This window comes from Homo sapiens, chromosome 13 (assembly GCF_000001405.40).
Source record: "Homo sapiens chromosome 13, GRCh38.p14 Primary Assembly".
Lineage (NCBI taxonomy): Eukaryota > Metazoa > Chordata > Mammalia > Primates > Hominidae > Homo > Homo sapiens.
The window spans coordinates 69691593-70268308 of record NC_000013.11 but is presented as its reverse complement, the minus strand read 5'-3'; the positions used below and the strand labels follow the sequence as shown (position 1 = coordinate 70268308).

The 576716-nt window shown below is 34.1% G+C and overlaps 1 protein-coding gene, 1 non-coding gene and 4 pseudogenes across 14 annotated transcripts, besides 6 other annotated features; 4 read left to right on the top strand and 2 right to left on the bottom strand.

Moving 5' to 3' along the window:
* Positions 12651 to 13351: an enhancer, noted in NCBI's record as "H3K27ac-H3K4me1 hESC enhancer chr13:70829090-70829790 (GRCh37/hg19 assembly coordinates)". NCBI's record gives its function as "activates a minimal SCP1, AML or CMV promoter by ChIP-STARR-seq in primed H9 embryonic stem cells {active_cell/tissue: H9 hESC(primed)}" and the evidence as "EXISTENCE:reporter gene assay evidence [ECO:0000049][PMID:30033119]".
* On the bottom strand, positions 96571 to 160888 carry ATXN8OS (ATXN8 opposite strand lncRNA). Of its 10 annotated transcripts, NR_185837.1 has the most exons (8): positions 159822 to 160483; positions 153011 to 153168; positions 138425 to 138525; positions 120881 to 120954; positions 119083 to 119165; positions 109061 to 109089; positions 107814 to 107925; positions 103068 to 103947 (listed from the first exon to the last, which is right to left on the bottom strand). The 10 variants fall into 10 exon arrangements; NR_185836.1 differs by lacking the exons at positions 109061 to 109089; positions 119083 to 119165 and adding an exon at positions 137461 to 137631 and having other exon boundaries at positions 103068 to 103951; NR_185835.1 differs by lacking the exons at positions 109061 to 109089; positions 119083 to 119165 and adding an exon at positions 105888 to 105971 and having other exon boundaries at positions 103068 to 103951; positions 160290 to 160483.
* Positions 128880 to 128925: a tandem repeat.
* Positions 128880 to 128957: a biological region, named in NCBI's record as "ATXN8 opposite strand (non-protein coding) repeat instability region".
* Positions 128881 to 128925: a repeat instability region, noted in NCBI's record as "repeat instability region; expansion of the (CTG)n trinucleotide repeat is associated with spinocerebellar ataxia type 8". NCBI's record gives the evidence for it as "EXISTENCE:polymerase chain reaction evidence [ECO:0000082][PMID:10192387]".
* Positions 128926 to 128957: a tandem repeat, noted in NCBI's record as "nucleotide motif; polymorphic, but stable (CTA)n repeat".
* Positions 159857 to 567712, top strand: KLHL1 (kelch like family member 1). 4 transcript variants are annotated; one of them, NM_020866.3, is made up of 11 exons: positions 159857 to 161106; positions 292507 to 292689; positions 306865 to 307001; positions 328073 to 328269; positions 385814 to 386026; positions 429147 to 429333; positions 471347 to 471571; positions 527753 to 527915; positions 548728 to 548940; positions 560513 to 560684; positions 566548 to 567712. In NM_020866.3, exons 1-11 carry the CDS (start codon positions 160610 to 160612, stop codon positions 566605 to 566607), a joined length of 2247 nt encoding a protein of 748 aa, NP_065917.1. In that variant the 5' UTR covers positions 159857 to 160609; the 3' UTR covers positions 566608 to 567712. The 4 variants fall into 4 exon arrangements, with proteins under 4 accessions (NP_065917.1, NP_001273654.1, XP_016876167.1 ...); XM_017020678.3 differs by lacking the exon at positions 159857 to 161106 and adding an exon at positions 273401 to 273609; XM_017020679.2 differs by lacking the exon at positions 159857 to 161106 and adding an exon at positions 297368 to 298261 and having other exon boundaries at positions 292603 to 292689.
* On the top strand, positions 176426 to 177370 carry LUC7L3P1 (LUC7 like 3 pre-mRNA splicing factor pseudogene 1; annotated as a pseudogene).
* Positions 297159 to 298358: an enhancer, noted in NCBI's record as "MED14-independent group 3 enhancer chr13:70544083-70545282 (GRCh37/hg19 assembly coordinates)". NCBI's record gives its function as "activates an origin of replication core promoter dependent on BRD2, BRD4, P300/CBP and CDK7 cofactors, and independent of MED14, by STARR-seq in HCT116 cells {active_cell/tissue: HCT116}" and the evidence as "EXISTENCE:reporter gene assay evidence [ECO:0000049][PMID:35650434]".
* Positions 354925 to 355445, top strand: NT5CP3 (5',3'-nucleotidase, cytosolic pseudogene 3; annotated as a pseudogene).
* Positions 372942 to 374453, top strand: PSMC1P13 (proteasome 26S subunit, ATPase 1 pseudogene 13; annotated as a pseudogene).
* RNY3P10 (RNY3 pseudogene 10) lies at positions 465268 to 465369 on the bottom strand (annotated as a pseudogene).
* Positions 567713 to 576716: the final 9004 nt, after the last annotated feature.

Sequence of the window (576716 nt, the reverse complement as noted above, 5' to 3'; positions counted from 1 at the left end):
TATTGAATAATATGACAGATTATTGTATTATGATTATATGATATAATTTAATATATTATTAAAATAATGGCAGCATATTAACTTTTTTCATTAAGAAGCTAAGTTTATCATTAAGACATTATCATTTCTTAAGCTAAGTTATTCTTATACTGTAGCCGTCCAAATTAAAAAAAAAATCCCACTTTTCTTTGAGAAGGGTTCCACTTTCCTGCAGCTAGCCCCAACCTTTCTTTTATCTTCTATATGCATTCTGGTCATTGTTTCAGTATGCCTACTTTACCTTTATATATTTTTTAAATCATTACATAATCTATCAGAGATAGCACATTCATTATTTCCTAAGTACTCTTAGAGTCTTTGACTTTTATGTGATGGATTCATCATCTATGGTCTTTTAAAATGTCCAGTTTTTTCAAAAGCCTTTTTTGGCTACTGGGGACTTAACCAAATGTTTCTCTAGGTCCATCATTTTTCAGTGCAGTGCTCTGGGAAATTGGTTGGCATTTTGTACTTCACAATCTTTTTTATTAAAATCATTTATATCTGGATCATCACCAATATACTTCTAATAGCCTCTAGCAGCTGCTTAGCATTAAAATTTTTCAAGTTACCTCCAGCTCCTCACATTCCAAATATTGTAACCTACAGCTCAATATACCCCATGTCTGGACTCTGTGGTCATGTGTCTAAGGCTTAAAGGAAAGGAGAGAGAGCTGAAGAAAAATTAGGCAAAATGCCTAGTAGCTTAGATTCCTCCCATTCGGTTTTTCAAAACGACAATCTGCTATCTGAACAGTGAAATACATGGGCACCAGATTGAACATAATTGTAGAGTTCTTCTGAATTTTGTTTCAGCATAATTTACTTATTAAATGTTGCCTCTATGAATCTCCATGTTAAACCCCTTCTACCTGTTGCTATCTGTTTCATTGTTATTGCTTGGAAAGGTAGCAATGGAAGTGAGTTACTGGGGAATTACTTTCTGACCTTTTCTTTTGCAGTTGAAATGAGCAGAGTTCTAAGAAGACATTTCTGACAGCAGAAACAGCACTAAAATAGAGGAACCATTTTATCTCTTCCAAAGTTCTAAAAATAGAGAATCTTCCACCTCTAGGAGTAGGTTTTTCCATGGAAATTTTTCAGAGGCAATACGTTAAAGATATAACCTGTCTGAATATTTCTATACACCTTGTTTTTTTAAAAGCCTGCCATGATACAAAATATTCAGGCATAATATACAATCTAAAATTGACTACAGCTCCAATTATGGTTTAACCATAATTCATTTAAGTATGCTAATAATGGTAATTGTGTATTAATTTTACAATTTTAATTGCCTTCTTATTTGTTATTTGGTTTACATCATATGATCATATGTTATCAACATACAAAAAATTAACAGAATATGAAGTTAAGTGACTTTGACTTGTTAATGTAATTGAGCATGTCTGGCTTTAGGCTATGAAATTTGCATGTGACTGCACCACATCATACTGGTTTTACAAATTCTTTCAATAATAAGTAATTTTTGATACAGCTCACTTGCATTTTTCTAATTAACCTGATATAGTTAATTGCATGACAAGTCATTGATTATCTCAATAGGAAGTGTAGCAATCTAATATGGCAAATAATTCAAATGACTTATATTGATATGTGTTTCATTTTCCCACAGGAGTGAATTTGATTGTTAAAATATTTTTTAAAAACCAGTGATTCAGAAATACATGGAAATTATATCTGTTCTTTCCTCTACACATTCTTCAAATCTTACCTTTTGTTGGAAATAAGTATGTTTTAAAGCCTGCATGGATTTTTCTCTAGCTATTCCCCCTGTGTCTGGCTTTAAAGAACATTTAATTATGCAGAATTTCTGAAGGTCCTTTTGTAATTGGAAGTATTAATTTCACCTTAGAAAAATATTGAATATTCCAATGGCAATATGTAATAATGCAACAGATATATTTTATAAGAATCACAAAGATTATTCCAACTTCATAAAATTATGTTTATTTTCTCACCATTGTTGATTTAAAAAATCTCTTTCATTAATAATGTCATAATTGCTATAGCACATTTTTGTTAGCTAGGCTTTGGGAAAACTTTCTCTCTCTCTCCTTTTTCTGTTTCATCCATCTTCTTTCTTTTATTAGGGTGTTAAAAGTTTTGCTTCTCTAGCCCAATGGTCAGGGAATGGAGTGGAGAGAGAAGATTTAAAAGACTCCTAACTGAATGCTTAACTAAAAGTATTGCCCAATACCAAATTTTGCCAACAAGGAATAGTGATATGACCTAAATATTATAGAAGTTATTAAGCCAAGTTTGTTTTCCCTGTTTTTTATATCAAAGATTTTGTGAACAATAGCACCCCAAAAGAGGCTATGAAAGTTACATGGATAAAAAAGATGTGTGCATTATGCCTCTGGTCCTATCATTGTCCTTTCTTAGACAGTCATAAATTAATGGTATATGTACAGCTTTACTGATTTGCAATAACTGGACTTTCTCACTTCATTTTCCATTTTAGATGTTTATAATGATAATGTCAAGGAGACCTAACTGGTCTATGTTTTTCAAATAAGTTACATAGACTATTGTGAGATCTAGGCTGATAAAAGAAACATGCTTAAAAATTGTTTCGTGGCATTGCAATGTGGAATTTAAGAATCATTTTCTATTAGATATGGAACTGATATACAATAACACATGGGTGATTCTTTATAAATCTTGTTGAGTATTCTTTATTAGACAAAGACAAAGAGCAGTTAGAATTAGGTTTCTCAGATCTTACTGTATAATTAGTAAAAATGTCTAAATTTGTACACATTAAGATATCTAATACCATGAGAAATTTATCTCTGTAGAAGTTTCCTGAAAACTTAAAAGTTCTGTACAAAAAGAGGGGCCCTACTTACTCTCATGCTTTTCTCAAAACAAAACAAAACAAAATTTTTTCCATTTTAAATAGCACAAAGTAAGAAAAAGAATCTACCATCTTTAAACTTCATTTTACAAAAAAAGAAACTGGTAAAAATTATATTGCTGATGTTTCAAAGCTCTCTTGGAGAAATAAACTTTCTACTGACAAATTAATCCAATCATTTTAATGGAGTTTTTCTTTGCAAATTATTGCAATTTTAATTTCATTGAAATATTCTAAATGTGTTACAATTCACTGAACATCATCTTTCCTGACTGTATATTTCAACATGTTCATGCTTATTACTATCAAGTAAGCATAAAAATTTCAACCAGCTAAGGCACATAGAAATAGCAATTTCCTTTAAGTTATTTATATTCAGAATGGAAATCTGAAAGCGATAGAATGAAATCGTAAATGATGAAACTTCTTGGGAGGAGAAAAATGGAAGTATGCCTAGAATATAGTATGCGCTACTTAATAAATATTAAATAAATTAATAATTAGAAAGGTAAAATTGACTCCTCTGGCTTATCATACCAAAAAAACTGCGAGGTTTTCTCTTCTTTTGAAATTTAATGCCATAAGCAAATGCTCACAATTTGGAAAAGAAAATCAAAGTAAATGATAAGCACAGTTGTAATAGATTAGATTATTTTTCAACAAATATTCACCTCCCCTCAGACACTATCTCCGTGGCATATGCCTGTGACATTGGCTTTGGCCATAGAACTTGTTTGGCCAATGGGATTGTGGGCAGGAATGCCAGTGTGCTATTTTGCATTTTTCCTTCTGACATTTTCCAAAAGCCCTAGAAATGACAAATATGGAAGAGACCTAAACTAGATTTTAGATTAAATCAGAGCCACATCATCCCCTCCACAGAATTATGAGTAAGAAATAAATGCTTACTATTTGCCATTAAATGTTGTGCTGATTTCTTACTCAAGGAAAGCTGACTGATACAATGAATTTTAAAATAATGCTTGTCAGGGGAGGCGAGGGAAAGTATGCTCCTACTTTAAAGTAGGAGCATAGGGGTAGATGCAAAGTATTCTTTGTTGTCTAGCACTTAAGTTGGATAATGGGTCAAGTAGGAGCATAAAGTAGGAGCATAGGGGTAGATGCAAAGTATTCTTGGTTGTCTAGCACTTAAGTTGGATAATGGGTCAAGAGTTTATTTTATAATTATGCCAATAGTTTATAAATAAGACGTTTTGTATGCACCATATATTTAAAAATTATAAAAAAAGAAAAAGCAAAGAGTTTTTAAATTTTATGAGGAACACAATAAATCAGTGTTATGCCTATATATAAATTTTCAATGAGATAATATATCTGTGAAAATACACATGTCCATATTACATACATCACATATGGACGTACTTATGTTAACGTGTTTTTAAAAGCTATTCAGAACAATTCAAAATCATTAGAAACTACAGTTTTCAACAAAATAAAACTGAACAAACTTCACTTAATTGGTTTTAAAATAAATTGATTTTATTTTTCTTTTCAGAATCATAAAATTAAAGTTTTAAATATATTAGGAACGTTCTGAAATACTCCACACGAGACTAAGAAGTATCATCTACATATATACATATAATAGCTTCACATATCCTTATATTTTTCAAATGCTGTTATTCACGTGTTCATATTGAACGACTTTGCACATTTGGATGAGAAAGATATGTATGCATTACCTTGAATAATTTTTCATTGGGAGATCGCAGGACTTTTGAAATATTATTTACTGAAGTGTATTTGATACAAATTCTTTCAAGCTACTGTAAGATCAAGATCTATTGAATTATTTTAAGATGCAAATTATTTTCAGATAACTTTTAACCTATATTAAATATGTAAGTTAACTATTAGTTAAATAATATTAATTAACTACACTATGTATTTGGTATATATGTTATACTCTATAATTACTGCTTTTGTAATTAGAAAATTAATATGATAAAAGTTAAAAAAAATTGCTTAGACTTTATCAACCCAAACACTGTAGGTCTCATATAGATACATTATAACTTACTGTAATAGAATAGCATTACCTAATTTATATTTACAGATTGTATTCAAAAACTGAAAATACAATTGAGAAATATGAGCACCAACTTAATTCATAAAACAGTGATAATTCAGGTTTCTTTTTGTTTTCAATTAAAAAAAAATCAGGCCAAGCACGGTGGCTGACGCCTATAATCCCAGCACTTTGGGAGGCTGTGGAAGGCAGATCACCTGAGGTCAGGAGTTCGAGACCAGCCTGGCCAACATGGCAAAAACCCATCTCTACTAAAAATACAAAAACTAGCCAAGCGTGGTGGTGCATGCCTGTAATCCCAGCTACTCGGGAGGCTGAGTGGGGAGAATTGCTTGAGCCTAGGAGGTGGAGGTTGCAGTGAGCCGTTGTGCTATTGCACTCCAGCCTGGGGAACAGAAAAAGACTATGTCTCAAAAAAAAAAAAAATGCTTGTTTCCTATACTGTCAGTATCTCCTGTTGTTCAAAGTCAGGTACTTTATTTTGCATTCCCTGTCACATTCAAGATTTAGTTTTGTTTTTACTATTTTGGAATCTGGAAACAAGAAGTGAATTCTCATTCTTCTTTAAAAATAACTCATTTATATTTGTGTCAACGGAAATAATTTCAGGGTATAAAATCTGAGGAAATGTATTGAGTGATGTTACAGTAATTCTTTTACAATTCTAAGTGAGCTTCAGATGAATGAACTTGGTGCATTTGAAAGAGGCTCATCTCTTCTTTCTTTTCTTTTTTGAGACAAAGTCTCACTCTGTCACCCAGGTTGCAGTGCAGTGGCACCATCTCCGCTCATTGCAACCTCTGCCTCCCAGGTTCCCACCTTAGCCTCCCTAGTAGCTACAGGCACACACCACCATATCTGGCTAATTTTTGTATTTTTTGTAGAGACAGGGTTTCACCATTTTTCCCAGGCTAGTCTTGAACTCCTGTCCTCAAGCAGTCTACTTGCCTTGGCCTTTGAAAGTGTTGAGATTACAGGCGTGAGCCACCATGCCCAGCCAGGAGGCTCATTTCTAAATCAACATGTAAATGTACTTTGACCTTTAATGTTCATAAATGATGTTTGTATTCCTTAAAGTTTTCTGAAGATTTCAAACTTATCAATATAGGCTTATATTAACTTATCAATATAGGTTTCCTTTAATAAAAATGTAGGAGACAAAACGATAAAAGATTTTGCTATGATGTACTTAATTTTATATGAAAACTTTCGTAAATTTTTAATACATTTATTTTAATGTAGTTGAAGGTGTCCCTGGTGGATTACAGGTAACCAGTTCCACAAGATGGGACTGAAAGGTGACCATGGACAACTCTAAAAACAAAAAAAGCTTTTCATAACCAGTTTGATCAATACATTCCTTATTTTCCTTTTTCCTTATATGAAACTTAATATGTTCATACCTTTCTTTTATAATACATCCTGCAGTCCTGACCTCTTCCATACTGATTTGTGAGTAAGTTTTGATTTCCATTTTGGTTGTTATGGTGGCCTCTATAAAGCAACTATGTCTAATCTTGCATTCTGCACAAGTGATATAAAATCTTAACTAGCTATTTTATTAAAGATAGAAATTATAACAATATATCCATTTAAGAAATTAAAAATTTTTAGAATTTATCAAAATTATATATTCTAGCTTATTTTTTCTCAGTGTTTTACTAAAATGTAGTACAGTCTGCTTCAAAGTTACATTTTGAGAAAAATCATACATAATCATCGAGTTGTTAATGCAGTTATACACTAAGTGTACAAAGTCTTATATATTTGTCATATAATTAGGTTTTTTTCAAGTTATTTCTAGCTTTTTCTTCCCATAATCCCTTACATATTTTTAATTTAAAAAACCTATTGAAAATAAAATGAATGTGATTCAGAATATTATATTTAATACTTGCTTATAATAAATATGAGATAAAATAAAACAGTGAACATTGATCGACAGTGTAAGCAATCATTTTTTTTTCCAAGAGAAGCATTAGCTGATGACACCAGAACTTCCTGTAATTAGCCCTGGCAAGACTCACCTGTTATTTAGTTCATAGCATGTAGTAGTCTAGCCCCAAACAATCTGTCACAGTTTAATAACTCTAAACATTAGGATGTAAAATTATCAGAAATAATGGGGTATATATAAAACTCTAAGGTCATGATTATTCACATGGAAAATGGCAATCTTTATTTTTAACAGCTACTTTGACAGGGTTGTTTCATGTGTGTGTTTATTGAGTAAATAGATAACACTAAGGACATCATCATTAACATAGAAAATAACCATACTCATATGATTATTAGCTATTTTGGAAGCTAGAGATGTTGCATGCTTATGAGGGCACTTGTGTAACACTGAATGTCTTCCCTCCTTAATCTAATACAAGAAACCCACTAAAATGCATCCATCAACTGTGCATGACATTACTTGTTGCCTTGTTTTATATTTTGAATAAGTCTGCTCAAGTAGTAGACAAACAGAATTTATCTTTGGAATTGGAACCTGACTATCCCCTGCAGGTATGCACCTCTATTCCAAAATGCCATGATCTGGAAATAACGAATGGAATAAATATCTACAGCTCTGCTCCTTGGGAAGTTTGCATGCCAGGATAAACCCAGCTTTCTCCATTGACCTCCATGTTCTGTATCTGTGTCTTCTCTAAATTTGTTTCCCCTGTCCTCCATTGCCATTAGTGAGATGAGTAATGAAGACTTTCTCCTTCTTTGTGATTGCTCAATTATATTAGACCACTTTCTAGTGGTGTAGTTTTAAGGACCTAGACTTTCTTTAGGGATATAACTGCCACTGGCTATTTTTTCAGGACAGGTATGTACATATAGTAGACTTCTGATTTATTTGCTTCCAGTCCCAAATGCAAGTAACCATAGGCAAAGGGCTTATATAAACAGATTATTTAAGATTAAAGTATTTTACATTTCCTATAACTGTTGCATTTTCCATCTGCACCTCTCTGAAAATTGAGGCCATCTGAAATAATGAGCTTGGATAGAAAAACAACACCCTAAATTGCCTCTTTGCAGCAGAGTAATGGTATTTCAGTAAACTATTATTGTGAAATCTGTGGCCCTGCTCTCTATCTATCATCTATCTTTACTGTGCTTAGTAGCATCCCTCCAAAATTCATGATCATAGGAAATCTCAGAAAATACTTTTATTTGGAAATAGAGGATTTTTGGCAGAAGTAATTTAAGATGTGGTCATACTGGATTAGGGTGAGTCTTAAATCTAATGATGGCATCTTTTTAAGAAGCCCATATGAAGACAGGGAGAAACACAAGGAAAAAAACAGTTTATGTGATAATGGAAGTAGAGTGGTGTGATTTCACCTACAAGCCAATAAATGCCATGGATTGCCAGTAGCCACCAGAAATCAGAAGAGAAACATGGAACAGATACTCCCTCATTGTCTCCATCAAGTACTCACCCTAACACTTTTAAACTGCTAGCTTCCTTAACTATGAGATAATTATTATTTTTTGTTTCAAGCCACCAAGTTTGTGGTAATTTGTTATATCAGCCCTAGAAAACTTTGTCTGTCTGTCTGTCTATCTATCTATCTATCTATCTATCTATCCATCTATCTATCCATCTATCTATCTATCTATACATCTATCTCTATCTATCTATCTATCTATCTATCTATCTATCTATCTATCTATCTATACATCCAACTATCTTTCTACACATGCACAAATACACATCTCATCTAGGACAGAAGCTGTTGACTTTTTATCCTACAAATCTGCAATATAAGGGATTCTTATTTCTGCTTAAAGATAGGCTTCTTCTACGTTGAGTCCATAACAATTTTGCAGGATTTTACCAAAAGCAGCAAGCAGCAATCATAAAGGGATCCTGTGACTCCCTTTACAATTCCACGTAATAACACCACCTTAGCCAGTCTGCAGTTTGCCTTCCAAAGCATAAAATGTAACAGTTTGCCAAAATTGTTTACCAATGCAAAACAAAGGTCTAGGCAGGTAGCTTTTAAGGCTATCATTCAGCATCTGGGTCTTTGCTTGCATTGCATTTCCACAATTAATGATGGTTCAAGTTCCTTCATATTACTGCTTTTGTATGTGATTGCATATATATTACAGCCAGCAGGTAACAGAAGGAAAGAAAGAAGATGAAAGACTATTTCCTTAAGAATGATTCCTGAAAGTACTATAAAATTGGCATATTTATTTAGCAGTTTTTAGTTAAATGGTCCAAACTAGCAGCAAAGTATAAAATTTTGTCTTTTAGTTGGGTCAATTGCTACCTTGAAAAAATGAAGTTCTCTTACTAAAGAATACGAGAAGATTAGACAATGCATTAAGCAATTTGCAATCTATCTGACATATGTCATTTTATTATTGCATGAAACAGAAAACATAATGATAAAGTAGCAGCCATTCATATAGGGTTTAAATTATCAATTATAAGAGATAAGGTAGTTATGTAAACTTTTATAAAAAATATTTCAAGAAAATTGTTGAGGGCTAAAAAGTAAATGGTAAAACAATATATTCAGTGCACAAAAACATTTATATAAATATGTACACATAATACTCTATAGGTAAGGTAAGAAAATTGGGAGTGGGGGTGGACAAAGAGGGAACATTACATGTTGTGATAACATGAAGTTCTAGTTGCTTATGACGAAAATGTTTTAGTACTAGAAAGGTGTTTCTTCCTAAACATGAGATGTAACATAAAATACAGAATTGAATGTATATATTTATGTATGTGTATATATATCTAAATACATGTAATACATTTCTGTATCTATATTTGTATATGTTTGTTTCTATATTTTATACTTTTAAATACAGGTTTTCATGTATAAATTTTGATAATTAATCCACCTGAAAATGTTTCTTTATCTGATGAGCCCTGACTTTATTTCTATCATATGACTATTGAACACATTAGTAAAATAAAGTAAAAGAATACAAAACACTCAATAGAAAAAATAACAAAACAGGATGGCATTTTAATTGACAAAGAATAATTGCATGTATTTGTGGGATACAATGTGATACAACCTGGAATGATTAAATAAGGCTAATTAGCATATACATCACTTCACTTATTTTTTGTGGTGAGACATTTGACATTTAATCTCTTAGCAATTTTGAATATACAATGCATTATTAATATAGTCACCATGTTGTGCAATAGATCTTAAAAACGTATTCTTCCTGACTAACTGAAACTTTGTACCGTTTGACAAACCTTTTCCCATTTCTTCTCCTGCCTCCAGCCTCTGGTAACCAACATTTTACTCTACTTCTATGAGTTTGATTGTTTAAGGCTCCATATATAAGTAAGATCATGTTGTATTTGTCTTTCTATGCCTGACTTATTTCACTTAACATAATGTTCTCCAGATTCATCCACGTTGTCAAAAATGACATAATTTCTTTCCTTTTTAAGGCTGAATAACCTTATAAACTTTATAAATAACTTATAAATAACTTTATAAACTTATAACTTTATAAACCTTCCATCAGGTTTATAAAACACATTTTTTAATCCATTTGTCTATTGTTGAACATGCATTTTGATTTCATATTTTGACTATTGTAAATAATGCTGCAATGACCATGGACACGCAGGTATCACTGTGATATATTGATTTCAATTTCTTTGGATTCTATTTTTATTTTAAAAAGTTCCCTCTGACTACTGAGTGAAGGTTTTATTGGTGCTAAGTAAGGGTGGAAAGAGACTCTAGTTTCAAGGATAGAACTGACACTGGCTTAGAATTAGGTGGAGGAAACTGGGATGAAGGAAAGTAGACTGATTTGAGCTATATTCTGTGTGGATAGAATTTGCTAATAGATTGAATGGGAGAGGTACATATAAGTATAATCATATTTCAAGGATCAATCCCTAATTATTTATTGAGATATGTACTAATGAGCATGTTTATCTCTTCTGAAGATTGGCACCTATTTGAACACGTTGTAATTTGTGGATTTTTTAGCTGAAAAATTACTTATAAAGTTTGAATGAAAGAAATGTATTCTGATAAAGCTTAATCCCAAAGAAATGTGTGTTAAGAATATTAATTTCTAATGGATCACTTACTATATAACAACTGAATTTGTTACCAAAACACCAGAGGTTTAGTCTAGGCCCTGCTGCTTACCACACAGAAATCCAATCAAGTATTGCCAAGTAAGAAGGCCTTAATCGGGTGCTGCAGCTAGAGATGGGAGCGCAATCTCAAATCCATCTCCCTGAACCACTAAAACCAGGGGTTTATATAGCAGGGGAGAAATGTAACACTGTATAAGAAAACAGGAACTAGGAAGGGGCAAGGAAGCAATCATGATGAGTGAGGGGTCTAAAGTCTCGTTATCTGGATGTGGTGATCTGGTGAGTTTCAATTCTTTGCTACTTTTTTTTTTTTTAGAGGACTGAAGGTTCTTTATTGAGGAAGGAACTCAGATAAAACAAATGCCAATTTCAAGCTTTAAGAACAGAAAGGTCAATTCCTATGTTTATCCAAAAGAACAGTCTATGGGACTATTGGGTCAGTTTCAAATTCAAAGGAGAAACATCAGAAAACTGATAAAGTCCAATGTTTCTGAAGCAACACTTGTGTAAGCGAACCAGGATTAAATAAATTTGCATCTATAATATTAAATAATTATATTTAATTATTAATATAAGGCAAGCCTTACTGGTTAGTCTGTATTAGGGAACTTTCCTTACATGTGCTCCAGGACATGTATTTGGGGAAAGGTTTCTGGTAGTAAAGGGATTAATCTCTACTTAGAAATCATTATTGTCTTTAATTTCAATGTTTTCAAATCTGAATTTACAAATCAAACGAAATGAACAATGGAAAAGTTAGCAGTTCTGCCCAAGGAGACTGGATTTATTTGGAACAGAGTATGGAAAACTACCTGCCTAAAGAATTGTCAAAAATGATTGAGATCTTAGTGGCGAGTGTTTAAGAGGAGGCTAGTAGCTCCAACATACCTGCAAAATGGCAAAACAGTCAGATATTTAATAGAACCAGGAAAAAAAAAAGACAGCCTAAAAAGCCTCCCTGAGATCCAAATTGACTCTGTGTTTCAGAAAGACCATTCACATGCTCTAGGCTGCACCCACTCAGGAGTAAGTATAGAAAGATACGGGACAGTGTTGAAAGCATTCACGAATCTACACACAGACCCATCAACATAAGGTGGAAATCTAATACAAGGCACTTAAATGCAACCTTTGACAAAACACTGAGTGAAAAATAAGCTGCACTAACCCAGCTACACAGGATTCTTTCAGTGCCACTTCACCAGATGGAAGCCTCTTTGGCCACTGGCACCTCTGCTTGAGTTTTGCTCACGACAGCTGGGCTAGCTCCACCCACTCAGCCTGGCAGGCTGTGCTTGGTTCATGCTACCAGCCCAGATCCCACGCTTCCCCGCGGGTGAGCTCAGCATGGAGCGATGAGGGATGTGTAAGCGAGGGAGCACAGGGTCCTGCCACTGCTCACAGCCAGGTGCACTGGCTTCTGCGGTGGGGCGGGCAGCTCCAGGCACTGGCACAGGCACAGGCACAAGCTCCAAGCGAGAGAGACTGTAGCTGGACCAACTGTGCCTCCAGCGGCTTCTGCCTTGGGCGCCGCTGTCTGGACTAGAGGAATGCACTGGTGTCCGAAGATTAAGAGAGACCAGCAACCGTGGAGCCCCAAGAGGTGTTAACGCCGTTTCGTATCTCTGGCTCGGGGAGTCCCAAGATTTGGGTGCCCAGAAGGGTCACAGCTCTTCTCTCCAAGTCTGGCAAATAGGAGGGTGTCACTGCCGGCAGCTCGGCGGGCAGGCCAGGAATGTGTTTTAGCTGGTTTGTGTTACAGCTCATTTGGTCCCACCGCCCCACTCAGGTCCATGGCTCCTGGGCTGGCCTGGCCTTACCACTGCTTCCTGTCACGTGGAAGGGCTACAGTGTTACAGCTGTGTTCGCACCTATGGTTCCGGGTTCTTGTCCTGCATCCAAGAAGAATGGTGTTACATGACAACTGGAGAGTGAGCAAGGTAGAGAAGAGTCTTACTGAGCCACAGAACAGCTCTCGACAGGAGAAGGGACCCAAGATGGGTTGCCCATACCCCGAGGCGAAGGAAGAAAGTCCCTAAGTGACACCGAGTCTGGGGTTTTTATGGGTTCAGAATGGGGGAGTGCATGCTGATTGGTCCATGGGCAGGCCTGGAAAAAGCACCATTCAATTGGCTAAAAGACATCAAGGAAGTTCTCACTCCGGGTCGCAGACTGCAACCAGAACTGGCAGCCCAGTTTTCAGACTTCAGACTGTCGTTGGCTTGAAAGTCGAGTTTCACGGGGCACCTGCCCCTTTCTGCCTGGGAATTTGTCTGTCTTCTGCTATCAGCAGGAGGAATTCTATTAAGTGAGAATAAAAACTAAATTACACCTATCACCTACAGTCTGGAAGACTGTGTGCATTCCCAAGACTATGCAAGTTTAGAAGTGATCATAGAACAAACATCCAAACCTCTATTTATAGGGAAATGGGGGGCAAAAAAGCAACTTCCAGAGCTGTTTGTGTGGCCTTCAAGCCACACAAACATGCACTAGTGAAGAGTAAAAATCTAATGAGGTAAAGTAGCTTAAGAACAACTTTTGACCAGTAAATGCTTATGTCAGCCCAGGGGCAATTTCTGGGTAGCTAGAATAAATGATAGAGGGAGAGAAAAGGAAACAGAGCAGGTACATGAGAGACTGAACACTGCAGGGGATGTACACTACAGAATTTGTACAGCCAAGCCTCCAGACAAATAGATGACAAGCAAAGAACATAACCTCCAGTAAGAGATCATTATTGAGTATTATTGCAATATTTTATCTAATATATCCGATTTTTAGCAACAAGAAAAATTGAGGACATGTAAATAATGTGTAACTCATGCATAGAAAAAACAAGCAAACAACAACAAAAAAACAGGTAATAGAATCTCCAAGTAGAATAAACTCAAGGAGATTCACACCCAGACACATCATAGTCAATAGTGAAACCCAAATAAATCAATAACTGAAGGAGATTTGATGAATTCGTGAATTTGTAGAAATTAAGCTGCTCAACTGCATTACTCAACAGGTAAATTCAAATCAAAACTGAAATGACATACCACTTCCCCACCCACTAGAATTGCTATAAGGAAAAAGACAATTAATAACAAGTACAAGCAATCCTCACCCTTTTCTGGTGGGAATGTGAAGTGGTACAGTGACTTTGGAAAGCAGTCTGGCAGGTCTCCAAATGGTTAAACACAGAGATATCATATTACCCAGCAGTTTCACTTCTAACTATATGATCAAGAGACATGTGCACGTGTCCACACAAAACCTGTACACAAATGTTTATGGCAGCATAAATTATAATGGTCTAAAGTGTCATAACTCAAATGTTCATCAATAAACAAGTAAACAAATGTTGTATGTCCATACAATTAAATATTATTTAAATATAAAAAAGGAGTATCCTACCAATATTTGCAAAAACACGGATTAACCTGAAAGCCTTAAGCTAAATGAAAGAAGTCAGATACAAAAGGAAACATATGGCATAATTCCATTTATTTGAAACATCACATAGACAAATACATAAAGTCAGGATGTAGATTAGTAGCTGCTGGGAGGTGGAAGCGGGATGGAGATTGACTGCTTACTAATGTTTATAAGATTTCCTTTTGGAGATATGGCAATGTTCTAAAATTAGATTGTGATGATGATTGCACAACCTTATGACTATAGGTAAGACATTGAATTACACACTTTAATAGGCAAATTATAGGCTATATGAATCACATCTCAATAAACCCATTAAAGTTGAAAATAAGCCAATTCTGAAGTTGTATTTATCACCCCTTTATCATGCTTACAAAGATGCTAGATTTTTCAAAACACTAAAATTAAATTTCTTACACATCAAGCGATGTATGAAGACAGTCAATTCACAGTTCTGAAGAAGACACATGGCTCCTACATAAAATTGATCAAATTAGTTAATATTTATGTCATTTTTAAACAATTTGATATTTTAATTTGGCAATTTTTATAAAACCTATCCAAATTTTACAAAAACATTAATGTTCATAGATCATAGGTGTCATATGAAATCAGTACCTTGATATCTATCAAAACTAATTTTTAGAGACCTATTATATGGAGAAAACTGTTTTCTAAAGCAATTTCATTATCTTATTTAAAAAAATAATTTTGCAAGCTTACTTTCCTGAAAAAGCAACTGACACTTTGCTTTTAAAACTTGATGTACTTACCAAAAAAAGACAAACTGGGATTTTACTATATGCTATGTTTTTCCAAATGTCAATGTTCACTCTTATGCTACAGCATAGTAATTCTATGAGAAAGATTGCTTATAGAATGTGTAAAATTTGCCTGATTCATATTTTTGGAATCATAAGTATTTGAGAGCATTACCTATAATAATAATATAATTTGATTCCTAAATTAGGTAACCTGTCAAGAGTTCGTACAATTATTGAATATTTTCATATCTCAATTATGTTAAATAATTTCTGTTACTCAGTGTTCATAATCTCAGGGTTAAATGGCACTCTGAAAAAAATCTATGTAATACTTTTCTGCTCAATTGTAGTTCTAAATGATGACTTACCACAAAGACTGTTAAACAATACTTTCTCTGTGATATTCAAGAGGAATTTACTACTACGAGTTTTCTATAAAATAAACTGTTAAGATTCTGAGAGTTATGCTACAATAATTTTCATATAAAGGCACATATATTTATGTACTACCACAAGATAGACTAAAATTTTTATGTTCTGCATATACAAATCCATTTCCCATTGTCTTTGTTGTTTTCAGAACTAAGGATTTAGTAAGTTAAATTATGTTTCCCACAGAGAATTAAAATCAATTAAATCCCTCCTGTGAATTGCATAAATGCCACATAAACACCTTTTGTTCAACATTCAATAATGCAGAGAAATGGCACATTTAAGGGCCTGCATGTTGGAACCACTGTTATAGCCCAATATGGTAGCCAAAATTTAGTCTGATGTTTTAGAAATTAGTTAAGATTTGTCTTAATTTATTATACTTCCAAACTTATTAAGAGAATCAGTATATTGCCCCAGTGCCATTTGGGCAAATACATAAAAATAGTCCAGTTAGAGAAAGCTGAATGAGGAAAAGCAATGAAAATGAGAGAAGGCATGCTTCTTTTCAGGGAAATGGAAGCAGATGAGAATTCAAGAAACAAAGTTTCAGCGATACACAGGCAGAAGATTAAACTTAAGCAATAGGCAAGAACAGATTAAGAATACTAGGCCCTGTCATGTTAATTTTCATCCTGATATAATGGGAAGCCAATAAATGATTGTGAACAGGGATATCATATTACAAATTTTCTATTTAGAATAATTAGTATGATGAGAGATTTGAGAATATGATAAAAGAAATGAAGCTCAAGACTGAAATATGGATATGGAAAATATGGATATATTAATAACCGAAGCAAGAGATGACAGGGTCATGAACTATGGAGTGTTAAAAAAAATTTGACAGATTTTTAAGATATAAAGTTAATATGACTTAGGTATCATGGTAGTTTTGTTACTGGTGGCAGAGATCTGAGTTACCCTGTTACTGGCTGCCTATCTGTATGGGTCCGTAGCAACTTCAGTCCTTGCCTCCTCAGAAGAAAGAATTCGACTGAGGGGCATCAAGTAGAAAAAGAGACCAAGGCAAGTTTCAGAGCAAGAGTGGAAATTGATTAAAAATGCTTTAGAATAGGAAAGAAAGGAAAGAACCCCTGGAAGAGATCTAAGTGGGCGCCTGAAGGTCAAAGAGAGAAAAAGGAACCCTGTTAACCTGATTCTGGGACTTAATAGTTTCCCCTCTTTCCCATGATTCTTCCCCCAAGGTGGGTTTTCCGCATGAGCAGTGCTTTCCTTACCCTTAGGATTGAGCACACGCAGTGTCCTCAGAAAGCTATACATGCCCATCTGAGGCTTTTTTCCGTTTTCCGATGCCACGTGTCCCCAGAACGTCATACTTCACCATTTGTCTCTTAACACACATGCCCAAGTAGCTGCTGCTCCCTGGGGCTTGCATTCATTGAACACTTTTAATATTAACAGGTGTGGACCATCAGGAGATTGTATCTTGGCGGGGCACGGTGGCTCACACCTGTAACCCCAGCACTCTGGGAGGCCAAGGTGGGCGGATTACCTGAGGTTGGGAGTTCAAGACCAGCCTGACCAACTTGGAGAAACCCCGTGTCTACTCAAAGCACAAAATTAGCCAGGCAAGGTGGTGCATGCCTGTAATCCCAGCTACTCGGGAGGCTGAGGCAGGATAATCACTTGAACCCGGGAGGCGGAGGTTGCGGTGAGCTGAGATTGCGCCATTGCACTCCAGCCTAGGTGACAAGAGCGAGACTCCATCTCAAAAAAAAAAAAAAAAAAAGAAAGAAAAAAAAAAAACATTGTCTCTCCCTGGTTGCCGAATTACGATTTTTAGAGAAGCAATGTGATAATTGTTGAACCATCACCCGACATTTGTAGTGGGTGGGGGATAGCCCTCTCCTGCTCTGCGTATGCCTAACTACCTGTAACAGCTTCATTGACTCGAAATTGTCTTCCAAACTGAAAAGGACACTTAAGGTAATAGAATCTAGGTGAGAGTAGATGGGATGATTTTTGAGAGGAATATGTTGAACTTCAAGTAGAAATGTCCAGTACAATTTGGGGAAAGAGTCTGCATTTCACTAAAGCGATCTGAGTTGGAAGCATCTAATTATCAAATATGGGTAGTAGAAAAAGACGTGTAAAGTAGACATTATCAAGTAGTAGAAAATAATAGAATCAAGTTAGTAAAATAAGAGAATTTAAAGTTTATGCTATCAATAACTTCCACATTCTTACCTCTCTGTCCCATCTTCTCGACATGTCATTTGCTATAGTTGACTTCTTCCTTGAAATTTTACCTTCATGTGGCTTCGCTTCTGTGACACCTTATTTTCTTGTTTTCTCCTATCTCGTGTACAGTCTCCTTTTCTAGATTCTCTGTCTTTCTCTGTGACTGAAAAAGCCTAAGGCTCAGTGTTCTGATCTCTTTTCTACTAAAGCTATTTACTAAACAGTGTCTTTACCCAACACATGCCCTCTCAATCTATTTATCATAGTCAGTGATAGTTTTAAATATAATCCAGATATTACTCCTCTGTTTAAAATCTCCGATGGCTTTCAAACACATTCACAGGGCAATGTAAGTACTTACAATGCCCTATGAGGCTCTGTGTTATCCGCCCTCTCTGAAACACGTTCACTAATAGCCAGTCCCAAGGAAATACTCTCAATGCGTAAAACACAGCAGAGATCATCACTAGGTGAACTACCAGGAATAGGAGTCGAGTGCTTCCACCTACGCCATCCTCCTCTTCAACGTTGCTAATACCTGAGTCTAGTGAGACAGAACACACTCACATGCCATAGTTTGTATGAGGCGAGTTTACTATGTGCACATGGCTGCAAGGGAAAATGTAGGCCTGTTTTTTTGTGAGCCAGTCCCCCAAGGCTCAAGAAAGCTGACTAGCACAGATAGTGCATGTGCCTCCACTTACACTACAGCTGAAGGACCCTGAAAGGCAGCCCGCCCAATCTGGTTTATATACCTTATGGGCCATATGACTTGCTGTGCAAAACTTTCAAGTACATCCTGCTTCCAGGGGAGAGAGAAACAAAACCTTGGCTGACTTGGGCATTTCCTTCCTGACTCACAATGGTACATTCCCTAACAAGGACAGGAACAAAGCTTGGGCTGTTTCAGGCAGTTCCTCCCTATCTCAGGCTGTTGTGTTTTCTAAGCACATGACTCACACTGACAGGTCAGAGCCTTTTCACTTACTGTTTACACTGTCTACAATGAGCTTCCTCCAGAAGGTCACAGAATATTTTAGAGCCTTAGGTTTCTCATCAAATGTCCCAAATAAGAGAAGTCTTCCATGCATATCATACCTTAAATAGCATCCTTATGCCACCAGTTCCTGAGTGCTCATGTGCTCTACTTACATTTTCTTCTGTACAGTGATCACTCAGGAAATATTATTTTCTCAGCCCACAATATGATCAACACATGAAATGTTTCTGTTTAGTCCTCTGAAGAGTTCCTGATATCTACAGTAGCATCTGACATTTATAGGTACTCAATTGATATTTCTTGAGTGACTAAATGAACAAATACAATTAAGGTCCAGGTATAGGTAGTAGATTCTGCTAAAGCAGCTGGAAAGGTACAACTCAAGATAAGGAGATAAATCTTTCGGAGCTCATAGCTGCACAAAGGAACACCCACTTTAACTTGTTTAAACAGGAAAGTAATTTATTTAAGGACATCTGGTAATTCAAAGGATCTCCTAGAAGACCAGATTTTTAGTCTCAGAATTAAGAATTGCATAATACTCACCACACACTGTGGTAGTTCTCCAGTGGAAACTCCACAACTGGGCACAAACAATCCAGAGGACACTGCTTACACTGGGAATTGGATAATAGATCCTTGGCATTGCTGCCCTAAATCTTATATGAAGAATGGATTCCATGTGGTGCCCATTTCTTCACATTGTTGATTGTTACATCTAAATCTCACTTAAATGTATCTAATTAGTGGAGGCCAAATAATAGGATAACATCTGTGTATATGACAGGCAGGGAAAGTGAAATATCTGATTTCTACACTGGAATGGCAGGCTTTATACACTGGACTATTAGCGCAATTAGGAAGAGCATTTGAATAGTGTTTGAGAACCCCTAGAGGAAGAATGAGGAGAGTGGAAACAAGTTTTAAAATTACAATACAAAGGAACTTGCTATCAAAGTAAAACATTAGGGGAAGCAGTTAATTCTTTCAAGCAATATTTATTGAATGCCTCCTAGCAAGAAACACCTGGACCCTATACTACAGTAGCTGACAATGATGGGAAAGATTAACATCTAAGCAAACAATTGCCACTGAGGTGGAAATTCTTTGCCAAGAGAATTACATCGTGCTGTAGGACCAAGTCTGGAAAGGGAAGGGGAAACTTTTTGGAGGAAATAATTTTAGCAGATCACTTAAAAATGTTTTTTTGTTTTGTTTTGTTTTTGTTGTTGTTAAGTGCAAAGCAAAAAAAGGGAAGGGGAGTTTAAGGAGACGAAGCAGTGGTGAGATTTCACATAGATTTCAGGTACAAGAATCCGTCTAAGTCCTGATAGTGGGGAGAATGTGGCAATTTTAAGTAAATGATAAAAACTCATTATGCCAGCACTTTGGGAGACCAAGGCGGGCAGATAGCAAGGTCAGGAGTTCAAGACCAGCCTGACTAACATAGTGAAATCCCTTCTCTACTAAAAATACAAAAATTAGCTGGGCATGGTGGCACATGCCTGTAATCCCAGCTACTCAGAAGGCTAAGGCAGGAGAATCGCTTGAACCCGGGAGGCGGAGGTTACAGTGAGCGAGGACCTCGCCACTGCACTCCAGCTTGGGTGACAGAGTGAGACTCCATCTCAAAAACACACACACACACACACACACACAAAACAACTCATTATGTCTGATCGGGTTGAGTTTTACAACTAAGATGGCCTTGATGCCTTTTTCCAGAGCAGTTCTGGAGGATAATCCATGTGGAATAATCCAATGTTTTAAAAATTAACCAGATAATAGTAGAGTGAAGGGAAAGTGGATCATTTATTTTAAAGGCTTGAATAATAAAAGAAGGGAAACTATAGTGAGACAAATGGTCAGACCGATTTTAAAAGAGTTTAATATGCTATGAGAAAAAAGCTAGGATTTTAATGTAAGAAACACTAGAAAAGGAATGATGAATCCAAAATGATTATTGAAGCAAAAGAAAGATTAGGCCATACCTGGTTAGAAGAATTTGCTTATGAATGAAAGGGGGATGACTATTCGTGGAGATAAGGAAAATGAAACACGTTGATGAAAACCTTTGTCAAAACAATCTATTACTGAATAAAATTATGGAGCTCGTATCTACACGTTAGAGCATTTTCCATATAAAATTCATTTTCTATCTTGTACATAAGAGGTAGTCTAATAGTTATCTCCTATACTGTGGGTTTTTATAGTAAAACAATGGTAATAAAAATTCTCCAAAATCAGTGACTTTTGTACTTTTAAGATTATTGGCAACTTGTTACACATATAAACTTTCTGAGCCAGGTGTAGTGGTGTGTGCCTGTAGTCCCAGCTACTCAGAGGACTGTGGCTGTCATGGTGCCTGTGAATAGCCACTGAACTTTAGTCTGGGCGTCACAGCAAGATTGCATCTCTAAAATATATAGAAATAAGCCTGAGCAACATAGGGAGACCCTGTCTCTTCAAAAAATAAAAAAATAAAAAAACACATTAGCTGAGGGTGGTGCTGCTTGCCTATGATCCCAGCTACTCTGAAGGCTGAGGTGGGAGAATTGCTTGAGCCTGGGAGGCCAAGCCTGCAGTAAGCTGTGATTACATCACTGCACTCCTGCTTGGGCAACATTGTGTGTGTGTATATATATATATATGTGTGTGTGTGTGTATATATATATGTGTGTATATATATATGAATATTTGGAAAGTTATATATATAATTTTATATAAATATATATATATAAATATAAATAATTATATATAACTATATACATAACACACACTCTCTCTCTCTCTCTCTCTCTCTCTCTCTCTATATATATATATATATATATATATAGTTATGTATATGGAATACCACAGCCTTAGTGTATGGCAAACCACAAATCCTGAGATTACGGAAATTTTCCAAACTAATTTCAGTTGAAATCTATTCAAATAAATGGACTGCAAAGCAAAGGATTGTGATCAGTTCCTTAAACAAAGTCACACTGTGTTATGTACTGGAGGCTTATAGGCATAGTGCCATCTCACTATGTGTTTTCCTTAAGCACTATAAACATGCCAAAAGGCTGCTCTTAAAGGATGGTATATTTCCCTCTTGTTATCTTCTAAAGGTGCTTTTGATTATCTTTCTGAGATGTATCCCCTTGATAGATACAGCTTCTAGTACTGAGAATAAACAGTGATTTATTTTTTTCCTTATGCCATATGCCCTTTTATTTATCTCATCCCTTAATTTTCTTATCTGTTGTGAAAGCTTCACATGTATCTCGTTGATGTATGATGACACATCACATTATTTCTCCTGAGGTTATATTTTAGATTTTTAATCACCTTTTTTTAATTAATGGCAAACAAAGACAGATGAGTGGAGAGTAAAGGGGTTATTTGTACACATATTTTACTGCAGTAGCCTAATTTTTTCCAAAGGTGATGCTCATCTCCAACTTGAGTTATTCATTAGTTTATTTAAAATCCTATTTATTAGGCCAGGCACTGTGGCTAATGCCTGTAATCCTAGCACTTTGGGAGACTGAGCGGGGAGGATCACTTGAGCCCAGGTGTTGAGAGCAGCCTGGACAACATAATGAGATTCCATCTCTACTAAAAAAAATTTCAAAAGTAGCCAGCCATGGTGGTGCTCATCTGCAGTCCCAGCTACTCAAGAAGCTGAGATGGGAAGATCAATTGAGCCCAGAGGCTACAATGAGCTATTATTGTGCCACTGTACTCCAGAATGGGGAACAAAGCAAGATATATATATATTCCTACTATTATATTCTCAGCCCTGTGTGCGTGGCAACAGAATGCAAAGAAAAGTAAGGTAACTATCTATGCTCAAGAACTATAGAGTATATGTACCTTAGGTATCTATGCTCAAGAACTATAGAGTATATGTACCTTAGGTATCTATGCTCAAGAACTATAAAGTATGTGTACCTTAGGGGAAGAAATTATAGCTTACAACTAAGAATTCTCAAATAATAGCACAGCAAAAATCATGAGAGAGAATTAGGGCGTCTCATTGTATAACTCTTTAAAAATCTTTCTATTTAATCTATAGCTCTTACTCAACAATTCAACAATACAATAAATTATCATAATAATTCACTTCATGAATGTCATCAGAAATTGGAGGCATGGCTATGTTTTGGTTTGAAAGTGGTATTTGGGTGGCTTATGCCTGTAATCCCAGTGCTTTGGGAGGCTGAGCTGGACAGATTGCTTGAGCCTAGGAGTTTAATACCAGCCTGGGAAAAGTGGTGAATCTTTGTCTCTCCAAAAAAATATGAAAACTAGCCTGGGCAACAGAGAGAAACCCTGTCTAAAAACCAACCAAACAAAAAAGCAATATTTGATTCTAAAATTCATTTTTATAAAATGTTTCTAATACTGAGTCAACCTAATCCATTTTTAAGAAACTTGACAAAAATAGGCAAAGAAGTTTTTACAATACATATCATTTTGTATTACATTTGAGTAATGTAATTATCATATATTTTAAAATAATATTTTATACAAAATCAGTTATGTGTGTGGAAGGATAATAAATACATCGAAGGGTTAAAATGCAATAATGCATCTTAATTGTGATTGTAAAGGTCATATGCTTTTTAAAATTATATGCAGCAGGATGCTTTAGAGATCTTTCTTTGAGGATTTCTTTTTTTCACTTAAGAACATAATAAAATAATAAATAATCATATATGAAGTATGTGTTAATATCATTAACCTTTTAAAACCTTTCCAAAATACCAAGTTTTCCTATAACTTGCATAATAAATACTTTTATATTTTTATATAAAATATGCATTTATTTTTTCAGTATTTTCTTCTGTCAAAATAACATTAAAATATTTTTAACATATATGATATTAGTTCAGCAAATACTATAAGCACTTATAAATTTGATTATTGTGCACTGTAAACCATTCTTTATCTAGGAACTTTATTAGCATGTTATTTCCCAGATTTAATAGATACAGTCTTTGTATCAATATTTGTCCTTTGAGAATGTGTTCATTTTCTGCTTCCATTGTTCCTTTCCTGATTGGGAACCTCTTAGCTTACCATCTGCTAGGCTTTACACATACAGATGCAGTCTGTGGTAATATGTAATCAAAAATATGGAATACCTTGAAATTGAATATATGTACATATTTTATTTAGCATCACATGTGCCTTTGAATGCAAGTGAATATAAAACTAATGTCTAAATAATCATGGTACAGTAATGTTCATTAAAATATATCACCAGCCTTGAAATTCACTACAATGGAAATAAGACACATGCAAATATTGTCATTAATAAAAATCACCTTGGGTATTGTGACAGCATTAATACCACAGAAGTGAATGGGACTTGGCTGCATATTAAGTTAAGTCAAAGTGAACCTTTCCATAAGATATTGCAATTAAAGTATTTTATTAACATGTCTGTGTTTGAGGACAGAGTTTTCTATAATTATGACAGATGAGGTCGAGCTTTCAAAGTGTTTTGCATAGGTAGGTAAACCGATTTAATATTTTGAATAAAATTATAAACAAAGGTGTTGTGTACTGTACAACTAGGCCAGGAAAAGGAAATATAATTCACAACACCTCTTTTTCATCCTTTCTCATATATGTGTATGTGTGAGAGAGAGATTGTGTGTACGTTCTTGCATGCTACAAAAAGAACTTGTTTGAGTGTCTGAGGAAGATTACTTGCCTCTTTTACCAGTCAGCAAACTTTAAAATATTGGCTTTATTAATTTTATCTCAGACATTGCTTTGCTCTTTATCTCTTACAATGACTGCTTATATCTAGCAAGATCTTTATAAAGTTGAAAGGTGAAGACTTCACCTTTCAACTTTATAAAACAGCAGGTCATTTCCAAGAGACCCTTATTTATCATTAAAACTCTGCTTTTATGGTTTGAATGGGATCCTTGACTATTCTTTGTATTCATTTTGGCTGTATGTGGTAAGCAAGTATTCAATGGAAGAGGAAGACAATAACACAAAAGAATATGTGTGTCTAACTTCAGGAAACATTGTTCTTTGTGTTAATGCTAGTGACATTTCAAGGTCTATTCCATAGTGCTCTCCCAGTGCTAGAGTCACCAAAAGAAAACACAGCGCAAAACCAGTGTAGTATGCAGCCACTATCTCCCTGCAATAGACAATACTATCTGTAGTAATGTAAACATAGGCAGTTTCTTTTCTCCTTATTTCTATTAATTTCTACCTTCAACTAGACCTGAATTCTAAATATTTTAACACTTCCCTACTCCATAATTAGCTCTTGCCACAGCAACTTAAATGTGAGGAATGGCACTTTTCTCTCCTTCACTAATATTTCCCATATTGCCACTATTTAGAGATTTCATCATATTGCTGAGAGTAAAAATTATCCCATTGTGACAGATGGGAAAAATAAAGCTGAAAATGTTATATATTGGCTTTAGTTAGTAGTTAGAACAAGAGCTCAGAAACTCAGGCGTTCATTCCCAATCTGTAAAACTCAGTAGGCCAAAGGAGTAGTATTTTGGATTTTTTTGTTGTTGTTTCTTGTTTTACAAGTTGCTATTTTAAACCATCCCAAAGTTCACATCTGGCATGCCGGAATGAGGTCTTTAAAGTGTTCATGTCACTGTGTGACCCTTCAGCTGTTATCTTTGAATAGAATACAGTACATGTCTTGAGGAAGGAAAAAGCTTCTGAACCACAACAACCCTGAGTGAAAGGCTTTGGCACTACCCGCCAGTGTTAATTCCACTTTATTTCAAAGGCTATCCTGGTGAGAAAATTTTAAAAAGGAAAAAAAAAACCACAAAAAGAAATATCTTAAGACTACAATCTGTCACTCTTTATGAAACATCCAAGAAAGTAGGCTGCAAAACTCTAGGAAAGATTATCTATATTCATAAAATCCTGATTCACTTCCAAAGGTGCATCCTAGTTATTAACACTACTGTTCTAAAATTTTCCCTCTAGTCTACTCAGTAAAATTTCATGTAGTAGCATTCTTAGGAATTTGTCATAGTAACAGACAGAGAAAGAAAAAAGAAACAAAAGATATTTTCAAGAAATATTTGTTAATTAAAATCAATATCTCAGCTTTAACTTTGAGAAATATGCTAAAATACCATAATATTAATAGAGTGTACCCTTTTGGGGGATATCGTGACTAGTCATCAATGTCATAAGTTTAATCTGTTTCTACAGTTTCTTCTTAACGATTTTAATCCCTTGGTGGCGGGTGAAGAAATGTGAATCTTCAAGAATGATAACAGAGATCCATTTTAATAAATGTCAATGACTATATAAAAAGAGGAAAAAATTACATGAAGGATAATTTTTACACTTCTTTACCAAGCATATCTTTCTTAATTATGGACTGTGTCATCATGCACCTTCAAAAATGCTAAATCATTTTACTTGTGGGAGTCAAAGGTGGGCAGGGAAGACACGTCTCTAAACTTGGCTATGTGTTGTGCAGGGTAAATGCCAGATGGTACATACAAAGAAAGTGGCTAAAACTAACAGTGCTCTTGCTGTTGTCCATGTGTCAAAGAGAAGAAAGTGGTCTAGCGTAGAGAGAATTTCTCAAGAATTCTGTGGCCCATGTAATGAGGTTGAGAATGGGGGTGAGACTGGAGGGGATTATCCATAGCACACTGTATATGCCCTCAAGAAACCTAGATCATTTGCCTTTTAGTAAACATTTCATTATATCAAGGAATATTTAGTAGAAATAGATTTGAAAAATTTGCTCTCAGAAGTTGTTAGTAAGACTAACAATGAAGAATCTCCAGGAGGTGATGGGGTTAGTAAAGAGCATGCATTTATCTGCTAAATGAATCATTAATGCATCCCTGAGACACTGGGAAGGGAGGGGAAATTGATGTTATAACACTAAAGAGCTTCACAAAGGCCCCCTGTAGATTTATCTTTTTTTCTCCTTGATAGAGGAAACCAAGAAGTCATAAGGAAAGTAACTTAATTAGACAGTGACATCTTTTTTACCTAAGTCAATGAGAGAGTGGGTACTGAGAAAGGCAGAGAAAAACAAGCAAGACTCGCAAACCACGTGTTATAGACGAGCCTGTGTTAAAAACGTGTGAGCTAATTGAAGGATGTGTCTGAGTTTCTATTGCCTCTATTCCAGTTATCTAAATTTACATTACACTCTATTTCTGAAGATAGATAGGTGTGTGTGTGTGTATTCACTTTACAGTGATCACATCAATAAATCTGTAGTTTGTAAATGTGAGAAAAGTTTTTCCCTCTAAGAATAATGGTTTAATTTGTTTTATTACTTAGGTTTCATTTACAGGTGTTAGTGTACCGAAATGAATCACGTATATTGATGATTTTGTTTATCCTTTAAATATTACTTGAATATCAACCTCCTAATGACAACAATCATTTTCTTCCTAGCTATTTTGAAGGTAATAAATGGCAATACACTGCTTGAGAAATGTATGAATTTGTTATTTATTGAAAAAAAATAAAAAACTTAGAAATCCATGTAGACAATTATATACATTACTAACAGGGTTTAATTGTTTTATTACATAGTAGCTACCATTCTAATTCATTATATATTTACTCAATGCTTAAATTAATCTGCCTAGTTTTCTGCACTTTGAACATAAAACAGTAATACGATGTCTATGGTGTAAGCTTGTATCCCACGTTAGAAAGGGAGGTCTGCATTCAGGGAATCCTCTCTTCTGAAATTTCAGACTATATTTTATTGCTAGCCATTGTCTTAAAACTTCTGTTCCTCTTATCACGAAGAGGTCATAACAAGATATTATACATACTTCAGAACCAATTCGTTGCTACATGTTGAATATATGCTAGAGCAAAAACATTATTGGTTATTACTTTGTAAAATACAGACAAGAACTCCCATAGAGGATAAAGGAAATTGGGATTCCTAATGTATGAACAAGTAGTAGGATGCGTATATATTTTTAAAGTAATAAATCAGAGTGAAAAACATTTTACTACTAAGAAAATAATTATAAAGACTAGATCCCAGTTTTCTCACAAAATATGTCTTAATCATTAATATAATTCAAGTGTATGCATTCATTAGGCGTTAGCAATTATAATAATAGCTAATATTTAGTGTTTTCCAACTGCTTTGTTTATACTGTCTCTTGAAACCTTTATCAAATTCCTATGATGTAATTATATGCACCTGCAGCTGGGACTACAGGTGCGCCACCTGTAAAAATATGCACCTGCAGCTGGGACTACAGGTGCGCCACCACGCCCAGCTAATTTTTGTATTTTTAGTTTCACCATATTGATCACTCCTGACCTTGTGATTCACCCGCCTCGGCCTCCCAAAGTGCTGGGATTACAGGCATGAACCACCTCTCCCGGCAATGTAATTATTACTAAATGCATTTCACAGATGGAGAAATTGAATTCTATAAAGTTTAAGTATCATCCAAGAAACAGAGATAGAAAGTTGTAAACACACTTTAATCTCAGATTTTTCTGATACCCGAAATCCTCTTCCATCAGTGGGGTGGGCGTAGAGGTGAAGTTAAATCACGCAAAAAAAAAAAAAAAAAAAAAAAAGAGCACTGGCCCATCCTAAACAGGCTAGGTAGAGCTTCTCTGGGAGTCTTTGTTACCTGAGTCAAGGACAATTAGAGTTTGTTGCCCCTCATAATTGTATCCATAGTGACTGCAAAGCAAGGTGGGCAATAATAATTTTTGCATTAAATGAATATGTTCACGTATGCCCAAGTCATTCCTGCATATTGAGTTTCAGAACCATGATCTTAGATCCACAAGCTATGTAAATAAATATATAATATTTCCAATCACAATTACAAGTGTAAGAGAAAATTGGAAATCTACATATTACTTTTTCTCAAAAATTATATATTAATATTTTAATAGCTGAAAATAAGCATTAGTATTCTCATTGACATTTTTCTTTTCAATAGATATTTGTTCTATCTTGTGAGAATATAGATTTCTTCAAGTGGGTCTCAATAAAATGATTTTCAATTCAAGTAAAAAATATTTTTATCTCCGAAGATAGAGTTCATGTTCTACATAGTTTCAATGACAGTAGGTAGAAAAATATTTATAAACAGAGAAAATTGGTAGAATTAGCATGGCGATCACTCATACAGCACTAATGACTTTGTAACTTCAGTATATTCCACAGCAAAAGCAGAGGGTCTCACCAATGTGAGAACAAGGTTGAAAATTTATCAGAAAATAGGAATGCATTAATTGTCAAAACATTTCAATGACAAAGATGGAAACTATCATTATTCCAGAGAGTTATTTAAAACCAAGAATAAATCCATTGTTACCTATATTTGCTACAATGATGGTAAAATATATTACCACTAGATATTACTGAAAGAAGGGAGTTCCCTGATCCTGTCATAGGACTTGCAACAGGGGTGTGGTGTGTTTGTTTAGCTGCCATAGGCTCAAACCCCTTATGAGAGGGGGGCCTGCAGACAGGCAGGTGCAGGAGCTGGGGTGAGCACTTTTGGGCTTTGACCCCATGGTAGCATCTAAGGGTGTGTTACAATTAATGCTCTTTTAGCAGTTGCTATCCGTAGATGGCTAAGTGTTAAACCAGCTCAATGGAGAGTCAGGGTGACAGCTTTTTACACCCTACCCTCTTGGTACCTGAGTCCTTGTCTGGCATACAGGAAGAATCAGGTCACTCGAACTTGACACAAGGTAAATTCAGGGATTTTCTTGTGTGTGGAGGTGGCTCTCAGTGGGATGGATGAGGAGCTGGAAAGGGGATGGAGTGGGAAGACTTCCTCCTCTGGAGTTCAGCCATCCCACAGCTGACTTCCTCTCCAACCATCCTCAGCTGAATTCCTCTCAATGTCCAGATACTCCTTTCTTCTCTCCTTCTATGCCACGCTGCTCTGCTGCTCTTCTGCTCTTCCATTTGTAAAGCCTGGAGTTTGGGGTTTATATGGGTACAGGATAGGGGGGTGTAGTGTGGGAAAAGTCAACATTTGGGTGGAAAAACAGGAATGCCTGTTCCCATTTAGGGTTGCAAGTTTCCGGCTTGAGGGTGGGGTTTTTGCTCAGGAACTGCCCTCTTCTACCCAGTAGTTCCCTGCCTCCGGTCTGTATCATTACAGCTAGATAATATATGACTATGTATACTTATTTGCATCCCCACTGCCTCTTTTCTGTTTACTGTCTCTACAATCTGTTTCAGCTTTTGCAAAAATCTGTGTCTAAAGGATTCTACATAAAATTATTCCTGTTACTCAAGCATTTCTTAGAAAATTTAGTTGGAAAACATTAGCAAGTAAGTGCAGATGTGTTAATTGCAGCATTTTCTGTAATAAAAAATATGATAAAGCAGTATAAATTTCCATTGGTTATGCACCAGTTCTGTACATCCTGTTACATTAATAAGATAGAATATAATTCAACCATTAGATAAAAAGCTGGTAATTAGCATGGAAATCCAAGCAAAGTGAAACAAAACAAAATAATAATCTGAAGAACTCATTGCAAAACAAAATTATAGAATAATACAAATTTTTATAAAATGCAACACATTGTGTTATACATAAATGCACTTTCCCTGTTTTATAAATATACATAGCATGTCATCCGCTGCCCCTCCACTTAATTTTTCAACTCTCTCTCTTCTCTACCTGTATACCTGGAATGTACTATACATTCCAGCTGCTAACCATTCCTTAAGCATGACTTTTACTATAAAAATAATGAATTTTTTCATTTTTGGTGGGGATCTGTTCAATAAATATAATAAATTTATTATATTTTTACCCCAAGTCTGCCTTTTGAAATCCTGGAAGCATAATCCCCTCTTATCCATGAGTGATACTTTCCAACCTGAACCCATAAAGAGTGTCAGATCCTACATATACTATATAGTTTTTCTACACATAGCTACATATGATAAAGTTTAATGTATAAATTAGAGTAAGAGATCAACAACAATAAGTAATAATAAAATAGAATCAGTAAGTAAAAATAAAGGTTACTTCACCATAAGCACTGCATACCACAGCCAGAGATCTGATAATTGAAATGGCTACTAAGTGACTCATGAGTGGATGTATTGGACAAAGAGATAATTAATATCCCAGGCTAGATGGAGTGGCTTGGTTCAAGAATTCATCACACTACTCAGAACTGCACAAAATTAAAAACATATAAATTGTTTATTTCTAGAAATTTTTACTTAATATTTTCCCACCATAGTTGACCATGAGTAACTGAAACTGTGAAAAGTGCAACGTTGGATAAGGGAGCACTACTGTGCTTCTCTATGGTAAACTCAAATGTGACCTCTTTCAGGAAGTTTTTCATAATTCCCACAGGGGTTATCAAGCTTAGAACTACTTAGTTTTTGGCCCAAATAATTTCTTGTTGTAAGGGCTGTCTTGTGAATTGTAAGACGTTTAACGGCATCCCTGTCTTCTACTTCCTGTATGCCACAGCCCCCCTAGTTATGAAAACCTCAAATGTCTATAGACATTTTGAAATGTTCATTGTGTGTGTGTGTGTGTGTGTGTGTGTGTGTGTGTGTAAGGGGGAGGGTGTTTGTCTTTTGTCTGCAAAATTTCTCCTGGTTGAGAACCGCTGTCCTAGTAGAGCACTGTCTCAATCACTCTTCACACTCTTATGATACTTTATTTGTACAGAACTTCTCTTTTAGCACATATCATCTTCATGTCACATTTTAGTAAGCTATGTCTTTAATCATCTCTCCTATTTTGTATGAGGAACTATGCTTAATGCATATTTCATACACAGTATTGTAAAAAAGTATTTTTCAAATACTAGGTGCATTTTTTATGTATAATTGAATCCCAATGCTTATTCATTATGTTTAAAGATATATTCAGATTCATTAATGATGCCTATATCTTTTGTTGTGGTGGTTGTTATGCCGCCTATTAGTAGATGTGGGTTTATAATATTAGGGATCAAGAGGCTATTTGACATTGTCTCTCTTGCTTGTATCCCTAATGAAAGGCCACCAGATGAAGAGTGGTGTCATGATTTTTTTAAAAAATAGCTTACGTTGTTATAGCTTAGCTAATTAAAACAAATGTTAGCACGTCTTCTGATTCTAGTTAATAATACTCTAAATAAATACACGCCTTTTAAAAACAGCAAAAATTTATTAAGGATAAGTATATTAAGGATTAATTATTTGGTTCAAAGTGAAATTTAAAGTAAATTATTTCTATGTCTATCTCCATATTTACAGTGTAATGAACACTAGGAGCAAGATAAAACACATAAAAACATGGATTACTTCATTTTCACTATTTAATGCTTTTTAGCCTAAACATTTTTATACTCAAATGTTGAAAATATTTTAATTTTAAACTGTATCTCTCTTGTTGACAGACACTTTTTCTTTGCACAGTAATTTTTTTCTCCTTCGAAAATAAAAGAAAATTGCGTATTATAATAGGCTACTGTAACTTACTCCTAACTCCTTTATTCTGGTAAGTATTGTTAATAATTTAATGAATGTTTTTTATCATTATTCCCTGCCTATTTTCTTAGAGGAGAAAAAATAATAAATTAGAATATGGTAGGGAATTTAGAGCCAGGGCCACTGGTAGCCAAGAAAGTGACAGTTTATCATTGACAGGGTGACACTGATGAAAGAAGGTAGGAGTTACAGCTTACTATGTTTGTCAGGTCAATAATATGTTGATAACATTGAGTCTTCGATAAACATTTCATGTGTGTTCACTATTTTCTGCTGAAGAAAGCAGAAAAATCTAATGTATGCTATGGAAACAATTCCTTTTTTTTTTTTTTTTTTTTTGAGATGGTGTGTTGCTCTTGTCGCCCAGGCTAGAGAGCAGTGGCGTGATATTGGCTCACTGCTACCTCCTGGGTTCAAACGATTCTCCTGCCTCAGTCTCCTGAGTAGCAGGGGTTACAGGCGCCCACCACTGCGCCTGGCTAATTTTTGTATTTTTAGTAGAGACTTGGTTTCACCATCTTGACCAGGCTGGTCTCGAACTCCTGACCTCGTGATCCACCCACCTTGGCCTCCCAAAGTGCTGGGATTACAGGCAACAATTCCTTCTTAAATAGGTTTGATATTTTAAAAAAACTACTTGAAAAAGTACATTCAGATAATTTTTAATATTTGAAAAATCTGCTCATATGTATACTCAATTCTAAATATTCTTGACCAACAAATAATGGCTAATCATAAGATACAAAATAATACATAAATGCTTAGAAAGACTAGATTTGTCTGCCTGAGAGTTCAGGCTTGTTTTGTGAAAACAAAACAACTCCCACAAAGGTAGATGAAATTAAAGGATATTACATGTAAAGGTGAGTAAAGAAGCACAGTTAGTGACAATGTCCTTTGGGGCACAGCATGTGGTCCATCTTTTAAGACCCAGTACCAAGGTGCTCACAAGGAAACCCTGTGTTTGAAATCTTGCTTCGGTATGTTGTCAATGCACTTTTTTCTATCTATTCTACTTTAATTTTTTTCACCTTAACTCTTCCTACAGCTGCTACTACTTTGTCAACTATAATTAACTTTCTAAATTTAGGTTCATAATGGTCTACTAGGATATTTTCAACTGTTTTCTTCCATCTCTGGACTCATCCCCAAAGTGCACTACTATGCCCTATAGGAAATAATTGTGCTTACCAGGAACCATCTGCAGATCTCATGCAAACGTCTAAAAATATGTCTGCGGTTTGTAAGTCCTTTTCTTTTCTTGACAGATCCATTTCTGTTAATTACAATTCTCCATGTCATAATGGAGACATGTATCCATGACAAAAGTTTTATATCACTTTTGATCCTCTCTTTCAATCAAAAATTATTTCCCAGTCATTACTCGCATCAAACATTCTGACAACTTTCCTTTTTATTTCTTCCCAACTACTCCTATCTAGAACATCCTTTCCCCATTTGGCTTTATGGAATTACAAGGACAAACAGGATTGGTATATATTTAAGGTGTAAAATATGATATTTTGATATATGTATAGATAGTGAGATGATCACCATAATCAAACTAATTAACTTATCCATCACCTCACATAGGATTTATTTTTTCCTTCCTTCTTGCCTCCCTCTTTCTTTTTCTTTCTTTTCTTTCTTTCTTTTTCTTTCTTTCTTTCTTTCTTTTCTTTCTTGTCTTTCTTTCTCTCTCTTTCTCTGTCTCTCTCTCTCTTTCTTTCTTTTGTCTTTCAAGGAACACTGAATATCTACCCTCATAGCAAATTTCATAGAATATTTTTACTATAGTCACCATGCTGTACATTACATTTCCAGAATGTATGTAACTAAAACTCTTGTACCCTTTGATCAAAATCTCTCATGTCCCCCTTCACTCACCTTGGCAACCATATTCTCTCTACTTCTATGAGTCAGCCTACTTTAGATTTCACATATAAGTGGGATCATATCATATTCGTCTTTCTGTATCTGCCTTATTTCACTTAACATAATGTTCTTCATATTTATTAATATTGTGGCAAATAGCAGAATTTTCTTTTTAAGGCTGAATGATATTCCATGGCATATATTCATCACTTTTTTATCCATTCATCTTTGATAGAAATTTAGGTTGTTTCCATATCTTGGTGGTTATTAATGTGGCAATGAACATGGGAGTGCAGATATAATGCTTTTTGTGTCTATACTTCCAGTGTCTCTCCAGATACTTTCATACAACACAGACTAATAGCTCTAAAACAATGGCTTCTAACTTCCCATGGAATGAAATATACATGACTAAATCTGGTGTTAAACTCCTTTTCAAACCTGAACTGCATCTGGTTTTCTGGTTGATAGAAACAGTGAGATTGATGACTTAAAGATGAGTACTATCTAAAATTTTATAAATTATATGTTTGGCCCAATTTATTTAAATTCACTCATGCAATTTTTCCTACAATAAATATTATTAAGCGTTCTTACATATTTTTGCAAGTTTCAAATAATTTTATATTCACAAAAGCATGTTATATATTTTAAAGCAAAAACACAGATGTAATAGTACTGGTAATAGGAAGAGAAGGAGGAATAACTTTTTTTCAGTATAATTTTCCACAGTTACCTTATTTAAATAATTTTCTATATTCGAAGAAATATATTCTTATATCCATTAACTTTCTACATTCTGTTACGGATATGGACAGGCAATGGAAAATACTGGGTAGAAGAGTTTGGTTTCCTGGCAGAGGCCCCATCCTTTAGCCTGGAAACCTACAGCCCTAAATGAGAACAGACATTCCTGTTTTCGTGCCCAAAAAGTTGCCTTTTGGCCCATCATACCTCTATCCTGTACCCATATAAACCCTGAACCCCAGGCTCCAGAGGAAGAAGAGCAGATGAATGGCAGAATGGCACAACAGAGAATAGGAGAAGGAGCGTCTGAACACCAAGAGGAGTTCGGCTGGGGATGATTGGAGAGGAGATTGGCTGTTCCATGGCCAAACTCCAGGGGAAGATCATCTTCCCACTCTATCCCCCTTCCAACTCCCCATCCATCCCACCGAGAGCCACCTCCACCACTCAATAAATCCCTCACATTTACCCTTCAAGTCCATGTATGACCTGATTCTTCCTGGATGCCGGTTAAGGACCTGGGTACCGCGAGGACACTAAGCTGGTTAACACTTAACCCATCTATGGACTGCAAAACTGAAAGATTGCATTGAACCCACTTGGGCTTCGTGAGTTTCAGACACACACCCCTAGACACTACCATGGGGCCAGAGCCCAAAATGCTCACCTTGACTCCTGCACCTGACCATCTGTGTACTCCCCCTCCAGTAAGGGGTTTGAGCTCACAGCAGCTGAACAGAGAGCCACACCCCTGTTGCACATCCATCCTGTGTTGGGGGCCAGGGAACTCTCCCCTCACATTACTTTGTACAAATGATGTTGCTCAGTCATTAACCATTGGCCCTCTCCTCAACGTAGTAGCCATCTCAGCACCTCTGCCTCTAGAATCCAAAGCCTAAAGTGATCTCTTCTCTGAACTCCTGGAGCTAATTATACTAAGACATATACGACAATAAATCGTCTTTTAGCATATATTGAGCAATCACTTAAACATTTAATTTTATTTGCTTATATGTTTTGTTATATGATTACAATCTCTTCAATAGAAAAAAAAAGTAAACATTAAGACCAGTGTTGTCACCATGAACATCTGATATAATTTTCAGAGTGAAGAGTCCAAGAAAAGTATACTATTAGAAAATAACTTCCACATGATCATCCTACATATTTTCTCATTTCAATGTTTAGTTTATATTTGCCATACATTTGTGATTTTACCAGATTGTCTTTCCTGGTAGGCAAACAAGTATTTATTTGTATTTATCCATTAATGGACATTCCCCAAATTTATATTTTATGCAAAGAGTTAATGTGTCAGTTCCATAAAACATACAAAGATATTGTGTTTAATAACACTGTTAGTTTTAGAAACTGCATTACCTTTCCTGTGTTGGGGAAAATTGTCTACTGGTTGATATCATTTGGATTTAAGGACTCTTTCTTGATGAGTCTTTATTTTGAGTCTTTATTTTGAGGGATGTTCCTGGCTAAACAGTTTGTTCTCTTTTTTCACTGTCCCAGTCTCTGTAAATTTTTTTCTATTTTTTTCTGACATTAAAAATAATTCTCTTCATTTGTTCATCTCAGTGTTAATTGATTCAATTTATTTTGAATAATGCAATAATAATGATTTTTGGTAAATTACACCTCATGTTACTTAATATTTTTACTTTGTTATTGAGTTGATATAATACAGTTTGATTACTAACTACTTTACAGCATCTTGAAAGCTGTATACAGAAAAATATTAACTGAAGGTCCCTGTTTTGAAGGAATTTGAGGAAAACTGAATTCTTTCCAAAGCATATAAAGGATCTTAAAAAATAATAGCATAAGACGTAATAAATTGTAGAATTGCAATGTAGAATGAGAATACATTTTGCTAAGGGGACTAAAAAACTTCATAGGCAATTAAATTTTGAATTGAGGCTTAAATATCAGGTAGAAATCTGATAAGCAGAAGTAGAGAGAAGGCAGATATTTATTTATTACCAGAAACAAAAGCTGTAAGTAGACTTGGAAGATAAATAGTAAAGTAGAAAAGTATTTGCAATGATGCAGGAGACAAAAATTTTATACCTTCAACATAAGAGATCTAATAGACTGGGTGCGGTGGCTCACCCCTGTAATCCCAGCACTTTGGGAGGCCGAGGTGGGAGGATCACCTGAAGTCGGGAGTTCGAGACCAGCCTGACCAACATGGAGAAACCCTGGCTCTACTAAAAATACAAAATTAGCTGGGCGCAGTGGCACATGCCTGTAATCCCAGCTACTAGGGAGGCTGAGGCAGGAGAATCACTTAAACCTTGGAGGCGGAGGTTGTGGTGAGCCGAGATCATGCCATTGCACTCCAGCCTGGACAACAAGAGCAAAACTCTGTCTCAAAACAAAACAAAACAAAACAAAACGATCTAATAAATAAGAAAAGCATGAACAACTCAATAAAAATGGTAAGAATTATATAAACAATTTGTGATAACCAATAAATATACTAAAGAAATGTCCAACAAAATATTTATTCAATATGTTGTATACTGTGTTAGTCTGTATGGCTAGCAAAAAATAAGGTTATAATATTTATGACTGATGAGTCTTCTATATAGATGACATTAATTAGTACAATGGACACATCCACACACATATAAACACACATAGGCTTTATTTAGAAGTACAATTTCACTTAAAATTTAAGAGACAACATACATAGGAGTTAAAAGTTCAGTTTGCATCTGAACTGCTCAAGTTTAATCCCAGCCATAATTTTCCAAAATTTATTCTTTGACATTGTATATACTTTGATATTGTGTCCTCAGTTTTAAAATGATTATATTATCTATTTTATAGTTTTTTATTGTTTATATTTTTTGAATAATGGGTAAACCATGTATAATCTGTAAAAGAGAGTTTTCTTTAAAGTGATTTGTTATTAAATATTTGCTACTATGAAACAATTTGAAAAAACAGAAATAGCTATGTTTTTAAATTTTAAATGTGCTAAGGTATTATTTATATATAGTATTCTCCATTCTCTTAAAGTGTAGATGCAATGGGTCTGGAAAGTTTTATACACCATCACCTACCTTCACAATCAAGGTATAATCCAAAACTCAGGAAAGATTTCTTGTGCCACTTTGCAGTCCATTCCTCCCTCCACCCCTGACCCTGGTTAACCACGATCTACTTTCTATCACCTTAGGTTAGTTTGCATTTTCTAAAATTTTATGTAAATAGAATTAGAAAACATGTATTTATTTTTCTCTGGCTTGTGTGTCTGTTTTCTAACAAACTTTTTATTTTAAAATAATTTTTGTATTATAGTTAATTTACAAATATAATACCAGAGGTTTCATACACCACTCACCCAGTTTTCTCCATTAGCAGCTTACATTACTATGGAATATATTTTAAAACTAGGAAACCAACTTTTGAAACATTGATCTTATTTGTATTTCTCATTTCTCATTAATATATTTTTTTTCTGTTTCATAATCCAATCCATGGTATCATGTTGCATTGAGCTCTTATGTTTTTAACCTCCTATGATATCTGACAGTTACTCAGTCATTCCTTTCTTTCCTGTGAAATTTACGGTTTTGAGGTATAGTGGGCAGATTTTGCAGATCTCTAAATTTCATTTTAGTTGATTTTTTCCCCCAGTAGGCTGTTGTTATGGATTTAGGGTTGAATATAACAGTAGTTAAGTGCTCTTCTCTTCACATCATATTACTATGTGTTTAAATCCATTTGTACTGCTCTAAAGGAACACCTGAGGCTGCGTGATTTATAAAGATCATAGTTCTGCAGGCTCTACAAGAAGCATGGTGCCGGCATCTGCTTTTGGTGAGGGCCTCAAGCTGCTTCCACTCATGGTGGAAAGGTAAGGGAAGCCAGCATGTGCAGAGATCACATGTTGAAAAAGGAAGGAAGAGAGAAAGTGAGGAGGTGCCAGGCTCTTTTTAACAACCAGCTATACCAGAAAATAACAGAATAAGTCACTCACCCCCACACCCACCAGCCAGGGCATTTATTCATGAGGGATACATTGCCATAACCCGAACACCTCCTATTAGGCCTCCACCTCCTACATTGGGATCAAATAGCAACATGAGGTTTGGGGAGACAAATGCCCAAACTATAGCAGGGTGTATATATGATAGCCACATGAAAACAATGGTGAAATTATCTTTGATCATTTGGTTAAGGTAGGTTTAGCCCTATTTCTCCACTGTGAATTTACTATTTTTCACATTCTATATTCTGTTCTTTGTGAGTGATTCACTAAATCCAGCTCACCCACAAGATGGAATGGAGAAGATTAAGTTTCACTTCATGGGGAGGAGGGGGAATATCTATGTAAATTATTTGACATCCGTTTAAAAGAAAGATTTCTTTTTTTCCACTATTTATTATATCAATATGGATTCATGTTCATTGAACTCATGATGGTGGGTTATAATCCAGTACTATGTTCTTTATTGCTGGAATTGCTTTAGCTTTGGCCATTACTTTCCTACTTTCTGACACTACAAGAGATCCACCCTTATTTTGTATTTGTTTTCTCAGTGCCTAGAATCAACTGTTTCTCTAATTGCCCTTATTCTTTTTAGTTGAAACTTATCTTTAGAATCCAAGTTTAGGCACTGAGTATGCTTAATAGTTTTGCAGTATTGTTGCTTCTTGGCCTCCTAGAAAATAGAACTAGGTAAAATTGTATGTATATGCTAACACATTTATATACATATGCCTATGATTATTTTTGTATGTATTCAAATGTACGTATTTTAAGCTAAACATATTTATATATTTTTAAACATGCCTCTGATAGAATGCACTTATATGAACCACATTTTATTTCATTTATTCCTCGCAAAGACTCTATGGCGTGGGTACTATTCTTAACCCCATTTTATACATGAAGAAAAATAAATTTAAGAAGATTAATTAACACTGAGGGAGGAGTAACAGCTGGACATTAAACATAGTATGGTTTTGAGTTGGGATCAAATTGCAGATAGGCAAAAATATATACCAGAAAGGCAAAGGGGAAAACTGAACTTTTTTTATTTTTTTAAATATGATTTTTGGCCAGGTGTGGTGGCTCATGCCTGTAATACCAGCACTCTGGGAGGCCGAGGTGGGCAGATCACTTGAGGTCAGGAGTTCGAGACCAGTCTGAGCAACACGGTGAAGCCTCATCTCTACCAGAAAATACAAAAATGAGCCAGGTGTGGTGGTGTGTGCCTGTAATCCCAACTACTAGGGAGGCTGAGGTGGGAGAATCACTTGAACCCTGGAGGCAGAGGTTGCAGTGAGCTGAGATTGTACTACTGTACTCCAGCTGGGGCGACAGAGTGAAAGCCTGTCTCCAAAAAAAAAAAAAAAAAAGGAAGAATATATACTTTTTAAAGACTCTGGATTTGGGGTAAAAATATTTAGCCAGAGTGTAAATAGCCTAACTGAATTGACAGCAAATTCCTTTTGATGGGCAGAAACTATATGGATTGTTGTGCTGAAAGTCACAAGGTCATGCCTGGGATTTTAGCATAATGCTGTGATCAATTAACAATGCCTGCCAAGGACACCAAGGATGAGTGGCAGTGTGTTATATTTAGCAACTCTATAACACCCTATTTTCTGTAGTCACAACTTTCAATCAGTCATGTAATTCTCACAACCTAGAATTTAGTGCACTAAATTAATTTTTTTCACTCACTTATATTCCTCACAAAACTGTAAATGTTATGAAAGAGAAATTCCATCCATCTAAGTTACTTTTGCACTCAGGGTGTCCAGTTTAGCCATACTACATAAGTGGATTATAAATTGTAAAATAAGAAATAATATAATGCATAGCTTACTTTGAAATCACTTATGAACAAACAGAACCTTATTAGGTGAAGAATACACACAGCCAAGTTTAAATTATTGTGACAGTACAATGTTCTCAAAGGTCGTCTGTGAATTACTAGTATCCTTACTGTAATTTAAATCGAGATGCAAAATGACAGGTGAAAGTTTCCAACACCAAATCTTTTAACATCTATTGTAGCAATAGTCCTATATAATCTCATTATTGCTGCAACAGTTATAAAGTCAATGGCTTGTAAAATATATGATATAATGAATATTCATGTTGCACAGATTGTAATAGAAATGCTCTAGAACTCCACCTTCCTTTCTAATACATTCTAGTCATGTAGTACTCTCTCTGAGATAGTTTTTTTTTTCTTTTTTAACCATGTATTGGTTGATTCATGAATTTACACAAGCATGGAGATGAACCCTGCAACCTGAACAGATACTATGTGTGTCTGTGAAGTATTAAGACAGAATCATTGTAGAATCTTACCTTGTTTTAGGAATATGCTACCTCTTTATGGGAGAAAAGAAAAAAACAACTTCCATCGTATACAAATGCAGGCATCTATATCACAGAGTAAATGGAGACAGAGAAAAGTAAATATTGCATTTCTGTATCTGGAATAAATATATAATACCACAGTCAGTGACATTTAATTTATTTATTTCAGTATGTTAACCACAACATTAAGGTATTAGTGTTAACATTAGGATTAACTTATTTATTTTCCCAGAGACTTGAGATAAATCCATGCCTTTTATTCTGTCTGCAATATGACCAGAAGAAATAGCTATGAATGTATTTGACTTTTCTGATAAAATGCTAAATAATAAAATTTTTCACAACTGTTGACACTGAAGAAAAGAAGATTGCATATTAGAATATATTTCCTATCAGTGCTTTTATGACTTATACTACACTAGGATATGTAGAATAAAAAGAATGATGGTAAATCTAAAAAATAAATAAATTTTGAAAAAAATGCTGATCTTTAATGTAGTTTTGAGTGACTACTTTTTTTTAATATTTTATATATTTTCTGATTTTTGACATTAATTGACAAAAAGGTAGAAATCTATCTATGATGAAAGTACAATTATCAAGAATATAAAATCAAATATAATTTCTAATTGATAAAAAATATAGTTAATATGTGAGTTCAATTAGATAATTTAGTAGATAGAGTATTTAAAATATTTTTGTTATTGAGATGATATAGTGTGGCAGTACTCATTTTATTGACAATTACAATGCATAATTAATCTGTTCATACCATTGTCATGTTTGGCTTCTACTGATGTAATTAAACAGTAACATTAAATATAAAACGTGTCCCTTGAAATAGCATTGCTATTAGTTAATTACATGGTAATGTAAAATTAAAATTAGATGAAATAGAGTAAATATCTAGAAACAAACTAGAAACAAACAGAAGACCTCTGTAGAATTTTTTAAGTGTTTCAAATTTAGTATATCTTGCTCTTACATCCAGGTACGTAGTTTTATGTTGTTGTTGTTTTTTGTTTATTTTTAACATGTGCTAGAAAATTCTCTGTAGTGATTTACTGTTGAGAATCTTTTAAGCTTCATTTTTGTGAGCCTGGAGGTTAACATAGTTTTTCAGAGTTTCTAGTCACTCTTATTATCATTTTTATAACCACTAGCAATAAGCAAGGCATGACCTTTCTCAGCTTGTAAATGTCAAGTGGGCTGCTGTTGGATAGCATGTTTTCAGACATATATTAAAGTCAAGAAATGCCTATAAAATGTTTGAATTAGAAGATATTTATCATCTATCCACCTGCAAATAACAGGGCGTTTGTGTGAAGAATTTTTTAGTGTCTATTTTAATTGTGTAACTGATACAGTGTTTATTTACTTCTTTTATTGTTGTTTAAGATTTTTATGATATAACAATGTCAAAATATAAATAGAAGGCTATGACACTGGCCTTTCTTTCTGGTGATGTGACTACACAAGTCATTTCAAAATAACATTTTTTGACAGAAAAATGGTACTAAAATTAAACAAAAAGCAGCTTGCAATTACTTTCAAAAATATTTAGATCCATCTACAGAAGTTCATTCAAATAACCAGAATCGGCCACGTGCGGTGGCTCAGGCCTGTAATCCCAATAGTTTGAGAGGCTCAAGTGCGCATATCACTTGAGCCCAAGAGTTTGAGAGCAGCCTGGGCAACACGGCGAGACCCTATCTCTACAAAAAAATGCAAAAATTAGCCAGGCATGGTGGCACACGCCTGTGGTCCCAGCAACTCAGAGACTGAGGTGGGAGATCACTTGAGCCCAGGAGGTCAAGGCTGCAGTGAGCTGTGATTGCACCTCTGTGCTCCATCCTGGGTGACAGAGCAAGACCTCATCTCCAAAAAGACAAAAACAAAAAACCCTACAAGTAACCAGAATCTGTTTTTTTGCATTCAAACACAAGAATATTAAAAACAAGAAGCCCTCAGTCACACAACATAAGACACTAATATATAACAGCACACTTTTTTCCTCTGTACTTTTTACTTGTCAGTGCTCTTTCACAAATATTTCTTCTGAAAACCTCACAATTCTTTTATGAGGTGTGGAAACCTAGTGTTATTGTGACCATTTTACTCATGTATGAACTGGATGCTAAAAGCTTTGACCAAATATCTATTATTTAAACAAAACTGAATCTTAAATTTCCATATTTATATTCTAGTAAGATTTCCCTAAAAACACTAAAGTATCAAATGACTCCACTTTTGCTGTTTGCTGACAACTTTGAAGCCCCACCACTCCTCCTTCCCTTCTGCCCCACTCCATAGCAAGCTAATTGGAATACCCAGTGCGCTATCCTTAGGCGCTGGTGGAGGGAAGTTCAAACCACGGCTTACCCAAGCCCCACATCAAAGTCACAACAAAACCCAAGCCAGTCTCCTTTCCCTTCTCTCCTCAAGCCAATTTTAGACCAACTTTAGAGACTGCCCTGCTTTTATCTTGAATCCTTACTATGTGAGTAAAAAACATTTTCATGTGTGGTATCATCAGTCTCTGTGTTCTGATGATTTTGGGTGTGTGCGAGAGTATATTTCACCTTTGCAAAATGGCCACAAAAAAAGACGTAGATCTAAGTTTCAATGTATTTTCATAAAACTGTTCCTTCCCAATCTCTACGAATAAAGCCGCCCTCCTGCTCGCTTCTCCTGTGCATCCCTTGCCTATATTTGCACCGCGATTTTGTCTTGAAGATTCTTCCTTCTGAAACTGCCTCTTGGCAGTACCCCTCTTTCCACCCCATCTTCCTTTCAAGCCTGCAGTCTTTCCCTGTCCTGTTTTAAAAAATGTGTGACAGTATACATTTCTTGGTCTTCTTACAGTAAGAAAAAATTGTTACACAGGAACATATGGATTTGCATTTTTTAAAATTAATTATTTTTGTAGAGCAGGGTTTGGCAAACTTTGTAAAGACTCAGTTAGTGAATATTTTAGGCTCATGGGCCATATCGTCTCTGTCATAACTATTCAACTCTACAATTGTAACACAAATGCTGCCATAGACAATACAGGAAGAAGGAGGTATGACTGTGTTCCAATCATATTTTTTAAAAACAAATAAGGTGCTTTTATTGCCTTTGAGTTGCAGTATCATAATCTATGTATTATAAACATGAGGTTTACTATAATGAGGGAGCAAGCCAAAAAGAGACAAAAAATGTCTCAACTGGTATCAACTTATTTTAATTAGCTTTCTTAAATCTTCAACACTAAAAAAAAACACATGAGAAATAGGCTAAATAATAACAATATACATGTTGTAAGTGAACACAGTCATGCTTTTAATTTTGTTCAACACCATATTCCAAAGTGTTCATAGAAAACACTAGGTATCCAATAACTATTTATTAAGTAAATGAAGGGAAAGCTCATCACCCATGACTGAACACATCATATCAGTCTTAAAAGTATATATTTGGTATTTAAAATGAGAAATCAGTAAACCTTCTGTTGAGGTAACTCAGAATATATCCAACTAAAAATATGAATTAATTAGTTTATCTTTCAGGTATGTTATTACCGTAAACTAACTGATCCATGTGAACTGTGAACTGATGTTCGAATTAAATAGCTCTAGCAACGTAATTTTCTTTTTCAAATAAATATCGTCCTCTATTATTCTAAATACACTTAGGGTTTCTAAGAAAAATTCACTCATTTTAGCAGATTTAAAACATCACTTTGTAACTGCAATAACACATTCCATTGAGCAATTCTGAAATAACTGTAAAGCTTTGCTAGTTAAATATGTTTGGCTTTGGTTTGTGCCCAGTAGCACATCCAAAAGATTAGATCTCCAATAAAACAAGCCAAAGCCTTCAAAGTGATATTAAGCTAGCTGCCTACTTTGCTTTTGATTGTTTGTTTCCTAAAAATTCTCATTTGGATCTAAATGTGATCTCTGAATAAGGCTTTATTTTGAAATGTAACCCTTAGTTTTTTTTTTATCTTTGTTATGAAGATTTTGGAATGAGAGTAATGACCTTCTTTATCTTTATTTTGATTTCTACTTTCTATCTGAACCCAGGAATAAGCAATTTTGCAACAGAAACTCATGAAAAATGAGTTGTATATGCATATGAGGAAGATAGAGAAGGTTTTCCTATAATAGTTATCTATTTATATTATAGACAAATTCATGTTTATCTCCAATATCGCTGACATCAACACCATTAGGAATATAAAGGCAAGGGAGATGTGTGATTTCTGCATTTATAGAGTTTTGAGTTAGTAGAAAATCCAGAACATATATGGAATATTACAATATATGGCATGATAAGATACTATTTTGAGATGCTTGTCTAAGTTTGCATATATATATATATATATGCGCGCACACATATACACACACACACACATCTTAATTTTTTCTGTCTTCCTATTCAATCATCTTCAGATTTCCTTGCCTTTGAGAGGAGAAAGTGAAAAAGAAATAATACAGAAATAGCCTTAATATCTCTCTAGTTTTTCATTTTAAAAGTCTAAGCCCTTAGGAAAGTTTAGTGTTTCTGTGGCACGGGTTTAAGAAAGATGATTCCAGTCACATGACTACAGTCATTTGCATAAATACTTGTATGAATGTGATACCACCTGCCGTATTAGCAGAAGGTAACTACTCTGAGTATGAGGGAGAAGAGAAAAGTGAAAAATATGGGGTTCTCTTAGACTACCAAAATTATCTGGGAGAGCTCAAGACCCTTGAGAAAAAAAAAGTATATAAATATATAAATATAAATGTATATTATACATATAAATATGTAATGAAATAAAGCCAGGTGCAGTGGATCACACGTCTAATCCCAGCACTTTGGGAGGCCGAGATAGGTGGATCACGAGGTCAGGAGATCGAGACCATCCTGGCCAACATAGTGAAACCTCATCTCTACTAAAATCACAAAAATCAGCTGGGCATGGTGGCTCACGGCTGTAGTCCCAGCTACTTGGGAGGCTGAGGCAGGAGAATCACTTGAACCCAGGAGGCAGAGGTTGCTGTGAGCTGAGATTGCGCCACTGCACTCCAGCCTGGTGACAGAGCAAGACTCCATCTCAAAATAAATAAATAAATAATAAAATAAATAAAATAAAAATGTAAATAATTGTATGCATAGATATAAAATATATAAATATATATGTGGAGATGGGTCTATTCTGTCTTTACAGAGTTTCTGTTCTCAAGTCTGGCATAATGTGAAGCAAAAAATTACCACACACTATGACCAGTACCCAGCAGGACATTGACCATCTCAGCTTCTCCCATGAAGGCCTGATATACCCTGCAGATCTCATGATAGTACAGAAGTCAACCCTTCCAACAAAATAGTCTAAACTTCAGTAGAAAGAGGACGGCAAACTCAGTGAAATATTCCTCCATGCTGTCTAAAGTAACTGAAGTTAACATTTAAATCACCTTGTAAAATATTTAGTCTCTTGGATACCTGGTTTTGAGGTCTGTGATTTATATTTTCTAGAAATATAGCAACTACTCTGATGTAAGATGTGTGGAACATATAATTCTGACCTAATTAGTAATTAGGAAGGTTGTCAGGGCTCAGGAACTGCAGTAAGTTTTAGCTTAAACAACTGGATATATGATGGTGCTACTCACATAGATAAAACTGAGGAGAATGAAAGTGTATCTTTTTGGGAGTGGGACGTATTTTAGGCAATACCAAGGTATGTGAGTGAGTGTATGTGAAATTTCAGTTTGTAAGTGTTTGGCACAGAAGTATCAGCTGATGCTATGGAATGCAGTATTACAGGGAAATTGTGTAGACTGAGGAGAATGAGAAATGCAATGCAAGACCCCACAGAATTTTAGTTTTGAAGACATGAGCAGGGGAGGAGTATTCCACATTAGAGACAGCGAGTGAGCAGTCAAAGCTTTTTGGTGGAAATTCTGATGGGGTTTTATATCAGAAGCCAAAAACGTGCTTTATAAGAGGAACACTGGTGCTGACAGTTCCAAATGATGTCAAGAGATCAAGTAAAATAAGGAAACGAGTGTGTCTTTTGGATTTGACTAGAAAGTCATTAGTGACTTGGAATTAAACAGTTTTAGAGGAGTCACTTTATCAGTGACTGCTAATGGGAAATAGAAAAATAAAAAAGCATTGCTTCTTTTCTCAAGAAGTTTAGAATTTCCAACTTTCTGTAGCATTTCTGTTTCCCAGTGTCCTGCCATAAAAAGTAAGAATAAATAGCTATATAAGTTAAAAATATCACTGCTATGTGTGGACGATATTGGTGCAGCAAAAGGGGAAGAACCTTGTTGTACTGATTGAGGACAAATTGAAACTTACTATGTATCGTATAAAGAAACATTCTTTTGTATCTGGAAGCTACTTTGCAACATGCTCAATGTAGAATTTTCTATTTCTGTGATTTATGCAATTATATATTATGAATTTTGTGTTTTTGCAGTATATTATTCAGGTAATATCTGCCATCTCTCTGCTTAAAGTACTCTTTATTTTACTTACTATAAAAGTCAATAATTCTAGTAGAGCTTTCAAGTCCCTGAATGATGTGGCCCACCTCATCTCTTATGACTCTCCACTTGTCTCTTCTCGTGTCTCAAAAAAATATGCACCTTGGTCATACAAGCCATTTTTCAAGTGCTTCATAGTCATATGCAGTTAGAGCCTAACAACTGAACAGAGTATTGCATAAAAGGTGGCTAGGTTGGTACTATGGGGACTAAGAACACTAACTAGTATAGGCTTAGTGCTTAATAAACATTCATTGGCTGAACAAATCTCACTTCTTTTTGGTGTGTTATGCCCAAGATAATTACAATATGTGGAAATTAGCATCAACTATTTCTAATAGAAAAAAATGTTTCTGTTTCTTCGTGGAGTTTTGACTGATAAAAATGTGATGCCATCAAAATATATCTAGTTCTTTGTGCCACAAATAAATGCAACATTTTAATTGTAATAATTTCTAAGGTATGTCTTCTAAACATTCATAGGTGTGAGTTGTTTAGGCCATTGAACACAAATATGTTTCTTCTACTGTCTTTATATTAGTAGGCACACACACACACACACACACACACACACACACACACTTTCAAGTTTTAGAGAGCCATAAAATATACAGTAGTAGTAGGAGATAAAACTTAACAATAAGGTTAGAAAGAAATTGAAAATAAGTTTCTGATTGACTAACGAATACTCCATTTGATATAGTGCATTTACAATATGATTTTGAGTCTCACTTTGTAAGAATTAAAGCAAGACAAATTTTGCCTATTTTCAAACCACCTACATTTCCTTTAGAGGAATAAGCCAGGGATCATACCTGGTGTGGACAAAAAATACTCAATTTATATAATCACTATCCTGAGTTCCAGGAGAATAAAATCAAGGCACCATGAATCTAATTATATTAAAATGTAAAGTTCTTATGACATTGCCCAGCATATAATAGGTTCTCAGTATACATTATATTTATTTATTTACTTATTTCCTAAAGTGTGTTAGCATACTTAGCTCTAGTATATGATGCACATATAATGTAGTTCTCATTTTTAAGGATAATTATGATAACACTATAAATCAATATAGTTTATTTCTGTGATAGTCAATTAAATTTTAACCTTTAAAATGATGTGTGAAAATAATCCTCTGAGTTTTGTGTATGGAAGTCCTAATATCCTTTGTATAAATGAGCCTGAGAGACTTCAAATATATGTCTTAGTAGGACTGTATATCAAGGTATGTCATTTTTTTCTGGCTAAGATTAAATCTATCTGGAGATTTTCAAATTAATATTCCTGCTACAACTTATTTGATTTAGTATAGTTTTGATGACTATTTAGAAAGTTTTGCATAACATATACACAAAAACAAAAATCTCCTTCCTATTACACAGTATGTATCATATTGGCTCTTTTTTTCTTTAACACTAAATGATAAGAGAATTAAATAGCAGGTACATGGCAATATGGTATGAAAAGTTAAAATAATGACATAAGAAGCTCTGACCTCATATACTAAAATTTTATGTTATTTACTAATAGCATTATACAAATTGCTCCCTAGGAAAATTAATTTTGTCCTATGTAAGCTGATGACGTAAGATTCACATGATTACATAATGGTCCATTCCAGCAATGTCAACATCTCTGCACATACAGTAACAGTTTTCCTGTCATGGTAATGCCATATGTTGCCCTTATAATCTCATCTAAAGGAGTGAAGTGTAGCGGATAGTACACGACAATTAATAAAAATTTTGAACAAAAAAGCACTAAATTTTAAGGTAAATCCCATGTTTATTGAACAGAATCAGTTCTTTTTTTTGTTTTAATGTAATGGAGAAGAAATACATAAATTGGAGAACAGTGTTAAAAAATTAATATTTACTGATTACCATATTTTTGACAACAGTGTAGTAGGTTGCTTTGAATCAGGCCTATTTATGAGCACAACTAAAAAAATCTGTAAAAAATTAACAACAATTAAAGAAAGCAACAACAACAATAACAAATTCTTAGATGGTAGAGAGGACTTGGATACCAGGATCTCAGACAGAAAAACAAAAACAAAAACAGAAAAAAAGAATTTGATATTTAGCACTTCTGTTTCATTGAGTCAGTTGTCAGTTTGAAACCTGAGAAGAAGCTGGGCGGAGCATTCTACAGTTTCATGGGCTGAAGGCGCAGAAGTTGTAGCTCAGGACTTATAAAAGTAGAGGTAACTAGGAATAGACCCCAGGTTTTCAGCTAAGACTCTGAAGGACTACACAATTGTAATGAAATTCAGATAGAATGATTCTCATAAGGAATAAAACCCAGCAGCAAATCAGCTCCGAACTATTAACTGAGAGGAATTAAGGTAAAAATAGATAATAAAAACTTATGAGAAACATTAAAAAATATTTAATATTGCTAAACATTTTTTAAATAAGTAATTACAATGGAAACTGGAAAATAGTTTGGACTAAGTGATAGTCAACATATGGTCTATCAAAATTCATGGAATTCTAATAAGGGAGTGTTTAGAAGACAAGCTATAGCTTTAAAAACATGATAGAACATTAGCATGGTTGAAAAAGACAATAATCGGAGTGTACATCTCAAAATCACAAAAATGAAAAATTAAACTCAAAAACAAATAAATGTTGATAATAGAGGCAAGAATTAAATAATAGATTGCAGACGTTAAATAGAATCCAGAAAATCATAATTGGGTCTTAGGAAGGAACACAATTGACAAAATACTGAAGAGGCTATCAAGACAAAAAGGAGGAAAAATTGCACTGTTTAAAAATTTTTTCAAGTATAAAAATGTGTAAAATTTGGGTTTTTTACTATTGATTTGTAGTAAGCAGCTCTGAATATAAAGGTACAACCATGCAATAAAATGTTCTTCAACTGCCAAAAATGTTGTGAAATAGTGAAAAATATGCCACTCAATTCAGGAACAAATTGGCAATGATCTTTTGTATTCAATATTGTGCTGAAATTTGTAATTGGTGCAACAGGATAAGAAAAAGATGTAAATCTGCTAGTTATTAAGCTTTTCTTTTTTTTTCCTTTAAGTACTAAACCTTTATCTATACTTCATTTTGTGATTTTGGGTTTGGGAGTAGGAAAACCACATTTCTAACTTGCCAGCCAGCTTCCTATAGGTTGTGCCAGTAAGAGGACCTGCAATGCAAAACTGGAGGAAGATGCCGGAACTTACATTCAGTTGCTTTCTATAAGCTTTCTGACTACTTTTCTTACTCTAAGTATCAGACTGTAAATGATTCTCATTCCAGGAGCAACAGTTTATTACTGATTCCGGTATGCAACTCATTTACAACTTTAAGTCCCAGACTAATTGTGCCCCACATTAGAGAGACATCAGCAGCAAATGCAGCAAGTTCTGCTTTTCAGATATTTAGATCGATCCCAGCCCCACAGAGCACTCCTATGAACTTAGAGATACTAGAACCAGCTGAGCTGTGCCCACTGTGTAGAAACAGTTCAATGCAGCCTGTCTTCTAAGTTTTATAAATTCCACCTCTTCACTTTGCAGTAGGGAGAGGGTAGCTGCTGCTTCTCATTTGCTACCTGTATAATATCTTAGTTTTCTTTTCTTACCTTTTCAGTTACCTATGTAACAAATTTATATGTAATTAAAATGTGTTAACTTTTCTTTGTTCAAATAAGTGGTGCAGGTTCTGTATCTTCATTAGTCCCTGAGCTATATAGAAATATTAAACCTAAATAAATAAAACATCAATATTCACAATGTTCATGAGTTTGTGCATAAAAATCCAAAATGATCTACAATCTCACTATAAGAATTAATACATGAATTTAGTAAAGTTGCTGGATACAAAGTTACAATACAAAAATTAAAACTTAAAAAACATATAACTAAACCATCAAATACTTTGGAATAAGTCTGAAAAAAATGTGTTTATTTCTGCTACACAGGGAAAATTATTAAGATAAAATTTAGAAACTTTAAATAAAGGAAAGGTTATATATACCACATTCATGGATTGGAGGATTGTAATGATATCAGTTCTTTCTATGTTCTTGCTGCTTCTTTAAAATCGGGTTTGAGTTTTAGGATTTTACGAGGCTTTAAACCATGTGGGCTGCGAATGATGGGTAGGTGTTAGATTCGGTTCTTGGTTATCCATTCATGCATATAGCTTATTCACACAATGCCCAAGTCCCCATACTCCATTCATGCCTGGAAGCTGTGTGGTTCTTTCTTTATTGTGCAGTTCACTAAGCAGCCAATCTACACTGCAACTTTGTCTAGTTACTTTCAGGCCATAATACATGGTATCAGAATACTGCTGCCCTCTCCTTTGTTGACTCAGAGACATCTTGTTTTTTCCTCTCAGCACCCTAACCCAGACGAATTTCTTTTAAACTGTGAGAGGCAACCTTTCTCCCCTCAAAGCAGTCTGCCTAATCTAGAAATACTCTTTTTTGTATTTTTCTCACATATTCTTTTCAACACTGTAAGACATACTTCCTGGCAAAAAAAAGTCTCCCTAGGACAAGGAAGCTCAGAACCTACTACCTTTTAGAAGGTGGCCAAGAAATTTGGAAAAATGCAAGAGTAAGAAAAAGAGTTGCAATAAAAACTGTCATAAAAATACACACAGATTGAGAGTTTTATGATTATGTTTAAACTTTTTAAGAGTTAAAACATACTTTTATTTTTAATCTCCCTGAGATGTCTTGTGCATGAAAATAAAAGATGGTTAGGATATTGTGAGCAATGCAGTTCACACATCTCTTCTAATTGTAAGAATCCTTGGTTGCATTTCTACCAAAACATTCAAAGGGACAAAGATCTTTAAATAAATATAGTTTGAAAGGTTTTCTCATCTCTCTCAAATTCAGCAACATCTTATAAAAAAACTAAAATGTCTAAATATTTTATTATATCTGTGATGAAAGGGATTTTATTTTGGGTGTCTAGAATGAGAATATGTGGGTCATTCCAAGATTTTTGCAACAGAGATAAAGCAAAAGGTCATAAAAGGAGTACAGGTAATTAAAATAAATACAAATGTATTAAACACAGAGGCTATGGGTCAATGAAATATTCATGATCTGTTTATAATACAATTAGCATATCATAATAGTCATTAATAAATTACTTCTAATCAAATTTATTTTAGTTGATGTACTTCAGCATTTTTCTTATTTCACTATTAAGAGAATGAGAATTTCTTACTGACTTTTGAAAAAGAAAACAGAAAAAAGAGAAACAAAAACCAGTACTAGTTAACTAGAGAAAGAATGTCAGTCTTAGGAGAATACTGTTTTTTTTCTTTGTCTTTTAAGCCTCACAAGAAGCCAAAATCAAAACTCATATGGGAATCAGATTTTTCCTTACATCTCCTAATGAGCTGACCTATAATCACCCTGTCTACCCTCTAGAGAAAAAATACCTGTTTGAGAAGTCCCTGGCAACATAACAATCATAGGCATATGTTTTTATGTATTTAAGGAAAATATAGAATTTATTTCTTTTTTAAATTTTATTATTATACTTTAAATTTTAGGGTACATGTGCACAACATGCAGGTTTGTTACATAGGTATACATGTGCCATGTTGGTGTGCTGCACCCATTAACTCATCATTTAGCATTAGGTATATCTCCTAATGCTATCCCTCTCCCCTCCCCCCACGCCACAACAATCCCCGGTGTGTGATGTTCCCCTTCCTGTGTCCATGTGTTCTCATTGTTCATTTCCCACCTATGAGTGAGAACATGTGGTGTTTGGATTTTTGTCGTTGGGGTAGTTTGCTGAGAATGATGGTTTCCAGTTTCATCCATGTCCCTACAAAGGACATGAACTCATCATTTTTTATGGCTGCATAGTATTCCATGGTATATATGTGCCACATTTTCTTAATCCAGTCTATCATCGTTGGACATTTAGGTTGGTTCCAAGTGTTTGCTATTGTGAATAGTGCCACAATAAACATACGTGTGCATGTGTCTTTATAGCAGCATGATTTATAAACCTTTGGGTATATACCCAGTAATGGGATGGCTGGGTCAAATGGTATTTCTAGTTCTAGACCCCCGAGGAATTGCCACACTGACTTCCACAATGGTTGAACTAGTTTACAGTCCCACCAACAGTGTAAAAGTGTTCCTATTTCTCCACATCCTCTCCAGCACCTCTTGTTTCCTGACTTTTTAATGATCGCCATTCTAACTGGTGTGAGATGATATCTCATAGTGGTTTTGATTTGCATTTCTCTGATGGCCAGTGATGATGAGCATTTTTTCATGTATTTTTTGGCTGCATAAATGTCTTCTTTTGAGAAGTGTCTGTTCATGTCCTTCGCCCACTTTTTGATGGGGTTGTTTGTTTTTTTCTTGTAAATTTGTTTGAGTTCATTGTAGATTCTGGATATTAGCCCTTTGTCAGATGAGTAGATTGCAAAAATTTTCTCCCATTCTGTAGGTTGCCTGTTCACTCTGATGGTAGTTTCTTTTGCTGTGCAGAAGCTCTTTAGTTTAATTAGATCCCATTTGTCAATTTTGGCTTTAGTTGACATTGCTTTTGGTGTTTTAGACATGAAGTCCTTGCCCATGCCTGTGTCCTGAATGGTATTGCCTAGGTTTTCTTCTAGGGTTTTTATGGTTTTAGGTCTAACATGTAAGTCTTTAATCCATCTTGAATTAATCTTTGTATAAGGTGTAAGGAAGGGATCCAGTTTCAGCTTTCTACATATGGCTAGCCAGTTTTCCCAGCACCATTTATTAAATAAGGAATCCTTTCCCCATTGCTTGTTTTTGTCAGGTTTGTCAAAGAACAGATAGTTGTAGATATGCAGCATTATTTCTGAGGGCTCTGTTCTGTTCCGTTGGTCTATATCTCTGTTTTGGTACCAGTACCCTGCTGTTTTGGTTACTGTAGCCTTGTAGTATAGTTTGAAGTCAGGTAGTGTGATGCCTCCAGCTTTGTTCTTTTGGCTTAGGATTGACTTGGCGATGCGGGCTCTTTTTTGGTTCCATATGAACTTTAAAGTCATTTTTTCCAATTCTGTGAAGAAAGTCATTGGTAGCTTAATGGGGATGGCACTGAATCTATAAATTACCTTGGGCAGTATGGCCATTTTCACAATATTGATTCTTCCTACCCATGAGCATGGAATGCTCTTCCATTTGTTTGTATCCTCTTTTATTTCATTGAACAGTGGTTTGTAGCTCTCCTTGAAGAGGTCCTTCACGTCCCTTGTAAGTTGGATTCCTAGGTATTTTATTCTCTTTGAAGCAACTGTGAATGGGAGTTCACTCATGATTTGGCTCTCTGTCTGTTATTGGTGTATAAGAATGCTTGTGATTTTTGTACATTGATTTTGAATCCTGAGACTTTGCTGAAGTTGTTTATCAGCTTGAGGAGATTTTGGGCTGAGACAGTGGGGCTTTCTAGATATACAATCATGTCGTCTGCAAACAGGGACAATTTGACTTCCTCTTTTCCTAATTGAATACCCTTTATTTCCTTCCCCTGCCTGATTGCCTTGGCCAGAACTTCCAACACTATGTTGAATAGGAGTGGTGAGAGAGGGCATCCCTGTCTTGTGCCCATTTTTAAAGGGAATGCTTCCAGTTTTTGCCCATTCAGTATGATATTGGCTGTGGGTTTGTCATAGATAGCTCTTATTATTTTGAGATACGTCCCATCAATACCTAATTTATTGAGAGTTTTTAGCATGAAGTGTTGTTGAATTTTGTCAAAGGCCTTTTCTGCATCTGTTGAGATAATCATGTGGTTTTTGTCTTTGGTTCTGTTATATGTTGGATTACATTTATTGATTTGTGTATGTTGAACCAGGCTTGCATCCCAGGGATGAAGCCCACTTGATCATGGTGGATAAGCTTTTTGATGTGCTGCTGGATTCGGTTTGCCAATATTTTATTGAGGATTATTGCATCAATGTTCATCAAGGATATTGGTCTAAAATTCTCTTTTTTGGTTGTGTCTGTGCCAGGCTTTGGTATCAGGATGATGCTGGCCTCATAAAATGAGATAGGGAGGATTCTCTCTTTTTCTGTTGATTGGAATAGTTTCAGAAGGAATGGTACCAGCTCCTCTTTGTACCTCTGGTAGAATTTGGCTTGTGAATCCATCTGGTCCTGGACTTTTTTTGGTTGGTAAGCTATTGATTATCGCCTCAATTTCAGAGCCTGTTATTGGTCTATTCAGAGATTCAACTTCTTCCTGGTTTAGTCTTGGGAGGATGTGTGTGTCCAGGAATTTATCCATTTCTTCTAGATTTTCTAGTTTATTTGCATAGAGGTGTTTATAGTATTCTCTGATGGTAGTTTGTATTTCTGTGGGATCGGTGGTGATATTCCCTTTATCATTTTTTATTGCGTCTATTTGATTCTTCTCTCATTTCTTCTTTCTTAGTCTTGCTAGCGGTCTATCAATTTTGTTGATCTTTTCAAAAAACCAGCTCCTGGATTCACTAATTTTTTGAAGGGTTTTTGGTCTCTCTGTTTCCTTCAGTTCTGCTCTGATCTCAGTTATTTCTTGCCTTCTGCTAGCTTTTGAATGTGTTTGCTCTTGCTTTTCTAATTCTTTTAATTGTGATGTTAGGGTGTCAATTTGAGATCTTTTCTGCTTTCTCTTGTGGGCATTTAGTGCTATAAATTTCCCTCTACACACTACTTTGAATGTGTCCCACAGATTCTGGTCTGTTGTGTCTTTGTTCTCTTCGGTTTCAAAGAAAATCTTTATTTCTGCCTTCATTTCATTATTTACCCAGTAGTCATTCAGGAGCAGGTTGTTCAGTTTCCGTGTAGTTGAGTGGTTTTCAGTGAGTTTCTTAATCCTGAGTTCTAGTTTGATTGCACTGTGGTCTGAGAGACAGTTTGTTATAATTTCTGTTCTCTTACATTTGCTGAGGAGTGCATTACTTCCAACTATGTGGTCAGTTTTGGAGTAGGTGTGGTGTGGTGCTGAATAGAATGTATATTCTGTTGATTTGGGGTGGAGAGTTCTGTAGATGTCTGTTAGGTCCGCTTGGTGCAGAGCTGAGTTCAATTCCTGGGTATCCTTGTTAACTTTCTGTCTCGTTGATCTGTCTAATGTTGACAGTGGGGTGTTAAAGTCTCCCATTATTATTGTGTGGGAGTCTAAGTCTCTTTGTAGACTTGGTGACTAAGGACTTGCTTTATGAATCTGGGTGCTTCTGTATTGGGTGCATCTGTATTGGGTGCATATATATTTATGATAGTTAGCTCTTCTTGTTGAATTGATCCCTTTACCATTATGTAATGGCCTTCTTTGTCTCTTTTGATCTTTGTTGGTTTAAAGTCTGTTTTATCAGAGACTAGGATTGCAAGCCCTGCCTTTTTTTGTTTTCCATTTGCTTGGTAGATCTTCCTCCATCCCTTTATTTTGAGCCTATGTGTGTCTCTGCACATGAGATGGGTTTCCTGAATACAGCACACTGTTGTGTCTTGACTCTTTATCCAGTTTGCCAGTCTGTGTCTTTTAATTGGAGCATTTAGCCCATTTACATTTAAAGTTAATATTGTTATGTGTGAATTTGATCCTGTCATTATGACGTTAGCTGGTTATTTTGCTCGTTAGTTGATGCAGTTTCTTCCTAGCCTTGATGGTCTTTACAATTTGGCATGTTTTTGCAGTGGCTGGTACCAGTTGTTCCTTTCCATGTTTAGTGCTTCCTTCAGGAGCTCTTTTAGGGCAGGACTGGTGGTGACAAAATCTCTCAGCATTTGCTTGTCTGTAAAGTATTTTATTTCTCCTTCACTTATGAAGCTTAGTTCGGCTGGATATGAGATTCTGGGTTGAAAATTCTTTTCTTCAAGAATGTTGAATATTGGTCCCCACTCTCTTCTGGCTTGTAGAGTTTCTGCTAAGAGATCAGCTGTTAGTCTGATGGGCTTCCCTTTGTGAGTAACCCGACCTTTCTCTCTGGCTGCCCTTAACATTTTTTCCTTCATTTCAACTTTGGTGAATCTGATAATTATGTGTCTTGGAGTTGCTCTTCTCGAGGAGTATCTCTGTGGCGTTCTCTGTATTTCCTGAATTTGAATGTTGGCCTGCCTTACTAGAATGGGGAAATTCTCCTGGATAATATCCTGCAGAGTGTTTTCCAACTTGGTTCCATTCTCCCCGTCACTTTCAGGTACACCAATCAGACATAGATTTGGTCTTTTCACATAGTCCCATATTTCTTGGAGGTTTTGTTCATTTCTTTTTATTCTTTGTTCTCTAAACTTCTCTTCTCGCTTCATTTCATTCATTTCATCTTCCATCACTGATACCCTGTCTTCCAGTTGATGGCGTTGGCTACTGAGGCTTCTGCAGTCTTCACGTAGCTCTCGTGCCTTGGTTTTCAGCTCCATCAGGTCCTTTGAGGACTTCTCTGCTTTGGTTATTCTAGTTATCCATTCGTCTAATTTTTTTTCAAAGCTTTTAACTTCTTTGCCATTGGTTCGAATTTCCTCCTGTAGCTCAGAGTAGTTTGATCGTCTGAAGCCTTCTTCTCTCAACTTGTCAAAGTCATTCTCTGTCCAGCTTTGTTCCGTTGCTAGTGAGGAGCTGCATTCCTTTGGAGGAGGAGAGGCACTCTGATTTTTAGAGTTTCCAGTTTTTCTGCTCTGTTTTTTCCCATCTTTGTGGTTTTATCTACTTTTGGTCTTTGATGATGGTGACATACAGATGGGTTTTTGGTGTGGATGTCCTTTCTGTTTGTTGATTTTCCTTTTAGCAGACAGGACCCTCAGCTGCAGGTCTGTTGGAGTTTGCTAGAGGTACACTCCAGACCCTGTTTGCCTGGGTATCAGCAGCGGTGGCTGCAGAACAGCAGATATTGGTGAACCACAGATGCTGCTGCCTGATGGTTTCTCTGGAAGTTTTGTCTCAGAGGAGTACCCAGCTGTGTGAGGTGTCAGTCTGCCCCTACTCGGGGGTGCCTCCCAGTTAGGCTAGTTGGGGGTCAGGGACCCACTTGAGGAGGCAGTCTGCCTGTTCTCAGATCTCAAGCTGCGTGCTGGAAGAACCACTACTCTCTTCAAAGCTGTCAGAGAGGGACATTTAAGTCTGCAGAGGTTACTGCTGTCTTTTTGTTTGTCTGTGCCCTGCCCCCAGAGGTGGAGCCTACAGAGGCAGGCAGGCCTCCTTGAGCTATGGTGGGCTCCACCCAGTTCGAGCTTCCGGGCAGCTTTGTTTGCCTAATCAAACAACTAACTCGGCAATGGCAGTCACCCCTCCCCCAGCCTCGCTGCTGCCTTGCAGTTTGATCTGGGACTGCCGTGCTAGCAATGAGCGAGACTCTGGGCATAGGACCCTCTGAGCCATGTGCGGGATATAATCTTCTGGTGTGCCGATTTTTAAGCCCGTTGGAAAAGCGCAGTATTAGGGTGGGAGTGACCCGATTTTCCATTTTGTTTTAAAGGATAGCAGAAGAAGTTATCAATAAGTATAGGGGGATGGGCTCAAGAGAACAATAATTTTGAAGAGAGAAGTAACAAGTATTCTCCTCTGATGATGTGTTAGAGACAGAAAGACTGTTTCTATAGAGACAGAAGAGAATATTACTTGAGGATATTCTAGACAGTGAGATCTAGTAGAGGGATAGGAATAGAATTCATTTAATACATATGAATTATTTTTAAAATGGCAAATAAAAATTTGTAAGCTATTTCTATACTATATTCACTTTCAAGATTAAGAGTGAATGTTCATTGAATTACCATTATTGTACTATATTTAACCAAGAAGAGTTCAACCTAACAGTAGTAAAAGTAGTGATAACAGCGGCCACAATAGTAGTACTAAGATTTGATTCATAAATAATGAGGAATTTGATGGTGAATAATTTTCAGTCTCATGTTTAATTAAGTAATATGTGTGCATCTTTAGAACAAGAACAAGAAATTTTGCCACTCAAATACTGTCTCTGCTGATATACATGTAGGATTTCCAGTGGCAGTGAGAGAGTAGCAGAAAGTTGGATTAACTGATATCTTAAGATGCCTTTTTCTTGTAAAATAATACTATGTCGAAAAATAAGTAGACAATTTGCAGCTCCTCAATGAAAAACTGAAAGTTTAAACTACATTTTAATGCTAATTGAAAGGAATTCAGATAGGTATCTATACATAAATACTGAGAACTCTAGAATAAAATGTAATTAAATTATTGCTTGTAAGATTAAAACATTTATATATTTGAAAACTTTAAATATATGTGTATGTTGTATTTGGCTTTAGAAAATAAACTGCATGTAACTAATATACCAGAATCTTCGTATTATATTATTAATTCATTTACATTTTTCTCAACATGGACATAAGCAATTTATTAAATACTAACAGTTTTCCAGCCAACTTTTGGTTTTTCTTAGTCACTCATCTACATATTTTGGGGGAACAGAAACAAATGACAAGAATGCCTGATATGTTTGTCATTTGAAAATTTAAAAATGTTTCAAACATAAACTAGTTCATTTGATGCTTTCAGAAACTTTGGATTATTTGTTTCTTGTACCCATTTTACAGATGACAAGAAACAGCATCAAAAAGACTGAGTACCCAAATCTGCACAGTTAGTAAGTGACAAAGCAGAAGTGCCAAACCTGGACATGGGAATCCAGATTCTGTGTGCTTTCTATTCTTGCACATATAACAGAAGTTTTCTGAAAAGTCAGTTTAGAAACTAAACAAGATTTGTAAACTATGGCATCATAATGCTAGCACCGATATTCGTGATAAAGTCAGTTTCAACTGGTTAGCTGCTAACTTTGAACTTAATTCTGCCTCACTTGATGGAATAATGAAGAGAAGAGAGAGGTGGCAGCGCAGTAGTCTTTCTTTGTCAAAATAGTTTGTTCAAAAAATGACTGAACCTAATAGAAAACTGTAACATATCCCCAAAGTACATAAGTATTTAATTATAAGTCTAAGAATAACTCTTATTTTTGGCCTAGTATTTTTGAAACTGGGGCATATGGTGAGCTTAAAATTTTTCCAATATCTTTATGTTAACCTAATTTTATTAAAACATTTTAGAATTATTTCCCAAATATTTAGTGTTTTTTGTCTAAATACGAAAGAGATGGAACATCGGATACATATAGCAGCAATAGCAATACTTGTTTTGATTTTAATGATATATGCTGTTGAAGGATGATTTATTTCCTTTAAGTCATATAATAAAATCTATTTAATTATGTTATAATCAATGCAGTTCTAAGCAGTTCTAAACTTGAGAGATATAAAGGAAGTAAAAGGAATGATTCCTGATTTCAATGACTTTACTATGTAATTGAGAAGGTAAAATACTTTGTATATAATTATAAAAATGAGAAGACTGTTCATAATTAAATTGTAACATGCCATATCAGAGCCTTAAGGGCAATAGGAATTAAGAGGCAAGAGAATGAGAGCAATCTTGGAAGTCAATGCTAGCTGAGGGCAAGGGACATGACCTTGACTACTTCTGTATAACCAAAGTAGATTTACACAGGATTAAATGTTAAATCAGCTCTGTTTGTCTCTGTCTAGATAAGATGCCACCATGAGCACAGCCAGATGTATATTTACTTTTCCCAATACTTAACTGCATTGACAAGCCCTGGTTACTGTTACAACCAATATTTGAAGATAATTTGTATATTTGAAGATTATAACTAAAAAGTAATAAAATATTAGTAATAATGGAACAATTTGAAATTGACATTTGCCTACTGTAAGCAAAGGGTAAACTATATGTAAACATGTAATCAATAAATAACAATATTACACATTTTTGAAATCAAGGGCCAAATATGTTCAAACTGCCTTATTCAAACATGCAAAAGACACATCCTAATGTATATTCATAAACATCTGTAATGTGGCTTTTAAAAAATGTCTCAGGTGTGTGATCACTGAACCAATGATTTAAAAAATGTCTGAGGTGTGTGATCATTAGACCAAAAATTGGAAATCCATATTTGGAGACAGACAATCTGAGTGACAATGGTAAGTCACTTAGCCTATCTGAATATTTTTCTTATGAAATGATCCTAAGGACACATATATTTGAGTTGCCAAAACACTTTTGCTAATGAACACATCATAGAGAATGTTTGTGAGTCTGCTGAAGTTTGTAATACACATGTCATGTGCACTGAGCCACTGTTAGTTGTCCCTCTTCCTTATTTTTACTGCAGATTTATTCTTAATTATAATAACAAACCTGCATTTGGCATTTAATGTGTGTCAGTCTGTTTGAGAGTTTCATGTATCTTATATTAGTCATCTATTATTATCCTCATGTTTCATCTTATTATTCTCATTCTACACAGAAGGAAAGTGGTCCACAAAGCAATTGGATAGTTTTGAAAGATTACCAAGATAGTATGGACCAGAGACAGGTAGTGTGTGACAAAAATTTGATTTAATCTCAGCCCCTCTGATTCTACAACTTGAACCAGAATCATTGTGCCATAGTGCCTCTCAGGATTTTTCACCTGTAATACAATGGCTATATTTTTATCAAGTTAAGTATAAACTCATTTTTTACAGTGGAATTGGATAACATTTAAGTTTAAACTCTTTAAAAATTTTTTGAGTAATTTTAGTTTTTTTAATATAAGGATTTTCAAGTTAAAAACTTTATAAACTATCGTTTCAGTACTTAAAAATCAAGTAACAAAATGAATACTGGCAGAGCTATCTAATCATTTCTGACCCACTTTATGTTGGTCTAGAGGTAACACACATTTATATCATTGAGCATATCCTTGCCAATGCAAATAAATACAACTCTGACTCTCATAGATTATTTGTTTCTGTTTTGCTAAAAAAAAAATATATGCAATCTGCTTACGTCACCTAACATTGTTACCCTTAAAAGTTCATAGATTTAGATCTAAATTTATTTTTATCAGATTATTCTATTTAGACATATATCTCTATAAATATTAACTATCATTTATATATTTACATACTATTTCTTGATCTATACACATGTATGAAAATGTATACCAAAGGTATTATACTATGCATGCTTCCTTTCCAAGAAGCATCTCTTTTCTTCTGTCATCACAATTCATTCAACCTTTCCTGTTCTTTTCAAATTGCATTACAACTCACAACCAACATTAGCAGCTTAAGTGTACCATCCTTCACTTTTGTTTATGCTCTCTCATATGAGTATTTTGTATGCATATATTTTTGTAATATCTATAAACACAGGAACAGATATATTAATATACACATACGAATTTAGTGTTACTTGCCTTTTAAAAATACTATACAATATACAAAATTGTTTTTATATAATTTTTTTCTAAGTTAATATCTCATGAATAACCCTTGAAGTCAACTGGTATATTTTATACTACTTTTCTATTAGTTTCATAATATCCGAATGTGTTGATGTACCATTATTTTCTGATAATTTCTTTATCAATGGATTTACTGGAATACCACAGATATAGTGCTGTGATAAAGTGATAAACATAATTATATTCTCAGCCATTTGTATTTTTTGAAGTTCTTTGTGATAGATTCCCACGGATGGGACTACAGGGAAGAAGGATGGGGATGTGCGTCTTATTTTAAGCGACGTTAACAGATTGCTTTCCAGAAATGCAGCAGTAATTCACCTATCCACTAGAAATGTTTGAGAGTTCACTTGCATCTGATGTGCCATTAGGAACAGGAAATTTTTACTTAAATTTTTTTTTTAATGTCAGGAATTTTTCTAGGATCTGCCAAGATTTGTATTTTCTCTCATTAGTCCTGTCTGGAATTAGATGACCACTTCAACACACAGACTTAGGTATTTTATGAGCTCTGAGGAATTTCATCTGTTATTTCCTTAACATATCTCTCTCCTTTTATCTGTTTTCTTGTCTCCTGATATAATTGTTATCATGTGCATGCTAAGTCATTGAGTTTATCACCTACTTTTTCAAGCCTCATGGTTCTTATATTTTTTCTCTTTTTCTGTGAATTTAAATATTTTTACCACTTGTTTTTTCAGTCTGCTAATTTGAGTCTTGTTAGATACTATTTTCCTTGCAGAATGGAGACACATTTTTAAAAAACATTTTAGTGAAACTTTATGAACATGCTGTACTTAAAACTTATGAGTGTTTTTAATTTATTTATTCAAGTTATCACCTGGAGGAGGCTAGTTATCCTGATTCTTGTCTTTGATTGCAGGATTCTCTTCTGTTGTTTTCTTTTTTTTTTTTTTTTTTTTTTTTTGGTCATGTTATTTTCTGATCTTGATTTTTCTTTAAAGAAATAAACATATTAGGTAAAATTAATGTAGCATGTAATATTTGTTCCTGTCAGGTCCCAAACCAAGTGGGTCCAAGGGGATTTGGTGGACAGGTGGTGGGTTGCTGAAAGATCACTCAAGGGACTATAGGCAGGTGGGACATGGCCCTCTTCTTCTATCCCCACTCTACAGAGTCAGCAGTGCAGCTATATTACTCACAGACAATAGTGGCCCAAAGCCAGGTATGAGCTCACACAAACAGGTTACATTAAATGGCTACATAATGCACGGGGTTGTGCGCCTGCACTCCAAATCCGCTGTGTCATGGTGTACTGGATGTTTGACTCAGCCTACTCCTCACCGAAACACAGCCATTTTCCCTACAGTTCCTAGTCTCAACCCCGTCATCTCTTGACCCAAAGCATAGGTAACAGCACTCCTAAATTTGTTTTTTATCATTTGCATACATCATTAGATCATTTTATTAAATAACTAGTTACCCACAAACAGTACGTGGTCTAATTTTGCCTGTTTTTTCATCATATACATGTGTGCTGTTGTGTTCTTGCATTAGTGTGTGTATTATAATGTACACATATCATTGTCAACTTTATTTTTGGAAGTTGAGATGTATACACGTTTATGCATATAATTCTACTTTCAGCAATTTTAATGCTTTCACCAGGCATCACCACAATATCCTACAAATGTAGACTGCTTCAAATGTTTTGATAATACAGTTTTGTAATGAACATTTTCCATACATTTCTTTGAATGCATCTATGAGAGTTTCTCCAGTGCATTATATCTAGAAGGGCAGTTGTTGGATTACAGAACTCGTACATAAAATCTTTACTAGATATCATCAGGCAAATTTCTCTCTAAAGTAGTGTTATCAAAATACATACCAACCAGCAACATAGGAGAATGCCTACTGTTCCACTTCACTGCCAGCTCTCCTTGTTTCCAGACTAATTTATGTATATACACATACATTGATACATATATGCCTAATGAATATATATGTATATATACACATACACACATATGTCTTGTGTGTGTGAATATATATCTGTTATTATATCATTAGCTTTTTATTAGTGTTTGCCTCAGTTTTTTCAATGCTTTTAAAATTCTATGGCTTTATATTTTGAATCTTCCCCTTATAAACGATGTGTATACAGTATGACAATTGATATTTTAACATATTGCTTGTGAGTAATGTTATATTACTCCTTTATTATTCATATTTACAACTTCAGACCCCCTAGATTAAATCATGGCCAATCCTGCTTATTTTACAACAGTGGCTTTTATTTCCATTTTTGCTATCAGACCTTCCAGCTCTTGATAATTACAATTTTTTAAAACCAAATTATATTATTTATTTAAAATATTTATCATATTTTATCTTTTATTGTATCTATTTTTAATAAGAATTTTTTAAATGTTTAAATTCTCCGAACTCTGAAGATCAGGAGTCTATTCTTGTGAATGTAAACTCACAAGAGTTCAGGATTGCCTGCTAGGTGTCCTCGGAAAAAAGTCCAGACACAGTCTAAGATGTATTTGTAAAGTATTGCAGCAGGAAGTTTTTCAGTTCTTTATGACAGTACATGGAGAAGGTCTCTTTACTCACCAGTCTCCTGAATTTCTCCTCATCTTGGTTTGGGATGGGCTGAGGCCATTCATTCTGATTTTTGAGGCTCAGGGAGACTTGTCTTACCCTTCATGTTTCTACTTATCTTCCTTTCTCGGACCAGGGATCTCTGTGAGACAGGTGTGCTCTAAGTCATGTTATGATACTTGTGCTGGAAATGACCCATGCTGGGTGCCAGGCTCTTGTTTTATCTAGAGTAAAGAAAGACAAATAACAGCATTCTAGTTGACTCTCTCCATATCGTATTAACATACTGGAATTGGTGACTTGAACCAGAGGCCTTGAACGGGTTACACTGCCATCATCACATAACACTCCATTAAGTTTCATTTTATTGTGATATATTAGATGTGTGAGAATAGTTTTACAAATTGTGTGAATTGTGGCATGATATATAAATTGAATTGTTTCTATCTTTATTATCATAAAAGATGTGTAAACGATAGTATGGTAGGCATGTCAACTGAAATTTGTAGTTCTTTAAGAAACTATACAGAATATAATATCATTGTAAAAATATCTTGTTCATTTGTTGTGAGAATTGAGAGATCAAGGTATATGATACATATCTGTATTACTTGAACTTAACCGTGTAGAGAAAGTTCAGGTTAACCCGAATCTGCACAAGCTCAGGCCTCAATACAGCATATCTTTTCAAGCCCTTGAGTTTAAATGCTGGCTCTGAGTCTCATTACTTTGATACCTTAAAATAGCATTCAGGAGCCTAGTATACTGTATGTAAAATGAGGATAATCATACTTGCCTCATCAAAGGCACTATATTTAATACATAGCAAAATATAGAGCACAGTGTCTGGCCCATGCTAAGAACTCAATGGATGAGAGCTAAGTCAGCCTTATGTAATCAATAAACATTTAAACTTACAATGTATTTTCCAAATGTAAGAACTGTCTTTATAATTTTAATTTGAAAAAAAAAAACCAGTTATTTAATGCAGAGCATTTTAGCAGCCTAAAATAAATAGATCTTATTCTCCCCCTCACTTGTGATGCTATGTGCAAAGGAATAAGATATAAAGAAGTATACTCAGGATTATCTCATATGCAGTTCTTCTGAAATGAAAACATAATAGGCATGTGGGGTAGATGATGATAAACTGATTTAACTGTTGCTATCAAGTACTGGTTGATTACCAGAGGTGAAGACCTTACAAGGAGAGGCTAAGAGTTAAAATAATCAAATCAGGTCTTTTTTTTCATATTATCATCAGCATATTAGACATGGAAAAGAAAAATCCAAGGGACGTAACTGTTGTAGTATAAGAGGAATAAAAGAAATAAAATTGTTAACAGTAAGTTCTTAAAAGAAAACTCTCACAAATATGGCTTCACCTCCATATACTTCATGCACTAATTAATTTTTTATGTCTGTTATGGAAAGAGTTTTTGCTATTTAATTATTATGAAACTTTGATATGTTCATAAAAACTATTGAAAAAACCACTTTCTCCCTATTACCCACCTTGTTATGTTTATGTTATGCAATATGATACTCTACTGAATAAAAGTTAATAATTTACAGATCGTTTAGTATGCCATCTGGGCTTCAAAAAAATGACAACATTTTTGCCTAAATTTTAATGGGAAATAATATGAACTTTTGGAAACGTATCTGGAGAATTCAAACTGATATAAGAGTAAGTAAATAATCGTGTATAGAAAATTGTGCTATAAAAGGGAGAATTAACTCTAACCTTCTCCAATTTAGTTGCCTACTTTTCTTCACCTCTCCTTTTTAAAATACAGGTAACCTTTAATCTTTGACTTTCCCTTAAATAAAAATGATTACTATTTCAGTAGTAACACTCATTCTATGTTTGAAAAGGTGCACATTGAGAAATACTATTTAAAAATTTATTTAAAAATTATTTTATAGTTCAAAAATGAAAATTTTATTCAATTAAATTTAAGAAATCAATGTTGAATATATATTATATGAATTAAAAATGCTTTATTTCTCAATTTCATATTACAGTGTATCTGACTGGTGGAAAGGTCAAAGTATTCAGAATAATATATGGAGAAATCATAAAAAATAATTTAATAACGTTTTAAACACAGAAACTGAAATGTTCAAATAAGTGAGTTAAAATGAGAAACAACGAATGCTGGCCAGACACAGTAGCTCATGCCTGTAATCCCATCACTTTGAAAGGCCGAGGCAGGTGGATCTCTTGACCTCAGGAGTTCGAGACCAGCCTGGGCAACATGATGAAACCCCCTCTCTACTAAAATATTCTAGCATGCCTTCGGAAATAAAATTTTAATAAATAATGTATTTTAGAAAAAAATAAAATTCAGAAAAGTCTATCTACTTATTTTTTGTAACTCAGAAAAGTTTATTGACATCCATTTTTTTTTTTTTTTTTTTTTTTTTTTTGAGATGGAGTCTTGCTGTGTCCCCAGGCTGGAATGCAGTAGCACGATCTTGGCTCACTGCAACCTCCACCTCCCGAGTTCAAGCGATTCTCCTGCCTCAGCCTCCCGAGTAGCTGGGACTACAGGCACGCACCACCATTGATATCCATTATTAATGGCAGAGGACATTGGTTGACATTTCATAACACTTGTATGCCAAGGGAATTTATTTAAATAACCATATAACTATATAAATATTTAATAATTATATAAATTATAGTCCTGTAAATCTAAGTGGATCAAAAACTTTAAAATACCAAATGAATGACATTTTCTTATATTTAAGAAAGAATAATTATTACTAATATAATACTCTTAATATAAGTCTTTCTCATACATTAAAACAAATTTATTGGCTAGGTTTTATCTAAAACAGTTGGAATTTCATTTCTGTTATGGGCCTACAGTAAAACTAAAGGGAGGAAATAAATTATCCCCATATGGAAGGAACTGAAATTTTTAAATAGAGTACTATATTCTTCTACTCAGTCACTTATTCTGTCACCCTTTTGCTTCATTGCTTTCTTATTATAACTCTCTTCTCTTTCCAACACATACATACTTATACACGCAAACTCATACTTGTACATTTCCCAAAATATAATTTATGATATCAAGCATTTAATACGTATTGCGTATATCCTAGATATTGTCCAGCGGTTTCATTAACGGAAAAATTTGAAAGACCATATTGTAAATTTTACTTTTCAAGGGGCCCACAGAATAAGCTTTGAGTACAAGGCACTTAGCCCTACTGAATTTTGATAGAAATATGGCTATATCTGTGAAAACTGGAAACAAGGTGAAGATCTAAGAAAAATCTTGAGCCATTTATTGATAACAACAAAGAAGAAAAGAAAAATAATGTAATAATTAACATATCATTGTCATATATCTCAATATTGTTTTGTGGTTAATTCTCTATAAGCAATAATTTTCACTTTCTTGAAATAGACATTTTAAGTACTCAATTAGCACTTAATATTATATTCCCTACTGATAGTAAGACATAGGCCACAGACTTAAACTTCTACAACTTGAATTCTTCAAAAAGATTCATCATCTCTTTTGTAAGCAAGCTGTTACCTGCTGAAAAATTCAGAGTGTACACAGGGGGAACAACAATTTGATTTCATTCATAGCAATTATTCTTTTGAAGTAAACATACTTCTTCTTTTAATACTTATGTTGTATTGAAGAATAACATACATACAGAAAAGTATACAAGTCATGATTTTTACAGGGAACACATCCATGTAACCAGCATGCTGATCAAAATATAGGACACTGCAGCATCTCAGAAGACTCCCAGCTCCCAGGACCCATTCAGTCACTGAACACTCAAATGTATCTACTTTTATAACCTCTCTACCAAAGATTCATTTTGTCCATTTTTAAGATTTGTATCAATGAACTCACACTGTACACACAATTTTGCCTTTGTGTCCTTTTGCTCACCTTCATGTGAATGAGAACAATCCAATCCATTTTATTTATTATATTTGTGACTGTGTGCATGCTACCTTCTTCCTAAACTCATGTAAAAGTGTTAATTGAGTGTTAATCATACCAGTTTTAGTCCTGTTGAGAATACTACTATATATCAGAGTAAGGGGTTTTCTTTCTATTTCTTTTAAGTCAAACATTTATTTTAACTATCAATGGATGTGAAGTACTGTTAAAAGTTTATTCTTCATATATTGTGATGATGATACATTTTTCCTTATTTCTCTTTATGTGGTAGATTAAACTGATTTATTTTTTATATTTAACTTTACTTGCATTCATGGACTAAACTTCACTTTCCTCTTTTTAAAAATATAATTGGACCTAATTTTCAACTTTTTTTTAAGAATTTACAACTATTTGCATGAGAAGGATCATGTGTATTTTTTCCCTTGTTATATTATTGCCAGTTATGCTGTCCTTTGACTTGAGAATGATTCCCTCCTTTTCTGTAAAAGTTCATGTAAAATTGTTGTTTTTTCTTTCACAATTAGAAATAATTTGTTAGAGAAGCAAGTTACCCTGAATTTTTATTTGTTTGTGGGAAAGACGTATACATAGGTTAATTTTCTTAAATACATATGGAAGGCTTGGAACTACTTTTTCTGGTATTAATTTTGGTAAGTTGCGTTTTTTAAAGAATTTCTGTCCTTCCTCAAAATATTCCAAATTATATACAGTCATTCATAATATATTCTCATTGTTTATTATACGTTGGTTCTATAATTATGTGTCCTCTTTTACTCCAAATATTAGCAACTGCATACTCTTATTTTTTGTCTGTATAATTGCTTGATTATACACTTATTTTTTATGTGTGTAATTGCCTGATTAATTTATTGATGATTCCAAATTAATAACTATGTTTTCGATTATTGACATGCGTTATTCATGATTTCTTCTTTTCTAATCTATATGTTTTAAGTTATAAATGTCCCTCTAAAAATGTATTTAGCTGTAATCCACTAGCCGTGGTACATTACATATTGATTTTTATTTGACCTAAGAATTCACACATAACAATATTAACCTTAAATGTAAATGGGTGAAATGCCCCAATTAAAAGACACAGACTGGCAAATTGGATAGAGTCAAGGCCCATCAGTGTGCTGTATTCCGGAGACGCATCTCACATGCTAAGACACATATAGGCTCAGAATAATAAAGATGGAGGAATATTTACCAAGCAAATGGAAAGAAAAAAAAAAAGCAGGGGTTGCAATTCTAGGATCTGAAAAAATAGACTTTAAACCATCAAAGATCAAAAAAGACTAAGAAGGGCATTTTATAATGATAAAGGGATCAATGCAACAAGAAAAGCTAACTATCCTAAATATATATGCACCCAATACAGGAGCACCCAGATTCATAAAGCAAGTTCTTAGAGACCTACAAAGAGACTTAGACTCCCACACAATAATAATGGGAGACTTTAACACCCACTGTTGATATTAGACAGATCAATGAGACAGAAAATTAACAAGGGTATTCAGGACTTGAACTCAGCTCTGGACCAAGCGGACCTAATAGACATCTACAGAAGTTTCCACCCCAAATCAACAGAATGTACATTCTTCTCAGCACCACATAGCCCTTATTCTAAAATTGACCTCATAATTGGAAGTAAAACACTCCTCAGCAAATGCAAAAGAATGGAAAGTATAACAGTCTCTCAGAGCACAGAGCAATCAAATTAGAACTCAGGATTAAAAAACTCACTCAGAACTGCACAACTACATGGAAACTGAACAACCTGCTCCTGAATGACTACTGGGTATATAACAAAATTAAGGCAGAAATAAATGAGTTCTTTGAAACCAATGAGAGCAAAGACATAACGTACCAGAATCTCTGGGGCACAGCTAAGGCAGTGTTTAGAGGGAAATTTGTAGCACTAAATGCCTGCATGAGAAAGCAGGATATCACCACTGATCCTACAGAAATACAAACTAACATCAGAGAATACTATAAACACCTCTACACAAATAAACTAGAATATCTAGAAGAAATTGATAAATTCCTGGACACATACACCCTCCCAAGACTAAAGCAGGAAGAAGTCGAATCCCTGAATAGACAAATAACAAGTTCTGAAATTGAGGCAGTAATTAATAGCATATCAATCAAAAAAAAAAAGCTCAGGAACAGATGGATTCACAGCTGAATTCTACCAAAAGTACAAAGAGGAGCTGGTACCATTCCTTCTGAAACTATTCCAAACAATAGAGAAAGAGGGACTCCTCCCTAACTCATTTTATGAGGCCGGCATCATCCTGATACCAAAACCTGGCAGAGACACAAGAAAACAAGAAACTTTCAGGTCAGTATCCCTGATGAACAATGATGCAAAAATCCTCAATAAAATACTGGCAAACCAAATCCAGCAGCACATCAAAAAGCTTATCCACCACGATCAAGTTGGCTTCATCTCTAGGATGCAAGGCTGGTTCAACATACACAAATCAATAAACATAATTCATCACATAAACAGCTAATGACAAAGATCACATGATGATCTCAATAGATGCCGAAAAGGCCTTTGATAAAATTCAACACCCATTCATGCTAAAAACACTCAATGAACTAGGTATTGATTGAACATATCTCAAAATAGTGAGAGCTATTTATGACGAACCCACAGCCAATATCATACTGAATGGGCAAAAGCTGGAAACATTCCTTTGAAAACCAACCAGCACAAGACAAGGATATACTCTCACCACCCCTATTCAACATAGTATTGGAAGTTCTGTTCAGGGCAATCAGGCAAGAGAAAGAAATAAGGCATATTCAAATAGGAAGAGAGGAAGTCAAATTGTCTCTGTTTGCAGATGACATGATTGTATATTTAGACAACTCCATCATCTCAGCCCAAAAACTCCTTAAACTGAGAAGCAACTTCAGCAAAGTCTCAGGATACAATATCAATGTGCAAAAATCACAAGCATTACTATACACCAATTATAGACAAACATACAGCCAAATCATGAGTGAACTTTCATTCATAATTGCTACAAAGAGAATAAAATACCCAGGAATACAACTTTCAAGGAATGCGAAGGACCTCTTCAAGGAGAACTACAAACCACTTCTCAAAGAAATAAGAGAGGACAAAACAAATGGAAAAATATTCCATGTTCATCGATAGTGTGAATCAATATTGCGAAAATGACCATAATGGCCAAAGTAATTTATAGATTCAATGCTATTCCCATCAAGCAACCATTGATTTTCTTCACAGAATTAAAAAAAAAAAAACTACTTTAAATTTCATATGGAACCAAAAAAGAGCACGTATAGCCAAGACAATCCTAAGTAAAACGAACAAAGCTGGAGGCAGCAAACTACCTGACTTCAAACTATACTACAAGGCTACAGTAACTAAAATAGCAGGGTACTGGTACCAAAACAGACATATAGACCAATGGAACAGAGCAGAGACCTCAGAAATAACACCACCCATCTACAAACATCTGATCTTTGACAAACCTGACAAAAAGAAGCAATGGAGAAAGGATTCAATATTTATTAAAGGTCGTTGGGAAAACTGGCTAGCCATATGCAGAAGACTGAAACTGGGCCCCTTCCTTACACCTTACACAAAAATTAACTCAAGATGGAATAAAGACTTAAATGTAAGACCTAAAACCACACAAACCCTAGAAGATAACCTAGGCAATACTATTCAGGATATAGGTATGGGCAAAGACTTCATGAGTAAAACACCAAAAGCAATTGCAACAGAAGACAAAATTGACAAACGGGATCTAATTAAACTAAAGAGCTTCTGCCCAGCAAAAGAAACTATCGTCAGAGTGAACAGGCAACCTACAGAATGGGAGAAAATTTTTGCAATCTACCCATCTGACAAAGGGCTAATATCCAGAATCTACAAGGAACTTAAACAAATTTACAAGAAAAAAACAACCCCATCAAAAAGTGGGGGAAGGATGCGAACAGACAGTTTTCTCAAAATAAGACATTTATGTGGCAAAAAAATATGAAAAAAAGCTTATCATCACTGGTCATTAGAGAAATGCAAATCAAAACCACCATAAGATACCATCTCACACCAGTTAGAATGGTGATCATTAAAAAGTCAGGAAACAACAGATGCTGGACAGGATGTGGAGAAATAGGAACACTTTTACAGTGTTGGTGGGAGTATAAATTAGTTCAACCATTGTGGAAGACAGTGTGGCGATTCCTCAAGGATCTATAACCAGAAATACGATTTGACCCAGTAACCCCATTACTGGGTATACACCCAAAGGGTTATAAATCATTCTACTATAAAGACACATGCACATGTGTGTTTATTGCAGCACTGTTCACAGTAGCAAAAACTTGGAACCAACTCAAATGCCCATCAATGATAGACTGGATAAAGAAAATGTGGCACATATACACCATGGAATACTATGCAGCCATAAAAAAGAATGAGTTCATCTCCTTTGCAGCAACATGGATGAAGCTGGAAGCCATCATTCTCAGCAAACTAACATAGGGACAGAAAACCAAACACCTCATGTTCTCACTCATAAGTTGGAGTTGAACAATGAGAACATATGGACACAGGGAGGGGAACATCATACACATTGGGGCCTGTTGGGGGTATGGGGGGCAAAAGGAGGGATAGCATTAGGAGATGTACCTAATGGAGATGACAGGTTGATGGGTGCAGCAAACCACCATGGCAAATGCCTATCTATGTAACAAACCTGCACATTCTGCACATGTATCCCAGAACTTACAGTATAATAATAATAATAATAATAACTATTTTTTAGTTCAGGTTTTCAGAAAATAAATTATCTATGCTTGCCTGCACGGCCCTTTATTTCTTCTTTATCAAAAATAGTTTACTCTTGTTATATATTTACTTCAATTCTGTCATAGAACACGTAGTTCCTCTGTATTCTAGTTTTTTTTTTTTCAAAGATGGAAATTATCTGAAAATCAGAGTTACCTCTTAAGACAAATATTAGCAGGATAGGCTGTGGGGTATACAACAGATTCTCATTTGAAAGCCATAGACGGTCATGCAGTCACCAGAGGTATGCTGAAATTCACCAGAGCTACACCTCACTCTTGAGTCAGCTCAGTCCTGATCAAGGTGAGCAGCCATTACAATCTCTGCCTAGCAGAGAGATAGATCAACCCTCACTGGAGAAAGATGATAGCATTGGGAACCTACAAGATTTTAAGACACAATTTTCAGTATTAAATATTAGAAACATATATTAGGTGTACCAAGGAAATAAATCGACATGGCCTAAATGTAAGAGGCAAAGAGAGAATAATAGAGAGAGAGAAAAAACTACAGTTGATTCAGCTTTTGGAGTTACATGAAAGAGACTATAACATAACTATAACAAACTTGTATTAGAAAACAATTAAAAGGTGGGAAAATAGATGACAGTATGTGGAGACCAATGAGATAACTGAATCTATTAAAACTCAAATGGAAATTATATATTATAAAACTTGATATGCAAAATTAAGAACTCATTAGTTTTAATAAAGTCAGAAGAATAACAGACATGACTAGTGACTTTGAAGAACAGGTTTTCAGAGGATATAAAAACTTAAGCATGTAGACAGGAAAGAATAGAAGAAACTAAGCAAGAACATAAAATATATAACAAACAATAAAAATATGAATTTGTAATCTCAGATAATGTAGTCACAGATGAGAGAAAAGAATAGATCAAAAGAAATATTTGAAATGATATTTGCTGAGCATTTCCAAACTGGTCGAAGACTTCAACCTACGTAATTGGAAAGATTCTGTTTATTTTTTGTAGGATAAATATATGTAAAGAACATATAAAATCTTTTAACATTGTGAAGTACACAATGAATTCGTTAAGTTCATAAAGAACACTTAAAGCTAGATTTGGGAGGGAATAGGGAGTTGATGATCAACGGGTACACAGTTCCAGATAGGAGAAATGGTTTTAGAGATACATGGCACAGCAGGGTGACCATAGTTAATAATAATGTAAAAAATAACTAAGAGAATACATTTCAAATGTCTCACCATAAAAAATGAAAGGTAAGTGAGGTGATGAATATAATAATTAGCTTGATTTAATCATGCAATATAGTATACATATATGAAAATATGTTGCATCTCATAAATGTATACAATTATAATTTGTCAATCAATATTAATGAGAAAAAAGCAGATATGAGAAAAAATTCTTACATCAATCAGAGAAAAGTAATGTATGTACTTTTAAAAGAAATAAAGTAGACTGTCAACCGACTTCTCTATAGTTTTCTATAAAATCCAGCTTGATATTAAATTTAAATTTTATACCATCTTTGCTGAAATGCAAAGAAACCCAACCTGTATTTAAATGTCATTGATAATGCATTTTTTTGGTATCACACTGATCATAAAGCAAGAGAAGATGTACGTTAGGTAAAATAAAAATGTATGTCAAATCTTATTGTTCTCCTTTTCCCAATTAAATGCCCACATTTGTGCAACCCCACTTTTTCATTTATCCAGAGTACATCATTGCCCAAAGACTAAATTCCAGATAATACCTGATGTTTCCTGTCATTATAGATGGTGTTATAATTGAATCTATGTTTCTAGGTCTACCTGAGAGGATTCTTAATTATTAAATGGATGTAATTGATGACTTATTTGCAAATCTATGTTTTAGTATGCATTATATTCCATAGAAAACATATAATCATATATAGCTTAGTCATATTAAATTACTTTGTTTAAAAATCCAACCAAAATATATGCATGAATCCCTATATGCGTGTGTGTACACACACACACACACACACACACACACACACACACGGCAGAAGAGTCATTGAATTGAGTGTTAGAAGAACAAAGATATATTTCTCATTTTGCATTAAATCTCTACATGAAATCAGTAGAGAAGGGTCTGATTTGCTTTCTGTGGAATTTGTTTCTCTCAAATATTATGGAGGAAGGAATTGCTGGTGCCCCGTTTGCTTTGTTTATCAGCTCAGGTGGGCTGTTGCTTGTAGACTGTACATTCAAAGGCTAAAATATAATTGGAGTGTTTTATGTTGAGTTGGGTAACATCAGTAAGTTATTCATAAATTTTCAGATCAGTTCAATTTGCTTTCTCCTATGTATTGAACTGGAGGAGCAAAGGGCAATACACTGTACATTTCACCTCTTAAAATAAATATGTTGAAGAAAGATTTACTAAAAACAATTCTTGATGAAAATTACAGTGGATCTAATTACATCAGATGTTTCAGTTTGACTTTTATTTGAGATGACAATGAACTGACCTGGTGATCTTATCACTGGAGAAAACTAGGTTAGCAAAGGATCTTTAAAGTCCTTTCTCTTGAGCAAGAGCTGTGTATTTATTAACAGTGTTTTCTTAAGGAGAAAAATGGGCAACTGTGAACTTTTGGACATATCCTTTCCAGCCTCACAATATGACATAATTATTAATGTGAAAGTAATAATATAAATATGCTCTATGCATACATTAATACTGATTAGCTTTTTATGCTTTAACCCTGAACTATAACTGAAATATTTCAACATAATTTCACTGAGAAATAGGCATATACAACTTGAAAGGGAGATTCTAAATTTTTGCATTATTTAAGCCAATTCTGATTTTTTCCATACAATATATGACAGATATATATTTTCGGAATGGGTTTTATTTAGTATCTGAATTTTACTGATTAAGGCTTATTTCATGTATTTGTGGAGTTGATTGTGTTTGTGTGACACTCTGTTGACTCCAGAAAAGACTTCTTACCCAGAAATATGATATATTTCTGTGTTGGTGGAGTATCATTGTCTCTCCAATGAGGGAGAAATGTTAAAATAGGTCACTGAAAAACACCTGCCTTAGAGTCAGGTCATATAACATGTAGTTATGGATACTAAGGTTTGAGAAGCAATGGTTAAAAAGTGTATAATTAACAAAATAATTGCCCTCCATCCCCTAGCACTAAATGCAGCCTGAGGAATTATTCTCTCTTTCTCTCTCTCTTTCTTATCCCTCTCTCATCTTTACATTTGTCCTTCTTTATTTATTTATTTATTCTTTTTTATCTTTTTTGTGTGTGCGTGTGTGTAGTCACTTCATTCCACGTCACTACTTAGTATCACAATGAACTCCATTTCCAATTCTAGGATGACAATTTAGTTACTCCAGACAGAGACCATCAGGAATACATGTGTGGTTGAATGAGTTAGGTTAATTGTTTGTGGCAAAAGGGAGAAGGCACGCCACTGGATGCCTCAAAAAGAGGCTGTTGAAAGAGATGGATTATAGGACTTGGGCTTATTTAGATCATGTTACAATGAATTAGAGAAGTTACACTTTGCTGTAATTAGATGCTTTGAAGAAGCAAGGGTATTTGATTCTTTATCAACCTTATCTAGGAGGAGGTTGGACAAAGGCAGTGCCATATTTAGTAAAGAGGCAACAGTTGCTCCAATTAGCCATGGTCGATGAAATTGGGTTATTTTTGTTGCTTAGATATTGCTGATGCTTTATCTGTTTGGACAGGATTATGGAGTGGCCTTGTTTTGTTTGAATTCATCCTGGTCACATAGTGATATTATCTGATGTTAATATTTTGTGAAATGCTATGTTTAACAGATGAACACCATAGTCAAGCTGAGAGTACAAGACCAGATATTAGTTTCAGTGAATATTTTTCTCTTATCACTAGCAGGCTGTGAATCTTAAGCACTCTCTCCTTCCAATAGCATAGGACAGTAGTGAAAAAAATACATACTCTTGAATCATACTGCCAGGTTTGATTGAATACTTAACTTGTCCATTAGTCAGCATATTAAAAAATACTTATATTACTAATCTGTACTTTATCCGCTTCAACTAAAAATTGGACATAATAACAATAACTCTCTCAGAAAATAACTGTGAAGGTTAAACAAATTAGTACATGTAAAGTTACTAGACTAGTGCTTAGCACATTTCACAGTAATGCTGTGAAAATGTTAGCTATTATTATTTATCAGTTTTTCTCTTTGCAAGTAAACATTGGAATGCCTAAAGACTTGTTCATATCACGTTCAAATCTTGTTTATCACTATTGTTTCTATAAGCTATTGGTAAACTCAATCCCAAATGCTTCAAAGCCCTCAAGTCACCCTCTAGGTTAGGGCCTTGACTTAATCTGCACAATAAGAAAATACTCTCCACCATTGCTTCTGGTAGACATTAGATAAATGTCTATTTAGTCAATAAATGAATGATTAGATTTCCAGAACTTTTGACAACTAGACTGGAGGTAGGATACAAGACTTGTAGAATTGTCAGATGAATATCCTACTATTTGTTTTGTTTCAAAGAAAACAGAGAAATTCATTATTTTTTGACTGGCTTGAAATATGAGTTTAGAAACACATCCACCACAAACTTGTGGAGATATATATATAGATATAGATATAGATATATGCATGTGTGTATGTGTATATATACATATGTATGTGTGTGTGTGTGTGTGTGTATATAGGTACATGTATATGTACCTATATATACGCGCACACACACACACATACATACACTGCTTTAAAATTATGTATCCCTAAACAAAATAACAATAACTGCAGCAGAAGAACTAGTACTGGTAGAATTTCAACTCTCAGGATATACTTCTGTGGTTGTCTTCTTCGATAATTTTATATAATCATTAACTCGCCCATGAAAACACAGCCAATTTCTTAACTTGCAAGCAGTGACAGCATGACTAATGGCACTTTCCTGGTGAGGTCATTCTTTCTCACACCTCTGTGCCTTTGCACATGCTGCTCCTTAGGCTTCAATGCCTTCTCTCCATCTGCACCTGGCTGACTTCCAATTCACAGTTCATGATTTTGCTTAGGAATCTTATCCTCCAAAGAAGCTTTACTTAGAAAATGATTTTTTGTAGGTCTCCAAAACTAGGAGTGAAGAAGGGAAAGAAACACAAAAGAATGATTAAAATAACTATTAAAATATTTTATTACTTCTCAATTTTGCCTAGATTAATCTTATCTATATTCAACTTAAATACATTTAAAAATTGTATAGTATAGTTAATTCATATTTATCCATAAAACTCCATGCCTTCACTGATATTGTATTTATATATTCATGTTCAGATCTCATTTTTGAAGTCAAATGCTATCTTGGGAATGTGAATATTGCAGAGGAAAACTGTATGTGTATGTATAGTCAGATTATAACATTAGATAATAAAATCAAAACTTGAACTGGAGGATAGTACTCCAGAGAAAATAGAATTTTAGTATCCTATGTGAATACCTTATATTTAGTATTCTTTATCCCTTGTAACGCCATTATTTTGTTTTTCAAAATAATAATGCTATCACTAAAATGGAACAATTGATGAACTTTCTACCATTTGTTAAGATTATTATCAGTTAATGGAGAACAATTTGTTATAGTAATGGTTAAGGTATTTATAACTTATAAATATCATATTACTGTAAATCACATATATACAGACACATACACACAATTTTTATGTCTTTTTAAGGTAAGCCTTGTTAACAATTATTGCAGCAATATTTTACAGCAAGGTTGTTGTCCTACTCTTTAAATGCATTTTCAATCCTTACTTCATTATGCAGGCTCTCATTTCTCTCATGGAAAAATTTATTCAAAAGAGGAAATTAGGGTTCTCACAGTGTTAGCATTAAAATGGATTTTTAAAATTATCTAATTCTAACTTGGTTAATCAAGATCAACTAATAGATCTCTTGGTCGCTGTCTGTAGGTATGCTCCACATCATAGGTATAAGCATTACCAAATTCCAGCTTTAAATAGTGGTAAGTGTGATGATTAATTTTATGAATCAACTTCGCGGGGCCATGGTGCCCATGGTCAAATGTTATTCTGGATGTTTCTATCAGGGTGTTTTCTTTGGTTGAGATTAAGATTTAAATCGGTGGACTTTGAGTAAAGCAGATTACCCTCCATGATGTGAGCCTCATCCAAACAGTTGAAGGCCTTAGAAAAATACTGACCTTCCTGAGCAAGAAGAATTCCACCAGCAGACTGCCCTTAGACCTGAGCAGTAAACTTTCTCTAAATTTCCACCCTGCCAGCCTACCCTGAAGATCTTAGACGCACTAAGCCTTCATAATCATCTGAGCCAGTTTCCTATAATCAATCTTTTTCCCTCTCCACACACACACTGTTGCTTCTGTTTCTTTGAAGAATCCAGTTTAATACATTTAGTAAAGGAATGTCCTAAGTCCAATCCTAGCTGCAGTATCCTAGGAAAGCAAGTGTGTGTGTGTACTTGCTATTTCATAGGGTTACTGTGGGACTGAAGCCATGGTGCACAGAATTTTGGGCAGAGGAGAGGAAAAAAAATTGGAGCTGTGTACTTTCAAAATCTGAATACCCACAAAAACCACGATGAGCAAATGACAGAATATTATCCCTGGTCACAAAAACCTATTAACTTTTCTGACCTAAACTATAGCCTGGGAAACCAACCAGCAAAATTATTTTTGCATTTCTATTAAAAACTATTTATCCCTTAACAAAAATAGACTTTAAAAGAAATCTTTAGGAATAAGTCTGTCAGTTGAGTACCCATGAATAAGTCTGAATATGAATAAGGAAAATCTATATTTATTTGTATCAAATTGAGAATTGTGCATATTTTGATTACACTCTTCTGAATTTGAAACTAATGTTTTATAATTTGTTGATATTTATTCCTGATTATATGCTTTCCATCAAAAATGTATTAAATATAAAATATATTCTATGCTCACTGCATTACTCTTTGTGCTGAAAACACAGTAGAAAACATATAAAACACTACCTCAAGGTTTAGCAGTAATTTAACTTGCTGTCAAGCAAACAAGCGTGAAAAATGTATAGAAAATATATCTTAGCCCTATACTGTAATTTAGAAAGCCTAAAGTTAGTAGTCATTGGTCTAGGCTACTGAAAGAAAAATATTCAGGAATAAAAAATTTTAGAAGTTGTTTATTTTTAAAATCAGCATCTTAAATTCTGAGTGAGTATATGAGCAAAAGATTTATATTTGCCCATAGACTTCATTATGGACGCTGTCAGAATTTCTGTAATGGCTTCATGTAAGCTTATTCATGGTTGACAAGAAATTATTTTAATTGTGACATGACATGGTACTACCTATATTTTTTTCAAATTTATTATCTTAGAAGAAACACATTTGAATTAATGTAAAATATTGGAAAATATATCAGAGTGAAGCTAGAGGCAGAGATATAAATTAGAATTAAATTGCCTATCTATTCTCCCTTTCTAGAAGATAGCATAGGCTAAAGCACTGGAAAAGGCATAAAATACCTCTGTCTGGTTCAACTCGTAACTCATTTTACTCCCAGAATTGTATTTTTAAGATAAATAAATAAAATTGAAGGCTTAAAAAATATCGTGCATTTTTGCATCAACTCCAGGGGTACACTAGGAAAGTTGTCTGAGAAAAAAATACAGGGGAAGACTTTAAAAAATCTATATATTATGGGAATAAATGTTTTTCTACATTGATCATAAGAATGTGTATTCAATTGGAACACAGAAGTCTTTGCAAATAGTTCTTTTTTTATTTTATTATTATTATACTTTAAGTTTTCGGGTACATGTGCACAATGTGCAGGTTTGTTACATATGCATACATGTGCCATGTTGGTGTGCTGCACCCATTAACTCGTCATTTAGCATTAGGTATATCTCCTAATGCTATCCCTCCCCGCTCCTCCCACCCCACAACAGTCCCGGGTGTGTGATGTTCCCCTAACAATCTAAATGTCCAACAACGATAGCCTGGATTAAGAAAATGTGGGACATATACACCACGGAATACTATGCAGCCATAAAAAATAATGAGTTCATGTCCTTTGTAGGGACATGGATGAAACTGGAAACCATCATTCTCAGCAAACTATCGCAAGGACAAAAAACCAAACACCGCGTGTTGTCACCCTTAGGTGGGAATTGAGCAAATAGTTCTTTAAACTGACAGGTAATTGACTTTGACTGAAGGGGAACATGATTGGTAAAATCCTGGGAATGGGAGGCTTGACTGTCTACAGTTTAACTTGATCACCAGTGTTATTTGTAACCTCTGTACTATGACTATCTTCCACAATTGAACAAAATCTACTTAAAATTAATGAGGTACAAAAGAACTGCATCTTCAGCAACTTAGCTAATTCACAGTATAAGAATCCAATCCTAAGTAAAGAGCAGATTCTCAAGTGTGCCTAGGCATGACTATATTACAGATTCCAAAAAATCATCACACCCTTTAAAAACAAGTGAAGACCTGAAGATAAAGGTATCTGGAATGCGACATCATTTTTTAATTTTAAGTTAACGTTTGAGATATGTTTTTCCAGGTACCTATTTTCTAAGACATACTTAGAAAATACTTTAGATCAGTTTAGATATCATTATATTTTTCAATATGTGTAATGGATTTCACAGTAACACTTGCAAGCTTATATTTACTTTATATACAAATATTTTGTTATGTACATGAACATCACTGAAACATCTCCTATAAGATGTGAAATATATTACAGTATTATTATCTTAAAATATGATTTCTAGGTTTAATAATATTAGGACTATACTAAATGGAATGTCTCCTGCTTGCATATCACAGACTCTTGAACTTAATTTTTCAGTTGTATGTATGTATTAGTAATTTGTATTTAAATTATAGCTCTTTATAAGTTTAACAAGGATTCTATGTGTTAAATGATTCCAATGTGAATTAAACTCAAAAGAAAGTTTAATATTTCAAAAAAAGACAGTTCTATATGCATCAATATTCTCTGCTCTCCAATATTGTATGAAACTTGTAGAAAGTACATAAATTATAATTAACCAATTGCAACAACATTCATAAAAATCAATAATATGCTTACCTTTAACAAGGTACCTTTCTACCTTTCATCTTTCAATGTAGGTATTAGGTTGTGAACCTCATGAATACTGTGTCTTCAAAAAGTGAAAATTTTTGAAAGGGAAACTTTCATGTTTTAACTGGAAAAATATTATTTTCTTTTAAGGATGAAATGTAAAAGAGAAATAAGCTTTTTTTCTAGATTTCTATCTTATTTTGATAATATCCAGATAATCGCTTAGTAATAATATTTAAAACTACACTATCAGAATATTACCCACACTTCACTTTTATAATATCAAATAATTGTTAACAAATACTAATGTTAAGAGGTGAAGCTTATTACGTGCTCCCACATTTATGGTATTGTTCTATGTGCCTTATAAAATAAATACTCTTATTAATGCTATTTCCAGATGATAAAATTAAGGTAGATATTAAAATGTGCAAGTTTACAAATTTCCTAAGCCCAGAGCCAAAAAAAAAAACACTAGATGGAGTTTTAATTATTTTATTTTATTAATTTTTTCTTTAACCACTATCTTAACTACTGTGTCCTCTACCATTGTTCTAAGTGTGGTGGACACAAAAATTATTCAATAATTTGTGAAGATATGAAATATAACATTTCAAAGATAGTCTTTGGGTTAGGCTGATAAAAGGTGATTTTTTATTTATAAAAACCTAGTTGAATTCTGATTCCACAATGTATTATTTCTGTGATGGTGGACAAGTTGCTTAACCTCTCTGTGCCCCATATGGTTTGTCTGTAAAATGTGTCTAATAACCACAATTATGAAAATATTTACTATTCATGTTGTTTTGAACACAAATTACATAATCCATGTAATTAGTCCAATTATATTTTACATTTTTGTATTCTCAGAATTGAACAAGGTGGTTATTATGTAATAATCAGTAAGTAGATGCCTAATACTATTAGTAATATTCTTAGTATTATTTCAACTGAAAACATTGTTCACAACAAAAAGAACATTGCGCATAAATTTGGTACTGTACTTGGTAAATTTATAGACATATACGATAACAATTTTAAAAATACCTATTTACAAAGATACACAGGTTTACAGTTAAGAAATTAATGTTAGATAATGACAACCAGGCTTCTTACTGTCAGAAAACTTCTAAATATCTCTAGATACTCCAAGCTCCAAGAGAGAGAGCTTAATTTTCTCTCCTGTGAAGTGTGAACTGGACTATAGTTCACTTCCAAACAATAAAGTATGAAAAGTGAAAATTGGCAACTTTAAAAGGAAGCCTGAAACACATAACCTTAACCAAGTGATCAAAGTTAACGTCACCAAGAATGTCATGTGGATATCACATACCTCTGACATGATGTGATGAGAAGGGCATTTGCCCTCTGTAGTGTTCTTTCCCCAGACTAATAACCCATTTCCAGTCATGAGGAAAACATCTAACCAAACCCCAAATGGGAGCCATTTTACAAAATGCCTGACCAGCACTCTTCAAAACTGTTAAGCCAGTGAAAAACAAATACTGAGCAATTGTCACAAACCAGAGGAGAATAAGGAGATAAATAAAACCGAGACACAGCAAGAATCCAGGATGGGATCCTGAACCATAAAAAGGACATTAATATAATATAAGAACTAGTAAAATCCAAATAAAATCTGGAGTTTACTTAATAGTCATGTGTCAGTGAAAACTTCTTGATTTTGATAAATGCACCCTGATTATTTTAACATTAGTAGAAACTAGTTGAAGTGTATATTGAAGCTCTCTGTACTATTTTGCAGCTTTCTGTAAATCTAAATGTATTTTAAACTTAAAAGGTTTATTAAAAAATATTGATAATTCTAACAATCTAACTTTTTGGATACATTAAAGATGGATTGCATAAAGCTTACACATGAAATAATAAACCTATAAAGGTTACATTTATTTTGTCTGTTGTAGGGTAGTGCTCTGATTTTGAATGTAGCATAATAATCAATATATATATAAATTATGACTTTGAATTTACGATTATGAGCTTGCTGAATTAACATCATGCAATTTTTACCTAATCAGGTAATTATATCTGGACTCATCCAATAATTTAAAAAATGTCCTAGTAAAGTTCTTATTTCTAGATTATGAAATGATTTTTCTTTTTTCAAAAGGGTATTTGGCATTTTAAATACATTATCGTGCTTTTTCTGTATTACTGTACAGGAAGTCTTTGGAATATGTAACCGCATACACATATAAGCTGTTTAATATAGGCTGGCTGAATCAACTAATAAAAGTTCACTCTTTTGTCTCCTTTTAATCTCAAGAGGAAAAGAATTTCAAAGTATATGGAATTCCAAATAGAAATCAAGCATCTGAAAATTTCATGGATCTCATTTTATAAAATTTGCTATTATTTTAAAATTCTATTTTGTAACACATCCTTAAATTCAGTACATGCAAAGGAATATATTATTTAAATTCAATAGCTTCCCAATTCACGATAATCTCTAGAAGCCTGGGGATTTTTCTTTTGCTGCCTCTCCAAACCATTTTCTTCTTCTTATATTGTTTCTACTCCATTAATTCCAGTGGTTTTAAAATATTGTTAAACCATTTAGTCTTATTTCTTGTTATGTGGCATTATTTAAATGAAGACGTTAGAAAGAGTAGTTATATTTCAGACTGAAATGAATGCTTTGATTTTTTGAAGCATTCATTAGCTACTAAAATATTTATTGCTAGTGTTTAAACATCATGCTCTAAAATAAAAAACCCTGCCAAGTGCTCTTTGTATAACTAATGTTCAAATAGGCACACTAGAAAGATAAGTTGCTATGAAATCTATTAACTCATGCATGTGAATAATTTAAAACCATACCTACTAATTTTATTTTGCTTTGTAAAAATCTTTCTCGTGCCCAGTATAGAATACAGAGGAGTATTCATAAATTAGTATATTTATGTAACATTTGCCCCTAATATCAAATTATATGTTAAATTCAGAGGTAACTAGGTAAGAATGATTCTTTGGGAGAAAGTTAGCTTGAATGTAAAGGTAAACTTCTCCCAGTTGGCAGTCTGAATTATCTATTATGTGAATTTGAACAAAATTTGTATGTCATAGGATCATTGAGTTAAGATACTTGACAGAAGAGAAAATTTTGACATGCACTCAGCTTAATATCCCTCGGAAAGAAGCTTGTTTCTTATTAGAAATCAATTTCATCACTAGGTTAGAAACTGCTATGTGGAAAGATCAGTAAAAATTTTTCATCTTTCAGTAAACATGAAACAAAAACCAAAATGAAATAACAGAACAACACATACACACACAAACATATTGAACTGAAAAAAAATAGGTTTAGCCTGAGGAAATGAAATATTTCACATAGAACCAATAGTATGCAGAAGGATAATAACATCCTTTTAAGAAAGCAAATCATGAATTGAACGGGGAGCCCCAACATTTACCTTTTGAGAAATCCAGAGAACTAGAACTTGAAGTGCATGAAATAAAAAGAAGAAAATTAAAATAATAAAACCCCCACAGCAGATAGAATACCCTTCTAACGCATTTTTTGTACTTCAATCTCATTTCTTACTTAATATTCCTACATAACTTGTTTTTTAAAAAATCAACTACTACTATATATTTTATATCCTACTTTTACTATTAAACATATACATTTCTCATTACATATTGTTAACTATATATTTCATCAAAACTTATTATTAAGTATTTTCTTGTCACTGAACATTAACCAATAGGATGGATAAAATTTCAAGCCAGCTCAGGCAGATTTATACATTTATATGTTTGTATATCAAGAAGTAGTGAACATTCCTATCTCTTTGCTTCTACTTTCTCTGAGAACTAAGAGACAAGATTATGTGTATATAGGGAGCAGATTGAATAAGCATAAAAGGATTTTTATCCATGTCTAGGTAGCCCTGTGTGTGTATTGGTGTTACTCTACCAATTACCCTTATGATATAGGGCAGAATGCAGCTACATCTACAGATATGAAAAGGGCAGATGGTTAGGTTCATCTAGGATTCCAGTTTAATTTCAGTGCTGAAAGAACAAAGGAATAGGAAAGTTGAAGCGCTTTGCAAGGTTTTTTGTTTGTTTGTTTGTTTTTTGTTTTTAGATAAAGGCATTGGAAGCCAAACTGTATAGACAGGTAGATTAGTCAGGTTAAGCTGCTGGAACAAAAAAAAAGTATCATAGACTTGGTGGCTTACAACCAACAGAAATTTATTTCTCACACTCCATAGATTGGAAGTCTGAGATCAGGGTTCCAGTGTGGTCACATTCTAGGCAGAGCTAGGGAGAGCTCTCTCCTAGGTTTGAGATTGCCAACTTGTAATTGTGTCTTCCCATTGTGGAAAGAGAGCTAGAGCACTCATTGGGGTCTCTTTTCTGAGTGTGCTATTCTCACTCATGAGGGCTCCATTATCACACCCTCATGAACTAATTACCTCCCAAAGGCCCCAAATACCATCACATTGGTGATTAGATTTCAACATAAGAATTGGGGATGTGAACGCAAACATTTAGTTAATAACAGTAGGAAAATCTAGATGGGAGTGTATCTTCAAACAAAGAGAAAGTTGAACATGCAGCAATTAGTTCACATCCTCATTTATAGCAGAAACCTAGAGAATCTCCATGCTACTTGGATAGTATCTTCCTTTCACCACTATGGTAGAGTCAAAGTATGATATATACATATATAATGAATATGTGTTAAAGATTTATTTAATGAGAAAATCAGCAGGATAGTAAATATGGTTGAAAGAGGATTTGAGAAAGAGAGATTTATAGTCAGAAAAGGCATGCTATAATAAGTCTGCTAAATTGGAGACAAAACTGTTAATATCCTGTAGCATGACAAAACTGAAAGCTCTGGAGGTATATTGTCTGCCAAACAGAAATCATTTTAATTTAATTTTTATTGGGAGAAAAATAGACAAGTAAAAGTGTAACATCACAGAATCTAGGCTCTTATCAATAGTAAATAATAAGTCCAATAAACGAGTGCTTTTCTCAGATAATTAAATATTCCCTGCATGGACTTGTTATATAATGCTCTACAGTGATATTGAAAAAACATTTAGTCCATCCTCTTGCCTTGTACACAAGTTTGAATACTTTGCTTTGCTTAACAAAAGCAATATAGACTATCTCTTAAAAACCAGTAACAAACCTAAATCCTGATTAGACTTTTTCCTGTTCTTAACCCTGACTAAACACAAGGAGACTATAGAAAGTATTCTTTCACCTATTTTCTAACCAATTATTCTTTGTTAGATTTTCAGTCTCTTTCTGAGATTTTTAGTTATGGGAATTCAGACATAAAGCAATGAAGGGTCATGGGATTTTCTATCTTTTCAGGCTATTATGAATAAAAGGCTATGGAGGTCAAGCACTGAACCCCAACCCAAATAGCCCCACCTGCTCTCTAATGTCAAGTCATTCAAAATTTGGTATTGGTTGTCTACAAGTCCAATTCTTGCGTTGTGAAATCCCACCTTTTTCTGTCTTAATAGGGATTTATCAGTATTATCTCATTACCTAGAAAGTGGACACCTCACTCTATAGTGTGTCTCCATTCATGAGAAACAAAAGCAAGATAAACCATTTCAGAGGTTAAGTTGTCCCATATCTGAACCCTGTTTACCATAGATTATAGTCCAGTGTTATGAATTTTTCTTTCACATGAAATAACTAACAGAAGTATGTGTTTATATTTCCCTATCCTACTCAAATACTTTACTTATGAAGTAGATTTTGTATATGTTGATATTTTGTCACATAAAATATACTTTGGATTTAATGTGGTGGTTTTGAAATTTATCTTAAGCAACTTGCACATAATCTTAACAAATTTTTTGTGTTATGTGAATAAGATAACTTTAGAAGTGGTCAGATAATCAAAATATGAAAAAAAAAAAAATGTGCTGTTAATCCTGGACAGTTGCAGCTTTTCATAACACTCTACATAGTCATGAATTTTTAATGAATGTTTGTGAATTCATATTTCTAATTATTCATTAAAATTCATTGTTAGATGCTATCATTATGCTGTGTCATGAATTTCCATGAATATGAAATGAAAATCAACGCACATGATGTTAAATCTTCAGAAACATTTCTCCAACATGATACTAGAGTTCATGGTTATAAATACTTTATGAAGTCCCATATCTATAATGGTACTTATAATTCAAAGTTAATTGCATATATTTGCACATTAATTGTCTTCCCAAAATGCTAGAATTAATTACTAAAGTAAAAAAATAAAAAATAAATTAAAAAAAGATGAAAAAAGGTGTTATTTTATGCTAGAAAGTATTATCCCATGAAGAGTGTCTAAGATGAACCACCACTATTTCACCTGTGGAACATTAAAAGCACACACACACAACAAAATAGCATAACAAAACAAATCTACCCAACATAGACTTTGTGAATCTAAGTCTTCAGGGATGTGGGAAACAAATGCCTGAGGGTAGTTCCTTTGCAGATTCACAGACAACTTGTATGTAGGTAACTATCCTTTTTAATTTGGCATTTATAGCAATTTCTATTTTGAATTTCTTAGCATTTTTTAAAATATCAAGTACTTATATAAACAAGAAGGACTATGTCTTCTTTAGGTATTTCTATAGGCACGTTTACTTGATCAGCAAATATTTATTAGAGAGCCTGTTTTACTAGGATTGATAATTCAACAGTGAACCAGACAGAAAAGGTCTGTCTCTCATAGTTCACATTCTGTTAGGGAGAGAAGCAACAAATGCAAACACATATACATTTATTTATACATAATATCCCAGCTGGTAAAGGTAATAAAGGTAAAGCAAACATGATAGATACAGAATGGAAGGAACTAACATTTAACATGAGACTGTCAGGGAAGTAATCTGTGAGGAGGTGGTACCATACTGAAATTTAAATAAATTGAGGGATCTGCTGCAAGTACTAGCAGATATATAGGAGAAGAACATTTCAAGGAAAAAAAAAAAAAAAAAGAAAACAGCTTTAAGAGCAAAGGACCTGGATAAAAGTGGGCTTAGAATATTCACAGACCAGGAAGGTAACTAATGTCCATGGAAGAGACTCAAAGTGGGAGACAGTTGTGTGGGTCAATTTCAGAGAGGAGATTGATGGCCAAATTATAGAAATAATAATTATTATTTTATTTTTTATTTTATTTATTTATTTATTTATTTTGAAACAGAGTTTCGTTCTTATTGCCCAGGCTGGAGTGCAATGGCATGATCTCTGCTCACCACAACCTCTGCCTCCCAGGTTCAAGCAATTCTCCTGCCTCAGCCTCCCGAGTAGCTGGGATTACAGGCATGAGCCACCACACAACTAATTTTTTGTATTTTTAGTAGAGACGGGGTTTCTCCATGTTGGTCAGGCTGGTCTCAAACTCCCAACCTCAGGTGACCGGCCCACCTCTGCCTCCCAAAGTGCTGGGATTAGAGGTGTGAGCCACCACGCCCGGCCTAAAAAGAATTATTTTAAAAGCAAGATAAGGACTTAAGATTTTATACTAAGGAGTAACATAACCTGAATTATAATTTTAAAATAACGCTTTACTGTGTAGAAAATAAAATTCTAAACATTAACAGTACAGAAAAAGAGACTAGTTAGACAGTGGTGGCAAAAGACCAGGACAGATATACTGTTGGCTTAGACTTGAGTGATACAAGTGAAGGTCATAAAAATGGTTATGTTCTTATATTATCTACCTTCTACAGACATCAAAGGCTTGGCTGCCAGTGCTATTTGAGTTACGGTTTTAGGAAATCTAAACAGCAATATTTGAGGTAAAGTTTTAAAAATACTTACTGTATTAGTCTGTTTTCACACTGCAATGAAGACATTCCAAAGACTGGATCATTTATAAAGGAAAGAGGTTTAAAGGACTCAGAGTTCCACATGGCTTGGGAGGTCTCACAATCACAGCTGTAGGCAAAGGAGAAGCAAAGGTATGTCTTACATGGCAGCAGGTGAAAAGAGAATGAGAGCCAAGTGAAAGGGGAAACCCCTTATAAAACCATCAGCTCTCATGAGACTTATTCACTACCATGAGAACAGTGTGAGGGAAACAGCCCCCATGATTCAATTATCTCCCACCGGGCCCCTCGCAAAACATGCGGGAGTTATGTAAACTACAATTCAAGATGAGATTCAAGTGAGGACACAGCCAAACCATATCACTTACATTTTTGAGATTAAACATTATTTTAAATTTTATGTATATATACTGAATAAAGATACTTTCATAAATTGCTAAATATACAATGAAGAAACAACACAAATCCTACCGTGTAAAGATCACAATGTACTGTTTGATCTTGGTGTCATTTCTTCTATAGATATTTATGTATTTTAATCAAAATGCTATTTATGTAGTTTGGGAACCTGTTTTTACTTATATTTTCAGTCTTTTAGAGTACACATAACATTATGACATTATTTTTACATAAATTTTTCAATGTTATGTAAATATTTTTTACAGAGGTACATCAAAATTTACTCAATCAAGGTTTTTTTTTCAACTAAGATTTGTATAAATGTATTTAAAAGATAACTAGATGCATAGCCTGGATGAGTGCTCTGGGTAGTTAATAAATAATGGGATTCCCTAGAATTGTCTCCTCAATCCTCTTCTTGCCTAGCTTTATATGTGTTCCTAGTAATCTCCATTTAGTTGCCTAGTTTAGTATCCAAGTAAATGTATATCCCTAGTCTGTTTTCCAAGCTGCAAGTCTTCATACCCCTACATAAATTATAGTTCACGAGTGCTTACAGTGTTCCTGCATATTGAATACTAAAATTTTCTTTCTCATACCATTTCTCCAAAATAAAATCTTCTACTAAATCTGTACTTCAGCTGATGACACTCATTAATCTAAGTCAGAAAACTGTCATGCCTCCAAGACACTTGTCTTTCTCTGATTTCATTTTCACAGTTATTTTCATGGGTGAACATAAAGACCTCTCTAAACTGCCCTCATCTCACCATCTATGATAATACCTTCCTAATGTCAATTTTCTTCATCTTTCACAGGGACTCTTGAACTAATTATATAACTTCTTTTTCTGTCTCCCATCTTTTTTTCCATAGGCCATTATTGTTATTGTACATCCTTATATGTGTTACCTATATGTGATTATTTCATCCTATACTCCTATACTTTCATCCTTCCTGTACTTTCATCCTTCAATGATTTCTCATCTTTATAATAATTTTAAACTTTTTAGGTTATCTACTTCCAAACTAGATTCACTTCTCCTAACTCTGTAGGACACCACATCCTACAGTAATGTCAAAATAATTTGTAGTTTTTACACCTAGCATGTTTAAAACTTTCTCTTCCCAGTATGCTCTTTTTTCTGTGTCTACCTGACAAACTTATTTTTTTCAATTCATTGAAGTTCTAAGGTTCAAAACAAAGGGACTTAATTAAACTGACTCCATTTACTCTGTTGGGAGTTTCACCTCCTCTAAGACCAGCACCTTTTCTCCAAGCAGACACAATTAATCACCAACTTATCCGCAATATGTGTGAACATTATATATATAGTTTAAATACTTCACTTATACTGAGCAATAATCTTAGGATGCAACTTTATCTTTTTGTTTGTTTGTTTGTTTGTTTTGAGACTGAGTCTCGCTCTGTCGCCCAGGCTGGAGTGCAGTGGCGCGATCTTGGCTCACTGCAAGCTCCGCATCCCGGGTTCATGCCATTCTCCTGCCTCAGCCTCCCAAGTAGCTGGGACTACAGGCGCCAGCCACCACCCCCGGCTAATTTTTTAATATTTTTTGTAGAGACGGGGTTTCACTGTGTTAGCCAGGATGGTCTCGATTTCCTGACCTCGTGATCCGCCCGCCTCGGCCTCCCATAGTGCTGGGATTACAGGCGTGAGCCACCGCGCTCAGAGACTGTATCTTTTTTAGACTAGTTTTTCGAAGTAAAGAATTGTGGATTGTTTACTTTTGTAAATCTAGTGCCTTACACAGTGGCTGCCATAAGTAGAAGTGAATTCTTTGTAAATCAAATCTAGCAATAAATGAGTGAAACTAACATAGACAACTATTTAAAGGTCTCTTTTAAAATCATTGAACAATCTCTTACCCCAAACTTGTTTGATTCTGTTTCAGAGCATCTACTTTTGTCATGTGGTTTGTTTCAATGGTTGATTGGTTTTTTTCTCATGTGGTTTGACCAATATTGTCTTCTTGTATTAAGGATATAGAGACTTCTCAATTTCCACAGTTCACACATTAAAATGCAGAAATGTCATCAGCCAAATTTTTCTAGTTCTGGCAATTATTGTTTTCCAATTCAGTACTGCTCAGATAAATTGGTAATTTAAAATCTTAGATATGAATCTCATAGCCAATTCATGCTCTAAAAATTACCTGTACAACTGCTTTCACTGCTGAGCAATATAGGAAATGACTGATTTCTAGGCAGAAAGAAATCTATTAAGATTTCCTCTACTACAATTTTGAAAAAAAGTCCTCAGTCATTCCCTCAGCTGCACAATGAAGTGCCCTACTGTATCCTAACCCTCATTTCAACACAGCCTGCTGGATTCTACTAACTAATACACAGGTAACCCATAGCAGATGAGATACAGACAGGAAATTAGAAACTATGCCAAATATTTTAACTGAAAAATTAATATAAGAAATTAAGCAGTAATTGAAGGACAGAAAGGCAGAGGGTAAAACAGAGGCCTAATAGAAATGACATTTATGGGAAGCAGCTACTGCCTCTAGGGTTTTGTGATGAAAGAGCAGAGGTTGGTGTATGTAAGAACCGAGAAGCTTAGAAAAGGGCCTCCAGAAGGGGGCTCAGACTTCTGATAATAAGGCATTACCTACCTAGGGCATGTGTGTTAGGAATCAAAGCAGGACTACTGATCTGGAGTTCTAACATTGGAGAAGGGGGCAGTGCCTTGCTGTTGTCTCTGATGGCACCAATGAAGCTGGTTCCAAGATAGCAGAAAATACATTGGAGAATAGGCCAGCTGCTTCTGGTGGGGTAAATAATTTTCATTACGATGATGCTGTCAGAACAGTTAATAAACACAAAAGGAATGAGTTCTTTCCCTCTCCTCTTCACTTCCAGGCTCTCTCTGGTGATATATATGTTTGGCCAAAATCCAACAGGGAATGATCTACCAAAGGAGAAATGTGGTTTGCAAAATCTCAGTCCTGGTACAATGAAGTGGAGGCTGAAAGCAGGGATTTGGAACTGAGACAAAAGCTGAATATCCAACACAAAAAACTCTTAGAGGCCTCTATCACTAATTTGATGGCCTGATGTGCATATCAAGTGACAGTTAAATTTAAATTTCAAACATGATTAGGTCCCCTAAACACAGGTTTCATTCTGTGATGTCAGCAGTATCCAGAGTGCTGTCAATCTACAGGTATTAATAACAAGTATGACTGATGCATATTCCTGGTTAATTATTTGTCACTCAGAGAGGCAAAGGCAAATTCTTTGGAATATTTTCATTGGTAAGCATTCAGTAATGTTACCTATTTTGTTTTCCCTCTTTCAAAGAGATACAATTGGCCTAAATGTTTCACAGACTGCTTTAGACTAAATCAATTATGAATTAAATTATTTCCATCACCATGTTCCTCTATATGTGGACAAATACCTAACCAGATGAATTTTATGACTTAGATGAGTACACTCTTGCCCTATCATAAAAGCTGCATGAGTGCATGTTCTATAACTGCACTTATCTGCAATTGACCTGCCCACAATGTCTAACACAGTGGCCAGCCATGCAGTGGGCCCTCACTGTATTTTTTTTGACTAAGTAGGTGCCATTTATTTTTTAAAATATCACCTTGAGAGACTTATTTAATAATTTCAGTGAATAGAATATCAGAATTTTTTTTCAAAATGTCAGTGAGTAGAAAGTGTTAAACTTATTTCTAAAGTTTCTATCATGCAGAAACCTATGCCTTTTAAGCCTCTGACTTCACAAGACAGGCAAATTTTATTTAATGCCTAATTATACAATGTAAATTCAATATGTATGTTTTAATGTTGATTAAAAAGCCTGGTATTTTTAAGTTTCTGTATTTTCATTAAGGAGAATAAAAGCTGCAGGCTGATCTGTTTCTTTCAATCATTCAGTTTCTCATTAAAATACACTTAAAATGTGTCATAAATCACAATCCTCTCTGTGGTCAAACAGAGTACAGTGTGTTGAAGGTCTAAAATACTCTTCAAAAGCATCCACCTGAGATGTAGCACTGAAAATAAAAACATATGTATAAATGCATGCATATATGCATAAAATACATATATACATAAATGCATATATATACACATACGTATTACATATAGTCATATTAGCTTGGAAAATCTATTTACATAAAATATTTTGTAATTGCTTATATTGATAAAAATATTTAAACTAATTATGTAATGAATATAAGATATGCTATCTTATACTATATATTATACTTTATGTTTTATTATTTATATCACTTATATATTTCATATAAATCTGATTTGGTCGTATTGTAACCAATATTTACTAAGGGCTAACTACAGTGTACTCACGGTATAATATATGGAGAACACAAAGACAAATAAGACAGTATTTATCCTCGAGGAACTTGCTGCCTTTTAATTTTTATTTTTAAGTCATAGATCTCTCAATATTTACAGCATGTTACAAATATTTTCTTAGTGGAATGTTAATAATATAATAAATATTTAAAGGAATAATTACCATAATAATACTTTGAATTTCCATAAGATGGTATTTTTTTGAAATGCTGTTACATTCGTTTTTTCTATTTCTTATTTTCATCTATGCATCACTGCTAAGATGTAGAACATTTGCATATTATGTCTGTTTTACACATAAGAAAAAGTCAATGAAAGTTAATAAATAATATTATTTATATACAGTCATCGTTCACATCACAATGTTTCAGTCAACTACAAACTGCATATACCAGGGTAGTTCCCTAAGATTATGATGAAGCTGAAAAATTAGTGACATAGTCATGGTAATGTTGTAGCACAATGCATTCTGGTGTGTTTGTGGTGATGCTGACATAAACAAATGTACTGCACCACGAGTCTTATTAAAATGTACACAATTATCCTAGGCCATCACATCCATTCACCACTCATTCACTCAGTGACTCACCCAGAGCAATTTCCAGTCCTGCTAGCTCTATTCATGCTAAGTGCTATTAAATTAAGTTTAGCCTAAAGTTTCTTCCTTAAAGTTACGCCCAAAGGTTTCTCTGTACATAATGAACTGTAACCTAACTGGATGTGTAAATAGACTGTAATCTACTCTTGTGCCCATCTGGCTTCCACCAGCCAACTCTTCAAACTGTGTTGGAAGAAGGCAAATGCAAAGTTATAACCTAATCAGCAGTTTCTGTACCTCACTTCGATTTTCTCTATGTCACTTTCCTTTTTCTGTCCATAAATCAACCATACTCTACACCTATTCTGGTCCAGAGGCTGACTAGTTCTTTGCTCAATTAAACTCTGTTAAATTTAATTTGTATAAGGCTCTTCTTTTAACAGTGCCCTATACAGGTGTACCATTTTTTATCTTTTATATCATATTTTTACTGTACTTCCTCTATGTTTACATACGTTTAGATACACATACAGTCACCATTGTGTTAAATGTCCTGCAGTATTAAGCACAGTAACATGTTATACCGGTTTGTGGCCTGGAAGTAATAGGCTACACCACAAAGCATAGGTGTGTAGTAGGCTATTACTTGTAAGTAGATTCTGTGATGTTCCCACACTGACACAATCACCTAATAATGCATTTCTCAGAACATATCGTTGTCGTTAAATGATGCGTGACTGTATTGTATTCATTTTATATGTAAATAAATTTAAAAGTTGAATTTTAAAAATTGTTTTCACACTTATTATTTATTCGCATATCATAAAAACCTGCAGCTTTCTGGAATTTAAAACAAAAGCTTAGTTTGCTGTTTTCCCTTGAGATGGTTAGGTTGTCTAAAGTTTCCAAGTATAAAAGCCAATGTAAAACTTTGATTATTCTTTGACATTCCTTCAGGATCTAATTTATGTGTTTCCTTTTGTGATTCCCTGCTCCCAAAGCAGACTGCGTTGCCTACTCATCTGTGCTCCAGTGGCGAAATTCTTAATTCTGCCTTAGAAAATGTATTGCATATAAACACTTCCCAGATCTTCTCAGACATATGTTGAAGTTATTTTATTGGATATTAAAGGAATAAAGACCTTAAACCATTAAGGTTTTGAAGACACTTAGGTTACATTTCTCTATATAAACTCATTCATATGTTACGAATTCAGAATGGCATCTGAGATCCTAGATCCCATAATTTGGGTCTTCTTACTGAAGGATAAATGGCCAAAGAGGAAAAACAAAATATTCTGTTAATCTAGGCAAGCATGTGATAGCTCTGAATACAGGAATGTTCCAGTAAACTCTAATGGAACTAAGGCAGGACACCTGTAAAAATTACTTTGTGAGTGTAGTCGATGCTTTCTCTCGCTGTTCACAACCACAGTTTTAGCCAAGAGAACAAGGAAATGCCAATCCCAAGTACACCTCAGAGAGTAGCAGTAAAGGCATGAAAGAAAGTCAGGTTTGGGCAGAAGAAGCTGGCTCGCAATGCATTTGCAAGTAAGGATGCAATTGATTCCAGGAGGTGGTGTGGAGCTGGGATGGTTCTTCATATTTGTCCCAAATAGAGGCAAGGACCAGGACTTAATCTTCTCACATTAGCCAGCCAGTGACTGTAGGCAGATCTCTGGAAGGTGTTGTAACCTTGGGAAGACATTGTCCTATCACAGAAGGAAAGTTTTAGTGAGAGCCACAGGAGTATGCATTCAACAGATGATATCTTTATTAGGAGAGGGATGGATGTGTTGCCCCTCAAAGAGAGCTTTAAACAGATCATCAGTTTACTTATGACAATACTCTTTCAAAGATTAAATGTTTTCTGGCTGGGCGCCGTGGCTCACCCCTGTAATCACAACACTTTGGGAGGCCGAGCGGGTGGATCACGAGGTCAGCAGTTTGAGACCAGCCTGGCTAACATGGTGAAACCCCGTCTCTACAAAAAATACAAAAATTACTGGGGGCGGTGGCAGGAGCCTGTAATCCAAGCTATTAGGGAGGCTGAGGCAGGAGAATTGTTTGAACCCAGCAGGTGGAGGTTGCAGTGAGCCAAGATCGTGCCATTGCACTCCAGCCTGGGTGACATGGCAAGACTCAGTCTCAAAAAACAAACAAAAAGATTAAACGTTTTCTTCTATTTCTTCTGAGGTTTATTTCTAGGATGCTATTCTTTCGTTGCTACAAATAATGCAGCTATTTATTACCTTACACTTTCTAAAACATTTTTAATGTACAAAAACTGTTGATTTTGTCTATTAATTATGTAACAAGCCATTTACTGAATTTAAATTCCATTTTATTATCTTATGTATATGATAATCCATCTGCATTATCTAGTCTATCCCTGACTTAAAATAGCAATCTATTCATGGAAAAACAAAACTAGGTCTGTTCTCATCATTAGAAAAATAAGCATCAGTGACATTACTGGTTTACAATTTCTTCTATAGTTAACAAACAAAACAACCATGTGATAGTCAATGTAATTGAAACTATAATGCAAAAACATACAAAAGAACAGTGCAGACAAAATAAATCCATACTAACAAATAAAATGATGCATGGACTACTGCACATTCACAAAACATGGGTTTTCTGAAGGAAGACCTTAACACTATGGTGCCAACTCCTTGCCTGGATGAATGGTGAAAGAAAATATATATACAATGGGATATTACTGGGACATGAAAAGGAATAAAAGTTTGTCATTTGTAGCAACATGAATAGAACTAAAGGTTGTTATGTTAAGCGAAATAAGCCAGAAACAGAAAGACAAATGTCACATGTTCTCTCTCCTATTGGGAGCTAAAAAAAAAAAAAAAATGATGTCACAGAGATAGAGAGTAGAATGATAGTCACTAGAGGATGGGAAGGGTGCATATGCGTGGGGCGGGGCAGTGGCAGGGGATAAAGAGAAGTTGGTTCATGGTACAAACATACAGAAAGATAGAAGGAATAACTTCTAATGTTTGATAGCAGAGTAGGATAACTATAGTCAGCAACAACATATTGTATATTTCAAAATAGCTAGAAGAGAGGATTTGAAATGCTCCCAACACATTATATAAGTGATAAATGCTCCAGGTGATAGATAACCTGAATCCCCTGACTTGATCATTACATATTCTGTGCATGTAATAAAATTAGACATGTACCCCATAAAAATGTAGAAACATTAAGAGTCAATTTCATTATGTGTCCATTTATTTTTAAAGAAGGTAACTGCTGACTGCTTTCCTTTTTCTTGTTCTCAAGCCTTGGGAAATCCTAATCAGTTCAATCATGCAAAGAAGTGCCTCCCAGCAAAGAACAAAAAAAGTATATGGAAGGTAATTCTCTGTAATGCCCAATGCTTATAAGCCAAGTGGGCACATTAGAAGTCACATATGTTGGCCGGGCGCGGTGGCTCACGCCTGTAAGCCCAGCACTGTGGGAGACTGACGTGGGTGGATCACGATGTCAGGAGATTGAGATCACACGGTGAAACCCCGTCTCTATTAAAAATACAAAAAAATTAGTCAGGAGTGGCGGCACACGCCTGTAGTCCAAGCTACACGGGAGGCTGAGGTGGGAGAATGGCGTGAACCCAGGAGGCGGAGCTTGCAGTGAGCCGAGATCGCGCCACTGCACTCCAGCCTGGGCAACAGAGCGAGACTCTGTCTGTCTCAAAAAAAAAAAAAAAAAAAAAAAAAAGAAGTTACATATGTTGTGATAGTATTTTCGCTCTTTCTGAATTTTCTTTTTTTTTAAGTTATTATTATACTTTAAGTTTTAGGGTACATGTGCACAACGTGCAGGTTAGTTACATACGTATGCATGTGCATTGTTGGTGTGCTGCACCCATTAACTCTTCATTTAGCATTAGGTATATCTCCTAATGCTATCCTTCCTCCCTCCCCCCACACCACAACAGTCCCCAGAGTGTGATGTTCCCCTTCCTGTGTCCATGTGTTCTCATTGTTCAATTCCCACCTATGAGTGAGAACATGTGGTGTTTGGTTTTTTTTCCTTGCCATGGTTTGCTGAGAATGATGGTTTCCAGTTTCATCCATGTCCCTACAAAGGACATGAACTCATCATTTTTTATGGCTGCATAGTATTCCATGATGTATATGTGCCACATTTCTTAATCCAGTGTATCATTGTTAGACATTTGGTTCCAAGTCTTTGCTATTGTGAATAGTGACACAATAAACATACATGTGCATGTGTCTTTATAGCAGCATGATTTATAATCCTTTGGGTATATACCCAGTAATGGGATGGCTGGGTCAAATGGTATTTCCAGTTCTAGATCCCTGAGGAATTGCCACACTGACTTCCACAATGGTTGAACTAGTTTACAGTCCCACCAACAGTGTAAAAGTGTTCCTATTTCTCCACAACCTCTCCAGCACCTGTTGTTTCCTGACTTTTTAATGATTGCCATTCTAACTGGTGTGAGATGGTATCTCATTGTGGTTTTGATTTGCATTTCTCTGATGGCCAGTGATGATGAGCATTTTTTCATGTGTTTTTTGGCTGCATAAATGTCTTCTTTTGAGAAGTGTCTGTTTATATCCTTTGCCCACTTTTTGATGGGGTTGTTTTATTCTTGTAAATTTGTTTGAGTTCATTGTAGATTCTGGATATTAGCCCTTTGTCAGATGAGTAGGTTGGAAAAATTTTCTCCCATTGTGTAGGTTGCCTTTTCACTCTGATGGTAGTTTCTTTTGTTGTGCAGAAGCTCTTCAGTTTAATTAGATCCCATTTGTCAATTTTGGCTTTTGTTGCCATTGCTTTTGGTGTTTTAGACATGAATGAAGTCCTTGCCCATGCCTATGTCCTGAATGGTATTGCCTACGTTTTCTTCTAGGGTTTTTATGGTTTTAGGTCTAACATTTAAGTCTTTAATCCATCTTGAATTAATTTTTTTATAAGGTGTAAGGAAGGGATCCAGTTTCAGCTTTCTACATATGGCTAGCCAGTTTTCCCAGCACCATTTATTAAATAGGGAATCCTTTCCCCATTTCTTGTTTTTGTCAGGTTTGTCAAAGATCAGATGGTTGTAGATATGCGGATTATTTCTGAGGGTTCTGTTCTGTTCCATTGGTCTATATCTCTGTTTTGGTACCAGTACCATGCTGTTTTGGTTACTGTAGCCTTGTAGTATAGCTTGAAGTCAGGTAGCGTGATGCCTCCTGGTTTGTTCTTTTGGCCTAGGATTGACTTGGCAATGAGGGCTCTTTTTTGGTTCCATATGAACTACTATTTTAAATTTAGTTGAAAGGAATTGGTTGACAATAGTCAGCATCTTATCCTGATCCTTAATGAGATATTCATGTGCTTCATCATTAATTATGATGAGAGATTTTTCTCTATCTCACTCATTTTCTATTTATGCAAAGACATAAAGTTGAAATAGAGAATGAAATATATCAACAATCAAAGGAAAATGTGTTAAGGAAGTATTCTAATTTCTCATTTTGCTCTAAACTAATTGATGTGCTATTATTATTTTACTTTCTGTGCTGTTACTGCAGACACCATTATTCATTGTATTATTATTTTGTTGTTTAAATATTTTACTTGTAATTTTTCTCAAGGACTCTGGAGACTACAATCTATTTATATTTAAATATTTCCACATATCTTCCGTTATCTTCCAAGTTGAATGAAGTTTTGGTTAGAAAAAAATTTATGTAAATTTTCTTAAATTCTTAGAATTTGCTTCCCTGAGCTCTATCAGTGATTGCTGCTATGGATAGACCTTAATCTAGCCTGATATTTCTATTTTTAGTTTTTTTCCTCATATGTATGATTTCTGATTTGGATACGCAGATAATTATTCACTGATGAATCCTAACAAATTTTAAAAATTGATCTTGGCATAAATATATTTGAGTCATGTTTGCCGGAAGTCCAGTTGCCTGCTTTTAATATTTACATTCAAGTTTTTATTGAAATTATAGTATTCAATAAGTTTTTTAAAAATGTTTTTCTAGATTTATTTTTATTTATTCTTTTCTCTTCTTCAAAAATACTGATTATACAACTATGCAGGAATAACCTTTATCTCTTTCATGTGAATTATATGCTCTTGTCTCTTTCATTTTCATCACTATTTCTTCTCCTAGTCTAACATATCTATAACTATATTTAAGTTCTTATTAATGGAGTTCTCTTTCTTTTTTTGTTACTCTTCTATGCTCTTATTTCCACTCTTCCTCTTAAATTAACAATATGCTTTCGTTTTCCTGATAACTTTTGTTTTTCCTTGAATTTATTTTCTAAGGCTTGAAAGCTCAAAATTGATCTTACTAGTTTTGTGTAATTTCTTTCTTAAGCCACTGTAGATCTTTTTTGAAGCCTGTAAATCCAGAGGCCATATTGTAACTATATTCTTAGATTTCATGGGAAATACTTTTTATCAGAATGTTTACCTTTTAGAGTCCTTTAGAGTGTCACTTTTCTGATTTGGTAATATTTCTGTGATTTCTTATTCTTGTTATTATTTTCCTTTTTCCTATTTTCTGTGCAACATTTTTAGAAATTTTCCACAATTCTTTTATTTTCAGTTATTGCACATAGTTGAATATAGGAAGCTCATCATGGAGCAATCATTTTCTAGAAATACAGTGAGGAGGTAAGGCCAGAAGATGGATAAAGGGCTCCAGGCAACTTGAACAAAGGAAACTGGTGTTTCATTATAATGTCTTGCCAATTTTTCATTCCCAATCTTGCTTTTAGGCATTCTTGTGCAGGTTAATATCAATCCTGACACACTGAAAACATTCCAAAGCATATTTGTGATAAATTATTTGTATTTGTAACATTTTATCCTTCACTTATGCTCAGATGACAAAGATAGGTAGCTGCATGTGTCTTTCCTCTATATTCTCCTTCTATCCTGCCTTATATTTGTATATTTTTGTACAAAGATGAAATATCCTAATTTTTTAACTTTCAGAAGACAGGTTCAATTTCACTTGCAGAATACACATTTGTTGCAAATACAAAATTTTTATTTTCATCCTCACGGTGTCTTATCTGCTTGGTAGAACTCTGTGCTTTGCCTGCCTTGTAAAGAGAAAGAGGAGGAGAAGGAAGATGTAAAGAGGGGAGAGGGATAAAAAGAGTGAAAGAGAGGATTACTTTATTTGAAATTACATTTTAATATCATTTTTAATATCTTTCAAAAAAAAGGTAACCTTGGGAAACCTAAATTTTCAACTAGAGTTAGAATGGGAAAAAATGATAATGGTAATTGGGAAATAAGTGACAGAATAGTGCTTTGGTTATTATTATTAATATTATCCTGTTCCCAGGTTTTGGAAACAGGATAATAATAATAATAATAATAATAATAATAATAATAATAAGAATAAAAACTTCCAGCTTACAATTCTAGGAGAAAAAAAATAAAAACTGATTCAAGCACCCTACACATCCTCATTGAGCACATTTTTAGTGACGTACGTAAAATACCACTAAGTGGGGAAAAAAATCTGTCATATATTTATTCTATCAGGCAAAACATTAAAAAAAAAACCATGATTTCCCTTGAGTGTTAAAGTTCTAAAACAAGAAGAGTGGTGGACTGCAAGAGATAAAAAGTCAAAAGTTAAACTATTCAAAGATATTTCATTTAGAAAGCCAAATATTTTTGAAATTTATATAAATTTTAACCTAATAAGTTCAAAAAAAGTATATACTGATACATATTGTAAAAAATAGCCTCAAATCTCTACAAATTGAGATATTTGAGTGAAAGTTCTAGGTTTTAATGACTTTTTAAGCAACTCCATTTGCTTTGATTTATTTTAAAGAATAATAGCAAGCATTTTACATCTTCATTTTGTAAGTCCCTTTGAAATTACTATCAAATAATTTTAATATTTTGTAATTTGTTAGAATGTGATGTAAGTCTATCAAGGGTAGAGGAAGGAAAAGACCAGCAGGGAAACCTTGATGTTAATAAAGTTACAATACCTACTAAGTATGACATGGTGACAGTCTCATGGGGTGGACATATGGGAAAATGAAAGAAAATGCTATTCAAGGGAGATGATTTTGTGTAATAATTAAGATCCTGGACTTAGATGCCAGCCAATGTGGTTAGAATCTTTTCTCTTCCACACCAGCAGTGAGATCAACAAGGTACATAAATGTTCTGTCTCAATTTTCTCATCTGTAAATAGATGATAATGGTAATTGCTGCATAGGGCCAGTTGGATTATTAAATGAGCTAACTCTTAACATTATTTAGAAACATAACAGTTACATTGTAATTACTATCAGGATTTGTCATAATTACTATTATTGTTATTATAATTATTGATAGCACTAGTAATTTATAACCAAAGTTGTAAGAAGAAAATTAATTTTAAAATGGGAAAAAAAAGGGAGAGAATAGCAGAAAGTTGTGAAGACAGTGGTGTCACTGAGTCTTGAAGGCCTGTGGCCAACATCAACTTGCTATGATTCAAAGTATTGGGCTCAGACCTACAAGATAGAGGTTTGGGTAAAGTTGCCTTTAGTTCATGAAAAACTAAACAGAAAAGAAAATTAGTTTGCCAGATCTAAAAAATTAGTGTAATTTGCAGGCTACTGATTCAAAGATTCATGGAAGAGAAACAATAACTTAAATTCAGTTAATCAAAATAAGACTTAAGTGGTAGAAAAAGATTTTTTAAAATCTAATTATAGAGACAAAACATCAGAAGAGACTAAAAGAAAATCTCACTTGAGATTGTGAGGCCTAATATTTTGCCTAAGCCTTCCACAGTTTCTTATATCAAATCAAATTTAGGGTACAGGATCTGCAAAGACAGTTCTGTGAGTATGAACGAATCGATCAGCCCCAGCAGATCTACTCTCTCTCTTCCTCCCATTTTTCATCAGGAAACTAGCCTGCAACAACGTCCCTGCTTCTCTGGCTTCTGCTTGGGTTGCACAAACAGAAGAGCCTCAGAAGAATATTGAAGAAAAAGAGCAAGTGTGCTTATTCACTCACTTGGATTTCTCCCTGTGGGATTGGTTCAGGCTGCCTGTATCCCTCTAGGGGGTTTGTTCAGCTTCCTCTAAAGGTTCTTCAGTCCTAGGAGTGATGACAGAGCCCTACTGTTACTGGCCCTGAGGTGCTGAATTCTGCGTCTCAGGTTTCCTATACGTTGTCTGTTTATTTTTAACTGTCTTTAGTTTCAGTCTCATTGTGCCAGCTGATTCCTGTAAGACCCTAAGAAATGCAACGTCTTCAAATGTCAGGCTAGCGTATGTACTTATTAGAGGTTATACTCATAAATAAACACAATTTTAACTCAATGTGCACCCTCCATCTCTTCCTTTTTCTCCTTTATTCTCTTACCATCTCCCTTTCTTCTTTTCCTCTTTTTTCTTCTCCTTCTCTTACTCTACCTCTTCCATCTTTTAATTTATAGATGTTTTTAGAGAAATTTTAGTTTTACAGAAAAAGTAAGTTGAATGTATAGAATTTCTGTATTACCTTGTCTTCCATCCCCCTAGTTCTCCTTATTATTAAAAGCTCTCATCTGCATGGTACATTTGTAAAAATTGATGTCAATATTGAAACACTATTATTAATTAAATTCTATAACCTACATTAGGATTCATTGTTTGCATTGTACATCCTATGATTTTTTTTCATTTTTTTTCACTCAACAAATACTTATACCATAACTACAAGATGTTGGGTATTCAAAAGGCAGAAAATGAAACAGAGACCGCCTCTGGTTTCATGGAGCTTAAGTTCTCATGCAAGAATACAGAAAATAATCAAATAATTATTTAGTGTGTTAGGCAATGATATCTACTTTGGAGGAAAATAAAGCAGGGTTAAGGAACAAATTAGTGGGTTGGGTATTTTAGAAAGTAGTCAGAAAAAGTTGTTCTGAAAAAATGATGCTTAAGTACAGAAAGAAGGTGTAGAGCTAAGTGAGGAACTGTGGATCATATAGATTGCCTAGGAGAAGAGCATTCCAAAGAGAAAAACAAAAAAGCAAGTCCTGACATCTACTAACAAAAATAGATGCTTCCCTTTCTGCCTTTGTAGCTAAGGTGAAAAAAATTTATGTTAATCTGATGAATTACAAAAATCAGAATGCTTCCTGGAAACACAGTAAATGAGGCAAAATAGTAGAATACTTGGTGGTTTACTCTTTAGTATATTTGTTTTCTAACTATACTACTTTAAATGATGCTATATGGGAACACTCTGTATGACAGTGGGTAATTTTTCAGTTTAACCTTAGATTTTTTTTTTCAATTCAATCATTAAAAAAATTTAAATCTTGCAGTATTTAGTTTACTGGCTTACTTTAGAAGAATCCGATTTTAAGATAATTAAAGTTCATAGCAAGTAAATTCAGACATTTTCTAATAACAGTTATATTTAGAAATCTCAACTGTAGATTTGTCTCGATATGTCATAATAACATCTTAAACACATCTAAACTGCTTTAAATTGTGTCGGTCCACCTGAAAGTTAAGATTATTTCACTATGTGTTATAATTATTTTATATTGAATTCACTTAAATAGGTATATTTTGAATAAAGAGACATAAAATATAAATATATTTATATATATAAATATATATTTATATATATTTATAATAAATATATTTATAAATAAATATTTATATATTTACATATTATATAAATATAAAATTATATATAAAAATTATATAAATATATATATAATTCAGCTTTCTAGAATTCAGTTAAATCAGCTGTCTGGGGCATCTCTACCAAGAATATTTTGTTTTGTATAAACTTCTCTGATTTTATTATTATGATACTTACCAATTAAGACTATAAACATGCATAACTGTGTAAAACTGCATTTCCATATTGAAAATATGACAATTTATTAAGGCTGTAACAATATTTAAAACACTAAGAAACTTTATCCAAATTAATTACCGTTGAAAGAAATATGCTAACTTCATGCCGAACTAACTTCAGCCAGGAAAAGTGCTGTCACCAGACACTGCATCTGTGGGCACTTTGATCTTGGACTGCTTAGCTTCTGGAGCTGTGAGAAATACATTTCTGTTGATATAAGCCACTCGTATATTAGATTCTACACATTATAATGATAAACCAAAATTTATAAAATAATGCTCAATGTCATGAAACATTAGGGTAACAATGAGCTGCAAATACATACCTATTATAATTTGAAAAATATATAATATACAAATACAATATATGAAAATCCAATAAGTCAACAGACTGAGTGCTCACAAAAAGTCAACAAAAATGATACCTTCATTCATTTCTGGTGGGAATGAAAAATGGTACAGCCATTCTGGCATATTCTATTTTAAGTTAAATATGCAATTAACCATAAGACCCAGCAATCCCACTAATAGGTATCCACCCTAGATAAATAACATCTTATGTTCATGCAATAATCTGTACATGTGAATTTATAGCAGGTCTATTTATAATTGACTAAAATTAGAAACAACCCAAATGCACATCAATCGATGAATGGACAAACACACTGTACATACACATTCAATTTATTACTACTAAAAATGAATAAATTAACTATACATGCAATGTTGTGAATGAATTTCAAATGCATTATTCTGGATGAAAGAAGCCAGTGTTAGGTTATATACTGTATGATTCCATGTGATATTCTGGAAAAGGTAAAACTACAGGAAAGAAGAACAGGTTAGTTGTTGCCAAGAATTGAGATCAGGCAAAGTTTTGGCTACAACAAAGACAGCGCCATGGAATATCTTGGAATTATAGAATTGCTCTGTATTCTGATTGTGGTGGTGGTTATACAAATGTATACATATGCTAATGTCCCTGGAACCATACACCAATAAAGTAAATTGTATGGTATGCACGTGGGAATCCATAATAATCATAAAGTTCATGATAAACTAGGAATAAAAAAATTCAATTCGATAAAGAAAACCAAAAAGAATATCATATTCAATAGACAATTCATAAAAACATCCCCTGCTAATGAGACAAGAGTGTCTAGTAGTACTACTTCTGTAAAGCAGTATACTAAAGGTCCTCAACAGTATAGGAATTGGAAATAAATATATAAAACTTTTATTATTGCTCACTAGCAATAATAAAAAAGCATCTACAAAAAGCATGATTTTGTACATAGAAAATCTAGAATAACTACTGAATATTACCTCTAATATATGAATATAATTTAATTCTTCTATATGTGTAATAAAAAGTGAGAGAGAGAGAGAGAGAGAATGGAAGTGGTGGAGGGAAGGAGAGAAAATAAATTAATTAGTAATTAGTAAGGAGATCTAAAATACGTTGAACTATAGTATTATCTAGTAATGAGGAGATTTTAATCTTGAGAAAATGAAATGAATCATTATCCAGGATAAAGCATAAATATATATGATATACATGATAAAATACATGTAAATTCATAATAATTACAAAGTAAAATATTTGAATTTATATTTGAACTAATTTCTCCCTTTCATAAATTAAAGGCTTCGGCTCTTAAGAGCAGTCCTATAACACAGAGGTTGACAAACTATGGCCCATGAACTAAATCTGGCCCTCTGCCTATTTTACAGTCCATAGTAAAGGCTGGTTTTAATGTTTTTAAACGGTCAGGGCAAAAATCAAGAGATATTGCATGATATATGAAAAGTATATGATATTCAAAATCCAGTGCCCATAAATAATGTTATATCAGAGCACAACCGTGCTCATTTGTTTATATACTGTCTATGGCTTCTTTCATGCTAAACTGTAGTATTGAGTGTTTGAGACAGAGACTATACGGAATGCAATACCCAAAATATTTACTATCTGACCCTTTACAGAAAAGGTTTTCTGACCTGTGTTTTAGCACATAGTGCACTGAGAGAAGATAGCATTGCCATCTAGGCATATTGTTGAAAGGGACCGATGGAGGCAGCTGAAGGATTCTAATATTTTGTACTGTCCTATTACATATTTCTGCTCTTGTTATTTCTGTTGTTTGCTTGTTTGTTTGAGATGGAGTCTTGCCTGTCGCCCAGGCTGGAGTGCAGTGGCGTAATCTTGGCTCATTGCAAGCTCCGCCTCCCAGGTTCAAGCGATTCTCCTGCCTCAGCCTCCCAAGTAGCTGAGATTACAGGCAAGGGCCACCACGCCTGGCTAATTTTTGTATTTTTAGTAGAGACAGGGTTTCACCATATTGGCCAGGCTGGTCTCAAACTCCTGACCTCGTGATCTGCCTGCCTCGGCCTCCCAAAGTGCTAGGATTACAGGTGTGAGCCACCACGCCAGCCTCTGCTCTTCTATCTTAAAGAAGTGTGGAATAAGCCTATCTCAAGGCTTTTCCTAGCGGCTTTACACACAATCTCCTCTTTAGAGAATCTGGTATTATACAGATTAACTCTCTTACTGAATGAATGCATCTGTGATTAATGCACATTTTGCTTACTGAATGGGATTCTCATGGCTCAAATGATTTTTTGCAAGCTTATTTCCTGCATGTACTAATTGGAAATTTTAAATCATGGATAGTTTGCACCCATACTCCATTTTATTAATTTAGTGAAAATATGTATTTTTTGTCTTTCCTGTAGGCTTTCTTTCAGGATCCATGCTTCCCCTATTCCATGCAGAAGATCAAAGATTAAGTTAGGCCAGTTGGAGTCAGGGAACTGTCTGCTGTCAGGTGGAATTTTTCTTTTTTAAATCTGTTTAGAATCTTGACTTCTGAGCACAATATAAGGTTCTCCGTGTACCAGTATTCCCCAACTATGTGTTAAGCTGCGTTCAATAAGAGAGAATGAGCTCCACACTCAGAAATGCTGAAAGTCAGAAAATAAAGAGTGAGAGATCTAAGAGTGTTTTTGTTTTTTTTTTTAACTGCTGGTAAAAGAAGTGCAGGAAACAAGCAAATCTCTGGATATCTTAGTCATGTGAGTCCAGTTAATTGGCTGTCTTCTTTCCTTAGGATAATCTAGTTGCAATTTGTGGTTTAATTCTTGTAAACAATGTATCCTTGCTGAAAGAGTCACATTCTAGATTTGTATTTACTTTTTCAGGATTTTCTCCTTTTATGGTTTAATGAATATGAAAAAAAATTATGTTCTTTATTTTTAAACAGAAAGAGCTCCTCCTATCAGTTTGTCAAAACTGTTTCTTGAGACACAACATTCTATTTTAATAATAGATATAGTTCATGTAAAGGCTTTCCTTTGTTTTTTATCCTCATTCATGATATAGTAAAATATATATCTGATCCAGTTTCTAAATTTTAAAATAATGTTGTTACGAGCCTTTAATCAAAAAATCGGTATGAAAACTTTTAGGAAGGTAGAACAATTCATCAGATTGCATTAGCATTTTCATTGGTTTATTAAAGTGACAATTCTTTTGTCTCTATTATTATATTTATATCTACGGTATGTTATTTCCTAATTTTAAAATGTGTTTTGAGACTTTTTCATTTACGGGTAACTAGAAAAATGTAATACACAAAGGGCATCACAATATCATGCTGTTGGCCAGCTGATTTCCTGTCTTCCATGACTACTGATGGAAGTTTCTTTGGGCTTAAGGAGGTAGCTGAAAGTAAAAGCAGAGAGAGCTTATTGGTAAATCAAATTAAAAAAAGTTGAAGACCTTGGAAATAAAAATTTGAAGCTAATTTGATAGTGTGGTATGTCCTTTTTCAATGATGCTTCACTTATCAGGATAGTTTATGAAAACTCATGCTTCTCATAGAAAACATTATAACAAAGCTTGAATTTGTCACTTCTTCAGAATACTAATAATATTTATTTCACTGGCTCAAGTTTTCAAAAAAAAGAGTAACGTGTTGTGAATGATTAATACACCTTAATTTTACTTTATATACTTAGGAATTTATCTTCTCAGAAAATATATAAATACATTAGGAGCTTATTTTCTTTATATGTAGAAATTATCATAAAATATAATATTATTTCTTATAGTTTTAATCTTCAGAAATGTTTAACCATATACAATATGGAATAAAAGTAAAATGATTATAGTGTATGAAACATTTTAGTGGTAGATTTCCAGAAAAGTTATACATCTAATTTCCAAATCACTTCTCAAATCTGCTAGAATTTGAAACACAGAACAGAATAATATACTTGGAAAGTGAATTTAACCAATATAAACACACACACACACACACACACACACTCATACCCACCCATACCCACCTGTGCTCACTCAAGTCTGCTCTTGAAAGAAAATCAAAAGAGTAAGAAAGAAGTGCCAGTTATAGATGCTGAAAAAAATCATTTTTTTTGTATTATTGCATAGTCCAGGCTGTTTATGAGCAAATATCAAAAAATTTCTTTCTGTTCATAAAGTTAGGAAAGCCAGTTTTTTTATTGTTAGTTAAAATATGGCAGTCTCATTTGATAACCTATACATTGCATTGACAGGAATAAACAAGCATAAAACAAAAAGGCATATAGGAAAACACAAATAGAATCTTTAAAATAGCATGGGTAAGCATTTATATAAGAGAAAGAAGCAGAAAAATGAGGAGTAGCAAGAAATAAAACATACTTTTTTTTCTGGTGGTACAATATATGACAGAAAGTTAAGATGGAATCCTTTTTTTCTTTTCATTTTTTTTTTGTCTCAGTTTTGGCAAAAAAAAAAATGGAATATTGTAAAGTATCCTCAGATCCTAAACTGAAGAGGTGACCCACCTATGAGAAGCATATTATGACTATGAAATAGGTTCTGCTATCTTTGGTTTGCATGAAAATCGAAGATTGAAACATTCTGTTAGGAGAGATAATTTCAGAATTCTGGCCTTGATCTTCTTTTTGGGAATGGAGAAAGGTGTTTCTCCCTTTTCTTAAAGCAAATAGAGAGAAGCTTTATGATAACCATTTAACAGGCTTTTATGTGTTCCCTGAAGTTCGAGAGACACTGGAATACTAGTTGATTCTGGCCAGGAGAACTCTTAATATGGCAATGGAATGTAAACCAGCAGCACAAGGATGGTGTGTTTCTATGTCCTATATATTGGGTATGTTTCTTATGGACCAAATTGAGAATTGGGCAATCTATCTATGGTTATCCTAAAAAAGATCTCGCCTTAAAAAATGGCTACAGGTTTAAAAGAGGAGCAGATTTCTTGAAGCTTGAGGGCTGAGAAGATAGCAGAAACTTCCACCACAAGGAACATGTTTGTATCAAGGAAACTATGATTGGATCAGATATTAGAGAGCAAGACCCATCAATTGCACGATTACCATGAGAAGGTACTGTTGCAGGATTCAGGAGGACGAGAGAGACCTCGGGTTGAAACAGGAGAATCTTTATTGAATGCACTCAGGCCCAGCTGACTGATGTCCAAAAGACTGCGCCCGGAACAAAGACAGTACTTGACTTTTATACACACTTCACAAAAGGGGGTTGGCTAGCTTGAAGCAAGCTTACAGTGGGGTGAAAGCAGGGATACAGAGGCAAGACAAAGACAGGATTTCACATGACCACTGCCAAGCAATCCAGATGTCCATTATCTAGGTTTGCCTGGGCACCGGCTTATCCTATAACCTTCGCTATGGTGCCCAGGCAGCTGTAGTTCAGGCCTACTCAGGTGTCTCATGACCTTTGTTGTACTTCTTAGATAAAACAGAATACTTGAAGTCACTAGTTACAGAGAACAGGAATCTATAAACTCATTTCATAAAACAAAGTAAAATTTGTTTTTCTTCTCTCTTTGTTGAGGGATTGCTGGGAGAGTCTCTAGAGCACATTAGATGATATTATCAAGACATTTCCTGGGTCTGGGCTGTGCCTATTGCTGACTTTGGGACAAGTCAGCCTAATACAGGACAACTTATTTCACTTTCTTTTAAATTTTATCTTTCTTTAATTTCCCGCCTCAGTACCAACACCAAAAGATATGTCTTCAGTCATATAAGAACCATTCAGCACTTTATTATTCCACAATCACTTATCCCACCTCCTCCAACCCTGATGAACCAAAAATAGCAGATGCAGAATTAGGTAGACAGAGAAGGAAAGAAAGAAAGAAGTAGCAGCCCCTCTGCAGGCTTTATGACCTGAGGTAAGATGGAGTTGGAATTGGGTAGAAATGTTAACCTGAATTTTAAAACGAAGCTTTAACAGCAAACAAAGGAGGTTTATTTAATTACTGAAAAGAGATTCTACTTGTGATTGACATGGACTGGGAACAAAACTTTATTCAATTCCCCAACCCCACATGCCTCTCAAAAATTTAGAGCATTATTTTTAAAATATGTGGAGAAATAAAACTGTGTGTGCTCGCCCTCAACTAAGTCTCACTTGTTCAATATGGTTAAAATGTAATGCCTAGGATGTCACATGACAGAAATAGATGAGGCTCTAGAGACCATTTGAGAATGAAATTGAAGGAATGTAGGGGGACAATTAGAAGAGTAATAAGTACAGGCCAGGTGCAGTGGCTCATGCCTGTAATCCCAACACTTTGTGAGGCTGAGGTGGGCAGATTGCTTGAGTCTAGGAGTTTGAGATCAGCTTGGGCAACATGGCAAAACCGTGTCTCTACAAAAAATAGAAAGAAAAAAAATTGGACAGGTGTAGTGGCAGGTGCCTGTGGTCCTAGCTGCTTGGGAGGTTGAGGTGGGTGGATCGCGGGAGCCTGGGAAGTCAAGGCTGCAGTGAGCTGTGACTGTGCCCCTGCACTCCAGCCTAGGTCACAGAGCAAGACCCTGTGTGAAGAAAAACAAACAAAAAAGAAAACCAACAACAATAAAGAAGAGTAGTTCATACATATTGACAACACATTATGCTAATTCCAAAATTTTGAATAAGAATTGTTTATTTTTATTTATTTTTATTTTTTTGCAGTCTCTCACTGTTGCCCGGGCTGGAGTGCAATGGTGCGATGTTGGCTCACTGCAACCTCCATCTCCCGGGTTCATGCGATTCTCCTGCCTCAGCCTCCTGAATAACTAGGATCACAGGCGCACACTGCCATGCCCGGCTAAGTTTTTTGTATTTTTAGTAGAGATGGGATTTCACTATGTTGGCCAGACTGGTCTCAAACTCCTGACCTTATGATCTGCCTGCCTCAGCCTCCCAAAGTGCTAGGATTATAGGCGTGAGCCACTGCACCCAGACAGGATCGTTTTCAATATGATGTCAAGTTTTATCTCCCTTTTGACAAAAAGGATGCCAAAAAATTGTATTACATTATATGCTTGCCTACTCCATTCACTCTTTAGCTACTAATTTCCAGTAATGTCTCTGCTCTCAGAGATGTGCTGAACTCACTTAAATATTGTCATAAAATGTACTTTTTTTCTTTCTCTCCCGGTCTACATCTCTGTTATGCATTCGTATGCCTTATAACAGTCTACACACACACACACACACACACACACACACACACACACACAGTTTTTTCTTATTCATTCTCTAACTCTCTATTTCTCCTTCTTTTGACTTCTGATTAGGCTCCTTCATATTATTTTATAAATGTGGTTATTGGTTGGTTTTCCCTTTTCTTTGTTTGCATGTGCTTAGTAATCTAGTAATCTCTGCCTTTGACTCCATATAAAACGGACTACTATGCTGCTGGGAAAAATAAATGAGTAAATAATATGAAAATACATAAATAAACCAACTTCTTAATCTTTTTGACTACTCAGTGATAAATAATCACTTCTGGAGATGAAACCCAGAATATTTGAAACAGAGATAATAACTACTGCTAAATTAAAAGACGTGAGAGGCTTCCTTAATCTCACTTGTTTATCATAAGACATTTATTGATCATCTCCTACATGCCAGGTGCTACACTAGGCATAGGGGCATCATGCATGATGAATTAAGTGAAAAAAAGCCCTAAATCAATGGTGCTATAGGAGCAAAGGGAGACCCAAATAACTTCAATACAACAATTAAACACACACATATACACGTGTGTGTATATATATGTGTATACATGTATACACATATACACATACATACACATATATGTACATATGTGTATATATGTATACTTGTATGTATATATGTGTATATATATGTATACATATATATGTATATATACACACACACACAGGTACAGAGTGTACAGCTGGGATAGACGATATAAAGAAAACATAAATAGTGCTAAAAGGTCAAAGTATAGGGTACTTAGATGGGAAGCTCAGAGAGTCCTTTCTGAGACTTCAAGTTCGAACTTCAAGGATAGGTAGAAATTGGCCAGGTGGAAAGAAACAGGAGCATCCCATGTGAATTCATTGTCTCAGTGAAAGCACTTAGGGAAAAGAAACTAAGAGCTTTAGAGAAGTTATAAGGAAATTATTATGAATGGAGCAGTGCATAAAGGGCAGAAGTAAGTGACATAAGATGACAGGACGGAAACAGGTAAGCAAGGTTTAAGTTATTAAGGATTTTGTAGGTCAAGATAAAGACTATAAAATGTATGCTAAGTGTAGTAGGTGAAAACCATTGAAGGGTTTTAAACTGATGAGTGAAATGATCAATTAATGTTATATTTACTGATTTTACCTCAATAATATATCTCAAAATGATTCTATGTTTACCATTCCAGTGATCACCACGCCTAGAGTTCTAACAAATCCACTAATTCAGGTCGTTATTACTCTTCACTGGAGTTATTACGGATGACTTCTAAAACATATATAAAGTTAAATTCTTGTTGAAATACAACTTTAATCATCGCTCCCTCCTATTCAGTGACTTCCAATTAACTAAAGTATATGTTACCCTATTTCTTAGCTTGACATTCAAAGCTGTCTATTGCTGGTTTTCTTTTTTGTTTTACATTCGAACTTATGTAGTAATTATCTTGAATATCTTGTAATTTTCTACAGATTATTGACTTGCAACTAACCTTCCTATCTTTTTGTTCAAGCTGTTTCTTGTGCCTTTACTTCCTTCTTCTCTATACATTCATTTTTCTCTCCAAAGGAATATATAGCCCCATTTACAGCAAAAATAGATGAACCTGGGGGATATTATGTTGCGTGAAATAAGCCAGTCACAGAAAGACAAATACTGTATGATTTCTTTTAGATACCTAAAATAGTCTAACTCAGAAGCAGATAATAGAATGTCAGTTGCCGGGGGAAGGGTGGAAGAAGAAATGAAGAATTGTGCAATGTATAGAAAGTTTCAGTTCTACAAGATAAATAATTTCTGGAGATCTGCTGTTCAACATGGTGTCTGTAAGTTAATAATACTGTATTGTGCACTGAAAAATTTAAAAGTGTAGCTCTCATGTTGTGCTTTTACAGCAACAACAAACAAAAGCAAAAAACAAGCCCAAGCAAGTGTTTGGAAATGATAGATATTTTTATTACCTTGATTGTAGCGATGGTTTCACCAGTGCAAGCACATGTCCAAACTCATCAAATTGTATACACTAAATATGTGCAGATTTTTGAGTATCAATCACACCTTGATAAAGCTGTTTTTTAAAAAAATATAGTGCCAATGCCTGCTTTGCCACGAACCTTCTTTGAGCAACTTAGTAAAATGCCAACTCTATTTTTCTTTCTTTTAATGTGAAATGCACATAGTTTTTTAAATAAAATGAATATGACAAGTTTTGTGGTAGTGAAGCATGGCTTTGCACCCAGGTGAATAGTGTGCAATGTAGTGTTATAATTTGATAACTCCTGTAGTAGAAATATACTCCATCAATGTGTGAGCTCAAAGAGGAATCACTAAATACTTCCTAGAGGAGTCAGTAATTACTTTAGAAAGATGTGCTTATTAGGCCTTTCAACAGACACTAGAGTATTTACATCAAATTGGGCCAAAGTCAATCTAGAGAGAAGGAATGTCTGTTTAATGTCTTACCACTTCTCCTAGAGTATATATACCCAGACATTGGGAGCTGGGTCTACATCATTTTTCAGTAGCCTGCAGTCTCCTACCTTACACATAGAAAACTATAATCTCTTTCTGGTCTAACATCTTCAATTATAGACATGGAAGCCTGGAAAGTTCATGAAGTCTTTCTTGTTACACCCTGTAATATATTCCTAGGCAATTGTTGTTACCCTTGTTCAAACCCAAGCTCATCACTGTCTTCAAACAAACTTGACCATACTTCCTCTTAGAATAGAGAAGTTATTGGGGAAAACAATCTCCACTCTTGATATTATCTTCCTTCAGTAGGCCCATCCATTATCATGGTAGTCTTAGCCCTTCTCTGTCACTTCCTCACTCATGAATAGGAGGAGTAACTTCATTGAATATGAATTTAGGATAGGAAGGCTGGCAAGAATGGTTCTGCTCTTTCAATTCTTCTTTTACTTGGGAGCTTAGCTACTGCAGAAAGTGTCCCTTTTTCTCTGTTCTTAACATCACTCGTGTTTAAGGGAAGACCTGAGATGTTCCTACAGAAGCCATAGAAGGTTGTCTGTGAGAAGGTAAGAAAGTCTGTCTAGTTCAGGAATTCTGTATTAGGAAAACTATTTCTTCCTTCCTCACTTCCTCTCTGCCTTCATTGTTTCCTCTTTAATTTCTTTTTTTAACTGACATAAGCAATAGTCTCCACAAGGAAAAAAAAGTTTTTGTTTGTTTATTTGATGTATCCTTCAACCCTCACTAATACCCACAGTGGTTGTTTTAATTGGAATGGCTAATCATTCCTTGCATGCCAAATTTTAGTCAGATAATGTCCCTAGCCCCAGCAGTAGCTGAAAGATTTCCAGCCTTTTCCCCGATGGCATGCTGTTGTTATTCCAGATTGCCTACTGCTAATCTGTTATGGATCATGATAATAGTGATATTCAGTAAATATTTAAGTAAATGTCTTCTGACTGCTAGTCTATAGTTATGACACAATATTATAAAATCAACATTTTTATAGCTATTTTCGTATTATGTGTGTAAAATAAGGATTCCAGGAAACAGTTTCTTCGGTAATTCTGCTCCATTCATTTTATTATTATGTTTACAATGAATTAATTTCTGTTAACACCTCACTAAATGCAACTTAATGATTGACGATGTCTCTAAATTTCATTTAATGAAGAGTAAAAATATATACATAATTTAATGTTATTACAATCCTATGTTTTCCTATAAAATGCAACAAAATGCTACATTTTACAAATTTTGAATTGAGCTTTCCATATAATCTATGATTTTGATTTTATTTTTGTTGTTTTTGAAGTGCACGAGTAATTATGAAATGACTTACATCTAACACTTAAACATGAGTCGTTCTCGTTCTTCAATACACAATTAGAAAGGGAAATTCCAGTTACCATTAGACAGAAGAAACTGCAAAACAATTAATATTAAATTATTCTAAAATGTTCACACAGTGGCATCAACATTAAATAGACTATCTCTAATTCAGACCAAAAACTAGTGTGAGGGTTTTTCATGTTTCTGAAGAAAAGCATCTAAGAAAAATATGTTCTTTTCATTCTTTTATTAGTTGAGATTCATATTTACATTCATTAAGTGTGTGTGTTAAAAGCAAATTATAGAATGTTATTCCAACTTGCATTTGAGACAGAAATTCTAAAACTATACCCTGCTGTAATCTTTACCAAAATCAGTTCTGCATAAGCCTATTGATAGAATAAAATATTATATTGGCCCTTAAAGATCACATATTTTCATTTGCTTGTTTTCTTAAATAATAAAAACAGCTACAAATTCTTGATAGAGACTAAAAACACTTGCCTAGAAAATTCTTCTAAAATGAATCTCAGGAGAAATTTTAGTTTACGAAATTTTTGACCATAGAATTTCAAATGGTAAAACAAAATAAAAATATTATTAGAGAAAAAGGAATGTAGAAAAATAATTTTTCTTTTTATTTATGAATCTAAATTAAAATTATACCCCCTTCCATCTTATTGAGTGGACCCATCTCTCAGCCTAGGAGATTCTTAAGAAACCTGAAAAATTAATTCAGGCCACAATGAGACAGGTGGTGTTGAACATGCCTCATATCCTTTCTCTTTTGGAGTTTCAACAAAACTGAACAATATTAACATTAAAAGAGAGATCCTAAGACTGACAGAAGAGATTCGTTGTATTAATAAGATGCCAAGTCCAACCCGACTCTTGATGGATAACAGGCCCTAAAGGAAATCAAAGTATTTTACAACAAAGTGTATTTCACTGACATATTTTGAAATGGCCCTGCAAAGCCATCTTTTGTGGGGAAATTTTATACTCTGTAGAGAATCCCCTTCCCTTTGCAGGTCTTTTCCTGATCCATAAAAGATTTCAATAAGAGTCTGACATCTTCTAAGGTCAGATAAGAGACATTCACCCTCTATTCTATCTGAAGCCTGCTACCTGGAGGCTTCCTTCACATGATAAGAACCTTGGCTTCCACAACTCTCTTCCAGTCTTACCTTAACTCAAGCTGACTTCAACTCTTCAGACAGAGCTTAACTCCTTCAACCAACTGCCAATCAGAAATCTGAATCCATCTATGACCTGGAAGCCACCGCTTCAAGATGTTCCACCTTTCTGGGCCAAATGAATATATGCTTTACATGTATTATGTTTTGCCTGTAATTTCTGTCTCCATAAAATGTATAAAATCAAACTGTATCCCAGCCATCTTGGGCACATGTTCTTAGAACCTCCCGAGGCTGTATCATCTTGGGCACATGTTCTCAGGACCTCCCGAGGCTGTGTCACAGGCCATGGTCCTTAACCTTGGCAAAATAAACCTCTAACTTGGTAGAGACCTGTCTCAGATATTTGTTGGTTTACTACTGAAATGTTATATAATACATTCTGATATTTAAAATCTGGATTAATGACATCTTTATTTTTGAAACATAAGGAAGAATAAATGAGTAAATCAATTTGATTCAGGTAATTGGGCACCATATATACTTCTTTTCTCTTGATTAGAATGTCAGCGGGCTCAATTTCGATCACTCATACAATTTGAAACAGGATTGGCAGTGAAGAAAACACTGAAGAGAGTAACATATGCTCCATCTATATAATGACAGACTCACCTAAGCCATTAAACGGAGGCAAATTTTGGGTTTCAACAGATTTAAGCTCCTTCGCACTTTATCCAGATATAGAACTAGGAAAAAAAAGAAAATTCCAATTAGTCAAAGTCCTTTCAAATTATACTTATTTTCTCTATAACTTTGGCAGGTTTTATAAATTCACATCATGGGAAGTTTAATTAGCATTCTTATATTAGTTTTTAAAACAGTGAACAATATTTCTTTTCTAGAACGCAAGTCCCTTTTCGAAGTTAGTTGTATTATCTTTATATAATTCATTGTCTTCAGACAATACATTGTATTTTGACTTGCTTATTTTCACTCTTTTGGAATCCACTTGTAGCTTTTCAGAAACATATCCAAAAGAAGGCACACAACACAGTCATTCCCATTTGCAAAAACACATACTTAATTTTATATGAAAAATCATTGAAAATACTGTATTTTAGACTTAATAAACATGTCTTACTAACATCAAGATATATTATGACACTTTTTTTAAAATTTCATTATTTTTATACTTTAAGTTTTAGGGTACATGTGCACAATGTGCACGTTAGTTACATATGTATACATGTGCCATGCTGGTGTGCTGCACCCATTAACTTGTCATTTAGCATTAGGTATATCTCCTAATGCTATCCCTCTTCCCTCCCCCGACCCCACAACAGTTCCCAGAGTGTGATGTTCCCCTTCCTGTGTCCATGTGTTCTCATTGTTCAATTCCCACCTATGAGTGAGAACATGCAGTGTTTGGTTTTTTGTCCTTGTGATAGTTTGCTGAGAATGATGGTTTCCAGTTTCATCCATGTCCCTACAAAGGACATGAACTCATCATTTTTTATGGCTGCATAGTATTCCCTGGTGTATATGTGCCACATTTTCTTAATCCAGTCTATCGTTGTTGGACATTTGGGTTGGTTTCAAGTCTTTGCTATTGTGAATAGTGACACAATAAACATACGTGTGCATGTGTCTTTATAGCAGCATGATTTATAGCCCTTTGGGTATATACCCAGTAATGGGATGGCTGGGTCAAATGGTATTTCTAGTTCTAGATCCCTGAAGAATCGCCACACTGACTTCCACAATGGTTGAACTAGTTTACAGTCCCACCAACAGTGTAAAACTGTTCCTATTTCTCCACATCCTCTCCAGCACCTGTTGTTTCCTGACTTTTTAATGATCGCCATTCTAACTGGTGTGAGATGGTATCTCATTGTGGTTTTGATTTGCATTTCTCTGATGGCCAGTGATGATGAGCATTTTTTCATGTGTTTTTTGGCTGCATAAAAGTCTTCTTTTGAGAAGTGTCTGTTCATATCCTTTGCCCACTTTTTGATGGGGTTGTTTTTTTTTTTTCTTGTAAATTTGTTTGAGTTCATTGTAGATTCTGGATATTAGCCCTTTGTCAGATGAGTAGGTTGTGAAAATTTTCTCCCATTTTGTAGGTTGCCTGTTCACTCTGATGGTAGTTTCTTTTGCTGTGCAGAAGCTCTTTAGTTTAATTAGATCCCATTTGTCAATTTTGGCTTTTGTTGCCATTGCTTTTGGTGTTTTAGACATGAAGTCCTTGCCCATGCCTATGTCCTGAATGGTATTGCCAACGTTTTCTTCTAGGGTTTTTATGGTTTGCAGATGACATGATTGTATATCTAGAAAACCCCATTGTCTCAGCCCAAAATCTCCTTAAGCTGAGAAGCAACTTCAGCAAAGTCTCAGGATACAAAATCAATGTACAAAAATCACAAGCATTCTTATACAACAATAACAGACAAACAGAGAGCCAAATCATGAGTGAACTACCATTCACAATTGCTTCAAAGAGAATAAAATACCTAGGAATCCAACTTACAAGGGATGTGAAGGACCTCTTCAAGGAGAACTACAAACCACTGCTCAATGAAATAAAAGAAGATACAAACAAATGGAAGAACATTCCATGCTCATGGGTAGGAAGAATCAATATCGTGAAAATGGCCATACTGCCCAAGGTAATTTATAGATTCAATGCCATCCCCATCAAGCTACCAATGACTTTCTTCACAGAATTGGAAAAAACTACTTTAAAGTTCATATGGAACCAAAAAAGAGCCCGTATCACCAAGTCAATCCTAAGCCAAAAGAACAAAGCCGGAGTCATCACGCTACCTGACTTGAAACTATACTACAAGGCTACAGTAACCAAAACAGCATGGTACTGGTACCAAAACAGAAATATAGATCAATGGAACAGAACAGAGCCCTCAGAAATAATGCCACATACCTACAACCATCTGATCTTTGACAAACCTGATAAAAACAAGAAATAGGGAAAGGATTCCCTATTTAATAAATGGTGCTGGGAAAACTGTCTAGACATATGTAGAAAGCTGAAACTGGATCCCTTCCTTACACCTTATACAAAAATTAATTCAAGATGGATTAAAGACTTACATGTTAGACCTACAACACTTTTTAGGCAAGGTGTGACACCTTGACATAGAAAGAAATTGGATTACACACTTAGAAATTTTCTTTACAAATCTACCTAGCCAAAAACAAGGCAATACTATACCCTTGAAAAAATAAATCTAAATGTATCACAGATCTAAATGTAAGGTGGAAAACTATTAAACTCCTGGAAGAAAACATAGGAGTGGGTCACTTAGATGATTTAAGTTTGGTGATGTCTTTTTAGCATTACCAAAGGCACAACCCATGAAATAATAAATTGATAAGATGAATTTCATTATAATTAAAAATTTCTGCTATGAGAATGACATTGCCAGAGAATAAAAAGACAAGGCACAGACTAGTAGAAAACATTTGGGAAAGATATATTAAAGGACTGTTATCTAAAAATATAAAAAGAACTCTTAAAACTCAACAAAAAGAAGTATCCCATTTGCATACATACTGAAAACATTGATTGAATTCAGTGGAATATTACATATTGGACTCTATGCCAGGTTATTGGGTATAAAAATGAATAGACACTTTGCAACTTCTATTCAGAAAATAAAAATAAGAAAAATAATTACTCAACTAGGTTACTAGGACAAAAAACAGGTGATATATGTAAAATTAGAGAAGTTCAAAAAATTAGTAATGACAATTAGAGCCACATTACAGGTCACGCAAAGAGGGAGAATTTCCAGGTGACCTATGAAATGGGAAGTATTTATGCGAAATGTAAACGGATGGAGAAAATTGTACTTAATAAGAGACAGTGCATATGTGATAAGCCATTTTGATAATGGGATGAAGAATGTGAAAGCCACACAGACAAATATTTCTGGGCAATAAGAAAACTAAAAATATTAAAATTTAATATTTATCAAGATTTTGTGTCAGACACTGGATTATATGCTTCACCACAGTAGTCCCAATTTATTTTCCCAAAACCATTCTGTGACAGTTTTATTTTCTGATAAAAACCAATAAAGGTATAGAATCAAATGATCTAATCTTTTAATTTACATACCGCTTTGGCTATACATAAAAACAAAATTCGTAAATAAGAATTTATTTTAATCTTCTCAATATATCATTAAATCATTTTAAAATATAGCTATTAATTTCCATGTCAACACACTTTGTGAAAAATAACTAATTTCCATACTCCCAAACTTAAATGGAAGTCTTCCAATATAAAAACTTATTTCTAGAGAGATCAAGCACTTAAACACGAATTCTGCCATAAAAATCTTCATAGAGTTCCAGTAGTATATGTATTATTTAGATTTGCTGCAATATAGTAAAAAACATTTATGTGCAGAAAATATAAAACAGAGGTGAGGTACCCACCGCTCAACCTAAGTTCTCTCTAATTAAGCACAGGTACACACATACAGGTACACACATAGGTACACTAAGATAATATAATCAGCCTCACTTATTCATGAACTTATTTCAAATTTGCAGAAAGTATATATATCATAGTAAGGAAAGAAACCTTAATTTTCATTTGACGTGAGCACAGAACACCAGCAGAGGTAGAGAAATCGGTTTATAATAAGGAACTAATTTAAATAAACCCAGTACCATTTTTTTTTAGATTTATTACTGATGCTTCAAATTTGAAAGAAGACTCTCATCATCATCAATAGGTAAATTCCTCTGGGTGATACCTCAGGGCAACAAGCATTTTAGAGGAAAGGAAAAGGAGAGGGAAATTCACTTGAGGAAATTTAGATTAAATCCAAGAACATGAAAAAGAAGGATGTAAATAGAAAAATAGAATCTAATATTTCAAATGCAAACTTGTTTTAATTATTTTATCAGCAAGTTGGTAAAGTATTTAGAAAGAGATTAAATGTAGTAACATGAACATTCTGTATTTGTAAATGTCATGTACATTTACGATTTTTTTTTTTTTTTAGACGGAGTTTCACTGTTGTTGCTGGAGTGCAATGGCGCGATCTCGGCTCACGGCAACCTCTGCCTCCCGGGTTCAAGGGATTCTCCTGCCTCAGCCTCCTGAGTAACTAGGATTACAGGCGTGTGCCACCACACCAGACTAATTTTGTATTTTTAGTAGAGAGGAGGTTTCTCCATGTTGGTCAGGTTGGTCTCAAAATCCCGACCTCAGGTGATCCTCCCGCCTCGGGCTCCCAAAGTGCTGGGATTACAGGCATGAGCCCTGCGGCCGGCCGCATTTATGAATTTACATTGCAGTGTAGTATCTATTCATATTGGTTACCTTTATAAGTATTCTTCTCCAAAAAAAAAATCAAAAGTTGGCAAGATAATCTGGTACAGAATATAAAGGACTTTTCTCCTAAGATCTAGGCTATCTAGTTAGTCAAGAACACTGTCTAATGGTGATTACAACAAGTAATTACTATTTCCATGGTGCAGTTATGAAGCCATAGACATACAAAGAAAGTTTGAGGGCACACCTTGCAGGCTAACACATATAAAGTAATACAAACATCATACTACACAATTGCTAAAACATAGCTCTAATGAGGACTTAAAGTAAACCTACATCCTTCCTGAGGGAAAGGTTTTGAATCAACTGTATTCAGCGTTATAAAAAGAGGTGACAATCTCTACCCCTTTAAAGGTAAATTAATAACAATTTTAAATGCAAATGAAATGTTAAGAACCTTGGAAGAAAAGCTTTAGCCTAAAGCCCAGTGGACTCATAACCCCAAGTTATAAATAAACTTGTTTATCACAAAGTTTTATTCAGATTTGTCTTTCACAGACTTATACTAGAAACACACAAATACCCATATTCTGTACATGTTAAAATGTGTTCAAAGCACGGTGGCTCATGCCTGTAATCCCAGCACTTTGGGAGGCCGAGGCAGGTGGATCACCTGAGGTCAGGAGTTTGAGACCAGCCTGGTCAACATGGAGAAACCCTGTCTCTTGTAAAAATACAAAAATCAGCCAGGTGTGGTGGTGTGTGCCTGTCCTCCCAGCTACTCAGGAGTCTGAGGCAGGCAAATCGCTTGAACCCGCGAGGTGCAGGTTGCAGTGAGCCGAGACCCTGCCATTGGGTTCCAGCCTGGGGAACAAAAGCAAAAAACTCTGTTTCAACAATAACAAAAAAAATTATATATACATATACATATATATGTATGTATATATGTGTGTTGGTTTTATCATACTGACCTTCTGAAACATTCTATTTTTAATATAGTATAAGTAATATTTAATAACCAGTATTCCTTATAAATAGAATACTGTTTTTGCCATTTTGATGAATGAATAAAAATGTTATAATCAGTTTCCTGGCTTTTTTGGAGTTTGAGTGGGGCAAAAAGTAACAAAACAACACTTTAAAGTTAAGAGAGTGAAATGGTTATATATATACGTACACACACACATATGTATATATACACACATATTTGTATATATAAATTTCTTACAGATTGGTTAAGGCATTATAAGTTTTCTTTTTCCCAGGGGATACTATATCCTCTTTGTATTCTGCAAATAATAAGTTCCATACACATAAAATAATGATGTTCCAAAAATATATTTGAAAGATTAAAATATTTTGCAGTTATAAATACTTTCATTATGCCAAATGTCCACTCAAACAAAAAATATATGGTAAGAATCTGTAGGGGTTGCCACATGCAGTTGGGTGAGTTGAACACTGTGCAATATGTAAGGAGGTGTTATTCAAACTACAGACACTATAGATTTAATATTTATTACAACATATTTCCAGGAGATAGCAGTAAAATATATCGATGACGAAAGAGGTATTTGTTATGATAGTCTTAACAGATAAGAGCAAAGAAACTTGAGGAAGGATCAACTTTTTCCCATTCACATAAAATTACTGTAAGAACTAGGGAAGCCTTGAGGATGTACAGCAAGAAAATACAGTGCCTGAGAAGGCTTATCAAGGCTTCAAACTCATCACTAAATATAAAAACTAAATATAGTCTTTTATTGTTCAGACTACAAGTAAATGGTTCAACTATGGTAGGAATGAGACTCAGTTTATCCACTGTAATCACTAATCCCAACACATACAGGAGTGGACCTCTACAACTATGTCCATCGTAGATAGCCTTGTCTCTACTGACCATAGCTTATTTGATCTCAAGTAGAAACCTGGCCCACAAAGACCAGTTCATAGAATAAGCTGGAACACTCAGTGTCTTTTTTTTTTCTTTCAAATAATTTGAATTTGAGATTACTAAAACAGGGTTAGGGGGCATTAAATCAGGAAAATGATATAAAACCATTTTTCACCACATGCATAGAAAAACAAAGAAAGTTCATCTGCAGAAGAGATAAAGTGCCTAAAGAGGAATACACATTCAGAGGATTCCTGAGTTATACATAATTGGGTGAAGACATTCTATGAGTGTTATCATAGCTATGAACCATTGAATTACTTTTATTTATGACTTTAACATTTCTTCTCCGTTTTTTTTTTTTTGTGTGTGTGTGTGTTATGGTAAGCAAATTCTAGGGGAAGTGAAATTAGTAACTCTACACATTGTTTAAAACACATGCCCTAAATTTTGGCATTATTAGTTACAATAACTCAGTGCATATACAGAATGAAAGTATTTAAGATACAGATAGGCTCACCTAGTGAAGAAGTAGAGTGGACATTGTTATTACATGAATAAAAATAAATTCTTCAAATTTATCGAATACTTACTCCAGTAACTTTTTAAGATGGTCAGAAAATACAAAAATAAATAACTTATTGTTGACAGAGGAACACTTTGGTCATATTTTATTATAATTTCCACATGAAAATAATAAATTCAAAGCACTTAGCATAGTTTGACTCAGTATGTACTTGTAATATACTAACTCCATCAGTTTCTACCACTGCTCCTACTTTTAGTGCAGAGTAATAATTAGGCTCTGACTTTTTCTTGATTCAGTCAGAGAATTTTTTATGAAGAGTTGTAGCCCTAATTACTAGCTACTAAATTTAAAAGTTAGAGTGTGTTATTTTTTATTTTTTGGTGTATGGGAGAACTATATGGGTTTAGGTTCCAGCAGATTATAATCTATAATATGTCTACATTAAAACATCATAAACCTTGAAAATATCCAAAACTTTCAAAAATCGTGATTAAAAAACAGAGCTAGGAATTCATTCCTTGCTTACAAGAATAGTTGTATAGAAATGTCAGTGAAGCAAGAAGGTACCTTTATAAAGGAAAATAAAGCATTCATCCACTTAAATAATTTATGTTATGCACCTTCTATTGGGAGCAAAATGACTAATATACAGTGAATACTGTTTCCTACACTCAAACTCTGTGAGAAATTCCACTAAGTATATTGGTTGCTACAATTTTCTTTGATAAACATTGTGTTTGAGAAAGGCTTGTGAGGACTGAGAATGCACAAGAGAGAGCAACTAACTCAACATCAGATAATTTTTGGAAGGATGTATTGAAAAATCAATTCTTTATTCATAAATTCTTAAGTAAGAGATAAGCAGTATGAGGAAGTGTGGAAAAATATATAACAATTATAACATCAAATAGTAAAATAAGATAATATATTTTTAAAAAATGCAGCAGCAGCAGCAGCAGCAGCAGCAGCAGCAGCAGCAGCAGCAGTAGTAGTAGTAGTAGTAGTAGTAGTAGTAGTAAAGCCAGGTTTTCTAACATGAAGGACCCAGGGTCTAGCCAAGGAATTGGGAATAGGGCTTCAGCCAACAGAGTTAATCTCTCCGTGGAAGCTGGGAGTCAGAAAAGGCAATCTGAATGCAAGGACAAATGAGGAAATAGTAGAGAATATCAGACACAGACTATAGAATGTCTCAGAAGTAAAAACTAGAATGACAGGTCAAGATGGTTAGTCTGGAGCCAAGAACTAGGAAAAACCTAAAGGTATTATTTACCAAAATATGATAGGTACTTCTCATACTTCGATAAATGATTTAAGATAAATGTGTTGACATTTAAGAAGTACTATATATGCAATTCATACTGCATATTTTAAAATGTAAAATTACCAGTGACTTCATGAATATTACCAATGAGAAAAACAGTAAGGCTGGTAGGGTGGCAGATCTTATAAATTATAGGCATGAATTCCAATAAGTCTTTCATTGAATCAACCACTATAACTACTTGGTATAAATTATTTAAATTATTAATGAGAATTATCGTGTACTAGACTTCATTATGAATTTTTACATTATTTTAAATTAAAGGTTAAAATGTTACCTCTAATTACTAATAATTGTTTAGTGTATGGAATTTGTATAAATATAGAAAGTATAGATTGGTATTTAGTTATGTTCCCTTCCTCTCTCCTCTTTCATTTTGGAATGCATACTATATTAGTGATTAATTTTTTTAACAGCTAAATATTGAAATGATGAATATTATTGGTGACTGTGAACAAAACTGCCAAATATTTGTGTCTGTTGAGTTTATTAATAAATCTATAGCACCTAGAACTGAGACACTCAATAAATATTTTCTGAATGAATAAATATAATGAGATAGGTTTATAAAACCCAGATCAAAACACAATGACAATAGAACCTATTTTTTGCATTTTAAAATTTTCAGCTTTAAATGAAATAAAATTAACAAATTTGATAAAAAATTAACATTTAAAATTTAGATTTTCGCAGCTTGGTAATGAAAGTTAACTTTTTTTTTTTTTAATTTAAATCTGGTCTCATCTTCAGGATCAGAGCTATCCAGCCTGAAAAATCTCTTGAAGGTACAAGTAACTGAATTAAATTTAATGTATTGTTAAAGCCAAGTCTAAAATTGCAATAGTCCTGATAAACAAAATGTAGCACAACAGGGGGAAACATTGCAAGCGATATGGTCTGGCTCTGTGTCGGCACCCAAATCTCATGTTGAATTGTAAGCCCCAATGTTGGAGGAGGGATTTGGTGGAAAGTGATTGGATCACGTGGGCGGATTTCCGCCATGTTGTTCTCGTGATAATAAGTTCTCTCAAGGTCTGGTCATTTAAAAGTGTGTAGCACTTCCCCCTTTGCTCTCTCTATCCCCTGCTCCACCATGGTAAAATGTGCTTTCTTCCCCTTCACTTTCTGTCTTGTTTGTAAGTTTCCTGAGGCTTACCAGCCATGCTTCCTGTACAGACCATGGAACTGTGAGTCAATTAAACCTCTTTTTTTCATAAATTATCCAGTCTCAGGTTGTTCTTTATAGCCATGTAAGAATTGACTAATACAGTAAGTATTAAGTAGTTATTTTATAACATTTTATTGCAAATATCACAGCAGTTATCACAGTTGAGATAATTCTCAGGGTCCTTATTAAACCTGCTTTAAAATGATCTGGAGCCAGAAAAACAGTATCATTGCTGAAGTACAGTAGTTCTTCATTTTGGAATTAGAGATGCATTTAGAAATGTAAATTATCTATAATAATTCAAATCAAAATAGTGTACTACAAACAAAATCTGGTCATGTCAGTTCACCTAAACTTTTCCATTTTGTCAGATGAAATATAAATAACGAAGTCCATTTAGCTCTGCCAAACTAGAAGGACCCATATGAATGGAGAATATCTTCTAAAATATATCAGTGCTTTCATAGCAAATATCACCATGGCATAGAAATAACATATTGAGATAAGCTGAACCAATAAGAGGTGTTTCACATAGATAAACTGCTGCTTTTGCTACAAAATCTAGCCATGAATATGACACTTTGACCCTGGAGATACAGAAATGTTAAGATAACTACTTAAAGCTGCTAAACATCTTAATTGCATTAAGGAGCGATTCCGCTGAATTTTAAAATTGTTTGACAAGATTTTTAAAGAAATAAACCAGTGACTATTAATGATTATTGTTTTATACTGAAGTTTATAGGCTATTATGTAAGAAAAGTTCTGGATATTCTAAATTTCAAAGAACAAGTCTTTCTCGATGAAATTGTTGATCTTCAAGGAACTTTGAATGATTGGCAATGGAATTGCAGATCTCTCTCATGTGTTAAGTCTTTCTTGACAGTGATCACATCTCAGAAGGGATCCTCCTTCTGGCCAGTATCGCAACTAAACACTGGAATCTTGTCTGTGATGTGGAACACGCTTCTATTAAACTGAACAAAATCTAGTAAAATAGCCTTGTGTTCTGAAGTTTTAAGTAGTTCTGTTCATTTCCCTACGAAACGTTTATTTTATATTGTTGTAAGTTGAAATAATTTTACTTCATTACTTTTACTATAATAATTTGTTTAAGTATATATTAAAACCTATTAAATGGAACTAAGTTTGGCTGAAAGTAAAAGAAGCACTCAAAAGAACTGTGTCTTGAGAAAAGCAAAACTTTCTCTCTCTCTCATGTATGAGTCTAGAGGTGGGAGGTCTAGGTCTGTAAGGGAGTTCTCCTGCTAGCGGTCTTGATGATTTCCTGAATACGAGGAGATTTTTAAAATTGTAAGAACTGGAAAGACTGTAAGATTTAGCTTGGGCAAATGAGTGGCATGAGTACCATTAAGTGAATACTATTAAATGAAATAATTATACTTAATATTATACAAATTTTATTATAAATATTAATATAAAAGGCAAAAAAGTAGGATACAATTTGGATATGATGTGGTGAAGTTATAGATGTACAGAATTTTAAAATGTGTATTTGGATCTTGGAAGACTGTTCTTGTATTATTAAATTAAAAAATAGGAGACCTCAGTTAATGTCTGAGGCTATCCCTGTACTTTGAGTTGCTATATAACGAACTGCAACCTAAATTAGTACATAAACCAAAATCTAACTTAGGAGAATATTATTTCATAACAAATAGCCAGATTTCTACCAATTACATACAACTGAGCTTCAGCCAATCACAGGCAAACAACTGATCAGACTTGCCCCCGCAAAAGAAATGCCTCTTTGCACCAACAAATAAGTCAGACACCTACCTGTAGCCAATCAGAGGATTTTCTAATTTGCTTCTGTGTTTGGCCTCTAAAAACCCACTGCTCACACTGTTCAGCAGAACTCTCTGCATCTGTTCTGTTTTAGAGTGCGGCCTAATTTATCAATTGTTCTTGCTCAGATAAATATCATTAATTTAATTTGTGTAAAAGTTTTCTTATAACAGCCTGAAATGCCATATTTGAAAATCATCCATTTACCACTGGTAGTTTTGTTTTGTTTTTTAGATAATTGATTCAATTTTATGTCATGTACTATATATCTGGTTAGTCACTATAAATTCATGATCAAAAAATGAGTGACAGAAGAATCTTAATAGTGGTACACCCATGAGTGTCACCAAGATAATTCTGCCTTGGATTTCCTATCATGAAATTTGTACATAGTAGTGCAGATAAGAAGTGCTGTTATTAAGGGAAAGGAATGTAAGAAAAAAAGTTCAATATGGACCCATGTAAATTATAGATGTTGTCAGAACTTCCCAGTAGGAAGCAGAATCATGAGTCCATACTCAAGGAAGAAGGTGATATGAGAAATAGAAATCTGGACATTACCACAATTACGATGGCCAAGTATACCATAGGAATAGACAGTTTATCAAAAAAGGGAGTGTAGAGTGAGAAGATAAAATTAAAGAGAGAGAGAGAGAGAGCCATTAAGTAAAAGACACAATAATTAATGAGAACAGTAACCATGTGGTCAATGAAATAGGATAAGGAGTTTGGTGTCATGGAAACTGAATTAATAGCTTATAAAAGAAGTGGAGAAATAGTATTGACAAACCTGAACTAAAGATCTGACGTGTCACATAGGGGCCCAAAAAAGGAGGGGCAAGTTCTTCCCTTAGGGACCTTGTGACTGCAGTGAAGTAATGACTTATAATGGGTTTCTGGAATACTCAAAATGATAATAAAGAAAAAGTCAGGCAAAGAAAAGGAAATTGAGGAAAAGTGGATTGGGTGGACTTGCAGCCTCTGTTCAGAACTGAAGTTTATGATTGTTGGGCTAGGTAGTCTCGTCCTTGCAGTCTTTGATTTCTGCTCAGCCACATAAGAATAGGAATGGGCACTGGGCCTGAAACACTTCCATCCCAAGAGAACAAGAGTCCACACAGCCTGTGCTGGGCTTATCACCTCGTGTGGGGATATCTTTTCCCGTTTCAGACTCAAGGTGTGCTCCTCCTTTATCCAGGCCAAGCATGTGTGTCAGTGGCCCTCAGATATGCCCTCAGATTTTGGTACTTCAGACTTCATAGGGGACAGATTGCAGTCCTTCTATTCTGGTACATGTAAGCCAGTTGCCCTGTGTTGATTTCCAAGGGCAGCCACTAGCCATGGTGGACTGAGGCACGCCACTGTAGCTAATCTAGCTCTGTCTCTTTTCTATTCAGGAAACACATTGTTGAATCCAGTGCTTGCCTCTATCATGTTTTCCTTGGCAATTGCCATAGGAAGTTGCACTGAGTAGACATGTTTAGATTTCTCTTCCTGTCGGCTGGCTTTGGGATGAGCTTTGCTATCCTCCATGTAGTTGGAGTCCTTCCCTGGCATGGTAACCAGTGCATGGAGTTCTGCTCAACGAGCATCCTTTCTATGAAGGCAAGCTGCTGGCCACCATGAGACATGCGCCCAATTCTGTACCTGCCTGTGCAGCATTTAGGGCTATGAAGATTATGTCTCCTATAATGCTGAGGCATCAATGTTCCATTCTTTGATGAGCTTGTCATCACCACTAAACACAAATTAAAATATAAAATGCTTCACTCAGTTTTCTGTGCATAGGAGAGAGATTGCAATTGCTCTTCTCTGAATCTTTATTGTTTGAATCCTAAGTATGTCTTCTATGTTTTGTAATTTACACTTAGTTTGACAATACGGATGGCCTACAGGTACCTGTTATTTACCTGTTGGTCCATTCAAATATGTAAGCTCTTGTTAGTAAGTGATATCCTCAAATGACAAAAATCCTGTTATTTAGCTGATTTTTTATCCTTTTCATTATCAGACAAAAAATAAAAAATAAAAATAAAACACAACAACCCGATATTTTTCTAGAAATACTGAGAATGGCAAAGGAATTTACTAGGCCAATGAATAAAATGTGATTCCAGCTTGTTAATTTCTGGAAGGATATGACTGACTTTCTATATTGTTCTCATCTTAGAGGACTGCCGTAACACAGTACCAGAAAGTGGGTGGCTTAAAACAACATAAATCTGTTGTCTCATAGTTGTAGTTGTGGAGGCTACAAGTCCAGAATGAATATGTGAGCAGGACCATATATTTTCTAATCCTGTAGGGGAGCATCTCCCTGACTCTCCCAACGGCTGGGAGCCCCAAGCATTCCTTGGCTGTAGCAGCCCAACTCCAGTCTCTGCCTTTCTATGTCTGTATTTTTTCAAGCCTTTTTTCTGTGTTTCTGTTTTCTCATCTTATAAGAATAGCAGTCATATGGAATTGGGACCTACCACAAATTATTAGGACCTCATCTTAAATAATTATATCTGCAAAGACCTAATTTCCAAATATTGTTACATTCACAGGTACATGGCATTAGGAATTAAACGTATCTTTGTGGGGAAACACAGTTAACCATTAGAAACTTTTCATTACTAAAAATCCAATACTTAAATATTACAGTACATATTCCTTTATGCTATTTTTTTCACTGTTTCACTGTTTAAGGGGCATGGTCATAGCTCACTGCAGCTTTGAACTCCTAGGTTCAAGAAATCTTCCCACTTCAGCTTCTCAAGTAGCTAGGACTACAGGCGCACACCATCACATCTGGGTATTTTTTAAATTTTATTATTTTTACTTTTTGTAGACACAAGGTCTCACCATGTTACCAAGGCTGCTCTCGAAATCCTGGCTTCAGGCAATCCTTCTGCCTCAGCCCCACAAAGTGCTAGGATTACAGGCGTGAGCCTCCATGCCCAGGCACCTTCATCCTATTTCTGATACAGCCATAAACTGCCTCTCCTAGCTCTATCGAAGTGAGGCATAACTAGGTGATTGATTACTGATCAATGCAATGATAGTTTAAGGGTTGAATATTAGTCCCAACCCTGGCTGTAGAGATTTTAGAGGCTACAGCTTGAAATAGTGGCTTCCATGACAATGCAATCCACTTAGGTGACAGAGTCACATTTAGGAAAGATCTTCCAGACACCTCTACATTGGACTTTGCACATGCAAAAAAAAAAATAGACTTTAGTTGTTAAGCTAATAATACAGCCCCTTGACTAATATGCACATTTATATGAAGAGGTTGCACAGTCAAATGTTCATTATTGAATTATTTAACATGTTATCTAAAATGAAGGCCAATAAATGTGTAGAATTCTCTCAATCACACAATTTAGGGTTCATGTTATCTTCATAGAGCTAATCTCTCAATATGTAGTCTATCTCAATGAGCAATATGCATATATTTTTAATTTTCAACTTTTATTTTAGATTTGGGGGTACATGTGCAAGTTTCTTACCTGGGTATATTGTGTATGCTAAGGTTTAGGATAAGAATGATTCTGTAACCCAGGAGGTGAGCGTAGTACCCAAGAGTTAGTTTTTCAGCCCTTTTAATCCATCCCTTCCCCATCTAGTAGTCTCCAATGTCTATTGTTGCCATCTTTATTTCTATGAGTAATGTTTAGCTCTCCCTTATAAGCAGTATTTGGTTTTCTGTTCCTGCATTATTTCACTTAGGATAATGGCCTCCAGCTGCATCTATGTTGCTGCCAAAAAAAAAAAAAAAATCATAATTTTGTTTTTTTATGGCTGTGTAGTATTCCATGGTATATATATGCCACATTTTCTTTATTTAGTCCCCCCACTGAAGGACACTTAGGTTGATTCCATGTCTTTGCTATTGTGAATAGTCCAGTAAGCAATATATTTTCAAAGAGTAAAATAAACTTCTGATAAGTAAATAATGTCCCTAAGTATTTTCAATGCATTATAAAAGTGAACTAAAAATTTTAACATGAATGCTATTTAAATATCTGGAAAGTAAAAGTTTTACCAGATTTTTCTTCTGGCAATGATCAATTGTGATTCTCCTTGTTATCTATTTGGAACACATATAGGTATGTGCCATGCAAACGTGTTTAGACTAGTGTATCTGTATTCATATCTTTATTCATTTATACATTCACACAATGGCTTAACAGATATTTTGGCACCTATTTTGTTTAATACTTTGTTAGGAGTTAGGTGTCGCATAGTGAAATAAATAGGCAGACTCAGCTTGCATTGAGTTTACAGAACATGGCAGTGAGAGGAAATTAAATAAAAACAAGGATGCAGTTGTACACACTTACCAAAGTGTTATGAAGGAAAGACAGAGGGAGGTATGAAAGTATACAGCAAGGGAAAATGATCTAGTCTGGGTTGGCCAGAGAATGTCTCCATGAGAAAAGGATATCTGAGCTGAGCTCTAAACACGGAGGAGAATGAACTGAACTGAGGGAAGTGGTAAAAAGTATTTAATGTGGAGGAAAGAAGCAGTCCAAAGGCATTGAGGGGAAAGTAATATTTAATTACAGGAATATAGAGAGCATGTAAAAAAATATGTAAAATGAGACTGGAGAAAAGGTAAGGGACAGAAGTGACTGGAAGCTGCTGGCCCTGTTAGAGACCTGTTCTATAAACTGAGACAGATACGTGTCACGGTCATATATGCAATTTAAAAATGCATTTCTGCTTACAGCTTGGAGAGGAAAAAACTGATTTATGGAAAAATTTAGGGGACATCTGTAGCATTTTAGGTAAGAGATGTTCATAGCATAGACTAGGAGTGTTGGAAATGAAGAGAAGTAAATTAATTGTACAAATATTTAGGATGTATACATGTACACATTGTGACAGATATACTTCTTACTCTCTATATTGACTTTCCTTAGGACACCATTCCTGCTTATGGTATGTGTGTGCCCTTGGATATTCTTACACATGTATTGGGAAGAGCAGGGAAGAATGTGGATAAGAGATAAGACAAAATTGGTCAAAGAATAATCACCTGTTGAGAATTTCACTTCCTAACTCTCTTTAAGATATTCAGTCAATTCAGTGTTCTTACTCCCAATAAGCGCAATTTCCCTTCTATTAAAATACGTCATCTTCCTTTATTTTTTCCATAGTTAACATGAGAGATTTATCTATACTATCTCTGGTTTGGGATGGACCTTCTTGTATGATTTGCTGCCTTCTCTATACCTTCAACAAGTTGTTCTTCATTCTCCCTGGTCATTGGGGTCCCAGTTCTGCAGGTACTCCGAGGTGAAGTCTGTTTTATTATTAGAAACACAGAACACTTGTCGTAAATAGTCTTGGATTATGCCAGATATATTTAAATGTTTTTCTTCCCTCTCTCTCTGAAGTTTGAATCTGAAATGGAAACCAGCATGCTTACTTGTGCATTCCTAGACATTTTTGTTGCTCTGCATTACTTACCCATCTCTCCCACAACTCACACCCACCATTGGTATCTCAAAAGTTGTTTCTTTTTGTTTTAAAATACTTCCCCTACATCACATTATGCATATCTGTATCACGCATTCTTCCTGCAATAGGCTTATCACAATAAAGTTTACATTTTAGTCTCTCCAAATGTATTTTATATTCTTCAAGCCTTCTTAGTATGTTAATATGAACTTTTGTTATTAGTAAGCGTGTGCTCATTTCTACAAAACGTGAATTTAAAGATAAACATTTTTCCATATATACACATTAATCCTTAATTTTAAAGTCATGGTTGAGTAAAGACCTATTTGTTTTTAACTGCATCTGACCTACACAGGATTTAATGATTCAAAGCTGGAAAAGGTAGGAGAAATTAAATTTACATGTAATAAAAAAAGAAATGTGTTTAGTGTATCGCAACATATGTGGTGTAATTATGTCTTTCCTCTTACTAAGAATGGCATTTTCTTTCATCACAAGATGGCATCTGGATACTTAGTGAAGCTTAGATATCAAGTAGATTGGAGAGAAAGTCCATGGTCCATGCACTTAACTTATTTGCTATCTTGTTGAAAAGTTCCCTTTCAATATCCTCTTGATTGCTAGGCTGGAATTGACTAACATGTAGTTGATCCACCATATATTTTTTTAATATCAAGGAGGCACTAATGGCACACACCTGGCCATTATCACCAGTACAACCTTTTGATGTTTTTACCTTGTTCCCGCTTGACTCTGAGCCATTCTCTTCTCAACACTTCAACTTCCTATACATACATCCTTCTAGGATTTTTGTCATTGATGGGGTGGTTGCCATAGCTATTGCAATTAAAGCAGAGAGAGAGTTCAGGTTAAAACATAAGGAGACACTTAGAATAATATTTTGCTAGTCTGTACAGATGGTTGAAGTAATTCTACTTATAAGAACATTTCTAAATGAACTTTAAACATCAAACACCTTTAGAACATAGTAACATATAAAAATACATATAATTATAGGTTCACGTAAAGGACTTTTTAAAAGTTAGGTATAATTAACTAAATATATTGCATTACATGACCTTGTATTAAACACAAGATAGGGAGGACTCATCTTGAGTATATCTGCATAGAGGGAGTTGTATTAGAAAGAAAGCCTGAGTGTATCCAAGGACCAAGAAAGAAATACCAGCAAGCTTCTTCGATTAGTGAAAACATAACACACACACACACACACACACACACACAGAAAAATACAAGCACTAATATTATTTTTAATCTGACAGTTCATAATCCAAGTATGATTATATTTAAGAAATCTGTTAACAACATACCAATCCTTCAAATAAACTATTTTGTTGAAAAACACAATAACTATAACATATAGCTATATTATTGTTGTATACAATTTATCTGTTCTTCTAAACATAATGAACTGAACAGCTCTAAAAATTGATTTTTGTGGGCCCGGCATGGTGGCTCACGCCTGTACTCCCAGCACTTTGGGAGGCCGAGGCAGGTGGATCGTCTGAGGTCAGGAGTTTGTGACCAGCCTGACCAACATGGTGAAACCCTGTCTCTACTAAATACAAAAAATTAGCTGGGCGTGGTGGTGCATGCCTGTAATCCCAGCTACTTGGGAGGCTGAGGCAGGAGAATCGCTTGAACCTGGGAGGTGGAGGTTGCAGTGAGCTGGGATTGCGCCACTGCACTCCAGTGTGGGCAACAAGAGCAAAAGAAAAACTCTGTCTCAAAAAAAAAAAAAGGTGGGGGGATTTTGTTGTTGTTGTTGTTGGCCAAATCTAGCATTTTAGAGCCATATTTCATACACATAAGATACCTTAAAGAGATATACGAACATTGAGGGCTTCAGGACACTGCGGGGAAGAATCTCAATATTTTAGTATACAAAAAAAATAAACACAAGAGTAAATTTTGCATTATGGGAAACAGTATACCAGTTGGTAAAACTAGTTACACTGCATATGTGTTAGCATTTTTAAACATGGGTTTATGTCTGAATCAATAATTCTGAGCCTTTGAAATGCACTACTGAGATTGTAATTTTTTTTTTTTTAATTTTTAAGCTCAAGTCAATAGAAGCTCATCTTAATGCTACCTCTAAAGTAAGGTGTTTCTACTCTTCAAGACCATTTGCCCTCCCCTTCTTAGTACAACTACGGGTTCAGCCTTTTGATTCCTTCAACAGAGTTAAGTGAAGAAAGAAAATGAATTACATTGTAAAAGACAGTTATGGGGCACTAATGTTCAGAAAGAACAGTGGGTATGAACATCATGTAGATATCCAACTGTGTTAAAAAGAATCTTGGTAAAGTGGACCCCAGCTGTGTTATTCTAGATGCCCATTTTCACTTAATGACCATTAGACAGGCAATAAAGCCATTAGTGGATGTCTGTAATGTAAGAAACAACTTTCAGGTAAATCAAGTTTTAAATGCCTAAGCTTGTAAGGCGAAATAAACAAAAGTATGACAAAAGGTTATTTTTCAATTAATGTAAACCTTCTATAAACTGTTTTTCATACTAACCTATCCCTAGTAAAATTCATATGTAATTATATGAATTATATATAATTTAATAAAATAGTAAAATAAATATGTAACAACATTGTTCATTATATAACAACATAAAATGAAAGTACCTTAAAGCAGGAAGGAGTGTTAGTGAAAACTCGCTCACTCATTTATCACGCATTCTCTTAAATCATGAATTCTATCTACAATTAAGTAAACAGGTGAATAAATTGTCATCTGTTTAGCCTCTGCTTGAATAAGTTAGCCTCTGCTTGGATAATTCTGAAAACTGAAATGCACTGCTTAATTTTTATTAGACAGTATTGCTTTTTAATAACATGATTAATGATTTGATGTTTGTACTCTCTAACTACACCCACAAAATTTTCACTATGCTCTATGAGGCAAAGAAAAAAAAAAATGTTTGTTTTCATATGTCAGGCCTCCAGATATCTGGTGAAAGTACGTGTTGTGGGCAGGTAGCATCATGGCTTTTTTCTTCAATCTGGTTTCTAAAGTCAATATTCTCAATGTCTTTGAAATTCTATTTTTATGAAATACATGATTATAGAAATCATGGTCATATATCTTAACATTTACATATATACCTCTCTATGTTAGTTTATTTTTAGAACACTAAGTTAATTTATTTCAATTAATTATGTGCATAATTCTTAATATTCTTTCGATGATATCTAATTCTCAAGGATAACAACATTTTATTATGCTTAGAAATCTTCATATTAAAAGTTTAGTTTTAACCTCATTATTAAAGAACAGCTAGCAATACTCTTACTAAAATCACAAAGTTAATAGGATCTAGATCTCCTACCTTGAGCAATTTCCATCTCATTAGGTCATAGCTATTTTAAGGATTGATGCATATCCAAATAATAGAAAGAATTAAGTGACATAAAAATGAGATAAATTATTGAGCTATTATCCAATTTGAATTTATTTACAGTTTTTGATTTTAAACTTTCTTTCTGTCTCTGTCTCTCTGAGATGGAAATAGATAAAGACATAGAGAAAGAGACAGAGAGATAGAGTGACAGAGCTTAAGATTCATAATACAAAACTGTATATAAATCCAAAACATATTATAGTTGATATATGTATCTATAGATAGATATATAGTGTATATATAGATAGGTACATATAGATATACAGATACAGAGGTTACAGATACAGAGTTATCTATAGAAAACTCTATAAATGTGTAAACTCTGTATCTGTTGATATATAGATACGGATATACAGATATAAGGTTATCTTTATCTATTTGTAGATATAGATCTAGATATGTATAGAAATCTGTAGATCTAGATATCCATTTATGTCTATTTATAGATGTCTATTTATAGATGTGTAAACTGTACATATCTATCTAAACTGTAATACATCTATCTACCGAGACATAGCTATCTGCCTATAGATATATCTATCTACCTGCCCATGTAAGATTTCATATATATATATATAATATGTCTAGATAGATAGAAATAGTTTACATCGATCTATTTATGTATATAATATATACACAGATAGATAGGTATAGAGAGATATATGGTTTACTCATATGTCTATATCTATTCATCTACCTGTATGGAGAAAGAGAGAGCACAACTTAGCCTAATTTATAGTTAGAAATAAATAGGCCATGTATTGAATCTATCAGTCAGATTAAGCACCTTACCCACCTCATATCCTACCATGAATTCCTTGGTATTAGAGGAAATATATATGTTTAGCTTTTTTTGTACCATGAGAAAGTGAGGGAACATTAGCTGTCCATGTATCTATTTATGAAACTTGTATCTTTGTATTTATGTATACATATCTATTACTTTGCTTGCAGTGTATCATGGACAGGAAATAAACTTTTGGAAATATTGAAAAAGTAAAAAGATGATGAGCTTACAATGGCCAGAGAAAGTCAGATGTTAACACTTGTACAAATATATAATTGCGGAATTGGGGACACTCCTAAGCATGCTACAAGCACAGATTCTAAAGATAAAATAAAACCAGGAAGGTCCTTCTTGTAATAGTCAGGATGGCAATTGCGAGCCTGCGTTAGTAGCACCAGATGATTTGGCCCCTTCTCCTTTGCATCACACCGCTTGTCTTTAGCTAAAGTAAACAGGCATATTTGTACCCCTGTCCCTCTGCCCTCCTCCCACAACCCCCGGTGGTGGGGTTTGGGAGTAAGAGAAGCAGAGCAGGTATTCTCGGTTATATGTAAAGTCTAGGAGGAATGTGGAGACCTGACATTCAGAAGCCAGCACAGACCAGCTGACTGTGCATCAGTGAAACATCCCTGGCATCAATATCTGCAACTGATTGATAGAGATGCAAGCAGAAATTCTCAGAACAAAGATGAGGAGGCAACCAAACATCATCAAACATTTCAGAAAACTCACCACTACCTAAAAGAAAACAAAAGCTCACCCAAGGAAAAACAAGTATTCCAGTTCATGTGTAAAATAGTGGTTTTAGGAATTTAAAATATGGGCATCAACAAAAACTCAATAGGTAGATATCCTATGTGAGTGTCAATTCGAACAAACAAACCTGGAGAAATATCAGATAGGGAAATTTGAGTACCCATTGAATACTTGATGATGTTATGAAATTATTGTAATTTTTGTCTGATTATGGTATGGCGTTTACCTCGTAAGGAAAAGATCTCTTATTCATTGGATGCACATAAATATGTTTGTATCTAAAATGACGTACCTTCTGGGATTTTCTTCAAAATATATTGACAAGTAGTTGGGTGATGTGGATAGAAGTAGAAATTTAAGAAGATTGTCCATAAAAAGAAAATAAAGTTTGGATGAAGGGTACATAAGACCTCATAATACCATTGTCTGTATTTTGCATATAGTTTATATTGAGAAATAGCAGAGGATACAAAGATAATGAGTTACAGAAAAGATTTTTAAAAATTAGGGTAATTGATAGGTATACCCTAAAAATTCAGTGGTGAATGAAACCTCCATAATTTACAACTTCGTGTAATTGATATTCGAAGAGGAGGGAGTAAAATATATGCGGTTTTTAAAAAGAGCTGAAACCAAACACAACCACTAAGAACTTCAGCACAGCCCATTGAGTTAAATTAGAATGAATGCAAGCCAAAAAAAAAAAAACCCTCAAATTACACACATTGTAGAATAACATTAAATGAAAGAGAATAAAGAAGAAATTAAAAATCCTTTAAAGGTAATTAAATAGAAGATTGGCTATGCAAGCAATTATATATCTGTATTTCAAAGCTAGACTATTAGTGTACAAAGGAGATGACAACGATATATCTTCAGTAATTAGTGGTTGAAAAAAATAGTGAATTGATTGGCGAGGCTTGGGGAAAACCAGATTTCCGGGGAAAAAAAACAATAACAACAACCAAACAAACAAAAAACAAGGGGATTGAGTGCTACTGAGATCTTCTATCACTAGAGTTCACAGTTAACTGAGTCATTCATTTAATTACTTTCCCTCCCTTTTATTGTTTTTCTAAGGTACCAAACACATGGCTAAAGTCTTTTCAATTGCTTCCCTCATGCCTGTTGGTAACTGCTAAACTCCCGTCCACCCTCCTACCTATTTATTCAGGCTTTTTCTTGATTGTCATCTTATCAGAGAGGCTTTCTCTAACCATAGTATCTAATGTAGCTGTTGCAGCTCCACTCAGCATTCTCTATTTATTTGGTTGCTTCATTTTTCTGCACACAACCTCGTGACATTATTTACTTATATATTTGCTTGTGTATCTTTTCCCACAAGGATGTAAGTGCTATAAAGCATCTAGAATAGGTTTCACAAAAGTGTGAAGCAGGTGACATTATTAATTATTTAATGTTTTGGGAAGGAAAGAGCTGAGACCGCCCACCAATATTTGCTTGGGAAATGATGGTTACTTGCTAATACACAAAGGCAAAAAATAATACAGGACTGTATGTTCTTTATACTTTCTTTAAATGCTAAGGAAATAATATAAAGAAAAATGGCATGTGAAATTTAATAACAAATGCTTTTCACTAGATTTAATGTCGTGTCTCTAAATCTATTATGTACAAATTAAATTAACAAAATAAATTCAATCCTGTTTGTATTTCATCAAGGAAAATCTTATTTTCAAAAAGCCTACACCTTAAATTTAACATACTCTGAAATGACATTTTAGCGATTGAACTGTAAATTACAAATAACACCAATGTTATATATTCTTTATATATTCTGATCTTAAATAAATACAATAATTCAAAAAGTGAGATCCTTGGTGACAACCTCAGGCACTAAGTTAAATATTTATTATGAGAATTTTCTGTGTACAAATAACTCCTTTCTTCCTAGACTTCTCTTTTTGATATGTATTTTTCATTACTTAATGGTGAATTGTTATTGGCTTAACATAATATATTTGGGATTTTTTTCCCTTACCCAAATAGTTCTCATTTGATTTTTGTGGACAGAATATAGGATCTTACCTATCAGTAGTATTTTCAGATCTTTTCTAAGTTTAGCAGAGTTACAGTGGTACAAGCCTTCACCAACTGTCCACTGCCTTCACAAGGTGACCTTTACACCTAGGCTATGTCGTAGGAACATAGGGGTGTTCACACTAAAAATAGGTAATACCTTCAATAGTAAATACAACTTTGAACATTCTTCACATTTACTCTCAATATTCACTCTAGTGACTAGAGATGATGGCCAAAGATTTTGACAACATAAATCTTGCTGTACTTTACTATTAGTTAATCAATGTAATAATCTAAAATTGCCATTAAAGAGTTTATTGTTAAGATGCACAATTATTCCTTGACATCAACTTCAATTAGTTACAACTTATGGGCATCAGTAAATTATTTCAATATTTAAACTTCAGTAATATTTTCTATCTATAGTATCTGGCAAAATCTAAGAGTTTTGCAATTTACTTATTACTTAATAATGTATTTATCATGGAGAATTTCGATTTAGAGACAGGATATAGGAAGACCTAGATTAATATTTGCTCAGTAACTTCTATATGTTGAACCTTATGATAAAATATATATTTAATTTATTTTTCCACAAAAGCTTGTGAAGTATTATAATTTCAGTTTTACAAATTAGAAAACAAAGTCTCTAAGAGAATTTGGAATTATTTCAAGTTTACACAAGTTAGTAAGTTCTAGAGCTGGAATTAAAATCCAGGTCTGGTTGCTTTCAGAGTAAGATCTATCTGTATCATTTTCAGATTTTGGTAGATTTTTATAATATTCCTCTCATTTAACCAAGATCAAATGCCTATCTTTGTATCTCTCCCTTTGAGTCATTTCCTTGAACCCTTCCTTATTTCAATTTCTTATCTTTGGACTTGTTGAATTCTATTACGTTTTACATAAACTGTTTTGAAAGAATCCTCAAATATACATACCATAGTTTCATAAAAATGTACAAATATTTATGTTTCTTTTATAAACATTAGAAGAAATGTCATTTTGACTCATGGAGAGTTTCAGTTTATTTATTTCTCAGCCGTACACATTTGTTTTATGAATCTTCTCTTTGAGATAATTTTGATGTAGATCTCTCTCTAAGAAGGACAGGAGATAATGAATGACATTGCATGTTTTATTCAGTTAATTTTCAAGGATTTATAAGTATTTACAATAACATTTTATTTAGAGCTGTATAACTCTCAAGTTAAATCGTAAGACAAAATGGACTACTAATGCTTTAGTGTTAGAAAACTTTGCATTTAGGAAGTTTAAATTGTAAGTTAAAGATGTAATACTAGATGAACAAAAGACAATAGAATTGAGTTAATCTTCAGAGGAATTGAGGCTAGAATGGTGGTAGAGTAAAATTTTTGAGTTTTCCCAGGTACAATTTCTGGGACACATGTCAGTTGCACTCCTATATTGGCAATATAGGTTTAAAATCTATTGTTCTTTCTTGGGATAAAGCATTGTGGATTATGAACATCTTTCCTCAATTTGTGCAAGAAGGGATTAGTGTGGTATGGTGCTTTCAGGATATCTAGAACATAATTCTAAAAATGCAAGACACAAATAAAAAATGTGCACAGGTTATATAATTTTTAAATCTTTAGATTAATAATCTAAAAATATTAATAACTGCCACTGCTGTCTTTCAAATTTACTTCATCCCACAAAATCCTTTCAATTCATTCATTATACCAATCTCTTTCCTGACCCGATTAATTGCACATAACATTCCTCCTTCTTCTTGCTTTTCCCATGGTGTGCTGCTTCTCATCTCTAAGATCTTACCTTTACTCTCACTTCTAAAGATCGCTATTTTCCTTTTAAAAGTCATCACAGTTTATAACATAAGATAATATATGTTAAAGTACTTGAGAATATACAATTTCTTGTGCTGTAAATCATATCTATTTATGAAATATCAATTCTAGTTCTACATTTCCTAAATTAAGAGAGCTCATCTGTATGAATGAAAGCATTAATACCCTCCAGCTTCTTATTTCTGAACCTTGTTACTGAATGATTCTTGGCTACATTATTGAGTCTCTGGGTGGAGAAAAAAAATATTTCCGGATGATTCATTTCTTTCTTTTGACTCTTACTTTCTCTAATCCAATACAGGTCACCTTTCTTAAAATCTTAAATTATACACCCTTTCCCTCCTTGAAAGACTTCACTCAGTTTCTATTGGAGATAGAATTAAAATCAAACTCTATGCTATGAAATAAAACTCTCTAACACTATCTCTTCCCTCTCCTCCCACACTATCATGAGCAGTGATCTTTATGTTCCTTTGATATCCCATCCTCTTTGCTACCCGAGTGGCTTTCAGTAGTCATTCCCTGTCTAATTTGTGAGGTTTCCTGCTCTTATGTTGATCATTTCCTTGTATTTTTCAGATTCCATTTATTTATTCTCTTTGTCTTTTCTATCTCTTATTCTATTTTTTATCTTTTCTCTCCTTTAGATCAGTTCTAACCTCAAGTTGACAAGGATGGCTTCTCTCTTTTTTTTTTATTATACTTTAAGTTTTAGGTTACATGTGCACAACGTGCAGGTTAGTTACATATGTATACATGTGCCATGTTGGTGTGCTGCACCCAGAAACTTGTCATTTAACATTAGGTATATCTCCAAATGCTATCCCTCCCGCCTCCCCCCACCCCACAACAGGCCCCGGTTTGTGATGTTCCCCTTCCTGCGTCCATGTGTTCTCATTGTTCAGTTCCCACCTATGAGTGAGAACATGTGATGTTTGGTTTTTTGTCCTTGTGATAGTTTGCTGAGAATGATGGTTTCCAGCTTCATCCATGTCCCTACAAAGGACATGAACTCATCATTTTTTATGGCTGCATAGTATTCCATGGTGTATATGTGCAGATTTTATTTAAAGCAGAGAACTGTCAGTGCATTGTCATTTTCCACCTCACCAAATGGTTACTTACCAAAACATTGAGCTATTTTTATTGTTTAGTTCTTTACGGTTTTTCTCACTAAATAAAGTGCAAGCTCTGTATGGATAGTGGAAGCTTGCTTTATAGTGCATGGTTATATGCCTAAAGCAAGTGTTCAGTAAATACTTGTTCCATGACTGAATAGACTCCAACAATTTAATGACAAATATTTGATGGCCTCCTCCTAATAGTCTAAATTATTATTAAAAATTTAACTCTGTCTATATTAGATGGTCTTGTTCTAACCAAATGTTACATTAGTTAAATCACTAACTTAATTAAAGGCCATCAGCAGATTTCTCCTTACTGATTCTCTATTTTTTGTATAGTAGTTCTCCTGAATCTTTTTGACATCATTGAAACCATTGCTCAACTATATCTTAACATTCTTAAAATTCCTTTTTATTTTCTTTTGGGATATCCTATTGAAAGGGGACATATTAAAGGTAATGTGGGTCACTGACACCTTAAAACTCCCATAACCTCCATGGTAATGATAAAATAACAAGAAAAAATTGCAAATATGTGGAGTTCAATGTCTGCTATAAGTTGATTCCACTTAAATTATTTACCTTTTTAATGCCTATCAATTCTTACGTGTCACATGAGTTGAACTACTACTGTCTGTCAAAAATAAGTAAATGTAAACTGCAGGTTAAATATACATATTCCAAAATGCTTGGGACCATAAATGTTTTCAGATTTTGCATTTTTTTTTGTGAAATATTTGCATATATATCATGAAATATCTTGTGGATGGAACCCAAGTTTCAACATGAAATTCATTCATGTTTCATAATCACTGACTTTATACACATAGTCTGAAGATAATTTTACATAATATTCAAGTTTTTTTGAGCATGACAAAAAGGTTTGACTGAGTTTTGACTTCTGCCTGTCACATGAAGTCAGGTGCTAAATTTTTCACTTATGTCATCAGGTCATCATTCAAAAAGTTCCAGATGTTAGAACTGTTTGGGTTTGGAATTTTCATATTACAGATGTTCAACCTGTATTTTTTTCACTTTAAAGTTATTGATTTTTATTATTCACTGTAATTTGAATCCCTTCAAACTCCATGTGCATGTATACACACGATATCATTTGAATAGAGAACAATCAGTTCACACTGTAATAACAGCTTTACTCTAAAGATTTATTAGAGATCACAACCCAGAGCAGAGGAAAATGGGGCTCAGAACTGGGTCAGAGAAAGACAATCTTATAAGAGAAAGTAAGCAACTTTAAGAGTTATTATGTTGCATATGAAAATTAAAATTTTATAACTCTCTATAGCCTGTAAAATTCTCTCTTGTTAAAAAAATGGACTCCTGTAGGGCTGACTGTGTGATTGCTAGAGAACTGTGTGATTGCTAACTAGGCCTCTCTGACCTCATTTTTGTAAGTTTGAGAGACAAGCATGAGAAATAATTGTGAAAAACTGATGCATAAGCTGTATGTATATTATAAGAGTAAGGGTTTAAAACATCTTTTTGTGGGGTTAGTTAGACTTTACAATCCTTCTTTTGTGTGTGTCTGTCTTCTGCCAAGATATGTCCCTGTCCACTTGACTGCACAGGGCTGAGCACACAGCTGATTCTCAATACTGACTGATTGATTTATTGAAATATTCAGTGGTTTCAATTAGCTTTCCATGGCTTGACATATTTTTGAGTGCCAGAAATCTATAGTCTGGGTTTGCAATGCTCGTATAAAAGTATATATCTGAGCCAAGATTGTGCCACTGCACTCCAGCCTGGGCAACAAGAGCTAAACTCTGTCTCAAAAAAAAAAAAAAGTATATATCTGTAAGAGTATATCAGAAATAATAAATGAATCTTCTGGTAAGCTTGTTCTGTTGAATATAAGTGCCAATTTTAGTTTCCACAGGCAGGAATCTACAAAATCAGAGGAAATTTTAAGTCTATTTTATAATACAAATTATTCTAGCATTCTGTGATAGTCATAAAAATAACATAAGTGTAGAAAAGTTAGCTTACTGATAGCCTGTTTCTTTGAAACAAATTAATTTTTTAAAAAAATTTCCAGTCTCTCTCTCTCTTCCTCTCTATGTATAAATGAAATATATAAATGCATATATGTATATATGGCATTCTTACTCAAAACCAGAAATGTGACTAGCATGTCATTTGAATAAATTTTTTTTCTACAAAAAATCCCACAATGATGGCTTTATAATGCATTATATCTGGTAGATAATATCCATAAATTCCATATACCCAGTTCAATAAATATTAATGGTCAGGTTTCATAACTGACAAAATAACCTCTAGTTTTCCTAGTAAAATTTATTGTTTCACTCACACTATCAGAGATTTACTTAGTGAAATGTCATTTCTGTTAAGTTCCTTACAGACTATTGCCAAGATTTTTTTTGTAATCTAAATTACTTATTCATTAACTTCTCATTATTCTCCCAACTCACAGGAGAGGATAAAATTAACTTAAGTGATTTGTCAACTGAAGCAAATATTTTATTACAGTTCTCCTACTTGAAATGATTTTAGAATATCCCTAATATGCAGACATCTATGAATTCTGACTATTCCTAGAACAAAATAATGTAAAAGATTGATTTTCAATTTTTGTCATTGACTTACAAAACTACAAGCTCACCAAAAAATCAATGTTGTGATTAATCAGTGATTCTATGTTGTGAATACTCAAGTGAATAGTAATCTGGATATTTTACAAAATGCCTTTGAAAGTTGCAAAGCCAACTAAGTATTGAAAGCTTTATTTTTAAACTTTTTTTTACAACAATATAAAGGTCATTTAAATATACAAATATTTTCAAAGTAAACATCAATATCTACCTTTACTTAGACACCAACAATGTGCTACTTGTTTAACAGGTTTTATTTTATTTGACCTACACGTTAACTTCTATTTTGCAGATAAGAAAGCTGAGACTCAAAGAAATTAAGTACTTTGCCCAAGGTTATACAAATTGTAAGCAGCAGAGAAGGGTTTGGGTCATGATTTGATTTCAAAGCCTGTGACGTTCCATTCTACAATGTTGCTTTCCAGTCAGTAGGCAACTAGGAGGAATAATGCACATACTGTTTTTCAAATGTTATAATTTAAATGCTTTATGCAAATATCTTTATAGGATGCACTGCTCAAGCTGTGACTTCTTGCACTGCCCATAGCATTTTTGTCAATCCTTGAAGAGTGAGGAAGAGCTTTGATTATCCCTCTAGCTAAATTTGAAATGCACCAGGAAAAAGCATAGTTTTTTTCATTTTTATAATTGTATATATTTAAAGTATACAACATGATGTTTTGATATAGGTATATATAGTTAACTGATTACCACAGTTAAGCAAATCAACATATTCATCACCTAAAATGGTTACTTTTGTGTGTGCATATGTGTATGTGTGTGAGAGAGAAGGAGAGAGACAGGGAGAGATGAGAGCATCCAAATCTGCTGTCTTAGCAACTTTCTAGTGTAATAGAACATTGTTGACTATAGTCCTTATGCCGTAAATTAGGTATAAAACATATTCATGTTGCATAAGTACAAGTTTATACCCTCTTTTGTAAATCAGGGTAAAATATAAATTACTTTATCTTGTAGGAATATATAGCCGAGGAAGACCTGAACATGCTTTAGGTTTATGTGAGCATTCTGCATCAGTGAAGAACAGAAAAAAATAGGGAAATTAGTTATTTTAGGGGAGTAAAAGATAGACAAGACTATCTATAACATAGCTTCCCATCTAAAAATGAAAAGAAAAAGACCATGAACTTTAGGGAAAATCGATTCCCTATGAATGCCAGACCTGGCAACAATGTCTGGTCCACATTTACATCATCTCTTAGATTCTTTATTCTATAGTCTGTCCATTGTTTTTCTTTTCTCTACCTTGCTTTCTTCTGTTTATTCCTATCACATCTGCCAGAGTGATCTTAGAAAATGGAAGTCAGATGCTATCACTCCAATGCTCCAAATCCTCCAATGGCTTTCCATCTCATTCAGAATAAAAACTAATATTTGTGCACTGGCTTAAAAGATCCTGTAAGTGATCTGGTATCTTGTCTGCTGCCTCCTTGAACTCCAATAGAGCTCGTTTCGTTTCTGCTCACTCGCTTCTAGTACTTATTACCCCTTAAATACACCAAACTTTATCATGGCCCCAGGCCCTTGCTTTTCTATTCCTTCTGCTATGGCACTGTCGCTCATACACGAACAGTCCATGCTTTCACTTATTTTTGGACACAGGAGAAATACCACCTTATCAGTGGAGCTTAAGCACATAGATTACTTAAAGCTCAGCCCCCCTTTCCTTCAAAACTCTCTGTATTTCTTCCATGGTTTATTTATCTCCCTGGATGATGTCTCCATTATCTGATACACTTACTATTTGTTGAATTTTAGTTTCTATCTCTCACCTCAAGAATGTAAGGTGCTTGAGGGCACAGATTTTGGTCTACTTTTTTTTTTTTTTAACTGATACACCCCCATCACCATGAACATGGCTTGGCACAGAGTAAGTGCTCAATAAAAAATGTGTTTGAATAAATGAAAGGATGATAATGCAGAGACTGAATTTTTAATGTAACTAAAGCTTATGGATTTAAATGTGAAGATTTCTTTCTTGATTTAAAAATACAATTTTGAGAATTACAATAAAAGCACTTCCTAACTTGCACATTGCATTTCCTGTTTGATAAACTGAATATACATAATATATGCTTAATTTTTCTTGAGTATTTTATAGTACTTTAGAAATACAAATGAGGGCACCAAAATATTCTGAAACCACTATTTTTATAATTCTATTTGTTTTCATACTAAATAATTGTAGAACCACAGTTTCACAGTACTTTTTAAAAAAAGTATTATATGTTTCCTGACCTCTCCTCCACTATAAAGTGTTATTACTCTTATCCATTTCTCATTATGATAAACTCAAAACCATCCATTATTTACTGGTGTTTCATGCCATGATAGACAGTTAGACACTGTGAATTCAAAATTAAATAAGACATGTTCTTTGCCCTGCAGAACCATCCTAGTCTAGTAAGACCATCTTCATTTTCCAAAATGTGTTGCCCCCCCAAAAAAACCATTACTTTTGTTTCTATAGAGATATAGCCACCCATGTATCTACACAAATACACAAACATACATATAGACTTGAAAACAATACACACTGCTGTGGTCTGAACTTATTTCTTCACATTCTTCTGTTGGAAACTTAATCCCTAATGCCACAGTGTTGGGAAGTGAGCCTTTTGGGAGGTGTTTCTGTCATGAGGACTCCCTCCCTGTGAATGGATTAATGACATTATAAAATGGACTTACAGGAGTAGGTTCTGTCTCCTCTGCTCTTCTGCCATGTGGAGACACAGACTTTGTTCTCTCTCTTGCCCTTCTGCCTTCTACTATGTGTGTTCAGAGCAAGAAGATTCTCTTTAGACCAAATTCTCGTGCATTGGTCTTGAACTTCCCAGCCTCCAGAACTATGAGAGAATAAATTTATGTTATTTATAAATTACCCAGTATGTAGTGTTCTGTTATAGCAGCACAAAAGGGACTAACACACCCACACATGCACACACACACACACACACACGTTAGAAAGAGAGCTCAATTTTGAGAATACCAGGAGTCTCTCTTCTATTCAAGCAGAGCTCACACAGCTGAGGAAATGATATTGAGAATCTCTGCCTTTAATGAGTTTGTCATTTTTTTTAGTTCTCATACGTTAATTTTAAAATAGGAGAAAAAGTACGGCTTATGGAGGAGTATCTAAAACAATTAATATAAGAAAATATTAGTGGCCAGTTGATTCTACTTCTTTTCATATTAAGCCTGTTTTATAATGCCTACCTAAATAAGATTTGTATCAAGATAGAATGAAATCATTGTCTGGCACTTGGTAGGATGTCATAAAATAATAGTTCCTTTCTTAGTTTCTTGAGTCATTATCCAACTAAGAAGAAAATAATAATATGATGTATAAAATGTTTCATACATAACCGTTGAAGAAAATACTCTATGTTTAATCTGGGAATCTATCTAGTGTGAAGAAATTTAAAGAATGTAATATAATCTGAAAACTCATCATTCCTTTTGCCGCTATTATTTTACTTGTAATTTTGTCCTAGACATCACATGAAATCTTAAGTAGGCTATGATTTCAATAATTATATGTATGCTTTAATTTACAGATTTATCTGTTTTAATATTTTTTAGACTTTAGTATATTATTGTGTGAAGTCCATGTCATATTTCCTTTGAGCAATAAAGAAAGAGAATTTACATGTGCCATGATGGCCAGTGACTAGAGTTATACAGAAAGGGAGAGGTCACCACATTTGCAGGAGACAGTCTTCAAGGCAAAGGGTCAACTTGTTAGCTTCCCATGGGGCTGACAAGTAATATTCTTTGGGACTGGTGAGCCAAAAGCATCCTGACTGGGTGTAAAACTGAGGAAAATATATTAAGTGTCAAGTTGTGATTTTCAAATTAGATTTTGGAAGCCAATTTACTTCTAGTAATAATGTTTCAAAGTAATTTGATTTCTTAGAATAATCTTCCCAATACTCTGAATATATAATTTATTTGAAATAAAAATCACAGTACTATTTCTAAAACAGATTAACTAAAAAATGTTGTTTTGGGGTGTTATAACTTCACATATTCCTTACACATAAACTTGTGGGAAAAAGAGCATTTGAAAACTATTTGTAATTTACGTTACATCCATAATTAGAATTATGTTAAGACAAACTAGATCTTAGCTTTTAAAGCCATGCATTTTTGTCCTAGATTTTTAAAAGATCTGGTAATAATGCAGGTGAATGAAAATATAAAGTTTTGGCAAATATGTCTCAAGATGGAAAGAGAAATGTAGTAACCTGATTTGAGAAAATATTTTAAAGTCTCCAAAAACCCATGTCTCAAAAGAGACAACAGAAAATAAAATATCCACAAAGTTATACTATTTTATCTATATTTATATGAATATCTTACACTCCTATAACTTCCAAATCTGTATTTTATAAACTATAATCTTACTATTTTATTTTGATCATCCTGATTAAAGTTTCAGGGGACTCACCTTACCCCACAGTGATACAGGCAAATTTCAGTGCAATATACAAAATAATGAAATTACTTTTTTAATGCTAGGGAAATCTTAACCCTTTGTAAATAAGTATTAGTTAAGCAGTTTTCTTTTTTAAAGACTCTAGTGTTATACAAAATAGGATATCATGCCATCAAATGTGTTTTACTCATTAGAAAATATCCTTGAAATACTTATTAAATGTATATGTATATTACATTTATCTATATCTATATGTCTACATATATTTGTTTTCAATCTATAAATATTTTCATAAAAGGGATAGAAAGTGTTTTAAAAATCACATCATAGGCCAGGCGCTGTGGCTTATGCCTGTAATCCCAGCACTTTGGGAGGCCAAGATGTGAGGATCACAGCGTCAGGAGTTTGAGACCAACCTGGCCAATATGGTGAAACCCCGTCTCTACTAAAAATACGAAAATTAGCTGGGTGTGGTGGTGGTGCCTGTAGTCCCAGCTACTTGGGAGGCTGAGGCAAGAGAATCACTTGAATCCAGGAGGTGAAGGTTGCAGTGAGCAGGAATCACGCCACTGCACTCCAGCCTCGGCGACAGAGCGAGACTCCATCTCAAAAAAAAAAAAAAAAAAAATTATATATATAAAGTCCCTCAGCAGTGTGATTAACCAGACAGGACCCAGCACAAAAGTGAAAATAATGAATGTTCATAAACCACTGTCAATATTCTGCACAGAATTTTGGGAAATAAAAAGACACACAAATAAAACCTGGCTCATCATTAATAGAAATTCACTATTTTAATGCCATTTTGAATTCACATACTAATGAAATTAACTCAGCAATTTATATAAGAATTCCTCAACTATACAAATGTATTGCCAGATCTAAATCAAAAGGTCAAATAAACCAAGGAGGTTGAGTGGATTAAAATGGCCCCTGGGGATCAATGAATACCTACAAATGTTTATTAAGCAGTCACTTAATTGACACTTAAGTAAACTATAACTATACTGTAATGAAGATTAATAGACCATGAATGGTTATGTGTATTTGTTTTAAGAGGTAGGAACCCTTGATTATGCATGGGATAACTTAGCATTAGTGCTATATGATATTATGTTTCAATCATTTTGGGAAAAAAAGTCACTGCAAAACAATTTTTATTTAATGTATACATTAAAAGTTCTATATAATTATTTTAAATGGTATTCTCTAATTTTAAATAATATTTTATATTAATGTATGATATGGTTTGGCTCTGTGTCCCCACCCAAATCTCATGTCAAATTATAATCCCCGGTGCTAGAGTAGGATCCTAGTGTGAGGTGATGGAATCATAAGGGTGGGCGTCCATCTTTCTGTTCTCATGATAGAACTCTCATGAGATCTGGTTATTTGAAAGTGTGTGGCACCTTTACATTAGCTCTCTCTTCTTCCTGCTCCAGCCACGTAGGACGTGCCTGCTTCCCCTTTGCCTTCTGCCATGATTATAAGTTTCCTCAGGCCTCCTCCCCAGAAGCAGAAGGCTGTACACTCTGCAGAACTGTGAGCTGATTAAACTTATTTTCTTTATAAATTACCCAGTCTCAGGAATGTCTTTATAGCAGTGCAAAAATTGACTAATAAAATGTATATAAATACATCTTATTAAAATTAATCAAAGACAAAATCACAGGAGCCATTTTAAGGCATGAACTTTCAAATTTGAGCATAATTAGCCATTCAAATGTTTTTGTTGAGTATTATCATGTAGAAGAAATTTCTAGGCATTGCAGAAGGCCTGCCAAAAAGATACAAAAAAAATTGCTTTTCCTGGAAAAGTATACATTTAATTGTGCTTGTTTAGAAAATAGTCACTAAAAGTGAGAAGCTTTCAGTCTAGAAAATTCTTGAATTCTGCTATGGTATGAATTTTTGTCCCCTCCAAAATTCATGTTGAAATTTAATCTCTGTTGTGGAATATTGAGAGGGGGGCATTTAGGAGGTGATTGGGTCTCGAGGGCAGAACCTCAAGAATTAATGTATTAATGGGTTATCATGGAAGTGGGATTAGTGGCTTTATAAGAAAAGGAAGAGGGACCTGAGACAGCATGCTTAACCCCATTGCCATATGATGCCTGTGCAGCTCCAGGACTCTGCAGAGAGTCCCCACCAGGAAGAAGACCTTCACCAGATGCAGCCTCTAGAACTTAGACTTCTCAGCCTCCATAACTATAATAAATAAATTCCTTATCTTTATAAGTTACCCACCTTCAGGTTTTCTATTACAAGTAACAGATAATGGACTAAAACAGATCCAAAGCCAATTTTGCTTATTGTTTAAATATTTGAGTTGTAGAAACTTTCAGTGTGATACATTTTACACCCATGCTTGACTTAATACTTATGCGAAGAGTTTTGTATTTGTGTATTACAGTAAATACTTGAGCATTCTACAGATTTTCTGTATCCCGATTAACCTTTTTGCTTAGTGTTTCAGGAAACTATGGCAACCATATGGACATTCATTTGAAAGACTCTGATTGATTCAACTGACAGTTCAATTTAATTCAATAGTGTTAGAATAATTAAATAGTTTCTGTCTTTAAAACAAAGTGTGTTTGTTGGGATTGTTAAAAGTGGTCTTTATTATGTCAATGTCTTCTTGCCTATAAGCTTGGTTATCTTAAATCTTAATTTAATTGACTCACAAGTCAATTATTACTTATGGCTGGTTAAACAGTCCTCTTTTGTGGGTTCTTCCAGCAAGCTGCATGGGACCAATTCCTTCATATTTGTTACTAGTTTACATTGGACCTAAGTGATCAATCAAAGTTTTTTATTTTTGAATAATAGATAAATTAATTAGTGCAGTATTTTACAAAGTATATTTTTCAAGGATTTTATCTAATATGCCAGGTTAAGCCATAATATCCAACCAAATTATTTTCCTTCCTCCTTTCCTGTCTCTGTCTTTCCCTCTCTCGCAGTCTCTCCCTCTTTCTTTTTTCTCCTTCTCTTCTCGTCCTTCTCACTTTCCTCTCTTTCTTCCATTTTTTTTTCTTGTTTTATTTTCTCCTTCCTTTTCTACAACACTGTAGTATGGTAACAATCAAGTGAAAATAATATAATCATCTTTGTCAGTCATTTCAGTTTAACATAACTTCATGCGTAATTTAATTCTTAAATTCGAAATATTTTCATTTGATAATAAAGTTGAATTTTATTTAAATATATTCCCAAGAAGAGTGATTTTTTCAAACTTATATATTGTATTAAGATTGACAAATATAGAAAGGTACCTATATTTACATAATTGGCTCTGGCAGTGCTTTAAACATACTAAATGTTACTACAAGACTAACAAATAGGCTTTATTCACCATCTGCTAAATGTGACAATATTTTTAATTCATGTTCCTTTATACCACAAATTAATGTTATATCTCCTTTGGGTCATATAAAATATTGTCCTTTAAACATATAACTTTTAACTGTGGAATATTCTTATTAGTATTGCAGAGAAAAAGGAACTGCAAAATTAAATTTTAGAATAACAAATAAATTTTATATTACAGTTTGTGAATGGTGAATGAAAAATATAGATACAGAGACTTGACTTATGTTATTTTATATTATTTTAAATAAATCAAGTGAGATAATCCATGAAGCACTAATTTCTATATAAATTAATTACATGCACTTCAACTTTCAACATTATTTCTGATGGAAAGTTTCCTCTGTCCTGTTTGTGATGTGTAATTTCATAAACTATTTTCTTCCCTAAGGGAAATGCTTACTTGATTCCATTGTTGGATAAAAATGATCTGTCACCATTGTTGGCTTTAAAGGGTTTTTTGCTTAATAAACAAAAAACAAACAAAAAATCACTGAATACTGAGAGAAAAATCAAGGCACAAGGGATTGCAGTCCAGCTGTTGTGGCATAAATCAATATTTTAAAAGCACTATAGTGATTTTTATTCCCCTAAAAATAGGTCTTTTGTGCACTTAATTTCTTATTTTATTAAAGCGTCCAACTTTGCCTAAGGACTCCAAATTTAGCTTTGGTTTCTGGTTACGTTTACAGCTCAACCTTGGGGGTAACTGAGCAGTAGCCTAACTGCACTTCAGTGGTTGATTCCTATGCTCTGTTGGGGGTTACTGAAACTGTGAATTTCATGAATGGACAACAACCATATTCTTGGTTAAGTTAGGGAACACATTGCATTTCTGGTCCCTTTGCCTTCAACAAAGACTACTGGGTTCTATCTTAATGGCTCATTAAAGGAAAGGTTAAAACATTCCAAGTAGTCATGTACTGAAAGTGATCGCAATCCTCACCATTCTAAGTATAGATATAAGGGGAAAACACATCTTCTCCAAACGCCTATTTGCAAGATAGTAAGTAGCCTTCGGCTATTCTCATTTATTGCCTAAACTCTTCCATGCATAGTATACAATGATTTATGTACTAGAAGGTTATACCTTGAAATTCTCTTTTATCATTTTATTCCATTCTTGATTTACACTGATAACAGCTTTCATTCCGAGGCTACACACCAAATGCACTGATTTCGCAAAACCCGTCCCCCGTGTTCAGATGCCCATCTTCAAATTTCTACCGTACGCCTCTGGCCCCAGGAGTGAAGCAGTGCCTGGGTGCCTTAATAGCAGAATCACAATGTAAGTGTCAGGATGGTGGCATCGTCACATTTTGACGCCAGCATCCGTTTCTTCTGTGTCTCACTACAGAGAAACTAAGGCTAAAGGTTAAAAGACGCGGTTCATTAAATAATTCAAGCCATTAACCTGCAACCTGCAAACTGATGGCAGCCTATTAAGTTTACACTGCCATGATTCATGTGTGGTGTTTACTGATGCAAAAGCATAATGCCTGTTTTCTTTCCTTGTATTGCTACACAGTAATGTAGCGAGGAAGGAGGGTGAAAAAAGGTGACAAGACCCACGCAAGGGGACAATAAGAGCAGCAGTCTCACTTGCATAAAGAAGATTGAAGCCTTCCCTCCCTCCCTCCCTCCCTCCATCTCTCCGTATAGGCCCCAGTGCACATCTGCGTCACTTACAGGGGAGGAGGAGGCGCTGAGGCAGAGAGAAAATTGTACTGTGAGGACCTTGACAGCTTCACAGGCGGGCTTTTTCTTTTGCCTCCCTATATGCGCTAGAATATCTATTTTTCTCTTTTACAAACTGACTATATAAAACCACCTCTTCTGGCATTGCAGAAAGCAATTGACTTTCTCAGAGCCACCCGGCAGGCTATCGGGGCATCCTCGAAAAGGCCAGGGACAGGGGCGCAGGTGCACCAAGAGATCTGGCGAGGGGTACGCTTCCTCGAGACTTGGGGCTCTTTCTCTCTGCGCTCTCCAGACACTGAACTCTGAGCTGCAAGGACAAGAACGCCACCACCTTCCCTACTAAGGCTCTGCCACAAGCGCATCCCAGTGAGGTGTATCCAGCTGCAGCCGCCTCCGGAGCTTCGGAGCGCTCAGACCTCCCTCCCTCGCGCATCTCCAGCCTAAGGGTTGTCCCACCTCGCCATAACACGGGGCTCTCGCGCGGGCATCGAGGATTCTCAGCTTTTGGCGTCCCAGTCCTGCCTCTGCTCCTGCCTGGTGGTGTCCCCACGCCCAGGTCCTGCGGACCCGACCACGGCTGAAACGCGCGGCTTTGCCGTCTGCGCTCCAGCCTTCGCCTGGCAGAGCGCGCAGCCCACCTAGCGTCTTCTGGCTCTAGGGGTGCAGAGGGCGCATCCCGCCTCTTCCTCCGCCCCCGGGCCCCGCTGTCCTCCCCCACCTGCTGACCAGCCTACTCCTGCGTGAGCTGCCAGCCTTTTGCCTTCTGTGCGTAAAGCATGTCAGGCTCTGGGCGAAAAGACTTCGATGTGAAGCACATTCTGCGACTCCGCTGGAAACTCTTCAGCCACCCGTCTCCTTCCACCGGCGGCCCGGCGGGGGGAGGCTGCCTGCAACAGGACGGCAGTGGCAGCTTTGAGCACTGGGGACCCAGCCAGAGTCGCCTGCTCAAAAGCCAAGAGAGAAGCGGTGTGAGCACTTTCTGGAAGAAGCCTTCCTCCTCTTCCTCTTCATCGTCCTCCCCGTCCTCTTCCTCCTCTTCCTTCAATCCGCTGAATGGCACCCTGCTTCCAGTTGCCACGAGGCTGCAGCAAGGGGCTCCTGGGCAGGGCACTCAGCAGCCAGCCAGGACTCTCTTCTACGTGGAGTCACTAGAGGAGGAGGTGGTGCCAGGCATGGACTTTCCTGGACCACACGAAAAAGGGCTGGTTCTGCAAGAGCTCAAAGTGGAGCCAGACAACTCTAGCCAGGCAACAGGTGAAGGATGTGGACACAGGTACAGTAAGTCCCCACGGGGCTTCCAAGCATCTCTCAATTTCCACTCATTTCACCGCGTGTGCTCATGTGGCTACTAAGTCTAAAATGTTTCAGGTTGAAAATGTGGGTTAAGAGATGCCACCCTGGTTTTGATTACTCAAGTTCTAATTTCATTACAAGTTTGCTCATTAATTTCTATTGGTTCAGACACCTCACTTTTCTTTTTGGAAGTTTTCAAAGTTGTAGCCACCAATTGAACTTACATGCATTTTTGTAAGCCTTCAAGTGGAATAGTTCTCATATTCCTGAGATTATGGTGTTCTTCTGTCATCTACCGTCATTAAATTATATCAGTCGTTCCATTATCTGAAGATGAAATTTTGCTTTACACATCATCAGAATGCATCTCATATATTGGCCTAGTAACTGACTTAGCATATTATCTAAGGTCCCTGTGGTTTGAATCTATTCCAGGAGTAATGAGGTGGACAAAATGAGGCCACTGGACAGCAACATTATTTTACCTCTCTTTTTGCTCCTGAAATGCAGTCGTCTTATTCTCTGTCCCAACTTCTCTTCTGGTCCTTTTACTTTGTGTTCACTCTTGCCTTGTTCAGAGTAAGTCTTTGAGTTAAACTGTCGTGGAGTCCCTTTGCATTTAGCTGTTGTGATTTGTTGGCTCAGTATTGAAATTTTGTCTCCTTGGTAAACAGCTCAATATTTATTTCTAGTTTATTTCAAATATTATGCTTCTTTGTGTAGAGTTCTGCTACTTTAAAGACTTACAGAAAATCCTTCATAGACATAAAACTCCCAAGTTTTACATTTTGAGAGAATTGACTCATTACTATTCTAAACCACATCATTACTGGTTTTGGAATATAGTCAGGATATGAAATGATTTGCATTTAGATTCATGTGATATCAGAATACATTATTAAAGAAGAACTACAGGAGAAATATAGGAAAATGATAATGTATATATTAAGAAATTTTAATTACTACACAGTAACAAATTAGTAACAGAAGCATCTTTTTTAGTCTTTTGGTTGATTGAATCAGTTTCTTATAAATTTGATTAAGTACCAAAAAGAATAGATAAAATTATATATGTATAACCTATATGTGTATATATGTGTGTGTATGTATATATGTGCTCCCTAATTATGCTGACATATGTGGTTATAGATTTAAAAATATCCTTAAAAATTTTCAATTATATACATTATATATATTTTTTAATTTTAATTTTCAGAGATTGAACATATTCTAATGTTATATTAAGACATGTACTATAATGTAAGATAATTTTAATGAGGGAGAAGTATAATCTGGAATTATCAATTGTGTCAATGGTTTTTCCATATATAGGAGACCTAAATATAAGTTTATCTATCATTCCATTAAGTGAAATATTTTAGGAAAAAGAATTATAACGTTAGGTACTATGAATACTATGAAGTTATAAAATGTTATTAAAAGTTATTTAATATGCTAGTTACCTATAATTTTATAATTTAAAAAATCAAATGTACTGAAATTTTTATACCCTTTTGTTGAGTAAATATAAACACTTTTTGGGAGGAATTATCCAGAAACATTAAGCAATTCACCTTATATATTCAAAAGGAAACTAGGTTAAGTATTTATCTGTTACTATTTTATTAAAACTGATAGTTTTGAGACTCTAACAGCTCAGGAAGAAATTTAAACATTATGTGTGTTTGTCAATTTTTAAATTCTTTGAATAAGCTCCTAGAAATATTAATGTTTCATATTTTCTTAAAGTTTACTTTATACCAAATACATTTTAAAATAAGGCATATTCAGCATTAGTAGTTTATAAAGACTTTTATGTAATTTGGAGTTTTGAAAACATTAATGGAGTAGTGACTTAAGAAATTATAATAAATTAAAACTAATAACAGAACAAACAGTTTAGTTAGGGAAAAAACACCAGACTTAACAAGTTTCTTACTTTTGAAAATAGTTTATTATTTTTATTCACAAAGAGTTGTGAGTGATAAGAATTCCTAAATTAACCCATCTACCAACCAAAATCATCTTTATTGTTGGAATCAAATTATCTTATGAGATTAGGCATGTGTAAACTATTGAAAATCAGGTCCAATTTTATTTTTAGTCTAGTTTCTTACTAGACAAATCAGCTAGCACTGTATGTATTTGATGGATTTATATGTTCTTAAATTTTCATAGAGAATTGGTTCTCTGCTCATGATTGATTGAAAACCACACTAGTAAAACTAGCAATTAATCATTATCAGTATATAATATTTTAATATGCAGTAAAAGTAGGAGTCACTGCCCAGAAAAGACAGCATTTCCAAAGTAAAATACTGAATGGAAATTTTATTATGCTTTAGAAATGTATGCAAAATCATGAGTAATGTGGATTTAATTTTTTTCTGTGACAGCACATCCAGAAAAGCTACATGGTGTTTATGATGATCAGTGACTACATAAACTATATGAATGCTGTATGACAATTTTTATCACTTAGGTCATTATCATATCACCAAACAATGATGTCATATTTAATAATGAGCATTGTATTTTACAAATTCTGACTTTTCTGCTAAATTAATCCTTACATATAAAACATGAGTTGGCCCTTTCTCTGACATTATCTTTATTCATTTTATTGATCTTCTCTTTATTCATTTAGTTTTATACTAGTTAGAACATTGCTTTAGACAAGTATGACTAGCTCAGTTGAGTAAACCGGTTAGAACAGCAGATGGAGGACATTTGGGGAAAGTTGCTCACAATCTCAGAATTCTGGAAAGGTCAAATTATCATAGACTTGAAACATAAAGGTAGTGGGAAATATTGTGGTAAACCAATTTAGGGCCAAAACCCAACCTTTTTCTTACCTTACTAAATTAAATGCTCACTACCTGCATCCCACCCTAAATAAATCTCAGTGCTCTACTACCTTGACCACATAAACAATACTTTTCCTATAATAGTTCACTGGCCTATTAATCATTAATTTCTCTACTTCCCTGTCTAAATATACATTAGAAAGTATATGATTTCCTGGATATTCAGATAACCATATATTTTTGTTGTGGATATTTCTGCCCAAGATTCCATATGTAGTAAACTAAAACACCAAAGAGCAATATTTATATTCTTGCATTTTATAGTGATGTGAGTGGGAGAAGACATGTCATGTTTTAACTGCTTGCTTTTTTAGATTCTGAATTCTTACAGAGTGCAGTCATTTTATCCCATGGTTTTAGCTACCATCCATAAACTGTCTTTACAGATTTGCATCTCTAAATCTAGCCCTCCCCTCTCCTGAACTGTAGTCTTACATAGCCACCTCTCTTCTTGACCTCTTTGATAGATGTCATAGAGTCCAGTCAAATATAACATGTACAAAATTGAGCTTATAATTCCTATTCTGTCTTGCTCAATTTCCTTCTACTGTATTTCAGAGAATAGCTTTCTACGAATTAGTTTGTGCAAGCCAGAATTCCAGGGTCACATTGGTCAATATCTTCTTTCCCCTCAATTTCACTATTCTTTCAAGAATTGCTGCTTTTGCTTAGAAAATCTTTCCTATGCATGTCCCACATCTCTTCACAGCCATTGTCTGCGCCTAATCTAAGCTACGATCTTCTTTCAACTCTAGTTTTGCAACCTCCATCTCTTATCACCTCCCCTCATTATCTTTGCCTCCTCAAGTCCATTCTCTACACTGAAGTCAATAAAAATTAAGAATGGTGAAATATTTTTCCACATCCCTCACTCCCTCATTCTCCTTTTTCCCCACCAAAGGACTTCCAACACTCGCTGATTACAGTTTATACTATGGACGCCAACTGATGACAATCTGTACCATGGATTACCTGGTTCTGAATGCTCTGTCCTTTGTCTGCTATGTAGGCCATTCACTTACCAACCTTCCCCTTACCCTCTGTTTTCCAGACTTAATATCCTTCCCTATAATTTTTCACTGCCTCTGGAACTCACAAAGTTGTTTTCCTTCTTTGCATAGAGACTATCCTTTCCTTAACTGCTCCCTTCCTGAGTTCATCCCTATTCATCACAGAGATGTCATGCATAAACGTGCTGTACCTTTCCCAGGAAAGGAGTTCTTCATCACCGAAACAAATTCATATCCTGTGTTTTGTCTTCTTAGAATAACTGTTCTCTACTTTTTAAAAAAATTCTTATTGAAGCTTGTAACCATATATGAATATCTGTGTTGATTTTGTTTGTCTGTAAGTGAATTTCCAAGTGGAGAGGAGTATGTCTGTTTTACTCATCATTCTACCCTTACCATGGAGCAGGTAGTTACTCAATAAATACTGTCAAATGAATAAATATTTGATATAATCATATTTAGTGGCATTGATTAAAAACTTGCTTTTTGCCAGTTAGCATGTTGAATATTTATATGCGTAAGTTAAAATTAATAACATCTTATAATCCTGCTACATTTATGTATCCCTCTGGTATAATGATTACATAGATAAGAAGACTGAAATATAAAGAGGGTAATTAATTTTCCTAGAATCACAGACTTGTTATTAATAAGGCTGGACTTTAACCCGTTGTATCTGACTCCAGATACCATATTGGCCATTTTGCCCAATCTTATTTCTCTATGCTTAGACAAACAAACAGAACAAAAGAAAAGAGGCAGCATCTGAGGTTATGGAGAAATAATTTTCTTTTTCCCTTGGTGGAGATTGTGTTTGAATGTTTAAATAGACTTCTTAAATTGACAGTGATGGAAAAATTCTAGATAAGCCTTAGTCAAAGATGACTTCTTAGCCCAAGTTAGAAAACACCTTATTATTTTCTAAATTATAGTTCATTCAGTGTATTTTATTTTATAATTAATAAACAATATGCAAATATAACCTAGAAATGGAAAGAAATAATTATTTTGGAGACCAAATTAGGGCTTTAGGATAGAAAATCTGCTTATGAATATTGGAACTATTGATAAAGTATTGTCACTGAAAGAGAGCACACACCATTAAAAATCTCATGGAGATTAGTGGGACATGTACCAGGCACTTGTTTAAAACAATAATCATCTCTGCCTCAGTCAAGGGGATAACCAACTTTGAAAATGATAAAGGACTACTTTCTCAGGAACGTGGTTCTCAAACTATACTTCTATGAAACTAAAGTGAAATAATATTCATCTTCTTTACCACCCCAAATTTTAGAGTAAAAAATAATATAATGGAACAAACTTACTCAATTTTACTTTGTTTTTTTTTTTTTGCTACTTTATCCTAGGTTTCTGTGTTACATAGTTTACTATTATTTAAACCAAAACTAGCAAAAATAATACCTTATTTGGGGAAAGCTTACTTTGTCTATGTTAGGATGAATTTATAAACGTTACATGGTGTTCTACCCAGGAGTCCACAATATCTAGGCACCCTTCTCTCTGAGCAAGTGTGCTTTAGAGAAACTAAAACAATCGTAAGAAATAGGGCTGTTGGCCAGGTGTGGTGGCTCACGCCTGTAATCCCAGCACTTTGGGAGGCCAAGGTGGGTGGATCGCCTGAGGTCAGGAGTTCGAGACCAGCCTGGCCAACATGGTGAAACCCCATCTCTACTAAAAATACAAAAATTAGCCAAGCGTGGTGGCAAGTGCCTGTAATCCCAGCTCCTTGGGAGGCTGAGGCAGGATAATTGCTTGAACCCTGGAGGCGGATGTTACAGTAAGCCGAGATCGCGCCACTGCACTCCAGCCTGGGGGACAAGAGCGAGACTTCGTCTTAAAAAAAAATTATATATATATACGGCTATTGAATTGGATTTTCAGGTACCCAAAACTCCAGAACTACTTGTAAGAAAGGTAGTATAAACTGTAGTTTATACTACGATGTACTTATATATAAATACAAGATGCAATAGGAATTTTTAAATTACAACAATGAAACATGCTAGTTGAAGGACAATATTGTATTTTTCTTCTATAAATATTTAATGAATATTTTGTAAACTGTATGATTAGCCTTTCTATGGTACTATTTCAAATTGTTTAGAAAAATAAAGAAAGCCTACATATGTAATCAAAATTGGTATCTGGCTAACATAGAATATAATATTAATCAGATATTTGTGTTTGTTGGTTTCTTTTTACAAGTCTCCAAAGATAATTTATGTATCCTCAGGTATTATGCTTCTCATGTCTACATGTTAAGTCAAATTTTGGTTATTTTTGACCAAGAACACTTATAGAATATACAGAAAACTGTTATCTGTAGCATATGTTGGAATTAAATCAAGTTTCTGAGCATAAAAACGGGCAGCATTTTAATCAGAGTCTCAATGTCATGACCAATACATCACATTATTGATTTTATTGTACCATCTAAAATAATTTTAGGTATGTTTGTGGTAGTTGTAAAAAACAAATGGTCTGAAGTTTTCATATTGATTTAGGTCAGATAAGGATTAGTTTACTTTTCTTCATTTAAGATAGTTATTTAAAACTTTAAAGAAAAGATCTGATGAAGATACAGATAATCTGAGCAAAATTAAAGATGGTTTTGAAGATCTTGAAATATAAATATAAGCAAAAATCCTGTTGCACTAAAAAGGCTTGATGCCTGTAATTCCAGCACTTTGGGAGGCCAAGGTTGGTGGATCGTGAGGTCAAGAGTTCAAGACCAGCCTGGCCAACTTAGTGAAACCCCGTCTCTACTAAAAATACAAAACTTTTTATTTGAATACAAGTTTGTCATATCTGTAAAAATGAAGAAATAAAACTTTTTGCAGATACAATTGTCTATAAAAAAATTGATGAAATCGACAAAAAAATGTAGCAAGCTTAGCAACGTGGCAGGATACAGAATAAACATACAAAATTCAATTGTATTTCTATATATTAACAATGAATAATTGGGCATTTAATTGTAAAGATGATACATGTTATAATATTAATAAATTATGAAATAATAAAAATGAGAAAAGATGTGAAAGACTCATACACTGAAAGACCATGCTGAGAAGAAAGAGCCACATAATGAAGAAATATGAATATATAATATTCATAGATCAGAAGACTCACTACTAATGTGGTTAATTCTTCTCCAGTTGATCTATAAAATGAACATATCACTGAAGAAAATCTTTGCATGCTTTTTTGTTACAAATTGATGAGTTTATTCTAAAAATTTACATAAAAATTCAAAGGACCTAGAATAAACAAAATAATTTTTTGAAAAATTAAAAAATTTGGGAACTAACATTCCTGATTTCCAGACTTGTTATGAAGCTACATTAATCAAGATAGTGCTATATAAGTATAAGAATACATAAATAGATTAAGAATGAATAAATAAATTTGTTAATAGTCATATAATGAAATACTATTCTGCCATATAAAAAATTTAACAACTTTTTAATTAAACCTTAGTTTAACGAAAGCTGTTCATTAGTTTAATGTTTAAACTAATGTTTAATCTTAGTTTAATTAACAACTTTCATTAAACTACGATTAAATGAAAAAATGTTATTATGGGACAAAAAGCTTATTGTATGGTGTATTTCTTTTTAATGTTTATTATAAATCACATAAACTTATCTATTGTATTTATTATCCTTACTTTGCATAAAAATGTAAATCTCACTTGCCTTGAATCATATGTTGGGGCCAAATACTTCTTGAGTTTGTTATATGGCCCAAGGAGTCATCCATTATACTTACTTTACAGAATTTGATGCTGAAATATGTACATTGAGTCTTGTTGCCTTCTTCTTGATAGGAGATGAGAAAAAGGGAAGTCAAAATACTTTTCTAGTAAGCATCTCTGCACAGAAGGCTTCACTGTGTAACCATAGGAAACTTTTTTCTTTTATCTTCATTGCCAATACTAGATGAACAATGGGAAGTATGAATACTGCTCATAGGCTTTACATTAATGGGGCAGAATTTTACAATGTAAATTCTGTGATGGAGGGAAGAGAATGAGTGAATTTTTACTTATATAGAACGTCTTGAATAATAGTAGTGTTCACTGTATAGTGCAATTTACAAAAATTTGTATTATTAAATTGTAAAACTTAAAAAACTTCTCATATGTGTTTATATCAGAGAGAATAGTGTAAGTAAAATTCCATATTTTTAATATTTATTACCAGAAAATTATAAGACCGTTTTCTGTGTTCTTGACATGTTACACTGAACTTTATTGCTATTATTTTTTGAGTAAGAAGCTAAAAGTTACAAAAAAAGTAAATTTATTAAATATTGACTAAGTATAAAGCATGTAATCCATCTCAAAATTAGATATACCATCTATAGGTGTCCTAAAAAATGGAAAATTTGCCATCTAGTGGTTGTTTATTCACATTGAAGCTACATGGTGCCTTGAAAAAAATGTAAGAAGAGATGATCAGCAATTAAAACTATAATATAATACAGCAGGTATATAGGAACATTAAGATATCCTATGATAGTAAAAAATGCTCTGTGAAATCCTTTAATTCCATTTCTTATATCCAATTTTCACTACACTAAACATTAAACAGCTCCACCTCTTGATGACAATTTAAAAGGGCATCTCTGGAAGCTATTTAATTGAATATACTTTATTAATAATTACTAAATGTCCTGCCATTTCATGGAACTTTTGAAACATACTTCAAATAAGTCTTTAATCCTCAACTTTTCAAATATTATCAATATTTACTTATTTTTTTAAATTGAAAGATTTAAGAGTGTCTCATAAATTGTAGTAAATTTCAATGACTTACTATCATGCATTAGTATAATGTAAAAGTATAGATTTAAAATGGTACTACCTGTGTTTCAAATAAATTTTTGCTGTTTTCAAAAGAATATACATGCAAATTACACAGGGAACATTTATGGAATCTAGATAATTAGCAAAAATAAAAGCAAAAATAGATGTGACACTCTTATAGCTTTTCTAAATTACTCTAAGTTTATGTCTACATGAAGAACATGAGGTCACCAAGTCAGCCTTACTTACCTCACCTGAATATTTATTGAGATAATCATAGAAGAGTATCTGAAAACACTTCGAGAGTTTAAAACATCATACCATAACAGTTGAGCTAGCAATGTCATAGTATGATCTATAATACCAGAGTTAATGAAACTAGATAGAAAATGCTTGCAGCATGTGACAAGCCTCCATTAGACAGAGCTTTATCTAGGCTTTAATATTTTCAAGTTTAGTTAGCTAGTAAATAGTTACATACAGCATCATTATTCTGACATGTAACCTTGCAACTAATATTATTTAATAATCTGACAATATTTTTCACAATGATACCTAGCCTATTAAAATTGAAAAAAAAAAAACAGAAAGGAAATCAAACACTAGGCCCTCTTTAAACTAATTCTCTGAATGTTTTTTGAATTTTTAAGTACAATTTTTGAAGAACAGTATCAGGGGAACTCTTCCGAGTTTTTACATCACCAACATGTTTGAAAGGCTAATTCCATCTTAAGGAGACCACCTTGCCTTATAGTTTGCAATTGTGATAGTAAAATACATATAGACTGTGAGACTTAAAGAAAAGCTTATTTCTGAACAGAACTAAAAAAGAAAATTTATGTCTGCTTATACTCTGAATAAAACTCAAGAAAGTATAGATTCTACATAAAGAGGTCCAAGATTACATTGCAGGCTGAGACGAAAAGGGGTGCTGGATGAGACACAACTAGACTATTCTTATTTAGCTAATTGTTGCTTAAATAATTCAAATTAAGTTTTACCTTCATTCAGATTAGGTGATGTTAGACAGCTGGTTCTTTTCTTTACTGTTTATTACAGAAGAGATTCTAAACTGAAAACCTGCTAAACACATATTTCTCCTACCTTGCACATGAAGACAAATTATACTGCTCAAAGAAAAGAAGTTTTCCTCTGCTTTGAGGATTTGTTTTTGTTGTTTCAGTTTTATTTATTTTAAAATCTATTCTTGATATAGCAAATGCCTTATAGGACTCACATTTGTAAGATTTTTCTTGTTAAGTACAAACTCTTGCCAACTCTCAAAATGGAATGGTTGCAAAATGTCATGTTAAGATTTTTACTAAAGATAGTGGGGGGAAGTTCTCAAAGTCCCATAATGTATGCTAATTACCCCAGAACTGAGCCATGATGTTGGATGTGCCTTTAAAGTTCCAACTCACTTAAGTATTTTTCCTCCAATAACCTCCTTTACATTGGATCATGGATTCATTTTACACCGCATTTGGAGCAGAATCTAATCTAGCTTCAAATCACCTTAGAGTCAGCTATGAGCTGTGGAATCTAGATTATACTCTTGATGTTCTTTCTAGGAGCCTTCTGTTGGCGATTTCTTCCTTTTTTCTTGCTACTATCTTTTGCTGAGAAGATTCCCTCTATGCTTTCCCTGCAATAGGAGGTAGCCAGCCATGTTGTGATTTCTCTCCTTTAAGACTATCTGGAAACAATCACAGAATAGTGTCATATTTTTAAGGGATATTACTTCTGGCAGCAAAAAGAAAAAAAGAGAAAATGACATGATATTTTTGAAAAGTCAAAAATTGCTAAGATTTCTTTAAAAAAAAAACAGCTAACTTTATAAAATATTCCTGACAAGCTCAAAGAACTCGATAGGAAAAAATAAAAGACAAGTAAAACAAACTTCTGCTGCCAGAAGTAATATTAATAATCAAATTAATCTAACTTAAAATGGGCAAAGATATCAATAGACATTTTCAAAAGAAGACATACAAGTGGCCAAAAGGTATATGTAAAAATGCTCACCATCATTAATCATCAGAGAAATATAAATCAAAGCTATAATGAGATATAATCTCACCCCAGTTAAAGTGACATTTATTAAAGAGACAGGAAATAGGGGATGCTGGTGAGGATGCAGAGAAAGGGGAGCCCTCATATGCTGTTTGTGGGAATGTAAATTAGTACAACCACTTTGAAGAACAGTATGGAGGTTCCTCAGAAAACTAAAAATAGAACTACCATATAATCCAGCAATCCCTCTACTGGGTATATATCCAAAAGGAAGGAAAGCAGTTTATTGTAGAAACATCTGCTCTCCTGTGTTTATTGCAGCACAATTAACAATAGCTAAAATATGGAATCACCCTAAGTGTTGATCACTGGACAAATGGATAAAAAATATGGTACATATATGCAATAAAGCATTATTTGGTTATAAAAACGAATGAAATCATGTTAATTGCAACAACATGGGTGGAACTGGATGGCCTTATGTTAGGTGAAATAAGCCAGACACAGAAAGACAAATATTGTTTGTTCTCACTCATATCTGGGAACTAAAAAAAAATGAACTCATGGAGATAGAGTGTATAATGATGGTTACCAGCATCTGGAAAGAGTATTAGCGAGTGTGGTGGGGGGGGTGGAGGGAGAAGGGACAGTTATTCAATACAAAAATACAGTTAGATAGAAGGAATAAGATGCTGTGTTAAATAGCACAATGGGATGACTATAGTTAACAATAATTTATTGTCCTCTCAAAATAACTAAAAGAGTGGAATTGGAATGTTTCTAACACAAATAAATGATAAATGCTTAATGTAATGAATATCTCAATTACCCTGATTTGATCATTACATATTATATGCTTGTATTAAAGTATCATATGTACCTCATAAATATGTACAACTGTCATGTATCCATAACAATTTAAAATTAAAAACTTAAATATTCTTGCCAGACTGACTTCATGGGCAAGCAATTGGCCCAGTCTCACTGCCAGGGACATAGATGAATCCCAGACTTAGTTTAATCCTCTAGTGTGTCATTTTTGAAACTCTTAATGACATTAAATAAGATTCCATGTAATTTTATTTTCCAATAGGTTCCACAATTATGTAGTCAATTCCTGATAGTCCTAAGGATCTAAATAGAACAATCTCTCTCTTTCTTGCATATCATTATATTTCCTCTTGAAAACTCTGCCAATCACTGTAAAACATTTTATTCTGGAAGTGGTGCAAAAGCCTCTTTTATAGAGGGTCTCAAAATCCCATGCCTTTCCCAAATTTCACTTAGATCTATAACCGATACCATTCATTATGCTGGGTAGATCAATGACTGAAGCAATACCCAGTATTTGGAGCAGAAATTGTGCTTTCAATCACTCTTCAGACTGTATAAATCAATTCTACGTTGGAGGAGCTACAACAGTAGCTGTAAAAAGAGAGATACCCAGGCTCAGACATAAGGAAGAAACTACTTTTTGGTAGCAATGGGGACTGGGTATAGAAGATAGCCATTGGTATTTATTCTACTGGCTACTTTCTCACTTCTCTTGTCATTAATTTCCTTCACTAGCTTAGGTTTTAGGCAAGTTGAAAGACAGGGATGATTCTTATCCTATCTGGAGAGGATGAGAGGAAACACAGGTAGTTAGAAAAAGGCTGATAGTGATGGAATTGCAATGGAGTGGCAGTGGAAGATGTGATGGGTATCAATAGAATGTCTTAGAAACACTTGGCCGGCTAAGGAAGCCACATTGAAATTGCCACAAAAGCATTGAAGTTCCGTAATCTTCTCCTAAGTAAATCAAAGCCCATCCAAAGTAAAATGGCTCCTCTTGCTTTACTTGGAGGTATGCAATGTGGTGGTTTACAGATTAATTCTGTGCTCTTCTAAGTATAATCTACCCAAAAGCTTACCAACTTGAAAGAATAGGAATTTTTTATTTTAGTCTACGTGAGACTACATAATTTTATGAGACACACTTTTTGCTTTTTCCCAAGCAGCTTTCCTTTTCAAAATTCAATCCAGTCATCAATGATTGAGCCAATATATTCATATATATATATATATAAAGATGATTGCATTGTATTTGTTTCATGTGAATTTTATTTTTTAATTTTAATTTTTATCTTGTTTCTGAGAGTTGGGTTCTCACTCTGTCATGCAGCTGGAGTGCAGTGGTGTGATCCTAGCTCACTGCAGCCTCGAACTCCTGAGCTCAAGTTATCCGCCCACCTCAGCCGAGTAGCTGCGACTACAGGTGCATGCTGCCACATCTGGCTTACATAAAGTTTAGATGTTTCTGGATGCTTTAAGACTAACTCTTCACCTCTGATAAGAGGGTACTTTTCACATAATATCTTGTTTGAAGAATCTAACTTTCTTGTGTTAAAAAGAACTACTGGTAAGTTAAAGCAATCTTAGTTTTCATGATTGGTTAAATTAAACATAGCCCTTTACCGTATACTACTCTTAGTAAATATATAATTTCATAAATATATATTATCCTAAAATGATATCATCATGAAATTCTTACTTGGTTAATTATTCAAACAAGTTAATTAACTTTATATGCATATGATCTTGATAAAGTGTATAATAAGACAGTTCACAGTAAAACTGCAGTTCTAATTGCCAAATGGATTTAAAACTAAGGTTCATACTCCATTTCTCAATCTCCTGGAGATGAGCTATCCATCTGTGGCACAGGTCTTTACATATGATGTAGTTGGTTCAAAATACCATGAGAAAACAAAGTCATAAAATACTTTGTCAAAACAAATGTCAAATACAAACAAATTTAGAGAAAAAAATTATTTGCCAAATTAAGTAATATCCCCCCTTATACACAATTTATGTGTCAAAATATTTCTATAAATATATTTTTCTTATGATTAGGAAGATATTTCAAGACATCAAGAGAAAGATAATGGAAAAATAGAATATGATATTTTTTCTTTAAAGTGCTTAGGAATTACATAGATTTTGTTACTACTATTACTATTAAAAATGTATTACTCTTTTATTACTATTTTATTACTACTATTTATTTTCTCTATCTCTAACTAAGAGTCTTTGGTTACCTAAAAGTACTTCAGAGATGCCCCATCTGGTTTGGTCTTTGAAGGTATGTATCAGAGGAGGTACGAAAACTTGCAGATGGGCATCTTGGAGAAAGACAAAGTCCACTCCACTATGATGATGGGTTCTTGATTTTCCTATTTCCCTCACTTCATCTTGCCTTTATTGCCTTCCCCTTTTCTCTCTTCCCTTGTCCTCAAATCGTATTTTCACCTCTTCTAAGATATTCAATTCTAGACAATCACATAATTACATAATAGCGCATCATATAGCTTATTTTCATGTTTTAAGGTTAAATAATTATAAATGCTGAAATAAAAGTGGAAGTCATTAATGTTATTCAATGTCTTTAAAAATAAAATCATAATTTATTATTTAAAATTAAATTTTGTTTAAAATTTATTTATACATTTTGGATATAAAGTTTCATAAGTATTATTCTACATTAAAAATTATCCTGTGATGATGCAATTATTTCATGGCTGCGCTGTTCAATACTGTAGATTCTAGCTGTGAGTGATCATCAAGCACTGAAAGCGTGGCTACTCCTCTATTTGTTTAATTTTAAATATTCTAAATATAAATGAAAACAACCACATGTAGACAGTTGCAACCATGTTTCACAATCACACTCCTATACTGTAAAACATGAGCAATTTCTCTTTGTTTTTAGTATAACATCATGATCAAATTAAGAAAGTAATAACTTAGCTCATAAAACTAATTACAGGTATGAATGTAAAGTTTTATATGTATATATAATCCATTGAATGCTTTACATTCTACGAATCATTATAATATCAAGTGCTATTTTTCATTAATTAAACTTTGTATCTAATAATATAAAAGCTGTGTGCTATAAAGTATAAGCAAAAATATTACTTTTGTTGTGAAATACATGCTTTTAACTTTATTGCTATACCTAAGCAAAGACGACAGAGTTTAATATATTATTTTAAAGAGAGAGTAAGGCTTTGGAAACACATAGAGTAGTGAATCAAACGTTCTAAATGGAGTAAGCAACATGAACAAAGTCATATAGGTAGAATTCAGCGTAGAAGAGATGAGTGATAGCTGACAATAAAAATAGTAGTTTTGGGTGGTACAATAGTTTAGAAAGTTGTATTCATTTTTTATTGCTACATACCCAGTTACTATAAAATTTGTGGCTTAAATCAACAAACACATTATTTCTGTTTCCATGAGCAAGGAGTTGTGTCCTCTGCTCAATTGCATAGGCTGAAATCAAGGTGCCAGCTGGTTTATTTCTCATCTGGTGGAAACTACTTCTAGTCTCACTCAGATTATTGACAAAATTCATTTCCTTGGTGGCTGTATGACTGAAGGTCTGGCTTCTTATTGGCTGTCACCTGGAAGCTGGATTTAGAGACACCAGAAATATATGGGTAGATGTTCCCCACTACACCCTGCTGCCAGGCAGAAGATAAGAGGATTCTTCTCTAGAGGAAGGGAACAGTTGCAAAAAATTTATCTACACATCCATGTGAAAAATTTCAGAATGAAAGTCTATGAAAACTGAAGAGTTTTAATTTTTATGAAAGTTAGCTCTAAGGTAGTTTAGGCGGCACCTACAGAGCTTACTTGTAGAAGTAGAATGTAGAATTAAACTCAGCCATTATTTCAAATCCAGCAGTCTCCTGGAACTGGTGGTCCAAAAGACAAAATAAATAAAAATGAAAAAGGTTCTAACATGTAAAATTGATGTACTCCTGCAGCAGATTGATGAATTAGGATTTGAAGGAAAGGTAGAAGAAGGCCAGGGAATGATTAAATTAGTTGGACTGTTGAGAGAGTGAATTTTAGATCCACAAACTTCACAATTGAAAATTTTGCTGCCCAAGAGAAATAAATGAAAATTTGTGATGTGGATGGACTCTTTTAGAGAGTAGGAGATGGCCGGTCCCAGGTAGATGACTATTTGCTGAGAGAACAACACATGAGTTATGTAGAATTAAAGCTACTGGTGAAGAAACAAAAGTTAAGAAAAACAGTCGAAAAGACTGATCATAAGAAGAATTGTAAAAAGAAGGAACAAGTTGAAAGAGAAAAAAGAGTTGGAGGAAGGGAAGAAAGATAAAAAGAAAGGGTTCAAGATAGAGAAAGAAGACATTGACAAAGTAGGTACACAATCCAAACTTGTGAGTGAAGACGAACCAGCTCCCAAAACCCCAAAAGATCACAAGATAGAGGAAAAAAGCTGAAGCAGAAGTAGAGATGAATAAGGGAGAAGGATGATAGAAAACAGAATACTCCTATTCAGGATCAAAGAAGATAAAAAAGCTGAGGTTGAGAGTCATAAGCACGGGAATAAAACTTGGATCAGAGAATAAGATAGAAAATCCAAGTAAAAATAAAAGGTGATCTGATGACAGAAAGAGAGAGAAAGGAAGAAGTAATGTGAAGTCCAGCAGTCAAGGAGAGGACTGTGATTACACATAACACCAAAGTTCATGATATTATATTTCATAGATGTGTTTTTCCATCATATTATTTTTAATTTCTATAGCTATGGTTTACTAAATTTAATAGAAAGTTGTCACAAGCTACAGTCGAAAGTTGTATTTCTACCTTAACCTTGATATTCCATTTATTCAACATGGATGTTTCCCAGTAATCTGCTTGGTTTGCTTAAGTTGTAGTTATGTGATTGCTTTATAATACTATCCATGGTGCAGTTCTGACTTGGGAGAAAATAGAAAGTTTCAGATCTTCTTTCTGTGCCTTGCATAAAGACCTTTCTGACTTCTTCTCCCTATATCATCGTGAGAAAAGGATTATAGCCAGCTTTAAATTGTGTGCCTCACATCTGTCAAAGAAAGCAAGAGAAAGAGCAGAGGATAATGACCTGTCAATCAATAATACTCTTAACTTCTCTGTTTTTTTTTTCAATAAACCTTGAATATGATATTATTCTGAGTTAGCTTTAAGAGAGGCTTATAGATTTGGATACCTACACCTTTGTACTGTTGTAGAGTGTCTTTTTCCCCCAGTCTTGTTACTCATTATTAAAAAGCCCTCAAACTCAGTACTTCTATGAAGCCTGTTCTCACTTCAGTAATTTTACTCTTTGGAGCCTCAGAAACACTCACTAGGCAGATCACTAGTTTGGCATTTGTCACATTCTGCTTTTATAATTAGTTACTGTTTGATATGTCTTCTGTATTTAGTTACATTGCCATTTCCTGTGGGTCAGGAGTTTCATTTTGAAACTCCAACATATAAATAGACTTATTTCAAGAATGCATTCAGTAAGTTCTTATTTAGAAATCACAATTCATTTCCCATATAAAAACAGAGTTAGGATTCTATGACGATTAATTCTATTATCAATACTATTGATTAAATGGGCTTTTCAGAGGAGATTAAGCCAGTAAAAATATGAATGGGGTTTATGGGTCAGGCATACCAACATATCATAACTAGCTTTGGTTACTTTAATGTAATACATTGCATTTTCAACATGGAGGCATTAGCAATTTCTCTCTCACCATTCCACCAACCCTAGAGTGCTGTCTTAGCTATAAGTAGGAAGTAGAAATATGACTTGTTTCACACTTCTTTTCTACAGTTCACTTCTATAACTTAAAAATTGAGGCAAGTACATGGTCTCTTGTGAAATATACCTAATATTGTTTTTAAAGCCAAAAATACATGTTTTGGAAAATCATGAGTTAAATCTGCAGGACCTAGATTTATGTTAACACTTCAGCACAATGTTTAAATTGATAGAATTATACACTTAAATATCTATCCATCTATAAAATTTATATATACATAATATATAATTGTGTAAAGAATAAAGAAAATAGATATTAAAGATGTACCTCAGTGTTGTATCACGCAAGCTATTTTAACAATCTGGAGGTGTGTATTTGATGTCATTGCCAATAAGATTAAAATTAAATTGGATATGTTGGCCAAGAAATTAGCCAACATGCTTTGAATATTATATTCCTGCTATTAACATTCTCTAAAATAGGCTTTCTATTTTTAATATGCTACCTGTTCTGAGGATCTTCTAGTGACACATTAAAAACAATAACAAAAGGCAAAACAACAACAACAAAAACAAAACAACTGACGGCAACAACAGTGAAACTAATGTTGCCCAAGTATTGTAAAGAAGCATCTGGCATTAGTCAGCATGAAAAGATGAGAATAGATAAGATGTAGAGAAGCAATTGTAGCTGTAAAGTTCAGGAAAACTGGGAAGTAATAGCAACAGATTCCACCCCCCACCCATTCTTATGTTGATTAACAATATGGATTGTGGCCTCCTAGGCAAGTGTCTCTAGGCTAGAATGCCATAGTTAGTCACTGGCTAGTAAACTCACATGATTACTGCCCTGCTGGGTTTTCTGATTTTCTAGAAGGTACTGATAAGAAACAATAAAATAAATACGTGATTTCAAATATAAGAGCCAAACTACATATGTAAATAGATTTATGAGCCAAGGTTGTTTTCCCAAATAAAAAATACGTAAATAGCCCTGATAAGTTTTTTTTTCTTTTTCTGATGAGTTTTAAGGGAAAAATGTTCTTTTTCATATGTACATGAATATAAAAGTATAAATGAGAAAAATGTCTAATATGTTTAAAATTTTAATATAGTTTAATGCAAAATGCAAAAGCTCATTTCAAATTGTTTTTTATTTTATTTTATTTATTTGTTTGTTTATGAGACAGGGTCTTGCTCTGTTACCCCAGGCTGGAGTGCAGTGGCGTGATTGTAGCTGACTATAACGTCCAACTCCTGGGCTCAAGTGATCCTCTTGCCTCAGCATCCTAAATAGCTGGAGATATAGGCATACACCAACATGCCCAGCTAGTTTCACAAGTTTATTTTATAGAGTTGAAGTCTTGTTGCATTGTGCAGGTTGGTCTTGAACTCCTGACCTCAAGTGACCCTCCATCCTTCATCTCCCCAAGTGTTGAAATTACAGGTGTAAGCCACCACACCTGGCCTTTTTTTTTATATTTGTATATATTTTGGATAAAATGAATTATCATCCATTATCAAAGCTCTCCTATGAGGAAGGATCATTATCATCACCTCCACTTTACACATCTGTTGATTGAGACTCATGGAGGTAAAGAAACTTCTCCAGGCTACATTTACAGAGCATCTATTTGTTGTTGTTGTTGTTGTTTTATAATACAATTTTGTATTTATCAATCCTACTTCCATAAAGCTGGAAAAAAATCAGCAGAACTGAAAGTTCGTGGCGCTCATTATTTACTTAGAAGTGTTTGAGCTTCTTTTAAAAAACCTACTTTTGTTTTATTTTAAGTTCTAGCATACATGTGCAGGACATGCAGGTTTATTACATAGATAAACATGTGCCATGGTGATTTGCTGCACCTATCAACCCATCACCTAGATATGAAGCCCCCACATGCATTAGCTATTTATCATGATGCTCTCCCTTCCCTATGCCCCCAACCCCAACAGGCCCCAGTGTGTGTTGTTCCCCTCTCTGTCCAAAGAGCATCTATTTGTAATCCTACTTCCTCCTAGAAGGTGGAGGTTCAGAGATAGATAACAACTATCTTGATTCTTCTTTTGTCCTGTAGTTCCCACATCTTCTCACTAAGAAGTTCAGGGAAGGAGCATCTATTTTATTACTCCATCAGAAGGCCTTGTTTCCAAAAGCTCTGGTTGTTTTTCTCCCTCATTTTAAATCCCAGCAGCCCCAGCTCAAAGGATATCTGAAAAGAAACAGTGGACTTTGTGTTTGCTGGGCCAAGAGAAAGCATTGGGTTTGGTCATTGGATTTGCAATGTTCTCATCACAACTAAGTTTCTTTTTTTTTTTTTTTAAGTCCTTTTAAAAATCTTTTCATCTGTGCACAGTGTCTTCAGGGAAAGTTGGAGAATCTCCTTGTGAAACTCCTGTTAATCCTTCAGGCATTGTTCGTATTATAGTTGTAACACATGACTATGCCGTTTTTACTACTCTTGGTTGACTGTTAGATTCTTTGCATGCCTCAGCCTGCCCCAGTGATTATGTATTTTTACCCATTATGTGGTCTGGATGCGGCTGTTTGGACAGTGAATTTGTTATTTTACCCTCAAATTTACTATATTTTTTCATTTCCAATTTTAATATAAATCGCCTAAACATTCACACAGTTGACAAAACTAGAAACCTAGGCATCATCCTGAAACCTGACTTTTCCTATTCCACTAAGAGCTGGTCAGTTACCAGTTGTTTCTTTCACTTACAGTAGTTTCTGTAGGTTTCTCCTTCCTCGGTGACAATACTTCAGTGCAAGCCACTCTCACTGGACTGTACGCAAACACTGGTAATTTTCTCTGGTTCTAGTCTTGCCACATATCAGTCCATGATTCACACAAATCATGATTATCTTTCCAGACTCAAAATCAATCATGCCATTCCCCCCTGACCCATATTGCTTTACCAAACTGTTTTTGGGCTCCACTCTCATCTCTTGCTCTTCCTATAGCTGTATCCTATTCGACACCTGCTGACACTGGTGTTAAAGGGATTCAGGAAAGATGAAGTCAAAATGATATTTATTTCAGCAAAATCTAAGAAAGATATCAAACTATATTAGCATACTACTCATCACACTGTAGTTTGCCTGCCTGCAGGCACTACATATAAGAGGTAAGATTTGAAAAAAAAAAAAAGTTTGAAAAGGGCAATCATGAGCTGTGATTAATATCTAGAAAACAAAATAAATAAGTCTTGTTTTCTTTTTCTTTTTTCTTTCTTTCTTTCTTTCTTTCTTTCTTTCTTTCTTTCTTTTTTTTTTTTTTTTTTTTTGAGACAGAGCTTCCCTCTGTCACCCAGGCTAGAGTGCAATGGCAGGATCTTGGTTCAATACAACCTCCGCCTAAAGAGATTCTCCTGCCTCAACCTTCCAAGTAGCTGGGATTACAGGTGCCCACCACCGCCAGGCTAATTTTTGTATTTTTGATAGAGATGGAGTTTTGACATGTTGGGCAGGCTGGTCTTGAACTCTTGACTTCAGGTGATCCAAGCACCTAGGCCTCCCAAAGTGCTGGGATTACAGGCATGAGCCTCCATGCCCAGCCAGGTCTACTTTTTTTTTTTGAAACTTTTTATTTAACCCTTCATTTCTGGGGCTGAGATACGAACTTCAGAACATCTCTCTCACAACATAATTTTAACCTACTCTTTTCCTGGCTTCCTGACACTCCATGTTGTTCTTTCTACCCTCTAGGTCTTTTCTCAACAGAGACTTCTGCCTCTCAGTATGTGGAGATTCCACTGTAGGTACATTTCCATTAGATAAGATGGGAATAGTAATATGGCATCCTACCTGTACTTACTTGTATTCCTATTAGTAGAAATAATTATGTAAGTTATATAATTTAAAACATACGTAACGAGAAGTAAAGCAAATTTTACTTAGCAATATGAAATGTCTGTCACCATATACATGGATAGACAGACTCACATAATCCTCTTTATTCAGTGTTCTTTGTTTGTTTGTTTTGTTTGTGGTTTTTGAGACAGAGTCTTGCTCTGTTTCCACGCTGGAGTGCAGTGGTGCGATCTCGGCTCACTGCAACCTCTGCCTCCCAGGTTCAAGCGATTCTCTTGCCTCAGCCTCCAGAGTAGCTGGGATTACAGGTGCCTTCCACCACACCCAGCTAATTTTTGTAGTTTTAATAGAGACAGGGTTTCACCTATTTGGCCAGGCTGATCTCGAACTCCTGACCTCAGGTGATCTTCCAGCCTCGGCCTCCCAAAGTGCTGAGATTACAAGCACGAGCCACTGCGCCCAGCCCATTCAGTGTTTGTAAAATATTGATTAATAATTTTAGGGTGTCCAAATATTAAAAATAGCAATGTAAATATAAAAAAATTAAACATTTAAAATAAGCACTGTCTTATTCTGTGGCAATCTTTGTTCATTTTTCTTTGACTTACATGTTTCTTTTTCAAGGTAGATTAAATCTCAAAAGTATGCTTAAGTTTGGCTCTGTTAAAGACCATCTGGAAGCTTGATACAGTACTTTGGTTCTTGTGATGAAGAAACATCTTTTTAAAATGCAATAAAAATGATGTTCAACTGCTATCACTTCAAGGTCTATAACCTAATTGTGTAATAACTCTTTTCCTCACTTCCCGTTCTCTCTCTCTCTGTCTCTTTCTGTTTCTCTCTTTGTTTAGCTTTTCTGTCTGTATTGCTGTCTCTTTTTCAAGAGATATGCATACATTCCCACATTCATACATACATGCACATACATATATCCATACACACTCAGATACTTGTCTTTATACACCATATTTATGGTCACATACGGATATATGATTTTAGCATCTTCATTTACCATATTCATGTCATCAATGGATGGTATGATTTTGATTTCCACAAACTCAATTCATCCATTAACTGAATTGAACTCTCCTACATTTTATTTCCAAAAAGTACCTGAAGAATTTGCTTCAAAATTCCGCGTTTTAGATCTTGTTTTCTTTTAAGAATATTACATTCATTATAAGAAAACAGAATCTGTGAACAAAAATATTTTTGATATTCTTTAGAATTTTAATCATGGTTTGAAGTGGCTGTAGAAAATATGAAATAGACGGCCCGGCGCAGTGGCTCACGCCTGTAATTCCAGCACTTTGGGAGGCCGAGGCGGGTGGATCACGAGGTCAGGATATCTAGACCATCCTGGCTAACACAGTGAAACCCCGTCTCTACTAAAAATTCAAAAAAAAAAAAAAAAAAAAAAAAAAGCCTGGCGTGGTGGCAGGTGCCTGTAGTCCCAGCTACTCGGGAGGCTGAGGCAGGAAAATGGCGTGAACCCGGAAGGTGGAGCTTGCAGTGAGCAGAGATCACGCCACTGCACTCCAGCCTGGGGACAGAGCGAGACTCCGTCTCAAAAAAAAAAAAAGAAGAAGAAGAAATAGACTAGAAAATATCACTTGGAATGTCAATAATGAAGCAGAAATATATTTCATGCTTTCACTTTTACTTTGTGCTTGGAGACATAAGTATTCAACTCGAAAAGGATCAGATTAAGATGGAAAGGTTTAATGATCTGTTCATGTACATCCCCTATGCTGGGTATAGTTATAAAGTACTTAGTATATACTAGGCACAGTTCTGAAATTGGTGATACATTTTTCCTTAAATTCTCAACAGATTAATTTACTGTGTGTGTACATGTGTGTGTATAATTTAAAGTACCTTCCTCATGATTGGAAATGCATAATTATGAAGTGCCATACAATGTTGCACTAGACTTTAAATTTTTGCATTAAAATCTACTTTAATATTAACTGTAGTTTTTGCTTTTATTAACTACTTTTCATAAAGCACATGTTGTTATCCACTTCCTCTATCATTTTTGCGTTTTGAGTGACTTTCTTCTAGAGTGTATATAAAAGGGTTTTTTAAATTTTATTATTATTTTGTGGTAGGTAGTCAAGCCACACTTCCTGTATTTTATTTTACTATGTTTGATTAATATTATATTAATTGAAAAATCAAAATTGTATACATGTATGGGGTATAATGTGGTGTTTAAATATATGTATACAATGTAGAATAAAATGATTTCTTTGTAATTCAGACTTACAAATTTTGTAAGTGGAGTAGTTAGTGCAATAAACATATTTATTGTAAATATTAATTCGTATATAATTACATCATCTTTTAAAAACATAATTATCAAATTTTCTATGCTTAATTTAGGCAATTATTTTCTTTGATTAAAGTTTTTACTTTTTTCTCATATAATTTAGACAGCATATACCCTGTTTGATATCTTTTTGTAGTTATCTTCACAATATTACGATTTGCACAGAGTTAATCTACAAAGTCTAAAATTAATAAGTATATCACTAGTCTAAAATTAATAAGTATCTCATTCTCCTTCAGAAATAAACAAGGCCAGGTGCATTGAGCTATGTTTGCAGTCCTGGCTATTCAGCTAAGGTGGGAGGATTGCTTGAGACCAGGAGTTAGTTCATCTTGGGCAACATAGCAAGACTCTGTCTCTAAAAAAGAAGGAAAGAAATAAGAACATGCATTTGACTCTGGTGGCCTTTCCCATCTTACATGATATTACTGTTGATTATTTTACTCCTACATCATTATTATGCCTTCCAAATTAGTAGTGACGACAATTTGTAATTTTGATTAATATTTATTGAGATTCATTTTTGTGCTTAGCAGTTTAAATGCTCACTATTACTTCTTTCATATAAGAACTTAACTCTAGGATTTTTTTTTGTTGTACTTCTTATGTTCACCTTTGGGAAGTTCCTTTAGTGAGGAGTCTATTGTTAGAGACCAAATTCATTTTTTATTTTTCTTAACACTGTTTAATATCTTTTATATTTTAAAATAGTTTTTCAACCCTGGGCCCCTCCTTCCCTACCCGTTAGTTTCTAGTGTCTATTGTTCCCACATTTATGTCCACATGTGCTCCATGTTTAGCTCCCACTTATAAGTAAGAACATAGAGTATTTTGTTTTCTGTTTCTATGCTAATTTGCTTAGGTTATTGGCTCCAGCTGCACCCATGCTGTGGCAAAGAATGTGATTCCACTCTTCTTTTTTTATAGCTGCATAGTGTTCCATGGGGTATATGTACCACAATTTCTTTATTCAATTCACTGTTGATAGGCATGGGTACCTGGGTTGATTCTGTGTCTTTGCTACCCCAAACTTCAGCATCACGTAATATGCCCAGGTAACAAACCTGCACATGTACCTGTATTTAAATAAAAATTGAAATTATTTTTAAAAAATAGTTTAACTGGCTATAAAATGTTCTGGGGAATTGTTTTCTCTCAGTAAGTTGTATGCATTTTTCTACTGTTTTTGACTTCAGCTGAAATATGAAAATTATGAAAAAAATTTGGAGTGTGTCTTAGTTCTACATCCCCCTTTGGAAAAGCCTAATTTTGATCCCTTTCCCCAGCCTGGACCTTAAATCCCAAGTCTATATCCACCTAGAGCAACTACCTACTATGGTTCCTTTGTGTGTGTGTGTGTGTGTGTGTGTGTGTGTGTGTGTGTGTGTGTGTGTGTGTGTGTGACAGGTCCAAGGAGGAAGGGCTCCTGGTTAAACTCTAGAGTGACTATATTATTCCATTCTTGCACTGCTATAAAGAAATACTTGAAACTGGGTAATTTATAAAGAAAAGATGTTCAATTGGCTCACATTTCTGCAGGCTGTACAGGAGCCATGGCCAGGGAGCTCTCAGGAGACTTACAATTATGGAGGAAGGCAAAGGGGAAGCCAGCACATCCTCCATGACTGGAGCAGGAGGAAGAGAGAGCAAAGGGGGAAGTGCTACAAACTTTAAACAACCTGACCTCCTGAGAACTCAGTCAGTATCACAAAATCAGCAAGTGAGAAGTGCGTCCCCATGATCCAATCCACCAGCCTCCTCCTCCCACATTGGGGATTACAATTCTACATGAGATTTAGTGAGGACATAAATCCAAATATCAGTGACCAACTCTATTAGTTTTCCATTCCTGCTTAACAAATTACCACAAACCCGTAAGTTCAAAACAACACACATTTTAAAATCAAACAATTCTATTGGTTGGAAGTCTAGGTGTAGCTTACCTAGGTCTTCTGCTTCGAAGTTTCACTAGGCCACGATCCAGGTATTTGTTGGACACTGCCATTCTACAAGAAGCTTGACAATGGAAATTCCTGTTTAAACTCTATTGATCATTGAAAGAATTTATCTTAATAGAGAGAGTGTCTCTCTCCATTTGTAGATTGGAAGAAATGAGCTGCCAAGTTTTAAGAAGAACAACGGAGAGATCTCCATGGCATGGATCTGTTGATGACCTCCAGGAATCGAGAGCAGCCTCTGGCTGACAACCAACAGCAAAATGAGGACCTCAGTCCTGCAGCAGCAAGGAAATGAATTTTGTGATGCACTGGAATAAGTTACTAAGTATATTCTCCAATTGAGCCTATAGATGAAAAAGCAGTGGACCCAAAATCTTGATTGCAGCAGTGTAATTCCCTAAGTAGAGGACTCACAGCTAAGACATGCCCAGACTTCTGGCTTAAAAAAACCCGAGATATAATAAATATGTGTACGGTTTTAAGTTGTTAAATTTGTAGTAAGGCACTATACAACAGTAGAAAGTTAATGAGCCAGTGGTACCAGTTACCTAGAGTTGAAGCAGTTCCCAAGACATGGGGCTTTCAGTTTTAACATTTGGACAGTCTTGAACAAACTGGGACAAATTGGTCATCTTAAAATCCTCCTACTTCCTTGTTAAATCAAATGTGTGTTTTAAAGGACATGGCATAATTTTTCCCCAAAATTTCTAAGGATTTTATGCAAAGAGTTATTTTTATGATATGCACTTTGCAATGTTTTTTGGGAAGAGAAGTCTCTGAATCAAGCTGGATTTAAAGGAATTTAAGCTGCTATATTCCAAAGGATAATATGACCAGAAAATCATCTTTTAAAATGGTAGAAGAGCCAGGCGTGGTGGCTCACGTCCCAGCACTTTGGGAGGCTGAGGCAGGAGGATTGCTTGAGGTCAGGAGGTTCAAATGAACAGCCTGACCAACATGGCAAAACCCTGTCTCTACTAAAAATGTCAAAAATTAGGCTGGTGTGGTGGTGCGCATGTGTAGTCCCAGCTACTCGGGAGGCTGAGGAAGGAGAATTGCATGAACCCGGGAGGTGGAGGTTGCCGTGAGCCAAGATCACGACACTGCACCCCAGCCTGGTGACAGAACAAGCCTCCCTCTCAAAAATGATAAAATAAAACAAAGTAAAATAAATAGAGTAAAATGATAGAACAATAAACAACCAAATCTAACATGATTGTAACTGGCCAATATATTATTTTGTCAGCATATTTATAAAATTAATATGAACCTTGTGAAAACAGAACATCCAGCAAAGAGGAAATAGAGCCTCTAGGTTTATCTGGTAGATATAGAAAGATGACTTGTTTTAAAAAATAACTTAATTTTAAAGATCGTTCCTCTAATTATCATACATTTTTCTGCATTTATGATTTCATTTGGGGAAGTATAAATGATCCTGTGGTCACTTAATGGCTGCACTCTCTGAGCCCTTGCCAAGTGTTGACAGGTGTCTTTAAAAAGAGCCAAGCCACGTTGGCATGCTCCTCAAATTCGTTCCCTGGTCCAATCAGATAGCACTCAGACTAGCAGACACACACAAAGACAGACTGAGATTCATGCCAACACGTATCCTTTCAGACTCTGCCAGATTCTTACACTAGGCTGCATGTTGTCTAATGAACAGTATGCTGTATGGCTCCAAGTAACTGCTGCAAGAAAACACATCTTGGTACCTATCCACAAATCCCTTCTTTTACCTACTGAGCCAGAGATTGGATCAAGAACTATGGGATTCACCATCACATCCTGGTGTGAACCTGCACTGGCGATCAGCAAGAAAACATCCTAAAAAATGATTCAGTTCTAAAAAACTCTTCACTTCCAAGGAGTAAAATAAGTTAAAATAATCACACAAGGTATGGACTTAAAGCTCAGTATGCTGAGTTCAAATCCAAGCTCTAACACCTAGAGATATATATCCATGAACATATTAACATCACTAATGCTTCGTTTCCTCATTCATGAAAGAGAAAGAGTAATATTACCTAGTTCACTGGGTTGTTTTAAAGACTAAATGAATTAATATGCTTAAAGCACTGATAACAGCATCCAGAATATTATAATCATTATAATAATCATGATTATTGCTATTCCTTCATTGAAAATGTTGAAAACACAGGTATATAAGTGGTCTCAAAAACATTAGTCTGTTCCTGTAAACTGATGAAACTAAAAGAAAAGGCATTACCGCTATTTATTTTTAGATGGGATATTATCAAAATAAGTAATTTTTGAGACATTATAAAATGGAAAATGAAATAGGCATCATGAATAGATTTAGTGAGTTGTATATCTTGGTACTTAAGTAGGTACTTACCATAGCATACATGCCATGGGTTACAAACGTCGGCATACAGGAGAATTACCTGGGGAACTTTGAACTGTAACAATTGGTAAATGCCATGCTGGGAGATTTTGATTCAGTGAATCTGGGTTGAGTTTGAGGAATAGGGATTATTAAAAAGATTCTTAGGTGAGTCTCAGGGTCAACCAGGTATAACTACCATGGATCTGGAAAAAAAAATTACTGAAGATATTGAACCTACCTTGGCCCAGGTCTACATGCCAGGAAGCCTTAGAGACTCTGTATTAACTGCAGTTAAGTATGACTTGGTTGATGATTGTCTAGTTTGCATTTCTGTCAAATACTCTGAAGCACTCCATGTTTAATTACTTGCTTGAATGTCTTAAAACTATTCCATTTCTCTGCTAGCAATAAAACTGCCCAGCTAATCAAATGGAAGAGGTGAGAGTTTGATGCTAATGAGAAAACCAGTGTGCATGCCTTGAGATAGATCATTTTAGAGGACTAGTTGTTTAAGTGGGTTCATTTCAACATATTCACTTTTCATGCTTTTGTTATATATTTAATGGAGTATATTAAGTCACTTTGTATACTTATGCATTTATTTTCATTTTGGTGAAATAATTCCATTTGAAATATATTTATAATTTTTAAAAACCACATTTTTGCCACTGGACTGAATAGTGTGATGGTATTGAAATAACTGTGGAGCTGGCAGTGGTCGCAAAGATCAGCTGGACCTACATTCTTCTTTTATAGATTTGAAGGCAAAGAGGCTAAGACTCTCAAATGTTAATTGACCTTTACAAGATCTCAGATCTTATTAGTGGCTTTTCAAATTCTAGAAAACTGTTTGTGTGACTGCCAAGCCAATACCCTTCACTAAGCTCTGTGGCCTTCAAATAACTCCAAGTTCATATTTTTTTGTTGAGTGTTTTATTAATATTTAAAGAGAAAATTTGGAAGTTATACAAATGAAGGTTTTCTATGATTAAATTTCTCATTAAAAAACTAATGGGGTATTTAAATAAGTCTTTGAACATCATTAATTTTGTAATTCAAAATACCTTATTTTTGTGGATGAAAATTCTATTTAATATGACCTTTTTAATATAAGCATATGAAATTAAATCTCCTTTTCTGACTGTGAATGTTGTAATAAGAAGGTGGTTGGTTGGTACTTAAGTGGTCTAAGAATCTCTATTATACTTTTTTTTTTTGATTGAGTTAATTCCCTTCATTAGAGCATGCTAGACAGACATGAGGAGCTAAGCTTTGTCAGCTCTGTAAATCCTTCCTTTCTCAGCTAAGGCCAGGTAAAACTAATGCAGAAAAAATAAAAAATAAAAAGAAAAAAGATCATTTAGAGAGGCACCTGTAGAGAACAGGTTAATAGAATATTTTCCAGTACAGGATTTTTAGAAGAATGATAAATATGGACTGAATTTTACTTGACCTTTTATTTAATAAGAAGAAAGACTTTCAAAAGAACACAAAACCTAACAAGGTAAATATCACAGAAAGGGCACAGAACATATCCAGAGGTTTTTCATGACTTCGATTTTATTGGATAAGATATTATTTTTCTTAACTTTTTGTGTATATAATATGTTTCTAAAATGTTCAGCTCATTATCAATTTTGAAATTAATACATTTTTAAAAGCAGTTAGATTTTTACAGAAAATTTAAGAAGAAACTACAGAGGGTTCCCATATACTCCTTCCCATTATCCTCCAATTTCCCCTATTATTAACACATCATTTTGATATAGTACACTTATTACAATTGATGAAACCATATTGATACATTGTTATTATCCAAAATCTATGGGTTTGCACTTTGAGAAATACAGTTTTATGTATTTTCACAAATGCATAATTTCATGTATTATTTTAGGATCATACATAATAATTTCACTGCCCCCAAATCCTGTGCCCCACATATTCATTATTCCCACCAAACTCTTCAACGACTAATTTTTTTTTAATCTCTGTAGTTTGGCCTTTTCCAGAATGGCTTACAGCGACAGTCATAGAATATGTAGCCTTTGTGGACCAGCTTATTTCATTTAGCAGTATACATTTAAGTTTCCTCCATGTATTTTTGAGACTTAAGAGCTCATATCTTTTTATTGTTGAATTACACTTTTTGTATGGGTGTACCACTGCTTTTGTACCCATTTCACCTTTGAAGAACATCTTGACTGCTTCTAGTTTTAAGAAATTATGAATAAACTTGTGCAAAAATGTGCATGAATCCATGTTTTCAACTCGTTTGAGTAAATATCTAAAAGCTCAATTGCAGTTTCATTTGGTAGAATTATGTCAAGCTTTTTAAGGAACTTCCAAATGTTCTTCCAAGGTGGCTTTACCATTTTGCATTTCCACCAGCGATGAATGACAGTTCCAGTTTCTCCACACCATTACTAGAATTTGGTTTTCTAAGTATTTAGCATCTTGGCAATTGTAATAAATATATAGTGGTATATCATTGTAGTATTAATTTACAGTTCCCTAATAACATAATATTGAATCTATTTTCCTATGTGTATACCCTACTTGCTGAAGTGTTGGTTCAAATCTTTTGTTAACTTTTTAACTGAGTTGTTTCTTTTTCTCATTGTTGTGTTTTGGAGTTCTTTGTGTATTTTAGATACAGTTCCTTTATCAGAAATATATTTTATAAAAATTTTCTCCTGGTCTGTGGCTTTACATTCTGCTGATTCTTTTACAGAGAGAAAGTTTTAATTTTAATTAAGTCCAACTTACAAAATTTTGTTTTGTTTTTTTTTGTTTTCTTTCATGGATTGGGCTTTTGGTGTTGTGTCTAAAAACTCATTGTCACATTGTCAAACCCGAGGTCATGTAGATTTTCTCCTATATTGTTTGCTAATGTTTTATAATTTTTCATTGTATGTGTCTGTCTATGCCCCTTTTGTGAAAACTGTAAAGTCAGTGTCTTGATTTTTTTTTTCTGCATATGGCAATCCAGTTGATCCAAAACCATTAAAAAAAAAAAAAAGATTATCCTTTCCTCACTGGCATGCCATTGTGGCATTGTGAAAGATCAGTTGACTATGTTTGTGTGGGTCTGTTTCTGACTGTTTCTTTCCATTGATCCATATGTTTGTTATTTCACCAGTACTACACTCTCTTGATTACCATAGATTTTAGTAAGTCTGGAAGTTGTGTAGTGTCAATCCTCCGACTTTACCTTTTTCTTAACCGTTGCATTGAATCTTCTGTGTATTTTGCAGTTCCATATAAACTTTAGAATAAATTTGTCAATTTCCACAAAACAATATGCTTGATTTATGATCAGGATCTCATTTAATTTACAGATCAAGTTTGGGAGAACTCGCATCTTAACATTATTTGAGGCTTCCATATATGAATATAGAATATCTCTCTTTATTTAGAGCTTTGATATTTGTCCTCAGAGTTTTGTAGCTTTTCTCATATAGATCTTGTATGCATTTTTTTAGATTTTGACCTAAATATTTCATTTTGTGTTAATGAAAATTACATTGTGTTTCAAATTTATAATTACAATTGTTCACTGCTGGTGTATAGGAAAGCAATTGACTTTCATTAGCCAAAATCATATCCTGCAACATATATATATACATATATATGTATATATATATATGTGTGTGTATGTGTGTATATATATACACCTATGTGTGTGTAATTCAGGTTTAATTTTCATATATACACACGTGTGTGTATATATATATACACACACACATAGGTATATATATAAAAGTCCTATATATATATACATATATATATGTAAGTCCTATATATATGTGTGTGTGTGTATATATATATATATATATACACATACACACACACAGGTATATATATATGTATGCAATATATAAGTATGCAATAATTATATATATATTAATTGTTATTTGCTTCAGTTGTTTTTGAGCAAATAAGTTTTAACAAAAAGGTTTTTTTTAATAAAATTTTGTGGGAATTTTCTATACAGAAAATTATGTTATCTGTGAGCAAAGATAGATTTATTGCTTCCTTTTCAATTTTTATAGCTTTTATTTTTTTATTTTATTTTTTCCAGACAAATTTTTAATTTATTCTGAGAGCAGCTCTAAGAGATTACCTTTGCTCTTGTGCAGTTCTACCCCTTGCCTTCCCCTTTACTTGTCCCATCCAGCTTCCAAAGAGAATCATTTACAAAATAAAGTGTGCCTCCCAAATCCATACATCTCTTCCCTATGAAGAGAGTATTTAAGTCTCAATCATCTAGCCCCTCTTCAAGTCTCATAATTTGTGTATGGCCCCCATGTACATAAACATGTTAACATAAATTTTGTATGCCTTTTCTTCCTATTAATCTGACTTTTGTCAGTTCATTTTCAGTGAATCTTTGGAGGGTAGAGGGTAAGCTTTCCCCTGGCACCTCCATTATTATAAATGGTATTTTAAATTTTCATTTTCTAAGTATTTGTAGCTGGAGCATATATTGATTTTTTACTAAAATTATTATAGGAATTTGTCTACAGAATTTAAAATTTTTTATCTACACAATCATGCTGTGAATAGTGATAAATTTGTTTATTTTTTGAGTTCTTATGTTTTTTATTTTAATTTATTGCTTTATTGTACTGGCTATGATCAACAGCATAATTTTTTTTTTTTCTTGCTTGCTCGGGTTAAAGTTTCACTGAATATGGCTTGTTGAAAATGCTCTCCAAACAAAAGTTGGGTGTTGGAAAATGTTGCCTACTACATCAGAATATTAAAGGCTCTGAGAAATTCTGTGTCAAGGAAACATGTTTATCATTGTTTAACCCTACATTTCTTAAACTTATTTGATGAAGGATCTCTTTTTTGCATCTAATACCTGTGTCCCCTTTGGAATGCCCTCTTGGAATCTCTTGGGTGGACGATAATCAATCAGTGGTGGGATATGAGTGAGATGAGGTAGATGTGGGGGTGGGGAGTACCACTTTTAAGTTATCTAAGAGGAGACAGTAAATATAGTTGGGCATCCTAACTAACCATACCTGTCATAACTGAAAAGCCCAAATGGCATCACCTTAGATCCGAGATTATAGAGGGACCAGACAGACGACAGAAAGGAGTGGCAACTGTAGTGATGCCGAGAGATGGTAGTACTTCTACATGAAACAGTCCTACTCAGTCTCAGCTCATGTGGCTATGGAGATATAATGGGCCCACTATGGCCAAATCTCTTAATTCTTCAAATCATGCTGAATATCAAAATTTTTATGGGCCGGGTGCGGAGGCTTAAGGTGCCGGGCAAGGTGGCTCACGCCTGTAATCCCAGCACTTTGGGAGGCCGAGGTGGGCGGATCACCTGAGGTCGGGAGTTTGAGAACAAGCCTGACCAACATGGAGAAACCCCATCTCTAGTAAAAATACAAAAATTAGCCGGGTGTGGTTTCTCATGCCCATAATCCCAGTTACTCTGGAGGCTGAGGCAGGAGAATCGCTTGAACCCAGGAGGTGGAGGCTGCGGTGAGCCAAGATCACACCACTGCCCTCCAGCCTGGGCAACAAGAGCGAGACTCCATCTCAAAAAAAAAAGAAAATTATGTTTGCTCTCCTGCATTTCAATTTTTCTTTTTCTTTTTATTTATTTTGAGACAAGGTCTCACCCTCTCACCCAAGCTAAAGTGCAGTGGCACGATCATGGCTCACCGCAGCCTCTAGCTGCTGGGCCCAAGCAATCCTCCTACCTCAACATCCCAAGCAGCTAAGAACACAGGTGCACACCACCACACCCGGGTTTTTAGAAGAATTTTTTGTAGAGACAAGGTCTCACTGTGATGGCCTGGGCTATTGCCTACATTTTTTTTTTTATTACACTTTAAGTTTTAGGGTACATGTGCACAACGTGCAGGCTTGTTACATATGTACACATGTGACATGTTTGTGTGCTGCACCCAGTAACTCATCATTTACATTAGGTATATCTCCTAATGCTATCCCTCCTCCCTCCCCGAACCCCACAACAGGCCCTAGTGTGTGATGTTCCCCTTCCTGTGTCCAAGTGTTCTCCTTGTTCAATTCCCACCTATGAGTGAGAACATGTGGTGTTTGGTTTTTTGTCCTTGCAATAGTTTGCTGAGAATGATGGTTTCCAGTTTCATCCATGTCCCTACAAAGGACATGAACTCATCCTTTTTTATGGCCGCATAGTATTCTATGGTGTATATGTGCCACATTTTCTTAATCCAGTCTATCATTGATGGACATTTGGGTTGGTTCCAAGTCTGCTATCGTGAATAGTGCTGCAATAAACATACATGTGCATGTGTCTTTATAGCAGCATGATTTATAATCCTTTGGGTATATACCCAGTAATGGGATGGCTGGGTCAAATGGTATTTCTAGTTCTAGATCCTTGAGGAATCACCAACTGTCTTCCACAATGGTCAAACTAGTTTTTTTCTTCTCTTATTTCATTAGCTAGAACTTCTGGTTTGATGTTGCATAGGAATGGTGAGAGGGGAAATCCTTGATTTGTTTCTTAGGGAGAAAGCATCTAGTTTCTCACACTTAATCCATTAGTATGATCCTAGGTGTAGTTTTTTTTTAAATAAAAGTTTTTTACCAAGTTGAAAAAGTTTCCATCAACACTTAGCACCAGCTGAGCACTTTTATCATAAATAGATGACAGATTTTGTCACATGCTTTTCTGCATCTATTGATATAATCCCCCTTTTTTTTTCTTCAGTTTGTTGATGTGATTGATGTATTCCACAAATTGTTTTCTGAATGACAAAGCATCTTTGCATGCCTGGGATAGGTTCTACCTGGCCACAGGTGTATAATTATTGTTATACATTTTTCTATTTGATGTGCTCATATCTCATTGAGGATTTCGCACATATCTACAAGACAGATATTGATCTGTAGTTTTCTTTTTCGTAACATCATTGTCTGGTTTTGGTTTTACTGGGATACTGACCTCATGACTTCACAGAATGATTAGAAAATATTTCTTCAATTTTCAAAAATGAATTGTAGAAAAATGGCATCATTTCTACCTTAACTATTTAGTAGAATTCACCAGTAAAAACATCTGGGCATTCTGTACCTTCCATTTTGGAAAGTTATTAGTTTTTTATTCAATTTATTTAAAAACTACACAGATATTTATTTTTCCTTGGGTGAGTTTTGGTCAATTGTGTCCTTCAGGAAAATGGTCCATTTTATCTAAGTTACCAAATTTGTGGGCAGAGTTGTGCATAGTATTTCTTAGCTATACAGTTAATGTCTATGGGATCAATAGTGATGGCCCCTCTTTTATTTCTGATATTAGTAATTTGCACGTTCTCTGTTTCATCTTGGTTAGTCTGAGTAGGACTTTATAAATCTTCAAGCTAGCTTTTGGTTTCTTTGATCTTCCCTGTTTTTGTTTTCCTGGTTTCAATTAAATTGATTTCTGTTGTGAATTTTATTATTCATTTTCTTCTGCTTACTTCAGGCTTAATTTTCTCTTCTGTTTCCAGTTTTGGGGGGCTGAAGAATAGATTATTAATTTTAGGTCTTTATAGACATACTTCCAATTTTGCTGTATGTACTGTATTCCATGCTTTGAACATATATTGATTGGTTAAATTTTTGTTTCCATTTAGCCCAAAATATTTTTAGGTTTACCTTAAAATTTCTTATTGATCTATATGTTAGTTAGGAGTCTCCAATAACTCCAAATATTTGGAGATTTTCCAGTTATCCTTTTTTATTGACTTTTATTTTAATTACATTGTGGTCTGAGAGCATACTTTTCATGATGTCTGATTTTTTTCTTTTTTTGATTCGTTAAGGTCAGTTTTATGGCCTGCAATGTGATGTGTCTTGGTGAGTGTTTCATGTGAGCTTGAGAAGATCGCATATTCTGCTGTTCTACAAATGTCTGTTAGATGCTGTTATTTAGTTCAACCACTATTTTACATATTTTCTGCCTGCTGTATCTTTCCATTACAGAGGTGCATTGAAGTCTGTAACATAGGGGGTTTATCTATTTTTCCTTGGAGTTCTGTCAGTTTTTGCCTCACATATTTGACACTGCTGCTAGGTACATATATATAAAGGACTGTTGTGTCTTCTTAGAAATTTCACCCTTTTATCATGTAGTGCTGCTCTTTATATCTTCTAATTTTTAAGTCTGTTTAGTGTGAAAGTAATATAGCTACTCCAGCCTGGTATATCTTTCCCCGTTGCTTACTTCTAATCTCTATGTGTCATTTTACTTAAAATGGATTTATTTTATTTATTAATTTTTTCAAGTCTCAGAGTCTCTGGCTTTTAATTGTTGGATTTAGAATATTCATATTTAAAGTGATTATTAATAATTTTATTTCTACCTACCATGTTTGTAACTGTATTCTACATATTTCCCTTGTTACTTTTTTGTCTTCCGATTTTTTGTGCCTTCCCTTTATTTTAACTGATATTTTTATATAATTCAATTTTCTCCTCTATTAGTCTATCAATTATAGTTCTTTAAAAAAAATGGTTTCCCTAGGTTTTGCAATTTACATTTATAAGTAATTCAAGTCCCCATTGCAATAACACTCTACTGCTTCACAGGTAGTAGAAGTACCTTCTCATGTCCTTTCTCCTGTTACTTATAACATCATTATCAGTTAGTTAGCTTATCCATGAGCTAGAACCAACAAATACAGTGTTGCTGTTATTAATAGTTTTTATTTAACTTTTATTTCTTCTCCCGCATTCTTCCTTTCTATATGTAGGCCTGAATTTATTATCTGTATGATTTTTCTTTATTCTGAATAACTTCTTTAACATTCTTATGAGGTAGACCTACTAGCAACAAATTCTTTGTATTTTTGTTTAAGAATTTTTTTATTTTTCCTTAATGTTTGAAGGATAATTTCTCTAGGGATGGAATTCTACATTGGTGGGTTTTTCTTTCTGTCTTTTAACATTTTGAATATTTTACTCCACTCTCTTTTTGCCTGCATGGTTTCTGAGTGAAGGTTCAATGTAATTCTTATCTTTGTTCTTCTATAGATACATGCTTCCCCCTTCTTCCTGGCTTCTTCCAATATGTCCTCTTTCTCCTTGATTTTCTGAAGTTTTATTATGAATGATATGCCTAGGTGAAGAATCTTGATGTTTATCTTATTTGCTTTTCTCTTATATGCCTGGATCTGTGGTTTGGTGTCTGCCATTAACTTTAGAAAATTCGCAATAATTATTACTATAATTATTTCTTCTGCTTCTTTTTTTTTTTTCGAGACGAGTCTCACTCTGTCACCCAGGCTGGACTCGGCTCCCTGCAACCTCTGCCTCCTGGGTTCACACCATTCTTATGCCTCAGCCTCCCAACTACCTGGGACTACAGGTGCCCGCCACCACACCCAGCTAATTTTTTGTGTTTTTAGTGGAGACGGGGTTTCACCGTGTTAGCCAGGATGATGTTGATCTACTGACCTCGTGATCTGCCTGCCTCGGCCTCCCAAAATGCTGGCATTACAGGCATGAGCCACCGTGCCCGGCCTCATCTGCTTCTTTCTCTCATTTTTCTCCTTGTTTTTCCATTATACATATGCCACATCTTTTGTAATTGTCCCACAGCTTTGGATTTTATATTTTTTAAAATCTTTTCATTTTAGTCTGGAAGATTAAATCGACATATCTTCAGGCTTGCTGATTATTTCCTTGGTTTTGTTCAGTCTTCCGATGAGCCTATTAAAGGAAATCTTCATTTCTTTTACAGAGTTTTTCATTTCTAGCATTTCTTTCATTCTTTCTTAGAGTTCCCTTCACTGTGCTTATATTATCCATCTGCTATTGCATGTTGTCTGCTATTACCATTTAATCCTTTTAAATTCTTAGTCTTATAATTCTGAATTCTCTGCCATATCTGAGTCTGGTTATGATGTTTACTTTGTCCCTTTGTGGTTTTGGTTGTTTGTTTTTGCCTGTTTAGCATGCCTTGTAATTTTTTGTTAAAAGACATACATGATTTATCAGTTAAAAGAAACTGAGGCTTTATGTTTCTCTTGATAGGAGTTGATATGTGTTTACTATTTGCTATAGTTATGGTTTCACTGGCTAAGACTCCTTCTGGTGCCCCTGTTTTTGTCTGACCTATTATCTTTGGATGTTCCTAGAACCTACTTAAATAGTGTCAAAGGCTTTCAGTGTTTGTTAGCTGTAATCTCCTTTTTATTATACAGGACCACTATTGATGTGATGGTAGCGTATGGGGCTTGTGGGAGCTTTCTAGAGCCTTATGACTAGGTCTCCGTCTTTTAGTGAGCCAGAGCTGAGTATTTTTCACTTCCTTCAGGTCAATTAGATTTTGATAAAATCTCAATAGGTTAGTTCTGGCAAAATAGTTTAATAGTTTGCCTTGAGGTCAGGCCTTGTTAAGGAGAACAGAGTGCTCCTAAGACATTTTGATATAGTTGCTTTTTTTCTTCTTTCTCTGCCAGAAGCAAGAAGGCTTTTTCCTCAGATCTTCACAGTAAGAACCTTGTAGGGCTCCTGGAGGTAAAACTCAGGAAAGTGTGCCTCCTCCCCCACGACGAGACTGAGCCCCTAAGACATTTTTCACCCATAAGCTAAGTTCTTAAATTTCAAACTGCATGTTTGTTATTTTTATGTGGAGGAAAAACTGATAGCATTAGCAAACAAGATAATCTATTAAATTATTTACATGAATTTATTACTAAACTAACATATCAGAATTAACATAAAGCCACAAGCGATTTAGATTTTTAGGGATAAACAGAAACAGCTCTATTTCCACTCACAAAATAGGCACATTTTTACACACTGTAGCATGTGCATACCCACTGTATAAAATTACTGGAAATATAATATTGGAAGTTCATTGTAGCTGAGGTAACATTTGTGAAACTTAACTTTGGGTCTGAAACTCAAATATGTGCCACTGTATAAGAAATAAGTAATTTAATGTGTCTAATAAATTGTATACAGGTCCTAATAAAATCATAATTCATTAATCAGTGTCACTGTAAATATAATTTTAAAAATCCTTTTTTTTTGTTTTTGTTTTTGTTTTTGTTTTTGTTTTTGAGACGGAGTCTCGCTCTGTCGCCCAGGCTGGAGTGCAGTGGCGCGATCTCGGCTCACTGCAAGCTCCGCCTCCCGGGTTCACGCCATTCTCCTGCCTCAGCCTCCCGAGTAGCTGGGACTACAGGCGCCCGCCACCACGCCCGGCCAATTTTTTGTATTTTTAGTAGAGATGGGTTTTCACCGTGTTAGCCAGGATGGTCTCGATCTCCTGACCTCGTGATCCGCCCGCCTCGGCCTCCCAAAGTGCTGGGATTACAGGCGTGAGCAACTGCATCTGGCCCTTTTTTTTTTTTTACTTATACTAAAACGTTAGTGAACAACATGTGATTTACCGTGATCAAATAAACATTTGAAAAGAAACAGTGTATACTGTAGACTTGCCAATATTTCTGGAATTTTCCTTCTTACTAGACTTTGTGAGGTGATAATTGTAGCTTCCCAGTTCTTCAATACATCCTTCTATGTTTGGGTAAAATTTTGCTCCACTGGTTGTCATATTATTGGATCAATGGTTATGATGGCATAATGGTTATGGTGGAGGAAACAGGAAAAGATGGTGGCTCTCACTGGTCTCATTATCAGTTCTGGATTCCAGCAGCTCTTAGAAAGTCTCATTGATTGTTTATTTCAGATTCTTTCAAAGAGATATGGAATTCAAAGCCACATCAAGAACCTTTTTGTTGTTGTTGTTGTTGTTGTTGTTGTCAAAATATGTCATCTGAGCCCCTGTACTAAGACCGCCTGCCCTTTTATCCTTCCTGGCCAAAGGAATTCCACTCGAATGATCTGCCTTATTTGAACCACAGCCTGGGCCTGAGATCATCTGCGTATCATGCTTACCCTTCGTTCTCCACCGGCTTTCCCCATACAAGGTCCAAGTCCCTATGTAACCCTTAGTGGCTGTGTGACATTTGACAATTCTTTCCCCTTCACATATCATTAATATTCTACCTAAAACATAGATATCAATATAAAATAAGAATGGAATAAGAATAGTAAAAAATAGTACCTACCTCACAGGGTGTTGTGAAAATTAAATGAATTAATGCTATTAGTTCAATGTATTACATACAATAAACAATGAGTAGAGGGTACTTTCACATGTTACCTTTTTCTTTCCAAAGTATAATTTTTAAATGCTGGAACATGTTTTCTCAGTTTTTATTAGTGTGTTTTAGGTTGACATTGAATACTTGTTCAGTAACTGGATGATCACGTAATAACAGGTTTGTCAAGCTGAACCATTTATAAAGCTGAATCTTGCGGAAACTGGAGTACAGGACTTCGTTCTCTTAATGTTATTTCCCAAGAGCCTAGTGAGTGCCTAGAGCTTACAAAGTGCTTGATAAATTTTATTTTATACTTAAAACACTAAAGACTTATGCTCCTGGAATCGTAAAGAAAACACAACTCTATGAATAAGCGAATATGTCTAGATAGGCAAATAGATTATTATTTTAGAGCTGTTATATAAAATGACTATTTTTCATTCTGTTATGATAAAATTTGGCCACTTTCATCAAAGGTAAAACATGGATGGATTGTGGTTACAAATAAAAATCTAAGAGCTTAGCATAGGCTGTGATGTGCTAGGCAAATTACCCGTTATAATTCCAGCTTTGACATTGACAAGGACTCTTGGCAGCAGGGTTGGTAAGGCCAGTTTCTAATGATAAGAAGAATCAAATAAGAGAAAATTCTCCCAACATTATCAGTCTCTGGAATAAATGTTTCTCATTACCGACGAAGGACTATGAATCCATGGCCAAAATGGAGGTAGTAAACAGAGTTTCTGATTCCCAAAGCAGTGTTTAATGTAGCACTGAAGAGGAATTCTGCTCATTTCTCTGATGTCATAACTCATTGACCTGTATATAAATCACGCATCAAAATTTTTATTCTATCTCCATTTTTATTCTATTTGCACTCTACATGTCTTACTTAAGTTCTTATCTCTAGGTTTCACATAGCTCTCAGCGTATAGTAGGTATTCAATAAAGGCTCGTTAAACTTGCTTCATACTGATTTTTAAAAAAGTAAATCTCTCATTGCTAGATGACTTAGACAGACTAAATTAGTAACTTTACCCTTGCTTAATATGCTTCTAAAACACACTTCAATTTTCTACCACCTCTTGAGAACTCGAAGCATGAGTGTAAATTCACAGTGCAGACAGTAAAAAGCACAGCTGGTAAACCACAGGGCAAATTTGCAAACCCTTGTGTTGCTTGATTTAGTTCAGTTAATTACTGTTTATTTTGAATAATTATGCTATAGTCTGTAGTTTAAAAAACATTTTTGTCTGAGCAAATTGATAGAAATATTTATCAATGTCTTTAGTTAATGCCTTAATTTCCCCCAGATAATCACTGTAGAATGCAAAATTTAGCTCACTAGTCTACATAATAGGACTTGATATATGCTTAGCCTTGTCTTTTAAATAGTTTTTTTTTTTCATCTTGGTTTTGATGAAGTAATGAATATTAGTGGTAAACTTGGGAATTCTGACTACCATCTGCTAATCCACCTGCTAAGCCTTTACATAAACTGATGTTCAGGTGTCATTGAACAAAGGCACTGTTTTTGGCATTAAAGTAAAACTGCAAATGTTCTGGTTTGGACAGATTTACATTACTCCTCTTTACAGTTTGTTGTCTCCAAGCACATATACTAAAAGAATAAAATCCAAAGGGAAATCTTTTGTACCCTAAAATTTTCTGCTGTCCTTAAAATTTTGTGTTAAATGGTAATTGCTGCTGCAAGATGTCTTTTCCAGTGTTAATAAAAGATGAAGTTACATGAAAGAATGGCTGTTTTCTTGTCACTGATTGTAGTAAGAATAGGTAAACACCTCTTTATTCAGCCTTCCACTGTTAATCAAATGCTTTCCATATCTCCCCACTCTATTGTGCTTTCCCTAATATGTCTCAAGGTGTAGGAGAATTGGCTAGCATGCCATGATCTAGAGTGATTTGACTAAGAATCTGGAGTTGGCTATGATGCCACTGTCATCTGTTATAGGCAAGTTCTTGACCCTCAGTCACCCAGGGATATGAAATCCTGCAAAAAAAAGTATGGTCAATTTTTAGTAACTTACATAATATTTAATTTGGCCTTTGGTAATGTATGCAGCATAGTTAAAATATTTTTTTCTACAGTCACAAAAGAATCACTGAAGGAAGAACTGTGGTTAGGCCAATATTCAAGTATCACTGTTCCTGGGGGCTCTGGTCTTGAAATAAACAGGGTTAGAGTATCAAGTCTGGATGATAAGATTATGACCTATCGACTTGCCAAAATCACCCTCTCTATCCTTTTAAACCCTGAATTATTCTTATAATGCACTCTTCATTACTATAATTAAATAATAATCTGAAGGAGGGTTGACTGCAAAGGGGTTCAAGGAAACTTTCATAGATGATAGAAATAAAATGTAAGATGGGGTGGTAGTTTCATACATGTACACATTAGTCAAAATTTATCAGACTGTAGACTTAGTGCCCAGGCAACTGTGCCAAGGAGATATTTTCTAGTATTCAGTTTCTCTCACCCTGCTTTAGTCCTTAGTCGTGGATCGCCAGCCAAATCTGTGGCACATTAGCATTAGCAGGTGGCTAAGTTAATTATTTATTGTATTTCTGTATTTTTTTCAGAATATATGTATTGTACCAGATACCGTGTTAGGCACTACAACTACAACGGTAGGCAATAGTCTCTTACCCTGTGAAGTTTATAGTTAAGTGAATATTAATGAAAAATGGAAAACATGAAACATTACAACCATGACAATGAGGTTTATCACAATAGGTGAAGGAGCTAACGTGAAGCAGCAGCTTTTGAATGACAAGTTATAACAACTCTGTAAATGTTAACATAAAACACACTACAGAATTTGTATTTATTTAATATTCACTTCTGAAAAGGTCATTTCACGTCATCCCCAACTTACTATATTTATGGTGAGGTAAGTACACAATATCTTCATTGATTTCCCTATTCACACTTACATTTATGAAATTTAACCCATTTCAAAAATTTGTATGTTTTGGCTGAGATTATATTTCTAAAAGACATTGCAATCCCTGAGGGCAAATGGTGTTTTATTAATCTTTTATCCAAGAAATATATCAAGGTTTTTTTGTTTTTGTTCTTCTAACTGGCCAAAATAAATACTTGTTGCTTTGTTCATTCTGTTTCTATGCTGATTAATTAGTCCTCATAGACAATTATTGATTTGTTCAGCCTGTCTTTGTGTCCATTAATCCGTCCTCTAACTAAAGCTTGATAATCAATTCTGATAATAAGTATTTTCTATAACCTATACTTCAGTGGGTGTTTTTCTGATGAAAACAACATTGTATAATTTTGATGTTTTGGTTAATTTTGAATTAGCCCTGCAGAGTTTAAAAATGACTTAAACCCTAGGAAGAAAAAGAAAGCATCCAATCATATAAACACACCTATAAATATAATATAAGGAAGAACTTGATATTTGCCAAATTATTTTCCAAAGCAGCATGGTTCAAATACAGATAAGCAATTAGAGTCCATTGTGCAGTAGCTTGTAAACAATGTATTATCACCAATGAAGTACTAAACATTTTAAAATGCATTTTTTAAAAAAATATTAGAATAAATTCAATATTACCCTGATTTTTTTCTTTCTTTCTTGGATTTCCTTGGAGTTAAAAGGTGAGATTAATGCATTGTAAAATCAGAAATTTTGCAATCATATTTTACTTATATTGAAGTTTCTGATATCGTATAATATTAAATGAGTGGAAATTGAAAATTATCATCATGTGTGTTAGATTATAATTTTAAATAACAAAATAACATGGCATATTAGAGTATGAGTGAAATTAACAATGTAAACACTACTATACACAGTTCTAGTGATCAAGTCAGAAGCCATGTGATGGTGCCAATGAAGTTTTACTAAATGTTAAAATCTGTAAAAGCTGTAATTGCAGTTTTTATAAAGAACATAAGATTTATACTTCATGAATGTAAAAATTATGCACTTGTTATTCATGCAGTCTGTGGAGGGGCTCCCTGAAATAAAATCACTCTTAGAAAAAAAGACAGTTTTGGAATATGGAAAACACTTGTATCTCTTAAGGGCCTTATGCATCTCACCTAGCATAGTCTACTTAGAGAAGTAATCAGAGCTGGATCTGGATACTTAGAGTTTTAAGTAAAAGGTTTGGAACCACTGTGGAATTAAAGCTGGGTTCTGTTCAGGGGAATCTGAATTGCAATTATGAAAAGTCAGAATCTGTGGCCAAATTTAACCGTCCTAGGTATTTCATGGAGGCAGCTATGATGTGAATGGGAAAGGTTAAGTGAAAAAGGAACTTTAGATGAGAAAATAAAATTCTTAATTAAGGTAAACAAAAAATTGAGGAAAGTTTCACGTAACTTTGAACATGAAAAAAATTGACTGAAAAGGCAAATACATTTAATTTTTCACTTTTTCTGTTTTCTAACAAATGTTAACTATGTTCATATAACTAAAATATAATTTTGTTAAACGAACATGAATTGGAATGAAATTATTGAAACTGATAAAAATAGTATGCTTGTCCACAGAGACAAGTTTAATACATTAAGAAGCAAGAATGATAAGTAAGCAGATAAAAGTCTGATTATATAGGCATGGACAGGTACGATATTTACTCACTCATCAATTTATTAATTTAGACACAACTTACTGAGTATCCACTTTTTATTGTGCACTAATAATTTTATTATACTTTAAGCTCTGGGGTACATGTGCAGAATGTGCAGGTTTGTTACATAGGTATACATGTTACATTGCATGAATTATATGTGAACATTTGAAGTTTTATTTAAATAGAATGGCAGAAAATAAGTTGTGTACCTTGTGTTGAGAAGTTTTATCTGCATTTCTAGCTCAAATATTTATGCACCATAAATAATTTACTTAATAGGTTGCATGCAATTCAAATATACTTAGAGAATCATCATTTCACTTTTACATCTAAATTATCCAATAGTTTAGATGTAAATACAGATACTGGTAAATACAGATAAATAAATCTCAAATATAAATTGTTCATATTTATCTCAAAATTTCTCATGAGCTCAAGATAGGTAATTCTATATGAATTTTCTGCTGCCATTCAAATTTGTTATGTTTCAGAAAATACAAGCGTGCTTCCCATTGTATTGTAGTAGCTGGAATCAGATACCTAGCGGATGGGAAAGGTAACGGAGACAGGAAGATGGGGAGAGGCTGGTTAAGGAATACAAAATTACAACTAGACAGGAGGAATGAATTCTGGTGTTCTTCAGCACTGCAGGGTGAATATGGCTAACTTTACTTTATCGTACATTGTCAAAAGCCTAGAAGAGAAGATCTTGAATGTTCATAACATGAAGAAGTGAAAAATGTTTGAGTTGATATACATGCTGATGACCCTGATTTGATCATTACATGTTGTATACGTATATCAAAACATCACTCTCTAGCCAATAAATATGTACAATGATTATGTGTCAACTAAATATAAAAGGTAAAAAAGATAAGCCAAAAATAAATAAACACACAAAAAAAGAGAAACTGTGATAGCAAGGAATTTGAAAATGCAAGAACCTGGAGTGGAGAGAAGAGAATTGAGATAAGCCTTCATATTTGCTGCTAATTTTTACTCTCAAGTCCTTTGCCAATTCACAGGGTGGGGAATGGACTCTAAGGAAAAAGCTACAAATTGGATTGTGGCAGCCTCAGTGTGAAGAGAAAATCTGACTTAAGGCTACTAACTCAGGCACAGCTTGAGGATCCAAGTCCTTGGATAAAGGGAAATAAAGAGAGTGAGCACAATATGCTGCCCACACTTACTAACTTAAGGGAATTGCTGATTAATATACTGTTTATGTATTGGAAGTGACTCCAATAAAGCAGTAAAAACCACTTAAACCCAAAATAAAAGAAAATTTTAGAAACCTCATGTTACTAGTCAGAAAAAAAAAAAATGGAATTCAGGACTGCCAAGGAAAGGGGAGTAAGGACAAAACCCAAGGCTTTTAATTGTGAGTCCTGTGTAGCTACATTCTAAGACAAATTCCAGTAGATTAAATGATAATCAATCTAACAAAAGATGTGCAAGAATTCTACACTGTAAACTGTGATGATTACTAACAGAAAATTTGATTAAAACATTAAGTGAGTAGAGAATATACCATAGAGGTGGGGATGGAGATAACCATCCTCACTTCTCCCTCCCCCAGTGACCCCTCCCAGCCTGTGGTACCGGCATTCTATTCTCTATCTCCCTGAGATCAATTGTTTTAATTTTAGCTCCCACAAATGAGAACATCTGAACTTAGTCTTTGTGTGCCTGGCATATTTCTGTTAACATAGTGTCCCTCAGTTCCATCCATGCTGTAACAAATGACAGGATCTTGTTCTTTTTTTATAGCTGAAGGGTACTCTATTGTTTATATATACCACATTTTTTTTTTCTTTTGAGACGAAGTTTCACTCTTGTTGCCCAGGTTGGAGTGCAATGGTGCCATCTCGGCTCACTGCAACCTCTGCCTCCCAGGTTCAAGTGATTCTCTTGCCTCAGCCTCCCAAGTAGCTGGGATTACAGGCGCATACCACCATGCCCAGCTAATTTTTTGTATCTGTGGTCAAGACGGGGGTTTCACCACGTTGGCCAGGCTGGTCTTGAACTCCTAACCTCAAGTGATCCACGCGCCTCAGCCTCCCAAAGTGCTTGGATTACAGGCATGAGCCATGCACCTGGCCTATATATACCACATTTTTTTTTTTGTCTATTTGTCTGTTAACAAATAGGTTTTCCTTCCAAATTTTGGCTATTGTAAATAGTGCAGCAATAAACATGGGAGGGCAGGTGTGTCTTTAAAATATTGATTTTCTTCCTTTTTGTTACATATCTGGCAGTGGGATTGCTAGATCATATTCTAGTTCTACTTTTAGGTTTTTGCAGAACCTGCATACTGTTCTCTATAGTGGTTGTACTAATTTACATTCCCAACAAGAGTGTACAATGGTTCCTCTTTCTACACATTCTCACCAGCATTTGTTATTACCTGTATTTTGGATAAAAACCATTTTAACTGGGGAGAGATGATGTCTCATTATTTCTCTTATGATCTCTTATGATCAATGATGTTAAGCACCTTTTCATACACCTGTTTCCATTTGTATATCTTCTTCTGTAAAATGTCTATTCAGATCTTTTGCCCATATTTGATCAGATTATTGGATTTTTCCAAGTTCCTTATGTATTCTCTGTCTTGTTAATCCTTTATCTCATGGAGAGTGATATGGTTTGGATTTGTGTCCCTGCCCAAATCTCATGCCAAATTACAATTCCCAATATTGGAGGAGGGGCCTAGTGGGTTGTGATTGGCTTATGGGGGTGGATTTCTCCCTTGCTGTTCCCATGATAGTGAGTGAGTTCTCATGAGATCTAGTTGTTTCAAAGTGTGCAGCACCTCCTGCTGCTCTCTCTTCCTCCTTTTAAGTCTCAAATCCTCCATGTAAGACTTGCCTACTTCCTCTTTGCCTTCTGCCATGATTTTAAGTTTCCTGAGGCCTCCTCAGCCATGCTTCCTGTATAGCCTGTGGAACTGTGAGTCAATTAAACTTCTATTCTTTACAGGTTACTCAGTCTTAGGTAGTTATTTATAGCAATGAGAGAATGGACTAATATGGATAATTTGCAAATATTTTCTCCCATTCTGTGGTTTGTCTCTTAATTTTGTAGATTGTTTCCTTTGCTGTGCAAAAACATTTTAACTCAATATGATCCCATTTCTCCATTTTTGCTTTGATTTCCTGTGCTTATGAGGTATTACTCATGAAATATTTGCCCAGCCAGGCGTGGTGGCTCATGCTCATAATCTCACCAGTTTGGGAGGCCAAGGCAGGTGGATCACTTGAGGTCAGGAGTTTGAGACCAGCCTGGCCAACATGATCAAAACCCATCTCTACTAAAAAATTGAAAAAACCAAAAACAATTAGCTGGGCATAGTGATGCGTGCTGTAATCCTAGATACTTGGGAGTCTGAGCCAGGACAATCATTTGAACCCAGTAGGCAGAGGTTGCAGTAAGCCAAGGTTGTGCCACTGCACTCCAGCCTGGCTGACAGAGTGAGATTCCATCTCAGGAAAAAAAAAAAAAAAAGAAGAAATATTTGTCCATTCCCATGTCCTGGAGATTTCCCCGAATGTTTTCTTGTAGTAGTTTCATTGTTTGAGGTTTTAGTATTTGATCCATTTTTATTTTATTTTAATATATGGTGAGAGATAGGAGTCTAGCTTTATTATTCTGCACATGAATATCCAGTTTTCCCATCACCATTTATTGAAAAGACTGTCTTCTCCCCATTGTATATTATCGGCACCTTTGATAATAATGAGTTCACTGTAGACATATGGATTTGTTTCTGGGTTCTCTATTCTGTCCCATTGGTCTATGTGTCTGTTTTTATGACAGTACTATATTGTCTTGGTTACTATAGCTCTGTAGTGTAATTTGAAATCAGGTAATGTGATTCCTCCAGTTTTGTTCTTTTTGCCTAGGATGACTTTAGCTATTCTTGCTATTTTATGGTTCCATAAAAATTTTAGGATTATTTTTTCTGTTTCTGTGAATATCATTGGTATTTTATAGGAATCATGTTGAATCTAAAGATTGCTTGTGTAGTACATTTTAAAAATATTAATTCTTCCAATCCATGGACATGCAATATTTTTCCATATTGGACGTCCTCAATTTCTTTAATCAATAGTCTGATCTATACTTTATAGAGATCTTCCACTTCTTTGGTTAAGTTTATTCATAAGTATTTTATTTGTGGCTACTATATGTGGGATTAGTATTTTTATTTCTTTTTCAGATTGTTCACTCTTGGCATACATAAATGCTAGTGATTTTTGTATGCTGATTTTGTATCCTATAACTTTACTGAATTTATCAATTATAATAGCTTTTTTTTGGTGGAGGCTTTAGGTTTTTACAAGTATAAAATCATATTATCTGCAAACAAGGATAATTTGACTTCTTCCTTTCTAATTTGCATATTCTTTATTGTCTGATTGCTCTAGAGAGCACTTCTAATACGATGTTGAATAACAGTGGTGAAAGTTGGCATTGTTGTCTTGTTCCAGATCTTAGAGGAAAGACTTTCAGCTTTTCTGCATTCAGTATGATACTACCTGTGGGACTGTCATATATGGCTCTGTGTTGAGGCATATTCCTTCTATCATCTGATTTTTAAGTGTTTTTATTTTCATGAAGGGATGTGAATTTTATCAAATGCATTGTCAGCATCAATTGAAATTATGATATGGTTTTTGTCCTTTATTCTGTTGATATGATTGATTTGTACATGTTGGGATAAATATTACTTGGTCATAGTGAATTATCATTTTAATGTGTTGTCAAATTTGGTTTGCTCATAATTTATTGAGGATTTTTGCATCAATATTCATCAGAGATATTGGCCTTTTCTTTGTTTTTCTTTTCTTTCTTTCTTTTTTTTTTTTTTTTTTTTTTTGAGACGGAGTCTCGCTCTGTCGCCCAGGCCGGACTGCGGACTGCAGTGGCGCAATCTCGGCTCACTGCAAGCTCCGCTTCCCGGGTTCACGCCATTCTCCTGCCTCAGCCTCCCGAGTAGCTGGGACTACAGGCGCCCGCCACCGCACCCGGCTAATTTTTTGTATTTTTAGTAGAGATGGGGTTTCACCTTGTTAGCCAGGATGGTCTCGATCTCCTGACCTCATGATCCACCCGCCTCGGCCTCCCAAAGTGCTGGGATTACAGGCGTGAGCCACCGCGCCCGGCCTCTTTTTTTTTTTTTTTTTTTTTTTGATGTGTCTTTGTCTATTTATGATATCAGGGCATACTGGCCTCAGAATGAGTTTGGAAGTATTCCCTCCTTATAGTTTTTGGAATTATTTGAGTAGAATTAATATTAACCATTTAAAGGTTTTGTAGAAATCAGCAGTGAAGCTATAAGGTTCTAAGATTTTATTTGCTGGGAAACATTTTATTACAGCCCCAATCTCATTACTTGTTAATGGTCTGTTGAGGTTTTGGATTCCTTCATGGTTCAATCTTGGTAAGTTGTATGGGTCTAGAAATTTATTCATTACTTCTATGTTTTCAAAGTTATTGGCATATAGTTGCTCTCAGCAGTCTCTAATGATCATTTGCTTTCTGCAGTATCAGTTGTAATGTTTTTTTATCTCTAATTTTATTTATTTGAGTCTTTCTCACATGGCTAAAGGTTTGTTGATTTAGTTTGTCTTTTCACACAACGAACTTTTCAATTTTTTTTTTGATATTTTTGTTACAATTTCGTTTATTTCTGTGCTGATATTATTTATTTTCCTCTACTAATTTTGGGTTTGGTTTGCTCCTCATTTTCTAGTTCTTTAAAATGAACCGATAAGTTGTTTTGTTTTTTTCCTTTTAAATGCAGTTGTTTATTAAAATAAAATTTCCTCTTTGGACTGGCTTTGTTATATTTCATAGTTTTTGTACATTGTGTTTCCATTTTCATTTGTTTCATGAAATTTAAAAAATTTCTCTCTTAATTTCCTCATTAACCCATTGGTCATTCAGGAGCATATTGTTTAATTTCCATGTGTTTGTAGTTTCCGAAGTACCTCTTGTTACTTATTTCTTATTTTATTCTGTTGAGATCAGAGAAGATACCTGATAAAGTTTCAATTTTTAAATGTTTTAAGATTTGTTTTGTGGCCAGTCATATGGTCTATCTTTGATAATGTTTTATGAGCTAAGGAAAAGAATGTGTATTCTGCAGCCATTGAATGAAATACATTAGTTCCATTTGGTCTATAATGCAGATTAAGTTTGATGTTTCTTTGTTGATTTTCTTTCTGGATGGTCTTTCCAATGCTGAAAGTGGGATGTTGAAGTCACCAGCTATTATTATATTGGGGTCTGTCTCTTTCTTTAGCTCTAATAATATTTGTTTATTTATCTGGGTGTCCCAGTATTCAGTGCATATATATTTACAATTGTTATCTCCTCTTCCTGAATTGAACCCGTCATCATTTATAATGAACTTCTTTTTCTCCTTGTATCACTTTTGTCTTATATTTTACTTGACACAAGTTTATCTACTCCTGGTCCTTTTTTGGTTTCCATTTCCATGGGATATCTTTTTTCCATTGCTTTATTTTCAGTCTGCACATGTCTTTATAGGTGAAGTGTATTTATTGTAGGCAGCAGATTGTTGGTTCTAGTTTTGTATGTTTGATTGTCTGTTTTTTATCCATTTAGCCACAGCATGTCTTTTGATTGGAGTTCAGTCCATTTATATTTAATGTTATTATTGATAAGTAAGGACTTATTAGTGTTAGTTTGTTTTGTTATTTGTTTTCTGGTTGTTTTGTGGTCTTTTTTCCCCCTTTCTTTCTGTCTTCCTTTTTCTGAAAGTGATTTTTATCTGGTAGTATGATTTAATTTCTTGCTTTTTATTTTTTTGTGCACTTGCGGTAACTTATTTTTTATTTGAGGTTACAATGTGACTTGCAAACAAAATATTATACTCCATTTTAAACTGATGACAACTCTCATTGCGAAAACAAACCAATTAACAAAGAGAAAACTGTTAAAAACTCTACACTTTCACTACATACTCGCCACTTTTTAAATTTTGTTGTTTCCATTTATGTCTTATTATTCTACCTATGTCTTAAGAAGTTGTTGTAGTCATTATTTTATAGGTTTGTCTTTTACTCTTTCTACTCACGATATTACTAGTTAATGCAATCTTAGTGTTACAATATTTTGTATTTGTCTGTGTATTTACTGTTACCATTGACTTTTGTATCTTCTGAGGATTTCTTATTGCTTGTTAACATCCTTTTTTTCAAATTGAAGAACTCCTTTTAGCATTTCTTGTAGGACAGTTCTGGTGTTGAAATCCCTCAGCTTTTATTTGTCTGGAAAAGTCCTTATTTTTTCTTAATGTTTGAAGGAAATTATATACTTTTTTAGGATAAAATATTTTTTCCTTCAGCACATCAAATATGTGTCATTTGACATATTGGCCTCTTCTGGACTGTGAGGTTCTCACTGATAAGTCAGCTGCCGGATGTATTGCAGCTCCTTTTTATGTTTCCTCCCTTTTGCTGATTTTATGACCCTTTCTTTATCCTTGACCTTTGGGAGTGTGGTTAATAAATGTCTTGAGATAATTTCTTTGGGTTAAGTCTGCTTGATGTCCTATAACTTTCTTGTTGTTTAATATTGGTATCTTTCTCGAGGTTTGGAAAGATTTCTATTACGTCTTTGAATAAACTTTTTAACCCCAATTTATGTCTCTATCTCCTCCCTAAGGCCAATAACTTAGATTTGCCCTTTTGAGGTTGTTTTCTAGTTCTTTCACATGTATTTCCTTTTTTTCATTATTTTTTTCTTTTGTCTCCTCTGACTGTATATATTCAAATAACTTGTCTCCAAGCTCACTAATTCTCTCTTAATGCTTGATCAATTTTACTGTTAAGAGACTCTGATGCATTCTTTAGTTTTTCTTTTGAATTTTTCAGCTCCAGAATTTCTGTTTGATTTTTTTTTTTTTAATATTGCAGTCACTTTTTAAATTTGTCTGAGAGGATTCTGAATTCCTTCTCTGGGTTATCTTGAATTTTGTTTGGCTTTATCAAAATAGCTATTTTAAACTCTCTGTCTGAAAGGTTACATATTTATGTCACTTGGGGGTTGGTCACTCATACTTGTGAACCCAAACACATAAAAAAGAATGTTCATGACAATATTATTTGTGATAACTTAAACTGGAAACAAATATCCATTAACAATAGAATGGATAAAATCAATGTTACGTATATATCCATTGGGCTACTATAATGCAATAAAAATTTAACCACTGCTACATGCAGAGGATGAATCTCACAGACATAAAAAACCTCTAGAAACATAATAGTGTATACTGGACACTTGTATCACATTAAAGTCCAAAACAGAGATGGCTTTATTTAATCTGTAAAAATTCGATTTGTATTATTTAAAGTTTACCAAGATAGATATTTCTTATAATTTTTCCTACACAAAATTTAGATAATAATACCTATATTATTACTGTCTCTTAGCATTATCACTAAATGAAAATGAGACAATCTATGTGACTAGCACAGTGTGTAATGTGTAGTAAATATCAAGGAAGTTTCTTCCCTGGCTTTTTCTTGATTTATAAATGTAACTGAGCAAAGTGACAGAGGAGCTAATGCCATTAAAAGAATGTTTTTAATACTCACATTTTTCCCAGAAATGAGAGGAACAAAATGCCATCAAAGGCCACACAAAACCTGTCACATTCAGGATCAGGAAGCAGACAGAAGAACTGAGACTTTATGCCTTTGTGACTATGGTAGCAGCAAGAAAGTAGGTAGACGCATTCCCTATTGGACAGTAAGAAGGAGTAGGCAGGTTGGGGTTGGTACTTGGGGAAATTGTAATATAGTATGACTTTCTTGTGCCCGCCAAAACTAGCTTGGAAGGAAAGCATAAACAAGTGTAGGCAATTAGTCTGGTCATTTTATTCAGTGATTTTATGTAGAGGTTTACAACAATAGAAATCAAGTAGCCAATACACAGTCTAAAAACATATTTGGTACAAAACCTTGGAAGATAATTTATTGAGTCTCCTTCTTTTACTCTCATACTAAATTCATGATTAATTCCTTTTATCACAGAAATGTCTTACCACTGTTTTTTAAAAATTCTTCTTTGATCAATTGTTTTACATAGACTTCCATAAGAGTATTATAATTAATTTCCTTATTTCTCTGTCTTTAACAAACTTTTTCTGCTAAAATATTTTATTGACAGGAAGTCTCTTGAGTTGTTTCTAAATCACATATATTATTTTCACTTCCTCACAGAGCTGTCCGTCTCTTGCATTGCCTATATTCCTAAGAATAAATTCCTTAATGCCACATATTATGCTCTCTAGATCTGGCCCTAACTTATCTTTCACATCTTATATTACTCATTTACCATTTAAGATTCCCTCAAATCTGTTATATTTCCTGGAAAAGTCTTGCTGTTAAAGAATTCGTTCTATATGTTCTATTCATAAAATCTACTATATTTTGTGTTTTCTTGACCCTATATCTTATTTTTTGAAATTCTGTATGTTTCTTTTAAGACTACACTTAAATTTCACCATTTACACATCGCTTTTTCATTTTTCCTTCAATCTAATTTTTCAGTCTATTTCTCTGCATACAAAAATTTTTGTCTGGTAGATTTATTGCAGCAATTACTTTCTGCCTTGTTTGGATGTCTGGCAATTGTGTACTTATCTGTTTTTTCCCACTCAAGAATTTTTTCATGAGTCCATATCATGGAAATTGTGAATATCACAATAGATTTGTAGATATCAATGTAAGGAATAAAATAATAAATTATTTAGAAGATAATATTCAAAATGTCTAATTTATCTTCTTATATTCTCCGTATTCAACAACAGGCCTTTGCACTTGTTGCTGTGTTTCCTACCCCTAATTATGTTGAAATTAACCTAAGGCCTATGTATGTGCATGTGAGAGAGAGAGAAGGAGAGCCTGTTTTAGAGGGAACAAAAAAATCTGAGTTAGATTTGTTTTCTCTTTTAAGGGGAAATAAAGAGGTTATTTTTAAAAATTTATTTTAATAGTTAATAAATATGGGCACATAAAATTAGCTATTCAAAATATACTTAAAATTAACTAATATTAAAATATGGCATTTTATTAAAATCAAAATTTAAGTAATGTCTTCAGAATTAAGAAGGCCTCATTTTGATAGTGATTTCTAAATTTGGAAGATAAAATATATAAGGGTTTTTTTTAATTTTCTTGTAGTTCAGCTATTATCAAAACAGATGTCTCTTTCTTTGGTATATACTTGCTCCAAACACTTATCACAAATACTGGAGAAATGATAGATAACTTAAATATTTTTTTTTCTTTCTCATCAGTTTACATAGGGCCAAAGTAATTGTTTTATCTTGATGTTTCATGGTTAGTAGGATGATTTGTTCCTTAAAAGAGTAATAAATATGCTACACCGACAGGAGACCTAACTCATATTACCATTGTGGCTTCATTAATTTTGAATTCCGGTTCTGATTAACAAACAATTTCTGTGCATCAGAATTTGTGCTGCTTACCAGGAGTTTGGATTCTGATTGGAACTGGATTGAACTTCAATGGCCTATTGCACGGCTAAGAAAGTAAAGATCTAAGATAAATATTAGGAAATCTAGGTTTCTGAAATACTAAAATATTTCTCGTATTTAAGAATAAGAAATACTTTATAAAAGGTATCTTAATAGAGTTTGACAAATGAAAAAAAAAAAGCTTTCTATAAAACCAAAGATAGGACAAAAATCTTTACTTTAAATTCTCAGTTTAGCATTGTTTTCTTGTAGTCCACAACAAAACAAATGTAGATATCAAGTATTTCCTTAGCAGTCTACCATCAATCTCTGAAAAGTTAGCAGAACAAATTGGTAAACAATCCATAATGTCAGTAAGAACCCATAGCATCATAAATCACAGGTTGGAATGACCCACAATATAATTGAGTCATCCACACATCTAGTCTTAGTAATGTTCCTGCAGCTGCTTTATCATGTGCCCCATAAACTTACGTTTGAACATTTCAATTCATGTGTAACTCACTACCTCCTTTAGACAATATCAGTGTTGGACATTTCTTCCTTCTATTGAATTAAATTTCATTCATAAATGGTCTAGATAAAGTGCTTGTCTTTTAATAGGAAATATCCACGCACTTCTTTATGGTGAATATCAATTATGTGCTGCATTGTTTTTTCCAAAGTAAACATTAATGTATATGAACACTATGCAGAAAGAACTCTAGAATAACACTAAGATTTTCTGTCATTGCATGTAAAACCTGAAAAGCTGAAGGCAATTATCAATAATAGATGTAACCATCTGCCATTCATTTTCATGTGCAAAGAATACACAGAAAAAGAATTGTGATCAAATGGTCATCCTGTGAGGTTTTTGTTATTGGAAACACATGATATTACTAATTACGATTAAATAAAATTTCATAAAATCTCAACATTATACAATATTAAGAAAAATTTACAAGTCCTCCAAATTTTGTGTGAAAACATTTCTTAATGAATATTTTGTAGAGTAATCTAACTTTGCACCCCACACGTCTATTTTTGTAGAAATCCGTGATTTAGACATTTCCAATATCTTTCCCAGGGGCACATTTTATATTCCAACCAAACCTGGCATTAAAGCCCAAATGACCTCCTTCTAGTCAGTAATGCTAATTTCTTTTTAAAATTCTAAGTATGAAGTTAGAGAAAGAGGTACTTATCTGCTCCAATTAGCTATGACAAATATGAGATTCAATTTAATGTCCTAGGGATCATAATTATCACCACAAAATTAGTTAATGCATATAAAAACACTTACAAAATGGTAAAGTGTCACTCAAGTGTTAACAATTATATGACAAATAATATTGCAAAATTGCTCTCATAAAAACATGTTATATTTTTGTTATGATAGGTAACAATTACCAGGTTAACACTTATATTTTGATCATGATTAAAATATTTTTTGAATGCAGAAGCAGAAGTTTGCATCATCATAATTAAACTCAGATATAAAAAAATTGTAATCAAAATCTGTGTAGAAATGGCCAGATTAATATTTATTTTATCTGATTTTTAGAATGAATACAAATTATGACACATAAAAGGGAAATCAGTCATCCACTCTTGTCCTGAGGGGAATTTCTGAAGTGCAATGTATTTCAGTTCTCATACTCTTTATGAAGAAATGAGTATGGGTTTTTTAAAAAGGAAAACCTCAGCTCCCTTTTTTTTTTAACTGAACATATCAGAAATTCAAACTTAATTTTAATATTTTATAATCTTAAACCTTATAAAACTTTAACTTTCTAGATAAATGTTTAATACAAAGGTAGAAGCTTCTTCTGAAGAAGAATTTTATGGGTAGATTTCTTAAGAAGGAAGAAGGCGTCAGAAATATGTAACTATTTTATGTAACACAGCCAGTTTTGATCAAAAGGTTTCCTTTTGATGACATATAAAGTATCAAAAATAAATGTTAAACTTTGAGTGAATTAAATTACTAATATGAATATTATAAAATTAGAGGCTGTTTGTTTTTTATAGTGTCATCTGCTCAATTTAAATAATCAATGAAAGGTAGCAATATTTTTACAGTAAAAAATGTTAAGGCAGTAAATTGATTCTTTTAATTCTGTATTTTACATTATTAATTTTTTGTTTTTTCTATATAAATTATCTATTAGTCTGATTCATTTTTCATTTTTTTCTCCTAGTTTAATATTTTGCAGTTTTAGATGTATCTGGGAATAATCTAGATTGCTGGCAATATTAATTTTCTGTCAGAAGAGTAGAAGTAAATCTTTTGTTTTGTTTTGTTTTGTTTTGTGGTAAGCCAGAACAAGTTTGAAAAATACTAAGTTTGAATTTCTAACATGATGTTCTCGAAACACCGCATTGTTTATCTTGGCCTCATTTTCCTCATATTAAAAAATAGCCACCAAAATGCCCTTTCTTTTTACTTCTAAGTTTATTATGGAGTTAAAATAGGATAATGTACTGTATATTAAAATGCATCATAAATTATAAAATCTGTGTAAATAAACTATTATAAGTTTATAGGACATAGCCTATATTAGTATGTAATAAATTATAAATGCTTGTTTATGGTGATAATAATTATACCCTTCACCAGATGATGGGAGCACAGGTGAAATAGCTGCAGTCCCTTTGTGGGCTGATTTAGAAGCATGCTGATGTTTTTTCTTTGTAATTCAGATCGACGTCAGGTAGCACATGTGAGAAGAACTCTGAAATCTCATAAAGTGTTACTTAAGTATTTTTAAATGTGGGTAGTAAAATTTTAAAAGGACAAATGTAGTTTGATCAGGAACTAATTAATTATTTTTTATTCAACTTCAAGACAACAAGAAATAAAAGAATTAGGTTTGGTTTACATAAAAGAATTGATTTTTTTTTCATTTAGTTCTATGATGTTTACTCATCTAAACTTTCTTGGCCTCAATTTTTCATATCTATCAAATGAGTTTTAATAGTCTCTTCCAGGAAACAAAGTTATAGGAAAAATAAAATCAATTAGTTAAAAAAGTATTTTCTAAACTATAAATTGCCATTTAAATATTTATTATTAGTACTAAAGATAGTGCATTCAATGAAACATGGCTAAGCTATCACAAATGAATTTCTGTTCAAGAGAAAGTATACTTACAGCAATGATGTAGACTAACTCCAAGCAAAACAAAAGTAGATAAAATGATTTTTCAAGCCTAATATTATACCTGACTTCATTTTGCCTACTTTCTGCCCCTTTCAAAGTATTGTTTATAGCAGGGGTCCCCAACCCGCAGCCCACAGACCAGTACTGGTCCATGGTCTGTTAGGAGCCAGGCCACACAGCAAGAGGTGAGTAGTGGGCTAGTAAGTAAAGCTTCATCTGTATTTACAACTGCTCTCCATCGCTGGCATCACTGCCTGAACTCTTCCTCCTGTCAGATCAGAGGCTGCATTAGATTCTCACAGAAGGGGGAACCCTATTGTGAACTGCGCATGTGAGGGATCTTGCATGCTCCTTATGAGAAATCAGTGCCTGATGAAACCGCCCCCGCTTCTCTACCCTAGCCTGCCATCTGTGGAAAAATTGCTTTCCACGAAACTGGTCCCTGTTGTCAAAAAGTTTGGAGACTGCTGGTCAACAGGTTTCAAAATCTTTCTAACTGGCTGCCTTGCCAGACAAGTTGATGTTGTATCTACCTATAGATATTGAATGATGTCCTTGCTTACCAAAGAATATGAACCAAACCAATCTGTTCTCATCATTCAAATATAGTTAAAGATAAGTGTAGAGACCATCACAAAATTTAATATGAATCCTAAATTGTGTTCTGAATTACAGAGAATTTGGGTAGTTGTATATTCTAAGCAGCATCAACATTTTTGACAGATGGATAATCACACAGAACCACGTTCAGGATTTTCAAAGTTCCCATTTCTTGTCAGGACTATCAGACTTTTTGAAAATCTAGGGAAAGTATATTTGAGATAAGTTGCCAAAAATGTAACTTGTGCAATAATATCATTTTTTAAGATTTTCCTTCAGACAGCATGTCAAATTTTGGAGTGACCTATGCTAGTGATTAAGAGCTAAAGTCCCACCCCCTTACGCACAGAAAAAGTAATGAAAACATATCTTAGGCTTTGAAAAAATATCTCATCAATGACTTATTTAAATAGTTCTGTCTTGTTCTAAGGGACTCAGGCTCAGAGATACTAAATGTCATATCCAAGATTTTAAAACTGAGCACCTAAAAGCACCAAGACTGCACTTCCCCCTTTATATGTAGTGTTTCTTCATGCTACCTTTTAACACTGACATGCTTCTGCTTAAAAGTTTAGAAGCAGGTAGAGAACAAGAAATAAGATATAATTGCAAACACGCAAGGAAGGAGGAAAGTTACATTTTGAAGTTAAGAATGTAATTGTGTTTTTTTTAAAAAAATTCAGTTTGTGTATTTAGCTGCGAGTTTAAAGCACCGTGTTCAGAAATTTTGCTAAACTGAAATCACTAAAATGTGACAATGAAAATACTGGCTTAGAAAGGTTAGAAGAATTTATCTTTTCAATGAAATCTGTGTTTTATTCTCAAGGAATGGGTTGTCTACATTATTATTGAGAAACAGTGAGTGGGGTAAGTAATGTGTCTCTAAAGAACATGGCCACTAAAGTTTTCTACTATATGGGACAAACTTTCCACCTATACAGTTATATATTTATATTTATACACACACACACACACACACAAACAGATTTCCATTTTGCACTAATTCAGAAGTAATAGGATATCTGTGAACAAAACACTCATTTCTCTACTGGAATACAGTCTCTGTTTTTGTTTTTGTCTTTGTGGGTTTTTTTTTTTTCAGTTAACCAAAAGCTTGTGATTTTTTTTTTTAAATCAAGCTGGTCAAACCAAGTTTTATAAGTTTTCTTATGTTTCATATCTACAATACTGTGTTTTTATGAAAAGATTCAATGTAGGCACACATTTTAGACCCTAAGCCTGTTCCTGTATTCTGCAGTGGTCAGTCCACATTAATGCTATTGTGTTCACTGTTGGGTTTGGTTGCAAGGTTTGGTTGGTTTGGTTGTATTATCTCAATACAAGGATAAGCATTGTATTGAGCACACTATTCAACACTTCTAGTACAAGATAAGTATTTGCAGAATAAGTTTATTAAAAGCAGTCCATGTAACCTATGTTTGTTACTGTGAAAGGAGGATCAAATACAATAATCTCGAGCAAAACAATTTCCTTAATGCTTTGGAGAGAGGAAGAGGGTCCTGATTGCAGCTTCGGTACTTGGTGGGGTAAGGTATAAACACATAAGCTAGAGGCCGGGTGTAAGGGCCTTTAATTCCAGCACTTTGGAAGGCCGAGGCGGGCGGATCACTTGAGGCCAGGAGTTTGAGACCAGCCTGGCCAACATGGTGAAACCCCGTCTCTATTAAAAAACAGAACAAAACAACAACAACAAAAAAGTTAAAATTAGCCAGGTATGGTGGTGCACTCCTGTAATCCCAGCTACTAGGGAAGCTGAAGCACGCGAATCGCTTGAGCCTGGGAGGCGCAGGTTGCAATGAGCAGAAATTGTGCCATTGCACTCCAGCCTGGGCAACAGAGCGAGATTCTGTCTCAAAAACAAAACAAAATGAAACAAAACAAACAAACAAAAACAATAGACCATGAAGTGAGATGAACCTGGGTCCAAGTCTAGAATCTGTCACTCTGCACCTGTGGGATTTTAGCCTTTGATTGATCTTCTGAGTGACATGTTCTTCACTTGTAAAGTTGGAGGAATTATCCTTACCTTCCAGAGGAAGTATGAGGATTAAAATCAGTAATTTATGCCATCCCAAAATTGGCCACTGCAGTCCTCCTGACTATATTTCCCATCTTCCTCTTTATGACATTTTTTTTTTTCTCACACTTATGCTCCAGTGACAAACACAAGAAATGTTACTGGTCCTTTGCCTGTCTTTTCACTGGTTGTATCCTCTGCCTACAATGGTCTATTCCACTGGCTTCTTGGCCAACTTAAAATTTTCCATAGCCAATTTGACCTGGTACCCAAAGGAGATTCAACATGATGTCCACTTCGCATTTTAGAGAAAGAGAGTAGATAAATAAATTACAAAAAACAACTTAACTAGAATATAGTTGTTTAATGAAATCAGTTGAAAACTTGATTACAAAGGAAACCTTTACCAGGATGAGGCAATTTTCAGGCATAGGGTTTAAATGTGATTAAAAGCTTTGACAAAACAGATAGAGGAAGGTGCTCTGTTAATCTGGGAAATATGCAGATACTCTTAATCTTATGAAAGAGTGGAGGTGGGGCAGCATCCCTATACTTCAAAGAATTAATGTGAAACATTTGCTTTTACTAAGTAAAGAGACAAGTGTTACAGGAATGTCCTTTAGTTACTCAGGAAAAAAATATTTCTTTAAAACTCCATATGTGTTTATAAGAATAAAGCCAGCAAGCTTTCAGATACTTGTACATATACTACTACCAGTCATCTTTAGAAGTCCAAAGAGGATTCCTTGTGTGTGTGTGTGTGTGTTGTGTGTTTTTTAAATAAATAATATGAAAATTATAATATGTATTTATTAGTTCTTTTCCCCACTTTTTTGTTTCATAGAATGACACACTCATCTATGTGGCTTCTACTTCTAGCCCTCTTTCTGACAGATGGTATTTTTTCCATAAATGTGGAAATAAAAGAAGAGTGGTTTGTTTTTAGGATAAACTAAAAAAATACCTGTAGAATCTGTTTGCTAAATGATGAGTATGCTTGCAATTGAGAAACTGTACAGCAAAAAGTAAAGACTTAAAAATCAAGATAAAAGCAAAAAAGGATGTATTTGTGCTTAATGTATTGGATTAATCATAGATTGTTTTGTTGCTGATTGTAATATGCTTGATTTAAGGACTTTAGAAAGTAATCTATTTTTTTCTTAGAAAAACCATATAACTTTTCAGGTGATGGATGTATAAGTCAAGGCGACATTCCTTGAGTTGTATCTTGACTTTGGGGTAACAGTTCAAATAGCAATTAGTACTATGTGTATATAAACATCTTCAAAATGACTTCCTATATGAATATTATACATAGCACCCGTGAGAGTTAGGTGTTGCTGTTTCCTTTTCATGACAAGATAACTTGGTCATAGAAGGTTAAATGACTTTCCCAAGGTTATTCTGTGAGTCATAGTCAATACTGGAAACAGAGCCCAGGAGTCCATCCAGTTCAGTTCTATAACTCCTGGTGTGCTGACTATTGAAAAACTGACAGATAAGCTGTGTTGTCTGGAGTGCCAAGGATGCAGGAACATTTCTTCTTAATGATAAAGGTAAATTGTCTAGTCTTACTTTAATCCTAAAATGCAATTACAAATTAAAGTACTAAGTGAGAATTTGTAGTAAGTCAAAATAATACCAACAATTTCATTTAAATTAATGTATAGAAATGGATACAGTTTTTCTAATCCAAAGGTCATTTGTTTATACATTGGAGAATGTGGATGTTCTTCATCAAAATAATATATCTCACACCAAGGCATGTATCTTGGTATAGGGTATTTTAAAAGAAATTTTCCATAAACTGATACAAAAAAAAACATTAAAATGTTATATGTATTTTTTCATGTAAACTTGTTTATTTAACTTAAATAATTAAATACAAATAGTATTTATTGAGTGAATGCTATTCTGTTGTTTCTATTACAAAATAAACAATGTACGGTGATAAGAAATGGCTAAATAGTACTATTCTAGACAGACTGGCTGATAAGAAACCTATCTGTGAGATTTCATTTGAGCAGAGATGTAAATTCAAGATGGCAATATGCAATGTCAATTACTGAGAAAGTAATATTTAAGAGAGTGAAGAGCAAGTGAAGTGCATGTACGTGGGAGCAAATGTAGAGTTCTAAAAATACAAACAGACTCCAAAAGGCCAGTATGAACTGGGCTGTGAGAAGTAGTAAGAGAAGAGATAAGAAAAGAAGGAAGCTAGGTAACATAGGGCTCTATGGATCATAATAACAAATTATGATGTTATTCTAAGTACCATGGGAAACCATTGAAAAGTGTTGAAAATAGGACAACGGGAATTTACTTTTTATAGGATTTCTACTGCTATGGAACAAAAATGTTGTGAGCATGAGTAAGAATTGCAGTGAAGACACCAGTAGGGAACAATTGCAGAAGTGTGATTGAGAGATGATGAGTCAGATTAGAAGTGGTGGAGTTGCTGACAATGGTCAGATTCTTGAAGTACAGTCATGTGCTGTTTAACAATGGGCATAGATTCTGAGAAATGCATCTTTGGGCAATGTTGCCCTTGTGCAACATCAGAGAGTATAATTATATAAACTGAGATGGTACAGCCTCCTACACATGTAGGCTACATGGTATAGTCTGTTGCTTCTAGGCCACAAACCTGTATAGCTAGTTACTTTACAGAATATTGTAGGCAATTGTAACACAATGTTATTTGTGTATCTAAGCATAGAAAAGGTACAGTAAAAATGATATAAAAGATAAAAAATGGTATACCTGTATAGAGCATTTACCATGAATGGAGCTTCCACAACTGAAAGTTGCTCTGGATGAGTCAATGAGTAAGTAGTGAGCGAATGTGAAGGCCAAGAACATTACTGTACACTACCATAGACTGTATAAACGCTGTATGTTTTGGCTACACTAAATTTATTTATTTTTCTTTCTTCAATAATAAATTGATCTTAACTTTCTGTAACTTTCTTAACTTATAAACTTTTAGCATTTTGACTCCTTAGTAATAACACTGAGCTTAAAATACACATTGTTCAGCTGTACAAAACTATATTTTTTCTTATTATATAACTTTTCTCATTTTTATTTTTATTTTTTTTTAGTATTTAAACTTGTTTGTTAAAATATAAGACACATGGCTGGTTGCAGTGGCTCATGTCTGTAATCCCAGCATTTTCGGAAGCCAAGCAGGTGGATCACCAGAGGTCGGGAGTTCGAGATCAGCCTGGCTAACATGGTGAAACCCAGTCTCCACTAAATATACAAAATTACTTGGGCGTGGTGGCTCACGCCTATAATCCCAGCTACTCAGTAGGCTGATACAGGAGAACTGCTTGAATCTGGGAGGCGGAGGTTGCAGTGAGCTGGGATTATGCCACTGCACTCCAGCCTGGGCAACAGAGTGAGACTCAGTCTCATATATATACACAAGGGCAAGATCATCAATATCACTGTCTTCCCCCTCCATATCTCCATATCTTGTCCCACTGGAGAGTCTTCAGGGGCAATGACTAGCATGGAGCTGTCATCTCCTAGGATAGCAATGCCTTCTTCTGGAATACCTCCTAAAGGACCTGCCTGAGGCTGTTTTACAGTTAACTTATTTTTAAATAAACATAGGAGTCCGTGCTCAAAGAATAATAAAAATTATAATATTGTAAATACATCAAATAGTGACATAGTCATTGATTATAATTATCAAGTATTATGTATTGTACTTGATAATTGTATGAATTGTATTTTTTATAGAGCTGGCGGTGCAGTATGTTTGTTTATACCAGCATCACCAAAAACATGTAGGTAATACATTGTGCAATTACTTTTGGGTGGCTTCAGTGTCACCAGGTGATAGCAGTTTTTCAGCTCCATTATAATCTTATGAGCTCACCATGTATATATGGTACATTGTTGACTAAAAATGTGATATGACTGTGTTTTCAAAACGTAGCCAGGCTTCTAAGAATATACACATGCTCCTACCTATTATTAAAGTTAATTATTACTAAAGCCTCAGTTAAAAATACACACACACACCCACACAAGCACGCACACACAGACACACAGACACACAGATATGTAAAGAAATGAAGGCAGATTGGTTAGGGTATTTAGGAAGGCAGATTGCAATTCCAAGTTGAGAGTCCCGAGCAATGACACGGTGGTACTTTCTGTTGGTTTCATTTTTTTCCTTATATATCCCAAACTACATTATGGAGAAGTCACTAACATAGAAATGCCAACAAGAAGTGGGGAAAAAAGAAGCCCTAGGATAAGCCTGCTTTTTCTAGACCAAGACTAGAAATGAGAAAGTCTAACAAGACAGAAAACTTTTAGATGATAAACAATCTACTTTAACCAAACACAACAGGAAACAAACAAAGAAATAAGCAAGCAAACAACAAAAAACCTGCAGCCCACTCTTACTTCCCCTCCTGCCAACAAATGGAGCCAAGACGTCCATCCAACAGTGGTGTTGTCAGAGAAGGCCAAAGTAGCAAGCATGGTATTCTATCCCAGTGTGGCAATAACAAGGTCCCTGGCCAAGCCCTCCCACTCCCCATCAATCAGTGGAGACCATGTGGGAAACCTGGATTTCTAGGCCCACCAAGGAGTGACAAGGCGTTTCTACCCCACTCCACTGGGGTAGTGTCAAAGTGGCACTAGTGGAAAGTCAGGATTTTCACCACCATTCTGTGTGATAAGACCACCCCTCCACTGTGTCAGTGGATGCCAGATGGGAAGCAGTTATACCTTACACTACCCCTTCCAGGCACAGTAGTATAGACCTAGTAGAAACAAAAATAGGGAGCCTGAACTCCCACTTTACCCCTACCCAACAGTAACAAAGAGTCTCTTTCCTTCCTATTCTTTATCTTGTCCATGGAGGCTGACTGGAAAATTGGGAAAAGCCCAATCTGGAAATAAAAAGTTGGTGCCACCTTCACCCAAAAAGCAATGTCTTATGCTAAAGCACAGATTTAAATTAAATCCATACTATTGTAATAGAAAATTTATAACACCTGGGTTGCAACTGACAGTCACTCATTATACTGATAATCAGGAAGATCTCCAACTGAATGAAGAAAGATAGTCATCATAGACCAGTTCTGAGGTGACACAAGTGTTAGAGTTATCTTAAATTCTAAAACAGTTATTATAAAAATATTCCAAGGAGCATGATAAACATGTCTACTACAAATAAAAAAAATTTTTTAAAATGAGCAAAGGTATAGAAGAGACAATGAAGAACCAAAGAGAAATTATACAATATACAATTAAAAATATAATATCTAAAGTAAAATTCAATTGACTGACTCATTAACAAAGTGGAGATGTCAAACGAAGAATTTCTGAACATGAAAATAAATCAGTAGAAGTCACCCAATCTGTAAAACAAACAGAGAGAAAAGAGACTGGAAAACAAAACTGAACATGGCCTCAGGGACATGTAGGATACAATGAAATATCAAATATTTGTGCCTTTGGGGTTCCATAAATTGGTGAAAATGGGGGTAAGACTTAAAAAGTTTTCCAACAAATAATGACTGAAAATTCCCCCAAATTTGGCAAACAAAACAAAGATCACAAATACCAAAATTATACCCACAAATTCAAGGTGGGTGAATCTAAAACAAAATAACCCCCCCAAAATCCAAATTGTGGCACATTATAATGAAACTTACAAATACTAAAGACAAATAGAAAATTTGTGAAAGCAACCAGAGAGGAACAAAGTATTAGCTATAGGGGAAAAACAATTCGGATGATAGTGATTTCCCATCAGAAATCATGGAAGTCAGAAGGAAGCAGCACAATAGTTTTCAAGTGCCTAAAGAGAGAACTGTGATCCCAGAATTCTATATGGAATAAGAAGAATTTTTTAAAATATTGGATTCACAGGTACATGTGCAGGTTTATTACATGTGTATACTGCATGATGCTGAGGTTTGTGCTTCTAATGATCCTGACACCCAAGTAGTGAACATAGTGCCCGATAGGTAGTTTTCAACCCTTGCCCCACTCCCTCTCTTCTTTCTCCCTTTTGGCATCCCCAGTGTTTATTATTCTCATCTAGAAGGAGAAATCTTAAAATATTAGGAAGAAAGACAGGAGAGAAAGTAAAACCATCAGTAAGTAAAAACATTCCATTGACCCTTGAGTTTACTTAAATATGTTTGATGGTTAAGCTAAAATGTATAACTTCATCTACTGTGATTACCAATGCATGTAGATAAATGAAGGAGGGTAAAGAGACATAAGGGAGGTATGATTTTGACATTTCATTACAACTGGTGAAATGTTGGCATAAGGGGATTTTAAGTTATATAATGAAACAGAGCAAACACTAAAAGAGAGTTACAGAAAGATTTACACTGGAAAACCCTGAAGATAAATCAAAAAATATATATTTTTTTAAAGTTCAAATAATCCAAGCAGTTTGGGAGGCCCAGGCACACAGATCACTTGAGGTCAGAATTTCGAGACCAGCCTGGCCCATATGGTGAAAACCCATCTGTACTAAAAATTTTAAAAATTAGCTAGGCATGATGGTACATACCTATAGTTCCAGCTACTCAGGAGGCTGAGGCTTGAGAATCTCTTGAGTCCAGGAGGCAGAGGTTGCAGTGAGCAGAGATGGCACCACTATTCTCTAGCCTGGGCGACAAAGTAAAACTCTGTCTCAAAAAAAAAAAAAAAAAAAAGTTCAAGGAATCCAAAGGCAGGCAGTATTAACAAAACAGAGAAATAAAAATCAGAGAAAAAAAAACTAAATAAAATGGCAATAAATCTTTTGCCGTTTGAAAAAGATTGTTAAAAAGATGAGCAATAATGAGTTAATTTTGGAGAAAATCTTTGCCAATCATATATTGGCCAAAAAATTATTTATGCCACATTAATGAAAGGACACTCAAAACTCAATCATAAACAAAAAGTCAAATTAGAAAATGATAAAAGAGGCCAGGTCTGGTGACTCATTCCTGTAATCCCAGCACTTTGAGAGGCCATGGCAGGAGGATTGTTTAAGGCCAGGAGTTTGAGACCAGTCTGGGCAACATAGTGTAACCCTGTCTCTACCAAAAGCAAACAAACAAACAAACAAAAAATTAGCTGGGCATGCTGGTGTGCACCTGTAGTCCCAGATGCTTGGGGAGCTGAGGTTGGAGCATCTCTTCAAGCCTAGGAATTCAAGTTTACAGTGAGCTATTATTGCTCCACTGCAACTGTACTCCAGCTTGGGAAATAGAGTAACACCCTGTCCATTACAAAAAAAAAAAAAAAAAAATGTGCAAAGGATATATGGAATAAGAGTTAACACAGTTAACATGAAAAGATATAAAAATGGCCAAAAATTACATGAAAAGAGCTTCCACAATAGTAGTCATTAGGGAAATAGAAATTCAGACCATAATTGGATATGAAGATACGTGTATTAGAACAACCAACTTTAGGGCCGGGCGCAGTGGCTCACGCCTGTAATCCCAGCACTATGGGAGGCCAAGGCGGGTGGATCACCTGAGGTCAGGAGTTTGAGACCAGCCTGGCCAACGTGGTGAAACCCTGTCTCTACTAAAAATGCAAAAATTAGCCAGGCATGGTGGTGGGCGCCTGTAATCCCAGCTACTCTAGAGGCTGAGGCAGGAGACTCACTTGTACCCGGGAGGCAGAGGTTACAGTGAGCTGAGATCGCATCATTGCACACTCCACCCTGAGCGACAAGAATGAGACTCTATCTCAAAAAAAAAAAAAAAAAAAAAAAATTAATGACAATCCCAAATGCTGGCAAAGATGTGAAAAAAACAAATCTCTTTTACATTGTTTTTGGACATGTAAAATAGCACAACCACTCTGGAAAATAATTTGGCAGTTTCTTAAAAAATTAGTAAATATACTCTTAGCACATGACCCAGCAATTGCCCTCCAGGACATTTATCAGTAAAAACTGAATACTCATGTCTACATAAAAACCTGTGCACCATTGTTCATAACAGCATTATTTGTAATAGGCAAAACATGGAAGAGTCCAGCTACCCTTCAACAGGTATTAAAAAGCCATAGTACATTGCTACCACAGAATAATGCTCAGCAGTAAAAAGGAACAAACTATTGACAGATGCAACAATTTGGATGGATCTGAAGGGCATAATGCTGAGTGAAAACTATAAAATCTCAAAGGTCACTTTACTGTATATTAAATTTATACATAGCATTCTTGAAATGGCTTAAACGTGAAGATGGAAAACAAGTTAGTGTTTGTCAAAGGTGAGAGATTGCAGGGAGGTAGTCCTGCAGGGAAAAGGTAAGTGTAATTACAAAGCAGTAGAAAATGAGAGCTTTGTTAGTGGAATGAAAGTACAGAAAAATTGTACTCACAGATGACAGTCATTGGAATTATCATACCAAATATATAAAATGTATATAAAAAAGTCTAAAGTGGTAAAAGGGAATTATACATATAATGAAGAAATATGAGTCTGTCAAAAAATACTACACATATTGGCAAAAAAACCCTCAACATATAACTTTAAGAAGTGAAGAAAATAATTGAAGTTAGAAAGCCCAATTAATGTGTGTATTTTAGGACTGATGAAAAAACTTCTGAACTGGAAATAGTTATGAATCTACTTCATGGAACACAACAGAAGAATGAAGAAGATATTTAAAACAAACTAAAGTTAAGCAACTGAGAATGGAGGGTTAAGTTCTAACATATATAATTGAATTACAAGAAAAAAAGAAACTAAAGAAGAGACAAAAAGATACCAAGGTAAAAGTTATTTAGAAATAAAGATATACATTCTTATATTTTAGACAACAAATTACAAATAAAATAAGTGAAAAGAAAGTCATATTGAAATAAAGCCGGGTATATAACAGAATATCAAAGACAGAAGGAAGACCCTGATTCAACCAAATGTTCAGGCCAGAATTGCAATACTAATATTGAGTTCTCAACTGCAACAGCAAAAGCCAAGAGATACTGAAATTATATGTTCAACGTGCTTATAGAATGAAAACTAAAAACCTAGCAACCTCTCCAGTGTCATTACACTTCAAAAAGTTAATAAAGAAAGCCATTTTCAGATAAAAGCTGAGAGACTTTACCACAAACTGTCACCACCAAAACTTTATCAAGAATGCATGAAGGAAAATATTCCTAAAAAGAAATCCTGAGATGAAAAATGTATTTATGAGCAAAAAATGTGAAAAATATCTTACTAAGTAAAATTGGCATTACAACAATCAACAGTGATTAATATGTAGTGAAAATACCCTAAGGTTATACTCAAATTTTAAACCAGACTAGAATATAAACCAGGAGAGAGTGACTAGAATGAGACAATTCTAAGGTTCTTCTCTGGTCTGGGAAATGGATTATTATCTCGATTAACTTTATAATTTGTTAACATAATTACAAACATTAATTTTGGGGTAACACTAAAGAACAGAAATCGAATGCTTAGCTTTAAAAACTGAGACAGAAAAAAAAAAAAAAAAAAAAAAAAGACCATGGCATTAAAATCAAACCCAAGTTGGGCTAGAAAGAAAAACGTAAAAGGAAACAAGAAAAGTGGGATGAATAAAAGTTTCAAAGTCTAATGAGAGAAATGAACACAAATTTAAACAAGGAAATTTAAATAAGGGAATATCCTACTTCATTGAAAATGAACAATCTACTGCTACACATACATCAACATTCATTAAACTCAAAAATCACATTGAGTAAAAAAGCAAGTTGAAGGTAAATACGTATTATATGATACTGTTTGTGTTACAATAAGCAAAACTGAATAAAACATTTCATATATACACCCATACACACATACGTATGTGTACTAAAAGTATAAAAGAAAGCATTGATTGATTGGAAAACTAATTGTTACAAAACTAATCAGGATAGTTATTATATTTGGGACAAAATGGGGATTTAATTGGAATAAACTACAAAAGGTAATTTAAAAGTTCTGAAATATACTGATTTTCTTCATATATGAACATGAATTTCTTATATTTACATATACATTATATGTCCTCTTTTGCACATATGTTGTGTTTGTTTATAATAAAACTTTAAAAAGTGGGAGGGAATAATAAATAATAAATAAAACTAGTAACCCTAGCAGCAATGTTTCTAAAAATCCCTATATCCACCTAGATACAACTGGTGTGTGTCATTATTGACAGTCAATTCAGTGTGTCATTTATTCTCAAGTAAAATAAAAGTATAAAAGCAAAATGAATGGTCACTATAACTACTTTAGAAGTATGATTATTATTTCCTCAAATGTAAGATTCTGTGTAATCACTGAAATTATTCAGTGTGTTGATACTCATCATTGAAGCATTTATAAAGTAAACATTATTAAATAATAATGTATTACATAATTGCTAAAGCAATGATATTGTAAAATTAAATCCTTCACCAATTGTGCTTTTTGACACTTTTTTTTATTTCTACATCTATAGATGAGAATTATTGTTAATTAAAATACTAGACATATCCATTTTGTTAGCATTATTCCTGGTTTAATTTTGTATCAGGCTTGATAGAGGCCTCATACTCTCATTTGATTCTCTCAAAATGAAAAGTTAACATAAAAGCTTTTGCCCTTCCATCAGTAAACTCAGGCACATGTGCTCCTGCTGCTAGATTACCAAAACTACCTCAGTCTCCTTTCCCTAATTTTCTAAATCTTTCATCTGTTTTAGAGGGACATGGTTGTTTTATCCATGTCTTTCCAAACTTTCATAAAAAGATCCATTGGTAAACAAAGTACTCTTTTAAAAAAATTATCTTATTTAGTTTGTTTCACTATCAAATACTAGATCTTATTCATGTTTTTTCTATTTATTTTTTGTACCCATTAACCATCCTTACTTCCCTCCCAATCCCTCACTACTCCTTCCCAGGCTCTGGAAACCATTGTTCTACTCTCTATCCTCATGTTTTCAATTGTTTTTATTTTTAGCTCCCACAAACAATTGAGAACATATGAAGTTTGTTTTTCTGTGCCTGTCTTATTTCACTTAATATCATGATCTCCAGTTCCATCCATGTTGTTGTAAATGACAAGATCTCATTTTTTATGGCTGAATAGTACTCCACTGTGTATGTGTACCACAATTTGTCTGTTGATAGACACTTAGATTGCTTCCAAATTTTGGCTCTTGTGAATAATGCTGCAATAAACATGGGATAAACAAAGTACTCTTAACTCAAAAGTTACCAATAATGATCCTCCTTCAAGGGTTATTAATATAATAACATTTAATAATGTTATTTTATTTAGTTATGATGCCAAGAAGTGTGCTTAATTATTCTATAAGTACCACAAATATTAATATTTGTAACTACAAAAATCACTTTATTTAAATTGTACAATGGATTTTGTGAAGGACACTCTTTTCATTTTAATTCCATGACCCTATTGTAACATTTATTTTCAAATACACGTAGAAACATTAGAGATGTAACTATTGACTAACCTGATAATCTGATTTAATTTCAATAAGTCAATTAAGATATAAAATATATTAATCTCATTCTAAACTTTACATAGCTGTTTAAGAACTCTAGATATATGTATGTCTGGAGAAAAGAACGATGGTGTATAATTTCCTAAATGATTGCGACTTTCCCTCTTCCTCAAAATACACATGCACCTCTTCCCCTCTACACAAACACATAGATACACTGCATATCATTTTTTTCTGATAAAAAAGATTTCAGAATTATATTTTTCTGTGTTTTCTGTTTCTGACAAGAGAACTTTTTTCTCAGTCCTGCTTCTGATCTGATACAGCCAGTGATGCATATAAATACAGTTGCCATGACAACTGTTCCACAAACTTAAGGCAAACCCATATGGGCACTAACTGCTGAGTCCCATTGGTCAATGAATAGCAACATGCTCAGCAGACAGATGGAGATCCCAGGTTCATATCCTTCATTTTTTTCTCACTCCTCTGACCTAAAGAATCTAGTTTGGAATAGGGAAGAGAATTTCTGTGTTTTTATTTTTCAAATCACATTCAATAGTAGAGTACTTTCTACAGTCAAAATTCGTCAGTTGTGTGAATAATTTTGTTGTAAAGCATTTGGGGAAGTTCAATGAGATAGCAATAATAACTCATTTAGAATAAATGTAGATTAATAGACAACAGTAAAATGTTGAGTTATTAATGAATTCATGGTACATAAGTTCCGGAAAGTTTTTGCAAACTTGGCTGCATTTCAGTGCTGCACTTGAGGTGATTCTTAGAACTTAAACAACTAAAGCAGTGTTATTTTTTGACTCTATTTAGGGAAGTGCTGTGATTCCCAGGAATGTCATGGGATATTTCTGAGTAGAGAATGTGCCTGATGATTTTATATTTCGTCCGTATTAGGGCTTAAGGATTGGATTTTCATCGATCAATAATTTATTAGAGGCCAGGTGCAGTGGCTAACGCCTGTAATCCCAGAGGTGGGGGCAGGAAGATCACCTGAGGTCAGGAGTTCCAGACCAGCCTGGCCAACATGGTAAAACCCCGTTTCTACTACAAATAAAAAAATTAGCCGGCTGTGGTGGTGCGTGCCTGTAATTCCAGCTGCTCTAGAGGCTGAGACATGAGAATAGCTTGAACCCGGGAGGTGGAGGCTGCAGTGAGTCAAGATGGTGCCACTGCATGCCAGCCTGAACAACAGAGCAAGACTCTGTCTCAAAAAAAAAAAAAAAAAAAAAAAAAAAAAAAAAGCCAGTTGCGGTGACTCACACCTGTAATCCCAGCACTTTGGGAGGCCAAGGCGGGTGGATCACGAGGTCGGAGATTGAGACCATCCTGGCTAACACAGTGAAACCCCATCTCTACTAAAAATACAAAAAATAAAAATAAAAAAACAAATTAGCCAGGCGTGGTGGTGGGCACCTGTAGGCCCAGCTACTGGAGAGGCTGAGGCAGGAGAATGGTGTGAACCCGGGAGGCGGAGCTTACAGTGAGCCGAGAGCGCGCCACTGCCCTCCAGCCTGGGCGACAGAGAGAGACTCTGTCTCAAAACAAAACAAAACGAAACAAAACAAAACAAAAAATTATTAGAAGCCTAACAGCAGTCCCTACTACTAGGCTTAGTAATTAAAAATGAGACTTTTCCCTCATTACTTAGGTAAAGCAGATAATACCTTTTCTTTCAACATAGGTCAATAAAATGAAAGTATTCAAGGTTTACCAAAATTGGAAATAAACCATTCAGAAGAAATTTTTATTTCAGGGGGAAAAAGATAATTAAGATGTAGTGAAGTGCATATTTAAATAAATATCAGCTTGAAAAAATGTATTTACAGACTCAGATTAATAAATGCTAATAGTCAAAAAGCAATCCCATTGAATTCAAAATATCTATGATCAAAAACTAAGAGCTGCAATTGACTTTTAAGTAAATTGAAAAGTAATAATGATATTTAATGACCATAAAAAAATGGCAAAACTGCAATTACGTTTGCACCAACCACATAGTAACCTTAAAAAGATCTAAAATTTCAATTATGACATTTGAAAAGTGATTTATTTTGGTCATGATTTTGCATGGAATTCAGATCAACATAGATAAATAACTTTTGCATGCATACATTTGATGTGTTTCTAAATGCATAGAATAATACTTAGGGATTATTTCAAAATTATTTTAATTTTCTGAAGAATTTTTCAAAACTATACATTTAAAAAATAAAGAGCATTTAATCATTTAATGGTTGTGGAGGTATAGGATTCATTTTTAACTAACATCGTAAGTAAGAATGAGATACTAATATTTTACAGGGAACTTTTATATAGCTTGTTTGACAGAGAAACATACAGACATTGTATGGTATTATACTTGTTTCTTTTTTATGATATTGGGATCCACTATACTCATTTCTTCAATTTGCTCCGTCATTGTTTTCTGTCAAGTTTTATCCTGAAATAAGATCTAATAGAATATTGTCAAAATCTAAGGGCTGATATTTAAGCACATTGGCTTCAGATTTTCTCTTCTTTATACTGAAGGAAGAACACTTCTCCTATCCAAGCTTTTGGACTTCGGGGATTTTGTGTTTTGCGCATTGTCACAACAATTACTAGTATCTCCCATCAAGTCTTTTTACGTCCTTGCTCCACTTCACCACTCCATAGTCATAGCATCTATTAAGTGTGCTAGATTCTATCCTTAGCACTACACAGATGATATACTTTTAAATGTTTACAATAAACCTTTAAGATATCCATTAAGTATCCATAATTTGCAGACTGGTCACTGAAGTGCACAAAGGTAAATTATTGACTTGCCCATGCCTTTGTAACACCTAAGTGACATAATCAGGATTCACCCCCAGGGCTTTCTCAACCTAAATATCATATTCTTTCTTCTCTACACATCTTTCTCTCCCTGGAAACTCTAGGTACTTTGACTCATAATAGTTCACTTGCTCTTTTCCCGGCTATTGTCAGGTTTACATTTTGTTAACCCATTCTAGATGGAGTCAGAACAACCATATTATTAATTTGTTTTATATTTTGCATTTCCTTGTTTAATAACTTTCCTGCAGTTAGCATACTATCACTCTAGAACAACTGGAGGAAATACAGCTTCCAATCAAATAGCCTTTGTGCCTGTTTCTCTGTCAAAAAGCAATAATTAGGTTTATGGCCACTGAAAGTAGCTTACCCCCATCCTGCTCAGGATCCTGTTACCTCAACACAGATTTATAAATAGCACGAGGAACTATAACCTGTCTTTGGCTGGTATTTGGGAACCACAATTTTAGACCCCATTTGTCTTTAACAATATTTTAGACAATGCCTAAGGGAAGAAAAAATATTTTTCTCTAGACCATTTTACTTCATAGCATGAGTTAACATTTAATGTAAATTTTGAGTAACTGTTAACCTCTGCATCTCAGTTACTTTTATAAACATTATTTTTTTTCTCATCCAGAGACTTAGGGACCTCTTAAAGTAGTTCTGCAGGTTGAGGGTTAGGATCAAGTCATCCCCATGTATCTTCAGATTCTGTGTTACAAGCTGAAAGAACACCTCCAATGTGAGATGTGATGTTTGCAAGGTGATGTGTATAGGAGCTTAGGAAAGCTGAATGATCCTTGCGATGCTTCTTAAACCTTCTGCATAGAATTGCAGCACTCCCATTTCTGCCTTCATTCCATTGGCCAGTGCAATTTATTGGATAAAGCTAACATCTGGGTTTTTTTTTGGTTGGCAGGCTATTAATTATTGCCTCAATTTCAGAGCCTGTTATTGGTCTATTCAGGGATTCAACTTCTTCCTGGTTTAGTCTTGGGAGGGTGTATGTGTCCAGGAATTTATCCCTTTCTTCTAGATTTTCTAGTTTATTTGCATAGAAGTGTTTATAGTATTCTCTGATGGCAGTTTCTATTTCTGTGGGATTGGTGGTGATATCCCCTTTATCATTTTTTATTGTGTCTATTTGATTCTTCTCTCTTTTCTTCTTTATTAGTCTTGCTAGCAGTCTATCAATTTTGTTGAACTTTTCAAATAACCAGCTCCTGGATTCATTGATTTTTTGAAGGGTTTTTTATATCTCTGTCTCCTTCAGTTCTGCTCTGATCTTAGTTATTTCTTGCCTTCTGCTAGCTTTTGAATGTGTTTGCTCTTGCTTCTCTAGTTCTCTTAATTGTGATGTTAGGGTGTCAATTTTGGATCTTTCCTGCTTTCTCTTGTGGGCATTTAGTGCTATAAATTTCCCTCTACATGCTGCTTTAAATGTGTCCCAGAGGTTCTGGTATGTTGTGTCTTTGTTCTCATTGGTTTCAAAGAACATCTTTATTTCTGCCTTCATTTCGTTATGTACCTTGTAGTCATTCAGGAGCAGGTTTTTCAGTTTCCATGTAGTTGAGTGGTTTTGAGTGAGTTTCTTAATCCTGAGTTCTAGTTTGATTGCACTGTGGTCTGAGAGACAGTTTGTTATAATTTCTGTTCTTTTACATTTGCTGAGGAGTGCTTTACTTCCAACTATGTGGTCAATTTTGGAATAAGTGTGATGTGTGCTGAGAAGAATGTGTATTCTGCTGATCTGGGGTGGAGAGTTCTGTAGATGTCTATTAGGTCCGCTTGGTGCAGAGCTGAGTTCAATTCCTGGACATCCTTGCTAACTTTCTGTCTCGTTGATCTGTCTAATGTTGACAGTGGGGTGTTAAAGTCTCCCATTATTATTGTGTGGGAGTCTAAGTCTCTTCGTAGGTCTCTAAGGACTTGCTTTATGAATCTGTATGATCCTGTATTGGGTGAATATATATTTAGGATAGTTAGCTCTTCTTGTTGAATTGATCCCTTTACCATTATGTAATGGACTTCTCTTTTGATCTTTGTTAGTTTAAAGTCTGTTTTATCAGAGACTAGGATTGCAACCCCTGCCTTTTTTTGTTTTCCATTTGCTTGGTGGATCTTCCTCCATCCTTTTATTTTGAGCCTACGTGTGTCTCTGCACATGAGATGGGTCTCATGAATACAGCACACTGATGGGTCTTGACTATCCAATTTGCCAGTCTGTGTCTTTTAATTGGAGCATTTAGCCCATTTACATTTAAGGTTAATATTGTTATGTGTGAATATGATCCTGTCATTATGATGTTAGCTGGTTATTTTGCTGGTTAGTTGATGCCATTTCTTCCTAGCATCGATGGTCTTTACGATTTGGCATGTTTTTGCAGTGGCTGGTACCAGTTGTTCCTTTCCATGTTTAGTGCTTCCTTCATGAGCTCTTTTAGGGCAGGCCTGGTGGTGACAAAATCTCTCAGCATTTGCTTGTCTGTAAAGTATTTTATTTCTCCTTCACTGATGAAGCTTAGTTTGGCTGGATATGAAATTCTTGGTTGAAAATTCTTTTCTTTAAGAATGTTGAATATTGGCCCCCACTCTTTTCTGGCTGAAGCTAACATCTGAAATTTCAAATATCAGGCTTCACCTTCATCAAGTTGGAGTGTAAAGTGGAGAATCAACGTTTGCTTAGCAATACTATATTCTACAGTGACCAGCCTTTTCAATGCCATAGAAAGTCACTGTTCAAATTTCTTTCATCTGCCCATATATTCAGCCATTTCCAGTGAAAACACCCTAACATTCTTATCCAAACCTATCACAGGCCGCAAGTTCAAGATCTCACAATAGTCTCCACTTTGTTTTGGATGTGCATTACCAGTCCCCCAACCACAAACACACATACACACACTCAACACAGAATGGTGACAAAAAGTGAAAATAATTGCAATAAACAGTCATTATATAGCGGTTACTGATCATAGCAATCCTTGCTTTTGTTCTGATAATGCAAATGTTCCCTAATCAGGAATAGTGATTTTTTTTTTTTTTTAACAAGTTTTCACTCTGTCATCCAAGCTGGAATGCAGTGCAGTGGCGCAATCACAGCTCACTGCAGCCACTACTTCCCAGGTTCAAGCGATCCTCCCACCTCAATCTTGTAAGTAGTTGAGCCTACAGGTATGTGCCACCAAGCTTGGCTAATTTTTGTATTTTCTGTAGAGATGAAGTTTCGCCACATTGCGAAGGTTGGTCTCAGTCTCCTGGGCTCAAGCAATTCACCTGCTTCGGCCTCTCAAACTGCTGGGATTACAGGCATAAACTACCATGCCCGGCCTATGAATATTCCTTGATTATACCCACTAATGCTCCCTGAAAAATTGTTCCCTCATTAATATCTCTTGATTTCTCTGAGACAACATTGCATTTCCATTATCCTTGTTGGCCACCTTTAATGATAGTATTGGGAAATATTCATTCCTTATGACCAGGCAGAATTCCTAGACTGCTTTTTGCCTGAAAAATGTGTCACATTTTGAATTGCCGTGGGTCTCTTTTAATCCAGGCTACCACTATAAAAACATAAACAACAACATGAGATTTTTAAAAATTCAATCCAAACAGTTCTATGTGCTCATAATCCCACCAACAATTAACTTCAAGACATACCTCTGTCTATATATATACTGAATTATAAGTGCTTTCATATTTTTGGCTGTCCATGGGCCGCAAAGTAATCTCCCTTTATTGAGTGATTTTGTCCAAATAAAAGTATTTGCTGGGGCCATATTAATCAAATTATAATTCTTAACAAAGGTATTACATCTCAAAGCATATCTGAATTTTATCCTTTACTTGTAGAGAAGGGCAATGGTTTTATTTCTTATTTCTCCAAATCCAGGACTTTCTGGATTATTTCCTACCCCTTTCACTTCTTCAAAGAGCAATTTATTTTTCTGACCTTACCTACACCTTGTACTACCTTCTGCAATGGAATTAATAAAACACAACTACTTCAAGTAACTTTCTTTTAGGAATTTCTTCAATCATGGGTATAAATTCATTAAATATGTTTGGCCTCTCAAATTTTCTCAGACAGTAGGTTTACCAAATCCTTTGCCACTGTGTAACATCGCCACAATAACTCCAGCCTCTAAAAATTAACTGTGCATGGAGTGGCTCCAGAACCAATTCTAAATATTTCAGGTTATCTATAGTCAGCTTGTTCAGTGATAAAGCTACTTAATAAATCCCCAAATCTCAGAGGCTTAAAACAATAAACATTTGTTTCTCACTCACGGGATGCAAGCTGCATAAAGAGGTTATGCTCCAAGCTGACAAACAACAGCGTTTTTGTTCAGTTCATAAAAAAAAAAAAACAACTTACATTTTGCGCTTCAAAAATGCCCTCTGTTAGGTGACATTAAAGGACATTTGAGAGGGTGGTAATTGTCATGGTAGAAAAGCAATATCAACTTTTGTTATAGTTTTCTCCCCCTTTGCTGTATGAAATGCAATCACATCACACTACCACAATATAGAACTTATATTTGTATTCATATCTTGCCTTGGTTTTGTGACTGCATAGTTCTACCTGGAAGAAAGGTAAGCTGTGTTGGGACTCATGGATGAAGGGAAAAAAACAACATTCACTTTCAACTGGCTCTAAAGGGATTTACGCTCCTATGGTTCTCTTTAGTGATACATTTTATTGGCACCAAAGTGGTCATTATATCTCCGTGGCTTCTTACTTTGTCTATCTTTTTCCAGATCAGTGCTCAGGAATATAATGTTTGTAAAGGAGAATTAATTCTATTTATCTACTTTTAAAATGTTATACTTTTAAAAACAGCCACAAATACAGTAATAGTTTTATTTTAATATTTTTAAAAATCCTAAATCATTCTATTCTCATTCTCCATTTAGTATTTCATATTTGTTTTTGTATTTAAGAATATATCTTTACTACACTCTAAACTCAAAATTTGTTGTTTCCCATTGTGATGCACCTGAAGCTCACAATTCAGGGCATAAAGTCAATAACTATTTTTATTTAGAACACTTTTCAGCATAAAATTGAAGGAACATACACATTTTATAACATTGATAAAACATAGAAAAATAGCCCAACTGCATAATCTTCTAACAACTTTTAGTCCTCTATTTGTCTTTTTTTAATATATACTTTGTTTTCCCTTTTCACTATATTTTATCCATTAACATACAGTTCAGATTCTGCCTCTTTATCATTTGCATTATCTCTCTCTGTCTCTCTCTCTCTCCCTCTTACACACACACACACACACACACACACACACACACACACACCCTAAGTTCTTAAATTGACAGCAACTCTTTCTCAATCACCTTTGAATTTCTAGCCATTGCAAAACTCTGGGCCTTTATTAGTAGCCTTATAAATATATGTTGTCTTATTTTTACTCATGAGGGAACGGACCCAAATGGGTTAAGTAATTTATTCAGTAGCAGAGTAAACTAGTGACAGCTTTAGGATAAGAATCCAAATACATTACACTCAATCCAGTGTTATTTCTTATGTAATACATAAATAAATGTATAAATACAAATTAGAACCTTGTAAAATCACACTGTATTTCTGAGTTCTTAAAACTAAATTGCTAAAAATTGTGTTATCTTTTCTAAGTTAACTATATGTAGTACTGTTTTTAGAGTTGAACTAATAATGTCTAAAAACAATGGGTACAGTAGTATTAATTTTATATCATCCAGGGCCTTTTTTAAAAAAATCAGTTATAAATATACCTTTTATAACATGATGAAGCAATAGTGATTTGTGATTGTTTTAAATTTCTGTGTGGAGCCCTCTTTGGTGCTATCAAATGTCCATTTACCTAGATTATTTATTTATTGCTGATCTTGTTATGGTCAGACAAAGAAGCTCTTTTAACACACTAAAAAATGGAGCAGCCAGAGGGATATCCTCTTTGCCTTTAACTTCAGGATGTCCCTGCAGTGAGCAGGGCATATTGGATTACCACAAATGGAAGGTCAATGTGAGGAGACAAGGCTTTTGCTGCCTTTCCTGAACCTTCAAAATGTTTCACCTGAGTCAATGCTTTGGGGATTGCTGCTTTATTAGCTCTAGCGCTTCCACTGAGAATGTTTTGTCTCTGTTATTTTAACAGCTGAGCAGTCAATGGTAGGCATAAAGATGATCAGAGGTGGTTTACGTATGTAGGGCAATTTATTCACTCAGAATTGCTTTTAAAATTGAACAAGTATAAAAATATATATGCCTGTACATATTTTTAAAACATGCATATTTTAATACATGTATATCATATGTATACTATATATAATATATATAGTAAAAATAGTTTGTGAAAGCCACATATTTACAAATTGTGACTATGTTCTGAATTCAGATAGCATCTCCTAATTTACTTTTTCTTAGCTTATACATGTATAGGAGTTTAATACAAATACTTTGGGGGAAACAACTTTCTCAAAAACATAATCAATTACCCTAGAGCCTACAAGTTAGATATTTCATGCATGTTCTTGTCTAGATGTTCTGTACACTAGGAAAAGTGCATAAAAAACAAAACAAGACTAACTCCCATTACATGACAAATGCCAGAATTTTTTAAGATAATAAATAAGTAAAATATCAGAGAATCTATATTGATGCATAAAATAATTCCACCTCAAAGTCAACTAAATGAGATCACCACTGAGAATTACAGCCTATGTTTTGGTTAAGTAGACACCTTGATCCTCTTCAGCACATTATACTTGTAGATTATATTTAAAACATACATTGAAAACATTTATTTACCACTGTATACAATTCTGGACCAAATTTAGGAAAATTAGTCCAAAGACCTTAACTATAATTTAAATGAGTGGCAGCTTCAAATAGTGGAGATAATGAAGGGTTTGGAGTCCTCTGACCTGGTTATATTTCTGTAGGATCACATAAAATTCATGTGAATGTAAACCTAAACTTATGCATTCGAAATATAGTATCTCCTTCATGAGACTATTGTGAGGCTTATAAAAAATATCTAAAGTGTCTAGCACATATTAGGAGCTTATAAAGGGTTAGCTATTATTATTCCTGGGATTGTCCTTCAGACTAGAATTTTTCACACTGGTGTCTGCATATCCTTAGAGGCACAGGAAGACTCTTCTGGTACTAAAAATGTTGTACTATCTTTAAGGGAATCAAATTGCAGCTCCTCAACTTTCTTGAGTACCCCTTCCTAAATTTGATCTGTATAACAATGCATTTGTGCTGTGCGAGTTCTTCTCTCCAACTTCCGTTCATAATTGTTCCCTCCTAAACTGAAAGAGAAATAAAGAAAGAAAAAGAGACAGAGCCAGAGCGAGAGAGAGAGAGAGAGAGAGAGAGAGAGAGAGAGAGAGAAATCTTTTCTCCTCACCCCTAACCAGAATCTTGCAATGGGGCATTGGGGGAATAACCTCCTGAATACTAACTAAAAAGACAATTCTAGAAAAAACTTACGTTGAGGAGAAACTTCTAGAAAGCAAAGCAAAGCAGAGCAAGGGGGACTTCTGTAAGAAAAAAATAACAGCACTCGATTTTATCCTGGTGAAAAACACTCATGGCAAGTCCCCTGAGTTTTTTCCTCAATCTCTCTCTCTTCCCCCTTTCTCACTCTCTATCTTTCTATCTAGGTCTTACAATTCAGAAGTGTTATGGTTATCATGAAAATATAAACTACTAGGTTTCTTTGAATTAAGAAATTGTCAAAACTTTAAAAATTAAAGTTCAATTTAATTTAGCTGGGTCATTTGCTAATTCAGTTAAGTGAGAAATATTTTCCATATACTAAATAAGCTATTTTGTTTGGTTCAAGGTTTTGAGAAAATGTATTTAAAACATATCAACAATCGTCTACGCCATACCATCCTGAATGTGCCCGATCTCCTCTGATCTCGTAAAACATATCAACAATCTTTAAAACACCCTAATACATTTTTTTTGCAACTAATTAAACTCATGATAAACATTTTTGACAGACATCAAGAGAAAATGCTTGAGGAGGCTAATTACTAAGGAAAAACTATATACGTTTCTAATGGAGTCATATGGTAATCACCCCTTTAGTAAGTTACTAAACTTACTATAACTAAGAGGGGACAACCCAACATGTTATGACACTTGTTTGAGGCAAGTTATCCACAGAGTTGCCAAAAATGTTAAGTTTTTAAATCTGAAGAACCATTTACTGGCAATATAAAGGATATACAAACAAGCTAGAAAGCTAGAAAACAACCATGAGAAAGCAGTCAAACAAAGCCATATTGTGAGATTTTCTATGAAGCACTGTCATGATTGATTCAGCAAAGTCAACCAGGGACAAAACAAGAAAGGAAAGTTTGAAGGATGTAAATGAGGCTTCAGGCTTTTAAAGGCGTCCAAACAGATACAACAAAAAATCGACACTTTGTGAACTTGCTGGTTCCTAGATTAAAAAATAACAACATAATAAAATATTTTGTGGCAGTTAGAAAAATGTGAGTATGAACTTAAATGATGTTATGGAATTATTATTAATTTTATTGGTGGTGAAAATAGTATTGATAATACATTACAGAATGTCTTTGTTCTTAAGGAACTGATACCAAAATATTTTTAGGTGAAGTGTTATGATGGTGTCAACACACTACCAAGTGTTTCAGAAAATAACAAATATTTGAGTAGGGAAGAGGACACTCAGGTACACACACGTAGAGAGAGGTATGGAGCAATAAAACATATGCAACAAAAATTTGATAATATAGTGATCGGTACATGAGGATAGTATTTTTATAACTTTTTGATAGATTTGATAGAGCTGATATGTTTGAATATTTTCTAAATGAAAACCTGGTGATAATGTTATCTGTTTTACCTCAGAAAAGCATAAAGAAAGGTATATTCATTTTCCAGCACTCTAGGTATAGTGAATAAAGGTCTGTGTGACTGAAAAACATGGAAGAACATTCTTTAACCAGAGGAACGCTTTAAGAGGATATGCATGTGTTATGCATATGGAAGACATGATCGAAACTTCAACATAAATAACTCATGATATAGTTCTGGGCTTTGCAATGTATAGTTTTACTCAGTGTAAATTTTATCTTTCTTGAAAACTCTTAATACAGTTAAAGTTTGCCAGATTGCTTGCCTTATAAACTATGCATCAAAGAAGGCATGAGATTAAGGCATTAAAAAAAGGCTTAGGCTTCAACTTATGCTTGGAGAATAACTTGACATATTTCCTTTTCAGATGGTAGCATGTAAAATAGCTAGCTCTATGTTTTGCTAAATTCATCCAACCTCACCGTGTAGCCCACTGATTTCCATACATAAGAAATCAAGGATATTTGTTTGTATTGTGTAGTTGGATTATACCTATAAAATCATGTAAATAGTAAAAATTTAAAAACAAATCTAAAAATAATTCATCATTTTATCATTCTTTATATTTTTTCATAATATTCCTGTTTGATCACCATATTGTATTAAGTATATATAATTTTTTCATTTCTTACATAATATTTAGAGTACAATGAAGACCATGCCACAGAATATTTTGATGTGTTTTGTATATAATATTTTTTCTCACTCCATTCCCCAAAATAGGTGAGTATCACTAGTCACAGTTGTGACAAAAAGAAAACATATAGGAACTAGGTCAATGGAATAGAATAGAGATCCTACAACCAAACACATACACACACACACACACACACACAAACACACACGTAATCAACTTACCTTTGAAAAAAGAGCAAAGAGGGAAAAAGTGTTTTCAACAAACAGTGCTAGAACAACTGGATAGCCGCATCTAAAGAAAAGTATATAAACAAACCTTATACCCTCCCCCAAAATTGATAGATAATGAATGACAGGTCTACTTGTAAAAGGCAAAACTTGAAATCTCCTAGAAGAAAAAAGGAGAAAATCAAAGTGACTTTGGGTTTGGCAATGTCTGTATCTATAACACCAAAGGAATGATCTCTGAAAAAATTGATAAATGAGACTTCATTAAAATAAAGTTTCTGCTCTGCAACAGAGAAGGGAATGAAAAGACAAGCCACAGACTGGGATAAACTACTTGCCAAAGACATATTAGATAAAGGACAGTTTTTAAAATATACAAAGAACCCTTAAAGCTCAACAATATAAAACAAAACAAAACAAAAACCAATTTCTTAAAAATGGGCCAAAGACCTTAAAAAATACCTCACCAAAAAAGATATACAGATGAAAACCAACCAAATGAAAAGGTGCTTCACTTGATGTGAAGAGTCTTTGGGGCTTCACTTGAGGCACCTATTAGGATGCCCCAAATCCAGAACTCTAATGCTGGCAAGGACGTGGAAGAAGAAGAATTCTCATTCATTGCTGATGGGAATACAAAATAGCACAGCTACTTTGGGAGACAGTTTGGCAGATGCTTACAAAACTAGATATACGTTTGCCATGAGATTCAGCAATCATGCTTTCTGGTATTTACTCAAAGGAGCTGAAAATTTATGACTACACAAGAACCAGCATAGGTATGTTTATAGCAGCTTTATTAATAATTACCAAAACCTGGAAGCTATGAAAATGCCCTTCAGTATGTGAATGGATTAATAAACATTGGTATATCCAGCCAATAGGATATTATTCAGTGTTATAAAGAAGTGGCCTATCAAGCCATGAAAAGCCATGCAAGACACTTTAATGCATATTAGTGAGTGGAAAAGGTCAATCTGAAAATCATGCATACAACCATATGACATTCTGGAAAAGGCAAAACTATGGAAACACTAAAAAGTTTCAGAAGATGGGGGAGGCAGGATTGAATAGGAGGAGGGCAGAAGATTTTTAGGGCAGTGGAACTACTCTGTATAATATCATAATGGTGGATACATGTCATTATACATTTGTTCAAACCCACAGAATGGACAACACTGAGAGTGAGTCCAAATATAAACTATGGACTTTAGGTAATAATAAGGTATCAACATAGTTTCACCAATTATAGTGAATGTATCACTCTGGTGGGGGATGTTGATAATAGGGGAGGCTATACGTACACAGAAGCAGGGGATATGTGGAAAAACTTGTACCTTCTACTCAGCTTTGTATTGCATGCAGTGCTCTAAAAATAAAGTATGTATATATAAAGTAAAAAATAGAAAATACATACAAAAATGAATATATATGTGTATGTGTATGTATGCATATACATATATATCTCACAATATGAAGACAAAATATTTTAGCCAATATTCTATTGATACACTAGTATTGTCACTTCAGTATATGTAAAAAGGAAATTCCACTTAATGCATTCAGCCGACTTGTGATGACTGCCTTTATGTACCTGGGTTATCTGTGCCCTGGGAATCATAGATAAAAGGTACAGCTTCTGCTCTCCAGGTAGTCTCATGATACAGAGGAAGACAGCCCAGTTGGCCAATGATAAGAGCACAGCTAAGTATGCCAGTAGATCTATATCTATGATGTAGCATACTGAGGAAAATGCTTAACTCCTAACATGAAGGCAGAGAAAAGAGGACGACAAGAGACTTTTTAATGAAGTGTGATTCTGTAAGGCATGAAGAAATAATGTAAAATATATGAAGTGGCAGAAGAAGAGCAAAATATACATACATGTTTATATATAAGAATTAGCTATATATACATAGGTAATTCTTTGAGCATGGTTCACTCTGCTAGTGAACCATTCTGGAAAATATTATGCCATATTTGCATATTGATGCCACTATAAGTGTTTCCAACCTCAGTTTATGTATTGATGCTGTTAGAATATAACTTTGGTTTTCCTTAAATAGATCTTTTTGTCCATTTATCCTAGTCCATTTTGTGCTGCTATAACAGAAAACCTGAAACTGAGTAATTTATAAAGAACAGGAATTTATTTCTCACATTTATGAAGGCTGTGAAGTCCAAGATCAAGGTGATGGCATATGGCATTAGGTGAGGGCCTTTTTGCTGCTTCCTCACGTGACAGAAGGCAGAAGGGCAAAAAGGAACAAACTCTGTTTTCAAAAGGCAGAATAGCAGAAGAGAGTTAATTCACTCCTGAAAGTCCTTTTTATGAAAGGATTAATTATTCATGAGGATGGAGCCTTCATGACCTAAACACCTCCCAAAAGCCATATACATATCTTAACACTGTCGCATTTGAGATAAAGTTCCCAACACATTAATTTTGGGACATATTCAGAACATAACACCATTTAAATCGTTAAAGATTTTTAGTATTCAAGAGACAGTATAATATATGGATAAAGGCATGAAGTCAAATTCACACCACTATCATTTATAAACTGTGTAACTTTGGGCAAATTATTTACCTTTCTTTTGCTCAATTTCATCATTTGTAAAATAGAGGTAGTAATAGCAACTACTTAAAATGGTCGTGAAGATTAAAGTGATAATATATGCAAATAATTTAGCAGATCGTCTGGCATGGAGTATGTAATAAGTGTTAAATGGTACTATTGTTCTTTGACCAAAGCCTCTGCCCTCCCACTAGCCCCTCACTATCAGCAAATAATAGTACCTGCCTCTTCACTGAGATAAGTGAAGCTAGCTGGTGAAAAAGTACTCAACTTCCTCTTACTTCCTTGTGAGTGGACCTTCATTAACTTTTATAGCTTACTCAGTTCTGTGATTCTTCTTCCTCCCGCATTCAGTATCTTTTTCTTCCTATTAGTCCATCTCCCCAGGCTCACCCGAGTTTTCCTTTAGACTTTTCAACATATTACGTTTCCATTTGTTCTCTTCTTTGGACTTGCAAACACTTCTGCTGCCTCATAACACAGAGACAACCTTTCCTGAATTAGATGCTTCTCTCTGCCTAGCCCTCAAGGCAATTTACGGTTTAAGAGCCTTGAAAGAATGATCTACACTCAAGTATCATCATTTCTTGGACTCTGACATCAAGTCAGGATATTCTGTTGAAATAATTGACATTAAATGATCAACAACATAAAAAATACAGTGAGTATTTAATTTGAAATGTTACATGGACTTACTATAGCACTTGATTAGCAGATATCTCCATTATTTTTGAAATGATCTCATTAAGTTGCTTCAGTGACATTAATCTCTTCTGTTTCCTCCTGTCCTTTTGGCTTCAATAACGTTTCATTTCCTATATGTTTTCCTATACTTTACATTTCCTATATTTTTCTCACTTGAGAAGTAACTTTGTTCTAACCATTGATTCAACTTCTAACTGTATACTATTGAGCCCCAATTATCTACTTTAAGGAAAAATCTAGACCTCTCTGTAAATCTTTAAACCCTTTATTTGCCTTTTGGAAACATCTCTTTGGATTATTCACATGTGCCTTTAACTCCACGTTTTAACAACTGCACTAAGTGTATTTTTCCAATCTGTTTCTTTGAGCTTTGCTTTCAGTCTCACTAAACAGCACAGTCATCCAACAAGTCACCTAGGCCCTAAACTTCAAAATCACTAGAAACGTGTCTCTCTGCATCAGTCTCTAAATCAGGTACTAATCTTCATAGATTTCAGCTGTCCATCTGTTTAGATGAGGTCCTTATTACTTTTGGTGTGTACTGCTAGAACAGCTGCTGAATTAACTCTAAGGGCAAGGGTGGTATGGAGATTCAGAGACCAGACATAACCCCACTATTTGAGTTCAAGTCTCAGCTTTGCCACTTTATACTTTTATGACATTGGACAATTTATTTTATCTTCCATTTATCAACTTTCTAATTTATAACTTTAGGATAGTAATAAAATCAATATTATAGGGTACTTGTGAGTAACGATTGTATTAACATATGCAAAATCATGCTGGGCATGTGGTAAATGCTATATTAGGATTTGTTGTTATTTAGCTTCCCGTAAGTTATTCACTCGTAGATTTCAATATCTTATTCTATCTAACAGTATTTTCATAGATTTAAAGATAAATTTTCAACTTTTTTTTGCGCTAGTTCTATTTAATCTTGGAGGAGAAAATTAACAGAATTCAATTAAATTGTTATTAAGAACTTTAATTGGAGATTAGCGCTTATTTTCACGTTTCTTTAACCTTTAAAATTACACTCTTATTTAAATACAAAGTTAATAGTATTGGATAAGACTTGTTTGATAGTGCCCTCACCCTTAAATTTTTGGAATTATCTCTTGCCCTATCCAGCAAGAACTCCAAGGTTTAGCCACAATATTTCACTTAAGCTCTACATAATTTTTTTGTGTTATTGTTTTCTTTTTATTTATGTAGCTTGACTTCTGCTTTCTTTGCTTTTTAACATTAGGATTTTGTGCTCGTGATAGTAGTGAGCTTATGCACATTTGTATGTGTATGCACCTTCGGTCTGAGTATTGCTCATACCTGCTGGGCTCATTCTGCCTACTCTGCCTAGCAGGCTGCACTCAGCTCTTGCTTCCAGCACAGATACCACACCTGCCAAGGGCAATCCAGGTGTGGAGCAGTGAGGGGTGTGTGGATGAGTGACTGTTGGGTCCGGCCACTGATCAGAGCTAGGCACACTAGTTGCTGCAGCAGAGTGGGCAGCTCCAGGTACCAGCACAAGTTTTGGCTCTTTTTGAGGTTGCAGCTGGACCAGATGTATTGTATGCAGCTTCCGATGTGGGCAATTGTGTCTGGATGAGGAGAATGCAATGGCTTCCAGAAGTTGGGAGACACCATGGACCATAGAGCCCCAAAGAGGGTGTCACAACCCTGGCTCAGGGAGCCCCTATATTTGGGCTTCCCAAAGGGCCTCAGCTCTTTTCTCCTCATCACTGGCAACATGGCAAGTAGGAGGTGTGTTTCAGATCTGTTTGTGTAACAGCTCTTTCAGTGTTGCCATTTGGCAGGTCCTGAGTTCTTGTCCTATGTCCAGGAGGAATGAGGAATGCAGAAAACTGGAGGGTGAGCAAAGTGGAGAAGAGCTTCATTGAGCGGCAGAACAGTTCTCAGGAGAATGAAAATGAGTAGCTCCTTTCTGCATGCAGGTTGTCCATATAAGTGTTCAGCTCTTAGTGGAGAGGGGACCCACAGTGGGTAGCTTCTTTCCACAGGCAGGTGGCCCCCAGGTCTGTGTGAGTCCAGCTGAGTCTGGGGTTTTTATGGGCTCAGAAAGGAGGAAGTACATGCTGATTTGTCCATGGGTGGCCATGGGTGGACCTGGAAAAACCACCATAAGTTCTCACTCCAGGCCCCAGACTCTACCCAGAACTAAAAATCTGGCCCCCTGGCTTGAAGGTGAGCTTCACCTGGGACCCGCCCCTTTTTGTCCAGGAGCCTGTCTGCCTCCTGCTTCCATCAATAGGTCATCCATGGTGCCCAAGCTGTTTGTGCGGAGGGGCACCTGCAGGCCTGTGCTGAGCCACTCTCAGCCTCCCTTCGATCCTCATCGGTGCCCAAAATTCAGAGGGGGCTGAAACAGAAGGAGGCTGGCATGCCAGCACTGCCCCAAGCACAGGCACACCTGGCAGGGTTGTGACAGCACCCAGGCTTAGCCACAACTTTGCTCCAAAATCATAGTTGGCACCAGGAGCAGGGAGAGGCCAGGGAGCTAGAGCAGGCACTTACGAGCCTACGGGGACAGGGGGTCTTCCTGGGCCCCCAAGAGTGCATGGATTCCCTCGTCCTGGTCCAGAGTCTGGGCTGGGCTGCTGCAGATGTCCCTGGGAGTGTGGGATTCCCACCCTTTTAACTCAGTAGGGGGCAGGGCTCCTGCTTGTTCCTGGCCCAGGCCAGCTCTGGAGCACACAGCCCTCACTGCAGCTGGTGTGTGTCAGTGGCTGCTGCAAACATCAGTTAGGTTAAATTGGAGAACTATTGGAGATTCTGCTGGGCTTAAGCATAAAACACTTTTTGAGGACAAGATTGATTAGTACTGGCCTATGTTTTTGAGGGTGTTCTTTCTCATATAGAGATGAATGCTTTATTTACAAATGTGTTTGAGTTCTGAAATTGATATTTTCATTAAAATGTGCTATAAAACCTTTAATCTTTCTATACATTATTTTTCTTGATCTCTAAATAAAATAATTTAAAACTTAAGGGTCTACCCCATAGAAATGTAGTCAAAGTGAAATGATGAAATGCACACAAGAAAATGTTCTTGAAGGAATAAAAATATATTCAGTTATGTTATGGTAATATTATATTTCAACCCTATCACATGTATACAGTTTGTACAGATATACCTTGACATATAATGGGATTATGTCCAGTAAACCCATCATAAATTTGAAATATCATAAGTTGAAAATTCATTTAATACACCTAACCTATCAAACCTCACAGCTTAGGCTAGCCTACCTTAAAGGTGCTCAGAACAATTACATCACCCTACAGTTGGGCAAAATCATCCAGCATAAAGCCTTTTTTATAATAAAATATTCAACATCTCATGTAATTTATTGAATACTATAATAAAAATGAAAAACGGAAGAGTCATATGTGTATTCAAAGTATGGTTTATGCTAAATATGCATTGCTTTTGCACTGTCAAAAAATTGAAAAATTTTAACTCAAACCATCTTAAATCATGGGCCATTTTTATGTGCATGCACAGTTACGTGCTGCATAACAATGTTTTGGTCAATGACAGACCTCATAGGTGATGGTGGTCACATAAGACTATAATACATATGTTTACCATTTTTATGTTTAGATACACAAATACTTACCTTTATATTAAAATTGCCCACAGTATTCAGTATAGTAACATACTGTACAGGTTTGTACCCTAGGAGGAGTAGGTTATATCATATGTCTAGGTGTGCAGTAGGCTATACACAATAGGTTTGCATAAGTCCACTCTATGATGTTCACAAGTGGATGAAATTGCCTAAAAACATATTTCTTTGAACATATCCCCATCATTTAGTGGCACATGACCATATGTGTATATGTGTGTGTTTGTACATAATCTACTTTCAGTTCAATATGAATTCTGATCATGTTTGTAAATCACTTTTCATTAGTGTAAATCACTTTAACTTCCTACATTTTTAATAATTTTTGCATGTTTGCTTAATGTTTTGTTTTGCTTAATTTTTAATAAACCACATGTTATGTATTAAATGTGTTGTTTTAAAATGGTTTAACATAGTGTGCAACAGCAATACATACTTCTAGATACCTACTCCAACTAAAGGGGAAAAGTGAGCTAACATAACATTTTCTAGAATGTTTTTCCCACAAAAGCAAGCGTCTGTTTATCTGTTTAAGTCTACTATGTTTCATCCCTAGAAGCTCACTCAAAATTTATAAGCCACTAACATTATCTCATCATTCATATACTACATTATTATAAGTGCAATTCTTTAAGTACATTGATATTACATAAAGATCCTACAGCAATTGGAATAACATTTTGAATCTTGGAGATTTTCATTATACATGCATGGATGATAATATGAAAAGTATGAAAAACACACAGACTTTATTTTGCACTTATCATTTTCAATAGCTTCAATTTGACAGACTCAGTGATGATTTTCTTAACTGTCATTTCTATATTCTTTCCCCTCTACTTTTGATCATCTGATAAATGCTATTGGAATACTTATTATGGACTGCACCAAAAGTATTCTGACATTCTTTAAACAAACAACAGTGAATTGTATAGCCACATAAATGTATTGATTTTTGACAAAGTTGTACATTCATTTTAGCTTCAGTGTTTACTCTCTTTTTTCCCTGCAGAGATCATTATTCGCTTTTCTTACTGTGAAATGCTTCTTTCCTATTATTTAAACAGAAAATTAATATAAGCACTAGAAATAACAAATTCATTTCAGCTCATTTTTCTTGTCTTAGTTCTTCAGGAAGAAAAATCAATTCTTTTTCTCATTCAATTTGTTACTCCACATAAGTACCTGAGAAGCATAGATTTTATTATTTTTATTGTATATTAATATTTCTTGTTAGTATTCAATTTTGTGGAGTTTATGCCCTTAGAAACCACATAAAATTGAATATATTTTCTCTGTCCTCAAATTTGTTTTCCAGCAACGCTTTTATTAGCCACCAAGTAAATACAACCTGTTCTACAGAGAATTGTTTGTATATTTTTGCAGTTGTAAACATTAAGGTATAATAAAATAATCAGAAATCACTGCTTTGAGTCTATAACAAGTAGCGAGAAAGTGCTTTATAAAATTTGATTTTACTACATGTAAAAGCTCATAGTTTGTGGGCATGGAGTTTGTTTTTTAATATAGCTCAGACTGTATCAGAGGCATCTGTGAGATAACAAGCTTCTACTCCACTAGAGCTAAAATAATACATCCTAGAAATTTGTTTTTGAACAGCTCTCAAATATTTTATAGTATTTAAAATGCAAATATGACACTGAATTTTTATTAAGCAATTCTAAGGAAACATAATTCATTTTGTTCACCAACTCAGAAAAAAAAATTAACTATTAAAAATCAAGAAACAGTTGCAGTCTATTAAAATACAAAGAACAATGCTTCAACTTCATGAGGTATTTTCTACCCTGATGCAATTAAGCTAGAAACAACCTACTGTTACACTATCACCTTGCCCTTTCTCCAAGTTAGCAACAAGGAAAGAAACCTGTGGTGAGAGATGGAAGCTTTGGGTATTGTCTGAGCTAGTTTAAAAGAGATATGGAAAAACTCCTCTGCAGTCAAGTAGAGTAGCCATGTAATATATCATTACCATTGGTATTTGCTGACGGGTTCTCTGCATTCCCTTTGTTTTCTCTTTTTTGTTGGAAGTGTTTTTGAAAGTATTTTTTTAATGTATAGAATTGCTTTCAGTGTTGTACTTTGAAGTGTCCTTTACTTTTGTGATTCTTTGCTTGTTTATATTTCTTCTTTATCATGTGAGTTTCTATTCATTTCCTTCTAAATAAATAGAGTGCCAGAATTTGATGTACTTGGCCATCATTCCCCGATATTTTTAAATGTTTTGTTTCAGTATCTAGAATTCTTCATGGAAGATAAACTATTGTGTAAATACAAGAACTTATGTGAAAATACTACTTGAATTGAAAAATTAAACGACAAGTGATAAATAGGCTTAGGTTCAAAATATTAAAAGTATATTATAGAGTTTGATATTTATTTATTATTATTATTTTTTTTATACAGAATCTTGCTCTGTCAACCAGGCTGGAGTGCAGGGGCGAGATCTCACCTCACTGCAAGCTCTGCCTCCCAGGTTCATGCCATTCTCCTGCCTCAGCCTCCCAGGACTACAGGCGCCCACCACCATGCCTGGCTAATTTTTTTGTATTTTTAGTAGAGACGGGGTTTCACCATGTTAGCCAGGATGGTCTCGATCTCCTGACCTCGTGATCCACCCGCCTCAGCCTCCCAAAGTGCTGGGATTACAGGCATGAGCCACAGTGCCTGGCCTTAGAGTTTGATTTTTAAAGCTCTCTGAGTTTCTAGAATAATCTAATCACATGTTTAATAATAGGTACTACCATTCAAATAGCATCTTCAAGTCCCCCTCCCCCTCTTCAAAGACTGCCAAACAAGCCCCCTTAAATGGCGTTCCTGGAGTTCATAGGAAGGAGAAGGTTCCTCAGACAAAAGCTACCTTGGGAACAAATAAGTTAAATTTGTGTCAATAAAATTAAGTAAAAATCTATGAATATCTTAATAAAATTAAAAGTGAAAAATATAGGTAAATACAATTTCTAGTTTCCAGCCTGCAAGGTAGACATTAAAGGGTGAAAATAGTGAAGGGAATATGAACTTGAAGCAATAAAAATAAAAATATAAACTGAAAGGAAGGAAGACAGAGAGCAAACTTTTGTTTTCAGAAAGTTGAAGAATGCTGTGAGACAATTTAATAAGAGACCTGATATGATTTGGCTGTGTCCCCACCCAAATCTCATCTTTAATTTCTACGTGTTGTGGGAGGGACTCGATGGGAGATAATGGAATCATGGGGGTGGGTCTTTCTCATGCTGTTTTTGTGATAGTGAATAGGTCTCATGAGATCTGATGGTTTTATAAAGAGGAGTTCCCCTGCTTATTATTAAGCTCTCTCTCTTTGCCTGCTGCCATCCATGTAAGACATGACTGGCTCCTCCTTGCCTTCCACCATGATTGTGAAGCCTCCCAGCCACGTGAAACTCTTAAGTCCATTAAACATCTTTCTTTGGTAAATTGCTCAGTCTTAGGTATGTCTTTATCAACGGCATGAAAATGGACAAATACGGAACCCCCAAATTTAATTCAAAATTGCCTGAATAGAGTAACAAATATTTGAAGAGGAAAAGCTGATTCCTAAGCCTGACTTTTCTAAGAACTCTATTTTCCTAACCAGAAATATTGTAGCAACATCACCTACCTGGTCTTTTCTCTCAAATGGGTGTCTGCATCTGTAAAACTAATTTCAGTACAGTGACTTTCAGAGCAATACTATCAAGATAGGGATAACTCTATCACTTGAAACAAATAGCCAAGGTTGATGGCTGATAGAGAAAATCAAACTTCTAATTTCCATTTATTCTTTCTTCTTTGCCAAAAGAAATGCCCTTCAAAATGGAAGAGCATAAAATTTATTATCTACGGCAAACAAAATATCAATAAGGAAGAAAAGGGCATAAATAACTACTCAAAATGAGTTACTATCTGGTCCAGGTATATTGTATTAAAATACTAAACTTTCTATATTAATCATATTTTATTTTGTATAATTTATAATATCTGTGTTGACAGGTTTCATGGTCATGCTTCTTTCCTTGAATTAATGGATACTTCCAAAGCATTTAATGTAGTTTATCTCTTCACATTTTCTTTACTTGGCATTTGAGACAACAATATCTCTTGGTTTCCCTCTTTTCTCACTGGCAAAGTCTTCTTAGCTTCATTTGCCAAATTTTCTCTGGACTTTGTTCTTGGACATTTTACTTTTGGTACAGGTAGTCATTGGGTGATCTGACCCAATGACAATTAAAACTGATAGCTTAAATACTGTCAATAACAATTATGAAACTTGAATTTATTACTCAACATCTTAACTTGCCCCAGAACTCAAGAATGTTTATCCAGTAGCCTAACTGACATCTCCATTTGGGTGTCTACTGATACTGAGCTCTTTATTTTATTTTATTTTATTATTATTATTATTTTTTTTTGAGACGGAGTTTCACTTTTGTTGCCCAGGCTGGAGTGCAATGGCGCAATCTTGGCTCACTGCAACCTCTGCCTCTTGGGTTCTAGCAATTCTCCTGCCTCAGCCTCCCTAGTAGCTGGGATTACAAGCACCCACCACCACACCCAGCTAATTTTTTATATTTTTAGTAGAGATGGGGTTTCACCATATTGGCCAGGCTGGTCTCAAACTCCTGACCTCAGGTGATCCAACCACATTGGCCTCCCAAGTCCTGGGATTATAGGCATGAGCCACCACACCCAGCCTGAACTCTTGTTTATATAACTACTTCTCCTATTTTTTCTCCATCTCTGTGTATCATATTTACTATGTACCCCCATGTGGCTGGGGAGGCCTCACAAGATTTACAAGTTGCTAAATTCAAAAACCTTTGAATAATTTTGAGTTTGTCTTTTCCTCTCTTTCAGTCATATTCTATATTTAGAACAACCACACTCTCTCAGCAGTACCTTTGGAGAATGCCCCAAAGCAAACTTTTTTTTTTAAATCCTTTTCTTTCTCTGATTTCAAATCATCATAATTACTTAGAGTGGTCTTTTACAACAGGCTTTTGATTGATCTTCTTCATTCCACCTTTGTCTAAATAATCTATTCTATACATAACACTAGTGATACTTCTAAAACAATCTGTTAATAGCTTTCCATCTTACATGGAATAAAATCTCAAATTCTTACCTAGGCCTACAAGACATTACAGAAAAAAGTTTCCTGCCATTTTCTTGACTTTATCTTCTATTGCACTCTCTTTTGTTCTTCCACTCTAGCTACACTTGTTTCCTTGTTTTGAAACTACCAAGAATTCTCATGCCTTGCTTTTTTTTTTCTCCTTCTTGTAATGCACTTTCCATAGATATACATATTTCCTCCTTACTCCTTTCCTTTGGTTACTCTTAAAATGTGACTTTATTATACAATGGTATCTTCTCTCTTTCATCCAGATTTTTTTCTATTGATTAGCATTATTCACAACTTGGTTTTTTTTCTGACCTTTTTTTGAACCCAAAAATATGTTACATGGGAATAGGAATTTGTCTTTTGTTTATTACTATGGATCCAAATTGGCAATAAATCTAGACACATAGTAGCATTTAACATGTATTTGACAAATGAATGGATTAATGAATAGCAATGAAATATACCTATTAGTTCCACATTACAGATGAAAAAATTGAAGCTCACATGGAGACAGGTTGTCTTGACCACATTTACATATCCTTTAAGTAACACAGCCAATATTTCAACGTCCATACTTCTTTTCCAACTCTCACTACCCAATAACAAAGAAGCCTATAGTCGCATCGCTGGAAGGTAGTAGAATATAAGTCCTTATTTTAGTGTTCAGGGTCCATCTCCTGAGTTTCTGCCGTAAAACCCACTTTTTAAAGTCATAGGGAAATAAATTGGGTTTCCCACATATTTTGTACAGCTTGTAAGCCTTTAAACATGCTCTTCTTGTTGAGAAACCTGTCTTCCCTGCCCTTTACCTATGCAACACCTAGTGTTTTCTTAAAACACAGTTCATGAATACTGTCCTCCAAGAAGCTTTGAATGACATCAGCTGCCCTCATGCCCAGAGTCTGAATTGAGTTAAATTTCACCCCTATGATTTCATTGCAGTGTGTAGTCTTCGTTCAAAGCACTACGACACTGTTGTCCTTGGTTTGTCTTATGTCTCCATAAGACTTATTAATAGAAGGAGTCGTGACTTACACAAATTTTTTACTATTTTTATTTTCACTACCTAATAATTCAATGCTTATGGTATAAATACATAAGGTTTTTCAAAACCCCCCAATTATTCTAAATGTTTAAAAAGTAGTGAATGTTATAATCTCATCTTTACTTTTATTGAAGCATCATATAAGCATGAACATTAATGACAAATTTAATGACAAATATAAAATCCAGAAGGAGAGAGAAGTGCATTGTATTGTGACAAGAATTATAATAATATTGATCCATTTTTGAGGTTGCTTTCTATTACAAGTGTACAACTTTCTAAATCAATGAAAATTAATTAATTTGATCACATCAAGTTGGCAGATTCATACTGGTGAATAATTAAATTGCTATCTTTGTTTTGGCATATATATTCAGTGCAATTCAAATAATTAATAGAGTTTTGTCTTCAAGTCTCTACAAAAATATAAATGATCAATTGTTTTCAGCATTTGAGTGAGAGAAAAGAGGAAAAAGATGTGAGGAGAATAATTGTGGGTTGTAAATGAAAACCACACTATTATGGATGGGAAAACTATAGGAAATATAGGAGAGATACTAAGATAAATGACCAATATTACTGTCCTAATAGCTTTTTAATGTATATATCAAATGGTTAAAAACATGCATATTTGGGTGCATAGCCAATGACGCACATGAGTGTACCACATATGGGGGCGCATACTACCAGGCATAGTAGATAGATACATACACACTTATATGTTCATAGAATGACAAAAACTTATATGACCTGAAAAGATATGGCCCAAGGCATGCATGAAATCAAGCTATGAGGCACAAGTGCATGTTCTCAATCAGTGAAACAACTTGAAGTTTTTCCTAAGTTGTATTCTCTGTGGATCAGAGAAGAATAACAATAATCAGTTTTAATGTAAACATTCCAAAAGAAACCTATAAATACTATTATGACAACCTGATTTTCCTTACAAGAAAATTAAAATACAAATAAACTATCTCCTAGGTCCTGTAGAAAATAATACTCTAAAAGATTTAGAAATTGAAAAATTTGCAGCTAGAAATCTTGTAAAAAGTGTATACTGTGATACTCCAGAAAACCAAATAGTAAGAGCCAATCATCAAAATAGATCAATATCTATTCATGCCATACTACATTAATTTTCAATATAAAATTATAAACTTTATAATCTTATATGTAAGCTAATGTGGCATTTTTGGGGCTGCTTTTGATCAACACCAGATTAGTTATCTATAAATTATCTGTAGGACTCAGGCAGTGCAAAAAATATGTCTTAGCCTGTAAAATTACTCTCACTGAGAAAATATTCACTCCTTGAGAGAAACATGTGGGTACAGAGACCTCTGTGTTTGTATTTGTTTTCTTGTTCTGTGTTTTAGTGAATAATTATGGTTTATGATTTTTTAAAATTTAATTTGTAAAGTAATACAGTACTAGGAAAGTTGAAATTATTTTCTATATAATGGTTCACCAACAAAGCTTAAATAGATACCTTACAGGTAAAGACAGATCCTATTTCCCATGACTATTTTTAGCATTTCCCTTTAAATTATTTAAAAGTATAGCTAACTCTTCAAGTCTCAGTATTATCTATTCTAGGCTACACTGCTTTTACCTAGATATTTATCCTATGTATGCCAGGAACTCAAAGTTTGAATTTCACTTTAATAAGTTTACTTGTGTTTTTTTTTTTGAGATGAAATATTGCTGTGTTGCCCAGGATGGAGTGCAGTGGCACATAATAATGTGTATCAATATATACCTATATAGATGTATATGTATTTGTGTGTATGAGCAATTGCTGGGAAATTGTATTTTGAGCAGAATAAAATTACTGGAAGAAACTTATAAAATGTCTAAATTCTAGAATTTTGTTGTGAGTCTTAAAAGTAAATATTTTTCAAATAAAAATACACATTTGATTTATTGCAATACGACACATTCCAAATAAACTTTTTCCATTTCTGATTTGTATTATCACGGTTTGTTGATAAGTTCTCATATTGTTTTGAGATTAACTTTCCAACAGCATTTCCCTTGAAACCTATGAAAGATGACAAAACAGTGGATTCATAATTTCAATCCGGTTGTTTTCTCTGAACACCAACAATAGCACCATAGCTCTTATGGCTATCATCAATAATATTATCAACTTTTATTAACTATAATCAAATGTAATACTAATGTATTTTGATATAAAAACAAAATGAAAAATAATTTGTACATATGCAAGAGTAACTTAAAAACATTGTATGATTATTTATAGTTTTCTAATTAAGAAAACATATATTCTTTGCAATTAATTTTTACTTAGAGTTCTAGATTTTGAGCTTGAAAGCTATTATTCTTCTAGCATATATATGTCAATAGTAATCTAGTGCTGTCAGCATGTACCTTTGCCATGTGACTTTGCCTTTGGGATCTTTCTCCCTAAAACTGGTAATAACCCCGACATGTCCATGAGAGAAACATTCAACCAATTTCCAGTAAGGGGCATCTTATAAAATACCTGATGAACAAAAGCCACTTAACAATGAAAGCCCCAGGACAAATGGCTTCACTGGTGGAGTCTACCAAACTTTTAACAAATAACTAATACAAATCCTTCTCAAACTCTTTGAAAAAAAAAAAAAAACTTGAGGGGGAATACTTTCGAATGTACTGAGTAAAGCAAAATCTAAAGTCAAAGCCAGGCAAAGACAATACAAGAAAGAAAAATTACAGACCAATATCCCCAAATAAAGATACAAAAATCCTCAACTAATTACTAGCAAACCAAATTCAATAACAGAATAAAAGGATCATTCACCTTGATCAAGTGGGGTTTATCCCAGGAATAGAATAAGCTATGAGATTAACCCAAATGTCCATCTATAAGCAAATAGATAAAGAAAATGTCGTATATGCATACAACAGAATATTATTCGGCCTTAAAAATAAAGATGGAAATTCTTGTCATTTGCAACAATATAGATGAACCTGCAGGACATTATTCTAAGTGAAATAAGCAAGACAAAGAGGGACAAATACTACATAAAATCATTTATATGATGAATCTAAAATAGTCAAACTCATAATAGCGAAGAATGAAATGGTGGTTGCCAGTGGCTGAGGGAAAGAAGAAAAATGGAGCATCGTTGCTAAATAGAAGTAAAGTTTTAGGAAGGCAAGATGAAAATGGTCTAGAGATCTGCAGTACAACATAGTCCGATAGTTAATACAATAATGAGCACTTCAGAATTTGCTAAAGAGAGTAGATCTCATGATAAGAGTTCTTACAACAGTGATTTTTCTTATTTTTACTAATATATGACAATACTTTATTGATTTAATGGGAACAGCTTGAGAGTATATTTTGGTACAAATAAAACGATGTATTTATTCTTGTTTTGATAATTTTCCCTGCTATACTTGGGCATTTATTTCATTTAAAATATAAGATATTTTAATCAAAGCGAAATAAGCAATACATTTGTTTCTAATTATTAAAACATGCAGTGTTTATCTTGTACATATGATTAATACTAGATACATTAACATATATCTAAAATAAGGATTTCTAATCTTTTGGCTACCCTGGGCCACATTGGAAGAAGAATAATTGTGTTGAGCCGCTCATAAAATACACAAACACTAATTATAGCTGATGAGCTAAAAAAAATCCAAAAAACAAATTTCAAAATGTTTTAAGAAAGTTTGCATGAATTTGTGTTGGGCCACGTTCTAAGCTATCTTGGGCTGCATGTGGCTTGCAGGCTGCAGGTTGGACAAGCTTGATAGAAAATGAATTGTTTTCCTAGACTATTTTGCACAGCAGGGATATATTAATCTTAATCAATTTAATTTGGTAAGATAAATATTTGCATTTTTTTACTATTGCTCATGGAAGTTTTTCTTAAAATTTAGTCTTCTGAATTTACTAATTTATTTTAGTTATTCATTTTAGATATAAATGTTTATTTTCTCTCTTTGGTAACCACATAATTTAAATTGAGATATTTATGAGTGTATATGTATATACTTGTTTTATAAGTAATCTTTACTATTTTATTTTTGTGTGTGTTGTCATTTTGCAATACAAAAACCTGTATTCTAAAAACATAAAATCCTACAAAACTAGGACTTACGTTACAATTATGACATTGCATTAACTGGCTTTACTTTCTTAATTAAAATTACTTGTAATATTTGTAGATAGGTAATAGATATAAACATAAATATATAGTTTTCTACAAAATATTAAAATATATTAATATCAGTTATAGTTATAAATATAATTTTCAAAGGAATAGTTCAAATTTCATTGTTTTCAGCTAGTAGTATTTTAATTAGTACAGTAATTTTGATTTATTTAACCCCAGAATGACATTCAATTTCATATAATAAAGTTATTTGGGTGTAATAAAAATGTAAAAACAATCACAACATTTTAAAAAAGTATTTTTAATGCAGAAATGGTTTGCCTTTAAGAATTATCAGACAACTTTAAAATATGTCATGTAAAGTCTTTGTACATATTTAAATGTGATGCAGGAATATACTGATAATATTACATTTATAATCATAATAATCAACAAAGACTATAATACAAAAAAAGGAAACGTGGACTAGTCAGGGGGATGGCAGGATAAAACTAGTAATTGTGGTATCTTCCAATTAGATTGCAATTGCTATAGAATCAAGCTATAACCTTCTAAGACAGTTTCCATGACCAAAGAAAGGGTCAGGACATAGCTAAAAGCAACATAATCTTGGACGCTTAGCATTTCATGGGTTATCAACCAGATTATTAGTGAAATGTTTTTATGTTCCTCTTTCTTGTTGTCATGTGTCATGGGGGTCTTTATTTATTTGAGGTCCTACGTTTTTCTAAATTTCTAATGTAACACAGTAGTTGGTAGCTTCCCCATCCTCAACTTTGGCTCTATTTCCAACCTTTCAGGACTGACCTTCCATTTATATTCACCAATCATTAGATAATAAATTTCTGTTTAGAGTATCAGTTAAAAACTTCTCATACATACCACCTATCAGCCATTAGTTGGCCTTAAAGGTAGGCCTCAGATAAAAGTTATAACCAGTATGAATAAACTAGTAACCATGTCTAAGAGGTATTGTGTATGATTTAACAACTAAAGATGAGTTCATACAAATATACATTGACCTTCAGATTTTGTAGATTTTTATCCTTGTTATATCTCTTCTTGTCCATTCTCTTAACACTGTCCGTATATTAAATTTGATGTGATCCAGTTCTTCATCATCTCTTCCTTTGTTTACTGCAATAGTCTCGTAATATATCGCCCTGTCTACAATCTCGTCTACTTAATTCCTTACTCCTAATTATCTCATTCATTTACTTGTTAATGGTTAAATGCTTAAAACAGCTCTTTTCCATGTGTTATGTAGTACAAAATTTCATGAAATATTAATAGGGGTTATCCTTTGTGCCACCCTCTTCCCTGAAAAATAAACAAATATAATAAAAATTAAATATTGTTTCAATGATAAATGCATTTGGAGAATGAAGCTAAACACAATTAAACTCACTTTATTTCTTTTATATCCTTTGTTGCTTTCAAGCATAACAAGAATCTCTAAAGGGAGGCAGTGAATATGACATTTTGCACATGGATTCTCTCTCTCTGGTTTGATCTCTTACAAATATTTCATGATGCACACCTCATTTGATTCAGCTTAAAATATCAATTGAATGTATTTAACATGTCATTGAAAATATTTTTCTCCTCTAAACTCCACACATCTCTATAGGAATCAGGCATCTGATTGCTTCTTCTTATGTGAAAAAAGTATCCACTTTTCTCTGACTCTTTTACATTTTCCCTTGAAGTTTAATTAATTCCCTTATTCATCAAAGTTTTCATCATGTTTCAAGGAAAAGCTTGAATATGATTTGATTATCAATCTTTAAAATATGTGCAATATTATGGAGAAAAGATTTATTTGTAGTTTGTATGCTCATAATTGTTATTTCAGTTTGAACATATTTTCACATATTTGTTTTCCTTTTTACTCTTTGGAATTGAATAAAAATATATTTTGTTCACTTTTCTGTTAGTCTTTTAATTGTTAATTTTTAAAAGTGCTTTGTAAAATCTAGGTATTATTTATTTGCATATCTACAAGCTCAATATATTCTCCAAGTATGTAGGTAGTATTTAAATGTGTGTATCTTATTTTCCCTAATAAAAATAATGAAAATACTTATGTTGTTATTTTTCCTTTTGGACATCTGGAATTTGTAACTTGCTTAAGAATGTATTTCAACCAGATCATGTAAATGTATGCCCATTCTCCCACTGATTTTTCTTCTACTTGTTAATAGTTTTGCTTTTTATACTTAGCACGTTAGCATATTTGAAGTTTATGACATCAAGTAGTGACTCGAGTTATTTTAATGGAAAGCAAGTCATGTTAAGATCACTTCTTGAACAACTTATGCTTTTGTCATTGACATGATGTGTCTAATTGAGGTTTATGTTGTATATATCCTGATTGGGGTTCACTGAGATTTTTGGATTTGTAGATTAAAGTATAAGTTAAATTTTGGAACTTTTATTATTATTTTTTATTTAAATATTTTCTCTGTCCCCTTCCCTCTCACCTTGCCTCCTGGGACTACAATGACAAAACTGTAGATCACTTGATATTTTCCAATATGCTTTTGAGGCTCCGTTCATTTAAAAAAATTTTTTTTCTCCCTTCCTATTTTTTCCTGGCCCTTACTTCTGCCAACTCCAACCAATCCAATTGATTTTATTTTCCTAATCTATTCATACATTAAGATTCTAATTATCTCTAAATTATTGAACACATTAATCATTCTTTAAAGACCTTGTCTGCTGTTCAAACATGCGGACCATTTTGGAATCTTTTTCTTTATTTAAAAATATTGTTATATTTTCTTCTTCTTTGCATGAATGGTAATTTTAACTGCATTATAAACATTGATTTTATGTATTAAGGAGTACAGAGGGAGTAATGCATAAGGAGTATGTTGATATCTTATAAAGAGTGCTGAATTTTGTTCTATCAAGCAGAACCAGTTATTTTACTAATAGCCTGCTTTAATATCATTGAAGATTGATTATAGGCTCTGTTAAGGTGGATGTAGATTAGCTCTTACTTTATTTTCTAGTTCTTCTAAGATATGGTCTTTCTGGTCTCAGTAGAATGCCAGCTCTTATAAGGTTTTCCAGTCCTTTGTTGCTAACTTTAGCTGTAAATTAGATGTTAAGCCTTAATTAGATATAATGCTTTCTCTAGTTTCTGATAGAAAATGTTAGTCAAGTAAATTTAATGAGCACTACATTTTTATCAAATAATTTTTGATTTCATGGTCTACTGACATAGTTTTATTATATGGATATTAAAATACACTAATATGATCTATTTAAGATAGGAAGATAGTAGAAAGATGATAGATAGATAGATAGATAGATAGATAGATAGATAGATAATAGATAGATATCCCAATGTTTCAGTAGAAAGATGATAGGTAGATAGATAGATAGATAGATAGATAGATAGATAGACACATAGATCATAGATAGATATCCCAATGTTTAAATGTTCTTGCAAACCTGAAATAAATCATACTTGGAATAAGGTATTCTTTTTAAGTACAAGTTATATAATCCATTTTATATGTGCGATTTAGCTTATACTTTACTTCTCTCATTTTGTCTTTTGTTGTTGAAATTGAATTGTACTAGGCTCATAATGAGGTGGAAATACTTCTATTTTTTTTCTTTAATGAGGATAATTCATATAACATATGACCTCTATGGTTTTTAAATGTTTGCAGAATTCGTAAGTCAAATAATTTTGAATTGTTATTTTTATAAGGTAAATATTTGACTACATTTTTATTTTTAATTATTCTTAGCTTATTTCTATTTCCTATTTCCTGTTTTATATTTTCTTAGAAAATTTGCCATTTCAGCAAACATTGAAATTTATCTGATTCCCATAACAATATCTCTAAAATAAATTACTAAACAACAAATAATTAAATACTACTTATAATTATTTACACAACAAATCATTAAATACATATACCATTTCTTTACTTTTTGTCTCTAATATCTTCTATTTCTATCTTATCCATATTTTCTATATTTTGCCAATTACTTTCCTGTCATCATTGATCTTATTAATATTCTGGCATCTATTTTTTGTTTTTTTTTCTGTAAGTTATATTTTATCTTTGCTTTTTTCTATTTTATTTGATCTTATTATCCTCATTCTTTTTATTTGATTTTAGAACTTAAAATTTGTTAATATTTACTTTTCTTTTTTAAATAAACATATATAAGTCTGCACACTATTTAATGTAACATTGTAGCTGTATTTTACAGTCACTTTAAATGTAATGCTGTTATTTGGAAACTTTGTTGTCATCTGTGACTTCTAGGTTCAGTAATTATTTAAATTATATTTTTAGAACTTCTTAGTAGACAAATATGTTAGCTATATATTCTTAATTTCCAGTGATTTTGCATTGTGGTCAGAGAATGTATTTCATGTCACTTATTTGTTATGTAATGTAAGGTAGTTTGTATTAATATTCCAAATACGTGTGAAAAGATCAATCAAACTTTGATATGCAATAGTTCTCTATATATTTAGTAAATCAGGCTTACTAACGGTATTATATAACTAATGTATATACGCTTTTTTTCTTGTTTTATTAGTTTTGGGAAGAAACTTTGTGGATTTTTCTTAATGTTTTTATACTTCTAGCTATTTGGAGGTTATGAATTTAAAAACATTTTAGCTACTTTCATTTTCACAATTTCTTCCTGACAGACTCTTTGATAAACATGAGCTATTCTTTTTTGTCTTTATTAATGGTTCTTACCATAAGTTCTTTGTGTCTAATATTAGTGGTTCCATCATCTCTTTATTTTGTTACAATTTGCCTCATGAATGTTTTTCCCTTTTTATAATTTCATGTCTTGGTGGAAGACAAGTGGAACCAACCTGTCACATGGCAACAGAGGAAGCAGGAGACAGAGAAAGAGGTGCCAGCCTCTTTTAAACAATCAGATCTCATGGGAACTAACAGACCCAGAACTCACACATTATTATAAGGATGGCAGCAAGCCGTTCATGAGGAATGTGTCCCCATGACCCAAATACCTCTCACCAACCCCACCTCCAACATAAGGGATCAAAGTTTAATATGAGATTTGGAGGTGACAAACATCCCGACTATATTAGTATCCATAAAAGGAAAGTGAAAGAAGGTAAATTTCATGTCTGGTCAGTGACCTGGGTTAATAATGCTAGCCTTTTTAGACAACCATCCATTCCATATACATCTTGTCCTCTGACAATGCCATATTTTGTCAGAGATGCTTACCTGCTAGGGTGAGCCAAGTCTTTGTTTCTGAAAGTTCTACCACAGTTCCACACTGGTCTTCATTACTGGATATAGGATTGCTAGGTGCCATCCCAGTCAGTCTCCTGGTTTCCAGACAGAGTCTTCTTTAGCTACAGCTTACAAACAACCTGATTTTTGCTTAGTTATTGGGATTAATCATCCCAATCTCTTACTTACCTATCGATTCAGTGGCTTGGGGAGCCCAAAATGCAGAAGGGAAAGTTTATACTTGAAATTAGGTCTGTCAAACCTTTCAAGCTCAAAGTTTTTATAATTTTAAGCAAAAAATGTATGTATTATCATAATAATGAGAAGGAATGCTGATGCCAGGCCCATGCATAAAGCAGATCTATGATTTTATCTTTCAACAAGTCATTGGGATCTTCTCATGAAGCCATAGACTTAGGTGACCACCGATGATCTTCGCCTTCCGGTAATCATGCTCTCATTTAAGCCCTCTGCTTAAGTATGGGCAGGACCTGAGACATGATTCTAACCCATATAACATGACAAAGATGTTACAGTGACAATCCTGTGATTATGTTACATTATATAATACATGTACATAATACATAATACATATACATATGCTACATAATACATATGTTACATTACATAATACATGTAGATAATATATCCTGTTATTAGATTCACTCTAGAGATCCTCTGTGCTTACTTGATGGAGAAAACAGCCATGTTCAGGAAGCCTATGTTGAAAAGAAGTGTCAGTGACCTCTAGGACCTCTAGAAGTGTGGGTGAGAGTGTCATACAAGACCTGGAGACGTCATGTGGGAAGTCAAAGCATCCCCCAGATTAAAGCCACTAAGAAGCCAGAGTCCTCAGCTCTAGAGACACAAAAAAATGACTTTTCCAACAAAATGGGTGAGCTTGGGTGCATACTCTTTTGCAGTTGAGCCTTCAGACTAGAATGTAGTCTGGCCAACAACCTTATTGCAGCCTTCTGAGACGATGACCAGACAACCCAAGCCATCAGAGAACCGATTTCTGAACTACTGGCCTACAGAAATTAGTTGTTTAAAGTCGATAAGTCTGTAGTCATCCATTACTATTAATAGCAAACTAATTAAGGTCCTAGTTATTGATTGAGGTAGAAGTGATGAAACAGGAGAAATAAGTACCAAGGGGATTGAGTTACATTTCCATGTGATTTACTTCTAGACCTGTTCACTCTTTCTCAGATATACAATTTGTGTGTAATGATGGAATGCGGATGTACATATTCTAAGATTATGTGAGCCATAGTCAGTTAATGGGGTCACAGTTGATTCCTAGTCCCCATTCTCTCTTAGGAGATGACTCTCAGACAATGTTTATTGGAAGTTGAAGTATAATTGTGCTCCCACACAATGGGAGCTCCCATTGTGTGAGCTCTAATTCTCCAAGTGGGCTAGCTAGAGAATCAATAGATCATTCCTATCAGTCATTAATATTTCTACTACTATTTGATCTTCTGCCTCCTAATGCCAAAGTTGCAGAACACCATGTCCAAAATCTCAGACCTAAAGCAGAGGCTTCTCTTGCTTTGGAACTGAGGCAAAAGTGGTAGACCAGTGAGCTTATTGGTAAATTGGTGGATGGAGAACACTTACATTTTACATGCAATGTCTTCAGTAAAGGACCTATCAAAACTTGTGCCTTTTTCTTAGTGTAAAATTGTGCAATCACCATAGAAAACAGTATTGCAGTTCTTCACAACATTAAAGTAGAACTATCATGTAATTCAGTGATCCCACTTCTGTGTATATATCCAAAAGAATTGAAATCAGGATCTCGAAGAGACACGTGCACTCCTATGTTTATTGCACTATTATTTTCAGCAGTCAAGATATGGAAACACCTAAATATCTATTGACAGAATAATAAATAAAGAATATGTGAGATATATATATAATAAAGAATAGGTGAGATATAAAATACATATTATATATTATATTATACATTTATATATTTATATTCATATAATATAAATATGTTTATTAATACATATGTTTATGTAATATCAATGTATTTATATTATATATATAAGTAATATTATATATAATATATTATTTAGTCAGCTAAGAAAAGGAAATCCTGGCATATACAACAACATAGATGAATCTGGAAGACATTATGTTAAGTGAAATAAGCCAGTCACAGATGGACAAGTACTACATAATTTTACTTATAAGTGGAATTTATAGCAGTAAAACTCATAGAAACAGAGGAAAGCGGTGGTTTCCCGTGGCTAGAAGGGAGAGAAAATGGGGAGTAGCTGTTTAATGGACATAAGTATTTAGTTATGCAAGATGAACATCTTGTAGACATCTTCTGTGCAACGTCGTACCTATAGTTACCAAATACTGCATTGTGCATTCAACAATTTGATGAAAGACATATTTCACCTTGAATATTCTTACCAAAATATTAACTAATTAAAAATAAAAAAGAAAAAATAAAATTTGAATAAAATAAGAATTAATTTTATTATTTATTCATTTATTTTTGAGACAGAGTCTCACTCTGTAGCCCAGGCTGGAGTGCAGTGGCGTGATATTGGCTCACTGCAACCTCTGTCTACCAGTTTCAAGTGATTCTCATGCCTCAATCTCCAGAGTAGCTGGAACTACAGACATGCGCCACCACATCCAGCTAATTTTTGTACTTTTAGTAGAGACAGGGTTTCACCATGTTGACCAGGTTGGTCTCGAACTCCTGACCTCAGGTGATCCACCTACCTTTGCCTTCCAAAGTGCTGGGATTACAGGCGTGAGTCACTGTGCCAGCCAAAAAAAAAAAAAAAAAAAAAAAAAAAAATTTAATGAATAAAATAAGAACTTTTCATAAAGGCAATTTCTTAACACAGTCAAATTTGTATACTTACTTTCACCAATGTCATAGGCCACTTAAAGTTTGTAAGATTTATCTCCTACCCTCTGACAATGAAGACATCTAGCATACTTGCTGTTTTTTGCCCTCTACATTTAATAATCGCAATATCACATATGGAAAAGTGTGTTGGTATATGCATTATCAAGGTAATTAAAGTTCTTCCTAAATATATGGAAAAGGAGAGTTGTGATTCTTCTGTAGCAAAACATTGAAGTGAAGCTTTTCTCCCCTTTAGCAGAACATAAACAAGTTTAGATTCCCCTAATAATGTTGCTTCTTTTTACAAAGTGTTATGGGAAGTTGACAGCTTCACACTAAGTTTCAAGGGATATGTGGATTTTCTGATGTAAAAATATCACATCTGGAGTATCAGCTTCAATTATCTTCATTGCCTGATTATATTAGTGATAATCTAGTTATTGTCTGAAATCCATCTGACATTTTTATCTTCCAAATAAATTAATTTGTAATATAATGGAATCTCTACTCTTTAATATTTCAAGGCTTTTTTAAATTTTTTTATTTTATTTTTTTTAAACGGAGTCTCGCTGTGTCACCATGCTGAAGTGCAATGGTGCGATCTTGGCTCACTGCAACCTCTGACAACCTGGTTCAAGCGATTCTCCTGCCTCAGCCTCCTGAGTAGCTGGGATTATAGGGACATGCTACCATGCGCAGCTAATTTTTGTATTTTTAGTAGAGACAGGGTTTTACCATGTTGGCCAGGATGGTCTCAGTCTCCTGACCTCATGATCCTCCCGCATTGACCTCCCAAAGTGCTGGGATTACAGGCGTGAGCTACCACGTCAGGCCTATTTCAAGTTTTGAATGTGATGCTGATATCTGAAAAGTGCTTATGAATGCAGTATAGCTTTTTGTGTAGCACTGTGTTAGGTGCCTGGTGATAGTTCAATTGACACATTCTTTCTTAATACACCTGACTCTGTGTGGGTCGAGACCTCAATATGAGAATTGTGACAGTTTCTGATATATCTTTTCCAACTATGTATTCTGAGACTGAGGAAATAACTAGGTTTAGCCTATTCATCTGGTGGAACACACCAGGGTATGGATGTGAGCAAATATACAATTTATTACCTGGCTTTCAAAGGTTTAGTCTCTGCTGCTGGATATTGTGGCATTTTAGGATTGTGAGGTACTTACTTCAATTCAGGGATCACATTTAATAACTCCTGGAATGCTTTTGGTATTTTTCATTTTCCAATATCTAATGCTTGTGAAAAGCATGGATAAATATTTCCATTATAGATTTGCAGCAATTTTACAGCATTCTTTCTTAAAGAATCCAGCCTTATAATCAGTGAAGCTTCTGAATTTCTGAACTAATTTAAATAAAATAACTTGGAGAGAGAGCATAATAATACATGATGACTCAATGCAGATTTCTACACAAAAGATCTATACATTTTCTAATTAAATAGACCAAGTAATAACTCAGTGGACTGTTCAGCTGTTTCATACATGATACCTTCATACATTCATACCTCATGATCAATTTTTTTTACCTCTGGAGTTGTATATACACACGTAAATCAACACTCTACCCTTGGAATCATAACAGGAACCACCAAACTTTTTCTGGGTAAAATACCAGATAGTAAATAATAGTGTAGGCCTTGGGAGTGTGGGGTATATGGTCTCTGTCATAATTACTTGACTTTGTTGTTGTCAAAAGAAACCAAAAATAAATAATGCATAATCAAATGAATGCTGCTATATTACAATAAAACTTTCTTTATCCTTAAAAGGCGACTGGCTTAACTGGGCTACTGGCAGGGATCTATAGTGACACTCGTGTCCACACTGTCTTTGGTACATTGTTGATATAGATACCAAAGAGCTCAATTCACTAGTGTCATCAGAGTCTATAGTTTGCTTAGCAGAGAGCTTTAAAAGTTCACTATAGGTTTTCTTGTCAGTGAATGTCTTAAAATGTCATAATGGTTTGGCCTTGTTAGATTCACTGCATAATTGCCATATATATTAGTATTTTTTAAAAAAATTTTTCCTCTACAGTATTCCTGGGAAATATTAGCATTACAGATTCTAGAACTCCGATTAATAGAGGCTTACGTTAACCCCTACAAGATTTAGATCCACTCCTCTGGATTCTTGGTAAGTAGAACCATACCAATTCATTTCACCCAGTTCAACCTTAATCTGATACCCTTTGAATCTTTTCCTATAGGTACTCCCAATGTACTTTTCCATATACATTAGTACAATACTGTAATTTATTTGATGTGTGATATATCTTGTAAGTGCAGAACTTGTGATTTTCCCTTTGGGCATAAATAGAAGGAGTAAGCCTATAGAGAATGAAGCATAGGAGGACAGGTCCTAAGGAAAAATAGGCATCATATTGCAAAGTATCTGCTCCTGGTAAAATCCTGGTGAGGGTTTTGAAGAGATTAGCTTCAAGAGTAGGCAGGTTTCCTCATTGGAGGAAGTGATGCTTCTGCAATCAAAGAAGGCTTAAGGAAAGAGTTCAAGTTTCTTGGCTTTGTTCATGCCCTCTAATTGTCTCCAAGTCTCAGAGCTCCACTCCTACCCAACCAGGCCTCATTAATAGCATAATTTTATGATCTTGTGTAGTAAACAGGCATTATGTTGTATATCACTGTTAGATTTGGGGCCTGATTCTTCCATATGCTTGTCCCGATGCTACTAGAGATAAAAGATATTTTAGGTCATAAAAGCTTCCCAGTTCTTTATCTGTGCCTTGAATTTGGAGTCATAGGCCCTAAGCTTATCATTAGTCCTTTGTACATTCTCAATCCCAATCTACACTCTTTATAACTTCCATTGTTGCTAAAGCATTTTTTAAACATCTAGTTAATGACCCAAATCTTTGTCCTTTATCAGCTCTATATTCCATGTCTCTACTCTGGATATTTTGAATAAATGTGATCTCTATATTTCTCAAACATGTTAGGCTTTCAAATTCCCATTCTGATGCCAGTATCTTGGGGTCATCCCTAGTACCAAACACTCAAATTGGAAAATGTATTTACATTGAGGAAATTCATCATGGTTGTTTCCAATGAACATAATTAATGAAGAAATTTTTTACCTAGATATTGCAGTATTTGGGGAACAAATTAAATAATAAGGCATCCAGATGAGAAAAATGGAGTCCATTACTACCTCTAGGCCTGAAGGGAGAAGGGGAAGAAATAATATACCTGGAATTCACAGTCAGCATGGCAACATGGAGTGACTGTGTTGGACAGACTAGCTCTTGGAGGAATATATGAAGGGAAAGTTTCATATGATTAAGGGAATGGGAAAAATAATACACCGACCTCTTTTTCATTCTTCGTTGTTCAAAAGTGTGTTTAGAGTCCTGAACTAAAGAATCCAGGAGTGACCAGCCTGGAGATTGATTCCTTATTTATGAGGAACCCCATCCAATCCCATGGAATGCAGGCTGTACAGGGGATGAAGCTCCTTCATTTGGAGTTAAATGAAGATTGCCAGGTGGAGGTTATTAGGTGAAGATTGCTAAGTGAAAATGCTATATAAACTGCATGCTGTTTACAAGCGTGGTGGTTCTGCTATGGCTCTCCCAGACACTGGACCATCCTTGTTTGTAAGTTCCCCTTGATAAACCCTATATCTCATTCATTGGTTCTGGTCTCTTCTTCAGCCTCTAGAACGTAGTGTTATTCCTATTGAAGTCAATAGGGGTCCAACATGACATTCATTCAATATAAGATTGAAAAATTATATATGTATATATAGGCAAATAAATAGTGTTAGTTGACACTAAAAATGATTAGGCCTGCTTATGGCAGTTTAATTTTTATCTGGGATGATTTACTAATCAATATGATTTTAAAATTTCAGCTGAGTTACTGACACTGTAAGAAAGGTACATGTTTTTTTTTTCCCTCTGCAGCATATTTATATACAAAGAGTAAAAAAGGAAAAACATTATCTCATATTGACTATATGCCTTTCTTCACTAATTTATTTAAGTAATTCATTTTATATCTTATTTTGTGAGTTGTCTTGCAATGACATATTGGATCAAAGGAAGAGCGTTAGTATAAGAATGAGGGAGTCTGAATGTAGTTCTTGGTTCAGGCTTTCACTAATCATGTTTCTTTAGCTGGTTTCTTTACCTTTTGGAATAATGAAGTAAAATAAGGAAAGATAAAGGATCATTCTGTATCCAGAAGTATTGACTTGAATTCCAGACTAATTATTTTCTAGTTTTATGGTCTCATATGAATTTTTTGGCCTTCTGTGTTTTGGTCTCCTCATCTACAAAGTAGATTGTAGTAACATCAACCATCCGCTTATACTCTAAGTCTAGCTAAGGCACATATTTCTCCACACAGCCTTCCTTCTATTTATACAATCTGTATGCAAATTCAGGTGGTTCAGCTTCCTTTCTTAATTCAGAGCCCAAATTATATTATGTCAGCACTTATCAGTTAGTTCTTTTGGTCATTATTAGTCTTCCCCAAACAACTAGTTGCTCTGAGTTGTTCAAAAGAGATTGTAATATGTTTATCTTTAGGTCTTTCAGTCCTAGAATATCAGCCCTGAGAGTAGGCACTCAATACATTTGTGGCAAATTTAACTAAATGGATTATTAGAAAAAAATGACACAAATATTTCAATTATAAAATAACATAAATTTAAAATAATTTCATAAAATGAAGTGTTTCAGTAGATTTCGAAGTTTCTGGCCAGGACATATACTAATATTCTGTGTCAGTGATTCTCAAACTTGAGCATCCAACAGAACCTCCCAGAGGGCTTGATTCATTAGGTCTGAGGTGGTGCCTAGTACTTTGCATTCCTAGCAAGTTCACAGCTGATGTTGATGTTCAGGGACAACACTTCAAGAACTATAGCTTTAATATTAACAAAATGGAAAGTACATTTTGTGCAGAAGTGGGTAAAATAATTTAAAATAATTCATATATAAAATGCCCTTATGCTTTATATTAATAAATTCTCCTATCATGTTTATCTCTGGCTCTCACTTGAGTGGCTTCATAGAATGAGTTGAGGAGAAGTCTCTCCGCCTCAATTTTTTGGAATAGCTTCAGTAGGAATGCTCCTCTTTGCACTTCTGGTAGAATTTGACTGTGAATCCATCTGGTCCCAGGCTTTTTTTTTTTGGTTGATAGGCTATTTATTACTGATTCCATTTCAGAGCTCATTATTGGTCTGTTCAGGGATTCATTCAATGTATATGTCCAGGAATTTATCCATTTTTTCTACCTTTTCTAGTTTGTGTGCACAGAGATGTTCATAGCAGTCTCTAATGGTTATTTGTATTTCTTGGGGTCAGTGGTAACGTCTCTTGTGTCATTTCTGATTGTGTTTATTTGGATCTTCTCTCTTTTCTTCTTTATTAGTCTAGCTAGCAGCCTATCCTGTTTTTTGTTGTTGTTGTTGTTGTCATTGTTGTTGTTTTCAAAGAACCAACTCCTAGATCTGTTCTTTTGTGTGCTTTTTTTGTGTGTCTCTATATTCTTCAGTTCAGCTCTGATTTGGGTTGTTTCTTGTCTTCTGCTAGCCTTTGGGTTGGTTCGCTCTTGTTTTTCTAGTTCTCCTCATTGTGATGTTAGGTTGTTAATTTGAGACCTTTCTAACTTTTATATATGGGTGTTTAGTACTATAAATTTTCCTCTTCACAATGCCTTAGCTGTGTCCCAGAGATTCTAGTATGTTGTACCTTTGTTCTCATTACTTTCAAATAACTTCTTCATTTCTGTTTTAATTTCCTAATTTACTCAAGAATCTTTCAGAAGCACGTTGTTTAATACCCATGTAATTGTATGGTTTTGAGCAATTTTCTTGACCTTCATTTCTATTTTGATGCTCCGTGGTCCAAGAGTGTGGTTGGTATGATTTCAGTTTTTTTGAGTTTATTCAGGGTTGTTTTATGTCCAATTGCATGGTTGACTTTAGAGCATGTACCGTGTGACAACAAAAAGTATATATTCTGTCATCTCTGAGTGGAGAGTTCTGGAGATGTTTATTAGGTCCATTTGGTCAAGTGTTGAGTTCAGGTCCTGAATCTCTTTGTTCATCTTCTGCCTCAATGATCTGTCTAATACTGTCAGCAGGGTGTTGAAGTCTCCCATCATTACTATGTGTGAATCTAAGACTCTAATAACTTGTTTTATGAATCAGTGTACCTGTGTTGGGTGCATATAGAATTAGGATAGTTAGGTCTTCTTGTTCAACTGAACTCTTTACCATTATGTAATGCCCTTCTTTGCCTTGTTTGATCTTTGTTGGTTTAAAGTCTTTTGTGCTTGAAATTAGGATTACAGCTCCTGCTTTTTTCTGTTTTCCATTTGCTTGGTAGATTTTTCTTCATCCCTTTATTTTGAGATTATGCATGTCATTGCAGATGAGATGGGTCTCTTCAAGACACCATACCCCTGGCTCTTGCTTTTATATCCAGCTTGCCACTCTTTGCCTTTTAATTGGAACATTTATCCCATTTACATTCAGGGGTAGTATTGATATGTGTAGATTTTATCCAGGCATTGTGTTGTTAGCTGGTTATTATGCAGACTTGCCTGTGTAGTTGCTTTATAAGGTCACTGTCTGTGTACTTAAGTGTGTTTCATAGTGGCTGGTAATGGTCTTTCCATCTTTAGTGCTGCTTTCAGGAGCTCTTATAAGGCAGTTCTGTTGATAACAAATTCCTTCAGCATTTGCTTGTCTATAAAGGATCTTATTTATCCTTTGCTTATGAAGCTTAGTTTGGCCAGATATGAAATTATTGGTTGGAATTTATTTTCTTTAAGAATGTTGAATATAGGCCTCAAATCTCCTCTGGCTTGTAGGGTTTCTGCTGATCAAGTCTCTAGACTTAGAGAAAGAAATAAAAGGCATCCAAATAGGAAGAGAGGAAATCAAACTATCCCTGTTTACAAGTTACATGATTCTATATCTAGAAAACCCCATAGTCTCTGCCTCAAAGTTCCTTGAGCTGATAAGCAACTTCAGCAAAGCTTCAGAATACAAAATCAATATACAAAAATCAGTAGCATTCCTATACACTAACAACACCCACGCCAAGAGTCAAATCAGGAAGGCAATCTCATTCACAGTTGCCAAAAAATAAAATAAAATACCTAGAAATACAGCTAACCAGGGTAGTGAAGGATCTCTACAATGAGAATTACAAAACACTCCTCAAAGTAATCATAAATTACATAAACAAATGGAAGAATATTTCATATCCTTGGATAGGAAGAATCAATATTATTAAAAAGGCCATACTGCCCAAAGCAATTTATAGATTCAATGCTATTCCCATCAAACTACCAATGATATTCTTCACAGAACTAAAAAAACTAATTCTCAAATTCATATGGAACCAAGGAGCCTGAATACTCAAAACTATTCTAAGCAAAAAGAACAAATCTAGAGGAGTCATACTGCCTGACTCCTGACTTCAAACCATACTACAATGCTACAGTAAGCAAAACAACATGATACTAGTACAAAAAGAGACGCATAGACCAATGGAACAGAATAGAGCCATGAAATAAAGCCACATACCTACAACCATGATTTTTGACAAAGGTGACAAAAACAAGCAATGGGGAAAGGATTACCTATTCAATAAATGGTGCTGGAATAACTAGATAGCTACATGTAGAAAAGTGATACTGGACCCCTTCCTTACACTATATACAAAAATCATTTCAAGACAGATTATAGACTTAAATGTAAAACATAAAACTATAAAAATCCTGGAAGATAACCTAGAAAATACTATTTTGAACATAGAAACTCTCAAAGATTTCATCGTTAAAATGCTAAAAGCAAATTCAGCAAAAGCAAAAATTGACAAATGAGATCTAATTAAACAGCCTCTGCACAGCAAAAGAACCTATCAACAGAACAAACAGACAACCTACAGAATTGGAGAAAATATTTGCAAATTATACATCTGACAAAAGGACAAAAGCTCTAATATCCACAATCTATAAGGAACATAAACACACACACAAAAATCAAACAACACCATTAAAAAGTGGGCAAAGACATGAAGACACTTGTCAAAGGAAGACATACTTGCAGCCAATATACTTATGAAAAAATGTTCAATATCACTAATCATTAGAGAAATACTAATCAAAATCACAATGAGATATTATCTCACACCAGTCAGAATGGCTATTATTAAAAAGTCAAAAAATAACACATGCTAGCAAGGTTGCAGAGGAAAGGGAATGCTTACACTCTACTGGTGGAGAGTGTAAATTACTTCATCTGTTGCGGAAGACAGTGTGGTGATTCCTCAACTAAAAACTGAACTAACATTCAACCCAGCAATTCCACTACTGAGTATATACCCAAAGGAATATGAATTATTCTACCATAAAGACACATGTATGCATATGTTTATTGCAGCACTATTCACAATAGCAAAGACATGGAATCAACCTAAATGCCAAACAACCATAGGCTGGATAAAGACAATGTGGTACATATACACCATTTAATAGTATGCAACCATGAAAAAGAATGAGGTCATGTCCTTGCAGGAACATGGAAGGAACTGTAGGCCATTATTCTTAGCAAACTAACGCAGGAGGAGAAAACCAAACACCACCACACATTCTCACTTATAAGTAGCAGCTAAGTAATGCGAGAACATGGACAGAAACAGAACAACAGACACTGGGGCCAACTTGAGGGTGTAGGATGGGAGGAAGGAGAGGTTCCCCCCGCCAAAAAAAAGCTATTTAGTATTATGCTTGTACCTGGGTGACAAAATAACCTGTACACAAAACCCTCGAGTCATGAGTTCGCCTCTATAACAAGCCTGAACATGTACCACTGAACCTAAAATAAAAGATAAATTAAAAAAAAAGAAAATTGAAATAAAACACAGTCTTTGCACTTGTTTGTAAGTAGCAGTTTATTCTACATTTAATGTATCTTTTCATAGTAATTGTTATTTTAGTTCCATTATTCTGAAACTTTTGTACTAAGGATACCTATATATGTATAAATATCTATGTGTATATTGCCCATATTATTATAGATATTTATATGTTTCTATTTTTATCTGTGTATTTTACTCTAAGAGTCATTCATATAAATTTCAAAGAGAGCCAAAACAAATCTTTAGTGTAAGAAATCACAACAGTTGTTATCATTAGGTAAAACAATGGAAAAGAGTTCTTTAGTAGTCCTTCTTTCCTTCCTTCCAACCTTCTTTACTTCCACTGTCCCTCCTTCCCTCATTCCCTTTACTCCACCCTCCCTTCCTTTTCACTTCCTTTTTTCTTTCCTTTGACCTAGATTAAAGTTATTTACATGTTTTTACTTTGTGATACTTCACCAGGAAGGCAGAAAAAAAGCTGATTTTTATTGAATAGCTGAAAATATAAATAAAGGACATTAAGCTCATTTGTAATTTTCAGTATCCATTTTGAGGTTCTATGAGTTTCTCTCTCCAAAGTAATTGCTGCAAGAAAATAGTTTTCTTTCATTATTGTATTAGAGAATTTATAAAGCAATACTCATAGCTCAGAGTTTCTGTTTTAAAAAGAAAGTAACTACCTTTTCACTCTATTCTGGTTTATTTGAAAAACAGAAATAATACCATCGGTTTAATTAGTATTTTTAGTGTAGTCAGAGATACATTGCGAATGGTGAACTTGAGTAGAGCAAATGTGTTTCATTTCTGGCAAACATTAAGGTATTTTAAAGGAAATGGTATTTTAGATGATATATAATAAATTTTTTATGATAATTTCAAATAGTTTGGTGTACAGCTATATATGTATAAACATATATTTTATCTTGTTCATGATCTAAAAAAAGTACAGTTAATTTATCATAAAATATTATTTACTGTTGGATATCTAATACAAAGACTTCTTGTCTATTATGAAAATATCACTATTACAATAATCATTAAGTTGGAATCTCATCAATTTTGAATATTAATATTTACAAATAATAAGTATGTCAGAAGTTTAGGTTATTAAACACATCAAGTATCTTGACATCACTTCAATTTCTTTTCCTTTGATTTCCTGTCCCCTCAACACTAACTCATCTCTAAGAGTATAGAATTATGTAAGCAAAACTTTGGTAGGAAAAATCTTTTTCTGAATATACATATTTGGATAACATTCAAAATTTCTTACCAAACATCAGCGTATCTTATTTTCATAATAGAACTTTTTTTGGCAACACTCCATAAGAATAAAACAAGCAGCAGAATGTAATTCGCATAGTTTTCTAAATTTATGGTAATTATATGTTGAAATAAGAATGGTTTAATATCAACTATAGAGTTAGATTCACTTGATGTTTGAAGTTTTTGTTTGTTTTTAATTGATACATAATAATTATACATATTTCTGGAGTACAGTGTGATATTTCCATATATGTATACAACGTGCAATGATAAAATAAGGACAATTAACATATCCATCACTTCAAGCACTTGTCATTTCTTTGTGATGAGAACATTCAAAACCCTCTCTTCTTGCTATTTCGAAATATGTAATAAATTACTATTAACTATAGTCAACCTACTGTGCAACGGAACAACAGAACTTATTCCTCCTGACTTTAACTTTGTATCAATTGATCAATCTCTTCCCATTCTTCTCTCCCCACAGTCTCCTCAGCCTCTGGTAACCACTATTCTACTCTTTACTTACATGACACCAACTTCTTTAGATTCTACACATAAGTGAGAACATAGTAATATTGGTCCTTCAGTACTTGGTTTATTTTACTTAAAGTAATATCCTGGAGGGTATGAATAGTATTCCACACAATGGAATACTATTCATCAATAAAAAAGAATGAAATTCTGTCATTTGCAACATGAATGATCCTGGAGGATATTACTTTAAATAATACATATATATTTACATATATATATAACTTACATATATATACTTATATACATACACACACACACAGTGGAATACTATGTATATATATATCTATACACACACATAAGATATATATATAATATATAATATATAAATATATATAAAATATATATATATATATATGGATCACATTTTTGTTTATCCATTTAGCCTTTGATGAACACTTAGGCTGATTAGCAATTTTGTCTATTGTTAATAGTGCTGTAATAAAATGGGGTTGCAGATGTATTTTCAACATATTCATCTCATTTCCTTTGGGCATATACCCTGTAGTGGAATTGCTGGATCATATGGTAGTCTGTTTTTTCTTAAGAGTCTCCATACTGGTCTATAATGGCTGTACTAATTTACATTCCCACCAACATAATATGAGTTTCCCTTTCTCCATATTCTCACCAGTATTTTTTATATATTTTTTTCTTTTTGATAACAACCATTCTAACAGTTATAAGGTGATATTTTATTGTGATTTTGATTTGCATTTATCTGATGATTAATGAAGTTGAGCATTTTTCATTTTTCTTCATATATCTATTGGCCATTTGTATGTCTTCTATTGAGAAATGTCTATTAAGTTCTTTTGCCTATTTTACACTCAGATTGGTTTTTTCTTTGTTTTCTGCTATTGACTTGTTTGAGTTTCTTATATATTCTGAATGTTATCCCCTTGTCAGATGCATAGTTTGCAAATATTTTCTCCCACACGGTAAGCTGTCTCTTCACTTTTTGATCTTTTTTTGCACAGAGGTTTTTTGTTGTTGTTGTTGTTTGCTTGTTTGTCTGTTTTGAGACAGAGTCTCGCTCTGTCATCCAGTCTGTAGTGCAGTGGTGCAATCTCGGCTCACTGCAAACTCTGCCTCCCAGGTTCAAGCGATCCTCCCTGCTTCAGCCTCCTGAGTAGCTGGTATTACAGGCGCCCGCCACCATGCCTGGCTAATTTTTCTATTTTTTTAGTAGAGACCAGGTTTCTCCATGTTGGCCAGGCTGGTCTTGAACTCCTGACATCATGCGATCCGCCCACCTTGGCCTCCCAAAGTGCTGGGATTACAGGTGTGAGCCACCACGCCCAGCCTGCACAGAAGTTTTTAGGTTGATATAAACCTGAAGTGGCATTGTTTGGGGTAATACTCGAGGTCCCTTGCCTCATGCCGAGGAAATCAAGAACATAGACACACATGGAGTGAAGTTAAGAGCGGAGGTTTAATAGGCAAAAGAAAGAGAAAAGAAAATAACTCTCTCTCCTGAAGAGATAGAGGAGTGCCCAAGTGGGTTTTCCAGTCCCCTGGGAAATGCACGGGTTTTACAGACTAGCTAGAGGAGGCAGTATCTGATTTACATAGAGCCCAAAGATTGGTTGGACCAGGTGTGACATTTACCTAGCTCAAAGAAGCTGGCTGCCCCACCCTAATCTTTTATTATGCAAACAGTTTTTCTATCTGGCAGGCATCATGTTGTCTGCTCCTTACTGTACACGTGGTTGGCAATGAAAATGGAAGATGGATCTGCCATGTTGAACATGCCTGGCCTCTAGGTAGTCTTTTCCTATTGTCACGATTGCCAGCATTCACCTGTGCAAGATTCCAGTTTGCTTATCTATGTCTGCAGCTCGATTTTAAAGGCTGCTTTTTTTCAGAAAAGAAATGATTTGGGGGCTGCTTTTTATTAAAAGAGAAACCTTACCAAGGACATCCGTACCCTCACTATCTGCCTAAATAATTTCTTTTTAACTCCTATACCATTCCCGCTTGTCTATTTGTACATATGTTTTCTGTGCTTTTGAGATCTCATCCAAAAAAGTCCTTGCCCAGACCAATGTCATGAACCATTTTCCCTATGTTTACCTCTAATAATTTTATGGTTTCAGGTCTGACATTTAAGACTCTAACCTATTTTTAGTTGACTTTAAGTAGTGAGAGATCGGGATGTTGTTTCACTCTTCTGCATGTGAATATCCAGTTTTCCAAGCATCATTTACTGTGGGATCTTTGTCAAAAATCAGCCGTAAATGCATAGATTTATTTATTGGTTCTCTAGTCTGTTCCATTGGTCTATGTATCTATTTTTATGCCTGTGCCATGCTATTTTGGTTAATATTGCGTTGTAGTATAGCTCTTTTTATTTATTTATTTTTGAAATAGGGGCTTGCTGTGTCACCAAGGCTAGAGTGCAGTGATGTGAGTACAGGTCATTGCCGACTCTTAACTCCTGGGCTCAAGCGACCCTCCTGTCATAGCCTCCTGAGTAGCTAGGATTCCAGGAGTTTACCATCAAACACAGCTTTTTTTTTTTTTTCTCTTCTTCTTCTTCTTTTTTTTTTTTTTTGTAAAGATAGGGTCTCACATTGTTGCCAGGATGGTCTCAAACTCATGGCTTCAAGAAATCTTCCTGCTTTGACCTCCCAAAGTGGTAGGACTACAGGTGGGAACCACCGCACCGAGCACAGTATATTTTAAAGTCAGGTAGTGTAATGCCTCCAGCTAGTTTACTTTTTTACTCAAAATGGCTTTAGATATTTGGGATCTTTTCCATATAAATTTCATACAAATTTCAAGATTGCTTTTACCATTTATTTGAAAAATATCATTAGTATTTTGATAGTGATTTTATTGAATCTGCAGATCACTGTAGGTGGTATGAGCATTTTTAAAAATTATTATTCCAACCAATGAACATAGGATAACTTTTCATTTATTAATATCCTCTTCAATTGCTTTCATCAGTATTTTGTAGTTTTCATTGTAGAAATCTTGCACCCTCTGTACTATCTTTATATTTAGGGTCTTTAAAATAGATATAAATGGGATTGCTTTATTGATTTCTTTTTCAGATAGTTTGCTGTTGAGGTAGAAGAATACTACTGATTTTTACATTTTGATTTTATATCTTGAAACTTTACTGAATTTATTATTTCTAACAGATTTTAGGTGGACTCTTTAAGGTTTTCTACATATAAAATCATATCATCTGCAAACAGGGACAATTTAATTTTTCCCTTTTCAGTTTGAATGTCCTTTCTTCTCTTGCCTAATGCTCTGGCTAGGATTTCCCATATGAAAACTTTTATTTAATCTTGCTGAATTGACCCCTTTATCATCATATAATGACCCTCTTTGTATTTTCTTCCTTTTTGTCTTAAAGTCTATTTTATCTGATATAACTATTATAGTTGGTAGTGTTCTTTTTTGGTTTCTAGTTGCATAAGTGTATCCATTCAGCTAATCCATGTCTTTTAATTGAATAATTTAATTTATTTTCATTAAGGTAATTATTGACAGGGAAGAATTTACTACTGCCATTTTGCTTATTGTTTTCTGGTTGTTTGGTAGATTCTTTCTTACTTTCGTTCTCTCTTTCAGTCTTCCTTTGAGGTTAAGTGATTTTTCTTTAGTAACATGTTTTGATTTATTGCTTTTTATTTTATTATTATTATTATTATTATTATTATTATTATTATTATTATTTGGAGATGGAGTCTTGCTCTGTCGCCCAGGCTGGAGTGGAGTTGTGCAATCTTGGCTCACTGCACCCTCCACCTTTCGGGTTCAAGCAATTCTCCTGTCTCAGTCTCCCAATCAGCTGGGACTACAGATGCACACCACCATGCCTGGCTAATTTTTTAGTATTTTTAGCAGAGACAGGGTTTCACCGTGTTGCCCAGGCTGGTCTCAAACTCCTGAACTCAGGTAATCCGCCCGCCTTGGCCTCCCAAAGTGCTAGGATTACAGGCATGAGCCACTTTTTATTTTTAATGTATCTATAATAGGTTTTTGCTTTTTAGTTACTATAAGGGTTACAAAATACACCTTATAATAACAAGTTATTTTAAACTGATAACAACTTAACTTTCATTGCAAAGTAAAGAAACAAGCAAAAACACAGTACGCTTTATTCTCTCCCAACATTTAAAACTTTTTATGTCACTATTCACATATTTATATTGCCTATTTCTGAAAAAAAGTTATTATTTTAATAGTATCCTCTTTTAATCTTTTTATTTTAAAGATATATGTGGTTTATCTATCATAATTACAGTTTCAGAATCACAGTCACATTTGCATTCTTTTGGTTTGAAGAATTCTTGTTAGAATTTTTTTAGATTTTTTTTTATTTTGGGCACTTTTTGAACTTTGAATTTTTTTGTAAAAATGACTATATGTTGTTTAAAATAATGTGTGCCTGATATAAAATATGTGAACATTTTTTAAAAGGTAGAAAATAACAAATTTTCAATTTCCCACTACTCAAAAATATTTTTTAAAAATTAAAATACATATAACTCTAATGCAAATATAATCTAAAGACATATACATTGCCTGAAATACACACTAAGTTTACTGGGCTCAAACAAATAGTTAAATTTTTTTCCCTTAAATAAAGTCATCTTTTACTACATTCAGGTCTTTGTCTAAGATCTATGTATGTAAGAGTGATTTCTTTATCTGATACTACAAAATTTTCTTTAAAATATTTTTCTCAAAACAAAAGCTAACTCTTATCACTTAGAAAAAAAAACTGCTTTCAAATTTATTTTGCCGTTTTCGTTACTCTCTTAGTGACTCACATTAAGAAAAAATTTTGAATCTAGTCATCCAGAAATTCTTGTTTGCAATTAATATATCTTATTTATTTAAATGGTTTTAAATGTATTTTATTTACTATATTTAGTGTAATTTTAGTATTGTCATAATGTACACAATTGTACTGCCAGAGAAATACAAGGAAGTATGTATTCTGGTTACAGCAGTTATTTTATGTTTTGTTTGTTTGTTTCTCATGAGCTCTGGAAACTATTTGATGTTCAAAAATTACAATTTATGCCACAAACATTTACTAAATCTGTGTGCCAGGCATTCTGTTAGGTTTTGGGATATAAATTCTATTGCTTGTTTATTTAGTGGTAGCTATTCTGAGCAACACATCTGTGTGGTGTATGGAAACTAAAACCAAAAGTAAACAAAAACACATAACAAACTGAAATTAGTATCTGACCAAACCATCTTGTCATAGAATATATTTATGCATTTATTCAACAAATAGTTGTTGAACTCCTAAAATGTTTGATATGGCAGAGATGTATTTAAACCATATTTACTACATGTTAGGGTAACCCCACCCCACAAGCAGTAAGGATTGAAATAAGGCTTTCCCCTCAGCACCACACAATATACTCATGTAACAAATGCACATCTATCCCCTGAATCTATTTTTTAAAGTAAAAATAAAAAACAATTCGCTGAAAAAAATAAGGCTTTCTGAAGGTAGCGATATTTAAACTGTATTCTGAAGGAGTAGTCAGCCATGGGAATATCAGTGTGTTGTGCAGGTTCCAGGTACAGAAAAATATGTGTGTGGAATGCGATAGAAGAAAGTGGTGTGACGTATTGCAGAAACTGAAATTATTTGGTGTAGCTGAAACTAGAGCTTGGTTTGAAGGATCACACAAATTGTAGAAAGCATCAGATCATACAGGCACTTATAATGTGTGATATGGATTTGCCACCAAGAAGCCATTGAAGACTGAGGAACTGGTTGGCAATGGGAAGAGATAAAAACACTTTCAGATTTGCACTAAGTAGGTAGGTCATAAAGTAAAAAACACATGAGTAATTATTTGTTGTACATTTTTTCTTATTAGTTAACAATCTATTCTTACAGAAGTAAATATTTCCTTGAGGAAGTAACTAACTTATTTGTCGGATTCCGATGTTGTTTAACAAAGAAATAGGGAAACAGGTTTCACCTGAGAATCATTTGGTACAGAGAGAGTAAAGAATATTGAGTCCTGAACTGTTTAGCACGAGAACAGTAAAGCATGTTGGTCAGTTCTCAGCCGTCAATGATAGGAAATTAAATGCTAAAGATAGCCACAACAAAGACGCTGATGTCCTTGTCAAGAGTAGTTCCGTTAGATGGGTAGTTATGGAAGTCGAATTGCAATAGATTAAGGAGTATTTGGAGGGTCAGGAACTGAAGTTAAGATGTGAAGACAATTCTTTCAAGACATGGGTATGAAAGGAAATAGAATAGTATAGCTATGGTTTGAGGAGTTCAAGAGATCAAAACAATTTTATTCATTTTATTTTTATATATGTTAGGTTGGAGAAGACTTAAACATGTCTTTAAATCTGATAAAAAGTCATATTGTACTTTTAAAATTGCATTTCTTGTAACTTCAAGCTTTGTATTGTTGGGCCAAAATAAAGACAAATGTTAAGAGTTTCAGATCATTGTATAAGGGACTCTTCGATTGGAAAGAAACTGTAAAGTTTTTTTCAACTGATGTACAAAATCGGACAAAACAATGAAGTAATCCAATGCCTGGTTTTTACTTAATACCTATAGAAAACATGATAAATACATAATGTAAATTTGCTAAAATGTTAAAGTCTCCTTTTTAAATTAGTAGTTTGGATATGTGATGGGAAGAAGGTTAAATAATAAATATTATCTTAAAAATTATAAGTGTTCTGTTGTGAAAATTCATATTAAAATTCTATATTAAGTATAAGGTTGAGGAGAAAGATTCCTGCTAAAGTCTTAGATCATGAAATGATATGTGAGGAAATGTGTGAGAGAAAATCAAGTGAAACAAACATAACCATTTATCTGAAAGATTAATGACCTTGAAGAGAAGTAATGTGTTCTCAGATACAATATGAAGAAACTTAATGCCTAAGAACTTTTAGGAAAAAAATCTAGGAGAGAACTGGAACTTATTTATTTTTTTTTTGAGCCTCTTATCTAATTTTCTGTTTTTTTAATCCCATTCTTTCAAATTGTTTTCAAATTTGTCAGAAAAAGTCCAAGTCTGTATTATATTTGAGATTATTTTAACTAGATTAGATAAAAGAAGGTACTATCTTGACAGTAGTTAACTTTTTGACTTTGAATAACTCTTTTCAAATACTATGACCCCCAGCCCCCCAAACCAGGGTCTCACCAAGCTCTATTTCTTTCTTTTCTATTTCTTTCTATTCTACTTATCTCACTCTTTTCTTTAATAGTACACCCACCACAACTTGGACAACAACTAAAGACAAAGTAAATTAAATAATTATCTTAACTTTTCCTAGATTATGAAATCTTTATCAGGTATTAAAAATTTCTGCCCAGGCCAGGCACAGTGGCTCACGCCTGTAATCCCAGCACTTTGGGGGGCCAAGGCGGGCAGATCACCTGAGTTCGGGAGTTCAAGACCAGCCTGACAAACATGGTGAAACCCCGTCTCCACTAAAAATACAAAAATGAGCCGGGCATGGTGGTGCATGCCTGTAATCCCAGCTACTCAGGAGGCTGAGGCAGGAGAATCACTTGAACCCGGGGGGCAGAGGTTGCAGTGAGCCAAGATCGTGCAACTGCACCCCAACCTGGGCGACAGAGTGAGACTTTGTCTCAAAAAAAAAAAAAAAATATTCTGACCAGAATATTTCCTTTAACCTGTGGTTAATTAATATAAGGACGTATGTAGAGCTTTTATCCCAAACCCTATTTAAATTAATCTGTAGCCATTCTTTAGAGGTGTTTCTCATATCTTGAATTTTAAAACCTAATCATGCAGTCTGCGTACCCAAGCAGAAGAAGCATCAGGGTTTCCTTTTGGAGCAGTTTTGGTCCATTTGGCAGCCTACAAATCCTGACTTAATTATCCTTTCTACCTGAGAGTCAATAGTATGTTCATTCTAAATCTTAAAATGCACCCTGCAATGCATATTGTGACTTTTCTATTCAATGCGTTAACAGGTGGAAGAATTCTGCTGTTCTTGCTATATGTGCTTGAGCCCGAATTCTTAAAATACATGCTGAGAAGTGGCCATATTCTGGGGTTGTAATTTGCGAACTTGTGAAAGGCAAACATATGGTACAGCAAAATTTGTATTAATTTCAAATATTTAAAGGAGAACTTGAAAAGTCTGATGAAGATAACATATTGTGTAGATAAATATATATATTGCAGATAACAGAGAACACAGGTAATATCAGTGGATATAGAATTTGGTAAGCTTCTCTGTCAATTTTTTCGGATTTTCTATGTGCACAAACACATCTTCTGGAAATAATATCAATTACGTATTTTCTTATTCAAAAATAATGTTTTTTGTTGTTGTTTACACTTTACTGGTAAGGCTCTCCGAATTTTTTATTTTGCATAACTGTGGTTCTGCATCTCAAGAGGAAGAGGTTCAATAAAATATAATGTTTTCCAAATCAGTGTATTAGGTGTTTCTATACGATTAAAACGTGTTTAAGTCCAATTTCACTGGAATCTCTTTCCTGAAGTATCTAACAAATTTTTGAAAATTCTTGGCCATTATTTCCTCACATGGCTTTTGTCCCATCATTTCTCCCCTCTACTTTTAAGATTACAGAATATAGTAATTACATGAATATTATAATTTTACCGTTTTTTGTTTTCTATATTTTTATCTCAGTAACTTAGTTTGAGTATTTTCTATTAATTTATTTTTCATACCGTCATTTGTTTGCCTTTTATCGACTAATTTTGCACATCAAAATCTTAAATTATTGTATTGCCTTATTTGTTTCCATTTGATTTTTTTCATATGACTTGAAATTATCCAGCTTATTATCTATATTAAAAGACCAATGAAAGTTATTTTTATATCTATTAAGTAATAATTGTGATCCATATATTCGAACATATCTGTAGCAACTGGGAGACTGTTTCTGTTGTCTGTTTTTCTCATTGTGTCCAGTTTCTTTACAAACCTACTATTTTTTTCCTTTAATGCCAGGCATTGTGTATAAGAAATCACAGAGTCCATATAAGAATGTCTTTTCCTAAATATAAACTATATTGTTTGCTGGTACTTCAATTAAAAGTTCAGCTTAATGAAATCAGAGATTTTCACTGATACAACTCTAGGTTTCAGTCTTCGTATTATCCTCAGAAGATCTGCTTAGCTGCCATATTATGTTGAGCTCCTTGGACTCTCACTCTATGTTGTTAATAACTAGTAAATACCTTGAGAGGGAAAGAATACGCAGTGAATAATTTTGAGATGACTCTAATTAATTTATCTGTATTTCAGGATCTTAGCTTTCTAAGTCCTGATTGCCTCAGTAGAGCCTATTGAATGCAAATAATTATTTTGATATTGTATGTAACTTTTTTGTGGTTTTCGTGGAGAGGGATTTAGTCAGCTGCAAATTACTACTTTGCAATTGGAACCAGAATTCTCCATGTTACTTTCTAAGATATTTATCATGAAGTAAGCAATTTTAGTCTTAACTTTATGAATCTAATTAATATTTAATTTTAGGTTATTTAAGCAATTGTCATCAGAACACTTGATTGGGTCTGCTGGGCTTTATCATGTGTCTATCATGAAACTTGAATATTAACAGTCTTCCCTATGATGGAGTATAGCACTTATTAAAGTTATTTTTTTTGAAACAGTCTATATTATTAATACATGAAGTAACAAAACTTAAGTATCATGGACTTTCCAAAATCATAAAGTTTATTAAAATATCTATTAATGATTAAAGTTATTATAAGTACTGAGTTAATACATTCTACTTTTTTGTTTAATAGTGGGGTGCAGAACATGAAAGTCAATAATTTACTTACAAATTTAATTGTCAGTATTACTTGAAAACCAGGTTTTATATTTTTTTCATAATAAAAATCACCTATTTCTGCAAGGCAACATTTACTATGACATCTCAAGAATTCTATTTAGAATAGTATAATTAAGCTATCTTCCTCAATATCAAATGAACGAAATTAACATTTCATTGCTAATTAATTTTAGAATAGGCATGTAAATAATTTACTATTTCTGTGAGATTTCAGGTTTACTAACTTAAGGTCCTAATCAATACAGACAACATATTTTTAAACCTCTTTTAAAGAACTTTTCCATTTATTTATTATTCCCTAGAGCAAATCACTTATCCCACAATAGATTATTCGACTTTTATTTATTGAAGTTGTATTAAAATATAAAAATAAACACAGATATATTAGTTTTCTTAAGAAAATGATAAAAACCTGTATGTTATTCTAGATAATTGGCTCTTTATAAATCCCTTTATTATTTTGTGTGTGTGTGTGTGTGTGTGTGGTTTATAGGCTGTCATCAACCGGCCATTCAATGACACCTCAAAGTGATTTGGACTCCAGTAGCTCTGAAGAATTCTATCAAGCTGTTCATCATGCTGAGCAAACCTTCAGAAAGATGGAAAGTTATTTGAAGCAGCAGCAACTTTGTGATGTTATCCTGATTGTTGGGAACCGAAAGATACCTGCACATAGGTACAGTAGTCTGCCTCTACTGGAAACATGCATTCACATGTTTAAAAGTGCCAGACTGGCATGCAGATTGCAGAATATTATATGACTACAGAAATAAGGATTCACATTTTTTTAAGTTTTTTGTTGTTGTTGTTGTTTGTTTTGTTTATACTTGTTTTTATTTCTTATTTTTCTTTTGTGGAAAAGTTGAAATGCTACTTTAGGTAATAATTTTTTGAAAAACAAAACAATTATAAAGTGTTCAAAAATAAAACTACTTGTAACTAGGGTTGATAACTATGGAGGAAAAATTCCATTATCTGGGACTGTGGGATTCACAGTCATACTAATTTTAGGCACGCTAATTCAGGAATTGTGCCTAAAATCTGAAATGAAATATGCTATTCCATCAGAAACTAAAGAAAGGTAATCTTGGCTATATATTTATATCAACTAATAAATTAAGGTATTTCATATTGACATTTTTATATTTATTTAAAATTGTGTCATACTGATATTATTTTTAAAGCCATAATTCATTTGAAAGCTAATAGTTTTATTCATTAAAATGATTCCAGAAAAACATGGCTGTATTTCTACCATGATAGAAATATTACAATATGGACGTTGAATTTAAGTCAGTGTCTTGGAATACATGGGGAAGGACATTTGACATTGCATAACTACTGCAGGTGATTTAGAGTTCAATCTGTCAGCTAACTATTGAAAGCATTTTTATATTATTGATTTTATTTTTCAAATATAACTACAAAATTGAGTTACCATTTGCAAGAGAATTCACAGTCATTATTATTGAGAGAATTATTCAATGTCATAATATGTGTGGCAAAACCACAAATTATCCTGAGCTAGCATCTAAATAGCATCTAGTTAATAATTCAATTATATTCTTCAGCGTAAGAGCTATTCTTGAGAGTGTAATTAAATTGACTTCATTTAACTTATAAATTAAATAATATTGTATGTATTTTTAAGAAGACAGGAGGTGTCAACCAACTCAAAAATATATTAACACATCAAATGCTCATTAATTTTTTAAAAAGATGGGTGTTTCCTATAATTTCTTCAATCTTGTAGTCTTTTATTCATCTTAATTCAACATTTTCTTTTTCATTTGAAACATTTTTAACCAATCTGTTGAGCAATTATTCTATATTCATAATATTCTACATTGTTTTCTTTATTACTGTTTATATACATTAGTTATTTTCTAAATTATTTAGTTATGCAAATTGTTTACAATATTCCTATTGGATGAGAAATCAAAATTCTTCTTGGTTTATATTGTTCTAAAACATCTGAGCAATGTATTACCTTTATATGTATTATTCTGAACATATAAATATTTAATATATTTAGAATATATTAAACTAAATACATTATTATCAATCATTGATGTGTTTCTTAAGTAGGATACGAAAAATTAGTTTTTAAAAATCATTACGGCTAACTCAATTCAAATAAAATTTTATATTTTCTTTACACTGTTAAGTGATAAACTTAAGTACATTACTATTTTAAAGAGTTTATTTGAGCAAACAGCAACTCATGATCGGGTAGCACGAGACCACAAGCTGTTCAGAGACCCACCTAAAGAAGACCAGGGGAAAGTTTTCATAAGACGCTTGTGGAAACAAGACAAAGAAAATATTTGATTGGTTAAAGCGGGGCAAGAGCCTAGTTAGAGGTTGGTTGGTGGTTTCTGATTGGTTAAATTACTCTGAGTTGGTTTTTGCTTGGCAAAAACCTGGAGATGTCTCAGCCTAATGACCTCCCAATTAAATTTTTAACACTATAGTTTAAAACTTTAGTACTAATTATTTTACAAGTAATGTACATCTTAGGACTTTAAGTTAAACAAATATTAATAAATACAAATAAATATTGTGTGACGCTTGAACAAGCATTGTTGTGAATCATTGCAGGTATTTGATACTACTTTACTGATACTTTTGCAAGATGAAACAGTTGTAATTAACGCAAAACTAGCTCTTGACTTAAAATGAATAATCATTAGTAATAAACTAATACATTTTAATACTTTTAGTATATTTTGGTTAGTACAACTAAATATTGTCTTTAAGCAAAATGTATGTGGTGTTGGAATCATTACCACTAAAAATTGTGGAGCTATTATAATAATATCAAATAATATAAAAATAAATAATTTTTATGAAGATTTATAGCTCTTTCAGTAAAAGCATTGCTAGCTAACATTATTAGCACTTGCTCAGTATTCATTCATAATTATATATGTTTAATTTATATTAATTATATCATCATTCCAAACTGTCAAATAAATTTTATTTTTAGTTAACATATTGCCCTCATTGAAGGACTCTACATAATATCATGTATTTATGTGCTGGTTATATGGTGTATGTTTTTAACTTGATATTGGTCACAATTATCAATTGTTTTATGAAAGGCCATGTTTATGTAGATAGTTCTGTTTACTGTTAGGCATATTTTTAAGTAGATAAGGTCTGAAAGGCTAATAATATTTCAGATAACCCATTAATATATTTCTGCATGAAAAATAATCAAAATTCTGAACTCATTTGTGCTTTAGGCCTTGAAGGAAATCCTAAGAGGAATATCACTTTCTCACAAATAGCCCAAGATAATTGATCAGCAACAAGTAAACCAAAATATTTGAATGTAAATCCTTGAATTTCAAACATCAAAAATTTTTTATAGGTAGGCTACCTTTAATCTGAGATTCAGATGAGGAAAATTAGGTTGACAGATCAATATTAAAATTGGATATTTGAATTTTCAATTGTAAGAAAATTAGGAGGTGTTCATGGCCTTGTCTGATATAATGTACAGATATGAAATGAAATATGATTGAGCTTGTGAAAGTTTTCTTCCCCCTTAGCCATTATTAAGAGTAAGAGCATTTTGCAGACATACATGGGGAAATCTTATGTAACTAATATACTTAGTCTTGAGTTGGAAATAATGTTATTTATCATTTTATGTTCATCGAAACAGTGTTGAAGGATATACGCCAAAAACTTAACAAATCTTATTCCTGTGAGATAGGGCTCATAATGAGGAAAGAAGGGGTGGCTTTTTTCTGAAATGTATCAACAGATGTATTATTTAAATTTTTACAGCAAGCATGCAATATGTTCATGATCAAATGAAAACTTAAATGAAGAATAAAATGATGATATTTGATAGATAGAAAAGTATCCTATTCTACAGACTAAAACACTTGGCATTTAAAAATGTGTTATATTCTGTTTTCACTGTTTGTACATATTTGACAATAAGTTTAGTTATTTCAAGAAAGTATTTATTATTTTAATGTTCTTTATAGTGCACTAGTATGTAGACAGTTGAGGCTAAAGTGACAATTGAAATGATGCATTTAGTAGCACTTAAACCACATTAAATACATTAAAAAGAAATTACTTACCTAAACAACATATATAAATACCCAAGAGTAGGCAGATAGTACTGCTTCTCTATGTTGATGGAAAATTTATTTACATAGATTATCTTTAATAGTAGAGGAATAACATTTCTTTCATTTTACTAAATCATCCATCCACCTAAATCTCTCACTCAGTTTGATAGTTTAAAATATCTCTGTAGCAACTTCAGAAAAAAATAATTAGTAAAACTGAAAAACTTTTGTTTTCTTGATCACTTGGATATCATTTTAATGTTTTGCTTATGTCTATAGTAGATTGTCAGCAGTCCATGAAGCATCTTTCTTTGCACTAATTAAAACAAACAATTATCAAACATACTCTAGCATTGGCCTATGCCCTGTTGATGATGCATAATGATTATAAAACATAATGTTTTTCCTTGTAGAGTTTTCAATATACTTGAGGAATTAAAGATAAACCATAAGATAATTAAGGAAATTATTATAGTTGCAAATAACTGCAAGGTAGAATATATGGTTCTAATTCCAAGTCAAGACATAGTCAAATAAGGAAATGAGTAGTATATGATAGAGTATTATGAAAGTTTTTCAGAGAAATTGAGTGTGAGGTAAGCCTAGTGGAAAAGACATGGCATACTATTTTAAGTAGAGATACTACTATGGAAAAAATAGAGAACTAAAGAATTTCTGTTTGCAAAAATTACAAGGATAATGAGTTGGTGAAAATAGAGTTTATATTGGAAATAACTGGGAAATTAAACCATAAAAATAGGACAAAGATGATTATGATAGACCTCAGGAGCCAGTAGATAAGTTTTTTACTTGAAACAGTATGTTTAATTAGAAGCTAATGTAGGTTCTTGAGGAGAGGAATAACAACTGAGTCAATGATAATGATGATGATGATGATGATGATAGTTAACACTCACTGCATTGATTATGTTCCAGGCCTTGTTTAAAGTAGTTTGCATTTACAAATCATTTTGTCTTTAAGAAACAGAAAATTCTTAATTTCTCACTTTTCTCTATAATATAGAAAACGGAGGCATGGAAAAAATTTAAAATGTACCCAAGTTATTCACTCAATAATTGGTGACATTAGAACTCAAACCCAGGCAATCTGGGTACTGAAATAATGACTTTAACAACCACAATAGACTGACTATCATAATTTAGAAAGGTAGTTTTGAAATATGGTATGGTTTTAGAAAATGTATAAAGGACAGGCACAGCAGAAACTAATGATCTGAGAAGCTGTTTTGGTTAATCCAGGCATGAAATGAAGACTATATGAACATAAAGGATGAACTGAGCAGTATTTTGAAGGATGATGTCATAAGCCAGATTCCCTCATGTGAGAGCCTGAGCCTGGAATTCAGGTTTTCATGATGGATTTAAAGGCTGACCTCAGAAGAAACAGAAGCAGGCAGAGGAAGGAACAAATCAAGAATGAAGACTTGCTTCCTCTTTATCTCTCCGGAAGCTCTGCATATGACTTCCTGCAGAATGAGTCACACCCCGAAGCAAGGATTTATCCTGATTCTTAGTCAGTGCTTTAAGATCCACCCACAGGTTGAGAGTCAGGAGAGGTGGTGGCAGTTGAAGGATAAAGTGTGAGAAGCAGGAACACATAGACTTCCACAGAATAAGGAGCTCCTGTTAGGCCAAGTCCAGTTCCTGAAAAAAGGAGCATCTGGGTGCTTTAGGTACTAACATCACTGCCCCTGGGACATCGGCAGGCCTCATAAAGAAGGCAAGAACACATTCAAAGAGAAAGATGGATTTTACATCATATTTGATATAGGAAACAAAGTAGAAAGAAACACAATGATACTTTCATAATTTTGACTCTGGAAGTTCATAAATTCGACTCTGGAAGTGCACCAATTAGAAACAAAGAAGTATAAATGAAAGAAAATATCAGTGGGAAAGCTTTGAGTTTAATTTAGTTATAATGAAATGTCCTGGGATATGTGATGAGCAGTTCTACAGGCATTTGAGATACAGGGTTATGTTTACAACCACCGTAAAAATAGTAATTAAGGCAATGCTCAAGAATGATTCTGAAACAGTGAGCATCAAGGCAAAATGTAGAGGCCTGAACAAAACCTATGGCAGTGAGAGGGTTAAAGACTAGACCCAGGAAGAAAAGTCAATGAATCAGAGGTAAGCTGGGATAAGAAGTCTGCACAGCTTTCGCTAAAAAATAGATTTAAAAAAGGAATGGGAGGTTAACAATATCAAACACCATAATAAATTGAAGTGGAACTTAAAAAGTTTAATCGATTTGAAGGAAATAAATTTGTAGTGACCTCAATAAGAGATTTTCTAGTGTGGTTGCATGCATATACTTCTTTATGCATGTTTTACTCCAGGTTCTCTAGCATTAATAGAACTAAATATGTGCATATAAAAATATTAATGTCTGTTATGCATTAAATCCCTCTTCTAAAATTTAATCCATATCTTATGTCACCAAATCTAAATGCAGTATAAACTTTTCTGCAGTTTTTTTTAATGAGTTAGCAGTATTTAGTATGTTATAGTTGACAAAGAAGATATTATGTAATTATTTAAAATTGAATAATATAGGTTACACGATATTTTGCTCTATGGAGATGTGGCCTTGCTGCAACTATATACGTTTTATGCATAAGATTAAGCTGGTTAACTTTATGTTGATATATTTTTTATGCATAGGAAATATATTTATCCTCTAGTTTATTATAGTTTGTTTGTATCATACAATGATTTAATTAATGCTTTTGATAAAACTCACCATCTGACACTAATTTATCTAATTGGTATGTAATAAATATTTGAGGATAACTGTGTCTTAATCATTTTGTCAAATTCTGAGATTATAAAAAGTTGACATTTTAGTTACTAACTGCCCAGAATAAATGCATAGGAAAGTGAGAACTTTAAATATGTCTAACATGTTACCATCCTCAGCATTAATATTAATAAAATATTTAAAGCCATGAATCTTATAAGGCATTTCTTAAATGCATGAATTACATGGTTAAGTCATGTTTTCCAGTTAAAAGAATGTATTTTGTGTTTAAGTTAAATTATACCATGTCCTTCCACTTACCTTATATGTAAGATAAAATACATAGCAGATAAAACTTCAAAATAAATAAATGAAAAAAAATCTCCTAAAAAGTTTTAGATAATAATTTCCTGTATTGATCTAACTTCCTTTCTTTTCTCTTATAGTATTCTTAGGAAAAACGTGCATTCAAATTTTACTGTTGTTTTGCTTATAGATGTAAGCATCACTATAATTCTTTTGACATATCCTCAATTGTTTTGAGCACTTCTTTTTTTTATTATTATACTTTAAGTTTTAGGGTACATGTGCAAAACGTGCAGGTTTCAAATGTCCAACAATGATAGGCTCGATTAAGAAAATGTGGCGCATATACACCATGGAATACTATGCAGCCATAAAAAATGATGAGCATTTCTTTACTCTCTGCAACAAAAGGTATTCCAGGCTGATTTTATGCTTACCCTGCTCCATTCTGCAGTCTGTCCTTTTTCTAAGGAGTCTTTGACAGACATGCACACATACATACATATGCACAAACACAAATAAGAATTCATATATTTTATGTTTAAAACAAATAATTTATATTAATACCTTCAATTTCTTTTTTTTTTTTAAATTTCAACCCATAATACCTTCAATTTCATAGGTTTGATTTTTTTTTAAGTCTTCTCCCTTTCTGTACAGGCACACCCTGAAGATATTGCAGGTTGGATTCTAGACTACCATAATGAAGTGACTATCGCAATTAAGCAAGTCACCAAAATATATATTATATATGTATATTTATATATATATTTGTTTATATTTGTTTCTTAGCAAATATATCAGTTCTATTTACATGATACCATAGGTCTAATAAGTGTGCAGTAGCACTACTTCATCATGTATGTATGTGTACATAGTTATTTAAAAAATGCTTTATTGCTAAAAAATGCTAACAATCATCTGAGCCTTCTGGGAGTGTTAATCTTTTTGCTAGTGATGGGTCTTAACTCGCTGTTGATGGCTTCTGATTGATCAGGGTGGTGGTTGCAGAAGGCTGGAGTATCTGTGGCCATTCTTAAAATAGGATGATAGTGAAATACATTGCAACAATTGATTCTCCTTTCACAATTTTTTTATATACATATAGCATGGGATGCTGTTTGATAGCATTCTACCCACGGTATAACTTCTTTCAAAATTGGAATCAATTTTCTCTTCAACCCTACTGCTGCTCTGTCAATTAAGTTTGTGTAATATTCTTTTTTATTTCTTTTTTTTTTTTTTTGATTCAGCATCTTGCTTTGTGGCCACAGGCTGGGGCACAGTGGTGCGATCTTGGCTCATTGCAATCTCCGCTTCCCAGGTTCAAGCAATTCTCCTGCCTCAGCCACCTGAGTAGCTGGGATTACAGGCACGCGCCACCACGCCCATCTAATTTTTGTATTTTTAGTAGAGACGGGGTTTTGCCATCTTGGCCAGGCTGATCTTGAACTCCTGGCCTCAAGTGATCCACCAGCCACCTCCCAAAAAGTTTAGATTTCAGGCGTGAGCCACAACGCCCCACCAGGTTGTGTAATATTCTAAATCCTTTCTTGTCATTTCAATGATCTTCACAGAATTTTCACCAGGAGTAGACACCATCTCAAGAATCATTTTCTTTGCTCATCTATTAGAAGCAACTCTTCATCCATTCAAATTTGATCATGACATTGCGGCAATTCAGTTACATCTTCAGATTCCACTTCTAATTCTAATTCTTTGGTTAGAGGTTACTTCTAGTAAGGTTACTTCCTCCACTGATGTCTTAAACCCTTCAAAGTCATATATGAGGGTTGGAATCTTCTCTTTTTCCAAACTAGTTGTTATTTTTACTTCCTCCCATGACTTATGAATGTACTTAATGGTATGTAGGAGAGTGAAATTTTCCAGAAAGTTTTAAATTTACTTTGCCAGATGCCTCAAAGGAATCACTATTTACAGCATCTGGAGACTTATTTTTCAAAGAACTAAAAATAAAACTACCATTCAGTCCAGCAATCCAGCTACTGAGTGTCTGTCCAAAGGAAACAAAATCAATATATCAAAAAACCTGTGCTTGTATATTTATTGCACCACTATTCACAATATCAGATATATGGAATCAACCTAATTGTTCATCAATTGATGAGTGGATAAATAAAATATGATATAGATACACATGGAATACTATTCAGCCATTAAAAAAATGAAATCATGTCATTCATGGTCACATGGATGGACTTAGAGGTCATTTTCTTAAGTGAAACAAGCCAGGCACAGAAAGACAAATGTCATATGTCTTCACTCATAAGTAGTTGCTAAAAGCTGTGATTATATGGACATAGAGAGTTGAATAATAGATAATGGAGATCCAGAAGAGTGAGGAGGTGGGAAGGAGAAGGAAGGTGAAAAAATGATTAATGGGTACAATGTACATTATTTAGATGATGGATACCCTAAAAACCCTGTATTGACCATTACACAATCTATACATGTAACAAAATTGCACGTGTATGCAAAAATCTGTACAAATAAAAAGGAAAAAAGAAAAGAAATGAAATATACTTTTTAAAAATAATATGACTTGAAAGTCAAAATTATTTCTTAATGAGCTGTACAATGGATGTGTTAGCAGGCCTAAAGACAACATTAATCTCCTTGTACATCTCTGTCAGAGCTCTTGAGCAACCAGGAACATTGTCAATGAGTAGTAAGTCTCAACTGTGGATATAAAATACTCAGTAAGCCATTCTGCAAACGATGTGCTGTCGTCCAGGCTTTATAGTTCCATTCCTAAAGCACTGGCTGAGTAGAATTAGCGTAATTCTTAAGAGCCCTAGGATTTTCAGAATGGTAATGAGAATTGGCTTCTATTTAAACTCACTGGTGCATTAGTCCCTAAAAAGAGAGTTAGCCTGTCCTTTGAAGCTTAGAAGCCAGTCATTGACTTCTCTCTAACTATGAAAATCCTAGATGACATCTTCTTTATATATATGGTCAACACTGAAAATTTATTGTTTAGTGTAGCCACTTTCATCAATGATCACAGAAGCTGCAGCTTCTGTTAGGTTGGAACAAAATTAATTGATGTTTTTGACATTAAAAGTAATGGCAAAAACCATAATAACTTTTGCACCAACCCACTTGCTGCTTCACTTTGCACTTTTATGTTATGGAGAAGACTTCTTTCCCTAAACTTCATAAACTAACTTCTGCCAACTTTGTACTTTTCTTCTGCAGTTTCGTCACCTCTCTCAGCCTTCATGAAATTGAAGAGAGTTAGGGCCTTACTCTGGATTAGGCTTTGGCTCAAGGAAGTGTTGTGGCAGGTTTCATCTTCTGCCCAGACCACTCACTTTCTCCATTTCAGAAATAAGTCTGTTGTGCTTTCTTATTATTTGAGTGTTCACTAGAGTAGCACTTTTAATTTACTTCAAGACTTTTTCCTTTGCATTCACAACTTGCCTAAGTGTTTGGCAAAAAAGGCCTAGCTTTTGTTCTCATTCCACTTTCTACATGTCTCCCTCGCTAAACTTAATCATTTCTAGCTTTTGATTTAAAGTGAGAGACATGCAACACTTCCATTCATTTGGACACTTAGAGGGCATTGCAGGGTTATTAGTAGGCCTAGTTTTAATATTGTGTCTCAGGGAACAGGGAGACCCATGGAGAAGGGGAGAAATGAGGGGGTGGCCAGTTAGTGAAGCAGTCAGAACTATACTTACTGAGTTTATTGTCTGATATAGGTATAGTTTATGACACCGCCAAACAAGAACAATTGTAACATCAAAGATCACTGCTCACAAATTACTGTAACAGACATAACAATAAAATATTTGAAATATTGCCAGAATTACCAAAATGTGACCAAGATACATGAAGTGAGCCCATGCTGTTGGAAAACTGGTTTTGATGGAATTGCTAGATAATGAGTTGCTATAAGCCTTCAATTATTTTTAAAAAACTGCAGTATCTGCAAAGCACAGTAAAGTGAAATGCAATAAAATAAGGCATGCTTGTATTTGTAATTCCATTTTCCATCAGATAAACCAAATAATTGTATTTTATTTTTAAAGCCATCAAAAAGCTGTGAATATACCAATAACAACCAAACCAAACCAAAACAGAGAACAAATAACAATGCCTAAGAACTAAAGGCCAGCTCCCTTCTTAGCCTGTATTTTTTTTTGTGGGGGTAGTATAGTATCTGTTATGTAATCAAATTTTACTGTAGACAGAAAATGCAGGAGAATGTTATTGATGGTTCAAACAAAAATCAGTCAATGGAAATTGACCAAGAGATGACCCAGTTGTTTAAAGTATTAGAAAAGGGAGAAAAGTAACTATCATAAATAATTCAAAATATTTATAGGAGAAGATAGATAACAATGAATAAAGCAATCAGGAATATAAAGACATTTGAGAAAATTCAAGTGATTAGAAATTAAAGTAAAGCAGAGAGGAAAACAAAAATTGAGTGTAAAATGAATTAAGATTGAACAGTCTATGTAGCATTCTCAGTTGTTGAACCATATATGCAATCTGAGTCCTAGAATGTATCAGAGAGTTAATTTGGTGAAAATATGAGTAATTATTTGCAGATAATTTTCAAAATTTGATTTAAAAGGATCCATGCACTGCTCCAGGAAGCTCAGAAAAACATATGCTGAGTAAATATTAAGTCCCACTTACAGCTAAATAACTAAAACCCTAAGATCAAGAGAAAAAAGTTAAAAACAAAAATAAAGGACATATTACATCAGAAAAACAATTGTAAGAATGAAAGCTAGCTTTCTATAACAAACAAGATGGTCTGGGTGCAGTGTCTCATGCCCATAACCCCAATACTTTTGTAGGCTAAGGCAGGAGGATTACTCAAGGCCAGTAGCTCCAGACCAGCCTGGTCAATATAGCAAGATGCTGTCTACAAAAAATTCAAAAACTAGCTAGGCATGGTAGCATATACTTGTGATCCTAGCTGTTTGAGAGGTAGAGGCAGAAGAATTGCTTGGGCCCAGGAGTTTGAGGTGCCAGTGAGCTATGATTGTGCCACTGGACTCCAGCCTGGGTGACAAAGCAAGAGCCTATTTTTAAAAAAACAAACAAACTGACAAAAAAATTCCAACAGTGGTGCCTAATTGATAATGAAATTGTATATTTCAAGTTCAAAAAAAATCACCCTAGAATTCTATGTCATGTGTAAATAACTTTTAAAAGATACTAGACATGCAACTAAATAAGTCTTCAGATAAATGAAAGCTGTGTATGTTTTTTTATTTTTTGCCATCAGACTTACAGTACAAGAAATAACTAAAGATATTTCTTCCAATATTGATACCAGCTTAAAGCCGACTTCAAAAATGAATGGAGAGCATCAAAAATTGTGAAAAAGGCAGTAAATTTAAATATATTTTATGTTCTTCTTTTAGATTTTTGACTGAGCAGAAGGGGTGTTTTATGTTGCAAATTTCTTACAATATCCATGAAGGTAGAGTGTTATTGGTTAATGTGATCTCTAGACAAATTTAGCAAATATCTGTGCAGGGGCCACATCTGCTGTGCAGCTTGTTTTTGTGTAGACCATAAGCTAAAATTAATTTTAGAATTTTCAATTGATTGAGTTTGTTTTTAAGGAGAATATGCAACAAAGACTGTAGAATTTTCAACATGTAAAATATTTACTATTTGGCTGTTTATGGAAAACAAAATTCTGGTTGCTGCCGTAGAGTAACCACTTTAAACACACATATGTGTGCATACACACATGTGAAAAACATGTAGTCAATATAATGAATGATATGAAATAATTACTGTACAAAGATTAATCCGAAGAACAAATAGAGTAAATTAAAAACAAATATAAATTGGTACAATTAAACCCAAATGTAATTTTGTGAAAAACATAAATTAGACATTTTAGAACCCATGCTAGGTGAGGTGGTTGTGCATGCTGTCCCAGCTACACAGGAGGCTGAGGAAGGCAGATCACTTTGAGCCCTGGGGTTCAAGGCTGCAATGAGCTATGATCATGCCACTGCACAACATCCTAGACAACAGAAAGAGATACTGTCTCTAAAAAAAATGCTGAAATTATAAACAAACAAATAAATGTTAGGCTCTAAGTAAAGTGAAAAAAACTTTGGAAAATTTAAGATGCAAAAGTGAATATATGAAGAAATAACTTGAATAAGCCTTGTGACTTAGTAAATAATGGAAATGATATTAGGAAAGTCTTCTTCAAAATAGCCGAATGTAAATGGTTTTACACATAATTTCTGAAAGATCTTAAAGAAAAAAGTAATTGCTTTATTCTAAAAGTTGTTACACAAAATTAAAGAGTTGTAGCTCCCAGCTCATATTATGAGGCTACTATAGCCTTGATTAAAAATCAGATCAGGAAAATACAAGAAAATAAAATTAGAGATTTATTCATCTCATAATTATACTTGAAAATATCATAATTTTTTTCATTCTAAAATATCATTAACAACATTATAAATTTTAATACACAAATATAAAAATTGTTTGCAAAATTAGAAATTAAAGAGGTTTATCTGACTTAGTAAAGCTTATATTCCAAGTATATTCAGCAGGCATCATACTGAAGGGAGAAACTTTAGATGCATTCCTCTTAATATAGAAAAAAACACAAAATGCCTCTGTGACAGAGGAACTGTTTAACACAGCTGTAAGGAAAGAGAAAGAAGAGGAGTTATACAGAATGAACAGGAATAAGTCAAAAGAATATAACTTGCAGATGATGTAGTCATCTACCTAAATGTAAAAAGAAATAGCAGAATCAAAAGAACTAGCAAACATAATTCACCAGATGTACCAGATAAAGGATGAATCTATGAATTTCTCAATTAATAAATTCTAACAGAAAAACAAACCAACAAAAATAGAATAAAAAGTAGATAGTATACACAAAGCCAACAAAATTGTAACAATATAAGAATCAACCAAGAATCTATATAGCAATTTTCAGGAAAACTTTAAAATTGAAAAGGAAACAAAGTATCCTGAATATAGGGATAGATATTTTATACTTTTAGATGGAATGAATTTATATGAAAATTATGTCAAGTCTCCCCAAATAAAATAAAAAATTAATGCATTTTTAAATCAAAATGCTTTAGGAATTATTTTTAAAACTTAAAAAGTTACTTAAGACTTGAAAGCCTAAAACTCTACTTATGAAAGAATAATATGTTACTAATAGTTAAATTTAAAATATTAAAGAAAGGGATTTGCCTTATTGGTTATAAAGACATATTTCTAATTTAAAAATACTATTTTATTGGCACAAGAACAGGCAAATAAAACATAATAGAAATCTCACCAACAGATCAATATATGTTATGCGTTCAAATTCACGATAGTTTAGGGGGGAAAGTTAGCATGGTGAAAGGTGGGTCATTACATAAAGAAAACTATAATATATTATTTAAGAGGCCTGAAGCCCTAAATGTGAAAGACAAAATATCGTTCAAGTGATAGAAGAAAATGTATGAGAATGCTCTATTACGAAAAGTTAGGGGAAGAGTTTTTGAATCAGTTTTGTAAAGTACAACTCATGAGGCAATAAATAAAATGCATTAATTGATTGATCAATAGATTGATTTTGTGCTCTGTGTTGCATTCTGGTTGACACAGTGATTTTCTGCCTTACATTCACGACCTAAATTAGAACCTGTGACTCTTTCAGGCTTGTTCTGAGTTCAGTCTCCGACTATTTTGCGGCCATGTTTACAAGTGATGTTTGTGAAGCCAAGCAAGAGGAGATCAAAATGGAAGGCATAGACCCCAATGCTCTCTGGGACCTTGTCCAATTTGCATATACAGGTATGGCAAAATAATTATAACATCATTCTGATGTCTTATAAATTTTAGCTCATTTCCTTTAAGTACAGGATTTAACGCTTTTTTAAAAAAAATTCTGTATTCTGTATCTTTTCAGTTGAAAACTAGTAGATCAAAAATCAGACTTTTTGTTGTCACTGAAATTACAAATGTATATATGTATACATATACATTTCGTTCTTCCACAAATGATTTAAACTGGCTTAAATAAATATGTAAATAGTAGAACCTGGGAGAGAAACAGGGTGGATACAAATTATTGAATAATAATTTGTTTATGTCCATGTTTGCTTAGGAAAGAAAAGAGATTCTAATTGTCTTTTCTTTTGGAAATGATGGGTTCAAATAACTTTTTCCCTGGAATGTGTTACTTTAACGTAAAAATTTTCACGGAATAGTTAATGTGGACTTGACAAATCATTTGAAATGGACAATAAAGGTACTTAGAGTTGTGCAAATGACATTTTTCAAGTTTTTTTTTCTGATCTACTATGTTGACATTTTCTATTAATCTTTGTATCGTGTTATTAGTGCATTCAAATAATTTTGCCATTATAGCAAACATTTGTTGAATGTTACTCAATATACAAGTATTAATTGTAGTATTAATTGTATTTGTAGAGAATAAACTAATAAATCTGTGTATTGCCCTCATGAAGCTCACAGACCAAATGAACAGAAGATGTAGATGAGGACATAAATGTGATATAATGCCAAATGTTAAGAGAGTTAGAAGGCATACAACACACAGAGCATTATCAGGGTTTACACTTTTTAATAACTATTTACATTTAGCAAGAAGAGGAGGACATAAAATCTTGTGAAAGAAACCAAGGCAGACAGTATATATTGATGGTTTGTTTTATGTATTATTTCTTATAAATGGAATGTGGTTCATTTTACCTAAATTCTTCATACTGGTGTGAGACGAAGAAAGGCAGGTTCTGGCCTAGTTATCAAAGCAGCAGGAACGTAGTTTAAGGAGTTTTATTTTTTACAGCATTTCTGCTAACAGAAAAACAAGAGGTGACATTGTGAAGATCAGCCACTGGAGTCCAAACACCTGGGAACTAGGAGGACTCTGTCCTCTTTTAGGATTTCACTTATATTGAAGAAGGATTTGCTAACACTAAGATAACACTCAGTAAAAAAAGCTTCCTGAAAAAAAAAAAAAAAAAAGTACACATGCTCTGACTGCTTAATCTCAAAGCAGCAATGTGAGGAAAATACTTAGACATTTTTTGGTCTTAATAGTTTTAAAGTAATATTTTGATAAAGAGAAAATCGTTCTAGACAAAATTATACAGGTAAAGAAGACTTTATTCAAGGATATTGTATTAGGAGAGAGACCCAAACTCAGTCTGAAGTTTACTGAAACGAAGGAAGGGAGGATTTTTAAGTGCCAAGGTCAGAGGGAGAGCACAGGCCAATCTGTGTTTGTTAATTGGTTTTACTAAAGAAAAAGTAAACTTTCTCATCTTTGCGAGAGGATAGTTTTACAACTTGAAGCAATTTGTTCACCCAAGTTAGTCTTCTACTCTCCTCCAGAAACTGGGGCATAGGGGAGCTATTTCCCTTGATGTTTACATTTCAAAGATACAATGTTCAGGCCTTTGGGGGGAAAAAAAAAAGTTACGGGTTGTAAAACTAGCAAACTAGCAAGAGGTTTTTAAAAAGACTTAACATCTCAAAGGATTAGAGAAAAAATTACAATTCCATGTTTTTTTTTTTTAATGAGTAGTCTGAAAAAAGAGGGGTGAGCATAGAGTCAGGAAGAATTCTATCCAAAGTTTAGTGAAACTGAGGCAAATTTTAAGACCATCTTGGTCAATTTCAATTTGCATACAACCTGAAACAGTCATATGGAGGAATATTTACCTCTGAGCCAAGAGGTAGCCAGGATAATTACGTTATTGTTTCCTGGAAAGGGAAGAATCATGAAGCTAACATTTTAGGAATCCTTCCAGCAACTAAAAGACAGAGATCTAACAACCTAACACTTCCAGGCTCCATGGTCTGGCAGTCTTGCATTTCCTGTGTGCAAAACTAGGTCAAAAGATACTCAGCATCCTGCTGTACAAAGTTGGAAGGTGTTTCAAAGCTCCCTGCTGAAATAATGACCCAGATTTGGCTCTGCTTGTAGAGGGCGGACAGGATACAAAAATGCCTCTCAGCTGCCACTGCCACTTTGGCCTGTGCTCCAATACCTTAAATTTTTAGTTGTGAGTTTACAGAAATGTGTTAGATGAGGAAAATATTTATCAGGTATTATTGGAAAAATTGCAGGCATGACATAAGGCAAGTATCTTGCTTTTTGTCATATACAATGTAACAAATTATAACAATAGAAAAGAACAAGTGATCAGTTGTATAGAAAGGGAAGCATAGGAGGTAACTGTACTATCTACCTAACTCACCAGCTGACAGATATCTAAGACTTTTCTTTAAAGAAAGCTAAAAATAAATATATTCCAGAAAACAGGAAAAAAAATGAATGAGTGGGAATAGATGTAAAAGTCCAGCCATTTGATAATATGTATTTTTTTTTTTTAATTTTAAGGTTTGAGAGGCTTTGGTGAAACTAAGGAGGATCAACTATGTCAATGATTGATAGTTAATTATTAGCTGTAGAAGCAATGTGTTTAATAGAGATAGGTCAGAGTGCTTTCAAATGATTTAAACATATAACATTTTATGAACTCTGAAAAATGTGTAAGATTTGAAGGAACCAGATGTAGGTAATTTATCTTATTAAGTTAGAAATTAAGGACAAAGTACATGGATAAAGAAGGCTTAGAATGAATGTTTGAGATAAGCTTCAATGATTATAGTTTATAATCTTTGAAAAAATAACTTTTATAGAATTTTATATAGTAAAAAATTGTACATATTAAGATATGGGAAACACTCTCCATGTTGAACTCATCCAACATTTGTTACCTGTAGTCCAAAAAATTAGATGAGAAGCAATGAGATCAGGTTTTTCAGAGAAATTCAGTAAGAACTAAAGCAAACATGTAGACTTACATTATTATTATTATTATTATTATTTGGTAACTGGTAAGAATGGCCTTGGTATCATTGAGAGACAGCAATGGTGATAACAGTTCACAAGAAGTTTCTTAAAAGAAAAAAATATGTAAAGGTTAATACTTAGCAATATGTACAACAGAGTAAAAACCCAGTAATGTCTTTGTGACAAAAGAATTTAAAAAAATAATAATTCTTGCAACTATTTAGGATAATGATGAGGTTGTGAAAAAATGATGACTACTTTTAAGGTATGAAGTTAGTTTCTTTACTTAAAATAAACGACAACATAAGTTCAGTTTTTCCCACATTGTAACAGCACAGAAATGGAAAGAAAATTTACACTGGTGTTAGAGAAATAATTATAACTTAATATGAAGTTCATGTCATTTTTCTAAATTCTTAATTAGCAGTATAAGCAATTTCAATTTTTCTTTTAAGACTTTCAATTGGGTTTTCTTCACTGTTTTCTACTAGAAAATCTGCTTGTGATCTTAGCCATTTGTAAAGAGAGTGTGTTATAAAGTAGTGCCGTTTTATAATTGGTATCTTAAGTTGTAAAGAAAATACTTAGTTGGAATTCAGATTGTATATCAGTACTTATAAAATTGTATATCAGTTTTTCAAAATCAAATCATAATTCTGCTAACAATATTTGAGCACTTATGGCATGAAGAGGGTCACGGTGTATATTAGAAAAAGACACAATGTAAACTATATATGTCGATGCTCCTTAGCTTACAATGGATTTATCTGGATGTGCTATCCTCGTTGTAAATCAAGGAATATAGCGAATGCATATCACTTTCATGCCATCATAATGACCAAAAATTGAAAGTCAAATCCTGATAAGTCAGGAACCATCTGTATAGAAAACTGATAGAATACAGCTTAAAATGTCATAAGCCTTTAAACAAATTTGGCAACGCACAGGATTATGTGGAGCAGGGCATAATGCAAAAGCCCTTTACTTTTGTTTTTAAAAGTAGTAAAATCTATGTATCACTATCTACTTGTTGGCATTCTCAGTTTAGATGTGTCAAATTGACTTAAAAACAGTTTCGTGAGCATTTTCCTGTACCTAATGCAGCTCCTATTCTGTACTTCCATTTTTCTATTAGTTTGAATAGAAATGAAAACTGAGATATTATCATTTAATCTTCAATAAGCCTTTGATTTGGCAGGGTGAAGTTAAAGTTATTCAGGAGTTATTGCATGCGTCATCCTCAGAAGCATGAGGTCAGAGATGAAAAGATAATTAGGTCATACAATATCTTATCACTCTATGTTCAAATCACCTCGAGAAGTAGCAATGTCTAGAACTTCAGATATTCCATCCTGAACATTATACATTTTACAGACGAACGTTTTCTATGCTAAGCATGTGCAAAGCAGAAACACCAAAATATTTTTTGAAAATTACATATTTCATATTTCAAATAAGCATTTGTAAAATCTTCTTGAGATAGATCACAAATGTGTTGGTCTGTTTTAAATTAATATGAGGACACAGTTATATATTCAAAGCCTCTAAATTTCTTAATGCTGCCCAATCAATGAGGTAAAAGTAACCTTGAAATGATCAATAGTAAGCTGTTGACTCTGTTACTGGAATAGGAACATCAGAACTTAAATTGACTGGTATTGTCTTTACCAGATTTGTGTACTTTTATAGGGTATCAGTTATGATACGAGTTCCTTGAAGTGACTCATCGCTGTCTTGCTCTCAAAATAGTTTGAGTAGCTTAAACTGACTATCATATTGCTATATAGTGGTTCAGTGCAGGTTTGGTTCATAGTTTCTCCCCATCTAATGCTGGTTCCCTTTAGGTGTCAATGGTGCCTCACAATTTAAGCATATTAATGCCTAATGGTCTTTGTCCTGTGAATGCATTGAGCAACTCTCAAGTTTTACTATATGTATGTCTACTATGTACTATGCCTTATGATGGGGTCTGAAAAACAATATGCTGAATTATACATGTTCCTTACCTTTAAGGGTCTTCAAATTTAGCACTAAATACAACTTTTTGTTATCTTATTTTGGTTTAAACATTTTTGTTTTATATATATATCAGATATATAATAAATATATATATCAAATATATATAAATATATATATCATATATATCAAATATATATATCAAATATAAATATATATATCAAATATATAAAAATATATATATCAAATAAATATATAAATATATATATCAAATATATATAAATATATATAAATATATATCAAATATATATAAATATATATCAAATAAATATATAAATATATATCAAATATATAAATATCAAATATATATATAAATATATATCAAATATATATAAATATATATATCAAATATATATAAATATATCAAATATATATATAAATATATATATGCTAGTATTTTCTCATTTAAAAATGGAGCAAAACAATTTTTGATAACAGCAAATATTGATTTTGAATCCACTTGCACACACATTAGGATTTCAATCACAGCCAAAAATGGATGCTCACATTTTGAAAGGAAAAGAAAAACTATAATATATTTGGAAAGGATGCACTGAGGTTCACTATATTTTAAAGTTGCTCTTAGACTGATAGAAATTTCCTCCTAGTTTATCTCTTACATAGTCTCTACTATCCTGACATACTTGAAAATACACTGTGTTCATTGATGTGTAAGAAAATAGAGTTCTAACAAATATGGGAGATGGAATTGCAGAGTTACTAACAAAGTGTCAGGTCCTGTAGAGAACTGATAAGCACAAGGTTTAAATAAAGGAAGCTGTCAATCTAGTAGTGATATTAAGAAGAGGGTTAGGAAATTAAACTGCCAAATGGCAGACCTTTAATCATATTGAAGTGTTAACTTCCTTGTAGAAAAAGTTTGTGTGCCACTGAAGTTAATTAAAGTCTTTGTACCTGCTAAGAAATGTTAAGATAGCTTCTGCTTACTGCCAAACATTTGAATGAAATAAATATACACACATAGGGGCTGAGATGTTTAATGTCCTGCTTTAATATTAAAAAGTGTATATCAGCCTGGAGCTTACCATTTAAACTCTCTTCAGAATTTTTATTGTAATTAGAAGTAAATTATTGTTTCATTTTTATTACTGGTTTAATTCAAGTGGCATGAATTATGCAAGCACATTAGTACATTATTAGTTTTAAACTTAAGGCTTTTACTAGATGGAAAATTCTATTCTTGATTTAAGAGACTGAGCCTTCAAAGACTGGTTTTATGTATTATTATTGCCCATTATTTAAAAGTGTTGATTTAAGCAATTTTCAGAGGGTGTTTAAACAACCTGTATATTCAGTAACAAAATAAAAGTAATAAAAATAAAATCAATAATATAATTTTTATATCACAATTAAATCCTTACCTTTCCATCATTTTAGCAAGAAACCTTGTTTCATTTATGCATATATATGTTTAAAATGTGTGTGTGTGTGTGTGTAAAACATTTAGTACTATCGTATGAAACTAATTTGGGAAAAGTATTGTGCCAAAATAGACAATAAAAACTATTTCAATTTTGTGACTGTTATGAAGCTTTTTGTTGTTGTTATTGAACAGTGTTTTGGCTTTGTGCCATGGGGCTTAATAGAGAGACTGCAAAAGAAATAGCTAGGTGACTTTTAATATTTAGGAGTAAGGGTTATGTATCTACCACAGTGTAAGTCACAGTTATTTTCTGGGTTTTGAAGTAAGAAAAATCTCTTGAGTCCCATAATCAACTTTACTTCCTTAAACAATCTGTTTGGATTTTATTTTATTGTTGCTCTCAGTCTTATAATTGTTTTCATTTTCCTTTACTTTGTGAGAAGCTAAGAATTGAATCATTGAATTGAATTCAATCACCATTTTTCCAAGTGTTCAGGGTACCTGCTATGTATTTTCCTACTTTAATCATAAGGTTCACTATATTTTCTTAGGCTTTTTCCACCTGTACTTTCAAAATACTTATACACTTTATTCCTTTGTATTTGTAAGTGTAGTGTGTAGAACTTAACACTAGATATCCAGGACTTATTTTGGCCTTCACTTGAATTGATATGCAACTACCACTCAGTGTGATGTGGGCAGCCCAGTGTTCATTCTGATCCTTGGACATTTATTCTAATTGGCATGCACCTATTTCTTGCTTCTCATTAAGTACTTGAAATATCTCTTGGGCTTCTCCATTTTACAGTTATGGATCTTGGTCAAATTACTTAACTTTATGAAGTCTTAATATTCCTTAAATGTAAAAAGGGAAAATAATAGTCTTTAAGTGAGAGGGTTATTTTAAGGAGCAAACTTATAAAATTAAGCTAGTTTAGCATAAAGTTTAGCATGCAGCAAACACTCAATTATGATGATTATTCATAATGTGTGATTTTATAAGTTTTTTCAAATCTTTTTCACAATCCTTCATAAGAATAAAAGTAACATCTGAGAACTGGGAGAGGATATTCACTTTGCTTATCAATCATTTATTAATTTTGAGTCCAATTTATTATATGTTTCAGCATTATATGTTTTTTAATTCAGATGTATGATTTGGTATACATGTATAATGGTGAATTTTTTAAACAACTAGCTTGTAATTTTGCTACCTTGTGTATTTGAGATGGATTTTTATTGTATATTCATGATTTTATCATATTTTATCTTAATTGGTCCTTACAGCAACATTCTGAGATAGGTAGGTAGTCAATATCATATTGTCAGATACAGAAATGGCATCTTAGCTTACATGTCAACAAAATTATTATAAGATGTAAAATCATGGCCTAATTTTTCCATGGACATTTTGACATCTTTTCTACTAGATCTAGAGTTATTCAACATTCTGTCTGCTTAATATGAGAGGCAGCGCTGCTCATAATTACTTATGTCATTGTCACATTGAGTGAAAAGCATGACCTTCCATTGACGTAGTAACAACTGGCATCATATATTTTTTTCTTACAATTAATATTGTTGTACATCAAATGAGTAGCCTGAGGAAGTTACATAGATGATACCCAAATGGAGAATTGTCATTGATGCTTCTTAGCACTATTTAAAATGTTATCCTCAGACTTGCGCATTCATAATTTCATAATTTTAAGTCTAATTTTATTTTATTATATTAATCTGAAGAAGAATCATAAAAATATTACAACATTCAATTATTAACATTTTCAAGAACTTTCCATGCAAATCTTAGCTATGCCTCACAGTATTCAACTTTATCTTACAAGTGAATCAACTAAAGCACCAATTTCCTAAATGTTTTTAAATAATAACCATCTTTGAAAACATTATTTTACTTCAGTTTTGACTATTTGTTAATATCTTCCATTTAAAATTTGGTAGAGATGATATGATTTGCTGATAGTATGGGGGGAAAACAAGCAAATATAAACAAGCAAAACAACCCTGTCATTTCACCCTTCTTAAGACTTCTGTAAATTACCACTTAGCCATTTTTAATGAAGAGTCCATTTTCCCATTATGCTTGGGAAAGGACACTTATAATGGGAACACGAAGCACTTTAATTTTAAACACTTTGTCTCCCTCAGTTGAAGGATGCTAAGTGCAATCCAACCAGGAAAACACATGTTAGCTGGAAGTAAACTGCATGCTGAAGATGTTCTGAAGGAATACCTTGATCACTGATTCCTTTGGATTGTGAACTTGAGTTTTCATCTCTGCATATTATGGCTATTATTTCACTCCTGTCACAATACTCAACCAGAGAAAATGTCCTAGCCAAATGGCACTTACATGAGTCTGATGAACCTGTCCTACCCCATATTTTCTTCTCTAAAGGAATGTTTAGGTGTGGTGAGAGGAGAGGATAATGCAGAATAAAAGTTAATAAAGAAATTCTAAAGACTGGTAATGGGATTCAGTCTTACAAGAAAAAATGTAAAAACTATTTTGCATTTGTCTAAAATATAAGTTTATTCCTGATAGATCCATGCCTGAAAAACGTAAATACTACTTGGAAACATATGCCATTGATTATTTTCATGTGTTTTCCTGGGCTATGCACTCTGCTTTCTGATTAATGAGCATTTTTGATTAACTGACAAATTTGACTAATTCAAAAACGATGTAATAGGACATTTTTGAATCATTTTTACAAATTACTATTTTATTTGCCAGATTCAGTTAAACAAAACATATTTAGAACCTTGTAATCAAACCCCCTTGCTTACATTTATTTAACTTAAGTTTTCCACATCTTAAGATGGCTTCAAAGTGCACTATCCAAGAGGGGAAATAACAGTCACATAATCTATGACATAACTCAATGTGCTCGGATAGTGTTTTCAGAAAGAATTGCATACTTATCAGAAATTCTGTATCTGTATGCTCCCTCGGCAGCACTCTGTAACTATTGCACTTACAGTTCACTGGGGCTAAGAAATATTGATTTTAAATATGGATTATGAGATGTGAAGATTTCAAGAAAGGCATGAATGTTCGCAGTCAGAAAATAAAAGTGGTGATCTTTAAAAATGACCCATAATGGTAGCAGCAAGGTAAGGAGGTAACATATGAAGCATATTTTGGAAACCAAGATAGAGCATCATAAAAAATTACCTGTTAAACAAAAATACAAAATCTTTGTCAACACAGAACCTCAAGAATAAAGAGGAAGTGGGTATGGTGGCCTCACAGAGGGTAGGATGGTAGAACTCCCAATCTGGGCAGAATGTGAGATAAACTATTAAAACTGCCAACATTTTTCTTTCCACATCAAATCCACCAAAGTCACTGAATAAAATATTTAAGCATCTCAAGACGGAAGAGCTCTGCAGATAACTTCAGTATAACCTGGTTCTACAGAAACATGTTCCTACTAACTTGCGAAAATCTGGCCAGTAGAAGTTGCCTTCTTTTATACTTACCACTTTCTATCTCCCTTCTAGTTTCCTGATGATGTAGAATATAAAGGAAAGAAAAAATAAGCCACTTGCATAAGCCAAGTTATGGCTTTTGTCTTAGTTTTATTTCTAAATATCCATGGTGTATAAGGCTTTGTAAGTCAAAAAATACTGGGAAAGGCATTCAAATTCAAATCAAAACAATTATGGTGTAATTTTCACAATAAGTAATGTCTTAAAACTCTGTTTGTATTCATAGAAATGACATACCAATTAGTTTTTCTTCTCAGTCAACAAGACAAAGAGGTAAGCATAATCAGTTATATTATAAACTAAAGGCAAACATTTTCCTCACCATAAACACAGGTGTTGATATATTAAAATCTGAGACAAATATTTCATTTGAGTATTCAAAATATTTTAAATATACATATAACACTATACAAGCTGCTTTAGACATCTTCAGTATTTAGCCAAAAGTGGATATAACAACGAATTATAGAACTGTTGCTTCTGTGGGCTGATTCAAGTTCAAATTATTTTGTCCAGGAGCACAAGTCTCTAATAATTTCATGCATTAAGCAACAGAATATTTAAATCTGAAAATCAAACTCAACTGGGTTCAAGGTACAATTATTTTAAAGGGAATTGAATTATCTCTGCCGAATTCAAGAGTATATGTTCTACATAAAGGTATCCTAAATTAAAATAATGACCAAAAGAACATATCTGTGATAAGTCTGGTGCTTAGATAGACAAATTATGTTACTTAAGTGAAGATTTAAATAACTTCTACGACCATGAGTTAATCATTATTTTTTCACTGTTCTTACAATCAAAATTTCCTCGAGTGTTGCATGACATGCTGTTTTAGGTTAAACTCCATGGAAATTAGTGAGAGTGGAAAAAATCTATGGAGTTGATTAGGGACAGAGTCATAAACTATAATAAATTTGAAGATAAGACATGTTCTCTATTGTTAAAGTTGAGGGAGCTTAACACCTGTGCATCGATGTGAGTCAAGGGAATGTTGCTTTTACTCTGAAAACAATTCCTTGTTCTCTTCAAATGATGGATATGTAATTAGAGTAGCTTTAAAGAAATTTAAGTAAATTTGAGCTACTGGCATGTTTAATTCTTACCTATCATGCAGTGGACTTTTATAGGTATAAGGTGGACAGAAATAGAACGAATAATGACTTGTATTGTCGCAGCTACTTTTGAACTGCTCTTTGCATAGCCTTTTCTGACTTTTCTAACAGTTTCTCTTGAACTCTGAGATGTAATTAGTACTCAAAAAACATAACCATGTCTTTCTTGTGGGTGGAAGGCATGTATGACATGGTTTACAGATTAATTAGCTCTAGGATTATAGAATTTCATGGGTAGAATTTGTATTCTGTTTTCTAAAATCATTTTGCGGTAATTTTTAGAAGACAACTAGGATTTTCTCTCTGACAAGAGAGAGAGGAGGCCAGAGTGCCAATAAAGAGGTACAAATTTGCAATAAGGAATAATTTTGACAGCAAAATTCTAAATTGCAGTAAAATTTAAATGTCATTGTTAACTGTTAAAAATATGTGTAAATTGCCTAAACTAAAATCCCTTTAACTCTCCTTCCTTTTTTGAAACATTTATTCAAAAAATCCTGTGAAATGACTGATATAAATAATTGAATACACCAATAAATGATGGAGAATAGACAAATTTCCCACATAGAAGAATTCAAAAGTATTTATGCCAGTTATTCCACCGTCATGGAGATAGAGTACAACTCCCCCCTCCGTAAGTGTAGGCTGTGCATAGGGACTTTCTTCCAGAGAGTACAGTATGTAAAGGTACTAAAGAATAACATTACAGTGGAGAAACCTGACATACACTACCTCCGCACGTGATCAAGATGACTATCACCAGTGATAAGTCACGTTGATAATGTTTCTTAAATAGCATGGGATGAGACAGAAACTTCATTCATAACCCCAGTCTAATAATCAGCAAAATATCAATCGAAGAACATTTTATGAAATATTAAATTAGTACTCCTCAAAACTGTCAAAATCATTAAAAAAAGGAAAGTCTGAAAACTTCCGCAGCCTAGAGTTGCCTAAAGAGACAGAATGAGTAAATGAGATGTACTATTCTGAATGCGATCCTGGAACAGAAAAAGGACATTAGGTAAGAAAAGAAAAAAAAATCTAAGGAATGTAAAGGAAGTACACATTTTAGTTAATAATAATGTAACAATATTTGTTCATTAATATAACACGTATATCATACGAATGTAAGATGTTAATAATGGGGGAAACAGTTATATGTCATATGGAAAATCGCTGTACTAGCTTTGCAATTTTCTGTAAATCTAGAAGTATTTTCATATAAAACTATATTTTTAAAATACCTATGAGTTACTAAAAATGTCAATTTTGAGGTTTGAATTTCTAGAGTGACATTGATATTGTTTCTTCTTCAATTTAACAGAATGATGATAGATAAAATTTGATTTACGTTGTGAATTTTATAGGCAGTTTTTGCACTTTTCTGGTAGAATGCACATTCCTAAAACAATACCTTTGGAAATATACATTTTCAATATAACAGACTTTGTAGATGAAAGATGGATACTCTGTGCATTTGTTAATAGGGGATGATGTGTCTAATAAGAAATAGAACCACATTGATACATATTCTTCTATAAACTTCACTTTTTCCTTCCCATTCTATTTTACATATTTTTATGTCAATGCAGTATAAATTCAAATATCTTATAGAAAAACAGAGTTTAAGTCTACTCATACATATTTGGAAGATTTAGTGGCCTTAGCATTTACTTAAGATGTGATTGTAGATAAATGTAGCACACCTTATTGGAACCCTATTTAAAAAGTATTCCCCGTTTAGTCCCCCACTTGAATCAGAGGAGGGTGACTCCAATTTTATAAGCAGTTTATAGGATCAAAACCAATTATTTGTGTTTCACCCCTTTCATAATGATAGAGTTAGGCATGATTATGTGACACAATTTTTGCCAAGGCAGCATGGAGAAAAATTTCTGGGGATTCTTTGGTAAAAGTTTCTTCACTGATGTAAGAGATATATACATAAAGAAATAGTTACTCTTCTGCTACGTGCTTTCCTGTCTGAATCTGAAACCTGAAACTATGGCAACTATGAGAGAAATTGAGGAAGTCACTTGAGATGCCTGTTTCCTTATGATGTGTTGACCGTCTCATTAATTAACTCTGGAGACAAAGTTCCTCTGGACTTGCTAAGAGAGATTATAAACATTTCATTTTTTTTTGAAAACAATCTCTAAAAGTTGTCTTTTGTTAGAAACATTGACTTCTTACGTATATCAAGTTTAATATGGCTATCATGTATTTTTAAGCCAGTTTTCTATGGCATCTAACTAAAAACATGTAGGTTTTCCCTTTTAGTAAGCTTATTTGAGAACGTTATGCCTTGAAATCAACTGTGAATGAAAATGTAGAATTACTTTTCTTTCCATTAGCAGTTTTCATGCTTTTTTAAAAGTTAACTTTTAAGTCAAATACTTGGCTGCTTTTTGCCTTTTTACATCTAGGTCTGGCCGAGAAATACAGCATGCATGAGGTAGCTTAATTTGTGTGCATTGAAGCTTGACACTGGCTAATATTCCATTTGTGACTTCTGGCTTTAACAAATGGATTCTTTCATTGGATATAGTCCAAGTTTTAGAAAATAAAATATTAAAACTCTTTGAGAAAAACAATGGTTATAATACTTAACCTCCAAAGCTAGCAATAAATAAAAATATTATTCTACATATATCTTGTGAAAATTCTTTTTTTTTCTTTTTTGGGGAAATAATTGAGAGATGATCTGAAAAAAAATCTGTCTAAATTATTATGAAGTGTATTATTATCAAGGGTTTGAATTTAGACTGAATAAATATGTTTCAAGAAAATGTCGTAAAAACCCTGTAAGTTATTACATTGACATACTGCCTCTGGATCTTTTTTCAAGTGTTGATCTGGGAAGTAAAAATACACACACATATAAAGAAATATAGTAATATACTTTTCCAATATAAATGGTCAATTATACACCATTTGCCTGAACACCCAAGCCAAACTATGTGGAATCCTCTGGGATTTTATTCCTCACTGTCCACATCCAATATTCACTTTATCAGTCAGAGTCCCAGCAGAAAACAAATGAAACACTGAAAGAGCTTAAAGGAAGAGAGTATAATAGAGATATCAACAGGGTTCAGAATGTTCACAAGGGGTGATGGAAACACACAAGAATTAGCCACAGTGACGGAATAGGAAGAAGATCTTCACACACACACACACACACACACACACACACACACACACACACACAACACACACACACAATTTTGTATGGCAGGCTCAAGTTTTTAAGATATTAAAAATATGTTTTTCATATGATAAGTTGGTACAAAAGTAATTGCAATTTTCCCATTGAAAGTAATGACAAAACCCACAATTACTTTTGTACCAACCTAATAATACCATATGTGACTTGTCATGACTATAATCATGTTTTATATATTGCAAACATTCAGAAAAATTATTGGCCAGGCATGGTAGCTCATGCCTGTAAATCACAACAATTTGGGAGTCCAGAGCAAGAGGATGGCTTGGGGCCAGGAGTTCTAGACTAGCCTGGGCAACATAGCAACACCTAATTGCTACAAAAATAAAAATAAATAGCTGAACCTAGTGGTGCATGCCTGTAATCTCACCTACGTGGGAGGCTGAGGCAAGAGGATAACTTGAGCCCAGGAGTTCAAGCATGCAGTGAGCTAGGATCATGCCACTGCCCTTCAGCCCAGATGACAGAATAAGACCTTGTCTCAAAAAGAAAAAAAAGGAGAACAAAGAAGAAAAAAAATCACAATCCTCAATGTAAATTATAATATCATATATTTGTTTGATTTTTCTTTGCATTTAAGCACTCAGAAAATGTTTCTATCTACTTGTCAACTCAAATCATTTATTAAATATATTTTGAAAATACAGTTGAGTATTCTTTTTTAAAGCTTTATTGATGAATAATCAAGATATAATAAACTGCACATATACAAAATGTATAATTTGATAAGTTTGGCTTATGTATATACTCACCACAAAGTAATGAATATATCTATAATCGTCAAATGTTTTCTCATGTCCTTTTGCAATCTATCTTGTTGTTCTTCCTTATCCCCACCTAGTACATAAGCATCAGTGATCTGACTCCTTACATACCAGATTTTTTGGGATTTTCAAGAATTTTGAAGTTAATCATAGAGTCTGTGTTTATTTTCTGTCTGGTTTCTTTCACTCAGCCTAATTATCTTGCACTCAACATAAGTAACCATGGTATTTCATAATCAATAATTATTTTATTTTTATTATTATGAAGTATTCCATTGAATAAGCATACTCTAATTTTGTTTATTTATTTACCTGTCATGTAACATTTTAGTTCTTTCCAGTTCTTGGCCATTGCAAAATAAATTTTCTGCAAACATTCATGTACAGACTTTGTATCAGCATATTCTTCCTTTACTCTTGAGCAAACATCTAGGAGCAGAATGGCTGAATCATAGGAGAGATAAAACTGCAGAATTGTTTTCTAAAGTAGTTGTACCATTTCACATTTCCACAAGCAGTTCTAATAGAGGTGTTGTGGCATGTCATTGTGTTTGTAATGTGCATTTTCTGAAGCACTGATAATATTGAGCATTTTTTGTTCATATATTTTCTTTTGTGGGATGTCTGTATAAATCATTTGCCCAGTTTTTTAAAAATTTAGTTCGAAAATTCTTTATATATTCCGTATATAATATTTTATCAGATATGATTTGCAAACTTTTTTCCTGGTTTATGGTTCATCTTTTTATTCCTTTAATAATATATCTTACAGTGGCTTTTTTTTTTTCTTTCTTTTAACTAGAGGCAGGGTCTCATTCTGTCACTCAGGCTGGAGTGCAGTGGCATGATCTTAGCTCAGTCTTGCAGGGAATTATATGAAGTCTAGTTTCTCCATTTGTTCTTTGAGAAATTATGTTTTTGATATTTTATCAAATAAATTTTTAATTAACAAAGTTTGGTTATGGAAGTTTTATAGCTGCCGGGTGCAGTGGCTCACGCATGTAATCCCAGCACTTTGGGAGGCCAAGACAGGTCAGGAGTTTGAGACCAGCCTGGCCAACATGGTGAAACCCCGTCTGTTCTAAACATACAAAAAATTAGCTGGGCGTGGTGGCGGGTGACTGTAATCCCAGCTACCTGGGAGGCTGAGGCAGGAGAATCACTTGAACCCGGGAGGTGGAGGTTGCAGTGATCCAAGATGGCGCCACTGCACTCCAGCCTGGGCGACAAAGTGAGACTCCATCTGAAAAAAAAAAAAAAAAAAAAAAAAAGAAGTTTTATAGTTTAATGTTTGAATTTAGCTTCGTGATCCATTTTGAGTAAATTTTGTATATCATTTGGGGTATACATCAAATACAAGTTTTTGTACACATATCTGACTCATTCAAAGACAATCTTTTCTCAAATGACTTTTGTGCCTTTGCATGAACTTTGTAATCAGTCTTAAAATCAGGTAGTGCTCTTATTCTCACTTTGTTATTTTTCAGAATTGTTTGGATTATATAGGTCCGTGTATTTCCATATGAATTTTATAATCAGTTTTGCAATTTTCACAGAAAGTCTACTGGGATTCTAAATGTTATTGTAGTACATCTATAGATTAATTTGGTGTGAAATGAAATCTTAGCAATATTGATCTTTGAGCTTCTAAGCACAGCATGTCTCTACATTCCCCTACCATCTCAGGACTTCTGATTAGAATGCTATGTTGGGTGATCCCCAAGACTAACGCCCCGTTCAGTGATGAACTGGGATACTTCACAAGACTCAGCATGTAGTTTTACAAATGGCTATGAATTGTTACGGCAAAATAATACATAACACAATCAGAAAAGGTAAACTACCTATGGGGCGAAGGCCAAATGAAACCAGGTACAGACTTCCAAGGGTTCCCTTCCAGTGGAGTCCCACTGAAGATACTTAATTTTACCTTCAATAAGTTGTGACAAAGTGTGTGAAATGTCAACCAAGGAAGCTCACTAGAGATTCAGTGCCTGGAGTTTTATTAGGTGTTGATCGCATAGGCCTGCATCTAACACAGAACAAAATTTCAGACTCCCAGAAGGGAAAAAAGGTGTTGCTCATATACCATATTGTTTGTACAGTTTAGGCACAGTGAGTCGATTTTATCAGTTAATGATGAGAATCCTCTTGAAATCTAAGTTCTCAAATACCAGCTGGAACAAACCTTGAAAGCAGGCCTTTCAGAGGATGGTAGTAGTTCAGGTCTGCTGTGCTCATTCTTTTCTGCATAAATTATATTGAGAGAAATAGTTAATTAGATTACAGGAAGTCACCTTCCCAATATTCTAAAATCACAGTAAAATGAAGTCAATAGAAACCATGCCATCAGCATGTAGGTCTTCCGTCTGATTTTCTCTCAAGATCTATGCTAAGAAGCATGCAACCGTCTTCTTGACAACTTTACTGAACAATTTAGGTAAAATTCCTCTGAAGTTTTAAGTCAAAACAATATGTTGAAGGGTATATATGAATAAAAAAGTGTTATAATCAGTTTAAAATTAATAACAGATTTTAATGTGTTTGTATTATTTTCTCTATTTTAACTTTATTTTTATAACAGCAGATACACATTTCAAAAAGAAACAAAAATTGATATACAAATATAGGTTTCTGTAACCTATAGAATACTTTTTGCTCATGCTTGCTATGGTATTTCACAAACCTTAAAATATATATCAATAGTACTCATGTAATCAGTCTTAAAATCATTCAAATCTATATTTTAATATATAATAAACATATTTTCATATTACTCTAATCACTGTATTTTCCAACCTGTTTTCTGCAGTGTATCTGCTCTTCTTTTTCCTTCATCAGCTCACTTTTATGCTTGGAGGCATGCTTTAGATTTCTTTACTGTCTTACTTTCAGTGAAAGTCATAAATAAAATATAATAGTCTTTTTTATCTATTAACCATGTTGTCATATTTGAAAGCAAAGCCATCTATCATCCAACAAATTCTTCTTTAATTATAAAAAAATTAAATGAAGAAATCTGTCAGATACTGCCTAAAACATTGTATGACACTCAAAGCCACCAAAAATGGGACACACTGACATCATGAGCCTCTTGATCATGATGGAGCAGGGTACAAGATCACCTATACGGTGTCCTTGCAAAAAAGAAAAAAGAAAAAAACTTCACCATAATCTAATAAAGGGGAAATAATATAAGTCCAAAAGGAGGAATTCTGCAGAACAACTAGTATGGATTCTTCACCAACATAAATTTATAGATGAAAAAATGGCAGAGGAACAGTTCTAGATAAAAGGAATCTAAAGGAACACCACAAGTAAATGTAACATATAATCCTTGATGAGCTCTTGAATTAAAAAATCAAAGAAAGCTACACAGCAAACTATTTGAACATTTGGGAAAGTGTATGTCATAGCAAATATATAAATTTCATATATGATAATTATATTGCCACTCTGTTGGAGAATACCTTTGTTCTTAGCTGATAGATGCTGAAGCATTTAGGGGTGACATGTGATGGCTGAAAGTAGCTCTCAAGTAATTTTGCAGCTACAACATAAATACACACATACACATACATATAGCAAAATGTTAACACTGGGTGAAGCCAGATGAAGGTTATATGGGTGGGTTTTGCAAATTATTATAGGTTTAAAAAATTTCAGAAAACAAAATATGATATGGAAAAAATAGTTATTATGCATAAAGGACTTTCTTAATAAATATTCTGTCCAAAAGTTTTGAAAGCAGATAACTTTTTATTATGTCATAAAACTATTCATGATGAAAAGGAGAAATCTAAGAGAAAATGGTAGTAACATCACAAAGTTAAAAAATATACACAAACTGGCAATAATATACTTTTAAATTTCAATTAAATAACAGCATAATTAGAGTTAGATAAAATTACATTTTTCCTAAAGTCTTATATTCAAATTTCAAATTTAGTGCAACCTGCCTTCCAAGCTCACCAATAAACTAAGACATTCCTTATATGTAGGCACTAAAGGCTGCCATTGATTATTAAAAGCTGCAATGTATGCTTTACTCAGGCAAAAAATATGTATATATATAAATGAAAATATAAATGAAACAATTCAAGCTTTAGTCAAATTTAGAAGATTCAGAAAAATGAATAAAATAGGATATTATTTTCTCAGGTTTAAAATTCTTAAGATTTTCCTTTTAGAATAGTTTCAGTAAGATTGGCACCAACTCTCCTTTGAATGTCTGGTAGAATTGAGCTTTGACTCCCTCTGGTCCTGGGATTTTGGGGGAGTTTTTTTAATTACTGTTTCAATCTAAGTACTTGATTGTTCAGAGTTTTTATTTCTTTCTGATTTAATCTAGGGGGATTGTATATTTCCAGGGATTTATTCATCATCTCTAGATTTTCTAGTTTGTGCACATAAGGTGTTCATAGCAGCCTTGAATGATCCTTTGTGTTTCTGTAGTATCAGTTGTAATGTCTCCCATTTCATTTCTAATTGAGTTTATTTGGATCTTCTCTCTTCTTTTTTGGTTAAGCTCACTAATGATCTAAGAATTTTGTTTATCTTTTCAAAGAACCAGCTTTTTGGTTCATTTATCTTTTGGATTGCTTTTGTTTATTTGTTTTAATTTTATTTGGTTCTGCTCTGATCTTTGTTATTTATTTTCTTCTGTTGGGTTTTGGATTGGTTTGTTCTTGTTTCTCTAGTTCCTTGAGGTGTGACCCTAGATTCTCTATTTGTGCTCTTTCGGACTTTTTGATATAGGCATTTATAGGCATTTATCGCTATAAACTTTCCTCTTAGCATCACTTTTGCTGTATACCACAGGTTTTGATAAGTTGTGTCACTATTATCATTCAGATCAAAGAATTTTTAATTTCCACCTTGATTTCATTGTTGACCCTAAGATCATTCAAGAGCAGAGTATTAACTTCCATGCATTTGTATAGTTTTGAGGTTTCCTTTTGGAATTAATTTTGAGTTTTATTCCACTGTGGTCTGAGAGGATACTTGATACAGTTTTGATTTTCTTAAATTGATTGAGACTTGTTCCTGGTCTATCTTGGAGAATGTTCCCTGTGCTGATGAAAAGAACATATATTCTGCAGTTTAGGGGCAGAATGTTCTGTAAATATTTGTTAAATCCATTTGTTTTAGGGTATAGTTTAGGTTCATTGTTATACAATTATATACAATTGTATATACAATTGTACAATTATACAAGTTATACAACTTGTAAAACTCACTTAGGTACAGATAGTAAATCTAAATGATAATAAAATCATCTAACTCATTGAATTACTAATTAAAATGTAACTCCAGATAGTTAAGTCCATAAAACTTCAAAGATAAGTTCTATAAACATTTGACAAACAGATCCCTTTAAAAAAATTATTCTGGATATTAGAAAAACAGAGGAAACACTAAAGCACTAAAGAGCCTTTTTTTTTTTTTTTTTTTTTTGCCTTTAAGATAAAATGACCAAACAGGGAAACAAAAACAAAGAAAAAACTAAAAACCAAAATTATAGACAATTTTAAACATGAGTACAGTGGGTTAAGTACAATACTACCAACCTGTAACATATGCATTTATAAATGTATATACATATGTTAAATATTCACAAATAGATATTTTATATTCATATACACATATATACCTTGTCAGATACTTAGAGAATCTCTGCTCTCCTAAGTTTGTAGGCATATATTCTGAACCTTATTTTTCTATTTTCCTTATTTCACAATCAAAGGAAGAACTATCATTTCTGCTGACGTGTATACAGATATGTTGATTGAAACTGCATTTGTATCTACTGAGTGATTTTGAATATTACATGAAATACGAAATGCAAAATTCTTAAAACAATTGGTGACCTTTACCGAGTTATATTTATCTTGATTACCAATCTCAGTTTAGATCTGTTCTAGCAGATTGGCCTAATGTTTTGTGTAGTGTTATGATACATATTATTTCATGTTTTTAAAAGAGTTTCATAATTATCTTTGCTTATGTTTAGGCTGCTTGGAATTAAAAGAGGACACCATTGAGAACCTTCTTGCTGCAGCGTGCCTTCTTCAGCTTCCACAGGTGGTGGAAGTGTGCTGCCACTTCCTCATGAAGCTTTTGCATCCATCTAACTGTTTAGGAATTCGAGCCTTCGCAGATGCTCAAGGATGCATTGAGTTAATGAAGGTGGCCCACAGCTACACAATGGTAAGGAAACTTAATGTTTTAATAATGGAGACACACTCTGTGTTATCAGAGGTAAAAATAATTACTGTCATGGCATTAGCAAGTTTTTTAAGTTTAAAATGAGTTTTCTATGCTTGGCACATTTTTTTGTTATGAACTATAGCGTACCATAATGTATTTTCTAATTTTAAAAAACACATTCTATACTGGATTTATTGTTCTTTTGTGGATTTATTTTTTATTTTATTTTACATTTATTGGTTTATCATAAAAGACATTGCAAAGGATACAGATGAAGAGATGTGTAGGGTGAGGTATGAGGAGAGGGGCGCATAGGCTCCAGGCCCTCCCTGGGCACATAACCCTCCAGGAACCTCCACGTGTTGCATTCAGGAAGCTTCTTTATGGCTTTATGCACACTTAACAGGCAATACAGATATACATATTGATAGATATTAATAAAGTTATTTAAACTGATTTTCAAAATTGCCCCAGGCATATCTACCTTTGTACATTCACTTCCACAGCTGCCCTTTTATACATTTTTCTGCATTTTTTAAACCTCTCCGTCACAGCATATTGTACTTGGTGTGGCTATGCCAGTATGATTTTATGGAAAAAATTGAAGCCTATTTTATATTTTTCCCTTTTATTCCCTGTATGTGTGTGCGTGTGTGTGTGTATATATATATATATATATATATATATATATATATATATGTATGTATATGTATATATATGAGTGTGTATATTTAACAGCTTTGTAGAGAATCTAAAAGCCATTTCAATTGTACAGTTTAAATTTGTGTACTTTATAGCATGGGATTTTAAAAATATTAATTCCATTCTAGGATAGAATAACCAGTTACAAGTCTCATACCCATCATATTACCTATCCTAGAAATAATCATTCTAAAAGCATTTAATAGCATGGGTGCCTGGCATAGACGCCCTGTATCAATGCTACCTATTTTTACTGTGATATTATTATTCATATTATTAATGTCTTCATTGTTATTATTGAAACAACTAATGAAGTCTTATGGAAATTTTTGTCTCCAACTCAAAGAAAGAATTAAAATGAGATAAATATTGTTAAGCTTTATGGTTGCTATTTATTTCAAATTGAACACTTTTTCTAATTGCTAATGAGTCAACCACTTAAAAGTATTCTGATTGCCATTTTGAAACAGAGTTTCAAAATTATTTTCTTTTTCCTTTTTAATCCTTTAAGCAGATTACTAAATTAAATGAAAATATAGAAATAAAAGGAAGAAGATATGCAATTTGTAATTCTATTGGCAAATCCTTCTTTAGAAATTTTCCATGACAGACACGATGCTACCTTTGAAATTATGTGAACCATAGCAAATCAAAGTAAACAAATAATTCATCAACCAAAATATCAAAGTCCAACTGCCACCATTTAATTAGGCACATTTCATTAACTTTAGGAGCTCCTGGCTTAACTAAGCCAAAGAAAAATATGCCTCCATATCCAGAGGGATAATGGTCCCTTCTGGTCTAGTTGCAAATTATTAATTTAATAATGAAAATATTTTCCTTGCAGCTGCTTGGACTATTCTGCAATTTATCGCACAATAGTAACAAATTTTTTTCTTCAGAGACTTTAAAAGGTATGCTTCATAGGAAAATATATTTAAAACAGAAAAATAGAAGATTTCTAAGGTACTCAACATTCTGAATGACTCTAAATTAATTTATTTCTTAGACTGTGATATATAATATCTGCTGAAATTTAAATGATTTCAAATTATTTTGAAAATGTGATGCTCTGGTATTCTATAGATGTTTATGGTAACCATTTTAGAGAAAAATTACTGACCAGTTGTCTTCCCAGATCTATATTGTCCCTTCAGTTCCAGCAGTTTAAAATGAGTGTTTTGCATCTGATAATGTGATTTATCATCACATATTTGCCTCTGATCCTTGTCCAATCAGGCATATGTTCTCATCTAATCTACCCAATCTGTGCTTTGAAAGCAAACATATTGTGTGTGTTTTTTTTTCTCCTTAACTGCTTTAATAGCAAATCATTCCATTTTTTCTACTACACGTGGGATAGAATTAACTTCTCTCCTGACTGTAATTATTTGTCTGATTGCTTAATACATAAGGAACACTTTCAAAATTTTTAAATTTCTTGCCCAAACTCTTTAGATGTAAACTTGATCTTCAAAGACCAAAGGTCTGGTCTACCCAGACTTTAATTTGCTATCTATATTTCTCTTCTTTATTATTTGTCATCTTTCCTTTGGAAATTTCACTTATGTATTTGGCTTCAGCTACTGAATTTGTGCAAATAATTCCGAAATCTTTTGGGAAGGTGACTCAGCTTGGCAATGAATCATGCAAAATACTGGAGAATTTTGATTGCGAGCTCAGCATCAGGTAGAAGTGTAAAATTAATTCTGAAACATTAATGTAAACTGTGTCTGCATGAATATAGAGATAGCACCAGAATAGCAGCACTGAAGGAAATAGTCTCATTGTACTCTCTTAGATTATATTATGAAATTTGTGCTTAATTCTGGATATAACATTTTAAAAGCAGTAGAGAGTGGCAAACGGAAACAGATTAGAATAACAAGAATAGTAAATTTTATGTGGTTATGAAATATGAAGAAAAGTTGAAAAAATGGCTGCCTATGCCAGAATAAAATTAAGGCATGACAATAACTGTCATATATTTGATAGAATGGACTTGTGTTTAAAGCAGTGGTCTTTAAGTGTTTCTCATTCTGTTTTTAAATTTATTTTACTAATGCAATTCTCTGTTCAAATTAAATATTATATCAAAGTATAGTTTTAGAATTGATCTGCTTTGGGTAAAGATGGGCAGAAAGTCCAGAGTCAACTTCCATCTCCAGATCTTTCCTTCCCTGCTGAGTTGTCAATTCCCACTGGTCATCATTGCTACTTCCCTCCAAAGTCAGCTCTGCCTTTTGGGGGACACACGTGGAACATTTTTATCCAGCAATCCTTTCTCTAGATGGTTTTTGGTTAGATCTTGCCAATAAGAGGCATTCATGTAAGATATGAAAGCTGGAAGAGAAGCAGCAGCCATTATTCTCCACGGGCAGTTGCAGGAAGATATGTAGGTAAATGGAAAAGTAAAATAAGTTACAAGCGAGTGATCAAAGCTATTTACCCCACTGTTGCAGGCTGACACCATTGTTGGGAGGCCTCTGGAGGTTCTTGAGGAATGCAGTGTCTTTGCAGAGTGCTTTTGAGAAAATTCATGTTGAAATGAAGGTTGAAATCTTCAGTAGAAACTTCCCTGACCTTCATAGTTTTTTCAATGGCTGTTTAAACCTTCAATTCTCTATTCATATCTTTTAAACTTAGAACATTGAGTGTTTTATTTTCTTAATTAAAAAAAATTCAAAACATGCTTCAACATAGCATCATAGCATGTTCAATCTTCATTTTTTTTTTTTTTTTTTTGAGATGGAGTCTCGTTCTGTCTGTCACCTAGGCTGGAGTGCAGAGGCGTAATCTCCACTCACTGCAACCTCCGCCTCCCAGGTTCGGGCAATTCTCCTGTCCCAGACTCCCAAGTAACTGGGACTACAGGCACCTGTCACCACACCTGGCTAATTTTTGTATTTTTAGTAGAGACGAGGTTTCACCTTGTTGGTCAGACTGATCTCAAACTCCTGACCTTAGGTCATCCACCTGCCTTGGCCTCCCAAAGTGCTGGGATTACAGGCATGAGCCATCACACCAGGCCTCCATATTCTGATATACATAGTCCTCCACACCTACCCTCTAAGCTGCTACCCAGGCATTTTTCCTCAATGTTAGATGCAATTGCTCTCATTCCTGCTAAATATGTGTTGTATGGTTCCTTCACTCTTACTTAACTCAGACCTTCCTCTTGTTGGAATCCATTATCAAATTCTGAATAATCTCTCCCTGTTTCTAGTTCAAGTTCATTCATGCCCAAGAAATATCTTTAAACTTTTCATGGCATTAGCTCTCACAAATGAAATCCTAGTATTCCTTTCTTTAGGATTGTGTGATATCATAAACTTTCTTATACAATTAATTATTTTTATTTCTTTGTGACTAGTCTTTACAAATATATTGCGGATTTCTTTATGACAAGAGAAGAAGCATTCTCCATTGAATTTTTTTGTTCCATCAAAGTGTCTAGTATCTTGTAATACATTCATCAATTCCCTGTTTCTCTTGGGTACTTTTGCAGGACTTTCTTTAATTTACTCATTCAACAAGACTACAAGTGTGTGCCTTTGACATTTTTAAAATCACATTTTCTGCTATTATTTTCCCTGTTCATACAGTTCTAGCCACACTGATCTTCTTACTGTTTTTTGACAACACTAAGCATAACTTCACTTGTGGAGTCTTGTGCTTGTTCTTTCTTCCCTCTGATGGAAATACTCTTCTGCCAAATATTTATATCTGTTTCTTCTCTACCTCATTCAGATCTTTGTCAAATGTTACTTCTACAGAGACTCATTCTCTGAAAACTCCATGTTATGTGCCAGTACCTTCAAAACTCTCTATTCTCTTACACTCCTTTTTTATTTTTTAGAGTCCTTGTTTAGTTCCTGGCTTTATAATATATATTTGTTTTTGTTATTGTTGTTTTTGTTGTCTATCTGCTCAATTAATATAGTAGCTTCTTGATAACATAAAACAACTTTTGTAACATAAGTGCCTAGATAAATCTCCATATATACGATTAATTACTGAATGAATAAATGAAGGTATAGTGACTATTGACTGCTATGTACCAAGTTCACCAGTAGGTGAACTATGTACCAAGTTCACCAGTGGGTGAACTATGTACCAAGTTCACCAGTACCAACTATGTACCACGTTCACCAGTAGGTGGCACAGGAAATGCAATGGTGAACAAAATAGAAATGATATTGCCCTTAGAGTCAAGGTTAATATATTGAATGAAAACAAATTATCATTATAAAGTATAACTATTTATGCCTATATATGTGTATGTGTATACTTTATAATACTTTATAATGATAATGATACTTTATAATGATAATATGTATATATATACATATATATATATATATATATATATATACACATGCACACACACACGGTAAATTTTACAAAGAAAAATTATGAGACGCAATGGGAACCCTCCCATAAATCAGGAAAAGATTCCTTAAATAAATGATGTTTATATGAATTGTAAAAAATGAGGTAGAATTAGTCAGGTGTAGATTTGGTTAAAGAATGTTCATAACAGAAGAAAATGGATTGCCAATGATCTGAAGTGGGAAGGCAATTGTTCTGTTTAATGAAATTCAAGGTAGATGGGATGGTGGAGAGGGACAAGAAGAGAGGTAGTTTATGAGGCTGAAGATCTAGGCAGAACCAATTGTGTAGGGTTATGGAGACTTTGTAAAAACTGGGGATTTATCTGGAATATAATAATATGCCATTGAACATTTTGAACAAGTAAGGACAAAGGTTTAATTTTAAGATGAGTTATCAGACTGACATAAAAGGAAGGCAAGAAGAGAAACTAAGAATAGAGATTAGTATACCCTAGAGGCGTATACACCCACTCACATAATTTGTTTATAATGATAAATTATCATTATAAATGACAATTACATATGCCTATATATGTATGTATGTATACGTCTGTGTATACATATAGGTAAATTTTACAAAGAAAAATTATAAGATGTAATATAAGATGTGATATATACTCACATCCACATATTCGGAGACTGAGAAATAAAAAAGAGAGTGAGGTAACGCTACCTTCTGCCATCGTGCTTGGCACATAAGCAGCAGCTTTACTGATGGCGAGCCTTACCACCAATGATGCTGGTGATGGCACACATAAAGTTTAAAATATTGTCCTATTGCCACTATAATTCTAGGTGTTAAATATATTAAATTTACTCCTTTCAAAATCCCTGCAAGGCAAGTGTTATATCCATTTTAAAAACAATAAAACTGTGATTCAGGATTGTTAAATAATTTACTCAGGATCAATAGATAGACATGCTAGAATGGGATAATAAACCCAGTACTATCTCACTACAGATTTCATGCCCTATTCAATATGCTAATGAATATACCGTGATTACATATTGCCCATAATATTAAGTCGAATTCCTGATACCGAGACACAAAATATGAATTCCTTCAGACAAATGGATATTATGAACCTGAAAGAGAAATAAGACCAAAGAACTTTGTGATTTTTTTTTCTCAAGTATTTTTTTTTCCCCCTTCTCTGTTTTCTGTCCGGTGCTACCAGTATGACTTAGAAGATTTCATTAGGTTTAGGCTGGAGGCAGAGACGGTGGCACTAAGACTAATTAAAGGCTGCCTTGTTCATAAGTAGCTTTGAAGGGTGGAAGACTCATACCTGCAGCATAAAGCCTTCCAGAGTCAGTGTAAGAGTAGCTGCCCTTTCAGAATCTGGTAGTAGTAAAAACATGCTATACATCCTTCACTTGTCCTTTAGAGCCACTGGAAAAAATACCTATAGAAAGAACAAACTATATCAATGTGGTTTGTGATCATGGTTTTAAAATACCCGACATGTTTCATGGTTTCTAGCTAGCTACATGCTTTTAATCTTGACCAATAACCCTGCTAATAAACCATAAATTAGAGTTTGCCTTAGAAGAATATTTGGAGTGTAACTTTAAATATTCTTGTTTTATAAGTCATACAAATAAAGTTTACTTCACCTACATTTTTCTCAAGACTATTACATGATACATTAGTATTAAATGATTTTTAATGTTATCTTTTTTCTTTTATTTATCATTTTGTGTTACTCCTTTTCAGTGTCTCACATGCCTTCGTGGTCTTAGTAACTAGTTATATATAATTGATGAGTTGAAAATTACCAAAATTTGACTTTCAGCATGTCTTTGTAAGTATATATGAAATGAAAAGGTCAGGGTGAGTATAATGAACGTTTAAGGGACAATGACTAGTGATGTTTAATGTTGAAAAGAACTAAGTAAAAATGTGGCAGGCTGGGTACAAAGGAAATTTCTCTTCTTCCTCTGTTTTTGTTTTTGTATTTCTTAACATTCTTTGTCCCTGAATTAGATGGAGAACTCTTTTTTTATGGTTATCAAAATCAAATTAATAAAATCAAATTAATTAACACATCAATTGCTACCCATTATGTAAATTAGATCCCTAGAACTTGTTCACTATTCTTTACAGGCAATTTGTACTCGTGTTACAAATTGGAGTCATTGGTAAAATTAGTGTCCTTATTTGCATATTTTTGTTTTATTCTATTTGTTCTACTGAGCTTCGATTTCTAAAACATTAAGATATAACACATAGCTATATAAAGCTGCAACACACACACACACAAGCACAATATATTAAAAATATCTTAGGTACAGTAGGTTAAATTTTTTAAGAGCTGTCATAGGTCTCAAGTTGATGCTGTGGCAACAATATAACTAACAAAGTTTCAAGAAGGAATACTAAACATTTTAAAATATCCTGTAAACACACATTTAAACTTATAAGTAGTGCCTAAATATTTAATGATTTCAATCATTTAAGATGTAGTATTCCCTTCTGGATAAGAAACATTCTTACATTATTAGAGTGATTCTAAAAGGACTTCTTATGATATGTCAGAAGGAAGAAATGTCAGGGTCTTCCAGGGTCGTTTCAACTTATAAAGCACAGTCTTCCACAAATAAAATCAATAATTTGCTTTTTTTAATGAGAAAAAAATCTGTTTTTATACATACAAAAATCCCCCTTTATAATAATTTGCCTATCATGAACCAATGTTGTAAAATATTTATATTTTCTGATCAGGTAAAAATCAGTTATGCATAGAGCTAGACTGTATAAGGCAACACACAGCTGTCCAGTTCACAGCCATATTCTTAATGCTTAGTATAGCACCTGTCTCATTTTAGGCACACAATAATGATATCTGAAAGAAAGAATAGATGAATAAGTACTTTCGCATATTAATAATTTGAAATATACAATTAGATATCATAATCTTAAATATGAATATAAGTAATTTGTAGTAAAATATTTTCTCTGCATCCTACAATAATTTAAAATATTTTTGTGCCTAATTTTATTATTGTACCTCCTCATTAGAAAATTTAATAAGAAACAAATGCATAACAAGATGCATCCATGATGATTAAAATTCATTAACTTTTTTCTATTTATTTCAAAACTTTTTAACAGGTAACATAATTTCCCATCTAATTTCTGTTCCTGTTTTTAAGTTAAAATAAGTGTCAATGGATTTATTTTCTACTCAGTGTCTGTGTTCAATATTTTTGTTTATTTCAAATAAATGGTATCCTTAGTTAAGTTTTCATTTCATTGAAGTATCACCATACTATTGAGGAACAAATATAAAACCTAGTGAGCCAACAAAGAGGTCACATACTAAAGGAAGAAATAATACTAAGCCAAATGTGTTATATTTTCCTATGATTGAAGATTATATAAAATAACACATCATAATAGAAAATTGCTGGATAATAGTAAGTAGAAAAGGACAAAACTTTAAAGAACGGGATTCAAAGCCAGACCAATGTACTTTAGGTTGGGAGCTTATTTCCAATAAGCAGTCATGTTTTATGCAAGACAAAGTTAATTTGGGCAATGTGATGATAGGGAAACTTCAGCTCAATTAAAATTGTGTGATTTACAATTAGCAAAATAGGTGATTTCTTAAAGATAATGAAGAGCAAACACTTTTCAGCAAAATGAACTATTTCACCAATAGTAAATCTTAGTAGATTTATTTAACACTGAGTAAATATTCAGGCTAGATATTATAGTAACCATTTCTTAAAGACAATTTTCACATTAGTTGAATCTAAAATTAAAATTACATGAAGAGGTTTCCAAATATATATAGATGGAAATTAGTTTCTCTGCAGTTATATTTGAAAAGAGAGTAAGTGAATTATCATTTTATAAAGTAGTGTTTCTAATTTGACGTCTGATATATGGGTAAGAATATATGATAGTAACAAATTAAGGTGGTAATAGTACATACCATGAAATGTAAAAGGTAGTTTTACAAGTAAATATTATATATTGCAGTTGAGCTAGAAGAAAATTGATGAAGTTAAAATCAGGGCTTTTTATATGTAGTCACTGATTAACGCATATATGCATAAATTTACATACATAAATAGACACCTGTATCAGCATTAACTGAATATATAAATCAGAAAAAGGCTGTAGTTTTAAGGAATGAATTCTATAATGGCCTTAGTTTGGATTGTTTTAAAAATCCACACTTTCCACAGATCATGTATTATACACTTGTGTGATCATTATCCTACTAACTTTCACATTTTATGCTTTTATAAATTTGATACAGAACTAGAAAAAGCGTAAATAATATATAAACAACAATGGCATATTGCCTTTATTAGTTAAGTTTGCTTTGTTGTATGTGCAGGAAAATATCATTTGAGGATGCATTGATATAGTTTTGTATTCTTTGGAAGGAGATTCACAAATTGTATTTTCTTAATTATTCAGCAAGACTATCAGAGAGTATGTCATAAAATATTGAAAACTTGAAAATCTCAACTATTCTCAAGTACTCTAAAGCTTGGTTTTTAAGTGACCAATGATGTGGTGTGCATTTGAAAAGCTTTTGGTACTTTGTAATGGTTTAGTTGTCAATAGACTGCAACATCACTTTGCACAGAATATTATTTTACTAGAACATTTAGAATAAAAAATACCTTGATGAATTCACTTGAAATCCATCATAGTAAATGGATGCACTTTCTTTTTCTTTCACATTTTTTACATCATAAAATGCTCTGAGGATTATTACCTTAATTTATCTCATGAAGGCAGAAATATGAGTGATTTATTTCATATAAAACTTGCTAATAAACATAAGCTAAACAACAGGATCTATAAATTTCTCAAAGTGCATCTTTGGAAACCTAGGCAAAAGAGATGTGAATCAGTGATGCTACTATTTCCAACCTAAAATAAATAATTTTTCTGATATCTTAACAGCTGAAAAATTTACCAACTTCCCAAATCAGCTGGAGCGAGCAGGATAACACCAGCCAACCATCAATTCTTCATTCAATAGTAGCCTTCAATATCAGACAACATTATTAAAATATATTTATTTTATTGATCAAAGAACAAAGTCCTGAGTATATATGGTAATCAAGAGTTGCCATTGTTTTATTTAGAAAAGGCAATGTAATGTATATCAGAATTTTATTTTGAAAAGCCCATAATCCCGTGCAAATAGTTTTGTGGCCATTGCTGTTTTAACCCAAAAATATGACTAATAATGAAATTATTTTACAACTAGCATAATATATTCTTAGCATTAAATATTGATCTAAAATTTAATTAATAAAATACTAGAATTTATGACATTCATTGAAGTTCAATTTTAAAATAATATATGAGATGATACAGCACCACCAAAATTAAAGGAAAAACATGTTCAAAATCTTGGCATAAGTAATCCAAGTAATTCCAACTAGGTACACATAGACTAAACTAGATAACTTATTAAGTCCTTCTTTAAACCACAGGCCAAAAGTCTAGGCTACCCCTTTTAATTTTACCCTGAATATGTTTTTACTCTTCTGTTTTACTGTAGACCAACAGTCTTATTTTTACCTCAATTATTTAAATTTTTTTATTATCTTCCCAATTACTGAAGGCGTTTGAGATTTCAATACCTACTTTGAATATAAAATGAGATAAAACACAGAATAATTTCAATTCTTGAAAACCAGAAGGCTTGACGTTTTAACAATGTTTAATACAACTGGGTGTCTTTGAGTAGCTCACTTGATGTGTTTATCATTAACTGTGAAGCAATGAAGTTTGTTTAAGATCGCCAAAATGGTCCTTTGTGGTTCTTTGCAGCTTATGATTCTACAAATATCTTGTTAAATCTTAAATTTTATAAAATGCAAATGCATGTCTGGATAATGTTGATAAGTGCCGTCTTGTCATTAAGTAATAAAACTGTTATGTCCCCACAAAACATTATTTGAGCATAAGAGATGATCAATAATTGGTGAAGAATGAATAAATATTTTTCTACTTTCAAATTTATATCTTTTATAATACATCGTGGAGATATGACTTATATACCATACAATTCACCAATTAAAATTATACAATTTAATGCCTTTTAGTATTTTCAGAGTTGTGCAACTATCACCACTATCACTTGTAGAACATTTCAATCACCTCGCCAAGATACCTCTACCTATTCGCTCTCCATTTACCTCCTTAGGCTAGGAATAATCTACCTTCATCTATATAGATATTCAATTGATGGGCATTTAATAAAAGTGGAATCATACAATATGTGGTTTTGTGAGATTTGATTTATTTCCCTTAGCATAATATACTCAAGACTCATTTATGTTTTACCATGTATCAGTAATTTATTTATTTGTATTGTGAAATACTATAGCATTGTATAGATATGCCTCATTTTATTTATCCATTCATCGGTTGATGGACATTTGAGTTGTTTACACTTTGGGCCCCTTATGAATAATGCTGCTGTAATTTTAATAGGTTTGTAGCCCAATGCCCATGGCAAGTTAATATGCTGAGATACCTGGTTGCAGCAGACAAAGAGGTTTATTCATACGGCTGACATATGAGAAGATATGAGGAAACCTCAAATCTGTCTCCCTGAAAAGTTAGGGAATCGGATGTTTAAGTTTTTGAGTGGGCTGAAGTGTGGAGATTGTCAATTGGCGGGAAACTGCAAGGTGAAGTTATGGAACAAGGAGATGAAGAAACTATTCTGTAGCTGATGATTTTCCTCTATGAGAGTCTTCAAACAGGTTGGCATCAGCTGTTCCACTGGAATTCAGGTTCTGAAAAACATCTTAAGCAATTCTTAAACAAAAGCCTAATGATTCTAATGTCTGAAATTCTATCTATAGGAACAATGGGGGTGCCAATGGTTAGTATGTAGTGCTATGTGACTTTCTATGAAACCACAAGGACATGGCCCAAACTGTAGCCTAATTAATGCTTAATTATATTTCTGTCCAGCATTCTTGTTAATCCTGTGAGGATAGCTTGACTGCTATGAACATTCATATACAAGTTATTGTGTGAACATAATATTTTCATTTGGGGGTGTATGTGCCTGGGAGTGATATGGTTATACAATAACTCCATGTTTAACATTCTGAGAAACTACTAGACTGTTTTCCAACCTAGCTGTACATTTCATAATCCATTCAACAGTATGTGAAGAACTACATACTTGCCAATAATTTTTGTTGTTTTTTATTGATTATAGCCATCCTAGTATGTGTAAAATAGTATTTCGTGGTTTTTGTTTGTGATTTTCCTATGTCTAATGAAACTGAGCAAATTTTTGTGAATTTATTGGACATTTATATATCCTCTTTGGAGAAATGTTGCTTAGAACTCTTGACCATTTTTAATTGAGTTTTGAAAAATTACTTAGTTGTAAAAGTTATTTAAATATTCTAGATATAAATCTCGTATCAACTATATGATTTGCAAACCTTTTCTTAAATTTTGTGGGTCGCTTCTCACTTTCCTGATGAGAAAGTGTTTTCTCAATGAGGACAAAGTTTTAAATTTCAATGTTGTCAGATTTATCCATTTTTCTTTTATTGCTTGTGCTTTTGGTGTTACAGTTAAGGAACGTTTAACCAATCCAAGGTCACAAAGATTCCCACATATGTTGTCTTTTGTGACTTTGGCTCTTATATTTAGCTCTTTGATTCACTTTGAGTTAATTTTTATATGGTGTGAAGTAAAGGTGTAACTTTATTATTTTGCATGTGTGTATCATGTGTACACATGTATACATTTTGCGTGTGTAACAGCACATGTTGAAAATAACATTTTTCTCCATGGAATTTTCACCAAGATCAATTGACTATAAATATGAGATTTTATTTCTGGACTCTCAATTCTTTTTCATTGATTACTATGTGTGTCTTTATGCCAGTACCGCATTCTCTTGTTTTACTGTAAATCAAATTGGTGAAAATTTTGAAATTGGGAAGTGTGAATTCTCTGCTTTTTTTTTTTTTTTTTTTTTTTTGAGATGGAGTCTCACTCTGTCACCCAGGCTGGAGTGCAGTGGTGTGATCTTAGCTCACTGCAAGCTCTGCCTCCCAGGTTCACGCCATTCTCCTGCCTCAGCCTCCCAAGTAACTGGGACTACAGGCACCCGCCACCATACCCAGCTAATTTTTTGTATTTTTAGTAGAGACGGGATTTCAACATGTTTGCCAGGATGGTCTCCATCTCCTGGCCTCGTGATCCACCCGCCTCAGCCTCCCAAAGTGCTGGGATTACAGGCTTGAGCTACCGCGCCCGGCCTGAATTCTTGGCATTCTTATTCCAATATTTTGACTATTTTTGGTTCCCTATATTTTCATATGAAATTGGTATTATCTTGCCAATTTCTGCAAATAGCCAGCTAGGATTTTGATAGGCATTACATTTAGTCTACAGATAATTCAGAGAGTATTACTATCTTAAAAATGTTAAGTTTACTGATCTATGGACATGAGATGTTTTATGAGGAAATCGAGGTTCTTATTTTATAGATACTCAGGTGCTTTGTTGGTATATTGATGTAATTATTTTATTCTAACTTGAACTATTAGCATACTTGCAATTAGTCTTCCCATAATGTTTATTTTTTTTAAAGTCATGGCATTTAATATATGCTTTTTAAATAACTTAAGCTATATAATAATCCTTGAATTTCCCATCAGTTGCACTTCTGACTGGTTAGGTGTGGGCAATATGCCACCCTTTGACTCTGCAGATCAATCCACATCACGAAAACACATGTTGCAGGATGTTTGAGAGCATCTCCCCTAAATCAAACCGAACAGCTGTGATGATTAAAGTTACTTTAATAATAAAAAACTAGAAACGTTTATTGGGATAATATTTACAACTATAGAATATTGTGCAAGGTTAAAAGAGAATGAACTTGCTATATAGACTGACTTGAAAGGAGGTCCAACATTAATTAGTGAATGCATATGTATTGTATTTGATTATTGTTGATATGCTGCTATATGAGGTGAAAATGTAGCTGGTGAACTTATTAACAACTAGGTATACATTTTCAAGAAGTTAAAACATGACTCTATTGCAAAGTAAAAACCATAACTCACACAGTATACAAGCTAAATTATTTATCTCATATTTATCTCATGAATGAGAGTAACAACATGATGGTAATATAAGTTTAAGGAGACTAAAGTCACTACAAAAAATAATGTTGAAATTAACTTGTAAAGACGAAACCAGTTAATGTCATATAAGGCAATAAAACTTCAAATGTTAGAGTTTATTTTTTTCAGAGGGCAAAAATCATTTACAACTATCAGTCTTCTGCAAATTAATATATAATTTCAGATAGATATGGTGAATCATACAAAGTCATATTCTTCTAGTAAATTAAATAATCCTTCAACAGTGTCAATGTTCACATGTGATATTAGTGATACTGTCATATATGTGTCTTATTTATAAGAGCTGCATAATATTTCTTAACAATACAAAGAGGGGCAAGAAAAAGCAAAGAATTACAATTTCTTCATGATTGCACTAAAATATTAATAATTATAGTAGTGGATTATTATATGCCAGACTGTGTTCTAAGTGTTTTACATATATTATATTAACTGTTTTCATCCTAATAGTGCTGTAAGTAGCATCTTTACAGCTAAAATTTTGAAGCACAGACAAGGTCATTAGCTCACTGAACTGTGCTCAATGAGTGTTGGAGCTAGAATTCAAATTATGAAAACTAGACAAAAAAATCTGAAGTTTTAACCATAATACTGTTATGGGATACTTGGGATGTTGCTTCACCAGCTGAAAACCTCTGTGTCCGGTGGTGCCTTTGCCTGAGTTTTGATTGAACCTGCTGGACCCACTCAGCCTGTGAGGCTGTCCCCAGCTTGCACTACCAGCCTGAATCCCATGCCTGCCAAGGGAAAGCAGAGTGGCAAGGAGTGTGTGAGCGAGGTAGCATGGGATCTGGCCACTGTGCACAGCCAGACATGCTGACTGCAGGAGGGTGAGCAGCTCTATTTGCTGGCACAGGTGCCAGCTCCCTGCAAGGCTGTGGCTGGACCAGGCGTCCCACAAACAGCTTCCACAGCTGGCACTGGGGAACATGGTGGTATCTGGAAGCTAGGAGATGCCAGGAATCACAGAGCCCCAAAGAGGGTGTCACAGCCCTGGCTCAGGGAGCTCTTAGGTCTGGGCTCCCTAAAGGGCGGCTGCTCTTCTCTCCTTCTTGTTGTACACAACGTGATGAGCAAGGGGCGTGTTTCAGCTCTGTTTGTGTTACAGCTTTCAGCCCCACCATTTGGTGGGTCCTGAGTTCTTGTCCCGTGCCCAGGAAGAAGGAGGTATGTGGATCAGTGGAGGGTCAGCAAGACAAACAGGAGTTTTATTAAGTGATAGAACAGCTCAGAAGAGACTTTCTGTGGGTAGCTTCACTCTGCAGCTAGGGTGTCCCAATGAGTGTTCAGCTCTCAGAAGGGGTGAGACCCTGGAGTGAGTAGCTCCTTTCTGCAGCTGGCCATCCAAATGACTCTCGAGTCTGGCTGAGTCTGGGGGGTTTTATGGGCTTCAGAGGGGAAGAAGTGAATGCTGATTGCTTCATGGACAGCCATGGGCAGGCCCGGAAAAAGCACAGTAAGTTCCCATTCTGTTCCATCAGCACAGCCCTCAGGCTTCAGTGCATCCCTGGCTTGAAGGTGGGATTTCACCAGGTACCTACCCCTTTCCACACAAAAGCCTGTCTGCTTTCTGCTGTCATCAATGGTGCCCAGGCTGTTTGTGCTGAGGAGCACCTGCAAGCCAGCACCAAGCTCCCTCCTTGGCCTCCCTCCCATGCTTATCGGTGCCCAAGGTCCAGAGGGGGTCGAGGCAGCAGGGAGTTGGCATGTCAGCACTGCTGCAGGCATGTGCACACGTGGCTGAATTGCAACAGCCCTCGGGCTTAGCCTCAACTGTGTTCCAAGATCAGAGCAGGTGCCGGGAGTAGGAAGAGGCCAGGCAGCAGGAGCAGGCACTTTCAAGCCTGTGGTGGCAGGGTGGGGCTTCCCAGGCCCCCAAGAGTGCAGAGATGCCTGGGCCCACAGCTGCAGCTTGGGCAGCTGCAGCTGCGCCTGGGAAGTGCAAACTCCTGCCCTGCCAACTCAGAAGGCAGCAGGGCTTCTGCCTCTTCCATGGCAAATGTAGCCCTGGCTGCACCTCCTCCACTGCAGCTGGCATCATCGCAGCAGCTGCTCTAGATGGACTGCCATATTCATCAGTACTATATTGTCTCTCACTAACTCTCCTCCTTATATTGTAATTTTTCATCAACTATTTTATTCTTATAAATGTGTCTTCCTTCCCAGAAGCACCTACTAAAATCACCTCAAAGATAACATAGTAGTAATAATAATCATTTTAATTCAAGATGGCACTTTAAAAATAATAAGTATAAATAAAAGCATCTTAAGAATGTAATTTTTTGATTGAGCTGTAATAGACACTCTGTAGTATTCTGTGCTTTCCCTGCAATTTCAAGAAGACAAGAACTTTAGCACCTGCCCTCCAAAACAGATTACCACCTCTAAGCAACTCCAACGGAGACATACTTGAATCCCCATTGCAGCATAGAGTCACCCTCCACCAAGCTACAAAATTACTTCTGGCAAAGTGGGCCAGTGACTCCATGGTTTAAATATTTAATTTTGTTTTTCTGTTCCAATTTTCATCAGTATTTAACGTTAATGAACTATATCTATTTGAGGGTTCCCCTGACCTTGAATTTGGGAACAGTCTTTACTACTATTCTTTCTGTTTTACCATTTGATGAACCTTCTTCCCATTTTATCTGGAGTTCACCTCTTTGTTAAGTGTCTCATTCTGGGGAGGGTAAGGAGGATGGAAGAACAGAGAGGGTTGCATTTGCTTCCATCTTCTGTCTCCTCCCACCTAATTCTTTAAATAATTCATTATGTAATATTGAAATTCATTTGCAATGCTTTCAAATATTTCATCTTTATGTATTATTTATTCACTTTTGAATATTTTATATAATATTTGAAATTGAGAGTATATATTAATGTGATAAGGAATAAAACTCTAGTAACTTTCCATGAAAGTACTACCCAACTTAAGGAATAGACCTTTTTAACTACAGTTCTACGTCTGCATGCCTTGAAATCCTCTCTGCTTCTCTTTCAATGGTGAAACTCTCCTATGAGAATAGTGAGAGTTTTGTGTTTTCTGTAAATTTGTTCTTTGTAATATATTTACCAAATATATCTGTATCCCTATAAATATGTTTTTTTAATTTTGCTTGTTATTGAGCTACACAGGAGCTGAATTAAATCATACATTTTCCAATGAAAATGAAATAACATTTTATTATTTACTTTTCTTAAATTAGGAGGTTACTTTCCTTAAATCCAAATCTAATTAAATCTATTTCCAATTTAACATCTTAAGCAGTTCCTATCAAACATAATAAGTATAAGCTATTAGCAAACAGTCTTTTTATAAACTCGGACCTACTTTTCCAGTTATGTGATCACATTTCCCTGTTAATACCTGCTATTTTACTATACCAGATATTTACTGTTCTCCACCATTTCGTACTTCACCACTTTGTGTCCTTACACGTTATTCTCTCTTCTACCAAATATGCCTTATCTTTTCCTCCTCTGTACCCTTAAAATTTTAATTTTCAACTCTGAAATATAACTTCCTAGGCCAGTGTGACGGTTCACACAAGTAATCCGAGCACATTGGCAGGCCAAGGCAGGAGAATCCCTTGAGACCAGGAGTTAGAGACCAGCCTGGGTAACAAGGTGAGATATTCTTTATATTAAAAAAAAGGAAGGCAAATAAATTTTAAAACTTAGCCAGGCACTGTCGTGTGCACGTTTAGTCCCAGCTACTCAGGATTCTGAGGCAAGAGAATGCCTTGAGCCCAGTAGTTCAAGGCTACAGTGAGGTATGATTGCACCACTGCACTCCAGCCTGGGTGACAGAGTGAGACCATCTCTCTTTAAAAAAAAAAAAAAAAAAAAAATCAATCATTCAACAAAAATCTATAACTCCCTAAGTACTCCCTTATCCCTTAGCCTCCCAGAAAGCTTATTATTACTATGCTTTTGTATAACCTTGTTCTTATATCTATGCGGAACTGACTACATCTTTTGTATATTATTTATTCTGAATTCTCATTAGACACTAATTTTTTAAAAGCTAGAGGCTATTGATCTGCCTCAACTAAAATTTGAAAAAATATTGTTTTGATTGAATAAACAAATGAATGATTATTGGAGTGAGGGCATGTAAAAGGGAAACAGAGGAATAAACTTCCCCACAATATATAGAATAGGTGGAAACAGGAAGAGGGTTAGGATTTGAAGGTTTGTCTTCACAATGCGTTGGTATGGCCACGTTTTATTAAATAGGGAGGACAGAGTTGTAAAGAAAGATTGATTGCATGGATCTGGAGCACTATAAATCACTTCAGAAATAATTATAAGTCTGGATTAATTAGACTAAGCAACTCTCCTTCCATATCTGACAACATTTATATAGCAAATGCTTATTTGAAACACCTGAACCACTGCTGTGCAAGACTGAGATCAGCTGGATAGAATCCCATTATGGCACTCACAATGGAGGACAGGGATTATGCCTGCATTAATAGATTTTCTACAAGAGACATTCATTATAAATGATGTTGCAGACAATAGGAGTGACTTGACCTGCTGTGTAACCTTATCTTATCAGATTCCAGTAAGATGTTTATAACGTTTCTTTTTGCCAAATAGGTTTTTAGTTTATTCTAAAGAAAATGCTATTATAATTGCAACTCTGTTTAACTCTCTACTGGTCAAATTTTATTCTGGAAAAAATAGTTGTCCCTTGTTATTTGGTCATTAACAACATTTACATTTTAACATACAGAGGCTCTTCATTTTATCTGCCAAGTTGGTGCTAAAACAACATAAGTTGGTTAATTGTTATGCAGAAACAGACCTTATGGATATGTTAAAACAGGATAGAAGTTAGCATTTATGACTGCTTATGTATTTTTTATTTAATATCCCTGTTTATTTCATGTGCAATCTTTACTTTCTGAGTGCATACAGAGGAGAATTAATGTTTAGAGGTGTTTTTTGTCTGAGATAATATGTAAACACATATTTTTGCTGACCTTCTCTTATTTTTCTTAAGAGCAATTGTGAATGGAAAACTTCTTTGAACGAGAGCATTTTTCACTGATTTTTACTTTTTTGTTCTGTGGCATTTTAAGTATGAAAAGGTATATCTGCATAAAGATTTCCAGGCTGCCATAAATTTATATAAAGTCCAACAGTTTCTAAGGACATGTGAAAACAAACATAAATATCAAAAAAGCCCATTTATACATTGTTATATTGCTCCTCAATATAGTTTTCTTAATTAATTCAATCCAAGGATATATTTTATATTATTTTTGTCCCCTTTTCTGATATGTGTTAAGTAACTTTGCCAAATTCTTCATGGTCACATTTAATTTCAGAATATCATTTTATTATACCATTTTATTGGGTACTGCCTAAATATTTCTTAAAATAGCACTGTGAACCACAAATGGATTAATGCTTCAGATCTTTTAACATTTTTATTTTCTTCCCAACTTTTCTTTTAAAATGATGCTATAAGATTATAGTAATCATATACTGTTTTCCAAAAATTGGAAACTGACAATCTCACATGTATTTTAGTGAACTGGCATTCTAGGAAAGGTGATAAGCTGTTTCCAGAACTCTTTAAAAAAAACTCTTTCAAATGAATAGAAAGAGCCAAAAACAAACAAATTTTATCTATATTTGAGTCAGAGAATTATAATAATACAATATTGTAAATTGTTTTCCAAAGAAAAAACAGCTGCCTAATCTAATAAAGTTAGGCCAAATGAAAAAGACCAGTAATAATTTTACATATATGTTCTTTAATTTACATCATGATACAAGCAAGCAAGTGAGTTATGTGAAGAAGTGGCTTCTGATGTGGAGACATGAAAGGACACAGCTGGGCCATAAGATAAATGAGTATATTCTATTTATTCTCCATCAGCCTAATTAGAATAATGGAATAGTCAGAACTGAAATAAATATATGTGACCTTTTTTATTTTTATTTTTTACTTTTTGCCAGAAATTATAACCTAAACCTAAATATGAGACAGGGCCAAGTATAGAACAGAAAGCCAAATATCTGAGTAGCTTGTTTTGGTAGGTGGGACCTGAGGATTGCTTCAGGCTGTTGTGACCTGCTTGTCCAGTAATGGGGCAAGGTTGAAATCTCAGAACCCTATCCTTAACTTCCTATTAGACCTCTGGACAAGGCTGGCCATACTAGTTGCATCAGGGACTCCATTTACTTGGAGAGAAAATTGGTGTCATTAATGTACCCAAAGTACATTTTTCTGCCACCTGTTTCATTAATCTTTTCCACTCAACCATTTCTGAGCTGAACAAAAAGAAACATACATCAGCAATATCTAAGCATCCAGTTTAAATTCTATGGATAGAATTCAAACCATGTCAGCTAAAAAAAGGATCCAGTAAAGAAAAATTTATGTCTGTCCTAATACATATCAGTCCCAGATACAAATCTCTGTATTCAAAATAATGATAATCATAATAAAAGTAAGCCTTAATAACAAGCACAGATTTCTATAAATAAATGGAGGAAATGAATATTGCATGGGAAACACAGATGCTTTGAAAGAATGTTCTTCTCAGTATAGAAGAGAAAATACCGTTTCTATGTTTCTTTTTATTAAGTATAATATTAAAGAGTAGAATAGCCAACTCTCAAGATTGTTGCTGCTCCTCAGGCAAAATGCCGAATTAGACCATTATGGTGTTAGACAAGGTAGACCACTTCTTCAAAGTTCATCTTTCAGATACATACAACCAGGACACAAAATCACTTTCTAAAATTTCACAGGGATACAAAATATTGGTCAGAATTATGAAGAGTTTGGTATGTTTAACCACAGGTTGTGTAAGGACAAAAATCTAGAAAACTGGGAGGTGATGAAGAGTAAAGAAGCTCTAATTGAGAATTACACAACCCGTGTTTTATAAAGATGATGGAGAGGAGAATGTAATTAATTGACTAGAGAAAGGACACACTAAAAACTGGAATAATTGTTGTAGGCCATTGTGGTAATCTCACAAACTGGCTTTTAGGAAGAACAAGGATTTGAAAAATTTTACAGGAGTGAAAAGCAACAGTTGAAAATTGGAAACTAAGTTCAACCTGACCTTTTGTTATATTGTCTTGTTAAGGAAGACTGTAATTATATTAGGTTTGTTGTTTGATGAAACATGTCCAGTTATTGAAAACATCTGCAGTTAGCTGCCATTAACTAAGTGTGTAAGATATCCCATTAGGAAGTGCTGGCAAGCAAGGTAAAGAAAAAAAAAAAAGCATTTACTCTGTTTCTTTTATATGTGCAAAATTCAATTTCATTGCAATAGATGATGTTGTCCAGGAAAAAATAAACAGTGCATATAAAAGTTTATGCCATATTAAATGAAATATGAGTACTATTTTGGGAGAAAATATGTAGTATTTAATAAAAAAATCACTCTTCGTAATGTTTTACAAATCATTTTTAAAGATAAATCAACTAATTAAAATATGGCAATACATAAAAACTAAAGAAGCTATAGTATTAAAATTTAATTATATTTTAAAATAAAATTTACAAAACTATTAAAGTTTAATTATTTTAGCAGTACTTCATATGAACAAAATTTATTTCAGATAAACAATCATGAAACCACAAAGAAATTCTGCTTTTGTCCTATTAGGTTATCAAAAATAAACAAATAAATATAAGGTAAAGTGAAATACCACATTTATTATTGAGAATGTAAATTCTGCAAGTTATTTGGCCTTTTTGATCAAAATAGCAAGTGTGGGGTGCCTTACAACATATCAATATCAATTTTAGGAATCAGTGCTGTGGAGTACATGTATGAATACAGATATGTAGACATATGTAGACAGTAAAGTACCTTTCAACAATCTTAGTACAGTGAAAAACTGAAAAGACAAAGCTATCAGCAAACTTCGCATGTGAATGAAAATACAGTGTTTTGTGGTTATCACCATGAATTTAATTGAGAATTTACTGACTTCAAAAGATACGTGGAATGTTATGTGATACCAAAATTCAAAAAACAAACCAAAAAAAACCTTGCAAAGACCTATATATGGAAGAATGCATTTAATTATTATCAAAGTGGTTTATGTTTGTTTATAAATGACTGTGTACATTTGCATGTGTGTATATGCTCATGTGTTTGTGTGTGAGTTGTAATTTTTGAGAACTTCCTTGTTTGCTGGCACAATAAAATACTATGGAATTTCCTTGCCACAGAAACGAAATCAACCATTCCTCCAAGGGTTTCTTGTTCCTGTTACTGAGTAATGGTATTTAGAAGCCAAGATCTGATTACTTAATGTGCTCACTGGGACGGGGGTTTTCTTAATTCTAGGTCAGTTTTATAGGCAGTTTAAAAAGTAGACATTTACAGTCATTGTGAATGTAATATGGAGTTTCTTACTTTTGTACATTTTTAAAAATTCTCTCCTATCACTTCATATATAATTTTTAGAATTGGTTGATTTTAGTTTCAGTTTTTAGGAATCCCTTTTGGTTTTAAGCATTTCATTTTATTTACTTAAAATGTAAATATTTATATTATTTAATTGTGAAAACGGCATAGAAGAATATACAGATAACTCTACTTCTCATAAAAATTTTGACTTGCTACAGCTTACTCTTTTTATTACTTTATTTTTTCTTCAAGCGCTCCCCACAAATCTGTGTGTATATGCATACATATATATTTATACATAAAATACACTTACACGTACACATGTGCAAACAATACACATATACCTGCATACACACATATATGTATACATCCATGTTTCTATTTCATATTTTTTCTTATACTTTACTCAAAAATAGCCTACACACTCTTCTGCACGTTTTTCTTTTTGCTTGCACTATATTGTGTATATGGCTTCTAAAAAAATACCAATATTCTGATAAGATTCTTTGTTTTTTAATATTCTGTTATCAATATAGAAATTTACCAATTATATTTATATATGTTTCACATCATTCTGTCGTAAATATAGCCATTTACTATGTGGTTTTTTTTTCACTTTATTTTATTATTTTTATTATACTTTAAGTTTTAGGGTACATGTGCACAATGTGCAGGTTTGTTACATACGTATACATGTACCATGCTGGTGTGCTGCACCGACTAACTCATCATTTAACATTACGTATATCTCCTAATGCTATCCCTCCCCCTTCCCCCCACTCCACAACAGGCCCCGGTATGTGATGTTCCCCTTCCTCTGTCCATGTGTTCTCATTGTTCAATTCCCACCTATGAGTGAGAACATGTGGTGTTTGGTTTTTTGTCCTTGCGATAGTTTGCTGAGAATGATGGTTTCCAGCTTCATCCATGTCCCTACAAAGGACATGAACTCATCATTTTTTATGGCTGCATAGTATTCCATGGTGTATATGTGCCACATTTTCTTGATCCAGTCTATCATTGTTGGACATTTGGGTTGGTTCCAAGTCTTTGCTATTGTGAATAGTGCCACAATAAACATACGTGTGCATGTGTCTTTATAGCAGCATGATTTGTAATCCTTTGGGTATATACCCAGTAATGGGATGGCTGGGTCAAATGGTATTTCTAGTTCTAGATCCCTGAGGAATCGCCACACTGACTTCCACAATGGTTGAACTAGTTTACAGTCCCACCAACAGTGTAAAAGTGTTCCTATTTCTCCACAACCTCTCCAGCACCTGTTGTTTCCTGACTTTTTAATGATTGCCATTCTAACTGGTGTGAGATGGTATCTCATTGTGGTTTTGATTTGCATCTCTCTGATGGCCAGTGATGATGAGCATTTTTTCATGTGTCTGTTGGCTGCATAAATGTCTTCGAGAAGTGTCTGTTCATATCCTTTGCCCACTTTTTGATGCGGTTGTTTGTTTTTTTCTTGTAAATTTGTTTGAGTTCATTGTAGATTCTGGATATTAGCCCTTTGTCAGATGAGAAGATTACAAAAATTTTCTCCCATTTTGTAGGTTGCCTTTTCACTCTGATGGTAGTTTCTTTTGCTGTGCAGAAGCTCTTCAGTTTAATTAGATCCCATTTGTCAATTTTGGCTTTTGTTGCCATTGCTTTTGGTGTTTTAGACATGAAGTCCTTGCCCATGCCTATGTCCTGAATGGTATTGCCTAGGTTTTCTTCTAGGGTTTTTATGGTTTCAGTTCTAACATTTAAGTCTTTAATCCATCTTGAATTAATTTTTGTATAAGGTGTAAGGAAGGGATCCAGTTTCAGCTTTCTACATATGGCTAGCCGGTTTTCCCAGCGCCATTTATTAAATAGGGAATCGTTTCCCCATTTCTCGTTTTTGTCAGGTTTGTCAAAGATCAGATAGTTGTAGATATGCAGCATTATTTCTGAGGGCTCTGTTCTGTTCCATTCGTCTATATCTCTGTTTTGGTACCAGTACCCTGCTGTTTTGGTTACTGTAGCCTTGTAGTATAGTTTGAAGTCAGGTAGCCTGATGCCTCCAGCTTTGTTCTTTTGGCTTAGGATTGACTTGGCAATGCAGGCTCTTTTTTGGTTCCATATGAACTTGAAAGTAGTTTTTTCCAATTCTGTGAAGAAAGTCATTGGTAGCTTGATGGGGATGGCATTGAATCTATAAATTACTTTGGGCAGTGTGGCCATTTTCACAATATTGATTCTTCCTACCCATGAGCATGGAATGTTCTTCCATTTGTTTGTATCCTCTTTTATTTCGTTGAGCAGTGTTATACCATTTTTGCATTCCAATGAGCAGTACCATAAGTCCCTGCTTCTTGAGAGATTTTGAAAAATGTTTGGATTGATGACATTCTGAGGGCCAAAAAGTGATATGTTAGTGTTGTTTACATGTGTATTTCTCTTGTATTAATGAGGCTTTCTCTTAAGGTTAGTACCATTTACACCTAATTTTAATGTAGAACATTTGTTTACATCTTTTATCTATTTTGCTGCCAGCTTGATAGATTTTAGATTAAGAATTCCTATCCTAAATGATTGACCCATGCTTACCTAAATTCTAGGAAAGGATTGTAGATTGTTTTCATGTATACATATATATATTGTTTATATATGACAATTCTGAATGAGTTACAGTGCTGTACAGTAAACAAAATAATAAGCTAAAGCACATGAATACAGTGCAGATTGGCTGAATTGATTCTGTTTGATAACTACAGATATCATGTTTCATTATCTGGCAAAATAACATTTTTAGTGCTTAGCTAAAATTAATAAATAATGATCACCTGGCTTTTAAATGCTGCAGATTCTGCTGTCAAGTTATTTTCTCTAAGCTTGTTGTATTTTGTTGCCTTAGCAGAAAATCCCCTGGATTATTCCTTGTGTATCAAGAGAAAGCCACTGAGGAAACAGAAAATGAGAACAGTTTTTGCGTGTCTATTCCATGGAGACAAATGGATCCATGGAAATCACTAAACATATGATAATAATAATGATTATTAAGTTATATACCATAATTTAGAAATTTTATTGTTGAGTAAAACTCCAGTAGAAATGTATAATGTGAAGATGTGTGCTCTGCGTCTCAGTCAAGGTTCTCTAGAGGGACAGAACTAATAGGATAGATGTATATATAAAGGGGAGTTTATTAAGCACTGTTGACTCACAGGATCACAAGGTGAGGTCCCACAATAGGCCGTCTGCAAGCTGAGGAGCAGAGAGCCAGTCCGAGTCCCAAAGCTGAAGAAGTTGGAGTGCCATGTTCGAGGGTAGGAAGCATCCAGCATTGGGGAAAGAATGTAGGCCAGAAGACTAAACTAGTCTAGTCTTTCCACGTTCTTCTTCCTGCTTTATATTCTAGCTGTACTGGCAGTTGATTAGATTGTGCTCACCCAGATTGAGGGTGGGTCTGCCTTTCCCAGTCCACTGACTCAAATGTTAATCTCCTTTGGCAGCACCCTCACAGACACACCCAGGAAAAGTACTTTGCATCCTTCAATCTAATCAAGCTGACACTCAGGATTAACCATTACACTCTGGAATAAGTGAATTTGTATGTGTAGCCACTTGCACATTGATTTACACATAAAAAGAGTAGTGTAAATAGTAACTACAATATTGCAGTTTTGTAATTGAATTTCATTGAACAAGCAATCCATTCCCTCCTAGTGTCAAATGTGTTGTCTGTTAAAGTTTTGCACATATGAACTTTTGCACCTTTTCCCTGGGAATCATATTTTCCAAAATATATGAAAAGTAATCATTTCTAGTACAAAATGATACATAGCTCTGTTTACGTCACTGAAACAACAAAACTGAAGGAAGCAGCAGGTTCAGGCAGCATCTTTCAATTGTCTCCCCATCGCGTGCACCGCCAGACCCAGAGGTCCCTAAGTGCCTGCGTATGAGGAAGAGACCCTGCCCCATGCCTCTCCCCTGCTGAGCAAGGAGCAGTGGCCATGGTAGTGCAGGTGCTAGTGATCTGGGAGATGCTGGCAAGCTTGGAAGGTGGTCTCCAAGGGGCTTTGGATATAGCTCCCTGCCTCCTGGGAAGCCAAACTTGGGCTTGCTGGAGAAATGCTGTGGCTTCCTTGCCCTAAGCCCTGGTGGGTAAAGTGACTTGGAGTCCAGTTTGAAGGGGGAGCATAGGGGGAGTGAGTTGACGACATGAAAAACAAAAAGGTCTTAATCTGTATGAGACCTCTGATAAAGTATGAGCACTGTGAGGGAGAAAGGCATAGCTGGGTGGGGAAGCACCTGGAACTCCAGTTTGTGGAGTGCATTATCCCCATGAGGGACTAGATGGTGATGTCAGAAGCCTTGCTTGTTGATGACAAAAATATCATTTGAGGTCAAAAGGAGACCCCACACTGGGAGCACATGTTGCTCACAATGCTGCCCACAACCAGCACCTGACCTTGTCCCCACAAGGAGAGAGCTGCTGTCCTGGGGTGTCCACTGAAGGGAGATCACAGAAGGCAAGCAGGTAGTCTCCCAGCAGGACTCAAGCAGCATGGGGCCTCTTCAGGAACCAGCCAAGGGACTGTGACAGTGGATTATAGCTAAAAAAAGAAAAGGCTAGACGACAGAAAATCCCAGCAGAGTTGAGATAAGGGGCAGAGTCTGGCGGTGACTTGGCCTAATGGAGCTGGGAAACACTACAACAGCTGTGTTCTTACAAACTCAGCCACCTGCTACCTCCCAATATAGTTGCACCTGGAGATGACTGGCATGGAAATAATGTGGGGAAATCAGTCAGGAATCTTTTAATAAAAAAAAATTTAAAAAGAAACTGAAAAAGTAGAATTCAGTGCTGTAAAATGATTGCTTCCTGATACATTGTTGAAAGAAGTTATGAAAATTATGATTGAATAATGGCTATTGAGTTTGTCATTGCAAGGAGTAGTGCAAAGAGAGAAAGCCATCACATACAATACAATTTTTTTCTGATACTACCAGCAATTAGTGTTACTCTTTTTTTCTGAGATTATTGATCAGAAATCCATTATATCAGAAGGGATAAATGTACTCAGTTTATTAGTAGAAATGGACTACATTATGTCAGTGGATTTCAAGCAGAGCTTGGATGAAACAGGAAGAAATTATCAACTTTTTCCACTCTGTTGACATGGCAAACAGAAGCTTTGAGTAAAGACCACAGCTAAGGAGAGAAGACCCCATATTATATATATGGATGATCACCAGTTTTAAAGCTTTCTCCCCTCATTTTTCTGAGGTTCCATTTCCAAAGAGCAATTTCACATCTTTATCTTAACAAGTTGAGACTCTTCATTCTAATTATTTTCTGAAATTAGTTGGGGAAGTTCAACCAAATAGAACAGAGATCTGGTTTACACTTCCACTTATACTTCAGATTGCCCCAGTTTTAGGGACCACTCTTCGTGTTATTTAAATTAGTTGTTTTACATAATGTGGGCAGTAATTAGGAATGAAGATTGGTTGTTGTCTAGCCTAATCTACCTTGAAGGAATGTCACAAGTAAATTTGGGAGATTTTGTAGAATTGACCAAGAAAGAGATTACAATAGAAAAGAACTGGGTTTCAAATCAATGAAATATAATATATTTCATTTAGTGGCTCAACTATATGCTTCATATCACAAACCAGGTATTTCCACAGTTGATGTGGTAATACACAACATAAATGAGTCCTTAGTGCACAGAAGATTCAGGACTAGGAAATGGTAGAACTGATTTTCTTAGCATTGTTTGAGTTACTATTAGTGCTTTGGGCTTTTTTTTTTTTTTTCTTGATGATATTCCTATACCTAGCTGCAGCCAAGATTTGAGCCTACTCATGTAACATGTAAGTACTGAATATTTGTAAAGAGAATCCATTAACATAACCCCTAATAGCTTGCTTAAATGGAGCTACTCAGCAATATATTTCATATCTGGAAGAATGTAAACTAACCACTTCAGAGCCAGAGGGTCAAAATTTTTGATACCAGAATTCCAAAAATGTCACTCTTTGATTTAAAAAAAGTGAGTTTGATGCTTTTTCAACAATTGATTTTCTCCCAACATGCAGAAATTACTGTTTAACTAGACATACTAAAAATTATATTCAAATAGTACAGTTTAAAAGAAAAATGTATTAGGAATCAATTCATTGTTAGCTATTATAAAAATTGTGAATAATTTTGGAATGGAAAATGAAAAAATAAGAATTAAAGAGAAAGAGGGAGACAGAAGAGAGAGAGAGAAAGACAGACTGATTACTAACAATTCTAGGGAATGCTAGCAGTTGTCTAGTGTACCTTCTGGGTTGTCTGATTCTATACTGATCTTTGAAGTATTTTACTCTCAAAGTATTTGCATTGCTGATAGTACTGCAGATTATTCTTGCCTATAGAGGTGTAAATAAATGTTGTACAATGGTAGTAAAGTTTCATTCAGAAGTCACTTTTTCATATGCTAACAAATTCATTGCTTATTTCCTGATTGCTTATATATGTGTCCTCTGGCTTCTCCTTTGAACTAATTATAACATCTTATCAGTTCCCTCCTTAATTAGTTAAATGAACCATTTTACTTATGTCTATTTTATATTTGTATGAGTGTCATGATTTTATCTTTTTAATGAAATTGGGCTTTATCACGTCTATCCAGTGAAAATATTTGGTTTTCCAGTATTTGAGTGTTTTATATGAATTTTTTGTCTGATAAAGCATTTATAATGGTCCTTAATGAGAAATTTTCCCATAATTTCTCAGTCTATGTTTGATAGGAAGTCTAGAACATTATCTGAGCTTGTCTGCTTTGTTTAATATTTATATCCACAGCCATCCGATACCCGAAACATAGTAGTGGTTTCTTAATAAATAATTTTGATGGCCGTGGTATGAATAAACAAACAATTGAAAACCCTTGTTGCCTTTCCTAATAACATGTAAGGTAAACTCTGATTTACTAATACATCAGTCAAAATTAGACAAGAAATGACTAGTATGATTGACATGGGCCTTAACCTAGAGGCAAACCATTCTACAGAGTGGTGTCTAGATTTGTAATGACTTCAACAACATAACACTTTTGACTGATATAAATTAATTATTTAATACATTTTAAATATTATATTTCATTTTTATATAATGATGTCATGGATCTTTGAATGTATTTTTAACTTAGTATAATTATTTGTGGTGCACTGACCATATGCCAAGTGTTGTGCAAACATAAGGAATTCGTGAAGCAGTCTACTAAATTTTGGAGGCCAGGGAAGTCCAGTAAATATACTTTAAGAACTAGCCACACATGCTTCATTTTATAGATGATGATAGCGAAGTGGAATATGACAATTATTTTTTTCTACTGAAAAACATTTTAGACAGTGAGATTTGCCAAACCTTTTAGAAACAACAAAGGAAAGGATCCTTGACGCTGTGAGAGGAACTTAAGGAGGACTCCACGGTTGACTGAATGCCTCACAGAGGCCTGGGGAAAAACAAAATGAAACAAAACAAAACAAGCAAAAACAGTAAAAAATTTATAATGACACATTAATTAGTGATAATTTTGGGGTATAATAAATTGCTTTTACTAGATTTTCTATTTATCTTTAATAAATTCAGAGTATACAGTTTTGTGTATTATCTTCACACAGCCATATCTTAAATTATAGGGTCTTTTCCAAAAATTATTTTTAAGACCCCAGAACTCATGCATGGAATGAATAGGAGAATTTTATTGATCTAAATTATTATTATGTGTTAAATTATTGAAAAAGTATTTGGAAGGTAATGAGAAAATATCTGGACTTTTGATTTTTTTAAAAAAAAATTATCCCCAAAAGAAAAACAATAAAAATCTGAATGTTTTGCTTTGGATTGCTCAATAATGATTTAATTTAGATTTAATGGGCTTTCTTTTCTTTGCTTCAAATATTTGCAGTTTTAGCCTCTTTTGTGATTAAAAAAATTCTTTGGAATAGTATAATGTAAAATATTTTGCACTTGGGTTATTTCTTCAGTCTAGAAACATTATTTATATGAATGTAGATCCCTTTGGCATACATCCTCTCTGCATCTGTAAGTGTGCTTATTCTGTGCAAGCTTTGCCATAAAGTAGAGGCAGTTAAGATTTCCTCTGGGCTAAAATATGACAAGTAAGCATCTAACTTACAAATATATTCCACTTTCTCTCTCTCTCTTTCTGTCTTGAGCATCCACTTATTTGTTCTCCTTTTCACATAGAATTCTATTAATATAATAGGATATATATATATTTATTTTACATAAATACTATATACATGTATACTAAATATATGAGGTAAATAATCAGAAGTTGTTTTTAATTTAGATGAAGCCATATTTAGGAACTAAATTTGCCTTTAATTATATAAGTAATATTAAATTAGTAATTTTATTATACCTAGTAAATTAGTATTATAGAATATTTAAAATATATATGGAAAATAATGTAGCCTAAGAAAGGAAAAACACTCTTTTAACACTGTAAAATGTTGAACCATATACTATAATAAACTCTACATTACTGGATGAAGTCCAAGGAAATATTGATAAAAAAGGAATTTATTATTCTGTTCAGCCTTTATTTATCAAAGGAGACAAAAATAATATAAACCAGTATTCTCTGTGACTTTGGAAATTGATGTCTACATAAGCTATGGAAATTCATAGGCATTATTTTTGGTCAATAATTGTACAAGGTATAACATTTGAAAACATATGCAATAATTCATAAATGAAATATATATTTCCTTTTATTTGTCTATAAATGAATCTTTTATATTTTAGTGAAAGTGGTTTTTACGTTTTCTCTTCAAATTTTTTGCATACTAGATTTAGGCAGTAAATAAACTATATAAATGTTATCCTTCTGGGTTTATAGAATTTACTATTTGAATGTTAGTTTGAGATATAGAAAGAATAACTATTTCAGGAACTTTTTTTGTCAAATCTTCTCTCACACCGTTTCTTTATTGTATTCAAACATAAATTACTCTAGTAAGTGAAACTTACACTTTAATCTGCATCTTCCCATCTTCTCGGCCCTTTGAAATTATTTCTGTTTTTCCTCGGCTACTCTCTCTCTATCCCTCTCACTCACCCATTCCACACTAACCCCCATGGTTCTGGCGTCTCTTCTCTTCTCTTACAAATCTATACTCTGCTGGTATACCCATAGCCCATGGCTTCAACAATTATTTACAAGCTACACCACAAGCTACAATCTCAGTCCTGAGTTCCAGAGCTCATTCCTCTATCTCAATCTCTGTATATGACAACTACTGATATTTAGTATATTCTAATTAAAGTAATTATCTTGTCCAACACATTCATCCCACCTCCTGAAATTTCCTATATTGGCTTCACTATCTACATGGTAACTTATGCTAATAAATTGGTGGCTGAAATAGATTCTCCCTTTTCTTCACTCCCACCATCCAAGTAACTTCCATGTATGAAAAATCTTATTTTGAAATGTCTTTAAAATGTCCTCTATGTTGCTCCATTTTAACCTATCCTGCATCCTGCTAATAGTCTTTTTATATAAACTTAATCATTGTCCTATTTAAAAATCTGAGAATTCTGTGAATTGGTTTCCCATTCTCTGTGATATCAAGATCCAATGCCTTGCAAGTCCACCAAAACCCTCTTTAACAATGCTCTATTATGTTCAATCAGCATGTTTCTAATTATCCCCTTTTTCTATCCTCTCCAATTTTTCCCACAGAATACAGTTTGTATTACCCATATTGCAGTTAACTTTCTTGCTACCTTGTCTATCTCTACCCATGACTTTCAATATCTAGCGAAGTATTTATATAAGTAAAACAGCTATTCATAATCTAAATTTACATATAAACACAAATGTTATTAACAATTGTTAATTATAAGTAATATATAAATTCTTAAAATTTTTAAGAATTTCTCTAAGCACACAACTATCATGTAAATAAAGGAAAGATTCTACTTCAGAATATTACAATAGATATTTGCCATTTTGGAAACACTTGCAGTGTCAATGTCAGTGTTGGTTGTGGTATTTGAGTTGTCAATCTAACATTCACACTTTTTGCTTTTATACCCATGGTTCATCTAAAATGGTGATATATTTATTTAATACGCCTAAAGGTCAAATAGTTTTTAAAAATTAAAATTGTGTTTTAGAGCTTTGCTCACAAACATAAGCCACCAATGAACCTATGTTACCAACCTATCAACTGCTTCACTGTTTTTAAGTGAAGTAGGGATTAAGGAAAACTTTGTTAAGAAATAAGTGACACAGATTGCAAAAGCATTTTATACTTCTAAGATTTAAAGGAAAGTTTGAAAATCATAGACAATATTATTAATGTGAAAATAAGTAGTTTAATCAGAAAAGTGAGAACTCATTTTCTTTGCAAAATAGCATAGATGATTTCAAAATATGGTAATTTAGTAATAGTCCTAAAAACTGAGAAAGCTTGCTAATGTAACCTAAAATTGAAACTATATTTTTTCTATTCCAGTGAGAGTTATACTATCTTCAGTAGATTTGATAAGATGGAGCAAGATGTCAAAAGTATGTGTAATAAATTCAGTCAAATGAATTTTTATTATAAGTGAAGAAAGGATCATGTAGAAAAGTCAGAATATAAATTTTTGTCTCTTTTGTTAGCATGCTATTCTAGGCCTGAAAGAATGAAGCTTTAAAGAAACCATATTTAAAAGAAATTGTTATTCAAGATAAAAAGAGAACAATAAAAATGTAATTCTAAGATTGTATTTGCTCTCATAATTAATAAGTATTCCATAAAATTTAGAAAATTCAAACCAAACAAGCAGAATTAAAGAAAACACTCAATATATCAACACTAAAGAATAACAATTTTAATATTAATTTGTATGTTCTAGCTCTGTTTTCCCGGTTTGCAAATACAGCCGATACCTTAATCAAGTGGGTCTTGAAGGGTGCAAAAAACAAACAAACAAACAAAAAACACAGAGATTCTTCTTATAACTGTCCCTGTGAACCTACGCCTTTCCTTGACCACTGAATAAAATCAAAGACAAAGACCATTATTTTTCTGATGAGTTTTAGGTAATAAAAATTCCCCCAGGAAACCTGAGTCACAGAAATAGCTTCACTTCTGTAATTAAAATGTCCAGTCTTATCCAATACTTATTAGGTGAATCCTCTGGAACCCCAGTAATTACTTAATAAGTGAATAGTTCTCATGCGGTATTGAGAAGGAAATAAAGTGTATAGTGTATTTACCTACTGAAAATTCCCAATGTGAAGCCACTTAGCTAATCAAAATTCTTTACGGTTACTTTATTTCCTTGAGAGATTTCGAAACACTGGATTAATTTGGGGACATCAATTGATTAGCATGGTCATCATGTTAAATGATCTCCTGGGTTGCTGTGATAATTTACAAAGAATCTCTCATGTGTACATTTTCGAAACTTTGACTTATTTCATCCAGAGCTCTATTCCAAGCCATTTATCGTGATTATTTTAGACAAGGAGAGTATGTCGTGTGATCCTGAGCATAAACTTTTGTAGATTCCCTGAATTTTAATATGCCCACTTAGAAAAGCTATTCAAAGCAGCAAACCTTATTGTACCTCACTGTCCTCATCTAAAAAAGGAAATAATGATATTATTGTTCACTGAATTATTAGAATTAAATAATACATTTAATAGCTTAAAAACTTAAAGCATGAAATCACAAGTTTATTATTGTTGCAACCATATCAAATCTTATGCAGTTGGCAGGAATTCAAGGCTTTCTCAATAGGCTAGATCAATTGAATTTGGTCTTACTTTTTAATATCTAGAATTTAATATCATTTATATCATGGAGTTGATCAATAATTTAATTCATGAAAAGGGGCAATTGTCATATTACTTTTCAATATTAGTAACTATAAGGGATATGTAACTAATGCCAGCATTTGGTCAATTTAGACTATAAACAGAAGAAAGAACACCCCAAGTTCAGTGCATGGTGCTCTTATTGACATACAATTTTTAAAAATTAGTTCAAAATTAAAGGCATGATTTTAACTTTATAAAATTCAAAGAGCACTTCTATATTATCAGCATCGTTACTACATACAAGCAAGTGGTCTTCACACCACATTTTAAAAACCAACATGTAGATTCCATTACATTCTGTTGGACTAGGCAAAACCATTGCTTGAAGATTTATGACAAACATAATCTATCCTAACCTTGGAATTGAACCAACCCAGATAATCACTTCTATGTTCTTTGTGGTTTGGAGGTAGGAAGCAAATTGAATTTACAGAAAACAGAAAGGTTGTAACAAAAGCAGTTTTCAATGCTCTCTTAATTTTCTCTTTCAGGGTAGCCATGATATAGTTAGTTTTGCAGATTTTCCATTCTCTAGTTATTTTATTAAGGCATATTATTATTGTAGAAAATGCAGTTATGGGAATCAACAGAGAGATTAACTACAAATCCTTGGTAATGAAGATTCCAAGGCAGTTAAAGGAATCATATTATGAGCAGTGATTTAAAAACTCAGTATAGTTCAGCAGCATTTTATTTAAGCCATACTGAAAGACAACATAACTTAATGATTAAGCGTAAACTCTGGAGCCAGACTGTCTGGCTTTGAAGTCCTTCTCATTCATACACTGTGTAAAGTTGTATTATTTACTTAAATTGTCTGTGTTTGAGTTTTCACAAGTGGCAATCATGAATGGCCACATAGATTTTGACTTTTAAGAGCAATTGTGAGAATAGCATGTATAAAAATGAGTTACTAATAATTGTGTAAAGTTGTATCTTTATATAGTACCAGGGCTAATGGGAATAAGATGCATAAAGAATAATTTCAATTTAGTGTAAAGACTGTATTACTAGTCAACTTCAGCTCTTTCAGTTGGTAGAAAGTTTGCTTTGACAGGAGAAATGAGAACGTTGGAGATTTATAAAGATATTGAGGAGGGATTTGCACCATAGAAATCTCGCTGAAATACATATACTTTTTTATATTCATATTCTATTATTCTCAAGGTGAGAATCTTTATAATGATAACTTCAGCTGTACCAAATAATACACTGGTTGAGACTCATAAAATTTAAACAAGGTAATATTGTCAGGAATTCTACTTTCATATTTCTTGGCTTCAGCAAAGTTTAAACTTCCAAACTTAATGCATTTTATTTTTCTATTATTAAATGATAAATATTAAATTATTTTCATGAATCTTCTTTAAGATCACTTTAGTGTTCAAATTAAAAAATGAAAATCTCTCTGGTCTGCATATTAATATAATAATATATAGGTTAAATTTATTTTACTGATCATTTCAAGTGGGTCTCTTTAAATACATAGGGCATATAGTAAACATTTCTTCAATGAACATAAAAAAAAATATATCAAGTATGTGAGGGCCGGGCGCGGTGGCTCACGCCTGTAATCCCAGCACTTGGGGAGGCCGAGGCAAGTGGATCACGAGGTCAAGAGTTCGAGACCATCCTGGCCAACATGGTGAAACCCCGTCTCTACTAAAAATACAAAAATTAGCTGGGCATGGTGGTACGCACCTGTAATCCCAGCTACTCGGGAGGCTGAGGCAGGAGAATCGCTTGAACCCAGGAGGCGGAGGTTGCAGTGAGCCGAGATTCCACTACTGCACTCCAGCCTGGTGACAGAGCGACACTCCATCTCAAAAAAAAAAAAAAAAAAAAAAAAAAAAAAGAATGTGAACAAGGGTTTTCTGCAAAGGAATCTGCAAAAAAGAGATGTTATTCCAGTGAGCAGTTTGCAAATGAGACACAGCCCCTCTGGTATAAAAGAAAGTGCTTTCTAGAGAACTAGAACGAAGAAAGGGTTTGGGTTTTATAGCAAAAGTTCTCACTCAGATTTCAATCAGGCTTGTTTATGCAATTGAATAATGCAAACTTGCTAAGTGCTGACTGGCCACCACAGCTGAGTTCTGATTGGCTGGGGCAGATGCGCTCTGGTGGGTTTGTTTAAATGAGCTGGAATTGGTTGGTTTCCAAGCCTCGAACCAGAAATCTCTGTGAGATATTTCTTTCAAAAGGCAAGTGGGGGTGTGGTGGGTTCTGGCTGCAGTTTATCTTGGCACCAGCAGTAGGAAATGGTTTGGCTTCATTGCAGAAAGAGAGGTCCTGTGATACTTTTACCACATCTTTCTGAGAACTTAGAGTACATGACCAATCCCTCACCCAGACATGGCTGCTTGCTTCTGCTTCAACTCACCTCAGTTAGCCACAGGGAGTCCATTGAGAATCCATCTATTTGAATAGATCCTCCATAATAGATCCTTTAATAAGACTTGTTGCTTTTAAAATGATAAGGCACACTATATTGGAAATATTTAACAAGCAATCATACATACTTTTTCATTATATATATAATGGAAAAGCTATGGTATTGAATTATCTATTTATTTATTTTTTATTATACTTTAAGTTTTAGGGTACATGTGCACAACGTGCAGGTTAGTTGCATATGTATACATGTGCTATGTTGGTGTGCTGCACCCATTAACTCATCATTTTACATTAGGTGTATCTCCTAATGCTATCCCTCCCCCCTCCCCCAACCCTACAACAGACCCCGATATGTGATGTTCCCCTTCCTCTGTCTGTGTGTTCTCATTGTTTAATTCCCACCTATGAGTGAGAACATGTGGTGTTTGGTTTTTGTCCTTGCGATAGTTTGCTGAGAATGATGGTTTCCAGCTTCATCCATGTCCCTACAAAGGACATGAACTCATCATTTTTTGTAGTTGCATGGTATTCCGTGGTGTATATATGCCACATTTTCTTAATCCAGAATTCTCTCTTTCAGTACTGTAGTTCTCCAAAATTATTTTAATTCTTCACTATTTACCCTTTAAAATGTTACAATACACATCACTTGACTGAAAATACTCTTCAAGTATACCATGATAAATCTATGTCCTTTTTCTCAGTTCTCATTGTCCATGAGCTTTCTATATTTTGTTAATTAACCTCTACTTAAAATGTTCCTGTCGTTGCCTTCTCTACCTCATGAGAATCTCCTTTTCTTCCTGTTCTAAGACCAGCCCATGTTGAACAAACATGAAAGAAATTTAAAACTTCATTAGTTAAAAAATCTCCAGATCATATCTTTTCAATACCTTTCAGGAACTTACATTTCTGGCTTCCTGTCAAATATTTCCAATATATTGTGCCTTATCATTTCAAAAGTGACAAGTCTTATAAAAAAACTCATTGTGGGCTGGGCGTGGTGGCTCACGCCTGTAATCCCAGCACTCTGGGAGGCTGAGGTGGGCAGATCACCTGAGGTTGGGAGTTCAAGACCAGCCTGACCAAGATGGAGAAACCCTGTCTCTGCTAACAATACAAAAAAATTAGCTGAGCAAGGTGGTACATGCTTGTAACCCCAGCTGCTCGGAAGGCTGAGGCAGGAGAATCGCTTGAACCCGTGAGGCAGAGGTTGCATTGAGCCAAGATGGCGCCATTGCACTCCAGCCTGGGCAACAAGAGCGAGACTCCGTCTCAGAAAAAAAAAAAAAAAAAGAAAAAAAGAAAAAGAAAGAAAATGAAAAACTCATTGTGCTCCACAATATGTTAACTATCTCCTAAACTTTTCCATTACTGCAACAGATATCATCAATTTATTTTGCAACCACATTGCAAATTTGTTTCAAAATTTAGGTCAACATTCAAAAATTTGATCACTATTTACCCTTTAAAATGTTACAGTAAGATTGTAAACACATCACTTGACTGAAAATACTCTTGTCCCTAAACCCATTCTGCTGTATTTTTTGTTTTCTTTTGCCAAAAATATGTCATCTGTCTATCCCTGACCAGAGTCATCATTGTCACCCAAGCATATCATAGACACTTCTTTCAAATTGTCTGCAACTCTTCCTTCATTGTTACATTTAATTTATCCCTCAACTCATTCTTGGAAATTAATTTACCTACTCTAGTCCTTAGTACTATCACAACAAACAAAGTTAAGTGTAAAGGTGACTTAGGTTAAAGTGCCTGCACAGTAAAATAAATATTAGTTACATTTATATTCTTGATAATGGTAGGACATTTTCTTGTGATGTGGGTTCTTTTTCATTTTTTTTCTGTTTTCACAATTAAGAATTAAAATATGTTAACCAAAATAATATAAATTAACCAAATAAGTCTTTGCATTTAACCAGTGCTCTGTAAATGTTGTTTCCATTCTATTCTATCTATTTGCATGTACAGTGTCTTACAAATGTAAATATGACATGAGTTTCTTGTTTCTGTTTATGGTAATAATTAGATAAATAATTGATTCTTTCACAAAAGGAAAGATGTGTGTTTTCCCTAGAACAGAACCAAAGACAAAGCTAATGGACCAAGGTTTTTTTGGGATATGCAGTCTCAGGACTACAAATTTGAGGGGGAACAGGAAAGGAGGACAGGAAGTAGGGAAACCAAATGCAAGGTGATGTATTTCTCAGCTGTTCACAAATTAACAAGAAAATGGAGCTGGTAGTTTAATAAGGACAGATGCCTTCTAAACAGGCCATGTGGAACTACTGTGATGTAGAGCTGTCAATCAATGGGATAAAAGGAAAGGAATTATCTGCCAAATAATCTTGTCTTCTTTTTCTCAAAGATCAAAGTGTTTCCCTCTGTCCATGATGTCTGTCTCTTCCAAATTATGTTGGCCAACTCTGTTTGGCTGGTTTATATTCTGGATCCTAGTGCAGTAAAACTTTTACTGTGTCTACCAGCAAAAGTGCCCTTTCCACTAAAACCCGGCGTCTCTTGCTCAACAAATCCTAAAGGTGTGGGTAAACAAAGCACATATTCGTAAGTGGATTACTGGGAACAATGGTGAAAAACGCTAATCCGAAATCCACATTTTGTTTCCCTTACCCGTAAATTCTAATAACTGGGGATATATAACCAAATGTCAGCTGTTGGTTCAATTCATATGCTGTGTCTTGGAGAACCATGCTGCAGCATGCATTGAGGTATATTCAAAGCTGGTGTTTAACGTGAAGTTTCATGAGCTATATGGTGAGACCAATGAATATTACGTTCATGAGCCCATTGTTGTACTGTATTTGTCATAAAATAGGTTCATTTTTCCAAGGAATATTTTTAAGTATATGATACCAATGAATCCGAAATTTTATAGGCAATTCGATGTTATTGAAGGGCATAGAGGCAAACCCATATCCAGAGTATTCATCTATTCCAGAAAATATAAATGTCTGCCCCGCTCCAAGGTTGAAGGAGACCTATGTAGTTTACTTCCAACAGCTGGCTTATCTCTCCTAAAGAGGTGTGCCATATTAAGAATTAACAATGTTATAGTAAGTTCAGCCTTTGTGAGGGAAAGCTCATATTTTTAAGTCCATTCATAACTTCTATTTTGCTGTCATGGTCCTCTGCTTGTGGGCCTATTGTAGCAACAGCTAAAGAGTGAAAATAGCTATTGTTCATAGTACAAATTATTCTGTCTACCAGATTGTGGAGAGCTTCCTCTCTAATGGATACTGTCTGCTAAGCTGCTAAGCACTCAAGAAAGATTCTTTGTGATCACTCCAGTATTGTCATTTGGTTATCCCAGACCTCCTTCCCACTGATCTTTCTCTATTGTTCCTTTCCGGCATCTCAACAGCTAGCAAAGCTATTTGCCAGTGCCTAGAAAGCCGTGTATGTTCCTAACTAAGGCCGTCTCACTTTTTCTTCAGAGTAGGCATCCAAGTGTGCTGTTCACAGCTTTGCCTACAAGATGGATTTCTTTGTATAACTGTTATGACTAGCATCAATATATCGTGTTAATGCGCTTCTCACCTGGGACTGAGTTCTCTCCTTTTTCACAAATTTCTTGTAAGGGGCCCTACTTAAGACCGTAAGATTGAGGTGAAGAATAGGCATGTACTTCTTATGCAGAGGATGACCTTGCCACACAATTTTAGATGAGTGAACCAGGATTTTATCAATGAGAGTAGCTTCTTTCTTTTCCCAGCATTCTTATCCCCATGTATACTTCCAGAACTAACTGATTTGCACATCATATTGTGCACACTTCAGGGAAGCTTGCACAACCACCTGGATTTGCTTGCCCTCACCCCATTAGAAATGGATAGTCTGAAGAGCCATGCAACAAATCGAGTCGAATCACATTTCTAGTTGCTTTCAAAATTCAAAGATATCCAATAAATTTTGTGCCTCATTTTTTTTCTGGATATATTCTTCCTCCTTACAACCTTCCTGAGTTTGGCTTGTGTTTCTTTCTTCTAGCTAACTCTAGACACCCTTTGTAGAGGAATCACAAAAAAAAAAAAAAATGTGTAATTTTTATTGCATTTGTGATATCAATTGCAGCTGACCAAATTCCTTTAGCTTGAGTAATAATCCTTATGACAGACATGTCAGATGTCTCTAGCACCAAAGACTGAATACAGCATTGGACCACTTATAATCAATGGTGAGTCTCCAGGCCTCGTTCACAAGCCACATGTGGCATTGAATCCTTGTGCACAAGCTACATGTGGCATTGAATAGAAAAAAATGTCTCAAGGATAGTTTTTTATTTTTAATTTGTCAGAAGAGGCAATGGCACTAGGTATTATTAGTTGGATAGGTTCACAGTTTTCCACATTCCCCACTAAGATATCCCTAATGTCAGCAAGTCCTTTTGGGGCTTGGGGGTAAAGATGAGCAGAAGTACATATAAACAATGCATATATAATAATAACATATTCAATAGTGGGGCCATAACACTGAAGTTTATAGGGGTTCAAAAGAACTCACTCATATCTGAGCCTGACAAGGGTCTCATTGGTGGTGACCTCAGATCCAAAAGCAAAGAGTATTATTTGTTTCCCTGCATCCTAGTGCCAGGTGTTGCAAGTGTCATTGTCACCTGTGCACCACACAGCCAAAAGGACCAAGAAGTGCACTTCTTTCCACCTCTCCATTAAACTCTGGTCTTGGCATAAGACCTCTGATCTCCTCTGGGGTGCACAGGAACTCAGGCAAACTCCTTGTCTTGGTTTTAAAACCCAGTCCTGAGGTCCATGTAAAAGTTTGCAGGGCTCTACATTTCATCCTTAGGCTTACTGGGAGGGCAGGAAGGAATAGCATTTGTGTCAGTAACAGAGGCTATCCTGGAGCAGGCCCTAGGGGGCCATCTAGGCAGGAATTATTTGGTGGAGAGCACATTAATCTCCTTCTTGGAGATATCATTATTAACCACACTCTGAGATCTCTGAGGGAAGACCCTTGCCTAGGCTGATCAGGAGAGGGCACCCAATGACCACTTCTTTGCTGCACTTTCTACCGGTCAATCTTTGCTGATTTGACCATGACTACTTTTTCCATGGTGAGGAATTTGTCAGTTGAAACTTGGGTTATGTTGAAGTTCTGTTGACCTGAGTTCCTGAGGTTTAACTGGACTCAGTAACCACAGGGAATGGTACAGATAAATCAATAAATCTAAATCTGGTTAATGATCTCATCATCTGCTATTCTTATACTTTCTTTGTGGACCCAAAGGACAACAGGGTGGCTTGCAGGGCTTCTATAAACACTACAAGACATGTTATTCAGTGGCAGCAGTAGACTCACCATGGGTGGGTCAAACCTGTTGGGACTCAAATAGTCATCAACTGAGGATGGTGAGGGTATCAGGTGTTCATGTCCTCTGACAGCCTGCCTTTCCCCTCCTCTTTAGGTAGTCAACGCACTCTGGAGGAAGGGGGCATTTAGTGACACATCCAGCAAGGAACCAATGTCCCTCGCTAGGTTTAATAATATTTTCTCATTTATTGTGAAGGCAAGTATAACTACGTTTCAAGGATATCTTTGGGCTACTGGAAAGATCAATCTCTAAGTGTTCTATATAGTTTTTCAATAAAGTCACAAGTCTCAATTAGTTGTTGCATTGTAGAATGTCCGTTGATGTCAAGGACTGGCCTAGAGCTAACTGAAAGCATCATTTAATCCAATTCAGTGCTTGGGGTGTCCAAAAATTTTAAGACACATTGCCAAGGGACCATGAGTAATAGCCAGGTAACTGCTTCCACAGCTTTTTTAGAGCATCTTTTGTCAGACTTCTAATTTGACTCAGAGATTAAGTTTGGCCAGGGAGTCAGAGGCACTTACTAAAGAGAAGGACAAAGATTCCCCTGAAAATCAAAAGTTTTCTGTAAATAATGTTTCTTAAATAATGTCTTATTGTTTGATTTTTAAATAAATTATCAGGTATCCTTTCAAGGGGTTCGGTTGACTAGATAATACCACTAATATTATCAATACTATTCTATTGATCAAATGACAAAGTTTGTCTTCTCCATATCTTCAATTTATAAAAAGCCTTAAAAAGTATTTAAACAGGCCGGGCACAGTGGCTCACACCTGTAATCCCGGCACATTGGGAGGCTGAGGCGGGCGGATCATGAGGTCAGGAGTCGAGACCAGCCTGGCCAATATGGTGAAACCCCGTTTCTATTAAAAAATACAAAAATTAGCCAGGTGAGGTGGTGGTGTGCGCCTGTAGTCCCAGCTACTCAGGAGGCTGAGGCAGGAGAATTGCTTGAACCCAGGAAGCAGAGGCTGCAGTGAGCCGAGATTGCACCACTGCCCTCCAGCCTGGGCAACAGAGTGAGACTCTGTCTCAAAAAAAAAAAAAAAATTTTAATACTTTGACGGTAAAGCCATCCCTTTTTCATCTTTCTATTTATGTTCTGTAGTAGAGTACTTAGCATATATGATACATTTGTATTGAATGACTAAAACATTTTATTGAATGACTGAGGGTCATCCATCAGCTTCATGCACTATTTTTTTAATAACAAGCATGAAAAATGGATACATTTGACAAGCGGGCACACTGTGGTATGAAAAATTCTAAAGATTCTCCCGTCTGCCAAGGTGTCCTGATTATTCAAATACTTATCTAGCTATTACTGTGTAGGTACTTTGCAGATGAAATTAGAATGACTAATTAACCAACGATAAGATACAGTGAATATCCAGGATTAGTCAAGTGTAGCGGCATGAGTCTGCAAAAGCAGAAGAGGAAGCCAGAAGTGCCAATCAGAGATATGGGAGAATAAGAAAGGAGAGAAGAGGCTGAAGGGGCTGCAAGAGAGATTCCAATCATGAGAAGAATTCAACCTGCCATTGCTGTGTGTAAAGATGGAGAAAGTGGGGCAAACCAACCAATGTGAGAAGTGTCTAAAAGCTGAGTGACCTCCAGGCAACGGCCACCAAGAAAAAGGGGACCTCAGTACTATAATCACATAGAAGCAAATTCTACCAGCAATGTGAATGAGCTTGAAAACAGATTTTTCCTGGCTGGGCACGGTGGCTCATGCCTGTAATCCCAGCACTTTGGGAGGCAGAGGTGAGTGGATCACCTGAGGTCACAAGTTCAAGAGCAGCCTGATTAACCTGGCAAAACCCTGTCTCTACTAAAAAATACAATAATTAGCCAGGCATGGTGGTGCACACATGTAGTCTCACCTACTATGGAGGCTGGATCAAGAGAATCACTTGAACCTGGGAGATGGTAGCTGCAGTGAGCCGAGACCACACCACTGCAAACTTCAACTTGGGCGACAGAGCAAGACCTTGAAAAAAAAAAAAAGGAAAAAAGAAAGAAACAGATTATTCCCAAATATTCCAAAAATTAAGGAACCTTGCCAGCATCTTGATTTTCACTTGGCGAAACCTGAAGCAGAAAACTACCTGAGCTACACTCTGCCTGCACTTCTGACCTCCAGAACTGCAGTATAATCAATAGGTATTTTTTAAAGCCACACAATTTATGGTGATTTGTTACAGCAGCAATAGGAAACTAATATACAAATCAACCCGTTTATATTACAAAATCAGAAAAATACCAAAGTTATTTAATGGCTCTGTTAAATGTGCCAATGGGATGGGCTTCTGTGAGAGACGCACCATGACAGTGGCAGCTTGAGTGGCCAAGGCAAGATGGGTCAAAGTCAGAGTGGGGGTCATGATACTGGAGGAGGCAAGAATCCTAACACAAACAAGAAAAGAAGTGTGAACCTCTTGTACCAACTAGAGTGGGGAAAAATAAGAAAACAAAGGGACCAGATGCTGCCAGCAAACTGCAACTGGTAACACCTCACATTCAGTGCCTGTTAAAATTATTGAAGTTAGAATTAAAGACTACCTTCTCATGGAGGAAGAATTCATTATATATAAGGAACAAATGAAACCATTAGAAGAAAAGCAAGAAGAAGAAAGCAAGATCCGAAGTGGGTGATCTGAAGGAGACTCTGACATCAGTAGGAACCTTGGAAGAGATCATTGATGACAATCATACCACCGTGTCTACATTTGTGAGCTCAGAACACTACATCAGCATTCTGTCATTTGTAGACAAGGATCTGCTGGAACCAAGCTGCTTGGTTCTGCTCAACCGCAAGGTGCATGCCATGATAGAGGTGCTAGTTAGGGTGAAGAAGGTGGGAAAGGTCTCCAAGGAGACCTATGCCAATTTGGAGGATTGGCCAACCAAATCCCAGAAATTAAGGAATTTGTGGAGCTTCCTCTCACACATCCTGAATGTTATGAAAATATGAATATCAAGTCCTCTAAGGAGATCATTCTCTATGGTCCACCTGACACAGCTAAAACCTTGTCGACCAAATTAGTTGCAAATCAAACCTCAGCCACTTTGTTGAGATTGATTGGCTTTGAACTTTTTTAGAATTACTGAGGTGATGGGCCCAATTTCATATGGGAATTGTTTCAAGTTGCTGAAAATATGCACCTTCCATTGTGTTTATAGATGAAATTGATGGCATTAGGAAAAAAAGATATGACTCAAATTTTGGTGGTGAGAGATAAATTCAGCCAATAATGTTGGAACTGTTGAACCAGTTGGATGGATTTGGTTCAAGGGGAGATGTAAAAGTTATGGCCACAAGACAAATAGAAATTTTGGAGCTAGCGCTTATTAGACCAGATCGTATTGACTAGAAATTTGATTTCCCCCTACCTGATGGAAAGACTAAGAAGCACATCTTTCAGATTTGCACAAGCAGGATTACGCTGGCCAATGATACAATCCTGGACAACTCCATCATGGCTAAAGATGACCTCTCTTGTACAGACCTCAAGGCAATGTGAATAGAAGTTGGTCTGGTGGCCATAAGAGAACATAGAATAAAAGTAACACAATGACTTCAAAAAAATCGAAATAAATGTTCTTTATAAAAAACAGAAAGGCACCCCTTAGGGTCTCTATCTCATATACCACAGTTGCCATCAGGAAAACGGTTGGGAGATTTCCTAACCCCCAAGTGAGGCTGGGGGAGTTGCCCAGTGAAATCCATTTTCCAGTTGATTTTTATTAGCAAACATCCTATGTGTCTTTTGGAGAGTGATGTGTAAGATGGCCATTGGGCGGCCTTTGTCTGTTGGTCACTATGCTCCAACACTGTGTTTCCCAAAAAAGGGTGCTCTTTCACGCACAACAAATACCTATAAACACATAAGTAAATAACTGTATATTTATAATGCTTGAAGAAATAATAAACAGCCATTTCCAGAATTGAGACCATCCAGGATGAAAATGTGAGGTATGAACTTCAGTCCTTGTTTATTTTTCCTGCATCTTAGGTACAAAATATATTAATGCTCCACGCATTTATGTTTTGTACCAACTTTCGTATTTAGAGCATCATACATAACAATATATGTTGTAATGTAGCTAGTGGTTCTTTTGTTTGCTAAGAGATACATTAATGGCAGGTACTAAATTATTATTTGACAAACTCGAGAAATATTTCTTAAAAATTTATGTAGCTCACGCCTGTAATCCCAGCACTTTGGGAGGCCGAGGCGGGTGGATCATGAGGTCAGGAGATCAAGACCATCCTGGCTAACAAGGTGAAACCCCGTCTCTACTAAAAATACAAAAAATTAGCCAGGCGCGGTGGCGGGCGCCTGTAGTCCCAGCTACTCGGGAGGCTGAGGCAGGAGAATGGCGTGAACCCGGGAAGCGGAGCTTGCAGTGAGCCGAGATTGCGCCACTGCAGTCCGCAGTCCGGCCTGGGCGACAGAGCGAGACTCCCTCTCAAAAAAAAAAAAAAAAAAATTTATGTAGCTACCAAGAGAATTATCACTTTATTCCAATTTTTTTATAGAGTATACTATTTCATTAGTTTCCATTTTAGGGTTTTGTTGGTGTTAATTTTTATCATTTGCTTTTAATTTCCTCCTGAATTTCTTTGACAATTATTATAATTATTTCTACTGTTCAGAAAAGCTTCAAAAATAGGTTAATATAAGAATATATAGTCTTGTGATTTTTAAATGTTGGTTGTAAGCAACTAGTAAATTATTCATCCCAGAAGGGAAATAATCTAAATCCTTTATTAAGCAATAAATGAATGCAAAATCATAATTAAAATTTTACATGCTTCTGTGGAGACCATTTAGACCTTAAATTGCAAAATGTAATGTATTCCTCATTGAATAATGCTAATGTTGTCTTTTACTACAAAATAGTCAATGTGGTTATGTAAGTAACTTCTGTACTGACTTCTTTCTTTCTACACATACTTTTTATCCCAACTGTCTAGCTATTTCTGATTATGCATATAACAGGCTTTCCCGAAGTATCATTTATGCATATAAGCATAAGGACAAAAGACTAAATAAATCTTAGGTTGACAATAAAATTCTTTAGTTCCTGGAAAATTGTTGTTTTTTTTTCTGAGAAGTTAGGGTATAAACTTTTTTTCAATTTTCTGTAAGTACAGAATGAGCACCGCCTGACACAATATACATACCTTCTTACAGATCAAAGTAGATTCTTCCAGCCACTTTTCTGAAACATGTCCTAGAGCAGGAAAAGCAGAGAGGCTATCTTGCATTACAACTTTCTTTTTCTAGTAAGGTTGTAGAGGAGCATTATTTTTATTCTTTCATCAAGCACTGGAAATCATTTCAGAAAAATTATATGATCAGGTGCCCTGGACAGTTTACTGCAATGAAAAGAAACAGACCTCAACACATAGGTGTGTTATTGTCTCATGATTTAATTTTCAATGATACTATTTTCTTCTAAGCTGTTAAAAACATATGGCTTTTATAAAGATTGTACAGAGATTTATCTTTTCTCCTAAACTTTCTAGCTCATACCGTTCTCAATGACTGCTAGACACCTAAAGAATATTGGCAAATACCGATGTTCAGCAATTTATCAAGGAGGCAGAAGAGATAAGTTTAGGCTCTACCAGGAAGTTAATGTACCTAATATTACTAATTATAAAAATAAATACTACTACTCTAATAATTTATACATGCATGTTTAAACTTTGCAAAGTAATTAACATATTTGAGAAATTTGTTAGTTTTGTTAAATCAAAAAAATAGAAGTAGTATTGTTTAGCTGACTGGAGTATTTTTTTAAAAAAATAAAATTTATAAATTATTTCTATAGGCTCCTTTCTCCTACATTAGTAGACAATAGGTATCACATATTAAACTTTTGAGCAATATATGTCCAGTATGAGAAGCAGACCAAATGATTACAAGAGTTAAAGAATCTTCCCAAAATAATTGCAAATGTTTTGCATAACATTCCAAAGTTTAAATATTATTTTTTTCTAATATCAATTGATATTCGAAACAAACCAGCAAAATGTTTATTAACTCAATGTGGTTATAAAATCTATATTCAAGGTGAGGAGATGATGTCTTAGAATTATTAAATGCATTTCCCTGGGAAATCATGACTAGAAAGGATCAGAATTAGAATATCATTCCTTTTTTATTAAAAAGTCAATGCTATTTCCACTATAATTTCTAACTCCTCTTATCTATTCAACAGCATTTTGTCTGAGACCACTTCCAGTCATAGAATCACATATACTTAAGGGACTTAAAATAACAAAATTTTCTTTTCTCCTGTATGATGATCTTGAAAGATGGTCACCAGAAATTATTTCTGATACTAGAAACAGTTTTGAGATAATTATAAAATTCTTCTTTTTTAAAAAATTAATACTCTCATATTTTGTAAAAATATAGTTACTATGCATTAGGGAGCTACCACTTAGTGGGTGCTATAGAATTAATAAAGAAAACTGGCAGCCATTCACTTCAGTCCGGCAGAGTTGTATCTAGGTAATTTTGCTCTAGGTAAGGAAAACTCGGCAGAGGGTTTATGCGTATGATAACAAAACATGTATGGCATTTAGTAACTTTTCTGCATATTGCCATTATTAAGGAAGAAACTAACATATAATTTGAATGCTTAAAGAAATTATATTCCATGTTTATTTCCTAAGAGCTGATAACAAAATATAGAGAAAACAGGAAAACACCGTTAAACCTGTACACATTAACAGCTCTTTGAATACTTTTCTTCGTTGTATAATTTGAATAATATTAATTAAACAAGTATATGTTTGTATATATAAGATTAAAATGTATGCAAAGAAGCAATATAGAGTCAAAAAATATCTGCTGATTGTTGTTTTATCATTTCTAAAGCAATAAGAAAAATGCAGGTATATTCACAGACATATATAGTTTCAACTAAAACTATATCTTTAGTTCTAGCATCCTTTCCTGGTTCTGAAAATTAGGACCTTCTATACAGATTAAAGAATGGTAGTTCTTAGCCTTTACAAGGAGATACATATATCTGTGTGTGTGTGTGTGTGTGCGTGTGTGTGTGGAAGAAAAATATTAATATGCAAGGATTTACAAAGGTGATAAACAGAATAGTAATTGATTTGCCCTTGGATGAAAGAAAATTACAAGAAGGCAGATGTTGCTTCAAAAATAGGACAATTTTCTAATAGAGCTATTCAGCAGTGATAAGGGCTTCCTCACAGGGTCGTGGGTTTCCCATCACTGAAAATAATTACCGGGTAATCAGTGCACAGTAAAAGTGTATGGAATGTAAATTAAATTAAGTGATTTCAAAGAATGTTTCCAATTTAAGAATATGTTAGATAGTGGTAATTCCTATTTGATATTCTGTCTAGATAATGAGAATTGGACCAGATGACACCAATATTTTCTTAGTGCTTTCCGAATCCATGATCTATTACAAACATTTTCTTTTTTTGGAAATTGTTATTGCAGAAAGGAGAAAAATGTAGTCTGGTCTCTTTTATTTCACTTCCATTGTCACCCTCTTCAAATCACTAAATTTTTCTTCTTATTATAAAATGAATGTAATTATTTTATAATACTATACTGTCCCCCTCACTAGAAAGTAAAATTCTTAAGGCCAGAGCCTTTCTTTTTTTAAATTTATATATTCCCAGTATTAAGCATATACTAGGCATAGAGAAAGAATCCCATAAAACATTATTGCTTGAATGACTGAATAATCAGAAAAATAGAGAAAATAAAGTAATGTTAATGTAGCCTCTAGAGCTAGCAAGAGGAGGCTGAAGGGAAGGGTAGGGTCAGATGCAGAATAGTAATGGCTAACACTTATGTGTTCCTTTCTATGAGACAGGCATTCCTCTAAGGATAGTAAATTTAATTTAGTCTTCATACCTAATTCTGATAAGAATGCATTATCATGGATGCTATTTTCATCCTCATTTACATACAAGAAACCCAGCTCCTTAATGTTCCACAGCTAGTAAGTAGCAGAGTTGACATCTAAATCCTGTCCAACTCTCCAAATTAAATCACCCATAATCACCATGCCATATTGTGCGACCCAGAAATATTAAGAGTTGTAAATAAAATCCAGGTGAGCACCTTAAGAGTAAGGGTGCATATATGTTACATAGGTCAAAGTAAGACATTAAGCTCAAAATAGATGGGTGAGGAGAACCAGAAAAAAATTAATCAAATAATAGATAGGCCAGGTTGTGTAATGGAAAGTGTCATAGGCTTAAGGACAAAAAGCTGAGTTTCTAATCCTAGCCTTATCTTGACCATGAGTATGACTATATGCGAGCTCCTCTTAGCTTCAGCATTCTCCCCGGTAAAATAACAAGTTGTGATAATCTCATAATGAGTTTCCATTCCCTTTGAAATTCTAAGGTAGTGTTCAACAGTTCAGTCAGCAACTTTGACAAAGGGATTAAAAATTCAGGCAAGGCAAATAATCAAAAGCCCAGTAAAATTCGTTTTAAACCCTGAGAAAGTTAGAATCTTGACAGCAATATGTCAGTGCAACAACATTAAGGTAATTATTACTAAAAACTCTTGATACTTGAAGGGAGATGTCTTTCTCAACTCTGCATTTTTAGAAAGTTTAAATTCTAAAAAGCAATAGAAAATTATATATATATATATATGACCTATGCAACATATATGCAGCCTTACTCTTAAGGTGCTCACCTGGATTTTATTTATAACTCTTGATATTTGCTATCCTCCATAAGGGACATGGGAAAGCTAGTATTTCTTAAGGGAATTACTCTATAAAAGAAATAACTTAGAAATTCTTATTTTAAAGATGGGAAATAGTTGTGATGCTTTCTTAAGTTTATTTGAGATTTTTAAAGTAAGTTTTTTTAAAATTATAATTTTTATAGATCTCTCCAATGATGTGTGTTAGTTTCCTAGATCTGCTGTACAAAGTTCCACAAAATGGGTGGCTTAAAAGACATTACATTTACTTTTTTGCAGTTCTAATGACCGGAAATTCAAAGTCATATTATCCACAGGGTCATGTTTTTTCCTAAAGTGTCTGGGGAAGAATCCTTTCTTGCTTCTTCCAGCTTCTGTTACTGACAATCCTTGTTATTCCTCAGTTTGTGGTAGCATAACTACACATAATCTCTGCCTCTATCTCAGATAGCCTACTTCCCTTTGTGTCTCTCATTTCTTCACACTGAGTTCTATTCACGGTGTATCTGTGTATCTCAAAATTTCTCTTAGAAAGACCACAGTCATTAGATTATGGTCCACCCCAATCCAGTATGACTTTTTCTTAACTTAATCAACTATATCTGCAATGACCCTATTTCCACCTAAGGTCATATTCTTGGGTTAATATTAAATATAGTATTTGGAAGAGATGCTGCTATGATTTGTGTCCCCCCAAATTCCATATGTTAAAACCTAATCCCCATTGTGGTTATATTAAAAGCTGGAGGACATTGTGAGGTATTTGGGTCATAAGGGCTCTGCCTTGATAAATGGGATTAGTGCCTTGTAAGAGGCCAGAAGAAGCTTGTTTGCTCCTTCAGCCATATGAGAATGCAGCAAGAAAATGCTGTCTGTAAGGAAGGAGCCCTCGCCAAACAACAAATCTGATGGTGCCTTGATGTTGGACTTTCCAGTCTCTAGAACTGTGAGCAATAATTTTCTGTAGTTTATAAATTATCCAGTCTAAGATGGTTTTATAGCAGCTCAGAAAATAAGTAAGACAGAAATTGATACCGAGGGATAGGGAGTTACTATAACAAATCCCAAAAAATGTGGAAGAGGCTTTGGAACTACATAATGAATAATGGCTGGAGGAATTTTGAAATGCATACTAGAATAAACTGATATTGCCTTGAACAAACTGTAAAGGGCAATTTATGTGAGACTTCAGAAGAGAGCAGCAGAGAAAGTCTCAGATTACCTAAGTCATTGTGATCAGAATGTTGCTAGAACTATGACAGTAAAGGCCATCCTGATGAGGTCTCAGACTGAAATGAGGAATGGGTTTTTGGTAATTGAAGGAAAAGTGACCCTTGTTATAAAGTGGCAAAGAACTTAGCTGAATTGTGTTTGCATCCCAGCGTTTTGTGGAAAGAAGAACTTGTGAGTGGCAAAACACTTGGCAAAAGAAATCTCTAAGCCAAGTAACGAAGGAGCCACGTTGCTTTCGTCAACTGCTTATAGTAAATTTCAAGAAAATGGAAATGAATCAAAGACAGAATTTAAAATCAAAAGGGAAGCAGATCTTAAAGATTTGAAAATTATCAGCCTGGCCCTGTTGTAAAAAATGAAAAAGCTGCTCGATAGAGAACACCAAAGCAGTGGTCAAGGTTTACCTGTGCCCTCTGAGGAAACAGCCACTGTGGCCTACATTGTACCTTTATATCCGATGAAATAGAAGACTGAAAATTTCGTTTCAATCTAGTACATAACATAACAGGAAAAACATTGTCTCAGAAGTCAAAAGATTAATTTTTCTATCTCAATCCTTAAAATAGTAGAACCATGCATATATCATGAAACTCTCAAAACTTTGCTTGCAAAGGACGCTTAAGGAATTAGAAATTTTAAAATCTTAGACCCAAAACATTAGACCCAAAGATTATATTTTTCATACTTACCTAATCAACCTCAACCAGAGGATGTAGCCAAATTCCAGGATCCCCATTTTTTTTCAGGTGCTTGGCATTATGAGCCTCCTAAGAACTCATCTTTCTAACCAATAACTGTTTAGATGGATGATTAAATAAATTCTATATCCTCTGGTGCATTGAAATCTAGCCAGAGATTATGTAGTGGTCTGACAAAGGATTTATCTTCCTACTATAATGCTTAGAACCGTGACTAGGAGTTTACTGTAATTGACTAATGGTCACAGAGTATAAGATGGTAAGACATAAGTCTTAACTCAGTAGACTTCCATGAGAGAGAGATTTCTTGAGTTAACCATATAGTACATAATGTGTTGGTTTGATATTAGCTGCTCATGAAGTAAACAAAATTAAAGTTACTTAAACAATAATAAAATATATTGCTATAGGTTAATATCCATATTTTAAACTTAATAACAAAGAGATGATAGTTGAAGGGATTTACTTATATTGTTTGATACAATATTACCATTAGGTTTCAGCTAATTTTCATATAAAAATTTATATTTCTAATAAAATTTCAAAAGAGTTTTATATATATATTATTAACAATAATTAATGTGGGAAGACCATAATTTAATTAATGCACAGAAGAAATGAATATTAGAAAATCTGTTCACATTAAGTCCAGGAAATAATTAAACAAACAAAAAAAAAACTGGTGCAAAACTTCTGTCTATTCAGGATAAAACAAAACTACATTGTTTTAGCTAGAAAAATTATTTTAAAATATTATGAAGTAGTCGTAGTAAATAGTAGTTTAGTCTTTATTTTTGTAGCTATCCTGTCTTATGAAATGGCAACTTACATTTGTTGCCAAAATCTTTCTTTATAATAAGCATTTTTAACCCATATGTAGAAAATGTGTGTATGTATGTGTGTGTTCATGAGATTCAATATGTTCAAATGATAATATCATACATATAAGACCATCAAAGTTTTAGACTACCTCTACTCCATTATTATCTCACCTAAACTTCCCTTTCAATGTTATTTCCCACCAATTTTCTGTGCTTGTTTTCAATCAAATTGACAACTATGGCATCACATACTATACTCCCTGATTATGTCTTTATATGGTTTTCACTGGCCAGAATACTATATGTCTCCATTTCCCATTTTCTGGTTTAAACTCCTTTCTAATATTTTAGGTCCACTTGAAAAGCTGGATTCTACAGAGTTGATTACTATCATTTTCCAGATAATTGCACTTTTTCTACGTGTCTCCCATATGGCGAGCTTTTTTATTCAAATCCATTTTGTCCTCACGATGATTATCAGGGCCATATATCAGGGTTTTGATAAACCTATGCTGAATGGTTGATTGAATAAACCTAAGAAAGAGATTGTACAAAAGGCATACAGGCCTCTTGTTATATGATCTTCATAGACAATAAGGAGTTTGCTAACATATGCAAGCAATGTAAGAAACTCAATGGGAATTGATATTTTCTCTTTTAGCAATAACACATAATGATGTTAAAACAACTAATTTCCAGAACCTACATTGTAGGTACCATAAACAAAGTATCATTAAAATGAGGCTTGATGGAAAAATAAAACAGCAAGGAGAACTTGAGAAATTCAATGAAGTGTAAAGAAAAAAAAAAAATAACACCTACATAATAATACGTAGGTAAGTGTGAAAGATCTGATACCAGCTCCTGAGGTCCCATTTCCTTATAGCAGTTTGTACAAACAACGCCGCTGGTTACCAAAAGATTTAGTGTAACTTATAAAAATACAAAATTATTGGAATATTATTTAAGTTAGATGCAGAGATAAAAAGAAAAGAAGGGCCGGGCGCGGTGGCTCACGCCTGTAATCCCAGCACTTTGGGAGGCCGAGGCGGGTGGATCACGAGGTCAGGAGATCGAGACCATCCTGGCTAACACGGTGAAACCCCGTCTCTACTAAAAATACAAAAAATTAGCCGGGCGTGGTGGCGGGCGCCTGTAGTCCCAGCTACTCGGGAGGCTGAGGCAGGCGAATGGCGTGAACCCGGGAAGCGGAGCTTGCAGTGAGCCGAGATTGCGCCACTGCAGTCCGCAGTCCGGCCTGGGCGACAGAGCGAGACTCCGTCTCAAAAAAAAAAAAAAAAAGAAAAGAAAAAGTGCTGTAGTGGTATTAAAACTATTATCAGAGCTGTCTGAAAAAGAAATCAAACTATAAAAGTCTATAGCCTTCCTACGAGATAGATTTCAATTTGACTCTAAGTTTTCTGGAGGCCAAATAAAAAGAGAAATCTGATCAATTTCATAATTTACAACATCCATGATAAAAGCAAACCAATTTATTCAGGAGAAGTGCAATTATTCTTGCTACTAAAACCTGAAAGAAACTTCTCCCAAGGGTCACCATAAAGAGGACACTATAAAATATAATGAAATATGCCTTGAACAGTATCTTTATGACAGATACCACTAGGAGTTTCATAGAGCTGTTTTTTATGACATCCCTCACTATATTTTGATGGCCTAGCTATAGAGTTCTGTGTGTGGTTTAATGGAGGCATAGATTTTTTAGTAACTGGAAAAACAGGTGGACAAATCTTTCAAAGATTCCTCAGAACATCTTTAGCTTCACGTAGTTTTTTTTTTTTTTTTTTTTGAAAAATCTGATGGCAAAACATCTCAGAACACTTAATTTGTTAATTACCTGAACAGTTATGGGCATCTATAATTTACATGGTGCCCAAAGGAAACACAAGGAACAAAACAATTTCCTGGAACCAAAATAACTACTTTCAGTTATTCTGGGAAGCCAATCAGTATAAATAAAGACATTATTTACAAATTGTATTATTATTATACAATTAATGTAAATGTATGACAGATGCCCTGAAAGAAAGTAAGTTAGTGCCCTTTTGTGAAAGCTGAAGTTACTTCAGTTCCAAGGACATACTGTAACACAGACCAGGTTTCTCCTCAAAAAATAAATTTGAAACTGCTCTAACATACAGATTAATGGTCACTTGCTGAATCCTCTACTCTGTTTAGCACGGTCACAATGCTTCTTTGGAAGAGTCTTAGTGTCACTCTACTGCAGTTTTTATACTAAAATATGTGTCCTGTGGCTATTGCTACCACCGCTGTGGCTTTAAAACTAGAACCTGAGAAGCCTTTGCTATGTCTTGGAGCTGTCCCAGGAGACATGGGGAGAGGTGGAGCAGAGAAGGCCAAACAGCAGAATCTCTGTCTTCTCTAAACATGTATCATCCACAGAAGACTTTTTGCTTAAAATGTAAGAAAGTTTTTGACAAGTAGTTTTTAAAATATGTTGTTAAAACACTGTACCATCCTGTGCTGTTTCTACAATTTTGTTTTTCTCTACAGAGATTATCAATTCATGTATTCAGCAAATATGTACTGCTCCTCTGCTGTTTTCCAGGCTTTGTGTCAGGATCTAGATATACAAGGTTATATAAATCAGGGTCTTACAGCTTAAAATTTGTGAAAAGATTTCTAAGTTTACCAAAGATTAGGCTGCAGTGTGGTATCTGCTGTGGCAGGGATACACCCACTACACACCGCAAGGGGATAGTGAAGGCGTGACCAGGTCAAATGAGACTCAGTAGAAACTTGAGGAGCCATATGTAATAGGTAAGTCTTGCATTGAATCTTGAAATGTGACAGAAATTTAGAAAAGCAAAGTTGATAAAAGTCATTTTAAGTAATGGAGTAAGTAAGGGAGGAAATGTCAAACAAGATGGCAAGTTGAAAAACAAAGAGAACAGGAAAAGGTCAGATTATGAACACCAGCTTGCTTAAACAAGAAATTTGAACCAAAATATAAGGAGAAATAATAAAACAAAACAAAACAAAAACTTCAGAATAAAACCATGAGCACATTTATGGTTTGGAAATATTATTCTGTCATCATGATAGAGGATGAAACTGAGAAGCTAAGAATAGAGTTAGGCAGTGTAATTAGGAGGTTATGGGAGCAAACAGGAAGAAAATAAATGGTAATAAGAAAATAAATGGGAATTAAGCCAAAGAAATTGTCATGAGAGGAGGGAATGATAAGAGATAATAGCAGGATGGAACTTGCTGGATTTTGTGACTTCAGTGGCCTATCTGTCCTATTCTTTCTCTTTTGAATAAACAATGGTGCATCTTATAGTGCTACTTTTATCTATGCAATTTTAGTGCCATTTTCTGATCCTCATATATATGTCTACATATATAGTCAAGCTTTTAAAAATGTGAAATGTTATTTTTTCCTATTCACCAAATCTTATATAGCAGTACACTTGAAACTTGAACATTTAATCACTTAGTACATTCTGCCTGCATAACAAAGCTCAGCATTATAATCCTGCACTTATTACAAGATCTGTGCTGTCTGGGATACATTTACACTTCAATGACAATTACAATGCTTTCATCTTAACAGCCTCTAGTTTCTGAAGGATCGAGTCTCAAGGATTATGTTATAATAAGAACAAAGGATATTGACTACTTTTCTTCTTTCTGAAATGCTTTACTAGCTAAATAAAAGTGAAACAGAATTTATGCCAAGATATTTTCTCCCTGCAGGAAAACATAATGGAAGTTATCAGAAATCAAGAGTTTTTACTCCTTCCAGCTGAGGAGCTCCATAAACTACTGGCCAGTGATGATGTCAATGTTCCTGATGAAGAAACCATCTTCCATGCATTGATGATGTGGGTCAAGTATGACATGCAGAGTAGATGCAATGACCTGAGCATGCTTCTTGCCTTTATAAGACTGCCACTGCTTCCACCACAGGTAATGATGTGTGACGCTGTTTAAATAGATTCAATGTACTGAAAAACCCTATATTAAAAGTAAACATCAAAACACATTTTTAATTAGGTATTCACATTTTTAAATGCTTTTATCAAATACTACTTTTAAGTTAAATTTGATGGTGGAAAATGATGTATGATGATGGATCGTGGATCTAAATCCTATCTCTGCCGCTTATTGACTCATGGCCACTTGTAAGATTATGATAATATCACTTAATTTCTCTGATATTCAATCTCTTTATAAAATGTGATCATACTGCCATACAGAAGTTTTGTGAAGATCCATTAGATAATATATATGTAAAAAGCCTAATCATAATACAGTGTCTCCTGTCAATTATTTGATATAAGATGCAATAATGTGATCATCCATTGATGTAAATGCATATATTGTGTGATTTTCAAAGCTTCAGTGCATGGTATTTCAACCTCTGCAGAGGAATAAAACATACCTGAATAGTAGAGAGTTATGATTTAACAGTAGTTAGCAATTAGAATTATGGAATATGTAATTGGAGTTAAGAAGCCTCTAGACACCAAGTGAGCCAACTTAACTTTATCGATGAGTTAAGTAGGGTACAGAAAAATTAATAAGAACATGAAGTTCACTCAACTTAGAAGAAGAGTGGCTAGTTCTCTCTGATTCTGAGTCTTGTATCTTTAAACTAATTTGCTACAAAATTCTCTATGTACAGCATTGTTAATTCAGGGTTTCTGGCTGGTAAAGTTATCCAAAAATAAGCTTGAAGGTGACCCTAACTTCTAAGTTGATGGGTAAACTTGTTTGTATATATAATTTGTGTGAGGGAAATGGGAGGCTTATCTCATTCACCAGATTCCTCATTTGAATCCAAATCACAATCAACATTTTTACTAATCCATATGTTACTAAAAATATAAAACAGAGAATTAGGACATTTAGTAGAAGAACAGTAGGCAAGTATGAAGTATTAACAGTAAGTGTAGAAGTGGGATTTATGGTCATATATTAAGAATGGAAAGTTAGAAACACATTACCGTAATTGAAAAAAAGAGAAGCTTTATAAATAAGTGATAATTATATATCCTTTGGCTGCTGAGATTAGTACAGGAGAAAAAAACAGCAAAATAATTTATGGAATTCAAATTATGTGAGCACATCATAACAACAGGCTCTTACAAAGAAGCGGAAACATGCATTTACATACCTAGACAAAGAAATTTTGCTGCTAAGTACTGAATTTTTGCAAATCTCCCAGCTTGGGTTCTAATGCCAGGTAGTATCTATTAGAGTTTGGGCGGGTAATCTTTTGGGGAAGAAATAGCCAATGATCACTATTAGCCAGAAAGCCAATGATAGTTATCAGTTAATGACAGATGCTGTGACAGTGGGTACCTTTGACTCTGGCACAGTCATTACTCTCTTCCCATTTCTACTGTTGGTTGAAATGTGGGGAGTTTGGAATTATGTTGTGCACAAAATCAGAAATAGTAGGACACATATTAGAGTAGGTCAAGAATGTGACCAGATTCCTCTTCTCAGGATATGTCATTCTTTTATGCCCTCGTTTCCAACTCTTCTGTCATCAGTTATAGGGAGATGCTGCCACCTGTGCATGTCATTAAATGGTTACATCAGATCAGAGATGTCCTGTTGGCTTTTTTGTTCCTAAGGCTATACATTATATGTGGAATTTTATTTCTTATTGGTTCAGGTGCTTTATCTTGCTTAGTGAAGTAATATTTATTAAAATTAAGATATAAAATATTCTTTTGATGTCACTATTAACAAAATTTTAAACAGTGTGCGATAGACATAAATGTAGCATATGTCTATTCTCCATTCCTCATCCTTCAAACTGGGGCTATCACACATTATAACTTTATATGTACCTTCACAACAGATGTGCAGGAGGAATGAACGGAAATATTTTCTGTTTATAAAATGTCTTCATATAAAAGAAGGGCTATCACTTCTACAACTAACGTTAATGAATTATGTGTCATTATAAGCATATTACATATATTTCTAATATTAAAAAACAGATGCAAAGTAAAGATTATTAAATCTGTTACACAGAGGAATATTAGGCTCAAAGAGGTTAAGTGATTTTCAAAGTCCATAGAGCTAGTGGAAAATCAGGTTTTCCTGCAAACATAGGTTGGCCAGATATGAATATACACAGAGATATTTCTACAATATGAGTGCCATTTCCCTGTTTGCTCTCTAACCTGGAAGATCATAAAATATCCTGAATTAATCAATTTTGAAGGTTCTTTTAAAGACACTGAAGATGGAAGAACAGCAGTTTGATAGGAACTTAAAGGCATTCATTTATTTCTTTAGTTACCAAACGATTTTATCTCATTTAATTTCTACAAAATCCCCATGTAGTTGATACTGTTATTCCCATTTGACAAATGAGTACTTTGAGAATCAGCGTGATTGCCATCTTCTTTAGTTTTAAAGACCAGATTTTACTCCAATTGGATCTGACAGAAATGTGGATCTTCTATCACTAAGGGGAAAAGAGTACAATTTTTTATTTAGGGTTGGTTTCATATTTGCCTCAATGTCAAACCAGAATGAAAAAAAAGTTTAATTGAATAAAGGATTTTACAGACTTGCACATGGACTTTCAAAGCTGCTAAACACCTTTGGGTCCTTATGAAAAGCTATTAAAATGGTCAGGAAACATTTTTTGCTGCTCTTGGATTCATTAACGTAAGGTTTGTCCATGCTTTTTTTCGAATGATTAATATATAGGTCGCTTATAATCTTTAAGTGATTTGTGTGCATATGTTGTGAGTATTTACACATGCACATGAGATGTTTGTGTGTGTTGCTACCAAGAGAAGATAGAATATGTGGAATTTCAAACACAATATGTTAGATGAATGAGAGAAAAATAGGAAAAAAATAGAAAAGAGTTGTAGTGGTAGGGGAAGTTATTTTGAGAATATGTCACAGCAATATTATAGCATAAATGAGAGTGGAAATGTTAAAAGTACCATGAATCAAAGTATTATATACTACTGAAGTAATCACATAATTTCTTTTATATATATATTTTTTATTATACTTTAAGTTCTAGGGTACATGTGCACAACGTGCAGGTTTGTTACATATGTATACATGTGCCATGTTGGCGTGCTGCACCCATCAACTCGTATCTCCTACGACAGGCCCTGGTGTGTGATGTTCACCTTCCTGTGTCCAAGTGTTCTCATTGTTCAATTCCCACCTATGAATGAGAACATGTGGTGTTTGATTTTTTCTCCTTGTGATAGTTTGCTGAGAATGATGGTTTCCAGCTTCATCCATGTCCCTACAAAGGACATGAACTCATCATTTTTTATGGCTGCATAGTATTCCATGGTGTGTATGTACCATATTTTCTTAATCCAGTCTATCATTGTTGGACATCTGGGTTGGTTCCAAGTCTTTGCTATTGTGACTAGTGCCACAATAAACATATGTGTGCATGTGTCTTTATAGCAGCATGATTTATATTCCTTTGGGTATTCAATCTTTCTCTCTCTCACTCTCTCTCTCTCTCTCTCTCTCTATATATATATATATGCATACACACATATATGTGTACACATACATGTATGTATTTATATGTGTTTATATACACACACGTAATGTTACATATAGTGTAACATATAATTATATATTGCTTATTTAATATATAGCAAAACACAATGTTATATTTTAAAATACTAGCAATATTTAAAGGAGGCAAGAGTCTATATTTTCTCAGTGAGGTAAGAGATGATTTTCAAAAGGAAACAGTACTTGGTCTAATTTTTGAAGGAGACTTGATTAATTTTTGTGTGTGTTTGTAAGGTAATTCCTGCAGATGTAAATGGCCAATTTCAGGTGAGTGAGAGAACAATATTTGAAAGACTCAATGTGGGCTGCTTACAAAATTCCTCACCAAAACATAACAAAACACTGACCAAGACAAGAGTATAACAATTAAAGAAGATTTTAAAAGATATTTAAAGCAAAAATATATAAATAAAAAAAAACAGATGTTTCCAGGATAGTGTTAAACCATGTAATCTGTAAGTACTTTTATAGCAAGGAGTAGCTATGATTGTATTTAGTAAATGCATGAACACATTTCTAGAATAAAGAGTAAAAACAAAAACAATGAAAGAGACTTCATCAACAAACAGAACATGTTAAAAGAACGATTAGTGCCAAAAATTAATTTAGCTTTAATAGCCTCTTGTGTTCATGAGGCAACTGACCAACTTGACTTGGACATATTTCAGTTCTATCATTTCTGCCCTCCCATGTGTTTTATTAGTAGGCCCATTATGTGTATCTGGGCTTTGTTATTTCTTAAGTACACAGAGAAAATCAGATATTCTTTATTAATTATAAATTAGCACATTAAGTTATGGTAATTTGGTGTAGAAAATATAACAGAGGATATGGATTTCAGATAAGAGCAGTGTAGACAAAAGGAGCTCAGGAAAGGAAGACAAGGTATGAAAAAGACTCAGAAGCAACACTGTTGCTCTCTGTCCTCTATTGAAATATAATAACTAATCCAGAAACAAATTCAGTTATTTACTTTGCTATAGACCAGAGAAAAAGGGAAAATGATAGTGATAGATAACTGAGTTATAATCCAAGAATGAATTACACTATTTAAAAAAATAAGTTATGAATGGAATTTTTTGTAATAGTTTTCATATTTTTCCTGAATAGCCTGAGGCTTCACAATTTCAGCAGTATTAGAAAACATATAGAAATTTCTGTCCTTTTAGAGAATGACTGAAAAAAAAATATATATATATAGTTTACTTAGAGGATACCTGATTTGATTTACTCATTATTCTGCTATTTTTCTTTCTGGGATTCAACAAAGTACCATGTTGCTATAAAATAAATAACGTGTTTTAACATTTTATAACAATTATTTCCACTGATTTTAATTGAATTCATAAGATATTTCTTTGTAGTATGTACTTAAATATTTACTATGTATGAATTTTAAAAATACCCATAAGTATCAGATTTTTGCTATATTATTTTCTAATGAATGGCTTTAAATGTAAAAGTATGTTGTTTAAAAATCAAGAGACTATAATTCTACATATTATCAAGTCAAAAGGTGCTCAGGGGAATTCAGTTTTATCATGGTCAGAGATTATTTAGAAGGTTGGAGATATAAACTTTGCTTCCTAGCTCAGAATTGGTAGTGTTTATATCTTTTTTTTTTTGGACAGAGTTATGCTCTTGTTGCCCAGGCTGGAGTGCAGTGGCACAGTCTTGGCTCACTGCAACCTCTGCCTCGCAGGTTCAAGCGATTCTCCTGCCTCAGCCTCTTGAGTAGCTGGGATTACATGCATGCGCCACCACGCACGGCTAATTTTGTATTTTTAATAGAGACGGGGTTTTGCCACACTGGTCAGGCTAGTCTTGAACTCCTGATCTCAGGTGATCCACCCGCCTCGGCCTCCCAAAGTGTTGGGATTACAGGCATGAGCCACTGCTCCAGGCCGGTATTTTTTATCTCTTTTAAGACAAAAGGAAACATTTTTCAAACTTCCTAACAATCAAACCTACTGATTCTTAAGGGAAATATATAGCAATGTGTGTGTGTGTTTGTGAGTGTTTATGTGCATGTACATTTATTTTCTGTAGCAAAAGGTAGAAGAAAAAAGCTTGCAATGAAATAATAGAATATTGCCTAGATTTAGAGGAATATGGTTTAATCTAATAACAAGCACAATAAAATAACAAGGACATTCAAGTATTTAACTTTAGAAGACAGATGCTGTCTCTATTTTACATGAATTAAGTCTCTCTGTGTAAAGCTGAATAAATTATTCCAAAAGATTACTTGTAGTGGTCATAGCAATGCAAGAAGGAAGGGTGAGGTCTCCAACCTTTTTCATTGGAAAAGTGACTATTGATCAGATACCAGTGACATACGGACTCTTCATGACCATAGAAATTATAGCTACAACTAAAACATCTGATTTATAAAAACAGTTAGAAAGAGTAAATCAATATAAAAGGAGCCTTTTGAAATCACAGTGGAAAATATACAGAGCAGATTACACTCAAGAAATTTATACGTTATATTTGATTTTACCTCCCCAAACTACTCCTTGATAAGTGTCTCCAAGGCTAGCTGCAAAAATGCTCACTGTTAAATGTGTTCTGTATGTTATCTTTACAAAGGAAAAAATTAAAACTCTTATTTTCTTACAAATGAGTAAGGCCAAAATAATTAATCAAGCCCACTAACACAATCCATTAACAATCATTGTTACTTTTTCAATGTATTTTTCCCCCTTTGATTTGCTGGCTGTCTGATTAGTTAATGATTATACCAGGCCATCATTATTGAGATAGTCTTCTCTACAAAGCTAGATTGCAGGAGTAAGAAAAAAAAAAGAATAGGATTACTTTTCTCCAAAAGAAATCTTAAAAACAATGCCTTTAAAACAGAAATACATAGACAATAAATAATGCTTCTAAGATCAATAAATTTATCCTAAATGATACTTAGATTCATGATCATTTAGCCCTCCTGTGACATTCACCGTTCAAGTTACAAAATTTAAGAAAAGACAAAGTGTTTTGTTAGCAAGCTTTAAGTCAGCAGAGGTATTAATATAATAAAAGATATGCAAGGACATTCACATGCACAAACTCCTCATACATATACATGTTACTCTCTTTGGTATAGCAAAAAATAGAGAAGAATTTGGAACATAATCTGAAAGTCTTTATTTTCGTTACAATATATTAAGTGTTTCTGCTTGAATCAAGGGTTGATTCCACTGGATCTATTTTGCATCCCATCTTTCTTGCCAAAGGGGTTCCACTACTGCAATGAGCACTTCTTACATTATCAATTGTATCAATTTTTAGTCTATTTTGGATAATTCCAATCAATTTACAAAGTTCTGTTGTTTCAAACACACAAAATTAGTCATATTCATTTTCACTATTCCAGCTCTCTTTTGCCTTTCCAACATAATATGTAGTTATTTTTTATAATTATTAAATGTACTTTTACTTAACCATCATTCTCTCTTCAATCCACTTCAATCAATCATTTGCCCTAATGAAAATCACCAAACTCCTCTATGGTGTAATTTTCCCCCCAATCTCAATTGTGTTTGACACAGTTGATTTGATCACTCTTGCTCAACTGTCGTTGCTAATTTGTTCTACTCTCTGATGTTACAGTGCCCCAGGACACTATATTTTTGGTGGAGAAAATATCATTTAATTTTATACTTTCAAATGCTATGTAGAAACAAATTACAAAAAACAATTTACCTGTAGTCCTAAATTTCTTCTGAAAAACAGATTCAAGGGCCCAATTAACTACTTGACAAGATTTATGCTCTTAGGATAAAACCTTAATATCCCTATCCTACAAAGCCCTACATCATTTACCCCAAAGCTACTTCTCTGAACTCATATTCTGCCAGCTGTCAGTATTCTTCAGCCATACTGAACTTCTATTTCTTGAGGAAGTCAGGGTTATCCAAATTAAGTTGGTTTATAAGCATCTTTACATACTACAGAATATTATACATAGCATTTACCAAGAGGACACAAAGTGCAAGAACAGTTATTTTTCTCAATTAAACATTAAAGGAAATTCCATTTTTTATTCATCTATATTTTATATTAAAATGATGACATTAATATAGGGTATAATAATTTGTAAGTAAAAGAAATATTGTGAAACATCTGCAGTAAAGCAAAGGCCATTTAAATCATTAGACCTTTTCCAGTGATTTTAAGATTTTGGAAAACTGAATTAATTAAACTACTTTAATATTTTAAGTGGAGATATTGAGTAGATAGTCGAATGCATCATTCAGGAGTTGTAGAAGGATGGCCAGAAGGTATTAAATAGGAGATTGATAGCATATAGACATAATTTAAATACATAACATAACATGATATCACCAAAATAGTGAGTATAGAGAGATAAGGGAAGAGGACTATATAGTCCATTAGTACCAACTGATTCTGGAGACTAGAAGCAATGGCATTTAAAGGGGAGAGGATTGTAGTGGCAGGCACACACTGTGAGAGGGAAAACACTAAAGGGAGGTGCATAGTCTAGAGATAATTTTTAAAAATTATTTTTGTTATTCGTATGAGTACTATATCTTGCCAATTCTAAACAATTACTGCTAACATCCTCCTACCTGTTAGGATGAACTGCCCCACTCCACCCCTCAATTGAGATTGCCTAGAAGGTGGTCACCCATCATGACTAAGTCTTTTTATTAATCACGTTTCAGCTTAAATGTTTACTGTTCTTAGAATTTTCACCTACTATATTCTTGCCTCGTTTAGTGGTTTATTTCCCTTCTTACAACTATATTTTTGAGAAATACAGATGTAGAGGTCTTTTCAAAAGTTCCTGGCACAGACAATACTCAAATTTTTACTGAGTAAACAAATACAAGTTTATTCTTGGTCTTAGCAAGTTTAGCTTCATTTACTTTTTTAAATATATATACTTTAAGTTCTGGGATACATATGCAGAACGTGCAGGTTTGTTACATAGGTATACATGTGCCATGGTGGTTTGCTGCACCCATCAACCCATCATCTACATTAGGTATTTCTCCTATCTGTTGATATGTTATTTGTCTGGAATGTGAGAGAAATCTTTATACTTTTATGTGGCAGTGGAGCTAACAGTGGGTGCTAAGAACCCTGCTGTAAAGAGTTATTAGAGCATATTGATTCAGACTTGACTAAAAATCCCTTATTGAATGGACAAAGGGAAGGCAAACTTAAACAAAACATAATATCCATCTTGTCACTCAGATAAATTTATAAAATATAAATATATCAAAGTTCCTCTAATACCTAATTTGAGAGAGAGAGAATAGAATTGTTGAAATATTTTTTGAATATGTTACAGTGTGTGGTATTTTGTGTGCAAGTGTATGGATTGAATTTAGAAAAGATAATTGGAAAATTATTTATGTCCACTAAAGGCATAAATATGTGTTTGCAGATGTTACTAGGACAGGAGACCTGATGATATGTCTGTTTATTTGGATCCTACTTTTGACTAACATTAGTTCACTATTTGATCATGGAAAGTATATTAAGTTTCATTGGACCTCAGTGTCCACATTCCGGCAAGGAGGAATTTGGACCTATAATTTTAGGGAATTATTTTGACAATAACACTATATGAGTAAAAATAAGTTATAATTTCCTAAGAATTGATGTCTATTCAAAGTTAAACTGCATAGATAATTTTATAAGGAAATAAGATGTGTATGCCTCCTACTGTAGTTTGGACATTCATCCCTCAAACCTCATGTTGAAATTTAATCCCCAGTGTTGGAGGTGGGGCCTAATGAAAGATGTTTGTGTCATTGGGGAGGATCCCTCATGAATGGCTGGTGCTGTCCCTATGGTAATGAGTGAGTTCCCACTCTATTAGTTACACAAGAGCCGGTTGTTAAAAAGAGCCTTGCCCCTCCCACTGTTACCAAAAAATCCCCGTTTTATTCTCCTGACAAATAACAAATGATTCTCCATGAGAATGCAGATTTTGATCAATAGGAGATATATTCTTGGCACAAGTAAGGAGGCCACTGGGAGTATTCTCAAAAGGAGTGTCTCCCCAAGAGAAAGTGACGGGAGGGTTTTATGGGGTGATAGAGAGGGGAGAGGGTGCATCATTGCATGTAGAGATGGGGTCCTAGTTGCACAGACACAGTGAGTCATCACGCTGGCACATGGATTGTGTATTATGGTAATGAAGATATAACTCCTCTCAGGGTGGAGACTTTGGCATGGTAATGAGGAAAGTTTACTCCAGTGCATCTATAAGTTGCTGGGATCTGTCAGAAACTAGTTTTAACCAACTAGGTAACTTTATGTCATACAAGCTTTAGAAAGTAACAAGCTACAGGAGGCTGTAGGGCAGGAGGCTGTAAAACAGGCCGATTGCTCATGTTTATTAAATTACTGTAATCCCTGGAGTCCCCCCTATGTACTTACATCCTCCCTCTGTCTTGCTTCCTCTCTTACCATGTGATCTATGCACATGCTGGCTTACCTTCACCTTCTGCCATGAGTGGAAGCAGACAGAGGCTCTCACCAGAGGCAGGTGTAGGTGCCATGCTTTTTGTGCAGACTTCAGAGCTGTAAGACAAATGAACTTGTTTTCATTATAAATTATCTAGCCTCAGGTAGTCCTTTATAGCAACACAAAACAGACTTAGGCAGAAAATTGATACGGAGAGTCAGTGTTGCTATAAAGATTCCTGAAAATGTGGAAGCAGCCTTGGCACTGGGTAACGGGCAAAGATTGGAAAAGTTTGGAGGGCTTAAAAAATAAAGCAAGATGAGGGAAATTTTTGGAACTTCTTAGAGATTGCTCAAGTGATTGTGACCAATATGCTGATAGAAATATAGACAAGAAAAGCCATACTGACAAAGTCTCAGGTGAAAATGAGGAACTTATTGGGAACTGGAGCAAAGGTCACCCTTGTTCCACCACAGGAAAAAAAAAAAAAAAAGTTGGCCGAATTGTGTCCATGTTCTGGGGTTTTCTGGAAGGCTGAACTTAAGATCAATGATGTAGGGTAGATTGTGGAAGAAATTTCTAAGCAGTAAAGTGCTCAAGAAGTGATATAGCTGTATTTAACAGCTTATAATCATATCAGCAGCCAAGGAATGACTAAAGGTGGAATTTATAGTAAAAAGGGAAACAGAGCATAAAATTTTGGAAAATTTGAGCCTGGTCATGTGGTAGAGAAGGAAAAAACAGTTTCAGAAGAAGAATCCAAGGATGCTGTGGAGCAATCGCTTACTAGAGAAATTAGCGTGACTAAAGGGGATCCAGGTGCTAACAGTCAAGATCGTGGGAAAAGTAATTTCAGAAAGTCTGGAGGCAGCCCCTTCCATCACAGGCCAAGAGGCCTAGAATGACAGAATGGTTTTGGGGGACAGGCTCAGAGCACCACTTCCCTGTGCCACTTTGGAGTACTGCTCCCCATATCCAGGCTGCTCCAGCTGTGGTTTAAAGGACCCTGGGTACTGCTTAGGCCATTGTTCCGGAGGGCACAAGTGGTAAGCCTTTGCAGCTTCCATATCTTGTTAAGTCTGCAAGTGCCCACAATGGAAAAGCGGTGGAAGCTTGGCAGCTTCCACCTAGATTTCAGAGGATGTATCAGAAAGCCTGGGAGTCTAGGCAGAGCCACCACAAAGAATAACTGCTAGGACACTTCCCTGTGGAACTGTGAGAGCAGAGACACTGCCCTCCAGACCCTAGAATTATAGAGACACTGGCAGTTTGCACCTCAGCCTGGAAGAGTTGCAAGCAGTCAGTTTCAATCCCTGAGAGCGGCCACATGGGCTGCACCAAGCAAAACCACAAGACCATGAGAGCCCACCTCTCACCTCTCACACTAGTGTGCCCCAGGTGCCGGACATAGAGTTACAGGAGATGATTTTGGAGTGTCAAGATTTAATGTCTCTCCTGCTTGATTTTGGACTTGCATTTGGCCTGTTACCTCTTACTTTGGGCCAATTTGTCTCTTTTGGAATGGGAATGTTTACCCGATGCTTGCATAACCATTGTATCTTGGAAATAAATAATATATATATATTTTTATTTTGTAGGATCACAGCTGTAACTTGCCTTGAGTCTCAAATGAGGCTTGACTTTTGAGTTGAGGCTGGAACAATTTAAAACTTTTAGGGAGAATTGGGGTGGCATGATGATATTTTGTATGTGAAAAGATACAAGATTTGATGGACAAGAAGAGAAATGCTATGGTTTGGATGTTTGTCCCCCAAAAACTCATGTTGAAATTTGCTACCCAATGTTGGACTTGAGGCCTAATGGGAAGTGTTTGGGTCGTGGGGTAGATCCCTCATGAATGTCTGGGTGCTGTCCTCATGGTAATGAGTGAGTTATTGCTCTATTAGTTCTCTGGAGAGATGTTGCTAAAAAGAGCCTGGTACCTCTCCCAGCTTCTCTCTCTTGCTGTGTGATCTCTGCACCAGCTGGCTCCCCTTAAACTTCCACTACGAGTGGCAGCATCTTGAGACTTACCTAAAGCAGATGCTCATGCCATGCCTCTTGTAAAGTGTGCAGAATAGTGAGAGAAATACAACTATTTTATTTATAAATTACACAGTCTCAGGTATTCTTTGATAGCAACACAAACTGAGACACCTCCCCATCTTAAAAGCATACATTTTTATAATGTCTAAAACCTATCAATTTACTAAAGGAGAACAAATAAACAAAACACCCTGCAGAACTCTCTTTTTGCTCGACAAATAAATTATCTCTTGTATGCTATAGTTTCCTTCCATTGTAGTATTTTTTGTAATAATCATTACTCACAACTTTTGAATGACAGAAAATGCTACAATTTAAAACTAAATAAACTGTGTAAAATTAGTTTACAACTTCTGTAATTTAAAATATTCCTTAGAGGGAAGAGAGCCATGTGATGGGACCACAAGTAGGTTAAATTTTCTCACACATATGTTGAAACAGTTACTACTAAGATTTTCATTTCTAAGAGTATCAGAAAAATATAGTTTATTATTTTAAACACTCTGAAAGCTGAAACAAAAATGTCCTAGAGAAGAGCAATTCCACAGTGACTATTCAGAGAACCAGACAGATATACACTTTTCCATTGGAGTTAAATGGAGGAGACCTAGAGGTCACCCAAAATAAAAGTTTTTACTTTAATAATATTCAAAAAGTAAAACTACACTGCTATTGTTAAAAGTGATAAATATTTGTTTAGAATGTGGTCATAAATATTCAAAATTCATTGGATTAGTCTTTCAAATTAAGAAATAGTATCTTAGAAATAATCTTGTTGCTGCTGAGTTTCAAGTGATTTTATATTCTAAACATTAAGAAAATAGTGCACATATTAAATTAATATTTTCTACATATAAATCAAAATTTCTAATTTAATACTCTGAATAAATTGGAAGAAATTTTATTTACTTTCCATATGATAAATTTTAAGTTACTGTAAACAGTAAGGATCGGCTATTATCAGAAAATTATTTTAGGCTTCTGTCACTTAACTTCCTCAGGTAGAATTTATTAATGGATACATTACTTTCCCCCTTTTTTTCTTTTATATTACAACCAATAATTTATACAACATTTTTATATTTGTTGATTTGAAGTGAAGTTCACCCCCGATATTTTCTAGCTGCCGTTAGCTTCCTTATCAGGCCAATTCAGGTCTGCTTAGAATTGATTTTTTCATAATTAAAAAGTGAGTGAATTACTACGTGATGCCATACTGAACTGTGTACCCTCCTTACTTTCATGGATTATGATTGCAGGAAAGATCTTCAAAACTTGTACTATACTACTTTTTTCAGGTAGGAATTGAGGCTCTGAGAATTAAAGTAGACTGTATTTTAGGTAACATTGTAAAGCTCATTAATCACTGATACGTGTAAAATCAAATTTGAAAATCCAAACTCTAAAACAGCATTTTATTCATGTGTGAGAACAAGCTTTCAAACAAAAAAAAAATTATCTTTTGACATTTATGTCCTAACATTTAACACGTGTTGAAATATAAGCTATCATCATGATACTCACAAAATAAATAACAACGCAGATATTGAACAGCTCAATTTTTCAGATTATACATTAAAGGGAAAGTTAGATTATTTAAACCACAAGGCCTAATTTTATTGCAATTGGAAGAAAATTGTTTCCAAAATATTTAAGTAAAATTTAATAATCCATAAATGTTTCATTTAAATTTATAATTACATAATTGTTGTTTACTGAGCCTCTTAACATTCATTATCACCATCATCTAAAAAAATGTATGTCCATGTCATTTTTCTCTAACAAATATTGTCTTTAAATATAATTTATTGCACCATTAATGATTTTACCATGTTTATATTTTAAACTACAGATTATACCTTTTAAATATATGTTGTGTATGTCAATATTTATTATTTTCCATATACATGATGTTTTTAATTTATTTGGCAGTTAAATATGCTGCTTTCTGCATATTTTTTCACTAAATATTTCACTATATGTCTGCTGTATTTTGGATATCTATTTAACACATAAAGAAATTGGGGCTTAGTTAAATTACCCAAAGTCAAGTATTTAATCAAAATCAAGAAAAGAGATTAAAAAGAATACTACATTCAGAATATTTAATATTTTTTCCAAAATTATTTAAATTTGATTATCAAAACTTATTATTTTGTTTTTTGTTTTTTATTATGCTTTAAGTTTTAGGGTACATGTGCACAACGTGCAGGTTAGTTACATATGTATACATGTTTCATGTTGGTGTGCTGCACCCATTAACTCGTTATTTAACATTAGGTATATCTCCTAATGCTATCCCTCCCCCCTCCCCCCACCCCACAACAGGCCCCAGTGTGTGATGTTCCCCTTCCTGTGTCCACGTGTTCTCATTGTTCGATTTATTATTTTGTTAATATTACATATGCTTTTTTCTTTATTATAAATGAATTATAGGAAAATAAAGGTACTATTGTGATAATTTAAAATATTTTAATATACTTACAAACCCTCTCTTTTACTAAAGTAAATATGTCTTTATTTGGAATGAAATGATGATTTAATAAATACATTTTTAAGTAATCAAATTAATTATAAATTATAAGGCAAAATATGTTTTCTGAAGAACATTTAAAAAATAATTATCAAGTGTCAACTGACTGAAAATTTGTTTTTTAAACAAAGCATTATATAAAAGACATTCTATTACTAGTTTATTTTTCCAGTGTTGTTTAAAGGACATGGCTGCATATAGCTTTCTTATTCTCAGGTGTGACAAAAGAGCTGCAGTAACTGAAACAAATATTGATTGTGGGTGAGGCAGAGCTCATCAATGATAAGCCAAAAGTAAAATTAGAAGAGAGGGTTTATTGGAAGATAATGTTTTGATTACTCTTTTTAAATTGTCATGTATTATTATATATAGAATTTAGGAACAGAAAATCTATATTTAAAAGTACATATTATTTTCTCAAAATACTTAAAATACTTTATAATATAAGAAAACTATGTGATAGACTCTGTTAAGGACACCTTTAATTGTTTGCTTTTATTTCCACCTGGATTTTAATCAAATAATGCTTCTGAGGCTATCCATTCCTACTGTACAGTTTTCCCAAAATTCAAAACCTAATAATTCTACAGTTTATCTCTTGCTGTTCTTTTGGCACTTGAAGTAGCCTAGAGTTAATATTGTCCAATATTTAGACAGATTAAACACAAATTAAATATATGTGTAATGATTAAACGTGATAATTTAGGTCAGAAAATGTTTCCCTCAGAAAATAATGACACATTTTTCTGCTAAAACTATAAATTACAAAAACAACAACAAAACATGTGGTGTTCTGAATTACGAAGCCCTCTTATTACCTCTAAATTTGTGTCTGAAATGTGGTCAGTGAATTGCCCTAGATAAGCATTTCCCAATGCTTTGTCCCTGGGCAAATATTATTTGAAGGTATTCATTACAAAGGCATTTCATGTCAAAACAATAGTTTATAAACCCATAAACCCATTACTCCACATCCTCATTTTGAAATTTTACAGTGAAGATTGTCTCCATAACATCTCTCAAGTATTTTAATTAAAAATGAACTTAACTCTAACTCGCGGAATCCCTGGCTTTTCTGGAAAACATTTATTCCAAGTAAAATCTATTGAAGACCAATGCAAAGGATGATCCACAGAAACACTAGGGAATCACTGTTCTAGATGATTTTTGTTTTAACTTTGGGATTCTTAATGGTAAAGCTTAATAAGTAATGGGTTTTCATTTAGAGTAAATGATCCTAAATTGATGGTGTTTTAGCTTTTTCTATTAAAATTAGCTTTCTTTAATTTCTATGAGTTTGTCTATCATAAAATTGGCTTTGCTGAGCTGGAAAACCAGATATTCAGTGAATTCAATAAGCCGACCTGAAAAGACCTGGAAATAGAGTCATAAATAATAATGAATGTGTTATTCTCAATTCACTCAGCTGTGCGGGTTTTCCAAACCATTAAACAACTTCTCAATTTGCCGCAATTCAGCATAAGTGCTGTACTCTTTTCAAAAGAAGCCTAAGAATAAGAGATGGCAAATATGAGGTGAGAATTTAGGGAGTGATGAATATTTAATCACAGTAAAACCTGAACTCTTGTTTCAATGAGTAGTCACTTATACTATTCATCTATTATAAAAATAAAAGATGGAATTTTTATCCTGACCATTAGATTTCACCTCATGGCAATATACATTCATGCTAATGTTCGTTACTCTCAGAATATGTTAAAATACACATAAAATTGGGCAGATAAATAAATTACGCCTGAAATATAAAGATCTATTTAAATAGTAAATGTCCATTTTGTCTGATTGATCAATTTCTTAGGAGAGTGGAATGATATTTTGTCCTTATTCCATGTCCAGTAACAATGCCTAGAAATGTGTTTCCTCTTTAAATAAAGGTTTTCTCAACAGCTATTGTTTTCTTACTCCCTGTGTCACCAAGAAATTTTAAAAATATGCACCTTTAAAATGTTTTAAATCTCCACTTTCTGGGTACGATATTATTGCCTTTAGATTAGGCCTTATCATTTTTATGCAACGGACTCCATGTAAATTGCCAAACTCCTGTGACATCTTTTCCCACCTGTATTCATGCTTCACGATGCCGTCCCTCTTCAGTAAATTTTTTAAAAACACAAATTAAATCCTAATGTTCAGTGACTTTGAAATGCGCACATCATTTACATGTAAATAACATACCATATCCTTAGAATCATATATGTTATTCTTAGTTATAACCTTTTTAAATGTAGTTATTAAACTACTTGTAGAAAGCAATATAGCCTTTTGAAAATTCTAGTTTAGCACATGACAAGTCTTTCTGCATCTACTTCCATGCTCTGGCCCTCATACTCAGACATGCATACACTTAATTAACACCTGGTTTACCATTAAAAGCTCAACTCAGGGCCGAGTGCACTGGCTCAGGCCTGCAATCTCTGCACTTGGAGAGGCTGAGACAAGAGGACTGCTTGAGGCCAGGAGTTTGAGATCAGCCAGAGCAATGTAGCAAGTACCCATCTCTACAAAAATATTAAACAATATACATGCATGCCTGTAGCCCCAGCTACTCAGGAGGCTGAGGCAGGAGGATCGCCTGAGCCCAGGAATTCAAGGTTACAGTAATCTGTGATCACACCACTGCACTCCTGCCTGGACAGCAGAGCAAGGTCCTTTATCTGAAAACAAAACGAAATAAAACAAAAACTCAAGATTCACTTTCCTAAGAAAGACTTCCTTGTCTACTACTGGTGCTCTTCCTCAGGGTTCTTACAGCACTCTGTTTTAACACCCTTTCTAGAATTGATAATATTTCATTTAGATCATTTAGAGGTATGTGTCTTTTTGCCCTAATATGTTGTAAGTTCCTTAAGATTTTCATCTCCAATATTTGGCATACATTGGGCATTTAATAACTGGCTGCATCTTGCAATGTAAAGGATTTTTGAAAACAATTGCTTATCAATGTATAGTTAGATTTTAAACAGATGACTGAACTTTATTAGTAGTCTTTACCTTGTGAGTATGGAATTTTTTTGAACCAGTAACTATATTTGAAAAATTGAATTTGATTTTTTATATGGTGCTATATAAAATATTGAAAAAACAGGGAACATGAAACACAACTTAATTCACAGCAATACATGCTGAAACTTATTACAATTTGGCTTTTAAAATTTCATCATTTTGGCATATTTAAGTTTCAGAGTTTTGATTCTTCTTTTGTATGTATATTTATATGTATATATAGTATACATTCATGTACATATATATCAATGTGATACATTTATGCATATATGTTTACCTATGAAGATAACATACATATTTAATGATTTTTCTTATAATATTTTAATTTAATGTATTTTTTAGATGAGTGCTTTAATAGCACAGACTATTATTCTTCATAGAAGAATAGAAGTGAAGTCATTTTACTCTTTTTTATGACCATGCCAGTTTTTACCCAGTAAACAAGGTCATCCTACTTCTTGCTTTTATAAAAGTCCCCGGAGTAAGAGATAGATGCTATAAAAATGATATTCTTTCAGAAAAAGAATTTTTTTTTCAGAATAACATTGACTGGGTGACACTTGAGTGTTTCATGAATCTGTTTTTTGAGACAAATCTAAGTATAAATTATTGCGTTGTTTATTACAGTTTTCATATGTAATTTGAGCTTTTCAACATATTATTAATAACTAACTAATTGCTTATTATGTACAATACATAAAACAATTTCAAGGCAAGGTTCATAGCTCAAGAAAAGAGAATATCAGCCTAAATAAATTATTAAAATATTAGTGAGAAAGAATTATTACTGACAGTTAAGTTGAAATGAATGCAAGATGTTGGAATTCAGGTGTCCAGAGAGGAACCTTATGGAAAGACATTTTCTGTTGCAAGAACAACTGAATCTGTTTTTTGCATCATCCAATAGACACTGAACATGAATATTTGTATTGAGAAAGTGACAACTGAAACAAAGAAATACAGATGAATTCATTCATTCAGTGCTTCCACAGTATTAAGACTATTTATTCTTAAGAATCATGGAGAGCAAAAAAAAATCATAAATTCAAATATAAAAGAAGTTTTGCAAGCTGAAGTCCAGGTTTTACCAATCATGAAAAATGCAAAATTTTTTTATTTCTTATGTTTTTTTTTCATATACACTCTATTCAGAATTCATTCAACACCAAATTCTCCTAGGAGAAAAAAATGAGAAGCAAACGACATATGTTTTCAGACCTTAATATTTTGTTTTAATTCTCTGTACTTGACATCCTTTGTATTTAGAGCTTTCTATTCTATTTGCTTCCTAGACCAAGACTTGGGTTTAGAACATTTCCTAGTATTTTAGTTTCTCTAGTTAAAATATAACTACTAAATATCTTATCATTTCAGTATCTCTGAGTACTGATTAGAATATATGAGAAAAAACAAAAATAAAAGTGAATAATTACAACATATACAAAATGCCAATACAACTACATAAGACTAAGTACTGAGAATTACCATGAATGTTATAGAAGGTCTTGAAGACATTTCACTAGAGTGGAATAAAAACATTTTAGTAATTACATTGCAAAGCTGGAGAAAAATCTTCAAAGATAGCTAACAATACACATAGAGTAAAAGATAAATTTTAACATAAAAACATACTTTTTGCTTAGATTGTTGTAAATCAGATGTATTAGTGTGCTTCAGCTTACATAAAATCTTATAGACTGGGTGGCTTAAACATCAGAAATGTATTTTGTCACAGTTCTGAAAGCTAAAATCCAAGATCAAGGTGCCTGCAAATTTAGTTGCTGGTGAGGGCTTTCTTCCTGGCTTGCAGACAGCCTCCTTCTCACTGTGTTCTCACATGGCCTTTCCTCTGAAGAAACAAACAGAGAGAGATCTCTCTCTTCCTCTTCCTATATAAACATCAGTCTTATTGCATTAATACCTCATTTAGTATTAATTGTCTCCTTAAAGGCTCTTTCTCTAAAAACACTCACCTTGAGGTTAACGCTTCAACATATGAATTTTGAGGGGACACAATTCAGTACATAGCAACAGGTATAAAACTTTCACCTTCTATTAAGGTTATATTTGCCTTACACTTACTTTAATGAGTTGTGATGATCCAGTGGTAATAAAGAACATTTAATGACAACAAACCAAAGTTTAAGACATGCTTTTGAAAGTATTTCTCACATACCTTAAGGGTAGGAATTAAAGTATATGTTTTACCATTTCACATTGCCCTGTGCCTTTGGTAAAATGGAACTTCAGAATCCTAAGTTCAAGATTTTGTTCTTGGATCTGGCTTTTCTCTAATATTTGCTTCTCTCTCTCTCTCTCTCTTCTCCTGTGTGTGTGTGTAAAAACAGTATAATTACATACATTTATTATGAATGGGAACTGTATTCCCTCTATCCACCTCAAGATTTTTCTTCTAATTATAATATATGTGTAATTTGCTTCTCTAACAAAGTTTGTTCAAAATCTTTATTATGTTATCATGTGATACTCATGTTTTAAAAGATTAGAGTCCCTTATTCTAATTCAAATATTTTGTACTTTGTAAAACTAAACAACGATAATATTCATTGCTAATCAACTTCAAGTATTTGCTTTTATTTTATTTTATTTTATTTTATTTTATTTTATTTTATTTTATTTTATTTTATTTTGAGACGGAGTTTCGCTCTTGTTGCTCAGGCTGGAGTGCAATGGTGTGATCTTGGCTCACCACAACCTCCGCCTCCCAGGTTCAGGCAATTCTCCTGCCTCAGACTCCTGAGTAGCTAGGATTACAAGCATTCGCCACCAAGCCTGGCTAATTTTGTATTTTTTTTTTTTTTTTTTTTTTTAGTAGAGACGGGGTTTCTCCATGTTGGTCAGGCTGATCTCGAACTCCCGACCTCAGGTGATCCACCCTGAACACTCCCAAAGTGCTGGGATTACAGGCGTGAGCCACTGCGCCAGGCTTGCTTTTATTTTTCTTGTCTTTGAGGACAGGATAAGAGGTTAGGTGGGCCAAATATGAAATCATAAACTTGTTTGTAAAACATTGCATATATGTGCGTGTGTATATATATACATATGCATATATATGCATAAGACGTTGGATATATATGTAGTAGGAAGTCACTGATGTTATTTTAAAAGCTGATAAACATCAATATGAAATCATGAACTTGTTTGTAAAACATTGCATATAGATGTGTAGTAGGAAATCACTGATGCTATTTTAAAAACTGATAAACATATTGAGGTGATTTGAAATACTAGCAAAATGTTCATAGACATATAAAGTATCTATACAAATTTAGAAGCAAAAGCCACAAAAAGGTGGAGAATTTAAAGAGGGAAGGGCTAAGGAAAGAAAATAAACAGACTTTTTCAGCAGATAATCTGGATACCAGAAGTCTAAAAGCAATTTGCTGTATTATTGGTTCATGAAGTAATTTCACTTATCAGTTGACAGGGTAGACTAAAAATATTAGAAAGTATCACATAAAATAATATTTACCAGTTAGCGTTACTTTGGCCATTTCTAAAACAGTTCAGAGATGCTATTAAAAACATACTTTATTTTACTGATGATTAGAATCTCACTGTTGTCTGTGTATTGTGATCATAACTCACCGTATGGACAATGTCATACAGGAGGTATAATTAATTGATTATTTTTATAAACAACACCCCTATGAATATTTTACATGGAAAGTTAGCTTATACTTAGCCAAATTTCCTTCTTATGTTTTTATTAGTAAGAATTCTATTAGTATGTTTTTTTTTAAATATGTAATTCTAAAGATATCTAATTATAATTAGGAATTAATGAGTTCAATAAATCTGATAAAATAAAAACACATTGTTTTTATTATCTATTATTGTTCATCTTAAATAGAATTTGTAAACTTTGAACAATATTTTTAAACAATGATACATGATTTAAACATGTACAAAATATTTTTAAATATTTGATCTCATTTTAATATAATGTTTTGAGGAATAAAATAAAATTATATTATACATAAAGGAATTAAAACTAATGAAACTGAATAACTTGTTCATGTTTATTAAGCTTAAAAGGATTATAGTCAGACTCATATTTAAGACTTTGGATTCATGAATCTATAAACATTCCCTTCAACTTATTCATTTTTAAATACATGCTAAAATTTTATGCTATATTATTCATAGATCATGCAGACAAATTTGCTCGTTTTTTAAAAAAGAGGCAACTATCTTACAATGCCACTAACATTCTCTTTTTTCTGAGAATCTTACCATTAGAAATTGAGTCAGTCACACATGCTTAATACAAGAATACTTGTCATGCTCATACTTGTTTGTTTTCTACTTGTTTGTTCTGAAATTGCTTTTTTGAACATTGAGATTTTTCATATCTTGTGTATAGAAAGTATATATTCTACCACTCCATATCTTCAATTGTACCTAGTGTAGTACTGAAGATTAATAGACACTTAACATATATTTTGTGTAATATTTGTGGCTGCTATTAGTGGATGAGCCTTTCATTAAGTCAAAATTTATATCACACATATAAACACACTAAATAGCTTCAAACTAATGATAAGATTGTTTCTAATCCCTAACAATTGAGTGAATTTGTAACGGGTGAATAAGTCAGGGATGGTATCATACTAAATAGTTGTTGTTTAGGCCTTCAGATGATAGATTGAGTTTTTCTGTTGTAATTTCTTCTATTATTCCTGAGGTGAGTCCTTGCTTTTGTACGCTTACAATGTGATAATGATCACTTAGCTTAAACTTACCTGAAGTTGACACTAGATTTGCCTATGCAAAACGCATTCTACTGACATATTAATGTTTTATTGGTCATATTTACTAATTTATGTTTTTCCTCTCCTTGGTTAAATTTAGCTAAGAAAATTCTGATTGTTGCAAATCTAACTGGTTTCTGTTTGTATTGTTTCTAAACATTTCTGAGGGCACTAAAGTGTCAATAATTTTTAGATAGATTTACTGAGCATATCCCTTTTATACAATAATTCATTCACATTGCAACCTGATGTAATAATTCATTCACAGGGATATTGAGGACTCAGAGAACTCGAACTATGGTGAAAATGCGGGAACCTTTTTAGCATATCCTAGAGGGAAGGACCAGAGCTGTCACAGCGTCTGCCCTACTGGAGCTCGTAACCCATGAAAAGACACCACTACAGCCACATATTGCAGGGAGTAGAGAAATAAATATTCTTCCCTCTCCTCTCACCCCCTGACCTTCTGCTTATAATTCCCATTAGCTAGACCCAGCCAAAAACAAATCAGCGAGGAAGTCAAGTGATGTAGTTCCAGAAAGTTTAGTCTCCAAAGGCACTGAACAGGAAAAAAAAAAAAAAAGTGCAAAATGGATGAGGAGGAAGAAATGAAATATAAGCAGCCCTAAAAAGAAGAATGGGAGCAGATACACCAGTCAGAAGGTATTACAATAGTTGAGGCAGTGGTGATCTTAGTTTGTTCTACAGTTACAGTCTAAATATATTCTGGATATATTTTGAAGGTAAAATTGCAAGTTTTATACAGTGCTTTGATGTGTTGAATGAAAAGGAAAAGAGTAAGAGGGCCTTTAGGGTTATGTAACAATGTATGAGATGGAAGTTTGGATGGACACGTATATGAATAGGTGAATCAAGATAGATATAGACAGAGAAAGAACAAGAGAAATGTTTTAAGAATAGAATGTCTTATTTTGATTAAGTATTATTACTTTGTATTCTACTTGATTTCCTTCTTTCATTCCTCTGGACGTATTCTTTCTTTCTGAAATAGCCTTACTCTTTTCCATGCTTGGCAAACCTGTACTTATCATTATTGCTTAAGTTTATGCAAGACCTCCTGCTGAAAGTGTTTATCACATATCACCTATCTTCAGTACATTGAATATCTTTATCAATAGTCATTTCCACTAATAGAAAAATTTTCATTATTTTCTTATAGCTACATGTCTTTTTCTTAGTGAATTGTGATAGTTCAGAAAAAAACTTGTATCTATGTTTATGTTTTTAAGACTATGCCTCTCAAATCATGGGCAGGAACATGATAAATGTTCATTTCAACAACTAATTAAATATGCTCTTCTAGATGTTAGAATTAATCACTTTAACTCATATTTTTACAAGGAGAAAAGTAATTTAATTTTTATAATGAATGTCATCTTGTTTTCAAGCTTGCATTTGTACTAATGGCAGAACGATTTATACATAATATTTAGAAGAATTAGAAAGAACTCCATGTGGTTAACAGTTATGTCTTTCATTAAACTGGAAGTTCAAAGTCCTTATTAGGTCTATCTCTCCTCTCTCAAGGAGTCTCACCCAACCCCCAGTCTTTCTCCTCCCCAAGAGGGTGTCAGTTGAAGGAAGAGGCTTGTATGTCTTAACAGTAGTGGATGGAGATGTTTTTCTTCCACATACTCTTCTCTGGGTCCTGGACGACATGGCTGAAATGTCTCTGGGTGTCCCCTGTGGTAGATGCTGGTGCCCACTGATGTCTAAATCGAACTTGTCAGAACTGACCTTAGGGCGTGGCCTCTGCCCTTATTTACATCTGCTTCTGCTGATGTATCTAACAACTGGTGTAGTCAGTTGAAAACCAGTTATTGTTTAAATTCAGAATACATAGCATGTTTCCTTTATTTTCCTTGTAATTCATTCGGAGCATTGTATAAAATATATATCTGTGGCACCAGGAATTACCCAGATGAGTATATTTTTCATGCTAAAATGAATTTCATTATATATATATATTTTTATATTATACTTTAAGTTCTAGGGTACGTGTGAAAAATACATTTCATTCTAATGTTCTTTCCTAGCCAAGGATATCAATAAGTCTTTTCCAAATATTAAAATTATATTAACTATTTTTCTACTGCATAGTTAGTTAAATGATTTACCTTAAATTTAACCCTGAAATACTTCAGAGAACAAACATTCAACTTATGATACATCTTTTATAGAAAGTGCCCAATATTCCTTTCTGACTGAGCATATACAAATGAATAGGAAACTTAAATCAAGTATAGGGATACATTCTAGGGAAATACATATTCTTGTGAGTATTTTATCAATAACGTGTTTTAAACGTATTATTTATTCATCACCATACATTAATGTCAACTCTGTGGCAGACCTTTTGCTAGTCATGGGGCATATAATAATAAGTAATATGTCCACTAGGGGGAGACAGAGACAGAAATAAATATGTGCGACTACATGTTGAAGGTAAATTTGAGGCAAGTAGGTAGATAATAGGAGGCACAAAGGGAGGAGTAGTCAATATGCCCTGGCATCAGGGAAGACTTCATAAAGGAGGTGACATATGTTGTGTCTTGGAAGAGAAGTAAACGTTTGTCAGGGACTCAGGAAGGAGAGTTTTTAAGTAAAGGGAGCAAATTCAGTGCAGCATAAAATACATGTCATAGTCAAATTATTACAAGGTGTTTGGAAAATCTACAGCATAGAAGTCATGCAAGCACAATGAAAGAATACACTATAAGAATTAGGAGACAAAAAACGGAGAGTTTTATACAGTGTTCTATCAGGTTCGGAATTTACTATTGTTCATTGGAGGAGCCATTAAAGGTATTATTCAGGGAAACAGCAGGATTGTATTTATATGAGGAAGGTTGGAACGGTAGACAAGTTAGGTCATTATATCAAATGCTAAGAGAAGTGACTGGCCTTAGACAGCAGACATGATCTTGGGGAGGGAAAAGGATTACTATGAAATTGTAAGGAATAAAATGGGCCAAATTTTATCTTGAAATGAAAGTAGCAAATTTGATAAAGAGAAGAAATATAACTTGATGCCTACTAGCATTTTCCTGGAATTAATTAATTATCATTGTAGTTTAATTTACTGATTAAGGACAAAAAATACAGAAGTTTAGGGAAATATGCACTAAGTATTTATTATGTAAGATTACAGTATAGTGTAATAACAAAGTAAGGTGATTGCAGATAAAAGTTTTTAACAGACAGATGAGCAAAATGTTTGGAATGTCTGGAATTCAGAACATACTGTTATCCACTCACGTGAGAAGGGCTGAGACCGAGGGTAGTGTTGAGAATTGTAAGGATCTGCGATTTTACCCTGCTTGCAAGCTAACAATTAACCTGCCAGGGTTTAATGGATGCTGGCAGAAAATAGAAGACTCCTGGATCAGAGCAAAAGACTGTGTTATTCATGGCAATAGTAGTAGCAAGAAAATCAGCATTTTCCTCAGTTCCACAAATGCCAATTACCACATTGTGACATGAAGAGGACCAAGTGACACCTGTATGTGTAACAGGATGCATTACAAAAAAGGAAACTTGAGCTTAGAGAACCTGAATATTTTAGAATGGGCAGTGACTATACCTGCCCTTTGAAATGAAGGAAGATTTTTTTAAAATTTATTTTTCAACTGAACAATAAACAAATCTGTCCTTTGCTTCAGAAGAAGATACTATCTCTAGCTTCCAAAGTTGCACAGTATTCAAACATTCCTGAAAAGATAGTCCAGAAGAAATGCAGTGAATGCCTCTGCTCACAAACTGGGCAGAGACATGACAGGCCCATGAAGAACTCTCTGCCAACAGAAAGTAATAGCAATAATTATATATATAATATATAAAAAACATGTATATTATATATGTTATAACATATATAATATATAAAACATGCATATTAATATGTTATAACATATAATATATATAAAACATGTATATTATATAACATATATAATATATAATATATTATATAACATATATAATACCGTATATATAATATTTTCTATATATATTATTAGTCCGTTTTCACACTGCTATAAAGAGCTGCCCAAGACTGGGTAATTTATAAAGGAAAGAGGTTTAATTGACTCACGGTTCGGCATGGCTGGTGAGGCCTCAGGAAACTTACAATCACGGCGGAAGGGGAAGGGGAAGCAGGGACCTTCTTTACGAGGCGGCAGGAAGGAAAATTGCTGAGTGTAGCAGGGAGAGCCCCTTATAAAATCATCAGATCTCTTGAGAACTCACTATCATGAGCAGAAAAACCGCCCCCAAGATTACATTATTTCCACGTGGTCTCTTTCCTCTCCCTTGATATGTGGAAATTATGGGGATTAGAATTCAAGATGAGATTTTGGGTGGGGACACAACCAAACCATATCATATCATATCTCTATCTCTGTCTCTATCTCTATCTGTATCTCTATCTATCTCTATCTCTATCTATAGATCTATCTCTCTATGTATCTATCTGTCTGTCTATCTATCTATCTATCTATCTATCTATCTATCTATCTATCTATCTATCTATCTATCTAAAATTAGTACGAGTGATAAAATACTTAGTCCAGCAGCCGTTCTGGCATCACTCTCTGACACAAAGTCTTTCTACACTCTAACTAGTAGACAGTCTGTTTTATGGTTCTTGACTAGTACTTAGTGCCACTGATGAACAATTCCTCAGTTCTCAATATAGATTTCAACTTTAGCATATTATTTTCTAATACGCTCTGCTATAATTATAAATGCTTTCATATATATGATAGAATATTACATATATGTAATTCCTATATGTAATACATATATTCCTATACATATATTTATGAGTACAAATAAGTGTTTTCATTAAATATTCATAGCCAACAATTTTTTTCTTGTAAAAATATATTTCCAATATTTCCAGTTGGCACCATTTCAAAAATAGGTACTTGAGAGATGAAAAACTGGGTGTTACAATTAAGAATTTTCTTGGAATTCTCGTTCTATACCTCTGGCAGTTATGGCCTTCACATATAACAGTGTTTTGTGGTAAAAATGGATCACTTTAATGTATTCAAAAGACTATGTAAGAACCAATTATAATTTTGTGTTCTAGAAACTGGAGCAAAATTGTTAGTAACAGAAACTCATAAATGCAAATGGCATTAATTAATAAGCAGCATTTACAATTTCAGAGAAACTAATAACATTATGCATAGGAATAATGTTATATAAACTTCTGTTTATCTAATTACTGCAGTTTGCCAAGAAAATCATAAATCTCCTTAAGTCCTTAGCCTTTCTTATGTGCTTGTGCTGTGGTTTGGATATTTGGCCTCTCCAAACTTCATGGTAACCAATGTGGGATGTGTTTGGGTCATGGTAGAGGATCCCTCATGAGTAGCATGGTGCTCTCCTTGTGGTAGTAAGTTAGTTTTCACTCTATGCTTTCCTGGGAGAGCTGGATGTTAAAAACAGCCTGGCACCTCCATGCTCTCTCTCTTTCTTCATTTCTTGCTGCGTGATCTCCGCACACACTGGCCCCCCTTCATCTTCCTCAATGAGTAGAAACAGCCTGAAGTCCTCAACATAAGCAGATGTTGGTGCCATGCTTCTTGTACAGCCTGCAGAACTATGAGCCAAATAAACCTCTTTTCTTTATAATTTCCCAGTCTCAGGTATTCAATTCTAGCAACACAATGGACTAAGACTGCCTGATAAATTAATAGCATTACAAGTTAGAAGTCAAAGACTTTATGGATTACAAAATCAAAATCATTTCCAAAGTTAAATTTTGCCTCTAGGATCAGGATGGATTATCTTTTCTTGGGATAGGAAGTAATTTCCCTTTATTTAATTTGGAATAGGTTTTATAAATCTATGAGAAGACAGCATTGAAGTGAAAGGGAAAGGGGGATTAGTAATATTGGTTGAGTGATTATTATTAAGCCTTACGCTAAGCAAAGTCTCCATATTCTATTTACTCTCACATACTTTGAAGAAGATGTAATGTCTTCATTTTACAAATGAAATATGGATGCAAAAATGAAACAAAACAAAAACAACATACCTTATCCAGTTATATCTAGGAAAAACAAGGTGGGGCTCTTCTAGAGTTACATTGTATCTGGCATGGTAAGAATACAGCAAGTTCTCTTGATAAGAAACTTACTGTATTATCACATTCACTGGTGAATACCACTTTAAACACTTATCTTCCAGTATGTATCTACACATTAAACTGATGAAAGTAGCTGCTTGCAATGACTTTCTACTGATATGCAAGTCCAGGAGGGCCATGTGTAAAGAACAGAAGTGTAAGTAGTTGTATTACTTCATTCTCATGCTGCTAATAAAGACATACCCAAGACTGGGTAATTTGTAAAGGAAAGAGGCTTAATCGACTCACAGTTCAGCATGGCTGGGGAGGCCTCGGGAAACTTACAATCATGGTGGAAGGAGAAGCAACAACATCCTTCTTCATATGGTGGCAGGAAGGAGAAGTGCTGAGCAAAAGGGGGAAAAGCCCCTTATAAAACCATCTTATCTCTTGAGAACTCACTCACTATCAGGAGAACAGCATGAGGGTGAACGCCCCCATTATTTAACTACTTCCCACTGGGTCCCTCCCATGACATGTGGGGATTAGGGTAACTACAATTCAAGATGAAATTTGGGTAGGGTCACAGTCAAACCATATCAGTAGTTTAACAGTTCTTGTTTTGAAAAAGTCAACCAACTGAAAACTAGGTTGTCAGAAGAAGATATAGCAGGAATTTTCTCAGCACAGCCTAATATACTGCGGCTTAACTGTAAGTACTAGAAAATAATAACCATCTGCTCAATTATATTATAAATTACTTTAAGTTAGGAACCAATAAATTATCTTTGCACACTCCAAAGTGTCTGGCATAGGGTTTGACACATTCTAAATTCTATTAATGCCTTTGGTATCAAGATTAATAAATATATTTTCATTTATTCCTGAAGTTTTTTCTCAGTAAAGATGTTTGAACAACTCATTTCATACCTAAACTTTAGAAACTCTACAAAGTATATGCCCAGTGGAATTTTCTTTACTTGGGAGAATTATTTTAATCCCTTATTGACTTGCATGATGCATCTACCTTGATGTTTTCACAGGAACTTATTTCACTGATGTTGATCAAAAGAGGTATGTTGGGCTTTGATCAGAGTAAATCTGAAGAAAGCTGGAAATCTGCAAATATAAAGTGATTAAAATTTTTTCTCCATCTTCTCTTAGTGAAATGAGGAAGCAAAATGCTGACTGATACCTTCTAATTAGTGTGAGTCAAATTAAAAGGTTTTAGTTAAAGATAATTGAAATAAGGCTAAAACAAAACCAAAGTTTAACACTAGGTCCACGTCATTATTGAAATCAGAAAATCCATTTTTCCAATTAATCAACTGAATGTTGTCTCTTCAATTGCTGTCCTGAAGATTTGTGTCAAGGTATTTCTGGGACCATCCTACCATCCGAGTTAACATTTCTGAAATAAAATGTGGGAGAAGTAAGGGAAGAATTCTCAACATTTCTTACAGTTCCAGATGCTTTTTACAGACGTGAGGCCATTACCTATTCCGGATGGAGTGTGAAGGAGCCTTGCAGATGTATCCCTCTCAAGGAAGCTATGCTTAAGGATGACCATTAAATTAGTACCTTTTTCTCGTTAGCTAGTCAGTCTAAGGCTGTGCGTGCTTACTCTTGTCTCTTAATTCAGAGCAATTTCTTATAAGAAAAACTAAAATAAATGCAGGATAATATGCATAGATGCATGTTACAATAATTTTTCTATTTTACAAGCATTTTACTCATAACAAGATGGTTTGAATCCAGGTTATGATTTAAGACCCCATTTAGCTAATACAGTTCATCAATTTCAAGTAATAATTTCAAGTATTGAAATGCAGTTATTTCTACAAACTATTAATTAGTAAAACTATCTGACTACTAGTAGGTAAATGTTTTCAAGATTTTTTTCTTAATGATAATGATCATCTTAGTCTTCATGAGTTGCAGATAGATGAGTTCTGCAAGAAAGGATGATCCAGAAACTTACTGTAAATGATAACTTGGGAGCTTGTCTGGGACAGGAAAGGTCTATAATAGAGAACAGGGACATAGGAGCATGCTAGACATATTTAGAAAGAGAGAGGAGTCCAGAAAAGGAAGGAGCAAGGGAAATACCAATGTCTATTAATATCTTTTATTCTAAGATTAATTGTATTGATGCATCAAAAATATGTATCAAATGCTATGTTAATAGCTCAATACATATTTAACATGTTGAAAGTTATTACTTCATGCAACTCTAAAGTCAAAAATGTCTCCAATTAATCCAGTGATACAGATCAAGTAAGTGTTTCTTTCAAAAAACTCATACTGTCCTCAAAAAGCATGAATGTGCAACGTACTTTCTTTTGATTTTGAGTCTGCATCAGGCTCCTCAGTGAGTTTGCAAAGATGACCTACAAATTCCTATAGTCTGTGTTGCCCAGTCAGAAATAATTTTGTAAAAGAACTAAAGGAAGCGTAGTAGTTTCTCATGATAAATCTGCATGTGTTTGAATATATCCTTTTCTAATTATCTTCTTGCAAAATGTAATTATAAATAACAGAATTTTATAAAAATATACTCTTTGAATTTCAAGCATAAAATTTAAGTAAACACAGTACTTAAAAAAGAGACAGCTACCTATAAAAGCATAAAAAATAAAAGTATATATGTATGTTTTTCAGTTGTGACTACTAAGTATAAACAATACAGTTATAAATTGTGAATTGAAGAAATTACAGAACATGTTGAAGATAAGGCCTAGTCCAGTGGAGACTTGTTTATAGATAAAATAAAGATAACCTTCAAACGCTATTTAGAAACACAGGGTAAAACTAGGAGTCAGTCAGATAGTTCAAAAGAAGAAAAAAGCCACATTAAAGACAAAGTGCGAAAATTGTTCTCGTGAAGGATAATGTATAGAACAGCCTTGACAATGTAGAAGGTTGATCTGGAGGCACAGTGACAAATGAGCCTAAACAAGGTGCTTTAAGTTACATTAGGAAATACTTTCAGTTGTAGTACATGGAATTAAAACAAGACAGCAGGACAGTGAATGATCAATGTGTATGTTTTAGGACGCTGTGGGAGTAGTTTGAATTCTGTATATGATAGCTGGTATCAAAGATAAGAATTTAAGTGATGGATCTTTCTCAAAAATTTGGAAAAGTGTTAATGAGAATTTCAACTAGGGAAGTGGCTTTTGGAATGGAAAGCAAGTAATGAAATGGAAGGGTCGTAGACAGTTTCATAGTAATCAACAGTATTTGGGAGTAGTGAAATGGAAGGGTCCTAGACAATATTATAGTAATCAACTGTATTTGGTGACTGTTTGGATGTGAGGTTGACCAAAGAGATAAAGAACTTTGCTAAGTGGAATTATCAATGAGCCAGGGATCTCAGGAAGGAAAACAAATTTTGGAAATATGTATTCATATATCATATTCTCAAAAAAAAGTTTGAAGTAGCTTAAATAGTTGAAGCTTAAAAGTGAAGTGCAGGTAATTAAGTACCCTAAATCATCAATAAAAATAGAAGACAAAGTCAATTACAGGAAGAAGAGTAATGGGAAAAATAAGTTCAGATTTAAATATATGAGTTTGAATTGTTAGTGGAATATTCAGGTTAATGTTTCCTAGTTAAGGGTCAAATCACCTTGCAGTGATGTCCATGAGCCCAAATTATTTCTGTAATGGATTTTTGCTATCGAATGTGACTGAAAATAAACATGCTATCAACTGGGTCTGGAATAAATCATTTAGTAATATAGATATTTGGTTGATTGTTTAGCAAAGAGGTTTCTAATAGACATAAACATTTATAATTATTATTAACGTATGCATTGAATTTGAGATGTGATATTGAACATATTTCTGCTTATGAATTATATATTTTCAAACTTTGGTAATGAATAAATTATTTAAAATAAATTAATAGATTCAAGAATGACAGTAAATAATCAATCACTTAAATAGTTCTTGAGCAAATCATGGGGCCTATAGCTCTGTTAGTGGTACCAACAATAAATAGCAGATTTTTTTTTCTGATTTTCTGCAAGTTTATAATTTAGCATATTTTTAAGCCTTTAAGTGACTACATATATGGTAACTGTTCAAAATCTGATATGACTGATAAAACTAAATGTTGACTGTGACCTGAGTGATGAAGTAAATCTTCATGAAAGTAATAGGACCTTCAACTAGACTCTGAAGATTCGGGTCATATTTTAATAGAAGCCCCAGAGGAAAAAGGCATTAAGGACAGTAAGATAGAGAGAGAGAGAAAGAGAGCATAAATGTGCTTGGCTTAAGAATACAGCATGATCTGTTCCAATGAGAAGAAAGAGATCAGAAGAGCTAACATATAAAATGTAGAATAACGTGCTTCAGGGTATTGGGGAAAGTGACTATAGATTAAAAAGAGTTATATTGTAGAATTTTTGGCATACTCATCTAAATTTGTTGAATAATGTCTTACAAACAATAACAAACTAATGTATACTCTTAAATATAGCCTAAACATGAAAGAATTAAGATGTTTTAGGGGAACAGAGAGAAGGTTGGACTTGAGTAAAATAGATTAGTGGTGAGTGAAAATGATGTTATTCGAGACCTATTATAGCACCTTGGACAAAATAAGCACTGACTAAATATTTGATGAATGAATGAAGGAAGGAATGAAGGAATGAAAAGTGCTGAGCCCAAATCGGATGCAATTAAATCATTAAGGATGAAGGCGATGTTCATACAGGGTGGAAGGTTAACTTATTTTACTTTTAGAAATTCTGAGCTTTCAAAATATGGAACAGTAAACCCATGTTAAATAAATAAAAGTTAATCAAAAATTATAGCATCACAAAACCCATTTTACTTGTTGCTAATAAGAACTTTCATTTCGGTTAATTTTGTGAGCTCTACTTATTTTGATTATGTCATTATTCTTCTGTACTTATACTGTCAGCTTGGCCAATTATTATTCATGTTAAGGCAATCAACTATTTCTGTATTCAGAATAAAATTAATGAACCTGCTACTTATTTCATATGCATTTTTTTCTTGTTTCCTCAAATGCTTGAGGAGGAATCATTCAAATGTATCTGATGTAAGTTTTAGCATGTCATTAATTTGTGTTTTCATTTTGAAGTGACAGCCATGGAAAATGATTTGGAATGCTCTGTTGTATCTACTTTTCTTTCATTTTTAAATATAAATAATATTCTTAAATAATTTGGCCAGAATAGTAGTTATGTCAGTAGGATGGATTGGGAAATACTACAGTCTCTTAAAATTTCAAGATTCAATTCTTTGCCAAAATTATTTTTAACTGAAGCTAAAAGGGACTTTAAATGTAAGAGGAGGAACTATCTACTCCTGGGTGGTATACTCTTTCAGGCTGCAGGCTGATATTGACAATGGTAGAGTTAGTCCCACTTGTGGAAACTAAGGCTGTTGGCAATCACATCTACTCAAATAGTCACTAATGAAGTGCTACGAGCTTTGGTGAACAAACTGTCTCATACTGCCAAGTTTCCAGCATAATTGTCCATTTTTCTCTCTGTATGTCTTTGAACATAAATAAAGTCTGAAAGGTGGGGAAGGGTCAAACAAAGCTCTCTAGGTATGAGGCACTTTCTGTTTTCGCTTGTACAGTTTGACAGTCCTAGCCACGGCTCACTATTTATTGTGTTCCTGGAAAGTTCTGTGATGACTGAACTCTTTCCTTTCACCAGCACCTTAAATAGGCTCAGGGTTCATTTAGCACTGAATATGATCATTGTTTCCCTGTGGAATGTCTTAGACTGCTTTAATGCAAATACCTGAAATTATTTTATTTGTATTAGATATATTTATAAGACATTGAAATAAAAATTTTTCTGCAGCTTATGAGATAATATTTTATTATTCATGGCTTTCATTTTGTCATGCACAAAACTTGAAAGGCAAGCTATGAAACTGTCATTTATTCTCTAAGGACTGTCACTTCTAATAGGAATCAATTTTGTTTTATAGATTCAAATTCTGAGTTTATTTTTAGCACAAGATCCAGTAGGAAAACAAAATTTTGAGATATTATGAAATAAGATGAAGTACATGAAATTTTGTCACTTTATCATGAATGTGAGAGTGTTTTCATAACTATATATGTTTTCATAATATAGCCCAAGGATATAGTTTTAGAAGAGTTAGTACTTTTTCTTTGGTCTATAATATGTTTAAACTTATTTTTCTTTAAGTATTTATTCAATATTGCCTTCCATTTTGCAGTGGACTCCATGACCAGATGAAAGGTATAGATGTGATTGCTGCGCTTGGTACATCTCCTATTTTCCTGCCTTTAAATTATGTTTTTTTTTTTTTTTTTTTTTTTGCTAATGCAGTATTACTCTAACTTAAGGAATAGCTTATGATGTAGGTCTTTTCTTATTTCTGGATGTGAACTGTATAGTAGGGTGTTGCTATAATTTATATTTCTTAAATGATATTTTAGAAGGTTGTCTGTAATACAAGTTTTTATAATGTAAATGTTTTCTGGCTTTTACTATAAAATTAGAGTGTATGTCATTTATGTAATAAAAGTAGGTCATCCAGCAAGAATAAATTCATGTATCTTGTTTTGTTTACTTATGATAGTATTGTAAAAGTTATTTACAATATCAAGCAGCATCTATACAGGCAATATAGTGCAGAGAATCATGACAAGGATTCTAGACAAGAGGGTATTTTTCTTGACACATTAGATAATTTTTACAGAAAGAAGACAATTTTTTAAAAAGACATGAAAATTGATTCTATTTTTTGTTTGAGAGATTGCAAAAACACTGCAAAATCTAGATACTTGAATGATGCATCCTATTTTTATAAAGCAATACTTTCAGAAGATTATTTGAAATACCTTTAGCATCATAATTTATGTATTATTACAAACATTTCAAATAAAATCATATAATACTCTTGGAAAGCTGCAATTTGAAGAGTGTGCACACAGGATTAAAACACTCAGCAATGCTTTAATGTTGCTAAACATGTGACTATTTTGATCATGTGGTTCAATGTATGAAACCATCAACAAGTAAATTATGGTGTATTATAGTAACAAATTTAATGGTTATTTACAATGAATAATATTTTAACAAATGTATTTATTCATATATATATTTTTTTCTAACCAAAATGAACTTGTTAATAAAGCCAATAGAACTTTAGAAGAGTATGTGAAAAGAAAATAATGCTTTCAAACAGGTAACTGAAGGGAAAATACTTATTCTAATTAAAAGTTCATGACATTTCTGGCAGCTGGAATGCTCTAACAAATTCGTTGTCAAAAGTTCTAGCTATAAATGGCTAAATTATTCCGATTTTTCATATTGGTAAATTCTGAAAATTGTGTGAGTTTATCCTATATATTTCCTGGTCATGTTTGATTCTGAAGCTACTGGGTTACCCTATAACGCATCAGTTATTATTTAATCACAAAGAAAACTGACAAGGTTATAAGGAGATAGGGCATATCTGCAAAGTGACCACCTAGCTGACAGAGTTGTTAACGAAAGAACATATTGCCTGTGGAAAAGTCTTATGCTCTGTATCTTTTATCCTAAAATTTGTATATACATAAACCAGAACACTGGAAATGTTTAATTCGTTTGGATAGCATAGAACAGGATTTTAAAAACTTGTTATTTAGTTTGTTGTCTTGTATGATAGAAGTATATTATTATCTCCAGGTTACCTAATTAGGTTATAAAGCAACTTATTAATGATTTTATTTTTCTTGCAAAGAGACATTTTCCTGTATGTATTATAGTAAACTATTATATTATAGTTTACTACATTTAACAAGGCAAACCTCAAATATTGACTTTTTAAGATCTATTTTTTTTCAAATATCGACATCTCTGAGCCCATAGGATCTTGAAGCAGTAATATTAGAAATGAGAATTTAAAACAGAAACAGAGTATTCCATCGTAACTCCACTTAGTTATGTTTTACCTTGATGCTCCACATGATTTCAAGATATTTTGTTCATTACCTTCATAGAAATATTCATGTTAGTATTAAATTTTATCATCATTTTCCAAAGAGCAAGTGCTAGTATAAGTTATAGAAATACAGTATCTCATTTTTTGTGTGTTTATAAAATGTACTTGAAATTTTGTCAGGTATATAGAAACAATACACATGAAATAAAATAATAGATACTTGCAATTTCAACTATATAATATGGTTTCATATTTAAGTTGAAATTGCTCACAGAGTAAACAATACCAAAAACTAGCTAACTTTTATTTCTGCTAAATTTTTTGCATAATATAAATAGTTGAAACATATTTTTGTAACACTAAAATGTACAGCAGAATGACAAAGTGGGTAAGTTTTCATTCTATTTGATTTTCTTCTCTGAGAAGTACATTCATTGAATTTGCAATTTATTTGTAGCTATTATTGGTGAAATGTGTTCAGTGTTGAATTCCTATAAGACAACAAAATATGTTTTGTAATAAGCAAGCAGACTTTATTATACCTATTCCACTATGAAAGAACACTACCTATACAAAGCCTTGGTGTATCCTCTATAGAAAAAAGTCACAAGAAGATATTTATGATTCCAGAGCTTGGCCTGGGTTATTTTAAAGCAGCCTTTGCACTGTGGTAAAATGGTGGGGCTTATGTACAGTTTATATCATAATAGCTTAGGATTAGTGTGCACAGCAAGGTTAGGCTCTTGAAGCAAGTGTTGAAGGGCAAGTTCTAGTCTTGCTAGCTATTTTTGTGGGTTCACAGATGTCTCATCCTGCGGGAGCAAATATTTCCTGGATCGAATACTTATTTTTTTTTAGTTTTCACCATAAATTGACATAGGAACAAAGAAGCATGTCCTGTACCAGTTCCAAGATGTGTGCTAAGAAAACAGAAATTTCTTTTGTACATATGAAGTGAAGGGATTTAGATTTCTGGTTCTTATATACTGTGATGTTTGTTGTCTTAATAAATAAATAAATAAATAAAAAACCCAGAAGAAAAACCTTATTGCTTGAATCAAATTACTCAGAAAATGAACATTTTATAACAAACTGGCAATAGGAAGCTGGGTAGTACTCATAATAAAATTATGATCAAATTGTACCTAGTAGGATCTGTTATGGGCTGATATTTCTGTCCTACCCAAACTCACATGTGGTTGGCCTAACCCCCACAGTAATGCTATTAGGAGGTAGGGCCTTTAAAGGTAATGAGGTTTAGATGAAGTCATTAGAGTTGTCAGAGACGAAATGCAAACACAAGCTATGGTGTTTATAAGCAAGAAACTGTTACAAGTAATAATTTAAAAATATACAACAATAGGTTACAGTGGTTATAAGTAATTTAGTTTGTCAAAATGAGTAGGAGTAGGCCAAAGTTACATTTTACACAATATTTTATTCATAAAAAGGAAAATAGTATTTGAATACAGCATACCTTGGTCATTTTATTAAATACAAGACACATTTTATTTTCATTTTATTTTATTCTTATTTATTTTTATTTGCCATGTCATATATTGAAATAAATAATTCATAATATATTTTTATGTGTACATCTATGGGCATTGAACATTGTATTTCTTTAAATTTATTACTTTAAAATATTATAAACCTAGGCACATAGAGTTGATGATCTTTCAATACTTTATTTTTATAGAATTTATTTTTTCTTTTATAATTATCCATTATTTATAAAATTTGATATAATCCTTATCTATCTTTGCATGTATTTGTTTGTAACATTTTCTTAGAAATTGAAAAGTTATTCACAAATTATCATTAATTAATCAATAACATTAGTCTATTGCCTTAAAGTTGTCCAAGTAAATGTAAATGACGAGTTAATGGGTGCAGCACACCAACATGGCACATGTGTACATATGTAACAAACCTCCACATTGTGCACATGTACCCTAGAACTTAAAGTATAAAAAAAAAGTCTAAGCTAACACAGGAAGCCTTTTCTGATTTGTAGCTGTACAAGAATTCACAAGATTAAACCTCAGTAGAAGATACCACTTATTGAAATTTCATTTAATCAATCTTGTACTTTGGCCATCCTAAATCATTTTTAAAATTACTTATAACTTACTGTACCACTAACATATAATTTTTAAGTGTAAAATATGAGAAATTAAACCCAAGTCCTATTTATGTAAAAATACTATGCTAAAATTATTTTTACATGGTACTGAAGTCAAGAAGGCATAGGGTTACTTGTAAGCTAAAATTAATCCACCCTAATTAGTTAAAGGAGCCATCAAAATACTAGGGATAGCATAGAAACTCGTTTTAATATAAATTATTCTCTGCATTCATATGCCAAAATTTAAAGATATTTAAATCTATGTCATGAGTCTACTTTTCTAAAACCTAAGCTGTTTCCAAACTCTTGCATTCACTTTTTTATTCTGTTACAATTTTGCAAGAAGAAACATGAAAAAGGAGTACATTTCTAATTTTTTTTCTATTTTTTTGTCTTTTGCTTATTTGTACAAATTTATGAAGTACATGAGAAATTTTGTTACGTGCATATAGTGTGTTGTGATCAAGGCAGGGTATTTGGCGTGTCTGTCACCTGAGAACAATACATTTTTGTTAGGTATAGTCACCCTACTCTGCTATCATACATTGAATTTAATCCTTCTATCTTACTGAGAGTTTTACCCTTTAACTCAGTTTGCTTCCTTGTTCTCCATATCTCCCACTCACCCTTTACAGTCTCTGTTATCTGTCTTTCAACTCTCTACCTCCATATAATGAATTTTCTTAACTCCCACATAAAAGTGAGAACATGTGATATTTGTCTTTTAGTGCCTGGCTTATTTCACTTAAGATAATGACCTCCAGTTCCATACATGTTGCTATAAATGGCATGATTTTATTCTTTCTTATGGCCAAGTAGCATTCTATTGTGTATATATACCACATTTTCTTTATTCATTAACCCATTGATGGGCACGTAGGTTGATTCCATATCTTTGCTATTATAAATAGTGCTGCAATAAACATGTGAATGCAAGTATCCTTTGATATACTGATTTCTTTTCCTTTGGGTAGATATCCAGTAGTAGAATTGCTGGATCAAATGGTAATTCTACTTTTAGTTTTTTGAGAAATCTCCACATTGTTTTCCATAGTGGCTTTACTAGTTTACCTTCCAACAAACACTATGTAAGTTTCATTTTCTCCTCATTCACACCATCATGTTATTTTTTGTCTTCTTAAATAGTCATTCTGACTGGGATAAGATAGTATTTCATTATGGTTTTGATTTATATTTCTCTGATGATTAATGATGTTGAGCATTTTAGCATATACCTGTTGGGCCATTTGTATGTTTTCTTTAGAGAAATACCTAGTCATGTCCTTCGCCCACTTTTTAATGGGATTAGTTTTTTCTTGTTGAGTTGTTTTTTGTTTCCTGTACATTCTGCGTATTTGTCCTCTCTTGCATAAATAATTTGCTAATATTTCTCCCATTAAGCAGATTTTCTTTTCACTTTGTTGATTTTTTTCCTTTGTTGTGCAGAAGCTTTTTAATTTGATATAGTCCCATTTGTCTTTTTATTGTTGTTGCCTGTGCTTTTGATGTCTTAGTCATAAATCCTTTGCTTAGACCACTCTTTATGAGAACTTTCTCTAGGTTTTCTTCTAGTGTTTTTATATTAATAGTTTTGCAACTTACATTTGTGTATTTAATTCATTTTGGGTTGATTTTTGTATATGGTGACAGATAGGAGTCTAGTTTCATTCTTCTGCATGTGGCTATCCAATTTTCCCAGCACCATTTATTGAAGAGGGTGTCCTTTCCCAAGTGTAAGTTCTTGTTGACTTTCTTAAAGATCAGTTAGCAGTAAATACGTGGCTTTATTTCTGGCCTCTCTATTCTGTTCCATTGGCCTATATATCTATCTTTAGAGAAATACCGTGCTGCTTGGGTTAAGTCAGGTAATGTGATACCTCCAGTTTTGTTCTTTTTGATCAGGATTGCTTTGACATTTGGGCTCTTTTTTGGTTTGATGTTTTATATATATTTTAGAATTGTTTATCCAATTCTGTGAAAAAATGACTTTGGTAATTTGAAAGAGATTGTGTTTAGCCTATAGAATGATTTGAGCAATGCGGTCATTTTAATGATATTAATTCTTCTGATCTGTGAGCATGGGATTTTTTTTATTTGTTTGTGTTATCTTCAATTTCTTTCATTAGTGTTTTGTAATTTTCCCTGTAGAGATCTTTCACTTCCTTAGTTACATTTATTCCTAGTTTTCTTTTTAGTCACTGTAAATAAAATGGACTACTTGTTTTTTTTTCTCAACTAGATTGTTATTAGCATATAGAAACAAGAAACACTGCTGACTTTTGTATATTGATTTCATGTCCTGCAACTTTATTTATCAAACCTACTGTTTTTTTTGTTGAGTCTTTTGGTTTTTCTAGATATAAGACTATATAATCAGTAAACAGGAGAAACTTGACTTCTTCTTTACCAATTTGGAGGCCTTTTATTTCTTTCTCTTTCCTGATTGTTCTGACTAAGACTTCCAATACTATGTTGAATATGAGATGTGATATTGAAGGGGAAAAAGTTTAAAGATTTTTATTTTTTATTTGTAATGCTTTAACTATTTATCTAGTTAAGCTATTCCTAACGTGTGTTCCAAATGAAAGAATAGTATCTTTATGATCAACTAATCCCAAATTTTCCCAAAAGGAGTGAAAAGGAGAGAAGAAAAATGAGAATTCATGAGAGCCAGCTTTACATATACATAAATTTAGTACTGTAGAGGTTAATTATTTTCCTTCTGTGGCAATGAAAAGACTCAGATACAAGAAACTATATATTTGACACACAGATGATCAAGAGTCATTGTAGATAGATAGAAACATAATTATAAAGTTTATGAACACCACTGGGCCCTTGTTAGAAATAGTCCCTTTGGTGAATAAAAAAAAAAAAATTTACTAAAAATAGTAGTCCTTTCAAAACTTTCCATTGGAGATCTTCTATACATACATACATACATACATACATACATACATACATATATATATATATATAAAGTTAATGTTCAAAATAAAAGTGCGTAGAAAGGCAGCTAAGGTATTAGTATACAACAAAAGGAAACTGAGCCAAGAATGTAATTAATCATCTTCACTTATGTAATTCCAAAGCATCTAGTAACTAATATTATGTTTCTTATTCAGATTAAAACTGTTCTGGGCCAGGCACAGTGGCTCACACCTGTAATCCCAGCAATCTGGGAGACAGAGATGGGTGGATCACCTGAGGTCAGGAGTTCGAGACTAGCCTGGCCGACATGGTGAAACTCTGTCTCTACTAAAAACACAAAAATAAGTTGGGCATGGTGGTGCACATCTGTAATCCCAACTACTCAGGAGACTGAGGCAGGAGAATTGCTTGAACCTGGGAAGCAGAGGTTGCAGTGAGCCGAGATCACACCACTGCACTCCAGCCTGGGTGACAGAGTGAGAGTTTGTCTCAAAAAAAAATTATACTGTGTATCTTATGTGTTTCTATACTCTTTATGGCACCTCTTATAGTTTTATATATTAGGTAGGCTTACACATTTTAATTAAAGTCATAATTATAGTGTTAAATTTAATTAGTCACATGCTGCCATTTTTATTCATTCAATGAACATTTGTGTACAGATGTGGTACAATTTTTTTATCAATGTACAAGAAAAGTTCAGTGAGTAAATGCTAAATTTTCTACTTATTTATTTTCTAAATCTATGGGACACATTTTATTGTCACTCAAAGTGAAACAGGATCCATTAAAAAAGAAGACACTAAAAGAATCAAGGAGAAAAATAATCTAAAGAGCGAAAGAGAAAGAGGAAAATAAAAGATACTTTGGATGTGTGCAAATAAATGTACACAAAATAATTTGCAGAGACAATAACCTATTATAGCAAAAAATAGACACAATATACTTTAAAACTACTGGTCTCACTCTATTGGTCTATTGGGTGCTGAATTTTGGTATAAAATTTTCACTATTGGAAACTATTACTTTGCCTAATACACAACTTTTAAATTCCTTATATAATTAAAGAGATGTTATGAAGAAATTTTTTCATCTTTATTGAGTTATTTTGAATTTAAAAGAGATTTAAACTATACTTGAAACATTTTAAATTAAATATATGAACACTTACAGTAAGCTTGTAATGGCTTAATTTGTTGAAGTCTATTTTCAATAAATTAAATGTCTTTCACCTGACATGTTTATGGCCAACACAAGTAACTATACTTGATTTTCAGACAGCTTTCATAAAAAGAAAATGAATAGAAAAGCTGATCACTATAAGTGTTTTTTTTACTCTGTGTGGTAAAATGATAAATAATATTGAATCAAAAATAATATCCATTCTGTCTCTGTTGAAAGCCATTCATTTTATACATTTTTATTTGTTACTGTAATGAATTCTTACTACACCCTGCATCCTGCTCAATATAAGGATAATATCACAGACATTAAACTTCTAGTTTTAAGGAATGACATAATGTTCATCTCTTTGAAAACATTATTAACAGCTATTGTGTATTATTCACAGATATTGGCTGACCTAGAAAATCATGCATTATTTAAGAATGATCTGGAATGTCAAAAGCTGATTCTAGAAGCAATGAAATACCATCTATTGCCAGAAAGAAGAACTTTAATGCAAAGTCCGAGAACTAAACCCAGAAAATCTACAGTCGGAACTTTGTATGCTGTAGGAGGAATGGATAACAACAAAGGTATTTAATTCTGGATTTATATAACTATACATCCTGTGTTATACCGTGTTGCAGCTTTTATATTGTAATGGTGATACTACAAAAAATGACATAAACTCAGCTTTAATTATTGTAATTTAAGATTAAGGGAGAAATTAAATATCTCCTTAATTGTAGCTGCTGTCTGCTTCTTATTCATCTTTAAGTTCCTTATTCATTTCTTGTGCTTATGTACAAGAGTTCATATAAAATAAAAAAGAGATTTGAATCACTTAACACAAGCCAAACAATTTGTTGGATATATTGAGAATGCTATTTCAATGCCAAGAAATGTGAAATGCAAGGCAAATTCTTGCTGGGATCTCAATTATGAAAAGAATCTCTGTCTTTGAGAAGTTGAGAATATCATGTAGAAGCCAGATAAATAAATAGACAATTATAAAGAAGTATAAGAATGGTGAAAGTTATAATTTATAAGTTTAATTGTGTTTACTAATTTAGTCCTTCAAAAGAAAATAAATTATTTGTTTAAAAACTAAACATATGCATTTGAAGATTTTATTCTTACGTTTTTAGAGTTATTGGAAAAATCTCCAAAAATTTGTCCTCTTCAGATTTTCTTATGTCTGTCTTAATTTTCCTGAATAAGTACACAAGAAAAATAATATGCAAAAAGTGTAATTTTCATGTTTGTTTCTAATAAATGATATAATTAACCATAAAATATTTCAAGTATTTATTTAAAAAGCTGGAATTGGCAACAATAGAATATGACCAAATATCCAACATCTTTTTTAAAATTGTTATTAAGATAAATCAGAACAAAAAAAAAACTTATTTCAATCACTGTGAACTGAGATTTCAAAATTGTAGCTGCAGGGAAAAAAACTGATGTAATCAATAGAGAATGACACATTCTCATTTGTTGTCTGTCAAAAGGATATCCTATGGCTGTTACATGGTTTTCATAGTTTATTTTTGGAAAAGAGCAATTCCTGTAAATATGAAAATGCAGAAGCCTAAAGAAATAAGATTTATTTTATAAGTACATAGCAAATCAAGAGAATAAAAGGGCAAAATGTTTGTCATCACATGGATGAATATAGGCACTCATAAAAGACAATATTGGTCCTGGGAGAAGGTACTAAAGCTTAGAATATACTATTATTGAAGAAGGAAAGCCTTAGAAACTTCTTTAAAACACAATAAAATGTCTTCCATCTGGGGTAGTCTCTTTCCCAGAAGACAGAATCTGGATGGTGATTTTGATGTTTACTTCAAAAAATATGAGATCTATATATATATGTGTATATATATATATATATACACACACACACACATATATATATACACATATATATATATACACACACATATATATAGAGAGAGAGATGTATGTGTATATATATAGTATAACTATATATCTATACATATTTATATACAAATATACCTATTTATGATTGTATTCAATTTCCTCTCTCGGACATTATATAGCTAGGTACCTAAGTATAGGTATATTTAGATTTACTAACATTCTTGAAGTTGTTACTTTTGTTGCTTGTAATCATTACTTACATTGTGTGTGTGAAATTATGTTATTAAATTTTTGAAAGACATTTCAAATTGCTTACTAATTATTATTCACACAGAAATGTCACAGTTTACTTGAGCTTAACCCTATTATTAAACACTTTGCTGGGATTCAATAATTTTTTTATAAATAATGCCACCATTAGCACCCACATACATAAAAGTTTATCCTAATCTCTGAGTATTTCCTTAAATATACACCTAGATGAAAAATTAGTGGGTGGGAAAGAAAAGCCGTTGTGAGGTATAAGCTAATTTCTTTTTCAAAAATATATAAGAATTTATAATATTACCAAGTTATACAGAGTGCCAGTCTTACTGTCTTGTCAAAAAAATTTTGTCTTAAAAAACCTTTTTATATGAGTAAGTTTTAACATAACAAAATATAAAGAGTCGTATAGTCAATCCCCAAGTGTTCATCATTACATTTATATTTCCCTTCTTAGTAGTGAAATTGAAATTTTTGTATTTAATTTTTTATGTATTTAATCACATATATAATAATGAATACTGATATATTAATACCTCTCTTCTAATTATTGCATTTTTTTTGCAGTTTCTTGAGCATTGTTTGGTCAGTAGTAACAGCCTATGGTACAATCCTGTCATTTTCTTTATTTTAAATGAAATTACGTTAATACTTCAGAAGTCTGCTGTAAATATCTAGTAGGTAGCATAACACACCTGGCAATGTTTGAAGGAATGATGGATATTGCATAAGAAAATACATAGATGCTCTGGATAACATTAAGTTTTGTAAGACATAATTTACTTTATTTTAGGCAAACACTTAGAGTAACAGAAAATTGCCTTCTTCCAAACAAGAATTGGATGATTTGAGACAAAGAGTTAGCGTTTGTGAGGACTGCCTTACTCTTGTTTGGCTTTCAATGTTTATACCAGGGCCACTCATTCTTGGTGAGCCCTGAATGCTGTTTCATTTTTAACTCAGAACTAGCTTTGCCTAGTTCTGAGATAAATCTATGCCTTACAACTATTTATAAGCTAAGTTAACATCTTAGCTTCCATTTTCTGCCTGGATTTCTGCCTCTTGCTGTGTACATCTTCGAAATCAGCAAACGCCCAGAGAAGACAAGCAGTGTTGCCCTGCCATTCTCTTTTCTGAGGGACAGGAGTCTAAGGTCCTGACTGCCTTGATTGCCCTGAGCTGCAATTTGTGTCTTTTCAGCCCCATCAGACTGCCCAGAGGCCTCAGCCCACATGCATTGCAAGGTCTCTAAGCCTAGAGCTGCTTATGAATCAATCATTTCTAAAGGCAAAAATGGCAAAGAATGTCAGGCTCATTTCCATTCACGTCCCCTCTTTCTGGGACTTCAGGCTTTTAAGTGTTAGCTGTATTTTTTAGTCTCTAATGTCTTAAAACAGCTAAATTTTGTACTATGAACTGAAGCTTTATAGTTACTCATGTGGGAACAGTTTGTCTGATACAAACTAATCCATCATGTTTAAAAGAAGCCCCTGTGTATTTGTAATTTTGAGGTTGTCTATTTCTGAAACTTCTTGAATTTTTTCAGATTTATATATTTATTTATGAATTTTAATGTTCTTCACTTATTTTTTTTCATTCTGTCCATTATTTCTTAACAATTACACATTTTATTTTATATCCTGGGGCTAATAATTTCAACATCTAAAAGGTTGGGTTCTAAATCTGTTGTTTGTTGTTTCTGACAACAGAAGTTTGATTCCTTCTGTGTCAGGTAATATTATTTTAAAGTCATAATTAATTTTCTTTACTCTCAGGGACTTCTTAGGGGCCTACATTTTGCAGATGCCTTCCTCTAATGAGCCTGAATCTGCTTCAACCCAGAACCAAAGGCCTCAGTAACTTAGAGCCATGTCAGCCCCCTTTAACCATTCAGGCTTAATGCAGCATCTCTGGTTCCTTGTTCTCCCGCCTTGTGTTTGGCCCAAGGCAGATGCTCCAGATCTTATTGTTGGAAACCTCTGTCCACAAGAGATGCTGGCTTTTGTATTCCTTTAGCTCTCTCTCTGGTTTCACCTCACTGTTCCTTCAGCTATTTGACTATGCCCTTGAAAATTTCTCTTATTTTCATGTAAGACGAGCAATGCAAATAATTTTTTTTGTAATTTGCCCAGGTGGGCTGGTATTAGAATTAGAGGGCATTTCAGCCTGAGTCTTCTATTCTCCAACAGTCAGAAGTGTCCTTTTTCTCTTTTATTCTACAGTTTTCTCCATAGATTATTTCACTTGATTTATGTCCTATAATTTTTGAAATGTAGGTATTTTGTCTATAACTAAACCATTAACACTCTGAAATTTTTCAAACATTTTGGATATTTGTAAGGTAGACTCATTGACATTTTCTTAGTTAATTAATTTTGGAGTATTCACAAATTTAATATACTATTTTCAGTTATAACTTCTACATCTCTAAAATGCAAATAATCCCACCTTAAATTTTAAATATCATGTATTAAATTAGAACATCTCTAATTACAATGTAAATGACCATTCATTAACAATTTGACCAAATCCCACACTTCTAATAGTGAGTGTAATTCAAAATCTGGACCTAAACAGGAATTGATACATGCCTTAGAACTGAGGGATTATTAGCAAATATTCAAAACTACAAGTATGAATTACTGAATACTCATTTGTTCTTCTGTTATACATTCTCTTCTTCAAATGATAGACAACTTGGCAACAGAAACTTTCTAATTTTAGAAACACTTACTATTAATTGTGATAACATTTGTTATCAATTGCAGAATTTCAGTAAACATCTACTAAATTTAAATTGCAAGTAATTTAACTGATCTAAATGGATATCCAAAGTGGACAAGTCTCACATATATTTATGAATTATAAATTCACTTTGAAGTATAATATGCTATTTATCAATGTAAACTTTGTGTGAATGTGAAATTCACCTTTGTAATATTTTGAAGATGTGAAAAGCCAAGTGTAATTAGAAGACTGCTGTTACCGACACAACTCTTCCCATAGGACCCTTCAAGCAGAAAACAATTTTATGGATCTAGGATACTTTTCCTCAGTAACTGATTTTTTTTAAGTAATAGATAATACATCAATGACATAAATACATACATATATATATATATTTAACTAATTGTAATTTCATTTTTTCTCCCCCCAATTTATGTACTTATTTATTTAATTTCAATAGGTTTGTGGGAAACAGGTGTGTTTGGTTTACATAGATAAGTTCTTTAGTGGTGATTTCTGAGATTTTGGTGCACCCATCACCTGAGCAGTGTACACCATACCCAATGTGTAGTCTTTTGTCCCTCAACCTCCACTCTTTCATCCCTCCCCTCAAGTCCCCAAAGTCCATTGTATTGTTCTTATGACTTTGTGTCCTCATAGCTTAGCTCACACTTATAAATGAGAACATACGATTTTAGGTTTTCCATTGCTGGGTTACTTCACTGGGAGTAATGGTCTTTAACTCCATCCAGGTTGCTGCAAATGCCATTATTTAGTTCCTTTTTGTGGTTGAGTAGTATTCCATGGCATATGTGTGTGTGTGTGTGTGTGTGTATATATGTGTGTGTATATATATATGTATACATGTGTGTGTGTGTATATATATATATAGAACACAACAAGTATATATGTATGTATGTATGTATATATATATATATATATACCATTATTTCTTTATCCACTCATTGATTGATGGGCATTTGGGCTGGTTCCATATTTTTGCAATTGCAAATTATGTTGCTATAAACACACATATGTGCAAATGTCTTTTTCATATAATGACTTCTTTGAATCTAGGTAGATATCCAGTATTGGGATTGCTGGATACAGTGGTGGATCTAGTTTTATTTTTTAAGGAATCTCCATACTGTTTTTTATATAGTGGTCATACTAGTTTACATTCCCACCAGCAGTGTAAAAGTGTTCCCTTTTTCACCACATCCTTGTCGACATCTATTTTTTTTTATTTTTTGACAATAGCCATTCTTGGAGGAGTAAACTGGTATTCATTGTGGTTTTGATTTGCATTTCCCTGATCATTAGTGATGTTGAGCATTTTTTCATATGTTTGTTGGCTATTTATTTATGTTCTTTTGAAAATTGTCCATTCATGTCCTTAGCCCACTTTTTGATGGGATTATTTATTGTTTCTTGCTGATATGTTTGAGTTCTTTGTAGATTCTGGACATTTGTCCTTTATCAGATGCATAGTTTGTGAAGATTTTCTCCCACTCTGTGGGTTGTCTGTTTATTCTGCTGATTATTTCCTTTGGTGTGCAGAAACTTATTGAGTTTAATTAAGGCCTATCTATTTATCTTTGTTGTTGTTGTTGCATTTGCTTTGGAGCTCTGGGTCATAAAGTCTTTGCCTAAGACAATGTTCAGAAGAATTATTCTGAGTCTATCTTCTACATTTTTAGTGACTTTACGTCTTAGATTTAAGTCTTTGATTCATATTGAGTTGATTTTTGTATAAAGTGAGAGATGAGGATCCAGTTTTTTGCCATGTGGCTTGCCAATTATCCCAACAAAATTTGTTGAATAGGTTGTCCTTTCCCCACTCTATGTTTTTGTTTCCTTTGTCAAAGATCAGTTGGCTGTAACTATTTGGCTCTCTTGCTGGGTTTTCTATTCTGTTCTATTTGTCTGTGTGCCTATTTTTATACCAGTACCATGCTGTTTTGGTGGCTATAGTCTTATTGTACAGTTTGAAGTTGGGTGACGTGATGCCTTTAGATTTGTTGTTGTTGTTGTTGTTGTTGTTTAGTCTTGCTTTGGCTAGGCAGGCTCTTTTTTGATTCCACGTGAGGTTTAGAATTTTTTTTAAGTTCTATGAAGAATGAAAATATTTTGATGGGAATTGCATTGAATTTTTAGATTGCTTTTGGCAGTATGATTATTTTCCCAATGATTCTACCCATCCATGAACATGGGATGTGTTTCCATTTGTTTCTGTCATCAATGATTTCTTTCAGCAGTGTTTTGTAGTTTTCCATGCAGAGTCTTTCACCTCCTTGCTTAGGTATATTCCTGAATATATTATATTATTTTTTGGCAGCTATTTTAAAAAGAGTTGATTTCTTGATTTAATTCTCAGCTTGGTCGCTGTTGGTGTATAATGGTGCTACTGATTTGTGTACATTGATTTTGTATCCTGAAACTTTACTGAATTCTTTTATCAGATCTAGGAGCTTTTTGCGTGAGTTTATAGAGTATTCTAGGTATACAATCATATCATCAGTGAACAGCGACAGTTTGACTTCCTTTTTACCAATTTTGGTGCCCTTTATTTCTTTCTTTTGTCCGATTGTTCTGGCTAGGATGTCCAGTATTATGTTGAATCCAAGTGGTAAAAATGGGCATCCTTGCCTTGTTCCACTTCTCAGGGGGAATGCTTTCAACTTTTCCTCATCCAGTATAATGTTGACTGTGGGTCTGCCATAGATGGCTTTTATTATCTTAAAGTATGTCCCCTCTATGCCAGTTTTGCTGAGGGTTTTAATCATAAAGGGATGTTGGATTTTGTTAAATGCTTTTTCTGCATCTCTTGGGATGATGATGTGATTTTTGTTTTTAATTCTGTTTATGTTGTGTAGCACATCTATTGACTTGCATATTTGAAAACATCCATGCATCCCTGGTGTGAAATCAACTTGATCATCGTGGACTATCTTTTTGATATGGTGTTGGATTTATTTAGCTAGTATTTTGCGGAGGATTTTTGCATATATGTGTATTAGGGACATTTGTCTGTAGTTTTCTTTTTTATTATGTCCTTTCCTGGTTTTGGTATTAGGGTGATAGCAGTTTCATAGAATGATTTACAGAGGATTCTCTCCTTCTCTATCTTTTGGAATAGTTTCAATAGAATTGGTACCAATTCTTCCTTGAATATCTGATATAATTCAGCTGTGAATCCACTGGGTCCTGGACTTCTGTTTTCTTGACACTTTTTTTAATTACCATTTCAATCTTGCTCCTTGTTATTGGTCTGTTCAGAGTTTCTATTTCTTCCTGGTTTAATATAGGACAGTGGTATATTTCCAGGAATTTATCCAAATCTGCTAGCTTTTCTAGCTTGTGCATGTAAAGGTGATCATAGTAGTCCTGTCTGATCTTTTCTATTTCTGTGTTATCAGTTGTAATATCTCCTGTTTCATTTCTAATTGAGCCTATTTTGATCTTCTCTCTTCTTTTCTTGGTTAATCTCACTAATGGTCTATGAGTTATGTTTATCTTTTCAAAGAACCAGCTTTTTGTTTTACTTATCTATTGTATTTTCTTTCTCAATTTTATTTAGTTCTGCTCTGATCTTTGTTATTTTTTTTTTCTTCTACTGGGTTTGGGTTTGATTTGTTCTTGTTTCTCTAGCTCCTTGAAGTGTGATCTTTGATTGTCTGTTTGTGCTCTTTAGACTTTTTGATGTAGGCATTTAGTACTATGAACTTTCCTTTTATCATTGATTTTGCTGTATCCCAAAAGTTTTAATAAGTTGTTTCACTATTATCATTCAGTTTATATAATTTTTAAAATTTCTATCTTGACTTCACTGTTGACCCAACAATCATTCAGGATCAGATTACTTAACTTCCATCTATGTGCATGATTTTGAGGGTTTGTTTTGGAGTTGATTTCCAATTTTATTCCACTGTGGTCTGAGAGAGTACTTGATATAATTTCAGTTTTCTTAAATTTGATAAGACTTGTTTTGTGGGTTGTCATACAGTCTATCTTGGAGAATGTTCCATGTGCTGATGAATAGAATGTATATTCTGCAGCTGTTGGGTAGAATGTTCTCTAAATATCTGTTAAGTCCATTTGTTCCAGGGTATAGTTTAAGTCCATTGTTTCTTTGTTGACTTTCTGTCTTGATGACGGTCTAGTGCTGTCAGTGGAGTATTAAAGTTCCCTACTATTATTGTGTTGCCATCTATATCATTTCTTAGGTCTAGTAGTAATTGTTTTATAAATTTGGGACCTCCAGTGTTAAGTGCATGTATATTTAAGATTGTGATATTTTCCTGGTGGACAAGTCCTTTTATCATTACTTAATGTCCCTCTTTACCTTTTTAAACTGTCATTGCTTTAAAGTCTGTTTGTCTGATATAAGAATAGCTACTCCTGTTCACTTTTGGTGTCCATTTGCATGGAATATCTTTTTCCACTCATTTACCTTAAATTTATGTGAGTCTTTATGTATTAAGTGAGTCTCTTGAAGATAGCAGATACTTGGTTGGTGAATTATTATCCATTCCGTATTTTTTATGTGGGGCATTTAGGCCATTTACATTCAATGTTAATATTGAGATGTGAGGTACTATTCTTTTTATCATGGTAGTTTTTGCCTGAATACCTTCTTTTTTTTTCCCACTGTATTATTGTTTTATAAGCCTGGTGAAATTTATGCTTTAAGGAGGTTCTATTTTGGTGTATTTTGAGGTTTTGTTTCAAGATTTAGAACTCCTTTTAGCAGTTCTTGTAGTGCTGGCTTGGCAGTGCCAAATTCTCTCAGCATTTCTTTGTCTAAATATTATTATATCTTTTCTTCATTTATGAAGCTTAGTTTCACTGGATACAAAATTCTTGGTCGATAATTGTTTTGTTTAAGGAGGCTAAAGATAAGACCCCAATAGTTTCTAGCTTGTAGGGTTTCTGTTGAGACATCTGATGTTAATTTGATAGGTTTTTCTTTATAGGTTATCTGATGCTTTGCCTCACAGCTCTTTAATTTTTTTACCTTGTTTTTCACCTTTCTCTGGCGCCTTGTTGAGTAGCTTAATAACCAACCTTCTGAATTCTTTTTCTGGAAATTCAGAGATTTCTTCTTGGTTTGGATCCATTGTTGGTGAGCTAGTGTGATCTTCTGATGGTGTTATAGCTCCTTGCTTTGTCATATTACTAAAATTGTTTTTCTGGTTCCTTCTTATTTGGATAGACTATGTCAGAGGAAAGATCTGGGGCTTAAGGGCTGCGTTCAGATTATTTTGTCCTGCACAGTGATTCCTTGATGTGGTGCTCTCCTCTTTCCCCTTTGGATGGAGCTTCCTGAGAGCTGGACTGCAGTGATTGTTTTTGCTCTTCTGGGTCTAGCCACCCAGCAGAGCTACTGTACTCTGGGGTGGTACTGGGGAGTGTCTGTGGATCCTGTAATGTGATCTGTCTTCAGGTCTCTCAGCCATACACAACAGCGGAGGTAGTAGGGGAGTGAAGTGAATTGTGTGAGGGTCCTTGGTTGTAGTTGTGTTTAGTGTGCTGGTTTCCTCTAATGCTGGTTGTGCTAGCAGTTTCTTGGCCTCCAGCCAGGAGGTGGAACTTTCAAGAGAGCATCAGCTGATATAAGCTTGCCCTAAGATTTCTTGGATAAGTATACTTTGGGTTTCTCAGGCAATGGGCAAGGCCTTAGAGCTCCTAAGAGATTACGTCTTTCATTTTGACTACCAAAGCAGGTAGAGAAAGGCTTGGTGGGTGCAGGGTTAGGCATATCTGAGCTCAGACTCTCCTTGGGCAGGGCTTGCTGTGGCCACTGTGGGGGATGGAGGTGTGGTTCTCTGGCCAATGGAGTTACTTTCCCAGGGGGATTATGGCTGCTTCTGCTGCGTCATACAGGTTGCCAGGGAAGTGGTGGAAAGCTGGCAATGACAGGCCTCACCCAGGTCCTACACAGCCAGCAAGGCCAGCCTTATTCCCACCTTGTCCCAGCATCAGCCTGGAGTTTATATCCAGGCAGCTGATAAGCAGGGCTGAGATCTTGCCCCAGGCTGCAAACCTCCCTGCTGAGAAAGTAAGCAAGGTTTTTAGGCCTCACCCCTCCCCACTTGCTTTAGCCTCTGTGTTCCTATGGCCTGTACTTCCCATTTGCACTCCGCCCTGGATTGTACCCAGGAATACTGGTGTTCAGTCAAAATTATTAGAAAGTTCAACTGGAGGTTTCCTTCTCCCTGTGGTCCTTTCCCAATTCCACTGGCTTCCCTCCCCAAGAACCCCTGTGAGATAAAGTTAGAAATGGTTTCTCTGGGTACTGAGAGTGCCTACAGGGCTCATCCTACTTCCTCTTCTATTTTTATATTTCACTTGGCTCTCTACATTTGTTTCAGCTCTAGATAAGGTTAAATACTTCCTTTGTGATCTGGATTTTCAGGTTCCCTCAGTGAGGTGAGCATATGTACTTGGAGGCTGACTTTCCCCTCTCACATTTTGGGCACTCACAGTTTTCTAGCTGTTCATGGAGTGTGCTGTGGCAAGCCACTTCTTTCAAAGGGTCTGTGAATTCCTTTGGTTTTCCTGCTATGTTCCTGCATTAGTTCTTCAAGCAAAAATTCATTATGTGAGTCTCCTCATGCTGTTCTGTCCATCCAAGTGGGAGCTGCAAGTTAGTCCTGTATCCTATCTGCCATTTTCACATCAATGACATATATTACAAATACCTTCTTCCAAACACCACCATATACAAAATTTTATTTACTTCCAACAACAAACTTATCTTGAGAGTATTTTCCAAGCTCATTTTGAATTTGAAGAGATTAAGAAACTTTTTTAGTTTCTACCATTTAGTAAGTAGAGTTTTAATCAGGATTGTGTGTAATTCCAAAATTTGTATTATTTCTTCTGCTCTTTTGCTCACATTTAACCTGTTAATGATGAGATGTGCTAAGAATAACTTTTTTTTTTTTTTTTTTTTTTTGAGACAGGGTCTCGCTCTGTCGCCAGGCTGGAGTGCAGTGGCACGATCTTGGCTCACTGAAACCTCTGACTCCTGGGGTTCACGAGATTCCCCTACCTCAGCCTCCCGAGTAGCTGGGATTACAGCCATGCACCACCACACCCAGCTAATTTTCGTATTTTCTGTAGAGACGGGGTTTCACCATGTTGGCCAGGATGGTCTCTATCTCCTGACCTCATGATCCACCCGCCTTGGCTTCCCAAAGGGCTGGGATTACAGGCGTGAGCCACCATGCCCTGACACTCACTAAGAATGACTTTTTTAAAAGGCCTGCTAAATACTTGACATACATTAATTCTTATTATATTATTTTTATTTAGAATTTTACTGAAGATTAGAATCAGTTCTCAAGTGCAGTGTGTGAAGGAAAAAATCTCAGGCCAGCTAAATAAACCTTATCTTATGATTTTAGAAAACATATTTGAAATATAAGAAATTATATAATTGACAAAATTAAATATGCTCTATTATATTTCCATTTCATGTTTTATAAATTAATTTTATATACCAAAATTATAAATATATTATAATTTTACCTTATTTTCAAACTCTGTTTTATTAATTTCCATTGAGATTTACCTTTTAATAACATGTTTTCAAAATCTAACGTAACATATTACATTAAAATTCAGCCCACATTTCAAAATTTTATTCTAATTATAAGCATGAAGAACCATGAAATTAGTATCTTTAAATGTCCAAAAATGTACATATGAATGTCCAGAAAATTTTTCTAGACAAAATTCATTTGTCTAGAAAATGGATGTCCAGAAAATGAATACAAGTTTATAAAGGTCTCAATTAATATATTCTTATTAAAATAAAAATCTTACTATAAGTATCCTAAACACTCGTTTATAAAATTTAAATTTCACAGCCATATATTCTCTTAAAAGAACACATTATTTAATGAAAAAAACAACTTTTATTTATTTTTCAATTTAAAAATAAGGGTTTTATATATTTAAGGTTTAAAACATGATACTTTGAATATGTATATATTGTGGAATGGCTCAATCAAGATAATTAACATATAAATTGCCTCAAATATTTTTCCCTGCTGAGAACAGCTAAAATCTACTCTCAGCATTTCTTTCTTTCTTTCTTTCTTTGAGACAGTTTTGCTCTTGTTGCCTAGGCTGGAGTGCAACGGCAGGATCTTGGCTAACTGCAACCTCTGCCTCCCAGGTTCAAGCGATTCTCCTGCCTCAGACTCCTGAGTAGCTGGGATTACAGGTGCCCACCACTATGGGTTTTTTTGTGTTTTTAGTGGACACAAAATTTTACCCTGTTGGCCAGGCTGGTCTTCAACTCCTGACATCAAGTGATCTGCCTGCCTTGGCCTCCCAAAGTGCCGGGATTACAGGCATGATCTCACCAATTTTCAAATAGACAATACATTGTTATTAACTATAGTCATGTCATAGAGATCTATTATATAATTGATCTCTAACTTATTCCTTTTTCCTGACTAAAATTTTGTGTTCCTTGACCAACATTTCTCCAGTCTTCACCACTAGATTCTCAGCTCCTAATAACCACCATTCTACTCTCTGCTTCTATGAGTTTGACTTTTTTAGCTCCTATGCAAAAGTGAGATCATTCTGTATTTGTCTTTCTGTGACTGGTTTAGTTCACTTAACATAATGTTCACTTAACAAAAGCAACTTTTAGACACAAAATAAATAAATCTTTTTTTTTCTGTAAGTAAGTATTTCTAGGCCATAATATGTTGTATAAACGTCAAATAAAAGTTCTATAATTCAATACAAGGTCATTATGTTTCCTACTGTCAGAGAACTATTAATATACTATCTGGGATATACCCTATCAGCAATATTTCTATCTAACTTGGCTTCAGACTTCAGTTATCAGATTTGCTCTGCCCTCTGTAGCTCATCAGTTATCAAGGGCTGTCTGATTTACATCAGCATTTCTACTACCTTAGTTGAAACTTTATCACCTCAGCCCTGTAGTCCTGGGATAAAACATGTGCTTCTTAAATGGATTTACTTGTTCTTACAACACAGAAATACGTTAGACAGTGATCTCCCTATCTCCAGTCTCTCTCCAGTCCCATCCACCCAGCTCTCTATCTACTATAAAATTAATTTATCATGACTTTTAGCATGATCATTAAAATACAAAATATAAATATAAATAAAATACAATAAAAACCTTCATTAGATCCCCATTCCCCAGGTAAGGACTAATATTCTTTGCCCATGACAAAACTATTCTTCATCACCTAATTTAACTGGCAGGTTTTTCCTATTTTCTTTCCATCAAAAATTTCTTGCCAGTATACTTCTAAACTTTATCATATTTTACCACTCACCACCCCAGATCCGAAGCTCCCTTCCACTAACAGTACTACTCATACACATACATTGCTTTATGCTTGATGTCTTTCTTCTTTTATCCCCTGCTTATCTCACCCTGCTTTAAAATCCTCCCATCCCTGGCTTCTCAGTAGCCTGACCAATTCAATTATGTAGAAAAAAGCTGTTTTTAGTCATGTTTATTTTATCAACATATTATTATAGAATTTTTAAACATTAAAAAGTGAGAAACAATCATACAGTTAACATCCATATTCTCATCTAAGTGATATCGTTACTAGTATGCAACATGGCTTTATCACATACGTATCCATCTATCATTTTTCTATCACTCATCAATTTTTTAATGCATTTCAAAATTGAAAACATGAATGAACTTGATCCTAAACACATTTGGATACATATTATCATTAGATTTCAAATTTTTTTTAGATATTTTAGGCAAAATTTACATTCATTGAGATGTGCAAATCTTAAGTGGTCCTTTAAGTGAGTTTTCACAATGCATACAGGTATGTAACCCAAACACTAAACATGATAGAGCATTGCCACTACCCCAGAAAGCACACTCATATTCCTTCCCAGTCAATTTCACCTTCCACATCTCCAAAGACAACTATTCCTTTGAATATTTTTTCAACCTACGTTAGTTTTGCCTATTTGTAGACTTCACATAAATGGAAATCACACATTTTGTAGTCTTTTATCTAAGATTTTTTCAATTAGCATATTATTTTTGGAATTCATTTATGTTGTGCATATCCCTATCTTCTTTTTAATTAATTAATAGTAATCTGTTTATCCATTCTCCTATTGATGAAAACCTGAAATATTTTCACTTTTAGCTATTATGAATAAAGCTGATGTAAACAGTCATGTAGAAGTATTTTTGTGGTCACTGCACATATATGTTGATATTATAAGTCATTCACCTTGTAAAAAACATATTCATGAAAAACATCAGAGAAAATATCATCTTACTTTTTGGGAACTGTGTCAATATGTCACTGAGTGAATTACAACATAGTGTTATTTTCATTATGGCTATTTATTAATAAATCTATTTGCTTTTTTATGGTCTTTTCTACTAATAACATTTCATATGTTGTGTAACAACCTGGACTTTCGGGAAATTTTATACATAGAAACATTCTTTGCTATACCAGAATTATAGGATGTATTTTTATTTAATGTGGAAGCTTTTGAAAAATTTTATGTTAGCACTGTTTCACACTCAAGTAGTCTTGATGTCTGACTTTTAAAGGATGCTTCTATGAACATGCAGCACTTAATGTGGTCAGAAATACAAACATACTCTCGTAGACTATTATATACATATATATATGCACATATACATATATATACACACACACATAATGATATACACACCAAAAGGTGACTTAATACTGAGAGCAAAATTTATGAATAAATACCCAAATGGATAAGAACATTTAATTTACTCTATTACACTGGAGTCATATCAACTATACACATTACTCAAGGAATCCAACCATAAGAGAGAGAGAGAGAAAAAATTTCAATGATTACAGAGATACCAAGCTCAGTTTCTCTGGAGTAAGCAAGCAAGAGGTAAGAGAAGTGGAAATGCTAATGTTTTAGAAAGTCCCAGTATCCATGTAGTGTGGGGAATAGAGTCCTACAGTTAATTACTTATTTTGTATTTTGTATAAAAGTGACTTATACAAAAGAAAACAAAGTATTTTATTTTGTATCATAAACAAAACACTGAGCTAAAAATAGATATAAATTTCCACACTAGATTTAATGTTTTAATAGATGGTGCTATATGTGTGTGTATATACATCTAGTCCAATTTCTAATATGAATTTATTAGAAATGTAAATAATTTTTAAAATAAATAATTTTAATGATTTTTTAATTTTTGGCTTATATATAGACTTTAGAGCCTAACGCCTCACCAACAACCCCAAATACCTTTGGGTGCATGATATTCACTTATTTTAATAAAATTGAAAAAGTTGCATAACACTTATAAACTTTAGTAGGGTAATTAAGTATTTTAAATGTTGGTGTTTCTCATATGCAAAATGAGAGTAATAACATTTCCTATTTCTCTGAGACATTTTGAGGTACATGCTGATGCAAGAGCACAGGGTTGCATGTTAAGTTGTTGTAAGTTAACAACTTAACCAAATGCTGATTCAATAAATGATGGATGCAGCCTTACTTTGAAATATTATGACATATGTTATTCATCTGTGGCAATTCTTTCACACTTAAACCTCTATCCATCGGAGGTGAGGCTTCTATGTCTTCACAGAGCAAATACAGTTAAAATGCAAGCTCTTGATAGCGAACTTTTGACGTCTTAACAGTTTATCCTGAAAGAAAGTTTATGAGCAAAATAAGTTGTTATAAAAACATAAAGTTATATTTTTGAAAAAACTGAATTGCACATGTATATTTTAAACCCACTATATTTATTAGCCATTGTTTTCTAAATTTTATGTGCATTAAAATTTTAATATCAATATCAATTTAATCTTTATCAGATAATTATATTAAACCAGTTATTCTATATTATAAGGTTAATATAATTGAGTATATTTTATAGCAATTATACACATCATTTTTTCACAAATATTATACTATTCTTAATAGATACTTGGCCTATTGTTATAAGGTTGTAATTTGAGGTATTTTTGTTGCACATAACTTGTAATATTTTTGTAAGTGTCTCAATTGGAGCTATACCTTTTAAGTGACTCAAGAATCTCTACTGGAGACCATTGCAATGCCCAACTCTGATGCGTGGGTAGAAATAAGTAATGACTTCATGTATTTGGAAGTCTGACTAATTATAATCGTATCATACAATTATTTGTTTAGGTGCTCATGTATTTAATAGACAATGTCACTTTCTGATAATGCTGCTGGTATTTTCTCCCAAATCAAAAACATGACCTTTTAAAAATGTTTGTTTCAATAATTGGAAATTATTAATTTTGAAATATAATTAAAATGGTATCCTTTCTACTGTCTGCTCCTTATATGTTTCTTGGGTTTCCAGATTATAAATTCATTCTTTTGGGATTATCTAAATCTGCTGCCAATATTCATTGAGTGGCTACTAATTTCTAGTCACTGTTCTCTTTTTTTTTTTTTTTTTGAGATGGAGTCTCCCTCTGTCACCCAGGCTGGAGTGCAGTGGGTGATCTCAGCTCACTGCAACCTCCGCCTCCAGGGTTCAAGCGATTCTCCTGCCTCAGCCTCCCAAGTAGCTGGGATTACAAGCACCCGCCACTACACCCAGCTAATATTTTTAATTTTTGGTAGAGATGGGGTTTCACCATGTTGGCCAGGCTGGTCTCAAACTCCTGACTTCGTGATTTGCCTGCCTTGACCTCTCAAAGTGCTGGGATTACAGGCATGAGCCACTGGGCCTGGCCTAGTCACTGTTTTTAGTGCTAGTGAACAAAACTATAAAAATCCCTGCCATGGTTTAGCTTAAGTTCTATTAATGGGGCCATAAGCAAAAAAGTTAGTCGAAAATAGTTTATGTGATGATTATTTATGAAGAAGTATAAAGTAAAAACGGGGGAATGGAGAGTACAAAATGAGGGGACAGTGTTGATATTTTATGTACAGCGGAAGGCCACTTTGATAAGTTAAATCAGATATACAAGTTGCTATCTGAAAATGTAATTAATTTCTTTCTAAAAATGAAGAGCTCTTTAAATTATTATCACCAAGGCCAGGTGTGGTGGCACGCCCCTGTAATCCCAGCACTTTGGGAGGCCAAGGAGGGCGGATCAGCTGAGGTCAGGAGTTCGAGACCAGCCTGGCCAACATGATGAAACCCCATTTCTACTAAAAATGCAAAAATTAGCCAAGCATGGTGGCACACACCTGTAATCCCAGCTACTTGGGAGGCTGAGGCATGAGAATTGCTTGAACCTGGGAGGTGGAGGTTGTAGTGAGCCAAGATCAGGCCACTGCACTCCAGCCTGGGCGACAGAGTGAGACTCTATCTCAAAAAAAGAAAAAAAAAGAAGACATACATAAATAAATTATTACGATGAATGAACATTTGTTAAGCTTTTAAATCTTTATTTTCTCGTAATAATTTATGATTTATGGATATTTTAAAAGCAGGGTTTGTCAAACTATGACCATATCTAGCCTACCATTTGTTTTGTATGGTTTATGTACTAAGAACAGTTCGTACATTATAATGATTGGAAAAAAAATTCATAATGAAATTTTTATTTTTTTAAAATTCAAATTTTAATGTTCATAAACTTTCATTGGGTTTCACCTATTTGTTTACCTGTTGTCTGTGGCTGCTTTCACTCTACAGTGGTCACGTGGTTGCAAGAAAGAAACACACAAGGTGATCCACAGAGCTTACGACTTTTACTATTGCCCTTTCCAAGAAAACAGAGTTTTAGGACTGTTATTATAGAAGAAAATAAACCTCTACTGTATTTTTCTTGGAAATGTCTAGTGCCAAACGTCACATTTGTTTGACCCAAATCTAATTTATCAGCAGCTGGAGTGGGCAGTTTCTGTGCAAGTTTGCAATGTCACAGCACGGGCAACCTCCTGTTCTACCTGCTTTTCTACCTAACAGCATTCTTTGATGTATGCAGAGCAAATTCGGCCTGAATGTCCCTTGAACAGGCATCCCTGTAGTGGGAGTAAAGGATGAGGTTGAATCTCCAGAGGCAATTCTCAACTAACTTGGTATGAAAGTCTGTGATGCTATTCAAATTTCACTTCTAGTATTATCACTTTCCCTTTTTATATTACGCTTATGCCTCTGTTGGCCAATTCCCTTTTTCAATTATCCTTTTTATTTTTTTGTAAAATGATAGCAAGCTTATCACTAGGAGACAGAGAGTAAACACAAAAGCCTGTGCATGAACTTGATAATGATCACCTCCAGACTTTGATAGAATTGACACGATGAGTTATTTACGGTGATGTGCATCTGTTAAGTAATGACTTGTGGACTGAAGAGTTAGTAGTAAAATTTCTGCTTAATGTAATTACTCACAGTGAATACGTTATGATAACCGATATGTGAACCCTGTTATGGGGGACTGGTGTTACTTAACTAAACCATAAGTGACTGAAATTCACGTATATCAGAACAAAGTGAGGACTATCTGTGTTTGAGGAGACAATATAAAATTACACAGTTTGATATAGAGAAATAGAACTAGAATCTAGGCAGGGTATGGGGCTGATGGGCCCTGCAAGATCCTACTTAATAGATACAAGCCCATGAAGGAGCAGCCCTCTTTTGATTTGGCTAAAGGAGAATCAAGATTCTTAGAGGGACTGCTCTCTTCTTGACACGGGAAAACAATGCCAAGTGAACTTTCCTGCATACTGATTGACAGCTGGCAAGCAGAGAGCCCTCTGACTTTGACAAAGGCATTTATAACAGATTATTTCATTCTAAAGCAAGAGTAAACCAATTAAAAAGCTGAGACTCTCAAACTGATCTTTGGAGCCAAAACAGAGAAAATAATAATAAAATTTTATTATCACGTTGCTCTGTTTATCACCTTATACATGATAGCTGTGAACAAAAAGCAGAGCCTAGGTAAGGAAATCCTAAGCATGCTGATGGCATGTTAGGGCCACAGTAGCAGTGATCGGTCCTTCAGGTACTGATTAACTGAGTGGACAAGTGAAGGAGAATTAAAAGCCTCTTTTATTTCTACATTTTTTTTTTTTTGCATTACCTCCTTGTTGAATGACTACTTACAGCCATAGGTCAATTACTGATTTTGATTAACAGGCAGGTGTCTGTTCAGATAGCACTAAATCTTTCATGTGAACTCAAAGCAAATGTTCTCAGTGTGCCTAATAATAAGAATGTGGTGGGAAGGTGATGAAGAAAAATATAAGCAAGTGAGAAGCTTTAATTCTTAAGTATAAAATAAAAGCTTAATTTCCCAGAGATTTTCTATTGAATCATTTTATTATGGAGAGTGTATTACAGTCTTTTAATGTTTCATGCATGCCTCTAATTTTCATATAATTTAAATTAGTAAATTACATAACTTTAAGGATTAAACCCCTGATATTTGTCTCTTTGTATTCAAAGGACTTGGCCAGATCATTTATCCTGAATTCATCTCATCATTCTTTGCATTATTATCTGTATTGTTGCAAGGCAAAAATGGAAAATGAGATATCTTGACCTTATTTTTACCTCTTGGCTTGAACTGGACAAGCTACACTATCAGGATCTTTTAAAGAACAGCCTTTTATGCAGCAATTCTGTAACTGGATAATTTTTGCAGCATTTAATTAATAGTAATCATCCTATGGCTTTGAGAAAGAAAATGATACACTTACAATTCTCTGTCAGAGAAACCTGACCGTTTGCAATTAGGTTGGAGAAATAACATTAAAATACTGTATGACTTTTTCTGAAGAAAAGCAATATAATAAAAGAAGGGTTATTTTTTCATATTTGCCCCTTTGAGTACTGCCCTACTTGATGTTTGCCTCAGTGACTACATTCAGTCACTTTGGTTCCACTTCAACACTTTCTTTGAGCTTGAAGTATATCACTGGAGATTACTTGTTCAAGGTCATCAGTTTGCACACAGCTATAGAAACAACTCAAAACTATGAATAAAATCATGTCAGCCAAAGCTCAGTTCCATTTCACACACAAAGAATTTTCTTCTGAAATAACCACTTACTGTCTTGCTAAGGGATATTGTAGAGGAGAACCATACTTCCCCAAGCATCCCAAGGGAAGAACTAAGTTAAGACAGGATATCTGCATTTGCATCCATCTTTAGAATTAAAAAAAGATGCCTGGCCGGGCGTGGTGGCTCATGCCTGTAATCCCAGCACTTTGGGAGGCCGAGGTGGGTGGATCACGAGGTCAAGAGATGGAGACCAGCCTGACCAACATGGTGAAACCCCATCTCTACTAAAAACAGAAAAATTAGCTGGGTGTGGTGGCACCCACCTGTAATCCCAGCTACTCAGGAGGCTGAGGCAGGAGAATTGCTTGAACCTGGGAAGCAGAGGTTGCAGTGAGCTGAGATCGTGCCACTGCACTCCAGCCTGGTGACGGAGCAAGACTCCGTCTCAAAAAAAAAAAAAAAAAAAAGATGCCTATGAGTTAAGTTAAATTCTTATTTATGTCATCCCCTGTGAGTGTTTGGACAAGGGACTTCTAGCTCCCCAGAAGCCATGTTCTTAATCCAAGAATAAAATAAGGCTGTCAGATGAAAAGCGAAGTTTTCTTTTACAGCCTTATCTTCACTAGAAAGAGACAAATCTTAGTGACTAATTCAGCTGTAAATATTTCTGGGGCCTCTTCTGAGGGTGGTTCAGAGTAAAACTTAAGGGTCAAATATTTCCAAATTCAGACTAATAGCTATATTTTGCCTCTTAATAGAGGGTTTTGAACCTCATCATTGTACATTCTGTAGGTCTTTCTAGGAATGAAGACTGTATGAATGCAGACTGAATAAAAAATTCATGTGCTATGATAAAAGGCCTACCATAATTATAAATTCTTGAGTACTCAGTACATTCTTTTTGATCAATCTCCCTGTGAATGTACAGCAAATGATAATAAACATATCTTTCCTCCACACTAAATCTCCTTTAGTAGATCCATGGGGTAATAAGTCTGAGTGTGTTTAGCATATATTTCATGAATACCTGATCTTAATTCTCCAGTGTGTGGCTATTCTCTGGAAAAGAGAAATAGTCTCCCTAGGGCAAAATTAAATTACTTCTATGATACAGACTTGCAGAGAATAAGTAAAAGATTTAGAGATAAATAGAAGTCACCTAATGTGGCACTAATGTAATCTTGCATTTTAAAATGAGTAAATCTCAATGAATCACAGAAAGCCTTCAATTAGAGTATCTTAGTGAGGTTGGGTGCTCATTTATGAAAAAGGAAAACATGTATTTTTTACAGGCTTATAGTTTAGGTGGAGATCACTGGAACCTCATATTCTTTTACTACATGTCTGCAAAGACATTTTATGACTTCTTTTTTTGCCATACAATCAGGAATACTAGAACCTAATTGTCATGATTGCCATCTTTTTCTTTCATTCCAGTGTCTACATTTTCAACGAAAGCTAGAAAAATTCACATATTATATGGAAGACCTTTTCTGGGGCATAGGGCATTTTAATAACATAAATAACAAGGGCTTGCTTATTTTTGGCGAATGATGTTAGTTATAAAAATAAATATTTTATTTGAAAATGTCAAGTAGCATGAGTTTATGTTCAGTAAGCATTTTAAGATGAAAACGTAAAATAGTCTCACAATAATGTTTGAGTGTTCATTTGTTGTAAAGCTTTTTTTATTATATTTATTTTTATTTATTTATTTTTTTACTATTCTGAGATGGAGTCTCGCTTTGTTGCCCAGGCTGGAGTGCAGTGGCGCCATCTTGGCCCACTGCAAACTCTGCCTCCTGGGTTCAGGTGATTCTGCTGCCTCAGCCTCCCGAATAGCTGGGACTGCAGGCATGTGCCACCACTCTCGGCTAATTTTTTAATTTTGTTGTAAAGTTGTTTTAAATATGAGCTCTTTGCCATAAAAAGGTAGCTAACTAATAATGGTAGAAATAATAAGTTTAAGTTTTGGCTTACCTTTTTAAAAGTCTCTTTGTTGTGTCATCATTACCAGCAACAAAAGCTGCTTTTAAAAATAATGAACTACAACTTTAATTATAGCGCTAAGAAATATTTATGGTAGAACATTTAAAATAGGTAGTTACATATAAAAAATTCAACTTCCAGGCCAGGCACGGTGCCTGTAATCCCAGCACTTTAGGAGGCCTAGGCGGGTGGATCATTTTCAGGGCAGGAGTTCAAGACCAGCCTGGCCAACATGGTGAAACCCCGTCTCTACTAAAGGAAAAAAAAAAATTAGCCAGGCGTGGCGGCACATGCCTGTAATCTCAGCTACTCAGGAAGCTGAGGCAGAAGAATCACTTGAGCCTGGGAGGCAGAGGTTTCAGTGAGCCGAGATTGTGCTACTGCACTCCAGCCTGGGTGACAGAGGGAGACTGTCTCCAAAAAAAAAAAAAAAGAAAAAAAATTTTCCATTCTCTAAATTTACTATATATTAATTGCATTCACACACAGCTGTCCTAAAATGTTGCATTGATTTAATGTCAACCAGCTGATTTAGATGTGAACATCAAAATTATATATCTTCTAATCTACTGAAAATATATAAAATTATTTAATTATTAGGAAAGCCTAAGTAAATTTTCTGATATTTACCTATTGCATTCACATTAATTGCCTGCTTATGTAATTAGCATTTTTTTTATTTTGAGGTTTCTATTTTTCCTCTTGATTAATATGTTTTATATACCAACAAAATATAGCCTTTTCATATTTCTTAAAAGGTATAGTTAATTTCTTTATCTTTCAGTTTTTTATTTCTCTATTTGTATATTTTTGATGTAGATATATTTTATATTTAGATGGTTGGAGGTTATATATTTATTAAAATGTACTTTATAACTTCTGGGTTTTGTGGCTTTCCCTCACAAATCTTTCATCTTGGGCCACCTAGAAGTAAAAGTTAATCACCTACTTTTTAATATTCCAGTTCATTTACGGCTTTTTTAAAAAATTTTAGATTCCACGGGTACATGTGCATGTTTGTTGCATGGGTATATTGCGTGATGCTGAGGTTTGGGCTTCTAATGATCCCATTGCCCAAAGAGTAAACATAGTACCTGATGGATGATAGTTTTTCAACACTTTCCCACTTTCCTCCCTCCCCAGTTTTGGAATCCCCAGTGTTACTTGTTTCCATTTTTCTATCCTTTTGTACCCAGTGTTTACCTCCCACATATAAGCGAGAACATGTGGTATTTGGTTTTCTGTTTCTGTGATAATTTGCTTAGGATAATGGCCTACAGCTGCATCAATGTTGCTGCAAAGGACGTGATTTCATTCTTTATTATGGCTGCATAGTAGTCCATGGTGTATATGTACCACATTTTCTTTATTCAATCAACCATTGGTCGGCAACTGGGTTGATTCCATGTCTTTGCTATTGCGAATAGTGCTGCAGTAAACATATGAGTGCAGGTGTCGTTTTAGTAGAATGATTTCTTTTCCTTTGGGTATATACCCAGTAATGAGATTGCTTGGTTAAATACTAATTCTGTTTTTAGTTCTTTGAGAAATCTAATAACTGCTTTCTGTAAGGACTAAAGTTATTTGCATTCCCTCCAACAGTATATAAGCATTCCCTTCTCTTCATAATCTTGTCAATATGTTATTTTTTGACTATTTTATTTTATTTTATTTTATTTATTTTTTTAGAGACGGAGTCTCACTCTGTTGCCAGGCTGGAGTGCAGTGGTGCGATCTCGGCTCACTGCAACCTCCGCCTCCTGGGTTCAAGCAATTCTCCTGCCTCAGCCTCCCGAGTAGCTGGGACTACAGGCACACCCCACCACGCCCAGCTAATTTTTGTATTTTTAGTAGAGACGGGGTTTCACCATGTTAGCCAGGATGGTCTTGATCTCTTGATCTCATGATCCACCTGCCTTAGCCTCCCAAATTGCTGGGATTACAGGCATGAGTTACCACGCCCAGCCTTTTTTGACTTTTTAATAATAGCCATTCTGACTGGTGTGAGGAGGTATCTCATTGTGATTTTGATTTGCATCTCTCTGATGATTAGTGATGTTGAGTATTTTTTATGTTTCTTGGTCACATGTATGTTTCTATTGAGATGTATCTGTTCATGTCCTTTGCCCACTTTTTAACTTTACTTGTTGATTTTTTTTAAGTGTCTTAAAGATTCTGGATGTTAGCCTTTTGTCAGAGGCATAGTTTGCAAATATTTTCTCCATTTTGTAGGTTGTCTGTTTATTCTGTTGATAGTTTCTTTTGCTTTGCCAAAGCTCTTCAGTTTAATTACCTCTCAATAGTCAATTTTTGTTTTGGCTTCATTTGCTTTTCAGGACATAGTAATACATTATTTGCCAATTATTGGCAAATGTCTAGAAGAGTGTTTTATAGGTATTGTTCTATGATTTTTATGGTTTGAGGTCTTACATTTAAGTTTTTAGTCCATCTTGAGTTAATTTTTGTATGTGTGGAGAGGTAGGAGTGCAGTTTCATTTTTCTGCGTATGGTAAGCCTGTGTTCCCGAAACCATTTATTGATTAGGGTATTCTTTCCCTATTGTTTTTTTAGTTGTCATTGTCAAAGATCAGCTGGCTGTAGATGTGTGGTTTTATTTCAGGGGTCTCTATTCTTTTCCATTTGTCTGTGTGTTTATATTTTACTAGTGCCATGCTGTTTTGGTTACTGTAGCCTTATAGTATAATTTGAAGTCAGGTAATGTGATGCCTCCAACTTTATTCTTTTTGCTTAGGATTTCTTTGGATTCTAGGACTCTTTTTTGGTTCCATATGAATTTTAGAAAAGTTCTTCTAAGTCTGTGAAAAACAACATTGGAAATTTGATAGGAATAGAGTTAAATCTGTAGATTGCTTTGAGCAGTATGGACATTTTAATGATATTGATTCTTCCAGTCCATGAGCATGGAATGTTTTTACATTTGTTTGTGTCATCCATGATTTCTTTCAGCAGTGCTTTGTAGTTCTTGTAGATATCTTTCATCTCCTTGGTTATATTTATTCCCAGGTATTTTATTTTTTTGTGGATATTGTAAATGAGATGGGATTCTTGATTCGGTTCTCACCTTGAACATTATTTGTATATAGAAATGCCACTTATTCTTGTACATTGATTCTGCATCCTGAAATTTTGCCACAGTTGTTTATCAAGTCTAGGGTCTTTATATATATATATATGTGTGTGTGTGTGTGTGTGTGTATGTGTGTGTATATATGTGTGTATTTTTTTATATGTGCACAACATGCAGGTGTGTTACATATGTATACATGTGTCATGTTGGTGTGCTGTACCCATTAACTCGTTATTTACATTAGGTGTATCTCCTAATGCTATCCCTCCCCTCTCCCCCCACCCCACAACAGGCCCCGGTGTGTGATGTTCCCCTTCCTGTGTCCAAGTGTTCTCATTGTTCAATTCCCACCTATGAGTGAGAACATGCGGTGTTTGTTTTTTTGTCCTTGCGATAGTTTGCTGAGAATGATGGTTTCCAGCTTCATCCATGTCCCTACAAAGGACATGAACTCATCATTTTTCATGGCTGCATAGTATTCCATGGTGTATATGTGCCACATTTTCTTAATCCAGTCTATCATTGATGAACATTTGGGTTGGTTCCGAGTCTTTGCTATTGTGAATAGTGCCACAATAAACATATGTGTGCATGTATCTTTATAGCAGCATGATTTATAATCCTTTGGGTATATACCCAGTAATGGGATGGCTGGGTCAAATGGTATTTCTAGTTCTAGATCCCTGAGGAATTGCCACACTGTCTTCCACAATGGTTGAACTAGTTTACAGTCCCACCAACAGTGTAAAAGTGTTCCTATTTCTCCACATCCTCTCCAGCACCTGTTGTTTCCTGACTTTTTAATGATTGCCATTCTAACTAACTGGTGTGAGATGGTATCTCATTGTGGTTTTGATTTGCATTTCTCTGATGGCCAGTGATGATGAGCATTTTTTCATGTGTTTTTTGGCTGCATAAATGTCTTCTTTTCAGAAATGCCTGTTCATATCATTTGCCCACTTTTTGATGGGGTTGTTTGTTTTTTTCTTGTAAATTTGAGTTCATTGTAGATTCTGGATATTAGCCCTTTGTCAGATGAGTAGATTGCAAACATTTTCTCCCATTCTGTAGGTTGCTGTTCACTCTGATGGTAGTTTCTTTTGCTGTGCAGAAGCTCTTTAGTTTAATTAGATCCCATTTGTCAATTTTGGCTTTTGTTGCCATTGCTTTTGGTGTTTTAGACATGAAGTCCTTGCCTATGCCTATGTTCTGAATGGTATTCCCTAGGTTTTCTTCTAGGATTTTTATGGTTTCAGGTCTAACATTTAAGTCTTTAATCCATCTTGAATTAATTTTTGTATAAGGTGTAAGGAAGTAAAATAACAGAAATTATAACAAACTGTCTCTCAGACCACAGTGCAATCAAATTAGAACTCAGGATTAAGAAACTCACTCAGAACCGCTCAATTGCATGGAAACTGAACAACCTGCTACTGAATGACTACTGGGTACATAACGAAATGAAGGCAGAAATAAAGATGTTCTTTAAAACCAACGAGAACAAAGACACAACATACCAGAATCTCTGGGACACATTTAAAGCAGTGTGTAGAGGGAAATTTATAGCACTAAACGCCCACAAGAGAAAGCAGGAAAGATCTAAGATTGACACCCTAACATCACAATTAAAAGAACTAGAGAAGCAAGAGCAAACACATTCAAAAGCTAGCAGAAGGCAAGAAATAACTAAGATCAGAGCAGAACTGAAGGAGATAGAGACACAAAAAACCCTTCAAAAAATCAATGAATCCAGGAGCTGGTTTTTTGAAAACATCAACAAAACTGATGGACTGCTAGCAAGACTAATAAAGAAGAAAAGAGAGAAGAATCAAATAGACTCAATAAAAAATGATAAGTCTAGGGTCTTTTGATAGAATCTTTGTGGTTTTCTAAGCATAGAATCATATAATCAGTGAAGAGAGATAACATGACTTTTTTTTCCTACTTGGATGTCTTTTATTTCTGTAACTTGCCTAACTGCTCTAGCCAGGACTTCCAGTATTGTGTTGAATAGAGGATTTATAGTGAACATCCTTGTCTTGTTCCAGGTTTTAGGAAGAATGCTTTAAGCTTCTGCATATTCAGTATGGTGTTGACTGTGTGTTTGTCTCAGATGGCTCTTATTATTTTGAGATATATTCCTTCAATGTGTAGTTTGTTTAGGATTGTTATCAGGAAGGGATGTTGAATTTTATCTAATGCTTTTTTTTTTTATCTATTACGTTGACCATATGGTTATTGGTTTTAATTCTGTTTATGTGGTGAATCACATTTATTGATAAGCATGTGTTAAATTATCCTTGTATCCCAGCAATAAAACCTACTTAATTGTGATGAATTAACTTTTGGGTCTGGTGCTGGATTCAGATTTGCTAGCATTTTGTTGAGGATTTTTGTTTCTATGCTCATCAGGTGTATTAGCCTGTAGTTTCGTTGTTGTTACTGTTGTGTCTTTACCAGATTTTGCTATCAGGATGACATGGGTTTCCCAAAATGAGTTAGGGAGGAGGCCCCCCTCCTTGATTTTTTGGAATTGTTTCAGTAAGATTGGTACAAGCTCTTCTTTGTATGTCTGATAGAATTCTGCTGTGAATCCATCTGGTATAGGGCTTTTTTTATTTGATAGGTTTCTTAATGCTGATTCAGTTTCCTTACTTATTAGTCTGTTCTGGATTAATGTTTCTTCCTAGCTCAGTCTTGGGAGGTAGTGTTTCCATGAATTTATCTGTTTCTTACAGATTTTCTTGTTTGTGTGCATAGAGGTGTTCATAGCACTCTCTGAGGAGCCTTTGTATTCATATGGAATTGGCTGTGATGTCAACTTTGTCATTTCTGACTGTGTTTGATTGGATCTTCTCTCTTTTTTTTTGTTAACCAACTTTTAGTTTCATTGATTCTTTGTACAGTTCAATTTCATTTAGTTGTTTTCTGATTTTATTTATTTTAATCTGCTAGCTTTGTTTAGTTTGTTCTTGTTTTTCTAGTTCCTTTGGATGTTCGGTTAGGTTGCTAATTTGAGATATTTCTATCTTCTCGATGTAGATGTTCAGCACTATAAACTTTGTTGTTAACCTTGCTTTTGCCGCACCTCAGAGGTTGTGGAATGTTGTCTCTATTTTCATTTGTTTTTTAAAAAATTAATTTCTACCCTAATTTTGTTTTTTAACCAAAAGTCATTCAGGGGCAAGTTGTTTAATATACATGTATTCGTATGGTTTGAGAACTTTCCCAGTGTTTATGTCTGTTTTTATTCCACTGTGATCCAAGGAGATGCTTCATATAATTAAAATTTGTTTTTAATTTATCAATACTTGCTTTATGGCTAAGCATGTGTAAATTTTAGCATATGTTTCATATGAAGACAAGAGGAATATATATTCTGTGGCTGTTGGGTAGAGTATTCTGTAAATGTTTATTAAGTCCAATTGTTCAAGTGCTGAATTTAAGTCCAGAATTTCTTCGTTAGTTTTCTGCCTCAACAATCTGTCTAATGCTGTCAGTAAGGTGTTGCAGTCTGCCACTATTACTTTGTGGCTGTCAAAGTCTTTTCTTAGGTCTAGAATTGTTTTATAAATCTGGATACTTTAATGTTGGGGGCATATATATTTAGAATAGTTGAGTCTTCTCCTTAAATTGAACCCTTTATCATTATCTAATGCCCTTCATTTTCCTGTTTTCTGTTGTTAAACTCTATTTTATCTGATAAACGAATAGTGATCCTGCTTTTTTTTTTTCCATTTGCATAGTACACCTTTCTTTATCTCTTTACTTTGAACCTATGGCTCTCATTACACATCAGATGGGTCTCTGGAAGACAGTGGAAGGATGGGTCTTGTTATTTGTTTTTTTAATCCAATTTACCTCTCTATGTCTTTTAAATCGAGTGTTTAGACTGTTTATATTCAATGTTGATATTGATATTTGAGATTTTATCCCTGTCATGTTGTTAGCTAGTTGCTTTGTAGTCTCAGTTGTGTAGTTGCTTTATAGGGTCTATGGGCTGTGTGCTTTTGTGATAGCAAGTATAATCCTTTCATTTCCATGTCTAAAATTCCCTTAAGCATCTCTCATAGAGCCGATCTGGTGCTGATTAATTCTCTTATTGATTGCTTGACTGGGGAAGACTTTATCTCTCCTTTATTTATGAAGCTTTGTTTGGGAGAATATGAAATTCTTGGCTGGCATTTCTTTGCTTTAAGAATGCTAAAAATGGGCCCTCAATATCTTTTGGCTTGTAAGATTCCTGCTGAGAAATATGTTGTTAGTCTGCCAGGTTTCCCTTTGTAGGTAATATGACCCTTTTTCTTAGTTGCCTTCAATATTTTTTTCTTTTGCATTGACCTTGCATAGTCTGATGACTGTGTGCCTTGGGACTTATAGTCTTAGTATCTCGCAGGAGTTCTCTGGATTTCTTGCATTTACATGTCTACCTCTTCAGGAAGATTGCGGAAATATTTCCGAGTTATATCCTCAAATATGTCTTCCAAGTTGCTTGCTTCCTCTTCTCTCCCAGGTACGCTAATATCATAGATTTTGTTGTTTTACATGATCCCATATTTCTTGAAGGATTTGGTCATGTTTTGAAATTCTTTTACTTTATTTTTTTCTGACTAGGTAGATTTAAAGGATTAGTCTTTGATCTCTGAAATTCTTTTTTCTGCTTGGTCTAGTCTGCTGTTAAGGCTTCCAATTGTATTTTGAAATTTTTGTAGTAAACTTTTTAATTGCAGAAAATCTGTTTGGTTCTTTCCAATACAACTATGTCATCTTTTAAATTTTGAATTATTTTCTAGCTTCTTTGTGTTGAATTTCAACTTTCTCTCAGATCTTATTGAGTTTTTTTGCTATCCATATTCTTAATTCTATATCTGTCATTACAGACATTTCATTCTGGTTAGGATCCATTGCTTGGAAGCTACTGAAATCCTCTGGAGGTGACAAAACACTGGCTTTTTGTATTGCTGGAGTTTTTGTGCTGGTTGTTTCTCTTCTGAGAGCTGACACTTTGTATTTCTTTTTTAATTTGCTATCATTTGGATGTGACTTCTTGATTTTTTTATTCTGTTTTTTTTACCTTGGGGATATGACTGTGGCGTATATGGTGTTTCATTTATTGACTTCATTTCTGGGTGCTTTCAGAGTGCCAGGCCTCTGTAGGGGTTCCTTAGTTGCAGAAAGGTTTGTGTAGTGGCTTTCTAAGATGTTGTTGGTTGTAGTAATGTAATTTTGTCTGGTGATGTAATTCAGGCTGCAGTCTACTAGGTGGTCCTTAAGAGTAAGAGACAGTAGGTAGTGGTGGGAACAGAAGCAACAGAGAAGGAAGAAAAGCACCCTCCCTCAGGGTATGTTTGCCTGTAGTCATGGCAGAGCTGCTAAAGAAGCCCAAGAAACAGTCTCTTTCAACCCACACTTCCTGGGCCCAGTGGGAAGAGCCACTGCTGAGTCTGCAGCAGTTTAGTGAGGTGGGGTGTGGGGGGAAAGAGGTGACCCGCTTTCCATATCCATTCCTGGGCTTCAGTGGTGTTGCCTTCAGTAGCTGGTGTTATACTTGCATTTTCATTAACTTATGGTGGACTTTGAGTGGCTGCACTCTATCCTCCCTTAGGGACAATCCACACAAAGGTTTAGATCTCCAGGAGAGTGACATCTGCCTCCTTCTTATTCTTCAGAGCTAAGGAGCACTGTCCCCCAAGTGACCAAAAGAGCAGCCTGGGGCACCCAGCAATGACCCACACAGACAGGTTTCAGTTTCCAAAGCTACCCTGGCTGCAGTCTTGCCATCTGCAAGAAACCTCAGCTTCAGCAACACTCCTCGCACTCCAGTCCTGTAATGGGAGAGAGTCTAATTCCAGTGCCAGCTGCTGGGCACTCTCCACACACACCACTCATTGGAGCTCTGGAAGTCCTTCTCCCCATTCCAGAGCAAGCTCTCCAGTCTCTTTAGTCTTGAGAATAAAATGCCTGCCATTGCCACCAGTCACCAAACAACATCTCTAAACACTCAGAATGGTGCCGGGTGTGGGATTATAATTGGAGAGAGTGGGGCCCCTCTCAGGTGAACTACATGGGGAGTGTGGTTTGCTCATGTCTCAGTCTAACAACAGCAGTCTAGTAGGTGGTCCTGAAGAGTAAGAGGCAATAGGTAGCAGTGGGAGCAGAAGCAACAGAGAAGGGAGAAAAGTACCCTCCCGGCAGAGCAGTGGGTATTGTGCTAGACATACCTAGGATGGCCTTATTTCCCTGTCCCTTCTTGGCTAGGCAGCAGCTGCTGCCATATCATCCCAAGCTCAGGCCAAGGGTGGGCTTGGTCCAGCATTAAACTCTCAAAATAGTATCTTGAGCCTGGAGAGGGTAGGGCACCATCCAACCAAGCAGTGTCAACAAGAAGCCATGGGGAGTGCAGTCCAATTACAACTGGATCTCACATCAGCTCCTTGCAGAGCAGTGAGTATTGTCCTAGATATGCATGGGATGACATGGTTTCTCTGTCAGTCCTTGATCAGGTGACAGTTGCACTCATGTCAGCCTGAACTCAGGCCAAAGGCAAAACTCGGCCCAGTATTAAACTCCCAAAAATGACATCTTGGGCCTGGAACTAGACAGGGTCAGAGCACCACCAAGGCATGTAGTGTGAACAAGAAGCTGTGGAGTGTATGGTCCACTTGTGTCTTAATCTGATCAGCAACTTGTAGCAGAGTGGCAAGTACCCTACCAGAGGTTGCGTGGGTGTGCTTATTCTCCCCTGTTCCTCCTTGGATCATTGCAAGTGGCTATAGCCATTCCTGTAGGTCCCCAGTATCTGCACTCTCAAAATGGCTTCCCACTGAGGTTACTCCAGGCTCAAATGCCTCTGAGTTTCTGTGTGGGTTGCCTTTCTGGAGCAACATTTCTGAGAATCTTTAGGCAGCTCCATGTATCAGACATGAGGCCCTAGTGGTTGGTCAAGGGTTTCTCCCATGGCCCAGATTGTTAAAGCTGATTTCTGAGCTCTGTGGGTTTCTATCTTATTGTTTCCCCACGTCCAGGGTCTCAGTTGGTTTCCAGCTGTCAGTCTGTTCCCAGCTGGGTAAGCTGCCTGGAACACTATCTTTACTTACTTCTGGCACTTCCCATCTCTTCTCTGATGAATCCAAGTGTTCTCTCCTAGATGACCTGTACAGTGTGAGTATGTACTTATTACTCTGGTTTGTCTCTGTGGAGGAGGTACATGCTACTTGGGTCTAGTCAGCCATCTTGATCTGTAGTTCTCTTAAGGTTTTATTAGACTGTGACTATTATCCTGGAAGGTAACTTAAACTATGTCTTGGTTAATATATGTGGACCCAGAGAACAGAAGCAAACATTTATCAAGTTGTGGCCATGTGAACTGTGCTTGAGTAATCAATTCATCTGAAATTCATTCTGGTATAAGGAGTAAGACAGGAATCAAGATTTACTTATTTTTCTCAAAAGAATAACAAATTATCTTAGATTTTTATATAATAAGATGTTTTCCATTGATGCGTATAACCACTCTTATTACATTAAAAATACTCATATGTATTAGGGTTATTTCTGGCTTTCTTTCAGATTCATTAATGTAGCTATTCTTCATCAGTAATTTTGTTTAAAGAAAACGCTATAGTTATATACTTTTTAATATCTGATAGGGTTTTTTCCCCTTGAGCAGCCTATTAGAAATTGTCTGGTTTTAAATAATTTACTTCCTAGTATTGTACAGTTAAGTTTCCAAAGAAATGCCAGTATAATTTTATAAATTCCTTGTACAAATATCATTATTAATATATTAAATGTTATATAATAAATTATGAAATAAGTAATATCATTCAGAATCAGTGTAGTTTTGTTTTTTCTTTTCTTCCATTCATTCAACAAATATCTCTCAACAGAATTGTAGTGTTGTTTTGTTTTTTTTTTTGTTTTTTTTCATCTAGAGCTGGTACTGACCTTGCTAATTTTATTTTTAGATTGTTTGCTCTTAATGGTGCTACCTTAAATAGGTTATTATCTTCTTTCCACTATCTAAATGGTTTTAATTTTTATTTAAATATTGTATTGACTTGTATTCTGCTTTTCTGATTTACCTACTTCCAGAAGTGTTTTATTTTTTCTAAGATTTTAAAGGTAAAAATTTTTAGTTATTAAGGTGAACTATTACATGTAATACATACAATAGAAATGTGTTCTATATTCTTTGTTTCCTTGGTTATGAGCCAAGAAGTAGACTTCTTTTTGTACTTCCTCATTTCAATGAGATTAGTTTAATAGCAAGCAAAATGCTGGATTTTCAAAATTTATAGATCTACTTCAACATCTAGCATTAAGTTTAATGGTAAACTTAAATGTATATGTCTATACATAGCTACATATCACTCTATTAATATTTTATCAGGGATTGATATGGAATATTTTGGTTGCTTATTTGGCACATTTGGAATTATAATGATTTAGAAATGTTTTCAAAGCCACTTTTATATAACAAATTACTTAAAAAAATAAAGACTTTTATTTGTGCTGGAAAAATATTTCTCCTGCAATGATACCTTTTATATAAGTATAAAAATGTTATACTAAAACTTTATTTTTCAGAGAAATATGAATACATGAAAGTCAATGAAATGCTTACACTATAAAACATTGAAAAAATAAGTAATTCTTTATAATGATGTTTTTTAAAGCTTGAAGTCTTATGTGTTATGGATCATAAAAAATTTTTTGATTTTAAACTATTCCAAAATGCATCTCACTATTTCCTGCTTTTTAAAAGACAATACATCAAACATAACAACTTTTTCCTAATGATTTGATGGCATCAAGGTCACCAAAGTGTTAGGCCAAGCTGTCCTTTAGGTATTATATAATATGGATTTTATCGTTTGTTGCTGTTGTTTAATAACCATAAGTGATTGTTCTATTTAAGTCGATGCATTCTTTTTTCCTGGTTATTTTCTCACTGCCACCCATTGCTGCTTTAAATTATCCTAAATCATTCTACTTTGTGAGTTTGTAAAATGGCTTGGAAGTCCAGTTATTAATATTGCATTAAAATTGCAGTAAAAAGTCATTGTGAGAACAGGTAAAGATCTCTCTGGTGAGTTGAATAAGAGAGCTTTATTTTCTTTTTAGGAGCTTTTTTGTGACATCTCTTTTGTCAGTTGAGAAAACTTTTTATCACTGAATTCTGTGCTGTATGCAAGATAAGTGAGGTTGCTATTTGCTTGAATTATAGATGTAGGAACAAATTCTGCTGTCTGTATTGCCAAACTAGAGTGTACAAACATTAATTACTATTTCCCCCCCCCACAAAAAAATTATATTTGTCTACATAAGTGAATATCTCCTGAGAGACCTAGAACTGCACTTTGGATAACATCCTGACCATTTTTTCTCAGTTTTATATTTTGAGAAAGGAGTCTACCGTTCGTTTTGTCATGAGGAAAGTAGTTTTGTATTTGTATTATATATAATATCTTCTGGTTAAATTATTGAACTTGAAAAACCAATACTTTATAAATTGTAAAAATGCACATTTGAAAGAACTATACTGTACTGCTGCTGTAACAAATTACCACAGAAAAAGTGGCTTAAAACAACTGCCATCTATTACCTCAGAGTTCTGTAGGTTCAAAGCCTGGGGTGGCATGTCTGAATTCTCTGCTCAAGATCACACAAGGCTGAAATCAAGGTGTTAGCTAGGCTATATTCTTATCTGGAACTTTTCCAAATTTATTTTGATTGTTGACAAAATGTATTCCTTGTGGTTGTAGAACTGAGGTACTGTTTTCTTGCTGGTTGTCAGGTCAGAATCATTCTCAGCTTCTAGAGACCACTTGCATTCCTTCTTATATGACCCATCTTCAAGCCAGGAACAGTAAGTCAAGTCCTGCTCATGCTTCAAACTCTCTGATTTTCCCTTCTACCACTAACTGGAGAAAGCTCTCCTTCCCCATCTACCACTAGCCTGAAGAAAATCTCTCACTTTCAGGGGATCACGTCATCAAGGCCAGCGAGATATTATTCCTATTTTAAAGTCAACAATGCTATATAGCGTAGCCGTTCATGGACTGATATTTCAACATATGCACAGGTTCTGGAAAATAGGTCATGTAATCTCAGGAAGGGAAATTTTTTAAATTCTACCCACTGCATATATTAATTGCAATTAACTCTTTTTACATCTGGGATGAAGTCATAAAAAGAAGTGTTTCTCAGAGTGGGCTCTAGAGCCAGGTTAATATTGTGGATGTACCAGGTGTTAACTGAGAGATGCTGTGCAAGTAATTAAAGTTTTCTGTAATTTGTTTTTATTATGTAAAATTGACACAATAATAATATGTATTTCATCAGGCTTTTATAAAATGAAATGTAGTAATGTAGGTAAAGCTCTTAGAGCAAAGGAAATATTCACAATATTATTTATTAATATCTTATTTAAAACTCCCTACACAAAACACCTTTACTCAATATTTATTTAAGAATAATATTTCAATTAAAATATCCCTAAAGTGTCAAGTAGCTCTTAATAATATACATATCATGAATTCTCTTGGTTATATGAATACTTCTGTTTAAGGCTGGTCGAGAGAAGCAGTGGGAATGGAGAATGAACAAAGAAATCTGTAATTGGTTATGATTGATTAGTTGTAAATGCAATGGCACTCAGACCAGCCTTATAAATACTTTTTATAGAAAATAATCAATGGACATTGTAGGAACCCAGAAATGTAGCAGGACAAGCCACAGACAAAACCCCTCAGACACCGAGTTAAAGAAGGAAGCGGTTTATTCAGCCGGGAGCATCGGCAAGACTCCTGTCTCAAGAGCCGAGCTCCCTGACTGAGCAATTCCTGTCCTTTTTAAGGGCTCACAACTCTATGGGGGTGCACGTGAGAGGGTCGTGATCGATTGAGCAAGCAGGGGGTACGGGACTGGGGGGCTGCATGCACCGGTAATTAGATTGGAACAAAACAGAACAGGGATTTTCACAGTGCTTTTCTGTACAATGTCTGTATTCTATAGATAACATAACTGATTAGGTCAGGGGTCGATCTTTAACTACCAGTCCCAGGGTGTGGCGCCAGGCTGTCTGCTTGTGGATTGCATTTCTGCCTTTTAGTTTTTACTTCTTTTTTCTACGGAGGCAGAAATTGGGCATAAGACAATATGAGGGATGGTCTCCTCCCTTATCCCCCATACTTTGAGAATCTCACTCAATAGTGGGAGTTCTTGGGTATATACTCAAAAGATTATAAATCATTTCACTGTAAAGACACATGGATACGTATGTTTATTGCAGCGCCATTTACAATAGCAAAGACTTGGAACCAACCCAAATACTTACCAATGATAGACTGGATAAAGAAAATGGGGCACATATACACCATGGAATACTATGCAGCCATAAAAAAGAATGAATTTATGTCCTTTGCAGGGACATGGATGAAGCTGGAAACCATCATTCTCAGCAAACTAACACAGGAACAGGAAATCAAACACTGCATGTTCTCACTCATAAGTGGGAGTTGAACAGTGAGAACACATGGACGCAGGGAGGGGAACATCAGACACCAGGGCCTGTCAGGGGGTAGGGGGGCAAGGGGACAAATACTTAATGCATGTGGGACTTAAAACCTAGATGACGGGTTGATAAGTGCAGCAAACCACCATGGCGCATGTATACCTATGTAATAAACCTGCATGTTCTTTCGTGTATCCCAGAACTTAAAGTAAAATTAAAAAATAATAAAAAGAAAATAATCAATGGGCATTGTAGGAATTATTTCTAATAACTCAGTATCAAAATTTGATATTACTACAAATGCTACACACCTATCTCTTAACTAACATATAGTCTATAATAAATTATCAAGTTTATAAAATTGGACATAAATATATCCTATGTTGTCTTATATCAAATAGTCAGAAAAATTTCTATCTAGTATTTCAGATTTTCTATATATGATGAATGAGATTCACCTTTGAATTATGTAACTACATCAGGTTAAGATACTTTACGATTCTTTTAGATTTTATTAAATTATAGTATACCTTTTATAAAATAATATTATTACTGTACAAAAGCTCACACAATGACAACATAATTGCCTACTAAAGCTAATGCAACCTTGACATGTTTGTAATGGCAGCAGTCTTGAGTTTAAGAGAAAAAACAATGTGGATATAACCACTCCTAATAATAGTTCTCTATGGCAGATGTGGCCATGTGCTTGTTTTTATGTACTTAAACATTATTTAAATTATTATATGTTTATTGTTTGGAGATTGCACATTTTAAAAATCTAGATTTCTGCCTCCTCTTAATCAGTCAAAATGCCTGGCAATACTCAGCCAGAATTTCCAATGGCAACAACAAAGTAGTGATTGTTATTTTTCAGTAGAGTGGTCATTCTTCAGTTAACAAAAGTGGTCAGGACTCTGTCATGCCTGCAGTCCCACATTTCATTATATTTTAAATAAATGTATGGGGTATATATGTGCAATTTTGTTACATGCATGGATTACATTGTGGTCCATCGAGGGCTTTAGGTAGTCATCACCCGAATAATGTATATTCTACGCACAGAGTAATTCGACTTCACCTTGTAGGTATTTGAGATACCAGTGATGGCTTCATTAACAGAGTAACCCTAAAATAATTATGTCTTAAAGTAAACTTTCATTTTGAATCCCTTCCAAGTTTATTACATAGCACTGCAGCAGTCCACTCTAACTTGTATTCTGTTTGTAATCTATATTATGATAAATATTGGTTTTTCTCTAAGGGACAACAAAGGCTAAAATTACTCACGACTGACTTTGTCCTTTTCTTCTGACTCAGAAAATACCCAGGGAAATACATACAGTCTTAGAAACAAAAGAAAACAACAGAACTCACAAATTGATAAATTAATAGTAATTATAGAATGAGGTGGCTTAGATAGAAAGCTAATAAAGTACATTGGTGAGGAAATTCCATGAAGGATATTATTATTAATAATTTTCATAAAAAGAAAGCATACCTTAATTTTATTATTCTTAAAAAGAAGACAAAATGTTTACAATACCTGCTGACATTTGAATAAGAAAATCAATTGTATTGGCTAGTATGAGTAAGCTCTACAAACATAAAATATCCTTTTTCATTTTGTATTGCTTAACTTTATATAACTGAGCAAGATTGAAGACTGGAGTATAAATAGGCCTTGGTTTCTGAGGTAAGCTGAATAATGCACCTCCCTCCACCCCGCCCAGAAAAATGTCCATATCCTAAACCCTGGAACCTGTGAATATGTTATGTTACACAGAAAGAGTGGGATAAAGCTTGTGAAGGAATTAAAGTTGTTAAGCAGCTGAATTTAACATAAACAGATTATTCTACATTATGTCTGATTAAACTGGTATGAGCCCATTGTAATCACAAGGGTCAATGTCAGAGAAATGCAATGTTGCTGACTTTGGGGATAGAAGATGGAGTAACAAGGAATGTGGTGGCCTCTAGAATAGCAGTCCCCAACTTTTTGGGCACCAGGGACTAGTTTGGTGGAAGAACATTTTTCCATGGACAGGGGTCGGAGAGTGGGGGTTGGTTTCAGGGTGAAATTGTTCCACCTCAGGTTATCAGGCATTAGATTCTCATATGGTATGATCAACCTAGATCCCTCCCATGCACAGTTCACAATAGGGTTTGCGCTCCTATGAGAATTTAATGCCACGGCTGGTCTGACAGAAGGTGGAGCTCGGGGTGCCGCTCACCTCCTGCTGTGCGTCCTGGTTCCTAACAGACCACGGACCATTACTGGTCCACGTCCTGGAAGTTGGGGACCCTTGTTCTAGAAGATAGAAAAGGCAAGAGAACTGATTTTCTCCTGCAGCCTCCAGAAAGGAACAGAGCCATGGCAGCATTTTGATTTTAGTGCAGAAATAACCATTTCAGATTTCTGACCTCCTGAACTGTAAGATAACAAATCTGTGTTATTTGTCACTAAATTGGAAATATTCTTAACAGTAGCCATAGTAAATTAATATAAATTCTAATTTGAAAAATGAAGATGGAAATGAGCTCCTATTTCTGCTGTAGCTACTAGGATAAGTGAGTAGGTCACTTTTGAAGACTGAAGTTACAGGAAAAACTGTAAAGGTTAAAAATCCTGTCATGTATTGAGATTTAAGACTTATCTAGCTCATTTGAATGAGGCTTTGAAATCCAAATCAATTCCTGACTTTTCCTTTTTGAATTGCAACTCCTTTGCTTGCTCGGAAGTCTTAATTTCACTCATTCCTAACTATTTCCTCTGAGGAGGGTAACTGGACCTCAAATTCCCTGCAAAGATTTTTAGCAAGGCTTTGGAGTCTGTGGGAAGTACAGTTGTTCAAGTACTTTCTTCCTTGTCCACTCATACCAGAAAATATGAGCCTAATGAGATTGTGTTAATTAGGATTAGATTACTTTCTTCTGCCATCATCGGTCAAATATAGTCACAAGAGACAGATATCTGTGTAAACCTTTTTTTTTTTTTCTTTATGCAACTGAGTCTTACTCTGTTGCCAGGCTGGAGTGCAGTGGCACGATCTCAGCTCACTGCAACCTCTGCCTCCCACGTTCAAGGGATTCTCTTGCCTTAGCCTCCTGAGTAGCTGAGACTACAGGCATGAGCCACCATGCCCGGCTATTTTATTTTTATTATTATTTTTTGTATTTTTAGTGGAGATGGGGTTTCGACAGAGTTTGAGGCCAGGCTGGTCTCAGTCTCCTGACCTCAGATGATTCACCTTCCTTGGCCTCACAAAGTGCTGGGATTACAGGTGTGAGCCACACACCAGGCCATCTGTGTATAACTCTTAATTTTTAGTTATGCATTCATGTAATATAAAAGTTATCAAGCTTTGAGAATCCAGATGACTTTGAAGTTATTCAACTATGTAGTTTGCTTTAGAATTTTGATTTGAAGTCAAATGAATAAAACATTCAATATCCAATATAATAAATATATTAAAATATAAAATACATCTGTTTAAAATATTATACATGTTAATAAACAGTATTGAATAACTTTTGTGAACATTGCAATTTATTTTTATCCTAACAATAACAATAATTTCCTAATAGTTCAAAATTAGTTATATATTGGAATGAACCTATAATTTTAGCAATATCAGAAAGCAGATTTGACATATCTAATTATTGCTATTACCTTTAAGTAAAAATTGAGCATAAATTGTATCGTTTTTACTTTAATTAGCAAAACTTCTGTTATGAAAGTGTTTATGTTCATTTAGTTCATTACTAGTTAGGTTCTAAAGAGTAAATGAGTCCCCAGAGGAATATATTCCCTAGATTTGCAAACTTTTATTACAGGTAAAATAGATCATCAGTGCTTAAGTGAAAGTACACAAGAATGTTAATTTGCTTTGTAGAAATGTTTCATGATTGAAGGTATAACATTGGTGAAGGTGAGTCTGAACATGAAGTCAAACACTACATCAAGATCAGTGTCTGTTAGCTTATATTATCTTATAAACATTTGGGAGCTTGTTCTACACAGGCATTTTTAATGAGAATTGGGTAATTAAACCCATTAAAACAAATCTCACCAGTAATTTAGCTGCTTCTTTCAATTTCTATTTTATTAGTCAGAGTTATTGCATTTCTCAAACTTATATGTAAAAAGCTTTTAAGAAATATAAGCTATATTATTTAGAGATTCTAACATGATTGTTCAGGATAGAAGATCATTTTATAAAATTCTATTAAGCTATTCCCCAGATTTTTTTTTTTTTTTTTTAGATGGAGTCTCGCTCTGTCACCCAGGCTGGGGTGCAGTGGCGCGATCTCTGCTCACTGCAAGCGCCGCCTCCCGGGTTCATGCCATTCTCCTGCCTCAGCCTCCTGAGTAGCTGGGACTACAGGCACCTGCCACCATGCCCAGCTAATTTTTTTTTTTTTTTTTGTATTTTTAGTAGAGACGGGGTTTCACCGTTAATTAGCCAGGATGGTCTCGATCTCCTGACCTTGTGATCCGCCCGTCTCGGCCTCCCAAAGTGCTGGGATCACAGGCGTGAGCCATTGCGCCTGGCCTAAGCTCTTCCCCAGATTATTTTTTAAAAGCTGGTTTAAAAAGCATAGCAAATATTTGCTTATATATCTTACAATTGACTTTTAAAACCTTCAGTTATTTAAGGCGTATGACAAATTTAAAGAAAAACATGGTAATATTTTATTGAATTAACTTTCAGAAATTATCCAAATAACATGCATAGCTTAATTATTTAAAAGGGCTTTCATAAATATTTTTCAACCTGGTATTATGCTACATTTTTAAATGACAAAAGTGATAGAGGGAATTTGTAAAATCCACTGACAGAACTGGGTCATGCTCACCAATGTTTCTATAGAATCAATAGTTTAGCATGAGACCATTATGTAATTCGAACAAGGTGAACATTTGTGTCTATTTTGATCATTCATGTCTGCCAAGAAGAGAAAATAAAGTAGTTGAATTACTACTCCTTTTGTTTTTCTGCCACTTTTTCTTTTAAAAAAAATGAATATGACAAGAGTGTTTTCACATCCTAATTTGTACCCTGCTTTGGCAGGCTGTTTGTTGAATTTATAGCAATTGGTGACTTTTTGATTTTATGTTTTATCAGGAGCTACAACTATAGAGAAATATGATCTGAGAACAAATCTGTGGATCCAGGCAGGGATGATGAATGGCAGAAGGCTGCAGTTTGGTGTGGCTGTTATTGATGACAAACTCTTTGTAATTGGAGGTCGAGATGGCTTAAAGACATTGAACACTGTTGAATGTTACAATCCCAAAACCAAGACATGGACTGTCTTACCACCAATGTCAACACACAGACATGGTCTAGGTAAGATCTTACTTTATTGATATTACTTTTAGAAACATGTTATTGATAATGTAACTATATGATAAAATATATTATTGATGTCTGTCTTAGTAAATTTGTGTTGCGATAAAGGAATACCTGAACCTGGGTAATTAACATAGAAAAATTTCTTGGCTCACTATTCTTCTAGCTGGAATATTAGGCCTTTAGTGAAAGTTTCCAAGTTTCCACTCATGACAGAAGGCAAAGGGAGGCCATGCATTCAGAGATCACATGGTTACACAGGAAGCAAGAGAGACAGGAGCAGGTGTCAGGCTCTTTTTAACAACCAGCTCTTGAGGGAACTAATAGAACAAGACCTCATTACCATGAGGACAGCACCAAGCCATTCATGAGGGATCCGCTCCCATGATCCAAACATCTCCCAGTAGGCCCCACCTCTGACACTGGAGATCAAATTTCAACATGAGTTTTGGGGGGACAAACATCCAAACTATGACAATGTCATCAATTATCATTATCTTTAAGTAAATTATGGGCTTATTTGAAGCATATTTTGTATTTAAATTTCTTGACATCTTCCTGTGTTTACTAGTCTTAATTTTAAACCGTTGAGATACATATTAAAGTTCTCTAAAAGAGTAGACTCCAAGCCATCCACAAAGTAGACCTCAAGCTGTCCTCAAAGATCATACGATATGTACAGTTGAATATGGAAAAATGAAGTAACATGGAAAGGCCGAAGTAGTGCAACCCAGAGGGAAAAATAGTTAATGTGGGTTGAGTGAAACTTAAGGTAGTTTCTCTCACATTATTGATTAAGCACATCTATGTCTTTGAACCTAATTGATTCCACCTTGAAAAATCTGTGGGGAAGAGGACAATAAACGTTTAGAGAAAGAGCAACACATTCGCTGGCACCATAAGTCATTATGACAGGGTTTATCTGTTCCCTGCTATGGGGTAACCAGGAACTAGAGAGAACTATACCTGGATTCGGATCTCGATGTGCATCTTGAATTTATCACTTTCTATTTGCATGATTTGGGGCCAGCATTTAAACTGAGCCTTGGTTTTGTGATTTGCCACCAATTCAGGGTTTTTAAGTAGACAAAAATATAATAATTAAAATGACTATGAAATCACTTTGTAAATTGTAAAGTCCTATATACCTATTATAAAGAACAATTTAATAAAGACTAACAGTTCTTGAATTTACACTTTGTCTTATGAGGATTGTAAGGAGAAGTACAAATTACTTTCTTTTAAAGATCTGAAATATGCCAGCAAATTGACTAAGTGCTTCCTTTCCTATATTTAGAACATACATGTTAGACAGATAACAGAGTTTAATTGCAAATCCACAGATTTAGACATTCACAGGTAAGCAAAATTAATACTTGTTCAATGTTCATGTTCCCAGCACTGTATTTTGCATTCATGTCTACTCCACCATCAATCCAAAGTAAAATTTAAAGAAATTAAATATACACAGATTGATGGGGGAAGAGAGAGAAAAGGAAAGAGAGAGAGAAGGAAAGATGACTGACAATGCCCTTGTAGAAGACTGCCTTTGATTTACACGCCAATAAAAGGTTCAGTCAGTTAAAGCCAGGTTGATGGGGGCACAAGATATCTGTGTTCTCCGATGAGGCAGAGTGCTTCCTTTATAATCAGTCTTATTCCTTTATGATCAGTTGAATCATAGGAAATTCGGCATTATGTATCGTACTCAAATACAATAAACATCCTCGGCCTAAGATTGCTGCTCTTCCAATGTAAAGTTTCAGCCTTTGATTTACCTCCTTCCATCTTCCAGGGACTTCCATTGCATAGATGTTGATATTCCTTAATCTATCATATTATTAAGTTTTATTTTATATTTTTGTCTTTATCCTTTCCTGAGAGGTAACTTTAATATTCAGCCTTCTGTATTGTTCTTAATCTGTGTGCATCATGGTATATATTTCATGTATTGATATCTTAATGTCAATTAAATTTGTTTTTTACATTCTTGCTATCCCTACTTGGTAATTCATTATAATTGCTTTCTTCTTCTTAGTGGTTTTCATACTCTCCCTTATCTCTGTTAGGCTACGTACTGTTCCTATTTCAAATTCCTATCTGCTTCTTTAACTCTTTTTTATTGTAGATTCATCTTCCTTCTCTCTCCTTCCCCCAGCTCTTTTTTTTTAATCTCTCTCTCCTCTTTCTCTGTTGTTCATCCTTTTTCTCCTCTTTTTTTTTCTACTGTTTCTTTCCTGCTCTTCTTTCTAATTCCTCTCTCCCACCTTTAAGATGCTCTGTTTCTTTCTCTTTCTCTTCTAATGCTGGTTAATGGTAGTTGCAGCCTCTGAAATACATAATTCTTTTATCTGAGTACTCATGTGGCCAGTATCAGATACTTTGGGTAATTGTATGAAGGGCTAAGGCATATGATACGTTTTTGTGTCTTATCAAAACAATCAGGAGTAGCTGGGGGAATTACAGCTGGGCATGAAGCCCTAAGCCTGTAAGCTGACTTCGCTCAACCTATTTGCTGTTATCTCTAGTATGTAGACCTCAGGGGTTGCATCTATTTACTTCCATTTGCACATAAATCCTCTTAAGATTTTCTTTCTTATCTGTGGATGCCTTAACCTTAGAGCTGGTAGCTTAAATGAGAAGGTAATATTCATGACCAGCAAGTCTGTTTGCTTCTGCTATTCAAAATTCCTCATTCAAGCTGGGCTCTGATGGCATTGTGATGTTAACAATCCAGTTCTGGCAAGTTCTGCACTGACACTGATGTATCATCACTGAGGGATAGGAAACATGCAGTAACTCTTCCTAAGGGAACAATATGGGGTAGTAAAAAAAGAACATATCAAGTTTTCCTCCCAGATATTTTCTCAAGGCAGTGCTCTAAATTTTTATCTCACTCAGAACGTCACAAATGATGTCAGGCTCTCAAATATATATGATTACTCTCTCTTCAGTATAATCGGCAGGATTGGGTTTAAGTGTGAAACCAACAGTTTGTGCTAGTTTTCTACTCGTTCAGAAACTAAAATGTATCATTTTATTTGCCACACCATTAATTTGTATCTATGTGTGGTATGCAGAGGTTTTATAAAATTGAATATATAATAACATATTATACATTCAAGTGAAAAGAAGCTAGAGTCTAAAGTAAAATTTTAAAAATTGAAAAAAATGAAACCTCAAAATGTGTTTTGACTTATCTAGCTTTTTTCCCTTTGATTTATGTAAAAAAAAAACTTACATGATTTTATGAGAAAGTCACATGAGTTCTGTAGTTGCTAAAACTGCGTGGTTTAAAATGTTTCACAGCTATCGAAAAATGATCATTCTGCTGGATAAAGTTACATATAAAAATTATATTCATTTAAATTCTGTGACATCAAGGGAGCAAAGATCTGCCCAGGGAATTAAACAAATTAAGACCACACTTTTCTCAGTATGCTACAAATTTTTATTTTATCACTTAAGTCTTTAAGCATATAATTCTATATATTATCTTTTTTCATAATATTTTATGTCATATAAAATTGAATAAGACATTACTACAATGCACTATTTCAGTTAAGTGTTTTAGGAGAAATTGGTAAAGCATAACAGTGATTATTTATTATGGATTTTTTATGTGCTATGCAACATCTTATATATTAAATATATGGTAGGGGTTGTTTCTGCTTTTAGTTTGGTTTCAATTCAGATATAATTCACATATCATAAAGTTAATTAAATTTTAAAGTACAGAAATCAGTGTGTTTGAATATATTGAGATGAGCAGACATCACCACTAGCAAATTCCAAAACATTTTTGTCATCCTGAAAAGAAATCCTATACCCAATACATTGTCAGTCTTAATAACCCAGTCTTTCCTTAGCAGCAATTAATCTGCTTTTTATCTCTGTGGATTTGCTCATTCTGAATATTTCATGTAAAAATAATTATACAATTTCTGGCCTTTTGTGTATGGCTTCTTTCATGTAGCACAATGTTTTAAAGTCAATTTCAGGTAGTGTATATCGATATTTCATTCCGTTTATGGATGAACAATATTCCATTATTAAGCTTTACCACATTTGTTAATACGTCATCAATAGAAGGACATTTGTTTCTATAGTTTGGCTGTTATGACTTAAACTACTATATATGCCTTTTGTTTGAACATATGTTTTCAATTGTTTTTGGTATATATGTAGGTGTGGGATTATTGAGTCCTGTGGTTAATTCTTGGTTTCACTTTTGGAGAAACTGCAAAACTGTTTTCCAAAGTGGCTGCACCATTTTCTGTTCACACCAGCAACGTATAAGGGTATCAGTTTCTTCACATTTTTGCCTAAAATTGTGATTTTATTTAAATAATCCCAGTATATTTGAAGTAGTATCTCATTGTGGGTTTATAAGCATTTCCTAGTTTCTCATTTCTAATTATTTTTGAGAATCTTTTTTGTATACCTTCTTTGGAGAAAGCTCTATGGAAATATTTTCCTATTCTTGTCTTGGGGTTATTTTTCTTTTTATTGTTGAGTTATAAGTGTTCCTTTTACGTTTTGATACTCTGGTTAGAAGGCCTCTATCAGACTAAGATTTGTAAATATTTTCTCCCATTCTATGAATTTTTTTTAGTTTTAAGTTCTGGAGTACATGTGTAGGATGTGCAGGTTTGTTACATAGGTAAACATGTGCCATGGTGATTTGCTGTGCCTATCAACCCATCGCCTAGGTATTAAGCCCAGCATGCATTCGCTATTTCTCCTGACGCTCTGCAATTTTCTTAATCGTGCCTTTGGAAGCACAGAAGTTATTAACTTCATGAAATTCTATTTATTTATTTATTTAGCTTGTGGTTTTATTGATAAATCCAAAAAATTATTTTCTAATCTATGTTCATGAAGATTTATGCCTGTGTTGTCTTTTTAAAGTTTTAGATTTCAAACATTTAAGGTCTTAAATTAAGAAATATGATCCGTGCTTTGAGTTATTTTTGTATTTGTCATGAGATAGCAGTTCTACTTCATTCTTTTGCATGCTGTCCTTGCTTCTTTTGTTGAAAAGACCTTTCTTTCCCACTGAATTCTTGGCACCCTTGTCAAAAATCAATTGGCCATAACTGTGAGGGTTTATTTTTGTATTTTTCAATTCTATTACATTAGTCTATGTGTATATCTTTATGCCATTCCCACATTTTCTTGTTTACTGAAGCTTTGTAGTAGTTTTTAAAATCATGTAGTGTGATCACACTGTCTTTGGTTTTTATTTTAAGAATTTTTGGATATTCTGGGTCCCTTGTATTTCCATATTTTTTTAAAAAAGATCAGTTTATCAATTTCTACAAAAGGGTACCTGGGATTTAAATATTGATTGCATTGAATCTCCAGATCAATTTGTGAGTATTGCCACGTAAAAAAAAATAAATCTTCCAATCTTGTATATGAGATGTCATTCTGTTGAGTTAGGTCCCTAGTCTTGTACCTATTTTGCTAAATTTATTCCTAAATAATTTATTTTTGATATTATTATCAATGTGATTGTTTTCTTCATCTCATTTTCAGATTTTTTATTGCTAGCGTATAGAAATACAGTTTGTATTTGTATATTTAACTTGTATCCTGAAATCTGGCTGAACATATTTAATAGATTAATATATTTCTTTGTATTTATTATTATTTTTTCTTTTTTATGTGTGTGTGTGTGTGTTTCCCCCACAGCAATGGCTTGACCCTCCAGCATTCACTATACAAGTGACTTTCACTATTAAATATGTTTCTCCTTTTTTAAAAATAGATGTTTTTATCAGGCTGAGAAAGGTCCCTTATATTCCTAGTTCAATGAATGTTTTATTTGTTGTTGTTTTTGCTTTTAGAAATGGGATTTCCCCATGTTGACCAGGCTGGTCTTGAACTCCTGACCTCAGGTGATCCACCTGCCTCGGCCTCCCAAAGTGCTGGGATTACAAGCGTGAGCCACCTTGCCTGGCCCCTAGTTCAATGAATGTTTTTATCATGAAAAGGGTATTGGATTTTCCTGTATCTATTGAAATATGCATGTGATTTTTGTCTTTTTTCAATTAATTAGTAGAGTATATTAAATTAAAATTTTCAGATGTTAATACACATTGTCTTTTTCAAATACATTACACTTAGTCACAGTGTAGAACTCTTTTTATATTTTGCTGTATTTCTTTATTTGTTTGTTAGTATTTTGTGGAAGATTTCACATCTATAGTCACAAGAGATACTGGTCTAGAGTTAGTTATCATGTCTCTGTCTGGTTTAGGTATCAAGGTAATATTGGCACCATGGATGAATTGGGAAATGTTTTCTCATATTCAGTTTTGTGGAATATTTTGTAGTGGATTGGTGGCAACCACAACATTACAGAGAAGGAGATAAAAATAAGCATATTTAAACCTCACTGTTCTGTAGATTTCATTGTTTTTCTTGAATACATGCTTCCTATATTGTTCCCAGCCTTATTTTTAGTTTCCAGAGTTTAATATTTTTTTGCCAGTGTTCTTATTATTAGTAGATATTTGAAGGTTGTTATTCATGCAATTCCTGACAATGTCACTATAAGAGGTTGCTTTTATATGGGTACAACAAGGATAAACTAAGTGATCCATAAATAAGAGGAATCTTTTGGAAACATAATGGTTAGCTTAGAAAATTGACCAAATGTGTCAGAAGTGGCTAACACCAAGAGAAGCTTGATAGTTAAATAGAGACCACAATTACATCTCGGTGAACGCCTGGTGAGGACAAAGATGTTTCTATGGAAAGACGCTGGATGCTTCAGCTGGCGTCTCTGCCTCTACCTACTCTAGACGTATTAGGTAGCTCTAAGTTACATTCTCCTCCAAACTTACTTAATGTTGCTTCAACCTTTGACAATGCAAAACAAATACAAAACAAAATCTTTCTTTCCTTCTTTGCTTTGGTCACTCCAGATTTAAAGTCTCTTGTTGGAAGCACACTATTGGCCTTACGTTTTCAAGGTGAGGAAGGAGAAGTAGCTCAACTTATTGTCATCAATAGTGAAATACAAGCCTTGCTTTCCAAGAACACTGATGTCTATATATGTTTCCAAAGTAAGAATGATCAGATAGTAGGACAGTAGAGGAAAAAAAATGGTCATTTGTTCATTCTACTATTGGTTAACTGATTAAATTCTCACAACTACCCTATAACACAAATACTGTTTATGTCATTTATACTGTTTATGTCATTTTAATTGTACAAAAAGTGATGAAAAAAGTAGTCAACTAAATTTCCCTATTTCACATCACGTTACAAGGAAAACTTTGGATTTAATCTCAGATTCCTCGACTCAATAGTCATATTTTTTCTAACATATATGCTGTTGCCAAAAAAAAAGTAAATAATAATGTAATAATATTTTGATTTTTTATATTTTTAATTTATTAAATAAGACTTATTTTGTCAAGTTACCCATACAAAATAAAAGACAGACAGACATGTAAAATAATTTAAAAAAGTAATTTTAAAAAAATTCTGAAATTCAATGTCTGAGTGAAATTGATAGCATAGATCGATCCTAAAGATTCCTGTGGAATAAATTAAATTCATGCAATGATTTAATTAAAGTATTTTAAATTTAGAGGATAGATACAGATTTTAATATAGGCATAGGTATAGACAGATGGATATGTAGGTAAATAAGTAGATAGATAGATAGATAGATAGATAGATAGATAGATAGATAGATAGAGTCCTGTGGAGTCCAGTGTTTATCTTTTTCTCCTGAATTCTCCTGAGAGGGGAAAAGAGGAAAACAGTGTTAGAACTATGACTGTCATTTTTGTAATAGCCATTGTAATATCATTAGAATAATAGAGTTTATAACTAATAAATCAGAAAAAGGTCCCCTGTATTCTGCAATTTAAAGATTACCTATCTTATAGGCTGATCTCTGATCAAGTCTTTCTAAAATCTTCATTTTATTCATCACTTCTGTGTACCTGGAGCTCCAAGTATTTATTGCTTAATATTATTTATACACTGTCTATCAAGATTCCTAGGCTATGAGTTAAGATATACATAAATACTATATTTTCTATTATTATTATTATACTTTAAGTTTTAGGGTACATGTACACAATGTGCAGGTTTGTTACATATGCATACATGTGCCATGTTGGTGTGCTGTACCCATTAACTCATCATTTAGCATTAGGCATATCTCCTAATGCTATCCCTCCCACCTCCCCTGACCCCACAACAGTCCCCGAAGTGTGATGTTCCCCTTCCTGTGTCCATGTGTTCTCATTGTTCAATTCCCACCTATGAGTGAGAACATGTGGTGTTTGGTTTTTTGTCCTTGTGATAGTTTGCTGAGAATGATGGTTTCCAGTTTCATCCATGTCCCTACAAAGGACGTGAACTCTTTATTTTTTATGGCTGCATAGTATTCCATGGTGTATATGTGCCATATTTTCTTAATCCAGTCTATCATTGATGAACATTTGGGTTGGTTCCAAGTCTTTGCTATTGTGAATAGTGCCACAATAAACATATGTGTGCATGTATCTTTATAGCAGCATGATTTATAATCCTTTGGGTATATACCCAGTAATGGGATGGCTGGGTCAAATGGTATTTCTAGTTCTAGATCCCTGAGGAATCGCCACACTGTCTTCCACAATGGTTGAACTAGTTTACAGTCCCACCAACAGTGTAAAAGTGTTCCTATTTCTCCACATCCTCTCCAGCACCTGTTGTTTCCTGACTTTTTAATGATTGCCATTCTAACTAACTGGTGTGAGATGGTATCTCATTGTGGTTTTGATTTGCATTTCTCTGATGGCCAGTGATGATGAGCATTTTTTCATGTGTTTTTTGGCTGCATAAATGTCTTCTTTTCAGAAATGTCTGTTCATATCATTTGCCCACTTTTTGATGGGGTTGTTTGTTTTTTTCTTGTAAATTTGAGTTCATTGTAGATTCTGGATATTAGCCCTTTGTCAGATGAGTAGGTTGTGAAAATTTTCTCCCATTTTGTAGGTTGCCTTTTCACTCTGATGGTAGTTTCTTTTGCTGTGCAGAAGCTCTTTAGTTTAATTAGATCCCATTTGTCAATTCTGGCTTTAGTTGCCATTGCTTTTGGTGTTTTAGACATGAAGTCCTTGCCCATGCCTATGTCCTGAATGGTACTGCCTAGGTTTCCTTCTAGGGTTTTTATGGTTTTAGGTCTAACATGTAAATCTTTAATCCACCTTGAATTAATTTTTGTATAAAGTGTAAGGAAGGGATCCAGTTTCAGCTTTCTACATATGGCTAGCCAGTTTCCCCAGCACCTTTTATTAAATAGGGAATCCTTTCCCCATTGCTTGTTTTTGTCAGGTTTATTGAAGATCAGATGGTTGTAGACATGCGGCATTATTTCTGAGGGCTCTGTTCTGTTCCATGGATCTATATTTCTGTTTTGGTACCAGTACCATGCTCTTTTGGTTACTGTAGCCTTGTAGTATAGTTTGAAGTCAGGTAGCATGATGCCTCCAGCTTTGTTCTTTTGGCTTAGGATTGACTTGGCAATGAGGGCTCTTTTTTGGTTCCATATGAACTTTAAAGTAGTTTTTTCCAATTCTGTGAAGAAAGTCACTGGTAGCTTGATGGGGATGGCATTGAATCTATAAATTACCTTGGGCAGTATGGCCATTTTCACGATATTGATTCTTCCTACCCATGAGCATGGAATGTTCTTCCATTTGTTTGTATCCTCTTTTATTTCATTGAGCAGTGTTTGTTTTGTAATTCTCCTTGAAGAGGTCCTTCACATCCCTTGTAAGTTGGATTCCTAGGTATTTTATTCTCTTTGAAGCAATTGTGAATGGGAGTTCCCTCATGATTCGGCTCTGTTTGTCTGTTATTGGTGTATAAGAATGCTTGTGATTTTTGTACATTGATTTTGTATCCTGAGACTTTGCTGAAGTTGCTTATCAGCTTAAGGAGATTTTGGGCTGAGACAGTGAGGTTTTCTAGATATACAATCATGTCATCTGCAAACAGGGACAATTTGACTTACTCTTTTCCTAATTGAATACCCTTTATTTTCCTCTCCTGCCTAATTGACCTGGCCAGAACTTCCAACAGTATGTTGAATAGGAGTGGTGAGAGAGGGCATCCCTGTCTTGTGCCAGTTTTCAAACGGAATGCTTCCAATTTTTGCCCATTCAGTACGATATTGGCTGTGGGTTTGTCATAGATAGCCCTTATTATTTTGAGATATGTCCCATCAATACCTAATTTATTGAGAGTTTTTAGCATGAAGGGTTGTTGAATTTTGTCAAAGGCCTTTTCTGCATCCATTGAGATAATCATGGGGTTTTTGTCTTTGGTTCCGTTTATATGCTGGATTACATTTATTGATTCACGTATATTGAACCAGCCTTGCATCCCAGGGATGAAGCCCACTTGATCATGGTGGATAAGCTTTTGATGTGCTGCTGGATTTGGTTTGCCAGTATTTTATTGAGGATTTTTGCATCAATGTTCATCAAGGATATTGGTCTAAAATTCTCTTTTTTGATTGTGTCTGTGCCAGGCTTTGGTATCAGGATGATGCTGGCCTCATACAATGAGTTAGGGAGGATTCCCTCTTTTTCTATTGATTGGAATAGTTTCAGAAGGAATGGTACCAGCTCCTCCTTGTACCTCTGGTAGAATTCGGCTGTGAATCCATCTGGTCCTGGACTCTTTTTGGGGGGTAAGCTGTTGATTATTGCCACAATTTCAGAGCCTGTTATTGGTCTATTCAGAGAGTCAACTTCTTCCTGGTTTAGTCTTGGGAGGGTGTATGTGTCGAGGAATTTATCCATTTCTTCTAGATTTTCTAGTTCATTTGCGTAGATGTGTTTGTAGTATTCTCTGATGGTAGTTTGTATTTCTGTGGGATCGGTGGCGATATCCCCTTTATCATTTTTTATTGCATCTATTTGATTCTTCTCTCTTTTCTTCTTTATTAGTCTTGCTAGCAGTCTATCGATTTTGTTGATCTTTTCAAAAAGCAGCTCCTGGATTCATTAATTTTTTGAAGGGTTTTTTGTGTCTCTATTTCCTTCAGTTCTGCTCTGATTTTAGTCATTTCTTGCCTTCTGTTAGCTTTTGAATGCGTTTGCTCTTGCTTTTCTAGTTTTTAATTGTGATCTTAGGGTGTCAATTTTGGATCTTTCCTGCTTTCTCTTGTGGGCATTTAGTGCTATAAATTTCCCTCTACCCACACACTGCTTTGAATGTGTCCCAGAGATTCTGGTGTGTTGTGTCTTTGTTCTCATAGGTTTCAAAGAACATCTTTATTTCTGCCTTCATTTCGTTATGTACCCAGTAGTCATTGAGGAGCAGGTTGTTCAGTTTCCATGTAGTTGAGTGGTTTTGAGTGAGTTTCTTAATCCTGAGTTCTAGTTTGATTGCACTGTGGTGTGAGAGACAGTTCGTTATAATTTCTATTCTTTTACATTTGATGAGGAGTGCTTTACTTCCAACTATGTGGTCTATTTTGGAATAGGTGTGGTGTGGTGCTGAAAAAAATGTATATTCTGGGCCGGGCGCGGTGGCTCACGCCTGTAATCCCAGCACTTTGGGAGGCCAAGGCGGGCGGATCACGAGGTCAGGAGATCGAGACCATCCCGGCTAAAATGGTGAAACCCCGTCTCTACTAAAAATACAAAAAAAAATTAGCCGGGCGTAGTGGCGGGCGCCTGTAGTCCCAGCTACTTGGGAGGCTGAGGCAGGAGAATGGCGTGAACCCGGGAGGCGGAGCTTGCAGTGAGCTGAGATCCCACCACTGCACTCCAGCCTGGGCGACAGAGCGAGACTCTGTCTCAAAAAAAAAAAAAAAAAAAAAAAAATGTATATTCTGTTGATTTGGGGTGGAGAGTTCTGTAGATGTCTATTAGGTCCGCTTGGTGCAGAGCTGAGTTCAATTCCTGGGTATCCTTGTTAACTTTCTGTCTCGTTGATCTGTCTAATATTGACAGTGGGGTGTTAAAGTCTCCCATTATTATTGTGTGGGAGTCTAAGTCTCTTTGTAGGTCACTAAGGACTTGCTTTATGAATCTGGGTGCTCCTGTATTGGGTGCATATATATTTAGGATAGTTAGCTCTTCTTGTTGAATTGATCCCTTTATCATTATGTAATGGCCTTCTTTGTCTCTTTTGATCTTTGTTGGTTTAAAGTCTGTTTTATCAGAGACTAGGATTGCAACCCCTGCCTTTTTTTGTTTTCCATTTGCTTGGTAGATCTTTCTCCATCCCTTTATTTTGAGCCTATGTGTGTCTCTGCACATGAGATGGGTTTCCTGAATACAGCACACTGATAGGTCTTGACTCTTTATCCAATTTGCTAGTCTGTGTCTTTTAATTGGAGCATTTAGTCCATTTACATTTAAAGTTAACATTGTTATGTGTGAGTTTGGTCCTGTCATTATGATGTTAGCTGGTTATTTTGCTCATTAGTTGATGCAGTTTCTTCCTAGCCTTGATGGTCTTTACATTTTGGCATGTTTTTGCAGTGGCTGGTACCGGTTTTTCCTTTCCATGTTTAGTGCTTCCTTCAGGAGCTCTTGTAGGGCAAGCCTGGTGGTGACAAAATCTCTCAGCATTTGCTTGTCTGTAAAGTATTTTATTTCTCCTTCACTTATGAGGCTTAGTTTGGCTGGATATGAAATTCTGGGTTGAAAATTCTTTTCTTTAAGAATGTTGAATTTTGGCCCCCAGTCTCTTCTGGCTTGTAGAGTTTCTGCTGAGAGATCAGCTGTTAGTCTGATGGGCTTCCCTTTGTGGGTAACCCGACCTTCCTTTCTCTCTGGCTGCCCTTAACATTTTTTCCTTCATTTCAACTTTGGTGAATCTGACAATTATGTGTCTTGGAGTTGCTCTTCTCGAGGAGTATCTTTGTGGCATTCTCTGTATTTCCTGAATCTGAATGTTGGCCTGCCTTGCTAGATTGGGGAAGTTCTCCTGGATAATATCCCGCAGAGTGTTTTCCAACTTGGTTCCATTGTCCCCGTCACTTTCAGGTACACCAATCAATCAGACGTAGATTTGGTCTTTTCACATAGTCCCATATTTCTTGGAGGCTTTGTTCGTTTCTTTTTATTCTTTTTTCTCTAAACTTCCCTTCTGGCTTCATTTTATTCATTTCATCTTCCATCACTGATACCCTTTCTTCCAGTTGATCGCATCGGCTCCTGAGGCTTCTGCATTCTTCACGTAGTTCTCAAGCCTTGGCTTTCAGCTCCATCAGCTCCTTTAAGGACTTCTCTGCTTTGGTTATTCTAGTTATCCATTTGTCTAATTTTTTGTTCACAGTATTTAACTGCTTTGCCATTGGTTTGAATTTCCTCCTGTAGCTCAGAGTAGTTTGATCGTCTGGAGACTTCTTCTCTCAACTCATCAAAGTCATTCTCCATCCAGCTTTGTTCTATTGCTGGTGAGGAGCTGCATTCCTTTGGAGGAGGAGAGGTGCTCTGCTTTTAGAGTTTCCAGGTTTTCTGCTCTGTTTTTTCCCCATCTTTGTCATTTTATCTACTTTTGATCTTTGATAATGGTGATGTACAGAAGGGTTTTTGTTGTGGATGTCCTTTCTGTTTGTTAGTTTTCCTTCTAACAGACAGGACTCTCAGCTGCAGGTCTGTTGGAATTTGCTAGAGGTCCACTCCAGACCGTTTGCCTGGGTATCAGCAGCGGTGGCTGGAAAACAGCAGTGGCTGTAGAACAGCAGATCTTGGTGAACCGCAAATGCTGCTGCCTGATCGTTCCTCTGGAAGTTTTGTCTCAGAGGAGTACCCGGCCATGTGAGGTGTCAGTCTGCCCCTACTTGGGGGTGCCTCCCAGTTAGGCTGCTCGGGGGTCAGGGACCCACTTGAGGAGGCAGTCTGCTCATTCTCAGATCACCAGCTGCGTGCTGGGAGAACCACTACTCTCTTCAAAGCTGTCAGACAGGGACATTTAAGTCTGTAGAGGTTACTGCTGTCTTTTTGTTTGTCTGTGCCCTGCCCCCAGAGGTGGAGCCTACAGAGGCAGGCAGGCCTCCTTGAGCTGTGGTGGGCTCCACCCAGTTTGAGCTTCCTGGCTGCTTTGTTTACTAATCAAACTTGGGCAATGGCAGGCACCCCTCCCCTAGCCTTGCTGCTGCCTTGCAGTTTGATCTCAGACTCCTATGCTAGCAATCAGTGAGACTCTGTGGGCGTAGGACCCTCCAAGCCAGGTGCAGGATATAATCTCCTGGTGTGCCATTTTTTAAGCCCGTTGGAAAAGCACAGTATTAGGGTGGGAGTGACCCGATTTTCCAGGTGCCGTCTGTCACCCCTTTCTTTGACTAGGAAAGGGAACTCCCTGACCCCTTGCGCTTCCCGAGTGAGGCAATGCCTTGCCCTGCTTCGGCTAGCACACGGTGCGCTGCACCCACTGACCTGCGCCCACTGTCTGGCACTCCCTAGTGAGATGAACCCGGTACCTCAGATGGAAATGCAGAAAGCACCCATCTTCTGCGTCGCTCACGCTGGGAGCTGTAGACCGGAGCTGTTCCTGTTCGGCCATCTTGACTCCCCAGCCAATACTATATTTTCTTTAAAACCAGACATAATTCATCTTCCAAGAGAGAGCTTAAAACAGAAAAAGAACACAAATTTATTTGGCATCTCCAAGTAGATGCCATAAGATATTCACCCTTAAAAACAAGAAGTTATCAAAAGAGAGAAAAGAAAATTGTAAGAAATGTCTCTTCAAATTTAAAATGTTTGCTGCAATTGAGTATTGAATAAAAGTTTTAGAAAAATCTACAATTGATGTCATCTCTTTAAAAGCAATAAAATGACTATTAAATTATGGGAAAATAGATGATGAGATAAAAAGCAATAATTAGAAAGTTAATATCCCATTTATAGCCATTATAGTAGAGAAGTAAAGTGAAAGTCAGAAAGAAAAATAATTTGAGAAAATTAATCTAAAGTACAACACAGAGCTTCTAAAATGATTCTCCTAGAAAGCAATCAATCAGAAAAACAATGAGTGACAAAAAAACGGATTTTATGTGTTTCAAATTTTGTATCCTATTTCAGAATATCATGGGTAAAAAGATGATTACAATATCTCCCATACTGAGGGAAAAGAAAACAAAACCTAAGCTAATGAGAACAACAAGCATGAATGAGCAGCAATGAAACAGCAATGAAATTCCTGTCAACTAAAAGGAATGAGAATCAGATGGATATGAGGCTTTTGAGTATCAATCCTAGGTGCTAGAAAATAATGAAAGCATGCTTCAAACTTCCGACAGGCAAAGGTTTTCAACTTACTTACTTCCTAGTCAAGCTATTTCTCAAGTATGAAGAAACAAAAAGACATTTTCATGCATTGTGGGTTCTGCCAATCTTAGCAAGAACATGAACCTCAAAATTCCTTCTCATGAACTTGATATTTGACAAAAAAAAAAAAAAAAAAAAGAAAGAAAAAAAGGAGTCTCTCAAGAAGCATATTCTAGTGTTAGGATTCAAAGACCTCCTTTCCTTTTCAGGAAAGGTAGAGGAAAAACTGTTGTACATTCACAGAGTTCTTGACATTATGGGAGACATAGTCAGTATATGGTCTCTGTCAAAAAGCAAACACAGACTGTCTCCCCCTGCAAGATTTGGGCAGTCCTAATGTATCACAAAATTGCCTTCATCCTCATTGCTTAGAAGAAGTCTGATTCTACTTCTGGTCTGATATATTATGCTGGAAGAAACTTACTTACTTACTAAAATAATCTGGGGATGCTTCAGTTAGATCAGGGGGTGCAACAAAGGTGGAGTGGAGAAATCTGCCGCTTTGTATCCAGAAATGCTCATGTGTCAGGGAAACAGAATCAATGAGGTTTCATAAACCACATGGGGGAAATGTGATGTTAAAATATGAAATAGTATTTTCAAGACAATATGAAGTACTTGAAGTAATATTTCTTAAATATATATGTTATATATAAATGTGTGTGTATATATATATATGTATATATATATGTATATATATATATATACATATATATATATACATATATATATATATATGAAGAAAGAGAATTCAGAGTGAAATTTATCATCAGTCTTTTCCTTGGCTTTTAAAAACCATATATATAACAATGAGTAATGAATAGACAGACTGAAAAAAAATCAGCATAATACAATCCTTGTATATATTTGTAATATAACTCGTTAGACTAGAAAATCAAATTTTAGGCTGTCAGCTTTCATTGTCTTGAAAGGAGTACTTGTTTTAGTGCAGACACTATTTCTCTAAATATATCATATGTGTGTGCCCTCTTCATGTCTCTTTTACTTAAGAAATCACATTTCTTACTAAACCAAGACAATATGTTTCTTTAAAAGGATTCTCTCTTCAAAGTTTTGTAAGTTTTCACAAGGAAACAAAATTTAAATATATCCACTCAATACAAGGTATCAAACATTTTAAAAATAATGCCACAGTGAAAACAACAAAAAGGAGGTAAGTTGGAGATGCAAATAAAAAGTTAAGTCTCTCAATAATGCATGCTTGTATCCACATACTCAAATCACATACACAAATATACACACTGACACACAGTTTTCTATACTTATGGATATCTGATTGATAAAATAGAAAAAATGGCTGGGCACGGTGGCTCATGCCTGTCATCCCAGCACTTTGGAAGGCCAAGGTGGGTAGATCACCCGAGATCAGGAGATAGATAGAGACAAGCCTGGCCAACATGGTGAAACCCTGTCTCTACTAAAAATACGAAAATTAGTTGGGTGTGGTGGTGGGTGCCAGTAATACTTCGGAGGCTGTGGCCGGAGAATCACTTGAACCTGGCAGGTGGAGGTTGCAGTGAGCCGAGATCGCACCATTGCACTCCAGCCTGGGCAACAGCAAGACTCCGTCTCAAAAAATATAAAATAAAATAAAATAAAATAAATAAAAAATAAATTTTGCATAGGAAATAAAACAAGTTTTTGGAGCAGATAACTTTACCATCTTCACTTCCAGCATAAATATTGACTGCACAGAAAATCATAATAATGTTACATTTCTTACTACTAAGGCAGATTTGATAAAGATATAGACATATGTGTTTACAATTTCAAATAATATTTTGGAATTATTGTTCATTTTCTCTCATTTTATCAGTTTCTGTTAGAAATATAGACACCATTAGTAATCCCAGAAAAAGAGAAATAAGAAAAAAAGAGGGAAAGAAAAGGAAAAAGGACAGGAAAGAAGGGAAAAGGAAAGCAACAGTAAAAGGAAAACAACAGTAAAAGGAAAGGAAAGAAGGAGAAAGGAAAGAAGGAAAAAGGGAAGGAAAGGAGGGAAGAGGGGAGGACAGGGGAGGAGAGGGGAGGGGAGGAAGGAAAGGAAAAAAGAGGAGGGAAGGAAGGAAGGAAGACCTTTTTTAACAGAATGCAATCTTATATACTCTGATTTATAAATTGTAAAACTTAGGAAAACCCTCATTATATACTTGGTCTTCTGTGGCCTTTTGAATTCGTAAGTTAGGTATTCCCTGGTGTCTTTTCAATGCATTATGTACTTGTTCAAATAAACATTTATTGAAGATTTTTTAATGCTAGGAATCACATCAGGTGTTGCGGAAAAGAAGAATAAGAAAGAATAACTGACCGGGCATGGTGGCTTAGACCTGTAATCCCAGCACTTTGGGAGGCTGAGGTGGGCTGATCATGAGGTCAGGAGATGGAGACCATCCTGACTAACAGGGTGAAACCCTATCTCTACTAAAAATACAAAAAATAATCTGGGTATGGTGGCGTGTGCCTGTAGTCCCAACTACTCGGGAGGCTGAGGCAGGAGAATTGCTTGAACCCGGAAGGTGGAAGTTGTGATAAGCCAAGATTGCACCACTGTACTCCAGCCTCGGTGACAGAGCAAGACTCCATCTCAAAAAAAAAAAAAAAAAAAAAAAAGAGAGGGAATACCTGCCTTCAATATTATATACAGTAGATATAAACACTAGTTTTATACACTTGTTGCAAACATTCTCTTACAAATAAAATTATTCAGTTATAGAGATTTTGTGCCTTGTTTCTTATTCACTAATCAAGCTTTTACCTAACCTGTTACTCATTTCCAGAGGCAAAATTTTATACCACAAAATGTATGAGTAATCTTCAACATGATTTCTCTGAAATCCATAGATATCTCTTGTACAATCAAGAACTATGTCTTATCTGTCTTGATAATTTTCTATTAAGGAATATAAGATACTATATTCGGCAATGATGTTAAGAATTTGTGGACTGAATAGAAATGATTTCTTTTTCTATATTGTGCTTTCATAAGATGCTGAAAGCCTATAGCATACCTTTTAGAAAACTGGCCCTTTAAACTAGAAACTGGTTTGGAATACTAACAGTTTTCTTTTTATAAGAAACCTTGAGACATATATCATTTGATCTGAGTCACAGTATTAATTTTATCTTCCTGAGTAATTGGCCAGTTTTTAGCCCAAGGACATCGTAGATTATATAACTAACCTAGGTTTTCCTCTGTGGTTTAAAAGTCTAGATTAAATTTTCAGTCTGATAATAACAAATATCTGCAAATTTTATAGCAACCTCATCCTTGGCTGCATTTTAAATCTCTTTAATTAACTGTTTTACTATCTTCTTTAGTGCCTATTTTTAATCAGATATATCCATCTCTATTTTATACATTTTTATAATTATCTTAATTTTTAATAATATGAATTATAAATATTACACTAAAGAAATTTAGGCTAGTAGAAGTAGTCAAGTTAAAAATGAGGAACATTTGTCTAAGAATGTTTACTTGTTAAGTTATTCCTGCATTCAACTACCAGTAAAATGCACACTATAATACTCAGAATAAAATGATAAGTAAGGTATTGTATTCAAGGACTTTACACATGAGTAGGAAGTCCAGATTAGTTAATGGACAATTTAAATAAAGAGTTAGTTATACATACAATGAGTAAGGGTGCTCTGATCATATTGTTTCAAGTCAAAATAGATAATTAATTAGGAATGATTTCCAAAAAGAAGTGATGCATAAGCTGAACTGTGAAGAATAGTTAGGCAAATATAAAAGGAAAAATTACATTTCAGCCAAAAAAGTGAAATGTGTAAAAACACAAATGTGAAAGGGAAGATAGCATATTTGGGTAGCAAACCACAAATTTTGTTGGAAAATAAATTAATTTAAATGATATTGGATTATCTCATGAAAGTATTTTAAAATATGAAAAATATCCTTTTGCAGTACAAGAGATATAAGGATAATATCTAATATGACCTCTATAATCCCACTTTAAGATAATAATTCAATTAAAATTTTAATTTAATAATCAAATATTAATTTGGGATAATTTCTTGTCTATGTCTGGCCCTATATACTTAAAGTTAGCCCAAATTTCAAATAATAGAGCTGTATTAGTCTATTTTCTTATTGCTATGAAGAAATACCTGAGAATGGATAATTTAAAAAGAAAAAGAGGTTTAATAGACTTACAGTTCCACATGGCTGGGGAGGTTCAGAGTCATGGTGGAAGGTGAAGGAGGAGCAAAGGCACGTCTTACATGATGGCAGACAAGAGAGCATGTGCAGGGAAACTGCCCTTTATAATACCGTCAGATCTCGTGTGACTTACTATCATGAGAACAGCATGGGAAATACCCACCCCATGATTCAATTTATCACCCACCCTGTCCCTCCCACCCATGACACGTGGGGATTATGGGAGCTACAATTCAAGATGAGATTTGGGTGGGGACATAGCCAAACTATATCAAAAGGTACAAACTAACCTGATAACCTTTTATTATTGAATTAAAAAGCTTTGAGATTTGATTTTAGAAAACATGAGGACAATCTAGTCATTCAGGTAAATCACACAGAAAGAGCTGTTAAGAGAAGAGAAAAAAATATTAATTTAACTACAGAAGTTACCACCTCAATTTCTGTTATTCTGATTTTGAATGCTAATTTATTGCATGCTTTTGTTTTTGTAAGTTTTTCTGGGGAAATTAATTATTTTATATTTTTCTTTTTTTAACAAATGCCTTTAACCTGCATGGGCATGTAAATATTCCATGTGTCAACTTAAAGTGCATGCTAAACTTACATTTAATAGAAAATTTCTCAGCCCTAATAGTTGCCAACTCTATGTGCATGTGGTAATGGAATGCTAAAGCAATCAAACAAAAATATAATTTAGAATGATAGATATTAAAACCTAGAGGGTACCTAAGAGAATATTTACTTCAGAATCTTAATTTTACAAATGAGAAAACTGAGAACTAGAAAGATTAATTAGTTTGTTGAAGTTCATACAGCTCATTAGTGGCAAAGCTTGTTCTAGAATTCTCTGCAGATTTGAGGTGGTTTTGCTTTGCTTCATTTTGCTTTGCTTTTTGCATTTTCTACCCCCTTTTGATTATTTGTGTATAAATATTTCTAGCAATATATCAAGTTCATTTTTCATAGTAAGCTAAATGAGCCTAGGGGCAAAGCTATGTTTTGTGGAGGTTAAATATGAGATTCTCCATAAGAACAATTATTTTTTTATTTTTATTTTTTTTTCCGAGACGGAGTCTCACTCTGTCGCCCAGGCTGGAGTGCAGTGGTGCGATCTCAGCTCACTGCAAGCTCCACCTCCCGAGTTCATGCCATTCTCCTGCCTCAGCCTCCCTAGCAGCTGGGAATACAAGCACCCACCACCACGCCAAGCTAGTTTTTTTTTTTGTATTTTAGTAGAGACAGGGCTTCACCATGTTAGCCAGGATGTTCTCGATCTCCTGACCTTGTGATCCTCCCGCCTCGGCCTCTCAAAGTGCTGGGATTACAGACATGAGCCACCATGCCTGGCCTAGAATAATAATTTTTTTAAAATGCAGTTACCACCTAAAATTGGGAGAGCCCCTTTCCGTGACGTGGAAGGAGAATTGCTTGAACCCGGGAGGCAGAGATTGTGGTGAGCTAAGATGGCACCACTGCACTCCAGTCCTAGTGACAGAGCACGACACTGTATCAAAAACAAAAAAAAACCCTTAGGCATTCAGGAAAAATACAGTTCACATAATTTCTCAAAAAATAACCCTTTATGAAAGTAAAACAAAAGATAATATTTTTGAATTTTAAGTGAAATCAAATGACCCTTCTCCATATCTTTACTCCAATAACCCTAGCTAGAATGTAAGCCCTAATAGAAAACAGTTCTTGTTTTTTGTGGTCTGATATCTTAAACAATTGTCATATATAGAAAATCAAATATTTGTGAATACATTAATAATTTTTAATTAAAAGAGTATACCCTATAAATTGAAAGGTATTGACATTGATAGTTACTAGTTATTTGTGTGAATATTATTATATTAATAGATGCTTGTTTTTACAAGACATATAAATTTTTTATTCAAATGTTTAGACATTTGAGTCACTAGTACCTCTTTTTTTTATGACAATTGACCAACAGTGTAACCTTGCTCCATCTCTTTAGATGTCATTTGTGAAAGGTAGCAAACTTTCCAATGCATCGTATGTTTAGGCAGGAATGCATTAGCACCTCCATGTACAGGCACTTAGTCCTGCCTGTAGTAGTGTCTTATCTATTAGTTTCATTAGACATGTTTTTTCATTCAGCACTCCCAGGAAACGACTTTAAAAAACGCATTGGTATTTTTTTCCTGTTAGCTCAGAAATAGAGATTAGATTGTCAGATTTAATACAGATTAAAGTTTGTTCCAAAAAGCATTTCCCCTTCCACAAGACATGAAGCCTCTGTTCAAGAAATATTAAAAATGAAAAATGGTATCCTAGCAACTTTTCATTCCATGATAGTTTCAGTTAGAACATAGTTTTCAATGTAGAAGTTCAAATAGAATTCAGTAGCAGCTTTAATGATAAGCTGACTTGTACAATAAAAGATAACACATAGGTAGTCAGTTCAATGATTTCCTCAGAAGCAACAGATTCTGCAAAGTTAATATACAAGAAAATATTATTGCATTATTTTATTACAATTGAACAGAATACTATAGGCTATTTCTACTTGCTTGTGTGTGTGTGTTTTTTTTTATTAAGTGAAGGCAAGTTTATTAGGAAAATAAAGGAATAAAAGAATATCTACTCCTAAAGCAGAGCCACACTTGTGATTTAATCATTTAGATTCACACTGCATTTTAAACTTTGAGATAAAAGGAAAGAACAATGAAAAAATGAACTCATACCATTTTTCACACCTGAGAAGAGAGAGAGGATATGGCAAAAGTCATTTCCATTATTTTGCCAAATTGTACTAAAGATTCTAAAAGAATAACAAAATCATAGGAAGATTAATATTGTTATAGGCAATATACAAAAATATAATATATTAAAGTTTAACAAGTTAAAATCAATCACAATACTTTATATCCGTGCATGTAGTTTTGCAACTATATATTTGTACTTTTATGTCATAAATTTTATTAAAACCTTTTGAAACAATTTCATCTTGAACTCTATTTGTATCTGTGAGTTTGTATATTATTACAAAAAATAGTTCATTATGATTAATTTTTCTCCTTTACTGGAAAGGCCTGATTATTAGGATTTTAAATATGTTTAAAAAGAGTAATACTGCTGTGTTACTATTCTTTTGAGCACTGAACTGGATTTTTTCGTCACTTGGTACAAACTTTTTAAGAAAGGTCAACATTATTTTTGTTATTTTTACAACAAATTAGTTAACACAATTGTATTTGTGAAAAATAATTAGCAAATAACATTGAATTTGTTATGGTACTTACAGATAATTTAAGCTCAACTTGATATTTTATTATATTAGATTGAAACTCCCACAATACGTTTTATTCTATGTATATATATATATATATATAGCCAAGGACTTTCTCTGGGTGCCAGAGAGAAAATTGTAAACAAGATAAACATGATATTGCCTTCACATTGCTTTGCATGTAATAGAGCAACAGAACACTAAATATTCAGTAACTCTTGGCCTGAAATATAGGAAATTTTCAAAAATTTTATTAAATTTAATTGTAGAGTGTCATTTACTAATTTAGGTTCTGTGCTCCATACTCGAAAGACCTTGACTAAATTGTAGAGTCACCTAATAATGTAGGAGTTAGAGGGTGCACAATGAAATTATCTCTTCAAATTTAATTATCATAAATAAAAGATTATATATTTAGATTAGCAATTCTACATGTTCTCTTATTACCATTTATTACTGAGTGCTCACTATTTGATATAGACATCCTTAAGAAACATACTCTAACAATAATACTAAATATGCAATTATATCTCATAGAGGAAAAATATAGGAAGTTCTATTCTCTTCTAACTGGGACATAGAGGAGAGAGCAAAGTGAATTCACAGAGTACTGATGCTTGATCAGACTTTCTGACTATTCATCAATTTTCATATGCAAATAAGAGCCAATAGTAAATGTCATTACACATGGTGAACATAAAAAATTTCCAGAGGACTTTACATTATTACAAAACTTTACCTACATTATATTCCCTTAAAGTGTATAGCAGATATTACCTTTTTAGTTTAAGAAAAATAAATAATTTAATATATATCTATTATGCATGTACAAAAATAAAACAAATGCTTCCATTAGAGGACATTGCACACCGCTTTCCAAACCTTAGGGTTTTATTTTTTTTCCTTTGCTTGTTCTGTTTTCTGCCTGTGTAATGGTCTACAAAACATCAAATGCTTTCTCACTCGGATCTTCCTGAAATTATTCTTGCTTTTCAAGAATCCAAGAATATTCCTCTTAATGAAACCTGTTTGGATCAACGTTGTTAAAAAAAACTCTATCTCTTGAATCAAACACTCTAGTGCTTTGTTTATATTTATCAAATGAAGGTTATCTCATATTGATGTTTATTAATGTTTAATTCTTTTCTGTGTTACTGGAAGCTGGTTGATGACACAGGCTCTTTTTAAGGCACTTTATTCAGAAACAACACTTTGTTCATCCAGAAACAACTAAAAACAGCTACCATTGCAACCAAACCCTATTACCTGCAAGATACTTTACACACGGTAGATGTAAGAAAATATTCTAAAAGAAAAATTCTAAAAGTAAGACACTTTTTAGAGAATTAGTGTTGATCAACATAATATTTGAAATATTGTGGACAAACTAGAGTAGATTTAGAAAACAGGGGCACAGTTTAATTCAATTTAGTTCATTGAGAAATAATAAACAGCCTTAATTTGTTTAGATTTAATGAGGTGTGATTTGAGGTGTGACTGTATCACTGAGAAAAATAAATAGAAAAAAATTGTCAAATTTTAAGTACTTCTGTTTATTTTATATAGGTAATGCTTGATTTATTTTTTCCCCAACAAAAATGAGAAAAAATTTGCTGTTCTATTATAAATTGTTTTTTATTCTAGGACAATTTCTTTTTGGTTTTATTTGAAGAAGAGAAAATACTATATTTATAAATAAAATATGTACATTATTATAATAGATATACCATACCTTTGGGGTTTTCAATGCTTTTCTATAAAATGTTTATTTGAATACTATCAACTTTAAAAAAATAAAAACATCTTGGCCAACATGGTGAAACCCCAACTCTATTAAAAATACAAAAATTAGCTGGGCGTGGTGGCAGGCGCCTGTAATCCCAGCTACTCGGGAGGCAAAGGCAGGATAATTGCTTGAACCCAGGAGGCAGAGGTTGCAGTGAGCCAAGACTGTGCCACTGCATTCCTGCCAGGGCAATAGAGTGAGACTCCATCTCAAAAATAACAATTATTATTATTATTATACTATTTATTGATAAGTCTTGCAATACTACAAAGATATACATGAGAAAAAAGTGAGTGGTATTTGCTATTTTGAAGTCATGTCTCCACATTTTGATTCGCATGTCTTCCTAATTTGACCATTTTTTCAGAGTAAAAGACAAATATTACACCATTATCGTCATTAAATAGAATTCACTCAAAATTATTTTTAAAATATAAGACAATTCAATCTGATCAATGAAGAAGCCCCCAAATCTAAAAACTATGCACCCACATATCTTCACCGTTAGTATCTCTTGGCAGTAAAGGAAAAAAGAATATCTGTTTCTCAAGTTAGACTTTCATAACTACTTCTTACTAGAAGCGGCTAAAGTGAATCTATGCTAACAAAGGTCAATTGCTGCTAGAAGTGTAAGGAAAGCATGAAATGACAGACAAGAGACCTTAGTTGAAGCTTCTATGGATGAAATTTCTAACCTTGGCCCTTACATCTAGAAATTTATAGAGGCATATCAACCTTTCAGCATCCCTCTAAAAAATTTAAAATGAGGAGATAAAGTAGCTCATTAAAAGTTAGTTGTGGCAGTTGATTCTTATTGCTTAAGCCAACTTTAAATATAATAGATGAAAAAGTTGCCATTATTATAAGATGCCAAAGAAGAAGAGCATGTTTTTTTTTTTTTTTTGAAAGTTGCTAAAGGCACATGGTGTTAGACAATGGGTTGTAGAGAGAGAACAGGCAACACAGAACAAAAGTCTGCAAGGCATGGAAGAGGTAGTAAACTCAGATTAAGGTGAAGATAGCAGTGATTAGTTGGAAAAGTCTTGATTTGAAGACTTATCAGGCAGAGAAGAAAAGGTTGGTAAAGCCCAAAAGTATATATGGCAGCAGAACAGCATTGTCTTGACCACATATTACAGTAGTGAAATTAGCAGATCACAGCTCCCAAAGAACACTCTAAAGGTAGTATCTTTCACATTTGCTTATGCCATTCATACTTGTGATATATAAACAAGAAATAGACTAGCATCTACTAAAACTACAAAAACTTAGCTGGGCATGGTGGTGTGTGCCTGTAATCCCAGCTACTTGGGAGGCTGAGGCAGAATTGTTTGAACCCAGGAGGCGGAGGTTGCAGTGAGCCCAGCTCGTGCCACTACATTCCAGTCTGGGCAACAGAGTGAGACTCCATGTCAAAAATAATAGTAGTAATAAATAGAATGATTAGGATCTTATTTATTATTCTATTGTAGAGCAGAGATATTTATTACTTTAGACTTCCATCTCTCTCATTCAGTTCATTTCCACAATAGAAAGATTAATGTCTTAGGACAGTGGCTCACACCTGTAATGTTAGCACTTTGGGAGGCCAAGGCAGGAGGATTGCCTGAGGCCAGGAGCCCAAGACCAGACTAAGCAACATAGTAAGACTTCATTTTTCAACAAAAAAATTTAAAAAATACATAAAGACAAAATTAATGTCTTAAAACATTGTTTACCTGTCCAGAAACTATAAACTCCTTAACAATGCATTCACAGCTTGTCAATGACGTAGGATAGTTTTGGTTCCACTTCACAAGCCAGAAACCTCCGTGGCCAGCAAAGCTTCTGCATGAGTTTTGTTCATGCCTGCTCAGCTCACTCTGCCCACTCGGGCCAGCAGGCTGCACTTGGCTTGCTCCCTGGCCCAGATTCTGTGATCACCTTGGGTTCTGGGCTTTGCCCACATCTGGACCAGGCATGCCAAGACTGGCTTTCACCTTGGGTGCTGGCATCTGGCTGAGGGGAATGCAGTGGTGCCTAAAAACTCAGAGACTCCAGCCATCATGGAGTCCCAAGGGGGTGTTATAGCTCTCTCCTGAGGAGTCCCAAGTTCTAAGCCCCCAAGAAGTTTGAAAATTCTATCTCATTCCCACTGTTCACAGTCCAGTGAACAAGGGCATGTCACAGCTCTGGCTCAGGGAGGTCTGGGGTCTGGGGACCCAGAAGGGTCACCACTGTTCACTCCCATAGTCTGGCAAACAGGAGCATGTCACCGCCCACAGCTTGGCAAGCCAGCTAAGAATGTGTTTCACCCCTTTTCATTCCTGCCATTCAGCAGGTTCTGGGTTCTTGTCCCATGACCAAGAAGAATGAGGGTACGTGAATACCGGAGAGTGAGCAAGGCAGGGAAGAATTTTACTGAGTGACAGAATAGCTCTCAACAACAAAAGGAGACCTGAAGTGGGCAGCCCTCTTTTCTGTGAAAGGGGGCCCAAAGAGGGTAGCTGTGTGTGTGGCTGAGTCCTGGGCTTTTATATGTTTGGAATGAGGAGGCACAGGCTGCAGGTAGCCTTGGAAAAGGCAGCATTTCATTAGCTAAAAAGTATTTTTCAGAAAAATACAATCTGGAAAGAGTGGCAAACAGGAATAGATGTTCTCACTCCAGTCACAGACTCTAACTAGAACCAGCAGCCCAGTTTTCAGGCTTCTGGCTGTCACTGGCTTGAAGGTTGGGTTTCACCAGGGACCCATCCCTGTCTGCCTAGGAATTTGTCTGTCTCCTGTCACTGTCATCAGTATTTTTCCTTTGCCTTTTATGCTATCCTAAACTCTGCCACTCCCCTATACTATTATACACTGAGATTTAGAACATGAAATATTTTACCAAGCTGGAAACATCACAAAGCAGTTTTATAACCTACTTTGTAAAAGCTGTTGCCTCTACCCAGACTCACCCTTCTTTTAGTCCCTGCCTAGAGAAAAAATCTTTTTCAAACCTTAGCAGTTGGGCCTAATGTCATTTCCTTGCTAAAGTCTTCCTTGACTTACAACCCTGTGCAATGACAGTGATTCTTTCCTCTGTACTCCTGGTACATAGTGGGTATGTTATAGTACAGATAATTGTAGATAATAATTAGTTAAGCAATTTTTCACATTTATCCTATTAGCTTCTAGAATGAGACTTAGTCATATTCATTTTTATTTAACTTTCCATGAATTCCTAAATATTGCTAGCTTGTATAAAAACTGCATTACATGAAAGTAAAATATCATTGATGGTATAAAATCATAAATCGAAACATTAAAAAGAATGTTAGTTCCATGTAAAGATAAGAACCACACTTGTTCAATTTCTGTAAGCACCTAAATTTCAAGCATTATTTTTGCTTTTAGTGAGTAGGATCTAGAATAAAATCAAAAAATCTCAATTCAGTCAAGAAATAACTAGTAATCTATAAAAACATAAACAGTGTATTAACTAATGAAGTTATTAATAATTACTAGGTTTTTATTCATATCTGCTCAACATCAATGTATAAGAGATTTAAATATAATCAAAAGTAAATTAAATACAATGCAGAATCAGTATAATTTTTTCATAGAGAAAATTTTCTCAATGTTTTATCTTTTAATTTTCTTTCAAACTATTGTACAACCCTTTCCACATCTTTAACATTACATACATCATTTGAAAACAGTAAAGAAGATTAATTTGGTATTCTAGGCTTAAGTTTCCCTGATTAGTCAATTCTTTCATTCTTCCTTTATTCCTCCATGCTTTGTTCACTCATACCTCTAGTGGACATGCATTAATTGAATGTCCACTAGGTCCAAATCACAGCTGTAGAAGCTTTGTGTAATGTAATAATTTCAGATATTTAAAAAAATATATTTCACAGATTCTGTAGTCTCTTAGAAGACACATACTCCATACTCTAAATTCTTTTAATACAATCTAGAAAAAATGCAAGTTTTACAAAAAATTATCAAACCATGGTTGCATTCTTTGCAGCTTGGTAAGCTAAAGAAAGCTTGATCTATGGATATTTGGGTAGGTATTTGAATGATGGCTAATATTTAGGTATTACCACAGGAGAAGATCTTTCTCAGCACAGAGTGCAACATAAGAAATATCATGTGAAATATGATGTATGGAACATAGATGAAACATACAAACAAATGTATTTTACTAATTTAGATATTTTGTAAATATAGTACTTTACAAATTATCTTTGATATAATTTGAAAAAAGTTTGAGGCCAGATATTGATTAAAATATTACATCATATTATGAGATTTTCTCTTTAGTATTTTCTGGACAGTGGAAGATCTTTGAAGTTTTTGAGCAGCAGTAGTCTATGCCACTAGAAGACTAATCTGATAGACACATCAAGAATCATTGAAGATCATGGATATGGAGGTAGTAAATTGAATTAGAAGCCTACTGAAGAATATGATGTCAGAATTAATTAAGACAAAATACTGAGAAAACGAAAGGAAAGAACAAGCTCTCAAAGGTATTCTAGAAATATAATCTATTGATGTTATCATCATATGGGTGATCAATCTATTAAAATTCTGCAAAATTAATTTTAATTTAAGGATTGGATATAGTGATTATATTAGTATAGACCGATATTTACTGTTTTTAAAAGTTTTATTTTTGTAGGAACAGGTTCTCGGTATGTTACCCAGGCTGGTCTCAAACTCCTGGCCTCAAGCCATTCTCCCACCTCAGCCTCCGAAAGTGCTGGGATTACAGGCATGAGTTACCATGCCTGGATAACTGATATTTCTTAAAAGAGAAGAGAGGTTGCTAAAAAAGAGTTTTTATTTGTGAAAGTGTAAAATTTGTTAGTGTGCAAGTTCTGTATAACAAACTTAGGTTTTTCCTAATGATCCTTCTGTTACTCAAAATTTATGTACATGTTTTTAATTTTTTTTGAATTTTTACATCAGTTAAAATATATTTTGCTTTAAGCAAATAATTCTAGTTTGGCCTGAAACAAAAAGTCACGCTAATATATCTGTCTTTTATTTCCAACTATTTTTAGTAATTAAGCAGTTAATAAATATAGCAATAATTAAGTTAAAGTAGGATATATCTACACCTAGTATCTTTTTCGTTTCTTTTCTGAAGTAGGGAGAAAAACTCTAGAAAAATACCAATTGCTACTTTGATATGGGTAATGTATACCAAAATTGTCTATGCTGTTCATTGTCAGTTTATAGAAGATAACCAAATATGTAAAAGTATATTAATTACTTTCCATAAAATTAGTTTGTACTAACATTGCTACTATCAATAACTGTTTTATTCCAGTCAGGCTTGTCCAGGTTTGCAATCTTTAGGCCAGACACTGCTTGTTGCCTATCTACAGCTAGCTACCTCGTTTTATCTTTTCTACAATAACCCCATTTTTACCTGATGCACTATGACAACCCAAAAATATCATTAAGAGAATCTAATCCATTTTCCAGTCAGTAGCCTAAAGATAGACTTGTGACTGAGCTTTGGGCAATGAAATATGGGAAAATCTACTGGGGATATTTTCCAGAATTTCCTCCTTGACAAGACAAAGGATATTTATACATACTGCCTTTTCTCTCCCACCTTCTTTTCCATTCATATTTCTGAAGTAACTGAAGTATCATTATTATTTTTTGCTCATTTAGTTATAAACAGAGTCAAGCACTCTAAATATATATATATATGTATATATATATAAAAATTAGGTGACATAAAATAAACTTAAAAATTGGAAGTTCAAAAATATATGAAATGCATTTTGTACTCTATTTTCCATATTATATGCACATACAGAGAGAGAGAACCTACTTTCTTTAGACAAATACAGGAACTCAACATTTGCATATTTGAAACAGCTAATGTATAATAATGAAAAACAACTCTTGTAGTTTATGAAAAACTTATACCTTTGAGGGTTAATTCCTCCTATATTTGATTGCTGTTTTCCATATGGTGTGTGTCCTCCAAGCTAAATTTAAAATCTTATTTCATGGTCAATAATATTCATATATAGGAAATGTTAAATTCATGAGGCAGTTTACTGTTTACAGATTATTTGTATCACTTTTGAGATGTGATTGGAATATAGGATTTTTTCCAAAGCAGAATTAGCACATGTAATAGAGATTGCTGAAGATTTCGGTATCATCTACAAAAGCAAAGAAGTTTAATGTTCTTCCCCAGCTGAATCTGTTAGAATCTGTTAGTCAACTGAGGCTAAGAGTAAAATCCAAAATAGCAATAACTTAGGTGAAACAATTTTTTCCCTGTGGTAAAGTCAGGAGATGAGCCTCTGTGGAGCAAAACCACCATTCAGCTGAAAGCCCTTAGAGCATCAGAGGTCTTCTCGCTTCTTCCTTCTCTGTTTAGCAACAGATCGGAGGGTAGCATTGCCTGGGTGGTTGCTTCAATTCTATCCATTGCACAGCATTCCAAAGTATACCTCTGCTCTGGTCAAATCACTCTATCTAGCTGTAAAAGACTAAAAATTCTATCTTTTATCTTCCTGTATGGCTATATAGCCAGCTAAAAACTAGTGGCTCTATTAGGATAGGACAAGGAGGAGAGAAAGTGTGGTGGCCAATTATCAGTCTCTGTGACATGGACATTGTGACACGGACATTGTAGGAATTAAAGATAAGAGTTTTTCCTTTTTAATATTACCTAGTATTGACTCTCATTATAAAACAATTTTAAGTTTGAATCAAGCTCTCATTATCTTACCTGAAATTAGTATGTTCTTATGTGATAGCAAAGCAAAGGATGGTCTGAGACATGGTCTTTAATATTTTGTATAAGATATCTATTAGTATACAAATCTTGAGCTTTTACATCAATATGTGTTTCATATTATTCATAAAGTATATAAATGTATTAATGAACTAAGATTACCATCACTATAAAACATGCAAAGATAGGCCAGGTGCGGTGGCTCATGCCTGTAGTCTCAGCACTTTGGGAGGCTGAGGAGGGCGGATCATCTGAGACCAGGAGTTCAAGACCATTCTGGCCAACATGGCAAAATCCCATCTCTACTCGAAAAATAATAATTAGCCAGGCATGGTGGCACATGCCTACAATCCCAGGTACTCAGGAGTTTAAGGCAGGAGAATCACTTGAACCTGGGAGGTGGAGGCTGCAGTGAGCTGAGATTGCGCCACTGCACTCCAGCCTGGGCGACAAAGCGAGACTTGGTCTCAAAAAAAAAAAAAAAAAAAAAAAAAAAAAAAAAAAAAAAAGCAAAGATATACATGAAAGCATGAGAAAAGGAGAAAAGGTAACTTCTAATATTTTATTTGCATACCCCAAATGATTGCATTATGCACCCTCTAGGGTATAGGTTTTCCTCTTTGAAGAACATAGATACTTTTTTAATGTGCATGTGATTACCTTGGAATCTTCTTAAAATTCAGAATAGAATTGAGTCGATCTGTGTTGAGAGGTATTCTGCATTTCTAAATGTTCCCAAATGATGCTGATGTTCTTGGTGCCAGGATCACTCATTGAGCAGGAAGTGTCTAGAAGACTTTCTCCCAAAGGCTTACATTGGCTTCAAAATCTTTTGTTTCTTGGAACTCTTACATACTTACTCATGATAGCGATGCAAAGTATTTTTTCTTTGTGCCATTTTTTAGTAGAAATGTTATGAATTTAGGACTTTATTCATTTATAGATAAGGTCATATCTCTTCTACTGAGTACAAATCAATAAAACTGAAGACAAAAACCTTAAGAGTTTAATTGAATAAAGAATGATTTGAAAATTGGGCCTCCCTTCGAACCAGAATAGATTCAGAGCAATTCTGCCATGTGGTTGAATAATATTTATGGAAAGAAAAAGGAAAGTGATGTACAGAAAAAGGAAAGTGATGTACAGAAAACAGTGTATGGAAACAACTTGATTGGTGACAGCTGGACATTTGCCTTATTTAAACATGGTTTTAACAGTTGATCACCTGTGATTGGCTGAAATTCTGTGATTTATACAGTTCACTATGAATAAAGAAATCTTTAGGGCAAACTTAAAATATGCACGGAAGCAGCTTCAGGCTAAATTTAATTCAACGATTTCCCCCATTTTGTCAACCTCTCAATTTTGAGGGATTGATCAAAACTTCAGGCATAGATGTCATTCTGTTATGATAGAAAGTGGACTTATTTGGTATCAAATCCCACTAGGCAATAGAGCAGAGCGTTTTGTAAGGTGGAAACAGGAAAACAGAACAATAGAAAAAAAAATGGTTACTTCAGGTTACTTTTTTGTAAGGGTTACAACAGAGGAGACTTTCTTATTATGCTGGAATCTCCTGTTTTCTGGAGAAAAATAAAACACTGCTCTGTTTTGGGATCTATCTTCTTTAACATTTCTGTTTGACTCCAAAGCATTTAGCACTAGTGACTCCATTTTAATTTGGTCTGTGGGGGCCTAGTGCAAGAGCTCAGTTTCAGAACATTGGCTTCCCATCATTTTGTTTAATAATTCCACATTTTTGGTCAGGTTCTCACCTAGGTGAGAGTGTGACCAAAACGGGGCTTTAGTGCTACTACCAATTACTATCATTTATGGTTTCAGGTCTCAGCACATCATTCATAGGTTAAAGTGTCCTCGTGATCACACATTTATTTGAGTTTTTGTCATCTCAGTCAAAGAGAGCGCATTTGATATTCTACATATGCATACATGTAAACATTAACAACTTTTGAGAGAAAACAGTGCACCAGGGACACTACTATTGTGACCATCAGGAAGATAATATCGAGAGTTTAGAGGATGCTCCTTAGCAAAAGTCTCCATGAACCAAACCAACTAATTAAAATAGATCAAAGAATGAGCCAGATCTAGGAGCTAGTTTATTAACCTCCTGCAACTGAGTCTCTATAATACCCAAACTAGTCATCCATGTACAGCAAGAAGTGTCAGCAACTGCACAGATTGTTTTCTATTCAGCCAGTAAGTAATCTAGGTCAATTCTGTTACCTAGCACAACTCTAGTAAGAAAATTTAATGAAGTCTGTTGTGCAACCGTGGCCTTTGCAGTAGAATCTGCTATAGAACTTTTTATGAGGGACACAATTCTAATTCTTGCCTCATTTATTCCAAATCATGGAAAAAGAAACCTAACAAAGGATGCCCATCCAGAAGAGTAAATGTTTCCTGGCAATTTCTCTTAAACTTATGATGTAGGTTAAGAGGAGTGGACAAATGTTCTGCTTCTGACTGATTATGGAGCAAGAAAATTACTACTAAACTTCCTTATCTACATTGGCCCTTCATTTCCCATCAATCAAAAGCATAATTTTGCCCATGTATAAGGTTGGAAACAAAATCCTCCACAAATAAAGATATACCCCATGGGTGCACACAAGACCCCTTTTCCAGTTTTATTGTTCATAGAGACATAAGAAAAAATTGAGGTAAGAGTCTCATGATGGCAGAGAAATCTTAACTTATGATCTTGGGAAAGCTGTCAATCTAGGATGCTGTCTGCTTCTGGGGAGAAACTTCCCTGATTAGCTTTACCTTAAGGTCTTCAATGGGTGCACAGTTCCAAGAGTCTGGAGCAGCCCTTCTGATTTGTGAGATTATGAGCCTAAGATTCAAAGTTTTAAAGTTTTCCTGCAGTGTGGACCTCAAGGACACTCTTTATCTGCTATTGTTTCCAGAAGACATGGATTTTAGATCATGAAGAGTTTGATTGTCCTCAGTTGGTGAATCATGAAAAGCATCCTTTACCTAGTGAAAATACACTTTGGCATAATGCTTTAAAGCCTTGCAGCACTTAGTCATATCAGAGTCGAGAAGCTGATCTAATTTTAGGGATAGGCCTTCCAATGGCTATCTCATAAAGGATCAGTTTATGTTTTCCATGGGAAGTAGATTAATTGTCATCAATCATCAATACCTTTGACCAAGAAAATTCAGTTAATTCAGTTAGTTTTGCCTAATGCCATTGTGTCTGTAATACCTTATTTACAGATTTTACAACTTGTCTAGGGAAGTAAGTACTTCTGTTGCTGAAGATTTATTTAGAAATGCCCCATGAGGGAAACGTATTTTCTGATAACCTTTTAGCTACTGTTAGCATTGGGCCTCTTGCATGGGAAAGTTTCTAAACAACCAGAAAAGGTGCATTGAGAAATGGTAATTGAATGAAATCTGTCTAAACGATCAAATGGTAATAGAAATATACTTGAAGTTGTGATTATCTTTCAACAATTATGGGTTTGACAAACTAAAGATTGATCATAAACCATCTTAGCAATTTAGAACAGTCACTCATCAACATATATTTTAATATAATTTGGATCATTTTATCTATTCCATGATGAGTCATTGAGTGCAGAACTTTTAATAATGGAAGCTTCAAGGATTCAGGAAAAACCAGGCAGCCATTGAGACTCCCCATGAGTCAACACTTAACATTGGACTTATATCCTTTCAAGGACCAATTTTGTTTCTCCAATTAAAGTGCATAGCACATTTATTAAATGCGTTATCATTGGTAATTTGACTTGGACCATGGAGTTTATCCAAAGGGCATATCTTAACAATTTCAGTACTGACTGATGTAGCATGAAAATCTGGCATAGTATTTTCCTGGTATTCAATTAATTATTGTCCACCAACCTTATATATACTGTTAAATGAAGTTTATCCCAAATCTGCCTCCTTACATCAAATTTAGCCTAAGTTTAACCTAAATCCACCTCCTTACATCAAGTTTAGCCTAAAGTTCCATCATACCTAGTAAACTGTAACCTAACTGGAGGTGTAAACAGGCTGTAGCCTATTTTTGTATTAATAAATAGAGTTTCAGCCAACCACAGGCAGCCAACTGTTCAAACTGTGTTCAAATAAAGTAAATGCTGACCTGTAACCAATCCAGCTATTTCTGCATCTCAATTTCTGTTTTCTGTGCATCATTTTCCTTTCTGTCTACAAATATTATCTGACCATGTGGCAGCCCCGGAGTCACTCTGAAACTATTCTGGTTCATTATGCTGCCAGATTCTTATATTGTTCTCTGTTCAATTAAACATTTTCAAATTTAATTTGTCTTAAGGTTTTCTTTTAACAGATGGTGCCAGAAGTGGGATTTAAAGTTAAGCTTTTCCTGGCAACTCCCAGGAGCATTGAGTGACCAAGTGAGTTGTCAACTGGGCCCATTTTGTTCATTGCTCTCTGGCAACAATGGGAGATTCTGTTGTGGGTAAACTTTCTCTCTGATTCCAAAGCTCCCAGAATTAGGCCCCAGAAGCAGCAATCAGAAAAATGGTAAAATCTTACTAAAGATAATTTAAAATTACAGTGGGACATTCAAAATAAACTATATTGTATTTTAAAAAGTGCATTTAAAATTGAGGACTCCCCCCTTAGGCTCATCCAGGGATGCTTATTGATGTGCAGAAACATCTAAAAATATTTCAGTATTTGTATTGCCTCCTGAAAAAAGTCTTTATAAAAAGCAGATAAACTGCTTAAGTGACTAATTGATGATAAAATTTAAATCTTGTGGCAGGGCACAGTTGCTTATGCCTGTAATCCCAGCAGTTTGGGAGTCTGAGACAGGTGGATCACCTGAGGTCAGGAGATCGAGACCAGCCTGGGAAATATGATGAAACCCTGTCTCTACTAAAAATAAAAAATTAGCCGGGTGTGGTGGTACATGCCTGTGATCCCAGCTACTCAGGAGGCTGAGGCAGGAGAATCGCTTGAAACTGGGAGGCCGAGGTTGCAGTGAGCTGAGATCATGCTCTTGCACTCCAGCCTGGGCAAAACGAGTGAAATTCCGTCTCAAAATAATAATAATAATAATAATAAAATATCCTAACCTTTTGGTTTAGTTACTATCCTGCCCCAAAGATGAAAATAATTCTGGATAAGGTGTTTACAAAAGGTAGGTCCTCAGCTGAGGCTCTCAATCCCTGGTTTCTTTTTCAGTTATCCATACTGAGTCTAGGCAGAGAGTATGCTTTCTTTGTCTTACTCCTTAATAGGCTTAGCACTGAATGTAGTAGTTTTAGCTAAGGATCAGAAACTAAGTTAAAAAGTCTGATTATTGAACTAAATTGGTATTCAAAATTTACGTTTTTGACATTTACCAGACTATTTAAAAACCTTTTGTAAAAGAAGAGGTTTAAAGAAAACCTCCATTCGTGAGGGTGTCTTTTTGCCTATGTACACTGGAAGAGAGGAGGGTTTGAGTCACTAGAAACTCTTACTATTGTTTTAAGTTTAATAACAATTAATGACAATTTGTTAAGTTTGCCTAACCAGTCTTACCTTTGTTTCAGGTGCTTTGCCTGGCAATCTTGTCTTAACTGGGCCTTTGCCTATGGTCTTTTTCTTTGGTTTGGGCAAATGACGATACAATATTTAGGCATGAAGTCTCAGCTCTGAGGTTTTGAGATATAAATTTTCTATCTTATTTCACCTAAAAGTCATCCCTGTAGAAATGCGAATTTAAGGTTGCCTACCTAACAATTGAGTAGAGCAATGAAGCAGGTAACTAGAAGATGGATAGTTTTCTTTTCCACATTCAGACTATCTGTAAGCTGGCAAATAAAAAATCTTAATGAAACTTATAAGATCTACTTTGTCTCTGTCTATATGTCTTTATGTTATGTATATGTAATATTTCTATGTGATCTAAGATAATGTTTAGTAAATAAAGCTAACTGTAAAATTGGTAAAATAAAACAGAAATGTCTCCAAATTATCATTATTAAATATAATTTAGACATTTTTGCCTGTGTCTTCTGGTTAGACAGGTTTATGCAGTCTCTGCTACATGTTCTTAGGTTATAAAACTATTGGTTCTGTAATATTTTTGATACCTGCTTGATTTGTTCATGAGCTAATGCTGTCAAAGATGGCTGCTGGGCACCCCCAGAGCCTTGCACACATCTTACTGTGAGCTTACGTCTTTAGTTTTGAGTCTCTAGATTCTGAGGTCTGGACAGGTGGCCATGGTGAGGCTTGAGAACATGTACTCTGTGCCTTGGTCAACAGCTACAAGGCAGAGTGAATCTTAATATAGACCCATCTTCCTCGGCCCAGATTTGCCTCCCTGCTGGGAGGTGTTCTCTTTCCTGAGTTCTACACCTGGTATGTAAATTCTGGACATAGACAATCCCTGCCCTTAATTTCCATCCATGGGTGCCATGTAAGCTCTTGGGACCCAGAACACCCTGGGGGGAACATTAGGGAGGGTACCTGTGTCATCGTTTCAAACTTATTTTCAGCAATTTAAATTATTTAAGTCATGTTATATTTAATTAATAATCATAAAATGAGTATTTTCTAGGTAAATAAAAATACGGAAACATTAATTATTAAACATAGTTTAGGTTTATTATGTACTCAGTCATCTTATTTTTATATGCTATGGAAAAGCTAAATATAATTAGATCTGTCAGTAAACAAAAAAATTGAGGAAATAGCTTTCTTAAAAAATTACGAGATGGTTCTTTTCTATAAATGCTCTTATAAAACAGTTCAAAATTACTTCCTAAATTTTTCACTGGAAATTAGGATTACTAACAGTGAAAATTATACTTAATATATGTAATTAAAACTACTAGATATGACAATTCTATATACAGACTTTATAAAGAAAGATGTGGCTTTAGTGAAAAAGTTTATTTTAAAAGGCATGAAGATGTGATTTTTGTGTAAGAAAAAGTCATTTTGTCTGGTTTAGAGATTATTTAAATGTTGTTTCAAAATGAAGGAAAAAATGGTACAGATAAAACAAAATGGATCTAAAAAGTTGAGGAAAACAGAAAAAAATTATAAGAACTTATAAAAGGTTTACGGAAATCTTATCTTGTGTGGTCAAAAGCTGACCAGGATTAAATGAATTGGTTTATAGGATTATTAAAATTAGCTTTTGTATTGATAATACACTAATATAAAAGTAAAAATTGGTTTATCTTTTGAACAAGAATTTAGTATATCATCATTAATAAGAGATAGTGAAAGATTTTTGTTCACCTTTTGAGTAAACTCCAAAAAAGAAAGGAGAGAGAAGAGATGGATTGTTTCATGCTATCTCAGATTTTTTGATCGTTTGATGGTTTGAAAAACTAAATATCTCCATCAGAAAATAAAGGTTTTTACTTTTAAAAAACCTTTTATTACCACTTTAGCTAAATGAATGATAGTTATTGCAATGGCCTGTGATTTTTTTTTTTTTTTTTTTTTTTTTTGAGATGGAGTTTCGCTCTTGTTACTCAGGCTGCAGTGCAGTGGCACAATCTTGGCTGACTGCAACCTCTGCCTCCTGAGTTCAGGAGATTCTCCTGCCTCAGCCTCCTGAGTAGCTGGGATTACAGGCACCTGCCACCACGCCAAGCTAATTTTTTGCATTTTTAGTAGGGACGAGATTTCACCATGGGGTTTGGCCAGGCTGGTCTTAAACTCCTGACCTCAGGTGATCCTCTGGCCTCGGCCTCCCAAAGTGCTGGGATTACAGGCGTAAGCCACTGCCAGGCCAACATGTGATCTTATTTGATTAAGTACTTTAAACCTTTAACCTATTTGACAGCCATCCCCAAATCAAATTTCAAATTCTAAAATTAAGTCTTCCTGACTTCAAACTAACTTCATTTGGGTTGCCCCAGAGGGCCACTGAAGCATCCAAAATAGAAATAATAAACATTCATATCTGACATATTAAGTTATATGGGGACTACTGTCAAATAATACATGATGCTTAACCTTTGAGTTAAATTTTTATGGATATATTATTAATATGTGTTCCAAAATTTTACAAGGTTCCTAAAATTTGAATATGTCTTGATATATTTTATCAGTCAAAATTTTGATTATTATGTTAAATTATTTTGGCCACAGAAATAATGAAATTGTCTTGTTAATTGCATCTTTAACAATGACCATATGTGGTCTTGTTCATATTCTTATGCATTTCTGTAAGTTACTTACAAGTGAGTAAAATCCTAAAGTTTTGTGTCTTCAAGGAGGTTCACGGAAATGATAAAAAAGGACTCTGATAAGTATTCTTGAATGTAGGTTTCTAAAAGATTTAGGATCATATCGCTTGGACTGGGTAAAATTTCTCAGAATTCTAATGAAGAGACTGACTGGTTTATAAAAAATGCTGACCAAAGCAGGACAAGAATTAACTGAATACCAAGAAAATACTTTGCCAGATACTTTGCCTAATAACTGGAGTTTTTTTTGTTTGTTTGTTTCTGTTTAATTACAAAAAAAGTTGATGATATTTGCAAAGGATAACCTTAGTGACACTTTTGTCTTTGCTAAAGATTCCTAGCCAGTGCAGGACAAAGGGGGTTTATTAACTAACTGTTCACATGTGGATTATCTTTGAATTATTTTCATGGTTCTCTGATATTTAATACATTTAGTTATAATTGTTTCTGTCAATAGGGATTTATACAAACTGCTGGAGAACACCACAGAGGCCACATCATGGAATCCTCAGCTAACAATCCTGTTGAATCATCCCAGATAGTTTGATTCTTAATTTAGTTACTTAATTTACCATGTTAATTTAGCATATTGAATCTTAAGTTTTCTATTTTTCTAATTTTTCACATTTCTTTTCTACTAAAATCTTTCTGAATTTAGTGATTATTACTTTGGTGTTTATATATACAGCAAGTTTTAAAAGCTCAATTTAAACAAATTAATTGTCAGAGTCTGGTTCATAACAAAAAAGTAGTTTCTGCAAATTGCTACTATTGGAGGGCAAAGTTTTTTGTTAATGATGACCATAAAGAATTTAAAGAATCAATAAAATATTGATCAGAAATTCATTTTAGTCACAAAATCTAATATTAAAATATATAGAAGTCTTCAAACTCATTCCATTTTATCCCCCAATATTTTGCACTAGTATTATCCCTTTCTGTATCAGGTATGGCTACATAAATTATCAATAACTGCCACAGAGTTATCCAACCTCAACATATGTAGATATTATGGTCTTGGAGTAAGGGTGTGACAAAGACTATTAACAACTGCCTCATTTGGTGAAAGATGCTTCCTGGGAAGGGTGGGGGTCAACTTACTTATGTGGCTCAGGTTCCTTTTGAAGTGAAGGGATGGAAATCATCCAGATCTGAAGTAAGGGGAATACACTGAGGCAAACTAAATAAATTCCACTAACGGCCCAATGGCAAGGAAAAACAGTGAGGCCCCTGGGACAAAATACTCTCAGGGAACAAGATTCACACAGCGAGAATCAAAAAGATTAAGAAATTTTCACAAAATCCCACAGCTAATAAGTGATTAGGCTGAATGCAAACAGCCAGCTTTCAAAACGTATGATTTTTCCACTACCCACATGTTTCATTTTATTTACTATAAATGCAGAGTAATTTCCTCAATTTTATCTAATTTAGCAATTATTGAAATACAATAAAAGGGTAAGCAATGGGCTGTACATCTGACTGAGGCAAGATAATCTTGTTGAATGACTTTTTAACGTGAAATGCATTACGTAATTAACTTTTTTCTGCAGTGCTTTTTTTTTAAAATTACTTTGGAGATGAATTCAAATATAAAGATGTATTAGTTACATTAAAATAATATCTCTACTAATTCAGATCTATCATATTTGAAATATATAACAAATATAAAGTAGAAGCTTGTATAATGTTACTACATAAGTAATATTTTAATACCATATGTTTACAAATTGTGCAATGTTCCTGTGTGTTATTTCACTTTTGAACTGCTATAAAGAAATACCAGAGACTGGGTAATCTATAAAGAGAAGATGTTTAATTGGCTCATGGTTCTGCAGGCTGTACAGGAAGCATGATGCTGGCATCCACAAACCTTTTAGTGAAGCCTCAGGAAGCTCTTGTCACGTGATACACCAGCTTCCTCTTTTCCTTCATCCCAAAGCAGAAGCTGGTGTATCACGTGGCAAGAGTGGGATCAAGAGAGAGAAATGGGAGGTGCCACAATATTTTAAACAAACAGATCTCTTGTGAACTCAAGGAGCTAGAACTCACTCATAACCAAGAGGATGACTCTAAGCCCATGAGGGATCCACCCCCATGACCCAATCACTTCCCACCAGGCTCCACCTCCAACATTGGGAATCACATTTCAACATAAGATTTGGAGGACATAAATATCCAAATCATTTCAGTCTGTAACATCTCATAATAAGGATTCAAGTAAGCAAAGTATTGCAGGGTCATAGATGCAGGAAGAAGAAAATCTTACTAAAACAATAGAGAACCTTACAGAAAACTTCCCATTTGAGTCAGATCTGAAAGAACAGTGGAATTTCATCAGATAAGCTGAGGTTCAGAGTGTTAAAATTCAGGGAACATTCGGGTAATAGCAAAATACACCAAATGATAAAGGATTTAGAAATGTAACAAAAATAAGACTCGAACAATGGTGTAAGGCCAGGATAAAAAGAAAAGCCATTGTGCAACAGAGAGAATGTTAAACATGGATATGAGCAGGAAGGTGCCTGATGGCATTTGTATTAGGATGATTTTTTTTTCTAGTGGCAATATGAAGAATGAATTGGAGTTAGGAAAGTCTATTAGGTGCTATGGGGAGTGCACAGTGTAAAACACAGGCCCTGTTCTTAAAAAGCTTACAATCCAGTTGGAAAGTAAAATATTAAAATTTGGAAGATGTATAATAATAACAATTTTCATATGACACAAACTTTGTGCATTTATTTGCCAAAATTTATTGAGCTTCAAATGTTTGGTAGGTGTTATGGTAAGTTCGGATATTTGTATATACAAAAAGGATATGTCCTTGTCCCTTATTAAATTGTAAACAAATGAGAAAAGAAGTATAGCTGCATTTCATGTATTTGGGACTTTACATTTTTAACATCCCTGAATAACATCAATATGTGATAATATATTTTTGAGAATAATTACTACAACTCTCAGAGAGTTGGCTGTCCTGAAAATTATATTGAGTCTCATTAATTTTATTAATAATCCTATCATTTCTTAAAGGGTAGCTCCTACTGAAGTACATTCAGAATATTAATTTTTGGCTGGGTGCAATGACTCACACCTGTAATCCTAGCATTTTGGGAGGCTGAGGCAGGTGGATTGCTTGAGCCCAGGAGTTCGAGACCATCCTGGGCAACAAAGGTACACCCCCATCTCTACTAAAAACAAAAAAAAAAATTAGCCAGGCATGGTGGAACACGCCTCTAGTCCCAGCTACCTGGGAGGCTGAAGTGGGAAGATCACCTGAGCCTGGGAGGTCAAGGATGCAGTGAACTGTGATTGCACCACTGTACTCCAGCCTGGGTGACAAAGCAAGACTGGTCTCAAAATTTTTTTTTTCAATTATTTCTATGCCATTATGGAAAATGAACATGGAATGTCAAGATGCTAATATTGGTATACACGGAATCCTGTGTATGTCAACAGAACCCTGTTAGAATACAGTAGAGAATAATCTTCAAGTAGGACAATTGCCTAGACATTAACATTACACCTACTGAATTTTTAATGTTTTTGCCAATGATTGAATAGAATAGCTTAAACTCAATTTCTGTTGTGGAAAAAATTAACAAATATTCTCATTTGATTTATCTGTCATATTGAAAAATAAAATCTAGATTTGGCCCTACTAATACTATCTTTATGATTTGTCTCCCATCTGTATTATTTTTGTCATCTTCATTCATTCATTTAAACAGAAAAGTTCTGTTTTTGTTTGTAACAGCATCATCACTTGTCTCCTCACATATTCCCTGCAATGGTCCTAAAGGCTGGAGCCAGGTTAAACGAATGAAAGTTCAGTTCTAATGATGTCATCCTCTTGTGAAAATTCCTGACTCGATTCCTGAGTCTCACATAAAATTTTTACTTCAATTGGTTATCAAAGCCTTTATGTCCTAGTACTAAACATATTTCTTTCAGCCTTTTTTACAGCCTTTTTATTTTAACAGCTATGAAGGTTTGGGTTCACTGAGTAGAAGAGTCCCTAAGACTTATTACAGTAAACACTCCTGAAAGACAGAGAGGAAGAGAGCAGGAGAAAGTGGGGGAGAAACTTTAGAACTAACTCCCATGAAGGCAAAATGGGAGGAAGGAGGATTGGGCAGGAAGAATCTCAGACTGCAACACACTTCCAAGAAAAGTTCAGCCAGGCATCCTAGAGGCAAAGTCTCCAGTTCAGGAAGACCCACGTCTTAAAAGAATGGGCCTGCATTAGTAATTCCACCATGCATAGTCACTCTCCAGAAATGGTTAGTAAGAAGCATGGCTTTGGTGCAAAGGCAGCAGTGGATGCGGAGAGGCTGTATTCAGTTATGAGTGAGCACACTTAAATGGTTGCTACAACAGCCAGTTATAAAATACCTATTCGCTTATGGCCATATATAGCCTGAGTTTTTTTCTATGTTCCGCTCAAGTGATTCCTTTCACTTAAAATGACTTGCATCTATGGTTGTCAAAATTCTACCCAACCTTTAAACCCCCAGGTCAGTGGCCTCATCTTCTGAGATATCTCCCATTGGAGCTTGTAAGCCCTACAGCACTTACCAATGTCACCTCAACTGTGATTTTTGTTTTAAAAGAAAACAACTCTTAGCTACATGGAAAGCTGACATTTAGAGCTAGAATCCCAAAGTTGCAAACGATTGTTATTTGTTTTATTTTCATGTTATAACATTGCACTTTAAAACAATGTCTACGTACCACATGAAATCATCCTTGAGATTTTCATGATACATATTAATATAATTAACAAAATATATTTTGCTAATTTACTTTTTAAAATATTTTTGACAGGACAATATTTGTGGAAGATTCTGGAACAATATTTTTAATTGCTTAGATAAATCAAACATAGATAGAGTCCTCAGAAATAGAGGCAACGGGGTGCATTAGCAATAGTTAAATCTTTAACTGATTCCTTCAATAGTCTCTTCTCGTATCTCTACAGTGATACTATAGACTGAAGCTTGGTTAGAAGATGTAGGTTCTTGATACATTGCTATGATAATCTTCAACATATTGAATACTGATATAATGTTAAAGATGTGCCAAGCACTTTTCTAAGTGCTTTGTATATATCGCTTCATTAAATCCTTGTAACAACACTATGGGTTAGATATTATAGCTACTCCATTGTGCAGATAAGAAACTGAGGCACAAGAAGCTAAATAATGATTCCAAGGTCACATTGCCAGGTTGTAATTTTGAATAACAGGCTGTGTTGATGGATAGATGAGGGAGGAGTGTAAGCAAAGAAATACATCCTCTTAATTTGCAAATATTTCCTGAGTCCTTCATTTTTCCTTATGTCAACTTGCATCACATCAGGACAAGCAAGACACTATCACCTCTCACGTACATTATTTGGCATGGCCACATCTATTCTCATTTTTCCACACCATAGCCAGTGTGACATTTTTTGAAAAATACAGGCAGATACATCATGTCTCTGTTTAAAACATATTAGTAACTTCACATTACTCTTAGGATAAAATAAATCATATTGGCATACAAGGCCCCACACTGTATGGTCTTTTAACCATTTAGCCTTATTGTACATCATTCTGCCTCTTCCTTGACTCTCCAGTTTTCTTGCCACATCGGCCTTCTTTCAGTTCCTCAGAAATACTCTAATTCTTCTTATCACAACACGAGTGTTTCTTCTGCCAAGAATTCCTCATCCCCACATAAATCTTAATCTTCCCCCAGATATTAGCTCAGTCATCACTTTTCACCTTGGACAAGAACCATTTTTTTTGTCACATGGACAGGTAGTAAGGTAGCACCTATTTGTGTCCTTCAGCAAGTCCTGTCTTTTCCCTTCATATCCACCTGTACGCGTTCTGTGAGGGTATGAACTTATAGAAGGCATATCATAAGTATTGGAAATATGGATTGATGAAGAATGAATCCATGAAATGCAAGTTGCATAACAATAAAATTGAAAGTTAGCAAACTGCTAAACTTTACCTGACAGCCTTGATTTCATACACCTACACATAACACATGCCCACATGCTCCCAACACAGATACACACACACACACACACACACACACACACACACACATACACACATGACATGAATGAAAGATATTAGAGGCTTGTAGAGTAGGCACATTATTGGTTGGGGACATTCTGCAATGATACTAGTACTATTGTCATGTTTCACTGTGGCAGTTATTGTCAATTGTGAATGTACATAAAAATCATCTCAGGGAACTTTTAAACATCTCTGTGTCTGGACCTCATCCCAGTTCAATTAAATTAGAATCACCATATTCCAGATGTATTTTTTCAAAGGTTCCCAGGTGATTTCAATGTGCAACCACGATGGATAATCACTATTGTCAGCCAAAGAAAGAATGAAATAAATTATATCTAAATGCTATAAATTACATTTTTTTCTATGGCTCAAGCAAAAAAATCTTAATGCTACATAATTTAGTAGAATTATGTGAAAACTGTTTATACAAAACACTACATTGTGTTAGGCCCATGATCAGCATTTTAAAATAGTATATGAGTCAATCTGTTAATATTTCCATAGTACTTACACAGATATAGAAATTTATATAGAGTGCTTGTATATATTGTATATTATATGCTTATATATTTTGGGGGTGATTTTTGTGAAAACTATGCATATATATACACATGCATATATATACACACATACATGTATATTTAATATCTCACTGGAAAATTTTTATAATTTATATAAAATATGTATAATTTTACTTATCCATTTCTTTCCTTAATATGCAAGTTATTTTGTTTAATTCATTGCACAGAAAAACACTGAAGTGTTCAATTCTATGAACTATTACTTAAATTATTTCTTGTTTCTGAAGTAAAACTATCTGAGAGCATTGGAATTCAGTCACCCTAATCACTGATTTTACATATTTACTGGGTGATACTTTATACACGATGACGATTTTTACAAATTATTTTGAAAGGAAGATTTTAAATAAGTTATACCTGGAAGGTCATATATATATTATGAAGCCACTGGTGACTTAGATATATTTTGTGACTAATATGATGAATAATAATTTAGTAATTTAATACAATGATTAAATCAAAATAAATTTAAATACATTATTATTAATTTAAAATAAATATATTCTACCTAGACAAAAGGAAATACATTTTACAGGCTAATGCTTTTCAAATTAAGATACAATTAATGGCTAACAGGCAAACAGTAAAGCAATACTAAAAATTAGCTTTTCATTGTTATTATTTTGCATAATTAAAACCCTTTTTTATTGAAACTGTTTAGAGCTTAGAATATATTTAGCAATATTCTGAATGGATAATATTAACAAGTGTAAAGAAAAATAATAATTTCTTTTTCAGAACAAATTAATTTGGTTGCATTGATACAGAAATAACAATTAGCTTCAGAGAAATTATGGAGGCTCAACCTTTTGCTAAAATGTGACAGCATTATGGGGAATGATCTGTATAGACAGATTATCTTCTTCAATTCCTTCTCCATATTCGAAGGCCAACATCTTCATTGGATATAGTTATGTGTTCTATAACCCATATGGGAATATTTGATTTTAACATGTGCCATGTTACATGAAAATTAACGATAGTTTGTTTCTTTCAATAAACTATCTTAAAAACTTCTATAGAAAAATTCTGGTAAATATTTTGCTGCAGAATTCTCAAGGGGAGTATATGCAAAAAGCTACAGTCCAAAAATTATAAATAATTATATGTACTGGAAAAAGTACATTTTGGCAACATAAAACATCTAAAAGACATTTTAAAAATTATCAGAAGTCATCATGTAATTATTAAGCTTGAGTTGTATGAAAAATGACTTTAGATGTTTCTTTTCTTTCTATTAGATAATTATTTTTAGAATGCAGTTTTAATATTGATACTGAACATAACACAGAAAAATATTTTTAAACTCATAACCTTGCTGCATCTATAAAGATATTTTTAGTAACCATTAGGAAGTAGTTGAATGTATCATTTTGATTTTGAAATTATTCTAGTCCAATTATTCACCCTACCTAATGAGCCCATTCTGCAAGGAAATCATCACAGCTGCAAGAAATATGAGAATCACATAATAAGGCAGCTAGAGTTTGGAAATATTGTGGCAATCTACAAAAATATATTCCTTTATAATGTGGAAGCATAAAGTGTGAATATTTTCCAGGAAAACATGGATACTTTCAAAACATAGATATTTAAAATAAACAACAATCCTGGGAACATGTTACTTGCTAAACAATTTAATTTAATTATAGTTAGAGATGTTTGAGAGAGGAATTTAAGTTTTGAGAGTAATGACATATTTTATACTTGCTCTATCATTCTGCTTGCAATTCTTAATTTCTTAGATTTAGTGACCACCCCTAAGACAGACCATCCTGACCATTTGATTTATTTAACAACTAAAATTTATTAAAAGTTTATCATTTGCCGAGCACTGTTATCTGCATTTTCTATTTAATCTTCACACAAATACTATGAGTTATATACTCTTTAAAGATGAGGATACTAGGACACAAAACATTTAAATATCGTTCTCTGATGTCATACTGGTGGTGATATGGTCTGGCTCTGTGACCCCACCCAAATCTCATCTTGAATTATACTCCCATAATTCTCACATGTTATGGGAGGGACCCAGGGGGAGATAATTTGAATCATGGGGGCGGTTTCCCCCATGTTGTTCTCATGGTAGTGAATAAGTCTCACGACATCTGATGGTTTTATCAGGGGATTCCGCTTTTGCATTTTCCTAATTTTCTCTTGCTGCCACCATGTAAGAAGTGCCTTTCACCTCCTGCCATGATTCTGAGGCCTCCTCAGCCATGTGCAACTGAAAGTCAAATTAAACCTCTTTTTCTTCCCAGTCTCAGGTATGTCTTTATCAGCAGCATGAAAACGGACTGATACAAGCGGCAACAGTGGATTGGGATTTGGGCCCAAGAAGACTCCTAAACCAGAACTCATTTGCATTTTGCTCTGTCGCCACCTCTGATAGTCTCACTGGCAATACTTTGGTTAATTAAAAGATAGTAATATATAAATCTTTCAATATTTATATGTTTATTGTCTGTATTCTCCTCTAGAATATAGGCTCTATTGTATCTCCAGTAGAGAGATGGTAAACTTTCTAGTATTTAGAGCAAAGGATAGATACCTGTGTTGAAAGATTAATGGATAATGTAAATGTTCCTTGGCTTATTATATTAAATATTTGCTAGTCCTTGTATTTAATTAGTATATTTTGCTGTGTATAGTAATATATTTTTAATTATAAAATATTTCATATTTCTATGAAAGCTAGATTACAATATTTTCACTAAGAATAGTTAAATTTATCTTCATAATTGTGTTCCTAAGTTTCAATTCATCAGCAATATATAAGACTTCTCAATTCCTAATGTTCTTAGCAACATTTGATATTGTCATGCTTTAAAGTTTTTTGATGGCTAAAACTTTCTCCTAAAGATGTTTTATTTTAATATCCTGGTTGTTCTACTTACTAATTCTATTGAACATTTTTATATGCTTATAGGACCTTTATATATATTCTCTTTCATGAATTTCCTTTTTATATTGTCCCTGAGGCTTGAGTATGAAGACAACAATATCAATTACAATGGTTTGCAAAAACTGAGTGACTGCAATGAATCCGATTCTGTTCTAAGTGTTTTACATATTAATTCTTATCATCTTCATCATAATACCATGAGATAATTATTCTAGTTGTCCCCAGTTTAAAGTAAATAAATTACAATATAGAGAGAAATAGAAACTTGACTATATCAATGGTAGCACTGGAGGAAACTCTTACTGACATATAAACAAAAACCAAAACAATGACAATCAATACAATAGATTATATTACATTATCTAATGTTTACATTAAAAATAAAGTTAAAAGCTAACTCACAAATTTAACTTCTGGCCCTGATGGAGTATCTGCTATCTGAGTAAGCTTCCTAATATGTATAACTGTAAAAGCTAAATAAAACAAATCAAATTCTTAAAGTCATCAGAGAGAAACTAAGGAAGCCTGGACTTGAGAACAAGATGTGAAAGAGATGGAAAGAGTACAAAGATTAACTCAACATTTGTTTCGACTTTCTCCATGCATTTCTGGAGAAATTTATTTGTTTCTTCTTTCTTCAGTCAAAAAATCAAAGTGAAATCTGGCAGCTAGGGCTGGCTACAGTCTCTGAATGACAGAGGCAGTAATTAGAGTTTAACCTTTTTATGGAGGCTTACACAAATGCATCAAGACCCTGGAAAGAAAGGAAGGAATTCCCTAGACAGAAAAGTTCTAGACATCTATCAGTTTTTCATATGCTTCAGAATACCTTTTTTCCTTGCTATTATTAGTAAATCTTGATTGTGACTGTGGTCTCTCATTTGTGTGAGCCTTATGTGATAATCTGACTACCTGTTTGACAAACTCAATCATTTGCGTTCTCTCAACAATAAGGTGACACACGGGGAAAAGGAAAAAAATGAAATATTTTACCCATAGAACAATAACAACAACAAAAATACTGGAGAAAGAAAATGAGAAAAAAAACTGATTAAACAAGTAAGAAAATATTAAAATTGTATCAAATAAAATCAGTTATTACATTGAGTATAAATAGATTAAATAACCAAAGTCAAAGATTAGCACATTGTAACCGAAAGAACCTTAGTGTAGCTGATTAATTAGATAAATCAGAGTTTATATAATTCTTAGTGTAGCTAATTAAATTAATTAGACTTTAGAGCAGTAAGCATTACTAAATAAAAGGAAATATTTAACAATCAATTCAGCAAGAAGAATTTTAAATGCCAAATATGTATCCATATAATGTCATTGAAGTAAGCCAAAATAGAGAACTAAAATGTATAGTAATTATATTGAAAGAAATACAACTGGTATTATTTTGGGATGACATAATTGTATACATAGAAAATACAAAAAATGTGGATTATTATGACAATTATTTATAAATATTTCACAAGGCTACTGGATATAGTCAATACATAAGAACTATTTTCTTTTTATTTATTGATGAAACAAATAGAAAATTTAAAAATGCCAATTGCAATAGCATAGGGAAATCAAATGCAAAGTGATCATTTCAGTAATATATATAAAAAAGTTCTAATAAAAATTTCAAACAAACATTACTCCGGAAGTTAAAATCTTAATAAAATGAAGCTATGTACTGTGTTCTGGATTAGAAGAGACAATGTTGTAAAGATATTAATTATCTAAAAAATTTTGTGTATTCAATACCATCTCAATTGATATTTCATTAGGATATTGGGGGAAAATTCAGAAAATTGCAAAAAAATTAAAAATTCATATGAAATACCAAAAGGATATTAATTTTTATGTTTACAATTTTTTAAAATTTAGAACAAGTATTTTTCATGTTCTGTTCAGGAAATATTTGTCTTCCTCAATAGTCATTGTTATGCTTATCTATTTTAGTTATGCTTGTCCATTATATTCTGAAAAGTTTATTGTTTTAATTTTTATATTTAATCCTATGATCCATCTAGATTGACTTTTGTGTATTGGTCATGGTCCATTTTTATATTTGTGGATATCAATTCCACCAACATTATTGCTTTAAAAAAATATTTTTTCTGCTACTGCAGTAACATCTTTTTCCTAAATCAAGTAAACTTAACTCCTTTTCATCAAAAGACAAGATTAAGAAAGTGAAAATGCAAGCCTCACAGTGGAAAAAGATCTGTAATGCAAATATTAACAAAGAATTAATAAGTATACTTTTTAAAATTGACAATTTATATCCATATTTAAAATTGATTACAAGAACTACTACAAATTGATAAAATGATATAATTAATAATAAGAGACATCCAATTAAAAATGAAGAGGTTTTTAACAGGCCTTCACAAAAAGGGAGATTCAAGTGGCCAAAAAACACATGAACAAATGCTTAGTTTTACCAGTCATCAGCATGGTGAAAACTAACAGAATGATGGGATACCATTACTCACTCATCAGGATGACTAAAATTAAAATGTTTCACAGTGACAAGTTGTGGAGAGATTATCAGACAACGGGGTTCCTCTCCTTTACTGGGGGAAATAAAAATTGGTTAAAAAAAAAACCTGGAAAGCTTTTTAGATGCATTTACTCAATTTCAATGTAAGTATATTCTATGACCCAGAAATTTTACATCTGGGTAAAATGAACTCATATGTACATCAAGAAAGTGTACATTGCAGCTTTATTCTTAAAATATTAGAACTGGAAACCATGCAAATTTTCATCAACAATAGAATGGAGCTATAAAAGTGGCATAATCATACACTGTAATAATATTTGCAATTTAAAAATGTTACCATCTCACCTAATTTCTGACTAAAAATGTCACAGATAACAACTTTAAATAATTTTTTAAATTATATTACTTAATTTATAAGTTCAAATCAGGAAAAACTTATTCTTTGAGGAATTAACTGAAAAAAATACGGTTAGCTTTTGGGGGGGGTGTACCTTTCGGGAAGTTGCATGAGAGGTTTTGGAGTGGAAGTGATATAGGTATACAGGGATATTCTTGTGATAAAATACCATCAAACTGAACACTTACATGTTTTACATTACATATACAATGTAATTTAATATGTATTTATATATTGTATATTAATGTAATATATATATATTATACTTTGAAACATTTATACAAAGTCATGTAACCTCTCAGCAATTAAGAAAAACAAGACACATATGGATGATGTTTACAGGATATATCACTAAGTAGTAACCAGAATGGATTAAACCATGTGCAGAACCTATTTTCAAATCCTACGGAAATATGCAGTTGGTCAGAAATATGAAAGCCAATGATAAGCCCATCCTCCTGGAAACTTTCTCCACTGTTACTTTACAAATACCAAAAGCTTCTGATTTTTCTCTCACCTATCTGGCCATTTCTTCTCTATTTTCTTTGTTTTCTCTTCATGTAACCAATACTAGAGCTACTTAAAGCTAGATTATGTTCTCTGTTACATTCTCTCTTCATAGTATCTTCCTAACTGATTATATCTAGGACTACGACTTTAAAAGCCATATAATTGCTGATAACTCCAACACTTTTACATATACCTCTAACATTGTCTTGAACTGTAGGCATGTATATTTAACTGCCTATTTATTTGCCCCACTTAAATGTGTAATAGTCCCTTTAAACATGATATATCCAAAATAGAGTTCTCAAGCTTTCCCCAAAAATAATTTTCAAACTTTTCTACCCTTAAAATTTACCCAATTATTTAACCAATTTATTTATCCCTAATTTATTCTTTCTTCTGTTTTTTTTTTTTTTCTGTTTTTTTGTTTTGTTTTGTTTTTTGGTGTTTTTTTTGAGACAAAATCTCACTCTGTTGCCCAGGCTGGAGTGTAGTGGCACAATCTTGGCTCACTGCAACCTCTGCCTCCCAGGTTGAAGCAATTCTCCTGCCTCAGCCTCCCAAGTAGCTGGGATTACAGGCACGCATCACCATGCCCAGCTAATTTTTGTATTTTTAGTAGAGACGAGATTTTTGCCTTGTTGGCCAGGCTGGTCTCGAACTCCTGGCCTCAAGTGATTTGCCCACCTCAGCCTCTCAAAGTGTCAGGATTACTGGCGTGAGCCACCACGTCCAGCCCTGATTTGTTCTTTCTATTCATATACCCCTATACATTCTATTAGTAAATTCCAACAGCAAGACTCCCAGAATATATGTGAGTATATTTCAAATATTTTCACTTTTATCTGTTTGAACTGAAACCTGTTAATTCAATCTACTACCTTGTACTTTTTGAATTTCTGAAATTTTCTTCTAATCATCTCCCTACCGCCACCTAACCTGACTCCAATCAATTTGCTACAAAACATCCAGAATAAATGTCATAGCAATCACATACCTATTATGAAATATCTCAGTGATTTTCCATTGCTCTTATAACAAACTTCAAATTTATTAAGTTTATTAAATTATCCTAGTGATCTGGTCCTTTCAGATAGATATCATATTCTCCAGAAGAGCATAAATCAATCAAAATATTTTCTACCCAACCCAAGGCACACAACGTATTCTAAAGTCTACTCTGTATCTAATTGGTGCTCAGTAAAAAGTTGATTTCAGGATCTCTTTGAAAACTTCACTGATGTTTTCACTTTAGTCTCCATCTAGTTAATTATTGTTGATACATGTGAATATCTACCTATACTTCTCTAAAAAGCCTATGAGATATATCATATCCTTTTGAAATAACCTCAACCTTCACATTTACTTATCCTTTCTAATCCCCATTTCCTATGTCAAGCTACCTAATGAAAGAACAAGATTTGAAGTTTATGGTTTTTAATTTTAACTATGCCTGCACTCAAAACACGATCCCTCCATATGAATAGAGTTGTGTAAAATAACATCCCTAAGTTGAATGTGTGTTGTAGAACATTTTTAATGCTATTTGGCTACATTTATTTTGTATTAAATTATAATTGTATAATTGTGTAATATGTGTGAAGCATACTTACTTATTGGGAACAATGTACTTATTCCATTTTAGTTGATTCATTGACTGATATAGGAGCTCACTGTGGGCAGAGACTTTGCCTAATTCATCACTGTGTCATCGGTGCCAATAATAATTCCTGACACATAAAGGTCATTCAATGAATAATAGTTAAATGAATGAATGAATAAATGAGTTGTCATTTTATTTTCACATCAGTTTTGGGAGACAATTCTTCATGGGTCTCTCATATTTCTGCACATCTTTAAAGTCAAGTTACTGAGTGTCCTTTTTTCCGGAATATATTTAAAAGGAGGTTATTTTAACAGAAAGACTAAGAACAGAGAGATAGTTCTTGTCTCCAAAATAAAATGCAGTCATGCTTAAAAGCATAAAGATAATATCTCCTTCCCGAGCAATGGGTATGCATTTTTATTGTCCATTATAAATTATAGTTCTTTTCTATAATACAATCTACTGCATGTACAGGTTTCAATTAACCCTTCTCAAAGCAAAATTTTATGAGGCAATTGTAAACAGGCAAGAAATACTTTATTGAAGGCTTGCAATCAGGAAGAGAAGATAAAACTGTGACTGAACTCAACTCTTCTAAAACAAAGGTGGTAGAGTTTTGGGGAACTAGATTGGGTAGGTGGATCATAAGCGATCTGTGTTTGCTAATTGGCCTTACTCAAAAGAATGGTTAACTTTCTTCTGTCTTTATTTCAAAAAGTAGTTTTATAGCTTGCAGCAAGGTACCAACTGAAATTAGGCTCCTATACTTTCAGGAGTCTGGGAGATAGAATATCTTAATGACTAAATTTCAAAGGAACTGCAGCTCCCGAGTCCTTGAGAAAGATAGTCCTGGGTTGTGAAACTGGCAAGAGGTTTTATCGAAGATTTACATCTCAAAGAAGCAGAGAAATAATTTACAGTTATAAGTTTTCTAAAGTAAATGCTCTAAGGAAAATGAAGTCAGGGCTCTAGACACAGGACAAAACTGTCTGAAGTTTGATCAAGAGAAGGGAAACAGTAAGGTCACTTTGATTACCTTCTTTGGATCACCCTATGGGAATTGGGGCGTGGGGAACCAGCAACAGAAACAAAAATTGATGGTACTCTGATTATTGCTGTTGCTATGAGTAATAAACTGTATTTCTTCTTTGATCTAGGAGTCATGTCTTAATCAATATGCATAAATTTGTGGCAGTCTAATTTGTCAGCTTGGTAATAGGGTAAAACTCACAGATGCTTCAGACTTCTTTATAATCAGGCTTCAAATTGTACCCTTTTAGGAAATATTCATCAGAATTTCTGTACAGCTAAAGAGCACATCAATCAATATTTACATTATATTTAAATATTTAGCAACTGTTGAGCATTTAAGAAAATTTATTTATGAAGATGTGAGTTTACTAGAAAAGCAATGAGTACTAGTTATATATATCTTCCCATGGATGGCTCTCTATTAATTGTATTTAATTGCTTGTGTTTAGTAATTTTAGCTAATAATATGAAAGATGTCATATTTTCTAAGCTTTACATAAGTTTATTTTAACCTTTTTGGGAAACCAAAGCACAGAAAATACTATTCTGAAATTCAGATTGGTAATATTACATTGCTTTAAGGTAACATTGTTGTAAGTAACAAAGTATTTTAAATAGCAGTGTAGAAATGCTCTTTAAAAGTAGAGGCCCAAGACGTCTTACCTTTGATTCTTAGTATCTGTTTCTTCATATGGTCATAAATATGGGAATTAGTATTATTTTATAAAGCATCTAGGTCATAATACTATTTTTGGCTCCCAATTTTGTTTTCACTTTAATGGAATGATTCAATTAATGGTAGGTAGTTTCTATGAGATTGTAATAGTTTTCTTAACAACTGAAGTCTATGCTGAATGAATTCATAGTTTTGTACTGTTGCTTTGATTTTTAAAATCTCACTGTGAAATAAATCTATTCAATTTTTAATTTTTTTTCATTTTATTATGTTAGGGACACTTAACATGAGATCTACCCACTTAACAGATTTTTAAATGTACAATATGATATTAACTATAGGCACTACATTCATTTATCTAATATTTTAGGTGTAACAGTACTTGAAGGCCCTATTTATGCTGTGGGAGGCCATGATGGCTGGAGCTATCTGAATACAGTGGAAAGGTGGGATCCACAGAGTCAACAATGGACATTTGTAGCCAGTATGTCAATTGCTCGGAGCACAGTTGGTGTAGCAGCATTGAATGGCAAGTAAGTAAATTTTTTTCTTATTTTTTAATCTTAGAAAAAAAGTTATTGGGTAAATATTATTTGAAAAATAAGTTTTAATAAGCTGGTAAAAATTGTTTTAAAACATTTTAAGCTGTTGATATTTTTAAATTGACAAATAAAGACTGGTGCTCTCTCTATAGACAACGGAACCCAAAATTGCTTCACATTAATTGATGATTAAAGAAGTATCAAATACATTTCATGGGAATATTTATATCACTTTTGAATAAATAGTTGAGTAGCCTTCAAAAAACTACTAAAAGTTTGGTGTTCAATATATCTTTCTTTACATAATTACACTAGTTTACTTTCCAAGCATCTTCATTCCTATCCCTCTAAATCAAGAATTCTCAACCTCAACACTATTGATATTTGAGGCTAGATGAGTCTTTGTTGAAAGAAGTCTTCTGTCCTGTGCATTTCAGAGTGTTTAGAAGTGTCCTGGGTTTCTACCCACTAGATGCCCCTCACCCACCACCTCATTGTGACACGCAAAAATATCTCCAGATATTGTCTACTATCCCCTGGGAAGTGGCAAAATACAGCCCCTGTCTTCCCCATGAGAACCACAGATCTAAACAAAGCTAGTATCACCTCTTGTCTAGAAAACTGCAACAGCTTCTAGTCTGATCTTTTAAATTATTTTCTCTTCAGTCTTATTTATGAAGGCTTCCAGAGAAATCCTTTTACAAATGCAAACAATATGTCAATCCTCTTCAAGGACTTGTCTTTTATGATCTTTGTTGATTTAAAGTCTATTTTGTCAGAAACTAGGATTGCAACCCCTGCTTTTTTCTGTTTTCCATTTGCTCAATAAATTTTCCTCCATCCTTTTATTTTGTCTGTGTATGTCTTTGCATGTGAGATAGGTCTGTTGAATACAGCACACCAATGAATCTTGACTCTATCCAGCTTGCCATTCTGTGTCTTTTAATTGGGGCATTTAGCCCATTTACATTCAAGGTTAATATGGTTATGTGTGAATTTGATCCTGACATCATAATGCTGTCTGGTTATTTTGCAGACTTGTCTATGTAGTAGCTTCATAGTGTCACTGGTCTGTATAGTTAAGTGTGTTTTCGTTGCGGCTGGTAACAATTCGTCCTTTTCATATTTAGTGCTTCCTTCAGGAGCTCTTGCAAAGCAGGCTTAGTGGTGACAAATTCCCTCAGCATTTGCTTGTCTGAAAAATATTTTATTTCTCCTTCACTTATGAAGCTTAGTTAAGCTAGCTATGAAATTCTAGGTTGGAAATTATTGTCTTTAAAACTGTTGAATACTGACCCCCAGTCTCTTCTGGTTTATAGGGTTTCTGCTGAGAGGTCTGCTATTAGTCTGATGGGCTTCCCTTTACAGGTGACCTGGCCTTTCTCTCTGGCTGCCCTTTGCATTGTTTTCTTCATTTCGACTTTGGCGAATCTGATGATTATGTGTCTAGGGGTTGGTCTTCTTGTGGAATATCTTACTGGGGTTCTCTGGATTTCCTGAATTTGGATTTTGGCCTGTCTTGGTAAGTTGGAAAAGTTCTCCTGGATGATATCCTGAAGTGCGTTTTCCAACTTGGTTCTGTTCTCCCCATCTCTTTCAGGTACCCCTATCAGATGTAGGTTTGGTCTTTAAGCACAGTCTCATAGTTCTCAGAGGTTTTGTTGATTCCTTTTTGTTATTTTTTTCTCTAATCTTATCTGCCTGCCTTGTTTCAACAAGATAGTCTTCAAGTTATGATATTCTTTCTTCTGCTTGGCTTATCCAGCTACTGATACTTGTGTTTGCATTGTAAAGTTCTGTTGTGACTGACTTTCAGCTCTATCAGGTAATTTATGTTCCTCTCTAAATTGGTTATTCTGGTTAACAGCTCCTGTAGTGTTTTATCATGGTTCTTAGTTTCTTTGCAATGAGTTAGGACATAACCCTTTAGCTCAGTGAAGTTTGTTGTTACCCATCTTCTGAAGCCTGCTTCTCTCAATTCGTCCATTTCAGCCTCCGCCCAGTTCTGTGCACTTGCTGGAGACATGTTGCTATCATTTGGAGAAGAAGAAGCACTCTGGCTTTTTGAGTTTTCAGCATTTTTGTGTGTAGATTCTTTCTCATCTTCATGGATTTATCTGCCTTTGATTTTTGAAGCTGCTGACTGTTGGATGGGGTTTTTATGGGGTCTTTTTCATTGATGTTGTCGTTGTTGCTTTCTGTTTGTTTTTCTTTTAGCAGTCAGGCCCCTTTTCCATAGGGATGCTGCAGTTTGGTGGGAGTCCACTTCAGATGCTATCTGCCTGGGTCCGTCCCGCCCCTGGAGATACCATCATTGGAGGCGGCAGACTAGCAAAGATGGCAGCTTGCTCCTTCTTCATGGAGCTCTGTCTCAGAGGGGCACCAACCTGATGCCAGCCTGAACACTGCTGTACAAAGTGTCTGGAGACTTCTGTTTGCAGGTCTCACCCAGTCAGGAGGAGCAGGATCAAGGACCCACTTAAATAAGCAGTCTGACTGCAGCTTGGTGGGGCAGGTGTGCTGTGCTGGGGAAAATCCCCCTCGTCTGGGCTGCCCTTACTCTCCAGAGCCAGCAGCCAGAAAAGACTGAGACCACTGATGCGTGATACTACAGCTGCCCCTCCTCCTATGGGCTCCTCTCAGGGATATCAGAGTTCTCTTCATAAATCCCTGGCTGGGGATGCTGAAATTCCCATGGGGAGGCCCCCTCTAGTGAGCAGGAGTGGATCAGGGTCCTGCTTAAAGAAGCAGTCTGGCCACGAACTGACCCAGTCACTGTGTTCCCCTGTGAGAAGTTTGCTCCCAGTCCAGACCGCCCAGTCTTGCTGGCACCAGCAGCAGAGGGAAACAGCTGACTGGAGCCACAGTGATGGCAGCAGCCCTTCCCTCTCTGGGAACCCATCTTCTTAGGCAGTCTCTAGCCTGCTGTGCTGGCCGCCAGAGATTCCAAGCCATTACGTTTTAGCTTGTGGGGTTCCGTGGGAGCGAGGCCACTTGGCTCCCTGGCATCAGCCTCCTTCCCACGGGAGTGGACGGATCTCCTGCCTCATGGGAGTTTCCAGAGCATAAGTATGCAAATACTCCTGTGTCCAGTGCCTGCTCCAGCAGCTGCCTGCCCGAGCAGCCACCATGAGTCTGCACAGCTTTGTGCTTGTGACTGAAGGCCCTGGTGGTATGGGCTCATGAGGGGACCTCCTGATCTGTGGATTGCAAGGATCCATGGGAAAAGCATAGTTTTCAAGGAGGGGTAGCACAATCCCTCACTGCCTTCTTTGGCTAGGAAAGGAAGCTCCCAGTGCCCTGTACATCTCCTGGTGGACCTTCACTCCACCATGCTTTTCCTCACTTTCCGTGGGTTGCGCCAACCACCTAGTCAGTCCTAATAAGAGAAAATTGGTACCTCAATTGAAGATGCAGAATTCACTTGCCATTTTTTCCTTCTCACTGGGAGCCGAGAGCAGAGCTGTTTCTATTTCCCATATTGGCTACTCCCTCCTATTGTCTCATTCTTATGCCTTTGTATCCTCACAGCTTATCTCCCACTTACGAGAGAATATACTATGTTTGGTTTTCCATTCCTGAGTTAATTCTCTTAGAATAATGATCACCAGTTCCAACCAGGTTGCTGCAAATGCCATTATTTCATTTCTTTTTATGGCTGAGTAGTATTCCATGGTGTGTGTATATATATATACATATATATATCTCACAATCTCTTTATCCAATCACTAATTGATAGGCATTTGGGCTGGTTCCATATTTTTGCAATTGCAAATTGTGCTGCTATAAACAGGCATGTGCAAGTATCTTTTTTGTACAATGACTTCTTTCCTCTGGGTAGAGGCCCAGCAGTGGGATTGCTGGATCAAATGGTAATCCTACTGTTAGTTCTTTAAGGAATCTCCACACTGTTTTCCATAGAAGTTGTACTAGTTTACATTCCCACCAGCAGTGTAAAGGTGTTCCCTTTTCACCACATCCATGCCAAAATCTGTTTTTTTTAAATCTTTGGATTATGACCATTCTTGCAAGAGTAAGGTGGTTAAATCCATTGTGGTTTTGATTTGCATTTCCCTGATCATTAGTGATGTTGAGAATTTTTTCATATGTTTGTTCCTCATTTGTATATGTTCTTTTGAGAATTGTCTATTCATGTCCTTAGCCCAATTTTTAATGGGATTGTTTGTTTCTTTCTTGCTAATTTGTTTGAGTTCCTTGTAGATTCTGGATATTAGTCATTTGTTGGAGGTATGGATTGGGAATATTTTCTTCCGCTCTGTGCGTTGTCTGTTTATTCTGCTGATTGTATCTTTTGCTGTGCAGAACTTTTTTAGTTTAATTAAGTCCCATTTATTTATCTTTGTTTTTGTTGAATTTGCTCATAAAAAGTGACTTAACACTGTATATGTGCATACACACAGATACACATATACAATGAATACATATTCACATTATATATTTTGTTTAATGCAAAGGTAAGGCATATTTCTTATAATAATTGTTTTTCAAAATTTCTTTTAGTTAGTTATCCTCTAAATTAAACTTTGGTATACATTTTTCAGATTTTAAAAAGTCATCTTAAACATCCCTTCAGAATTTTCCCTGTAAATAAATATTTACAGATTAATTTGAGAAAGATGTGGGATCTCTAAATTTGAAATATTAATATTTTCTTCTGAGAAGATAGTTGTACTTTTATCTTTTAAAATTACTCTCCTTGTATTTTAGTGCTGTTTAAATTTGGCATGGTTATTCTTTCTTTCTGAGGTTATTCATGTTTATTTATATTTTTTAATATTTTACATATTATGTGTTTATTTATATCTATTTATACATTAATAATTACATAATTAAATTATAAAAGATAATTTATATATAACCATTTAACTAAATGCATATGTTATATTTACTATTCAATTTATAATAGATTTTCTAGAAAGATAAACATTTAATAAACTAGTAAGGAAACTTTTTCTGTTTTCTTAATATACATTTATTTCCTTTTTATTGTGTTGTTTATATTTTTAGAATGATTACCTAAATAGTAGTGATATCAGGTGTCCTTATCTACCTATTTTAATTGAAAACCTTTATAGTGCTTTATAGTCTCTGATATCAGTTGTTATTTGAGATACATATATTGATTAAGGTTAAAGGCAGTATTTTATTGTCTGTAGCTTCCATAGTGGAAATTTTATTTTCTAAAATTAGCATACATTTTATGAATTTGTCAAGATGATGATTGTTTTCTTATTTGATCTGTTTATGTGGTAATTTGCATAAATACTCTAACTATAAATCATATTACACATCTAAGTAAATCCTACTTGCTCATATTGCATTAATTCTTTAATTTTTGCATTCCATATTCCAGCTATGACTTTGCATCAAAGTTGCTTATAAATGATTTCACAACATTCTTCATTATGATATAAAATCTTATTTTAGCATAACATCATGGCATGAAGAAGCTTTCTACAATTTATCTGCTATAATTGACTTTAATCATGAGAAGTGTATTTTCTTGAGCATGAGAAAGAAATGACAGTAGAAGTTTTATGGACACTATTATATATAGTACCTTTAATATTCTATTTTACTGATATTCTAAAGTTTAACAGATGGCAGTCACATATCACTTCTAATTTCATCACTGCCACAAATCATTTATTTAGTATTGCTGTATCTTCATTCTATATTGTGATTGTCCTAATTTGTTATTTTTCTCTGTTAGTATTATCACTAATTTCATCTTGTCATAGCATTTGCCAGTGTCATTATATGGTTTTGTTTTTATTTTTAGTCAAACAAGCATACACGGAGGCTATGTTTATTTTCTTTCTTATTTTCTTAATAATTTTCGTTTGACTTAGTTCTACTTACTCGTCTTTAAATTCAGAATTTAACAAATTATAGTATTAATAGTTCTTGGAGTTTATTTTTCTTTATTACTGTGTTAGTTCATTCTCACATTGCTATAAAGAAATACCCGAAACTGGGAAATTTATAAAGAAAAAGCTTTACTTGGCTGTCACTTCTTCAGGCTATGTAGGAAGCATGATGATGGCATCTGCACAGCTTCTAGGGAGGCCTCAGGAAACTTACAATGGTGGCAGAAGGCCAGGGGGGAGCAGGCACATCACATGGTGAAAGTCGGAGCAAAAGATCCAGGTGGGAGGTGCTACACACTTTTAAACAACCAGATCTCACGAGCACTCACTCATTATTGTAAGGACAGTACCAAGAGGGATAGTGCTAAACCATTCATGAGAAATCTGCCCCCATGACCCAATTACCCCCACCAGGCCCCACCTCCAGCACTGGGCTGTACATTCCAATATGAGATTTGGGTGGAGACACACATCCAAACTCTGTCAATTATTATACTACAATTTAATTTATTCATTCTCCTACACTCAACTACTGAGTGTAGTTGGATATTTCAGTTGTTTCCTCTTCTTGACTATTAAGAATAATGCAGTTATGAATATTCTTATGTATATCTTTTGGTGAATGTACATACACATTTTAGCTGGCTGTAGACCTAGAACTTAAATTACTAGGCTTTACTTATTCTTGTGCTCAGCTTTAGTAGATACTGCTCAAATGTGTTTGTAAGTGGTTTTCCTAATTTGTCCACACACTAACAGATTTTTAAATTCTGAATGCTCCATGTGCCCTACTGACTTGGTAACATCCGACTTGTCTTTTATTTATCTTTATCCATTCTGATGACTAGTGCTATCACATTCTCTAAGAACTGATGTGATCAAACATCTTTAATATATGTATTAGTCATTTGTATATCTTCTGTTGAAGTTTATTTTCAAAATTTTCTCTGTTTCTATTTCTGTGTGTTCTCTTTTTCATTTTGATTTATGGAGTTCTTCATGTATTCTGAAAATTAATCATTTCCAAGTGAATGCATCTCACTTTATTATTATTACTTTCCAGTAAGTACGTGTTGATTATGTAATTTATTAGATTCTATGTCTGAAAGGGACTTTCCTGTGTCTTCTCACATTGTTTGCAAATTAGCTTAAGTAATTTAATATCTCTGCCTTGTATTTTTAAAATTCAATAGATATTATTTACTTACATTCTATCTTTTTGGGGGAGTGGGGGAGATATGTAAGTTCAGTGATTTTTTTTTTATCTTTCATATGTGTTTGTATAACCCAAACTTTTATTCTTATAGATGTTTTTACTGTGTTTATATTAGTTAACATTCAGTCAAGAGCCAGAAATCAGAACAGTCATTTATCAGTTATTCTAAACAAAGATATTTTAATATTAAATATAAAGTTTTGTTGAGTAAGTAAAAAAACTTACTAGTTAACCAAAAATCAACAAAATAACACTATATTGTAATTTAATCAACTCACAATAATAGCTACCTCTCCTGGGGGTGGAGAACTAAAAGACATGGTTAAAATGATTAAGATTTAGAAGCTTGGGGAAGGGCCCTGTGCACTGAAATTCAGTCAACTGCTATTTGGGCCACTGCTTAGCTGGAGCTAGTCTCAGAAGGAAAGACCTGGGACCCAGTGCTCTGAGAAGAAGATGCCAATCTGCTGGCGCCAATGGCTTAGAGTAGTCTCAATGAAGCCGATGGCGTGTCTTAGAAAAACCGCAAACTAGGTGTGTCTGGTGCTACAGAGCAACTCTTGCTACAGGGCTGCTACGGTGAGAAAAGGATGGGGTGACACTCACAGGAAAAAAAAAAAAGCAAACAAACAAACAAAAAACCAAGACCCTTTACTCTCCTCTAGTCTTTCAGTCTCTGCCACCCACTGATGTCAGATCCTAACAGGGAACCAGGTGGCAAAGCAGAAAAGTGGTTTTCAGAGATTTAGCCCTTATTTCAAAAGCAGAAAATACAGGAGAGGATGTAGACCTGAGAGACAACAGCTTAAAAAGTTTGTACTTCCTCCTCAAAAATCAAAATGTTTCTGGATGTACAATCTGAAGCCTACTTCTCATTCTTTTAAATTACTACTTGGAGATTCATTTTAACGATCTCAACTCTGTCTTTCTTCTGCTTAGGAAAGTTTTTAGTCTATTGAGACTCGTTTGTTTAATTGTTCCTTTTCCCATTATTCTAGTTCTCTGATTTGAGATATATTTTAGCACATACTTACGTTAATGGTTCTATGTGTGTTTTAAGACTGATTTCTTTGCCATAAGTCTCCTTCGCCAGTTAAAAAAATACATGAATTCAATCAATGCCAATTTGTTTATGATCGTTTGTATCTCCGATGCAGACTTAAAATTTTTGCATTTTAACTTTTCTTACACGATATCTTTATTTGACTCCCCTCCTTCCAATCACCTTTATAACCACCTTATTTTGAGTGTGTTATCTTGTATCTGTCAAGTCTTTATCATCTTTAAAGTCTTTTTATCATCTTTAAAGTCTTTAAAGTATATGTTTTTAGGTCAAAAAATAAAATATTTTTATATGATGGAAAAACTTCTACATGCTTTGTTTTACTTTGTTTTTCTATTTACTACTTGTGATTTTCCCTGTCACATAATATTTAAGTCTCTTAATTTTTTTCAAGGTACATTTATTTGCTCTCAAAATCCTGCTCTCAAATGTTTTGCTAGAAGTTTCCTTAGTGTCAATATCCATTATTATTTTTAAAAAGCTATTAGATAAGAAAGAAAAGGTGAACCAGAATCACAAAAAGCTAAAGCAAATAGCTACTTGTCAATTCAATCTCTTTTTTGTATTTGGTAAAGCTTTATTCTGCAGTAATGTATAAAGTGTTCGCTATTGAACTTTACACTATAATCACTCTCAATATCAAAAAATATCTGTAACCATTTCTGCTAGACTTCTTTTGGCTATAGTTGCTGAGAAAAACTCCAAATCCTACTATCACCACTGCTTTGGAAGGCTGCTGTGTAGAAGTGAAAAGGAGTTAAAATCATACACAGCCTATAGTGATGGGCTGCTTGCATAAAAAATGGTTGGTTGTTCTTCCATTACCTTCTGAGGAATACTGAGACTTCTAGAAGGAATTAAAATATTTTGTTACCAACTTTCAGTCCTATCTGCAAATTTTCTAAAAGTAATTTCTTGGAATTGTTTCTATATGAAGTAGTTACCTTCTGCTTCTCACTCCTCTCAAATACAATTTTTATTCCGTTGTGCCTTTTAATGACATTCATAGAAAAATTATGTTCATTTGTGTTAATATTGTCACTTTACTCAATAGAAAATGTATATATTTAATAATACACACATTTTATTAACACCAATTTGTGTAACATGTAAATATATACATTTATTAATACTACTTTTTCTATTTATATTCACATTTTCTCTTGAAAATGATTTTTTAAGCATTACTATATTTTTCTTTAAAGACACTTAATTTGGAAGTCAATGATAAAATTTAACATTCTTCAATATTAAATATTAAAAGTAAAACTATCCAGTGGGTATATCTATTCATGGATAGTAAAACTTACAATAATAGTAGAATGAATGTTCTCCGTCCAGGCACAGTGGCTCACCCCTGTCATTCCAACATTTTGGGAGGCCGAGGTGAGAGGATTGCTTGAGTCCAGCAGTTTGAGACCAGCCTGGGCAACGTAGTGAGACCCCATCTCTACAAATAATTTTAAAAATAACTGGGCATGGTGGCATGCTCCTGTAGTTAAAGCTACTTAAGAGGCTGAGGGGCTGAGGTGAGAGGATTACTTGAATCAGGAAGTTGAGGCTAGTGAGCTGTGATCATGCCACCTGCTCTATAGCCTGGGTGATAGAGCAAGATCCTGTATCCAGGAAAAAAAAAGGAATGGATGTTCTCTTGGATGTAAATTTTTATAATTCTAATAGAGGATAATAGAGGAAAGCATAATACTTTTTGCCTTTTTATGTTTTCTAATCACTATAAGTAACAGTCGGTTATTTAGTGACTTTTTCTTACCATTTACATTGACAGCAATAGATTTATTCCTGGTATTGTTTTTAAAATGGATATCTCATTAACACAGCAAATTTGCCTAATATGGGTGAGAAGTATCCTGTCCTTTCATTATCTTATTCACTTTTTACATTATTTTGTAATGAAAACACACACACACACACACACACACACACACATTAAAGTGTTAGTACATTACTTATCCATATTTTTTGGATAATTAGCTTGCATTATAGCTCTGTGACCTTCTTTATGACTTTACTTTGAATAACCTTAAAATATGTATTTTGTTGTAAATATTCTCCAATCTTAATCAGAAATAAATGGAGAAAATATTTAACGCAGAGTCTTGTGGCAATTTCTTACATGTTGTTATGACTAAATTGTCTATCTAGTTTCTTCTACTGTCGCTTTTAAATTGACTATACATAGAAATCACTATTCAGATTACTTTTCCTGTACTTGTATTTTTTGGTCAGCTAGCATACATCATATATTAAGAAATCCTGTTTTGCTCTAGTATCTTTCTTCGTAAAAAATATCAGAGTGTGATATCAATACTCTTTGAAGTTTTTAATTCTTACATTGCCAAAATTGCTTACACTTTAATTAAATATGAATTTTAATTCTATTCTGTGAAAATGTTTTGAATGGCTCCATTTTTTACTTGATTTTTTTTCCTTTAAATTGAGTTAGTAGAGCTTTTACTTGGCATCTTTTTCTTCTCCCTGGGTGTGATTTAATGGCTTTAAAATTCTGTGGTTTGATGACTGGCTATTAATGTCTGGGTACTTTTCCTATGTTACTCAGAAACATAATCATTAGAAAATGACCTTTTACTTCAGACCCATAGCAGAAAATTGTTTTAACATCACCCTCTTACATTTTTTTGTTTGTTTTTTTCCTCACCTCTGCTGACGTGATTTTTTCCCCTTGTTTTGCTATCACGTAACACTAATGTGTCATTCTAACCTGGCTGTTGTTTCCCTAAATATTATTTTCAACACTTTTTCCAATTAAGAGTAATAAAAAACAATGAACACTTATCTTAAGTTTAGGTTATTCATGACACTATTTCTTGTGGAAGAAAAAACCAAGAAATTGGTTTATGGCTTAAAATTAATGAGTGTGTTCTGACGGATTCAAGACCAAAATTGCATCAATTTCATATAACAAATTTAGTGAGGCTTCTAGTAAGACAGATTAAGCTAAGGGGTATATATGCCAGCACAGCCAGACTCACTTGGTGAATAAAGAAAACACACACAAAAAAAGTGAATAAACGTCGATGTGTGGTGCTTGGCCAAATATAACCTCAGATTCCCCAAACAATATAGACAGACATTAGTGGTTATTTTTGTTTCTTCTTTGGTAGCTGTCTTGGCTTGGTTCTTTTGCACTTTACATTCTAGCTAAGATGTCTTTTTGTGATTTTTAAAAAATTTTCTTAGCTCACAAACAGATACTGATTCTGCCTGAACACATCTTATAAGTAGGCTTGAATTTTAATAAATATGTAGTACCACCCCCTTAAGAATCTGCAAAATGTATAAAAACAGAGTTTCTTTCATGATTTACTATGGGAAAATGGATTCATTCATTCATTCATTCAAATCTTCATGTTAATAATTTTTTTTTTGAGATGGAGTCTCGCTCTGTCACCCAAGCTGGAGTGTAGTGGCACAATCTCAGCTCACTACAACCTCTGCTTCCCAGGTTCAAGCAATTATTCTGCCTCAGCCTCCCAAGTAGCTGGGATTACAGGCATACGTCACCACACTTTGCTTTTTTTTTTTTGGCATTTTTAGTAGAGACGGGGTTTCACCATGTTGGCCAGGTTGGTCTCCAACTCCTGACCTCAGGTGATCTGCCCACCTTGGCCTCCCAAAATGCTAGAATTACAGGTGTGCAAAGCTTCATGCTAATAATTCTGGAACCTGGGAAGCGGAGGCTGCAGTGAGCTGAGATTGCGCCACTGCACACTCCAGCCTGGGAGACAGAGACTCTGTCTCAAACAAACAAACAAACAAACAAACAAACAATTTTTACAAGGCAGTTGTAATTTCTGTTCAGTCTGAAGCACATATGGCTTAAAGCATTACGAAAGCAGGATTCATTGTCTGTTGTTTTTCCATTATGTCCTAATACCTAGCACAGTGCCTTAAGCCTCAAGGTCCATCACTTGCATAGTGCCTTCCAACACTCTGTTTCTATTTTTTATTCAAATTTTGGTATTCTTCTTCTCAAAGGTGGCACCCCAAATTGTATACATTTTAATTAATCTTAGACTCACACATTAAAAAAGAAAGAAAAAAAAGAAATTGCTGTTTACTGAATCTCAGTTGGGGCTACTAATCAGCTCAGGAGAATTTTAATTCACATACTGAAAGAGATGATTTTTAAGGGACCTGATTGATTTATTAGATATCCAGAATGGATATGTGATGGGGGGAATCATTCCAATAAGAAAGAAAAATTTGTATCAAGTCCTTGAATATAAAATGCAAAATTTAAGTTTGGCAGGGAGTGGCCCCAAAGAGATCATATAGTAACTTGGCTGAGGTAAAAATATTGCAAAGATTAAAAAAAAAAAAAGAGCAGTGATGTGTTTTCATTTCAATTTTATAAATATTCACTCTGGTTGAAGAGTTGTTTCTAATTGCTCAAGGAAACTGTACAATTAGTAGAATTTCATCACAATAGTTGACTGGCTAAGATATATGCCAATTGTTGAAACGTATTATTTAATAAATTATGCCTCAGAATTAAAATGTATTTCAACAACTCATTTTGGTGCCATATTTGAGCATGGTCATTTCCAGGTTCTTCATTCTAGAATACAGTGGTTTTAATAGCTTAGACTTCACTTTCTTTCTCCATTCTCTTTTCTTGACACTTGCCTTACAACCACCTGATGTCCCAGCCATACCAAATCATTCCAGCTCCCTGAACCTACCTAGATTGTCCACACCCCTTTGCCTTTTCACTTACTCGTTTCTGCCTAGATTCCCCTTTCATTGCTTTTTCTTATTAACTTGTGACTGTCCACTATTCACTGTCCACTTAGTTTCCTGCTCAATATTCACTTGGTCTTTGAATACATTTGAAAACTCTCTAGATTGATAAACAAACCCAAGTCTAGCTCTCTATGTGCAAGATCTGTGTGGCAAGATCAGTATTAACAGGACTGAGTTTATTGTACTTAAGAACAATAGTGTCAAGAAATGTTAAAATATATTAAGATCTGCTTTTGCTTAAAACCAAAATAAGATTATTTATATTTTCTACCATCCAAAGCATAGTTTAATCTGTACCTTTCCTATGAACCCTTTTTGAATCCACCCAGTTAAAATTAATCTTTCTTTCTTCCCTACTTTTGTGTTCCCGAGACACATAATTAATAATTTTCCCTGCCATTTGTCAAAGTCTTGCTTCAGTGGAACTTAAACAGGTGCTTTTTCATTGATAAGTTTCCACAGATAAATCACTATTTTTTCTAGAATTAAAAACAAGTGCTTCATTCATTTTTTAAAAAATTTCACAAACATGTACTGGTCATGATGATATATCAAAGAAGATAAATAAATTCTGCCCTCAGAGAGCTTACATTATACTAAAAGGAACTAGAAAACAATAACAAATAATTTGCAGGATTATAAAACGCGTAGAGTTGGAGCAGAGGAAACACGGAGGGATTAAGGTTGAACTGACAGTTTTGGGTTGGTGAATTCTGCCAAGTTTGGATACATGATGAATTGATCTAAATTAATTCACATATTTACAATTGTCAGATTCTTTTCATAAATTTGGGTATGTTTTAATAAATAAAGGTAGGTAGACCCTATCAGGCTTCAGAACCTCATTTACCAGCTGTGTGTTATAATAGTAGCAAGTGACAAGAGGAGTTTGCAATAGACACCATCATTTCTTAGCAACTAGAAAGAAAAGCAGTCACCAATGTATTGTTGTAGCTTAGTGAAATCCCACTCACTGTCCTGTAAAGCACGTTAAAATATTTCCCATGGAAAGGCAGATATAGGAGTAATCTGACAGCAGGATTGACAGGCTTTCTCATGGCATCAGATGAAAGAGCTCTTCGTTAATTAGAAAACAAAGAACCAAGCTAAGTTCTGGATCTAGAGAGTTTCTTCAAAGGCACTGGAGTTGAGGGATTCTAATCCTTTTATTGTGCAACAGAAAGGATGCCTAAACACTTTTTCTGGGTAACCAAATACAGTGAGTGAAAATTACATTTAATATCCCAAGCTACTTAGCAAAACATTCTAGTATTTACATAATGGTATGGGAGTGCTTTCTGTGCACTTTCCTTGAAATATCCTTTATTGGTAAAGTATGAAAAATTGTAAATAACTATACATAGGATACAGATTATAAATAAAGCTAAATTTCAGGGAACAAGACAAAATGGGATCAGAAAAGACTTTCTAGTGGAGACACAACCTCAGCTGACTGAGAGATGAGTAGACATAACCCTGCATATGTAATGAAAAGCTACCTATGATAAAGTAAATATGAATGCACCATGCTACATAGGGCTAGAAAAGATCTAGTGCTATGGCACTAGCTCTTTCTTCTGATGCCATGAGAAAGCTTGTCAATCCTGCTGTCAGATTACTCTTATATCTGCCTTTCTGTGGGAGGTATTTGTTAATATGCCTTACAGGACAGTGAACAGGATTTCACTAAGCTACAACAATACATTGGTGACCGCTTTTCTTTCTACTTGCTAATAAATGATGATGTCTATTGCAAAATCCTCTTGACACTTGCTACTATTATAACACATAGCTGGTAAATGAGGTTGTGAAGCCTGATAGAGTATGAATGAGTTTGGCTAATTGTCCACCAATACTCATTCACTCCTTTTTATATGACAATATAAACACACATTTTTAGTGAGGCATATGGCCATCTAAAATAAAGACAAGACTTTCCAGCATCTTACTAACTAGGTATAACCATGTGTCTGGTTCTGACCTATGAGATGTGAGAAGTGAGTTGTGCACCCTAAAAGATGGACTCTTTAAGGGAGGGATGGTGCTCCTTCTTCCAATTTTCCTTCATCCTGCTATTTGAACCATGGTTGTGGTAACTGGGACTCCACTTTGGGACATCAAGACATGAGGGTTAACAGACAATTGTCCATGGGATTTTAGCATTACTCCATATTTTCCAAACAATAATTACTGGTGACTGTTTTTCATAACATATTTTCAGGATATTTGTAAATCAAAGAGTTGGAAGATAAAGATAGTGACTTCCTCTTGGTCAGAGAGTAGAGAATTGTTCCTTGACCAGAATCATAAAGATAATGTCTCCCTTCAGGGCAAAGGTTGGACAGGTTTTCTGGCAGCCTCTTTAAAGGATTAGAGTTTCCAAAACTCAGAGATCCCTTGGATGTGAAACAAACCCACCACATGTGCAGCATTCACTTGAGTTGCTCCAAATCACGCTGGTGAGGCTTGGGGGAAATAAGTAGAGCAGATGTAAACATGATATTTATTAATTCACTTATTCCTCCTGCATAATAGATTTTTTACTGGGCAAATTTGGTTTAATATATAGCATCTTAATTAATTTTCTTATTGAGGCCATTTCTTCCTATCCAAGCTTGTTGAGTTTTTATCATGAAAATGTGCTGATTTTGTGAAATGCATTTTCTGCATCTATTGAGATGATCATGTGATTTTTATCCTTTATTCATGTGGTGTATGTATGGCTTTAATCAAGATTTTTTGTTGAACTATCCTTGCATCCTAGGTATAAATTCTATTTGGTCATGGTTTATGTACTCTTGGATTCAGTTTGCAGGTATTATGATGATAATTTTTGTATGTATATTCATAGGGATGTTAGCCTCTAGTTTTTGTTTGTTTGTTTGTTTTTGGTGGTGTCTTTGTCTGGCTTTGGTATTAGGGCAATGCTGACCTCACAGAGTGTGTTCAGAAGTGTTCTGTCTTCAATATATGAACGAATTTGAGAAGAATTAGTATTAATTCTTCTTTAAGTGTTTCTGATGTGAACCCAAAATTTCTTAGACAGGTGTCAGTCAATTTAGAAAGTTTATATTGCCAAGGTTAAGGACACACTCATAACACACCCTCAGGAGGTCCTGACGACATGTGCCCAAGGTGGTCAGGGGTACAGCTTGCTTTATACATTTTATGGAGACGTAATACATCAACCATTACATGCAAAATTTACATTGGTTCAATCTGGAAGGGTGGGCTACTCCAAGGCAAAATTGGGGACTTCCAGGTCATACATAGGCTTTAAATTTTTCTGACACGTAGCCAGGCACGGTATCTCACGACTGTAATCCCAGCACTTTGGGAGGCCGAGGCAGATGGATCACAAGATCAGGAGTTCGGACCATCCTGGCCAATATGGTGAAACCCTGTTTTTACTAAAAATACAAAAATTATCCAGGCGTGGTGGTGGGCACCTGTAGTCCCAGCTACTTGGGAGGCTGAGGCAGGAGAATCACTTGAACCCGGGAGGCAGAGGTTGTAGTGAGCCAAGATCACTGCATTCCAGCCTGGGCAAAAAAGCAAGACTCCGTCTCAGAAAAAAAAAAAAAAAAAATTCTGACTGGCAACTGGCTGAAAGAGTTATTATCAGCCGAAAGGAATGTCTGGGTTATGATAAGGGGTTGTGAAGACCTAGGTTTTATCATGTAGATGAAATCTCCAAGTAGCAGCATTCAGAGAGAATAGATTGTAAATGTTTCATATCAGACTTAAGGTCTATGTTGATGTTAATGCTGGAGGGGTTTAATGAGGTATGTCCAACCTCCTCTTCTATCATGGCCTGAATGAGATTTTCAGGTTAACTCGAGAGTGCCTTTGGCCAAGAGGAGGGGTCTATTCATATCATTGGGAGCCTTAGAATTTTATTTTTGGTTTACAGTGAGAATGTACCAGTGAAGTCATCTGGTCCTGGGCTTACTTTCTTTTTTTGTTATTGACACATAATAATTCTACATATTCATGGGTTATAATGCTATGTTTTGATACTTGTATATATTGTCTAATGAACAAATTAGGTAATTAGTATATTAATCACCTTAAACATGTATCATTACTTTGTTGTGAGAACATTCAAATCCTCTCTTCTAGCTATTCAAACTATGCAATGCATTATTGTTAGTCGTAGTCACTCTAATGTGCAATAGAGTACCAAAAGTTATTTCTCCTAACTGCAAAATTGTACCCATTGACCAACCTCTCTCCATCTACCCCTCCCCACTAGTTCTCTCCAGTCTTTGATAACCACTGTTTTACTCTCAAATTCTATGAGACATTCTTTTTAGAGTATACATGTGAGTGAGATAATGTGGTATTTGTCTTTCTGTGCCTGGCTTATTTTGCTTAATATAATGTCCTTCAGGCTCATCCATGTTATAGAAAATATTAGGAGTTTATTGTTTTTATGGCTGAATAGTATTCCATTGTGTTCCAACAAATGGAGCACATTTCCATTATCCATTTATCCATTGTTGAGCATTTAGTTGATTCCGTATTTTGGCTATTGTGAATAGTGCTGCAATAAACATGGAAGTGCAGCTGTTTCTCTTATATACTGGTTTCATTTCCTTTGAATATACACCAAGTAGTGAGATTGCTGGATCATATGGTGAATCTACTTGTAATTTTTTGAGGGACTACCCTCAAAAAACTGTTTTTCGTAATGGTTTTTCGTAATGGTTTTCCTAATTTACATTGCCATAAACAATGTATGAGTTTCTCCTTTTTCACATCCTCATCAGCATTTATTATTTTTAATTTTTTTGGCAATAGCTTTTGCAACTGGAGTGAGGCGATATCTCATTGTGGTTATGATTTGCATTTCTCTGATGGTTAGTGCTGTTGAGAATTTATTCATATATCTGTTTGCTCCTGGAATTTTCTTTGTTGGGAAGTTTGACTACTGATTCAATATCCAAAATCTGAACAGACCTATATGTAGTTTGATACTAGATTAGATAGATATAGGTCTGTTCAGATTTCATATTTCTTCATGATTTAGTCTTGGTAGGTTGTATGTCATCATTGCTTTTTAATGTAAATTTAGGTATATATTTATATATAATTTTTGAAATAATTTCAGAAACAGAAAATGTATGATCTATTATTGCCTAGAACTATTTTATTATTAATTATCAACAATATTTGGTTCAAATAACTCAATAGTATAATTTATCAGAGTAATGTTTATGAATAAATAAAGCAGCTTGAAGTAAACATTTCCTTTAAAACAATAGAGAATAAGAAGTTCATATCATGTTTATTTATAAACTATGTACGAGAGCTGTGCTAGGTGTCTCACAGAAAGATGCCCATAAGTAAAGTCCCTGCAAAATACATTTGGTTACATTTTAATATCTTAGGGTTATTCCATACTTCTTTTGAGTTAAATCATCAATTTAAATGAAACAGAAGTAAGTGAGGTTCAGATTTCATAAGGTGTTTAGAATGATTAAAAACTTGTAAGTGAATGATTATTTCACTTCTGGGTGCTTTTGCAAGCTAAATTGTTCAATACTTGTTTTTTAAAATGTTCCTATTGGTTAATTTTAGCATACCACAAGATTGAGAGTTAGCAGACTACTTGTGAGTAATCAAGCAAAGAGGTATTACACGCATCAAGGGAACACTTGGGCAATCAGATATATTTTACTATGGCAGCCATTATGAGAAACATAAACAGCTTTAGAAAAACATTCCCAGGATTTAAAATAATTTTACATATCACATTTTAGAGTTATTATATGGTATTAGAGCATGAATTTGTAAATCTACATCCTGATTGATTTTATGCTAAGTAATACTGTCTTCCTATGCATTTATTTAGAAATTGAATATTATAGATTTAAGTCTACTTATAAATATATTATATTGGATATATTGTCCATAGTAAAGAAAAAATTTCATCTGCGAACCCAAAATATCTGAGACAGGTCTCAGTCAATTTAAGAAGTTTATTTTACCAAAGTTAAGGGCTCATGACCATTACACAGCCTCGGGAGACCTGACAATGTGTGCCAAAGGTGGTTGGGGCACAGCTTGATTTTATACATTTTAGGGAGATACGAGACATCAATCAATATGTGTAAGATATACATTGGTTCCTTCCGGAAAGGTGGAACAAATCGAAATGGGGAGGGGGCTTCCAGGTCATAGGTAGGTTAAGAGACAAGTGGTTCCATTCTTTTGAGTTTCTGACTAGCCTTTCCAAAGGAGGCACTCAGATATTCACTTATCTCCGTGAGCAGAGGGATGACTTTGAGTTCTGTCTGCTGTCCTTTGTCCACAAGGAAATTCCTTGTAAGGGAGGTACATAGCTTTATATATATATATATATCTTAGTAGCTATCTTTTCTAGGAATAGAATGGGAGGCAGGTTTGCACTAAGGAGTTCCCAGCTTGACTTCCCTTTGGCTTTAGTGATTTGGGAGTCCCAGGATTTATTTTCCTTTCACACATCTAATCTCATTAAAACACAAACTAATCATATTCTCCCTCTATTCAAAAACCACTATGGCTTCCTGTTGTACTCAGGAGAAAAGTCTACATGCACCTTGTAAGCTGCCATTCACCTTGAACCACCACTCTCACCTCAGCCTCTGCCCCAGCCACACTGACTTCCTTCCTGCTTCTGAAACTTTTCACTCACTATTTAGTCATCCTCAAATCTTCCTTCCCCAGATATTCCTGAACTCACCTCCAATCACTACCACTCTCTTCCAAGTTTTTTTGCAAAAGGTTTCAGTGAGACCTTTTCTGGTTACTTATTTAAATTGTATCCACAATCTCTACCCTCACCAGTTGCATTACTGATCCTGCTTCTGGATTCTATGTCCCTTGCACTTTGAACCTTCCCCAGTAGTAAATGACATTTATGTTTACTTTGTATATTCTGTCTATCCCTGTTTCAGCAGAATTGAGTGCATGGATTTTTTTTCCTGTTTTGTTCATGGACATATCAATAAAAGTTTTAACAATGTGTGACACACCCTAACCATTCAAAAATATGTAGTGAGCAAATGGATAAGTAAATAAATGCAATGCTGTGCCTTACTGTGATAAAATCATGACTATGATTAAATGGGGAAGGACTATTTTATTAGGATTAAACTGTATTCAAATCATGTTAGTACCATTTATGATGCATAACTTATTTTGGGGGGGTTCTATCATACTTCTCATTAATAAAATAATTATAGCAAGATGAGTGTATCAAGTAAACTTCAGCAATTTTCAATCATACTAACATTGTTGCATTCTTTTTTCCTGTAAAGTCTTGTTTTTAGCTATAGTATAGGCACTGAGTAAGAAAGTTGTTGTTAAGATAATACTTTTAGTTTATTACATTTATTTATTGTTCTAAACTGTGAGGATGGAACACAAGGTGCAGGCATGTGTTACATACTGCCAAATCACTTGCTTATCAACAAATAGGATAATGCCTTTCTCCTGTTTATGTTCACTGTCTTATATTTTATTCTGTATTTTAATAGCCATTTCTTAATATTTATTAAACTAATATACTAATATTACTTATTTTTGCAGTATGCAATTTAAATCTATCCAAGTTTCTAGAAATAGAGGTTAAAATTATAGTTGTCTTAATTTCATCTAGTATACTGCAATTTCTATACAAAAATAGAAATTTCTAGTATATATGATCATTTATTGAGTATCTTTAACAAAATCTCCCTGCAAAGTAATATATTTCCAACACGTTTGAGCCTCATACTGTGAAAATTTATTTTAAAGGACCTTTTCTATATTTTGTCATCCAGACTATGATATTAAATCACATTTTTCCAATTGTGTTTTTAGGTTGTATTCAGTTGGAGGTCGTGATGGAAGTTCCTGTTTGAGTTCAATGGAATATTATGATCCTCATACAAATAAGTGGAACATGTGTGCTCCCATGTGTAAGAGGAGAGGGGGTGTCGGAGTGGCCACATGTGACGGTTTTCTTTATGCAGTAGGAGGTCATGATGCTCCTGCTTCAAATCACTGTTCCCGGCTACTGGATTATGTAGAAAGGTAAGACCCCAAGGACACTGTTACAGCGAAAGAGACAGTGCAAATCACATTGATGCCTGATTCAAGTGATTGGAAAAATTGCATTATTTAGGAAGGGTAAATTCAACACCTAGAGATACATTTTTAACTCCTTTCTCTCTCTCTCTCTCTCTCTCTCTCACACACACACACACACACACACACACGTACTTTCTTTTATTTTCTTATTCTTTTATTCCTTGCTTCCTCCCTTCAACTAATATTTATTTAAATCCCCACAATGTTTTTTCACAAGTCCTTAAATAATCTTTAAATTTCTTCTTGATATACTTTTAAAACACACATTAAAATGAAGTTTTGAGTGATTTATAAAAGTGAATATTTGTTAATGCTTTTAAAAATATTGGATATTTTGCTTCTGTGTTCTATTCTTCTGTTCTTGTTTGTTTTACTACCCTTTCAAACTCTCAAAGGTGAATTATCAAGTTCTTTTATGACATACCATTTTTAACATAAGACAGACTGATTGGAGCTATATTTTTAATAATTCTGGTGTAAGAAGGAAACATAGGTTCTCTTATAACTCTTTCTAAAATTGACCAGGTGCATAGAAGCTAGAGTGGGATGACACCTTGGCTTCAGGCCTAGGAATACTATGCAGAGACTTCTGGCACAGGTATCGCTGAGTTCTCTTTGGGCTGTGCGTTACTTAGAACTATTATATGGTATGTAGTAAGGACTGAAGAGTCCTTAGTAAGATCATGGTAATATTTCCTATTACATAGGATACATAATGATCCATGGGGAAATGAGGATAGGGAATATTTAGGTCAATTGGTTTATCAATTGGTATAAGTAACTCTACTCTAACAAATAACTTTAAAACTCTCAGTGGTTTAATACCATGATGCTTTTTTTCCTCATTCATGCTACATATCCATGATATTACCACTCTGGTACTCAAAATGAAAAAAAAACCTAGAATATTGATCATTGCTGGTCTCTATGTCAAAAGGAAAAAGCCAGAGAGTAGTAAATTTTTCACTGATCCTTAAAGATTTCAACTGCAAGTAATAGAATTCTCTTTTATTTGTACTACAATGATAAACCAGTAACATGGCCACAGAAAGCTTTTTGGGAGAGCAGTATCCCAACTTGTATCTGGGAGAAAAGCGAGATGTTTAGCTGATAGCACTGACAGCAGAAAAATTTTCCTTTTTATGTTAGGAAAACACAGTCTGTATCCTGATTGAGGCCTGTAAGTGGTATAGATGGTAGAAAAAGGATATTCTTTCCCATTTATGACATTTTTTTCTAAGGATGAGTAATTATTTTTACTGATAAGTCCATTGGCAAGAGATGGTTTTTGGTAAGCAGGCTGTGTTCAAATTGGATAAAACACAGAAACAATGTTTACCAATATTGCCACTCTGTGAAATGGACTGTAGCTTTATGGCTGTATACACATTGAGAAAGGCATTAAGTTCGCTGCATTTTCACTTTAAGATTTTCTAGTCCACGGAAATCAGGAACTACAGGTGTCACAATGAAGACAGTGGCCAGAGTCCTAATAAATAGGTTTATGCTTTTATACTCACAAATGTGCAATCATTTATTTTAAAAATGCTGCTAATAGACTGACAACTGACTCATTTACATTTTCTCTGCTAAATTCTTGAGTAAACGAAGAGAAGAGATGAATATGATGAGCCTCCTACTTTTACCTTGAATATCTTATATAAATGCTGCCAATGAAATGATATTTCATCCAAATATTCTCATCCAACTCGACTTTATAATGTATTGAAATGTTGTTTGTGAATAGAGGCATAAATAATTCAGTCTAGGAATACATTTATGTTGGAAAATTACATTTAAATAAGCATGGCTATTTTGAGTTATAGGAGTGCAGTGGATATGAGCAGCTTAAGTAATGCAGAAGCACACAGCAGTATCATGATTCTTATCCTAGCTCATACTACCCATCAGATTAATAGCACTTTTGCACTTTTTATAACATATTTTCTATATTGATGATTTCACATGTAACTCCTCAATAAATCAAGATATGCAACTGTGCCTCTGTGGAACCACTTTGCACATAGACTGTAAAAATGTTCTGTAGTATATAATCATAGGCAAACATCATTAGAAATAGCAAGAATAGTGTGCAATGCTATGTTTTGTAGAGAGATGGATAGATCACATTTTATTATATCACAAGGATTTCCTATAGAAATGTAAACTATTATATAATGGTGGTGTTAAATACAGTTATATAATGTTTATCAAAAATTGTTTGCACTCAGGCTGTCTTAAGCACAAATAATACTGGCACCTCAAATCAGAGAAGGTAGAAGGCAGGGACTGAATGAGAATGAGGACTTTAGAATAGTTTATGGAACAGATGAAAACTAATTTTCTGACTGAGCCTCACCCTAGTAAGAGCATCTTGGTGGAAAAATCAGTGTCCAAAATGTGCATTGAGTTTCAGGAGAAATTAGGTCCAGAAGATGTCATCTATTCGGCAAAGAACATTCATTCATTTACCTATTTAGTCAGCAACTATTGTTTTTCATGTATTTGGCACTATGCTATACAGAGCTTACAGTATTAGAAGAAAGAGACAAATAAATAAGTAAATCTTTAAGATACCAAACAAAATTGGAATCTAGGCAACAGATCAGAAAATATGCTCAAAGGCATCAGTCCCACTGCTGAGTAAAAATAGATCAGAACCACCTTTGCCCTCACATCTGCATCCCAGTAATGAGGGCTGGTGAAAGAAGGGTGTCAAGATAATAGGAACCTTCTATACCAGACTTTGTAATACCCACTTCTGCATCTTCTAATTCATTCTTCTTACAGTTGCCAGAGGGATCATTTCATATTGCAAATTTGACCAGAAAGAAAAATTGAGTTTTATTTCTCTGTACCAATTATTAACATTATAATTAAAACTCTTTCTACATCATTTTTTTTTTCACTAAACTAGGTGCCATGTGCTGATACTGCCCAAGATAGCTTTCCACCCATCTCTATATTCTTGTGCTTGGTACAATTTCTGGCACAGAATAGGCACATAACAAGAATGTATTGAATCAGTCAGACACTAAGAAAAATGAACCTCAATATTTCCACAAGGAAAACTTTCTTGAGATAAACTGTAAATAGGTTGTTATACAGACAAATGAATTGATAGAGAAATTATAGAAGATAAATGGATAGATAGATTGGTAAGAGCGGAAGGATGGGTGGATGTTGAGGTGGATTCATGGAAAGGCAAATGTAATCATTTGAGGTTTACTTTATGACCCAGAATATCATAAAATTTGGTAGAAATTTGTTTGGTATTGCAAATCCAGATTTGCATTTGCCTCATCTTGGCAGAGTATTATTTCCATATATTTTAAGAGGAAACTTTTGAGATAGATAGGGCCTCAAGAGGTAAGCAATTGTTCAAATACTAATTGAAAAGTATATCCTTATATCTTATCTAAATACTATTAACAAATGAGTATCAAAACAATTTTGATATATTATTGTGATGTGCTTCTTCTCCCTTCCCCTTCCTCCCCCAAACCTTTTCTCATTCGATATATTATTGCTGGAGTCAGCTGCATGAGTGCAGAGTCAAAGAACTAGCTAGTTTGTTGTTGTCATTGTTTTTCTGTTACTGTGCATTCATAATGTTTGCTATTGGTGAGCAATTATGCTCAAATTTTGGATAGACCATGTTAATATGAGGATTATATTAGTCCATTTTCACATTGCTATAAAGAACTGCCTTAGAGTGAGCCGAGATCGCGCCACTGCACTCCAGCCTGGGCAACAGAGCGAGATTCCGTCTCAAAAAAAAAAAAATAAATAATAAAACTGCCTTAGACTGGGTAATTTATAAAGAAAAGAGGTATAATTGACTCATAGCTCCACATGGCTGATGAGGCCTCAATCATGGGAGAAGGGGAAGCGGGCATGTCTTATATGGCAGCAGGCAAGGGAGTGCACGAAGGAGGAACTTGCCAAACAGTTATAAAACCACCAGATCTCATGGAAACTCACTCACTGTCACAAGAATAGCATGGGGGAAACCACCCCCATTATCCAATCACCCCCCACCAAGTTTCTCCCTCAGCACCTGGGGATTACAATTCAAAATGAAATTTGGGTGGGGACACAAAGCCTAACCATATCAAGGATTCTATGCTAACCTAAGTATTTAGGAGCCCTGCTTTCTAAGTAGATGCAGCAATCGTTAGCTGATACAATAGCTATACCAATTTAGTTATGTGATTTGCTATTTCCCTCAATGGCTTATGAGGAGCGACAGAGAAAGGAGGTGACAGAATAACCTGCTGTCCTTAGATATGCTGCCCAGAATTTTTCTGGCATCATGATAATTTATCTGCATGTTTTGAGGAAGAAGGATTCTGTGGAAATACAAATATGCACGAATAAATGAAACAAGCATTATTCTATATAGATAGAAGGATATCGGCCGGGTGCAGTGGCTCACACCTGTAATACTGGCACCTTTGGAGGCTGAGAACTGTGGATTGCTTGAGCTCAGGGGTTTAAGACCATCCTGGACAACAGAGCAAAATCCCATCTGTACTAGAAATACAAAAATTAGTGAGGTGTGGTGGCACATCCCTGGGGCCTCAGCTACTTGGGAGGCTGAGGTGGGAGGATCACTTGAGCCTGGGGAGGTTGAGGCTGCAGTGAGCCATCATTTGCCACTGCACTCCAGCCTGGGCAACAGAGTGAGACCCTGTCTCAAAAAATATATAAATAAATAAATAAAATAAAATAAAATAAAAATAATTTGGATTTATAGTGCTAATTATGGTTTTCTGTCATATTAGTAGAGGAAGTGATTATATAAATAATCTATTGTTCTTTAGTTTTGAACTGTTAAGCGTATCCAATTTTTAAAGTTTGTTTAAACTGGCATTCAGATTTCCTGGGTATAATCCATGTTCTGCTGACTGACAGTAGTTAAGATAATTTTTAAAGGTTTATTGTGACAACTGCATCTGAAAGGAGTCAAAGAGCTGTTTAGCTTTTTCTTGTTTTCTTTTTGTTCTGTCAACAACTCATTTCTCCTCTCCTCAACCTTGAAAAATTGATGTAATAAAATATGACGTAAGTCAAAATAGAACTTTCCATTCATCATTATACAGAAGTTGAAATCAAATTAACTTTAAAATTTTTTTTGCATTGAAAATGAACAACAGATATTGAGAAGGGAAGCAGAAATTTATTTTTTCCATCTTCCTTTCTGGATCATTCTATGCCCATTATATTTTTAAGGAGGGGATTTAAAAAGTTGGGAGAATATCAATAAGTATATCAAAAAAGACTACACATTTAAAATAGACATTAAGCACATCATCAGCATAAGAGCCTGAAACACCCTGAATATATTGAGGAGATTTTTTTCTAACATTGTGCTGACTGCTTTCTCCTCTGTCTTGGGGTTAAAATTAACAGTGAACTCAAAACTATTTCAAGGTTTTGTAATCATTTGAGGTTTACTCTATGACCCAGAATATTGTAAAATTTGGTAGAAATACCATGTGTACCAACAAATATTGTCTCTAAGGGTAACCATTATACCACTACCATTATTTATATGTTTTTTAGAAAGTTATATGTTATAAACTAAAATATGAAAAAAAAATATTCTCATTTCAAATATATTAGGATCTACCCTAAAACTTTAATTCTTAGAATTCTCTTAGGACAGAATCAGTTTGATAAAGCATGTATATAAATCCAATGTGAGTTTATCACATAAAGGCGCATTTGGTTTAATATTGAAAAGAGTAATAAATGTAACTTAATACAATGACAATTAAATGAATATCTGAATAAGTGAAAAAATGATAAAAGTCAATATCTAGTCATTATAAAAAATGCTCACCAAACTTGAAAAATAAATTAATGTTGTTAATTTGATAATGAGAATCTACAAAATATTCATAGTCAAATATTGAAATGTTTTGTGATTTTCATTAGAATGAGAAGAAAGAAATGACGGCTAATACCATTTTTATTAGACATGTTAACAGAACACCTAGCCAGTGTTAGGCATAAAAAGAAAGCAAATTGCCAACAATTGGAAAGGAATAAATAACAATGCCAGTATTCAAGATTATGTGATAAATATCGAATAATTTCATATGAATCAAACTAGAAACTGTTAGATTGAATTAATAAGATTGCTATATACTCAGTCAATATAAAAAAATTAATTGGGCTGGGCATGATGGGTTATGCCTTTAATTCCAGCTCTTTGGGAAGCCAAGTCAGGTGGATCACTTGAGCCCAGGAATTTGTGACCAGACTGGGTGACATAGTGAGATCTCATCTCACTAAAATTTAAAAACAATAATAATAAAAATAAAAAATTAGCTAGGCATGGTGGCACATGCCTGTAGTCCCAGCTACTCTGGAGGTTAAGGTGGAAGGTTTGCTTGAGCACCAGAGATTGTGGTGCTCAAGATCTCTTGATCTCTAGAGGTCGTGGTGAGCCAAGATTGCACCACTGTCTGGGTGACATACTGAGGCCTTGTCTCAAAAACAAATAAGCAAACAAACAAAACCCCCCCCCCAAAAAAAAAAAACAAAAAACAAACAAAATTTATAAATTTAATGCAGTCTTTTTAAAATTAAAATTGTTTCATGTAGTTTGATTGTGGTTGTGTGTATATTGGAAATATGATCCTAAAATTTAAATAAAAGTGAAAAGGGTCCTAAGTTCCAAGACAACCTTGAAAAACTATATATAAAGGCTTATTATTAAATTATTTTAACTAGACATTGTAGTAACAATACACTATAAATAAATAGACAAATGGAATAGATTTGTGTTCAGAAACAAAATCACACATATAAAGAATCTTGATTATGGCAAAGGAGAAACCAAAGAGGAGTGAGGAAAGGCCACCAGTATGACAAATGTGGCTGGGTGATTTGGATATCTCATGTGGAAAATTGTAGTCTTACCCTCTATTGCATATCACATTAAATATCAACTCACGCTGGATTTTAGATTTAAATATTACCCATAAAACAATAAAGCTGTTAGAATACAACACAGGAGATCGCCTTAAAAAAAAAAAAATGAGGTGTGAAAGACTTCTTAACCTGGACCTACATAGGATCATCTATAAAGAAAATATGACAGTAAAATGTCTTCAGAAGATACCATTTAGAGGGTAAAAAGTTGTTGGAGAGTGGGGAAACTATTTGCAATACATATACCAACAAAAGTGTTGTTTCCAATATATAGGCAAATTCTAGATATCATTTTTAAAAGAACAGAAAAACTAGGCAGAAGATTTGAACAAGAACTCTTCAAGAGGTGATATCCAAATAGGCAATGACTACTGGGAAAAAAAATGATTGGATGGCATTAGTCGTCAGGGAAATGCAAATTAAAATTACATTATTATACCATCACCTACCCACCAGAAAGTCTAAAATGAAAAAGCACATAATACACATAATACTGCATGTTGGAGAGAATGTAGAACAACTGACATGCTCATTACACTGATGGTAGGAGTGGAGTGTAAATTAACACAGCCTCTTTGTAATACCAATTGTCAACATTTACCACACTTCAAAGTATACACTCTCTTTGACCCAGAAATCCCATTGCTAATATCCTTTAGAAATGCATACGTACAAAAACATCTGAATGAAAATGTTTATTAGGAACATTATTACCGTTATGCAGTTATAAACAAATAATTTGTATTGAAATTAATTGTTTTATATTTTCAGAATATAAATAGTTTTTAAAGTCTAGGAACATTTCTTTTGATAATGTCATGAAACCTGGTAAATGTTGGTTTTCTTTACAGGAAAAAATAAAAGTATTTATTTTTAGCCAACACTATTGTCACTCTCGATTGCTCAATTCACATCTAATTTCTTAAAATTAATTAATATATAGATTTTGTGATTAATGTACTTGAAATCTATGTGCCATTCTTTTGAAGCAGGCTATCCATTCTCACAGCATGGACCTTCATTTATTTCTTTTTTTGTGTCTTTGGTTTTTAATTTGTTTTTGTTTGTTTGTTTTACAGGCAAACCTACTGGACTATAAATCACTTCTTTATTGTTTAATTGCTGTCTATCTAAATATCTCCTGTACAAACTTGGGAAAAGAAACATTCTCAATTCTATTTGTTAAGAAAGTAATGTTTTTATATTTAAAACAATTTTCCTCAAAAATGTTAAGGCCGATTATTATCCTTAAAGTATGAAAATGACACTAATGCTTGAAAAATTAATGGTTTCTTAAAAAATTCAATTTGGTTTTACAAAGAGAAATTAACTTTTATTCTGTGACTATCGTATGCCTTTAACACGTTTTCATTTTGTAGCTAATTTTAACCGCTATATACTGGCACTTCTTTTGCCTGAGGGCTATAAACCTTAATAGAGTCTCTGATACGGAGCTCACACTCTGACCAGGAAGGCCAAGGTAAGATGCAGGAAAGGCAGACAGCCTAAATACAGTAAGACCCCACACCCACCACCTTATTAAAAAAACAAACAAACAAACAAACAAACCTGGCAACTAGAGGCAAAAAATGGCTGCTTAGAATTCAAGTTTTTCAGAAACATAACCTGAAAATGACAGAGTTCACTATTAGTGAATGTTTGGACAATGCTTATACATCTGTAGATTGCTTATTTCATTTTGGGGATAATAACTTTGTATGTCCCATGCTGAGAGGTGAATCCCTGAGTTCCTGAATATAGAAAAATCAATTTAAAGTCATCATTTTGAGAACAAGAACAATGGCTACTGGGAGATTTTAAATCTGTGTGATCTCTTCTCTTCCTAAATATCTGAGTGTGTCTATGTCAGGTCACTCAGATTTTGTTTTGGTTTGGTTTTACTGGTAAAATGTAAATTTAAATATTATTAGCATTACCAGATATTAATTAAAAAGTAGTTATTACACATTTCAGATATGTTACCTACTACTGAAAACAGGCACATCTAATTCAAAGATTTGTATTTTCCAACAAACGCATTAAAATTGTAAAATTACTTTTTAGAAAATTTAAAATATATATGTATATATTTCTGATTGCAGGTTAGTATTTTTTAAATATGTATCAAAATGTAGGACAAATGAGTATTCTTAAAATTTCCCCTGCAACATTTGAGTTTCACTTGAAGAACTTAAACCTTTGGAAATTAGTTTATTATTGCTTAGCACACTAACGTTTGCTGTTTTCTCAGTTCTCATGACCTATTAAGTATATATATATACTTATATTTGCAACATGATATAAAAAAGTATATATTTGCAACATGATAAAGTCTGCTTTGCAGACAATATTTAACATAATTCTATAAAGCTGAATAATAATTAAATGAGGATAATATGAATTCAGAAAAACTGCTTGTGTGACAGGATGGTGACAAAATCCAGACTGTATTCTACATAAATTATTCACTTTAAAGTTATTTGTACTAGAAAAATTTTCTGCCAAACAAAAAGCAACTGATACAATTAACTCCCCTATAATCATTACCCTGCTTCAACAACGATCACAAATTTGTTCTTATTGTTTCATCCATTTTTCTGCCCTCTCTGTCCTTCCTTTTTTCCCTAAAGTTTTGTAGAGAAATTTCTGAACATGTTTTCAACCCAAAACATTATTGAATTATTCCAGAAACAAACAAAAATAATGACTTTATTTTTTAATGTAACTCAATGTTATTATTCTGCTAATAAAAACTTCAATAATTGCTTATTAAAAGGTAATGCTTGGGTTCTCACTGATATTCCAAAATGTCTCAAACATTTTTTAACAGTTGGTCTGTTTGAATTAGGATCCAAGTAAAGCCTACTCACTATATTTTGTTATATTTCTAACTCGCATTTAACTTAGTTACTTCTTCCTAATTATTTACTCTTTATCTTTTGCTATTGGTTATTAAATATTCAGTCAGTTACTTTATAAAATATTCCACATTCTGGATTGAACTATTTTCTCCCTTGTGGTATCTTTTATTTTCTGATGTTTAAAAATCTTTGCATATTTCAAAATGCTTGTGGAAAAGGTTTAAATATTTTTAAAGGAGATTTTGATGGCATAGGTTGTGTACTTGTGTTGGTGTGTGTGTCTATGTATGTCTGCATCTATCTGTGATGTTTTGTGTTTATTAACTACACAACTAAAAATTAAATTTTTATGTGCTGGGCAGCCTGTGTTTCAAGGTGATCCTGGTTTTCTAGCATTCGACCAGCGCCTCATTTTACACATCATCTTGGCAATGCACAAACCCCCCAACCACAGTGTGCAAATTCACATCACATTGTGGGTAATATGAATATTCTCTGTGAAATATAAATTCCAGATCTTCTGTAACAACCTTATTTATTTTCAGCAAAGTATAGGTATTTTTATTTCTTCATTTGTTTTAGGAGTCTATGAGTTAAAAATTGAATGGGTGAAAAAAATTGGAGCAGGAAAACAAACTAAGAATTTATTTGCTGTGTTTGTCAGAAAATCCTTTCTCACAGTTTTATTTTATATTCATTCTTCTGGGTTCTTACCACCCTTTTTGTTTTTGTATCTGAACCTGCAATTGTGGGCCAAAGGCAAAGGTACGGTTTCTTCATTCATTCAGAGTACATTCATTAAAGGAGTCTTCAGGGTTTTGCTACTCAAAATATAAAATATTTGTATGTAGTATATGGTTATCAAATTTTCTTGAAAATAAATTTTTTGTTTAAATTTAATAACAATAAGTTCAGTCTTCTGACTTTGATCTCTTGAATTACTAGTCTTTCCCTCACTGTGAATCCTGAGCAATGTCACTAAACCCAGTTGTGTTCATGTTATAATTATTTCTCCAAGTTTCAAAGGCTATTTTTCTATTGAATAAACTGAAAGTACCTTCCTACCCAGGGAATCAAACATCCCATAAGCTAATCAAAACTTACGTCTTGAGGCACACCATTTCCTCAGTCTTTCTTGAACTTAGTCACACTACTTAACTGTTTCCTCAAAGCGGACCATGCATTAAAACAAAAAACAAAACAAAACAACAACAACAACAAAACACTACAGTTATTTTTGCACAAATCTTTCCTTTTTTTTCCTAGCAAATTTAGGCTAGACTTTCAGAACTGGTTTAAAGGAAACTTCATCTGTCGAGTATTCCACAATGCTCCCAGATTTTTAACTATTTCTTCTGCTTCATTACCATAGGAGTCTGCATACATGTGTTTTAAATACCCTAATTCTACTGTGGATAATAGTTATTTATATATCTGACACTTTTTTGTAGAAAGACATCATGACATTATTTTTGTTGAATGAATCTGCATTCATCTATGAGTCTGAATACATTTTTAAAATACCTTAAAGTTTAGAAAGCTAGACATAATGGATGTTCATTCTAGAATACCTGCTCAAATGATTGAGCCTTTAGAGAAAAAAAAAGGTAGTTTCCTTTTTCATGACAGGCTTTGTAAAAAGTAAAATTTTTATAGTAAAAGTTGAATGTGATTAGAATATGTTATGTACTATTGTCATTGAATTTTAGATATGATCCCAAAACAGACACTTGGACCATGGTGGCTCCTTTGAGTATGCCCAGAGATGCTGTTGGGGTCTGTCTCCTTGGTGACAGATTATATGCTGTTGGTGGCTATGATGGACAGACATACCTCAACACTATGGAATCCTATGACCCACAAACTAATGAGTGGACACAGGTAAGATTGTCATCAGCATAATTCACTTCAAGGATAAGAATTTATTTCATTTACTTTCTGTGGAGGAGGGGTATACAAACAGTAATCTAGTCTAATTACCCTAAACCAAAAATGATTGTTTTTATCCAATATTGTGTTGATTTTGTAAAAAGTTCATTATACATTCTTGTGTACTTTTATTACTAAAATACCAATAAAATGTATATTAAAAAGTGACATACATACTTAATAAGATTTTCATTTTCCACAACAAGAAACAGAATCTGAATTTGAGTTACCTGAAGCAAAAAATAAAAGTGTAATATATTGGTTCACAAAACCTTAACTTATAATGTTTGGTTTTAGAAACAATATAAAGGCTGCAGAAATCAACCTTCCTGGCATTCATTTTTGTTACTGCTTATTAGGTCCATTTTTATCTGTTGCAGAGAGAATTTTTCACCTGGTGGTGCTGCTGGAAAGTCCAAGTAGTAATCCCCACAGCCATAAACAGAAACTAACCTTTTAAAAATCCCAGTTCAATTAAAAGAATAAACAGGAAAGGGCTTTGCATAGCCTGTCATGTAGTGAGTGCTCACTCCTTGTCAATCATTTTGTCCAGGAAGTTGGAGTAACATGACTGGTTTATCTTAGGTGAGGCATTATGCCTTACATACACACTGTAGTTAGAGACTCAGGATCATGCTAGAATGAAGCAGCTCCCATTGTAATCACATAACTAGAGGATGTGTGTTGGTGTGTGTGTGTGATGGGAAGATGAGGCCAGGGCAAACTAATTACAGTGAAAAACATCTTAGCTGCATAGCTACTGTGGCCTTGCTTATGATGGAGGGAATCGATACACTCTGACTTGTGTCCTTACATATTAGATTTCTCTTTACTTTCATTCTTCTCCAAATCTCTCAATATTTCTATTATTTCTCGCTTTTACCAGAAATCTAAAAGTAAGATACTGTTCAAATAAATAGTTTCCATCTAGGAGTGCAGTGCAGCTCTAAAGCTTTATTTAATTGAAGCAGAATAATAACCACATCTCCTCATATTGCCTCAGTGGGTGGAAGGATCTGATTTTGGTCAAAGAAATTGACTACAATTTATCTAAAGAACTTGAACACCTGATTAAAGTACATTTGTTTTAAAGATATTTACTTTTAATGAAACATGATTTCCTTGATTTTGCAAGTTTTGATGGTATGCATTCAGCAACAATATTTTTTAGTCAGACTAACTTCGGAGTACAAAACCAAATTCCTAATGGCTAGACTAAGGTATCTGCATTATGAATTTCTTCTCCTCTAAAGGAAAACTCTTGACTTCACCAAAAATAGGTACATTTAGCCAAGTAAGTAAAAAGAAGGAGTAGAGAAAAGAAGGGGAAATATCAAGAGATCTAAGTCTTGTTATTTTCTACATTTTAATTGCTAGAGAAGAAGCATTTCTTATTCAGAGAGCACTGTATGTAAAAAAAAAATAAAAGCAAGTAATGATTGCTTTTCACATTATTGCACTAAAATTTCGAAGGATATATTTTGACTGTACCTTTCTGAGTCCCTAGTGTTTCCAAAGCAAACCCTGCATGCATTAATTAATGATTGCTGACTTGCTAAGGAAATGTACTAGTTAAATGGTGTGTATTTTAAATGTTCCACTTAAAAGAACATTAAATAAAGGAAGTTTATGTTTATATAAATGATGTAATATAATATCTGAATACATATTTATAATAAAGAGACATTATGCTTATCATCCTCTAAAATTGAAATCAAAACAATATATGTAGTAGGTAGTAATAGGTAAAAGACTCCTAAAGATCATTTTCCTTCATCTGTATTTTATTATACTTTTTTGGATCATATAGTATTTTACAAACAGCAAAGTGGCATTTAAAATATTTTATAACAACTTTATTTTAATACAGTAAACATTAAATTTAAAACTGTTAAGTTACTTTAAGATTTTGCTTCTGTATCTTCTCATTATTTATATTTTTAAGACTCTCAAGGGATGAGCAGCCAACCCACACAAAATCCCTTTAAAAATTTTCAGGATTCTAGCCTACTTGAAAAGTTTTCCATATTTGCTAAATTCCTGTCACTTTCACTCCATATGTCCTGTAAGTGGACTAAATTGGTTATTCCATATAATATTAGCAGCCACAAATGGCTGATTATTAAATAAGCAAACTATATTAAAATATCCAAATATGTGAATATTTGGAAAAAAACTCAGTTTAGCTTGAGTTGGAAATAGATTAGGAATCGATTAACAGTTTTGTGCTTTTGTTTTACAGAGAATGCATACACACACCATATGTATAGATACACGTGTGTATCTATGTATGTTTTAAATAAATTTGACTTTTGTCATTGAACACCGAGCTTATTTTTTGTGTTTGATTTGAAAAAAATAATGCACGTGCTTCAAGACATAAAGAGAACTTTATTCCATTTCTCCTAGCCTAAGTAAAATTGCCCTTTAATAATGTATTATCTTGGTATACTGCCATAGTACTATCATGCTGCATTCATCTACAGGTCATAAGGAATCAAAGACAATGTGTCATTTATTAACCTGTCTCTAAAGACTAGTATAGTTTCTGGCTGGGAGTAGGAGGTAATATGAATGTATCTCAAATAAATTGAGAACTATTGTGCAACTAAGTGTACTTTTTGTGTATGCATTTCATTTATTTGTAGACAATAGATATATAAGATATATTGATAATGATATATTGAGAATTTTGTTACAGAGAAGCCTGGTGAAATATCTACATTCAGCGTTACTTTTATTTCATTGGTTCTGTGGCCAACCTTTTTAGCTTATCATATTACTCATGCTGAAAGGTACAACCCCTGGAGGGAGAACAAAGGCAGATTTTTAAAAATGTATATTAAATAAATCTGGACCAAGAGAAAAGAAGGAAAACTTTTCTTAAACATTGAAAATGTACTTATGTGGAAAAATACCAAATGTTTAAAATAGCATGATTAATTATTTGGTAAGAGAATAGCACTATGATAGAACTTAAGTGCACTGGGCAGAGAAATCTTCTTTCAGGAAATATGTGGAATGAGGCCTGACAAATGAGTAATAGCTAACCAGATGAAAATATGTGGAGTGCTTTGGCTTAAGGAACATCATTGGTAAGAGCCAGAGGAAGAACACGTGGTATGTCTCACTGAGCAAGAAACAGAATTGTTAAGTTTTGAGAGATAGATGTGGTTTACATTATGTAACCTGAGCTATGTGGAAGACTGAATAAATGGATAGAATTAAACTTGTTGGAGAGATATTTAGAGGGCTTGCTGATTCAGATTTAGAGTTGAGTAAGGTAAAAAGAAGGGTCAAGGATTCTATCTTGAACAACTGGATGGAGAGGGGTGTCATTCACTGACATAAGAAACACAAGGGGAATATCACATTTTGTTTTTTGAAAAAACAGAAAGGATTCATTTTCACATGCACACATACACACATGCATCTATAGAGATAGAGGTATAAATGTAGATGAAGATATAAAGTTAAGCTACTCACTCTATATGTAGTCCAGTACACAGTACTGAGTATTGAATGGACATCAGGGAGCCTTTGGGAAAGTTGCCAAAAATACAATTACCCAATATAATCCCATTTCCATTTAGTGATAGGGCTTGTGAACATATACAGTCATGCGTTCCTTAAAAATGAAATACAATCTGAGAAATTCATCCTTAGGCAATTTCATCATTGTGCACGTATTACAAAGTATACTTAGACCAACCCAGATGGTATGGCCTACTACACACTGAGGCTGTATGATATAACCTATTGCTCCTAGGTTACAAAGCTATATAAGTATGTTACCGTAATGAGTATTCTAGGTAATTGCAACAGAATGGTGTTTGTTTGTGTATCGAACATATCTAAACATAGTAAAGGTACTGTAGAAATATGGTATAAAAGATAAAAAGTGGTACACACCTCTTTTATTTAACCTGAATGAAGCTTGCAGGACTAGAAATTGCCCTGGGTGAGTCAGTGACAGAGTCATGAGTGAAAATGAGGGGCTTGGACATTACTATATGCTACTGCAGACTTAAAAAACTCTCTACACTTAGGCTACACTAAACTTATTTTAAAATATTTTTCTTTCTTTAATAATAAATTAACCTTAGCTTACTGTAATTTTTTTTTTTACTTTTTAAACTCTTAAATTTTTAAAAACTTTTTGACTCTTTTATAGTAATAGTTACATTAAAGCACAAACACATTGTCCAGCTGTATAATTTTTTTTCTTTATATCCTTATTCTATGAGCTTTTTTCCATTTTCAAAAAAGCGGTACAACAGGTTTGTTTACACCAGTTTCACCACAGACATTTGAGTAATGCGTTGTGCTTTCATGTTAAGAGGGCTATGACATTACCAGACGATGGAATTTTTCAGCTCCATTATAATCTTATGGGACCACCATTGTATATGTGGTTCATCCATGACCTGAACCTCAAGGATGAAAATACAGCTATGCAGTGCATGACTGTATTTTGTAAATGCTTCTTAAATGACTCTGATGTGAGACAATCCATGAAAATCATCAGATAATAAAAGAAAGACCAGGGAAAGTACATGCATTTTGGAGTCAGGTAAACTTAGGTTTGCATACATTGATGCTGTGGGATTAACATATTGTCTCCTGATACTGTATTCACTCATCTCTCTCATGGAGATAACAGTACAAGATGTGATTACGAAGATAAGAGTGGTGACCTATAAAAATTATTCTTCACACAAATATGTCACGAATATATTCACATGCTCCTTCCCTACTCTCATTTTATGCAATAATTCTATGAGGAAGACAAGTGATGTTACATTAAATTAGCTTTTACAAATAATCCATTAAAAGAATAAAAAATAAATAGCATGTGGATTTTTTTAACCTACAGTGGATGATGGGTAACAATAAATACATTCAAAATAACTGGTAGAAAATGGAGGTAATTTTCATGTTTAGAGCATAAGAATATGTCCTTTTTCAATCAATAAGATAATGCATGTGATTTGAGGCTACTTTGTCTGCAGCTATTTTATTTCTTACATTTTATACACTTTCTTTTCACTCTGAAATAATATCATGTAATTTCTAGTCTACCCTGATATTCTTAGAAAACTGTAATAAAAATTATTGATATCAAAAAGCTCAAATTATCAAAATGTTGGCTTGTCTCCAAAGAATAAATTTTCATTACAAACTCTGTAAAAATTATTGTTTTTAATATATTTCTAACTATTTTCATATTCAGCATTATTAAAAAATACTCAGTTCTCATTTCAGTGATTGTCATAAGATGGAAAATTTTTAATAAGCATATAGCAATTATAATTATGGCCTATTTATGACAAAATATTGAATTTATTTCATTGTATGTCTCTGTCTAGAGTGAATGAATAACACATTAAATTCAATACAATATCTGGGGAAATAACTTCAAAATCATTGCAGTAAGTGTAATAGCTATTTCATCTAAAATATACTCCAAGCTATCACTATGAAATATTATCACAAATGTGTCCATGCAAACTCCAGAATAGAGCTTTGATGGAAACTTTTCTATAGCAGGTTAATTTCAATAAAAATCATTAAATGTTTTATTACTGTTTTTAAAACTCCATAAAAATTGTAGGCCTAAAAATTTTCAATATACAAATCATGGCTTTTTTAAAATGCCATTTTCAGTGTTTTCATTTTTACTGTACTACTTCTGGCTAAAATGGGAAAACAAGCACATTTATTTATGATTTTCATGTAGATAATCTTTTAAAATATAAGTTTTATATTTTTCTATGAAAACTTGTCTTAAGTTGTGTTTCATCTTTTTTAACAGATGGCTTCCTTGAATATTGGGAGAGCAGGTGCCTGTGTGGTAGTCATCAAGCAACCTTGACTTATTGATATTTTACTTGGAAAGATTTTACTTGCTGGAGTGGTTATTTTTATATTGAATGGCAAGAATGAGAACTTCCAGAGATGAAAACTCTTCAAGAACAAGGATCTCTGTAGCGTTACCTACTGATGTTGAAAGAGTTAGTAGATCAAACAGAATAGTAGGAAACAAGAAAACATTAAACTTATACAGGAAAAATGTCTGGCCATATGTTAGTTAGTTCGGGAATGGTTATTGGTAATTTGTTTTGTATTATAGCATACAATAACTAGAGTTACCAAAGGCTTGTTTTTTCTTGAGCAGTTGAAAGGAGAGACCAATATTTGTGACATGGATAGTTTCATGACCACAACTCATTCAATCATTTTATAGTCTATGGCAATATCCAAGAGATTGCCAAGAGTAGAAGACAGAATATTTCATCTGACAGTATCTGATTGGTTTACTGTTTTTCTAATCATATGTGGTCATAACGGGAAGCAGAATTATGCTTTATTCAAACAAACCTGCTTCTGCCTCATTTTCCTAAGCTATGAGAACAATTAGAGAAACAGATTCATGCTTGTATCTTGCATTCAGAAAACAAACTGTCCTACTAATCAAAGCTGCATATCTCATCAGAGATAATGGTTGAATTTTATTGCAACCATATTGGCAATCTGAAACTGGCAAACACAAAGGATTGTTTTCACTAGGCTTACCATTTTGCTTTGCTTTTTTAACACACTGAGCCAAAGATGCAGTGTAATTATTGGGCTTTTGCCTTATGTTGAGTTCAGTGTAAGCATGGAAGCTAGTGATTCTGAATGATATATATATCCATTGCATGTTGAACTCCTTTAGAATTTTGTTCTTAAACAAACTTAGAATTTCAAAAGAAAAACATATGATCCATTAAGTTGGAGTGTTTATGATTATTGCTAGAAAGAAGGCAGACTTCATATTCTCATCGCCCATTTTTCAAACTTGTTACATTGATCTGTACATTATTTTAAGCCACATGTTTGTAATTGTTTAAAACAAAGTGGAAACATTACACAATGTCCTTAATAAATAGGCCCATGTAAATTTTAATTACAATTAATAAATGATCAAAAAATTTGCATTTATCAGTGTATTTTTAATAAATTTTAAATCGAATGTAAGGATAAAGTCAACAAGGTATATACTTGCAGAGACAGGCAATTATATTGTCTGATTTTCAAATTTAAAGAAGTATGTATCTCCATAAAAACATAATACTATGCTGACACCAAATGTAATTTTAATTATTGTTTCTTCTGTATTCACCCACTTGAGACAGTTATCATTGGTGCCCAGAAAACACACATTGCTTAATAAGAGTGCTGAGACTACTGTAGCAGCTAGAAGAGGCAAGAAAACCTTCTTTTATTAAAAAAACAATGAAAACTATGGAATTGACTTTTATTGTTAGGTAGCCAAAAATATTTGAAATCTAACAACCAAGGAAAATATTAAGAAACAGTTTGTCTCAAGGAAACATTAGGAAATTTGAATTTTCTCAAAATGAACACATGGTCAAATGTATTAGACACAGTTTATTTCAGAAAATGATGCCATTATAGCTAAAAAATAATAGGGTAATATCAATGATTATTTTTACATTCTGGTGAAAAACGTGCAACATCAAATTTACAATCTTCAGGTATTTCCAAGTGTACATTCAGTAGTGTTAAGCATATTCACATTGTTGTGCAGCCAACTGATTTGCAAAACTGAACCTCTATACTCATTCAACAAGTCCCTTTCTTCCTCTCCCTCCAGCCCCTGGCAACCACATTCTACTTTTTGTTTCTACGAATTTGATTACTGTAGAGGCGATATGTAACTGGAATTATACAGTAATTTTTGTAACTACTATATTTTACTTCACATAATGCCTCCAAGTTAATCTATGTTGTAGTATATGACAGAATGTCCTGTTTTAAGGCTGAGCAAAATTGTATTGGCTGTGTATGCAATATTTTTTAATCCATTCATCTACGCATGGACACTGGTTGTTTTCACTTCTTTTGTGAATAATGCTGCTACAAATATTGATGTGCAAATATCTCTTCAAGATGCTGCTTTTAATCCTTTTAACCATATATAACAAAAGTGGAATTGCTGGGTCATGTGGTAATTGAAATTGTTTTTGGTTTTTTTCTTAGGAAGCACCATATTGTTTTCCATAGGGGCCACACCATTTAGCATGCCCACCAACTGTGTGCAGAATATCCTTGTCAACATATTTTTTTCTTTTCTGGAAGTAGTCTTCATAATGGGCATAAGATGATAGCTATTGCCTTGTGATTTTAATTTGCATTTCCCCAATCATTGCTTGCTGGCTATTTTTATATAATCTTTAGAGAAATGTCTATTCAAGTCCTTTGCCCATTTTTTAGTTTTTTATTTATTTCTTTCTTTTTATTCTTCTATTTTATTTTCCTAGGCTTTAGGGGAACAGGTGGTGTTTGGTTAATGGGTAAGCTCTTTAGTGGTGATTTGTTAGATTTTGGTGCACTCATCACCGGAGTGGTATACACTGTACCCAATTTGTAGTCTTTTATCCCTCACCCACCTCCCATCCTTTTTCCCAAGTCCCCAAAGTCCATTGTATCATTCATATGCCTTTGTATCCTCATAGCTTAACTCCCACTTATGAGTGAGAACACACAATATTTGGTTTCCCATTAACGAATTACTTCACTTTTAGAATAATAATGGTCTCCAATTCCATCCAGATTGCTGCAAATGATATTATTTCATTCCTTTTTATGGCTGAATAGTATTCCATTGTGTGTGTGTATGTGTGTTTGTGTATATATATATATATATATATATATATCTCATATATAGTATTCCATTGTGTATGTGTGTATATATATACACACATTCCATTATACATACACACACACACATGCAATGGAATACTATATATGATATATATATATATATATATATATATATATATATATATATATATCTCACAATTTTTTATCCACTAATTGATGGATGAGCATTTGGGCTGGTTTCATATTTTTGCAATTGCTAATTGTGCTGCTATAAACATGTGTGCAAGTATCTTTTTTGTATAATGACTTCTTTTCCTCTGAGTAAATACCCAGTACTGAGATTGCCGGATCAAATAGTAGTTCTACTTTTAGTTCTTTAAGAAATATCCACACTGTTCTCCATAGTAGTTGTACTAGTTGAAATTCCTACCAGCAGTGTAAAAGTGTTCCCTTTTTACAGTATCCCTGCCAACATCTATTATTTTTTAATTTTTTTATTATTAATAAAAAATCAGGTTTTTTTTTGTTTTTTTTTTTTTTTTGAGACAGAGTCTCGCTCTGTCGCCCAGGCGGGACTGCGGACTGCAGTGGCGCAATCTCGGCTCACTGCAAGCTCCGCTTCCCGGGTTCACGCCATTCTCCTGCCTCAGCCTCCCGAGTAGCTGGGACTACAGGCGCCCGCCACCACACCCGGCTAATTTTTTTTGTATTTTTAGTAGAGACGGGGTTTCACCTTGTTAGCCAGGATGGTCTCGATCTCCTGACCTCATGATCCACCCGCCTCGGCCTCCCAAAGTGCTGGGATTACAGGCGTGAGCCACCGCGCCCGGCCAAAAAATCAGTTTTTATTAATTTTTTTTCTATCATCATTTTTAGTTTTTTTATTATGGCCATTCTTTCAGGAGTAAGGTAGTTTTGATTTGCATTTCCCTGATCATTAGTGATGTTGAGCATTTTTTCATGTTTGTTGGCCATTTGTATATGTCCTTTTGAGACTGTCTATTCATGTCCTTTACCCATTTTTTGATGGGATCATTCATTTTTTTCTTGCTAATTTGTTTGAGTTCCTTGTAGATTCTGGATTTTAGTCCATTGTCAGATGTATAGATTGTGAAGATTTTCTCCCCTTCTGTGAGTTGTCTGTTTACTCCGCTCCTTGTTTCTTTAGCTGTGCATAAACTTTTTAGTTTAATTAAGTCCCACCTATTTATCATAGTTTTTGCTGCATTTGCAAGTCAATAAATATGATACACCACATAAACAGAATTAAAAACAAAAAATCACATAATCATCTCAATAGATGCAGAAAAAGCTTTTGAAACAATTCAGCATCCCTTTATGATTAAAACCCTCAGCAAAATCAGCATAGAAGGGACATACATTCTCGTGTGTTAGTATTACTTGGTGCATCCTAAATGAAGATTGTACTCATGAGTTCTTAATTTAAATATAGTATATGATTTGTGTATTTTAAGACCTATATTTATGACATAATATTTTTCCTAAGCTCAATGTAATTGTGAAAAATCTAATTTTACCTTACTGATTTCCCATCTTTATTTTGTAAATTTTTCTCCCTATACTCAGATATAGTTTTAGAGATGGCTAATATAATGATATGATTTAATGAATAGTGTAAACTATTAACAATTATCCATCAAAAACAAACAAAAAACTAAACTATCAAAAACTTTTCAAAATGAAATTAAAACATTTCTTTTAATTTAAAATTTAGATAAAAGGTGATAACTTAGTTTTCACCTGAAAATATGGAAACATTATAAATGAAATAAAAATTTTATAACATTTTATAAGATGAACAAAGCAACTGAATAAATTTATTCATTCCATTGATACTCTACAATAACGTGTTCAAAATAGTACTGATGTCATTTAACTATTACAGGCATTAAAAATCATTATTTAAAAACTTAAAATATTTTTTAAATAAAGAAATTTAAAAGATAACATTTTATAGAATAAACAATCAACTAAGTAAATTTATGTATATCATTATATTCTACAAACTGTCATGTGATCAGAACAGTACTGATAACGTTTTAGTATTGTAGACATTTAAAAAATTTAAATCTTAAAATTCCTATTTATTTTAAAGAGTCTACTTTTCTCATCTATTCAACTTGTAATTAAAACATCTAGTTAACAGTGATAAAAAATAGTAAATTTATATCAATTAAAATATGTTGCATTTTTTTATGATTACAGATATGCAGTACACCGACTGGTATCACGTAGCCATAATTAAGTGCACCTTTGTTTTAGTACATTATATTTTATAGGATCTTGGCCTCTTCTGGTTGGTTCTGACAGCATCGGCTTGCATCCCTTTGCACTCTCCTCCCAGTGTACACTATCTATTCTACTCACATATTTTCTCCAACAGACAGAGCATATAGATAATATTAGCACTCTGAAATGGATAAATTAATTTTCAAATTTTAAAGAATAGAGGAAAAGATAAGTTGATCTATGTCTGTTTAAAAAAAAACAGTAAAATTTTGTAGTGGTCATATTCAAAAAGTTAACATTAACATTTTTATAAATGGTTTTATTTTCCTGAGAATTTCTCCAAACTAATTTGCTATATTCAATCATTTTTTGTATACAGATTATATTAGCCAAATTCTGCTTATATTGCATGCAGTAATTGTGTATATCAAATTTATCATATGGAGACTATGAGGAGTAGTTTGAATAATGAATTCAGAGCCATTATGAAGTGTTTTTCTAGGACAAAATAAACTAAACTAAAATTTAACAACATTTTTAATACATTAATTGTAAATGTTTTAAAAACCAATGTGATGTATCAGTGTGGAATTCACTATTTTACTTCCTGATAAATTTAAAGGAATTTCATCAAAATTGACATAATATAATTAATAATGACATTTATCATATTCCCCTCTCTGTCTCTCATGTATTGTTTAACTTACATTGTTAGTGAGGAATGTGAAATATATGTAATCAAATACTTTAGTTAACTAAGAGTTAGTGGGTGTGCCAATACTGAAATTTCAGTACTACAAGATGTTAATTTAATTAATGTGCCAGTAATTAAATTAACGTTTTATAAAGAACTATAGATATAGAATGTGAAAGCTATTGTCTTTTAATAGCTTATATAAAGTTATATGTGTGAACATGATTTCCCACCTTAGTAAATCTCTGATCCCAGTGTGTGTGCCTGTGTTTTTCATGAATACATGTAAAAAAAAAAAAATCTAGTTTTAACTATTCTGATAGTATTCTAAATAAAAAGGTATTTTATTTATAAATACATTAAAGATAGTTTCAAAAGAAAACTATATATGTAAATAATTATAAGTCACTCTTCTTCCTCTCTTCATTTACCCAGAGTTCAAAAATTAAGAATTGTGTTTGATATAAAAAATACAGTTTAATTTTGAAATGCTTATTAATGGATAATAGATAATAAGTCCTATCATCTACAAAAGTCAATTGACAATTTTTTAAAGGCAATCCATGGTAGACTTTATTATACTTTGAACACAAACATTTAATTAATTCAGGCACTATGCATATACTTTTTTTTTTTTTTTTTGAGACAGAGTCTCGCTCTGTCACCCAGGCTGGAGTGCAGTGGTGAGATCTCAGCTCAGTGCAAGCTCTGCCTCCCAGGTTCACGCCATTCTCCTGCCTCAGCCTCCCTAGTAGCTGGGATTACAGGCGCCTGCCGCCACACCCAGCTAATTTTGTTTTTGTATTTTTAGTAGAGACGGGGTTTCACCATGTTAGCCAGGATGGTCTCTATCTCCTGACCTCATGATCTGCCCGCCTTGGCCTCCTAAAGTGCTGAGATTACAGGCGTGAGCCACCGTGCCCAGCCTATGCATATACTTTTAATGAGATTACTCTGGAAAACAAATTGAGAATTTGAAATGTGTATTCTAAAAGCATTTCTGGCTAATTCTGATTTCAGCATTACTTCATTGTATCAAATGCTGTGGTCATAAATGACAGTTCAATGGCTACAGTATATGGAATAGTTTTAGTTTGACTAAGTCACTGTTATATTTTTAGGATTATTGTGAATTATGCAAATAATAATATTTTATTTTTGCCTTAATCATTAGGAAAGTTCTCCCCAAATTTAGGTCCTATACCACTGTTATGAATTGAATGTTCATGTCTTTCCAAATTCATATGTTGAAGCCTTAAATGTCACCATGGCTGCATTTGGAGCTGGGCACTATAAGGACATAATTTTTATTAAAAGAGATCATAACTAAAGGCCCTAACCTAATGGAATTAGAGTCATTTTTAGAAGAGACACCAGAGGGCTTGTTTCCTTTCTCTCTGCTGGCATGCACTAAGAAGAAAGGCCATGTGAAGACAAAGTGGACATCTACAAGGCAGGAAGAGAACCCTCACCAGAAATTCAACCCTGCAGGACCTTGATCTTGGATATCCAGCCTCCAGAACTGTGGGAAATAAATTTCTGTTGTTTAAGCCGCCCAGCCTGTGATATTTTGTTACAGCAGGCCCAGCAGACTGATACATCCACAAAATGTTCAGAACCTTCATAATACTTTTCGAACATGCTAATGAAAATTTCATTGCTTCATTCTCACTACCCTGGTTTTTCCTCTGCACTTATTCTCTGAAGTCTAAAGAGAATAATGCATAATTAGTATTTAAACTCAATTGAATACATTACTAATGAAAACAATTCTTAAATTGTATCGTAAGCCATAGAGAAATATACATAGTTTCCAAGAACAACCCCAGAAGTAAAACAAAACAATAAATAAAAATCTGGGCTATCAAGTGAAATTATCTCATAAACAAATGTAATTATAATATTAATATAAGAACATTTAAACAATACAAAACAGAAAAAACAACTCAACTACCTTGTAATGATTATTACAAATCTTTGGTTTTGTTTATCTTTTCATTGTGCCCAGGGAATATAAAACTTTTGACAGGCAGCCTATCTGCCTTCCTAGTAGTTGTGTTTCCATTCCACAAAATAGTATCCTGAGAAAGTTGTGCAGACTAAATGGCTGAGTCAATATGTCTTTGACAAATTAACTAGATTTAAAAATACATATGAGATTTCAAACGACAAATAAATAGCTTCAATTTTAAGAGTACACCATCCTTGTAGCTTAAAAAATATATTTTTTTATCCTGAGCTTTTATGGCACATTTAAACAATAAAATAAAAAATAAAATTTTAATAAAGGATACAAAAAAGTATAAGTGGTCTATGCAAATTCATCAGCAATTACTGTATAAAAATTACATGCAAAGGATCAATGAAAACAGGATGCATATATTTAGTATACTGTCAATGTGATATCACAAATATGGAGAGAAAAGTAAGTTTTGTTGGAATAAACTCTTAAATCTTCCAAAGGAATTAAAATGTGAATATAAGAACATAACTTGTACTAATAAGAAAAGGAAAAGTGTATTTTAGAAATCACAAAGGAAAACTCAACAAACTGTACTGCACAAAAATATAAATTTCCAAAAATAGGCAAATAAGAAACTGACAAAAAGACGTTTATTAAAAAAAGAGTCGTGATTCTTTATATATAATGAGGCTAGATGACAATAGAACATATTACTTGGGTTTGAATTTATTATCGTATTAATCTCCTTATTCAGACTTAGTTTAAATACAAGCTTAGTGCCTAATTGCAAAATTTATAAGAACCTACAAGCCTTGATTTCCTTATCTGTTAAATTTAGGAGTTTTTATTTAAGAAAGGTGATGCCCCCTTAAAATTTAACTCAGTAGTAGATAACATTTGCCCTGAAATTTGAAAAGGAAACAAAACTAAAATCTATTTATAAGTAGGCAAATTATGTAAACAGACTTTTTAAAATAATAGTGTCCAAAATATAAAACATTTAATCTCACTAACTGTAAAAATATAAAGTTTACTAACAAAAATAATAGATAAAGCTTTACTCAATTACAAGACAGGTAACCTGTGATGGCAATTGTACATTGAGAAAGTTACACTTATTGTTTATTAATTGTGACATAAATTATAAAACTTTCCCAGTAAGAAATTAATCCCTAAGTGTTAAATACCTTTAAAAAGACCATTCCATCTTTATTAACAAATTAATTTCATATGCCTATGTTTTATCTCAGGAGACTGCTTTGGATTTTATCCTACAGATAATGACAGCAACATTTCTTAGATCTCTGAACTTCCTTAATCCCTTTTCTCCACCTTAGTTTCTACGACCTTACCCCTACTGCATTATAGGTAGATTCTGTCACTGCCATTTCAGTGGAGACTCCCTGCATCATTGTCTCTTTGATGCTATTTACTCACTCCCTCTTTAATATATGCCAATATGTGGCCTCTTTAATATATGCTAAGTTTCTACTTGACCTCAAAGTTCTATCAATTTATATGGGATAAGCTGATTTTATCTGTCTACCTACCTATCATCTATCTACTGAAAAACATTGTTTTGCAAGACCCAGATCACACCAACCCAGCCCAATCTAGATGTTACCATATCTTCCTTGAAATTTTTGCGAATTTTCAGAGGGTTTATGCCTTTAAGGACATTTTGGATTTAAGTTTCTCCTTTCATTGAATTAGTCCTAAGGGTGCAGAAGTCAATAAGCCAAAGAAGTCTCTGACAATAACTTTTTGATTTTACTGTCATTTAGAGGGATAATAAATGAATTTCAGAAGAGTATTTTCCCAGACCAGGAGTGTCTAGGGAAAAATCTCTCTTCACATTACTAGGAACACACAAAAGATGTATTCTATTAACATCATTTTAAGGATTCAGACATAACATCCACAAAATTAAGCCAGATGCCACTGACATGTGTTTCCATAGTATCCTGGAAATGATTTTTCCAACATTATTGATGTGTGATGTAATCATACATGTATTAGCTTGTCTTCTCTTACATCTGTGAGCCTCTTGGGTATAGGCAATGTGTGCTGTGCACAGTGCCTGGTACGTATAGGACTCAATATCCGTTCTGAATAAATAAAATAAATGAAAATACATTTTCATAATTTATTTTTATATATTCTGAATATATAGATATTTTATATTTTTCCAAGTATGATAATATGGAATTGTCAATAATTTTTTCAATTACCAAAAGCCATAAGTTAATATAAAATGATAAATTTAAAATGCTCCAACTATATCCATGTACATGATCTGTGAATGTAGTTTGAATTAATATCTGTGTATATGTGAAGTATCTAATTATCGTGCCTATCAAATTCTAGAAACATACAGCAAAATATACATACAAAATTTGGCTAATCT

What these genes read in the sequence shown, in the direction of transcription:
- KLHL1 (NM_020866.3), top strand. Translation starts at nt 160,610, where the DNA reads ATGTCAGGCTCTGGGCGAAAAGACTTCGATGTGAAGCACATTCTGCGA. An exon ending in TGGCCCACAGCTACACAATG is followed by an intron (nt 328,270 to 385,813) that starts GTAAGGAAACTT and finishes TTCTCCCTGCAG; the next exon opens with GAAAACATAATGGAAGTTAT. An exon ending in AGGAATGGATAACAACAAAG is followed by an intron (nt 429,334 to 471,346) that starts GTATTTAATTCT and finishes ATGTTTTATCAG; the next exon opens with GAGCTACAACTATAGAGAAA.